Here is a 576,716-nt window from a genome sequence, read left to right on the forward strand (position 1 = left end):
TTTTTATTTTCACGCCCAGTCGTTATAAACTTCTGTGAAGCACTGGGGAGTTCAAAGTGCTCACCACACATCTAGATAAGTTCATTAGGGGGTCTAATTTCAAAATGGGGTCACTTGTGGGGGGTTTCCACTGTTTAGGTACATCAGGGGCTCTCTAAAAGCAACATGACACCCGCAGACCATGCCATCAAAGTCTGCATTCCAAAATGTCACTACTTCCCTTCCGAGCCCCGACGTGTCCCCATACAGTAGTTTTCTCCCACATATGGGGTGTCAGCATACTCAGGACAAATTGGACAACAACTTTTGGGGTCCAATTTCTCCTGTTACCCTTGGGAAAATAAAAAAAATGGGGACTAAAAGATGATGTTTGTGGAAAAAATACGATTTTTTTATTTTCACGCCCGGGCGTTATAAACTTCTGTGAAGCACTGGGGGGTTCAAAGTGCTCACCACACATCTAGATAAGTTCCTTGGGGGGTCTAGTTTCCAAAATGGTGTCATTTGTTGGGGGTTTCTACTGTTTTGTACATCAGGGGCTTTCCAAACGCGACATGGTGTCCGATCTCAATTCCAGCCAAAAACATCAAATGGTGCTGCTTCCCTTCCGAGGTCTGCCATGCGCCCAAATAGTGGTTTACCCCCACATGTGGGGTATCAGCGCACTCAGGATAAATTGCACAATATCTTTTAGGGTCCTGTTACTCTTGGAAAAATAAGAATTGAGGGTGAAAAGATCATTTTTGTGGAAAAAATATGATTTTTTAATTGTACGGCTGTATGTTATAAACTTCTGTGAAGCCCTTGGGGGTTCAAAGTTCTCACCACACATCTAGATAAGTTCCTTGGGGGGGTCTAGATTCCAAAATGGTGTCATTTGTGGGGGGTTTCCACTGTTTTGGTACATCAGGGGTTTTCCAATCGCGACATGGTGTCCGATCTCAATTCTAGCCAAAAACGTCAAATGGCGCTGCTTCCCTTCCGAGCTCTGCTATGCGCCCAAATAGTCATTTACACCCACATATGGGGTATCAGCGTACTCAGGACAAATTGCACAATAACTTTTAGGGTCCTGTTACCCTTGGAAAAATAAAAATTGGGGGTGAAAAGTTCATTTTTGTGGAAAAAATATGATTTTTTAATTGTACCGCTGTACGTTATAAACTTCTGTGAAGCCCTTGTGGGTTCAAAGTTCTCACCACATATCTAGATAAGTTCCTTGGGGGGTCTAGCTTCCAAAATGGGGTCACTTGGGGGGGTTTCCACTGTTTAGGTACATCAGGGGCTCTCCAAACGCGACATGGCGTCCGATCTGAATTCCAGCCAATTTTGCATTGAAAAAGTCAAACGGCGCTCCTTCCCTACTGAGGTCTGCCATGCGCCGAAACAGTGGTTCCCCCCCACATATCAGGTATCAGCGTACTCAGGACAAATTGCACAATAACTTTTGCAGTCCAATTTCTCCTGTTACCCTTGGTAAAATAAAGAAAATTGAACCTGAAGTATTTTTTTTGTGAAAAAAAGTTAGATGTTCATTTTTTTTTAAATGTTCAAAAAAATTCCTGTGACGCACCTAAAGGGTTAATAAACTTCTTGAATGTGGTTTTGAGCATCTTAAGGGATGCAGTTTTTAGAATGGTGTCACTTTTGGATATTTTCTATCATATAGACCCCTCAAAGTGGCTTCAAATGTGATGTGGTCCCGAAAAATGGTGTTGCAAAAATGAGAAATCGCTGGTCAATTTTTAACCCTTATAACTTCCTAACAAAAAAAAATTTTGGTTCCAAAATTGTGCTGATGTAAAGTAAACATGTGGGAAATGTTATTTATTAAGTTTTTTGTGTGCCGTATCGCTGTGATTTAAGGGCATAAAAATTAAAAGTTGGAAAATTGCGAAATTTTCAAAATTTTCACCAAATTTCCGTTTTTTTCACAAATAAATGCAAGTTATTTGAATGCAATTTTACCACTAACATGAAGTACAATATGTCACGAGAAAACAATGTCAGAATCACTGGGATGCATGGAAGCATTTCAGAGTTATGACCTCATAAATGGACAGTGGTCAGAATTGTAAAAATTGGCCCGGGAGTTAACGTGCAAACCACCCTTGGTAGTGAAGGGGTTAATACAAGAATTTTTGATTGATTTCCCGCGGTTTGGTGTCCCCTAGACAGTATTTTTCTTTTTATTATTCATTTTTTATTATCTATTTTTATCTTGATTGTTTGATAAAATATTGACTTTTAATGTTTGGGATCTCTTCCTTTTTCTCCCATGAGACTCATGCATATGGAATTTATGTGTTTATTCTATTTGAAGTGCCCAATGTGATTTTGGACATTTTTTGTTGAATTAACTGAATGATCTGTTGCAGATTTTTCAGTGTGCATTTCTTTCCTGTGTAAACAGGCTATTAAATGACCACCACTCAATAAATAGACCTTAAAGGTCTGTCATCACTTTTTAGCTATGTAACTTATTAATATGGGCATACAGGTTATAGACTGCTGAAAAAAGTCCTACCTGTATGCCTCATATCAGATGTCTTGTTGTTAAAGGGAACCTGTCAGCAGGATTGTGCACAATAACCTACAGACACTGTCAGGTCGGCACCGTTATACTGATTAAAATGATATCTTGGTTGATGAAATTTGTCTCGTGGTTGTTATTTAATCTTTATTTTCAGTTTTGAGTTAATTATATGCTCGTGCCCCGGGATGGCCTGTAGGGGGTCTTCATGTGGTGCTCTGCTTAGGTATTCATAAAGCAGACTACTGACAATAAAGATCAAACAACAACCATAAGACGGATTTGGTTGATAAAAGAGTCCTATCAGGGATATAGCTTCCCAATCCTAATGATCAGTGCGGTTTCCAATGTCAGACCCAAACAATCAATAAATTATCACCTATCCTGTTAAGCCCATGGATCCGTGTGTTTTTACCAAAGAATCCATTTACTGCAAACTACTGTAATTGTACATCCCAGTTATAGTATGTGCAGAGTAGATGTGCAGGAGCCTCCTGTATTTTACAGTCGATGCTTCACTATAGCGGGGGTAACGGCTTACAGGTATTTGAATATAGCTGTAGGGTGGGCCCCTAGGGTCAATTCATCCTGTGGCCCCAGACACCCCAGCCTGACACTGGGTGTGTACATTAAGATCTGCTGCTTTTCCTCCTGCCCACTCCTCTTTCAAATAGAAGTGCTGGTATTTTATATTTATTTACTATTTCACTTTTATATTGGGCCAGGTATGACCCCCTTTAGTGATCCACCAATATCTCCCCAATCCTTTAACAGAAACTGCATTTCTGCAAGTGAAGTTTTCTGTAATTACTACGAGTATTAAGATGAATGGGACAGCCACAGAAATTTCTGCAAAACTCTTTTGTATGAAGAGACCCTAAGTGTTTGTATAGTCTTGTTATGCAAAGTTTTAACAAGATTTAAGAAAATAAAATGACTTTAAAGGGAATCTGTCACGCACAGTGTGTGAAAGACTAAGTGCATTACGAAGGGATGAGTGGAAGGAAGCCCAAACACTATGGAATGGGGGAGTGAAGACCCCTGTGCAGATCTAATAACACTGTGCCTACCCTACTGTCCCTATATTGGTTCCACACCAATTGCTGAGTAGGAAACCTAAGCCCTGTATATCCCTAGAGCAAGGCCCTGGATAGGGAGGGAGGGGGAAGAGCAATGGTCAATCCCCACTGATAACTAAAGACAACAATGGAGACAAACAAGGAGAGAGGAACTTAGCTTGAGCAGACTCCAGAGAGATAACACCAAACTTCATCCAACAGCACCAGAGAGGAAGTTAGCCGACAGCTCCAGCTCCAAGCCTTTGTAAGGGGAGGCCAGGAATGTAGTCATGGCCAGAGACACTGAAGCATCTGTGTCCCGACCTTCCCTCACAGAAAACTGTAATCCTTTGCTCAGCATGCCTGCGTCTTCAGGTTCATGTCCCCCTGGGTGCTTCCCAGGTGGCAACGGCCCTTCTTCCAGGCGACTCCCAGTAATGGAGACACAGTCCAGTATAACTTGAATGTTTTCTTAACTTAGAACTTCATACATTATATCCACAGTTAGCACATCATGGAATTCACATTTTACTTTGCTCATTTCTTCAGCTTTCCCTGCTTCGCTGACGCTTCTGTGCGGCACACGTCCGGACCGGACCGTTTTAGACTGCTACCCAGATTATTCTAGGCCTAATCTTGCTATGATGACAATTCCTTCGGCCTGTTTCACCCCAGACTTGAAATCATCCGCCACCTGGTTTAATTGCCTCTGGAAAAGCATCCGGCCCGTCTGTACCATTCCCTGCGAAGCTTCAACTTCCTTCTGTTCCTCACTCCAACTGACTACTGCCTTAAAGGCGTCCGCCCAGGCTATGAGTCACCACATTTTCTGTCTACTATACTGGCCCACTGCAATAATGCCCAGTTGCCGTGGATAACGTGGGCTTCAGCTGCTTAACATTACGTGACTGCCGAGCCATCCTGGGCCTACAGCCCATGTGGACACTTCGGGCACCCTGGCTAGGTCTGAAATAACTTCCCTTCTGCTCTAACCTTAACTCCTGGCAGCTCCTCCTATTATGTTAACCCTCCACTAAACCTATCTACTGACTACAACTAGTGTTTGCTAGGATGCCCCCATCTAGTGGCCAATCCCAGCATTACACTTGCCCTATACTTACAGTATGTTGTGCAAAGCAATGAGCATATAACATTAATAGTAATACATTTAAGATGCAGCAGTACCAATTACTTATACAGTGGTAATACACTAGAAGTGTAGTGTTACCATTAAATAACATATTTACATACAACGAGCAAGAACATTCTCTGTCCCCTTACACCTTCACAAGGGAAAAAGTGAATGTCACCGACAATTTCCTGAAGCAGACTATGGGTTTATAAAACACCAAGTCCAGGTGTGTCAATTAGAGCCGGAGGAAGGTTGCTGCTGGGTCTAACAGTCAGAAGGATTAAGGCTTCTGCAATGCCAAACACAGAGACCTTCTGTAGCCAGATGTAGAGCGACTGTCTGTTGCATCTGACACACCCGTGACAAAATCTACCATCAGATTTTTGCTAATACATTCGAGACGCATAATAAAGGGCATACATCCTGATTCCAACGATGTGTCGCTTACTCTGCTGTTTTATCTGCTGTGGTTTTCTGAGTGCACAACCCCTCCGACACCACTGATTGGCAGCTTTCTGTGCACACTATGCCTAGGCAGAAATCTGCCAATCAGTGGAGTGTGTGGGGTTATACAGAGCTCATGAATATGGAGGACTACATGGCAGCTGGTTTACTCATCCTTTATTTATAAAAATACAGTGATTTTATCAAAACTACAGCAAGCATCATAGTAAGTGACTCATCGCTTGAGCCAAGGTCTCTGCTCTTACATTATGCTGGCAACAGATTCTCTTTAAAGCCGGTTTTATATGTCGGACTTTCACAGTCTGTGTATGGACTGTGATTTTCTGGCCAAGAATATAAGTGTGGGTTGACTTTGGGTCAGGGGAACTGCAACCCATCTGAAAATCACAGACCATGAAACTCAGAACATTAATAACTGTGGCTTTCATGTATGCAAACAAACCAAACAGAATTCATTCCTTCCTGATTCATTTGATAGAAGTTGAAGACTAGCATGCAACATTTTAAAGGATTCACGACGTTTCACTAAAAAAAAGTTGTAAAAACCAGTTGAAGACAAAAATAAAGAGCATTTTTGATGTTGCGCCAAAATTCATTAACTGTGTGAGCACAAAATGTCAGTGAATATCACACGACAAGAAAAAAGAAATATGACTTTAATAAATAGCAAATTATGAATTGGGGCCATAGTTCTCAGTGATTTTCTTTTCAGCCAAACTTTGAATGCTTGTTGTGTATGGATGTGACGGAGGGGGGGTGGGCAGCTGTTAGAACGAGGAAGGATCTGAAAAGGATAAAGACGTTTTATATCCTGTTTTTTCAAAATTACTTTGCAAGTGAAAGTTACTCTACTCCTCACCAAGCAAATTCAAGACCAAGCAAGACAGAAGATTTATGAAGAAAGCTTATAGTAAGGAGTGAAAAACTAAGGAATTCCAGGAAAGAACAGCATTGTAAAGAATGTAACATGCAGACTGCTTAGGACTTGGTTACAAAGAAATCACATCCTGGTACAATGGCAATATCCAAAAGTTTGTTCTATTCTCTCATCGTTGCCCTTTTCCTGGCTATTGTGATCGTCATCCCCTTAGTTCTTTTGCTTAGAGAATCCGACTGTGCAGGATTTATAAATGGAGCTGTAGCTGCAGACTCTGAGATCTGCTCAAATATTGGCAGGTAAGTGGCTTTTATACAGCATTACTCCAACAGAGAAAAATAATATATTTTCTGTGATAGAAAGAAAGGAAATTGTTTCATGTCGTCGGATACGGTAAAACTTACGCGCATTATTGCCATCCATATCTTTATTCCATTAAAGTGTAATGTATTTTACCAATATGAACTTGATTAAGTGGGGCTTCTAAAGGGTGCCTGTCGATCAAGTGACTGTTCTGAATAAGGGGTCCTGTATGTGTAGGTAAAAAAAAATAACGCTATTTTTGGTCATTAGAAGACGTATATCTTACGTTTTTCACCAATTTTCCCATCTGCAGACTCTGAGCTAGTAGATACTCTAGCAACAAATCTCTACTAGTTGTATATCTGAGCTAATAGATACTTGCTGGCAGAGTGTCTCCCATGCACGATACACAGAGAATTCAAGTACTTCTGTCTCTCTTTAAGGCTGGAGTCACACTTACCGTATAAAAAAATCAGTCCAATTTTAACGGTCGACAATCCCACAAATGTTCCCTGAACAGTGATCCGTATGTAATCCGTTTGCAATGCGAGGATGCTATTTACTCACATCTAGTAACAGTGTGACATCCGTATGCAATGCGATTTTAACATAAGCTTTTACATACAGCAGTTCTCTATGTAAAAGCTCATGTTAAAATTGCATTGTAAAACACAACTGGAAACATCGTTTTAATATCAAATAATCTTCAAATCATATATAGCTATATCTATCTATCTATATCTATATACAGTAGATAGATATAGATAGATAGATAGATAAAAAGCCGGCAAATGATATGCCGCGTACAGTATAGAATAGAATAGGATAGAATAGTAGATATACTGTATACACGTAGAATAGGTGTGTGTGTATATATATATGTCAGTGACACATATATATATATATCTTTATATTTCATAGAAAGACAGATAGATAGCAGAATAGCCGATAATTCATTTGTCTGCTTCTGTAAAATCATTGGAGAACCCGACAGGATAGGAGACATGATTTACATACAGTAAACTCATGCAGAACAGTTAGATTTATATATTTCAGTGACTAATACTGTTAGTAGTATGTGTGTGTAAAATTTGGGACCTGTATGTATTTACTAAAAGAATTTATTACCGGAAAAACTGGTGTGGGCTCCCGCACAATTTTCTGCGCCAGAGCGGGAAAGCCAGTGACTGAGGGCAGATATTAATAGCCTAGAAAGGGACCATAGTCATTGCCCCCCCCGGCTAAAAACATCTGCCCCCAGCCACCCCAGAAAAGGCGCATCTGTAAGATGCACCTATTCTGGCACTTAGCCTCTCTCTTCCCATTGCCCTGTAACGGGTGGCATATGGGGTAATAAGGGGTTAATGTCACCTTTGTATTGTAAGGTGACATTAAGCCTGGCTTAGTAATGGAGAGGTGTCAATACGACACCTCTCCATTACTAATTCTAAAGTTTTTAAAGGGTTAAATAAAAACACACACAAGCAGAATAAAATATTTTACTGAAAAGGAAAGAGCACAGTTTTGCCATCTTTATTCTTCTACTAATCCAAACGATGCCCTCGATCTCCACCAATATATCATACCTGTCCAGGCGAACAGTCCGACGGCGTAATCCATATCTGGCAGTTAAATAGTTTACAACCGAGAGTGGTGCTAATGTTACCGTCCTGGCTGTAACCCACTGAGGAATGAATTAGAAGCTGCTGGCATCAGCATCAGTGACGTCAGCGCAGCCTCCCAGCCTGACCCGCGGTGAACTCTTGAGCGTGGGAAAGTGACAGAGGGATGCTGCCGTGCACTGCAGTACACCAACCCGATGAACAAGGTAACACGAAAATTCCAGGCATACAAATATTCACTCACATATAACAGAGGAATGCACCGGGGAGTAGAGGATGGGGAATAAACAAAAGTAGAGAAGGGAAGGGAATTACCACACTTACAAACCTATGCAATAGTCACAGATAACTCCTCCAAACTCCTCATATAACCACCAAAACACCTCTCCTCCAAGCCATGCAGGATGAACTATCTCTGACGATGTGTTTCAAATCAATCAGGACCCAGATTATAAAGGGGATAGGAGTGGCTAATGATCTCAGCTGAGAGCTCAGACTCCCAGAGCTCCAAACATGGCTGATTAACCCCTGTTCTGCCAAAAGAAATTAACACAATTTAAAAAGAAGGTGAAGTGCTTCTTTTCAGTGCAGGAGTAGGAGCAATCAGACGCTGCGGTCTTCTGGCTCCTCTTTGTTTTTGTAACCCCGTGACAGTTCCCCCTCTTCTACGAGGGACCTCCGGAACCTCAGGACCGGGTGTATCGAGGTATGCCACGTGAAAAGACCGGATCAGTTTGGCTGCATGGATGTCAGATGCTGATATCCACATCCTTTCCTCAGAACCGTAACCCCTCCAATGTACCAGATACTGAAGCGACCGACGAACCAAGGCGAAATGCTATGGGACTGATGATGGCTATGATCTTATAAGGACCGATAAACCTGGGGCCCAGTTTCCAAGATGGAACATTCATCTTAATGTTCCTAAAGGACAACCACACCAAGTCACCAACACACAGGTCCGGACCCACCAAACGTCTCCGATCAGCCACACTCTTACATTTGGATCCCATCTTCCTCAAATTATTTGTAGCCCCCTGCCTTAAGGACATAATAGATGATGAAAATTGTTCCTCTTCAGGTAATGCAGAAGAGCAATTCTTATTAAACAAGCTGAACTGAGGATAAAACCCATATGCCTGAAAAACTGAGACTTACCAGTAGATTCATGACAACAATTATTTACTGCGAATTCAGATAACAGTAAGTAGGTAACCCAATCCTCATGATTCTCAGATACAAAACACCTGAATTGGGGAAGAGAACAGATAGAGAGCTGACTCAGGAGATAAGGCAAGGGTGGATGCTCCGGTATCTTCACCTTCAGATGTATCTTGGGGAATAGGATGAGCTAAGGCGCCCCTAGTGTTAGCGACAGGGAAGGAGCCCCTGGTCACCCGACAGCTGTGTAGTGACTTTAGCTCTGACCGTGACCATTTTCTTGATCCATTATGGATCCTGTTACTGCTCTGAAAGGGCAATTGCAGCAGCCCAGACTGGAGGTGGCAGATTTACGCACTATTATTTTGCAGCACCCTAATACATCTGGTGTAGGAATCATGTCTCCCAGGTAAACTGTAGTGGAGCCCAAGATCGCTTTGCCTGACAAGTTCTCGGGGGGGGGGGGCGTTTTCAGAGAGGCCTGCAAACTGTACTTTAGGTTACGTCATTTTTCCTCGGGTACACAGGAGCAACGTGTGGGGATAGTAATCTCGCTCCTTCAGGGGGACCCCCAAGCATGGGTGTTTTCTCCCCCGTCACTCCCAGTCGCTTTAGATGGTGGAGGAATTTTTTCTGGAGCTGGGCCTTATATACGACGACCCCGACCTCGAGTCCACACTGCACCAAATTCAGCAAGGAGACTGGCCAGCCGAGAAGTACTTCTCTGAGTTTCAGAGGTGGGCCATGGACACTAAGGCTAAGTGCACACGTTGCAGAAATTTTCTGCTCAAAAACCTGAATCCCTTCCCAGAAATTGCACCTATTTTTCCGCTTGCGTTTTTTGCGCAGTTTTGATGCATTTTTGATGAGGTTTTTTTCCGCAGCGGTTTAAAACCACATGGAAGAGACCTAAAACGGGGAAAATCCGCAAAATTAATGAGCATGCTGCATTTTTTACCGCGATGCGGTTTTTTCGCGGTAAAAAACGCATCAATGTGCACAAAAAGTGCAAAATGCATAGAAATGACTGTGCAGCTTATTTTTAGCGGTTTTATAGTGAAAACCGCGGTAAAAACCGCTAAAAAAAGCTGTGTGTGAACACAGCCTGAGTGGAATAATCCCGCAATAGGTTACAGATAAGTTGCACATAAGTCTCATGTGGGGAGTGTCCTGTATTACATAGGACTTGCAACCAGTGACAGAAAACTTATTTGGAAACATGCGACTAGGCAGTGTTATTTACAACAATGCAAAAGCTCTAAAATAGTTGCTTGACAGCAAGTTGCAGACAAGTTGCACGGATGTTTTGTCATGAAACTTTTCAGACAACAGCGATCGCCCAACACGTCTCTGTGTAGCCCCAGACTCACACTTACATTTACATATTTTCAGTTATAAAGCGGTTTGAAATCTAATGAGGTCACACATTCTGACATGTTTCAGGAGTTTTTGGTGAATATTTATTGTATTGTCCTTCTTGTCATCTATGTATAAGGTTAGGTAATGATTCACAGTTATGTGATTATTAAGAATGCTGTGACGGAAAGCTGTTTGCTACACAATATTATATCAGCCTAAAAAATGGAAAACTTGATCCAATGTTCATAGTAGAAGTATTAAATCTTCAATTTAAAAATTGTCTCATTATGAATGGTAAACAATATGTCAATTCATTAAAATTAGTCTCTCTTTATTAATTCTAGAAATTGTTTGGCAGAACCCTAATAGTTGTACATTTCAATACATCAAAGTAAGGAATACAAACAATATCTCACTTCATTGACCAAGTGAAATGCCCAAAAAGCTTTATATTAAAAATGTTACTATTTATCTACGTTCCCAATGCCTAGTAACCCTGTGATCCATCATCCAGGACCTAGAGCCCAGGATCTAGCTACTGAGTGAACAAGTAGGATGTGGTTTAGCTTTTTGTGATTCAGCAGTCACTCTGCAATCAAACATTTCCTTGCAGTCAAATGTTACTCTATCACAAGCTACTCACATTTAAAGGAAACCTAACAGCAAGATTTAACCCCCTAATGTGTTACACTGAAGGGCAAAAGGGTAACAATGTTTTGAACGTTTGACTTTCAGGCTCCATATCTCATCATCCACTACTGCTTCAAACATGAGACTGCCATCATTTTATAGACAATCATTTTGCTATCTCATACATAACTTTGACTTGCAGCTATTTAGCATATGATGAGTTTTGCAGATTCTTGTCATGTCACCGTTTTGCTCCTAAAAATGTAAATTTTTATTATTTTGCTAGTATTTTGTAAATTCACCTTTGGTTTTCAACACTGCCTGAGTCCTTCTGGGCAAGCTTTCGTTCAGATTTGAGCATATCTCAACTGAAATCTGATCCCAGGACTCTTTTACACCTTCCCAAAGTTGGTGCATACTGGTCGATTCATTTGGGTATGTGTACAGTTTTTTCTTCAACTCTACCCACAAGTGTTCGTTTCCACTGTTATATGTGACTGAATATTTGTATGCCTGGTATTTTCAGTTACCCTTTATGTATGAGATAGCCAAGATGATTGTCTATAAAATTATGGTAGTCTCATGTTCGAAGCAGTAGTGGATGGTGAGATATGGAGCCTGAAAGTCAAAAGTTCAAAACATTGTTACCCTTTTGCCTGTCATTGTATGTCTTTATTATGAATAAATGTTTATGTAGTTACTGAAGCTTAAAGAGGTTGTTCGCTACTTTAACATTGATGACTAATCTTCAGGATAGGTCACCAATGTCCAATCGGAGGAGGTGTGACACCCAACCTTGCTGATCAGCTGTTCTTGCGACGGCTGGAAGTGCTCAGTTAGAGACCTACTCCTTCTACTGACAGTGGCCACAGTGGGGTATTGCACATCCGCCCCCTATTGATTTGAATAGGGTGAATGTGCAGTAGCCAGATGTGGCCCATATATATATATATATATACACTGAGTACGTTCGGCTGCCACCTGCACCAAGAATGGCTGATCGGTGAGTGTGCTGGGTGTTGCACCTCCACCAATCAGACATTGATGACCCATCCTGGGGATATGTCATCAATTTTAAAGTAGTGTACAACCTCTTTAATTTTTACGCATCTCTATCTGGATTAGCTAGTCCTCGAGCACTATCACGCATCCCTGCTGTTCGCTGGTATCATGAACTCAGTTAACACTTTTTATATGCCCTTAGTGAATCTGCCCTGTTATAGAAATCCTAAAATTTGATAGCTTAAAAGCTTAATATTATAGAATCTTATAGTAATCCTTGATAGCTTAACATAATATAAGAATTTTCTATAAAGTCTATATTCATTATTTTTGCTGACATGTAAGATTTCTTGTGTGGTGATGTATTCTTCCAGAATGTTTTGTGTGGGATACTCAAGGCCAGGTAGTGATCCCTACTCCCAAGACATGTGGATGGTTATTAAGAACAATGTACTTACATTAAAAAATATAATCAATGTGTGAGGAAAGGTTTCTCTTATCTTGTAGTAATGGAAATGTTCCAAATGTATGTAACTTTGTGAGGAGACTGCAGGTATGTAGGATACAGTAACGGACCGTACACAGAATAAGGGTAATAGGGGTTTATTTTACAACAGAAAACTCCACTCAGGGAGAAAACGGAGGGATATTATTCTCTAATACAGCGAGTGACTATTGGGGATAACTTAAAGCACAAGAATAATTAAGGCAGACAGTACAATTAAATACTACTTATCCCTCAGGTGTCAGTCACGGTTAAACTCCTGACCGTGACTGGAGTTGCTTAGGATGCGTCGCAGTGGAGGACTGACAAAGTCCTGAGGAAGCTAGTATAATATATCCTGACGATGGCGGTGTCCTCTCGTGGTCCTGACGATGGCAGCTTCTCCTCGGGATCCTGATGCAGGTCTTGGGTCCAGAAGATGAAGCGATGAAGAGGGAAACGTCTTTGACCTTAGCGGTGAGTGTGACAACACAATGGAGACTTGTAGCACTGCCCAAACAGAGTTTACAATGGGCAGCCCGGTTTGCTGTGTCAACTCGACACACGCCTAACTCCAGTTCACAGACCTTGTCTCTCACGGTCAGTGCTGTCTTCGGGGGCGGCAGTGGCAGAGTTGTCGGCTGTGTCAGCGGTCTCAGTGAGGGCAGAGATGTCAGCAGGGACAGCGGTATCTCAGTGGTACTCAGTCTGTAGTCTCCTGGCAAAGCGCTCTGCCGTCCCAGGCTCTGTTCTACTCTGCCCAGTCACCTCTCAGTTGATTTTACCTCACAGGTCTCTCGCGCGCTCGATGTTCCTGCCCAAACTATTTGAATCCTCGCTTGCGAACCTTCTCTCAGCTTGGCCACGCCCCCTTCGCTCGAGTACAGGGTGTGGTCTCGCACTTTAATCTTTCCCCCCTGCGACTTAGGTGACAGCCCCGAAGGTTCTGGACCCATCACGGAGGAGACATGCCTAACTAGTTCCTTTCCCTTACAACTTGTATATTGATGTGCTTCAATGTTGATTATAAAACTAGATGTAACCCGAGATGAGTCAGACACTCTGCCTTATCCCTTCTGAGGTGATATGATTTTTCTGAGCTGTCTCCTCATATATGAGAAATAAACCTGGATGTTGATTCGACCTCAGTTGTGTCCAGCCATTTCATTCCATAAAAAGGAGATTTTTCCTGATAGGCCCATAATATCTGTGATACAGCATGTGCACCCCTGTTTTAAAAGAAACCTTGAGTAACTGCTAGGTGCAGTTATTTTTTACCATTATGGCTTTGGCTAGCAGGATCCATTGGTCACGATTAGAGTTGAGTGAAACGGGTTGAAAAATTTCAGAAGTCGTCGACTTTTGGCAAAGTCGGGTTTCATGAAACGAAACCCGACCCTAGGATGAGGTCGGCCACGAGGTCGGTGACTTAAGCGCCAAAGTCGCGTTTCAAAAGTTTGTTTTGGGCTCTTTTTCAGCCAATCAGGATCCACGGACACTGTGGGCAACGTGATGACATAGGCAGGGGTCACCACCATCTTTCAGAAGGGCATGCAAGTGATTGGCTTGCTTTGGTGGGCGTCACAGGGGGTATAAAAGGGTGTGCACGCCAACCGCCATGTTACTCATGCTGATCTCAGAATAGGGAGAGCTGCTGCTGCTGATTTTGTAGGGAGAGCGTTAGGCAGGGAAGAAGACACCAAAAACTGCTTCTGCTGCTAGCGGTTTTGCCTGTACAACACACCAGTCACTGTGTGTGCAGTGCAAGTGAAGGCTATATTTTGCTGGATCAGCGGTGTTGGTTGTTAGGCTGCCTTCTAAGGCTTCCTGACGGCTGTATTGCTGTTTACCCACTGCTCTGCAAACTGCTTTTTTAAAAGCAATCCCAATTTTTTTTTTTGTCCTGGTGAGGTACTGAGCGTGCATTTTTTCACACCATACAGCGGTGCACACTCCTCACACAGTACCGTGTAACGGCTGTTATCACAGCCACAGTGAAGCTATCTGTGTGTCACTCTGTAAGGATAAGTCGAGGACATGTTCCGTTCTTACAGACCTGCACCTTCTAGTTTTGTCTAGCTTTCAAACAGTTAAATATATTCGCTGTTTGATCACATTCAAAACTATAGAGAGACAGCGTGTCAGTCCGTATACTTAAAAAACACGGAGCTTGACAATTTTACGTACACCGGACAGCCGCGTACGTGCACGCTCCTCTCTCAGTAGCTTGTAATGGCTGTTATCACGGCCACAGTGAAGCTGTGTGTCGCTCTGTAAGGATAAGTCGAGGACATGTTCCGTTCTTACAGACCTGTACCTTCTAGTTTTGTCTAGTTTTCAAACAGTTAAATATATTTGCTGTTTGATCACATTCAAAACTATAGAGAGACAGCGTGTGTCAGTCTGTATACTTAAAAAACACGGAGCTTGACAATTTTACGTACACCGGACAGCCGTGTACATGCACGCTCCTCTCTCAGTACCGTGTAACGGCTGTTATCACGGCCACAGTGAAGCTGTGTGTCACTCTGTAAGGATAAGTCGAGGACATGTTCTGTTCTTACAGACCTGCACCTTCTAGTTTTGTCTAGTTTTCAAACAGTTAAATATATTTGCTGTTTGATCACATTCAAAACTATAGAGAGACAGCGTGTGTCAGTCCGTATACTTAAAAAACACGGAGCTTGACAATTTTACGTACACCGGACAGCCGTGTACGTGCACACTCATCTCTCAGTACCGTGTAACGGCTGTTATCATGGCCACAGTGAAGCTATCTGTGTGTCGCTCTGTAAGGATAAGTCGAGGACTTGTTCCGTTCTTACAGACCTACACTCTAGGGAGATTCCTATTTTGCCCAATTCTATATACACCTTGTAGTTTGTCATACACTAGCCAATTTCTGCCTGTGACATAGCGCTGTGATATTCACTGGGCCTCACACAATCCAAAAGTGTCCAGTGTCCACAAATGTGTGGTGAAATTCAAAATCTCCGTTATCCTCTAGTCACATTTTTCACACCTGCGACATCGAGCCTGTGACATAGCGCTGTGATATTCAGTGGGCCTCACACAATCCAAAAGTGTCCAGTGTCCACAGGTGTGTGCAGAAATTCAAAATTTCCGTTATCCTCTAGTGACATTTTTCACACCTGCGACATCGAGCCTGTGACATAGCGCTGTGATATTCAGTGGGCCTCACACAATCCAAAAGTGTCCAGTGTCCACAAGTGTGTGCAGAAATTCAAAATCTCTGTTATCCTCTAGTGACATTTTTCACACCTGCGACATCGAGCCTGTGACATAGCGCTGTGATATTCAGTGGGCCTCACACAATCCAAAAGTGTCCAGTGTCCACAAGTGTGTGCAGAAATTCAAAATCGCCATTATCCTCTAGTGACATTTTTCACACCTGCGACATTGAGCCTGTGACATAGCGCTGTGATATTCAGTGGGCCTCACACAATCCAAAAGTGTCCAGTGTCCACAAGTGTGTGCAGAAATTCAAAATCTCCATTATCCTCTAGTGACATTTTTCACACCTGTGACATCGAGCCTGTGACATAGCGCTGTGATATTCAGTGGGCCTCACACAATCCAAAAGTGTCCAGTGTCCACAAGTGTGTGCAGAAATTCAAAATCTCCCCTGTCCTATAGACACCTTGTACCTTGTTTTACATTACTGTATAGTTTGTTGGATTTTGTCTACATTTCTACCAAAAATGAGGAAGGCTGGTGGAAGAGGCCATGGAATTGGGCGGGGGTTGGCAGCTGGTAATGATGGTGTTGGTGGTGGATCTGATGGTAGTGGCAAAAGCAAAATAGGACCGAATGCAGGAGGTGTTGAAGCCTGCGTCATCGCCTGGCTCCACAAGGCCTCGAAGGCTTAGTTTTCTAGGAGTTGGCAAACCGCTTTTAAAGCCAGAGCTTCAGGAAAAAGTTTTGTCTTACATTGCTGACTCAGCCTCCAGCTCTATCGCCTCCTCTTCTGAAGTTGTAAAAAATAAAAGCACTGAGTCGTCATTGGAGGCTCATGTTCATGAACCACACCTTTCCTTGTGTCCTTCACCCCAACCAAGATTGAAGGATGACGCAGGCCATACTAATGACTACTCCATGGAGCTGTTTTCACATACCCATGCCTGGATTATCAAGTGAAATGGTGAATTACCCAGGCCAAGATGAATCTGACATGGAGTGCACTGATGCACAGCCACTGATAGATGATTCTGCTGGTACATTCACTCAGAGCACTACATTGTCCTTGCAGTTTCAGAACACATGACACATGCACAAAAACTGAACGGGTCAATAAGACCCTGTTCACACCACCCAAGAACTAAAACACAGAAACAGAACACAGTATGACAAACGTGCATAAATACTCTGTTGTAAAATATATGTAACTGCAAATGCTAGTAAAAGATGTTAACAAAACCAGGGTATTTTGTTGATACGTTTTTTTTGCAAAAAAATGTACGCTAAGCCACTCCGCCGCGTCAAGGCATACCCTTCTCGGAGCAGTCCTATCTAATATATTTAAAAACCTGAACATGTGAATAATACCTTCATGAGCAGGGTTCAGAAAGGTGCTGCCCGGTATGGGCTCGCTGGGCAAAATGGCTTTTTATGCATGTCCCAAAAGAGAGAGGCGGGGAACTCCCAAAGCTTGCATAAGCAAGAAATCAATAGATTCAGAACACATGACACATGCACAAAAACTGAACGGGTCAATAAGACCCTGTTCACACCACCCAAGAACTAAAACACAGAAACAGAACACAGTATGACAAACGTGCATAAATACTCTGTTGTAAAATATATGTAACTGTAAGTAGCAAATGCCTCTCTCTATTGGGACATGCATAAAAAGCAAGTGAAAATGTTGGCGTGGCAAGGTCTGGTACAGGGTTTGTGCATGACTGGAGGGATGTGGATTTGCCAGAAAGTGCTCCTCCACCCAGCACTTGCAGTGCATCAGTGACACCGGGAACATTGGCCCACATGTCAGATTATGCCTTGCAGATCCTAAAAAGGGACCCATGCATTGCCAAAATGATGAACGATGATGACTACTGGTTGGCCAGCATCCTGGAGCCACGCTATAAAGGCAAATTACAAAACATCATGCCACAGGAGAACCTTGACCTAATATGGGCTACTAAACAAGCAACTCTGGTTAACCGGTTGGTTGAGACATTCCCAGCACACAGCAGCGGTGATGGTTCTCACACGAGCCGTACTGGCCGGGGGCAGCTTGGCAGAGGTGTTCGTGGTGCACACAGCAGAAGTGGCGTTGGAGACAGGGGTTTCATGACAATGTTGTGGACTGATTTTTCACGGACCGCTCACACAACTGGTAATACTGCATCGATGGAAAGTGACAGGAGACAGCAGTTGTCAACTATGGCTATCAACTACTTTTCCTCCCATATCGATGTTCTCCCGCACAGGTCATTCCCCTTTGACTATTGGGCCGCTAAACTGGACACCTGGCCTGATTTGGCACAATATGCCTTACAGGAGCTCGCTTGCCCAGCTGCAAGTGTGCTATCGGAAAGAGTCTTCAGTGCAGCTGGATCAATCCTGACAGAAAAAAGGACCCGTCTGTCAACCCAAAATGTGGATGATCTAACCTTCATTAAAATGAACCATGCATGGGTTTCCAAGGATTTTGTCCCACCTTCCCTTGATGACACATAGGTTGCCAGAAAAATGGCTTGCTTTGGTCCTCCTCCTATTTCGTGAACTTGACCTATTTCGCCTTTTGCAGCAGCTGAATGACCCACATCTACATATGCCACTCTGTAAACCTCCCTAAGTGGGCGGCCCCCCCATGGCCGGGGTCACCACCTAGCGCACAAAACCGTGCGAGTGCCGTTGCCCTGGACAGGTGGGTAGGCCGACTCTTGGGCGCGGGCACTGGCATAGGGTCTCTCATAGTGCAATCAAGTGTCTCTGACAGTGGTGGTGCACACCCGCCGTCAGACACACCGCCGTACTAGGAGGGGTCCAGTGCCAGTACCGACGCCCACGAGTGTGTCCCCCTTGCTTGGGCAGGGCCCCAGCATTTGCAATGTTTACCTCTCCCTGCTCCTCCGCTGTGTAGTCTGGGCTGTCAAATCCTTCACTGGGACTGTCACTACAAATTGATTGAACTGAAAGATGATGGTTAAGATGTAGCTATGCCCTGTCCTGCTGGCCGGGCTCTAGCTCCAGATGATCAGTGGCTTCCATTTCTTATGGATGTCTACTCACAATTACATGCAGTGGTGGTTTATCATCAGCTTTCACAGTTTTCCTACTCACAAACGTGTGACATTCCGGCGCACATTTCAAAATGTGCCCTCTCATGCCAATCAAATAGAATCTCCTACGGCCTGTGGCTTCTGTCTTTTGCACTCCAAAGTTACATGACAGATCATGATAGCCAGTGAGCACCATGTTTACATTGCTCCCTGTGATAAAAATTGGATTGAGATGAGTAACAGTGATGGAATCAACGGAAGTGCGATACAGCAAGACTTTATTCACAAAAAAATGTTTTCACTGTCTCAACACACAAATTAATTGAGGGTCAGCATCGCCTATGAGAATTGTGATGGAAGTTTTTCCCGTGAATAATAATTCCTAGATTTCTGCAATCAATAGCCTTTATGTCACTAATTGTATGCATCTCATTTCCTATTGCGGAGAGGCTGGACTGTATTACTGAGACAGAAATATATATGAAGATTTAAAAATAACACCAAAAGTATATAGTTGTGTACGCCTCAAACGCATTTCCTTTTTTCCACTTTTTAGATTGCTGTGTAATCCATACTGAGAACACGGAGATTTTACATGTTTAAACTATGCTATATATACCTGCTATCCAGTGATAAAGTACCCTTTCTCAACTTTGTAAAATCTGGTCAAATCCATACTGGGCCTGAGAACATCTGAGTCTGCCTCCTGATCTATAGACATATATTTTTAATGTGTAAACTAGGCTACATATATACGTGTTATCCAGTGAAACTGTACCCTTTATCAACTTTCTACAATGTTGTTGAATCCATACTGGGCCTGAGAACGGCTGCCGAGCTGTTAAGCAATACAAAAATGGTGGGGGGAACAAGAGGCGCAATAGTGCCCTATCACTAGTGACACTAGAAGTATGAGCGGTATAATACAGTTCCACTCACCTATTCCAGTTGTGTAACCCACAACTGGCTTGAGAGCATATCACAGAATCAGCTGCTGCAGGACCTCCACCAACCACTCGCATGTGGAAAAACCTTCAGAAAGTTGTGGGAAGCAGGGTGTGTTGCAGTCCGCGCTGCCGAGATTCACAAATCACCTGGGATGCAAGATGTTGTAGCAGTGTACTCCTTTATTTCCTCCTACGCGTTTCGGTGCCCTTCCTGGCACCTTCCTCAGGGATATTACATCAGCCATAGGAGCAGGGAATTTATAGCCCCTTACATTAGCAATTATGGGTGTGTTCTGTTTACATGTGATGTCATAATGGTCATCACTGGGGGAGGGGCCAACATTTTTGGCGGAATTTCACATAAATAGCATGATAAAACAAGAAAATGGTCCAAAACACTTGCTAAAATGTACATAAAAATCTTACAAACATAATGATGTAAAAATTTCCATGAAAAATGCAGCAGAAACATTGCTAAAATATCCAGACTATCACTGCAGAAAAAATGCTTTATAAACCCATTGTCACCCGACTTTCAGGGTAGTAGAACCCATGTATTTGCTGGTTTCAGTGTTTTCTCTTGTGACAAATGTTGAGCGCCACCGTCTCACTGGTATCAGTGCCTGTGGATCGAAGGTTCTATAAACTGCTTTTTCATGACACTATCCTGTTAAATATATGGTCCTATGGTTGTTATAAAAGAATTGTTATGAAAAATTATCAAATAAATATGTCAAAAATATTATTATTATTGTAACAATCTTCTTTATTTTTGTTTTAGGAGGGGAGCAAAGAGTGGTACTGCTATTAAAATAAACTTCATAAAATATAAACCAGATTATTCCTAAGATCAACTGCTTCTTAAAAGTTTTTATTTTTATTTTATTTTAATTATTTATTGTCAATAAAAAATTATCTAAAAAATTGTATTAAAACTATTAAAAATGGCTTAAAAACTGTGTTTCTCATCTTCCGTGTGTTTATGGTCACTATTTTATATATTGGCTGTGGTGGTATCACCCATAGATCGTGTGTCTGTTGGTACAGCAAACCTAGGTTCTAATACCCAGGAAGATCACAGGTCTCCATACAGGCGCAAACAATATAGCACAAGCAATATAGCATAAAGGACAATGAGGAGAAAATACACGCCATCAGAAAAACCAGAAAGTTCACATAGCTATTCATTAGATCTTGTGTTGGTATTCATATACTATCTTCAATAACCAGAAAAAAACAAGACAAATTCATATAGCTGTTCATTAGATCTTGTGTTAGTATTCTAAAGCACCAGTAGATGGCACTACATACATTCATACCAAGCAGTGTGGATGCTGTTACTATGTAGAAATAGATATATTAAACCATCAGTTTATTGTTGTGAATTCGTGTATCTTGTGTTCGAGTGAACATTATTCTAACAAATACTAGTGAATTGTGATTTCTATATTCCAGTGGGGGAAAAAAATAAATAAATAAAAGTAAATACAAAACTGTGGGTGAAACAGATTTGAAAATAACAGATTTTAGAAAGGGATTGGGAGTGATCTCAGTGTGTATGTGTTTATACTGATAGCATCTATTACCTGTGATTGTGTCACCCACTTAGATAAATGTCAGGAAGTGAGCGTGGTGTGGGAATTCATATCAATTCAGAAATTATATTCAAGCCTTTTGGTTTTAATGTGTCCAGCTTAAACATCCAGTATTTCTCACGTTTTTTTAGGTGTTCGAACCTATTTGGTACATTGTCTGCTATGTGATCAATTGGGGTTAGTTTGATTGCTCTTATATCTCTGTTGTGATGGGTGTCATAATGAAGTGACACACCATGGGCTCTATAACCATTCTTTATGTTTGAACGGTGTTTGTTTAGCCTTTCGTGAAGCGGTCTGATGGTCCTCCCTATATATTGCAATCCGCACGGGCATTCAAGCAAATAGATAACGAATTCTGTTGAACAATTCATACCATGTTTGATGGAAAAGGATTCTTTTGTTGAGGTAGATTGGAAGGTGGTTGTCTGTTGTATACTTTGACAACAGAGGCATCTATTTCTTCTGCACTTTAAGACCTTTTTCAGTGGTTCTTTACTGGGTTTCGTGGTCATTTTTTGTTTAAGCCGACTTGGAGCTATTATTCCTCTTATGTTTGGGGCTCTACGGAATGTTATCCCTGGTTTCCCAGGTATGATTGATTTTAAGATGGGGTCACTCTGAAGTAGATGCCAATGAGTGTTCAAACATTTCCTGATGGTTTTGTGGCAATTATTGTATGTTGTTATAAAATTCAGTGCTTTCGCTTCCTCGGTCTTTTTCTTATTCTTCTGTGTTAGGAGAATTGCTTGAGGGATTTCTCCACTGTGTCTCTGCGTACTGGATATTAATTCCTTCGGGTAACCTCTCTCTAAGAATCTATCTTTGAGGATTTGGGATTGTGATGTATAATCTTCTTCTGAAGTGCAATTTTTCTTTATTCTTCTGAATTGGTTTGCCGGGATATTACGCAACCATTTTGTGTAGTGTCCACTCTTGTAGTTGATGTAGGAATTCTTGTCTGTCGGTTTAAAATATGTTTTTGTGTAGATCTGTGTATCAACAGAAAAGATTGTAAGGTCAAGGAAATTGATGTTGTTTTCATGTGTTGTTGGCACGAACTTGATGCCCCAGTTGTTGTTGTTTATATTATCAAAGAAGTTGTCGAAATTGCCAAGCTTAGTGTCCCAGATGAGGAACAGGTCATCAATGTACCTTTTGTATAGGACCAGGCCTTTCTTATGTTCGTTGTCATATATATGTATTCCTTCAAAAAGACCCATAAATAGGTTTGCATAAGAGCAAGCTGTTTTTGAGTCCATTGCTGTGCCATGTTTCTGGTGATACATTGCACCATCAAATGTGAAATAGTTGTTGTTAAGTATAAAGTTCAGCCCATCGAGGATGAAATTGATGGTTCCTTTATCCAATTGTGTATCCTTTTTCAGGTAGTATTCTGTGCACAAAAGTCCTATGTCATGTCCTATGTTTGTATACAATGAAGTAACATCCATAGTGACAAATCTGTAAGATTTCTTCCATGTCATTCCTTTTAGGATCCTGATCATGTCTGTCGAATCTTTGATGTAGCTGTCTAATGTCACCACATATTTCTGTAGATTTTGGTCAATGTAGGTTGCGAGATTACTTGTGAGAGAGTCAATACCTGAGATTATTGGTCGTCCAGGGGGATTGACCAAATTTTTGTGAATTTTAGGTAGATGGTATAGAAACGGGGTGGGGGGTTGCCTTTTTATCAGAAATTTCTTTAAATCTGCAGTGATTATTTCTTGTTGGAATGCCGTATTTATTTTTTGGTTGTAAAGTTTTATCAGAGAGGGATATGGGTTGTCTTTGATTTTTTCATAATATTTCGTATCTGATAATAATCTTGATGCTTCTTTTTTGTAGTCATCAATATTTTGTATGACGATGCCCCCACCTTTGTCGGCTGCCCGAATCACTATTTCTCTGTTCTTGCTCAGATTCTGAAGTGCTTCTCTTTCTTTTTTCGTCAGGTTATTTTTGTCCTTCATCCTGCCTGTGTAGGTGTTATTATTCTTTATAAGAATATCTTTCTTGAGGTCTTTCAATAGTAAATCTTGAAATGTCTCAAGTATGTGGCCCCTGCTCTCCAGGGGATAAAAACTGGACTTTGCTTTTAAATTGGGATTGGATTGTATTATGTCTCTATTATCACTGTTGTTGTCAGGTTTAAGTAAAAAGTGTCTTTTGAGGGTCAACCTCCTAATAAATTGATGCACATCTATGAAAAGTTTAAAATCATCTGGCTGGTTAGTGGGGCAAAATAGTAAGCCTTTATTGAGAACCCTTGTCTCCTCTTCTGTTAGTGTATGGTCTGACAAATTGATGATGTTCTCATTATTATTGGTAATTTTTTGTTTCAATCCCGAAAGCTTATTCTTACTTTTTTCCTTGTTTCAAAGACAACCCATATCCCTCTCTGATAAAACTTTACAACCAAAAAATAAATACGGCATTCCAACAAGAAATAATCACTGCAGATTTAAAGAAATTTCTGATAAAAAGGCAACCCCCCACCCCGTTTCTATACCATCTACCTAAAATTCACAAAAATTTGGTCAATCCCCCTGGACGACCAATAATCTCAGGTATTGACTCTCTCACAAGTAATCTCGCAACCTACATTGACCAAAATCTACAGAAATATGTGGTGACATTAGCCAGCTACATCAAAGATTCGACAGACATGATCAGGATCCTAAAAGGAATGACATGGAAGAAATCTTACAGATTTGTCACTATGGATGTTACTTCATTGTATACAAACATAGGACATGACATAGGACTTTTGTGCACAGAATACTACCTGAAAAAGGATACACAATTGGATAAAGGAACCATCAATTTCATCCTCGATGGGCTGAACTTTATACTTAACAACAACTATTTCACATTTGATGGTGCAATGTATCACCAGAAACATGGCACAGCAATGGGCTCAAAAACAGCTTGCTCTTATGCAAACCTATTTATGGGTCTTTTTGAAGGAATACATATATATGACAACGAACATAAGAAAGGCCTGGTCCTATACAAAAGGTACATTGATGACCTGTTCCTCATCTGGGACACTGAGCTTGGCAATTTCGACAACTTCTTTGATAATATAAACAACAACAACTGGGGCATCAAGTTCGTGCCAACAACACATGAAAACAACATCAATTTCCTTGACCTTACAATCTTTTCTGTTGATACACAGATCTACACAAAAACATATTTTAAACCGACAGACAAGAATTCCTACATCAACTACAAGAGTGGACACTACACAAAATGGTTGCGTAATATCCCGGCAAACCAATTCAGAAGAATAAAGAAAAATTGCACTTCAGAAGAAGATTATACATCACAATCCCAAATCCTCAAAGATAGATTCTTAGAGAGAGGTTACCCGAAGGAATTAATATCCAGTACGCAGATACACAGTGGAGAAATCCCTCAAGCAATTCTCCTAACACAGAAGAATAAGAAAAAGACCGAGGAAGCGAAAGCACTGAATTTTATAACAACATACAATAATTGCCACAAAACCATCAGGAAATGTTTGAACACTCATTGGCATCTACTTCAGAGTGACCCCATCTTAAAATCAATCATACCTGGGAAACCAGGGATAACATTCCGTAGAGCCCCAAACATAAGAGGAATAATAGCTCCAAGTCGGCTTAAACAAAAAATGACCACGAAACCCAGTAAAGAACCACTGAAAAAGGTCTTAAAGTGCAGAAGAAATAGATGCCTCTGTTGTCAAAGTATACAACAGACAACCACCTTCCAATCTACCTCAACAAAAGAATCCTTTTCCATCAAACATGGTATGAATTGTTCAACAGAATTCGTTATCTATTTGCTTGAATGCCCGTGCGGATTGCAATATATAGGGAGGACCATCAGACCGCTTCACGAAAGGCTAAACAAACACCGTTCAAACATAAAGAATGGTTATAGAGCCCATGGTGTGTCACTTCATTATGACACCCATCACAACAGAGATATAAGAGCAATCAAACTAACCCCAATTGATCACATAGCAGACAATGTACCAAATAGGTTCGAACACCTAAAAAAACGTGAGAAATACTGGATGTTTAAGCTGGACACATTAAAACCAAAAGGCTTGAATATAATTTCTGAATTGATATGAATTCCCACACCACGCTCACTTCCTGACATTTATCTAAGTGGGTGACACAATCACAGGTAATAGATGCTATCAGTATAAACACATACACACTGAGATCACTCCCAATCCCTTTCTAAAATCTGTTATTTTCAAATCTGTTTCACCCACAGTTTTGTATTTACTTTTATTTATTTATTTTTTTCCTCCACTGGTATATAGAAATCACAATTCACTAGTATTTGTTAGAATAATGTTCACTCGAACACAAGATACACGAATTCACAACAATAAACTGATGGTTTAATATATCTATTTCTACATAGTAACAGCATCCACACTGCTTGGTATGAATGTATGTAGTGCCATCTACTGGTGCTTTAGAATACTAACACAAGATCTAATGAACAGCTATATGAATTTGTCTTGTTTTTTTCTGGTTATTGAAGATAGTATATGAATACCAACACAAGATCTAATGAATAGCTATGTGAACTTTCTGGTTTTTCTGATGGCGTGTATTTTCTCCTCATTGTCCTTTATGCTATATTGCTTGTGCTATATTGTTTGCGCCTGTATGGAGACCTGTGATCTTCCTGGGTATTAGAACCTAGGTTTGCTGTACCAACAGACACACGATCTATGGGTGATACCACCACAGCCAATATATAAAATAGTGACCATAAACACACGGAAGATGAGAAACACAGTTTTTAAGCCATTTTTAATAGTTTTAATACAATTTTTTAGATAATTTTTTATTGACAATAAATAATTAAAATAAAATAAAAATAAAAACTTTTAAGAAGCAGTTGATCTTAGGAATAATCTGGTTTATATTTTATGAAGTTTATTTTAATAGCAGTACCACTCTTTGCTCCCCTCCTAAAACAAAAATAAAGAAGATTGTTTGTTACAATAATAATAATATTTTTGACATATTTCTTTGATAATTTTTCATAACAATTCTTTTATAACAACCATAGGACCATATATTTAACAGGATAGTGTCATGAAAAAGCAGTTTATAGAACCTTCGATCCACAAGCACTGATACCAGTGAGACGGTGGCGCTCAACATTAGTCACAAGAGAAAACACTGAAACCAGCAAATACATGGGTTCTACTACCCTGAAAGTCGGGTGACAATGGGTTTATAAAGCATTTTTTCTGCAGTGATAGTCTGGATATTTTAGCAATGTTTCTGCTGCATTTTTCATGGAAATTTTTACATCATTATGTTTGTAAGATTTTTATGTACATTTTAGCAAGTGTTTTGGACCATTTTCTTGTTTTATCATGCTATTTATGTGAAATTCCGCCAAAAATGTTGGCCCCTCCCCCAGTGATGACCATTATGACATCACATGTAAACAGAACACACCCATAATTGCTAATGTAAGGGGCTATAAATTCCCTGCTCCTATGGCTGATGTAATATCCCTGAGGAAGGTGCCAGGAAGGGCGCCGAAACGCGTAGGAGGAAATAAAGGAGTACACTGCTACAACATCTTGCATCCCAGGTGATTTGTGAATCTCGGCAGCGCGGACTGCAACACACCCTGCTTCCCACAACTTTCTGAGCTGTTAAGCAAGCTACAGCACCTGTGGCTTGGACACGTAATTTTTTCAGGAATGACGGTTAGGCCTAACTCCGGAATTGCGGTTGACCTGAACTTACTGGGAAATCATCGTTCGTGGGGAATAATCTGAATCCCAGATCCCCATCACTAACGGAGTTCAGCAGGTTATCTGCACCTGTAAGCGACAAAAGCTGGTCCTTTCAGTGTAGCGTGCATGCAGCCCCGGACATGTACTGGAATGCTAGACCTGTTATTGCTCGATCACACGTGCCACAGCCTCGCGTATCCCTCTAGTAAGCTTGACGCGTACCGCGGGGCCATGCCGGAGTCTCGTTCGTTAACGGAATAAAGCTGAGAAATCGCTAGCACAACTACAAACGGACATACCACACCACACACAGAATCGACAAAGCTTGCAATCTGTCCATCTTTTCTGTAGCTTGTATGGTAGTGGTTTCCCGGGTGCAGTCCAATTAAGCCACAGGCTCCACTCCTGGTGGTGCCCTTTTGGACATTCCTTTAAGGTTCAGCTTTGCAATCATACTGCCCCCGGAAACCAAAAACTTTGCCTTCAGGGACGCTGTTTGGAGGTTCGTGGGAATAACGCCGCCCGATCAGCAGTCGGCATATGGGTCGCCCTCCCAGGGCTGTGGGGTACTCGGTACCGAGCCGGTGTCAGTGGGATGTGTCACAGCAGCGGTGACCCGGACGGTGGCCCTGGGCGCCCATGTAAATGGCGTGGTGTAATGGTAAAGAGTTTATATAGATAGTTTGACGCCACCTGTGGTGTTCGGCAACATAGATGTTAGGCTGACGCTGCATGTAGATCCTCTGGGACTGATGGTGTTGTGCAGCAAAGATGGTGAAGCTCCCCACAGGTGGAGCTGGAGTCCCAGGAAAGTGTAGATGTAGTGATGGGGGAAAGGCACAGGCGGTGTAGGTGCTGGTACCCAGATGTAGTGGTGCTGGAATAACTGTAGGACACCAGAGCGTGCAGTTCCAAAGCTTTACTCACAGTCTGCAGGTTACACAGATGCCTGCCTCCGTGCTGTGTCCTCCAGGTCAGGACCTCTGCCAACCTCCGGGACCAGAATGGAAAGCTCCCTTCCAACACTCCGCCAACATGTACCTTCCTGAACGTCTCCTTTCTAGCGCTTGTGGGGGAAGCACTCACAGGACCGTGGTTCACTGAAACGCCTCCTGTCTAACAGATGTTCCTCAGACTTTACTTGTATGGCAGACAGCTGTAGCCTTTTCCTTCTGCCTCGCACACGTCGATGCTGGGGCCTCCGAGCCTTAGTTGGGTACAGAGCATTTATAGCTGCTACTTCCCCCGGTTTCTGCTGCAGGAACGTCAGTGTCCCTACAAACTCGGAGACCAGAATCCGGACCATGCGCTCCAGCTAGGAGTGATCCTTAACTCTGCTCATCCTCCAGCTCCCCTTCTGTAAAATAATGCATATCCTGTAAAATACTCAGGACTAGTTACCAGATAAAAATATAGTGGTTTATTTGGTTTCTTCCATCAAAGAAAGGTTATTACAGAAAAACAGGTGAATAAAAATAAGTGAAAGAGATATTGTCCATTGTTCATAGCAAAGCAGCATGTATTCTTCTTTCTCTCCGGGAACCCACATGGCAAATGGCGTCTGTCTCTCTGTTCGACTTCTTCGTACTAAAGTAACATACCAGCTGTTGAGTTATGTCATCTTGCGTCTGTCTCCCATGATGGTGAGGGAAGAAGAGGGAGCGACCTCTACAGTTAGCCATGAATTATATACGTCTCCTAAAGCACGTGGTCTCTACATATATGGAGCTGTCTTTCTACCATGAGCCAAGCTTAAAAATAGCCTATGTCGTGTAAGCTAAAGCAATGTACAGAACTGGGTGTAATAAGAAATTAACGGATTATTAATATTTAACAATTCCCCCTTTTGAGGGAGACAGACATTAATTGGAACCCTCAAATATAACAAGATCTTCTTTCTTCTTTTCTTCTTCTTTGACAAAATAATTTAATATCAATAATAATAATAATAATAATAATAATAATATTAGATTACCGTTATAAGTACTCAATGACATAATTGATGTGAATTCATGTTATGGTAAGTCGTGAACAATATTCATATAAAATATGTATAATTATACTTCCCTAAGTCTAAATTGAAGCATCTCAGGTCCAGTCATCATCATCTGATGTCATCTGGTCTTCCTTTTGATGTCTTCTGTCTTCTTCTTGGTTCTTTTAAAAATACAGTTTTCTTATAGCATATAGATGTGTTGTGTATCAAATCAAAGTCCATAATTTCAAATGTTAATACGAAAACAAAGTCTATGCAGCTTTATTATCTGTGCAGTGTTATCTTTAAAAACCTGGGCTTACATTGGCTCGCCTTGGATATTCTGGAATCCTCCATCGGTACTGGTCTTTGAACAGGTGTGACGTCTTTGGTCAGCAAAGCAAGGGTTAAAATGACTCTTCCTTGCTAAACATAGCACCATAACCAGTCCTTGTCCTAATGCACAGGACATATGTCAGGGTTGTAGCTTCCTGATAATTACCTTCATTGTTCACCAGCTTTCATCAAAGCTTTTCAGGTGATTGAAAACCTCTGGAACTTGATAAGAACGTGATAACACCATTCATCTCAGCATCATAGGATCATCGTCCTCTGGTTGTCAGGTTAGACACTTTAATTGTGACTGTCGGTGGTGGATACTGCACTTGTGACTGTCAGTGGTGGATACTGCACTTGTAATTAACACAGTCTATTACTCAGTAATCATAGCTTTGTTACCTTCTGGGACTTCTGGATCGCGGCATTCTTCTTCTTGCAACTGATAAAAATCAATGAAGTTTAGAAATGTGAAAAGTCTTTATTAACATAATTTCAGTATCTTGCTTGAAGTCTTCATTCCCTATTCTATACCAAATCTGGTAATTTCCCTATCCCATAATATCACAGCGTACCATAGCAATCAGTAATATCCATATAATTATTATCAGAATTTGTACTGTATATGGATTTCAATATTTGAAATAATAAACCAATAATAAGTGATAATACATTATTATCCATTTTTTTCATGTGATAGAACATTTTTATGTCATAGGTGTAATTACCTTTTTCAACCCATAGGTGTCACTGTGTTTTATGTAACCAGTGTTTTCATCTTTATTAATAAGGAATATATTTATTATACTAATAATATGTAGGAATGTATAGCCATGAACCAAAATAAGAATATATGAGTGAGCGAATGAATGAATAAAAGAATTATTGCATATAACTCAGAAGTGAAACATTTTCCTTAGTAATAGAACCATATAATTGCTATATTTAATGAAGCAATATTCTCAGTAGATATTACTTTACTAAATATTGGTGAAAGAATTAAAAATAATGAAAAATAAGAATAAAAATAAAAATAAGAATAAGGCCTTTATGTTGATGCAGAGTAGTTATGTCTTCAGTAACATACACCCTTAATATTTCCATGATCTGGATTATTTCATAATTGTCATAAACTTGTGTTATCAAAATATTCAAATCATGCAACTTTGCATATAATTCCTCTTAGTGTAAAGAAATGACTCTTTATAATACTTGTTATTATACCCAATACTTATACCATTGTACCTTATTAATATTTTTTCCTATTAAAATGTGTGAAGAATAGAGTTGAGCGATACCGTCCGATACTTCAAAGTATCGTATCGGATGGTATCGGCCGATCTTTAAAAAAAGTATCGGTATCGCCGATTCCGATACCGGAAGTCCCATTCAAGTCTATGGGACTTCCGGTATCGGAATAAGAAAAACCCTTTCCTGCCCTTGTACAGCCTCTCTGGGGTCTGTACGGGCCTTTCGGGGGGCTGTGCCGGCCTGCCAGGGGGTCTGTGCAGGCTCCGGTGGTCTGTGCCGGCCTGCCGGTGGTCTGTGCAGGCTCCGGGGGGCTGTGCCGGCCTGCCGGGGGGCTGTGCCGGCCTGCCGGGGGGCTGTGCCGGCTCCGGGGGGCTGTGCCGGCCTGCCGGGGGGCTGTGCAGGCTCCGGGGGTCTGTGCAGGCATCGTCCGATGGGACTACAAGTCCCATCGGGCGATGCCTGCTACCATGACAGTGATTGACACATTAGCCAATGATGGGACAGTAGTAGTCCCATCATCCGGCTAATGTGTTAAATGTAAAAAAAAAAAATAAAAAAAAATTACATGCTACATACATACAACATGCATACTACATACATGCTACATTCATACTACATACTACATACATGCTACATACATACTACATATATACTACATGCATGCTACATACATACTGCATGCTACATACATACCACATACATACTACATACATACTACATATATACTACATGCATGCTACATACATACTACATGCTACATACATACCACATACATACTACATATATACTACATGCATGCTACATACATACTACATGCTACATACATACCACATATATACTACATACATACTACATATATACTGCATGCTACATACATACTACATATATACTACATGCATGCTACATACATACTACATGCTACATACATACCACATACATACTACATACATACTACATACATACTACATATATACTACATGCTACATACATACTACATATATACTACATGCATGCTACATACATACTACATGCTACATGCATGCTACATACATACTACATACATACTACATGCTACATACATACCACATATATACTACATACATACAATACATTCATACAATACATACATAGACATACAGTACATATAACATAGAGTAACATACTTACCAATACTTGTCACATTGTTCCCCGAAGCCATTGTCGTCTACGGAATAAATATTAACATAACAAACCACAAAAATACTCACCCACGATCCGAAGCAGTCCACGAGTGTGTCCCACGACGATCTTGGGTAGAGAACTGCAGCATCAGATGATGCTGCCGTTCTCTACGGGCTGCAGGAATCCAATGACGGAAGGTAGGTATCCTTCCGCACTGTATTCCTCCGCCACTTTAAAAAAAAAAGTCCCTAGTCTCACTTTATGCCATTGCTGTGTGGGAATTTCCCACACAGCAATGGCATAAAGTGAGACTAGGGACTTTTTTTTTTAAGTGGCGGAGGAATACAGTGCGGAAGGATACCTACCTTCCGTCATTGGATTCCTGCAGCCCGTAGAGAACGGCAGCATCATCTGATGCTGCAGTTCTCTACCCAAGATCGTCGTGGGACACACTCGTGGACTGCTTCGGATCGTGGGTGAGTATTTTTGTGGTTTGTTATGTTAATATTTATTCCGTAGACGACAATGGCTTCGGGGAACAATGTGACAAGTATTGGTAAGTATGTTACTCTATGTTATATGTACTGTATGTCTATGTATGTATTGTATGAATGTATTGTATGTATGTAGTATATATGTGGTATGTATGTAGCATGTAGTATGTATGTAGTATGTATGTAGCATGCATGTAGCATGTAGTATGTATGTAGCATGCATGTAGTATATATGTAGTATGTATGTAGCATGCATGTAGTATATATGTAGTATGTATGTAGCATGTAGTATGTATGTAGCATGCATGTAGTATATATGTAGTATGTATGTGGTATGTATGTAGCATGCAGTATGTATGTAGCATGCATGTAGTATATATGTAGTATGTATGTAGCATGCATGTAGTATATATGTAGTATGTATGTAGCATGTAGTATGTATGTAGCATGCATGTAGTATATATGTAGTATGTATGTGGTATGTATGTAGCATGCAGTATGTATGTAGCATGCATGTAGTATGTATGTAGTATGTATGTAGTATGTATGTAGCATGCAGTATGTATGTAGTATGTATGTAGTATATATGTAGTATGTATGTAGCATGCATGTAGTATGTATGTAGCATGTATGTAGTATATATGTAGTATGTATGTAGCATGTAGTATGCATGTAGTATTTTTTTTTTTTTTTTTTTTTTTTTTAACATTTAACACATTAGCTGGATGATGGGACTACTACTGTCCCATCATTGGCTAATGTGTCAATCACTGTCATGGTAGCAGGCATCGCCCGATGGGACTTGTAGTCCCATCGGACGATGCTTGCACAGACCCCCGGACATCAGCACAGCCCCCCGGCAGGCCGGCACAGCCCCCCGGCAGGCCGGTACAGACCCCCACAGGGTGCACAGACCACCGGCAGGCCGGCACAGCCCCCCGGCAGGCCGGCAGAGACCCCGGGCAGTCCACACAGCCCCCCGGCAGGCCGGCACAGCCCCCCGGCAGGCCGGCAGAGACCCCCGGAAGGCCCGAAATGACGGCGCATCATGATGCGCACACACCGCGCATCATGATGACGTCAGGCCGTCAATCAACTGAACTTCCGATTCCGATGCCGAATTCCGATATTGAAAAAATATCGGAAGTCGGTATCGGAATTCCGATACAGCAAGTATCGGCCGATACCCGATACTTGCGGTATCGGAATGCTCAACACTAGTGAAGAAGTATTAATCAAATGTGATTATGTAGTCAGGATAAAAAACATATTTCTCCCTTAATACCAAAAAATATTGTTTCATGAAATAATTCATTTATCAAAACCAAAATTAAAAATAATTAATGTATAAATTATGTGAATTTATACCTGCTTATACCATTATTTGTCTGAAGATGTGTAACCATCAAAATTAATTTGAATATCATAAAATTATCCTTTGGAAAAATTAATTTAAATGTAACACACTTGGACAGAGAAGGAAGGTCCACTATTCCCAGATGCAGCTGGTGAATACCAGGCTCTGTGCTGGTGCCTGTTTAAAAGAGCTAAAGCTGATAAGGAAAGAATAGATTTTCTTCCTAAACTATTTTCTATTTTGTTGTGCGATTGCACTTATCCACAATTAACTAAATCAAGAAATAATAATTACTATAGAAATATAGAAATATATGTTTGTATAGATAATATTTCATTATGTATCTTAATATTCTAATAATTTATCTGATCTGCATATTTCTCCTAAAGATAAAAGCTTTGGGGGGTTTTTTTTTTTTTCTTTCTCTCATGCATTCAGGATCCTGAGGTCTCACAAACGTATCACATTACTCGCTCAGCAGCTGCTCATACACTCAGTCACTGTTACTCAGAGTCACATATTAAGTTTCACATATGAAAGTGTGATGAATACACGTATTTTAACCCAAATTATCCTAATTATCAATGCATTGTAAACTATTTCAATTTAGTCTCTTAATATTTCTTTGAATATTCCCCAAATACACATGACATAAATATATATGTATAGCTATACTTGACATTTAGGCCTGGAAAAAATTCCATTGCTTTGCAAAAGACCCCCTTTAAAATTCTTTTCCTAAGGAACAGGGACATAGTATACTGGTATGGTATACTTATTATTAGAACAAGGTTGAAATTTTCACCTGTTGAGGTTGTCATTCAAACCATGCAGTAAAAAAACACACACCCAGAACATTTTAAAAAGCAATTAGTTATTTCCTTTTAAGGGTTAGATATATAAAATCATGCAATTATTGCAACATCCTGTGTAAATAAAGGCATAAATCCTTGGAAGAGAATTTTTCTCGATTAAGTCCTGCTTTGAAATGAAAATTCTAAGGAAACATAAAAAATAAGATTAATATCATATTCATATTCTAAATATTATTACTGATGTAGATTTTAATTTTCATTAAAAAATACAGTTCTACTATTTCTACTTCTACAAACACTCTATATATACTGTATGACTATGTATATATCCACAAACCATAAAACTACAGGATTATACTCTATAAAATAATTACATATAACTCACTAATTGTATAACACTGTTACACAATATATATATTACTTTTTCTAACCAATTCCTACACCCATACTTATTTCTCTGCAAAAAATATCCTGAAAGGTTCTTGCCATTTTAAAGCTGATAGATTCTTGGAGCAGAGTATTCAGTTTACAGGCCATGATGTCACTCACCACCTGTTTCTGTCTGTTAAATTCGGCCATCTTTGTTACAGAAAGAAAATCAGAACTCATCATTTTTCTTAATTCCATTTGTGTCTTTTCGGTGTTCTTTTGCATCATTCCATATGGTTTATAACAAACATGTGATTTTCTTTTTCTTTCTTCGTAGATTTGATTTTGGGGAAAACTCATTTTAGAAGGTTTTGCTAATACAGGCTTCTGATAAGATTTTACTCTGCCTGTCTTTCCAAAATTAGCACAATTTATTTTCCTTTCACGATTCTCGTGTTTCCTGGCAAAATCAAGAAATTGCGCACATTCAAACAAAGAATCTTTTTGTGACGCAATAACACGAGATGCAGGATTTAGAAACCAAAATTTGCTTACAAAACTCCTTATGAGGGACGGTGTTTTGACATTCTCACTCAGCATTTTGTACAAACGTTCATATATGGACATGAACGTAAAAATACATTCCTTCCGACCAATCCTTAATTTTTGAAGAATATCAATATCTGGATGATTTTCATTTGATGAACAAAAAATGAGAATTTTTAATCTGTCCTTATCAGTTAAATTCTCATGTGTTTCACCAGATAACTTTAAAGACAATCTCCTTGCAAAATTTACAGGGATCCACATTTTGAACAACTGATTCTTCTCCTCGTTAGATAAATCAAAGTTATCAGTACAACTTTCAAAGATCTCAGAGTTTCTATAAACATCTATTTTGTTGTCATAAGCAGGAATTATTTGGCATATCTTTATCAAATTCCTCCTCACGCTACTTCGGATTTGGGCCTGTGAGTCTTCTATTTTTAGTGGTACGTCTTTCCCTTGTACGTCCTCTACGTCAGTTCTGAAGTCTCCTCCTACGTCTCCATCTTGTTCCACGTCTGCAAGGTCACCTTCAATGACTGCTACTTGTAACTGTTTCTCCACATTACAGTGAATCTCGGGAATATCACTATCCTCTACACAATCATTTTTAGATTTCTCTGACACAGATCTATGAAATATATCTACCATCTGTAGAATATTTTTTAATCTCTCTCTTTCTCTATTGAAAAACTTAGAATCTAACCTCTGATTCTCGAGTTCACACTCGGCATATAAACTTAACCATAAAACTTCTGAATTAGAATTGTCTACAGACTTAAATTTCAATTTACTCTGCTTAGCAAGACAATTAATGACATCCATTTTATCTTACCTTGAAATGTCTCAGCTTGTTCCCTTTGATGGACAACGCTGGGTTCCTGTCTTCACACGTCTGGCTTAGGTCTGGTACTTTTGGCACTTGTAGTACTTCTCAATCTATCTGGTACTTCTTACTTCTAGGTTCTATGTGATTCTTGTAAGTAGTGGAATTCCCGATAACTTACACATATGATTTGACGTTAGCAAAGTCCAATCCCCCGTGTGCAAGTTGAGGGAAATCCGCAAAAAAGTACAAAAATTCAGATCTGGCTGGCTCTCCAATGTAAAATAATGCATATCCTGTAAAATACTCAGGACTAGTTACCAGATAAAAATATAGTGGTTTATTTGGTTTCTTCCATCAAAGAAAGGTTATTACAGAAAAACAGGTGAATAAAAATAAGTGAAAGAGATATTGTCCATTGTTCATAGCAAAGCAGCATGTATTCTTCTTTCTCTCCGGGAACCCACATGGCAAATGGCGTCTGTCTCTCTGTTCGACTTCTTCGTACTAAAGTAACATACCAGCTGTTGAGTTATGTCATCTTGCGTCTGTCTCCCATGATGGTGAGGGAAGAAGAGGGAGCGACCTCTACAGTTAGCCATGAATTATATACGTCTCCTAAAGCACGTGGTCTCTACATATATGGAGCTGTCTTTCTACCATGAGCCAAGCTTAAAAATAGCCTATGTCGTGTAAGCTAAAGCAATGTACAGAACTGGGTGTAATAAGAAATTAACGGATTATTAATATTTAACACCTTCTCACATCCACACACTTCCCCTTCCCTGCACAAAGAGCCCTAACTTACCTCCTCCCGACCACAGAGAGCAGCTCCTCAGCAGTCAGGTTCAGAGGTCTCCCTGCTGGCCTGTAGTGGGAAATGTGTTGTGTGTTGGTTTCACTGCTAGAGAGATCCTTCGTTGCTCCCAAGCTTGACAACACACTCCCTAGGAGGAAGGCAATGCCACAGTGGCGACCGTACTCTTGGGGACGCCACAAGTGCACTGAGGCCCAGCCACTGCTGGATGATGCTGCTGGTACATTGACCCAGACCACTACATTCCCCTCGCACTCTACACAGCCAGAATCTGACCCAGAGGAAACTCAGGTTCCCCTTCCCGCATACTATACCACCTTACACGGTGACAATGAGGAAGGTGCAGATGAAAGTGCAGGTTTCTTGAGCAGGTGGGGGGGCATACTCATGGGCAATGGCACTGGCACAGGGCACCGCATAGTATGAAAAAGTGTCTCTGCCGGTGGGAGGGCCTAAACAGCCAAGTTCAGTGAGATGGAAGTTGGGGACGACAAGGAGTTCAGAGTAGTGCAGGGATTCCCTAGCAAGGAGACTTATGTAATTGTTTTCAATGTTGGGACAGCAATTTTTGGGGAGCACTATACTCTGGTGAATGATATATGGAGCCCACCATACACTGGAGCATTCCAAAGGTGGACATCAGACACTGGAGCAGCATTTACAGGGCCCATTATACACTAGAGTAGTAGAAATGGGGCCCATTATATATGGAGCATTATTTGGGCCCATAAGACAGTGGAGCTTCATCCATTGGGACCAACATATACTGTAGCATTTTGTGGAGCTCATCATATACGGTTTGAAACATTATATGGGAATGATTCCGTATGGAGAAATATATGGGCCTCATTACTCTGTATAGCGCACTAAGCGCTGGCCATAATACTGTATGGAGTTATATACTGTCCGTTTTTGGAGGTATTGGAGAATTTAAAATGGATATCAGTCATGAGATGTAAGAAGTGAAGTATTTTTCATTGTACTATACTGCTATTTCTCTGCCATATCGGAGCATCATGAGTTGTGGTATGTGTTAAAGGGGCGCTCTTTGGCCCTGGGCCCACGAAAACCTGGAGCCAGCCCTCCCCCCCCCACAACTGTAGCGAAATAACCCCCATTTTTCAGTGCGTAACTAGTATTATGAAGTTAATTAAGGTTGACAAGCTTCAGTAACAAGAATTTATGCTTTTGGCATTCAAATGGGCACTGTTGGTGTGTTTCCTGTCCTCCTCTCACTGCCGACTTTAATTCTCCATTGACTTACGTTGGGTTTCGTGTTTCGGGACGACCCCGACTTTTCCCTATAGTCGGCCGATCTTGCTCGACCCGACTTTTGGAAAAGTCGGGTTTCATGAAACGAAACTCGACCCTAAAAAAACAAAAGTCGTTCAACACTAGTCACGATATGTAAATATTGACCAGGAAGGCAGACCTTTATTCAGTGATTATTTAATAACATTTAATAGTTATAGGCTCTCACCAGAGTTTTTTTTTATTTCACCACTGGAGTAGTACCACTAATCTAAGTTCCTGCACCTAGTGTGGCGCCCCTGAGGCTCAGTCACCACAGAGGTACTGTACCTTCTTCTAAGGTGTAGTGCCCCACCATCCAGGTAAGGTGGGAACTCCTTTCCACACTCCAATACTCGCACCCCACACAACAGGATAGTTCTGCACAACCACATTGCGGCACAGTGCTTAGAGAGTAGCAGAGCACCTCAGTGATCTGAGCCAGCTGGCACGGGAAAGGAACAGAAGGAGAAAGACGTAGAACTGCAACCTAAGCTTCCCTAAGAGAGAGAAGGATCAGTACGGAATGAAGGAGTTTGAGAACAGAGTGGAGACGTGGGTTGGAAGAGGAACCCTGCCTATAGGTTCTCAGCGCAAGGCCGGGGCCCGGTCCCCGAGGTTGTATGGACACTTAAGGTTCTGCAGCAGACACCGGTGGAGTAGTTGGCTGTAAATGCATTACTCCCAACTAAGACTTGGGGCACAACAGCAATTGAATAGAGAGCCGGGACTCCGGAGAAGGGAGTCCCCGAGAGAGGCTACAGCTGTATGCCATACGAGTAGAATTGTTAGGAACATCTGACAGGAGGAACTCCAGAGTACCACGGTACTGGAGATCTTCACACCTTCAGGCGCAATAGAGGAGTCGTTCAGGAAAGGTACATGTTGGCGGAGTGTTGGAGAGGAGCTTTCCATCTGGCCTGGAGGATGGCTGAGTCTCTGACCCGGAGGACACGGCCCGGAGGCAGGCACCCGTGTGTACCGCAGACTGTGAGTAAAGCTTTGGAACTGCAAGCCTCGGTGTCCTCCATTCATTCTTGCACCAACCCATTCAGCACCGCTACACCTGGGTACCATCCTTTACACTGCCTGTGCCTTTCCACAACCATTACACCTACACTGCCCTGGGACATCAGCCCGGCCTGTGGAGGGCTATACCATCACTGCTGCATCCTACCATCTGTCCCAGAGGATCTGTCTGCAGTGTCGGCTTAACACCTCCCTTGCCGAGCACCACAGGTGGCGTCACGAACTATTCCATTCCACTTAAACTACATTACATTCCCCCATTACCTGGGCCCCCAGGGCCACGGACCGGGTCACCGCTGCTGTGACACATCCCCCTGACACCGGCCCGGTACCAAGTACCCCACAGCCCTGGGAGGGCGACCCACTAGTATTATCGGCACCACTCAGGTCAGTCTTCTGCTGGTTGTGAACTGCTGGATTGCTCCAGGATTGCTGGACGATCCAGAAGTAACTTATCAATGTAAGTTTATAACAGCCAGAAAGAGGATTTCATAGAGTTCGAGCACTTGTGACCTTTAACACTGACTTCCAGTCAGAAGTTGAGGTCATAAGATGGAAGATGCGACTGAAGCAGCATCGGGAACAACAGAAGACAGCGGCAGGTAAAAATATTACTATGGAGCAGTGAATATGGATTGATGACACCGCTCCAGTGCTGAAAAAAACAATCGCTGGAGTGGTGCCTTAAAAGGGTTTTCCCGTGAACAAAGTACAGTTTAATCAATAGATCTTAGAATAAAAATAACTTCCACAATTGGATGTGTTAAAAAATGTTTTCCTGTCCTAAGATAATCTTATAAATGTGTCCCTGCTATGTACTGCAGGGACATGATCTGATCATACCACATTTCTGGGCAGTGGAGGACGCAAATGAGACTTTACTGACAGGACAACACGGAATCGCAGCTGATGGATTGTGAGAATAAAACATTTCATACCCTGTTTAAAGGAAACCTGTTAGCAGTTTTGGCGAATGTAAGATACGGTCACTTGCCTTTCAGGGCTTATCTACAGCATTCTATAATGCTGTAGATATGCCCCCAGTCTGACCTGAAAAATAAGAAAAATAAATTTTATTATACTCACCAGATGCCGTCCTGTCTGATGGGTGTCGCAGGTCTGGGTCCAGCGCTTCCCATCTTCTTGCCTCGACAGGGCAGATAAGTATGCCTGCACAGAACCGCGATGCCGGGAGCCATGCAGCAAGCAGGAGGGCGGCATCACAAGAAGATGGGAGGTGCCGGTCCCGGACCTTCGACACCCATCAGACCGGACTGCACCAGACCGCCCACCCAGTTGAGTATAATAAAACTTATTTTTCTTATCTTTCAGGTCGGACCGGGGGCTTATCTACAGCATTATAGAGTGCTGTAGGTAAGCCCTGAAAGGCAGTGGCCGCATCTTATAGCGTGCAAAACTGCTGACAGGTTCCCTTTACAAATTTGTTTTACATCACAGAAATAATCAGCTGTGATCCCATGCTGTAATGTCTGTATACTCTCAGGAGCTGTGATATGCTCAGACCATGTTCCTGTACGGTCAGACACAGCCATTACACAGTACACCGCAGGTGCACATGTATAAGATTATCTCGGCACAGGAACATTTTATTTTAATACATCCAATTGTGGAACTTATTTTTATTCTAAGATTTATTAATTAAAACATACTTTGTTCATGGGAAAACCCCTTTAAGTGTCAGGAAACTGCTAATGTCTGCTGAACACAGTTGGAAGCAGCTCTATGAACTTCCTGACATTGTATTATACTGACATGAGGGAGCCACAACTTACAGTTGTCTTCTTTACACAAATAAAGTTAGTAAGAATCATTATTTTCTTCCAAATTTCCCTTTTGCTATGTAAGCCATTAATGATAGTAAAGCCTATGAGAATTTGACTTGACGTGTCAGATGAATGAGAACTTACAGCTGGGCCAATTGCAAACAAATTCCAGGGCATAATGCCATGAGATTTCTGGAAGGTAGTGTCCACATCTTCACTGAGGCTTGCTTGGTTTTGGACTAATACAACTGTCTTCAAGGCACTGTGCTCTGTAGTATAGCCATACTTTCTACCAGTAGTTTGCTTTTTACGATACAGTACGATATGATACGATACATTTTACTGATCCCGAGGGAGATAGTAGTATCACAGCAGCACAACATATACAAGAACAAAAATTACTTAATTAAAGGGAATCTGTCACCCCATTTTTTGAGTATCAGCAGCCGGCACCGCCATCAGGGGCTTAGCTACAGCATTCTATAATGCTTTAGATAAGCCCCCGATGTAACCTGAGAGATAAGAAAAATGAGTTATATTATACTCACTGAGGGGCGGTCCGGTCTTGGTCCGATATGTGTTTTGCGTTCTGGCGCCTCCCATATTCTAACGGTGACGTCCTCTTCTTTGCTGCCTGTCGTGGCTCTTGCGCAGGTGCACTGCTCTGCTCTGTTGAGGGCAGAGCAGAATACTGCAGTGCGCAGGCGCCGGACCTCTCCCTTATGTACAGCATTATAGAATGCTGTAGATAAGCCCCTGATGGCGGTGCCGGCAGCTGATACTCGAAAAATGGGATGACAGTTTCCCTTTAACAAAACAGTAGTAGAATTGACAAAAGAATGTCATACATTACTATTATTCCTGGCCGATTATACACAGGTCATACCCAATTATCCACAGGTTATATACACTTGGCACCCAGTAACACAATTCACTTTGAGGATTTTCCTCTTAGGTAATTGTTATACATTCCCATAGCAGTCGGCACAAATGATTTTCTGTATCTTTCCTTCTTACACCTTAATAGTATTAGGCGTTTACTGAAGGTGCTCCTCTGCCTCATGAATAGCTCAATGGTTGTGCGTTATTGTTTATTATCGCCAAACATTTCTTTCACGTTCTTTTCTCCATTACCTCCTCAAAAGTGTTAAGATGGCGGCCAACAGCCAAGCTTGCCTTCTTGAGAAGCTTATTTACCTTATTAGCATCAGACACCCGCACACAACCCAAAAAATACTTGTCACTAAGGACTGGTAGAACATTTCTAACATTTTGCTGCACACTTTATACTACCTTAGTTTCCGCAGTAAACCCACTTTTTATGGGACCTACAATCAAGTTTACTTTTCCTTATAGATTGTAAGCTTGCGAGCAGGGCCCTCATTCCTCTTGGTATCTGTTTTGATTTATGTGTTTAGTGATATGCTGTAATATCTATTGTCTGTACAAGTCCCCTCTATAATGTAAAGTGCTGCAGAATATGTTGGTGCTATAGAAATAAAATTATTATTATTATTATTATTACTGTCCAAGTGGACACCAAAATATTTGTAACTCTCCACCTGCTCCACTTCCTGACTAGCAATTGTGACAGGTAAACAGTCCATCTTTCTCCTGCTATAGTTCATCACCAGCTCCTTAGTTTTCTTTATTTTTAGTTGTAAATAGCATGGCACCAATCCACGAAGTCCAGTCCCAATCTTATATATTCTTCATTGCCCCAGGCCCCACCCAATACACAGAGTCATCCAAGAATTTTTGAAGATGGCAAAATCAGATTTATACTGAAAATCCGCTGTATACATTGTGAATAGAAAAGACGAAAGCACCTTTCCTTTCTCTGAGGGTCCAGATGCAACCGCTCCCATCCAGGGTCAGACAGGGGTGTCTGGGGCCCACCAGGGGAATGAACTCTAGGGGCCCACCCTACAGCTATATGCAAATATCTGTCAGTAGTTATCCCCATTATAGTGGAGCTTTGGCTGTGTAGTAGGGGGCCGGGCTAGGGGGGTGGACCGCTGCTTACCAGATGAGGCAAAGAAGAGACGGAGACAGCTTCCACTTGTAACAGTTCCGGATTTATTTGTCGTCCTCCTGACGACTACCAAACACGCACCGCAGCTTCTTTACACCACTGTATTGCCAGGCCCGGGTACCTATTCTTCAGCTCCAGTCGCAGTAACGCACCTCACGGATCTTTCACTGGGGGCTGTCCTAGACCAATCTACCCCCAGCGCTTCACCTGCCCGAGGTCGTCTTCCAATCGGTACCCCCGGGGCCTCGTCTGTCTTGCGGTATGTCGAGTCAGGGTCTCCCCCCCTGGCTGCCTCTTCTCCTTGCCTGTCCTGCAGTCCGTCGGGTCAGGGCCACCCCCCTAACTGTCTCTCCTTTGTCCGTCCCCCTGGCGGAACTCTTCTCACTTTCTCCGTCTTCTTCTGAGCTCCTCCCGGGACTAAACTCTCCTGGAGCCCCGCCTTCTATTTATCCCCTCTCTCACAGGGGAATTTCCCACCCGGGCTCCTATCTCCCCGCGGATTCCTAAGCCCTAAGCTGATGTTAAGTCCTGTACTACTCTCCCCTGCCATCTTGTGGTCATTTCACGGTACTGCACTCCCTTTTCTGTCTTTCCCTGCTGTTACCTTTCTAACTTGTCAATCTCTGTCACTAGTGCACAAACCGTCCCCTCCTTCTACCAGTCACGTCTGTCCGTCAAGTCACCTTCCCCACAGCTGTAAAACACAGGCGGCTCCTGCACATCTACTGTGCGCCCCATAACTGGGATGTATAATTATGGTAGTTTACATTAATGGGGTTCTTTGGTTAAAACAATTTATCACCGATCCATGGGTGGACTCCACAGGATAGGTGATCGCTTAGGTCCAACCATTAGAAACTGCACCGATAGGAAGAATGAGGAAGTTTTATCGTTGATAGGACACTTTTCCCCATTTTAAAATGGAACGCCAGGTGGGATATCTGACCGCAGCTCCATTCATTCTCTTTGGGGCTTCCAGAAAAAAACAAGTGCAGCCACGGAGAGAATGAATGGATCAGTGATCAAGTTGTACATGCCTCTCCAGTCTAATGGGGATAAAAAGTTCCACATTTTGCTGAATGGGTGCAAGTAGTCAGACCCCCGCCAATCAATACCTTATCACTTATCCTGTGGAGAGGTGAGGACTTTTTTCACAAGAAAACACCTGTAAGTGCAGCTCCACCACTGTGATCCAAGTATTTAATTATTAGAGAGAACAAATGACCACCATAGACAACACAATCCACTATACCAAGACCAATAGTACCACATACAGGGAAGAAATTCCACCACACCATGACCAAATACTGCAATACTGATCATGAATGCAACCCACAATACTAACACTGTTATTACCAGCAGTGACATTATACACTGGTGCTCTGTATATAGTGTCAGTGTACAGGTAATACAGTGATCACCAGTGACATTATACACAGGAGCTCTGTATATAGTATCAGTGTACAGGTAATACAGTGATCACCAATGACATTATACACAGAACTTCTGTATATAGTGTACAGGTAATTCAGTGATCACCAGTGACATTATACACAGGCACTCTCTGTATCGTGTCAGTGTACAGGTAATTAAAAGTGATCACCAGTGACATTATACACAGAAGCTCTGTATATAGTGTCAGTATACAGGTAATAGTTATCAACAGTGACATCATACACAGGAGCTCTGTATATAGTCCCCAGCTGACCCCAGCTGCCAAATTATCCTCAACCAGTTCCCACAATCCATCTCTTCAGACCCTGCAGTCTGGACTATAAATTTAGAACCATCCATAGGGGTGCACGCATGTGGGGGTGCACGCATCACAGAAGCAAAGCGTCACGAAGATAAGCGTCGGGATACAGCAGTTATTACATGGCAGTTAGTCAGGACAGGAGTCAGGTAACCCTCACTCTGCTGTCCCTTTTAACCATGTGCTTTATTCCTATCCTCCTATGTTCTCTTGCAATCCACTTTCACCGACCAATCCCCCCTCCATCACGACTCATATACATCAGCTCCTCTCTCTTTGCTTCTCCCATGTACAGCTCCCATGCACTTCTCACCTTCTTCAAAAGCCTCAGCCCATCTTGCCCAAACACATTGCACATAAAATCTTCATACAATTCCAAAAACTACTTGCTCTTTATCTTCCTGCTCCTACTGATTTCAGGGGACATCTCCCCCAACCCCGGTCCACCATCCCCCAACCTCAACCCCTACCCTACCTCACATCGAAACCTTAATAATCTTACTAATATCACTTGCACTCCTTCATCTCCTTCTTTCAATTGTGCCCTTTGGAATCCACGGTCTGTATGCAACAAGCTTCCTTTCCTACACAATTACTTTCTGAAAAACTCTCTGAATTTGTTGGCCCTCACGGAAACCTGGATTCAGGATTCTGACACTGTCTCTCCTGCTGCCATTTCCCATGGTGGCTTACAATTCTCCCATTCCCCGAGACCGACAAATAGACCTGGTGGTGGAGTCGGCATACTCCTGTCCCCACAATGCACTTTCCAGGTCATCCCCTCACTTCCATCACTCTCATTCCCTTCTTTTGAAGTCCACACCATCAGGCTCTTTCGTCCCCTCTCCCTCAGAGTAGCGGTCATATACCGGCCCCCAGGCTCACCCACCCACTTCCTGGACCATTTCTCTGCCTGGCTGCCGCACTTCATGTCCTCAGAACTACCAACCCTTATCCTGGGAGACTTCAACATCCCCATTAACAGCCCCACTTCCACATCTGCATCCCAGCTTCTATCACTAACCACTTCTCTAGGCTTCTCTCAGCTCTCAACCTCTGAAACACACAAAGACGGTAACACCCTGGACCTGGTTTTCGCCCGGCTCTGCTCAATCTCCTACCTAGATAACTCACCGCTTCCCCTCTCTGACCACAACATTCTCTCCTTTACACTCACAAATCCTCGCTCACCCCAGCACCCTCCTACCTACCATTCAGTCAGAAATCTACAAGCCATTAACCCTCATACACTTTCAGACTCCCTACACTCATCATTGTCCCCAATCTCTTCTTTGTCCTGTCCTGATCTGGCTGTACATCACTTCAATGACACTCTTAGAAGCACCCTTGACCAAGTAGCTCCCCTCACCCTCAGAACCTCCAAACACAGAGTGAAACAGCCCTGGCTCACATCGCAAACCCGATTTCTCCAGCGATGCTCTAGGTGTGCTGAACGCTTATGGAGGAAAACACACACACCAGAAGACTTCATACACTTCAAATTTATGTTAAGGACATATAACTCTGCCCTTCACCTCGCCAAACAGACCTACTTCACCACCCTGATCTCCTCACTATCCAACAACCCCAAGAAACTTTTTGACACCTTTCACTCCCTCCTCAGGCCAAAAGCACAAGCCCCTATCACAGACATTTGCGCTGATGACCTGGCCTCCCACTTTATAGAGAAAATAGACAATATCCGTCAGGAAATCCGCTCCCAATCACCAAGTTCAGTGACTCCCATCCCTCCCTGCATTTCCCCTGGCTCACTCTCCACATTTGCTCCCATCACAGAAGAAGAAGTCTCCAGGCTCCTCTCCTCTTCTCGTCCAACTACATGCACAACCGACCCCATTCCCTCACATATCCTCCAGTCTCTCTCCCCAGTCGTCACAACTCACCTAACTACAATCTTTAATCTCTCCCTCTCCTCTGGCATTTTCCCCTCCTCCTTCAAACACTCTATCATTACTCCATTACTAAAGAAACCCACCCTTGACCCATCCTGCACAAACAACTACAGACCAGTCTCCAATCTCCCCTTCATCTCTAAACTCTTGGAGCGCCTGATATACTCACGCCTTACCCGTTACCTCTCCACTCACTCCCTCCTAGACCCTTCACAGTCCGTTTCCGCCCCCTACATTCGACAGAAACTGCACTCATCAAAGTGACCAATGACCTTCTGACAGCAAAACGTAATGGTGACCATTCTCTGCTCATTCTTCTCGACCTTTCTGCAGCTTTCGACACTGTTGACCATCCTCTCCTACTCTCTAGGCTCCAGTCACTAGGCATTAAGGACACTGCTCTTTCCTGGTTCTCCTCCTATCTTTCCGACCGCTCCTTCAGTGTTCTGTTTTCTGGCTCCACTTCATCTCCTCTTCCTCTCACTGTTGGGGTACCTCAGGGCTCAGTCCTTGGCCCCCTTCTCTTCTCTTTCTATACAGCCCTAATTGGACAGACCATCAGCAGACTTGGCTTTCAGTACCATCTTTATGCTGATGACACACAACTGTACACATCATCCCCTGACCTTACCTCCGCTGTACTACAGAACGCCACTGACTGTCTGTCTGCAGTCTCCAACATCATGTCTGCTCTCTATCTGAAACTCAACCTCTCCAAAACTGAACTTCTTCTGCTCCCACCATCTACTAACCTCCCTAAATCTGACATTTCCCTCTCTGTGGGTGGCACCATAATAACACCCCGACAGCAGGTGCGCTGTCTGGGTGTTATGTTCGACTCCGATCTCTCCTTCACTTCCCATATACAATCTCTTGCCCGCTCATGCCGCTTACACCTAAAGAACATCTCTAGAATCCGCCCTTTTCTCACCATGGAAACAACAAAAACTCTCACTGTCGCCCTGATCCACTCCCGCCTAGACTACTGTAATGCTCTATTAATTGGCCTCCCTCTCACTCGACTCTCCCCTCTCCAGTCTATCCTTAATGCAGCAGCCAGGGTTGTCCATCTGGCTAATCGTTTCTCAGACGCGTCCGCTCTTCGCCAGTCGTTACACTGGCTGCCAATTCATTACAGGGTACAATTCAAAGTACTTGTTCTCACCCACAAAGCTCTCCACAGTGCGGCACCCCCTTACATCTCCTCCCTCATTTCTGTCTATCGGCCTAACCGACCGCTGCGCTCTGCAAATGACTTTCGACTAACCTCTGCCCTAATCCGTACCTCCCACTCCCGACTCCAAGACTTCTCCTGTGCTGCGCCAATCCTCTGGAATGCTCTACCCCAAAATATTAGGACCATCCACAATTTGCATAGTTTTAGGCGCTCGCTCAAAACACATTTGTTCAGAGCGGCCTATCACATTCAGTAATCAAAGTCATGTTTGTGTGTGTGTAGCCCATTCACTATCTCCATCTAACCCCCACCCCCTGAAGATGGCTGGACCGTCATTGTAAATACATCATTGTAAATACAAACCTGTGCTTTGTATCCCCCCCACCTCATTGTAGATTGTAAGCTCCACGAGCAGGGTCGTCTTATTTCGCTTTAATTATTGTATTGTTAACGTAGTTACTTATGACTGTTGTGTTTGAAACTGTTCAACTGTAAAGCGCTGCGGAATATGTTGGCGCTATATAAATAAAGATTATTATTAAAGATTATTATTTATAGTGTACAGGTAATACAGCGATCACTAGTGATATTATACAGAGGAGCTCTCTACACAGTATACAGTATATAGTGTAAGTGTACAAGTAACACACTGACTTACCGATGACGTCTGTAGTTGAAGTCTTTCATCTTCATCCAATGCAGACCATCATCACTTGTTCCAGCAAGGACCCGTCTCTGCAGAAAATAACAGTTATCTATAGTGATCACTTCCAGAGCACAGTCCCCATTATTATCCCCGACTTCTACACTATGTCAGATGAAGAAAAAAAAGACATAGTGCAGCCCTTCACAGTAGCAGGACCCCCTTTTGTTCTCACCTAAGGAACACAGTAACCTCAAAAGTAAATTAAATTACAGTAGTATTAATGTCCCCTGACTGGCCACTACAGTAATTATGTCCCCACCATAAACCAATAATGTATGTTCCTCACCGTACCCTCCATACAGTAATTATGTCACCCCTTTATTTAGACCCTGGGGCCCTTTAATTAATGTCCCCATCCTGGACCACAATGTTCACTTTAATAAGGTCCCTATCCTGGGCTCCTTCAAGTAATAATGTCCCCATCCAGGACCCCTTTATTTAATGTACCCTCCCTGGGTCCCTATGGTCACTACCTTGCCCAATCACAGAGGGGGGATTCTCCTCACCTTGCTGCATTCTCCGGAGTTGTCATGTGGCTTCATATACGGCGTGGTCATTAAAATGGCTACTGACTGCAGCTGTGACAGGGCACTCTGCTCTGTGACAGGCCCTGCGCTGACGTCACATAGCAGTAACATTGAAAGGTCTCCAGCCTATCAAAGGCTGCAGGAGTCATTTAATGTAACTGATATGTGACGTCGACGCATGGCCTGTCGCAGAGCAGAATGTCCTGTCACAGCTGCAGCCGGCATTCATCTTGATGTGCGATGTCACCAGGGTCAGCTCCAGGTTTTTGTGGGCCTCAGGCTAAAGAGTCTCAGTGGGCCCGTTTAATACATGCCACGATTCATGTTGCACAGATAAAAAATACAGGTATAGTACAATATGGGCACCACATAGTCCTCCATACAGTATTATGGGCACCACATAGTCCTTCATACAGTATTATGGGCACCACATAGTCCTCCATATAGTAATATGGGCACCACATAGTCCGCCATACAGTATTATGGGCACCACATAGTCCGCCATACAGTATTATGGGCACCACATAGTCCGCCATACAGTATTATGGGCACCACATAGTCCTCCATACAGTATTATGTGCACCACATAGTCCTCCATACAATATTATGGGCATCACATAGTCCTCCATACAGTATTATGGGCACCACATAGTCCTCCATATAGTATTATGGGCACCACATAGTCCGCCATACAGTATTATGGGCACCACATAGTCCACCATACAGTATTATGGGCACCACATAGTCCGCCATACAGTATTATGGGCACCACATAGTCCTCCATACAGTATTATGGGCCCCCTGCTCCTACACACAGTATTATGGGCCCCCTGCTCCTCCACACAGTTTTATGGCCCCCTGCTCCTCCACACAGTATTATGGTCCCCTGCTCCTCCATACAGTATTATGGGCCCCATGTAATGCTGCATAAATAAAAAAAAAATCAAATCCTCACCTCTCCCGTTCCACCGCAGGTCCTGTGCACTCAGTGTCTCTCCCAGCTCTGCAGCGCTCAGGACAGAGAGGCTGAGCACGCAGTGATGATGTCATTGCAATCTCTGCCCTGAGACGCCGCACAGTCAGAGAGCGCTGAAGGCCCTGCAGCTGCCGGAACGAGGAGAGGTGAGTATTAGAGGGGGCCCCGATGCCAGCACTGGTGCCGAGGGTCCCTGTCTCACAGACCCTAGGCTGCGTCCTGCGTGTCCCACCCCCCATTTACCCAGGGCCCCAGCGCTTACCTGGGTTCACCTGATCGGGACGGGACTGCGTGCATGGGACAGCATGCGTCTCGTGCACGCGCACGCCTGGGCCTCCTTCAGTGTTAAAGGGTCCGCGTCCCTTTTTTTTTTTTTTCCTTCCGCCTCATTTTTTTTTCTTCTCCCTCCTCTCTGGGGCGGGGCCCACCGGGCATTTCCCCGGTGTGCCAGTCTGTCCCTGCTCTCATCTGTACAAACTGTGGCCTGTTTGACAGGTAGTCAGTTATCCAATTTCTCATCCCATCCCCTACCTTCATATCAGTTATCTTTTTGCATAGTAAAAGTGATCATAAGGCATTAAACGCAATAGAGGAATCAAAGAACATTGTGTGAACAGAGGTTCCATCATTATCCAAAAATTAATGTACTATACGTAACACAGACATAACAGCATTGTCCATCCCCAGTCTGGTAAGCAAACTCCTGGGGGTCGGCAAAAGCCCTTACCCTGAGACTCAAGTAAGAAAGCACTAATATTTCCAAGGACTTCATAGCATGCAATATTAAGGCTACAGGGCGACAGTCGTTTAGAGATGCAGGAAACGTAGTCTTGGGAACCGGAACCAGGCAGAAAGCCTTCCATAACATTGGTATCCCCTGTGATTTTAGACTCCAATTAAATAGGCAATGAAAGACAGTGCACAGCTACTTTGCACACACTGAGTCCATCTGGCCCTGCTGCTTTACCAATGTTTAGTTTCTTAACTCCTTAGCGACTATGCCATTTCTTTTTTTTTTAAATCTGACCAGTGTCACTTTATGTAGTAATAACTCTGGAATGCTTCAAAATATTCCATTGATTTTGAAATCGTTTTTTCATGACACGTTATACTTTATGATAATTGTAAATTTAGGTTGATATGTTTTGCATTTATTTAGAAAAATATCAGAAGTTTGCAAAAAATTAAAAAAATTAGCAATTTTCAAACTTGTAATGATTATTCCTTTAGCCCCTTAACGTCCAAAGTCTGGCATAGCCCTTCATGGCAGGATGTCAGTTCCTGCACCAGGACGGACTATGCCTGTCATGCATTTAAACTATAACTGCGTCTAAACACGCAGTGACAGTTCAGTGCCGACAGCTGTGAGCACAACCCCCATCTGTGGACATTAGGCACTCAGACCATCCTCATGGAGTCGGTTTCTAACCGTTTGTGCAGAAACATGCATATTTGTGGCCTGCTGGAGGTAATTTTGCAGGGATATGGCAGTGCTTCTCCTGTTCCTCCTTGCACAAAGGCTGAGGTAGCGGGCCTGCTGCTTTGTTTTTGCCCTCCTATGGCCCCCTCCACATCTCCTGATGTGCGAGCCTGTCTCCTGGTAGCAGTGGCGTAGCAACTGTTTGTGGCGCCCGGGGCGGTCGAAAAATTTGCCGCCCCTTTGGTCGTTGATAATTCGGAAGCATCCGAAGAGCCCACACTACACTCAAAGATCTAATTTTTAGTCTGCTACTAACTCTGCTATTATTTCTAAATTTCTAGACTTTCAACTTCTTGCAGTTCTCTATATATATGTATGTATTAGCTTGATGATGCTGGATGAAGACCTAATGGCTTTTTTTAATAATAATTTTTAATAATGTGACAGAAAAAAAACCAGAAAGTACAAATTATTTTGGCGGACAGGGGGCGGACACTGACAGCTTGGGGTCCCTGTGCAAGAAATGTGTCCGGGCCCCCCTCCTTTTATGGCGTCAAAGCTACGTGTGTGTGTGTATATATATATATATATAGATAGATAGATTATTGATATTATATAGCCACACACACACATACAGGTATATATTACATAGTCTCCTTTATTATGTATATTGCTGTCCCATACACAGTGCCTTCTCTTGTTATGTACAGTTCTGTCCCTTACATATTGGATTATATAGAGCCCTGTTTTTTATTACATACCGTCCTGTCTTGTTAGCTGTATAATGCAATGATGGCTGATGGAGCATGGGAAAGCTTCCTTTCTAATGGAGGAGCTGATGGACTGGTCGTCTGGTCACCGGCTCCTCGATCAGCAGTCATTTTATATCTAACAAGAGAGGGGACCATGTAATAAAAGAGGGCGCTGTGAATAACAAAAATAACAAAAATACACTATGTAAGAGACAGCACTATACATAACAGCAGAGGAAGCTATATAATAAGGGACGGCACCATATATAACTAGAGAGGATGGTAGGTAATAAGGGGCGGTGTTATACATAATAAAAGAGGAAACTATGTAACTAAGGATGGTGTTATACAGAATTAGTGAGTACACTATATACTAAGGGACTGTGTTAGACATAATAAACGATAATGTCTTCCTCCACCTCCCCCTGTTCCTAAGGCCATTATAAGTCCCCCTTCCTCCCATCCCAATCCCCCACACCCCTCATTGTCCTCCTCCCCTCGCATCCCATTATTGTCCTCTCCCCCACCTCCATCATTTTCTTCTCCACCACTATCTTTGCTTTCTCCCCCACCACTCCCATCATTGCCCATTCCACCACCTCCATCATTTCCTCCTCCTCCACCACCCCCATTTATTGCCCTTTCCACCACCACCATCATTGCATTCTCACCCACCACCCCATCATTGCCCTCTCGACCATCACCCCATCATTGTCTTCTCCCCATCACTGCCTTCTCCATCACCCCATCACTGTGCCTTCTCCCCATCACTCCCATCATTGCCTGCTCCATCACCCCATCACTCCCATCATTGTCTGCTCCATCACCCCATCATTGCCTGCTTCATCACCCCCATCATTGCCTGCTCCATCACCCCATCACTGCCTTCTCCATCACTGCCTGCTTCATCACCCCATCACTCCCATCATTGTCTGCTCCATCACCCCATCACTGCCTGCTCCATCACTCCCATAATTGTCTGCTCCATCACCCCCATCATTGCCTGCTCCATCACCCCCATCACTCCCCTCATTGCCTGCTCCATCACCCCATCATTGCCTGCTCCATCACCCCCATCATTGCCTGCTCCATCACCCTATCACTGCCTTCTCCATCACCCCATCACTGCCTGCTCCATCACCCCCATCACTTCCCTCATTGCCTGCTCCATCACCCCATCATTGCCTGCTCCATCACCCCCATCATTGCCTGCTCCATCACCCCCATCACTCCCCTCATTGCCTGCTTCATCACCCCATCATTGCCTGCTCCATCACCCCATCACTGCCTGCTCCATCACCCCCATCACTCCCCTCATTGCCTGCTCCATCACCCCATCACTGCCTGCTCCATCACCCCCATCATTGTCTGCTCCATCACCCCATAATTGCCTGCTCCATCACCCCATCATTGTCTGCTCCATCACTCCCCTCATTGCCTGCTCCATCACCCCATCATTGCCTGCTCCATCACCCCATCATTGCCTGCTCCATCACCCCCATCATTGCCTGCTCCATCACTGCCTGCTCCATCACCCCATCATTGCCAGCTCCATCACCCCATCATTGCCTGCTCCATCACCCCATCATTGCCTGCTCCATCACCCCCATCACTCCCCTCATTGCCTGCTCCATCACCCCATCACTGCCTGCTCCATCACCCCCATCATTGTCTGCTCCATCACCCCATAATTGCCTGCTCCATCACCCCATCATTGTCTGCTCCATCACTCCCCTCATTGCCTGCTCCATCACCCCATCATTGCCTGCTCCATCACCCCATCATTGCCTGCTCCATCACCCCCATCATTGCCTGCTCCATCACTGCCTGCTCCATCACCCCATCATTGCCAGCTCCATCACCCCATCATTGCCTGCTCCATCACCCCATCATTGTCTGCTCCATCACCCCATCATTGCCTGCTCCATCACCCCATCATTGCCTGCTCCATCACCCCATCATTGTCTGCTCCATCACCCCATCATTGCCTTCTAGACCATCACTCCCATCATTGCCTGCTCCATCATACACACAGACACACACACACACAGACATACATACATACATACACACAAGACACCACCTCTCTCCTCTCACCTGTCCGCAGCATCGCCCGCGCTTCCTCCCTCACACAGCAGCGGCCGCTGAATGATGACGTCACTCAGCGGCGCTCCTCTGTGTGAAACAGGAAGCGCGGCCTCCGGGCAGGAAGCAGGACGGACCATTGCCGCTCCGCTCCTGCTATTCACTCTTGCAGGCAGCGGAGCTGCCGTGATCGCATCGCTCCCTGCCCGCCGCTGCACTGCACTGCAGGGTGGAATTGCTGCTGCCGCGCCGCCCCCACACACATGCCGCCTGGGGCGGACCGCCCCCCCCGCCCCCCCCACGCTACGCCAGTGCCTGGTAGCACCTCCAGCCTCTGGACACTACGCTGACAGACACAGCAAACCTTCTTGCCACAGCTCGCATTGATGTGCCATCCTGGATGAGATGCACTACCTGAGCCACTTGTGTGGGTTGTAGAGTCCGTCTCATGCTACCACGAGTGTGAAAGCACAACACAACATTCAAAAGTGACCAAAACATCAGCCAGAAAGCATTGGTACTGAGATGTGGTCTGTGGTCCCCACCTGCAGAACCACTCCTTTATTGAGGGTGTCTTGATAATTGCCAATAATTTCCATCTGTTGTCTATTCCATTTTCACAACAGCATGTGAAATTGATTGTCAATCAGTATTGCTTCCTAACTGGACAGTTTGATTTAACAGAAGTTTGATTTACTTGGAGTTATATTCTGTTGTTTAAGTGTTCACTTTATTTTTTTGAGCAGTGTATATACATATATATACATGTATATATATGCAGCGTCGGACTGGAACACCTTGGGCCCACCAGAGAAAATCATTCTTGGGGCCCACTATGTAGCTGCATAGAGTTAAATACCAGACCACCAATTATGCGGTAAAACACGCTAATATCCGGGTATAATATAAGGTTGTACATGTCTTAATTATGTAGCAGGAGTTGGGGTAGCCCCCTCATAGAATATAAAGCAGCCCCTCACATAGTATAATGCAGCCATCTCATAGAATATAATGCAGCCATCTCATAGAATATAATACTGCCCCCCTCATAGGGTATAATACTGCCCCCCTCATAGGGAATAATGCACCCCCTCATAGGGTATAATGCACCCCCTCATAGGGTATAATGCACCCCCTCATAGGGTATAATACTGCCCCCCTCATAGGGTATAATACTGCCCCCCTCATAGGGAATAATACTGCCCCCCTCATAGGGAATAATGCTGCCCCCTCATAGGGTATAATACTGCCCCCCTCATAGGGTATAATACTGCCCCCCTCATAGGGTATAATACTGCCCCCCTCATAGGGAATAATGCTGCCCCCCTCATAGGGAATAATGCTGCCCCCCTCATAGGGAATAATGCTGCCTCCTCATAGGGTATAATGCTGCCCCCCATAGGGTATAATGCTGCCCTCCTCATAGGGTATAATGCACCCCGTCATAGGGAATAATGCTGCCCCCTCATAGGGTATAATGCTGCCTCCTCATAGGGTATAATGCTGCCCCCTCATAGGGTATAATTCTGCCCCCTCATAGGGTATAATGCTGCCCTCCTCATAGGGTATAATGCACCCCCTCATAGGGAATAATGCTGCCCTCCTCATAGGGTATAATGCTGCCTCCTCATAGGGTATAATGCTGCCTATTCATAGGGTATAATACTGCCCCCCTCATAGGGTATAATGCTATATAGATATATAGATATAGAGTTAGATAGATATAGATAGAAAGATAGATGTAGAAATAGATAGATATAGAGATAGATAGTAGATAATGGATAGAAAGTAGATAATGGATAGATAGAAAGATTCATAGAGATAGAGATAGATATAAAGATAGATATAGAAAGAAATATAGATAGATAGATAGATCTAGATAGCTATAGATAGAAAGATATAGAGATAGATAGATATATAGATAGAGATAGATAATAGATAGATATACAGATATAATAATAATAATATAGACATATATAGATAGATATAGAGATAAATATATATAGATAGATGGATATAAATAAAAATAGATATAGAGATAGATATAGAGATAATAGATATAGAGATAGATAGATATAGAGATAGATATAGAGACAAATAGATATAGAAAGATAGATTTAGAGATAGATATAGAGATAATAGCTAGATATAGAGATATGTATAGAGATAGATAGATATAGAGTTAGAAAGATAGATAGATAGAGATAGCTAGATAGATAGATGGATAGATAGATATAGATAATAGAGATAATAGATAGATATATAATAGATAGATATAGAGATAGATATAGAGATAGATGGATAGATCAATAGATAGATAGATAAAGAGAGAGAGATGGAGATAGAGATAGAGATAGATAATGAGATATAGAGATAGATATAGAGATATAGTGTTAGATAGAAAGATAGATATAGAGATAGATAGATATAGAGATAGATATGGATGTAGAGATAACAGATATAGAGATAGATAGATATAGAGATAATATATAGATAGATAGATATAGAGATAATATATAGATAGATAGATAGATATAGAGATAATATATAGATAGCTATAGAGAGAGAGATATAGAGATAGATATAGAGATAATAGATGGATATAGATATAGAGATAATATATAGATAGATAGATATAGAGATAATATATAGATAGCTATAGAGAGAGAGATATAGAGATAGATATAGAGATAATATATAGATAGATAGATATAGAGATAATATATAGATAGATAGATATAGAGATAATATATAGATAGCTATAGAGAGAGAGATATAGAGATAGATATAGAGAGAAACAGATATAGATATAGAGATAGATATAGAGATAGATAGGTAGATATAGAGATAATAGATAGATATAGAGATAGATAGATATAGATATAAAGATAGAGACAGAGAGAGCGGTAGATAGAGAGAGAGATAGATATAGAGATAGATACAGAGATTGATAAATAGATAGAGAGATAGATATAGATATAGATAATAGATAGAGATAGATAGATAAAGATAGATAATAAATATAGAGATAACAGATAGATATAAAGATAGAAAGATATAGAGATAGGTAGATATAGATAATAGAGATAGCTAGATAGATAGACATAATAGATAGATATAGATATAGATAGATATAGAGATAGATAGAAAGATAGATATAGAGATAGATGTAGAGATAGAAAGATAGATATAGAGATAGAGCGATAGATAGATATATAATAGATAGAGATAAATAGATAGATAAAGATAGATAGATATAGAGATAGAAAGATAGATAGATAGATATACAGAGAGATAGATATAGAGATAGAGATAAATAGATAGATGGATATAGAGAGAGATATAGAGAGAATTAGATATAGATATAGAGATAATAGATATATATAGAGATAGATAGATATAGATATAGAGAGAGATAGATACAGAGAAAAGATATAGAGATAAATAGAGAAAGATAGATAGATATATAGATATAGAGATAGAAAGATAGATAGATATACAGAGAGATAGATATAGAGATAGATAGAGATATATAGATAGATAGCTATAGAGATAGATATAGAGAGAAATAGATATAGATATAGAGATAGATATAGAGATAGATATATAGATATAGAGATAGATATAGAGATAGATATAGATATAGAGATAGAGCGATAGATAGCGAGAGATATAGATATAGAGATAGATAGATAGATAGATACAGAGAAAAGATATAGAGATAGATAACGGATAAATAGATAGATAGGTATAGAGATAGATAGATATAGATATTAGATAGAGATATATATATATAGATAAAGATAGATAGATATAGATGGTAGCTAGATAATAAATATAGAGATAATAGATATAGAGATAGATAGATAGATAGACATAATAGATAGATATAGAGATATATATATATAGAAAGATATAGAGATAGATAGATATAGAGATAGATGTAGAGATAGAAAGATAGATATAAAGATAGAGCGATAGATAGAGATAGATATAGAAACAGATAGATAGATAGATAATAGATAGATATAGATAATAGATAGAAAGATAGATAAAAGAGAGATAGAGAGAGATATATATAGAGATATAGAGATAGATAGATAGAGAGAGAGACAGATAGAGAGAGCAAGAGAGATATAAAAACAAAACAAAACACAATACTCACCTCTCCTCCTCGCGCCCACGCTGATCCCGGCTTCAGTGTCAGGAGCTGCCCCCTCTGCCAGACACACAGCGGGTGCGCGATGTAGTGACGTCATCGCGCACTGGCTGTGAGTCAGGAGCAGAGAGGACTGAGGGCGGCGCCGGCCCTGATTTACAGCTGTAGTCTGCAGAGCGGCTTACTGGGCTGGGGGCGGGGCCTCTGGGGGTGGAGACTGTGAAATGATATTCACTGCTTCGCAGTGAATATTCATTTCTCTTTAGCAGCGGGGACAGGGGCTCCTGCCTCCTGACACCCGCTGCTGCTCCGCTGGCAGGGGCCCCCATAGCAGCTGCATGGTGTGCGACACACCACTGGCTGGGGGCCCCTGGAGCAGCAGGGGCCCTAGGCAACTGCTGGCCCTGTATGCCAGCAGGTGCCAGGGCCCACCAGATGCCAGGGCCCACCGGAGAATCCTCCGGTTCTCCGGTGGGCCAGTCCGACGCTGTATATATGTACTGTATGTGTCAGCCAGATACCCTCATTAATAAAATGGTACATGAAGACTTAAATAAAAGACACACATATACACACGAAATTTGCGTGAAACGCAATATCTGCTTATTTAAAAAAAAAAAAAAAATTAAAATTGCTTGGGCTCCCACGTAATTTTCATAACCATCAAAGGGAAAGCCGACGACTGAGGGCTGATGTTAATATTCTGGGAAGGAGCCAATAGCCATAAAGGTTCCCAGGCTATTAATATCAGCTCACAGATGTTTGCTTGGCCTTTACTGGCTAGTTTACAGGGGAACCCCAGAAAAAAATTGACATGGGGTCCACTATAAAATCGAACCAGCAAAGGCTAGGCAGACAGCTGTGGGCTGATATTAATAGCCTGGGAAGGGACCATGTATATTGGCACCCCCCAGACTAAAAAATCACCTCGCAGTCGCCTCAGAAATGGCACATCATATAGATGTGCCAATTCTGGCACTTAGCCTTGCTCTTCCCACTTGCTCTGTAGTGGTGGCAAGTGGGGTTCATATTTGTGGGGTTGATGTTATCTTTGTATTGTCAGGTGACATCAAGCCCACGGATTAGTATTGGAGAAGCATCAATAAGTCATCTATCCATTACTAATCCTATAGTTATATGGTAAATAAAGACAGCCATAATAAAGTCCTTTAATTGAAATAATTACACAGACTCCTTTATTGAATCTTAATTTACCATACTTATTGCAACGCTTAACCCTGACTCCCTCGATCTCCTGCAACAAAAATAAAATAATAAACCAACATAAATACTCCCTAGTAGTCCATTTACCGAGTGTCAAACGACAATCTCACGTGTAGAACAGTCACATCGGGAGATGTGACTGCTCTACCCGGCCTCCGGTGATACACTGACAGGAGATAATCGCTCCTGCAGTGCATCACTGAGAGTCCACTGGAGTTTGTACTCTGACAGCACCTCTGCATGAGAAATTTCTCACGCAGCGGTGCCGCAAGTGACAGCACGAACTCAGGTGCACTCTCACAGCGGCGCAGTGATACACTGCGTGAGGATTACCTCCTGTCAGGAGGCCGGGTAGAGCAGTTAGGTCCTGGTTATTAAATGGACTACGGCAGAAAGGTAAATATATGTTGCTTTATTATTTTATTTTTGTTGCAGGAGACGCGGGCGTCGGGGTTTAAGGTGTTTGGTGAGTATGAATGTTTTTTTTCTATGTTTTACAATTGAACACAGTCGCTGGATGATGGGACTACTGTCCCATCATCGGCTCATGCTGTCACTGTTATATGTGACAGCAGACATAGCTGGATGGGAGTAGTAGTCCCATCAGACGCCGCCTGGTTACACATACGGACACCTGCAGACAGACACGCACATTTTCTCCGCTCATACATATTCTCCGTGTCAGGACCCGCTGCCTGACGGGAACTCACCGGCGGCAGCGCAGGAGGCTGACCAGGACGTCTGGTGCCAGGGATAGGCACGTGGCACTGGGGAGCAGCGAACACGAGTGGTACTAGCAGTGCTTACGCAGATAGTTCCTTGCAGGAGAAGGCAGACAGGATCTGCGGTCATGTGACGGAGAGTCAGAGGAGGTGGGCGCAGCCTAGCACCGCTGTAAGGGGAGACAGCGCGAGGTTGCTGCGGCTCCAGGGGGCACCTGCAGGAAGGAGCGGAGGTCCCAGGGATGTTAAAGTGTAAGCAGAGATAACGTAGTCACACAAGCCAAGGTCCAAACACAGAGAGGGTGGCGCAGTACATGGGGGCAGTCAGAAGGATAGTGAGAAGGTAGCAAGAGATCAGTTAACCAGGGCGGGCAATAAACGGTACAAACATGGCAGGCAAGAATCACAATGCGGACGGAACCAGATCAAAACCAGACAAACAGACAGTAGCACAGGCACAAAGCACAGCAGGGTCAGACACACTCAGCCAAGGGTCAGAGTATAAACGACATAGAATGGTCTCACAGTGAGGCTATAAAAAGCCTCCCAGGACCCAGAAAGAGGCCATCAGCGTTAACCCTGCAACTACCTAATCCGAGAACTCAGTAAACCATGACACTCCACCCAGACACATGTTCTCCGCCCACACACTCTTCCTACTTCCTTTATGCAGCGTTTCTGGCACGAAACTCCGCAACAAATCTGCAAATCTTTTTACACCTGCGGTTTTGCTGCGGATTTGACTGACTCAATGGTAGTCAATGGGTGCAGAAACGCTGCAAATCCGCAAAAAGAATTGACATGCTGCGGAAAATAAAACGCTGCAAATGAGGATGGAATTTTCCGCAGCATGTGCACACCAGTTCTGGATTCCCATTGATTAACATTGCTTGGGCAATGCATTACTGATTTTGTGCAATTCCACGCAGAAAAAACGCTGCAGATCCTCAAAAAAATCTGCAACGTGTGCACATAGCAAGACTGTTATTTGGCCATGAACTGCCATTGCAAACATCAGGACCACATGATCAAGCTCTCAGGGTGCCAAAGTGCTTAAAGTGGAAGGCCCCACACTCTGTTAACCATCTAGATGCTGTAGTCACTGTTGACAACAGCATTTAAGGGGTTTAAAGATTATAGTCGGTGTCAACGCTAATCATGGCTGACGCAGCAAGTTGTCAGCTATAGTGGACAGCCGACAGTTACAGGATTGTCACCCATAGGCTACGGCCACACTATCAGTATTTAGTCAGTATTTCACATCAGTATTTGTAAGCCAAAACCCGAAGTGGGTCGAACATGCAGAATTGGTGCACTTGTTTCTATTATACCGTGTCCGCTGATTGTCCCTCACCTGGTTTTGGCTTACAAATGCTGAGAAAAAATACTGAACAAATACTGATAGTGTGGCTGTAGCTATAGGAGGGAAGCTAGTCTCTTACTGTATATCAAAAGGTCAGTAAAAAGACATATTGGTGGTCACTAAGGTTAACTGTCTTCTCACATAATTTTGTGAGCCTCTGAAATCAGTCCGTTCATTCTAAAAAATGATTGTTTCAGATTGTTCCCCAGCTCCATCACCTCTCCCTGTTGGCACTGCCCATGTATTGCTGAATCTGTTGGAAAACTCGTTCATTTCATTGACCCTGTCCAGTCCTCCTACCCCATTCTCCCACCTCATCTTAAACCTTGCACCTTACATTGGTATCATGTCTATTTACTTGCCTATGATTTAATGGCTAGATAGTTCAGCACAACACTTTATTCTCTTACCTGGTATATGTTGTGAGGTGCCAAGGGGAGAGGTACTAGAAAACAGGTATATTTCTCCCCGTTTGATTTCATATGTCTCCCTGTACTGATGATGAAGCCAGTTTATTTCACTGTAATCCAGTCCTGGTTTCCTTAGTGATCAGCATGGAAAGGACTGGTAGTTCCCCCTCCACTTATTCAATCCAGGTTTTGGTTTCCTGACTGGTCAAGCTGATATAATCAGGAGGAGCTGGGATCTCTCAGTCTATCTCGTCTGCTGAGCTGGGAGCTGACACAGTAAGATTACATGGGCTTGTTTGCTGTTATATAGGTTTATTTTGTAGTTAGCCTGCTATTGTTAGTTAGTGGCCAGACGGCCTTAGATGTTTTATTTCATGTTTGGCATGTGTAACATTGAATAACAAGTGTGCACAATAAATATGCCGTGTCCATATTCATGTGGAACTTGCTAGTCTGCTGAAGTGACTTCATAGCCACACGCTTGTGCCAAAGCAAAGATCCCAGCTGAGCTATCTATTCCCCACAAATGGTGTTTCGAATGCGGGCACTTGTGGCTGCTGGACTGTGACTGCAGAGAAAACGCTGTGTATGTCCTGGCTGAAAGCTTCAGCGCTTTTGAAGAGCCAAGAGTCCAGTAATATGGAGGAACTAGTGAAGCAGTTATTGCAAGCAAATGTGCAACAACAGCAGACTAATACTTGCTTCCAGAAGGCTCTTGAGCAGCTACACCAGATGCAGCAAGAGCAGTTAGAGGCAATAAAACAGGCCTTGCTTCGACAACCCCAAGATGAGGGAGACCGTGCACAAAGTGCTGCTAGTGTGCAGAAAGCCGTACAGAAGACTTTGCTTAAAATGACCGCAGACGATGATGTGGAAGCATACCTCACTGTGTTTGAACGTATTGCAGAACGTGAGCACTTACCACTGGACAGATGGGCTGAGGTAGTTGCTCCATTTCTGAGCGGAGATCCACAAAAGGCCTATTATGATCTGAGTGGAGCGGATGCTATGAACTATATCAAGCTCAAAAGTGAAATCCTGGCAAGGCTGGGAGTAAACACGTATGTACGTGCACAGAGGGTGCATTTATGGAATTTTGTGGAGCATCAGCCAGCCCGCTCACAAATGCATGATCTCATCCATCTAGTAAAAAAATGGCTGCAACCAGAGGCTTTGACGTCCGCACAGATGGTGGAGCGTGTTGTTCTAGACAAGTACCTGCGGTCCTTACCCGCTAAGATCCAGAGGTGGGTTGGACAGGGTGACCCAACTACCGCTGACCAGTGGGTGAATATGGTCGAACGCTAAAATGCTTCTGAAAGCCTACTCCAAGGGACGTTAGCACCCCACTGGCTCCCCAAGAAATCGCTGGAGAGTCCTGCGAAACCTACTTCATCTTCAAAAGAAGAGAACGTCATAATGAAGGGTAGCAGACCTACAAAGGACTATGGAGGTGGTACGGGCTCACATCAAGCCAGCAGACCTCGTCTGGGATCTGGCATCGAGGAGACAAGGGCCTATACAATGTTGGCGATGTCGCGGGCTTGGCCATGTAGCAGCTAACTGCCCAATGACTACAGAGCCAATGGACTGTAACGCTATGAGGCGTCTTTCCTTATATGTGCAGTCAGTCTGTGTGGCGGAGACCCTCACGGGAAATGAACAACACGTGTGCCACGTCGAGGTCGACGGTTATAGTGTGAATGCCGTCTTGGATTCCGGCAGTCAAGTAACTTTGGTACATGCCAGTTTGGTGGACTCTAGCGCCCTAACGAACTTAACCGTGGGCATTAGTTGCATCCATGGGGATACTAAGAACTACCCCACTGCCTGGGTTACTCTTGCCACGCCAGTAGGGACCAAAAGACATCAGGCGGCAGTCGTAAAGTCTATGGGACACAGTGTAATCCTGGGGAGAGACTTTCCCTTATTTTGGGACTTGTGGAACTTCAAAAGTGGCATGAATCCTCTAATTGAAGACGATACTCCGGAGCTAGCCCCTGAACCATTGCAGCAAGACGACGGAGAACCCATCTCAGAGGAAGTACTAGAATCTGCGGACTCTCCTCTGGCTGTGTATGCAGGCGAGGCAGACCAGCTAGAGGATGTTTTAGAAATGCCTGATCTTGAGGTGGCCCGTGGTAAGTTCGGGACCGCTCAGCACCAGGATCCTACTCTAGCAAGGGCGTGGGAAAACATAAAAGTCTCTGAGGGAAGACCATTGTATCCAGGGGCTCAAAACGAGTTCCCACACGTGGCGGTGCAGCAGGATATGTTGTATCACATAGACAAGGTGCGAGGGGTGGTGGTAGAATAACTAGTGGTACCTAAGTCCTTTCGCCAGGTAGTTTTGGAGTTGGCACATAAACATCCCTTGGGAGGACACCTGGCGGTAGAAAAGACAAAACACCGTATTCTGCAACGTTTCTTTTGGCCGGGTCTAGTGGGAGATGTGACCCAGTACTGTCGGTCATGTCCTACGTGTCAATTGACCACACCTATGTCACATTTTAGAAGCCCCTTAGTGCCCTTACCAATAATAGAGGTGCCCTTCGAGAGGATAGCAATGGATATAGTCGGTCCATTAGTTAAATCTGCCAGGGGTCATCAGTACATTTTGGTAGTATTGGATTACGCCACGCGTTATCCCGAAGCAGTGCCCTTGCGGAATGCCAATGCGAAATCAATTTCAGAGGAGCTGGTTAATATGTTTTCCCGCACCGGCATTCTGAAAGAGATACTTACGGATCAAGGGACCCCCTTTATGTCTCGTATACTTAAGGATTTATGTAAACTACTAAAAATCTCCCATTTGCGTACCTCAGTATATCACCCTCAGACTGATGGTTTGGTGGAGCCCTTTAACAAAACCTTAAAGGGAATGTTGAAAAGGGTGGTGGATAAGGACGGGAGAGATTGGGATTCCCTACTACCATACCTCCTGTTCGTTATATGTGAGGTACCCCAATCCTCCACAGGCTTTTCACCTTTTGAGTTGGTTTATGGGCGGTGTCCTAGAGGCCTGTTAGATATTGCCAAGGAGACTTGGGAACAAGAGGTGACTCCTTATCGCAGTGTAATTGAACACATAACACTTATGCAGGACCGAATTGCAGCAGTTATGCCAATAGTTAAAGAGTGTTTAGAGCGCGCACAACATGCCCAAAGCACGGTATACAACCGAGCGGCAAAAACACGAGTCTTTCAACCCGGAGACAGGGTGTTGGTATTGGTGCCTACCGTAGAGAATAAATTTCTTGCGAAATGGCAGGGACCATACGAAGTGCTGGAACGAATAGGTGAAGTAAATTATAAGATACACCAACCAGACAAGAGGAAGCCCGAACAAATATACCACATAAACTAGCTTAAGGCCTGGCGGGACAGGGAGAGTCTGGTGGCAGGAGCTGCCCTTGAGGATGGGCCTCGAGGGGCACCACCTTCTAAGGTAAAGGACCCCCAGGTAGCTCCGCCAGAAGTGGGTATTGCAGACACGCTATCCGAAAGCCAAAAACGAGAGACCAGGGAGTTCATACAGAGGAACGCAGATATTTTCTCGGAACGTCCTGGCCGGACTCACCTAATTAAACATGACATTGTTACTGATCCACAGGCGCGGGTACGGCTAAAACCATATCGAATTCCGGAGGCTCGGAGACAAGCCATTGCCCGGGAAGTGAAGAAGATGTTAGAGCTCGGGGTCATTGAGGAGTCCCGGAGTGATTGGGCTAGCCCTATCGTACTGGTGCCCAAACCCGATGGGACTATCCGATTTTGTAACGATTTTCGGAAAGCAAATGAAGTATCGAAATTCGATGCCTACCCGATGCCAAGAGTCGATGAACTGATAGAGAGACTGGGTTCGGCCAGGTACATATCCACTATTGACTTAACAAAAGGTTATTGGCAGATTCCCCTCACGGAATCAGCCAAAGAGAAAACTGCCTTTGTTACACCCCAGGGATTATTCCAGTACCGAGATATGCCATTTGGGTTGCATGGTGCCGCAGCCACCTTCCAACGTCTAATGGATATTGTCCTAAAACCCCATTGCCAGTATGCATCCGCGTACTTGGACGACATCATTATCTTTAGCGATGAATGGGACACGCATTTGTCAAAAGTACAAGCCGTCTTAGACTCCCTAAAAACAGCTGGGTTGACTGCCAATCCCAAGAAATGTACGTTGGGATTGGAAGAGGCTCGCTATCTGGGATATAGCATAGGGAGAGGCGTAGTGAAGCCTCAAGCCAATAAAGTGGACGCTATTCAAAATTGGCCACGACCGGTAACCAAAAAAACAGGTTGGAGCTTTTTTAGGGATCGTTGGTTATTATAGGCGGTTCATCAAACAATTTGCGACCATCGCAGCTCCTCTCACAGATCTTACTAAGGGGTCGAAATCTGTCACAATAAAGTGGAACGCAGAAGCAGAGGAGGCCTTCAGCGATTGAAAACAGTCCTCTGTGACCAACCAGTGTTGGTTGCACCAGACTTTAAACGGGAGTTTATTGTCCAAACGGACCCCTCTGGGGTGGGCCTCGGCGCGGTTTTGTCTCAAGAAGTAAATGGCGAGGAACACCCAGTGGCCTATCTAAGCAGAAAGCTCACGAGAGCAGAAAAGAACTACAGTGTAGTTGAGCGGGAAGCCCTGGCTGTGAAAAGGGCCCTGTGCACCTTGCGCTATTATTTACTAGGTCGCCAGTTTAGACTAGTGACGGACCATTCGCCCCTAACATGGATGTCCCGGGCAAAAGAAGGCAATGTGCGGGTGACACGCTGGTTCTTAGCATTACAAGGGTTTAAATTTTCCGTTGAGCACAGGGCGGGCACATCGCACAGAAATGCAGATGCGTTGCCTAGAACGCACTGCTTGGTGACTCGTCGTGTCCGACCCCACGGGCTCGAACAGAGGAGGGGGGTGTGTGAGGTGCCAAGGGGAGAGGTACTAGAAAACAGGTATATTTCTCCCCGTTTCATTTCATATGTCTCCCTGTACTGATGATGAAGCCAGTTTATTTCACTGCAATCCAGTCCTGGTTTCCTTAGTGATCAGCATGGAAAGGACTGGTAATTCCCCCTCCACTTATTCAATCCAGGTTTTGGTTTCCTGACTGGTCCAGCTGATATAATCTGGAGGAGCTGGGATCTCTCAGTCTATCTCGTCTGCTGAGCTGGGAGCTGACACAGAAAGATTACATGGACTTGTTTGCTGTTATATAGGTTTATTTTGTAGTTAGCCTGCTATTGTTAGTTAGTGGCCAGACGGCCTTAGATGTTTTATTTCATGTTTGGCATGTGTAACATTGAATAACAAGTGTGCACAATAAATATGCCGTGTCCATATTCATGTGGAACTTGCTAGTCTGCTGAAGTGACTTCATAGCCACTCGCTTGTGCCAAAGCAAAGATCCCAGCTGAGCTATCTATTCCCACAATGTATATATTTTTCCATTATGATGAAATATTTTCTTAATATTTGTCGCACAGCACTTTACTTATTAACCCCTTCACCCCCAAGGGTGGTTTGCACGTTCATGACCGGGCCAATTTTTACAATTCTGACCACTGTCCATTTATGAGGTCATAACTCTGGAACGCTTCCATGGATCCCGGTGATTCTGACATTGTTTTCTCGTGACATATTGTACTTCATGATAGTGGTAAAATTTAATTCAAATAACTTGCGTTTATTTGTGAAAAAAACGGAAATTTGGCGAAAATTTTGAAAATTTCGCAATTTTCCAACTTTGAATTTTTATGCCCTTAAATCACAGAGATATGGCACACAAAAAACTTAATAAATAACATTTCCCACATGTTTACTTTACATCAGCACAATTTTGGAACCAAAATTTTTTTTTTGTTAGGAAGTTATAAGGGTTAAAAATTGACCAGCGATTTCTCATTTTTGCAACACCATTTTATTTTTACGGACTACATCACATTTGAAGCCACTTTGAGGGGTCTATATGATAGAAAATACCCAAAAGTGACACCATTCTAAAAATTGCACCCCTCAAGGTGCTCAAAACCACATTCAAGAAGTTTATTAACCCTTTAGGTGCGTCACAGGAATTTTTTTGAATATTTAAAAAAAAATGAACATCTAACTTTTTTTCACAAAAAAAATACTTCAGGTTCAATTTTTTTTATTTTACCAAGGGTAACAGGAGAAATTGGACTGCAAAAGTTATTGTGCAATTTGTCCTGAGTACGCTGATACCTGATTTGTGGGGGGGAATGACTGTTTCGGCGCATGGCAGAGCTCAGAATGGAAGAGCTCAGAATGGAAGGAGCGCCGTTTGACTTTTTCAATGCAAAATTGGCTGGAATTCAGATCGGACGCCATGTCACGTTTGGAGAGTCCCTGATGTACCTAAACAGTGGAAACCCCCTACAAGTGACCCCATTTTGGAAACTAGACCCCCCAAGGAACTTATCTAGATATGTGGTGAGAACTTTTAACCCACAAGGGCTTCACAGAAGTTTATAACATACAGCGGTACAATTAAAAAATCATATTTTTTCCACAAAAATGATCTTTTCACCCCAATTTTTATTTTCCCAAGGGTAACAGGACCCTAAAAGTTATTGTGCAATTTGTCCTGAGTACGCTGATACCCCACATGTGGGGGTAAACCACTATTTGGGCGCATGGCAGAGGTCGGAAGGGAAGCAGCGCCATTTGACGTTTTTGGCTGGAATTGAGATCGGACACCATGTCGCGATTGGAAAACCCCTGATGTACTAAAACAGTGGAAACCCCCCACAAATGACCCCATTTTGGAAACTAGACCCCCTAAGGAACTTATCTAGATGTGAGGTGAGCACTTTGAACCCCCAAGGGCTTCACAGAAGTTTATAATGCCCAGGCATGAAAATAAAAAAATCGTATTTTTTCCACAAACATGATCAATTAGTCCCCAATTTTTTTATTTTCCCAAGGGTAACAGGAGAAATTGAACCCCAAAAGTTGTTGTCCAATTTGTCCTGAGTACGCTGACGCCCCATATGTGGGAGAAAACTACTGTATGGACACACGTCGGGGTTCGGAAGGGAAGTAGTGACGTTTTGGAATGCAGACTTTGATGGAATGTTCTGCGGGTGTCATGTTGCCTTTGGAGAGCCCCTAATATACCTAAACAGTAGAAACCCCCCACAAATGACCCCATTTTGGAAACTAGACCCCCCACGGAACTTATCTAGATATGTGGTGAGCACTTTGAACCCCCAAGTGCTTCACGGAAGTTTATAACGCTCGGACGTGAAAATAAAAAAATCATTTTTTTCCACAAAAATGATATTTTTGCCCCCAATTTTTTTATTTTCCTAAGGGTAACAGGAGAAATTGGACCCCAAAAGTTGTTTTGCAATTTGTCCTGAGTAGGCTGATACCCCATATGTGGGTGTAAAACACTGTTTGGGCGCATGGCAGAGCTTGGAAGGGAAGGAGCACCATTTGACTTTTTTCAACTCAGAATTGGCTGGAATTGAGATCAGACGCCATGTTGCCTTTGGAGAGCCCCTGATGTGCCCAAACAGTGGAAACCCCCAATTCTAACTCCAACCTGAACCCCAACACACCCCTAAACCTAATCTCAGCCCTAACCCTAGCCCTAACCCTAGCGATAGCCCTAACCCTAGCCCTAGCCCTAACCCTAACCCTAGCCCTGGACCTAACCCTAGCCCTAACCCTAATGGGAAAATGGAAATAAATACATTTTCTTTTAAGTTTATTATTTTTCCCTTACTAACGAGGTGATAACGGGGGGTTTGATTTACTATTTATGGCGGTTTTTATGTTTGGCAGCTGTCGCACGCTAAATGACGCTTTTTATTGTAAAAATAGTTTTTGCATCACCACATATTGAGAGCTATAATTTTTCTATATTTTGACCCACCGAGTCATGTGAGGTCTTATTTTTTGCGGGACGAGTTGATGTTTTATTGGTACCATTTTCGGGCACGTGACATTTTTTGATCGCTTTTTATTTCCGATTTTTGGGACGCAGAATGAACAAAAACAGCGTTTCATGAATTTCTTTTGGGGGCTGCGTTTACACCGTTCCGCGTGCGGTAAAATTGATAAAGCGGTTTTATTCTTCGGGTCAGTACGGTTACAGCGATTCCTCATTTATGTCGTTTCTTTATGTTTTGGTGGTTTTATGCAATGAAAACTATTTTATATAAAAAATAATTATTTTTGCATTGCTTTATTCTGCGAGCTATAACTTTTTTATTTTTTCGCTGATGATGCTGCATGGCAGCTCGTTTTTTGCGGGACAAGATGACGTTTTCAGCGGTACCATGGATATTTATATGCGTCTTTTTGATCGCGCGTTATTACACTTTTTGTTTGGTGGTATGATAATAAATCATTATTTTTTGCTTCGTTTTTTATTTTTATTTTTTAAGGGGTTCGCTAAAGGGGTTAACTAATGGGACAGTTTTATAGGGCGGGTCATTACGCATGCGGCGATACCTATATGTGTACTTTTATTGTTTTTTATGTATTTATTTCCATTTTTCCATTAGGGCTAGGGTTAGGGTTAGGGTAGGGTTAGGGTTAGGGTTAGGGCTAGGGTTAGGGCTAGGGTTAGGGTTAGGGGTGTGTTGGGGTTCGGGTTGGAGTTAGAATTGGGGGTTTCCACTATTTGGGCACATCAGGGGCTCTCCAAATGCAACATGGCGTCTGATTTCAATTCCAGCCAATTCTGAGTTGAAAAAGTCAAATGGTGCTCCTTCCCTTCCAAGCTCTGACATGCGCCCAAACAGTGTTTTACCCCCACATGTAGGGTATCAGCCTACTCAGGACAAATTGCAAAACAATTTTTGGGGTCCAATTTCTCCTGTTGCCCTTAGGAAAATAAAAAATTGGGGGCAAAAATATCATTTTTGTGGAAAAAAATGATTTTTTTATTTTCACGTCCGAGCGTTATAAACTTCTGTGAAGCACTTGGGGGTTCAAAGTGCTCACCACACATCTAGATAAGTTCCGTGGGGGGTCTAGTGTCCAAAATGGGGTCACTTGTATGGAGTTTCAATAGTTTAGGTACATCAGGGGCTCTCCAAACGCACATGACAATATTCCATCAAAGTCTGCATTCCAAAACGTCACTACTTCCCTTCCGAGCCCTGACGTGCGTCCATACAGTAGTTTTCTCCCACTTATGGGGCGTCAGTGTACTCAGGACAAATTGGACAACAACTTTTGGGGTTCAATTTCTCCTGTTACCCTTGGGAAAATAAAAAAATTGGGGACTAATTGATCATGTTTGTGGAAAAAATACGATTTTTTTATTTTCATGCCCGGGCATTATAAACTTCTGTGAAGCCCTTGGGGGTTCAAAGTGCTCACCTCACATCTAGATAAGTTCCTTAGGGGGTCTAGTTTCCAAAATGGGGTCATTTGTGGGGGGTTTCCACTGTTTAGGTACATTAGGGGCTCTCCAAAGGCAACATGACACCCGCAGACCATTCCATCAAAGTCTGCATTCCAAAACGTCACTACTTCCCTTCCGAGCCCCGACGTGTGCCCATACAGTAGTTTTCTCCCACATATGGGGTATCAGCATACTCAGGACAAATTGGACAACTTTTGGGGTCCAATTTCTCCTGGTACCCTTGGGAAAATAAAAAAATGGTGACTAAAAGATCATGTTTGTGGAAAAAATACGAATTTTTTATTTTCACGCCCGGGCGTTATAAACTTCTGTGAAGCACTGGGGGGTTCAAAGTGCTCACCACACATCTAGATAAGTTCCTTGGGGGGTCTAGTTTACAAAATGGTGTCATTTGTGGGGGGTTTCCACTGTTTAGGTATATCAGGGGTTTTCCAATCGCGACATGGTGTCCGATCTCAATTCCAGCCAAAAACGTCAGATGGCGCTGCTTCCCTTCCGAGCTCTGCCATGCGCCCAAATAGTGGTTTACCCCCACATGTGGGGTATCAGTGTACTCAGGACAAATTGCACAATAACTTTTAGGGTCCTGTTACCCTTGGAAAAATAAGAATTGAGGGTGAAACGATCATTTTTGTGGAAAAAATATGATTTTTTAATTGTACGGCTTTATGTTATAAACTTCTGTAAAGCCCTTGTGGGTTCAAAGTTCTCACCACATATCTAGATAAGTTCCTTGGGGGGTCTAGTTTCCAAAATGGGGTCACTTGTAGGGGGTTTCCACTGTTTAGGTACATCAGGGACTCTCCAAACGTGACATGGCGTCCGATCTGAATTCCAGACAATTTTGCATTGAAAAAGTCAAACGGCGCTCCTTCCATTCTGAGCTCTGCCATGCCCCGAAACAGTCGTTCCCCCCCACATATCAGGTATCAGCGTACTCATGACAAATTGCACAATAACTTTTGCAGTCCAATTTCTCCTGTTACCCTTGGTAAAATAAAAAAAATTGAACCTGAAATATTTTTTTTGTGAAAAAAGTTAGATGTTCATTTTTTTTTAAATATTCAAAAAAATTCCTGTGACGCACCTAAAGGGTTAATAAACTTCTTGAATGTGGTTTTTGAGCACCTTAAGGGGTGCAGTTTTTAGAATGGTGTCACTTTTGGGTATTTTCTATCATATAAACCCCTCAAAGTGGCTTCAAATGTGATGTGGTCCGTAAAAATAAAATGGTGTTGTAAAAATGAGAAATCGCTGGTCAACTTTTAACCCTTATAACTTCCTAACAAAAAAAAATTTTGGTTCCAAAATTGTGCTGATGTAAAGTAAACATGTGGGCAATGTTAGTTATCAAATTTTTTGGGTACCGTATCTCTGTGATTTAAGGGCATAAAAATTCAAAGTTGGAAAATTGCGAAATTTTCAAAATTTTTGCCAAATTTCCATTTTTCTCACAAATAAACGCAAGTTATTTGAATGAAATTTTACCACTAACATGAAGTACAATATGTCACGAGAAAACAATGTCAGAATCACCGGGATCCATGGAAGCGTTCCATAGTTATGACCTCAAAAAGGTACAGTGGTCAGAATTGTAAAAATTGGCCCGGTCATGAACGTGCAAACCACCCTTGGGGGTGAAGGGGTTAATTAATACTAATAAACACTATAAATTTTACTTGGGCTCAGTACTTCTATTTTTCTGTAGGTTATTTTTTCATTCAGAAAATATGTATTATATAGACAAATTTAAGGAAATATATGTTCTATTTGTGAAGTCATGTAAATTATTTTTTCCTTACAGGGATATCCTGAAGCAAGGAGGCTCCGCTGTGGATGGCGCTATTGCTGCTCTGCTTTGTACATCAGTGATAAATCCACAGAGCATGGGCCTTGGAGGAGGAGTTATTTTTACAATTTATGATGCGTCTACAAGTAAGAAGTTTTATTAAAAGTATTTTATTTCATTGAATATAAAAGTTCAAGTGAATCGACATAAATCCTTACAGAAATTTACACTTCTCTTACTCGATGGCTTCATCAGGGGTTCTATCTTGAACTTGTTTTTTGGGTCATGAATGAGGAGCAGAAACCTATTGTGAACCCACTTTAAAGCATCAATTCAGTTTTTTTCCTATTTCAGTACAGGAGTGGTGCAACTAATCTAAGTTCTCTTCCCCTACTACTATACTTACCGTCTGCTGTCTTCAGCTGTTTCCGACACTGCTTCAGTACCACGCTGACATCTTGTGAAGGCAACTTCTGACTGACCAGCAGTCAGCGGTAATGGTAATGAGTTCTCAACATAAGCCTTGCTCTGGCCCTAATTTGTCTCTCATAGTCTCACAATGGTATGTAAACTTTTCAGCACCCCTGGTCAAATTTACTGTTGTTGTGAACAGTTAAGCAAGTTGAAGGAGAAATGATCTCTAAAAGGCCTAAAGTTAAAGATCACACATTTCCTATGTATTTTAGGCAAAAAACAATATATATAATGTTTAATCTTTAATATTTTAAAAATTACAAAAAGGAAAATGGGCCAATGCAAAATTTTGGGCACCCTTGGAGATTTGTGTTCTCAGATAACTTTGACCAAGGTTTCAGACCTTCATTAGACTGTTAAGGTTATGGCTTTTTCACTATCATCGTTAGGAAAGGCCAGGTGATGCAATCACGGGAAGCAGATACGAATCATGGACAGTTGTTAAATAGAAGTTGGGAAGGACGTGTGCTCACAAAATGGCCCTTTTTACCACAACAGAAACATACACCCGCTTACGCCGGAATACAGACAATTTGCCAGCATGAGATGTCGCATCCACCTGCATGTGTTCCACAGTAGGCTCAGTACTGACCCTCCTCTACCCCAGACCTCCCATCACCAGAGGTGACGCCCTATCTCTCCTGCAAAGACAGTGATCAACTCGGATCACAAGAGACATGGCTGCTTCAAGGAAGTCAGGAGTCTCAGAGAGCTAAAGCATCTCTTACTCTCACTGAGAGGCCCTCACAGAACTGTCTATGGAGGGTAGGGTCATTCCACCTAGTGTCCGTGGCCCACCTCCAGAATTCAGAGCAATACTCCTCTGCCAGGCGGTCTCCATGCTGAAGTTGGCATAGAGAGGACTTGGCCAGGGAGACGTGATTGAGGTCATCACACACAAGACCCAGAGCCTAAAACAATCCCTCCACTATCCGGAGTGACTGTGAGTCAGACGGGAGAGACAAATCCCATGCTTGTGGGTCCCCCTGGAGGAGAGAGATTACAATCCCCACCCATTGCTCCTCTGTACCTGAGGATACCAGAAGCAACCTGAAATAAAAGTTTACATGCCTCACGGGACACCACAAACCTGTCCGGTAAATCAACTGTCATGATCTCAGTGTGGGTTTGACTCGCACACGTGGGGTTAAAGTCTGGAACCAGTGCTGATGACTGGCATTTCTGGGGTTAAAGGTTGTGATCCCAGTGCAGGCTTACCTGCACACCTGGTGCTGTGATTGTGGCCTCTCCCTAGTTCAGGGAGAGGCTTCTTATAGCCTCAGGACGCTCCCATCCCCGTCAGCTATACTTTCGCCCTTGGCATTATGTGGTGACCCCTGAGTGTGTTTGTGCTGTGTTCTGGTTGCTTGATTCTCTGTGTACGACTCGGTCTGTTCTCTGGATATTGCTTTGGATTCTGCTTGGTACCTTCTATGTCTGTTTGGTTTTGACTTCTGCTTGGCCCTGACTATCCGTTCTGTCTCATCCCTGGTACTTTACTGATATCTCTGTGTATGACCTCCGTTTTGCCTGACTCTGAGTATTTCTGTATAGTGTCCTGTCATCTCTGAAAGCAGGATGCTAAGCCCCGCCCCCTTTCAGTTACATGACCGTAGGTCCTGTGACTGCTTGCTAAACTTCAGCGTCCACAGGTCCTGTGTATCTGTACTTTCCGGCTGCACCTTTCCCCGGGCCCCCCTACAGTGCAGGTGAGTCCCTGCTCAGTGGAGGCTGCACGCCGGCGCTGACAGGATCCTGACATCAACTTTGGGTTCTACAACGGTTTGCCTGTAGAGCTAGACCCCCCACACCAGATGTAATAGGGTTCTGTGAAACCACTGTGCGCAATTCCGCCACCTCCAGACTGAGCTGCTCCAACTGCCCTGTCAGAGCTGACCTTGGATCCATTACGGATCAGAAAAATTGATTGCTGTCTGAGTTAATGTCACGATTCGACTGGTGAGTGACCTGGGACCTCTCCTGGCACTAACACTAGGGGAGCCCTAGCTTGCCCTGTTCCCCAGGATACTTCAGATGGCGAAGACACTAGGGCCTCCGCCCTTGTCCTACCTCCTAGATTAGCCCTTTGTCGGTCCTCTTCCCCCACCCATGGAATAGTGGGCGCTACTGTGCATCGCAGTACACCAACCTGACAGACAGGGTAACAAATACAAGGGTAAACTGAAAACTCCACACACACAAAATATACACTCACATATAGCAGAGGTATTCACCAGGGTGTGTAAGGAGGGGGAAGAAAGAAATACAATGAAGGATAAGGAATTACCAAACATACAAACCAGGCAACAGTCGCTAATAAATTCCTCCAGCACTCCTTCACAAAACCAATTTCTCCCACTCCTATGTCTTGCAGCTAACTCAGATAAGGACTTGGTAATTGAGCCCTGATTTTATAGGGGAAAGGAGTGGCTAACCGAGCACAGCTGAATGCAGGAATTTCCAACATGGCTGATTAACCCCTGTTCTGCTGAAAGAAATAAACACGTTTAATACACTGTAGAAGTGCTTCTTTTCAGCGGCGGAGTAGGAGCCACCAGATGCTGCGGTCTTCTGGCTCCGCTCTGTTGCGGTAAGCCCGTGACAGATGCTATATGTGGCTCATACTGTATATATCAGGCTATGTGGGGGGGCTCCTGTTGTTTATGGGAGGCTATGTTGGGCTCATGCTGTATATAGGTGTGGCTCAAGCTGCATATAGGAGGCTATGTGGGGCTTATGATGTTTAATGGTAGGCTATATGGGGCTCATGCTGTTTATAGGAAGCTATGTGGGGCTCATGCTGTAAAGCTGTATATTGGAGGCTATGCGTAGCGTATGCTTATATAGGGAGGCTATGTGGGGCTCATGCTGTATATAGGGATGCTATATGGGGCTGATACTGTATATAGCAGGCTATGTGGGGTGTAGGGATTCAAATCGCTTAGGTGTGACGGGAGACAACCAGGAGGCACGTTCCTTTTAAAAGTTCACAGGGTTTATTGTTTCATAACCCATAAAGAAGCACATAACACAAGGAATAGCCTTTAGCTCAGGCGAAAGCAAACATAAGTGTCCATGATTTCAGGCTCAGTCCTGGAGCCTCAGCAAACACAGGAGGCTTATCCGTCTTCACATACAGCCAATATACATAGGCCTTCCCAGGTCAGCAGCCTCAGCGCGTGGTCTTCAGGAAGGTAGCACACCTTCCTCCACATAGGCCTGCTGGGACCTTCCACATGGCTCAATCAGATCCATGCACTCTCTCACGTGACCTACTCTGGTTACCTTATATGGTCCGTAGCCACGCCCAGCGGGTCACATGGCTATGACCTCATCACAGGTCCTTCAAGCATTCATACACATATACTTTATTATGACACTCAAACACACCCCTGGGTGGATTTGTAGATAGCTCTCGCTGACACAGTGTAACAACAGCTCAGTAGTGCCTCTGCTGATCAGCACATAAACAAGCCTTCATCCCAAGGCCACCTACCTTGAGATACATAATGATCCTTCAGCATCCTATACCCATTACCACAATGGATATGACTGTAGGCCCGTCCTGGGACACCCACACAGCGCCCCCTAGCGGACATAGTGGTCACTGCACCACATACCTCCCTGTTGTGAGTTCATTTTCTGGTCTACCAGTTGTGAGCTCTCCTTCCAGGCTCCCTCTGGTGGTAACAGGAGGTAGTGAGGCTGATTTAATCAGTGGAGATCTGCCACCTGATAAGGCGGATGACGATTGGACCTCAGGAATCTCAGACTGGATTTAAGACAGCCGACGCCCTATTCTGGTGCTGGTGATTCCTTCTGGCTTGTCAGGTCTTGGTTCTCAGCTCTGTTCCAGTCAGCTCAAGCTAAGTTTTTCTGCTAATGTTCACACTTGATTTTGTTGGTCTATTCAGTTTTTTGTGTGGTCAGCCAGCCCCGGCTGGGGCTGTGCTGAATTTCCACTTTTATTTATCTGTATTTGCTGATTTGCTTTTTTGTCCCTTATTAGATTGGCCTCTTTTTGCTCTGTCTCAGAATATTTCATAGTGCTGATATAGTGGGAGAAGTCTAGTGACTTCAGGGTTAATTTTGTTATCAGAAGTGTTGGACATTATTTTTGTAGGGTTTTTGGCAGATTGCAGACAGTGTCTTTCCTTTCCTATCCTTTCTAGTTAGTTTGGGCCCCATCGTTTGCTCAGCCTATTTTCCTGCCTGTGTTTGTGTTTTCATCTTGATTCACCGTCAGTACATGTGTGGGGGCTGTCTTTCCTTTGGGGTCTGCTCTGGGGCAGTTAGTTTTCCCCTTTTCTTGCTTTAGGCTTATTTAGTCCTCCGGCTGTGATGAAGCGTCTAGATTCATCGTAGAAACACTCCACGACTGCTGCTAGTTGTGTGGTTAGGATCAGGGATCTGCAATCTGCATAGTTACCAACCTCTCTGGTTTTCTGTGACTTAGCTTGTTTTGTTTTTTCCTCCTCGGTGACCCATTCATAACACTTCCCCCCTCTGTTCAAACTTGTGGGGTTGAACACATGACATCACCCAGGGATCTCGAGACCGGGCACCCATGTCACCTTGACCTACAAGTTGCGAGGACCGTCTCCATCTGTTTCGGAAGTCATGCTGCATCATATTTACGTTAGGCCTCCACCACCCCCAGCGGTCAGTATCTTGGCCTTGGGCTTTGGCCTTCCCATCAACGTCCGTCAGCGTGACCAGACACTCTTTAGTCTCCACCTGTCTGCAGTGCGCTCCGTCACCGGACCCTTCTCTCACTGGCCGGCTCTCCCGGTTCTTACGATCATGAGTCCCATGTCCAGTTGGGCTAACTGGCTGGTCTGAGTCTGACCCTCTGTCGCTACGTCCACCACCGGGTCTCGTGCCTATGCTACTAAGATTAGAACTGCCACTTGCGGTCTCTCGACGTTCTTGTCTTCGACTACCTGTCCTTTCATTATTTGGAGGATCCCCTCGGGTCCTTACACCTTGGGTTGGATGTGGATGCCACCTGACGTTCTGTATCTGCTTATTCATCTGCAGTCGATCCTGTCTTAGCTGCTTTATCTCCTTCAGGTACGCTACCCCATATTCCAGGAGCAGGCGAAGGTTCACAATGCTTTCCATCGAGCCAACCACAATGACTGGAACCATGTCATCTTCAACAGCTACTTGGATTTCCACAGCAGGTGGGATCCTCACTCTCTTCACACTGGATCGATTTACCATCTCCTGCATCACCTTTCCAAGTCTGCCAACAACTTTCCCCACCAGATTTCTGGTTACCGCAATTATGTCTTCCACAAAGCCCAGCCGACTTTGAGCTTCCCTCGCAAGCTCCAGACGTCGAGCGGCTTTCCTATTACGCACCATGAGCATCTGTTTCGTGTGGAGACATTGTAGGTGCATCTCTTTCAGGACAGCCACCCTTCTCTCTGTGTCTTCCGTTTCTGCCAGTATCACCAACTGGTCTGTCTCTGGTGCCCAGTTCACACTATAGGCCTTTACTGCCCTTTTAAAGGTCTCATGCACACCCTCGCTGGCACATGCTTCTCGCATGTCTTTGGGTACCTCTATCATGCACTTGAAGGTCATGGACTTGCTCTCATCCTGGACAGACGGCTCTGGGTTTACCACAGACACTTCCCTCAAGATATCTGCCACGACCAGGTGACTGTCTTGCGCAGCTCTTGGCTCACCATCTTCCTGAGATTTACAGTCTTCAGGACCCTTTTCCAAGATGGGCTTTGGCAGTTCTGCCTTGTTATCACTTGGGCATGGCCGCTGTACATCTTCGTCGCAGCTCTTCTCCCGCAGAAGTCCTTTTACTACTCCTCTGAGTTCTTGGAGAACTTTATCCCGCTCCTCTGCCAGGTAGCGACGCTCATCCTCTCTCCGGAGAATCTCCTGTTGATGCTTCTCTTGGGCCTTTCTGAGCACCTCCATATCCTTCACTATAGCTTTGTTCATAGTTTGACATACTGACAGGTGACCTCTGAGCTCAGAGACTTCCTTCTCTAGCTCATCCACTCTGTGCTCAGCTGCTTGCCTTAGGACTCTTTCCCGTTCGACATGTTCTTCCACTGTCTCCTTTATCACCTGTATCTCACGATCCTGTTCTCTTTTGTCCAGCACATGTCTCACCACTACCTCTTTAATTACATCGTCAAAGGGTACCACTGGGTCAGTCCCGTCAGTCTCATCTCCCAGCCCACCATACGAAACATCTTCATCGTCCGACCATACGTCATCAAACACGACAAAGTCTCGGCCCCTCTCAAAGGTATGCACTAAGTTTGGTGGCATACTACCACCTTGACACTTCCCCTTTGCCATCTCAATCATAACTCTGATCACTGTATCATTCACAATGACCCCATGGTCGCAGCGAACCCTGACATTTTTCTCGGTCAGAGATAAAACGAGAGGAGTTCCTGTCAGAGTCACCTGGCTCTTTGAGTCCAGCCTACCAGGGACTCCTTCCCGGTGTAGCATCACAGTACACACCTGTGGCCCATCGTTATCAGGAAAATACATGCCACACTCCTCAAAACTCATACACACACTGCGGTTCCCCAGACATACCCACTGAGACAACCAGTGCTGTCATTTCCTGAACCACCCCAATTTGGGTTGCCGCCCCCTCCTGGGACTCCACCCCTTTTTGGGTTACCACCCCAATTTGGGTCACCACCCCCTTTTGGGACTTTATCTTGTTTCACCGTCAATACATGTGTGGGGCTATCTATTCCTTTGGGGTCTGCTCTGGGGCAGTTAGTTTTCCCCTTTTCATGCTTCAGGCTTATTTAGTCCTCCGGCTGTGACGAAGCGTCTAGGATCATCGTAGGTACGCTCCACGGCTGCTGCTAGTTGTGTGGTAGGATCAGGGATCTGCAATCTGCATAGTTACCAACCTATCTGGTTTTCTGTGACTTAGCTTGTTTTGCTTTTTCTCCTCGGTGACCCATTCATAACAGAGAGCCCTCTCAAGAGTGGCCAAGCGACCCTCGAGCTGCCGCATACACTGCAGGAGTTGCTGCTGTTCTGCCATCTCTAGCCAGATCCTGGCACTAGTATAATGTTAAGAATGGCGGAACATGCTAAATAAAAATATAAATAAAGCGTGTTCGCCGCTCGGGGTTCACCGTGCGGTAGATGGAAAAACCGCAGCTAGATGAAGACAGAGCACTAAGGCGGTAATGTGCACGGGGTTAACTAACACCCAAGTGCACACAGCAAGCTCTGTTGAAGTCACAGAGCTGCAAGTAGTAAATAATAACTACAATGGTGCTGAGCCTGTTAACCGCACAGGTACTCAGCAACACACAAGCGGTAGATGAACAACGGAGTAGTTATTTAACTGCACTACATCCGCAAGGACCTACCGTATAAACTTGTGAGTAAAGCGTCACAACCGTGAACGCACAAATAAGCTGCAACTGCAGTGCGGCGAGGATAGTGCCGCAGAGAGAAACTGCTAAACGCAGGCGCGATGTCAGACGCTAGCAGGTGACAATGGAGCAATGGCGTGCTGGCGCTAATACTGGCTATAGCTCATTCCCTCACACAGACGTAATAACCAAGGAAGGGGGTTTCAAATGAGTCATTCACCAGTCCAAGCATCCATCAACATACACACTGCAGCAAGTATGACTATACTAGTGCATGGCAGAACAGCCATGCGCACTTTTTATAGCGAACGGGACCTTCCGGAAGTCTCCAGAGCCCTGAGCAGAACCAATGGGATCAGGAGCAGGACCTGAGCACCTGACTCCTGAACTCCAATGGGAGATCGTCCCACGAGCATGCTCAGAGGATGGGATGAAGGACTTAGCCTCCGGAGAGAGTTGCTGCAAAGCAATCTCCTCTGCTATCTCCTCTGCAGTGGACAGAGAGCAGGAAACTGCAGAATGTAAGGATCTAAATTCCTGCATAGTCAGGGCAGAAATCTGACTCCTAACAGTGTGGGGCTCATACTGTATATAGGAGGCTATGTGGGGCTCTTACATCTATAGGGGGCTGTGCGCAGGCTCATATGGTATATAAGGGGATGTCAGCATACTTAATTCTGCTCAATATTAAGTGATACAATTAATAGTAATATAAAATAATTAGAATTCATATGTTAATAAAAATACCAAGCAGAATTAGTTTCAGCCAATTGGTTCGGAACTCCACATCAGTCACGGTCTCTTATGTGACCCCTTGGGAAAACTAAATTGCTCACCCCTGCTCTATATACACCCTCTTCTTCCAATTTTGCATGCAGTGGCCACGTTTTCTCTTTATATTTGTGATTACTTGTAATGACCCATTTATTTTCTACAAGGAGATATCCAGAAATATTATGTAGTTTTGGGTGCAGGATTGTTTAAGGGATATTGAGGCTACTGTTTATTGATGGCGCTATATGTCATTATGTCTAACGCCATAGTCATCTGTTTATCTAGATGGGTGATGCTTTATTAGTGCTATTTATCCCTTCATATGCTTATTAAGGCAGCTTAGGTATTTATGCATTTGATTAATTGACACATACCTTTGCATATATCAATCCATTGTGGGTTATACCTCCTGTGTGCTTCTTGAATAATTGGTCCCCACCATTTGGTATTCTATTTCATTGTGCGGTTGTATGTAGCTTTTAATGTGAGATAATAAAATTTGTATTTTATATTTTTTCAAAATATTTGATCTTTGTCCTTCATTTTGCTCTTTTTGGTATTATGTGAAGGGATCCTAGTTAATCATGAGGATTTTTTTTTTATGCCTTAAAGTCATTTTTTAGTTGAAAAGAATTTCTTCCATATTCCTGAGGGCTCCTCCACATGTCAGTGATTTTTCCCATACCCAAATAAATGGCCCAGGATTCATCACTGTTTTTCATCAGAGTGTCATTAGATTTGATCACTGTGTCAGTTTTTATAACCAGAGTTCAGTCAAAGTTTCATTAATTGTTCGTGTATTAAAACAAAAACTGATGAAGGTTTCTTAATATTTTCCTATCAAACGATTTGTGAAAAAGAGACAGCACATGAAGGGCATCCAAGTGCTGTCTGATTTTTTTCCCAGATTCATAGACTTGTTTTGGTGAGTTGGATCTGACACTCAGTAATTAAAGAGGCACTTCCATTAAATGTGTGTGTATATGTGTATGTTTGTAGTGTGACTGCATTAATATACTGCCGCTCTCTCTGGGATCCAGTGCTGTCCTGCTACGCTTCTCTGCGACATCACTGCTTTGCAGAATCTCCGGGTCATGTTGCGCTCTGTGTGACCCGGAAACGGTTTTTACAATGCATGACTATTTGAGTGTCAGGACAAGGCTCCATATGCTTTCATTGTAAAAGAAATGTCTGGCTCACGTATAGAGTGTAAAGGGAGCCGGCTAGTCTGAATTGTGGAGGCGCAAGATGGCGCTGGACACTTGAGAGAGCACCGGCAGGAGAGTATATTAATACACTCACACTACATTACATGCATGTTCACACACATTGAATGAATTTTTTTTACTGGAGTGCTTCTTTAACCCCTTTACAACATATAAAATACATGTATGTCATATGTTGTGTCTCTGACTTTGATGCGGGCTAGTGCATCTAACAGTTGTGAGTGGAGCTATAGTGACAGCGGGCATCGCAGAGGGATGGAGCTCCCTCTCTGCTCCCATTGGTGACTCAGGGTCGAAAGATGGCCACGTAGTCACCCAGGGATGGTGGCCTGTAAGCTCCTGCTCAGAGCAGGAACTGACACACCTCCTCCCTATGTACGAGACACTGATCTAATAGTGTTAGATCAGCGAACAGTCACTGTTATTAAAAATTGTAAATATATTTTTTAGAAAATCACAAAATGAAGAACAAAAAAAATAAAAAAAAGCACATTTATTTATGTAAAAACAAAATTAAACAAAAAAAAAAACACATATTTGGTATTACCATGTCTGGAATGACCCAACTTATGAAACTGTACCACTAGTTAACCGATTTAGTGAAAAAAAAAATAAAAAAGAGGCAAAAACTATGCTTTATCATCATACAGCCAAACAAAAAGTGGAATAAAACGTGAGCAAAAAGACCAATGTAAATAAAAATGGTATCTCTGAAAGCATCATCTTGTCCCTGTTGGCAGTGGATTAGTCAGGATACTCTCCAAGTGTGTGACAACAGAGCTTCTTTATTCAGGAACAATCAGGAGCAATATGTGATAAGCTTAACAGATCAGGAATAAATCATTTGTGTGTCTCTATCTGTGCAGCATCTACAGCAGGCTGCTTCTCTCATACACAGACACAGGAAAAACAGGAAAATACAGTCACATCCTCTTCCTGTGTGGGCCTCTGGGAGGTTTTTTTGCTCTAACTTTATAAACGGCATACAAATCTAGCAACTGAGAACTCAGACAGAAATGGAGTTGTTGCACCAAACATATTCTATTCCAACACCCGCACTCAACAACTACTTATCCTGTTAGTCCCATTGCAGTTCTGAAATCCACAAACTTGGCTCTTGATAATGGCCTTGTCATACCTTCAGCTATCATCTTGTTAGACTCGCAATAAACAAACTCGCGTACACCATGTTCCACGAAGTCACGTAAGTGGTGATGTTTTTACATCAATGTGCTTAGTCCTTGCACTAATCTTTTCACTGCTGGCAAGTTTAATGCATCCTTGGTTGTCCTAATAGAAAACTGTTGGTTGAGCTAATGGCTTGCCAAAATCTTCCAAAAGTTGTTTCAACCAAAGTACTTCTTCACTTGCAGTAGACATATATTCTGCTTCTGTAGAAGATAATGCGACTGACACTTGTTTTCTGCTGGATCAAGAAATTGAATTTTCTCCTAACTTGAACAAGTAACCACTTGTTGATTTGTGATCACTTGAATCTCCAGTCCAATCTGCATCCACATAACCTCTGAGAGTGAGACCTCCTGATGCAGATGTCTTAAGATTTAGCCTTTGAGTTTCTTTAAGATATTGAAGAATTGTCTTAATTGCATTCCAATCTCTTTAGTATGGCTTTCTTACACTTCGGCAGAGAATTCTGACTGTGGCTGTGATATCTGGGCGAGTTGTGGTTATGTATAGAAGCGCCCCCACTGCTTGTCTGTAACTCTCATTGCTAGGTAGCAGATCTTCTCCTTCCAACTTTAAGTAGGACAGAGCCATTGGTGTTGACGCACCTTTGGCTTTGGACATTCCAAACTGGCTTAGTATTTTGGAAATTTTAGAACTTTGGTTGAGAAGAAAACTCCCATCTTCCTCTCCCTGGATTTGGATGTCACATTTCCATCCAAGGTCCTTAGTCTCAAAGTGCTGGTTGAGAATTTCACCTAGCTTAGCTTTGCAATTTCTTTCATTGTGGTAGCTCAGTAAGCTCCCATGTCTGGAGTTGGTAAAGGGACTCCATCTCTTCATTAGCAGTATTTATCCACTTCTGCTTCTTGTGGACAGGCAGTTTTTGCATCTCTTGCCTTGACTGTGGCTCTGGTTCATGAAGTGTACTGACCATATAAGAAAGGCATCTAGCTGAGATACCTTTGTTTGGCCTTTCTGATCTGCTGACTGGAGGATGACTTGGTTCTTCTGTGTCTTCATTGGTGGCTTCAGAGTTTATCTACACTTCAGTGTTTTCCTTTTCGGTGTCTGGGTTTGGTGATTGATTTGCTTCTTAGGTTGAATAACTGGTGTAACCTCATGGAATTTGAGCGATACAGAGTTTTCATCAATCACTACATCTCTGCTGATTGTTACTGTGTTGGTCTCTTGGGTGCAGGATTCTGTATCCCTTTTGAGTTTTGCTATAGCCCAACAGGACTCTTTGCTTTGCGTGTGATTCCCACTTGGAACATTTTCTTTGGGAACATACATAAACGTTTTGCTTTCAACTATCCTGAGGTGCTTCAGGTTAGGCTTCTCGCAGTTCCATAGCTCATATGGAGTTTTATTTGTGGCTTTACCTGACAAAAAAAAATTAAAAAAGCACAGTTATGTATGTAAAAACAAATTTAAACAACAAAAAAATACACATATTTGGTATTACCATGTCTGGAATGACCCAACTTATGAAACTGTCCCACTAGTTAACCAATTTAGTGAAAAAAATAAAATAAAAAAGAGGCAAAAACTTTGCTTTATCATCATACAGCCAAACAAAAAGTGGAATAAAACGTGAAAAGACCAACGTAAATAAAAATGGTATCTCTGAAAGCATCATCTTGTCCCTGTTGGCAGCGGATTATTCTGGATACTCTCCAAGCGTGTGACAACAGAGCTTCTTTATTCAGGAACAATCAGGAGCAATATGTGATAAGCTTAACAGATCAGGAATAAATCATTTGTGTGTCTCTATCTGTGCAGCATCTACAGCAGGCTGCTTCTCTCATACACAGATACAGGAAAAACAGGAAAATACAGTCACATGCTCTTCCTGTGTGGGCCTCTGGGAGTTTTTTTTTGTTCTAACTTTATAAACAGCATACAAATCTAGCAACTGAGAGCTCATAGACAGGAATGGAGTTGTTGCACCAAACATATTCTATTCCAACACCCGCACTCAACAACTACTTATCCTGTTAGTCCCATTGCAGTTCTAAAATCCACAAACTTGGCTCTTGATAATGGCCTTGTCATACCATCAGCTATCATCTTGTTAGACTCGCAATAAACAAACTCGAGTACACCATGTTCCACGAAGTCATGAAAGTGGTGATGTTTTTACATCAATGTGCTTAGTCCTTGCACTAATCGTCTCACTGCTGGCAAGTTTAATGCATCCTTGGTTGTCCTCATAGATAACTGTTGGCTGAGCTAATGGCTTGCCGAAATCTTCCAAAAGTTGTTTCAACCAAATTATTTCTTCACTTGCAGTAGACATATATTCTGCTTCTGTAGGAGATAATGCGACTGACACTTGTTTTCTGCTGGATCAAGAAATTGAATTTTCTCCTAACTTGAACAAGTAACCACTTGTTGATTTCTGATCACTTGAATCTCCAGCCCAGTCTGCATCCACATAACCTCTGAGAATGAGATCTCCTGATGCAGATGTCTTAAGATTTAGCCTTTGAGTTTCTTTAAGATATTGAAGAATTGTCTTAATTGCATTCCAGTCTCTTTAGTATGGCTTTCTTACACTTCGGCAGAGAATTCCGACTGTGGCTGTGATATCTGGACGAGTTGTGGTTGCTATGTATAGAAGCTCCCCCACTGCTTGTCTGTAACTCTCATTGCTAGGTAGCAGATCTTCTCCTTCCAACTTTAAGTAGGACAGAGCCATTGGTGTTGACGCACCTTTGGCTTCGGACATTCCAAACTGGTTTAGTATTTTGGAAATTTTAGAACATTGGTTGAGAAGAAAACTCCCATCTTCCTCTCTCTGGATTTGGATGTCACATTTCTATCCAATGTCCTTAGTCTCAAAGTGCTGGTTGAGAATTTCACCTAGCTTAGCTTTGCAATTTCTTTCATTGTGGTAGCTCAGTAAGCTCCCATGTCTGGAGTTGGTAAAGGGACTCCATCTCTTCATTAGCAGCATTTATCCACTTCTGCTTCTCGTGGACAGGCAGTTTTTGCATCTTTTGCCATGACTGTGGCTCTGGTTCAAGAAGTGTACTGACCATATAAGAAAGGCATCTAGCTGAGATACCTTTGTTTGGCCTTTCTGATCTGCTGACTGGACGATGACTTGGTTCTTCTGTGTCTTCATTGGTGGCTTCAGAGTTTATCCACACTTCAGTGTTTTCCTTTTCGGTGCCTGGGTTTGGTGATTGATTTGCTTCTTAGGTTGAATAACTGGTGTAACCTCATGAAATTTGAGTGATACAGAGTTTTCATCAATCACTACATCTCTGCTGATTGTTACGGTGTTGGTCTCTTGGGTGCAGGATTCTGTATCCCTTTTGAGTTTTGCTATAGCCCAACAGGACTCTTTGCTTTGCGTGTGATTCCCACTTGGAACATTTTCCTTGGGTACATATATAAACGTTTTGCTTTCAACTATCCTGAGGTGCTTCAGGTTAGGCTTCACGCAGTTCCATAGCTCATATGGAGTTTTATTTGTGGCTTTACCTGGCACTCTGTTTTGAAGATAACAAGCTGTCATAATGTCTTCTCCCTAATACATTGTAGGTAGATTTGCACCAAGCAACATACTTCTTTTACTTTCACAGTGAGTACGGTTCTTTCTCTCTGCAATGCCATTTTGTCCTGGGTTGTAGGGAATGGAACGCTATTCCATCCTTTTTCAAAATGGTTTGCACCTTACCACTTGTATATTCGGTTCCATTATCGGCACGCAGGGCTTTTGGCATTCTTCCAAATTTGTTAAACACTACATCAAGATGTTCTTCAAGTTTCTGTGGAACTTCATCCTTACTATGAAGCAAGAGTGTGACCCTTCTTTGAAATGAAGCAGCTGTTATATTTAAAAGTAACTACATTCCCCTTATGTGTGAGCTTCTTTACTGACAAGATTGCTTTCAAGGGTGGCAACATAGAGAACATCCTTTATTGGGATCTTTCTGCTTTGTGCTGAGGAAACTGGATAGTGGAGGTAGAGGTCTCCTACTCCTTCTGAAGTCATATAGCGACAATTAGCTAAGATGACCTTTTCTGATTTGCTTTCATTAAGGTCAGTGAAGTAATCCTTGTTATTTGTCATATGACTGCTTGCACCAGACTCTATACACCATATATGTTTTGCAGATGGGCCTGTACTAGCATTAAATGCAGCTTCAGCACATGCAGGATCTTCCTTTACATCTGTTTTAACTCTTTGATGACTGTCCTGGTTTTTAAGCATTCTTGCTTTCCAAATTCTGCAGTCTGCTTTAAGGTGGCCAGGCTTTTTACAGACAAAACTTTCACGAGTTTCTCTTAGATTGCTGTTATATATAGGGAAATCCTGTGTCTTTAATGCTGTTTCTGCTCTGGATTCATTACTGCTGCTTACATGCTGCGTTTTTCTCTTGAATTCATCCACAAGTTTGCCTTCAACATACTCTAGTGTCAGCTCATCATCTGGCCGTGCATCTAGTGCAGTCACGAGTGTGTCATAACGTTCTGGAAGACCACTTACCGTATATACTCGTGTATAAGCTGAGATTTTCAGCCCTTTTTTTGGGCTGAAAGTCCCCCTCTCGGCTTATACACGAGTCATATATCTGGGGGTCAGCGGGGGAGGGGGGCAGGGGTGTTACAGATCATACTCACCCGTCCTGGCACTCTCTGTAGCCCCCTCGCTTCTCCACTGTCTCCCTTCCTGCCTTCAGGGGTCACGTGGTACCGCTCATTAAACTCATGAATATGCGCATATTCATGAGTGGTAATGAGCAGTATCACATGACTGCTGAAGGCAGGAAGGGAGACAGTGGAGAAGCGAGGCTGCAGAGACGTTCCAGGACGGGTGAGTATAGCGATATTCACCTGTCCTCGCTCCTACACTGCTCACCGCCATCTGCTACTTCCTGTGTCCATGATGTTTAGCCAGCAGGGGGTGCGTTGACGTGGTTAATGCGCGCCGCGCCCTCTGCTGGCTGAACAGTCACTGACAGAGGACGCGGAGACAGCGGTGAGCAGCGATGGACCCAGGAGAGGTGAATATCTCAGGTGCCGGGTCCTGAGCAGGAGTGGTGACATTTTTTTTGCAGCATATGCGGGCATAATATATGGGGCAGCATATGGGGCATATTGTATGGAGCAGCATATGGGGGCATATTCCATGGAGCAGCATATGGGGGCATATTCCATGGAGCAGCATATGGGGGCATATTCTATAGGGCAGCATATGGGGGCATATTCTATGGGGCAGCATATGGGGGCATATTCTATGGGGCAGCATATGGGGGCATATTCTATGGGGCAGCATATGGGGGCATATTCTATAGGGCAGCATATGGGGGCATATTCTATGGGGCAGCATATGGGGGCATATTCTATGGGGCAGCATATGGGGGCATATTCTATGGGGCAGCATATGGGGGCATATTCTATGGGGCAGCATATGGGGGCATATTCTATGGGGCAGCATATGGGGGCATATTCTATGGGGCAGCATATGGGGGCATATTCTATGGGGCAGCATATGGGGGCATATTCTATGGGGCAGCATATGGGGACATATTCTATGGGGCAGCATAAGGGGGCATAGTCTATGGGGCAGCATATGGGGGCATAGTCTATGGGGCAGCATATGGGGGCATAGTCTATGGGGCAGCATATGGGGGCATAGTCTATGGGGCAGCATATGGGCCATAGTCTATGGAGCAGCATATGGGGGCATAATCTATGGAGCAGCATATGGGGGTATAATCTGTGGAGCAGCATATGGGGGCATAGTCTATGGGGCAACAAATGGGGGCATATTGTATGGAGCAGCATATGTGGGCATATTCCATGGAGCAGCATATGGAGGCATATTCTATGGGGCAGCATATGGGGGAATATTCTATGGAGCAGCATATGAGGGCATAATCTATGGAGCAGCATATGGGGGCATATTCTATGGAGCAGCATATGGGGGCATAGTCTATGGAGCAGCATATGGGGGCATATTCTATGGAGCAGCATATGGGGCATTGTTATGAATGAGTCACCGTAGGAGGCAAAAACAGAAATACTAGCTAAGTCCAGAAAACCAGAGAAGTTGGCAGCTATCGGATTGCAGACCCCTGAACCTATCAACAACAACTAGCAGTAGCCGTGGGGGGTTCCTACGGTGCCCTAGACCCCTCGATCACAGCTGGAGAACTACATAGCCTAAAGACAGAAAGGGAAATCTAAACTGCCCAGAGCAGACCCCAAAGCAATAGGCAGCCCCCAACATATAATGATGATGAAGCAAGATGAAAAAACCTTCACACAGATAGAAAGATAGGCTGAGCAAATGATGGGGCCCAAGCTAACTAGATAGGACAGGATAGAAAAGCTGCTGTCTGTAATCCGCCAAAACCCTATCAAAACAAGAGCCAACAGCTGATAGTGAAAAAGCCCTGAAGACGCTAGGCTTCAAAAAGACTATATCAGTACTCAGGTATTTTCTGAAGACAGAGTAAAAAGGAATTCAGCTCACCCCAGAAGGGAATGGCAGAAATCAAGGAAAACAATGCAAAACAAAACCAAAACACAAATGCAAAAAGTAGAGCAGAAAACTTAGCTTTTGAGGAGCAGGAATCAGACTGGTCTCCTAGAATCCCTCAGAGAGATCACCAGCAAGGCAGAAGGGCGTCGGCTGCCTTATATCCAGTCAGTAATTCCCGTCACCCAGTCATCATCATCCTGCCCAGGTGCTTGGTAATCAGCCTCACTACCTTCCTTCACCAGAAGAGGGAGTTCATCAGACCTCAATGGTGAAGGGGAAAATGAACTCACAACAGTACCTCCCCCTTGAGAAGGGGTCACCGAACCCTCATCCACGCCACCAGGGCGATCAGGGTGAGCCCGATGAAAGGCACGCACCAATCTTTCGGCATGAATATCAGAGGCAGAGACCCAGGAATTATCCTCCTGACCATAACCCTTCCACTTAACCAAATACTGGAGTCTCCGTCTAGCCAGACGGGAATCCAGTATCTTCTCTACCTCATATTCCATGTTACCTTCAACCAATACAGGATCAGGAGGTGCCACCCCAGGAACTACTGGTTCAACAAACCTCTTCAACAAGGACTTATGAAACACATTATGGATTGTAAATGTAACAGGAAGAGCCAAACGAAAAGAGACCGGATTAATAATCTCCAAAATCTTGTAAGGTCCAATAAATCTAGGCTTAAACTTAGGAGAAGCCACCTTCATAGCGATATTTTTTGATGATAACCAAACCATATCACCAACCTTAAACTGGGGACCAATGGTCCTATGTCGGTTGGAAAACCACTGGGCCTTTTCCTGGGAGAGAGATAACTTATCCACCACTTGGTCCCAGATCTGGTGCATTCTCTCCACCACAGTGTCAACACCTGGGCAGGCAGAAGGCTCCACCTGCCCTGAAGAAAATCGAGGATGAAACCCAAAGTTACAAAAAAAAGGTGACATCAAAGTGGCAGAACTAGCTCTATTATTTAAAGCAAATTCGGCCAAGGGCAAAAATGAAACCCAATCATCCTGATCAGCGGAAATAAAACATCTCAAATACGACTCCAAGGTCTGGTTTGTTCTCTCCGTCTGCCCATTGGTCTGAGGGTGAAAAGCAGAGGAGAAGGACAACTGAATTCCCAGCTTGGAACAGAAAGTCCTCCAAAATCTAGACACAAACTGAACTCCTCTGTCAGATACAATGTTCTCAGGAATCCCGTGCAAGCGAACCATCTGTTGCAAAAACAGGGGCACCAACTCAGAGGAAGATGGCAACTTAGGGAGTGGTACAAGATGAACCATCTTAGAGAACCTATCACAAATCACCCAAATAACAGTCATTCTCTGAGAGACAGGCATATCAAAGATGAAATCGATTGAAATATGGGTCCATGGCCTCCTGGGCACCGGCAAAGGCATCAGCAACCCACTAGAGCGAGAACAAGGTTTAGACAGGGAGGAAGTCCCACAGGACTGCACAAAACTCCTGACATCACGAGACAAGGTGGGCCACCAAAAAGACCGACTCACCAGATCTCTAGTACCAAAAATACCTGGATGACCAGCAAATACAGAGCAATGAAATTCAGACATCACTCTCTTCCTCCACTGGTCAGGAAAATACAACTTTCCACTGGGACAACGCTCAGGTTTGTCCTCCTGGAACTCTTCCAGAGCACGTCTCAAATTGGGCGAGATGGCAGAAAGAACTACCCCTTCGCCTAAGATGGTAGCAGGCTTGGTCACCACAGGAGAATCAGCAAAGAAGCTCCTAGAGAGAGCGTCAGCCTTGACATTCTTAGTGCCAGGAAGAAAAGAGACCACAAAATCAAAACGTGTAAAAAACAAGGCCCACCTAGCCTGTCTAGGGTTCAAGCGTTTGGCCGACTCCAGGTAAATCAAATTCTTGTGGTCAGTGAGGACCACGACTTGATGTTTAGCTCCCTCCAACCAATGTCTCCACTCCTCAAATGCCCATTTCATGGCTAACAGTTCCCGATTCCCCACATCATAGTTACGTTCAGATGGAGAGAACTTTCGGGAAAAGAAAGCACAGGGATTCATTTTAGATGTTACAGGATACTTTTGGGACAAAACTGCTCCTGCACCAATCTCAGAAGCGTCCTCCTCTACCTGGAACGGGAGTGAGACATCAGGTTGCCGCAAAACCGGGGCAGAAGTGAATCTTCGCCTCAGCTCCTGAAAGGAAGCAACAGCCTCAGGAGACCAATTCAACACATCAGCACTAGAGTTGAGCGACTTTTGCTTTTTTAGGGTCGCGTTTCGTTTCGTGAAACCCGACTTTTCCAAAAGTCGGGTCGAGCAAGATCGTCCGATTATAGGGAAAAGTCGGGGTCGTCCCGAAACACGAAACCCAATGTAAGTCAATGGGGAATAAAAGTCGGCAGTGAGAGGAGGACAGGAAACACACCTACAGTGCCCATTTGAATGCCAAAAGCATCAATTCTTCTTACTTAAGCTTGTCAACCTTAATTAACTTCATAATACAAGTTACGCACTGAAAAATGGGGGTTATTTGGCTAAATTTGTGGGGGGGGAGGGCTGGCTGCAGGTTTTCATGTGCCCTGGGCGAAAGAGCGCCCCTTTAACACATACCACAACTCATCATGCTCCGATACGGCAGAGAAATAGCGGTATAGTACAATGAAAAATACCTCACTTTTTACATCTCATGACGAGGCCCATCTATTTCTCCATACAAAATCATTGGTCCCATATAATGTTTGAAACAGTATATGATGAGCTCCACATAATGCTACAGTATATGTTGGTCCCCATGGATGAAGCTCCACTGTCTTATGGGCCCAAATAATGCTCCAAACATAATGGGCCCCATTTCTACTGCTCTAGTGTATAATGGGCCCTGTAAATGCTGCTCCAGTGTCTGATGTCCACCTTTGGAATGTTCCAGTGTATGGTGGGCCCCATCTATCATTCTCCAGTGTATAGTGCTCCCCAAAAATTGCTGTCCCAACATAGAAAACAATCAAATAAGTCTCCTCGCTAGGGAATCCCTGTACTTGTCTGGACAGGTGCTGTAGCTTGCTTAACAGATCGCCAGCCGTTCTCACGCCCAGTATGGATTGCACGTGATTGCACAAAGGTTAGAAAGGGTACCGTATCCCTGGATAACATGTATGGATAGCGTACACATTCAAAATATATGTCTATACAGCATGAGGCAGGCTCAGACGGTGTTAGGCCCAGTATGGATTGCACGTCATTGCACAAAGGTTAGAAAGGGTACCGTATCCCCGGATAACATGTATGGATAGCGTACACATTCAAAATATATGTCTATACAGCATGAGGCAGGCTCACACGGTGTTAGGCCCAGTATGGATTGCACGTCATTGCACAAAGGTTAGAAAGGGTACCGTATCCCCGGATAACATGTATGGATAGCGTACACATTCAAAATATATGTCTATACAGCATGAGGCAGGCTCAGACGGTGTTAGGCCCAGTATGGATTGCACGTCATTGCACAAAGGTTAGAAGGGGTACCGTATCCCCGGATAACATGTATGGATAGCGTACACATTCAAAATATATGTCTATACAGCATGAGGCAGGCTCAGACGGTGTTAGGCCCAGTATGGATTGCACGTCATTGCACAAAGGTTAGAAAGGGTACCGTATCCCCGGATAACATGTATGGATAGCGTACACATTCAAAATATATGTCTATACAGCATGAGGCAGGCTCAGACGGTGTTAGGCCCAGTATGGATTGCACGTCATTGCACAAAGGTTAGAAGGGGTACCGTATCCCCGGATAACATGTATGGATAGTGTACACATTCAAAATATGTCTATACAGCATGAGGCAGGCTCAGACGGTGTTAGGCCCAGTATGGATTGCACGTCATTGCACAAAGGTTAGAAGGGGTACCGTATCCCCGGATAACATGTATGGATAGCGTACACATTCAAAATATATGTCTATACAGCATGAGGCAGGCTCAGACAGTGTTAGGCCCAGTATGGATTGCACGTCATTGCACAAAGGTTAGAAGGGGTACCGTATCCCCGGATAACATGTATGGATAGCGTACACATTCAAAATATATGTCTATACAGCATGAGGCAGGCTCAGACGGTGTTAGGCCCAGTATGGATTGCACGTCATTGCACAAAGGTTAGAAAGGGTACCGTATCCCCGGATAACATGTATGGATAGCGTACACATTCAAAATATATGTCTATACAGCATGAGGCAGGCTCAGACGGTGTTAGGCCCAGTATGGATTGCACGTCATTGCACAAAGGTTAGAAGGGGTACCGTATCCCCGGATAACATGTATGGATAGCGTACACATTCAAAATATATGTCTATACAGCATGAGGCAGGCTCAGACGGTGTTAGGCCCAGTATGGATTGCACGTCATTGCACAAAGGTTAGAAGGGGTACCGTATCCCCGGATAACATGTATGGATAGCGTACACATTCAAAATATATGTCTATACAGCATGAGGCAGGCTCAGACGGTGTTAGGCCCAGTATGGATTGCACGTCATTGCACAAAGGTTAGAAGGGGTACCGTATCCCCGGATAACATGTATGGATAGCGTACACATTCAAAATATATGTCTATACAGCATGAGGCAGGCTCAGACGGTGTTAGGCCCAGTATGGATTGCACGTCATTGCACAAAGGTTAGAAGGGGTACAGTATCCCCGGATAACATGTATGGATAGCGTACACATTCAAAATATATGTCTATACAGCATGAGGCAGGCTCAGACGGTGTTAGGCCCAGTATGGATTGCACGTCATTGCACAAAGGTTAGAAGGGGTACCGTATCCCCGGATAACATGTATGGATAGCGAACACATTCAAAATATATGTCTATACAGCATGAGGCAGGCTCAGACGGTGTTAGGCCCAGTATGGATTGCACGTCATTGCACAAAGGTTAGAAGGGGTACCGTATCCCCGGATAACATGTATGGATAGCGTACACATTCAAAATACACTCACTGGCCACTTTATTAGGTACACCTGTCCAACTGTGTGTTAAGACTTAATTTCTAATCAGCCAATCACATGGCGGCAACTCAGTGCATTTAGGCATGTAGACATGGTCAAGACAATCTCCTGCAGTTCAAACCGAGCATCAGTATGGGGAAGAAAGGTGATTTGAGTGCCTTTGAACGTGGCATGATTGTTGGTGCCAGAAGGGCTGGTCTGAGTATTTCAGAAACTGCTGATCTACTGGGATTTTCACGCACAACCATCTCTAGGGTTTACAGAGAATGGTCCGAAAAAGAAAAAAAATCCAGTGAGCGGCAGTTCTGTGGCCGGAAATGCCTTGTTGATGCCAGAGGTCAGAGGAGAATGGGCATACTGGTTCGAGCTGATAGAAAGGCAACAGTGACTCAAATTGCCACCCGTTACAACCAAGGTAGGCAGAAGAGCATCTCTGAACGCACAGTGCGTCGAACTTTGATGCAGATGGGCTACAGCAGCAGAAGACCACACTGGGTACCACTCCTCTCAGCTAAGAACAGGCATCTGATGGCTACTTTCAGCAGGATAATGCGCCATGTCATAAAGCTCGAATCATCTCAGATTGGTTTCTTGAACATGACAATGAGTTCACTGTACTCAAATGGCCTCCTCAGTCACCAGATCTCAATCCAATAGAGCATCTTTGGGATGTGGTGGAAGGGGAGATTCGCATCAGGGATGTGCAGCCGACAAATCTGCGCCAACTGTGTGATGCCATCATGTCAATATGGTCCAAAATCTCTGAGGAATGCTTCCAGCACTTTGTTGAATCTCTGCCACGAAGAATTGAGGCAGTTCTGAAGGCAAAAGGGGGTCCAACCCGTTACTAGCATGGTGTACCTAATAAAGTGGCCAGTGAGTGTATATGTCTATACAGCATGAGGCAGGCTCAAACGGTGTTAGGCCCAGTATGGATTGCACGTCATTGCACAAAGGTTAGAAGGGGTACCGTATCCCCGGATAACATGTATGGATAGCGTACACATTCAAAATATATGTCTATACAGCATGAGGCAGGCTCAGACGGTGTTAGGCCCAGTATGGATTGCACGTCATTGCACAAAGGTTAGAAGGGGTACCGTATCCCCGGATAACATGTATGGATAGCGTACACATTCAAAATATATGTCTATACAGCATGAGGCAGGCTCAGACGGTGTTAGGCCCAGTATGGATTGCACGTCATTGCACAAAGGTTAGAAGGGGTACCGTATCCCCGGATAACATGTATGGATAGCGTACACATTCAAAATATATGTCTATACAGCATGAGGCAGGCTCAGACGGTGTTAGGCCCAGTATGCATTGCACGTCATTGCACAAAGGTTAGAAAGGGTACCGTATCCCCGGATAACATGTATGGATAGCGTACACATTCAAAATATATGTCTATACAGCATGAGGCAGGCTCAGACGGTGTTAGGCCCAGTATGGATTGCACGTCATTGCACAAAGGTTAGAAGGGGTACCGTATCCCCGGATAACATGTATGGATAGCGTACACATTCAAAATATATGTCTATACAGCATGAGGCAGGCTCAGACGGTGTTAGGCCCAGTATGGATTGCACGTCATTGCACAAAGGTTAGAAGGGGTACCGTATCCCCGGATAACATGTATGGATAGCGTACACATTCAAAATATATGTCTATACAGCATGAGGCAGGCTCAGATGGTGTTAGGCCCAGTATGGATTGCACGTCATTGCACAAAGGTTAGAAAGGGTACCGTATCCCTGGATAACATGTATGGATAGCGTACACATTCAAAATATATGTCTCAGGAGGCAGGCTCAGACGGTGTCAGGCACAGTATGGATTTGACGGCCCAGATTACACAGCGGAGGAGCAGGGAGAGGTAAAGATTGCAAATGCTGGGGCCCTGGCCAAGCAAGGGGGGCCCACTCGTGGGCGTCGGTACTGGCACTGGGCCCCTCATAGTACAGCGGTGTGTCTGACGGCGGGTGTGCACCACCACAGTCAGAGACACTTGATTGCACTATGAGGGACCCTGTGCCAGTGCCCGCGTCCAAGAGTCGGCCTACCCACCTGTCCAGGGCAACGGCACTCGCACGGTGTCGTGCGCTAGGTGGTGACCCCGGCCATGGGGGGGGGAGGCAGCACAGTTAGGGAGTTTTAGAAAGTGGCATATGTTGATGTTGGACATTCAGCTGATGCAAAAGGCGAAATAGGTGAAGTACCAGGAAGAGGTGGACCAAAGCAAGCCATTTTTCTGTCACCCTATGTGTCATCAGGGGAAGGTGGGACAAAATCCTTGGAAACCCATGCGTGGTTCATTTTAATGAAGGTTAGATCATCCACATTTTGGGTTGACAGACGGGTCCTTTTTTCTGTCAGGATTGATCCAGCTGCACTGAAGACTCTTTCCGATAGCACACTTGCAGCTGGGCAAGCGAGCTCCTGTAAGGCATATTGGGCCAATTCAGGCCAGGTGTCCAGTTTAGCGGCCCAATAGTCAAAGGGGAATGACCTGTGTGGGATAACATCGATATGGGAGGAAAAGTAGTTTGTAACCATAGTTGACAACTGCTGTCTCCTGTCACTTTCCATCGATGCAGTATTACCAGTTGTGTGAGCGGTATTTGAAAAATCAGTCCACAACATTGTCATGAAACCCCTGTCTCCAACACCACTTCTGCTGTGTGCACCACGAACACCTCTGCCAAGCTGCCCCCGGCCCGTATGGCTCGTGTGAGAACCATCACCGCTGCTGTGTGCTGGGAATGCCTCAAGCAACCGATTTACCAGAGTTGCTTGTTTATTAGCCAATATTAGGTCAAGGTTCTCCTGTGGCATGATGTTTTGTAATTTGCCTTTATAGCGTGGATCCAGGATGCTGGCCAACCAGTAGTCGTCATCGTTCATCATTTTGGCAATGCGGGGGTCCCTTTTTAGGATCCGCAAGGCATAATCTGACATGTGGGCCAATGTTCCCGGTGTCAATGATGCACTGCGAGTGCTGGGTGGAGGAGCACTTTCTGGCAAATCCACATCCCTCCAGTCACGCACAAACCCTGTACCAGATCTTGCCACGCCAACATTTTCACTTGCCCCACGAGATGCATCCTCCTCCCCTAAGTAATCATCCCCATCATCCTCCTCCTCCTCCTCCTCTTCTTCCTCCACCTCGTCCAGGAGAGGTCCCTGAGCAGACAATGGCTGAATGTCATCAAGGATTCCCTCCTCCTCTTCCTCCTCATCAACATTGGCTGCAGACGCCTGCTCCTTAAGGTGCGTCAAAGTTTGCATGAGCAGACGCATAAGTGGGATGCTCATGCTTAGGATGGCGTCGTCTGCGCTTACCAGTCGTGTGCATTCCTCAAAACACTGAAGGACTTTACAAAGGTCTTTCAGCTTCGACCACTGCACGCCTGTCAACTCCATGTCTGCTCTCAAAGTGCCTGGCCGTGTATCCTCCCACAAATGCATTATGGCCTGCCTCTGCTCGCACAGCCGCTCCACCATGTGCAGGGTGGAGTTCCACCTTGTTGCAATGTCGATAATGAGGCGGTGGTTGGGAAGGTGGAGCAATCGCTGCAGCTTCTGCATACGAACGGAGTGTACAGGCGACCGGCGGATGTGCGCGCACAGTCTTCGCACCTTCTGGAGCAGGGCTGTTAACTCCGGATAATTTTTGAGGAAGCACTGCACCACCAGGTTCAAGGTGTGAGCCAAGCAAGGTATGTGGCTGAGTTTTGAAAGGGCTATGGCTGCAACAAAATTATGGCCGTTATCACTAACTACCTTGCCTGCCTCAAGATGTACACTGCCCAGCCATGACTCAGTTTGTCGCTTCAAGTACTCGGCCAGCACCTCGGCGGTGTGTCTGTCGCCCAAACACATCATCTGCAACACAGCCTGCTGACGCTTTCCACTAGCTGCTCGATAGGGGGACACATCGTGTGCAACAGTGGCAGCTGCAGATGGAGTGCTCGTACGACTGCGCTCTGTGGACGAGCTGCCGCTTCTGGAGGAGGAGGAGGAGGAGGAGGAGGGTCGAACGTCTACAGCCAACTGTTTCCTATACCGTGGGCTAGGCAGCACTGTCCCACCACCGCTGTCCCCTGTGGACCCTGCATCCACCACATTAACCCAGTGCGCAGTGATGGACACGTAACGGCCCTGGCCATGCCGACTGGACCATGCATCAGTTGTGAGGTGCACCTTTCCGCTCACTGACTGCTTGAGTGCATGGACAATGCGGTCTTTCACATGATGGTGGAGGGCTGGGATGGCTTTGCGAGAGAAGAAGTGGCGACTGGGTAGGTCATAGCGTGGTACTGCATAGGCCATGAGTTCGCGGAAAGCTGTGCTTTCCACCAACCGAAAGGGCATCATCTCAAACGAGATTAGTTTGGCAATGTGGGCGTTCAAACCCAGTGTACGCGGATGAGAGACTGAGTACTTTCTTGACCTACTCATAGTGTCTGGGAGGGTGAGCTGGACTTGAGAGCTGCATATGGTGGAAGTAGCGGTGGACAGGGCGGACTGAGAGAGGGTTGATGATGGTGATGGAGTTGGTGTTCTTTCTGATGGCCTAGAATCAGTCTTTCGTTGATATAACAGTGGGATTCCCTGACTGCTGTGGCCTTGCAACGACACCTCAACATTTGCTGCTGTGCTAACCGGTGGGCTTACAGTGGGGGAAACAATGTAGCGTTGCTGACTACCTTCGTTGTGATCAGTTGCACATGTGGCACTTGAGGTTTGGTGTTGTGTCCACGCTTGCAAGTGCATGCTGGTTAAATGTCTAAGCATGCAACTGGTATTCAAATTTTTCAGATTTTTCCCTCGGCTAAAGGTCTTTGTGCACTTCTTACAGATAACCTTGGCCTGATCATGAGGATTTTGTTCAAAAAAGTGCCACACTGCACTCTTCCTACTTTGGCAGACATTTTGCGGCCTAGCACGCTGTGATCTTTTGACCCTCTGGACAAGCTGTCCAGCAACTCTTTTGATGTTTGGAACCTGTCTTTGGAGTGCTCCGGGCCTGCCAGATAACAGCTGTTGCGATGTCGATGTCTGCTGTGGATGCTCCTCATCTGAGCTATTGGAAGCAGCACCCTCTTCCCCCAATGGATGCCAATCTGGGTCAACAACTGGGTCATCCATCACCTCCTCTTCTATGTCATGTGCACCTTTCTCTGTGTCACCGTGTATGGTGGTATAGTGTGCGGGAAGGGGCACCTGAGTCTCATCAGGGTCAAAATCTGGCTCTGTACACTGCGAGGACAATGTAGTGCTCTGAGTGAATGTACCAGCAGAATCATCCATCAGCGGCTGTGCATCAGTGCACTCCATGTCAGATTCATCTTGGCCTGGGTAATTCACCATTTGACTTGATAATCCAGGCATGGTATGTGAAAACAGCTCCATGGAGTAATCAGTAGTATGGCCTGCGTCATCCTTCAATCTTGGTTGGGGTGAAGGACACAAGGAAAGGTGTGGTTCATGAACATGAGCCTCCAATGACGACTCAGTGCTTTTACTTTTTACAACTGAAGAAGAGGAGGCGATAGAGCTGGAGGCTGAGTCAGCAATGTAAGACAAAACTTTTTCCTGATGCTCTGGCTTTAAAAGCGGTTTGCCAACTCCTAGAAAACTAAGCGTTCGAGTCCTTATGTAGCCAGACGATGACGCAGGGTCAGCACCTCCTGCATTCGGTCCTATTTTGCTCTTGCCACTACCATCAGATCCACCACCAACACCATCATTACCAGCTGCCAACCCCCGCCCAATTCCACGGCCTCTTCCACCAGCCTTCCTCATTTTTGGTAGAATTGTAGACAAAATCCAACAAACTATATAGTAATGTAAAACAAGGTACAAGGTGTCTATAGGACAGGGGAGTTTTAGAATTTCTGCACACACTTGTGGACAGTGGACACTTGTGGATTGTGTGCGGCCCACTGATATCTGAGCGCTATGTGACACGCTCGATGGCACAGCTGCCTGTGACCAAAGTGACGAGAGGATAATGGAGATTTTGAATCTCTGCGTACACTTTTGGACACTGGACACTTGTGGATTGTGTGCGGCCCACTGATATCTGAGCGCTATGTGACACGCTCGATGGCATAGCTGCCTGTGACCAAAGTGACGAGAGGATAATGGAGATTTTGAATCTCTGCGTACACTTGTGGACAGTGGACACTTGTGGATTGTGTGCGGCCCACTGATATCTGAGCGCTATGTGACACGCTCGATGGCATAGCTGCCTGTGACCAAAGTGACGAGAGGATAATGGAGATTTTGAATCTCTGCGTACACTTTTGGACACTGGACACTTGTGGATTGTGTGCGGCCCACTGATATCTGAGCGCTATGTGACACGCTCGATGGCACAGCTGCCTGTGACCAAAGTGACGAGAGGATAATGGAGATTTTGAATCTCTGCGTACACTTGTGGACAGTGGACACTTGTGGATTGTGTGCGGCCCACTGATATCTGAGCGCTATGTGACACGCTCGATGGCACAGCTGCCTGTGACCAAAGTGACGAGAGGATAATGGAGATTTTGAATCTCTGCGTACACTTGTGGACAGTGGACACTTGTGGATTGTGTGCGGCCCACTGATATCTGAGCGCTATGTGACACGCTCGATGGCACAGCTGCCTGTGACCAAAGTGACGAGAGGATAATGGAGATTTTGAATCTCTGCGTACACTTTTGGACACTGGACACTTGTGGATTGTGTGCGGCCCACTGATATCTGAGCGCTATGTGACACGCTCGATGGCACAGCTGCCTGTGACCAAAGTGACGAGAGGATAATGGAGATTTTGAATCTCTGCGTACACTTTTGGACACTGGACACTTTTGGATTGTGTGCAGCCCACTGATATCTGAGCGCTATGTGACACGCTCGATGGCACAGCTGCCTGTGACCAAAGTGACGAGAGGATAATGGAGATTTTGAATCTCTGCGTACACTTGTGGACAGTGGACACTTGTGGATTGTGTGCGGCCCACTGATATCTGAGCGCTATGTGACACGCTCGATGGCACAGCTGCCTGTGACCAAAGTGACGAGAGGATAATGGAGATTTTGAATCTCTGCGTACACTTTTGGACACTGGACACTTGTGGATTGTGTGCGGCCCACTGATATCTGAGCGCTATGTGACACGCTCGATGGCACAGCTGCCTGTGACCAAAGTGACAAGAGGATAATGGAGATTTTGAATCTCTGCGTACACTTGTGGACAGTGGACACTTGTGGATTGTGTGCGGCCCACTGATATCTGAGCGCTATGTGACACGCTCGATGGCACAGCTGCCTGTGACCAAAGTGACGAGAGGATAATGGAGATTTTGAATCTCTGCGTACACTTTTGGACACTGGACACTTGTGGATTGTGTGCGGCCCACTGATATCTGAGCGCTATGTGACACGCTCGATGGCACAGCTGCCTGTGACCAAAGTGACGAGAGGATAATGGAGATTTTGAATCTCTGCGTACACTTTTGGACACTGGACACTTGTGGATTGTGTGCGGCCCACTGATATCTGAGCGCTATGTGACACGCTCGATGGCACAGCTGCCTGTGACCAAAGTGACGAGAGGATAATGGAGATTTTGAATCTCTGCTTACACTTGTGGACAGTGGACACTTGTGGATTGTGTGCGGCCCACTGATATCTGAGCGCTATGTGACACGCTCGATGGCACAGCTGCCTGTGACCAAAGTGACGAGAGGATAATGGAGATTTTGAATCTCTGTGTACACTTTTGGACACTGGACACTTGTGGATTGTGTGCGGCCCACTGATATCTGAGCGCTATGTGACACGCTCGATGGCACAGCTGCCTGTGACCAAAGTGACGAGAGGATAATGGAGATTTTGAATCTCTGCGTACACTTTTGGACACTGGACACTTGTGGATTGTGTGCGGCCCACTGATATCTGAGCGCTATGTGACACGCTCGATGGCACAGCTGTGACCAAAGTGACTAGAGGATAAGGGAGATTGGATTGCTTTTAAAAAGGCAGTTTGCGGAGCAGTGGGTAAACAGCAATGCCAGCGTGTCAGGAAGCCTTAAAAGGCAGCCCAACAACCAACACCACTGATACACCACAATATAGCCTCCCCTTGCACTGCACACACAGTGACTTGTGTGTTGTGCAGGCCAAATCGCTAGCAGCAGAAGCAGTTTTTTTGTCTTCTTCCCTGCCTAACGCTCTCCCTACAGAATCAGCAGCAACCTCTCCCTATACTAAGATCGGCAGAAGTAAGATGGCGGTCGGCGTGCACGCCCTTTTATACCCCTTGTGACGCCCACCAAAGCAAGCCAATCACTTGCATGCCCTTCTGAAAGATGGTGGTGACCCGTGCCTATGTCATCACGTTGCCCACAGTGTCCGTGGATCCTGATTGGCTGAAAAAGAGCGCAAAACAAACTTTTGAAACGCGACTTTGGCGCGTAAGTCGCCGACCTCGTGGCCGACCTCATCCTAGGGTCGGGTTTCGTTTCATGAAACCCGACTTTGCCAAAAGTCGGCGACTTTTGAATTTTTTCGACCCGTTTCGCTCAACTCTAATCAGCACCCTTCTTAGTCAGATATAATAATAATAATAATAATAAATTTTATTTTTATAGCGCCGACATATTCCGCAGCACTTTACATTTCAGAGGGGATTTGTACAGACAATAGACATTACAGCATAACAATAATCACATACAGTAGATTATAACACATACCAAGAGGAAAGAGGGCCCTGCTCGCAAGCTTACAGTCTATGAGGAAAGAGGGAGACACGAAAGGTGGGTGGTAACAGTTAACATTATGACTGGTCCATACAATCAGGGTAAGTGTGTAACAGTACAGACACAGAGGGCTAATGGAGGCATAAAGCATGTGGGAACATGATGCGGGGAACCTGGTTATGGTAAAACTTTTGGCTCTGCCACACAGGGATAGATTAGGTTAATGTGTTGGGGTGGTAGGCCAGTCTGAATAAATGCGTTTTCAGGACACGCTTAAAATTGTGGGGATTGGGGACTAATCGTATTGACCTGGGAAGTGCATTCCAAAGAATTGGTGCGGCACGTGTAAAGTCTTGGAGACGGGAGTGGGAGGTTCTGACTATTGAGGATGCTAATCTCAGGTCATCAGCAGAACGGAGGGCGCGGGTAGGGTGGTATACTGAAACAAGGGAGGAGATGTAGGGTGGTGCTGAGCCATGGAGGGCTTTGTGAGTGAGGGTAATAAGTTTATACTGAATTCTGGAGTGGATGGGTAGCCAGTGTAATGACTGGCACAAGGTAGAGGCATCAGTGTAACGATTGGTGAGGAATATGATCCTGGCTGCAGCATTCAAGACAGATTGGAGGGGGGAGAGTTTGGTAAGAGGGAGACCGATTAGAAGAGAGTTACAATAGTCGAGACAAGAATGAATAAGAGAAACAGTAAGAGTTTTTGCAGAGTCAAAGGTAAGAAAAGGTCGAATTCTAGAAATGTTTTTGAGGTGCAGATGACAAGAGCGAGCCAGTGATCGAATGTGGGGGGCAAAGGAAAGCTCGTAATCAAGTATGACCCCAAGACAGCGGGCCTGTTGCTGGGGAGTAATAGTGGAACCACACACAGAAATGGCAATGTCGGGTATAGGTACATTAGTAGAGGGAGGAAACACCAGGAGTTCAGTCTTTGACAGGTTCAGTTTCAGATATAGTGAGGACATGATATTAGACACAGCGTTTAGACAATCGCCAGTGTTTTCTAGAAAGGCTGGCGTGATGTCAGGAGAAGAAGCGTATAATTGGGTGTCATCAGCATAGAGATGGTACTGGAAACCAAATCTACTGATTGTTTGACCAATAGGGGCAGTGTACAAGGAGAAGAGGAGGGGACCTAGAACCGATCCTTGGGGGACCCCAACAGTAAGGGGAAGATGAGAGGAGGAGGAACCGGCAAAAGATACAGTAAAGGAGCGGTCGGAGAGATAGGAGGAGAACCAGGAGACAACGGTATCCTTGAGGCCAATGGAACGGAGCATAGTGAGGAGGAGCTGATGATCCACAGTGTCGAATGCTGCAGAGAGATCCAAGAGAATTAGCATGGAGTAATGACCATTTGATTTAGCTGTTAGCAGATCATTAGAGACTTTAGTGAGGGCAGTTTCAGTGGAGTGTAAAGAGCGGAAACCAGATTGGAGAGGGTCGAGAAGAGAGTTTTCTGAGAGATAGCGGATAAGACGGGAGTGGACCTGGCGTTCCAGGAGTTTAGAGATGAAGGGAAGATTAGAGACAGGTCTATAGTTAGCGGCACAGTTTTGGTCGAGGGATGGTTTTTTAAGTAGTGGATGTATGATGGCATGCTTAAATGAGAAGGGAAAAATACCAGAAGAGAGAGAGAGGTTAAATATTTTAGTTAGGTGAGGGGTGACAGCAGGGGAAAGGGACTGAAGGAGCTGTGACGGAAATGGGTCACTGGTGCAAGTAGTTGGGTGAGAAGATGCAAGGAGCCTGCTTACTTCTTCTTCTGTGACTGGTTCAAAATCAGAGAGTGAGTTAGATGCAGTGGGGGAGGGAGGACGGTGCATGGTATGAGGTGATTGGGAGATAATTTCCTGTCGGATCTGGTCAATTTTTTCTTTGAAGCAATTGGCCAGATCGTCAGCTCGGAGCTCCGTGGTTGGGGCCTGTACTCTTGGATTGAGTAGAGACTGAAAAGTGTCAAAGAGACGTTTCGGGTTATTGGACAGTGAGGTGATGAGGGTGTTGAAATAGGTTTGTTTGGAGAGGTGAAGGGCAGTGTTGTATGTTCTAAGCATAAACTTAAAATGGATGAAATCTTCGGGTAGATTGGATTTTCTCCACAGACGTTCGGCGCACCTGGAGCACCGCTGCAGGAAACGTGTTTGCACCGTGTGCCAGGGTTGTCGCCGTCTGCGTTGTGGTGTTCTATTTATAGGGGGTGCAAATTCATCCAGGGCACTTTGAAGTGTTTCATTGTAATGCTTCAATGCAGAATCAGGACATGAGAGGGAGGAGATAGGGGCCAATGAAGACTGCAAGTTCTTCATAAGTTTCTGGGTGTTAATGGCCTGTATGTTTCTATAAGTATGGACAGTGGGGGTGACCTGAGCAGCCTGGCAGTTCTTGATAGAGAATGAAATAAGATTGTGGTCAGAGAGCGGGAGAGGGGAGTTTGCAAAATCATCCACTGCACAAAGCCGAGAGAAGACCAAATCGAGGGAGTTTCCGTCTTCATGCGTTGGAGAATTAGTAAGCTGCGAAAGGCCAAATGAGGAGGTTAGAGATAAAAGGTGAGTAGCAGATGGGGAGAGGGGAAGAGCAATGGGGATGTTGAAATCACCCATGATGAGGGTAGGGATGTCACAGGAGAGAAAATGTGGAAGCCAAGTGGCAAAATGATCCAGGAACTGATGGGAGGGGCCGGGAGGACGACACACCACCGCCACTCGCATGGAGAAGGGGGTGTAGAGTCTGACGGCATGGACCTCAAAAGAAGGGAAGACAAGTGAGGGTACTTGAGGGATAACCTGAAAGGTACATTTTGGTGATAGGAGCAGACCAACGCCTCCACCAGCTCTATTGTCTGATCTTGGGGTATGAGAGAAGTGAAGCCCCCCGTATGAAAGAGCAGCAGCAGCGGTAGTGTCTGACTGCTTGATCCAGGTTTCAGTAAGAGCCAGGAGGTTAAGAGAATTAGAAAGGAAAAAGTCATGAATGAAGGAGAGTTTGTTACACACTGAGCGAGAATTCCAAAGTGCACAATTAAGAGAGACAGATGGCATGCAGGGAATATTAATAAGATTAGAGGGGTTTCTGAGTGTAGCAGTCGGGAGATTTGACTTTCTATAACATGGGGGACCAGGGTTGGGAGCAATGTCTCCTGCGACTAGGAGAAGGAGGATAGAAAGAGTGAGCAGATGGTTAAGTGATTTGTGAGAGCGTCTCTGATGTTGAATGGTGGGACTGACTGGATCTGTGCAGTTTAACAACGTGAAAAGAGCATGAGTGCTATACATAGGAGAGGAAAGAAGCGAGGGGCCAATGTGGATGGAGTGTAGAGAGTTAATGCCAGGGCGGTTGATGTGTGTGAATGCAGCGGCCAGGATTAAAATTACACAAATGCATATGGTATATATTTGTTGTACTCCAAATGTAGAAGGAGTAGATGTATATAAATGTCTTACCTGTCTCCAGCCCTGTCTAACTGCCATGTTATAACTGCCAGGACTTTGATAAATTGTACTTGGATAAAGTGTGCATAAATGCCCCCTGCATAAATGCTATCCCCAAGCTATGTCTGAATATATAGGAGGATAAGACTTAGAACTTTTTTTTTTTTTTGGGCTCTCTCTCTTCTCGTTAATCAATCACACTAAATTGAGACACCAGGACCCAATAAAATGTTGTGGTCAAATAAACACATGTCCAGCACTACATGGATCATAAAGCACTATGAAAAGTTTCTTGACCTCACAACATAAGGGGACAAGCAGAGTAAGTTGAAAAAAAACTATCAGTCAATGGCTTGGCAATACTAGAAAATTTTGCTATAAATTTCCGATAAAAATTAGCAAAACCCAAAAACTTCTGGAGGGCCTTCAAAGAAGTGGGCTGAACCCAATCATAAATGGCCTGTACCTTGGCCGGGTCCATTTCAATAGATGACGGAGACAAAATAAATCCCAAAAAAGAAATCCTCTGTACCCCAAAAAGGCATTTCGATCCTTTGACATACAGGGAATTCTCCCTCAAGATCCGGAACACAGTCCGAACATGTTCCACATGAGAATCCCAATCCTTGGAGAAGATCAAAATATCATTCAGATAGATAATCAAAAATGTATCCACAAAGTCTCGGAAAATATTGTTCATGAAGCACTGGAAGACAGAAGGGGCATTAGTGAGCCCAAAAGGCATCACCAGGTACTCAAAATGTCCCTCCGGAGTATTAAACGCCGTCTTCCATTCATCCCCATGCTTAATGCAGATAAGATTATACGCCCCCCTGAGGTCAAGCTTGATAAACCAGCAAGCACCTTTAACTCTGGAGAAGAGATCCGAAATCAGGGGTAACGGATACTGATATTTAATAGTAATTTTGTTGATGGCACGATAATCAATACAAGGCCTTAATGAACCATCCTTTTTGGCCACGAAGAAAAATCCAGCACCTAAGGGTGAAGAGGATGGTCTAATATGACCCTTCTCCAACGCCTCCTTAATATAGGATCGCATAGCCTCGTGCTCGGGTACAGATAAATTGAAGTGCCGACCCTTGGGAAATTTACACCCCGGGCTCAGTTCAATTGCACAGTCATAACTCCTATGAGGAGGCAAAGATGCAGACTCATTCTCACTAAATACATCATAAAAATCCGCCAAATAGTCAGGAACATCATGCGACTGAGGAGAGGTGGAAAAAAACGGAGCCTCACTAAGGGCACACCGACAACCCCAACTCACCACAGACACAGATTTCCAATCCAAAATTGCATTATGAATTTGCAACAGGGAAACCCCAGAACAATGGTATCATGCAAATTATGCAACACCAAAAATCTGCAATTTTCTTGATGGTCTGGGGCGACCCGCATTACCACCTGGGTCCAAAACTGAGGTTTATTTTTCGCCAAAGGAGTAGCATCAATCCCCCTCAAAGGGATAGGTGTCCGCAGAGGTGTCATAGGAAATCCACAACGTTTAGCAAAATCCAAGTCCAGGGTTGCTCCCGAATCCACAAAAGCCGTGGCAGAAAATGTGGACAGGGAGCAGATCAGAGTAATTGCCAGAAGAAACTTAGGTTGAACACCACCCACAGAAAACGTGTGTGCAAAACGTTTCTCTCGTTTAGGACAGACAGAAATAATATGCGAGGCATCTCCACACAAAAAAACACAGCTTATTACGCCTTCTGAACTCCTGACGTTGCTCCCTGGACAAAACTCTATCACATTGCATAGATTCAGACATTTGTTCAACAGGTGGCAACACCTCTCGTGCAGTCCTGCGTTCACGTAAACGCCGATCAACCTGAATGGCTAATGACATAGAATCGTCAAGACCAGAGGGAACAGGAAATCCCACCATAGTATCTTTTACGGCTTCTGACAAACCCTTCCGAAAGAGAGCTGCCAAGGCATTATCATTCCAGGTAGTAAGGACCGCCCACTTTCGGAATTTTTGACAGTACAATTCTGCAGAATCTCGACCCTAGCTCAATGCCAACAGGGTCTTTTCAGCCTGATCAATAGCATTAGGTTCATCATGCAACAACCCCAAGGCTTGAAAAAATGCGTTCACATTAGTCAGAATAGGATCATCTGGTTTCAAAGAAAACGCCCAATCCTGGGGATCGCCACGCAGCAAAGAGATGACAATTTTAACCTGCTGCGTGGAGCTCCCTGACGAGTTAGGCTTCAAGGCAAAAAATAATTTCAAATTACTTTTGAAATTCAAAAATTTAGACTGATCCCCAAAAAACACATCAGGAGTAGGGATCTTTGGTTCAGCAGCATGTGAATGAGCAAGGTAGGCGGAAATTCCCCGCACTTCCGCAGCAAGCTGCTCCACACGATCAGACAATTGCTTTATCTCCATTGAGAGAAAAAAAATTCCCCCTACGGCCTCAGAGATATAGAGGAAAAAATATACACACTTTTTTTTTTTTTTAACAATTCTTTCCTGCTATTGAGTACCCTAGGATCTTCGGTATGGCTGTTGATTCTGTTATGAATGAGTCACCGTAGGAGGCAAAAACAGAAATACTAGCTAAGTCCAGAAAACCAGAGAAGTTGGCAGCTATCGGATTGCAGACCCCTGAACCTATCAACAACAACTAGCAGTAGCCGTGGGGGGTTCCTACGGTGCCCTAGACCCCTCGATCACAGCCAGAGAACTACATAGCCTAAAGACAGAAAGGGAAATCTAAACTGCCCCAGAGCAGACCCCAAAGCAATAGGCAGCCCCCAACATATAATGACGGTGAAGCAAGATGAAAAAACACTCACACAGATAGAAAGATAGGCTGAGCAAATGATGGGCCCCAAGCTAAATAGATAGGATAGGATAGAAAAGCTGCTGTCTGTAATCCACCACAACCCTATCAAAACAAGAGCCAACAGCTGATAGGGAAAAAAGCCCTGAAGACGCTAGGCTTCAAAAAGACTATATCAGTACTCAGGTATTTTCTGAAGACAGAGTAAAAAGGAATTCAGCTCACCCCAGAAGGGAATGGCAGAAATCAAGGAAAACAATGCAAAACAAAACCAAAACACAAATGCAAAAAGTAGAGCAGAAAACTTAGCTTTTGAGGAGCAGGAATCAGACTGGTCTCCTAGAATCCCTCAGAGAGATCACCAGCAAGGCAGAAGGGCGTCGGCTGCCTTATATCCAGTCAGTAATTCCCGTCACCCAGTCATCATCATCCTGCCCAGGTGCTTGGTAATCAGCCTCACTACCTTCCTTCACCAGAAGAGGGAGTTCATCAGACCTCAATGGTGAAGGGGAAAATGAACTCACAACAGGGCATATTCTATGGGGCAGCATATGGGGGCATAATCTATGGAGCGGCATATGGGGGCATATTCTATGAAGCGGCATATGCGGGCATTTTTGTGGGGGCATAATCTATGGAGCATCTTATGGGGGCATAATCTATGGAGCATCTTATGGGGCCATAATCTTTATGGATCATTATATGGGGCATGTTATTCTATGGAGCATCTTATGGGGCCATTATAAACCTTTGTGCAGCATTATATGGGGTGTATTTTGTATGGAGCATTATATGGGGCTCCTGATTCAATATGGATATTCAAAAACATTTAACCTACTGATGTCTCAATTAATTTGACTTTTATTGGTATCTATTTTTATTTTTGAAATTTACCAGTAGCCACTGCATTTTCCACCCTAGTTTTATACACGAGTCAATAAGTTTTCCCAGTTTTTTTGTGGCAAAATTAGGGGGGTCGGCTTATACACGAGTATATACGGTAATAGAAGTGCAGCGACATAAAAATCTTTAACTTCTCTGAGACACTCCACAATCTCTAGGGTGATTCTTATATAGTCCTGCATATTCTGTCCATCACTTAGCTTAGACTGATACAGCTTTCTCATGAGATAAAGCTTATTGCTGAAATTTAATCTTTCATGTATTTTCTGTAACACATCCCACATCTCCTTTGCAGTTGCACACTTGCATATATGATTATCATCTACACTGAAGGAGATCGTGCCTTGTGCTTCCTGATCCTTCTCTAGCCAGTCATCTGGTAATGGATGAGGCACTTGTTCTCGACTATATTTCCACGTACCTTCTCTTATAAGCAGCATCTTCACCTTGAATTTCTAGAACTGGTACTTCTGGTTATTGAGTCTAGGCACTGAGAACTTGACAGGATCGCTGCTAGTGGACATCTTTTCTGTTGCTCTGTGCTGCTTTTGCTCTGGGCATCTGTTGCTGTGTTACTCTGGGGTTCTGTGTCACTCTGGGCCCATAACCTGTTGGCAGTAGATTATTCAGGATACTCTCCAAGCCAGGGGTGAACCTAGCCTCTCTGCTGCCTGAGGCGAACAGCAAAATGACGCCCCCCCCGCACACAAAGTAAATTTTTATATCTATGTGTAAAACTGAGTACAATAGTGGACATTTTGATTTAGATAAATAGAAAAAAAAGGTGTCCAAACACAAGGATGTCAGCGCCATCACACGCACATACAAGAACAACACAGAAGTATCCAGAACAAGGGTTATTAATGGTAGGCCTGGAACAGGGCCGGACTGCCGGACTGGGACAAAAATGCAGCTCTGCCACACAAATCCCACCAGCCCACAAGCTATAACACTCATCAATCCCAATCAGTGAATTTTTGCTATACTTTGTCATCCCCTCATCACTCTCTTAAAGGAGTTACTTGAAGAGCCACATGTGAATGGCGCCACAGTGCGTATGATTGATCACAGCTCCATTTACATAGTGCTCTTCAAAGCTACGTTTCCCAGGATCATGGGGGTCCCAGCGGTCAGATCCACAACAAACAGAAAGTCATCCCCTATCCCCACATAATGCTCCATACAGTATTATGGGCCCCATATATTTCTTCGTACAGCATAGTGGGCCCCATATATTACTTTATACAGCATAGTGGGCCCAATATATTTCTTTATACAACATAATGGGCCCCATATAATTATTCTCACCATACCCCGCTGCTCTGGTCTCCTCAGTGTATTCTGATCCTCCTCACTGTTTAGCACAGGGACATCATTAACTTTACGTATATAATTGTCCACTTGGACTGATGGTAATAGTGATTTGTTTGTACCCTGTTGTCTGGGGCTATCCAACTTTATGGGGGTGCTCAGGGCATATGATTATACACCAGTAAAAAGTATGACAGGCTCAATGTGACCAGTGCCACCTTGTTTCCTACCCCTCTTATTCTACCGGTACTGTGGGCACACTGACTGGTACTGAGGAAAAGAAAGAACAGAGAGAGAGAAAAAAACAGAGAAAGAAAGAACAAAGAGAGAGAAAGAAAGAGGGGAAAGAAAGAACACAGAGAAAGAAAGAAGAAAGAAACAGAGAGAAAGAAAGAACACAGAGAGAAAGAAAGAGGGGAATGAAAAAAAGTCAAAAAAACATGAGGGGCATTCCAGCTCACCAACCACAGCCACAGCACGGAACCTCGTCTGGACCAAACGATAGTTGATAGTAGACAAAAAAACATGAGGGGCGTTCCAGCTGATAAAATTTCTTGCTTTAATGAAAAAATTAAAATAGTACAGCGGCTTACTCCTCAAGAATGGATGTGCTGTGAGGCACTGGAATAACAGCTACACGTTTCGACCCTACATGGGTCTTTATCACAGCTGCAAATTACTGACATAATGCAAACCTTATACTTCATGCTAACCAATGAGAACTGCAATGTAGATCACATGAGCAAGCCAAAGGTCCTGTGAGCATTACTACAATGCCTATGTTCCATAGAGACCAATGACGCTATCACCTTCTATCACATGTTCTAATAGAAAGGTCCTGTGTACAAAACTCCACATTCTCTAGGTTTGCAAAATAATACCACATAAAAGCAAATTCATAAACATATATACAAATATTTAAAATATAGCAATAACCATCAATAGTGATACATGATCTCTGTTCTCTTATTTAACCCATTTGGATATCTAGACCCCAGACAGAATATCCAAAAAGCCTCTCTTGTAAGAAGACGTCTTTTTCCATCCCCACCACGCTTTGAATTTTTAACCCATTCAATTCCTGCAACTGACATCGCCTCCAAATCCCCATTATGCTGCATTAGAAAATGTTTGGACACCATAGAAATATTGCGTGTATTACTATTATTCTCTACATCCCTAATATGCTCCAGGATGCGAGTTATTAGTTTCCTTGTTGTGCAGCCTACATAAGATAAATTGCATATTTTACAATGTATCTTATAGACCACATTTTCTGTATTGCAATTAATAAATTGTTTGATGTAATACCTCTGAATATTAAATGTCATTAAATGTCATTAAAAGTCATTAAATGTTTTTGTTTTTTGTGCATATCTGCACGTTTTGCATTTATTAGAGCCGCATTTATAAAAACCAATGGTTTTTAGCCAATTTTCTGAAGATGCAACAGATGTAAAGAAACTAGGGGATACCATATCACCAATAGTGGGGGCTCGCCTAGCAACAACATTAGTACCAGCATCTAATATTTTTGCTAATGTTTCATACTCATAGAGGATTAGTAGGCATTTAAAAAAATGCTCTTTATTTTGGTCAAATTGCAGACTATATTCAAGACTGACAAATATTTTTTTATTCACGTCTTTCCTTTTTTTAAAATTCACACTAGTTTTTAGTTCCAATAGATCATTTCTATCCCTATTGTCTACCCTAATTTTAGCTCTTTCCAACATCCAATTTGCATAGCCTCGTTTTTTCAATTTTTTATGCAGCGCATCAAATTCTTTATTTTTCACCTGTTCCTCCATGCAGTTTCTTTTTAACCTTATATATTCTCCAATGGGAATAGATCTGATTACATGCCTAGGGTGTCCACTTCGGGCATGCAATATGGTGTTCCCTGTAATAGGTTTACAGTGAGTATTAGATATAATTTCCTGTCCTACATTTCCTCGTAGTTCTAAATCTAGAAATGATATTTGGGTTTTATTGGATTTGTGAGTAAATCTGATATTATAGGTATTAGAATTAATGTAATCCATAAATGCTGGTATGGCAGATACATCGCCCTCCCAAATAATGAGGGTATCATCGATGTATCTACCATACCAGTGGATACACTGCACATAGGGGTTATTCACTGAATAAATGAATTGTTTTTCCCAAAATGCCATTGTCAAATTAGCCAAGGATGGGGAGTATTTAGCTCCCATTGGGACTCCAGACTTCTGTAAATAAATAGTACCATCAAATGCAAAGAAATTATGTTTAAGAAGAAAAAACACAACCTGCAACAAAATATTGATCAGATCTTCTGAATATTCATTATAACTCCGTAAGAAATACTCCAGAGCTTCCATAGCCAGATTATGCGGGATGCATGTGTATAGCGATATAACATCGCAACTTAGCCATACAAAGTTTTCTCGCCATATTTTATCAGAAAAAGTGGCTAAAACATCCCTAGAATCTTTGAGGTAGCCTGGTAGGCTCCGTATCATTGGCTGAAGAAGAGAATCAGCCCATTCACAAAGATGCTCATTTGAAGACCCAATACCCGATACAATTGGTCTCATAGGAGGGATATCTGCAATTTTGTGAATTTTGGGCAAGCCATATATGATAGTTCAAAATCCGATTTTGCCAATCATATATTCAGCTTGTTTTTTGTTTAATATGCCCATATTAAAACCTTCCATGACTATATCTTCAGCTATTTTATTATAGGTTTTTGTTGCATTAGAAATTAATTTCTCATAAACCTCATTGTCAGATACAAGTTTTAACATTTGAGTTTTAGAATCTTCAGCGTTAAGGACTACCACCATACCTCCCTTATCACGGTTTTTAATTACTATATCTGTCATGTTTTTATAGTGGTTTGAAAAAACCACTATATTGTAATCCGAACGCTGCTAACTTATTATAGTGGTTTGAAAAAACCACTATATTGTAATCCGAACGCTGCTAACTTATTCTTCTTCTTCTTATTATTATTATTAAGTTGATTTCCGCAATTAATACAGCCTGAACCGCTACACGCACAGACTCCGTTGAGGTGTTGTTTCGAAGCCAGCGTCCACGAGAGGTGTGCTAAGTATTTTTCGTGTTGATCGGATTTGTAGTTTTTGCGCAATTTGCGTTTGAAATTTTTTTTTCCCGTCATTGGAATGCACTGGCTCCAATGCTTTTCAATGGGTAATGGCAAAACGTGCCCTGAGGCGATTGAAATGGCAGTTGAGCTCATTGACATGCGCAGGCAGACCCAGTTACTATGCCAACGCCTACGAACGTCACATGACATCCCAAGGACAGAGCTTCTGCCACATAATATCAGCTCTTAAAGTGAAACCCACAGCACAAATGCAAATCTAGCTTCATCACATGACACATGCCCCTGAGATAGAATGTGCGACAAAGTGGATTTAGAAGCCCAGTGAGCCACCCTGGCTCTTAAAGGGCCGACGTGCCACAGTGATTCTTAAAGGGCCAGCGCACCGAAATGAGTCTTAAAGGGCCGGCACGCCAAATCGAAAGCTGAGTGACCCCGGCCTCCAAATCGGAGGCTGAGCCACCCCGGCCTCCAAATCGGAGGCTGAACCACCCCGGTCTCCAAATCGGAGGCTGAGCCACCCTGGCCTCCAAATCGGACCCAGTGTGGCCCCACTCAAAAAATCAGACCCAGAGTAGCACAGCCCACCAAATCGGATCCAGAGGGGCCCCGCCCACCAAATCAGACTCCGAGTGGCCCCGCCCACCAAATCGGACCCTGAAGGGCCCCCGTCCACCAAATCGGACCCTGAGGAGCCCCGCCCACCAAATCAAACCCTGAGAAGCCCCGCCCATCAAATCGGACCCTGAGGGGCCCCGCCCACCAAATCGGAACCTGAGGAGCCCCGCCCACCAAATCGGACCCAGTGTGGCCCCACTCAAAAAATCAGACCCAGAGTAGCACAGCCCACCAAATCAGATCCTGAGGGGCCCCGCCCACCAAATCAGACTCCGAGTGGCCCCGCCCACCAAATCGGACCCTGAGGAGCCCCGCCCACCAAATCAAACCCTGAGAAGCCCCGCCCATCAAATTGGACCCCGAGGAGCCCCGCCCACCAAATCGGACCCAAATTGACCCCGCCCACCAAATCGGACCCTGAAGGGCCCCGCCCACCAAATCGGACCCAGAGGTGCCCCGTCCACCAAATCGGACCCTGAAGGGCCCCGCCCACTAAATCGGACCCAGAGGGGCCCCACCCACCAAATCGGACCCAGGGGGCCCCGCCCACCAAATCGGACCCAGAGGGGCCCCGCCCACCAAAATGGACCCAGGGGGCTCCACCCACAAAATCAGACCCTAAGGGGCCCCACCCACAAAATCGGACCCTGAGTGGGCCCGGCCACAAAATCAGACCCTGAGGGGCCCCAACCACAAAATCGGACCCTGAGAGACCCCGGCCACAAAATCGAACCTAGAGGGGCCCCAGTCACAAAATAGGACCCTCAGGGGCCCCAACCACAAAATCAGACCCTGAGGTGCCCCGGTCACAAAATTGGACCCTGAGGGGCCCCACCCACAAAATCAGACCCTGAGGGGCCCCACCCACAAAACCAGACCCTGAGGGGCCCCAGCCGCAAAATAAGACCCTGAGGGACCCCACCCACAAAATCGGACCCTGAGAGACCCCGGCCACAAAATCGAACCCAGAGGGGCCCCAGTCACAAAATCAGACCCTAAGGGGCCCAGGTCACGAAATCGGACCCTGAGGGGCCCCACCCACAAAATCAGACCCTGAGGGGCCCCGCCCACCAAATTAGACCCTGAGGGGCCCCACCCTCAAAATCAGACCCTGAGGGGCCCTAGCCACAAAATCAGACCCTGAGTGGCCCCAGCCACAAAATCGGACTCTGAGGGGCCCCACCCACAAAATCGGACCCTGAGGGGCCCCACCCACAAATCCAGACCCTGAGGGGACCCGGCCACAAAATCGGACCCTGAGAGACCCCGGCCACAAAATCAGAACCTGAGGGGCCCCAACCACAAAATCAGACCCTGAGGGGCCCCAGTCACAAAATCGGACCCTGAGGGGCCCCACCCACAAAATGAGAGCCTGAGGGACCCCAGCCACAAAATCAGAACCTGAGGGGCCCCACCCACAAAATCAGACCATGAGGGACCCCACCCACAAAATCGGACCCTGAGGGGCCCCGGCCACAAAATCGGACCCTGAGGGGCCCCGGCCACAAAATCGGACCCTGAGGGGCCCCGGCCACAAAATCGGACCCTGAGGGGCCCCACCCGCAAAATCAAACCCTAAGGGGCCCCACCCGCAAAATCGGACCCTGAGAGGCACCGGCTACAAAATCAGCCCCTGAGGGGCCCCGGACACAAAATCAGACCTTGAGGGGCCTCGGCCACAAAATCGGACCCTGAGGGGCCCAACCCACAAAATCAGACTCAGTGTCCCCGCCCACCAAATTGGACCCTGAAGGGCCGCCGTCCACCAAATCGGACCCAAAGTGGCCACGCCCACCAAATCAGACCCAGAGTGGCCCCGCCCACCAAATGGGACCCTGAGGGGACCCGCCCACCAAATGGGACCCTGAAGTGCCCCGCCCACCAAATTGGACCCTGAGGGGCCCCGCCCACCAAATCGGACCCTGAGGGGCCCCGCCCACTAAATCGGATTCTGAAAGGCCCCAACCACAAAATCGGACCCTGAGGGGCCCCACCCACAAAATCGGACCCTGAGGGTCCCCGCTGACCAAATTGAACTCCGAGGGGCCCCGCCCACCAAATCGGACCCAGAGTGGCCCGCCCACCAAATCAGACCCCGAGGGGCCCCGCCCACCAAATCGGACCCCGAGGGGCTCCGCCCACCAAATCAGACCCCGAGGAATCCCGCCCACCAAATCGGACCCCGAGGGTCCCCACCAACCAAATTGGACCCTGAGGGGCCCCGCCCACCAAATCGAACTCTGATAGATCCCGCCCACCAAATCAGACCCTGAGGGGCCCAGCTCACCAAATTGGACCCAGAGTGGCCCCGCCCACCAAATCAGACCCAGAGTGGCCCCCACCCACAAAATCGGACCCTAAGGGGCCCCACCCACAAAATTGGACCCTAAGGGGCCCCGGCCACAAAATTGGACCCTGAGGGGCCCCACCCACAAAATCGGACCCTGAGGGTATCCGGCCACAACATCGGACCCTGAGTGGCCCCACTCACAAAATCGGACCCTGAGGGGCCCTACCCACAAAATCGGACCCTGAGGGGCCCCAACCACAAAATCGGACCCTGACGGGCCCCGGCCACAAAATCGGACCCTGACAGGCCCCGGCCACAAAATCGGACCCTGAGGGGCCCCGGCCACAAAATCGGACCCTGAGGGACCCCACCTACAAAATTGAACCCTGAGGGGCCCCAACCACAAAATCGGATCCTGAGGGGATCCACCCACAAAATCGGACCCTGAGGGGCCCCACCCACAAAATTGGACCCTCAGGGGCACCGGCCACAAAATCTGACCCTGAGGGACCCCGGCCACAAAATCAGATCCTGAGGGGCCCCAACCACAAAATCGGACCCTGAGAGGCTCCGGCCGCAAAATCGGACCCTGAAGGGCCCCAACCACAAAATCGGACCCTGAGAGGCACCGGCCACAAAATCGGACCCTGAGGGTCCCCGGACACAAAATCGGACCCTGAGGGGCCCCGGCCACAAAATCGGACCCTGAGGGGCCCAACCCACAAAATCAGACCCTGATGGGCCCCGCCCACCAAATTAGACCCTGAGGGGCCCCACCCTCAAAATCGGACCCTGAGGGGCCCCAGCCACAAAATCAGACCCTGAGGGGCCCCAGCCACAAAATCGGACTCTGAGGGGCCCCAACCACAAAATCGGAACCTGAGGGGCCCCACCCACAAATCCAGACCCTGAGGGGACCCGGCCACAAAATCGGACCCTGAGGGGCCCCGCCCACCAAATCAGACCCTGAGGGGCCCCGCCCACTAAATCGGATTCTGAAAGGCCCCAACCACAAATTCCTACACTGAGGGGCCCCGCTGATCAAATTGAACTCTGAGGGGCCCCGCCCACCAAATCGGACCCAGAGTGGCCCGCCTACCAAATCAGACCTAGAGTGGACCCGCTCACCAAATCGGACCCCGAGGGGCCCCACCCACCAAATCGGACCCTGAGGGGCCCCGGCCACAAAATCGGACCCTGAGGGGCCCCACCCACCAAATCGGACCCTGAAGGGCCCCGCCCACCAAATCGGACCCAGAGGGGCCCCGCCCACCAAATCGGACCCAGGGGGCCCCGCCCACCAAATCGGACCCAGGGGGCCCCGCCCACCAAATCGGACCATGAGGGGCACCGCCCACTAAATCGGACCAAGAGTGGCCCCGCCCACCAAAATGGACCCAGGGGGCTCCACCCACAAAATCAGACCCTAAGGGGCCCCACCCACAAAATCGGACCCTGAGTGGGCCCGGCCACAAAATCAGACCCTGAGGGGCCCCAACCACAAAATCGGACCCTGAGAGACCCCGGCCACAAAATCGAACCTAGAGGGGCCCCAGTCACAAAATAGGACCCTCAGGAGCCCCAACCACAAAATCAGACCCTGAGGTGCCCCGGTCACAAAATCGGACCCTGAGGGGCCCCACCCACAAAATCAGACCCTGAGGGGCCCCACCCACAAAACCAGACCCTGAGGGGCCCCAGCCGCAAAATAAGACCCTGAGGGGCCCCACCCACAAAATCGGACCCTGAGAGACCCCGGCCACAAAATCGAACCCAGAGGGGCCCCAGTCACAAAATCAGACCCTAAGGGGCCCAGGTCACGAAATCGGACCCTGAGGGGCCCCACCCACAAAATCAGACCCTGAAGGGCCCCGCCCACCAAATTAGACCCTGAGGGGCCCCACCCTCAAAATCAGACCCTGAGGGGCCCTAGCCACAAAATCAGACCCTGAGTGGCCCCAGCCACAAAATTGGACTCTGAGGGGCCCCACCCACAAAATCGGACCCTGAGGGGCCCCACCCACAAATCCAGACCCTGAGGGGACCCGGCCACAAAATCGGACCCTGAGAGACCCCGGCCACAAAATCAGAACCTGAGGGGCCCCAACCACAAAATCAGACCCTGAGGGGCCCCAGTCACAAAATCGGACCCTGAGGGGCCCCACCCACAAAATGAGAGCCTGAGGGACCCCAGCCACAAAATCAGAACCTGAGGGGCCCCAACCACAAAATCAGAACCTGAGGGGATCCACCCACAAAATCAGACCATGAGGGACCCCACCCTCAAAATCGGTCCCTGAGGGGCCCCGGCCACAAAATCAGACCCTGAGGGGCCCCGGCCACAAAATCGGACCCTGAGGGGCCCCGGCCACAAAATCAGACCCTAAGGGGCCCCACCCGCAAAATCGGACCCTGAGAGGCACCGGCTACAAAATCGGACCCTGAGGGGCCCCGGACACAAAATCGGACCCTGAGGGGCCCCGGCCACAAAATCGGACCCTGAGGGGCCCAACCCACAAAATCAGACTCAGTGTCCCCGCCCACCAAATTGGACCCTGAAGGGCCGCCGTCCACCAAATCGGACCCAAAGTGGCCCCGCCCACCAAATCAGACCCAGAGTGGCCCCGCCCACCAAATGGGACCCTGAGGGGACCCACCCACCAAATGGGACCCTGAAGGGCCCCGCCCACCAAATTGGACCCTGAGGGGCCCCGCCCACCAAATCGGACCCTGAGGGGCCCCGCCCACTAAATCGGATTCTGAAAAGCCCCAACCACAAAATCGGACCCTGAGGGGCCCCACCCACAAAATCGGACCCTGAGGGTCCCCGCTGACCAAATTGAACTCTGAGGGGCCCCGCCCACCAAATCGGACCCAGAGTGGCCCGCCCACCAAATCAGACCTAGAGTGGCCCCGCTCACCAAATCGGACCCCGAGGGGCCCCGCCCACCAAATCGGACCCCGAGGGGCCCCGCCCACCAAATCGGACCCCGAGGGATCCCGCCCACCAAATCGGACCCCGAGGGTCCCCGCCAACCAAATTGGACCCTGAGAGGCCCCGCGCACCAAATCGGACCCAGAGTGGCCCCACCCACAAAATCGGACCCTAAGGGGCCCCACCCACAAAATTGGACCCTGAGGGGCCCCGGCCACAAAATTGGACCCTGAGGGGCCCCACCCACAAAATCGGACCCTGAGGGTATCCGGCCACAACATCGGACCCTGAGTGGCCCCACTCACAAAATCGGACCCTGAGGGGCCCTACCCACAAAATCGGACCCTGAGGGGCCCCAACCACAAAATCGGACCCTAACGGGCCCCGGCCACAAAATCGGATCCTGACAGGCCCCGGCCACAAAATCGGACCCTGAGGGGCCCCGGCCACAAAATCGGACCCTGAGGGACCCCACCTACAAAATTGAACCCTGAGGGGCCCCAACCACAAAATCGGATCCTGAGGGGCTCCACCCACAAAATCGGACCCTGAGGGGCCCCACCCACAAAATTGGACCCTGAGGGGCCCCACCCACAAAATCTGACCCTGAGGGACCCCGGCCACAAAATCAGATCCTGAGGGGCCCCAACCACAAAATCGGACCCTGAGAGGCTCCGGCCGCAAAATCGGACCCTGAGGGGCCCCAACCACAAAATCGGACCCTGAGAGGCACCGGCCACAAAATCGGACCCTGAGGGTCCCCGGACACAAAATCGGACCCTGAGGGGCCCCGGCCACAAAATCGGACCCTGAGGGGCCCAACCCACAAAATCAGACCCTGAGGGGCCCCGCCCACCAAATTAGACCCTGAGGGGCCCCACCCTCAAAATCGGACCCTGAGGGGCCCCAGCCACAAAATTAGACCCTGAGGGGCCCCAGCCACAAAATCGGACTCTGAGGGGCCCCAGCCACAAAATCGGACCCTGAGGGTGGGGCCCCTCAGGGTCCGATTTTGTGGCTGGGGCCCCTCAGAGTCCCACAAATCCAGACCCTGAGGGGACCCGGCCACAAAATCGGACCCTGAGGGGCCCCGCCCACCAAATCGGACCCTGAGGGGCCCCGCCCACTAAATCAGATTCTGAAAGGCCCCAACCACAAACTCGGACACTGAGGGGCCCCGCTGATCAAATTGAACTCTGAGGGGCCCCGCCTACCAAATCAGACCTAGAGTGGCCCCGCTCACCAAATCGGACCCCGAGGGGCCCCAACCACCAAATCGGACCCTGAGGGGCCCCGGCCACAAAATCGGACCCTGAGGGGCCCCACCCACAAAATCGGACCCTGAGGGGCCCCAGCCACAAGATTGGACCCTGAGGGGCCCCACCCACCAAATCAGACCCTGAGGGGCCCCACCCACCAAATCAGACCCTGAGGGGCCCCGGCCACAAAATCGGACCATTAGGGGCCCCACCCACCAAATCAGCCCCTGAGGGGACCCGGCCACCAAATCGGACCCTGAGGGGCCCCACCCACCAAATCGGACCCTGAGGGGCCCCACCCACAAAATCAGACCTTGAGGGGTCCCGGCCACAAAATCGGACCTTGATGGGCCCCACCCACCAAATCGGACCCTGAGGGGCCCCGGCCACAAAATCGGACCCTGAGGGACCCCAGCCACAAAATCGGATCTTGAGGGGCCCCAACCACAAAATCGGACCCTGAGAGGCTCCGGCCACAAAATCGGACCCTGAGGGGCCTCGCCCACCAAATCGGACCCTGAGGGGCCCCGCCCACCAAATCGGACCCTGAGGGGCCCCGCCCACCAAATCGGATTCTGAAAGGCCCCAATCACAAAATCGAACCCTGAGGGGCCCCACCCACAAAATCGGACCCTGAGGGGCCCCGCTGACCAAATTGAACTCTGAGGGGCCCCACTCACCAAATCAGACCAAGTGGCCACGCCCACCAAATCAGACCCGGAGTGGCCCCGCCCACCAAATCGGACCATGAGTGGCCCTGCCCACTAAATCGGACCCTGAGGGGCCCCACCCACAAAATCAGACCCTGAGGGCCTCGGTCACAAAATTGGATCCTGAGGGGCCCCGGCCACAAAATCGGACCCTGAGGGGGCCCAACCACAAAATCGGACCCTGAGGGGCTCCGCCCACCAAATCTGACCCTGAGGGGCCCTGCCCACCAAATCGGACCCTGAGTGGCCCCGCCCACCAAATCGGACCCTAAGGTGCCCCGCCCACCAAATCGGACCCTGAGGGCCCCCCAACCAAATTGGACCCAGAGTGGACCCGCCCACCAAATCAGACCCAGGGGGCCCCACCCACAAAATCAGACCCTGAGGGCCTCGGTCACAAAATTGGATCCTGAGGGGCCCCGGCCACAAAATCAGACCCTGAGGGGCCCCACCCACCAAATCGGACCCTGAGGGGCCCCGGCCACAAAATCGGCCCCCGACGTGCCAAAGTGATTCTTAAAGAGCCGGCACACCAAAATGAGTCTTAAAGGGCCGGCGCGCCAAATCAAAAGCTGAGTGACCCAAGGCTCCAAATCGGAGGCTGATAGACCCTGGCCTACAAAAAGGAGGCTGAGCCACCCTGGCATCCAAATTGGACCTAGAGTGGCCCCGCCCACCAAATCAGACCCAGAGTGGCCCCACCCACCAAATTGGACCCTGAGGGGCCCCACCCACAAAATCAGACCCTAAGGGGCCCCACCCACAAAATCGGACCCTGAGGGGCCCCAACCACAAAATCAGACCCTGAGGGGCCCCAGCCACAAAATTGGACCCTGAGGGTCCCCGCCCACCAAATCGGACCCTGAGGGGGCCCGCTCACAAAATCGAATCCTGAGGGGCCTTGCCCACCAAATCGGACCCTGAGGTGCCACGCCTACAAAATCGGACCCTGTGAGGCCCCGCCCACAAAATCAGACCCAGAGTGGCTCCGGTCCACCAAATTGGACCCTGAGGGGCCCCGCCCACCAAATCGGACCCTGAGGGGCCCCGCCCACCAAATCGGACCTTGAGGGGCCCCGCCCACCAAATCGGACCCTGAGGGGCCCTGCCCACCAAATCGGACCCTGAGGGGCCCCGCCCACCAAATTGAACCCTGAGGGGCCCCGCCCACCAAATTGAACCCTGAGGGGCCTCGCCAACCAAATCGGACCCTGAGGGACCCCACTAACCAAATCGGACCCTAAGGGGCCCCGCCCACCAAATCGGACCCTGAGGGGCCCCGCCCACCAAATCGGACCCTGAGGGGCCCCGCCCACCAAATCGGACCCTGAGGAGCCCTGCCCACCAAATCGGATTCTGAAGGGCCCCAACCACAAAATCGGACCCTGAGGGGCCCCGGACACAAAATCGGACCCTGAGGGGCCACACACACAAAATCAGACCCTGAGGGACCCCAGTCACAAAATCAGAACCTGAGGGGCCCCAGCCACAAAATCGGACCCTGAGGGGCCCGATCCACAAAATCAGATCCTGAGGGGCCCCACCCACAAAATCGGACCCTGAGGGGTCCCGGCCACCAAATTAGACCCTGAGGGGCCCCACCCTCAAAATCGGTCGCTGAGGGGCCCCACCCACAAAATCGGACCCTGAGAGACCCCGGCCACAAAATCGGACCCTGAGGGGCCCCACCCACAAAATCGGACCCTGAGGGGACCCACCCACAAATCCAGACCATGAGGGGCTCCGGCCACAAAATCAGACCCTGAGAGACCCCGGCTACAAAATCGGACCCTGAGGGGCCCCAACCACAAAATCAGACCCTGAGGGTCCCCGGTCACAAAATCGGACCCTGAGGGGCCCCACCCACAGAATCAGACCCTGAGGGGACCCAGCCACAAAATCAGACCCTGAGGGGCCCCAGCCACAAAATCGGACCCTGAGGGGCCCCACCCACAAAATCGGACCCTGAGGGGCCCCACCCACCAAATTAGACCCTGAGGGGCCCCACCCTCAAAATCGGACCCTGAGGGGCCACAGCCACAAAATCAGACCCTAAGGGGTCCCGGTCACAAAATCGGAACCTGAGGGGCCCACCCACAAAATCAAACCCTGAGAGACCCCAGCCACAAAATCGGACCCTGAGGGGCCCCACCCACAAAATCGGACCCTGAGGGGACCCACCCACAAATCCAGACCATGAGGGGCTCCGGCCACAAAATCAGACCCTGAGAGACCCCGGCTACAAAATCGGACCCTGAGGGGCCCCAACCACAAAATCAGACCCTGAGGGTCCCCGGTCACAAAATCGGACCCTGAGGGGCCCCACCCACAGAATCAGACCCTGAGGGGACCCAGCCACAAAATCAGACCCTGAGGGGCCCCAGCCACAAAATCGGACCCTGAGGGGCCCCACCCACAAAATCGGACCCTGAGGGGCCCCGCCCACCAAATTAGACCCTGAGGGGCCCCACCCTCAAAATCGGACCCTGAGGGGCCACAGCCACAAAATCAGACCCTGAGGGGCCCCAGCCACAAAATCGGACCCTGAGGGGCCCCACCCACAAAATCGGACCCTGAGGGGCCCCGCCCACCAAATTAGACCCTGAGGGGCCCCACCCTCAAAATCGGACCCTGAGGGGCCACAGCCACAAAATCAGACCCTGAGGGGCCCCAGCCACAAAATCGGACCCTGAGAGACCCCAACCACAAAATCAGACCCTGAGGGGCCCCAACCACAAAATCAGACCCTGAGGGGCCCCACCCTCAAAATCGGTCCCTGAGGGGCCCCGGTCACAAAATCGGACCCTGAGGGGCCCAACCCACAAAATCGGACCCTGAGGGGCCCAACCCACAAAATCAGACTCAGTGTCCCCGCTCACCAAATTGGACCCTGAAGGGCCCCGTCCACCAAATCGGACCCAAAGTGGCCCCGCCCACCAAATCAGACCCAGAGTGGCCCCGCCCACCAAATCGGACCCTGAGGGGCCCCACCCACCAAATTGGACCCTGAGGGGCCCCGCCCACCAAATTGGACCCTGAGGGGCCCCGCCCACCAAATCGGACCCTGAGGGGCCCCGCCCACTAAATCGGATTCTGAAAGGCCCCAACCACAAAATCGGACCCTGAGGGGCCCCACCCACAAAATCGGACCCTGAGTGGCCCAGCTGACCAAATTGAACTCTGAGGGTCCCCACCCACCAAATTGGACCCCGAGGGGCCCCGCCCACCAAATCAGACCCCGAGGGATCCCGCCCACCAAATCGGACCCCGAGGGGCCCCGCCCACCAAATCGGACCCTGAGGGGCCCCGCTCACCAAATCGGACCCTGAGGGGCCCCGCTCACCATATCGGACCCTGAGGGGCCCCACCCACCAAATTGGACTCTGAAGGTCCCCACCCACCAAATCGGACCCTGAGGGGACCCGGCCACAAAATCGAACCCTGAGTGGCCCCACCCACAAAATCGGACCCTGAGGGGCCCCGGCCACAAAATCAGACCCTGAGGTGCCCCGGCCACAAGATTGGACCCTGAGGGGCCCCAACCACCAAATCAGACCAAACCAGAGGGGCTTCGCCCACCAAATCGGACCCTGAGGGGCCCCACTCACCAAATCGGAGCCTGAGGGGTCTAGCCTACCAAATCGAACTCTGAGAGGCCCCGCCCATCAAATCAAACCCTGAAGGGCCCCACCCACCAAATCGGACCCAGAGGGGCCCCACCCACCAAATCAGACTCTCAAGGGCCCCGGCCACCAATTCAAGCCCCGAGGAGCCCAGGCCACCGAATTGGATCCTGAGGGGCCCCAAAGGCCAAAGTGGCCCCTGAAGGGCCCCTGCTCACCAAATCAGACCCTGAGGGGACCACTCACCAAATCGGACTCTGAAAGGCCCTGCCAACCAAATCGGACCCTGAGGGGCCCCGCCCACGAAATCGAACCCTGAGGGGCCCCGCCCACCAAATCGGACCCTGAGGGTCTCCGCCCACAAAATTGGACCCAGAGTGGCGCCGCCCACCAAATCAGACCCTGAGGGGCCCCACTTACCAAAGCGGACTCAGAGGGGCCCCGACCACCAAATCGGATCCTGAAGGGCCCCGCCCACCAAATTAGACCCAGAGTAGCCCTGCCCATCAAATCAGACCCTGAGGGCCCCCACCCTCCAAATCGGACCCTGAGGGGCCCCGTTCACCAAATCAGACCCTGAGGGGCCCCAACCACCAAATCGGACCCTGAGGGGCCCCACCCACTAAATCGGACCCTGAGGGGCCCCGGCCACCAAATCGGACCCTGAGTGGCCCCACCCACCAAATCGGACCCTGAGGGGCCCCGGCCAGAAAATCGGACCAAGAGGGGCCCCACCCACAAAATCGGACCCTGAGGGGCCCCACACACAAAATCGGACCCTGAGGCCAAAGTGGCCCCTGAGAAGCACCCACAGTTAAAACGGATCCTGAGTTGAAAGTCTTGCAGGGGCAGCAGGCAAATCTCTCTTAAAGGGGCAGCCCGGGCACCATTTCAAACCACTATCTGTACTTCCTTCAGGAAATACACATCTAGTTCTTCTTCTTCTTTTTCTTATTATTATTATTAAGTTGATTTCCGCAATTAATGCGGCCCGAACTGCTACACGCACAGACTCCGTTGAGGTGTCGTTTCGAAGCCAGCGGCCATGAGAGGTGTGCTAAGTATTTTTCGTGTCGATCAGATTTGTAGTTTTTGCGCAATTTGCGTTAGAAAATTTTTTTTCCCGTCATTGGAATGAATTGTCTCAATGCATTTGAATGGGGAAATGGCAAAACGTGCCCTGAGGCGATTGAAATGGCAGTTGAGCTCATTGATATGCGCAGGCAGAACCAGTTACTATGCCAATGCCTACGAACGTCACATGACATCTCCAGAACAGAGCTTCTGCCACATAATATCAGCTCTTAAAGCGAAACCCACAGCACAAATGCAAATCTAGCTTCATCACATGACACGGTTTTAGGAAGTTTCGCCCCCAGCAGTTCGCCCCCAGCATTTCGCCCCCAGCAGTTCGCCCCCAGCAGTTCGCCCCCAGCAGTTCGCCCCCAGGTACACTTCACCCCCAAACATTTCGCCCACAGCATTTCGCCCCCAGGTTGTTTCGCCCCCGCACATTTCGCCCCCAGCAGTTAGCCCCCGGATGTTTCGCCCCCAGCAGTTCGCTCCCGGATGTTTCGCCCCCACATGTTTCGCCCTCGGATGTTTCGCCTCCGGATGTCTCGCCCCCAGATGTTTCGCCCACAGCAGTTCGCCCCCGGATGTTTTGCCCCCGGATGTTTCGCCCCCAGCAGTTCGCCCCTGGATGTTTTGCCCCCAGCAGTTTGCCCCCAGATGTTTCGCCCCCAGCAGTTCGCCCCCAGATGTTTCGCCCCCAGATGTTTCGCCCCCAGATGTTTCGCCCCCTGCAGTTTGCCCCCGAATGTTTCGTCCCCAGCAGTTCGCCCCAGCAGTTCGCCCCCGGATGTTTCGCCCCTGGATGTTTCGCCCCCAGCAGTTCGCCCCCGGATGTTTCGCCCCTGGATGTTTCGCCCCCAGCAGTTCGCCCCGGATGTTTTGCCCCTGGATGTTTCGCCCCCAGCAGTTCGCCCCGGATGTTTTGCCCCTGGATGTTTCGCCCCCAGCAGTTCGCCCCCGGATGTTTTGCCCCTGGATGTTTCGCCCCCAGCAGTTCGCCCCCGGATGTTTCGCCCCCAGCAGTTCGCCCTCTGCTTTTTGCCCCCAGATGTTTCGGCCCCAAATTAGGCAGGGAATTTCGGCCTTGTGTTTTAGCCCTAAGACCGCTTTCACAGTAGCCACTTTCCCAAGTGCTAAGCACTGGAAAATCACTAAGAAGATTGCCAATTTTGAATATACTAGATAGTGGCCCGATTCTAACGTATCGGGTATTCTAGAAGGCACAGCCACGTGGTATGTTGCACAGGTTATGTAGTATATTGGACAGTCCACGTAGTACATTGCACAGGCCACGTAGTATATAGGACAGCCGACGTAGTATTTTGGACAGCACACGCAGTAAATTGCACAGTCCACGTAGTAAATTGCACAGCGCACGTAGTATATTGGCCAGCCAACGTAGTATATTGCACTGGTCACGTAGTATATTGCACTGTCCACGTAGTCTAGGAATGTGGGCACTATATTCGTGTTTAAAAAAAAAATAATAAAGATATACTCACCTCAGCCACGGGCCCTGAAGTCCTCGTGCCTCTCTGCAGTGCTGGCGGTGGCTTCCAGTCTGAGCGTAGGACCTGCGATGACGTCGCGGTCACATGACCGTGACATCATCGCAGGTCCTGGACGCATAGCATCGTTCAGACCGGAAGGCACGGCGTGCATCGGAGAGAGGCGCTGAGGACAGCGCGATGTTGGAGGGGGTGAGAATAACTTTTTCTTTTTTATTATTATTTTTAACATTACATCTTTTCACTATTGATGCTGCATAGGCACCATCAATAGCGAAAAGTTGGTCACACAGGGTTAATAGCAGCGTTAACGGAGTGCGGTACACCGCGATCCGTTAACGCTGGCATTAACCCTGTGTGAGCGGTCAGCGGTGAGTGCAGAGCAGTGAAGCAGCGGCCATTTTTATGGCAGACTGTGACCGTCGCTGATTGGTCGTGGGCGTTTTGCCACGACCAATTAGCGACTTGGATTTACATGACAGACAGACGCCGCAACCAATGAATAGACGAATAAAACGTTACAGACAGAAAGACGAAAGTGACCCTTAGACAATTATATAGTAGATAAGTCAATGGCTAGAAAAGCGAGATGTTGTTTTGGCCAGCTCTTTTTATTTTATTACAGGAGCTATTTTTGAGCACTGAGCGTTCATCAATAGCCTGTATCTTATGGGTCATTACCGAGAGCGCTCACAAAAGCGCTCTGAAAAATGCCAGTAAAGCACGTGCTTTGGAGTTTTAAAACAGTGGCAGCATAAGGGTGCTTTCACACTTCCGCTACATATGCACTACATGCCACCCGTTCGCTTCTGTAATGCCGCATTCCGCTAACCTGCAGTGGAACGAAAAGAAGAAAGCGCTCTTCTTTTTGTTCTGACACTGATAGCGGAATGCGGCATTACGAAAGCGAACGGGCGGCTGCAGATCGCAGAACCCAGCCGTTCACTTCTATGGGCAATGCAAGCGGAATGCCAGCATTCAGCCAGCATTGCCCTGGGGTCAGCTGGATGTCAGATCCAGAGCGGATCGACCTCTGGCGGCCACAAACACAAGTGTGAAACCACTCTAAAATTACAGTGTGCAAGAGGCCTAAAATCTAAACAATTTTGAACTTTTACCTGACCCAGCACTGACCTGCTTTGTTGCAAGTTTTGTTGCAGATGTAACAAGTAGCAGGTCACATGTCCTGCAAGTTACATTAGACTAGCTTTTATTCCATCTGTACATCAGAATATAGCAGTGTCTGAAATCTCCACAAAGAGAGAGGTGTACTGCCACAAAAAATCAGTCAGCTTCCACAGCAATTCACTTTCTACAACTATGAATTCAGTTCTGTCCAAACGTGGAAGGAGGAAGTTGGTCCATGAGAATCACATTTACTTATTTTCCAAACGAACCGCTGATGATGTCCATTCCATCTGGGTATGTGAAAAACGGTCAACTTGCAAGGGACGTGTTTGGACCAATGAAGAATTTGGCGAAGTTGTGAAAGTAGTCAATCTTCACAACCACGCAGCACAAGCTGCAAGACCTGAAGCAATCCGACTTGTTAATGAGGCGGTCACCAGGGCAAGGACAACACAGGAGACACCACAATAGATTCTCACAGACGTCGTTTCAGGAGCCCATTCTAATGTTGCAGCACTTCTCCCAAGGAAAGCATCACTGAAGAGGACAATACGATTAGCAAGGCAACTTGGCAATATCCCAAGGTTACCTCAAACCCTTGATCAACTTGTTATCCCCCTGGAGTTCCAGGAGATCAGTATTGATGGTGTCCAGCAGCAGTTCCTTCTGCATGACTCTGGTAAGATACTTAACCATTTAACATTGTATTAAAACAATTCCATTATGCATAATTATTGCAAAGTTTATTTTGCACAAATGTGAAAAATGCTACACTATAAGGTGCTGATATAAAATACTATGTGATTTTTGCCTTCAAGGGAAACTTTGAGGGTAATATAATGTAGTGAGGCCTACTGATTCCAACTAGTATTGGCCGATCACTGGAAAGATAGGATCAGATCGGGCTGATCATACCGAAAGATTGGAATTAATTCAGATCCAATCTCCAGAGCTAGATGTAGATATATATATATATGCACACTGTACGCCCGAACAGTGTGTGTGTATATATATGTATATATGTGGGTGGTCTGGCACTTTTGGAACTTTGAAATGCAATAAAGGATTTGTATAGGACTTCAGGAGCGCGGAGGTCTTTCTTCATGGATGCATGTTAAGTACGGGCGGAAGCCAACCCCTGCTCTAGCAGCACACTGAGTCCTCAGCAACAATCTCAGTTGAGCCACTCTTCTTCCAGCTTTCTTGCATATATATAATGGCCCCAAGCTGCGTTGTTAAAAATAAACAAACCCAGTTATTCAACTCTCTCTCCGGTGTCCAGCGCTGTCTCCGGCGGTGCAGGGAATTCCGAAATCCCAACACTATGCATTCTGGGTTGTGCATCACCACCTCTGCAGATGTGCCGGGCATTTCTGTGACTTGATGTGGTGCTTTCCCAGGACCGTCTAGTGAGCGGTCCTGGGATCACTCTCCACTGTAGTTATAGTACGGCAGGCACAGAGGCGGCGATGCGCCGCCCGGATTTCGGGATTCCCTGCACTGCTGGGCTAGGAGCCAGAGCCAGTACTGGACACTGGAGAAAGAGGTGAGTAACTGGGTTTGTTTATTTTTTAACAGCGCAGCCTGGAGCCATTTACTAAAGCTAAATATGCACACACGCTGTACACCCGTATAGTGTGTGTGTGTGTATATATATATATATATATATATATATACACACACACACGCACACTGTTCGGGCGTGTATGCCCAGACAATGTTTTCAGATTACGGAGGATTCCGATTTCTAATTCAAATCATCATCATGATCTGGCTACAAATCAGATCGTAATTTAAAATAACGATCAGCCTGAAAATCGTAATAAATTACGATCTTCAGTGATCGGACCGGCCAACACTAATTCCAAATATGCAGCTTTGTACTGGCCATACCTGTCCTGGATGCTGCCCCGGAGTTCAGCCTCACCTGTCTGCGGCATGCACAGACTGAACTGCCATCGCCGGCTGATTCCTCAGCTCTCGTAGTTCAGTCCTGCAGATCCGTGGACAGGTCGGGCTGAACTCCGGAGCTCAGGTGAGATACACCAGGATTTGCAGATGCGTTTTGCCTGCTGCTTCCAAGCACTTTTTAAGCACTTTGCAAGCGCTTTGGCAAAACGCTTCTGCAAATAGGGGACGTGGCCAAGGTCTGCTATGGGCGTGGCCAAGGTCTGCTATGGCCTAAACCGAGCATATTTGGCATGGTTTGCAGGCATTTTTCGGGAGGCTTCCCTCTTGCCCATTCCCATTCCTTCCGGGATCCGCCGGAAAATAGCTTTGAAGCTATTTTCCGGTAGGGCGTTTTCCGGCCCTGGCCGGAATCCGCCCGTAACCCGCACCATAGACATGAAAGGGCGGGTTTCAGGCAGGAAACACAGCACGGAATACGCCTGTAAATCCAGCTTGTCTGGATAAAGCCTGAGGCCTCGTGCCCACTGACAGAAGGGGATTGCGGAGCGGCATCTCCGCAGCAGCTGTAATTGCAGTAGCAATTGCAGATCCCACAGGAATCTATTTGTGCCTGCAATTGTGGCCACTAGAGTTGAGCGACTTTTGGTTTTTTAGGGTCGCGTTTCGTTTCGTGAAACCCGACTTTTCCAAAAGTCGGGTCGAGCAAGATCGTCCGATTATAGGGAAAAGTCGGGGTCGTCCCGAAACACGAAACCCAATGTAAGTCAATGGGGAATAAAAGTCGGCAGTGAGAGGAGGACAGGAAACACACCAACAGTGCCCATTTGAATGCCAAAAGCATCAATTCTTCTTACTTAAGCTTGTCAACCTTAATTAACTTCATAACACAAGTTACGCACTGAAAAATGGGGGTTATTTGGCTACAGACTGTGGGGGGGAGCGCTGGCTCCAGGTTTTCATGTGCCCTAGGCGAAAGAGCGCCCCTTTAACACATACCACAACTCATCATGCTCCGATACGGCAGAGAAATAGCGGTATAGTACAATGAAAAATACCTCACTTTTTACATCTCATGACGAGGCCCATCTATTTCTCCATACAGAATCATTGGTCCCATATAATGTTTGAAACAGTATATGATGAGCTCCACATAATGCTACAGTATATGTTGGTCCCCATAGATGAAGCTCCACTGTCTTATGGGCCCAAATAATGCTCCAAAATTTCTAATGCTCTAGTGTATAATGGGCCCTGTAAATGCTGCTCCAGTGTCTGATGTCCACCTTTGGAATGTTCCAGTGTATGGTGGGCCCCATCTATCATTCTCCAGAGTATAGTGCTCCCCAAAAATTGCTGTCCCAACATTGAAAACAATCAAATAAGTCTCCTCGCTAGGGAATCCCTGTACTTGTCTGGACTCCTCGTCGTCCCCATCTTCCATCTCACTGCACAGTATTTCAACTTTGCAAGTGCTGTGATCCTGGGCAAGCAGGGGGGGCCCACTCGTTGGCGACGGCACTGGCATAGGGCCCCTGATAGTACGGTGGTGTGTCTGATGGCGGGTGGGCCGAACCTGCACTTTCATCTGCAGCTTCCTCTTTGTCACCGTGTAAGATGGAACTGTATATGGGAAGGGTAACCTGAGTTTCATCAGGGTCAGATTCAGATCGTGTAGCGTGCGAGGGGAATGTAGTGGTCTGGGTCAATGTACCAGCAGATTCATCGAGCAGTGGCTGGGCATCAGTGCACTTGTGTCGCCCCCAGGAGTACGGTCGCCACAGTGGCATTACCTTCTTCCTAGGGAGTGTGATGTCATGCTTGGGAGCAACGAAGGATCTCTCTAGCAGGTTAACTGATTGGGCGGCGTTATTCCCATGAGTCATGACCCTCCAAACAGCGTTCATGAAGGCAAAGTGTTTGTTTTACGTGGGCAGTATGGTTGCAAAGCTGAACCTTAAAGGAATGTCCAGAAGGGCACCACCAGGAGTGGAGCCTACGGTTAAATTCGACTCCACCTGGGAAACCTCAACCATGCCAGCTACAGAACAGATGCACACATTGCAAGCTTAATTCCGTTAACGAACGAGACTCCGTCATGCCCCGTGGTCTGAGTCCGGCTTACTAGAGGGTCACGTGAGGCTCTGGCACATGAGATTGGCCAATAACTGGTGTGTCATGCCCTTACATGTCCGTGGCTGCATGTGCGCTACACTGAAAAGGCCAGCGTTTGTCGCTTACAGGTGCAGATAACCCGCTGAACAACGTTAGTGATGGGGGATCACTGATTACAATTATTACCCGCGAACAATGATTTCCCAGTAAGTGCAGGTCAACCGCAGTTCCGGAATTAGGCCTAACCGTCATTCCTGAAAAAATGAAAAACTTACGTGTGCAAACCACAGGTGATGTAGCTTGCTTAACAGCTCGCCAGCCGTTCTCACGCCCAGTATGGATTACACGTGATTGCACAAAGGTTAGAAAGGGTACCGTATCCCCGGATAACATGTATGGATAGCGTACACATTCAAAATATATGTCTCAGGAGGCAGGCTCAGACGGTGTCAGGCCCAGTATGGATTGCACGTGATTGCACAAAGGTTAGAAAGGGTACCGTATCCCCGGATAACATGTATGGATAGCGTACACATTCAAAATATATGTCTCAGGAGGCAGGCTCAGACGGTGTTAGGCCCAGTATGGATTGCACGTGATTGCACAAAGGTTAGAAAGGGTACCGTATCCCTGGATAACATGTATGGATAGCATACACATTCAAAATATATGTCTCAGGAGGCAGGCTCAGACGGTGTTAGGCCCAGTATGGATTGCACGTGATTGCACAAAGGTTAGAAAGGGTACCGTATCCCCGGATAACATGTATGGATAGCGTACACATTCAAAATATATGTCTATACATCAGGAGGCAGGCTCAGACGGTGTCAGGCACAGTATGGATTTGACGGCCCAGATTACACAGCGGAGGAGCAGGGAGAGGTAAAGATTGCAAATGCTGGGGCCCTGCCCAAGCAAGGGGGGCCCACTCGTGGGCGTCGGTACTGGCACTGGGCCCCTCATAGTACAGCGGTATGTCTGACGGCGGGTGTGCACCACCACCGTCAGAGACACTTGATTGCACTATGAGGGACCCTGTGCCAGTGCCCGCGCCCAAGAGTCGGCCTACCCACCTGTCCAGGGCAACGGCACTCGCACGGTGTCGTGCGCTAGGTGGTGACCCCGGCCATGGGGGGGGAGGCAGCACAGTTAGGGAGTTTTAGAAAGTGGCATATGTTGATGTTGGACATTCAGCTGATGCAAAAGGCGAAATAGGTGAAGTACCAGGAAGAGGTGGACCAAAGCAAGCCATTTTTCTGTCACCCTATGTGTCATCAGGGGAAGGTGGGACAAAATCCTTGGAAACCCATGCATGGTTCATTTTAATGAAGGTTAGATCATCCACATTTTGGGTTGACAGACGGGTCCTTTTTTCTGTCAGGATTGATCCAGCTGCACTGAAGACTCTTTCCGATAGCACACTTGCAGCTGGGCAAGCGAGCTCCTGTAAGGCATATTGGGCCAATTCAGGCCAGGTGTCCAGTTTAGCGGCCCAATAGTCAAAGGGGAATGACCTGTGTGGGAGAACATCGATATGGGAGGAAAAGTAGTTTGTAACCATAGTTGACAACTGCTGTCTCCTGTCACTTTCCATCGATGCAGTATTACCAGTTGTGTGAGCGGTATTTGAAAAATCAGTCCACAACATTGTCATGAAACCCCTGTCTCCAACGCCACTTCTGCTGTGTGCACCACGAACACCTCTGCCAAGCTGCCCCGGCCCGTACGGCTCGTGTGAGAACCATCACCGCTGCTGTGTGCTGGGAATGCCTCAAGCAACCGATTTACCAGAGTTGCTTGTTTATTAGCCAATATTAGGTCAAGGTTCTCCTGTGGCATGATGTTTTGTAATTTGCCTTTATAGCGTGGATCCAGGATGCTGGCCAACCAGTAGTTGTCATCGTTCATCATTTTGGCAATGCGGGGGTCCCTTTTTAGGATCCGCAAGGCATAATCTGACATGTGGGCCAATGTTCCCGGTGTCAATGATGCACTGCGAGTGCTGGGTGGAGGAGCACTTTCTGGCAAATCCACATCCCTCCAGTCACGCACAAACCCTGTACCAGACCTTGCCACGCCAACATTTTCACTTGCCCCACGAGATGCATCCTCCTCCCCTAAGTAATCATCCCCATCATCATCCTCCTCCTCCTCTTCTTCTTCCTCCACCTCGTCCAGGAGAGGTCCCTGAGCAGACAATGGCTGAATGTCATCAAGGATTCCCTCCTCCTCTTCCTCCTCATCAACATTGGCTGCAGACGCCTGCTCCTTAAGGTGCGTCAAAGTTTGCATGAGCAGACGCATAAGTGGGATGATCATGCTTAGGATGGCGTCGCCTGCGCTTCCCAGCCGTGTGCATTCCTCAAAACACTGAAGGACTTTACAAAGGTCTTTCAGCTTCGACCACTGCACACCTGTCAACTCCATGTCTGCTCTCAAAGTGCCTGGCCGTGTATCCTCCCACAAATGCATTATGGCCTGCCTCTGCTCGCACAGCCGCTCCACCATGTGCAGGGTGGAGTTCCACCTTGTTGCAATGTCGATAATGAGGCGGTGGTTGGGAAGGTGGAGCAATCGCTGCAGCTTCTGCATACGAACGGAGTGTACAGGCGACCGGCGGATGTGCGCGCACAGCCTTCGCACCTTCTGGAGCAGGGCTGTTAACTCCGGATAATTTTTGAGGAAGCACTGCACCACCAGGTTCAAGGTGTGAGCCAAGCAAGGTATGTGGCTGAGTTTTGAAAGGGCTATGGCTGCCACAAAATTACGGCCGTTATCACTAACTACCTTGCCTGCCTCAAGATGTACACTGCCCAGCCATGACTCAGTTTGTCGCTTCAAGTACTCGGCCAGCACCTCGGCGGTGTGTCTGTCGCCCAAACACATCATCTGCAATACAGCCTGCTGACGCTTTCCACTAGCTGCTCGATAGGGGGACACATCGTGTGCAACAGTGGCAGCTGCAGATGGAGTGCTCGTACGACTGCGCTCTGTGGACGAGCTTTCGCTTCTGGAGGAGGAAGAGGAGGAGGAGGGTCGAACGCCTACAGCCAACTGTTTCCTATACCGTGGGCTAGGCAGCACTGTCCCACCACCGCTGTCCCCTGTGGACCCTGCATCCACCACATTAACCCAGTGCGCAGTGATGGACACGTAACGGCCCTGGCCATGCCGACTGGACCATGCATCAGTTGTGAGGTGCACCTTTCCGCTCACTGACTGCTTGAGTGCATGGACAATGCGGTCTTTCACATGATGGTGGAGGGCTGGGATAGCTTTGCGAGAGAAGAAGTGGCGACTGGGTAGGTCATAGCGTGGTACTGCATAGGCCATGAGTTCGCGGAAAGCTGTGCTTTCCACCAACCGAAAGGGCATCATCTCAAACGAGATTAGTTTGGCAATGTGGGCGTTCAAACCAAGTGTACGCGGATGAGAGACTGAGTACTTTCTTGACCTACTCATAGTGTCTGGGAGGGTGAGCTGGACTTGAGAGCTGCATATGGTGGAAGTAGCGGTGGACAGGGCGGACTGAGAGAGGGTTGATGATGGTGATGGAGTTGGTGTTCTTTCTGATGGCCTAGAATCAGTCTTTCGTTGATATAACAGTGGGATTCCCTGACTGCTGTGGTCTTGCAACGACACCTCAACATTTGCTGCTGTGCTAACCGGTGGGCTTACAGTGGGGGAAACAATGTAGCGTTGCTGACTACCTTCGTTGTGATCAGTTGCACATGTGGCACTTGAGGTTTGGTGTTGTGTCCACGCTTGCAAGTGCATGCTGGTTAAATGTCTAAGCATGCAACTGGTATTCAAATTTTTCAGATTTTTCCCTCGGCTAAAGGTCTTTGTGCACTTCTTACAGATAACCTTGGCCTGATCATGAGGATTTTGGTCAAAAAAGTGCCACACTGCACTCTTCCTACTTTGGCAGACATTTTGCGGCCTAGCACGCTGTGATCTTTTGACCCTCTGGACAAGCTGTCCAGCAACTCTTTTGATGTTTGGAACCTGTCTTTGGAGTGCTCTGGGCCTGCCAGATAACAGCTGTTGCGATGTCGATGTCTGCTGTGGATGCTCCTCATCTGAGCTATTGGAAGCAGCACCCTCTTCCCCCAATGGATGCCAATCTGGGTCAACAACTGGGTCATCCATCACCTCCTCTTCTATGTCATGTGCACCTTCCTCTGTGTCACCGTGTATGGTGGTATAGTGTGCGGGAAGGGGCACCTGAGTCTCATCAGGGTCAGAATCTGGCTCTGTACACTGTGAGGTCAATGTAGTGCTCTGAGTGAATGTACCAGCAGAATCATCCATCAGCGGCTGTGCATCAGTGCACTCCATGTCAGATTCATCTTGGCCTGGGTAATTCACCATTTCACTTGATAATCCAGGCATGGTATGTGAAAACAGCTCCATGGAGTAATCAGTAGTATGGCCTGCGTCATCCTTCAATCTTGGTTGGGGTGAAGGACACAAGGAAAGGTGTGGTTCATGAACATGAGCCTCCAATGACGACTCAGTGCTTTTACTTTTTACAACTGAAGAAGAGGAGGCGATAGAGCTGGAGGCTGAGTCAGCAATGTAAGACAAAACTTTTTCCTGATGCTCTGGCTTTAAAAGCGGTTTGCCAACTCCTAGAAAACTAAGCGTTCGAGGCCTTATGTAGCCAGACGATGACGCAGTGTCAGCACCTCCTGCATTCGGTCCTATTTTGCTCTTGCCACTACCATCAGATCCACCACCAACACCATCATTACCAGCTGCCAACACCCGCCCAATTCCACGGCCTCTTCCACCAGCCTTCCTCATTTTTGGTAGAAATGTAGACAAAATCCAACAAACTATATAGTAATGTAAAACAAGGTACAAGGTGTCTATAGGACAGGGGAGATTTTGAATTTCTGCAGACACTTGTGGACACTGGACACTTTTGGATTGTGTGAGGCCCACTGATATCTGAGCGCTATGTGACAGGCTCGATGGCATAGCTGTGACCAAAGTGACTAGAGGATAAGGGAGATTTTGAATCTCTGCACACACTTTTGGACACTGGACACTTTTGGATTGTGTGAGGCCCACTGATATCTGAGCGCTATGTGACAGGCTCGATGGCACAGCTGTGACCAAAGTGACTAGAGGATAAGGGAGATTTTGAATCTCTGCACACACTTTTGGACACTGGATGGACACTTTTGCATTGTGTGAGGCCCACTGATATCTGAGCGCTATGTGACAGGCTCGATGGCACAGCTGTGACCAAAGTGACTAGAGGATAAGGGAGATTTTGAATCTCTGCACACACTTTTGGACACTGGATGGACACTTTTGGATTGTGTGAGGCCCACTGATATCTGAGCGCTATGTGACAGGCTCGATGGCACAGCTGTGACCAAAGTGACTAGAGGATAAGGGAGATTTTGAATCTCTGCACACACTTTTGGACACTGGATGGACACTTTTGGATTGTGTGAGGCCCACTGATATCTGAGCGCTATGTGACAGGCTCGATGGCACAGCTGTGACCAAAGTGACTAGAGGATAAGGGAGATTTTGAATCTCTGCACACACTTTTGGACACTGGATGGACACTTTTGGATTGTGTGAGGCCCACTGATATCTGAGCGCTATGTGACAGGCTCGATGGCACAGCTGTGACCAAAGTGACTAGAGGATAAGGGAGATTTTGAATCTCTGCACACACTTTTGGACACTGGACACTTTTGGATTGTGTGAGGCCCACTGATATCTGAGCGCTATGTGACAGGCTCGATGGCACAGCTGTGACCAAAGTGACTAGAGGATAAGGGAGATTTTGAATCTCTGCACACACTTTTGGACACTGGACACTTTTGGATTGTGTGAGGCCCAATGAATATCTGAGTGCTATGTGACAGGCTCGATGGCACAGCTGTGACCAAAGTGACTAGAGGATAAGGGAGATTTTGAATCTCTGCACACACTTGGACACTGGACACTTTTGGATTGTGTGAGGCCCAATGAATATCTGAGCGCTATGTGACAGGCTCGATGGCACAGCTGTGACAAAAGTGACTAGAGGATAAGGGAGATTGGATTGCTTTTAAAAAAGCAGTTTGCGGAGCAGTGGGTAAACAGCAATGCAGGAATGTCAGGAAGCCTTAGAAGGCAGCCCAACAACCAACACCACTGATACACCACTATATAGCCTCCCCTTGCACTGCACACACAGTGACTGGTGTGTTGTGCAGGCCAAATCGCTAGCAGCAGAAGCAGTTTTTTTGTCTTCTTCCCTGCCTAACGCTCTCCCTACAGAATCAGCAGCAACCTTTCCCTATACTAAGATCGGCAGAAGTAAGATGGCGGTCGGCGTGCACGCCCTTTTATACCCCCTGTGACGCCCACCAAAGCAAGCCAATCACTTGCATGCCCTTCTGAAAGATGGTGGTGACCCGTGCCTATGTCATCACGTTGCCCACAGTGTCCGTGGATCCTGATTGGCTGAAAAAGAGCGCAAAACAAACTTTTGAAACGCGACTTTGGCGCGTAAGTCGCCGACCTCGTGGCCGACCTCATCCTAGGGTCGGGTTTCGTTTCATGAAACCCGACTTTGCCAAAAGTCGGCGACTTTTGAATTTTTTCGACCCGTTTCGCTCAACTCTAGTGGCCACTATTGTGGTACCCTAATTCTGTATCAAAATCTTCACTTAACTCTATGGATTTAGGTGCAGGATTTCAGCCCCTTGTCTGAATGGCTGGAATTTTGTTTGTATAATGGCAGCATGCATTGACATGCTGCACTGCATGGGTTTTTTTTGTAAACAAAATTTTTTCATCAGCATGTGGATGGGATTTACACATAAATGCTGCATATGACCCCAGCCTAATGGACCATTCAGTTATGCCTTAGGCCAAAAGCACACTGGTGATTTTATTGGCGTTTTTTGCGTCCTGCACAATCCTTTCAATGAGACAGCATAGGCAGCATGGACGTCACGAACGTCCGCGCTGCCCACCTGACGACTAGCGCGCCCATCCGCCTGAATGGAATGCCCCTGAATGGAATGCGTCTGGATGCGGCTGTCAACTAGACGGCCGTTCAGCATGGCGGCGATCGGCCGTGCTGAAGGGCCGTCTAGTTGAAGGGTCTAAAGGTACCCTTAAAATGTGACCTATTTCAAGTTTGGAAGTAAATTTAATTTTAAACAAAAATATATAATTTTCCACTGGAACAATATATTTTGTAAAAAACTATTGGTTGGCCCCTTCACACTAGATTTTGCTTCAGTTTTTTATTATGAAATCAGAAAATCTGGAGCAAAATGTGAGTATTTAATGTGAGATATGAACAGAGGCTTCTGATTAGGATATTTTTTTGCGAATTTATCCCAAAACTCTGTCTGCTGCTTGTTACACTTTTTCTGTTATTTCCTCTACTAATACTTTCATTTTAAATTAGGAAATGGACACAGCCGTATGTTGATATTTGGAACAAGAGACAATCTCCATCTACTGGCACAAAGTAAAGAGTGGTTTGCTGATGGCATGTTTTTCACTTCCATGTAGTCCACAGCAGCCTTGTTGTTCCTGTAGTGTACAGCTTGCTGACAGACAAGTGCCGTTCTACATACCAGAGGTTGCTGCAAGAGCTGAAGAACTTGCAGCCTGGACTGCAGCCAGACAACCTGATGTTGGATTTTGAACTAGCTGCAATACAGGCATTTGAAAGTGAATTCCCCAACCTTGTGAAGACTGGTTGCTTTTTCCACCTATCACAGTCGGTTTGGCGTAAAGTTCAAAATGAAGGACTCAAGATGCAATACCAAGGTGACCATGAATTTGCCCGTTGGATACACATGATACCTGCCCTGGCCTTTCTACCACCACAGAATGTTGTGCAATCATTTGAAGAATTGGTGGAAGATCCTGACTTTGCACAAGAAGTAATACCTATTGCCAACTATTTTGAAGACAGCTATATCGGTCGAATGAATCGCAGAGGACGTCAAGCACCTTTGTTTCCAGTTCAATTCTGGAATGTGTATGAACGAACATTGAATGATCAACAGTGAACAAATAATGATGTCGAAGGATGGCACCGTAGCTTTCGAGAAACATGTGTTACTCTTTTCCAAAATATATACCGGTTCATTAACTGTCGGAAACATCAGCAAGAGCTCCATAGTTTTGAAATTATTCAGATAATAGCAGGAAATCCCATCGCTGCAAGAAACAAAAAGTATGCTGCAATTTCAGCAAGGGTTAAACGTATCGTGCAAGATTTCGATAATAGAAGCTTGATGGATTATCTGAGATGCATTGCCTACAGCTTTGATTTTTAGTTCATGGTCACATATTGTATGTTTTGAGAGCAGTGTTTTTAGCTGTAAAATAATTCAAGCATTATAACCTGTAATTTGTATTTTCTCTTTTTCTCTAATCCTTCCACTCTATACCTTTTTATGTTTCTTGTTAAAACAGTTTTGATATATACAGTTAAAGCATAACTCTACAAAAAACATGTTATGTTATAGTACCTGTGCCCATGATATTCATTTCCAAAGGAGACCTTCCAGCAGCTTCACTTCTGTGTGAAAAGTCTCCTCCAAGTTAAAGCTCCATGTGCTGCAGGATTTCAGTGGTTGCTAAGGAGGTTGTTTATCCTTAGTAGCAGTACTTGTGGATGGATTCTAGAGGGCGTGGCTGCACAGGAGCATGCAGCTAACAATATATTCCCTATGATGTATAAAGGGCTGCTGGTTTACAGCCCTCTGCAAAGCCCCCCCTATGTGTTCCGTCCTGTAACGGCTTTACGCAGGCAGGGGGGAGCCCTCCTCTTGTCCAGGACAGAGCACATGAGCGGAGGGTGAAGGGGAGCTTTGCAGAGGGCTGTGAACAAGCAGCCCTGAATGTATCATAGGGAGCCAGGATCCGTTCTGCTCCCAAGGGGGCACGACCTCCTTAGTAACAAATGAAATCCTACTATTTTCCTGTCTGTTTGTAAAATTACTCATCTAGAAAACAAAGTTTGAGAATAAAAAAAACTAATTTGATCAGAATTCTATATCTTAGACTCATATGGTGTATTATTAGTGATAAGCAAACCTGCCAATGTTCAGTTCAGGCAGGTCTTTCCCGGATGCGAAAGATCCAGGAGTAAACTGCTAGAGGCAAAACATCCAGGGATGAACTGCTGGGGGTGAAACATCTGGGGGCAAAACATCCAGGGGCGAACTACTGGGGGCGAACTTCTGGGGGCGAAACATGCGGGGGCGAACTGCTGGGGGTGAAACATCCGGGGGCGAACTGCTGGGGGCGAACTGCTGGGGGCGAAACATCCGGGGGCGAACTGCTGGGGGCGAACTGCTGGGGGCGAAACATCCGGGGGCGAAACATCCGGGGGCGAACTGGGGGCGAACTGCTGGGGGTGAAACATCCGGGGGCGAACTGCTGGGGGCGAAATGTGCGGGGGCGAAACAACCTGGGGACGAAATGCTGGGGGCGAAATGTTCGGGGGTGAAGTGTACCTGGGGGCAAACTGCTGGGGGCAAACTTCTGGGGGCGAAATGCTGGGGGCGAACTGCTGGGGGCGAACTGCTGGGGGCGAAACTTCCAACTCCCCATGACACATGCCCCTGAGAGAGAATGTGCGCCAAAGTGTATTTAGAAGCCCAGTGAGCCAAACTGGCTCTTAAAGGGCCGAAGCGCAAAGTGATTCTTAAAGGGCCGCCGCACCGAAATGAGTCTTAAAGGGCCGACGTGCCAAATCGAAAGCTGAGTGACCCCAGGCTCCAAATCGGAGGCTGAGCCACCCCGGCCTTAAAATCGGAGGCTGAGCCACCCTGGCCTCCAAATCGGACCCAGAGTGGCCCCGCCCACCAAAAACGGACCCAGAGTGGCACAGCCCACTAAATCGGACACTGAGGGCCCCGCCCACCAAATCAGACTCAGAGTGGCCCCGCCCTCAAAATCGGACCCTGAGAGGCCCCGCCCACCAAATCGGACCCTTAGGGGCCCTGCCAACCAAATCGGACTCTGAGGGGCCCCACCCACAAAATCGGACCCTGAGGGCCCCCAATCACAAAATCGGACCCTGAGGGGCCCCAACCACAAAATCGGACCCTGAGGGCCACGCCCACCAAATCGGGCCCTGAGGGGCCTCGCCCACAAAATCAGACCCTGAGGGGCCCCGCCCTCAAAATCGGACCCTGAGTAGACCCGGCCACAAAATCAGACCCTGAGGGGCCCCACCCTCAAAATCGGATCCTGAGGGGCCCAACCAACAAAAACGGGCCCTGAGGGGCCCCAGCCACAAAATCGGACCCTGAGGGCCCCCAACCACAAAATCGGACCCTAAGGGGCCCCGGCCACAAAATCGGACCCTGAGAGACCCCGGCCACAAAATCGAACCCAGAGGGGCCCCGCCCACCAAATCGGACCCTCAGGGGCCCCGCCCACAAAATCGGACCCTGAGGGGCCCCGCCCTCAAAATCGGACCCTGAGAGGCCCCGCCCACCAAATCGGACACTGAGGGGCCCCGCCAACCAAATCGGACTCTGAGGGGCCCCACCCACAAAATCGGACCCTGAGGGCCCCCAACCACAAAATCGGACCCTAAGGGGCCCTGCCCTCAAAATCGGACCCTGAGTAGACCCGGCCACAAAATCAGACCCTGAGGGGCCCCAACCGCAAAATCGGACCCTGAGGGGCCCCGGCCACAAAATCGGACCCTGAGGGACCCCGGCCACAAAATTGGACCCTGAGGGGCCCTGGCCACAAAATCGGACCCTGAGGGGCCCTGGCCACAAAATCGGACCCTGAGGGGTCCCGGCCACAAAATCGGACCCTGAGGGGCCCCACCCACAAAATCAGACCCTGAGGGGCCCCACCCATAAAATCGGACGCTGATGGGACCCACCCACAAAATCGGACCCTGAGGGGCCACACCCACAAAATCGGACCCTGAGAGGCCACACCCACAAAATCATACCCTGAGGGGCCCCACCCACAAAATCAGACCCTGAGGGGCACCACCCACAAAATCGTACCCTGAGGGGCCCCACCCACAAAATCGGACCCTGAGGGGCCCCACCCATAAAATCGGACCCTGAGGGGACCCACCCACAAAATCGGACCCTGAGGGGCCACACCCACAAAATCTGACCCTGAGAGGCCACACCCACAAAATCAGACCCTGAGGGGCCCCACCCACAAAATTGGACCCTGAGGAATCCCGGCCACTAATTCAAATCTTGAGGAGCCCAGGCCACCGAATTGGATCCTGAGGGGCCCCACCCACCAAATCAGACCCTGAGACCAAAGTGGCCCCTGAGAGGCACCCACATTTAAAACGGATCCTGAGTTGAAAGTCTTGCAGGGGCAGCAGCCAAGTCTCTCTTAAAGGGGCAGCCCAGGCACTATTTCAAACCACTATCTGTACTTCCTTCAGGAAATACACATCTAGTTATAGTGGTTTGAAAAAACCACTATATTGTAATCCGAACGCTGCTAACTTATTATAGTGGTTTGAAAAAACCACTATATTGTAATCGGAACGCTGCTAACTTATTCTTCTTCTTCTTATTATTATTAAGTTGATTTCCGCAATTAATGCGGCCCGAACCGCTACACGCACAGACTCCGTTGAGGTGTCGTTTCGAAGCCAGCGTCCATGAGAGGTGTGCTAAGTATTTTTCGTGTCGATCGGATTTGTAGTTTTTGCTCAATTTGCGGTTGAAAATTTTTTTTCCCGTCATTGGAATGCACTGTCTCCAATGCTTTTCAATAGGAAATGGCAAAACGTGCCCTGAGGCGATTGAAATGACAGTTGAGCTCATTGATATGCGCAGGCAGACCCAGTTACTATGCCAACGCCTACGAACTTCACTTGAACCCCAGCACAGAGCCTCTGCCACATAATATCAGCTCTTAAAGCGAAACCCACAGCACAAATGCAAATCTAGCTTCATCACATGACACATGCCCCTGAGAGAGAATGTGTGCGCCAAAGTGGATTTAAAAGAAGCCCAGTCAGCCAAACTAGCTCTTAAAGGGCCAACGCGCCAAAGTGATTGTTAAAGGGCCAGCGCACCCAAATGAGTCTTAAAGGGCCGACACACCAAATCGGAGGCTGAGCCACCCCGGCCTCCAAATCGGAGGCTGAGCCACCCCGGCCTCCAAATCGGACAATGAGCCACCCCGGCCTCCAAATCGGAAGGCTGATCCACCCCGGCCTCCAAATCGGAGCCTGATCCACCCCGGCCTCCAAATCGGAGGCTGATCGACCCAGGCCTCCAAATCAGAGGCTGAGCCACCCCGGCCTCCAAATAGGAGGCTGAGCCACCCTGGCCTCCAAATTCGGAGGCTGAGCCACACCGGCCTCCAAATCGGAGGCTGAGCCACACCGGCCTCCAAATCGGAGGCTGAGCCACACCGGCCTCCAAATCGGAGGCTGATCCACCCCGGCCTCCAAATCGGAGGCTGATCGACCCAGGCCTCCAAATCAGAGGCTGAGCCACCCCGGCCTCCAAATCGGAGGCTGAGCCACCCCGGCCTCCAAATCGGAGGCTGAGCCACCCCGGCCTCCAAATCGGAGGCTGAGCCACCCCGGCCTCCAAATCGGAGGCTGTGCCACCCCGGCCTCCAAATCGGAGGCTGAGCCACCCCGGCCTCCAAATCGGAGGCTGAGCCACCCCGGCCTCCAAATCGGAGGCTGAGCCACCCCGGCCTCCAAATCGGAGGCTGATCGACCCCGGCCTCCAAATAGGAGGCTGATCGACCCCGGCCTTCAAATCGGAGGCTGAGCCACCCCGGCCTCCAAATCGGAGGCTGAGCCACCCCGGCCTCCAAATAGGAGGCTGAGCCACCCCGGCCTCCAAATCGGAGGCTGAGCCACCCCGGACTCCAAATCGGAGGCTGAGCGACCCCGGACTCCAAATCGGAGGCTGAGCGACCCCGGCCTCCAAATCGGAGGCTGATCCACCCCGGCCTCCAAATCGGAGGCTGATCCACCCCGGCCTCCAAATCGGAGGCTGATCCACCCCGGCCTCCAAATCGGAGGCTGATCCACCCCGGCCTCCAAATCGGAGGCTGATCCACCCCGGCCTCCAAATCGAAGGCTGAGCCACCCCGGCCTCCAAATCGGAGGCTCATCGACCCCGGCCTCCAAATAGGAGGCTGAGCCACCCCGGCCTCCAAATCGGAGGCTGATCCACCCCGGACTCCAAATCGGAGGCTGATCCACCCCGGCCTCCAAATCGGAGGCTGATCCACCCCGGCCTCCAAATCGAAGGCTCATCGACCCCGGCCTCCAAATCGGAGGCTCATCGACCCCGGCCTCCAAATCGGAGGCTCTTTGACCTCGGCCTCCAAATCGGAAGCTCAACGACCCCGGCCTCCAAATTGGAGGCTGAGCGACCCCAGCCTCCAAATCTTACCCAGAGTGGCCCCGCCCACCAAATCGGACCCTGTGGGGCCCCGCCCACTAAATCGGACCCTGAGAGGCCCCGCCCACCAAATCGGACCCAGAGTGGTCCCGCCCACCAAATTGGACCCAGAGGGGCTCCGCCCACAAAATCAGACCCAGAGGGGCCCCTGCCACAAAATCAGACCCTGAGGGGCCGCGGCCACAAAATTGGACCCTGATGGGCCCCAGTCACAAAATTGGACCCTGATAGGCCCCGGCCACAAAATTGGACCCAGAGGGGCCCCAACCACAAAATCGGACCCTGAGGGGACCCAACCACAAAATCGGACCCTGAGAGGCCCCGCCCACCAAATTGGACCCAGAGTGGTCCCTCCCACCAAATTGGACCCAGAGGGGCCCCACCCACAAAATCGGACCCAGAGGGGCCCCTGCCACAAAATCGGACCCTGAGGGGCCGCGGCCACAAAATCAGACCCTGAGGGGCCGCGGCCACAAAATCGGACCCTGAGGGCCCCAACCACAAAATCGGAGCCTGAGGGGACCCAACCACAAAATCGGACCCTGAGGGGCCCCTGATACAAAATCGGACCCTGAGGGGCCCCGGCCACAAAATCGGACCCTGAGGGGCCCAACCCACAAAATCGGACCCTGAGGGGCCCTGCCCACCAAATTGGACCGTGAGGGGCCCCGCCCACCAAATCGGACCCGGAGAGGCCCCACCCACAAAATCGGACCCTGACGGGCCTCGGCCACAAAATCGGACCCTGAGGGGCCCCACCCACAAAATTGGACCCTGAGGGGTTCCGGCCACAAAAATCGGATCCTGATTGGCCCCGGCCACAAAATTGGACCCTGAGGGGCCCCAGCCACAAAATCGGACCTTGAGGGGCCCCACCCACCAAATCAGACCCTGAGGGGCCCCGGCCACCAAATCGGACCCTGAGGGGACCCGGCCACCAAATCGGACCCTGAGTGGCCCCGGCCACAAAATCGGACCCTGAGGTGCCCCACCCACAAAATCGGACCCTGAGGGGCCCCACCCACAAAATCAGGCCCTGAGGGGCCCCACCCACAAAATCAGACCATGAGGCCAAAGTGGCCCCTGAGAGGCACCCACAGTTAAATCGTATCCTGAGTTGAAAGTCTTGCAGGGGCAGCAGGCAAGTCTCTCTTAAAGGGGCAGCCCGGGCACCATTTCAAACCACTATCTGTACTTCCTTCAGGAAATACACATCTAGTTATAGTGGTTTGAAAAAACCACTATATTGTAATCCGAACGCTGCTAACTTCTTCTTCTTATTATTATTATTATTATTAAGTTGATTTCCGCAATTAATACGGCCCGAACCGCTACACGCACAGACTCCGTTGAGGTGTCGTTTCGAAGCCAGCGTCCATGAGAGGTGTGCTAAGTATTTTTCGTGTCGATCGGATTTGTAGTTTTTGCGCAATTTGCGTTTGAAAATTTTTTTTCCCGTCATTGGAATGCACTGTCTCAATGCATTTGAATGGGAAATGGCAAAACATGCCCTGAGGCGATTGAAATGGCAGTTGAGCTCATTGATATGCGCAGGCACACCCAGTTACTATGCCAACGCCTACGAACGTCACATGACCTCTCCAAGACAGAGCTTCTGACACATAATATCAGCTCTTAAAGCAAAACCCACACCACAAATGCAAATCTAGCTTCATCACATGACACTTGCCCCTGAGAGATGCCAAAGTGGATTTAGAAGCCCAGTGAGCCACCCTGGCTCTTAAAGGGCCGACGCGCCAAAGTGATTCTTAAAGAGCCGGCGCACCAAAATGAGTCTTAAAGGGCCGGCGCGCTAAATCGAAAGCTGAGTGACCCAAGGCTCCAAATCGGAGGCTGATAGACCCTGGCCTACAAAAAGGAGGCTGAGCCACCCTGGCATCCAAATTGGACCCAGAGTGGCCCCTCCCACCAAATCAGACCAAGAGTGGCCCCACCCACCAAATTGGACCCTGAGGGGCCCCACCCACAAAATCGGACCCTGAGGGGCCCCGGCCACAAAATCGGACCCTGAGGGGCCCCGCCTACAAAATTGAACCCTGAGGGGCCCCAACCACAAAATCAGATCCTGAGGGGCCCCACCCACAAAATCGGATCCTGAGGGGCCCCACCCACAATATCGGACCCTGAGGGGGCCCACCCACAAAATCAGACCGTGAGGGCCCGGTCACAAAATTGGATCCTGAGGGGCCCCAACCACAAAATCGATCCATGAGGGGCCCCAACCACAAAATCGGACCCTGAGGGGCCCCACCCACAAAATTGGACCCTGAGGGGCCCCGCCTACAAAATTGAACCCTGAGGGGCCCCAACCACAAAATCAGATCCTGAGGGGCCCCACCCACAAAATCGGATCCTGAGGGGCCCCACCCACAATATCGGACCCTGAGGGGGCCCACCCACAAAATCAGACCCTGAGGGCCCGGTCACAAAATTGGATCCTGAGGGGCCCCAACCACAAAATCGATCCATGAGGGGCCCCAACCACAAAATCGGACCCTGAGGGGCCCCACCCACAAAATTGGACCCTGAGGGGCCCCACCCACAAAATTGGACCCTGAGGGGCCCCGGCCAAAAAATTGGACCCTGAGGGGCCCCACCCACAAAATTGGACCCTGAGGGGCCCCGGCCACAAAATCAGACCCTGAGGGACCCCGGCCACAAAATCGGACCCTGAGGGACCCCACCCACAAAATCGGACCCTGAGGGGATCCGGCCACAAAATCAGACCCTGAGGGGCCCCGGCCACAACATCGGACCCTGAGAGGCCCCACTCACAAAATCGGACCCTGAGGGGCCCCAACCACAATATCGGACCCTGAGGGGCCCCAACCACAAAATCGGACCCTGAGGGGCCCCGGCCAAAAAATCGGACCCTGAGGGGCCCCGCCTACAAAATTGAACCCTGAGGGGACCCAACCACAAAATCAGATACTGAGGGGCCCCACCTAAAAAATCGGATCCTGAGGGGCCCCACCCACAATATCGGACCCTGAGGGTCCCCACCCACAAAATCAGACCCTGAGGGCCCCGGTCACAAAATTGGATCCTGAGGGGCTCCAACCACAAAATCGATCCCTGAGGGGCCCCAACCACAAAATCGGACCCTGAGGGGCCCGACACACAAAACTGGACCCTGAGGGGCCCCACCCACAAAATTGGACCCTGAGGGGCCCTGGCCAAAAAATTGGACCCTGAGGGGCCCCACCCACAAAATTGGACCCTGAGGGGCCCCGGCCACAAAATGAGACCCTGAGGGACCCCGGCCACAAAATCGGACCCTGAGGGGCCCCTCCCACAAAATCGGACCCTGAGGGGATCCGGCCACAAAATCAGACCCTGAGGGGCCCCGGCCACAACATCGGACCCTGAGGGGCCCCACTCACAAAATCGGACCCTGAGGGCCCCAACCACAAAATCGGACCCTGAGGGGCCCCAACCACAAAATCGGACACTGAGGGGCCCCGGCCACAAAATCGGACCCTGAGGGGCCCCGGCCACAAAATCGGACCCTCACGGGCTCCGGCCACAAAATCGGACCCTGAGGGGCCCCGGCCACAAAATCGGACCCTGAGGGGCCCCGCCTACAAAATTGAACCCTGAGGGGCCCCAACCACAAAATCGGATCCTGAGGGGCCCCACCCACAAAATCGGATCCTGAGGGGCCCCACCCACAATATCAGACCCTGAGGGGCCCCACCCACAAAATCGGACCCTGAGGGCCCCGGTCACAAAATTGGATCCTGAGGGGACCCAACCACAAAATCGATCCCTGAGGGGCCCCAACCACAAAATCGGACCCTGACGGGCCCCACCGACAAAATTGGACCCTGAGGGGCCCCACCCACAAAATTGGACCCTGAGGGGCCCCACCCACAGAGTTGGACCCTGAGGGGCCCCGGCCAAAAAATTGGACCCTGAGGGGCCCCACCCACAAAATTGGACCCTGAGGGGCCCCGGCCACAAAATCGGACCCTGAGGGACCCCGGCCACAAAATCGGACCCTGAGGGGCCCCACCCACAAAATCGGACCCTGAGGGGATCCGGCCACAAAATCAGACCCTGAGGGGCCCCGGCCACAACATCGGACCCTGAGGGGCCCCACCCACAAAATTGGACCCTGAGGGGCCCCGGCCAAAAAATTGGACCCTGAGGGGCCCCACCCACAAAATTGGACCCTGAGGGGCCCCGGCCACAAAATCAGACCCTGAGGGACCCCGGCCACAAAATCAGACCCTGAGGGACCCCACCCACAAAATCGGACCCTGAGGGGATCCGGCCACAAAATCAGACCCTGAGGGGCCCCGGCCACAACATCGGACCCTGAGAGGCCCCACTCACAAAATCGGACCCTGAGGGGCCCCAACCACAATATCGGACCCTGAGGGGCCCCAACCACAAAATCGGACCCTGAGGGGCCCCGGCCAAAAAATCGGACCCTGAGGGGCCCCGCCTACAAAATTGAACCCTGAGGGGACCCAACCACAAAATCAGATACTGAGGGGCCCCACCTAAAAAATCGGATCCTGAGGGGCCCCACCCACAATATCGGACCCTGAGGGTCCCCACCCACAAAATCAGACCCTGAGGGCCCCGGTCACAAAATTGGATCCTGAGGGGCTCCAACCACAAAATCGATCCCTGAGGGGCCCCAACCACAAAATCGGACCCTGAGGGGCCCGACACACAAAACTGGACCCTGAGGGGCCCCACCCACAAAATTGGACCCTGAGGGGCCCTGGCCAAAAAATTGGACCCTGAGGGGCCCCACCCACAAAATTGGACCCTGAGGGGCCCCGGCCACAAAATGAGACCCTGAGGGACCCCGGCCACAAAATCGGACCCTGAGGGGCCCCTCCCACAAAATCGGACCCTGAGGGGATCCGGCCACAAAATCAGACCCTGAGGGGCCCCGGCCACAACATCGGACCCTGAGGGGCCCCACTCACAAAATCGGACCCTGAGGGCCCCAACCACAAAATCGGACCCTGAGGGGCCCCAACCACAAAATCGGACACTGAGGGGCCCCGGCCACAAAATCGGACCCTGAGGGGCCCCGGCCACAAAATCGGACCCTCACGGGCTCCGGCCACAAAATCGGACCCTGAGGGGCCCCGGCCACAAAATCGGACCCTGAGGGGCCCCGCCTACAAAATTGAACCCTGAGGGGCCCCAACCACAAAATCGGATCCTGAGGGGCCCCACCCACAAAATCGGATCCTGAGGGGCCCCACCCACAATATCAGACCCTGAGGGGCCCCACCCACAAAATCGGACCCTGAGGGCCCCGGTCACAAAATTGGATCCTGAGGGGACCCAACCACAAAATCGATCCCTGAGGGGCCCCAACCACAAAATCGGACCCTGACGGGCCCCACCGACAAAATTGGACCCTGAGGGGCCCCACCCACAAAATTGGACCCTGAGGGGCCCCACCCACAGAGTTGGACCCTGAGGGGCCCCGGCCAAAAAATTGGACCCTGAGGGGCCCCACCCACAAAATTGGACCCTGAGGGGCCCCGGCCACAAAATCGGACCCCGAGGGACCCCGGCCACAAAATCGGACCCTGAGGGGCCCCACCCACAAAATCGGACCCTGAGGGGCCCCGGCCACAAAATCGGACCCTGAGGGGCCCCACCCACAAAATCGGACCCTGAGGGGATCCGGCCACAAAATCAGACCCTGAGGGGCCCCGGCCACAACATCGGACCCTGAGGGGCCCCACTCACAAAATCGGACCCTGAGGGGCCCCAACCACAAAATTGGACCCTGAGGGGCCCCAACCACAAAATTGGACCCTGAGGGGCCCCGGCCACAAAATCGGACCCTGAGGGGCCCCGGCCACAAAATCGGACCCTCACGGGCCCCGGCCACAAAATCGGACCCTGAGGGGCCCCGGCCACAAAATCGGACCCTGAGGGGCCCCACCCACAATATCGGATCCTGAGGGGCCCCACCCACAAAATCGGATCCTGAGGGGCCCCACCCACAATATCGGACCCTGAGGGGCCCCACCCACAAAATCAGACCCTGAGGGCCCCGGTCACAAAATTGGATCCTGAGGGGCCCCAACCACAAAATCGATCCCTGAGGAGCCCCAATCACAAAATCGTACCCTGAGGGGCCCCACCGACAAAATTGGACCTTGAGGGGCCCCACCCACAAAATTGGACCCTGAGGGGCCCCACCCACAAAATTGGACCCTGAGGGGCCCCGGCCAAAAAATTGAACCCTGAGGGGCCCCACCCACAAAATTGGACCCTGAGGGGCCCCGGCCACAAAATCGGACCCTGAGGGACCCCGGCCACAAAATCAGACCCTGAGGGGACCCACCCACAAAATCGGACCCTGAGGGGATCCGGCCACAAAATCAGACCCTGAGGGGCCCCGGCCACAACATCGGACCCTGAGGGGCCCCACTCACAAAATCAGACCCTGAGGGGCCCCAATCACAAAATCGGACACTGAGGGGCCCCAACCACAAAATCGGACCCTGAGGGGCCCCGGCCACAAAATCGGACCCTCACGGGCCCCGGCCACAAAATCGGACCCTGAGGGGCCCCTGCCACAAAATCGGACCCTGAGGGGCCCAGCCTACAAAATTGAACCCTGAGGGGCCCCAACCACAAAATCAGATCCTGAAGGGCCCCACCCACAAAATGGGATCCTGAGGGGCCCCACCCACAATATCGGACCCTGAGGGGCCCCACCCACAAAATCAGACCCTGAGGGCCCCGGTCACAAAATTGGATCCTGAGGGGCCCCAACCACAAAATCGATCCCTGAGGGGCCCCAACCACAAAATTGGACCCTGAGTGGCCCCACCCACAAAATTGGACCCTGAGGGGCCCCACCCACAAAATTGGACCCTGAGGGGCCCCGGCCAAAAAATTGGACCCTGAGGGACCCCACCCACAAAATTGGACCCTGAGGGGCCCCGGCCACAAAATCGGACCCTGAGGGGGCCCAACCACAAAATCGGATCCTGAGAGGCACCGGCCACAAAATCGGACCCTGAGGGGCCCCGGACACAAAATCGGACCCTGAGGGGCCCAACCCACAAAATCGGACCCTGAGGGGCCCAACCCACCAAATCGGACCCTGAGGGGCCCAGCCCACCAAATCGGACACTGAGGGGCCCCGCCCACCAATTCAGACCCAGAGGGGCCCCGCCCACTAAATCAGATTCTGAAAGGCCCCAACCACAAAATCGGACCCTGAGGGGCCCCACCCAGAAAATCGGACCCTGAGGGGCCCCGCTGACCAAATTGAACTCTGAGGGGCCCCACTCACCAAATCGGACCCTGAGTGGCCCGGCCCACCAAATCGGACCCTGAGTGGCCCCGTCCACCAAATCGGACCCTAAGGGGCCCCACCCACAAAATCGGACCCTGAGGGGCCCCGGCCACACAATCAGACCCTGCGGGGCCCCGCCTACAAAATTGAACCCTGAGGGGCCCCAACCACAAAATCAGATCCTGAGGGGGCCCACCCACAAAATCGGATCCTGAGGGGCCCCACCCACAATATCGGACCCTGAGGGGCCCCACCAACAAAATCAGACCCTGAGGGCCCCGGTCACAAAATTGGATCCTGAGGGGCCCCAACCACAAAATCGATCCCTGAGGGGCCCCAACCACAAAATTGGACCCTGAGGGGCCCCACCCACAAAATTGGACCCTGAGGGGCCCCACCCACAAAATTGGACCCTGAGGGGCCCCACCCACAAAATTGGACACTGAGGGGCCCCGGCCAAAAAATTGGACCCTGAGGGGCCCCACCCACAAAATTGGACCCTGAGGGGCCCCGGCCACAAAATCGGACCCTGAGGGACCCCGGCCACAAAATCGGATCTTGAGGGGCCCCAACCACAAAATCAGACCCTGCGGGGCCCCGCCTACAAAATTGAACCCTGAGGGGCCCCAACCACAAAATCAGATCCTGAGGGGGCCCACCCACAAAATCGGATCCTGAGGGGCCCCACCCACAATATCGGACCCTGAGGGGCCCCACCCACAAAATCAGACCCTGAGGGCCCCGGTCACAAAATTGGATCCTGAGGGGCCCCAACCACAAAATCGATCCCTGAGGGGCCCCAACCACAAAATTGGACCCTGAGGGGCCCCACCCACAAAATTGGACCCTGAGGGGCCCCACCCACAAAATTGGACCCTGAGGTGCCCCACCCACAAAATTGGACCCTGATGGGCCCCGGCCAAAAAATTGGACCCTGAGGGGCCCCACCCACAAAATTGGACCCTGAGGGGCCTCGGCCACAAAATCGGACCCTGACGGACCCCGGCCACAAAATCGGATCTTGAGGGGCCCCAACCACAAAATCAGACCCTGAGAGGCTCCGGACACAAAATCGGACCCTGAGGGGGCCCAACAACAAAATCGGACCCTGAGAGGCACCGGCCACAAAATCGGACCCTGAGGGGCCCCGGACACAAAATCGGACCCTGAGGGGCCCAACCCACAAGATCGGACCCTGAGGGGCCCAACCCACCAAATCGGACCCTGAGGGGCCCCGCCCACCAAATCGGACACTGAGGGGCCCCGCCCACCAATTCAGACCCGGAGGGGCCCCACCCACTAAATCAGATTCTGAAAGGCCCCAACCACAAAATCGGACCCTGAGGGGCCCCACCCACAAAATCGGACCCTGAGGGGCCCCGCTGACCAAATTGAACTCTGAGGGGCCCCACTCACCAAATCGGACCCTGAGTGGCCCCGCCCACCAAATCGGACCCTGAGTGGCCCCGTCCACCAAATCGGACCCTAAGGGGCCCCACCCACAAAATCGGACCATGAGGGGCCCCGGCCACAAAATCAGACCCTGAGGGGCCCCGCCTACAAAATTGAACCCTGAGGGGCCCCAACCACAAAATCGGATCCTGAGGGGCCCCACCCACAATATCGGACCCTGAGGGGCCCCACCCACAAAATCAGACCCTGAGGGGCCCGGTCACAAAATTGGATCCTGAGGGGCCCCAACCACAAAATCGATCCCTGAGGGGCCCCAACCACAAAATCGGACCCTGAGGGGCCCCACCCACAAAATTGGACCCTGAGGGGCCCCACCCACAAAATTGGACCCTGAGGGGCCCCACCCACAAAATTGGACCCTGAGGCGCCCCGGCCAAAAAATTGGACCCTGAGGGGCCCCACCCACAAAATCGGACCCTGAGGGGCCCCGGCCACAAAATCGGACCCTGAGGGACCCCGGCCACAAAATCGGATCCTGAGGGGCCCCAACCACAAAATCGGACCCTGAGAGGCTCCGGACACAAAATCGGACCCTGAGGGGCCCCAACCACATTATCGGACCCTGAGAGGCACCGGCCACAAAATCGGACCCTGAGGGGCCCCGGACACAAAATCGGACCCTGAGGGGCCCAACCCACAAAATCGAACCATGAGGGGCCCAACCCACCAAATCGGACCCTGAGGGGCCCCGCCCACCAAATCGGACACTGAGGGGCACCGCCCACCAATTCAGACCCGGAGGGGCCCCGCCCACTAAATCAGATTCTGAAAGGCCCCAACCACAAAATCGGACCCTGAGGGGCCCCGCTGACCAAATTGAACTCTGAGGGGCCGCACTCACCAAATCGGACCCTGAGTGGCCCCGCCCACCAAGTCGGACCCTGAGTGGCCCCGTCCACCTAATCGGACCCTATGGGCCCCACCCACAAAATTGGACCCTGAGGTTCCCCGGCCACAAAATCGGACCCAGAGGGGCCCCACCCACAAAATCGGGCCCTGAGGGGTCCCACCCACAAAATCGGACCCTGAGGCCAAAGTGGCCCCTGAGAGGCACCCACAGTTAAAACGGATCCTGAGTTGAAAGTCTTGCAGGGGCAGCAGGCAAGTCTCTCTTAAAGGGGCAGCCCGGGCACCATTTCAAACCACTATCTGTACTTCCTTCAGGAAATACACATCTAGTTCTTCTTCTTATTATTATTATTAAGTTGATTTCCGCAATTAATGCGGCCCGAACCGCTACACGCACAGACTCTGTTGAGGTGTCGTTTCGAAGCCAGCATCCATGAGAGGTGTGCTAAGTATTTTTCGTGTCGATCGGATTTGTAGTTTTTGCGCAATTTGCGTTTGAAAATTTTTTTTCCCGTCATTGGAATGCACTGTCTCCAATGCTTTTCAATAGGAAATGGCAAAACGTGCCCTGAGGCGATTGAAATGACAGTTGAGCTCATTGATATGCGCAGGCAGACCCAGTTACTATGCCAACACCTACGAACTTCACTTGAACCCCAGCACAAAGCCTCTGCCACATAATATCAGCTCTTAAAGCGAAACCCACAGCACAAATGCAAATCTAGCTTCATCACATGACACATGCCCCTGAGAGAGAATGTGTGCGCCAAAGTGGACTTAAAAGAAGCCCAGTCAGCCAAACTAGCTCTTAAAGGGCCAACGCGCCAAAGTGATTGTTAAAGGGCCAGCGCACCCAAATGAGTCTTAAAGGGCCGACACACCAAATCGGAGACTGAGCCACCCCGGCCTCCAAATCGGAGGCTGAGCCACCCCGGCCTCCAAATCGGACAATGAGCCACCCCGGCCTCCAAATCGGAGGCTGATCCACCCCGGCCTCCAAATCGGAGCCTGATCCACCCCGGCCTCCAAATCGGAGGCTGATCGACCCAGGCCTCCAAATCAGAGGCTGAGCCACCCCGGCCTCCAAATCGGAGGCTAAGCCACCCCGGCCTCCAAATCGGAGGCTGAGCCACCCCGGCCTCCAAATAGGAGGCTGAGACACCCCGGCCTCCAAATCGGAGGCTGAGCCACCCCGGCCTCCAAATCGGAGGCTGAGCCACCCCGGCCTCCAAATCGGAGGCTGAGCCACCCCGGCCTCCAAATCGGAGGCTGAGCCACCCCGGCCTCCAAATCGGAGGCTGAGCCACCCCGGCCTCCAAATCGGAGGCTGAGCCACCCCGGCCTCCAAATCGGAGGCTGAGCCACCCCGGCCTCCAAATCGGAGGCTGATCCACCCCGGCCTCCAAATCGGAGGCTGATCCACCCCGGCCTCCAAATCGGAGGCTGATCGACCCAGGCCTCCAAATCGGAGGCTGAGCCACCCCGGCCTCCAAATCGGAGGCTGAGCCACCCTGGCCTCCAAATCGGAGGCTGAGCCACCCCGGCCTCCAAATCGGAGGCTGATCGACCCCGGCCTCCAAATCGGAGGCTGATCGACCCCGGTTTCCAAATAGGAGGCTGATCGACCCCGGCCTCCAAATCGGAGGCTGAGCCACCCCGGCCTCCAAATAGGAGGCTGAGCCACCCCGGCCTCCAAATCGGAGGCTGATCGACCCCGGCCTCCAAAACGGAGGCTGATCCACCCCGGCCTCCAAATCGGAGGCTGATCCACCCCGGCCTCCAAATCGGACCCTGAGGGGCCCCGGCCACCAAATCAGACCCTGAGTGGCCCCGGCCACAAAATCGGACCCTGAGGTGCCCCACCCACAAAATCGGACCCTGAGGGGCCCCACCCACAAAATCAGGCCCTGAGGGGCCCCACCCACAAAATCAGACCATGAGGCCAAAGTGGCCCCTGAGAGGCACCCACAGTTAAATCGTATCCTGAGTTGAAAGTCTTGCAGGGGCAGCAGGCAAGTCTCTCTTAAAGGGGCAGCCCGGGCACCATTTCAAACCACTATCTGTACTTCCTTCAGGAAATACACATCTAGTTCTTCTTCTTATTATTATTATTAAGTTGATTTCCGCAATTAATGCGGCTCGAACCGCTACACGCACAGACTCTGTTGAGGTGTCGTTTCGAAGCCAGCGTCCATGAGAGGTGTGCTAAGTATTTTTCGTGTCGATCGGATTTGTAGTTTTTGCGCAATTTGCGTTTGAAATTTTTTTTTCCCGTCATTGGAATGCACTGTCTCCAATGCTTTTCAATAGGAAATGGCAAAACGTGCCCTGAGGCGATTGAAATGACAGTTGAGCTCATTGATATGCGCAGGCAGAACCAGTTACTATGCCAACGCCTACGAACTTCACTTGAACCCCAGCACAAAGCCTCTGCCACATAATATCAGCTCTTAAAGCGAAACCCACAGCACAAATGCAAATCTATCTTCATCACATGACACATGCCCCTGAGAGAGAATGTGTCCACCAAAGTGGATTTAAAAGAAGCCCAGTCAGCCAAACTAGCTCTTAAAGGGCCAACGCGCCAAAGTGATTGTTAAAGGGCCAGCGCACCCAAATGAGTCTTAAAGGGCGGACACACCAAATCGGAGACTGAGCCACCCCGGCCTCCAAATCGGAGGCTGAGCCACCCCGGCCTCCAAATCGGACAATGAGCCACCCCGGCCTCCAAATCGGAGGCTGATCCACCCCGGCCTCCAAATCGGAGCCTGATCCACCCCGGCCTCCAAATCGGAGGCTGATCGACCCAGGCCTCCAAATCGGAGGCTGAGCCACCCCGGCCTCCAAATCGGAGGCTGAGCCACCCCGGCCTCCAAATCGGAGGCTGAGCCACCCCGGCCTCCAAATCGGAGGCTGAGCCACCCCGGCCTCCAAATCGGAGGCTGATCCACCCCGGCCTCCAAATCGGAGGCTGATCCACCCCGGCCTCCAAATCGGAGGCTGAGCCACCCCGGCCTCCAAATCGGAGGCTGAGCCACCCCGGCCTCCAAATCGGAGGCTGAGCCACCCCGGCCTCCAAATCGGAGGCTGAGCCACCCCGGCCTCCAAATCGGAGGCTGAGCCACCCCGGCCTCCAAATCGGAGGCTGATCCACCCCGGCCTCCAAATCGGAGGCTGATCCACCCCGGCCTCCAAATCGGAGGCTGATCGACCCAGGCCTCCAAATCGGAGGCTGAGCCACCCCGGTCTCCAAATCGGAGGCTGAGCCACCCCGGCCTCCAAATCGGAGGCTGAACCACCCCGGCCTCCAAATAGGAGGCTGAGCCACCCCGGCCTCCAAATCGGAGGCTGATCCACCCCGGCCTCCAAAACGGAGGCTGATCCACCCCGGCCTCCAAATCGGAGGCTGAGCCACCCCGGCCTCCAAATCGGAGGCTGAGCCACCCCGGCCTCCAAATCGGAGGCTGAGCGACCCCGGCCTCCAAATTGGAGGCTGAGCGACCCCGGCCTCCAAATCGGAGGCTGAGCCACCCCGGCCTCCAAATCAGAGGCTGAGCCACCCCGGCCTCCAAATCGGAGGCTGAGCCACCCCGGCCTCCAAATCGGAGGCTGAGCCACACCGGCCTCCAAATCGGAGGCTGATCCACCCCGGCCTCCAAATCGGAGGCTGAGCCACCCCGGCCTCCAAATCGGAGGCTGAGCCACCCCGGCCTCCAAATCGGAGGCTGAGCCAGCCCGGCCTCCAAATCGGAGGCTGATCCACCCCGGCCTCCAAATCGGAGGCTCATCGACCCCGGCCTCCAAATCGGAAGCTCATCGACCCCGGCCTCCAAATCAGAGGCTCTTTGACCTCGGCCTCCAAATCGGAAGCTCAACGACCCCGGCCTCCAAATTGGAGGCTGAGCGACCCCAGCCTCCAAATCTTACCCAGAGTGGCCCCGCCCACCAAATCGGACCCTGTGGGGCCCCGCCCACCAAATCGGACCTTGAGAGGCCCCGCCCACCAAATCGGACCCAGAGTGGTCGCGCCCACCAAATTGGACCCAGAGGGGCTCCGCCCACAAAATAAGACCCAGAGGGGCCCCTGCCACAAAATCAGACCCTGAGGGGCCGCGGCCACAAAATCGGACCCTGATGGGCCCCAGTCACAAAATTGGACCCTGATAGGCCCCGGCCACAAAATCGGACCCTGAGGGGCCCCAACCACAAAATCGGACCCTGAGGGGACCCAACCACAAAATCAGACCCTGAGAGGCCCCGCCCACCAAATTGGACCCAGAGTGGTCCCGCCCACCAAATTGGACCCAGAGGGGCCCCACCCACAAAATCGGACCCAGAGGGGCCCCTGCCACAAAATCGGACCCTGAGGGGCCGCGGCCTCAAAATCAGACCCTTAGGGGCCGCGGCCACAAAATCGGACCCTGAGGGGACCCAACCACAAAATCGGACCCTGAGGGGCCTCTGACACAAAATCGGACCCTCAGGGGCCCCGGCCACAAAATCGGACCCTGAGGGGCCCAACCCACAAAATCGGACCCTGAGGGGCCCTGCCCACCAAATTGGACCCTGAGGGGCCCCGCCCACCAAATTGGACCCTGAGAGGCCCCACTCACAAAATCGGACCCTGACAGGCCCCGGCCACAAAATCGGACCTTGAGGGGCCCCACCCACCAAATCAGACCCTGAGGGGCCCCGGCCACCAAATCGGACCCTGATGGGCCCCAACCACCAAATCGGACCCTGAGTGGCCCCGGCCACAAAATCGGACCCTGAGGGGCCCCACCCACAAAATCGGACCCTGAGGGGCCCCACCCACAAAATCAGGCCCTGAGGGGCCCCACCCACAAAATCAGACCATGAGGCCAAAGTGGCCCCTGAGAGGCACCCACAGTTAAATCGTATCCTGAGTTGAAAGTCTTGAAGGGGCAGCAGGCAAGTCTCTCTTAAAGGGGCAGCCCGGGCACCATTTCAAACCACTATCTGTACTTCCTTCAGGAAATACACATCTAGTTATAGTGGTTTGAAAAAAACACTTTATTGTAATCCGAACGCTGCTAACTTATTCTTCTTATTATTATTAAGTTGATTTCCGCAATTAATGCGGCCCGAACCGCTACACGCACAGACTCCGTTGAGGTGTCGTTTCGAAGCCAGCGTCCATGAGAGGTGTGCTAAGTATTTTTCGTGTCGATCGGATTTGTAGTTTTTGCGCAATTTGCGTTTGAAATTTTTTTTTCCCGTCATTGGAATGCACTGTCTCCAATGCTTTTCAATAGGAAATGGCAAAACGTGCCCTGAGGCGATTGAAATGACAGTTGAGCTCATTGATATGCGCAGGCAGACCCAGTTACTATGCCAACGCCTACGAACTTCACTTGAACCCCAGCACAGAGCCTCTGCCACATAATATCAGCTCTTAAAGTGAAACTCACAGCACAAATGCAAATCTAGCTTCATCACATGACACATGCCCCTGAGAGAGAATGTGTGCGCCAAAGTGGATTTAAAAGAAGCCCAGTGAGCCAAATAGCTCTTAAAGGGCCAACGCGCCAAAGTGATTGTTAAAGGGCCAGCGCACCCAAATGAGTCTTAAAGGGCCGACACACCAAATCGGAGACTGAGCCACCCCGGCCTCCAAATCGGAGGCTGAGCCACCCCGGCCTCCAAATCGAAGGCTGAGCCACCCCGGCCTCCAAATCGGAGGCTGAGCCACCCCGGCCTCCAAATCGGAGGCTGAGCCACCCCGGCCTCCAAATCGGAGGCTGAGCCACCCCGGCCTCCAAATCGGAGGCTGAGCCACCCCGGCCTCCAAATCGGAAGCTCATCGACCCCGGCCTCCAAATCTGAGGCTCTTTGACCTCGGCCTCCAAATCGGAAGCTCAACGACCCCGGCCTCCAAATTGGAGGCTGAGCGACCCCAGCCTCCAAATCTTACCCAGAGTGGCCCCAGCCTCCAAATCTGACCCAGAGAGGCCCTGCCCACCAAATCGGACCCTGAGGGGCCCCGCCCACCAAATCGGACCCTGTGGGGCCCCACCCACCAAATTGGACCCTGAGAGGCCCCGCCCACCAAATTGGACCCAGAGTGGTCCCGCCCACCAAATTGGACCCAGAGTGGTCCCGCCCACAAAATCAGACCCAGAGGGGCCCTTGCCACAAAATCAGACCCTGAGGGGCCGCGGCCACAAAATCGGACCCTGATGGGCCCCAGTCACAAAATTGGACCCTGATAGGCCCCGGCCACAAAATCGGACCCTGAGGGGCCCCAACCACAAAATCGGACTCTGAGGGGCCCCAACCACAAAATTGGACCCTGAGGGGACCCAACCACAAAATCGGACCCTGAGAGGCCCCGCCCACCAAATTGGACCCAGAGTGGTCCCGCCCACCAAATTGGACCCTGTGGGGCCCCACCCACAAAATCGGACCCTGAGGGGCCCCTGCCACAAAATCGGACCCTGAGGGGCCGCGGCCACAAAATCGGACCCTGAGGGGCCGCGGCCACAAAATCGGACCCTGAGGGGCCCCAACCACAAAATCGGACCCTGAGGGGACCCAACCACAAAATCGGACTCTGAGGGGCCCCTGACACAAAATCGGACCCTGAGGGGCCCCGGCCACAAAATCGGACCCTGAGGGGCCCAGCCCACAAAATCGGACCCTGAGGGGCCCATCCTACAAAATTGGACCCTGAGGGGCCCCGCCCACCAAATCGGACCCTGAGAGGCCCCACCCACCAAATCGGACCCTGAGAGTCCCCACCCACAAAATCGGACCCTGACGGGCCCCGGCCACAAAATCGGACCCTGAGGGGCCCCACCCACAAAACCGGACCCTGAGGGTCCCCAACCACAAAACCGGACCCTGAGGGGCCCCAACCACAAAATCGGACCCTGAGGGGCCCCAACCACAAAATCGGACCCTGAGGGGCCCCGGCCACAAAATCGGACCCTGAGAGACCCCGGCCACAAAATCGAACCCAGAGGGGCCCCACCCACAAAACTGGACCCTGAGCGCCCCCAACCACAAAATCGGCCCTGAGGGGCCCCAACCCCAAAATCGGACCCTGAGGGGCCCCGGCCACAAAATCGGACCCTCAGGGGCCCCGCCCTCAAAATCGGACCCTGAGGGGACCCTCCCTCAAAATCAGACCCTGAGAGGCCCCGCCCACCAAATCAGACCCTGAGGGGCCCCGCCAACCAAATCGGACTCTAAGGGGCCCCACCCACAAAATCAGACCCTGAGGGCCCCCAACCACAAAATAGGACCCTAAGGGGCCCCACCCTCAAAATCGGACCCTGAGTAGACCCGGCCACAAAATCAGACCCTGAGGGGCCCCAACCACAAAATCGGACCCTGAGGGGCCCAGGCCACAAAATCGAACCCTGAGGGGCCCCACCCTCAAAATCGGATCCTGAGGGGCCCAACCAACAAAATCGGACTCTGAGGGGCCCCAGCCACAAAATCGGACACTGAGGGGCCCCACCCACAAAATCGGACTCAGAGGGGCCCCGGCCACAAAATCGGACCCTGACGGGTGCCGGCCACAAAATCGGACCCTGAGGGGCCCCAACCACAAAACCGGACCCTGAGGGGCCCCAACCACAAAATCGGACCCTGAGGGGCCCCAACCACAAAATCGGACCCTGAGGGGCCCCGGCCACAAAATCGGACCCTGAGAGACCCCGGCCACAAAATCGAACCCAGAGGGGCCCCACCCACAAAATTGGAACCTGAGCGCCCCCAACCACAAAATCGGCCCTGAGGGGCCCCGCCCTCAAAATCGGACCCTGAGGGGCCCCTCCCTCAAAATTGGACCCTGAGAGGCCCCGCCCACCAAATCAGACCCTGAGAGGCCCCGCCAACCAAATCGGACTCTAAGGGGCCCCACCCACAAAATCAGACCCTGAGGGCCCCCAACCACAAAATAGGACCCTAAGGGGCCCCACCCTCAAAATCGGACCCTGAGTAGACCCGGCCACAAAATCAGACCCTGAGGGGCCCCAACCACAAAATCGGACCCTGAGGGGCCCAGGCCACAAAATCGAACCCTGAGGGGCCCCACCCTCAAAATCGGATCCTGAGGGGCCCAACCAACAAAATCGGACCCTGAGGGGCCCCAGCCACAAAATCAGACCCTGAGGGGCCCCACCCACAAAATCGGACCCTGAGGGGCCCCGGCCACAAAATCGGACCCTGAGGGGCCCCGGCCACAAAATCGGACCCTAAGGGGTCCCAACCACGAAATCAGACCCTGAGGGGCCCCGGACTCAAAATCAGACCGTGAGGGCCCCCAACCACAAAATCGGACCCTGAGGGGCCCCAACCACAAAATCGGACCCTGAGAGACCCCGGCCACAAAATCGGACCCTGAGGGGCCCCGGCCACAAAATCGGACCTTGAGAGGCCCCGGCCACAAAATCAGACCCTGAGGGGCCCCGGCCACAAAATCGGACCCTGCGGGGTGCTGGCCACAAAATCAGACCCTGAGGGGTCCCAACCACAAAATCAGACCCTGAGGGGCCCCAGTCACAAAATCAGACCCTGAGCTACCCCAACCACAAAATCGGACCCTGAGGGGCCCCGGCCACAAAATCGGACCCTGAGGGGCCCCAACCACAAAATCGGATGCTGAGCCACCCCGGCCTCCAAATCGGACGCTGAGCCACCCCGGCCTCCAAATCGGACGCTGAGCCACCCCGGCCTCCAAATCAGACGCTGAGCCACCCCGGCCTCCAAATCGGAGGCTGAGCCACCCCGGCCTCCAAATCGGAGGCTGAGCCACCCCGGCCTCCAAATCGGAGGCTGAGCCACCCCGGCCTCCAAATCGGAGGCTGAGCCACCCTGGCCTCCAAATCGGAGGCTGAGCCACCCCGGCCTCCAAATCGGAGGCTGAGCCACCCCGGCCTCCAAATCGGAGGCTCATCGACCCCGGCCTCCAAATCGGAGGCTCATCGACCCCGGCCTCCAAATCGGAGGCTCATCGACCCCGGCCTCCAAATCGGAGGCTCATCGACCCCTGCCTCCAAATCGGAGGCTCTTTGACCTCGGCCTCCAAATCGGAAGCTCAATGACCCCGGCCTCCAAATTGGAGGCTGAGCGACCCCAGCCTCCAAATCTTACCCAGAGTGGCCCCGCCCACCAAATCGGACCCTGTGGGGCCCCGCCCACCAAATCGGACCCTGAGAGGCCCCGCCCACCAAATTGGACCCAGAGTGGTCCCGCCCACCAAATTGGACCCAGAGTGGTCCCGCCCACCAAATTGGACCCAGTAGGGCTCCGCCCACAAAATCAGACCCAGAGGGGCCCCTGCCACAAAATCAGACCCTGAGGGGCCGCGGCCACAAAATCGGACCCTGATGGGCCCCAGTCACAAAATTGGACCCTGAGGGGCCCCAACCACAAAATCGGATCCTGAGGGGACCAACCACAAAATCGAACCCTGAGAGGCCCCGCCCACCAAATTGGACCCAGAGTGGTCCCGCCCACCAAATTGGACCCAGAGGGGCCCCACCCACAAAATCGGACCCAGAGGGGCCCCTGCCACAAAATCGGACCCTGAGGGGCCGCGGCCATAAAATCAGACCCTGAGGGGCCGCGGCCACAAAATCGTACCCTGAGGGGCCCCAACCACAAAATCGGACCCTGAGGGGACCCAACCACAAAATCGGACCCTGAGGGGCCCCTGACTCAAAATCGGACCCTGAGGGGCCCCGGCCACAAAATCGGACCCTGAGGGGCCCAACCCACAAAATCGGACCCTGAGGGGCCCTGCCCACCAAATTGGACCCTGAGGGGCCCCGCCCACCAAATCGGACCCTGAGAGGCCCCACCCACAAAATCGGACCCTGAGAGGCCCCACCCACAAAATTGGACCCTGAGGGGTTCCGGCCACAAAAATCGGATCCTGAGTGGCCCCACCCACAAAATCGAACCCTGAGGGGCCCCACCCACAAAATCGGACCCTGAGGGGCCCCTCCCACAAAATCAGGCCCTGAGGGGCCCCACCCACAAAATCAGACCCTGAGGCCAAAGTGGCCCCTGAGAGGCACCCACAGTTAAATCGTATCCCGAGTTGAAAGTCTTGCAGGGGCAGCAGGCAAGTCTCTCTTAAAGGGGCAGCCCGGGCACCATTTCAAACCACTATCTGTACTTCCTTCAGGAAATACACAACTAGTCTTAATGTTGTGATCCGAACGCTGCTAACTTTTTCTTTTTATTCAGTTGATTTCTGCAATTAATGGTGCCCGAACCGCTACACGCACAGACTCCGTTGAGCTGTTGTTTCGAAGCCAGCGTCCACGAGAGGTGTGCTAAGTATTTTTCGTGTCGATCGGATTTGTAGTTTTTGCGCAGTTTGCGTTTGAAATTTTTTTTTCCCGTCATTGGAATGCATGTCTCAATGCTTTTCAATGGGCAACTGAAAACGTGCCCTGAGGCAATTCAAATGACAGTAAAGCTCATTGATATGTGAAGGCACACCCATTTACTATGCCAACGCCTACGAAGGTCACATGACGTCCCCAGGACAGAGCTTCTGGCACATATCAGCTCTTACAGCGAAACCCACAGCACAAATGCAAATCTAGCCTCATCACATGAAGCATGCCCCTGAGAGAGAATGTGCGCCAAAGTGGATTTAGAAGCCCAGTGAGCCACCCTGTCTCTAAAACGGCCAACGTGCCAAAGTGATTCTTAAAGGGCCAGCGCACCAAATCGAAAACTGAGTGACCCCAGGTTCCAAATCGGAGGCTTAGCCACCCTGGCCTTCAAATTGGAGGCTGATCGACCCTGGCCTCCAAATCGGACCCAGCGTGGCCCCGCTCAAGAAATCGGACCTAGAGGGGCTCCGCTCACCAAATCAGACCCAGAGTGGTCCCGCCCAGCAAATCGGACCCAGAGTAGCCCAGCCCACCAAATCGGACCCTGAGGGGCGCCGCCCACCAAATCGGCCCCCGAGTGGCCCCGCCCACCAAATCGGCCCCCGAGTGGCCCCGCCCACCATATCGGCCCCCCCGAGTGGCCTCACCCACCAAATCGGCCCCCGAGTGGCCCCGCCCACCAAATCGACCCCCCCGAGTGGCCCCGCCCACCAAATCGGCCCCCGAGTGGCCCCGCCCACTAAATGGTACCCTGAGGGGCCCCAACCACAAAATCGGACCTTGATGAGCCCCGGCTACAAAATCGGGCCCTGAAAGGCCCCACCCACAAAATTGGACCCTGAGGGGCCCCACCCACAAAATCGGACCCTGAGGGGATCCGGCCACAAAATTAGACCCTGAGGGGCCCCGGCCACAAAATCGGACCTTGAGGGGCCCACTCACAAAATTGGACCCTGAGGGGCCCCACCCACAAAATCGGACCCTGAGGGGCCACCCCCAGAAAATCGGACCCTGAGGGGACATACCCACAAAATCGGAGCCTGAGGGATCCCCGCCAACAATTCAAGCCCTGAGGAGCCCAGGCCAAGGAATCAGATCCTGAGTGTCCCCAGCCACCAAATCAGACCCTGAGGCCAAAGTGGCCCCTGAGAGGCACTCACAGTTAAATCGGATCCTGAGTTGAAAGTCTTGCAGGGGCAGCAGGCAAGTCTTTCTTAAAGGGGCAGCCCGGGCACCATTTCAAACCACTATCTGTACTTCCTTCAGGAAATACACATCTAGTATTATTATTACTATTCGGTTGAATTTCTGCAATTAATGCAGCCCGAACCGCTACACGCACAGACTCCGTTGAGGTGTCGTTTCGAAGCCAGCGTTCACGAGAGGTGTGCTAAGTATTTTTCATGTTGATCAGATTTATAGTTTTTGCGCAATTTGCGTTTGAAAAACATTTTCCTGTCATTGGAATGCACTCTCTCAATGCATTTCAATTGGAAAATTTTGCCATAGGGAAAACATGCGGTAGTGGTGAGGCGATTCAAATGGCAGTTAAGCTCATTGATATGCGCAGGCAGACACAGTTACTATGCCAACGTCTACGAACTTTACATGACCCCACAGGGCCGACGCACCAAAATGAGTCTTAAAGGGTTGGCACGCCAAATCGAAAACTGAGTGACCCCAGGCTCCAAATCTGAGGCTGATTGACCCCGACCTACAAATAGGACCTAGAGTGGCCCTGCCCACCAGATCGGACTCTGTGGGGCCCCGCCAACCAAATTGGACCCAGAGTGGCCCCGCCCACCAAATCGGACCAGAGTGGCCCCGCCCACCAACCCGAACCCAGAGTGGCCCCGCCCACCAAATATGTCCCAGAGTGGCCTCGCCCACCAAATCAGACACTGAGGAGCCCCAACCACAAAATCAGGCCCTAAGGGGCCCCACCCACAAAATCGGACCCTGAGGGGCCTCGGCCACAAAATCGGACCCTGAGGGGCCCCAACTACAAAATTGGACACTGAGGGGCCCCGGCCACCAAATCGGACTCTGAGGGGCCCAGGCCACAAAATCGGATCCTGAGGGGCCCCAACCACAAAATCAGACCCTGAGTGTCCCCGCCCACCAATTCGGATCCTGAGGGGCCCCAACCACCAAATCGGACCCTGAGGGGCCCCGCCCACCAAATCAGACCCTGAGGGGCCCCGGCCACAAAATCAGATCCTGAGGGGCCCCAACCACAAAATCGGACCCTGAGAGACCCCGGCCACAAAATCGAACCTAGAGGGGCCCCAGTCACAAAATAGGACCCTCAGGGGCCCCAACCACAAAATCAGACCCTGAGGTGCCCCGGTCACAAAATCGGACCCTGAGGGGCCCCACCCACAAAACCAGACCCTGAGGGGCCCCAGCCACAAAATCAGACCCTGAGAGACCCCGGCCACAAAATCGGACCCTGAGGGGCCCCAACCACAAAATCAGACCCTGAGGGGCCCCAGTCACAAAATCGGACCCTGATGGGCCCCACCCACAAAATCAGACCCTGAGGGACCCCAGCCACAAAATCAGAACCTGAGGGGCCCCAACCACAAAATCAGAACCTGAGGGGCCCCACCCATAAAATCAGACCATGAGGGACCCCACCCACAAAATCGGACCCTGAGGGGCCTCGCCCACCAAATTAAACCCTGAGGGGCCCCACCCTCAAAAATCGGTCGCTGAGGGGCCCCACCCACAAAATCGGACCCTGAGAGACCCCGGCCACAAAATCGAACCCAGAGGGGCCTCAGTCACAAAATGAGACCCTAAGGGGCCCCAGCCACAAAATCGGACCCTGAGGGGCCCCACCCACAAAATCGGACCCTGAGGGGCCCCACCCACAAAATCGGACCCTGAGGGGCCCCGCCCACCAAATTAGACCCTGAGGGGACCCACCCTCAAAATCAGACCCTGAGGGGCCACAGCCACAAAATCAGACCATGAGGGGCTCCAGCCACAAAATCGGACCCTGAGGGGCCACACCCACAAAATCGGACCCTGATGGGCCCCACCCACAAATCCAGACCCTGAGGGGCCCCAGCCACAAAATCGGACCCTGAGAGACCCCGGCCACAAAATCGGACCCTGAGGGGCCCCAACCACAAAATCAGACCCTGAGGGGCCCCGATCACAAAATCGGACCCTGAGGGGCCCCACCCACAAAATCAGACCCTGAGGGACCCCAGCCACAAAATCAGACCCTGAGGGGCCCCAGCCACAAAATCGGACCCTGAGGGGCCCCACCCACAAAATCGGACCCTGAGGGGCCCCACCCACAAAATCGGACCCTGAGGGGCCCCACCCACAAAATCGGACCCTGAGGGGCCCCGCCCACCAAATTAGACCCTGAGGGGACCCACCCTCAAAATCGGTCCCTGAGGGGCCGCGGCCACAAAATCGGACCCTGAGGGGCCCCGGCCACAAAATCGGACCCTGAGGGGCCCCGGCCACAAAATCGGACCCTGAGGGGCCCCACCCGCAAAATCGGACCCTAAGGGGCCCCACCCACAAAATTGGACCCTGAGGGGCCCCACCCGCAAAATCGGACCCTGAGGGGCTCCACCCGCAAAATCGGACCCTGAGGGGCCCCTGCCCCAAAAATCGGACCCTGAGGGGCCCCAACCACAAAATCGGACCCTGAGAGGCACCGGCTACAAAATCGGACCCTGAGGGGCCCCGGACACAAAATCGGACCCTGAGGGGCCCGGCCACAAAATAGGACCCTGAGGGGCCCAACCCACAAAATCAGACCCTGAGGGGCCCCAGTCACAAAATCGGACCCTGAGGGGCCCCACCCACAAAATCAGACCCTGAGGGACCCCAGCCACAAAATCAGAACCTGAGGGGCCCCAACCACAAAATCGGACCCTGAGGGGCCCCGGCCACAAAATCAGACCCTGAGGGGCCCCAACTACAAAATTGGACACTGAGGGGCCCCGGCCACCAAATCGGACCCTGAGGGGCCCCGGCCACCAAATCGGACCCTGAGGGGCCCCGCCCACCAAATTGGACTCTGAGGGGCCCAGGCCACAAAATCGGATCCTGAGGGGCCCCAACCACAAAACCGGACCCTGAGTGTCCCCGCCCACCAATTCGGATCCTGAGGGGCCCCAACCACAAAATCGGACCCTGAGGGGCCCCGCCCACCAAATCAGACCCTGAGGGGCCCCAGCCACAAAATCAGATCCTGAGGGGCCCCAACCACAAAATCGGACCCTGATGGGCAACACCCACAAAATCAGACCCTGAGGGGCCCTGGCCACAAAATTGGACCCTGAGGGGTTCCGGCCACAAAATAGGACCCTGAGGGGCCCCACCCACAAAATCGGACCCTGAGAGGCCCCAACCACAAAATCGGACCCTGAGGGGCCCCACCCACAAAATCCGACCCTGAGGGGCCCCACCCACAAAATCGGACCCTGAGTGGGCCCGGCCACAAAATCAGACCCTGAGGGGCCCAAACCACAAAATCGGACCCTGAGAGACCCCGGCCACAAAATCGAACCTAGAGGGGCCCCAGTCACAAAATAGGACCCTCAGGGGCCCCAACCACAAAATCAGACCCTGAGGTGCCCCGGTCACAAAATCGGACCCTGAGGGGCCCCACCCACAAAACCAGACCCTGAGGGGCCCCAGCCGCAAAATAAGACCCTGAGGGGCCCCACCCACAAAATCGGACCCTGAGAGACCCCGGCCACAAAATCGAACACAGAGGGGCCCCAGTCACAAAATCAGACCCTAAGGGGCCCAGGTGACGAAATCAGACCCTAAGGGGCCCCAGCCACAAAATCGGACCCTGAGGGGCCCCACCCACAAAATCGGACCCTGAGGGGCCCCACCCACAAAATCGGACCCTGAGGGGCCCCGCCCACCAAATTAGACCCTGAGGGGCCCCACCCTCAAAATCAGACCCTGAGGGGCCACAGCCACAAAATCAGACCATGAGGGGCTCCAGCCACAAAATCGGACCCTGAGGGGCCACACCCACAAAATCGGACCCTGATGGGCCCCACCCACAAATCCAGACCCTGAGGGGCCCCAGCCACAAAATCGGACCCTGAGAGACCCCGGCCACAAAATCGGACCCTGATGGGCCCCAACCACAAAATCAGACCCTGAGGGGCCCCGATCACAAAATCGGACCCTGAGGGGCCCCACCCACAAAATCAGACCCTGAGGGACCCCAGCCACAAAATCAGACCCTGAGGGGCCTCAGCCACAAAATCGGACCCTGAGAGGCCCCACCCACAAAATCGGACCCTGAGGGGCCCCACCCACAAAATCGGACCCTGAGGGGCCCCACCCACAAAATCGGACCCTGAGGGGCCCCGCCCACCAAATTAGACCCTGAGGGGACCCACCCTCAAAATCGGTCCCTGAGGGGCCGCGGCCACAAAATCGGACCCTGAGGGGCCCCGGCCACAAAATCGGACCCTGAGGGGCCCCGGCCACAAAATCGGACCCTGAGGGGCCCCACCCGCAAAATCGGACCCTAAGGGGCCCCACCCGCAAAATTGGACCCTGAGGGGCCCCACCCGCAAAATCGGACCCTGAGGGGCTCCACCCGCAAAATCGGACCCTGAGGGGCCCCTGCCCCAAAAATCGGACCCTGAGGGGCCCCAACCACAAAATCGGACCCTGAGAGGCACCGGCTACAAAATCGGACCCTGAGGGGCCCCGGACACAAAATCGGACCCTGAGGGGCCCGGCCACAAAATAGGACCCTGAGGGGCCCAACCCACAAAATCAGACCCTGAGGGGCCCCAGTCACAAAATCGGACCCTGAGGGGCCCCACCCACAAAATCAGACCCTGAGGGACCCCAGCCACAAAATCAGAACCTGAGGGGCCCCAACCACAAAATCGGACCCTGAGGGGCCCCGGCCACAAAATCAGACCCTGAGGGGCCCCAACTACAAAATTGGACACTGAGGGGCCCCGGCCACCAAATCGGACCCTGAGGGGCCCCGGCCACCAAATCGGACCCTGAGGGGCCCCGCCCACCAAATTGGACTCTGAGGGGCCCAGGCCACAAAATCGGATCCTGAGGGGCCCCAACCACAAAACCGGACCCTGAGTGTCCCCGCCCACCAATTCGGATCCTGAGGGGCCCCAACCACAAAATCGGACCCTGAGGGGCCCCGCCCACCAAATCAGACCCTGAGGGGCCCCGGCCACAAAATCAGATCCTGAGGGGCCCCAACCACAAAATCGGACCCTGATGGGCAACACCCACAAAATCAGACCCTGAGGGGCCCTGGCCACAAAATTGGACCCTGAGGGGTTCCGGCCACAAAATAGGACCCTGAGGGGCCCCACCCACAAAATCGGACCCTGAGAGGCCCCAACCACAAAATCGGACCCTGAGGGGCCCCACCCACAAAATCCGACCCTGAGGGGCCCCACCCACAAAATCGGACCCTGAGTGGGCCCGGCCACAAAATCAGACCCTGAGGGGCCCAAACCACAAAATCGGACCCTGAGAGACCCCGGCCACAAAATCGAACCTAGAGGGGCCCCAGTCACAAAATAGGACCCTCAGGGGCCCCAACCACAAAATCAGACCCTGAGGTGCCCCGGTCACAAAATCGGACCCTGAGGGGCCCCACCCACAAAACCAGACCCTGAGGGGCCCCAGCCGCAAAATAAGACCCTGAGGGGCCCCACCCACAAAATCGGACCCTGAGAGACTACGGCCACAAAATCGAACACAGAGGGGCCCCAGTCACAAAATCAGACCCTAAGGGGCCCAGGTGACGAAATCAGACCCTGAGGGGCCCCAGCCACAAAATCAGACCCTGAGGGGCCCCAGCCACAAAATCGGACTCTGAGGGGCCCCACCCACAAAATCGGACCCTGAGGGGCCCCACCCACAAATCCAGACCCTGAGGGGACCCGGCCACAAAATCGGACCCTGAGAGACCCCAGCCACAAAATCGGACCCTGAGGGGCCCCAACCACAAAATCAGACCCTGAGGGGCCCCAGTCACAAAATCAGACCCTGAGGGGCCCCACCCACAAAATCGGACCCTGAGGGGCCCCACCCACAAAATCGGACCCTGAGGGGCCAGACCCACAAAATCGGACCCTGAGGGGCCCCGCCCACCAAATTAGACCCTGAGGGGCCCCACCCTCAAAATCAGACCCTGAGGGGCCACAGCCACAAAATCAGACCATGAGGGGCTCCAGCCACAAAATCGGACCCTGAGGGGCCACACCCACAAAATCGGACCCTGATGGGCCCCACCCACAAATCCAGACCCTGAGGGGCCCCAGCCACAAAATCGGACCCTGAGAGACCCCGGCCACAAAATCGGACCCTGAGGAGCCCCAACCACAAAATCAGACCCTGAGGGGCCCCGATCACAAAATCGGACCCTGAGGGGCCCCACCCACAAAATCAGACCCTGAGGGACCCCAGCCACAAAATCAGACCCTGAGGGGCCCCAGCCACAAAATCGGACCCTGAGGGGCCCCACCCACAAAATCGGACCCTGAGGGGCCCCACCCACAAAATCGGACCCTGAGGGGCCGCGGCCACAAAATCGGACCCTGAGGGGCCCCGGCCACAAAATCGGACCCTGAGGGGCCCCGGCCACAAAATCGGACCCTGAGGGGCCCCACCCGCAAAATCGGACCCTAAGGGGCCCCACCCGCAAAATTGGACCCTGAGGGGCCCCACCCGCAAAATCGGACCCTGAGGGGCTCCACCCGCAAAATCGGACCCTGAGGGGCCCCTGCCCCAAAAATCGGACCCTGAGGGGCCCCAACCACAAAATCGGACCCTGAGAGGCACCGGCTACAAAATCGGACCCTGAGGGTCCCCGGACACAAAATCGGACCCTGAGGGGCCCGGCCACAAAATAGGACCCTGAGGGGCCCCACCCACAAAATCAGACCCTGAGAGGCCCCAACCACAAAATCGGACCCTGAGGGGCACCGGCCACAAAATCGGACCCTGAGGGGCCCCACCCACAAAATTGGACCCTGAGGGGCCCCACCCACAAAATCCGACCCTGAGGGGCCCCACCCACAAAATCGGACCCTGAGTGGGCCCGGCCACAAAATCAGACCCTGAGGGGCCCAAACCACAAAATCGGACCCTGAGAGACCCCGGCCACAAAATCGAACCTAGAGGGGCCCCAGTCACAAAATAGGACCCTCAGGGGCCCCAACCACAAAATCAGACCCTGAGGTGCCCCGGTCACAAAATCGGACCCTGAGGGGCCCCACCCACAAAACCAGACCCTGAGGGGCCCCAGCCGCAAAATAAGACCCTGAGGGGCCCCACCCACAAAATCGGACCCTGAGAGACTCCGGCCACAAAATCGAACACAGAGGGGCCCCAGTCACAAAATCAGACCCTAAGGGGCCCAGGTGACGAAATCAGACCCTGAGGGGCCCCAGCCACAAAATCGGACTCTGAGGGGCCCCACCCACAAAATCTGACCCTGAGGGGCCCCACCCACAAATCCAGACCCTGAGGGGACCCGGCCACAAAATCGGACCCTGAGAGACCCCAGCCACAAAATCGGACCCTGAGGGGCCCCAACCACAAAATCAGACCCTGAGGGGCCCCAGTCACAAAATCAGACCCTGAGGGGCCCCACCCACAAAATCAGACCCTGAGGGACCCCAGCCACAAAATCAGAACCTGAGGGGCCCCAACCACAAAATCAGAACCTGAGGGGCCCAACCCACAAAATCAGACCATGAGGGACCCCACCCACAAAATCGGACCCTGAGGGGCCTCGCCCACCAAATTAGACCCTGAGGGGCCCCACCCTCAAAATCGGTCGCTGAGGGGCCCCACCCACAAAATCGGACCCTGAGAGACCCCGGCCACAAAATCGAACCCAGAGGGGCCTCAGTCACAAAACCAGACCCTAAGGGGCCCCGGCCACAAAATCAGACCCTGAGGGGCCCCAGCCACAAAATCGGACCCTGAGGGGCCCCACCCACAAAATCGGACCCTGAGGGGCCCCACCCACAAAATCGGACCCTGAGGGGCCCCGCCCACCAAATTAGACCCTGAGGGGCCCCACCCTCAAAATCAGACCCTGAGGGGCCACAGCCACAAAATCAGACCATGAGGGGCTCCAGCCACAAAATCGGACCCTGAGGGGCCACACCCACAAAATCGGACCCTGATGGGCCCCACCCACAAATCCAGACCCTGAGGGGCCCCAGCCACAAAATCGGACCCTGAGAGACCCAGGGCACAAAATCGGACCCTGAGGGGCCCCAACCACAAAATCAGACCCTGAGGGGCCCCGATCACAAAATCGGACCCTGAGGGGCCCCACCCACAAAATCAGACCCTGAGGGACCCCAGCCACAAAATCAGACCCTGAGGGGCCCCAGCCACAAAATCGGACCCTGAGGGGCCCCACCCACAAAATCGGACCCTGAGGGGCCCCACCCACAAAATCGGACCCTGAGGGGCCCCGCCCACCAAATTAGACCCTGAGGGGATCCACCCTCAAAATCGGTCCCTGAGGGGCCCCGGCCACAAAATCGGACCCTGAGGGGCCCCGGCCACAAAATCGGACCCTGAGGGGCCCCGGCCACAAAATCGGACCCTGAGGGGCCCCACCCGCAAAATCGGACCCTAAGGGGCCCCACCCGCAAAATTGGACCCTGAGGGGCCCCACCCGCAAAATCGGACCCTGAGGGGCTCTACCCGCAAAATCGGACCCTGAGGGGCCCCGGCCCCAAAAATCGGACCCTGAGGGGCCCCAACCACATAATCGGACCCTGAGAGGCACCAGCTACAAAATCGGACCCTGAGGGGCCCCGGATACAAAATCAGACCCTGAGGGGCCCCGGCCACAAAATAGGACCCTGAGGGGCCCAACCCACAAAATCAGACCCTGAGGGGCCCCAGTCACAAAATCGGACCCTGAGGGGCCCCACCCACAAAATTAGACCCTGAGGGACCCCAGCCACAAAATCAGAACCTGAGGGGCCCCAACCACAAAATTGGACCCTGAGGGGCCACACCCACAAAATCGGACCCTGAGGGGCCACACCCACAAAATCAGAGCCTGAGGGATCCCCACCAACAATTCAAGCCCTGAGGATCCCAGGCCAAGGAATCAGATCCTGAGGAGCCCCATCCACCAAATCAGACCCTGAGGCCAAAGTGGCCCCTGAGAGGCACCCACAGTTAAAACGGATCCTGAGTTGAAAGTCTTGCAGGGGCAGCAGGCAAGTCTCTCTTAAAGGGGCAGCCGGGTACCATTTCAAACCACTATCTGTACTTCCTTCAGGAAATACACATCTAGTTCTTCTTATTATTATTATTAAGTTGATTTCCGCAATTAATGCGGCCCGAACCGCTACACGCACAGACTGCGTTGAGGTGTCGTTTCGAAGCCAGCGTCCATGAGAGGTGTGCTAAGTATTTTTCGTGTAGATCGGATTTGTAGTTTTTGCGCAATTTGCGTTTGAAAATTTTTTTTCTCGTCATTGGAATGAACTGTCTCAATGCATTTGAATGGGGAAATTTTGCCATAGACAAAACGTGCCCTGAGGCGATTGAAATGGCAGTTAAGCTCAGGCAGACCCAGTTACTATGCCAACGCCTACGAACGTCACATGACCTCTCCAAGACAGAGCTTCTGCCACATAATATCAGCTCTTAAAGCAAAACCCACAGCACAAATGCAAATCTAGCTTCATCACATGACGTATGCCCCTGAGAGAGAATGTGCGCCAAAGTGGATTTAGAAGCCCAGTGAGCCACCCTGGCTCTTAAAGGGCCGACGCTCCAAAGTGATTCTTAAAGAGCTGGTGCACCAAAATGAGTCTTAAAGGGCCGGCGCGCTAAATCGAAAGCTGAGTGACCCAAGGCTCCAAATCGGAGGCTGATAGACCCTGGCCTACAAAAAGGAGGCTGAGCCACCCTGGCATCCAAATCGGACCCTGAGGGGCCCCGCCCACCAAATCGGACCCTGAGGGGCCCCGCCCACCAAATCGGACCCTAAGGGGCCCCACCCAGAAAATCGGACCCTGAGGTGCCCCGGCCACAAAATCTGACCCAGAGGGGCCCCACCCACAAAATCGGGCCCTGAGGGGTCCTACCCACAAAATCAGACCCTGAGGCCAAAGTGACCCCTGAGAGGCACCCACAGTTAAAACGGATCCTGAGTTGAAAGTCTTGCAGGGGCAGCAGGCAAGTCTCTCTTAAAGGGGCAGCCTGGGCACCATTTCAAACCACTATCTGTACTTCCTTCAGGAAATACACATCTAGTCTAAATTTGTAATGCAGCGTAATGGGGATTTGGAGGCGATGTCAGTTGCAGGAATTGAATGGGTTAAAAATTCAAAGCGTGGTGGGGATGGAAAAAGATTCCTTCTTACAAGAGAGGCTTTTTGGATATTCTGTTTGGGGTCTAGATATCCAAATGGGTTAAATAAGAGAACAGAGGTCATGTATCACTATTGATGGTTATTGCTATATTTTAAATACTTGTATATATCTTTATCAATTTGTTTTTATGTGGTATTATTTTGCAAACCTAGAGAATGTGGAGTTTTGTACACAGGACCTTTCTATTAGAACATGTGATAGAAGGTGATAGCGTCATTGGAAAGAAAGAGAATAGAGAAAGAAAGAACAGAGAGAAAGAAAGGAAAAACAGAGCGAGAAAGAAACAGAGAGAGAGAGAAAGATTAGAGAGAGAAAGAAAGAAAGATTAGAGAGAAAGAAGAGGGGAAAGAAAGAGAAAGAAAGAACAGAGCGAAAGAAAGAACAGAAAGAGGGGAAAGAAAGAACAGAGAGAGAAAGAGAAAGAAATAAAAAGAACAGAGAAAGAAAGAAAGAGTGGACAGAAAAAAAGAACAGAGAGAGAAAAAAGAAAGAGGAGAAAGAAATAACAGAGAGGGAGAGAGAAAGAGAGGAGAAATAAATAAAAAACAGAAAGAAAGAAAGAGGGGAAAGAAAGAACAGAGAAAGAAAGAAATAGGGGAAAGAAAGAAAGAACAAAGAAAAAGAAAGAAAGAGATGGGAAAGAAAGATAACAGAGAGAGAGAGAACAGAGAGAAAAAGAAGAGAGAGAAAGAGAGGAAAGAAAGAAAGAACAGAGAGAGAGAAAGAAAGAATGAGGGGAAAGAGAAGAGAGAGAGAAAAAGGAAGAACAGAGTGAGAAAAAGGTAGAACAGAGAGAGAAAGAACAGAGAGAAAGAAAAAGCAGAGAAAAAGAAAGAAAGATTAGAGAGAGAAAGAAAGAGGGGACAGAAAGAACAGAGAGAAAGAGAGGAAAGAAAGAGCAGAGAGAAAGAGAAAGAAAGATTAGAGAGAGAAAGAAAGACGGGAAAGAAGGAACAGAGAGAAAGAGAGGAAAGAAAGAACAGAGAGAGAGAAAGAAAAAAAGAAAGATTAGAGAGAGAAAGAAAGGAGAGAGAAAGAAAGATTCTATAAAGATACTATAGCAGCCCGGCTCCCATTGTAGTGCCCACCTGAGCCTCCCGATGCAGGACATATCATGATCCGCTCACATGGCCTGCATCCCCAAGTCCAAGGCGATCCCGCAGTGATGGATCTGAAGCATTCCCCAAAGTGCCTCCATGGTTCCGTCACAATCTCCTCTCGAAATTACCTAATTTCCGGTCAGCTTCTAGCACGTCACTTCCGGTGGAACGTCATGTGCGAATTTTAAAGTGCTCCTCGGGCTTCCGCCGTGTACTCCTGTGTCCGCGGGAAAAGTAAGCTCCCAGCCGGGGCAGACTCTGTCAAAATCGGGACTGTCCCGCTGGGAGGTATGGATGCTCCCCACCATACACCTTGTACACTTATGGCTACACGGTTCCACTTTTTATGCCTCGTACACACACGGCTCCGCTCTGGACACCTCGCACACACACGGCTCCACTCAGTAAACACATAGCTCCACTGCATAAACCTCGTACACATGCGGCTCTGCTCCGTACACCTTTTACACACATGGCCACACTCTGTAAACCTTGTACACACATGGCTCCACTCCGTAAACCTTATACACATGCGGCTTTGCTCCATACTCCTCGCATACACGCGGTTCCACTCCATACACACATGGTTCTGCTCCATACACACATGCCTCTGCTCCGCACACACACGGCTCACGGCACACTTCGTACACACAGGGCTCTGTTTTGTATGCCCCATGCACAGACAGCTCCACTCCGTACAACCCCTACACACGCGGCTCCACTCTGTACACCTGGTACACACACGGCTCCGCTCCGTACACCCCGTACACGCGGCTCTGCTCCGTACAACTCGTACATACGCGGCTCCGCTCTGTAAACCCCGCACACACGCGGCTCCGCTCCGTACACCTCATACACACACAGTTTCACTCTGTACACCTCGCACACACACGGCTCCACTCAGTACACACATGGCTCCACTCCGTGAACCTCGTACACATGCGGCTCTGCTCTGTACACCTTTTACACACATGGCCACGCTCTGTACTTCTTGTGCACACATGCGGCTTTGCTCCATACACCTCACACACACGCGGCTCCGCTCCATACACACGCGGCTCCACTCCATACACACACGGCTCCGCTCCATACACATGCGGCTTCGCTCCGTACACCCCGTACACACGTGGCTCCGCTCTGTACACCTCGCACACACACGGCTCCACTCCGTAAACTTCGTACACATGCGACTCTGCTCCGTACACCTTTTACGCACGTGGCCACGCTCTGTACACCTTGTACACACATGGCTCCACTCAGTAAACCTTGTACACATGCGGCTTTGCTCTGTACACCTCGCACACACGTGGCTCCGCTCCATACACATGCGGCTCTGCTCCATACACACACGGCTCCGCTCCATACACCCCATACACGCTGCTCCGCTCCGTACACACGTAGCTCTGCTCTGTACACCTTGCACACATACGGCTCCACTCCGTAAACCTCGTACACACAAGCGGCTCTGCTCCGTACACCTTTTACACACGTGGCCACGCTCTGTACACCTTTTACACACATGGCTCCACTCAGTAAACCTTGTACACACGCGGCTCCGCTCCATACACACGCGACTCCACTTCGTACACACACGGCTCTGCTCCATACACACACGGCTCAGCTCCGTAAACTTTGTACACACAGGGCTCCGTTTTGTAGGCCCCATACACACACAGCTCCACTCTGTACAACCCATACACGCGCGGCGCGGCTCCGCTTCCGTACACCTCGCACGCGCGGCTCCTCTCTGTACACCTCGCATGCGCGGCTCCTCTCCGTACACCTTGCACACGCGCGGCTCCTCTCCGCACACCTCGCACACGCGCAGCTCCTCTCCGTACACCTCGCACACGCGTGGCTCCTCTCCATACAACTTGTACACACATGGGTCTGCTCCGTACACCTCGCACACACATGGCTCTGCTCCGTACACCTCGCACACGTGCGGCTCCGTTCCGTACACCTCATACACGCGGCTCTGTACACCTCACACACACATGGCTCCGCTCCGTACACCTTGCACATGTGCGACTCCGCTCCTTACACCTCGCACACGTGCGGCTCTGCTCCATACACCTCATACACGTAGCTCCGCTCCGTACACCTCACACACAAGGCTCTGCTCCGTACACCTCACACACACACGGCTCAGCTCCGTACACCTCACACACACACGGCTCCGCTCCGTACAACTCGCACACACATGGCTCTACTCCTTACACCTCGCACACGTGCGGCTCTGCTACATCCACCCTGTAAACCCCCCTGACCCCACACATAAAACTTCCCTTATTCAGCACGCAGCACAGCAGAGTCTTGCATAGTACACTGAGGCCCCTGATTATGTGACCTCGACTCCTCCCCTCCTGTGACCTCATCACAGGTCCCCTGGCAGAGAAGAGAAGATAGCAGAGCAGTGATGGAGATGATCAATAGACCGACGGCTGATAAGCCTGTGATAAGGAACTGTGATGAGGTCACAGGAGGGGAGGAGTCAGGGGTCACATGATCAGGGAGCCCTGACTCCTTCCCTCCTGTGACCTCATCAATTACAAGGCTCTGCACGCTACCGCAGCACCAGCATGAAGAGGGCGAGGCTAAATTGTAGGTGCTGGCTGCATGGCACGTTATCTGACTGCCGCCCCCTCTGTTCAGGGACTTGATGCCGCCTGAGCCGACGGCTCAAATTGCCCCATTATAGATTCGGCCCTGCTCTAAGCGTGTGACAACAGAGCTTCTTTACTCAGGAACAATCGGGAACAATATATGATAAGCTTAACAGATCAGGAATAAATCATTTGTGTGTCTCTATCTGTGCATCATCTACAGCAGGCTGCTTCTCTCATACACAGGCACAGGAAAAACAGGAAAATACATTCACATGCTCTTCCTGTGTGGGCCTCTGGGAGTTTTTTTTTTTTCTAACTTTATAAACAGCATGCAAATCTAGCAACTGAACACTCATAGACAGAAATGGAGTTGTTGCACCAAACATATTCCAACAGTCCCGCAAAAACAAACTGCCATATAGCTCTGTGAGCAGAAAAATAAAAAAGTCACAGCTCTCAGTTTTTATTGTGTAAAAGCACCAAAACATAAAAAAATCCTTACAAATGTGATATCACTATAACTGTACTGACCCGAAGAATAAAGCTGTCATATCAATTTTACATGTGGACCAGCATTAAAAAAAAAAAAAACCCTGAACTGCTGGTTTTTGTTCATTTTGCCTTCCAAAAATCAGAATAGAAAGCGATCAAAAAAAATGCTATGTGCCCGAAAATGGTACCAATAAAACATGGACTCGTCCCGGAAAAAAACAAGCTCTCACATGATTGTCGGCCAAAATATGTAAAAATGATAGCTCTCAAAATATGGCAATGCACAAAAAACGCATCTTTTAGGCTGTGTGCCACATTGCGTTTTTTATGCGTTTCCTCTGTGTTTTTGCCACAGCGGAAACACTTAAAAAAGCTAATAAAATGCATCCCCATGCAATTCTATGGGATTCCGCAGTTGCTGTGCCCATGTTGCGGATTTTTCCGCTGCAGAATTGCATAGCGGTAAAATCCGCAGCATGTTCATTATCTCTGCGGAATCGTGGCAATTCCGCCGCCATAGCATTGCATTGAAACACTCACTTTACGCATGTGGCTATGCGTGAAGTGAGCGCTTCATGTGCGGATGGTATCCAGGGTCTGGAGGAGAGGAGACTCTCCTCCATGCCCTGGGTACTATATTCCTGCTAATAATAATAAAAAAATAGATATATACTCACTCTCCGTCGGCCCCCGAACCCTCCCAGCCCTCATGGCGCTGCCGGCAACTTCTGTTCCCAGGGATGCATTGCGCGAATGACCTCTTATGATGTAGCGGCCCCACAGTGTGCCTCCTCCACATGTTTGGCATTTCTTTAGCGATGATATCCGGCCTAATTTACAGGTGCATGTCTCTAGAAGCATGAGCTGGGCACTACAACATACTGGTGACTACCACTTACTGGGCACTTTGATGGCAGTTTGCAATTTTCAGTCAGCAACATCCACTGCGGCTTGTTTCTGGAAAACACCCATAATGGAAAAATTGTCACTACACCTGTAGATAAATTCCCAAAGGGGTGTAATTTCCAAAATGAGGTCGCTTAAGTTGGAATTCTGCTCTTCTAGCACTTGGAGGCTGTGTATATGGAGTCTGCAAACTATTCAAGGAAAATCTGTTCTCCAGGAGGCAAATATCAGTCCGTCCCTCCCGAGTCTCACCATATGGCTAAGCAGTGCTGTACACAGCCACATATGGGGTATTTCTACATTCAGCATACATTGTGGGACAAAATTTGGTGCCATTTTTACAATTTCCCAGTGAAAGGGATATAACAATATTTTTGTGGTAAAAATGTAATCATTTTTTCCTCACTGCATCCCTAGATTAATTAATTGAGAGGTATGAAATGAGGTCACATATGAGTGGGTCCTGCTGTTCTGGCACCTCAGGGGCTCTACCAATTGACATAGCACCCTCATAACATTCTTCCCTTTTAAGCTTTGCACTGTGCCTCAAAAGTAGTTTTTGACCACATATGGGGTCTATTGAGGTTTATTTTCTCATGCTATCCTTGTGAAAATGAAAAAAAAATTTGGCTAAAACAAAATTTTTGTGGGAAAAATCTTTTTTTTTTTTCATTTTTACTGATCGACGTTGTAAAATTCTGTGAAGCAACTGTGGGTTCAAGGTGCACACCACACATCTGAATAAGTTCCTTGAGGGTTCAAGTTTCCAAAATGGGATCACTTGTTTGGGTTGTTTAGATATATCAGGGTCTCTCCAAATGTGACATGACACCCGCAGAACATTCCATCAAAATCTGTGTTGCAAAACGTCACTCCATCCTTTCTGAGCCCTGTTGTGTGTCCAAACAGTAGTTTTCCCCACATTTGGGGTATCTGCATACTCAGGAGAAATTGCGCAATAAATTGTTACCGTTGTGAAAATAAAAACTTTGGGGCTAAAAGAACATTTTTGTTGGAGAAATGTGATTTTTTTTTGGCTCAACGTTATAAACTTCTGTGAAGTATCTGAGGGTTCAAGGTGCCCACAACACATCTAGATAAGTTCCTTGAGGGGTCTAGTTTCCAAAATGATGTCACTTCTGGGGGGATTTCCACTCTTTAAGCACATCAGGGGCTGTCCAAATGCAACATGGCATCTGCTAATGATTCCAGCAAATTTTGCATTCAAAAAGTCAAATGGGGTCCCTTCCCTTCCGTACCCTCTGGGCCCTGCCATGTACAGAGAATAGTTTTCCCCCACATATGGGGTATCGGCATGCTCAGCAGAAATTGGAAATTTTGTGGTCCATTTTCTCCTGTTACTCTGAAAAAATGGGTCTAAAGTAAATTTTTTGTGAAAAAAGTTAAATGTTCATTTTTTCCTTCCACATTCTATTAATTCCTGTGAAGCACCTGAATGGTTAATACATTTCTTGAATGTGATTTTGAGCATCTTTAAGGCTGTAGTTTTTAGAATGGTGTCAGTTTGGGCTATTTTCTGGCACATAGGCCTCTCAAATTCATTTCAAATGTGATATGGTCCCTAAGAAAAATGGTTTTGACATTTTTGCTGTAAAAATGAGAAATCAACTTTTAACCCTTATAACTTCCTAACCAGAAAAAAGTGTTTCAAAAATTGTGCTAACGTAAAGTAGACATATGGTCATTGTGATTTATTAACTATTTTGTGTGACATAACTCTGATTTAAGGGCATAAAAATTTAAATGTGAAAATTGCTAAATTTTCACCAAATTTCTTTGTTATAGTTTCACAAATAAGTGCCAGTCGTATCAAGCAAATTTTACCACTATCATGAAATACAATATGTTTTGAGAAAACAGTCTCAGAAACAGTGGGATCCGTTGAATTGTTCCAGAGTTATTGCCTCATAAAATGACACTGGTCACAAGTGAAAAATAATAGTCCAGTTAAATAAGGTGAAAACAGGCTTTGGGGAGAAGGGGTTAAAGAGGACCTATCACCAAAAATTACATTTTATTAAATTAAATGAAAACACTTATGTATGTTTGTGTACTTTACTTAGATTGATACTGATTGACAAATCAATCAGTTTCAATCTAAAACCTTATTTTTACATGGCTAAGGCTACTTTCACACTTGCGCTCTTTTGCGCTGCGTGCGCAGTGCAAACGTGCATAAAAAATGCATCATGCGTTTTTATGCATTTTCTTGTTTTTTTGCGCATGGTTTTTGCAAATAAACGCATGCTTTTTTCGCGCTGACGTGCGCATGGTCATGCGCACGTCAGAGCTCCCATAGACTTTAATGGGTTTTTGGGTAAATTTTGTGAGCATTGCGTGCGCATGCGTTTTTTTGAAACAAGTCGGACGCACAAAAAATGCAACAGGATGCATTTTGTGCGCCCGGGCGCACACTACAAAAACGCATGCGCATACAAACGCATACAAACGCATGACAATGCACACCCATGTTAAGTATAGGGGAAAAAAACGCATGCGCATTTATGTGCAAAAACTGAGCGCAAAAAAACGCAAGTGTGAAAGTAGCCTTAAACTTACCAAAAGTTCTCTGCCATCTTGTGGATGGCAGGGTTTATATTCAATAATCACTCTGCACTAAGCAGGGTGACCATATAATAAATGAGATCTCACTGATTAGTGCAAAGACTGCTGTGGTGTAGTGACTAATGTCTGCTCTGAGGGGGGTTACTTTCATTTTCCAGCTAGGGTCACACCACCCTATTTTCTCCCATTGGAGAGAATTGGGCCAATTCTGTTAATTTTAGTCTGATCAGAGTTTGATCACAATATGATCCTATTTTCTTGGAAGTGTAGTACAGCAGTGTTCACACAGTGCGACAGATAGACAAGGACCCAAGAGAATTCAACATAAAACGTCTTTATTCCTGAAAACTCACAAAATAAGGTACATATTGTCCTCTGGTTCGCAGCCAGGTCATACACACAGTCAGCGTCGGACATGAGTACCTTGGGCCCACCAGAGAAAAATCATTCTTGGGGTCCACCATCATACATCTCAACTTTTGAAAAAAGGGAAAGATGGACAAAGGTTGCGGCGCACTGTGGAAAATTTTAGGCCACACCGCCGACCACACCCGTGTCCTTGCCCCAACCGCATCCATTTAGCACTGTTGATCCTACTGACTGGTACTGAGGGCACAGTGGCTAGCATTATGGGCACAGTGGCTGGCATTATGGAGACACTGACTGGTACTGAGGAAAAGAAAGAACAGAGAGAGAGAAAAAAGAAAACAGAGAAAGAAAGAAAAACAAAGAAAGAGGGGAAAGAAAGAACAGAGAGAGAGGGAAAGAAAGAACAGAGAGAGAAAGAAAAAAATAACAGAGAGAGAAAGAAAGAAAGAACAAAGAGAGAAAGAAAGTAGAGAGAGATTGAAAGAGGGGAAAGAAAGAACAGAGAGAGAAAGAAAAAGATTAGAGAGAGAAACAAAGAACAGAGAAAGATAAAGGAAGAACAGAGAAGGAAAGAAAAAAGAACAGAGAGAAAGAGAACAGAGAGAATGAAAGAAAGAGGGGAAAGAGAGCAGAGAGAAAGAGAGAACAGAGATAGAGGGAAAGAAAGAAGAGACAGAGAAAGAAAGAACACAGAGAAAGAAAGAACAGAAAGAGAAAGAAAAAAAGAAAGATTAGAGAGAGAAAGAAAGAAAGATTAGAGAGGGAAAGAAAGAACAGAGAGAGAGAAAGAAAAACAGAGAGAGAAAGAACAGAGAGAGAAAGGAAGAAAAAACAGAGAGAAAGAAGAAAACAGAGAAAGAAAGAGGGGAAAGAAAGAGGGGAAAGAAAACAGAGAGAAAGAAAGAACAGAGAGAGAAAAAAAGATTAGAGAGAGAAACAAAGATCATAGAGAGAAAGGAAGAGCAGAGAGAGAAAGAAAGAGGGGAAAGAAAGAACAGAGGAGGAAAGAATAAGAAAGAAAGAACAGAGAGAAAGAAAGAAAGAGGGGAAAGAAAGAACAGAGAGAAAGAAAGAGAGTAAAGAAAGAACAGAGAGAGAGAGGGAAAGAAAGAAAGAACACAGAGAAAAAAAGAAAGATTAGAGAGAGAAAGAACAAACAGAGAGAAAGAGAGATTAGACAGGGAAAGAAAGAACAGAGAGAGAGAAAAAAACAGAGAGAGAAAGAAAGATTAGAGCGGGAAAGAAAGAACAGAGAAAAAGAAACAGACAGAGAAAGAAAGATTCTATAAAGATGCTTTAGCAGTCCGACTCCCATTATAATGCCCACCTGAGTCTCCCGATGCAGGACATATCATGATAAGCTCACATGGCCGGCATCCCCGATTCCAAGGCGATCCCGCTGTCCGTGCTGTCAGAGGTGGACACGGTGATGGATCTGAAGCATTCCCTGAAGTGCCTCCATGGTTCCGTCACAATCTCCTCCCAAAATTACCTCATTTCCGGTCAGCTTCCAGCACGTCACGTGCGAGTTTTAAAGTGCTCCTCGGGGCTCCACTGTGTACTTCTGTGTCCGTGGGAAAAGTAAGCTCCCAGCCGGGACAGTGGGGCAGACTCTCAAAATCGGGATAATCACGCTGGATCTGGGACGGTTGGGAGGTATGAATGCTCCCCACCATACACCTTGTACACGCACGACTCCGCACACCTCATACACACACGGTTCCACTTTGTATGCCTCGTACACACACGGCTCCGCTCCGTACACACATGGCTCTCCTCCGGACACACACGGCAAAGCTCCGTACACTTCATACACACAGGGCTGTGTTTCGTACACCCCGTACACACACAGGGCTCCGTACACTTCATACACACAGGGCTCCATTCCGTATACCTTGTAAACACATGGCTCCGCTCCATACACCTCGTACACACACGGCACCACTCCGTACACCAAGTACACACATGGCTCCGCTCTGTACACCTTGTACACATGCAGCTCCGCTCTGCACACCCCATACACACACGGCTCCGCTCCGTACACCCCGTATACACACGGCTCCACTCAGTACACACATGGCTCTACTCCACTCCGTACACACATGGCAAAGCTCTGTGCACTTCGTACACACAGGGCTCTGTTTCGTACACACCGTACACACACACGGCTCCGTATACTTCATACACACAGGGCTCCATTCCGTACACCTTGTACACACACGGCTCCGCTCCCTACACCTTGTACACACATGGCTCCGCTCCATACACCCCATACACATGTGGCTCTGCTCCGTACACCTCATACACACATGGCTCGGCTCCGTACACCTCGTACACACGCGGCTCCGCCCTCATATTCCAAGTACACACACGGCTCCGCTCCATACACCTTGCACACATGCGGCTCCGCTCCATACACCTTGTAGACATGCGGCTCCGCTCCGCACACCCCATACACACGTGGCTCTACTTCGCACACCTCGTACACACATTGCTCCACTCCGTACACCTCGTACACACATGGCTCCGCTCTGTACACCTCGTACACACACGGCTCCATTCTGTACACCAAGTACACACATGGCTCCGCTCTGTACACCTTGTACACATGCAGCTCTGCTCTGCACACCCCATACACACACGGCTCCGCTCCGTACACCCCGTACACACACGGCTCGGCTCCGTACACCTCGTACACACACGGCTCGGCTCCGTACACCTCGTACACACGTGGCTCCGCGCTCATACTCCAAGTACACACGGCTCCGCTCCGTACACCATGCACACATGCGGCTCCGCTCCGTACACCTCATACACACGCGGCTCCACTCCGTACACGAGTTAATTAAATTCACCGCACACTCAAACAGACTTTATGCAAATAGGTGTTCATTTTATTACATGTGGGAGCCAAACAGGAATATAGCACACAGTGGAAGCGATATAAATAAAAGACGTTTCGGCTCAGCCCGAGCCTTTATCATATTATCGCTTATTCCAATATTGGAGGTTTGTAAAGGGTGCAGAAGGCGAGGAGAATCTCTCAAGAAGAAATACCAAGATAAATGGCTGATGTGTGCTGAGAGAAGGAAGCGCTCCCGCGCCCTTTACAAACCTCCAATATTGGAATAAGCGATAATATGATAAAGGCTCGGACAGACTCTGTCCAAGGAAAAAAACCTACTCTGTGTATGGCTCCATAAAATAACATTAGTCATAGTGTGATCTGATGTTTTGTCGGGTGTCAGGTCACACTTGGACCAAAAATACGGTCTGCATGAGCCATTAGGGTAGATTCACAGGGCCGTATAAATAATCATTCAGAGTCTCATCCAGGAGAGTGGGACAATATTTTTCTTGCTTGTCATCCGTGTACAGTCCGTATACAATTGTTTTTTTTAGAGTAGCAGTTATTAATCATTTACAGTACCATTTACAGTTTTCTTTGTTACAGAATTGTAATGTTTTCATAAAAATTGGAAGCATAGACTGAATGGGTGAGTCTCATCCAATTTATGGAGGAAAATCGTGAATGCTGCGATTTTTTTTTTTTTCAGTTGCAGAGTCAGTCAGTGAAAAACCATTGTTCATCTGCACTGCCCCACTGAATAACATTGGTCTGGTTTTTAAAGGCACCCACAGTGTTTGGTCTCAGGGCCGCTGTGCAAGGATTCACTGCCTGATTGTCCGGTCCTCCTGCTCTTTACAGGGGGACAGACATTGTCCTCCCTCCACCAGCGCAGACATAACACATAGTGACTAATGCGAGCACTGGCAGGGGAGTTCCCTTCATCAGTGTAAGTCTTAGGCCATGTGCACACGATGCATTTTTCCTGCGGATCCGCAGCGGATTTTACCGCGCAGAAACGCTGCGGATCCGCAAAGTGATTTACAGTACAATGTAAATCAATTAAAAAAATAAAACGCTGTGCAGACGCTGCGGTTTTTCTCCGCGCGGTTTTTGTGCGGTACAAAAAATGCAGCATGTCACTTCTTTTGTGCGGTTTTCCACCTGCTCCATTCTCCAAATCCGCAGGGGGAAAACCGCACAAAAACAGGAAGAAATCCGCAGGAAAAATGCAGGTCATTTGACCTGCGGATTTCTTCAAATCTGCGCGGAAAAATCCGCAGGCGGAAAATCCACGTGTGCACTTAGCCTAACAGACCTCTCTGCATCGCTTTCCTCTGCCTGTCTCCCAGACCTAAACCGTGTGTTCTCACACTCAGATCAGAGCGAAGATGGTGAAACTTCACTGCACTCGCAGTTTTCTCTCTGCTCTAAGCAGCGCAATGTTCGGGGGAGAGAGATCAACTAGTGAGCCATGTATGCTGCCGCACGCTAGGAATGTTGTAGGTCAACTTTAAACAGAAAGTCGTATTAACATATAATTTATATACTACGTCACATGGTAAGTAAATGTTTTTCCCAGCTGATTTTTAATGAACTATATTTGGAAATTTTACTTGCAGGTTAATGGCGTTCTGTGATCATGCAGATGCCACACTGAAAGTATGACCACTGGGAGTAAATGAACTTTATCCCTCCAGGCTTCAGGGCTTTCATTCATAGACATGAGCGACTTCAGTAAGCGCTCAGTACATCCTGAGCGGCGGCTGTAAGGCTGGTTTCACATTAGCGCTTTTTAAGCGCACGCACGGCCGGGGGTAGCTCCGCCCCCGAGCCGGCTCTCTGCCCAGCGTGCCCGCCCCTTGCTTGTAGCGCCGCCTCCTAGCGCACAGCGGCGCCTGCGATCGGCGCACCCTATCTTTAGCATAGGGTGCGCAGATCGTGCGCAGGCCGTGCGCTAGTTGCGCTTTGACCTGCGCTGCGCACTTTTGACGGTGCTCCGTGCGCGCCAAAATCAAACTTTTCGGATTTTGGCACGCACGGCGCACCGTCAAAAGTGCGCAGCGCAGGTCAAAGCGCAACTAGCGCACGGCCTGCGCACGATCTGCGCACCCTATGCTAAAGATAGGGTGCGCCGATCGCAGGCGCCGCTGTGCGCTAGGAGGCGGCGCTACAAGCAAGGGGCGGGCACGCCGGGCAGAGAGCCGGCTCGGGGGCGGAGCTACCCCCCGGCCGTGCGTGCGCTTAAAAAGCGCTAATGTGAAACCAGCCTAACTGCACCCCAACACTGACTGCCGGCTCAGGATCCATTTACATAGACTGTAGTCCCACAGCCTCACAGCAAAGACCTAATTAGAAGAACAATGTTAACCCCTTCACCCCCAAGGGTGGTTTGCACGTTCATGACCGGGCCAATTTTTACAATTCTGACCACTGTCCCTTTATGAGGTCATAACTCTGGAACGCTTCTATGGATCCCGGTGATTCTGACAATGTTTTCTCGTGACATATTGTACTTCATGTTAGTGGTAAAATTTCATTCAAATAACTTGCGTTTATTTGTGAAAAAAATGGAAGTTTGGCGAAAATTTTGAACATTTTGCAATTTTCCAACTTTGAATTTTTATGCCCTTAAATCACAGAGATGTGGCACACAAAAAACTTAATAAGTAACATTTCCCACATGTCTACTTTACATCAGCACAATTTTGGAGCCAAAATTTTTTTTTGTTAGGAAGTTATAAGGGTTAAAAGTTGACCAGCGATTTCTCATTTTTTCAACACCATTTTATTTTTACGGACCACATCACATTTGAAGCCACTTTGCGGGGTCTATATGATAGAAAATACCCAAAAGTGACATCATTCTAAAAACTGCACCCCTTAAGGTGCTTAAAACCACATGCAAGAAGTTTATTAACCTTTCAGGTGCGTCACAGGAATTTTTTGAATATTTAAAAAAAAAAAAAATGAACATTTAACTTTTTTTCACAAAAAAAATACTTCAGGTTCAATTTTTTTTATTTTACCAAGGGTAACAGGAGAAATTGGACTACAAAAGTTATTGTGCAATTTGTCCTGAGTACGCTGATACCTGATATGTGGGGGGGAACCACTATTTCGGCGCATGGCAGAGCTCAGAAGGGAAGGAGCACCGTTTTACTTTTTCAATGCAAAGTTGGCTTGAATTCAGATCGGACTCCATGTCATGTTTGGAGAGCCCCTGATGTACCTAAACAGTGGAAACCCCCCACAAGTGACCCCATTTTGGAAACTAGACCCCACAAGGAACTTATCTAGTTATGTGGTGAGAACTTTGAACCCACAAGGGCTTCACAGAAGTTTATAACGTACAATGGTACAATTAAAAAATCATATTTTTTCCAAAAAAAGTTTTTTTCACCCCCAATTTTTATTTTCCCAAGGGTAACAGGACCCTAAAAGTTATTGTGAAATTTGTCCTGAGTACGTTGATACCCCATATGTGGGTGTAAACGACTATTTGGGTGCATGGCAGAGCTCAGAAGGGAAGCAGCGCCATTTGACTTTTTTGGCTGGAATTGAGATCGGACACCATGTCGCGACTGGAAAACCCCTGATGTACCAAAACAGTGGAAACTGTAGTGTCGTGATGTCGGCGATAAAGAATTCAGAGACGTACGCTGATGTGCTGGTGCTTGGCTGCACAGGCCGTGCTTTCCTTTATTCCTTACTTCCTCCTTCCTCTCTACGTCCCTCCCCCCGACTCCTCCTCTCCCCTACATCACTGTTACTAGGCAAAGAATGCAAACAAGGGCAACAGCCCACAAACAACAGGAGATGTGACAACATCACACCTCTTCTTTTCTCACAACAAAAAAAAACTGAAACATTTGAAGAATATTGTCGTTCAGACATTAAGTCTCACTGCAGAACATAGTCTGTAAGGTGGGCAGGTGGTCTTCGATAGGTCCTAGTCGGATAGCGGTGAGACAGCCCATCACCAGATGAGCCCTGAGTATCCCTGGAGACATCCCCTGTTAGGCTTACGGCATCTCCAGTCTCTGGCAGGAAGTCGTCGATCTCCGCTTCCTCAATAGGCGTGGTTTTTGGGACGTGGCCCCGGAGTTTTTTTAAAGTGGGACACATTTCGTGTGACCTGACGACTTTGATTCTGGGCAGTAACCATGGTGCCCTTAACGTCTATAACTTGAAAGGGTTCCGGATAGTACGGTGACACAAACTTGCTAGTCGCTTTTAACCTTTGTGCCAGGACCCAATCGCCCACCTGTATTGCCTGCTGTCTGCCTCGATGGTTGCGCTTATCTGCGTACCGTTTCATCTTTTCCTTTGATATGGAGTCATTAATAGAAATCGGGGTCTGGATGGAGATTGCTGGAATGCTTGGAAGTTTGACCCGTAAGGGCCTGTTGAACAGTGCCGTTGCAGGTGGTATTCCCGTTGTAGAGTGGGGTGTAGCCCTGTACTGTCTGAGGAATGCGTTCAACTCTTGCTGTAAGTCCTTGTGCTCCATGGTAGCAATCCTTAGGGTCTTGTTGAGCGATTGCATGAATCGTTCGACTTCTCCGTTGGCCTGAGGCCAGCAAGGAGTTATTTTCCGGTGTGTGAAACCCAGGTAGGTTGCGAAGGACTGAAAGTCTGTGCTATTAAAAGGCGGTCCATTGTCAGATTTCACGATCTCAGGTATGCCATATGCCGAGAAGATCTTGTCTAATTTTGGTAAAACAGCCTTGGCCGAGGTTGTAGAAACATGTTCGGTGACTGGAAACCTTGAAAAGTCATCCATGATCACCAGCAGATAGGAGCTATCTGGTAGACTGCAGAAATCGATGCTAACAGCTATCCATGGGCCGGCTGGCAGGGGTGTCATTTGTAATGGTGCACGTCTATGGGCAACTGTAGTGGCTTGGCACGTTATGCATGTTTCAACGAGTGCCTCTACCTTTTTGTCAAGTCCGGGAAACCACACTTTCTCCCGAAGTAGCTGCTTCGTTTTCACGACCCCTTGATGAGCTTCATGCGCCAGATCCAGTACCCTGCTCTGAAGTTTCTGAGGTATCACCAGGCGATTATCTCTTAAGAGCATATTTGAGTCTGATACTGATAGTGAATGTCTCGCGTTAAAGAAAACTTCCAGGTACCCAGCCTGATCAGGAGGGTGAAGGCGGGCCTCAGCGAGAAAACTGCTCCAGTTCTTGGACCGAACCGTCTCTATCACAAATTGAAGTTGGTGATCGGCATCCAGCGCTTGCTTAATTTCCTGTATGGTCATAGCTTTCGGTACCGAATGGGCGACGACAAAGTTGACATGCTCCTCTGCCAGAATCGTCGCGGGGATGTCGCCTGTGGTGGGCTGTGGTGCTGGGTGTCTTGAGAAATAGTCTGCGGGATTTCCAGCTCCCGCCTCGTATCTCAACTGGAGATGATAGTTCTGTAAGCGGAGCAACCAGCGTTCAAGACGCGGGGGAGGCTTTGACGAGGGCTTATTGAAAATTGGAACGAGTGGCTTGTGGTCAGTTATCACTGTGAATTGATGTCCAAAAAGGTATAAATGGAAATGAAGGCACCCCCACACAACTGCCAGGGCTTCTCTCTCAGTTTGTGAATATCGCTGCTCTGTATCCGTTAGTGTCTTGCTGGCATATGAGATTGTGGATATGTCGCCTGCGCTAGACACTTGTGTGAGAATTGCCCCTAGGCCTACTGGACTAGCATCCACCAGTAGCTGTGTGGGTTTTGACGGGTCAAAATAGGCCATGACAGTGTCGCTGGTTAGGTTGGTTTTCAATGCGTCAAAAGCTGCTTGCTGCTCAGTACCCCATGTCTACGGAGAGTCTTTCTTTGTGAGCTTTCGCAGAGGTTCAGAAACAGTGGCTAGGTCAGGTATAAATCGCCCACAGTATGTGACCAGTCCTAGGAAGCTGCGAACATCTGACACATTTTGCGGTGGGCTAGCCGATTTTATGGCAGCCACTTTCTGTGGGTCAGCTGAAACTCCTTGTTCAGAAAAGATGTATCCAAAAAAAGTTAATGATTTTTGGTTAAATTCACATTTTGACGGATTGACAGTGAGATTTCAGGCTTGGAGTCTTTGAAACACTTGTTCTAGGCGATTGTCATGTTCCTCTTGGGTTGTGCCATAAATGAGAATATCATCACTGACGTTGAGGACTCCTGCAATGCCAGACAGAACCTGGCTGACGATATTCTGAAAAATTTCTGCGGCCGATGAGATGCCAAAGTTCAATCTCTTAAATCTGCACAGGCCCACATGCGTGCTAAAAGTCGTAATGTACCTGGAGTCTGGATGCAATTCAAGTTGATGATAGCCCGAGTTTAGGTCAATTTTTGAAAATACCTTCGCACCATTCAGGTCTGCGAGAATGTCATCAATAGTGGGCGTGATGTGCCTTTCTCTTTGGATCGCCCGATTGGCGTGGCGCATATCCACACATAGTCGGATTTTACCTGGCTGCTTCGGTTTAGGTGCAACAACGATTGGTGAAACCCAGGGGGTCGGGCCTTCAACGCGTTCGACGACATCGGACGCCTCCAGGTCTTGCAGTTCTTGCTCCACAAGCTTGCGGACATGGAATGGAATGCGCCTGTGGGGCTGAATAGAGGGCTGTACTGACGGATCTATATGCAATTTTATTTGAACATCCTTTAGCTTACCTAGGCCTTTAAAGAGATTTGGGTACTTCTGCATAATGTGGTGGGCCGAAGGACCTGTAATGCTGTTGACAAGGTTCACAAGGCCCAGAGATATTGCACTGGTACAGCTGAGAAGTGTGTCCGCAGAGCATTCTACCACATAAAAGGTGTCAGTGATGGACTTTCCTTCAGCTGCAACTTCAGACTGAAATTTTCCACACAGGGGCAGTGCAGCTGCTGAGCCATAAGGAAAAATCTTTAAATTAGTACTTTGTAGAGTAGGTTTGTTTAGGAGCTGGTTGTAGACAGTATGACTGATGACGTTGACTGATGCCCCCGTGTCTACCAGGGCTTCTATTGGATTGCCATTCACTAGGATTACTCGTTTTGGATTAGTAACTGCGTGCACAGTATTAGATCCCTCTTCCGTCACGGAGAATAAATAGGTGCTGTGGGACTCGTCATTAATCTGCAGTGTTTGGATCTTTGGTGGCCTAGGTTGTGCGGTGGTATGAGGAGATTGTGGCTTGGATCTACACACCTTTGCAAAATGATTTTGCTTCCCGCAATTATGACAAGTTCCTCCCTTTGCTGGGCAGACATTCTGGTGAGGATACGATCCACCGCAGTTGTAACATGTGGCTGCCTGCGTGCGAGGCACATTTGGTTTCTGTGTAAGCTTTGCTATAGAAGATGTCGCGTCTGGCTCATGCTCGATTTTCTCTATCAGTTTAGCTTGTTTGTCTGCAGCATCATTTATACGCGCTGTATCTAGCAACTTCGCTAACGTCATGGTGGGGTCTCTGAGTGCTTGTCTCCTTAACTTGGAGGAAATACATCCTTGTACGATCTGCATTTGGATTCTTTGTCTACTTCCGCAAATTCACAGTGCGCTGCAAGGTGTCGTAGTCGGACATGATACTCAGCCATGCTTTCTGTTGGCGACTGCTTTGACTGCCTGAACTTAAAAATTTCAAATGCCGGATTTCTGTGAGGGGAGAAGTGCTTGCTTAACGCAGCTTTGCTGAGCTCATAGTCCTTGTCCTCCCCTGTATTCGGCAGAGTAATGAATATATCGTAAACCTGCTCCCCTGCGTAGTGTAACAGCATGGCTTTTTTTCGGGTATCATCAGAGACATTCATGGCTTGCAGAAATATCTCGAATCGCTTTAGCCATTTATCCCAAGATACTGCCAGGTTTGCTTGGGACTGATGCACATCAAAAGCAGGAAATGCGGGTAGACAAGCCATAGTGAGTGCTGATAGCCTTGTAGACTGTTCGTGGGACTGAAATACCTGTGGCTGATGAATGAACGCTTCCTCGTCGCCAGTTGTAGTGTCGTGATGTCGGCGATAAAGAATTCAGAGACGTACGCTGATGTGCTGGTGCTTGGCTGCACAGGCCGTGCTTTCCTTTATTCCTTACTTCCTCCTTCCTCTCTACGTCCCTCCCCCCGACTCCTCCTCTCCCCTACATCACTGTTACTAGGCAAAGAATGCAAACAAGGGCAACAGCCCACAAACAACAGGAGATGTGACAACATCACAGAAACCCCCCACAAATGACACCATTTTGGAAACTAGACCCCCCCATGAACTTATCTAGATGTGTGGTGAGCACTTTGAACCCCCAAGGGCTTCACAGAAGTTTATAACGTACAGCCATACAATTAAAAAATCATATTTTTTCCACAAAAATGATCTTTTCACCCTCAATTCTTATTTTCCCAAGGTTAACAGGACCCTAAAAGTTATTGTGCAATTTGTCCTGAGTACGCTGATACCCCACATGTGGGGGTAAACCACTATTTGGGCGCATGGCATAGCTCGGAAGGGAAGCAGCGCCAATTGACGTTTTTGGCTGGAATTGAGATCGGACACCATGTCGCGTTTGGAAAGCCCCTGATGTACTAAAACAGTGAAAACCCCCCACAAATGACACCATTTTGGAAACTAGACCCCTCAAGGAACTTATCTAGATATGTGGTGAGCACTTTGAACCCCCCAGTGCTTCACAGAAGTTTATAACGCTCGGGCGTGAAAATAAAAAAATCGTATTTTTTCAACAAACATGATCTCTTAGTCACCATTTTATTTTATTTTCCTAAGGGTACCAGGAGAAATTGGACCCCAAAAGTTGTTGTTCAATTTGTCCTGAGTACGCTGATACCTCATATGTGGGAGAAAACTACTGTATGGGCACACGTCAGGGCTCGGAAGGGAAGTAGTGATGTTTTGGAATGCAGACTTTGATGGAATGGTCTGCGGATGTCATGTTGCCTTTGGAGAGCCCCTAATGTACCTAAACAGTGGAAACCCCCCACAAATGACACCATTTTGGAAACTAGACCCCCTAAGGAACTTATCTAGATGTGTGGTGAGCACTTTGAACCCCCAAGGGCTTCACAGAAGTTTATAATGCCCGGGCATGAAAATAAAAAAATCATTTTTTCCACAAACATGATCATTTAGTCCCCAATTTTTTTTATTTTACCAAGGGTATCATTAGAAAATGGACCCCAAAAGTTGTTGTCCAATTTGTCCTGAGTACGCTGATACATCATATGTGGGAGAAAATTACTGTATGTTCACACGTCGGGGATCGGAAGAGAAGTAGTGATGTTTTGGAATGCAGACTTTGATGGAATGGTCTGCGGGTGTCATGTGCGTTTGGAGAGCCCCTGATGTACCTAAACTATTAAAACTCCCCACAAGTGACCCCATTTTGGAAACTAGACCCCCAAGGAACTTATCTAGATGTGTGGTGAGCACTTTGAACCCCCAAGTGCTTCACAGAAGTTTATAACGCCCGGGCATGAAAATAAAAAAATCATTTTTTTCCACAAAAATGATATTTTTGCCTCCAATTTTTTATTTTCCTAAGGGTAACAGGAGAAATTGGACCCCAAAAGTTGTTTTTCAATTTGTCCTGAGTAGGCTGATACCCTATATGTGGGGGTAAAACACTGTTTGGGCGCATGGCAGAGCTTGGAAGGGAAGGAGCACCATTTGACTTTTTCAACTCAGAATTGGCTGGAATTGAGATCAGACACCATGTTGCATTTGGAGAGCCCCTGATGTGCCCAAACAGTGGAAACCCCCAATTCTAACTCCAACCCTAACCCCAACACACCCCTAACCCTAATCTCAGCCCTAACTCTAGCCCTAGCCCTAACCCTAAAGGGAAAATGGAAATAAATACATTTTCTTTTAATTTTATTATTTTTCCCTAACTAAGGGGGTGATAACGGGGGGTTTGAATGACTATTTATGGCGGTTTTTATGTTTGGCAGCTGTAGCACGCTAAAAGACGCTTTTTATTTTAAAATTAGTTTTTGCATCACCACATATTGAGAGCTATAATTTTTCCATATTTTGACCCACTGAGTCATGTGAGCTCTTATTTTTTTCTGGGACGAGTTGACGTTTTTATTGGTACCATTTTCGGGCACGTGACATCTTTTGATCGCTTTTTATTCCGATTTTTGGGACGCAGAATGAACAAAAACCAGCGTTTCATGAATTTCTTTTCGGGGGTGCGTTTACACTGATCCGCGTGTGGTGAAATTGATAAGACGGTTTTATTCTTCGGGTCAGTACGATTACAGCGATACCTCATTTAGGTAGTTTTTTTTATGTTTTGTCGGTTTTATGTAATGAAAACAATTTTATATAAAAAATTATTATTTTTGCATCGCTTTATTCTGCGAGCTATAACTTTTTTATTTTTTTGCTGATGATGCTGTGTCGTGGCTCGTTTTTTGCGGGACGAGATGACGTTTTCAGCAGTACCATGGATATTTATATGCGTCTTTTTGATCGCGCGTTATTGCACTTTTTGTTCGGCGGTATGATAATAAATCATTATTTTTTGTTTTGTTTTTTATTTTTATTTTTTAAGGGGTTCGCTAAAGGGGTTAACTAATGGGACAGTTTTTTAGGGTGCGTCGTTACGGACATGGCGATACCAAATATGTGTACTTTTATTTATTTTTTTTATTTCCAAAAAATGAATTAGGGAATATTTTTTTTTTTTTTTAATTTATGGTATTTAGCGATTTTTAAAAATTATTTTTACACTTTTTTTTTTTATAACTTTATTACATTGTCCCGGGGGGACATAACTGTCATGTGACAGATCGCTGATCTGTCACATCACAGATCACTGTGACAGATCAGCAATCTGTCACAGGCACTGCACTTGGCTTCCTTGTGGCTGCGCTTTGCAGGCACTTAGGAAGCCAGCTCCCTGCAGGCCCCCGAAGGTCCCCGTCACCATCTTAGATTTGGGGACCTGCAGGGATGGAGCCCCCCGCAGCAGCGCTGCACATTGCGCTGCTGTGGGGGGCTCAGGGAAGCACGAAGGGAGCCCCCTCCCTGCCGATGCTTCCCTTTAACCCCCGGTACACCGCGATCGTGTTTGATCGCGGTGTGCAAGGGGTTAACATGTCGGGGGTGGTCCGTGACCACCCCTGACACATTGTTCCGGGTGTCAGCTGTGATAATCAGCTGACACCCGGCCGCGATCAGCGCTAGACGTACTATCCCGTCCATGGGCATAGGGGCCCGGGTCCCATGGACGGGATAGTACATCTGATGTCAGAAAGGGGTTAAGGTCTTAACCCACAAGCTCCCTGCCTGGATGGCACCGCTAGTCAAAAAAATTACTGTGGAGAAACGCTTTTGTGTCTGCAGTTAAAGTGTAGCACTGTCTAGTGACAGCTGTATAAAGAGTTGTGTTTTACTTTGTGTCTACAGTATTGTGGGTTGTTTTATAAGACACATTACAAATATATAAATTCCACAAACTAAAATCTACATTCATCTGTTGATTTCAGGAAATGTTGAGGTCATCAATGCTAGAGAGACTGTTCCCAGAGAGTTTACTCCACATTTAATCGCGCTAGACGTACTATCCCGTCCATGGGCATAGGGGCCCGGGTCCCATGGACGGGATAGTACATCTGATGTCAGAAAGGGGTTAAGGTCTTAACCCACAAGCTCCCTGCCTGGATGGCACCGCTAGTCAAAAAAATTACTGTGGAGAAACGCTTTTGTGTCTGCAGTTAAAGTGTAGCACTGTCTAGTGACAGCTGTATAAAGAGTTGTGTTTTACTTTGTGTCTACAGTATTGTGGGTTGTTTTATAAGACACATTACAAATATATAAATTCCACAAACTAAAATCTACATTCATCTGTTGATTTCAGGAAATGTTGAGGTCATCAATGCTAGAGAGACTGTTCCCAGAGAGTTTACTCCACATTTAATGGACCAGTGTGCAGATAAAAAACTTTTTAAAACAGGTAAGTGGACTTTAGAATGTCTTGTGTGGGATTTATGTGTTAATGTCTAGTAAAAATGGTAGTGAACAGCAAAAAACTGGTGCAAAATAAGCGATGACACCATCAGTCCTTCACTTGAAACAGATAGGACTGTTACAGCTTTAAACATAATGTATACTTTGTTGTGAGTTTTTTATTGTTGGTTTAAAGCTGGGGTGGGGAATTTTATGCCAAGGGCCATTTGGATATTTATAACATCATTTGCAGGTCAAACAAAATTATCAGATTAAAAATTACCCTGCCATATTTAGTGAAACATTTAAATAATTCACCGCTTATGTGATGCCTGGAATTTCATCTCTTTTGTGAGATGTGTAATGTTAGGTGGTGTGCATGATAATACTCACAACTGCTGTTCCAGGTTTGTGTTAGTCAGTATGGAGCACAATCAGGTCTTTGCAGTGAAAAACTTTGTAAAGAATTGCTTGCAGCAGAAACTTGCTGTACACCATGATGAATATTACATTGCACATCTCTTCCAGCTGGGAATTTCATCACTGCTCACATAATGTTTATTGCACTCACGCTCATGCAAGTGGGAGGTCTGCTTTATACATCACATAGGAGACACTGAGACTGCTGTATACATCATATGGATATACCAACTGCTCTATTCACATCCCATAGGAGACAGTGAGATTTAAAGGGAATCTGTCACCCCTTTTTTGAGATATCATATAATGATATCATTCAATTGTGTGTCACATAAGGATTCTCTTAGTACTTTTGCTTCCCCCTGACCCCGCACCTTTCATGCATAAATACCTTTTTTATATCGGTTCAGATGTATGTAAACTGCCGCTGTCCGGTCCATTGGGCGGGGCTTATTCAACTGCTCCCCCCATTCCTGTCTTGCTCTATGCATTTCTTCTTGTGTGGAACAAGACAGGGAGGGGGGGAGCAGCTGAATAAGCCCCGCCCAGCGGACCGGACAGCGGCAGTTTACATACATCTGAATCGATATAAAAAAGGTATTTATGCATGAAAGGTGCGGGGTCAGGGGGAAGCAAAAGCACTAAGAGAATCCTTATGTGACACACAATTGAATGATGTCATTATATGATATCTCAAAAAAGGGGTGACAGATTCCCTTTAACTCTATACAGTTCAAACTAAAAGTTTACATGCACTATATAAAAAGATACATATGCATGTTTTTCTCAATCATACATGAAATCAGAATAAACTTTTCCCAATTTAGTTCAATTAGGATTACCATAGTTATTAATATTTGCCAAATGCCTGATTAATGAGTGCCATAATGTTTTAAGGCATTTTTATTACTTACTGCAAAATCAAAAGTTTACATACACTAAGAATGCTATGCTTTTAAACCATTCTGGACTACCCATATAAAGATGTTATGTGTTTGGAAGCTTTTTTGGTAACATCTGAGTTAATTAGAGATACACCTGTGGATGTATTTTAATGCACATCTGAAACACACTGCTTCTTTGTGTAGCATCATGGGAAAAGTCTAAAGAAATCAGCCAAGATATCAGGAAGAGAATTGTGAACTTGCACAAGTCTGGCTCATCCTTTGGTGCAATTTGATGATGTCGGAAGCTGGTAAGATTATGTCAATATCTACAGTAAAACAAGTACTGTATCAACATGGGCTGAAAGGCAATTCTGACAGGAAAAAGAAACATAAAAAAAACAGATTAATGTTTGCAAATGCACACAGGAACAAAGACCTTAATTTTTGGAGACATGTACAGTGGTCTGATGAAACTAAAATTGATCTTTTTGGACATAATGAACATCGATACATAGGGAGAAAATTGGAAGCCTAAGAACACCATCCCAACTGTGAAAAACAGGGGTGGCAGCATCATGTGGGTTTGCTTTGCTGCAGGAGGGACTGGTGGACTTCGCAAAATAGATGACATCTCAAGACATCACCCAGGAAGTTAAACCTTGGGCAGAAATGGATCTTCCAAATGGACCTGGATCATATAGCCAAAATTGTAACAAAGTGGCTTAAGGATAACAAAGTCAATGTTTTGGAGCGGCCATCACAAAGCCCTGATCTCAATCCTATTGAAAATTTATGCGCAAAGCTGAAAAGGCAGGTGTGAGCAAGGGGACCTACAAACCTGGATCAGTTACACCAGTTTTGTCAGGAGAAATGGGCTCAAATTCTGACCAACTATTGTTAGAAACTTGTGGAAGGATATCCCAAACGTTTGACCCAAGCCAAAGTGAAGAGATTTGCAGAGGGGAGAAGCGGAGGAGTAGCGAGGAGAGAGATGAATTAGGCAGCAGAGTTAAGGATGGACAAATACTAATGAAATGTATGCAAACAATTGACTTTGCAGTACGTAATAAAAATGCAAGCATGCATAAAAGAAGAATGACTTATTACCTGCATGTTGTTTGAATAGGGAATCACTCATAAGCCACTGTGGTGATAGCAGGTGCACTGTAAGCTGGGAAAGCTCTTGTATATAGAGAGAGGAGCATGTGTAACTGTAATTAACAATGACCACAGCTGGAAGAGGCGGTGACAGGAAGTGAAGCAGTGAAAGAAAGCGGACATAGAGCACAGCGTCTGCCGGGTATACACAGTGAAAATGTGCAACCGCACATGCGCCGAAGGAAACTAACGGTGCGTGTGCACAGTAAACCGGGACAGATGAAGACTCCCCGCAGGGCATACAAAGTGAAACCGACATGCACCGGAGGCCACAGTCGGTGTGAGCGCACAATAAAACAGCAGAAGAATACCACAAGGGAGAGAGGGGAACTGCGCCTGCCCAAAACAGAAAACCGGCAATACAATGGAAATGCTGTACTAAAGATCCTAAATGGTATTAATGATGATCTAGTTGTATGGAATGATTGAAGCATGCCAAAATTAAAGAGATGGAGGGGAAACTAATAGACAGGGAAATGCGTAAAAATATAAGGATGAAAAGAAACAAGGGAAAAAGGGTGAGAAAAAGGGGGACAAAAGAGGGAAAAAAGAGAGGGACATGTTTAAATAAGCCCTATTTGAAAGATAAGTAATGGAGAGATAGTAAATAGTAATTAAAGGAATCAAACCTGCACCTGAAAGGTAAGTATACCAGAAAGGTGAATGCCTGATATCCCGCAGCTAAATCTGTAAAGAAAAATGTAAAATAGTGAATTGAGTATATATCAGAAAGGGCATAAAACAGAATACTAAATAGAGTGATAATAAATGGCCGAATTAGTAAAAGAGCTCATATTCCCGGTTTAGGCCATGTGGTTCTAAGGTCTGAAGAACATATGGTATATCCAATATGCCTCTCTCTCCCTGAGTTTCTGAATTCTATTACCTCCCCTTCTAGGTATAGCTATACTTTTAATTACTTGGTAACGTAACTGTGCTATGTTATGGTTACAAGAGATGAAGTGAGCTGGAATTGGAAGCATAACTTTCTTGCATTGAATGGTTGACTTGCGTTGTGAAATGCGGTCTCGGATATGTTGGGTGGTCATTCCCACTTACCCGAGACCACAAGGGCACTTAATTAAGTTGATTACTTAGGAAGAGTCGCAGCTATGGAAACCCTTAATAGGAAATATTTTGCCTGATCTGGGATGTGTAAATGTGTCTCTTTTAGTAATGTTGGAGAATTGAAGGCAATGCAGACACTGAAATGTGCCTTGCTGCTGTGTACTCAAGAAAGTTAACATAGTAACATAGTTAGCAAGGCCAAAAAAACACATTTGTCCATCCAGTTCAGCCTATATTCCGTCAGAATAAATCCTTAGATCTACGTCCTTCTAAAGAACCTAATAACTGTAAGATACAATATTGTTACACTCTAGGAAGACATCCAGGACTCTCTTGAACCGCTCGACTGAGTTCGTCATCACCACCTCCTCAGGCAAGGAATTTCAGATTCTCACTGTTCTAACAGTGAAGAATCCTCTTCTATGTTGGTGGAAAAACCTTCACTCCTCCAGATGCAGAGAATGCCCCCTTGTGACAGTCACCTTCCTTGATATAAACAGATCCTCGGAGAGATATTTGTATTGTCCCCTTATCCTTATATACTTATACATGGTTATCATATCGTTCCTCAGTCGTCTTTTTTCTAGACTAAATAATCCTAATTTTGCTAATCTCTCTGGGTATTGTAGTTCCCCCATACCCTTTATTAATTTTGCTGCCCTCCTTTGTACTCGCTCTAATTCCATTATATCTTTCCTGAACATCGGTGCCCAAAACTGTACACAGTATTCCATGTGCGGTCTAACCGGGGATTTGTACAGAGGCAGAATAATGCTCTCATCATGTGTATCTAGGCCTCTATAAATGCACCCTATGATCCCGTTTGCCTTGGCAGCTGCTGCCTGGCACTGGCTGCTTCAGGTAAGTTTATCTTTAATTAGGATCCCCAAGTCCTTCTCCATGTCAGATTTACCCAGTGGTTTCCCATTCAGTGTGTAATGGTGATATTGATTCCTTCTTCCCATGTGTATAACCTTACATTTTTCATTGCTAGACCACATCTGCCACCTTTCGGCCCGTTTCCAACTTATCCAGATCCATCTGTAGCAGAATACTATCTTCTCTTGTATTGACTGCTTTACATAGTTTTGTATCATCTGCAAACAAATATTGATATTTTACTTGGTAAACCTTCTACCAGATCATTAATAAATATGTTGAAGAGAATAGGTCCCAACACCGACCCCTGCGGTACCCCACTGGTCACAGCGACCCAGTTAGAGAATATAACATTTATAACTCCACTCTGCTTTCTATCACTAAGCCAGTTACTTACCCATTTACACACATTTTCCCCCAGACACAGTATTCTCATTTATTGTACCAACCTCTTGTGTGGCACAGTATCAAAATCAAGATATGCCACGTCCAATGACTCATCTTGGTCCAGTTGTCATGAGCGCTTCGGAGGTGACAGGCTATCATCCTGTGTCAGGCCTTAGAAAATCTGAGCGCCTGTCCATACAGACTGCTCCCTGAACCATCTGCCTCTAGGACCCAGCATCGACCTCCTCCTGCCCTGAGAAGTTTGGATTTATTTAGTTAGTGGCTCAGCTGTGACGCAGTGCGGGTAATAGCTTCATTTCCTCTTCTGCTTGCTAGAGTGTTGGACCTTCTCAGAGTGCTCCTGTTTGGTGTCTGGAATCCCTCTTCTGGTATCCGTATCTGGCGATTCAGCAAAGTGTTTCCCTGTTTGTCTCACCTTACCGTCTTTAGTTTAGCGGAGACTGCCTAGCGCGCATCTCCCTCCCGTTCCCTATTCAGGACTAGGCCCCAGGGTGATTCAGGGCCACAGGTTCCGGCTCGGCGATTGGTGAGGAACCAATATAGGGACTCGGTAGGAGTTCTAGGAAGAGACTAGATCTAGCCTAGGAGTCTCCAAATCCCTTCCTTAGAGTCTGAGCCCCCTTCCCCATTTCCCTTTATGTTACACTTGGTTTTCCCTCACCGTGCGTGACACCAGTCCATAGCTTACCTCTTCATAAAAACTGATTAGATTGGTTTGACAGGAGCGATTCCTCATAAACCCATGCTGATATGGAGTTAAATAGTTATTCTCATTATGATAATCCAGAACAACATCCCTCAGAAATCCTTCAGATATTTTACCAACAATTTACAGGTTCACTTTTAGAGCCCTTTTTGAATATTGGTACCACATTTCCTATGCGCCAGTCCTGTGGAACAGATCCCATCGCTATTGAGTCCCTAAATATAAGAAATAATGGTTTGTCTATTACATTACTTAGTTCTCTTAGTACTCGTGGGTGTATGCCATCCGGGCCCGGAGATTTATCTATTTTAATCTTATTTAGCCGGTTTCTTACCTTTTCTTGGGTTAGATTGGTGACCCTTAATATAGGGTTTTCTTTGTCTCTCAACATTTCACCTAGCATTTTATTTTTCACCGTGAATACCGTGGAGAAGAAGGTGTTTAATATATTATCTTTTTCCTCGTCATTTACAATCATTCTTTCCTCACAATTTTTTAAAGGGCCTACACTTTCACTTTTGATTCTTTTACTATTGATATAGTTCAAGAACAGCTTGGGATTAGTTTTACTCTCCTTAGCAATGTGCTTCTCTGTTTTCTTTTTGGCAGCTTTAATTAGTTTTTTAGATAAAGTATTTTTCTCCCTTTAGTTTTTTAGAGCTTCAACGGTGCCATCCTGCTTTAGTAGTTTAAATGCTTTCTTTTTACTGTTATTTGCCCCTCTTACTTCTTTGTTTAGCCACATTTGGGTTTTTCCTATTTCTTGTCCTTTTATTCCCATAAGGTATAAACCACTTACAATGCCGATTTAGGATGTTCTTAAACATTTCCCATTTATTATCTGTATTCTTATTTCTGAGTACATTGTCCCAGTCAACCAGATTAAGGGTATCTCTAAACTTGATTAAACTTTGCCTTCCTAAAGTTCAATGTTTTTGTGACTCCCTGACAAGTCCCCCTAGCGAAAGACAAGTGAAACTGTACAATATTGTTGTCACTATTTCCTAGATGCCCGACGACCTGCAAATTTGTTAGTCTGTCAGGTCTAATAGATAGTATTTGGTCTAAAAGTGCTGCTCCTCTGGAAAGTTTGTGAATTTTTACCTAGTGAAGTGCCCAGGTCAGCCCAAACTAGAAAATTACGTAAGTTTTGTGGGTTTTTTTTATGGCGTATTAGAGGTGGAATTTGAAATTCGGGAATATGTGTAAATGAGTTTCCAAGCAAAGGCCAATGCTTGCGGATGATGTTGTGGAACAAACTCATGAATGGGTGATGAGTGTTAACAAATCCCATTCTATGAGTGTCCCAGTATGTTGAGTAAGTCTGGATGTAAAATGGGGAGATATAAGGGAGTTAGGGTAAACATGGTCTTGAAATTTTACCTTCATCTTCAAGTTGAAGGTTATGGTTTGAAACATCACAGACGTTATGTGATTAATTCTGCAAAATTGGGATTTAGGAAGGGATTTTTTATATGGTTGGGTGACAGCTGGTAAAGTGCAAGAGGTTGTTTCTATCTATGGGTGTCTCGATCCATTTTTGGATCGATGTCAGATCTGAATCCTCATATATAACCCTTTTTCCTTTCAGGCCATCGGGGGTTAATATCAGTTTTTGCCCCCGGTGGCCGCTGGTGTTACTACAAGTTTAGTTAGTCTGCTGGTGGGTTTTTGCCCCCGGTGGCCGCTAGTGTAATTGCATGGCTGGTCTATCTGAGGCAGGTGGAAACTAACTGTTGGTGATATAGTTCCTCTTTGGAGACCAACCAAGCTGGAGTTCAGGAGCTGACAGAGGTGCTGCCAGGGACTAGTGGCAAGTCTCAACCCTCACCATTTCCCAACCCTGTTAATCGGAGTCCTCTTAGGAGGAAGGATAGGCCGAGGGTGGTGGTTTCCTCTGAAAATCATGGGGGTGTGAGTGTGGTGACACAGGGGGACGCCTCTGATGTTAGTCCTACAAAGATTTCACCATTTTGTGGCAAACACGTGAGTGGCAATAACCGTTCAGGTCCAGACCTGTGTGTGAACGAGTATGTATGGGTGTCCACCAATCACATTCTGTGGAAGTGTGCTGCTTGATTTTGGAATTCGAGTTATCGGCCCTTATCGGGTGTCTGCCATTCTCGGCCCAGCGACCTACCAGCTGGAGTTACCCTCGGTTTTGCCCATACACAATTCGTTCCCCAGGTTGGCGCTCTGGAGATGTGAGTCACCTCCGGAACATATATATAACTGTGTTGGTCATAAACCTGTGAGTCAGGAGGTTGCTGAGGTGAACTCTGGTGGATCTAGGCATCTTTATTTTAGGTTTTCTGGTGAGGTGCGGTGTTGAGGGTCGAGAGGCCCCTCATTGTAAGGGGGGTACTGTCACAATCCATTTTTGGATCGATGTCAGATCTGGATTCTCATATATAACCCTTTTTCCTTTTAGGCCATCGGGAGTTAATATCAGTTTTTGCCACCGGTGGCCGCTGGTGTTACTACAAGTTTACAAGTTTAGTTAGTCTGCTGGTGGGTTTTTGCCCCCGGTGGCCGCTAGTGTAATTGCATGGCTGGTCTATCTGAGGCAGGTGGAAACTAACTGTTGGTGATATAGTTCCTCTTTGGAGACCAACCAAGCTGGAGTTCAGGAGCTGACAGAGGTCTGTGGTGCTTCAGTTGTATGCTGTTTTCAAGTGGCTAACTCTGCTGTCCAGGAGCATTGCGGCAGAGCAACCTAAGTCTTGTCTTTTAGTTTATTTTACCCCGAGGTGTCTGTATTATCTTTTCTTTGGTGCAGTTTACTTTATTCCCTGTCTCACCTCCTGGGGAGGGGGTTGGGGGTTTAGCTAAGGGCTAAACAAGAGATAGGGACAGGTCGGGGACTTGGACCTCACTACCATCAAGTGTACCCCCAAGTTAAGGAAAGACAGGGCACCCCCTTAGCCTGAGGGGCAGTTCAGGGGCCCTGGTTCTACGTCTCCTGTTTTCCCCCTACTGCCCCGTGACAGTGGGTTTAACAAAGGGATCAGTCGATAATTGTCCAGCTTTGTCAACAATGACTTTAGTATCAAGAAAATGGTTTGCGGTGGGGTCCCACTGTATAGTGAAAGTGAGTTTATCAACCTTGTGATTAAAGTCATTATGGAATGTCTCCAAGGAAGTAATGTCACCACACCACATCAGAAAAATGTCATTAATATATTTCTTCCAGAGTAAAAAATACTGCTGGAAGCGAGGATGGGTATAGATAAATTCAGACTCAAATTGGGCCATAAAAATATTCGCATATGGAGTCGTGACATTCAATCCGATCACGGTCCCGGTTTGCTGCATAAAAAAACTTATCTTCAAAGATCAGGGTCAATATCGAGATGCAGAAGGATTTTAAGTCATCAGAAAAGAGTGTGGTGTTATCTAAGAATTCCTGAATGGCCCAGATACCTCTATTGTGACCAATACTTGTGTACTGGCTATTAACGTCTAAAGTGACTAAAAATTAATCACATAGAACTAGTGTTGAGCGATACCATCCGATATTCAGAAATATCGGATCGGATTGGATCGGCCCGATACACAAAAAGTATCGGGTATCGCCGATTCCGATACCGGAAGTCCCATTCAAGTCAATGGGACAGAAATATCGGAATTAAAAAAACCCCTTTCTTGCCTTGTACATCCTGTTCGGGAGGGGGGAAGAGTGTGGGCGGTGTGTGGGCGGACACTGTGCGTGTCTGTGTGTGCGGGCGGGGTCTGTGCCGGCTGCCGGGGGCCTGTGCGGGCCTGCCGGGGGTCTTGTGTGTGTGCAGGCATCGTCCGATGGGACTCCCGGCACGTTAACCCCCTAAAAACTGCGATTGAACTCGATCACAGCATTTTGGGAGCAGGCAGAGGGAAGAAAACCCCTCTGCCCTTGGATCGGAGTCCCAGTTGTTGGCATGATGACATCTGGGTCACCAAGCACTAGGAAATTAGTTAGATCATGCGCAGAGCATAATCTAACTAACTTGTGTCTGCAGGGCTGACAGGCTATAAGATATAGAAAGTGAAAGTCCCATAATGGGAATATTAGTTTAATAAAATAATAAAATAAATTATATATATATATATATACACACACAGTATGTGTGTATATATATATATATATATATAATAAATATAATAAAATTATATATATAAATAAAGTGTGTATATATATATATATATATATATATGAAAAAACTTCCTTCTCACCCCTCAATGGGGCTGGTCTTTTGTCGTCCTTTCTCATTCTCGGGTCCTCTACCAGAGTCCTGGGAGTTTGAGGGTTCTGCACAGGATCTTAGTTGTTCCCAGTATTGCGCTTTTCTGGACAGAGAGCTCAGATGTTGCTCCTGGGATCTGTTGTAGCCATTCAGCCATTCTTCCAACTTAGGGGTAAGTTGGATATATATATATATATATATATATATATATACACACACATACATACACAGTATGTCCCACTAGTTATTAACCCCATTAGTGAACACAGTAAAAAAGAAAAACTAAGGCAAAAAAAAATGCTTTTTCATCATACTGACCAACAAAAAGTGGAATAAAATGTGATCAAAAAGACGATATATAAACATGGTACCACTGAAAACGTCAGCTCCATCAGCTGAAAAATAAAAAATAAGAATAAAGCAATGCAAAAAAATAATGTAATCTTACTGACCGGAATAATAAAGCTGCCTTATCAATTTTACCACACGTGAAACAACATGAAGAAAAACTCCTGAATTGCTGTTTTTTGTTCATTATGCCTCCCAAAAACCGGGATAGAAAACGAGCAAAAATGCCATGTGCCTGAAAATGGTGCCAATAAAAACGTCAATTCGGCATGTAAAAAACAAGCCCCCACATGTCTCTGTCGGCCAGAATATGGAAAAATTATAGGTCCCAAAATATGGCAATGCAAAATCTAGTTTTTGCAAAAAAAGTGTCTTTTAGTGTGTGACAGCTGCCACACATAAAAACAAGATATAAATCTGGTATCTCTGTAATTGCACCGATCCGAAGAATAAAGTCATCTAATTGCTTATACTGCATGAGGCATGATGTAAAAAATAAATAAAACCTGCTTTTTTTAAAAAAAATTCTGCCTTCCAAAGATCGCAGTAAGGCTCGGGTCACATTTATCCTTCACTCTGCAGTGAGCGCTTACACTGGGGTTTCCGTGTATCTCTGAAATACATGATTCAGACAGAACCCCAGGTAGGGGTATAATGGGGCAGATGGAGGCACTGTGGACGCTGTCTTGCCTATGATCCTGCAGTGCCTGTCTTTTTAAGACTGCATAAAATAGACATTGGCCACAGTTTTGTGCACTTCTGAAAGAAGGACATCGCTGAACAGAGGCCAGACAGAGTCCAGAGTAACTCTGCTGCCTCATTATAGTGAATGGATCCCTCTGCGGTTTCATCTGAATCACGTCACTCAAAGATTTAGAATGAAACCCCAATTTAAGTGCTCACCATAGAGCGCAGGATAAATGTTATGTAAAATGTTCCCAATAAAAGATTCAACTCAGTCCACAAAAAAAGCAAGTCCCCACTCAGGTTTATCATCTGTTAACAGAAATATAGGGGACTTCAAAGTAACTGGTAGTACAAAGACTCTGCAAAAGCGTAATGGCTCACCCTCCAAAAGAAATTTAGCGAATTCTGCACTCCCAAATCCAATTGCACACCTCCCTCCTGAACCCCAGTGTGCCTAAACCACATATAGCGTCCACATGTTTGGCATTTTTGTAGTGATGAGAGCCTGCCTAATTTATGGGTGCGTATCTCCAGAAGCATGAGTTGAACATAGCATACTGGCCACCATAAGGTACTGGTCACTACAGAATACTGGTCACTACAACGGCAGTTTACAATTTTCACTCAGCAACATACACTGCTGCTTGTTTTTGGAAAACACCCATGGAGTTAAAATCGTCACTACATCTGTAGATACATCCCCAAAGGCGTATCATTTCCAAAATGGGGTCACGTGAGGGATTCTGCTCTTCTAGCACTTATGGGCTCTTTATATGGAGTCTGCAAACTATTCTAGGAAAATCTGTGCTCCAGGAGGCAAATAGTGCTCCGTCCCTATTGAGTCTCCCCGTGTGGCTAATCAGTACTGTACAGCCACATATGGGGTATTGCCACATTCAGTAGAATTTGTGGGACAAATTATACTGCCATATTTACCAACTTCTTGAGTGAAAAATACTGCTCAAAAAAATAAAGGGAACACTATTCCTTTTGCAACAGGCTGTTTGTGTTCCCTTTATTTTTTTGAGCAGTATATAAAATCTGGGGCTAAAACTAAATTCTGTTGTTAAAAGTGTAATTATGTTTTCTTCACTGCATAACTTTTGTGACTCACGCATGGTGGCAATATGATCAGTGTACCCCTGGATGAATTAGTTGAGAGGTGTACTTTGTAAAATGGGGTCACTTATGGGGGGTTTTGCTGTGCTGGTACCTCAAGGGTTCTTCCAGTGGGTCATGGCACCCACAAACCACAACAGTAAAATCTGCCCTATAATATGGCGCTCCTTCCCATCTGAGCTTTGCACTGTGCCTGAAAAGTATTTCCCGATTACATGTAGGGTATTGGTGCACTCAGGAAAAGATGGACCTCAGTTTGTTGTAAAAAATTCTCCTATAGACCTTAGAAAAATTAAAAACTTGGGGCTAAAACCACATTTTAGTTGTAAAAATGTAATTTATTCTTTCTTCACTGCTCAGTGGTATAAAATTCTGTGAGGCACATGTGGTGTCAACATGAGCACTGCACCCCTAGATGAATTCATTTGGGAGTGTAGTTTGTAAAATCCGTTCACATATGGGGGTTTCTGTTGTTCTTGCAAAATTTGGGGCTAAAAAACATTTTTTGTGGGGAAAATGTGATTTTTTTTCCTATTTTCACGGCTCAATGTTATAAACTTCTATGAAGCACCTGGGGGTTCAAAGTGCTCACTGCACATCTAAATGCATTCCTTGAGGAGTCTAGCTTCCAAAATGGGGTCAATTGTGGGGGGTTTCCATTGTTTATGCACATCAGGACTAATTTCTGAGCTAATCTCCCGATACCTTCCCTCACGTAATCTACGGTCATCCCAAGACCTCCTTCTCTCCTCCACACTTATTCGCTCCTCACCCAACCGCCTCCAAGACTTCTCCCGAATAGCCCCCATCCTCTGGAATTCTTTGCCCCGACATGTCCGACTATCAACCACATTCGGATCCTTCAGACGGCACCTGAAAACCCACCTCTTCAAGAAAGCCTACAGCCTGCAATGACCCGGCTACCTCCTCACCACTACTGGAGATATCACCTCAACCAACACCAGAACTGCTGCAACCCACCAACCTACTGTCTCCTTCCCCACCAACCTGTAGCATGTAAGCCCGAAAGGGCAGGGTCCTCTCCCCTCTGTATCAGTCTGTAAGTTTGTTTGCTGTAAGTGATATCTGTAATTTGTATGTAACCCCTTCTTATGTACAGCACCATGTAATCAATGGTGCTATATAAATAATGATAATAATAATAATCAGGAGCCACTGGCGGACACAGAAAGAAAAGGGCCCCTGTGCAAGAACAATATATGGACCCCTTGTATCCCAAAAGCAACTTAAATGCAAAATTTCACCTGCTTTGCAGGTAGAAATGGTCTCCCTTGCCTCTCGGGCTCCTGTGCTGTCACACAGGTTTCACCAATGATATGTCCGCCCCTGTCAGGAGCTTTCCAAGCGGGACATGCCCTTCGCTAATTATTCCAGCAAACTACGTTCAAAAAGTAAAATGATGCTTCTTCCTTTCCGAGCCCTGCCGTGCGCCCGAACAGTAGTTTTCTCCCTCATATGAGGTATCGGCATACTCAGTAAAAATTGCACAATTTTTATGGTGCAATTTCTCCTGTTACTCTTATAAAAATGCTAAATTTGGGGATAAAAAACATTTTTGTTGGGAAAATGTGATTTTTTTTTTTTCACGGCTCAATTTAATAAACTTCTATGAAGCACCTTGGGGTTCAATGTGCTCAACATACATCTAGATAAATTCCCTGAGGGGTCTAGATTACAAAATAATATCACTTGTGGGGGACTTTCTCTGTTTAGGCACATCATGGGCTCTCCAAACACGACAAGGTGTTCGCTAATTGTTCCAGAAAATTTTGCATTCAAAGAGTCAAGTGGCACTTGTCGTGCTCCCAAACAGTGGTTGCACAATAAATATTGGGGTCCATTTTTTCCTGTTACGCTTGCAAAAAAAAAAAAAAAAAATTGGGTCTAAAGTACAATTGTTTTGGAAAAAAAGTAAAATGTTCATTTTGTTTTACATATTCCAGAAATTCCTGTGAAGCACCTCAAGGGTTAATAAACTTTTTGAATTTGGCTTTGAGCACTTTGAGGGGTGCAGTATTTAGAATGGTGTAACGCTTGGGTATTTTCTGTCATGTAGACCCCTCAAAGTCACTTCAAATGTAATGTGGTCCCTAAAAAGATGGTTTGGTAAATTTTGTTGGAAAAATGAGAAATCACTGGTCAACTTACTTCCTAACCAAAAAAAAAATTGCTTTCAAAAGTTGTGCTGATGTAAAATAGACATATGGGAAATGTTATTTATTATCTATCTGATTTAAGTGCATAAGAATTCAAAGTTTGAAAATTGATACATTTTCCAAATTTTTTCCAAATTTAAGTTTTTCATGAATAAACACGTCATATCAAATACATTTTACCACTATCATGAAGTATAATATGTCACAAAAAAATCAGTGTGATCTATTGAAGCATTCCAAAATTTTTACCTCATAAAGTGGCACGGGTCAGAATTGTTAAAAAAAAAAAGGCCTCGTCATTAACGTACAAACCACCTTGGGGGGTAAAGGAGTTAATAGCCCATGAGGCAACATTTCATCTCTACGTTTGAGCCTTCTTCATATATACCAGGATGGGGCTAGGATGAAGGACATATATACCAGGATGGGGCTAGGATGAGGGAAAATTATACTAGGATGGAGAGCATATACCAGAATGAGCGACATATATATATGAGAATGGAGGACATACAGTATATTATATATATATATATATATATATATATATATATCTCAGGAAGAGGGGGGCCTGGTTCAGATCTTGCACTGTGGCCCATCAGACTATAGTTATGCCACTGCTTACAAGCTCTGTTAGAAACAACTTGTAAGAACTGCGATTCTTGCCTAGCAGACCAGCTAGTACTGATAGGCTGTAGCAGTAAGCAATAGAATTAAAAATCCCTCCATTTTTGAGAATGGAGAGCATTTTTAATAACAAACAAACTCCAAAGTTGCTTGTTTATTCTAAAATTGCAGAATTCCTATTTTTGGTCACTTCTCCCCAAAAAATGAAGTAAAAAAAGATCAGAAAATCATATTGACCCCAAAATGATAGTTCTTTGAAGGCAATGAGAAAAATCAAAAGCAAAGAGGGGCTCACTCTGACCCTCTCAACCAAGGGCTCCCATAAACCTAGAGTTGCCCCTGGCGGTAGAATATGGGTTCATATATTTCTATAGGTGACATGATATGTCTAAGATCAACAGTGTTTATTATGTATTAATGTGCGTTTGTAAAGGAGAGACAAATTCAGCAAATAATTGAAAAACAATTAAACTAAAGTCCCCTAATATATGATTGACTTTTCTAGGACCGCAATGGATTGGTGTTCCTGGAGAGCTGAGAGGTTATGAGGCTGCTCATAGGAGATATGGACGCTTACCTTGGAAAGCTCTTTTTCAGCCTACAATCAAATTGGTGACCGATGGAGTTAAGGTCTCAAATATTGTGTTCAAATTCATCAACTTTACTTCAAAACAAATAAGAAATAGCTCATTGTGGTAAGTGCTGGGACATGGGGGTTAACATTTGTAGTGTCATGATTACACCCCTCAGTGTGTCTGGGATGCAGTTACTGATGGCTCATCTGTTCAATGTGGTATAGGGGCATGCTGAAGCTGTCAGTATTTGATTGACAGCTCAATGTCCAGTATGGTGCAAGGGTGTGCTGAGCTGTCAGTGTTTTGATTGACAGATTGACTGTCCAATCTGAGACTGGAAAGTGCTGGCTGTCTCCAGGTGATAATTGTACCAGGTGATTGCTTTGCTACTTTGCTGAGTTGTTAGTCCCAGACCTCTGCCAGATGTACATTTAGCTAAGTGTGGTTTGTCTTTGTGCCTTGTGTTCTGCTTGTTGATCTTTTATTGCCTGACCTTAGACCTCGTTCTGACCATCTGTCTGAGCACTGAACACTTCTGCCTTTGCAAGCCAAGTACTTAAGCCCCAGACCATGTGACTCCTCCATCATGTGACTGATCATATGATTGTGAGATCACACAGGTCCTGTCAGGACACGGTGGTGTCGACTCTGCAGGTGGAGATAAGGTGGACCTTCTCCCACCCGCTCTATGAATGTCCGCATAAAACTAGCACATTTATGAAATTTTAGTTTAAGCCTTTAGTGTGCTGGAGGAAAATACTTTGTCTTTATATCGCTGACGCCATTAAGCGTAGTGATACATAGCACCCCTCCAACACTTTACCAGCAACTTTGTCACAATATATATATGTCATACACACACATATGCCATATGCAATTTATTGATGGTCTGTGTATGTTTATCTGCTAGTCAGCTGCTTTGCAAAGACACAGGAGTTTTAAATGCTGGAGATTCTGTAAACTTTACCCAACTGGCACAAACCCTACAGACTTTGGCAGATGAAGGTGCTGAGAGCTTTTATAGTGGTTCCATAGCAAAGAAAATGGTAGAAGATCTCCGACATCAAGGTGAGCTAAAACTGACAACTTAGTGTTAAACAATTAATTGTTGCTTACATTTCTTGGTAACATGATACATTTTTTCCAGTTTCTTTTATTTTCTTTTTATTCTGTAGCTCCTATTCTTGTTGACTAATTATCAAAATGTTCTTTACTTGATTCTGGCATCAGGGAGCAGTCTTACACTGGAAGACTTCAAAAATTACAAGGTGCAAATTGTAAGACCATTAAATGTGACTCTAAAAGACTACATGTTGTATACACCTCCAGCACCAGCAGGAGGCGGTGTTCTCAGTTTCATCCTAAATGTCCTTGAAGGTAAGGTCACAAAATTTCAAGTTTCGTGAGATGGAATAGTAGCATTATCCTAAAAATGTAAATGTATTTTTTTTGTTCTTTTGAAATTTAAAACTGTATATGTTAAAGGAAATATTTACATATCCAGATTAGTTAAAATGTTATAGCAGTGGGACATCAATTCTAGGGGTGTCCATACACATTGTACTTAAATTGGTCCTATCTCCAGATTTTTGAAAGAATCATCTAATGTTCAGCTAACGTAGGTTTTTATTTTGTTTTTCACATTAAAAAGTACAATATACACTGTTCATAATACCATCAGATAAACAGAAATATAATAAGCGCCCAACATAGTCCCTCATATGCAAAATGGGAGAAAGAAACAGAAGAGAAAAAATCCTTGAGTTTTTCAGCATGATGTAGAGACAGAATGAGACAGAGATGCTGATTCTGGTGATGAATCACTTACTTGTTTGTGTAGTATAGTTTTTATAAATTCATTATTTTATCAGCAGGAGATTATCGCTTTAGGACTAGTATACTGTACATGCTGCCAGGTAGTCCAACCACACCCCCTTCACTGATTTGCAGCTTTCTGCCTATGTACAGTGTGGGAAGGGTTATACAGAGCTCCGCGTTCAGAGAAACTAGTAGATGTTTAGCAGATAAAAACAGTTTTTATTCAAAACTAAAGCACCCAGTTAAATAATGGACACATCACTGAAATCAGGGTCTCTGTACATACATCATGTTCCTTTTAGAAGGGGAAGCAAAAACTTGGTGACAGATTCCCTTTATCCAATGTATAGTAAATTCTCTCCAGCACAATTAAATTGCTCAGATTAATCTAACACATCTTCCTGGTCCTAAAAGCTTAATATAGAGCCCTTTATACCTACACATTTTGACACTCTTTTCCATTTCCATTTGACATGATCCCCCCCCCAAGATGCAAAGTAAGGGGTTAATTGATAATTGCATCTCTATAGTCTGATTGATAAATGAAACGACCCATGACAATTTTTTTCCAGAACAGCTGAATACCTGATCTTGTATTTGATAAGCATTTCGGGCACTTTGGGGGATCTCTGTTTTTCATTTTATGATGAAGAACCGGGGCATAAAATACTCTTTGAATCAAAAATTACTGGCATATTCGATATAAGATACTGGGGAAGACCTCTATAACTACATTTAATATTCTCTAGCAAAGTTCATCTGATATTGGTTCACAAGGTTCAGGGAAAAAAAAATCAAGAATGATCATTTCAAAATGGCTAATCCAGCCATCTTATTCCCCACTCCCATACACTTCTGGAAGAACTGGATATGGATGTCTACAGGGTGTCAGGAGAAAGCGCTGTTAGCTGAATATGTGTTCTGCCATCATCCTTGGAAAGTACTGTATATGCCCTCCTTAAGGCGCAGTCCTTCACTTGCCTATTTTACGATCTGTTATGTTTCCAACAGATTTTATTGAAAGACATAAAAAGCGAACACATATATTATGTGTGCATAGTTACACATGAGCCTAAAAAAGGGAAAAAATGAAATATATACAGTATAACATGATTAACAAAAAGTGCAAAAGGGCAGAAGGTTTGAAGGAGCAGAACAGATTGTGTAAAGCAGGAGATAAGTCCGAGCCCAAGAGCAGGGCCGGACTGGGACTAAAATTCAGCCCTGGCATTTGAAGTTACACAGGCCCACTAGTCACATGGTGACTATATAATATCTTTGTACACTTCTAGTTTACAAGAACTGAGAGGAGATTAACACGACTATATAACATGTAGTCATAGCTGTGCCCAGTATTTCAGCTCAGTCCTATTTATTGCTTTTAGGTACAGTACTCCTCCCAAATCTCTGTCCCCTTTTGTATGCATGATTACAGAATTCCTGTCAGAACTGCTCTCTATTGGGCAACCAGACCCCCTGGTCATAGCCGCCCCTATCATACCTCCCAACTTTTGAAGAAGGGAAAGATGGACAAAGACTGCGCGCGCCGCTGCAAATTTTGGCCACGCCCAGCCACATCCATTTCACAACTAGTCACACCCATGTCCACACCTAATTGCACCCATTTAGCACTGCTGATCACACTGACTTGTACTGAGGGCACAGTGGCTGGCATTATGGGCACACTGACTGGCACTAAGGAAGAGAGAAAACAGAGAGAGAGAGAAAAAAGTAAACAGAGAGAGCGAGAAAGAAAGGGGAAAGAAAGAAAGAACAGTGAGAGACAAAGAAAGAACAGTGAGAGACAGAGAAAGAACAGAGAGAGAAAGAAAGAGGGGAAAGAAAGAAAGAAAGAACAGAGAGAGACAGAGAAAGAACAGAGAGAGAAAGAAAGAAGTAAAGAAAAGAAAGAAAGAACAGAGAGAAAGAGAGGAAAGAAAAAGAAAGAAAGAGGGGAAGAAAGAACAGAGAGAGAAAGAAAGAACAGAGAGAGAAAGAAAAAGAGAGAAAGAAATAAAGAAAGATTCTACAAAGATACTATAGCAGCCCGGCTCCCATTGTAGTGCCCACCTGAGCCTCCCGGTGCAGGACCTATCATGATCCGCTCACATGGCCGGCATCCCCGATTCCAAGGCGATCCTGCTGTCTGCGCTGTTGGAGGAGGACACGGTGATGGATCTGAAGCATTCCTGGTTCCGTCACAATCTCCTCAAGAAATTATCTCATTTCCGGTCAGCTTCCAGCACATCACTTCAGGTGGAACGTCATGTGTGTGTTTTAAAATGCTCCTCTGGGCTCCGCCGTGTACTCCTGTGTCCGTGGGAAAAGCCCACTTTGTATGCTTTGTACACACTTGGCTCCGCTCCGTACATCCCGTACACATATGGCTCCACTCCATACACACACGGCTCCACTCTGTCCACCTCGTACACGCGTGGCTCCTCTCCGTACACCTCATACACACACGGCTCCTCTCCGTACACCTCGTACACGCGCGGCTCCACCTCGTACACACACACGGCTCCGCTCCGTACACCTCGTACACGCGCGGCTCCAGCTCGTACACACACACGGCTCCGCTCCATACACCTCGTACACACGGCTCCTCTCCGTACACCTCGTACACGCGCGGCTCCTCTCCGTACACCTCGTACACGCGCGGCTCCTCTCCGTACACCTCGTACACGCGCGGCTCCGCTCCGTACACCTCGTACACGCGCGGCTCCGCTCCGTACACCTCGTACACGCACGGCTCCACCTCGTACACACACACGGCTCCGCTCCGTACACCTCGTACACGCGCGGCTCCACCTCGTACACACACACGGCTCCGCTCCATACACCTCGTACACACGGCTCCTCGCCGTACACCTCGTACACGCGCGGCTCCTCTCCGTGCACCTCGTACACGCGCGGCTCCTCTCCGTGCACCTCGTACACGCGCGGCTCCGCTCCGTACACCTCGTACACGCGCGGATCCGCTCCGTACACCTCGTACACGCGCGGCTCCTCTCCGTACACCTCGTACACGCGCGGCTCCTCTCCGTACACCTCGTACACGCGCGGCTCCGTTCCGTACACCTCGTACACGCGCGGCTCCTCTCCGTATACCTCGTACACGCGCGGCTCCTCTCCGTACACCTCGTACACGCGCGGCTCCTCTCCGTACACCTCGTACACGCGCGGCTCCTCTCCGTACACCTCGTACACGCGCGGCTCCGCTCCGTACACCTCGTACACGCGGCTCCGCTCCGTACACCTCATACACGCGGCTCCTCTCCGTACACCTCGTACACGCGCGGCTCCTCTCCGTACACCTCGTACACGCGCGGCTCCTCTCCGTACACCTCGTACACGCGCGGCTCCTCTCCGTACACCTCGTACACGCGCGGCTCCTCTCCGTACACCTCGTACACGCGCGGCTCCTCTCCGTACACCTCGTACACGCGCGGCTCCTCTCCGTACACCTCGTACACGCGCGGCTCCTCTCCGTACACCTCGTACACGCGCGGCTCCTCTCAGTACACCTCGTACACGCGCGGCTCCTCTCAGTACACCTCGTACACGCGCGGCTCCTCTCCGTGCACCTCGTACACGCGCGGCTCCAGCTCGTACACACACACGGCTCCGCTCCATACACCTCGTACACACGGCTCCTCTCCGTACACCTCGTACACGCGCGGCTCCTCTCCGTACACCTCGTACACGCGCGGCTCCTCTCAGTACACCTCGTACACGCGCGGCTCCTCTCCGTGCACCTCGTACACGCGCGGCTCCAGCTCGTACACACACACGGCTCCGCTCCATACACCTCGTACACACGGCTCCTCTCCGTACACCTCGTACACGCGCGGCTCCTCTCCGTACACCTCGTACACGCGCGGCTCCTCTCCGTACACCTCGTACACGCGCGGCTCCGCTCCGTACACCTCGTACACGCGCGGCTCCGCTCCGTACACCTCGTACACGCGCGGCTCCACCTCGTACACACACACGGCTCCGCTCCGTACACCTCGTACACGCGCGGCTCCACCTCGTACACACACACGGCTCCGCTCCATACACCTCGTACACACGGCTCCTCGCCGTACACCTCGTACACGCGCGGCTCCTCTCCGTGCACCTCGTACACGCGCGGCTCCTCTCCGTGCACCTCGTACACGCGCGGCTCCGCTCCGTACACCTCGTACACGCGCGGCTCCGCTCCGTACACCTCGTACACGCGCGGCTCCTCTCCGTACACCTCGTACACGCGCGGCTCCTCTCCGTACACCTCGTACACGCGCGGCTCCGTTCCGTACACGCGCGGCTCCTCTCCGTACACCTCGTACACGCGCGGCTCCTCTCCGTACACCTCGTACACGCGCGGCTCCTCTCCGTACACCTCGTACACGCGCGGCTCCTCTCCGTACACCTCGTACACGCGCGGCTCCTCTTAGTACACCTCGTACACGCGCGGCTCCTCTCAGTACACCTCGTACACGCGCGACTCCTCTCAGTACACCTCGTACACGCGCGGCTCCTCTCCGTGCACCTCGTACACGCGCGGCTCCTCTCCGTGCACCTCGTACACGCGCGGCTCCGCTCCGTACACCTCGTACACGCGCGGCTCCGCTCCGTACACCTCGTACACGCGCGGCTCCTCTCCGTACACCTCGTACACGCGCGGCTCCATTCCGTACACCTCGTACACGCGCGGCTCCTCTCCGTACACCTCGTACACGCGCGGCTCCTCTCCGTACACCTTGTACACGCGCGGCTCCACCTCGTACACACACACGGCTCCGCTCCATACACCTCGTACACACGGCTCCTCGCCGTACACCTCGTACACGCGCGGCTCCTCTCCGTGCACCTCGTACACGCGCGGCTCCTCTCCGTGCACCTCGTACACGCGCGGCTCCGCTCCGTACACCTCGTACACGCGCGGCTCCTCTCCGTACACCTCGTACACGCGCGGCTCCTCTCCGTACACCTCGTACACGCGCGGCTCCACCTCGTACACACACACGGCTCCGCTCCGTACACCTCGTACACGCGGCTCCGCTCCGTACACCTCGTACACGCGGCTCCGCTCCGTACACCTCGTACACGCGGCTCCTCTCCGTACACCTCGTACACGCGCGGCTCCTCTCCGTACACCTCGTACACGCGCGGCTCCTCTCCGTACACCTCGTACACGCGCGGCTCCTCTCCGTACACCTCGTACACGCGCGGCTCCTCTCCGTACACCTCGTACACGCGCGGCTCCTCTCAGTACACCTCGTACACGCGCGGCTCCTCTCAGTACACCTCGTACACGCGCGGCTCCTCTCAGTACACCTCGTACACGCGCGGCTCCTCTCAGTACACCTCGTACACGCGCGGCTCCTCTCAGTACACCTCGTACACGCGCGGCTCCTCTCAGTACACCTCGTACACGCGCGGCTCCTCTCAGTACACCTCGTACACGCGCGGCTCCTCTCAGTACACCTCGTACACGCGCGGCTCCTCTCAGTACACCTCGTACACGCGCGGCTCCTCTCCTTACACCTCGTACACGCGCGGCTCCTCTCCGTACACCTCGTACACGCGCGGCTCCTCTCCGTACACCTCGTACACACACGGCTCCGCTCCGTACACCTCGTACACACGGCTCCGCTCCGTACACCTCGTACACACATGGCTCCGCTCCGTACACCTCATACACACACAGCTCTGCTACATCCACACTGTATATCCTGACCCCACACATACTTACCTCAACCAGCACCATGACAACAGCAAAGCAGAGTCTTGCAGACGGTAGAGGCAAGGCTGAGCGCACAGGACCTGTGATGAGGTCACAGGAGGGGCGGAGTCAGGGGTGACATGATCGGGGGTCTGGACAAAGGCTCCTCATCATGTGACCCCCTGACTCCTCCCCTCCTGTGACCTCATCACAGGTCCTGCGAACAGAGCGAGCAGGCAAGCGAGTGCGACGCTGTGAGTGGCTGCGGGGGGGAGGGGGTCTCATGCTAAGGCGAGGATGGGGTGCGAGGGGGGGGGCGTGGCGGCTTATCTCCCTGCAGTGCGGGAGGAACTTGGAAACTATCACCGCCGTGCCCGCAGAGGGCCGGCGGCAGGAGCAACAGTGGCCGCAGCAGCTGGCAAGCGGCCAGATGATCGGGCGGCAGCGGCCCAGCGGGAAAATGCCCTGTTGGTTATATTGCCAATCCGGGCCTGCCCAAGAGCCACATAACATTATCAGTGTTTTCTTCAACATTATACAGGATTGCCAGGTATTATCAAATTTGTCCTCTAAACTTGTGTTTCATACAAGTAGTTTCTCCATACATTGTATATTAGAAATAATGGCTCCTCTTACTGCCTCACATAATTCCCACCATTATGCCCCTTACGTAATAATAAAGGCTACTCTGTGCCCTCTAGATGGTAAAATTGCGTCCTAGTAAATATTAATGCCCTGTGCAAATTCCCTAAAAAACAGTGAACACATTTTGCCCCTAGAAAGTATTAATGCCCCCTGTGCACATTTGACTGTCACAGTACTCTGAGTGTCCCTATAACAATAATGTTTCTTAAGTGTGCATATGACATCTAATAATGTCCCCTGAGGCCCCAATGTACAGCTTCTATATGTACATTATGATGAGCCCGCAGCTTCCCTATACACAATATGGTGGGCCAACAGCTCCCCTATGCATAGTATAATGCACCCACAGCTCCTCTATAAACACAACTTCCCTCTACACAGTATAAAGGACCCACAACTTTCCTATACACTGTATGGTGAGCCCACAACTCTGCTATACTCGGTATGGTGGGCCCACAGCTCACCTATACACAGTATTATGGGTCCACAGCTCCCCATCACATAGTACAATGCCCCACTACAAAACACAGTGTTTGACCCCCAACACTAGCCATCAGTCTTTATAATGGCCCCTAAACTGTATAAAGGCCCCCGCATTAGCTCCCAAACTAAAAATTACTCAACAGGAAAACTACCCCTAAAAATGTAACCAGAATAATATGTAGTCGAGGGCCAAAAGTATAAGAGGTATGAAAATTGTGACTAAATAAAAGGACAACCAAAACCACAAACACATAAAGGGGGAAAAAGGACAAGAAAATGGTAACATGCAAATAATACAAAAAGGAGGGGAAGGGACGAGGTAATGGTAATAAGCACACAACACATAAAAGGAGGGGAAGGGACGAGGTAATGGTAATAAGCACACAACACATAAAAGGAGGGGAAGGGACGAGGTAATGGTAATAAGCACACAACACATAAAAGGAGGGGAAGGGACGAGGTAATGGTAATAAGCACACAACACATAAAAGGAGGGGAAGGGACGAGGTAATGGTAATAAGCACACAACACATAAAAGGAGGGGAAGGGACGAGGTAATGGTAATAAGCACACATCACATAAAAGGAGGGGAAGGGACGAGGTAATGGTAATAAGCACACAACACATAAAAGGAGGGGAAGGGACGAGGTAATGGTAATAAGCACACAACACATAAAAGGAGGGGAAGGGACGAGGTAATGGTAATAAGCACACATCACATAAAAGGAGGGGAAGGGACGAGGTAATGGTAATAAGCACACAACACATAAAAGGAGGGGAAGGGACGAGGTAATGGTAATAAGCACACAACACATAAAAGGAGGGGAAGGGACGAGGTAATGGTAATAAGCACACAACACATAAAAGGAGGGGAAGGGACGAGGTAATGGTAATAAGCACACATCACATAAAAGGAGGGGAAGGGACGAGGTAATGGTAATAAGCACACAACACATAAAAGGAGGGGAAGGGACGAGGTAATGGTAATAAGCACACAACACATAAAAGGAGGGGAAGGGACGAGGTAATGGTAATAAGCACACTACACATAAAAGGAGGGGAAGGGACGAGATAATGATATAAGCACACAGCACAAAAATAGAGGGGAAGGGACGAGGTAATGGTAATAAGCACACAACACATAAAAGGAGGGGAAGGGACGAGGTAATGGTAATAAGAGCACAAGTGCTCACTGTTAGCCAGAGCATAAATTAATATCGGGATCCATGTACAGTCAATTTTTTACATGGACAAAAAAAAAATCTGTTCTTGCAATTGAAGCACCTAAAGGAAGGTGGATGCTTGCTGCTAGCATGATTGCTTCCTGCCTGTCTCCCTGGTATTGCTTTCCTTCAATTGAATTAGTTTGTCTTTACGAAAAAAAATTGTCAGTCAGATAAAAGGTGGAAATGATTCAACTGAAGTTATATCTTTGTAAAATAATAAAACAAAAAAATGTACCTCGTGAAGAAGGGAAAGGAAGACTGTACAATTCAGGTTTATAGCAATTGACTAGCAGGTAATTTAGGGTACGGTCGCTTAGTGAGCTGACACATGTGGTTGGGTGGATTAGCACAGGAGTTTACTGAGGCATTACCAGCATTGTGCTCTTCTTTGCCCCTGCAGGCAGGATTGGCTTTCGGCCACATGTGGCAGCATAGCGTACAACTGAACCCGTACAGTACAAAAAGCAGATGTAAAAACACTATCAAATGTGTAAAGATTGTTTTACAGAATAGCTTAAATAAATGGAACAGCTGTGTAGCTGCGGACTGTAACTGAGTAGGCACCTGCCACTTTCATATTATATGTGAATTAAAATTTAGATTTCATATCTAAAGTCTGAAATTTGACATCATTTTTTAGGCTATCATTTTGATAAGAGTGCCATGAGTAAAGAACCTGACCAAATAACAACCTACCATCGCATAGCAGAAGCCTGGAAAATTGCAAATGGGCACAGAGATAAACTTACAAATCCTGAGTCATCTGCCAACATGCAAAAGGTATGATTATACCCAAAATATTAGCAAACCTGAGAAAAATACCTTGCAAATAGGACAGGCAAGTGCATTAGACTAGGACAACTTAGGATTCCCCCTATATATAATATTTGTATTGCTTATGTATATGAAAATAAAATCTAAAAATATGATTAAAAAATCTGAATATATACAGTGACATGTAAAAGTTTGGGCACCCCTTGTTACTGTTATTGTGAACAGTTTAGCAAGTTGAAGATATGATCTCTAAAAGGCCTAATGTTAAAGATGACACATTTCATTTGCATTTTATGCAAGAAAAAATATATTTTCATCTTTTTAAAATTACAAAAAGGAAAATGAGCCGATGCAGAAGTTTGGTCGCCCTGCATGTCTAGTATCTAGTAACAAGTCCTTTTGAAAGTATCACAGTTTGTAAACACTTTTTGTAGCCAGACAATTGTCTTTCAATTCTTGTTTGAGGGATTTTCATCCATTCTTCCTTGCATCAAGAGTTTGTTGAAATTTCATTGAATCTATTCTTCCCTCTAACTGTGAAATGTTCCCTGTGCCATTGACTGCAACATATCCCCAAAGCATGATTGATCCACCCCCATGCTTAATGGTTGGCAAGATGTTCTTTTCCTGAAATTCTGTGCCCTTTTCTCTCCACACATACCACACATAATCATTGTGGCCAAAGAATTTGATTTTAACCTCATTAGTCCACAGAACTTGTTTCCAAAATACATCAGGCTTGTTTAGATGTTATTTTGCATACTTCTGATGGCAAATTTTATGGTGAGGATGCAGGAGAGGTTTTCATCTGATGACAAGTGATGAGCGAGTATACTCGTTACTCGAGATTTCCCAAGCATGCTTGGGTGATATTCGAGTATTTGGATGTGCTCAGAGATTTAGTTTCTGTCTCCATAGCTTCATGATTTGCAGCTACTAGCTAACCTGAATACATGTGGTGATTGCCTGTTTGTTAGGAAATCCCCACATGTATTCAGGCTGTCTAGCAGCTGCAAATCATACAGCTACCGCGACAGAAACTAAATCTCCGAGCACATTCAAATACTCGGAGATCACCCGAGCACGCTCAGGAAATCTCGAGTAACGAGTATACTTTCTCACCACTATTGATGACTCTTCCATGAAGGCCTTATTTGTGCAGGTGTCTCCTAACAGAACAAAGTACCACAACTTCAGAATCTTCTAAACCTTTCTGAAGGTCTTTTGCAGTCAAGTGGAGGTTCTGATTTACCTCTTTAGAAATCCTATGAGCAGCTCTCACTGAAGTTTTGCTTGGTCTTCCAGACCTTATCTTGACCATTTTCATTTTCAGAGTGCTTGGCAGCTGAACTCATGGCTACTGTTTTTTTGGCACATGGATAAGTTTTTATAAAGCTTTTAAATTTGCATCACCTGGCCTTTTCTAAGGATAGTGAAAAAGCCTTAACCCTAGCAGGCTAATTAAGGTCTGAAACCTTGGTCAAAGTTATCTGTGCCCAAAATTTTGTATAGACCCATTTTTCTTTTTTGTATTTTTTTTAAATCTTAAAGATGAAAATGTATTTACAGTTGTGTGAAAGTGTTTCCCCCTTTCCTGATTTCCTATTATTTTGCATGTTTGTCACACTTTAATGTTTCAGACCACCAAACAAATTTAAATATTAGACAAAGATAACACAAGTAAACACAAATTGCAGTTTTTAAATGACGGTCTTTATTATTAAGGGAAAAAGAAATCCAAGCCTACATGGCAATGTGTGAAAAAAGTGATTGCACCCCACCTTAAAACTCAAATTAACTGTGATCTATCACATCTTTGGGAAGCTAAGTTCAAATTCCATAGCCACATGCAAGGCTAATTACTGCCAAACCTGTTCTCAATCAAGAAATCACTTAAACAGGACCTGCCTGACATAGTGAAGTAGAAATCATGCCGCGATCCAAAGAAACTCTGGAACAAATGAGAAACAAAGTAATTGAGATCTATCATTCTGGAAGAGGTTATAAAGCCATTTCTCAAGCTTTGTGACTCAAGAAAACCAGTTAGAGCCATTGATCACAAATGGTGAAAATATGTAACAGTGGTGAACCTTCCCAGGAGTGGCCAGATGACCAAAATTACACCAAGTGCAGAGAGATGACTCATCTAAGAGGTTACAAAAGACCCCACAACAACATCCAAAGAACTGCAGACTTCACTTGACTCAGTTAATGTTAGTGTTCATGACTCCACCGTAAGAAAGAGACTGGGCACAATAGCCTGCATGGCAGAGATCCAAGACAAAAACCACTACTGAGCAATAAGAACATAAAGACTCTTCTCAGTTTTGCCAGAGAACATCTTGATGATCTCGAAGTCTTTTGGGAGAATGCTTTGAACTTTTTGGAAAGTATACGTACCATTACATCTGGTGTAGAAGTAACACAGCATTTCAGAAAAGGAACATCAACATCATACTAACAGTAAATATGGTGGTGTTAGTGTGATGGTCTGGGGCTGTTTTGCTACTTCAGGACTTGGAAGACTTACTGTGGTAAATGGAGCCATGAATTCTGCTGTCTACCAAAAAAATCCTGAAGAATAATGTGCGGCCATCTGTTCGTGACCTCAATCTGAAGCGCACTTATACAGCAGGACAATGCTCCAAAACACACTAGGAAGTCCAGCTCTGAATGGCTTAAGAAAGACAAAATTAAGACTTTGGAGTAGCATAGACAAAGTCCTAACCTTAATCCAATTGAGATGTAGTGTATCTTTATAAATATGCCCTTTTTTCCTTCACTCTCTGCAGACCGCATTGAGAGTAGAAGGTTACAATGTCTCTTTAGCCTTAGCACTATGGCACTTTATGACAAGCTAGTCCCCTGAGGAGTTTGCTTGGATGAAACGCGTTGGGACAAGGACACCCCCCGTTATAGGGAAAGTGCAAGGCATGTACAATAGGGTCAGTTGTGGACTGCCCTTGTCAGGGCGGTAGTTCTGGCGATTAGATGCTTGCTAGCCCCATAGGGATTGACAGGGTATTGTCCTCCCAACCTTTTCTTTCCAGGAAATATGGTCATTGTTTGATCACTGAAGACTCCCGTCTCTCTCTCAACTCTTGGGTGAGATAGTTCTATTTTTTATTGTATCTATGATCTCATTCGCATTATATGTATATATGTATAGCCAGCATTACGGGCTTTTAACATCTGCATTAAGTTATATGTGAAGGTTTTGGTCATGGCGTGTAAAATGAACTAATGGGTCGCCATTTCCTATGGTTTGTTGTCTAGTTGCATTTAAGTAACAAAAATCCTTGCATTGGTCGTTCTAGGGCCTGATTTTTTGCTGCATTATCAGGTACCTTTACTTGATCGACCATTTCTTTTATGTATTTTGGTGACACACATGTTGTTCCTATCTTTTATATTATATATTAGTAAAAGTTATGTTTTAAACTTCACTAATCGCTATATATCATGGCTATCACGGTACCAAACCACTTTTTTCATTTTAGTCTCCCTTCACATGTCTATTTTTTATGTCTCTATGCGTTCTGCCGCAAGTACAGACACATGCACAACAAGTGTATTGAATGGTGGTGCGTACATGTCAGGTTTTCTCACACGAACTGTGTGTCCACGTGAAAAACCCACTGACCTGTCCTTTTTTAACGCACCACGGACGAAATGAATGCTGTACATGTGCACACTGATGATACACTGATGACACATGGATGACATCCGTGTGTCATCAGTGTGACACGTATCTGCACCTGGGAAAAGCAGTACAGTTATTGCTGTCCATTAATGCCAAAGTCCCACGGCAATCTGGATGGTTTGGTGAGCGGTCACATCAGTGATGCAACCACTCACGAGGCCAGCTGGAAGACACTGAGCTGAGCGCAAGAATCGCTGCCTGTGACCGGCGCTAACCTTAATTTAATGACGTCACCACCGATCATACGCAGCCGCATTCTCACGCTCAGCTCGGTGTTCCGACCGACGTGGTGAGCTGTTGCATCACTGATGTGACCAGTCACCAAACCACCCTGATAGTCGTAGGACATGGGCATTAATGGATTATTGGAGGAAAGGTGAGTATATTTTGGCTTTTTGCTATTTTTTGTTGAATTAATGTGTAAAAAAAGGGTTGTGGAGTGTTTATTTCACTTAGTGGACTTTAATCTGTGTCTTTATTAAATTTGACTAAGGGGTTAGTAATGGGGGTGTATGATAGACACCTCTTCATTACTAACCTCTGGGCTTGATGTCTGCGAACATAAAACAGCTGACATCAACCACACAACTATTACCCACTTGCCACCACACCGGGGCAAGTGGGAAGAACAGAGGCTAAACGCCAGATTTGGCATATCTGAGGGCTGATGTTCTAAGTCTGGGAGGGGGCCAATATCCATAGCACCTTCCTAGGCTATTAATATCAGCCCGCAGCTGTCTGTTTAGCCTTTTCTAGTTAGTAAATATAGGGGGACCCCACATCATTTTTTGGGGGTCTCCCCAATAATAACCAGTAAAGGCTAAGCAAACAGCTGTGAACTGATATTAATAGCCTGAGAACCTCTATGGCTATTGGCCCCTCCCCAGAATATTAATATCAACCCCCAGCTGTAGGCTTTCCCTCAGCTATTTATGAAAATTAAGGGGGATTCCACACCTTTGTTATTTATTTATTTTTTTGAACAATAACTACAAGTGCAGAATGCTAAGCAAGCAAATCACTGATTACAAATCACACTGACATCTATCTATCTATCTATCTATCTATCATTTTCCTCATCACTATCTACCTCTATCTGTGAACAACTTTAATACATAAAACGCTTTAATTTCTATGCTACATTTTATTCCATATGTGTCACACTGACAGTACACTGAGAGCACACGGAGTAGAACAGCACACAGACACACGGATGTCACATACGTACACATGGATCGCATACAGACATGGACCACGGATCTCACCAGTGCTAGTTTTTTAGTACAAGAATCACTACAATTCCTGTACTAAAAAAGATGATACAAAACAATGTAAGGTAGTTAACACAAAGGAGGACAGTTTGCGACTACAGGCAGATTTGAGTAAATTGGAGAATTGGGCTGAAAAATGGCAAATGAGGTTTAACACAGATAAGTGTAAGGTTATGCACATGGGAAGGAGAAACAGATGCTATAATTACTTACTAAAGGGAAAACTGCTGGGGAAATCACACATGGAAAAAGTCTTAGGCATCTTAATCAATAAGAAGCTGTATTGGAGTGCCCAGTGTCAGGCAGCTGCCACCAAAGCAAATAGGGTCATGGGATGCATTAGAAGATGTCTGGGGACACGAGATGCAAACATAATTCTCCCTCTGTACAAATCACTCGTCAGACCACACTTGGAGTATTGTGTGCAATTTTGGACGCCGGTGCTCAAGAAAGACATTACTGAACTTGAAAGAGTTCAAAGGTGGGCTACTAAAATGATAACTGGAGTTGGTTCACTACAATACCCAGAAAGGTTATCAAAACTAGGTCTATTTACTCTAGAAAAGTGAAGACTTAGGGGAGACTTAATATATATGTACAAGTATATCAGAGGGCAATACAGAGATCTCTCCAGTGAACTGTTTGTACCAAGGACTGTGACAAGAACAAGGGGGCATTCTCTTCGTTTGGAGGAAAGACAATTTCTGCACCAGCATAGAAGAGGGTTCTTCATGGTAAGAGCAGTGAGGCTCTGGAATTCTCTTCCTGAGGAAGTGGTGATGGCCAACTCACTGAATGAATTTAAGAAAGGAATGGATGCTTTTCTTGTGAGTAACAGTATAGAAGGTTACAAATAACAGAATATTATAGGTAGATGGTTGACCCAGCTTAGGGGAAGGAATTTTTTCCCTATGGAGGAAATTGGCTTATACTCTGTGGGTTTTTTGCCTTCGCCAGGATCAACAATGCAGAACTGCTGCATTATAATAGGCTGAACTAGATGGACATAAGGTCTTCCTTCAGCCTTCAAAACTATGTTATGTTACTAGAACGTGTGAAGGGGCCTTAGAGTGATTGCAGAATTGTTTCTCAAGCCTGATTAACCCATGTACCTGGAGACTACCAGGAATAATAATGTAAAGTTATTTTGCCATACATATTTTTCAGTATATTTTTTACTTTCTTTTCTCTTATCCACTATATTTTGTCTCTTTTCACCTACAGTTCATCTCTAAGCCTTATGGAGACAAAATCAGAAGCAAAATTGATGACTATGGTGATCATGACTTTCGGTTTTATAATATGTCTGAAGTGATTAATTCAGAGACCTTTGGTACGACTCACCTATCTGTCATCAGCAAAGATGGAAGTTCTGTGTCTGTCACAAGCTCCATCAATCAAATGTAAGAGTCTGACATGCTTTCTGAAGGAGTGTTGCTTTAGTGTGATTTTCTGTAGTAGAACTAGTGGGTAGAACTAGTGGTTGAAAACGGCCTACAGTGCACTCTGCAGTCTCTTTAAAGGGTTACTGGCTACTAATTTAGGCTGTGAATGTCTCTTGGGATTTTGTCTCTTTTCACCTACAGTTCATCTCTAAGCCTTATGGAGACAAAATCAGAAGCAAAATTGATGACTATGGTGATCATGACATTCGGTTTTATAATATGTCTGAAGTGATTAATTCAGAGACCTTTGGTACGACTCACCTATGTCATCAGCAAAGATGGAAGTTCTGTGTCTGTCACAAGCTCCATTAATCAAATGTAAGAGCCTGACATGCTTTCTGAAGGAGTGTTGCTTTAGTGTGATTTTCTCTAGTAGAACTAGTGGTTGAAAACGGCCTACAGTGCCCTCTGCAGTCTCTTTAAAGGGTTACTGGCTACTAATTTAGGCTGTGAATGTCTCTCAGGATTTTATCAATGAATTCATTCACTTTCTGTGTTAGCCATCTTGTAGAAAACAGTGTTTTGTGAATATTAAATATATAATTTTAACAATCAACTAGTATACAGTAGAATTAGGTACAACAACATTGGTGACAGTGCAGTTAGCCTTGTTAGTATTTCCTTTTCACTATAAGGAAAGTGAGACTGTGCAGTCCCAGTGGTTGGACCCCAACTAGACTTATCATTCCAACTACAAACATGACATATTCATTCTTCTGCTTAATATGTCATATCATGTAGATTAAATGCTATCACTGTATGATAAGTGGAGGTCCAATCTCTGGGATTCCACCAAATGTGGAGAACTTAAGTGCCCACGGTAACTATCTTTCCTGCACAGTAAAATGCAGCAAGGCACATTTACATAAATGATGCCATGCTGAATTCAAGGACAAAGAGGCCAGAATTCAAAAGTAGTATTTCAGCACCCAACCTTCTTCTATATGTTCTTAGAAGCTGGTGTCCATAGAGATGAGGCCCAGAATGTTTCCCTTTTCTGGTCCTTGTGACATGTGGGGGAAGGAGGATCTTGCCTAAGCATCGTCCATGATACTGAGACCCCATCTGTTGGAGAGAATGGTAGCACTCTGCAGTCTACATGGCTTTAGCATCCATCAGAACTTTTGGTAGACTTTCCTTCACCCAGGACAAAGATTGACATTGTTGCCTTAGCCCTGTATATAAACAGTAACACCAGTAATAGTTTTGATTTGCCCTCTTGATTAATTGATGTGCTGTAAGGATCAAAGACAACGTACCCTACAAATATACTGTATGTATAAACCAAAATTCTGTAACACTATAAGATCTCAGAAAACAGAAGAGATCTATGAAATGGTTAAAAAATTCAAAGTTTATTGGGAATATGAAACCATAAATTAATACATCTAAAGGACCACCAAAACCTGTACATGACAAGAATAGTATAGTTCAATGGGCTAATCCTTTATACATGTACATTGTGATGTAATGCTAGTGCTATACAGAACATCTATCCTTCCCATAACATTAACGGGTTGCCAGGGTCTCAAAATGAAGTCATGAGCCCATCAGTGCCCGTTCTCCAATTGATATCTGTTTAGCTGTAAAATAATATGATTCCATGTGGTCCAGGAATTGGATACTGCTATGGATCTGACAGGCTGGTGTGTAACACAGCCCCGATGCGCGTTTCGCCTCACTTGCTTCTTCCCGGGGGCGTGTCTAAGTAGGGATTATAAAGCTCGTGGTTCATTTAGAATGGGATTCGTCACTTCACTATTCACCAATTGTAGAGGACTTTCGGGATCTTGATGTAACCAGCACTGATGGTGCATAGCATTACTGTTCCGCCCCATAATGAAAGGATCTCCTGCTTGTGCGAGGTGAACCGTAAGTATATAATGCCAGCGATTGCTATGTTACGCACTGCAGGAAATATATGAGGACTGCAGATCACGCATGAACACCACCGTCTATGTCTGACATAAAGCTGGATCTGCAAATTTAACCCTTGTAGGGATATTTACTACTGTTTCTTTGAGTGGGAAATCAATATATTAAATGGATAGAAAATGTGTAGAGAAAGTTTAAAGACGATGACACTACATTTCACCAACGCCAAAACATATTAAGATAAATCTTCTTACAGTATGTAAAAATAAAATTTAAATAATTGTTGTGTTTCTCTTTCCCCATAGTTTTGTAACATTAATATTTAATGCATCATTAGTCGTTTTCACACATTTAAAATAATTATAAATAGAGTGCGCATAGCAAAATAATGAGAACAATCTTTCAAAGAGCTTCACCAATCAGCCAATATATTATTTATTAGAAGTTACTTCAAAAAATACCTGGACTATGGTATAAAATAGTGGTTTTACCAAAAACATATATAAAAATTAATTTCAATTAAGACATAGTGGTATACACTGAAATATTGTGTATTAACCCAAATCCTGGACCAAAGTTGGCATATATACACAAATTGTGCATATGTAAATCAAACTTAGAATCCTAAAAGTTAATACAGTAGTAATAATAATAATAATAATAATCTTATTTATATAGCGCCAACATATTCCGCAGCGCTTTACAGTTTAACGATTTCAAAACAAAAGTCATAAGTAACAGCGTTAACAATACAAACATTAAAGCAAAATAAGACAACCCTGCTCATGAGAGCTTACAATCTACAATGAGGTGGGGGAGATACAAAGTACAGGTGTGTATTTACAATGGTGTATTTACATTGATGGTCCAGCCATCTTGAGGGAGTGAGGGATAGATTGAGATAGTGAATGGGCTACACTTGCACACTTACACATAAAATGACATAGATTAGTGAACATGATAGGCCGCTCTGAACAAATGCGTTTTGAGGGGGTGCCTAAAACTATGCAAATTGTGGATAGTCCTAATTTCTTGGGGTAGAGCATTCCAGAGGATTGGCGCAGCGCGGGAGAAGTCTTGGAGTCAGGAGTGGGAGGTACGGATAGTGCCGAGGTTAGTCAAAAGTAATTTGCAGAGCGCAGCGGTCGGTTAGGCCGATAGACAGAAATGAGGTAGGAAATGTAGGGGGGTGCTGCACTGTGGAGAGCTTTGTGGGTTAGAACAAGTACTTTGAATTGGATCCTATAGTGAATGGACAGCCAATGTATGGACTGACAAAGAGCGGACGCGTCCGAGTACCGATTAGCCAGATGGATGACCCTGGCTGCTGCATTAAGTATGGACTGGAGAGGGGAAAATCGAGTAACGGGGAGGCCAATTAATAGAGCTTTGCAGTAGTCCAGGCAGGAGTGGATCAATGCGACAGTGAGGGTTTTTGTTGTTTCCATGGTGAGAAGAGGGCAGATTCAAGAGATGTTATTTAGTAGCAGGCAAGAGATTGTATATGGGATGTGAAGTAGAGATTGGTGTCAAACATAACACCCAGACAGCACGCCTGCTGCCGGGGTGTTATTATGGTGCCACCCACGGAGAGGGAAATGTCAGATTTATGGAGGTTAGTAGATGGCGGGAGCAGAAAAAGTTCAGTTATTGAGAGGATAAGTTTCAGATAGAGAGCGGACATGATGTTGGAGACGGCGGACAGACAGTCACAGGCATTCTGTAGTACAGCAGGAGTAAGGTCGGTTGATGACGTGTATAGTTGTGTGTCATCAGCATAAAGATGGTGCTGAAAGCCAAATCTGCAGATGGTCTGTCTAACTGAGGCCATGTAGAGAGAAGAGAAGGGGGCCAAGGACTGAGCCCTGAGGTACCCCGACAGCGAGAGAAAGAGGAGATGACGTGGAGCCAGCGAACAAAACAATGAAGGAGCGGTCATAGAGATAGGAAGAGAATCAGGGTAGAGCAGTGTCCTTAATGCCTAGTGACTGGAACCTAGAGAGTAGGAGAAGGTAGTCAACAGTGTCGAAAGCTGCAGAAAGGTCAAGAAGAATGAGCAGAGAGTGGTCACCATTACATTTTGCTGTCAGAAGGTCATTGGTAACTTTGATGAGTGCAGTTTCTGTTGAATATAGGGGGCAGAAGCCAGACTGTGAAGGGTCTAGGAGGGAGTGAGTGGAGAGGTAACGGGTAAGGCGGGAGTAGACTAGGTGCTCCAAGAGTTTAGAGATGAAGGGGAGATTGGGGACTGGTCTGTAGTTATTTGAGCAGGAGGATGGGTCGAGAGCGGGTTTCTTTAGAAGTGGAGTAGCGATAAAGTGTTTGAAGGAGGATGGGAAAATGCCCGATGAGAGGGAGAGATTAAAGATTGTAGTTCGGTGAGTCGTGACAACAGGAGAGAGAGGCTGGAGGAGATGTGAGGGAATGGGGTCGGTAGTGCATGCAGTCAGACGAGAAGAAGAGAGGAGTCTGGAGACTTCTTCTTCTGTTATGGGATCAAATATGGAAAGTGAGCCAAGGGAAATGCAGGGAGGGATGGGAGTCACAGCACTTGTTGGTTGGAAGTGGATTTCCTGATGGATGTTATCTATTTTCTCTATAAAGTGGGTGGCCAGGTCATCAGCACAAATGTCTGTGATAGGGGCTTGTACTTTTGGTCTGAGGAGGGAGTGAAAGGTTTCAAAAAGTTTCTTAGGGTTGTTGGCTTGTGAGGAGATCAGGGTGGTGAAGTAAGTCTGTTTGGCGAGGTGAATGGCAGAGTTATAGGTTCTTAACATAAATTTGAAGTGGATGAAGTCGTCTGATGTGCGGGTTTTTCTCCATTGGCGTTCAGCACTCCTAGAGCATCGCTGGAGAAGTTGAGTTTGCGATGTGAGCCAGGGCTGTTTTACTTGATGTTTGAAGGTTCTGAGGGTGAGGGGCGCTATTTGGTCAAGGGTGCTTCTAAGAGTGGTGGTAAATTGTAATATTAAAGTGAAAATCGTGATTGTGATGAAAATATAAATAATAAAGTGAAATTTTTTTAACCGTGAGTGTTGGCATTATGGTTCGCTCACACTAGCGTATAAAGTAGACAAGCACAATCTGTATAAAAAAATAGCATCGCACTCTTGTTATTCAGTGAGGTAGTGCAGATCTGTATATTTTTTTCTCAGCTGTATTTTGTAAGAGAAAGAAAAATTGCAGCATGCTGCGATTTGAGTCCAAAATCGGTTAGTGTGAGAACAAAATTACATGCCATACGGACCATTAGTATGGCATCCGATTTTTACAGATACATTACAATTCTGTAGCATAGGACACTAAATGGTCCTGTAAAAGATTAATAGGTGCTGCGTAAAAAAACGGATTGCATAGGACCACACACCGATGACAAGTGAGGAAAAAATCGATCCATTTTCACTATTGGTCCCAGACTTAGAAGAAAAAAAAAAAAACCCATCAAACAATATTTTCTGGTCATATCTTGAAGTAAAAGAGATAACTCCGGAGATCCTATTAATGTTCATTCACATAGTTTATTCTCCATGTTTGTTCCCCAATGGCAAGTATATAGAAAATCGCATCCTCCAAGTTCTTTCCAATGTTCCTTATCAAAAACTAGAAGTTTAGACGTATAACAATATTAATCTAAGCAGAAAAGAAAGCGACAATGAATACAGATAAAAGATTAAAAAAAATAAATACACACGTGGTCAAAATTGTTGGTACCCCTCATTTAATGACAGAAAAACCCATAATGGTGACAGAAATAACTTGAATCTGACAACAGTAATAATAAATTAAAAATCTATGGCAATGAACAAATGAAAGTCAGACATTGCATTTCAACCATGCTTCCACAGAATTTAAAAAAAATAACTCATGAAATAGGCCTGGACAGAAATGATGGTACCCGTGAAAATTATGTGACAAAAGGGACGTGTTAAATCAAGGTGTGTCCACTAATTTGCATCACAGGTGTCTACAAACTTGGATTCAGTGAGTGGGCCTGTATAGAGGGCCACAGATACTCACTGTGCTGTTTGGTAACATGGTGTGTATAACACTCAACATGGACCAGAAGAAGTGAAGGAAAGAGTCGTTTCAGGAGATTAGAAAGAAAATTATAGGCAAACATGTTAAAGGTAAAAATTAGACCATCTCCAAGCAGCGTGATGTTCCTGTGACTGCAGTTGCACATATTATTCAGAAATTTAAGCTCCATGGGACTGTAGCCGACCTCCCTGGACGTGGCCACAGGAGGAAAATTGATGACAAATCAAAGAGACGGATAATACGAATAGTAACAAAAGAGCCCAGAAAAACTTCTAAGCAGATTAGAGGTGAACTTCAAGCGCAAGTTGTATGAGCCAAAGTAGACTTCATGGGAGACTACCAAGGAGGACACGATTGTTGAAAAAAAAAATCATAAAAAAGCCAGACTGGAATTTGCCAAACTACATGTTGACAAGCTACAAAGCTTCTGGGAGAATGTCCTATGGACAGATAATGTAACTTTTTGGCAAGGCACATCAGCTTTATGTTCACAGATGGAAAAATGAATCATATCAAGAAATGAACACTGTCCCTACTGTGAAACATGGAGGAGGCTCTATTATGTTCTGGGGCTGCTTTGCTACATCTGGCACAGTGTGTCTAGAATCTGTGCTGGGTACAATAAAATCTCAAGACTATCAAGGGATGCTAGAGAGAAATGTGCTGCCCAGTGTCAGAAAGCTTGGTCTCAGTCGCAGGTCATGGGTTTTGCAACAGGATAATGACCCAAAACACACAGCTAAAAACACCCAAGAATGGCTAAGAGGAAAACATTGGACTATTCTGAAGTGACTTTCTATGAGCTCTGACCTAAATCCTATTGAGCATATTTGGAAAGAGCTGAAACATGCCGACTGGAAAAGGCAACCTTCAAACACGAGACAACCGGAGAAGTTTGCTCTTGAGGAGTGGGCCAAAATACCTGTCGAGAGGTGCAGAAGTCTCATTCACAGTTACAGGAATCGTTTGATTGCAGTGATTGCCTCAAAAGGTTGTACAACAAATTATTACATTAAGGGTACCATAATTTCTGTCCAGGCCTATTTCATAAGTTTTTTATTTTTTAAAAAATTCTGTGGAAGCATGGTTGAAAAGCAATGTCTGACTTCCATTTGTTCATTTTCATAGATTTTTTATTTATTATTACTTTTGTCAGATTCAAGTTATTTCTGTCACCATTGTGGGTTTTTCTGTCATTAAACGAGGGGTACCAACAATTTTGACCATGTGTGTAGATGTGCCATAAGGATCAAAGACACCATACCCTATATATACTGTATAGTATTCTACTTATCACACTGATTTGCAGAATGCCTTACAAAACATTAGGTTCAATACGGTGGACACCCAGCCGATCAAAAGTGATGACATGTCCTAGCAATGGCTCATCTATATATATAAAATTGAATGTATGTATGTGTGTATCACCAACCAATCACGAAGCATCTTTCATTTTCACCAGAGCTGTTTAAAAGAAGCTGAGCTGTGATTGGTTGCTGTGAGCAACAGTTTTCCCACTCCACAACACCTCAACAGACACTGACATGGTGGGAGGAGAAATCTAGCATCCCTGGGAACATAAGCTCCCAGCCATTGTCTGCCCCCCCAGAAAGGAGCAGAGAGCACACGACAGAAATGAATCCCCCCCGTGCCCATATAAACAGCCACATCCTCCATCCTATAGGCACATCTTCCCTCTTAAAGGGATCTTTGGTGTGGAAGTTAGGGCAAGTCCCTCAGCGCTCTGATTCTGACCCCAGGCTTCTATTAAAGGGATCATTGGTATGGAAGTCAGGGCAAATCAATCCAGCGCTTTGGTTTTGACCCCAGGGTCTCTTAAAGGGATCATTGGTGTGGAAGTTAGGGCAATTCCACTAAGCACTCTGGTTCTGAACCCAGGCCCCTCTTAAAGAGATCCCTGATATGGATGTGAGGGCAAATCCACTCTGCACTTTGGTACTGACCCCAGGCCTCTCTTAAAGGGATCTCCGGTATGGAAGTTAGGGCAAATCTCTCAGAGCTCTGATTCTGACCCCAGGCTTCTATTAAAGGGACCATTGGCATGGAAGTCAGGGCAAATCCATCCAGCACTTTGGTTCTAACCCCAGGCCTTTCTTAAAGGGATCTCCAGTATGGAAGTTAGGACAATTCCACTCAACGTTCTGGTTCTGACCCCAGGCTCTCTTAAAGGGATCCCCGGTATGGAAGTCAGGGCAATTGCCTTCAAATACTCTGGTACTGACCCCAGGCTCTCTTAAAGGGCCCTCCTGTATGCAAGTCAGGATAAATCCATTCAGCGCTCTGGTTCTGATCCCAGGCTCTCTTAAAGGGATCCCCAGTATGTAAGTGAGGGCAAATCCATTCTGCGCTCTGATTCTGACCCCAGGCCCCTCTTAAAGGGATCCCCAGTATGGAAGTGAGGGCAAATCCACTCTGTGCTTTGGTACTGACCCCAGGCCTCTCTTAAAGGGGTCTCCGGTATGGAAGTTAGGGTAAATCCCTCAGCGCTCTGATTCTCACCCCAGGTTTCTATTAAAGGGATAATTGGTATGGAAGTCAAGGCAAATCCACTCAGCGCTCTGGTTCTGACACCAGGCCTCTCAAAGGGATCCCCGGTATGGAAGTTAGGGCCATTTCACTCAGCGCTCTGGTTCTGACCCCAGGCTGACGGGATGATGTGGGATATTAGGGGTAGTAGTCCGGTGGCTCTGGCTGACAGGATGATGTGGGATATTAGGGGGAGTAGTCTGGTGGCTCTGGCTGATGAGATGATGTGGGATATTAGGGGTAGTAGTCCGGTAGCTCTGGCTGACGAGATGATGTGGGATATTATAGTGAATGTGGCTATGCGAAGTGGGTGGGGCTCTACACTCAGCTTTATATATATACAGTAGATATAATCATTATAATTTGTGATAAAGCCCCCATCTCACATAGCGAGATCGCTGTTGCATCACAGATTGTGATTTTGTGACGCAACAGCGATCTCGCCTGCGATCTTGCTACGTGTGACACATAGCGGCGATCGGCCCCTGCTGCGATGTCGCTGATCATGCTCGAATGTCCTGGGCCATTTTTTGATCACTGGTGTCCCGCTGGCCAGCATGCATCGCTGTGTTTGACAAGGACTATGACGAACAACCTCAATACTACAGGTCTGAGAGACAGAGTCCCAACAACCGTCGTATCGTTCTGTATCGTTGCTGCGTCGCTGTTGAGATCTGACTGTTTGACATCTCACCAGCGACCTCGTAGCGACGCACCAGCGATTCCTACTAGGTTGCATTGTTGTCGGGATCGCTGGTGCGTCGCCAAGTGTGACGGTATCCTAACCGTAGTCAGATACTATGCCCGGGCAGTGCCGGGCTCTTCAGCTAGTCAATTTATAAGAATGAATTTTATGAGATTTTCTATTTTGATTGTCAGAAAGTAATTTCTGTATGAACTTTATTTTTTTTTCGTTTCTGAATTCCAGCTTTGGCTCCATGATTTATTCCCCAAGCACAGGGATAATCTTTAACAATCAGCTGGCTGATTTCTGCAATATACATATGGTTTCCTTGAAGGAAGGTGAGACAGTATTCATTTTGCATCCTTTTCTGTCTTTGTGATTGATATGTATTAAAATAGGTTAAGTATTTTTAATCATATATAGATAAGTTGAAATTAAAGGGGGTGTCCAGTCACTATATATTGATGAGCTACACTTATAATCTGACACTCGGCAACCCACTAATCAGCTAGTTCAAGCTCACTTGGTGGCCTGATGTAAACATATTAAATGAACCTGCAATATGCTGCACTATTCAAGGTGTAGCACTCCACTGTCCTCTTGAATGAGAGCTGTTCTGCAGTACATGGCTAAGGCCGCCACTCCTTGAATGGAGCTGTTCACTGCCTATATATCTGGCCATTGCCTGTTGGACTTGCACTGATTTGATACTGCGAATAGGTCATCAATATTTTTTGACTGGAAAGACCCTTTAACCCATTTCCCCCCGAGGGTGGTTTGCACGTTAATGAGCAGGCCAATTTTAACAATTCAGACCACTGTCCCTTATGAGGTAATAACTCTGGAACGCTTCCATGGATCCTGGTGATTCTGAGAAAGTTTTCTTGTGACATATTTTACTTCATTATAGTTGTAAAATTTCTTTGATATCACTTGTGTTTATTTGTGAAAAAATGGAAATTTGGCAACAATTTTGAAAATTTTGCAATTTTCCAACTTTGAATTTTCATGCCCTTAAATCACAGAAATATGTCACACAAAATGCTTAATAATAAGTAACATTTCCTACATGTCTACTTTATATCAGCACAATTTTGGAGCAATTTTTTTTTGTTAGGAAGTTATTAGGGTTAAAAGTTGACCAGCGATTTCTCATTTTTACAACACCATTTTTTTGGGGACCACATCACATTTGAAGTCACTTTGAAGGGTCTATATGATAGACGTGAATAAGTTTATTAACCCTTCAGGTGCTTCACAGGAGTTTTTGGAATGTTTAAAAAAATGAACATTTAACTTTTTTCACAAAAACTTTACTTCAGATCCAAATTTATTTTTTCTCCAAGGGTAACAAGAGAAATTGGACCTCATAAGTTGTTGTGTATTTTTTTTATGAGTATGCTGATACCCCTTATGTAGGGGTAAACCACTGTTTGGGCTCTTGGCAGAGCTCGGAAGAGAAGGAGCGTCGTTTGACTTTTTCAATGCAAAATTGGCTGGAATTGAGATCGGAAGTCATGTCGCGTTTGGAGAGCCCTTGAAGTGCCTAAACAGTGGAAACCCCCCATAAATGACCCCACTTTGGAAACTAGACCCCCCAGGGAACTTATCTGGATGAGTGGTGACACTTTGAACCCCCAGGTGCTTCACAGAAGTTTATAATGTTGAGCCATGAAAATAATAAAATCACATTTTCCTCACAAAAATGTTATTTGAGCCCTCAATTTTGCATATTCATAAGGGTAACAAATTAAAATTGCAGCATACAATTTGTTGTGCAATTTCTCTTGAGTTCGCCGATACCCCATATGTAAGGGAATACTACTTTTGAGGCACAGCGCAAAGCTCAGAAGGGAAGAGGCACCATATTTGAGTTCAGATTTTGCTGGAGTGGTTTGAGGGTGCCATGTCACATTGGCAGAGCCCCTTGAGTGCCAGAACAACTGAAACCCTCTATATGTGAACTCATTTTACAAACTACACTCCCCAATGAATTCATCTAGTGGTGCAGTGATCATATTGATACCACATGTGCTTCACAGAATTTTAGACCACTGAGCGGTGAAGAAAGAATAAATTACATTTTTACCACTAAAATGTTGTTCTAGTCCCAAGTTTTTAATTTTTCTAAGGGCTAATAGGACATTGCAGCTGCAAAAAAAGAAACTACCTAAATATTAATATCAGCAAATGAAAAATTATTCTGAAAATTCCAACATACAAGTTAGAAAGAGAAAGAGGGAAAGAGAAAAAAAATTAAATACTTTTTTTAGGGAGGGTGGGAGGATTAGGAGAGAGAAGAGGGATAAAAGTAGGGGGGAGGGAGAAGGGGTATGGAAAAAGGGAGGGAGGGAAAGATGAGGGAAATGAGGCGACAATCTTGAGGTAAGCACACAGCAACAACACAGAAACACCTCACGAGAGACCAACCCATCTATTAGGATAGTTTATAAAAATCCACTGAGTCCTGAAACAGGATCCAGTCACTCCACAATCTCCTAAAACTATCACCGCCTCCAGAGCTTTCAGCTGGGAGTTCTTCCATCCTACAAATATTATCCATCTCACAAACCCGACATTAGGGGAGTATGGGTTGTTTTCCAATGTCTTGGAATCACTGACCGCGCTGCAATTAAATAAAACCAGAGACTAACTTTCTTTTGGTAACCAATTGAAGAGGGAAAAATAGAAAGAAGAACAATCTTAGGCCTGAACTCCAGACTTCTACCTGTAACCAAAGAGTAATTTGAAAAAAAACTTTTCCCAGAATGGCTTAATTCTACTGCAATCTCACCATAGGTGTATCATATTAGCTCTATCTCTTCCTCATCTCCAACATGTGTCAGGAACAGATGGAAAAATAGCATGCAATTTTGAGGGATAATGATACCATCTTGTAATAATTTTATAGTTTTTTTTCCTGGGCAGGGCAAGTGATTGCTAGTTTATGTGTAAACTGAAATCCTTTCTAAAATGTACGCTGCAAAGGAGACAATGTATGTATGGGTCGGGAGACCAGGGCGTGATTGAGAAATCTATGTCAGCCATGATTACGGCACTGGTTGCCCTCACAGGAGAACGCATAGTGGACATTGGATTTCATGAAATCCCATCCACTGATGTATGCAGTGTCCAACCCGCAGCGTTTACTCACCGTGGAGATTCCTGTAAAAATAATTTTTCAAAAGGGGAAGGTGTGAAGTGGCATAAGTGGTTTAGACCCTTAGAAGATATAAGAGATTGCAATTGTAGATTTTCAAACCAAGAAAGGACTTTGGACAGGTACTGAGCCTGCAGAGAATTGAATATGGATAACTTACCATCTATAAGAACATCATGTATACGGGTGACCTCCAATGCCCTCCAACCGAGAAAAGTCTCTCTCAAATAACCCAGGCAAAATGAAGGAGGAAAAAAATGATGTAAAGTGATGTAAGAGGACTGATACTCCCAGAGGGAAATTTTCCCTTAAAGAAAGTGTGCCATATTTTGAGTGTCTCTACTGTTAAATTATTTAAGCAACCCAGCCTGGAAGCCTCTGTCCACAGGATCCATGCAAGTGCTTTAAAGGCATCTCCCTTCCCTTCTTGCTCAATCACAACCCATTGCTTCTTACCAGGGGAAAAATGCCAATCTATGAACCGGGCTATGGTAGAGGCTTGGAAGTAAGTTTTAAAGTTAGGAAGCCCTGCACCTCCCAAATGTTTTAGAGCGTGTTAAAGTTTGCATACTATGTCTAGGCCTAGATCTCCCCCACACAAATCTTATCATAGCAGCACGAAGCTTATCAAAAAAACTGCGAGGAGGAGGTAGAGGTGTGGTTGGAAAAATATATAGAAATGAAGGTAGTATATCCATTTTAATGGCATTCATTCTTTCGAACCATGATAATCTCAGTTTGCTATATGATCCGAAGTCTTTAAGTGTTCGGTCTAAAACCTTTTGATAGTTAAGAGACAAAAATTTTGGATGGGTCAAAAAAATGAAGACTCCCAAACATTTTATGGCATCTGCACGTCATTTGAAAGAAAATTTGATGTTGTTAAGTAAACCTCCTCATTGGCAAGTGAACTATTTAACGCTTCTGGTATTGAATAATTCACTTTGAAGTTGCTCAAGAAACTAAATGTATCAAACTCTTTCATTACAGAGGGTAACGAGATTTGGGGCTGTGATACATACAAAAAGCGATCCTCTGCATATAATACTGTTTTGTAATTTGCTGAGCCTATATTTATCCCATGTATGTTAGGATTGTTACTAATTGCATTAGCAAGATGTTCCATCATAAATATATAGAGCAGAGGGGACACGGGGCACCCCTGTCTGATTCCATTTCGAATTGCGAAGGGAAAAGATAATGTTCCGTTTACCCTAACTCGTGCATTAGGGCCTTTATATAAAGAAAGGATCTTTTGCAGATAACGAGGACCAATGCCCAACTGACACAGCGCCTCTTTTATAAAACCCCAGTGGACCCTTTCAAAGGCCTTTTCTTAATAGTCTGATAAGAGACCTAGGGGTAAAGATTTAGATTTAGCCTTAGGCTACCGTTACACTTAGCGGCGCACTAGCGATCCAGACAACGATACGAACTGGTAAGGATCGCTGGTGCGTCGCTAAATGGTCGCTAGTAAGCTGCCAAACAGTCAGATTTACCCAATGACTTTGCAACGATCCAGCAATCCGTATAACGACCTCGGCGGTTGTTAGAACCTTGTCACACAGCAGCAATTCTGACGACTCCCGCCTGCGTCCATGATTTCTGAGTTGCTAACGAGGTCGCTCGTCGGTGTCAAACACAGCGATGCATGCTGGCCAGCAGGACACCAGCGATCAAAAAATGGCCCAGGACATTTGAGCACAATCAGCAACATTGCAGCGGGGGCCTGGTCGCTGCTACGTGTCACACATAACGAGATCGCGGGCAAGGTCGTTGTTGCGTCACAAAATCAGTGTCGCTTCAGCAATCTCGCTATGTGAGACGGGGCCTTTAGAGATAATAATCATCGTCTTAAAGGTATTGTCCCTGGTCTCTCAGCCCTGCACAAATCAACTCTGGTCTGTGTTTACTATTGCTGGTAGTAAAGGGGCTAACCTATCTACCAATATCTTTAATTTTAATGTCCACATTAATTAGCGATATAGGTCTATAGTTGGCAGTAGCTGAGGGATCTTTCCCAGGTTTGGGGATGTCACTTATATGTGCCTCTAGTGATTGGGGGGGCCAAGCATGTACTGTACCTTCATCTAGGGAGTTGAACGTTTTGGCCATAACCGGAGCTAGTTGGTCTAGTTTGTAACATGCCGGGGTAAATCCATCCAGGACATTTACCTCATGGTGTGGATTTAATTACTGTAGCAACTTCAATTTTTGAGATATCTTCCTGTAGTGCATCCGAGACACGACGGTCCAGGGTGGTAAAGCTGTTTCTTTGATATATTTCCAGATTTGCTCAGACAGATCCAATGGGGAAAGGTCTGCAAGCTGCCCTTTAATATTGTATAACTTCTCATAATATAACCTAAATATGTCCAATATCTCCTTAGGATTATGAGAGTCTTTTCCATCGTGTCTCTTGATGCACGGTACATTTGTAGCTGCCAGCCGGGGGTGAAGGAGTCTTGCTAAAGGGCGGTCACATTTATCAGATGTCTCATACATGTAGCATTTAAATTTTTCTCTTTGTCTATGATATTTCTGATTGAACAACAGTCTGAGAAAGTTTCTTTTCTTGGATAATTCCCTTAGAATAGAAGATGAAAGCGTTTGTTTATGTAGGGTCTCCAGTGAATGAATCTGCTTTAAGAGATTATCTACTTCAATATATCTCTACTTTTTAAGTCTGGAGCCATGTTTTATTAAAATGCCTCTCACTACACATTTTATATTCTCCCCCTGTAACGGGATGGAGGGTTTGATCTGAGGTATGTACTTGAAGAAAGGAGTCTATAGCTTCAGACAGCTCTGCAGTGCAGTGCAAAGGCTATCCTTGAGAAGGTTGTCATTTAGTCTCCAAGTCATTTAGTTGTCATTTAGTCTCCAAGCGTTGGGACAGAGATGGGAGGGTTAAAGAAAGATAGATTGGGGCATGATCTGACCACAATATAGCTCTATTGAAGCGGCTGGTTGCCATGCCAGAGCATAGTGACTCAATAAAAATAAGTCTATATGTATTGTGTGCGTGGTAAAAACATGCGTAGTTTTTACCCTGTGGATTTAGAACACGCCAGACATCTGTGAGTCGGAGGGCATGGAGGATCCATTTTAGTGAATGCAACTGTCTCACAGGAACAGAACCCCATCTAGATGAGTCCAATGAGGGGTTTAAGGTAAAGTTGAAGTCTCCACCATCAGTTAAGACACCGTCTTTAAAATCAGAAACAGATGTTAAAAAATTACGACAAGTAGTAATCTGATTCCTATTTGGGAGGTACCAATTAGCTATTGTACACACTCAGTCTTCTATTTTTAGTTTAATGAATATGAACCTTCCCTGGTCATCAATGATAGAATCGAGAAGCATAAAAGCTAGGAATTTATGAACTGCTGTAGAGACCCCTCTGGATCTTGACTCTGGGTTAGTGCTGTGAAATCAATGATGGAAGTGACTTTCTTTTCAGTTAGGGACATGTCATGTTTTAAAGTGAGTCTCCTACAACATAAGGATTTGTACTTTCTGTTTATGCATGGAACATAGCACTTGAGATCGCTTCTGTGGAATATTAAAGCTTCTTATGTTAAGCGAACTTATTTTGATTGACGCCATGGTTGGGAGAAAGGGAATGGAAATCTGAGGTGGGATAGAAGGGGAGGTAAGGAGGGATTAGGTGAAATATAAGAGAAAAAAGAACTAAAATGCCCTGCTTCGCTTACGCCAAGGAACCCTCAAGGTGGCTCAGTATGCGGTTCAGTTCCGCACCCTCTCGTCTGAATTATCCTGGAACAATGAGGCCTTGCTGGCGACCTTCTGGGAGGGCCTATCTGGAAAAATTAAGGATGAGCTGGCAGGACGGGACAGGCCTACCACCTTGGATGACCTGATTTCCTTGGCGACCCGGTTTTCAAGAGCGTTCCATGGAGATCAAGCGAGACAAGAGGTTATACCACCTGGACTCTAGTTCTTCCAAAATGGCTACCTCACCTTCTTCTCCCGAAGCTATGGAGGTTGACCAAGTAACTTTTGCCCGCCGCCGCCAGGAGGCGCGTCGCAAGGAAGGAAGTTGTCTCTATTGTGGTAGTTCCGAACATCTGATCTGCTCTTGCCCTAAGAAGTCGGGAAACTCCAGTGCCTAGGCTCGGTAGGAGAGGCCACCCTAGGTAGAGAATATTCCTCTCCTTCATTGCAGATCTCGGTCTCCGTGTCCTACGGAGAAATACAATTTTCTGGACTTTGTCTGTTGGATTCCGGAGCCGCCGGGAATTTTATCCAGCAGACGCTGGTGGATCATTACCGCTTACCAGTCCAGTCTCTTTCCAATCCATTGCGGGTGACCGCTGTCGATGGCAAGTCACTGACCAAACCCGTCCAGTTCCATACTGAGCCAGTGGAACTCCGGGTAGGTCTGATGCATACTGAAATTATGCGTTTTTATGTGTACCCTGGTTTGTCTCACCCCTTGCTTTTAGGTTTGCCCTGGTTCCAGAGACACGAACCAGACCTTAATTGGAGAACAGGCAAGATCCAGCGTTGGGCTGATTCCTGCACGGACCAGTGCTTAACCCGGATTGAACCAGTTTCACCCCCAGTCCAACCTGCTACCCTGCCTGGGTTACCATCCTCTTACCGGTCCTTCTCGGTTGTCTTCGGGAAAAAAGAATTTGAGAAACTCCCTCCCCACAGGTCGTATGACTGTCCAATTGATCTTCTTCCTGGAACATCTCCTCCCTGTGGGAGAGTTTATCCTCTTTCCCAAGCAGAGACTCAGGCCATGTCGGACTACATCCAGGGAAATATGGCCAGAGGGTTTATCCGAAAATAATCTTCTCCGGCAGGAGCAGGATTCTTCTTCGTAAAGAAAAAGGACGGATCCTTGTGGCCCTGCATTGATTACCAGGGACTAAACAAGATAACGGTAAAAAACAGGTAACCTTTGCCTCTCATTTCAGAACTGTTTGATCGTCTCCGAAGGGCCAAAATCTTTACCAAGCTGGATCTCAGAGGTACCTACAATTTGATCCGAATCCGGGAAGGAGATGAATGGAAAACCGCCTTCAACACCCGTGACGGTCACTATGAGTACCTGGTAATGCCGTTCGGCCTAAGCAATGCACTCGCTGTTTTCCAGGAGTTCGTCAATTACATTTTCAGGGATCTGCTCTATACTTGTGTTGTTGTCTACCTGGACGACATTCTCATTTTTACAACTGACTTGGCCTCGCACCGGAGGCAAGTACGCCTGGTCTTACAGAGGCTCAGAGAAAACAGACTGTATACCAAATTTGAGAAATGCCTCTTTGAATAATCCTCTTTGCCTTTCCTTGGTTACATTGTTTTCTCCACAGGATTAAAAATGGACCCTGAGAAGTTATTGGCTGTACTCAGGTGGCCTCGTCCGTCTGGGCTGAATGCCATACAGCGATTCCTAGGCTTCGCCAACTACTACAGGCAATTCATTCCTAACTTCTCCACCCGAGTGGCGCCCATCTCTGCTCTAACCCGGACAAGGTACAAATCCGAAGGATTGGCCTCCTGAGGCTGAGGAGGCCTTTGTTTCTCTCAAAAAGGCCTTTGCTGTCACACCTGTTCTTCATCATCCTAACTCCAATGAACAATTTTTTCTTGAGGTCGATGCCTCTTCAGTAGGTGCGGGAGCTGTACTAACCCAGAAATCGTCCTCCGGGCGAATGCATTCCTGTGGTTTTTTTTCCAAGGTTTTTTCTTCCGCAGATAAGAATTATTCTGTTGGAGATCGGGAATTGTTGGCTATCAAATTGGCTCTGCAGGAGTGGAGGTATCTTCTATAAGGAGCTCTTCATCAGGTGTGCGTATACACCGATCACAAAAACCTTGCTTACCTCCAAACTGCACAAAGGCTGAATCCTCGTCAAGCCCGCTGGGCTTTGTTTTTTGATCGTTTTAACTTTGTTCTTCATTTTCGCCCAGCTGACAAAAATGTCAAAGCAGACGCACTTTCCAGAGCCTTTCTACCTCGTGATCAAGAAGAAGAACCGCAGCACATCATTGAACCCTCAAGGTTAGTCGCGGTCGTTTCTACTGATCTTGCCCGACTGCCTCCCGGGAAGACTTTCGTGTCAGCTTCTGAGCGTACTCGTGTCCTTCGGTGGGGTCACTCGTCCAAGTTGGCTGGTCATGCCGGCCAGAGAAAGACTCTGCAACTCATCTCCCGGTACTACTGGTGGCCTGCCATGGCTAAGGACATTCTGGAGTACGTCACAGCCTGTCCTTCCTGTGCTCTTAACAAGACAGCCAAGCATCTACCCGCAGGTAGGCTTCCGCCTCTTCCAATTCCATCCGCCCCCTGGCAGCATATCGTGATGGACTTCATCACAGATCTCCCGATCTCATCTGGCTGTTCTGTGGTGGGGGTAGTAGTGGATCGCTTCTATAAAATGGCTCACTTCGTTCCACTACCCAGTCTTCCAACTGCTCCTGAGTTGGCGAACCTGTTCATCCGGCACATCTTCCTTCTCCATGGTTTCCCTCTCCACATCGTGTCCGACAGAGGAGTCCTGTTCACCTCAAGATTCTGGAGAGCAGTTTGTAAACTGGTAAGAATTGAACTGGATTTTTCCTCAGCGTACCATCCCCAGTCCAATGGACAAGTGGAGAGGACAAATCAAATCCTGGCTGGATTCCTGCATAACTTTGTCAACGCCCATCAAGACGACTGGGTAGACTTACTGTCCTGGGCCGAATTTTCTTACAACAATCAAGTAAGTGAATCTTCTGGAAAGTCTCCCTTTCAGATTGTCTTCGGATTGCAACCCGGAATACCTCTTCCCATCTCTGGATCATCTGGCGTTCCAGCTGCCGATACTTTCTCCGAAGATTTTTCTAAGGTCTGGAGGGATACCAAAACTGCTCTGGAGAAACCCTCCCAGCGTATGAAAAGGCATGCGGACAAGAGACATTTGGATGCGCCTATCTTTCGTCCCGGAGACAAGGTATGGCTCTCTTCTAAGTACATCCGGTTAAAGATGCCATCCTACAAATTGGGTCCCCGGTTCATCAGACCATTTGAGATCTTGAGACAGATCAATCCAGTCTCGTACAAGCTGAAGTTGCCCACTTCCCTACGTGTGCCTAACTCCTTTCATGTTTCTCTTCTCAAACCAGTAGTTTTGAGTCCCTTCTTTAAGGATCCGGGTACCACTCCTGACCCTGTCTCGGAGGATGATGTTTTTGAGGTAAAACATATCCTGGCCATAAAAAAAGTAAGGGGTAAGACCTACTACCTGGTGGACTGGAAGGGTTTTGGTCCTGAGGAGAGATCTTGGGAGCCTAGGAAGAACATCCAGGCTCCTCTTCTCCTTAAATGGTTCTACGTAAGCTTGAAGAAGAGGGGGTGTAAAGAGGCGGATACTGTTACACCCGGTCCCCATCCTGGTGCTGCGCCCAGGTCTGCCGCTGTTACAACTGGCCCCCATCCTGGCGTGGCATCAAGGCCTGCCGCTGCTCTCCGTTCTGGGCACTCACCTCGAGCCTCTCATGCTGCTGCTCAGCATTCTGTCCTCCCTCCTGCCTCCTCCTCCTGGCGTCCTGTGAGGAGATCTGTAACTAAGGCTATTAGGGCACGCCCGCATGCTCTCTTGCCTTCTTAAAGGGGCGGCGTGCATTATTCAAAAAATGCAATCAACCAATGGCAGCGCACTTTCTGCTATTTCTGGCCACTCCTCCATAGGGAGAGCACCGGAGCAATGAGTATCTATCATTGCTACATCCGGTTCTCATGCTAACCTGTCTCCACTGCATCTGCAGTCTCTGTGCATTGTCTAATGCTCTCTGTTTCCACAGCATATCAGTATCCTGTGTTACCTGGTTATATCAGCAACCATCTGGGCCTAAGCCATCCCGTTCCGCCTACAGCCATCCGAGTCCAAGGACTGTGTGAAGGTCACTGGAACCAACTCCTTACCAACTAACCGGATCCAGGACCCAGTGCATTACAGACTCTGCTGTAACTTTTGTTATCCCTTTTGGTCCCGCTGGGACAGCTGCCACGTGTTCGGCGTCTAACTGGAGATAGCACCTGTGTCCTCCGGGTATTCCATTCTGGCCCTGCCTGATGGGCTTTACTACGGGTGCCCGGGGCTCACTAGTCACGCCCCCTTTGGAACCCCCCGGACCGTGGTCCCGAGGTTCCACTTAAAAAATAAAAACGAATGTGAAGTTCACCATCTCTGCCTCCGCTTCCATTCGTTACACAAAGTACAAAGAGAATGAGCAAAAGTGAAATTGAATTCAAATCAGTATTTGGTGTGACCACCCTTTTCCTTCAAAACAACATCAACGCATAAATTCTTCCAGGTACACTTGCATAAAGTCAGAAATTAATAGTATTATAGTCAGGTGTATGAGTTTCTAATCATACCAGTTAAAATAATGATCATCCTTTTCATATGAAACGGCTGTGTGAGTTTCTTAAAACTGGATGAGGAACAGCCAATCTCTGCTAAAAAGGTGTGCTGCCTAGAGCCCCCGTGTGCTGCCTGGGCCCCCTGTGCTCTGACTGGGGCCCCGTGTGCTGCCTGTGGTCACTGTGCACTGCCTGGGGCCCCCGTGCACTGCCCGGTGCCCCATGTGCTGCCTGGGGCCCCGTGTGCTGCCTTGGACCCCGTGTGCTGCCTTGGACCCCGTGTGCTGTCTCTGCCCGCTGTGTGCTGCCTGAGGCCCCGTGTGCTGCCTGGGGCCCCGTTTTTGATGGTTCCTAAAAGCGTGAAAAATCTGATCTACAGCAGCTGGGGCATATTCTGACCCGGAGGTATAATCTGGCCTAGGCCACTTTAACCCCGGGTATATTCTGGGCGGGGGGTTAATCTGGCCTGTTACACCGGGTCTCACAGCTCTGTGTGTCTGTCACTCTCTACTTGTCTTCCATATGTAGTGTGGGTTCTGTAACTTTCTACCCCTGACCTCCATGTAGAGCACAGGCTGCTGAGCAGCAGTGGTGTTGCGCGCTATGGTCGTGACGTTAAATTTTTTTCACTTACCGTTATTTTGTAATGTTTTGTTTCCACTGCAAAATTTTCAGTTTTTCTGATTTTTCTCTTTATAGGTATATTTTTGAGTAAAATGTAAATTGCTCTTGTAGTCTTTAAACTACTGAAAACATGTCTTTGCATTTCAAAGCACTAAATTTTGTATTCATTTTCAGAAATTGAGAAATGGTAAAAATACCAAAAAAATGCAGTGCTTGCAGACCTCAAATAATGCTAAGAAAACATGTTCATAATCATTTAGAAACAACAATACTAATGGGGCGTGGCCTGAGCTCAGGACGATGATGGAAGTCTGAGCTGTGAGCTCCCGCATGAATAACCACAAAAGCGACTACAACGCAAATTAACAGCAGCTATTATATTAATATTTCTTACTAATATCTATTATTGGCTTCCCAAGACTTCATTTCTACTCATTTCACAAGATTTGGTGCCTCAGTTTCCCTGTCCGACTAGTCAGTGACAAGCGACGGCTGCGGCCACCATAATGGCGGGAACTGCTGATTTATAATTGCTAAAGAGTCCGGGAGTCCCTTCACTTAACTGTTACATCGCTGATATTGCTCCGGGACTGCTCTCTATTGAAGTCGGAGGGACGGAAGAATCACTGTATAGCGTCGCTTTGAGGAGCTGTAAAGACCGTGAGGCCTGTCACTGTAGTGAAGCTGAGTCTCAGCGCTGAGGTAATTCAAGAGCAGGAAACAGCTGTGAGGCGGCGCCATTGCTGTGCGGTGAAGGCAGGGCTGACAGGCTGAGGAGAAAAGGCGGGAAGAAGGCGCCGACATCATAGCTGGAGCACAGACAAAGATAAGAGGCGCAGAAGAGACGGCTGGAGAGCAGAGCGGTGTTATCGGTAAGCTGCTGAAGACTACAGGGCGTCCATTAATCCTGCAGGAAGAGCCGACAGAGAAGAGAGAGCAGCTGGATGAGGTGAGGACCAGGCGATGCCGCAGGATACTGAGGACTTACAGCGGAGAGGTGACAAGACATTCCTGTGAGTGGGAGAAGCAAAAGACGCTATTCTAACCTAATATAAAAGCCCTGCTGGGGCTGTGGTCAGCAAAGCAGCTTTAATCTCTTTGCTATAATAGTTCAGTTCTGCTGCCAATTATTATATTTTGGAGAAGGTGACTGTGCATTTGGTGGATCCTAGGGTGCCTTGATTTATGCTATATACATTATTCCAGGGCCGAGTGTGTGGAACTTAGCAGAGGAAATATTTGTGTGTGCGGATTTCTTTTTCTGAGACGTACTTACTTTTTCAGGCAGCACATAACTGCACATTCTTTTTGGCTGCTGCAGTACTATAGGTGTACATTTTTTTTATTTTATTTATTTATTTATTTTTTTTAATTAGTGGACCAGATACTGTTTTCAAGCTTCATATGATCCTACTTGTCTTTTGACTTTTTAAGGTAGAGAATCTTCTACAGATGGGGGTGCGGACAACTCTGCCTCTTGCAAGCTACAGCAACGGAGCTTGGTTTCAAGTTTTGGTTAACAATCCTTACTATATCAAAGGATATACCAGTGAACTATAGATAGTTCCTTCGTGGTAAAGTGGATTACTTTCATTTATCTGTTTTACTTTTATATTTGAGGAGCATATTTTCTGTCTTATATACTATTAATTCTATAGTGTATAGTACGCTACCTTAGAATACTGAAGATATACTATTTGCTACTAACACTTATATTGTAATTTACTCATTCATGGGTGAACATTCAATGCTTAATGCTTGAGAGGTTATCTCATTCTTACATAATAGTCCAGCTGGATTGAGGGACATTAATTAGTTTTAAATCTCAAGTCATCACATTGCCGAAGGGTGAGGTGATCTGCAGGGTGTCTAAAGAGCCAACTGACGGCTGCTGATTATTAGATATCAATCTACTGTGGTTTTCTCTGTATAGATTTCGGAGATCTGGGTTGGGATTGTTCCATATTATATTTTGTTCAGATGGCGTTCAGCAATATAAAATATAAGGGACAACCTCGTAGAAATCAAACCGCTTGGGATATTCCCAAATCCAGATGGTTTCATGACTCACCCAATTTAAGTAGTCCGACTAAATCCAGATCTCCCATTAGGAATAAAACAGATGACAAAAACAAATCTTCAGTAAAATCCTCAACTGCCTGCCATGGTAAAATGTCACGTGGACAGGTGTCTCAGCGGGATTTGTCTCCTGAGTTTCATGACGTTGCGCATACATCTAATGGGTCCACTGATAGGGGTGCTGAACCGGCGGCAAATCAAATACATGAAGACAAAATGAATATGTCTCTATCCAACAAACGTAAAAATCAGGAGAGGGGGGACAAGAATAGAGATGCCTCTGCCTTAGACTCAGATAGTGCATCAGGAGATTCCTCTTTTACTGACAGTCCAAATAAGCCTCTCCAAAAAAAGGTTGCTCTGTGATATCGCGTTCTGTGACCCCTACACTAGACACGATTAACTATGACATTTTTTTTACATCAGATAAGCAGGTATCTGAAGGGATTCTTGCTAACTTTTGTAAAGCATTAAAGGACTCAATAGTGCAGGGTTTCGAATCGCAAAAAGCCCTTCTGCAGGAGGTTAGTGACAATTTCACTCACAGGTTCGAGGTTAATGAAAGTAAAATTTCAGAGTTAGAAAACAAGACAGAGATTCTCACTAAACAGAACTTAGACTTGAGGGATGAAGTTAAGTATTTGAAAACTAAAGTGACGGACCTGGAAGATAGAAGCCGTCGAAACAATCTTAAACTTAGAGGAGTCCTGGAGGACGTTTCACTAGATGGTCTTTCGGATTATGCTAAATCTCTCTTTAAAAAGGCTATCCCCTCTTTATCGGACACTCAACTGACAATAGATAGAATTCACAGGCTTCCTCGTCCGAAAGGTATCTCACCAGACAAACCTAGGGACACCATTTTACGATTGTTATTTTTTGAAACAAAAGAAAAAATTCTAAAAGGCATACTTTCCCAGCACCTTTTGACAGAATCAAAGTCTATTCTGATTTTTCAAAAAACACAATAGACGCCAGAAAATCGTTCAGGGAAATCACCTCTAAGTTGAGGGACATGGAAATTGTCTACAGGTGGGGGTTTCCCACCAAACTCATAGTCTGGCACAAGGGTAAGAATGTTCCATTGTTATCTGTGGAGGAAGGGAGGGAATTTCTCGCCTTTCTACAAAGAGACATAAAAGATAAGGGTTGACCTGATTCTTTGCAGTTCAATTGAGGCTTCTTTCGACATTTTATCTCTTATTGTTACTGCGCTATTGATTTTCATGGTTCAACAGTGGTTGGTCATGTGGGACCTTAGCCATTTTTTTTTACCCCCGACTTCAGGAGATAGCCACTACAGGTGGTTTCCTCCAGGGGATCTCTGTTTAGTTGCATTTACTTTTCTCTTTTGTTTCTTCTGTTTAGTTTAGTTCTTTCTTTACATTTCCAGACTTTTTTGAGAGTTGCTTTCTGGAGTGAGTATTAATGGATATTAACATCCTTTCATATAACGTTAGAGGTCTTAACAGTCCCTATAAGAGGTATATTACATGGAAGGAGATCAGGATGTACCAGGCAGACATAATTTGCTTGCAAGAAGTGAAGCTGGCCAAAAATAACCAACCTCCCTTTCAACATAAAAATTACTCTAATATGTTTAAGTCACTAAAATTGAACAAGAAAGCGGGAGTAATTACTATTATTAGCAATAAAATCCCATTTCAATTGATTGAGGAAGAGATAGACCCAGAAGGAAGATTCCATATATTAATCTGTAATCTTAATGGCAAACCTTTCACGATTGTTAATATTTATGCCCCGAATACACGACAATTTCCCTTTTTCAATAAATTGATCAAAAAAATTGAGAAGATTAAACGGGGCGAGTTGCTGCTGGTGGGGGATTTTAATATAGTGCCTATATACTAGTACTGTACTATATACTAGTACTGTACTAGTATGGACTCATCATCCAAGGCTCGTTTGAAATGTCCATCCCTAGATAACTGTATTTCTGCCAATGAACTGTATGATGTTTTTCGGTGTCACAATACCTCTTCTAGAGAGTACTCTCATTACTCTATGGTTCACAAATCCTCTTCAAGAATAGACCTATTTCTTGCTAATATTTTTTCATTGTCTAAATTTAAATCCATTGAAATTTTGAATAAATCGTTCTCAGACCATTCGCCAATCAGGGCAAAGTTTGCAATAGGCCCTCCATCCAACAATACTTTCTTATGGAAGACCAATTTAACGATTCTTAGAACACAAAAGTATAGGGGCATCATAGAAGAGTCATTGAATAATTATTTTAAAGAAAATGCTACAGAAAATGTAGACCCATTTATATTGCGGAAAGCACACAAGGCGGTCATTAGGGGTTGTATTATACAGTTGTCCTCTCGGTTTAAGCGAGAAAAAAGGGACAAAATAAGGAATCTACAATCCCTAATTAACTCAAAGGAGGATCAGCAATATAGGTTACCTATCCCATCGCATGATATTCACATGGAAATTCTAGAATTACGGCAACAATTAAAAACACAACTAATGTCCGACTATGATGCTGCCATACGAGCGTCTAAATTTAATTATTATGCATCTGCAAATAAGCCTACCCATTATATGATGAAAAAATTAAAAAGATATAGACTTACCAGGAGAATAAATAGGATTAAAAGTTCGACAGGATGTCTCCATTCGCATCCACAGGACATTGCGAATGTCTTTGCTACATTTTTTGAAACATTGTACAACTTACAACAAGATCCCACGATTCAGTCTCCAGATCAAAATGCAATCAACTCCTTTTTAGCGGGCCTAAATCTTCCTCAAATAGATAAGTTAGATTTGGAACAATTAAATAAACCCATTTCCATAGAAGAAATCAATAATATCATTCACAAACTTAAATCGTTGAAGTCTCCTGGTCCCGACGGGTTTGCTAACGAATACTATCAAATATTTTCTAAAACTCTCTCTCCCCAGTTAAAAATTTTATTCGATCACGTAACGAATCTAGGTTCATTTCCGGCAGACATGTTGGAGGCTACTATAATACTAATTCCTAAAGAGAAGGGAGAATCAGAGTGTGTAAAGGATTATAGGCCTATTTCTCTGATCAATGGAGACATAAAAATATACTCAAAGATCTTAGCGGAAAGACTTAAGCATATTTTGCCTCACCTGATCAGAGAGGATCAGGTGGGTTTTATTACTGGGAGGCAAGCGACTGACAGTACCAGACGTGTTCTTAATCTACTTCATTTGGCCCAATCCACTAATGTTCCCTCTCTCTTTTTAACATTAGATGCGGAGAAAGCATTCGATGGAATCAATTGGTTGTATCTCAAGAATGTCCTGTTTAAATTTGGCTTTGACGGCAAATTTGTCTCTTCCACCCTTTCATTATATTCTAATCCCAATGCCAAAATTTATATAAACAATCATTTATCCAAATCCTTTAACATTACTAATGGTACTAGGCAGGGATGTCCCCTGTCTCCCCTTCTTTTTGCATTGGCTATAGAGCCATTAGCCGAAAAAATAAGAACAAATCCTTCAATATGGGGTTTCCATACTAAAAATCGTTCACACAAATTGAGCCTTTTCGCTGATGATTTATTTGTTTCAGTAACTAATCCTGTCAATTCTGTGGTAAATTTAATGGAAGATTTGGGGCATTTCTCAAATATTTCCTTTTTCAAGATAAATACGCAAAAATCTAAAGTTTTCCCTTTCAATTTATCAAAAAGTGATATCAAGCTGATTTTAGATCAGACTAAGTTCCAATTGGAAACAAAAAGTTTAAAATATCTTGGCATTGAAATCACCAAAACTTTGAGTCACATTGTCCCTGCTAACTTTGAAAATCTTATAAATACCTTATCTAGGGATTTTCTTCATTTTGATCTCATAGATCTTACACTTATGGGCAGAGTTCTAGTTGTAAAATCGATTATATTGCCCAAAATTCTCTATATATTCACGTCTATTCCTTTGAAATTTAATGCGAAGCTCTTGCATAAAATACAGACTTTGGTGAAATTGTTTGTTTGGAAAAACAAGAAACCTAGGGTTTCTCATAACATATTGTATAGGGGTAAGAAGCATGGAGGTTTGGCGTTGCCAAACATTGAGGCTTACTATCAGGCGACTCTTGTTAAAAATAGTGTGCATTGGTTCACAAAAGGGGTTTCTCCTATGTGGTTAGATCTGGAGCTTGCAGGTAATAATTATAAGCCTCTGCAGGATACTTTCTTTAGTTTTCTTTTAGAGACTAAGAACAGAAATCATACGCACCCGATTCTGGATGCTATCTTAGGAATATGGTTGAAATTCTCTAAATTAAAAAGAAAAGAAGATAGAACTTCCTCCTTCAAAAATTTTCCTTTTAAATTGCTAGCTGATATATGCCAATTCTCTCTGCCCAGTGTCTGGTCTGATCGGAAAGTAACAAAAATAGGGGATATATGGGATGGTTCTCAGGTAATTTCATTTTCCGAGATAAAGGAAAAGTTTCATATACCCTCTGACGAGTTTATGTCTTATCAGATTTTAAAAGATATTCTCCATAAATTATTACGCAAAAAGTCTTTGAATCTAGATGTCATAGTCTCTTTGCTTGGTAACATTAACTCTAGGACTAAATGGTCTCTTAGAAACATTTACTCTCGACTCAATGGAGACATTACTTTCTCCAAACATACCTATATGGAACGGTGGGAGGCGGACTTAAGAATGACTTTTAGTCTAGAGCAATGGGAATCTGCTATAGATCATTCATATAGATCTACTGCATCCATGGCCTTGATGGAAACTTATTACAAGGTATTAGTCAGTTGGTACTATACCCCAGCGAGATTAGCCCATATAAGTCAGGATGCTTCTTCTTTATGTTGGAGGGATTGCCATTTACCAGGGAACCTTTATCATATTTTTTGGACTTGTCCTAAGCTAAAATTGTTATGGTTAGAGGTTAAAGCTCATGTGGCAAAGCTATCACCAGTTAACATTATTGTTACACCCCAGATGGTACTGTTATCAATGGACATGGAACAGGTGGATGCTTCAATAAAGTATGTGTTGTTACACTTGTTTATTACGGTTAAAAACATAATAGCTCTTTGGTGGAGGAAATCTGATGCACCACCTTTTTCCACCGTTGTTGACAATTTACGATTGCATAGCCAGATGGAGGAAAGAATTGCTCTCAATAACAATGGCTTGTCTAAATATCATCTCAAATGGGCTGTCTGGAATTCTATCTTTATGTAAAGTTGTTCTCACTCTGGAAAAAGTATTATTTTATGCATTAAGTCTGGACTGTCTATTGTATCTATTTCTGTATCAATGTGGAGTTCTCTATTTTTTATTTCATTTCCTTTCCCTTACCCCTTGTTACCCCTTCTTTCCCTTATGAATTAAAAATTAATAAAATATTATTTGAAAAGAAACAACAATACTAATGTTTTAATTCAGGAAGAGTTCAGAAATCAATATGTTGTGGAATAACCATGATTTTGTCACAATTATGACTATCCATCTTCCTTTTGATTACATTCCAGAGGTTTTCAATAGGGTTCAGGTCTGGAGATCGGGCTGGCCATGACAGGGATTTGATGTGGTGGTTCTTCATCCACACATTGATCTAGCTGTGCGGCATGGCACATTGTCCTGCTGGAAAAAACAGTCCTCAGAGTAGGGGAACATTGCCTGAGCAGAAGGAATCAACTGTTTTTCCAGGATAACCTGCCTAATTCCAGCCTTGCTGAAGCATCCCCAGATCATCACCGATCCTCTACCAAATTTCACAGTGGGTGCAAGACACTATGGCTTGAACGTCTCTTCAGGTCTCCTTCTAACAGACAACCAGATGTTGGGCAAAGCTGAAAATTAGACTCATCAGAGAAGATTACCTTACTCCAGTCCTCTATAGTCCGGTCCTTATGGTCTTTGGCAAACTTCAGCCTGGCTCTCCTTTGCTTCTCATTGATGAAAGGCTTTTTTCTAGCTTTACGTGACTTGAGCCCTGCCTCTAGGAGCCTGTTACGAACTGTTCTTGCAGTGCACTTCACCCAAGTTGCCATTTGCCATTCCTTTTGTAGGTCACTTGATGTCATCCTGCGGTTGTTGAGTGACATTCGAATAAGATGATGGTCATCCCGGTCAGTGGAATCGTTTTCGCCCTCTGTCGGTCTGTAGCTTTGTTGTCCCCAATGTCTGCTGTTTGACCTTGTTGTAATGGACTGCCATCTTAGAAATTTTAAGTATCGAGGAAACATGATGCTCACTGTATCCCTCTGTTTGTAAAGCCAGAATTGAGCCCTTCTTTTCCTCACTTAAGACTTTTCTTCTCAACTCCTTTGGCATGGCTAAGAGTTATTTTTTCATTCATATTACTTTTGGGATATTACTAGCACTTGTTTTGCCATCCAGCTTGTCCTATTGCAAGAGGATTGTGAACACCACAGCAGGTTTTTTTTTTATATTTTCCTTTGTTAACCCTTTTTCTCCCAAGGGTGGTTTGCATGTTAATGCCCAGGGCAATTTTTACAATTCTGACCACTGTCCCTTTATGAGGTAATCACTCTGGAACGCTTCCATGGATCCCAGTGATTCTGACATTGTTTTCTCATGACATATTGTATTTCATGTTAGTGGTAAAATTTCATTCATATAACTTGCGTTTATTTGAGAAAAAAATGGAAATTTAGTGAAAATTTTGCAATTTTATGAAACCAATGACACAATGACAAATCACTGATGAAACTCATTCTGTTTTTTTATCAAAAGTCAGAAAACTAACGTCTGAATTAAACCTTGGACAAATGGGAAATCGTCTTGAAGGGGCAAATAGTCTCAAACAATTTGCTCATAAGTGCTCTAAGTGTACATGCTCACGATCAGGAATGGCTGCGTATTTATGCAGTGTCAAAACCGTAGCGAGCGGATGCTACAGCATAGGACTGAAGTTTCATCTATTGAAATGTATTGAATGTGGTAAATCTGCATGGTTCAGTGAGCATACACGGATTTACCTGCAATGAATAGAACGCAGTGAAAATACGCTGCGTCCAAAGCGCTGCTACTTCCTAATCGTGGGAGCGTAGCCTTAGACCTCACATGTTATGCACATTCTACATGACAATAATGCAATTTAAATTAATTCATATATTCATTATTTGCACATGTCATAGAGCTTGCCGAATGCGTTGTATCTTTTGTGATTGTTTGCTTTTACTGTGTTAAATTACAGTATGTCTCTTTAGAAAACCAGATAGCCTGAAAGGGCTCACCAATTTAGATTGGGCACTATAATAACAAAAGGGAAGAGATAACGCAAAATGCCAACAGCATTTTGCTTCAGCCTGGTGTTATCCAAATTACATTTTGATATTATTTTGTGAAATGTTTCTTTGAGATTCACAAGTATTATTCCTCTTCCTTGGCCTTGTAGGGATGCAGCCACCATCTTCCATGACGCCAACCATTCTTTTGTCTAAAGACCAGAGCTCTCAACTGGTAATAGGTGGTTCAGGTGGTTTAAGGATAGTTGGGGCTACAGCACAGGTAAGTGTATAAGTAAGGATAAAGCTACATATAAAGGAAATTTCAATTAGACTATTAAATAGAGTGTACAAGGGATATATTTATGAAGTGGTCCTTTATATTCCGAAATAAATGGTGAAGCTGAACACAATGATTGGATAAACCCTTAGCAACTGGCAAACATTCTGAAAGTCCAGTTTTGTAAGGATGTTGAAAATCAATATAATTTATATCTTTTTCTGGGAAAAATAAGTGACTAACGACAGTCTTTATGACAGTTTTTATATTTATGAATGAAGAAAAACAAACAACCTGTTAGGTGTCGGGTTTCTGGCACTGCACAGCAGAAATCCCGAGCCTTGCCTTCGGTGGTCTCCCATTCCTCTCCAGCCACAGAGGAGTCTGCTGAGCAGACTCGTCGATCCTGGCGCTCTGCTCAGACCAGCTTTGTGGGTTTGGTTGCTGCTGCTACCTCTGGTCCATCTATAGCAACGCATGTTGGTCTGCAGCGAACAACTCCGGGGACTAAGTCCTCCTTTTGGTCCACTGAGCATGCCCGTGAGACGATCTCCCATTGGAGATCGGAGGTCACATGCTCAGGTCCTTCTCCAGCTCGGATTGGACCACCAGGAAGGTCCCGGAAGGACGCTGCTAGTATAGACTCTTATTGTATATAGTGTGAGTGATGATGGATTCATGTATCTGGTGACTGACTCATTATGACTCCCCTCCCTTGGAGACGTATGGTATAGGGCTATAGAGTTAGAGACAGCGTCTACTAGTGGCTTGGTCTGCGCCACAGTGCTTCCACATCTCAGCACCTCACTCAGCGCCATATGGTGCCGTCCAGAGCTGGGCACCTTCAGTACCGCATTAAGCGGCTGCATCCGCCAGTGCGACGCCGTGCGCCAGTCTAGCGCTTTCCTTCATTGTTCCGGGTGGTTAATGGCGTCCACCAGAGCGGTGCAGTTCACACATAGTGCACTTTAGTTATATAATTTGTTTCTTCCTGTCACCACTGTTGCGGTGCCAAGCACTAGTGTGACTAGAGGGACTCTAACCCAGTGTCTATACACCAAGTGCTCACATTGCCGAGCTCTGTGAGCATAAACAGGCTGCGGCATTTGTTTTTGGCAGTCGGGCAGCTCTGTGAGGTAACAGAGTCCGCCTCTGTACACACTAGGTAGAGTTAACCCAATGTGTTCCTCTACTGAAACACCATATAACGTCCGCCATTACCGAGCAGCAGTTACCATCTCTGCACGGTGGACCCCGGGCTGCAAACGCACCTAATTACCTTCCTTATTATTTGGTGCGTCCCGCCAGCCCGTAACACAACCTTATTGGATATTGGCCCCTTCCCAGACAAATAACACCAGCCCTCAGTCTCCCCAAAAATGGCGCATCCATTAGACACGCCATTTCTGGAGCATAGCCTCGTCTGTTCCCGATTGCCCTGGTGCATTGGCAATCAAGGTGTCATGATTCATGCTGGATCATGACAGATAAAAGCACTAGTAACCCTTTTTTTTCCTTAAGCTTGTGCTTAAAGTTAATTTTTGCCCCCGGTGGCCATTAGGATCATTGCATTGTGTGGTTTCAGTTCTAGTTTTGCCCCCGGTGGCCGTTAGGGTCATTGCATTCTGGTTACTTTAGTTTAGCGCACTTGATTATTAAGCAGGTGTGATTGCTGGCTCTTACCTATAAAAGAGTGTCAGGTGGCTGCAATCACTGTTGGTGATATTGCTCATTTCCAACCAAGACTGGTGAAGGAATTTCCAACCAAGACAGGTGAAGGAAGGAACTACTGATGGTTTCGCCCTGGCGGAATCCTGACTCCGTAGGTGTAAACAGGGAGCCCGGGTTGCTGAGGAGTACTGCTCAGAGTTTAGGAGGTGGGCCACTGACACTCAGTGGAATGACCCTGCACTTAGGAGTCAATTTGTGCAGGGTCTGTCTCCAAAGTTGCAGGATACTCTGGTGCAGTATGCCGCCCCCAGGTTGCTGGAGGCCGCCATGTCCCTTGCCATCTGGATGGATAGACGCCTTAGGGAGAAACATACACAAAATGTGCCCCCTGTTGTCCTCGCTAGGGAGGACCCACCAGTGCGGACAGAGGAACCCAGACAGCCCGGTGTTGTTGGTACAAAAAAGGGGGTGTCTGCGGCTCGTCGTGAGAGGGTATGCTTTTCCTGTGGGAAACCAGGCCATTTCATGGGAGCCTGCCCAGTACGTGCCAAGTCTCCAGACGAACCCATGCGAGTAGGAGGAGCTAGTTTGTTTACAGAGCTGCCTACGGTTCGGGGAGTGGTGTCGGCATGTTTTTACTGTAGGCAGACTGGTCATGTCCTGAAGGCTTGCCCAATGTGCGCCAAATTATCTATGCCATCTCAGAAGCCGCATTCCCCTGGTCGCTTGGAGGGAGGCGACCCGGGAGTGTATATTTCCTCCATTTTGCCCTCCCAAGGTACTATGTCAGCAGAGGTGTTGGCTGGCGGGGTACCGGAGGTGATACCGATGCTTGTGGACAGCAGAGCAGGAGTCAGTCTGGTGGATGCTCGCTTTGTCCAGACTCATGGCCTGAGGTGTAGGACGCTAGCCCAGCCTATAAGCGTCCAGGCCATAAACTCTGTTCCACTGAGCCAGGGGAGCTTGACCCAACTCGTAGAAAATATCCATCATAGAATCATAGATCATAGAATTGTAGAGTTGGAAGGGACCTCCTGGGCCATCTGGTCCAACCCCCTGCTCAAAGCAGGATTCGCTAAATCATCCCAGTCAGATGTCTCTCCAGCCTCTGTTTGAAGACTTCCATTGAAGGAGAACTCACCACCTCTCGTGGCAGCTTGTTCCACTCATTGATCACTCTAACTGTCAAAAAGTTTTTTCTAATATCTAATCTGTGTCTCCTCCCATTCAGTTTCATCCCATTGCTTCTAGTCTTTCCGTGTGCAAATGAGAATAAAGTTGATCCTTCTACAATGTGACAGCCCTTTAGATATTTGTAGACAGCTATTAAGTCTCCTCTCAGTCTTCTCTTTTGCAATCTAAACAATCCCAAATCCTGCAACCTTTCCTCATAAGACAGGGTTTGCAGACCGGTCACCATTCTGGTTGCTCTTTTCTGAACTTGCTCCAGTTTGTTGATGTCTTTTTTAAAATGTGGTGCCCAAAACTGGACACAATATTCCAGATGAGGTCTGACCAAAGAGGAGTAGAGGGAAATAATGACTTCACGTGATCTAGACTGTATGCTTCTGTTAATACATCCTAGAATTGCATTTGCCTTTTTTGCTGCTGCATCACATTGTTGACTCATATTCAGTCTGTGATCTATTAGTATACCCAAGTCTTTTTCACATGTGCTGTTGCTTAGCCCTATTCCTCCCATTCTGTATATGCTTTTTACATTTTTATTGCCCAGATGTAGTACTTTGCATCTTTCCCTGTTAAAAACCATTCTGTTAGTTGCTACCCACTTCTCCAGTTGCTGCCCACTTCTCCAGTTTATTTATATCTTTTTGAATCCTCTCTCTCTCTTCTCTAGTATTAGCTATCCCTCCTAGCTTTGTGCAATCAGCAAATTTAATCAGTTTACCCTCAATTCCTTCATCTAAATTGTTGATAAAGATGTTGAACAATACAGGGCCCAGGACAGAGCCCTGTGGTACCCCACTTGAGACATTCTTCCAACTGGATGTGCAGCCATTTACGACCACTCTTTGGGTCCGATCACTAAGCCAGTTATGAATACACCTAACCGTTGCCTTGTCCATTCCATACTTAGTCATTTTTTCAATAAGGATTGTATGAGATACTTTGTCAAATGATATACTATATCTACAGCATTTCCTTGATCCACCCAATAAGTGATTCCGTCATAGAAGGAAATTAAGCTAGTCTGACATGACTTATTAGTTACAAACCCATGCTGACTCTGTTTAATCACTTCATTCTTATCCAGGTACTGACATACTGTACATGTTGTTTAATAATTTGTTCAAAGATCTTTCCTGGTATAGAAGTCAGACTCACCGGCCTATAGTTGCCTGGGTCCACCTTCTTCCCCTTTTTGAAGATAGGAACAACATTTGCTCTTCTCCAGTCTTCTGGGACTTCTCCTGTTCTCCAAGAATTTTCAAAGATTATGGAGAGGGGTTCAAAAATTTCTTCTGCTATCTCCTTCAGTACTCTGGGGTGTAATTCATCTGGACCTGGAGACTTGAATTAATTTAGGTTAGCTAAGTGTTTCCTCACTATCTTTCTGTTTATAGATATCCTGGATTCTTCTAATACCTTAATAGGACAGTGAAGAACAGTTGATGTTACATTTCCTTTCTGAGAGAAAACAGATGAAAAATAGGAATTTAAAAGGTCGGCCTTCTCAACATCCTGTCTTACCATTTCATCATTTTCATCCTGTAAAAATCCTACAGCATCTTTGACTTTTCTTTTACTTTTGACATATCCCCAAAATCCTTTATTATTGCTTTTGACATCTCTTGCAAGCCTCAATTCATTGTCAGCTTTAGCTAATCTGATTTGTGCCCTGCAGGTTCTGCAGACAGCATTATATTCTTCTTTAGATATGCCTCCCTCTTTCCATTTTATAAACATTTTTTTCTTCCTTTTTAGCATGTGAGGAGTCCTTGTCATGCTATGTCTTGGAGGGAATGCCAGTACCTATCATTTTAGGCCTCCCTTGGCTGAAAAAACACAACCCGGTAATAGATTGGCTGGCGAGGGAAGTGGTCAGCTGGGGGCAGTCATGTGAGGGCTGCTGCCTAGGGACTACTGTCTCTGCTGTCTCTTTTCAACCGACCCTTTTCTCTCCAGTGGGAGCAGCAGATGTGCTGCAGGAGAGTAGGGGCAAGTCTCAACCCTCGCCATTAGTCAACCCTGGGAGGCACAGACCTCGTGGTGGAAGGGGTTGGAGGATGGTGTACCCCGTGGTGAATTGCAGGGGTCTGAGTGTGGTGACACAGGGGGACGCCTCTGTTGTCAATCCCAGAAAGAGTTCACCGAATTGTGACAAATGAATGTGTGGCAATAAACGTTCAGGTCCGGACCTGTGTGTGAACGAGCATGTATGGGTGGCCACCAAAAAACATCCAGTGGAAGTGTGTTGCGGAGTCTTACCAGCTCGAGTTACCCCCAAACATACACATACACAACTCGTTCCCCAGGTCGGCGCTTCGGAGATGTGTGGTGTCTCCAGAACATACATTGCCAATACCAGCGGTGCTCGTTTGTCATTAACCTGACGTGCAGGTAGTTGCAGGGGTGAACTCTGGATCTGGGCGTCCCCTCTGTAGGTGGTTCCCTGATGAGGAGCGGTCTTGAGGGTCCAGAGACCCCTCATTAAGGGAGGGTACTGTCATGATCCATGCTGGATCATGACAGATAAAAGCACTAGTAACCTTTTTTTTTCCTTAAGCTTGTGCTTAAAGTTAGTTTTTGCCCCCGGTGGCCATTAGGGTCATTGCACTGTGTGGTTTCAGTTCTAGTTTTACCCCCGGTGGCCATTAGGGTCATTGCACTCTGGTTACTTTAGTTTTGTGCACGTGATTATGAAGCAGGTGTGATTGTTGACTCTTACCTATAAAAGAGTGTCAGGTGGTTGCAATCACTGTTGGTGATATTACTCATTTCCAACCAAGACTGGTGAAGGAAGGAACTACAGAGAGCAGCTCAGGGGAGCTCTGGTGTAAAGTCTGGTGAAGGAAGGATTTACAAAGAGGTGTTCCTCGCAGCTCTGACAAAGCTTGGAGAAGTAGCAGCTATTCTGGAGGAAAGCTGCATTCTGGTGGTGGACTCTGTTGCTGGAAGCAATAGCAACAGAGCAAAGCTAAATGGTGTTATCCCTGTTTGTATTTTTCCCTGGTGTGTATTAGTACATCAGTGGGGCCAGTGCCTGCACCACCCAGCTCTCTAGCAAGGGATAGGTGTAGGGTGTGCTAGGGTGACAGGTTCCGGCTCGGTTCCGGCTCGGAGCCTGTATAGGGAACGTTAGGAGTGTGAGGGACACTGACTCAGGGGAGTGCAGGAGGTCTCCACGTCCCCGTTCCCTATCGCAGGGCCCAACGTTGTAATTGTTTTCCTCTTCCCCCGTGTCTTGTTTTAGTTACCGGCCTGCGGGTCGTGTCACACAGGACAGTTCACATGCCGTGTCTTGTTTTAGTTACCGACCTGCGGGTCGTGTCACACAAGACGGGTCCTCGTGACACAAGGTAATGGTTTTGTGGTTGATGTCAGCTATGTAATGTCTGCTCACATTAAGCCCAGGGGTTAGTAATGGAGATGTGTCTATAAGACACCCCTGTAGTCAAAAGAAATAAACACACTCATATAGAAAAGTCCTTTAATTGTAAAAATCACTCCCCGACCCTCTTTTACCCATTTAATACCATTAAAAAAAGTAATAATCCAAAGATGTCCACCATAAATCCAACAAGGAGGTCTCTCTATGATCCCTGACTCTGCTACATCCGGAGGCAGTGATGATTGGTGACATCAGTAACGTGACCGGCCAACACAGCCCCCAGAACACACAGTAGGGTGTGAATCCCACTGCTGTGACGAGCGCTGACATCAGTAAAGTTATCGCGGTTCACAGCCGATGAACTGCGGTAACCTTACTGACGTCACCACTAGCAGTGTGTGAACTTACTGCAGGATTTCCAGCAGCAACAGTTAGCATTGTCGGTGCGATAACTTTATGAATGCTAATTAAATATGTGATTAAGGCCTCATGCAGACATCAGTGACTTTTCATGTATGCAAAAATGGTCTTTTTATCCAAGTTTCATCAGTGTTTGGTCAGTATCAGGTTTTACCATCAGTATTTCATAAATAATTAAATGAGCTAAATAAATAAATAAATAGCAAATCTTATTTTATTCATTACAATGTTATTGTAATCCTACAGGGCAATTCATTAACCAAGTACTGTGTCTTAATCCCTTCATGACATTTGCGTACCTATACATCATGGTCGGGAAGGAAAGCTACGTCATTCATGCGCCCATTGTGTCCGAAGGCACGGTGATCGCATGAAGATGCCTGCTGTTTCTGACAGCAGGGTATCCAGACTTGTCACCCCAGAGGATTTTGCCCCCTCCCTGCAACTATGATCGTTGAGATTGACTGTTCAATTCTGAACAGCAATCACTACGATGTCAAGGTTTCGGCAAATAGAATTGCCTGAAACATTGATGATCAGTGACGCACATCTGAGGCTACATCCGGACCCGATCCCATGGATGAGGAGGTAGAAACGACTCCTGAAGGAACAGTGAGTAAAGAACAAACTCCACAGCACCACACACTCCTGACAGACTCCTGTTTAGAAAAGGCGTTTCAGGGCACAGTGAAATCAAATCTGTCCCACAGCAAACCGGCCCTGTACCCCCTTTCACTGCCCTGTTCTTAGAGGACCAGCATGTAACAACGAAAATGCCCTGAGCCAAAAGCTGGGAGGCATCGTTTAAAATGCACCCTCCCCAATAGGGAGGTGCCAAAGCAATGAGTTTCATTCATGTGTTAGTGGTGCAACTAGAGCGTTGTCAGATCCCATGGTCCTGGTGTGGCTAGTGACCTGAACATGAAGTCCCTTGGTGGCCAGTCCTGAACCCATAGTACCTGGTCCTAGTGTGGCCATTGCCTGAACCTCGTCCTCTGATCTGTGTGCGGCCAGTGTCTGAAACTCAAACCCCTGGTCTCTGTGCAGCCAGTGCCTGAACCTTGTCCGCTGTCCCTTGTGCTGCAAGTACCTGAATCAGTACCCGAGACCTGTGTGTCTGAACGTTTGCCTATCCGAGTATTCCACGTATCTGGACTGTCCTATCAGTCTCTGCATGAGCCCTGTCTGTGACTCCATGTCAGTAACCATTCTACTCATGGATTCTGAGCCTTGTAGTCTGAACGTAGCTCAAGTCCATGTCCTTGTCAGTAACCATTCTGTAGAGGGTCTAGAATCTAGTAGTCTGAACAGAGCCTGAGTTTGCTTCGGCCATGGGCCCTGCAGATCCCCAGTCCTCTTTACGCTAGGAGCTGTATTGGCAGTTGAGCTACCAGCGAGAGAACCTGGAGAAAATTTAGTTTCATCTGCAGGCACTAGATTCTCGATTGGAAGCCTTGACGTCAACTGTGGCAGTCCAAGTCGCAGTACCTACGGCTGTGCCTATTCAACTTGAAACTTATGCTTCTGAGTGGAACCTGTCCTGTCTGATGCGCCACGGTACTATAGGGATTTGAAGCAGTGCTATGGATTCTTAGAGCAGTGCATGCAGCACTATGAAGTTTTGAGACATCAGTTTTCGTCCGATCGGGTCAAGGTGGGATTACTAATGTGCTATCTAGCAGTAGATACCCTTGCATGGCTCAACCCCCCCATGGGAGAGAAGGAATCCTGTGACTTAAACCTGAAGGCCTTCCTGGTGGCCTTCTGAAAGGTCTTCGATGAGCTGAACTTTGTATCTTTGTAACATCCGTACCCGTACCTCCGCGGGGTCCCCGCTCTCACTCTGCTCCCCGCTGCTCTGCCCCGGCTTCTGGTAACTCTCCTGCTTCCTGGCGCGCGGCCAGCAGATCTCCAGGGATAACATTGAGGTCACAAGCGCGCTCCCGGTCTATTAAAGAGACAGCGTGCATATTTTGAATATGCTTCTAACCAATGGTGTTATAGTGTGTACTATTTCTGGCCCCTCTACCTTAGAGAGGGCGCCGGAGCAACAAGTGTTTCCTGTTACTAGTTTCCGATTCCTGTACTGTTGTGTCTGTATTCGGGCTGAAGTACCGCTTGTATCCTGCCAGTAACCAGCTAATACTGTTTGTCTTCTCAGAATACCAGAATCTCACTACTCTGTACCCAGGACGATACCAGTGCTGCCTGTGCAAGTGTCATTCCGCTCAGCCATCTGTCACTCCGTTTCCCTGGACGATTTCAGTACTGCCTATGCCAGCTCCGTCCCGTGCTGCCGCTTCCCGCCTGTCAAGTTCAACGCTACCTATTATCCCTGCCTGATCACCTGTTCTGCTGGGCCAGCTTCCACGTGTCTGGGGTCTAACTGGAGGTAGCACCTCGGTCCCCTGAACACTCCAATCTGATCCTGTTCAAGGAGTCTTACTACTGATGTCTGGGGTTTGCATAGTCACGCCCCCTTTGGAGCCCCCTGGTCCATGGTCCCGAGGTTCCACAAAAATAGCAATTAACAAATGTGCACCACAACATCTGTGCCTCCGCTTCCATTTGTTACAATCTTCTATGATATCTTCCAGCCCAGTGAGGTGACACGTGTGAGGGATATGTCACACATGGCTCTGTCCTTCTAAAGACCACCTATTCCCCAATTTGTTAAGGCATCTACCCATCCAGAATCCATGAAGGTCAACTGTGTTTGGCTGGCTGAGCAGAAGCTGGAACTCAGTGGTGAGAAGGGACTGCAGTATCGCCGCAGTTGTGTGGAACATCCTGACTTTCTTAGTTTTGAGAAGTCTAAAAAAACTCCAGAGCCTTGGGACAGTAGGAGAAACTGTCCTTGGCGGGAGTATTCCCTTTCCACCGATGATTGTGACTGTACCCCTGGTAACTGGAGGCTTCAGTTCGGCTGGAAAGTTTGTGCTGTAAGCCATGAAGAGTCAGTGTCAGATTCCCGTCCGACAGTTCCTGAATTCGGTGAGAGTGTTGTCAGGTGAAGGACGAGCCCTGCAAAAAGACAGTCAAGTTATTTCCAAGCAGCTCCAGATTGGAGCATTGTATACGGTGAAGATCGCCTTTCATGTGTTGTCTTAGTTTTCCCATAGAACTCAAGTGCCTGTTCTAGTCTGGAAACCCCTTGTGGTGCTTGATTGGGGACAATAAAGTCACAAGACGTGTCTGGTCCCCATACATCCAGGTCAGTCATCAGTGTCACCATCTTCTCCGATAGGTCTACTAGTCACTGTGCTGGCGTCTCTGAAGGAAGGGAAGTGGAGGTGATGTCCCCACACAATCCCGATTGCTCCCAGGAACCTCTCCACCATAAGGCCATTGTCACGTCACCGCCGCCCGCGTTCCATCTGACTCACCGGGCCACCGCTCCCCGGCGCGTTCCCGTCGGTGCCTCTGCTCCTCTGCCGGCGCTTGCGGCCTCCCGGGCGTGTGCTCCCCGCGGGTCCCGACGGGCACGCGCACTTCCTCTCTGAACCCGTCGCCTCTCCTGCTGGTAAGGAGGACCCTGACCCGGAAGCTCCTCCCCACTCTCTTACATCAGGCCGTCGCTCCCTAGTGACATTGCCTGATCGTCATTGGAACTTCCCCGTGACTCTGGCCCCACACTTGCTGGCGTCCTCTCCTGATCCCTCTGTGCGCCGCCTGCCTACCTACACCTAGCGCTGTTACCTCTCTCTCCTGTGTTTGCAGTGGGACAATCCTACCCTGGTCCAGTCTCCTATGCTCCTGCCGTCCTACCCTGGTCCAGTCTCCTGTGTCCCTGCCGTCCTACCCTGGTCCAGTCTCCTGTGTTCCTGCCGTCCTACCCTGGTCCAGTCTCCTGTGTTCCTGCCGTCCTACCCTGGTCCATTCTCTTTTGCTCCTGCCGTCCTACCCTGGTCCAGTCTCCTGTGTTCCTGCCATCCTACCCTGGTCCAGTCTCCTGTGTTCCTGCCATCCTACCCTGGTCCAGTCTCCTGTGTTCCTGCCGTCCTACCTTGGTCCAGTCTCCTGTGTTCCTGCCGTCCTACCCGGTTCCAGTCTCCTGTGTCTCCTGTTATCCTGCCGTCCTACCCTGGTCCCGTCTCCGGGGCTCGTGCCATCCTACCCCGGTCCAGTATCCTGTCTCCTGGCCGCTCTACCCTGTGTCTTCGGCTGTCTGGGTACCAGCTGCCGCGGTAATAGTCTTCCCTGGGCCTGTCCCTAACACTCCCTGTATAGGGGGTGGTCCACCTGGTCCACTCGCCCAGGGGAGGTTCGTTGCCGTGGTCCAGTGGGTTCACCCTCGGGCACCCTAACAGTGCGATCAGGACATGAATTCCGCAGGTACCTCAGCAACCACCCAGAAGGAGCTCGCGGCCCTCCAAGACAATCAGGCCCAGATCATGACCTTCCTAAAATCTATGGAGTCCCGGTTATCGGCCCTCCAGCCCTCAGATCCCGGAAGTGCGTCGCAGCTGGCCAGTCTCCAGCAGGAGCTCGCCCAGCAACGCGATACCCAGGCTCATATTTTAAATTATATGGCTTCGGTGGATAACCGACTCCATGCGCTCCAGTCTGCCGCGGCTGCCCCTGCCCAGGCCCCGTCTCCTCATCCACCTCCCCGGTTAGCTAAGCCTCCGTGGTATGGCGGAGACCCCCGATTATGCAGGGGGTTCCTCAATCAGTGCCAATTGCACTTCGAATTGCTACCTCAACAATATCCTACGGATCGTGCCAAGGTGGCCTTTGTGGTGTCCCACTTGGAGGGTTTGGCATTGGCCTGGGTAAACCCTCTCTGGAAGCGGGATGATCCGGTGGTCTCCCAGTTCTCCACGTTCGAGACCTTTCGCAAGGTCTTTGACGAACCGGGACGCCTGGCCACAACTACGGAGTCCCTTTTTAATCTTCGCCAGGGTACCCTTTCTGTAGGGCAATATGCTATCCAGTTTCGCACCGTGTCCTCGGAGCTCGGCTGGAACAATGAGGCTTTGGTGGGAGCATTCTGGCGTGGCCTATCTCCTCGCATTAAGGATGAGCTAGCAGGTCGCGACTCCCACGGCCCTGGAGGATCTCATTTCCTTGGCGACGCGCATTGACTTGCGCTTCCAGGAGCGCTCCCGCGAGTCCGCCAGGGAGAGAAGATTTCCCCGCATTTCCCTAGCCACCCGCATTCCTTCCGTTCCGCGGTTTGCCTCTACCTCCGCTGTCCTGGCTTCGGAACCCATGCAGGTAGATCGCCTCAAACCGGCAGAGCAACGTCGCCAGGAGAGGTTCGACATGGGTCTCTGTCTCTACTGCGGCAGCTCTTCCCATCTTCTGCGCTCTTGTCCGGTGAGGCCGGGAAACGCCTCCGCCGAGGACAGGTAAGAGAGGCCTTCCTAGGTGTTAGTGATACCTCTCCACCCTTGACTCTATCTGTCCTACTCAATCTGGGTACCTCCCGCGTGTCTGCTCTGGCTTACATTGATTCTGGAGCTGCCGGGAACTTCATCCAGCTCGAGGCGGTCGAAAAGTTGCGGATACCTGTCAGATCCTTGGCGACTCCTCAGCAGTTAGCTTCTGTCGACGGTGCTCCCCTGCGGGAGGTCGTTACATTGGTCACCAAAGAAGTGAAATTTCAAGTCGGAGCTCTACATTGGGAGAAGATAACCTTCCTGGTATTGCCCTCACTTTCTCACATGTTACTCTTAGGCCTCCCATGGTTAAGGACCCATGAACCCGTTCTTGATTGGCGATCCGAGGATATCCTTCGGTGGGGTCAGTCGTGCCACTCTTCGTGTCTCCTTCCTGTCCTGCCCATCAAGTCTCCTAAAACGCCTGTGGCGCCCGTGGGCTTACCTTCAGACTATTGGTCCTTCATGGATGTTTTCAACAAGAAGGGTGCCGAATGCCTGCCACCCCATCGTCCCTATGACTGCTCCATCGACCTCGTTCCAGGCTCTTCTCCACCCGGGGCCGAATTTATCCGTTAAATCCTCTGGAAACTCAAGCCATGTCCGGTTACGTCCTTGGATAAAGGCTTTATTCGGAAATCTACTTCACCCGCAGGTGCGGGCTTCTTTTTTGTGAAGAAGAAGGATGGGACTCTTCGCCCGTGCATCGACTACAGGGGCCTTAATGACATCACTATCAAGAACAAGTACCCGCTTCCTCTCATTCCTGAGCTGTTTGATCGGTTGCGGGGGGCACGAATCTTCACCAAACTGGACCTGCGTGGGGCCTACAATCTTATCCGCATTCGCCCTGGTGACGAATGGAAGACGGCGTTAAACACCAGGGACGGTCACTATGAATATTTGGTCATGCCCTTCGGCCTGTGCAATGCCCCCGCAGTGTTCCAAGATTTCGTGAATGACATTTTCCGAGACCTCCTTTACTCTTGTGTGGTGGTGTATCTGGACGATATTCTCGGCTTTTCCTTGGATCTGGCGACCCATAGGAAGAGTGTTCGTCTGGTCCTCTCTCGCCTACGGGAGAATCACCTATATGCGAAACTGGAGAAATGCTCCTTTGAACAAACCTCTCTTCCATTCCTGGGGTACATTGTTTCAGATTCTGGCCTAAGCATGGATCCACAGAAGGTGTCAGCCGTACCCAACTGGCCACAACCCCATGGAGTCAAGGCAATCCAACGATTCCTGGGTTTTGCCAATTACTATCGGCAATTCATCCCCCATTTTTCTTCCTTGACCGCTCCCATCACCTCTCTGATCCGTAAGGGGGCCAACCCACACGTTTGGTCTTCTGAGGCCGAGGAGTCCTTCCTAGCCCTAAAGCGAGCCTTTGCTTCTGCTCCAGTCCTTCACCGCCCAGAGACCAACAAACCCCTCATTTTGGAGGTGGACGCCTCTGCCATCGGCGTCGGAGCCGTACTCTCTCAGCGATCCCCTTCCGGGCATCTTGTCACCTGTGGCTTCTTCTCGAAAATGTTTTCTGCTTCGGAATGGAACTATTCTATTGGTGACAGGGAGCTTTTGGCCATCAAGATGGCATTGCAGGAATGGCAGTATCTTTTGGAAGGAGCGGTGCATCCTTTTAAAGTCTACACGGACCATAAAAATCTGGCTTACATCCGATCGGCACAAAGACTTAACCCACGACAAGCTAGATGGTTTTTGTTTTTCGCCCGTTTCGATTTCGAACTGCACTTCTGCCCGGGTAGGAAGAACCTTAAGGCTGACGCATTGTCCAGATCCTTTCTGGCCGTTGACTCCGAGGAGGCCCCTGCGCACATCCTGGATCCCTCCAAGATCATCACGGTGGCTCCTCTCAGCCTGTCTACCCTGCCACCGTGTAAGACCTTCGTCCCGGTAACCAACAGGAGATGAGTTTTGCATTGGGGCCATTCGTCTAAGATTGCAGGCCATGTGGGCTTGAAAAAGACTCTTCTTCTGGTCTCGCGCTACTATTGGTGGCCTACGCTTCTCCAGGATGTTCGTAATTTTTTAGCCTCGTGTCCATCCTGTGCCAAAAACAAGGTCCCCAGGCAAGCACATTGCCATGGATTTCATCACTGACCTGCCTCGTTCCTCTGGATATACGGTCATCTTAGTCGTTGTGGACAGGTTCTCCAAGATGGCTCATTTCGTTCCCCTGTCTGGATTACCCTCGGCTCCTGAATTGGCGAAGATTTTTATCTACCATATTTTTCGTCTCCACGGTCTTCCCCAAAGTATTGTCTCTGATAGAGGAGTCCAGTTCACCTCCCGATTTTGGAGGGCGATCTGCAAGTTTATGGACGTCACACTGGATTTCTCCTCTGCATATCACCCTCAAACTAACGGTCAAGCAGAGCGTACCAACCAAATTTTTGTTAATTACCTCCGTCATTTTTCCAACGCTCACCAGAACGACTGGTCAGACCTGCTCCCATGGGCCGAATTTGCGTACAACAACCAAGCTAACGAATCTTCAGCCAAGTCTCCCTTCTTTATTGTCTACGGTCTGCATCCAGGCGTACCGCTTCCAGTTCCCCCTGTCTCGGGTGTGCCGGCCGCTGATCTTCTGTCTGGGGAGTTTTCCAGGATCTGGCAGGAGACCAAAACCGCCCTCGAACAAGCTCAGGTTAAGATGAAGAGACACACAGACAAGAGGCGCTTGGACCCACCTCTCTACCACCCTGGCGATAGAGTGTGGTTATCCTCCAGGTTCATCCGCCTTAGGCTCCCTTCACACAAATTGGGTCCTCTGTTTATTGGACCCTTCAAGGCCGTCCTACCCTGGTCCAGTCTACTGTGTTCCTGCCGTCCTACCTTGGTCCAGTATCCTGTGTTTCTGCTGTCCTACCCGGTTCCAGTCTCCTGTGTTCCTGCCTTCCTACCCTGGTCCCGTCTACGGGGCTCGTGCCATCCTACCCCGGTCCAGTATCCTGTCTCCTGGCCGCTCTACCCTGTGTCTTTGGCTGTCTGGGTACCTGCTGCCATGGTAATAGTCTTCCCTTGGCCTGTCCCTAACACTCCCTGTATAGGGGGTGGTCCACCTGGTCCACTCGCCCAGGGGAGGTTCGTTGCCGTGGTCCAGTGGGTTCATCCTCGGGCACCCTAACAGCCATATCGTCTTGGAGACCAGACTGAAGATGAACTCTGAAAACGTATCTTCAGTTTCTAGGTGGATGATTGAAGAGAACGTCAAGGAAGTGGGATCTTCCAAGTCTCTGCGTTCCACCAACCAGGAGGAAGAACTCCAGTTGGTCCTTGAATTCTCCGAGGTGGTAGCCAATCTCAATGAACAGAGAGAGACTTCCCAATGTCAAGTTCCTGGTAATACGCTCGCTTCATCCTATGCTAAGGATGGCTTGATGGAGAGAAGCATCCTAGTCGTGAAGATGGTGAGAGATGTCACTTTTCTTCTAGTGGACTGGAGAAGTCATGGTCCTGAAGAAAAGTCTGTGGGAGTCTGTGAAGAGATGTCGGCCTCCAACTTCTCTGCAGAGAGTCTTCACAGGCTTGAAGAAGAGGAGGAATAATCGGGGGTAACGTAATGTCATTTTTTGTGTCTCCGCATGGCTCCCCTACCTCTGTAGGTGGTTCCCTGATGAGGAGCGGTCTTGAGGGTCCAGAGACCCCTCATTAAGGGAGGGTACTGTCATGATCCATGCTGGATCATGACAGATAAAAGCACTAGTAAGCTTTTTTTTTCCTTAAGCTTGTGCTTAAAGTTAGTTTTTGCCCCGGTGGCCATTAGGGTCATTGCACTGTGTGGTTTCAGTTCTAGTTTTGCCCCGGTGGCCATTAGGGTCATTGCACTCTGGTTCCTTTAGTTTTGTGCACGTGATTATGAAGCAGGTGTGATTGTTGGCTCTTACCTATAAAAGAGTGTCAGGTGGTTGCAATCACTGTTGGTGATATTACTCATTTCCAACCAAGACTGGTGAAGGAAGGAACTACAGAGAGCAGCTCAGGGGAGCTCTGGTGTAAAGTCTGGTGAAGGAAGGATTTACAGAGAGGTGTTCCTTGCAGCTCTGACAAAGCTTGGAGAAGTAGCAGCTATTCTGGAGGAAAGCTGCATTCTGGTGGTGGACTCTGTTGCTGGGAGCAATAGCAACAGAGCAAAGCTAAGTGGTGTTATCCCTGTTTGTATTTTTCCCTGGTGTGTATTAGTACATCAGTGGGGCCAGTGCCTGCACCACCCAGCTCCCTAGCAAGGGATAGGTGTAGGGTGTGCTAGTGTGACAGGTTCCGGCTCGGCGACAGGTGAGGAGCCTGTATAGGGAACGTTAGGAGTGTGAGGGACACTGACTCAGGGGAGTGCAGGAGGTCTCCACGTCCCCGTTCCCTATCGCAGGGCCCACCTGTTGTGAGTTCATTTTTCCCTTCAACATTGAGGTCTGATGAACTCCCTCCTCTAGTGAAGGAAGGTAGTGAGACTGATTACCAAACACCTGGGCAGCTAGATGATGACTGGGTGGCTGGAATTGAGGACTGGATATAAGGCTGCCGACGCCCTTCTTCCTGGCTGGTGATTTTCCTGCTGGATTCTTGGAGACCAGTCTGATTCCTGCATCTCAAAGCTAAGTTTTTCTGCTCTGCTTTGTACTCCTCAGTTTTGTTTTTGTTTTGCCTTATTTTTTGGGAGTTCTGCCATCCCCGGCCGGGGGTGAGCTGAATTCCATTTTTGTCTCTGATCTGTTGATCTTTTGCTCTGTCTTCAGAATATACCGGAGTGCTGATATAGTCTTTTGAAGCCTAGCGACTTCAGGGCCTGTTTTTCCTATCAGTCGGTTGGCTCATTTTGATAGGATTTTTGCGGATGGCAGACAGCAGCTTTCCTATCCGGTCCTATGAAGTTAGCTTGGGCCCCATCATTTGCTCAACCTATCTTTCTATCCGTGTTAGTGTTTTCATCTTGCTTCACCGTCATTATATGTTGGGGGCTGCCTATTGCTTTGGGGTCTGCTCTGGGGCAGTTTAGTTTTTCCCCTTTCTGTCTTTAGGCTATATAGTTCTCCGGCTGTGATCGAGGGGTCTAGGGCACCGTAGGAACCCCCCACGGCTAGTGCTAGTTGTTGTGGATAGGTTCAGGGGTCTGCGATCCGTTAGCTGCCAACCTCTCTGGTTTTTCTGGACTTAGCTGGTATTTTGTTTTTTCCTCCTTCGGTGACTCATCATAACAGAATCACCAGCCATACCGCAGATCCTAGGGTACTCAATAGCAGGAGAGAATTGTAAAAAAGAAAAGGTGTCAGAATTTTTTTTTTTTGTGTGCATATTTTTTCCTCTATATCTCTGAGGCCGTAGGGGGAATTTTTCTCTCAATGGAGATGAAGTAATTGTCTGATCGTGTGGAGCAGCTCGCTGCTGAAGTGCGGGGAATTTATGCCTATCTTGCTCATTCACATGCTGCTGAACCAAAGATTCCTTCTCCTGATGTATTTTTGGGGGATCGGTCTAAATTCTTGAATTTCAAGAATAATTGTAAATTATTTTTTGCCTTGAAGCCTAACTCGTCGGGGAACTCCGCGCAGCAGGTTAAAATTGTCATCTCTTTGCTGCGCGGCGATCCCCAGGATTGGGCGTTTTCTTTGAAACCTGATGATCCTATTCTGAATAATGTGAATGCATTTTTTCAAGCCTTGGGGTTGTTGTATGATGAACCTAATGCTATTGATCAGGCTGAAAAGACCCTGTTGGCATTAAGCCAGGGTCGGGATTCGGCAGAGTTGTACTCTCAAAAATTCCGAAAGTGGGCGGTCCTTACTACCTGGAATGATGGTGCCTTGGCAGCCCTCTTTCGGAAGGGTTTGTCAGAAACTGTAAAAGATACTATAGTGGGATTTCCTGTTCCCTCTGGTCTTGACGATTCTATGTCATTAGCCATTCAGGTGGATCGGCGTTTACGTGAACGCAAAACTACACGAGAGATGTTACCACCTGTTGAACAAATGTCTGAACCTATGCAATGTGATAGAGTTTTGTCTAGGGCGCAACGTCAGGAGTTCAGAAGGTGTAATAAGCTGTGTTTTTTTTGTGGAGATGCCTTGCATATTATTTCTGTCTGCCCTAAACGAGAGAAACGTTGTGCATACACGTTTTCTGTGGGTGGTGTTCAACCTAAGTTTCTTCAGGCAATTACTCTGATCTGCTCCCTGTCCACATTTTGCGCCAAGGCTTTTGTGGATTCGGGAGCAGCGCTAAACCTAATGGACTTGGATTTTGCTAAACGTTGTGGATTTCCGATGACACCTCTGCAGACGCCTATCCCTTTGAGGGGGATTGATGCTACTCCTTTGGCGAAGAATAAACCTCAGTTTTGGACCCAGGTGGTAATGCGGGTCGCCCCAGACCAAGAAAATTGCAGATTTTTGGTGTTGCATAATTTGCATGATACCATTATTCTGGGGTTTCACTGGTTGCAAATCCATAATCCAGTTCTGGATTGGAAATCTTTGTCTGTGGTGAGTTGGGGTTGTCGGTGTGCCCTTAGTGATGCTCCTGTTTTCTCCACCTCTCCCCAGTCACATGATGTTCCTGACTATTTGGCTGACTTCTATGATGTATTTAGTGAGAATGAGTCTGCGTCTTTGCCTCCTCATAGGAGTTATGACTGTGCTATTGAGCTGAACCCAGGGTGTAAATTCCCCAAGGGTCGGCTTTTCAATTTATCTGTACCCGAACACTAGGCTATGCGATCCTATATTAAGGAGGCATTGGAGAAGGGTCATATTAGACCATCCTCTTCACCCTTAGGTGCTGGGTTTTTTTTCGTGGCTAAAAAGGATGGTTCATTAAGGCCTTGTATTGACTATCGTGCCCTCAACAAAATTACGGTTAAATATCAGTATCCGTTACCCCTGATTTCTGATCTATTCTCCAGAGTTAAAGGTGCTTGCTGGTTTACCAAGCTTGACCTCAGGGGGGCGTATAATCTTATTCGCATTAAGCATGGGGATGAATGGAAGACAGCGTTTAATACTCCGGAGGGACATTTTGAGTACCTGGTGATGCCTTTTGGGCTCACTAATGCCCCTTCTGTCTTCCAGTGCTTCATGAACGATATATTCCGAGACTTTGTGGATAAATTTTTGATTATCTATATGGATGATATTTTGATCTTCTCCAAGAATTGGGACTCTCATGTGGAACATGTTCGGACTGTGTTCCGGATTTTGAGGGAGAATTCCCTGTATGTCAAGGGATCGAAATGCCTTTTAGGAGTACAGAGGATTTCATTTTTGGGATTTATTTTGTCTCCGTCAACTATTGAAATGGACCCGGCCAAGGTACAGGCCATTTATGATTGGGTTCAGCCCACTTCTTTGAAGGCCCTCCAGAAGTTTTTGGATTTTGCTAATTTTTATCGGAAATTTATAGCTAATTTTTCTGGTATTGCCAAGCCATTGACGGATTTGACTAGGAAGGGTGCTGATGTGCTGAATTGGTCTCCGGAGGCTGTTTCTTCCTTTCAGGAGCTGAAGCGAAGATTCACTTCTGCTCCAGTTTTGCGGCAACCTGATGTCTCACTCCCGTTTCTGGTGGAGGTGGACTCTTCTGAGTTTGGTGCAGGAGCGGTGTTGTCCCAAAAAGATCCTGTGACATCTAAAATGAATCCTTGTGCTTTCTTTTCCCGAAAGTTCTCCCCATCCGAACGTAACTATGATGTGGGGAATCGGGAACTGTTGGCCATGAAATGGGCATTTGAGGAGTGGAGACATTGGTTGGAGGGAGCCAAACACCAAGTCGTGGTCCTTACTGACCACAAGAATTTGATTTACCTGGAGTCGGCCAAGCGCTTGAATCCTAGACAGGCTAGGTGGGCCTTGTTTTTCACACGTTTTGATTTTGTGGTCTCTTTTCTTCCGGGCACTAAGAATGTCAAGGCAGACGCCCTCTCTAGGAGTTTCCTTGCTGATTCTCCTGTTGTGACTAAGCCTGCTACCATCTTAGGCGAGGGGGTAGTTCTTTCTGCCATCTCGCCCGATTTGAGACGTGCTCTGGAAGAGTTTCAGGAGGACAAACCTGAGCGTTGTCCCAATGGAAAGTTGTATGTTCCTGACCAGTGGAGGAAGAGAGTGATGTCTGAAGTTCATTGCTCTGCACTGGCTGGTCATCCAGGTATTTTTGGTACTAGAGATCTGGTGAGTCGATCTTTTTGGTGGCCCACCTTGTCTCGTGATGTCAGGAATTTTGTGCAGTCCTGTGGGACTTGCTCCCGGTCTAAACCTTGTTCTCGCTCTAGTGGCTTGTTGATGCCTTTGCCGGTGCCCAGGAGGCCATGGACCCATATTTCAATGGATTTTTATCCCTGATATGCCTGTCTCTCAGAGAATGACTGTTATTTGGGTGATTTGTGATAGATTCTCTAAGATGGTCCATCTTGTACCACTCCCTAAGTTGCCATCTTCCTCTGAGTTGGTGCCCTTGTTTTTGCAACAGGTGGTTCGCTTGCACGGGATTCCTGAGAACATTGTATCTGACAGAGGAGTTCAGTTTGTGTCTAGATTTTGGAGGACTTTCTGTTCCAAGCTGGGAATTCAGTTGTCCTTCTCCTCTGCGTTTCACCCTCAGACCAATGGGCAGACGGAGAGAACAAACCAGACTTTGGAGTCGTATTTGAGATGTTTTATTTCTGCCGATCAGGATGATTGGGTTTCATTTTTGCCCTTGGCTGAATTTGCTTTAAATAATAGAGCTAGTTCTGCCACTTTGATGTCACCTTTTTTTTGTAACTTTGGGTTTCACCCTCGATTTTCTTCAGGGCAGGTGGAGCCTTCTGCCTGCCCAGGTGTTGACACTGTGGTGGAGAGAATGCACCAGATCTGGGACCAAGTAGTGGATAAGTTGTCTCTCTCCCAGGAAAAGGCCCAGCGGTTTTCCAACCGGCGTAGGACCGTTGGTCCCCAGTTTAAGGTGGGTGATATGGTTGGTTGTCATCAAAAAATATCGCTATGAAGGTGGCTTCTCCTAAGTTTAAGCCTAGATTTATTGGACCTTACAAGATTTTGGAGATTATTAATCCGGTCTCTTTTCGGTTGGCTCTTCCTGTCACATTTAAAATTCATAATGTGTTTCATAAGTCCTTGTTGAAGAGGTTTGTTGAACCAGTAGTTCCTGTGGTGGCACCTCCTGACCCTATATTGGTTGAAGGTAACATGGAATATGAGGTAGAGAAGATACTGGATTCCCGTCTGGCTAGACGGAGACTCCAGTATTTGGTTAAGTGGAAGGGTTATGGTCAGGAGGATAATTCCTGGGTCTCTGCCTCTGATATTCATGCCGAAAGATTGGTGCGTGCCTTTCATCGGGCTCACCTGGATCGCCCTGGTGGCATGGATGAGGGTTCAGTGACCCCTCCTCAAGGGGGAGGTACTGTTGTGAGTTCATTTTTCCCTTCACCATTGAGGTCTGATGAACTCCCTCCTCTAGTGAAGGAAGGTAGTGAGACTGATTACCAAACACCTGGGCAGCTAGATGATGACTGGGTGGCTGGAATTGAGGACTGGATATAAGGCTGCCGACGCCCTTCTTCCTGGCTGGTGATTTTCCTGCTGGATTCTTGGAGACCAGTCTGATTCCTGCATCTCAAAGCTAAGTTTTTCTGCTCTGCTTTGTACTCCTCAGTTTTGTTTTGTTTTGCCTTATTTTTTGGGAGTTCTGCCATCCCCGGCCGGGGGTGAGCTGAATTCCATTTTTGTCTCTGATCTGTTGATATTTTGCTCTGTCTTCAGAATATACCTGAGTGCTGATATAGTATTTTGAAGCCTAGCATCTTCAGGGCCTGTTTTTCCTATCAGTCGGTTGGCTCATTTTGATAGGGGTTTTGCAGATGGCAGACAGCAGCCTTCCTATCCTGTCCTATGTAGTTAGCTTGGGCCCCATCATTTGCTCAACCTATCTTTCTATCTGTGTTAGTGTTTTCATCTTGCTTCACAGTCATTATATGTTGGGGGCTGCCTATTGCTTTGGGGTCTGCTCTGGGGCAGTTTAGTTTTTCCCCTTTCTGTCTTTAGGCTATATAGTTCTCCGGCTGTGATCGAGGGGTCTAGGGCACCGTAGGAACCCCCCACGGCTAGTGCTAGTTGTTGTGGATAGGTTCATGGGTCTGCAATCTGATAGCTGCCAACCTCTCTGGTTTTTCTGGACTTAGCTGGTATTTTGTTTTTTCCTCCTTCGGTGACTCATCATAGCACCCACCGTTGTAATTGTTTTCCCCTTCCCTCGTGTCTTGTTTTAGTTACCGGCCTGCGGGTCGTGTCACACAGGACAGTTACATGTGCCATGTCTTGTTGTTTTAATTATCGACCTGCGGGTCGTGTCACACAAGACGGGTCCTCGTGACACAAGGTAATGGTTTTGTGGTTGATGTCAGCTATGTAATGTCTGCTCACATTAAGCCCAGGGGTTAGTAATGGAGATGTGTCTATAAGACACCCCTGTAGTCAAAAGAAATAAACACACTCATATAGAAAAGTCCTTTAATTGTAAAAATCACTCCCCGACCCATTTAATACCATTAAAAAAAGTAATAATCCAAAGATGTCCACCATAAATCCAACAAGGAGGTCTCTCTATGATCCCTGACTCTGCTACATCCGGAGGCAGTGATGATTGGTGACATCAGTAACGTGACCGGCCAACACAGCCCCCAGAACACACAGTAGGGTATGAATCACACTGCTGTGACGAGCGCTGACATCAGTAAAGTTATCGCGGTTCACAGCCGATGAACTGCAGTATCCTTACTGACGTCACCACTAGCAGTGTGTGAACTTACTGCAGGATTTCCAGCAGCAACAGTTAGCGTTGTCGGTGCGATAACATTATGAATGCTAATTAAATATGTGATTAAGGCCTCATGCAGACATCAGTGACTTTTCATGTATGCAAAAATGGTCTTTTTATCCAAGTTTCATCAGTGTTTGGTCAGTATCAGGTTTTACCATCAGTATTTCATAAATAATTAAATTAGCTAAATAAATAAATAGCAAATCTTATTTTATTCATTACAATGTTATTGTAATCCTACAGGGCAATTCATTAACCAAGTACTGTGTCTTAAACCCTTCATGACATTTGCGTATCTATACATCATGGTCGGGAAGGAAAGCTATGTCATTCATGCGCCCATTGTGTCCGAAGGCACGGTGATCACATGAAGATGCCTGCTGTTTCTGACAGCAGGGTATCCAGACTTGTCGCCCCAGAAGATTTTGCCCCCTCCCTGCAACTATGATCGTTGAGATTGACTGTTCAATTCTGAACAGCAATCACTACGATGTCAAGGTTTCTGCAAATAGAATTGCCTGAAACATTGATGATCAGTGACGCACATTTGAGGCTACATCCGGACCCGATCCCATGGATGAGGAGGTAGAAACGACTCCTGAAGGAACAGTGAGTAAAGAACAAACTCCACAGCACCACACACTCCTGACAGACTCCTGTTTAGAAAAGGAGTTTCAGGGCACAGTGAAATCAAATCTGTCCCACAGCAAACCGGCCCTGTACCCCCTTTCACTGCCCTGTTCTTAGAGGACCAGCATGTAACAACGAAAATGCCCCGAGCCAAAAGCTGGGAGGCATCGTTTAAAATGCACCCTCCCCAATAGGGAGGTGCCAAAGCAATGAGTTTCATTCATGTGTTAGTGGTGCAACTAGTGCGTTGTCAGATCCCATGGTCCTGGTGTGGCTAGTGACCTGAACATGAAGTCCCTGGTCCTTGGTGGCAAGTCCTGAACCCATAGTCCCTGGTCCTAGTGTGGCCATTGCCTGAACCTCGTCCTCTGATCTGTGTGCGGCCAGTGTCTGAAACTCGAACCCCTGGTCTCTGTGCAGCCAGTGCCTGAACCTTGTCCGCTGTCCCTTGTGCTGCAAGTACCTGAATCAGAACCCGAGACCTGTGTGTCTGAACGTTTGCCTATCCGAGTATTCCACGTATCTGGACTGTCCTATCAGTCTCTGCATGAGCCCTGTCTGTAACTCCATGTCAGTAACCATTCTACTCATGGATTCTGAGCCTAGTAGTCTGAACGTAGCTCAAGTCCATGTCCTTGTCAGTAACCATTCTGTAGAGGGTCTAGAATCTAGTAGTCTGAACAGAGCCTGAGTTTGCTTCGGCCATGGGCCCTGCAGATCCCCAGTCCTCTTTGCGCTCGGAACTGTATTGGCAGTTGAGCTACCAGTGAGAGAACCTGGAGAAAATTTAGTTTTATCTGCAGGAACTAGATACTCGATTGGAAGCTTTGACGTCAACTGTGGCAGTCCAAGTCGCAGTACCTACGGCTGTGCCTATTCAACTTGAAACTTATGCTTCTGAGTGGAACCTGTCCTGTCTGATGCGCCACGGTACTATAGGGATTTGAAGCAGTGCTATGGATTCTTAGTGCAGTGCATGCAGCACTATGAAGTTTTGAGTCATCATCCCAGCCCGCGGCCTGCAGCAATGGTACCGGTAAGGTATATCCGAATTATAAGACGCACCTTCATGGGGGAAAAAAATGCGTCTTATAATCCGAAAAATATGGTATATGTCGAATAGTGATGTTAATATTAAGTACAAGGCTACTCATATGAGTTTACATATGAGTATACAGAGAGAAAAATAGAATATGTGTGGAAATGAACATGCAAGTATATTAAATGACTTGTCTGTCGAATAAAGGACAAGTGATAGAAGAATATGGTAACTCATTTATGAGACAATGCACCCAACATGCGTTTTGCTTAGGCTTAGTTTGGGGCATATTTCTGGCACTATTTTTATTTTTGAATAGTTATATTACAATACATAATCAGAACATATTTTGTTTGGGACATTAGCCAATTCAGCTGCTGAGACCTACCACATTCAATGCAACTATGTACAGGGTGGGCCATTTATGTGGATACACCTTGGTGGGCCATTTACAAAGTTGGATCCAAAATGGCCGACTTCAAAATGGCCACCATGGTAACCACCTAACTTGAAAAGTCCCCCCCCATATACTAATGTGCCACAAACAGGAAATTGATATCACCAACCATTCCCATTTTGTTTAGGTTTATAAATGGCCCTACCTGTATAATATTTTTCACAGTTCGTGTAACTTATTGTAGCCATTTTGTCAGTACCATGTTACTTTTGTCTTTGTTCTTTTTAAGTGTTTTAATTAATTATATTATCTAACAAGGTATATATTTTTACTTTATATAAGTGTCTGACATTTTCTAATCCCTTGTTTCATTACAATGTTAATTACAGAAAGCACACAGATTGTACACTGATGCCATCTGTGCGCAGTCTGTGATTTTCACGGACCCATAGACTTGTATGGGTCATTTTGATCCATGACTCAAAAACACACGTCTGATTTTTCTGTGTACGCACAGTGCACAACATACCACGTATACTGTATGTGAACATCTCTATGGACTAAAATGGGTATGGGTTCTGTCTGTTAAAATTACAGATAGAACATAGACGTCCCTGACAGATGTCTGATTGAAGCTTTAGAATGAGGACTAATACACTTCTGTTATGGAACATGATTTTTTGTTACTTGCTTCTGAGGTTTAATTGAGCTGTACATTATGCCGTGATTCTGTTATTACTGACAATACTTTGTTTCCACTCATCATCAGTGAAATATTTATCTTCATTTTAGGCCATTATGAACAAGTTGTGGTTCGGCTATAACATGACGGAAGCGATTGCAGCTCCTGTGTTCCATGTACAAGTGGACAATTCACTGGACTTTGAAGAATCTTTCAGTCCGGTAAGCAGGGGCCACTACTAGGAATTTAAGTTGGCTGATGGTGCTGCAGATGGTAACATGCAGTGCGTGCAATTTGCATTTAATATGTCATGCTGATTTGATATGTAAAAGGGAATTTTGCTTAATTTTTATTGAATTTGTTTCCCTAAATTATTTTCTTTTTATCTTTTTTACCTAGTATCCCTACAGTACTTGAACATTGACAGAACTTTTGATTGCTGGCATATTATACTGCAATATTTCTGTATTACTGTGTGTTACAATGACGAACAGCATATTCTACACTGCTACTGGCAGGTGTAACGGACTTCCATATGTGGAAGCCTTTTGTAAGATGCCAAAGTGAGGTAGTCATGGGCAAGCTTCTGTTCCCACTCGCTTTGGCATCCTACTGACCATCTCGCGTCCCAGTCCAGATGTGCTGCTGTGTGTGGGGTGCATCACACTTACTTTAGGGCTGCAGGCCTTTTCTTCTGAGTCCACGAATCCCTCTTCTGGAACCAGGGCAGCAATTAATCCAGGAGACACAAGGTTTATAAAAACAACCAAACGGTTACTTGGTGAATATAGCAGTATTTACAGGCAGATGTAGAGGATAAGGCCCAACGGGTTGTCATCTTTCCCACAGGTACCGGATACAACTTCAGCCCTAGTACTCGGTATAGGTAGAATTTCCCTCTCACTGGCTTCTCTAGGCCTAAGGAGTCTTCTTCACTACTAGCAGTATATTCGGATTGCAATACCTTCTGCCCCATGTAGTCTGAGTCCATCTTTCTCTTGACACTGGTATTGTCGATGAATTTCGGTGGGATAACCCCATATTATTTTTACCCTGACTAACTTGCCCCATAACTCTCTTTACTTACTACCCCTTAAAATGAAACGATGACACCATAAATTTTGGATAATTATGGCCACAGCAGCTTTTATTTAAACAAACATACAATGGTAAAAAGAGGGGGAGGGGACCTTGAAGCTCTCAAAATCTAATGATTACCAAACATAAAAATGTAAACATAAAATAGACCATAAATTACTCCCAGTTATTATCCCACTGGCTCGGGATCACCATAACCACAAGGGATACATTGTTCACTTAAACTCCCCAGGGATCCAACAATCCTTTGCTGTAAATCTCCCCAAAAATACATCAGATCCAGACCCATATTTTAATTCCAAATTGAGGAATCCATATCACAATGGATCCCCCCAAACCAATTTATAACCAAATTCAAGGACCCCCCCAACCACCAAACAGCCACCATGACCCAAGAATTTCCCCTAAAGTCCACAACAAAAACATACCAAATTACCATAAAGGGTGGGCGGGACTATTCTTGACTCCTGTGAGCAGGAACTGAGGGTCCCTCCACTAACTTGGCTATACAAATGTCCCCAAGACAGTACCACCCTACTAAATTGATGCCCCCACCCCTTCCAACACAACTCATGCCGACTTCCGCCCACGCCAGGGAGGGGGTGGCTCTTGACTCTGCTAAGGCCTTTACTGTAGCTTCACAGGTTGAGTTCGCCCCAGGCCCCCAGTCGTTCATAGCGATGTTGCCCCAGGCAATTAAACAGAATCACATGGAAGGGTATTTACAGGAATACACTGTCCCTAGCAGCCTCTGACTTAGGCCTGCTACATCACACACTGCTCTCCACACTCTAACTGGCTCTGTCAATTCCTGGATTTCCCACTAATTCTCAGTTTTCCCCTTCTAAACTATCCCTTTCTAAGCTAACTGCAGCCCCAGTGGGTATCATCTTTTTATAACATACATAAATATCAAATGCATTTAACCCTTGGAGTGTCATGGAGCAAACCACCAGCCCCCACCACTGCTATTCTATAAAACCATTGTTATGTCTCTGGTTGCATCACATGAAGAAAGTATGGGCAATGTAGTACAAGGGGAGCGCTCTTCCTCTGTCAGCCACTGAGATGAGCAATTAATTTTCACAAAGCATCACATGAGATATTGTAACTGTTGTAAGGAGCCAATATAGGAGGATGAATAGGGTGCACCTGCATCAACAAGAAATTAGTTAATACATTGTTAGCACCACGCCGGAGTCCTGCTCTGACAGGCAGGGTCTCCAGCATGTCTCTTCACTCACCTGTGCTGCGGTCAGTTCTTCCCTTCTCCATGCTCTGCATGCTTCCAGCCAGTCCTCTAGCCATTTCCTTAGGGCATGCGCGCATGCACTCCCGCCCTTTTAAAGGGTCAGCGTGTGCACTTACTATTTCCTCCCCAGCCAATAGCTGTGGGACATTATGTATATACAGTATGCTTCCTTTATTCTTGAAGAAAAGATCCAGCTATGAAGGATAATAAAATCCAGAGGCAACCTTTCCTCCGGGACTACCGGTCGGGTTCTTTGGATTTTATCTGAATTTGGAATAAAAGTTTTGGATTTTATTATCCTTCATAGCTGGATCTTTTCTTCAAAAATATTTGCTATGTATCGTCTCACAGGGACGTGATCCTTGCTCCGAAGACATCAAGAGTATTTAAGGGGTGAGCTGAACATATCTTTCCATGCATATATGCTTCCTCCCCACTGGGGAGGTGCCTGAGCAACCTTCCTGTTTTGCAGTGTAAGTTGTGTAAGGCTGCATACCAGTCACAGCTGCACTCTACTGCAGATCCTGCCTGCTGCACTGTAATGCAGACCATGTCTGCTGCACTCTGATACAAACCCTGTCTGCTGCACTCAGGTGCGAACTCTGCTGCACTCGGATGCAAACTGTCTGCAGCATTCTAATACAAACCTGGCCAGCTGCTCCTTCTAGTCTGTCCTCCGGGTCCAGCTGCTGCACTTCTGTCCTGGAGTGTGGCACATGGCGTTCATCGGGAGCCAAGTCTAACCTCACCATCAGAGGCTCTAGTGATCAGTCAGGTGTTCGCCTAGTCAAGCCCCTCCAGGCTTTCCACGGTCCGTGGCACAGTGGTTCCACAAACCATGTCCGTGACATACATCAATAACAGGGTGCCACACCTTGTATGGAGATCAAGTGTGTACTTAAGAAGAAAAAAAGACCAAACAAAAAATGGCGTGCACACCTGATGCAATGTAATTTTAAATACACATATAACTTTATTAGGAACCTAGGACATACAAAAAAGGAATATTAAAAACATCTAAAAACAGGCATACAACATGTTGGTGATGACACCCCCCCCCCCTTGCTCTGAAAAAATCCATATGGAACAGCTAATATGTGGAGCTCCACTAATACATAAATAAACAAATTATAAAGCCGCCAGCACAATTAGCAAAACCATCTGCAATATAATTACTAGTGTTGAGCGATACCGTTCGATACCCAAAAATATCGTATCGGATGGTATCGCCCGATACGAAAAAAATATCGGGTATCGCCGATTCCAATACCGGAAGTCCCATTCAAGTCAATGGGACTTCCGGTATCGGAATTAAAAAAAGCCCTTTATTTCCTTGTTGGCTAATTCTACATAATTGAAAACAAATAAGAATCATGTAGAATGTATTGTGGGAGGTGGAGGAGACATTAAAAGCATAGTGGTTTATTCAAATCACATGGCATAGCATTAATTCCAATTTTTTTTTTCAGTACGTTCGGAGTTAAAAAGATATTGACTATGTTAACCTTTTTTATATTTTGTCAGATATGTATGTTTCACAACTTCCATGCTCTTCACGTTCTTTTGTACTTCTCCCACACTTTCTCCTTCATGATCCGCAGCAGTAGCATTTTTTTCATCAACTTTTTCTTCACCTTATTCATCTTCTTCTTCTTCATCTTCTTCCCATTAATTTTTTTTTCCATTCTTCATATTCTTCTTATTCAGCTATTATCAATTTTAATATGCTATTTCTTCATCTTCTTCCTATTCTTCTTTGTCTTCATTTTCTTATGGTGACAGGCATTCCTGTAGTACTTATCTATAAAAGTTATAAGATTACACCTTACGTTCTGCCTGTCACTAAAGATTTACAACAGGATTTGTCCGCGTTCAGTTTGGCCTGCAGCAGCAGGCATTTTCCAGGGGCACCACGAGGAGGAACGGACTCACCCCTATTTACTGCTTAGTCTTCTTCTGCTTATAATTTTGATTTCTTCTATGCTGATTTTTAGTCTTATGCTTAATGTTCTTCTGCTTTCTGTTCTTCTGCTTTTGCTTCTTCTGCTTCTTGTTCTTCTGTCTTTTGTTCTGTATCTTGGTGGTTGTCTTCATGTTCTTTGTCCTCTTGGTCTTATTATTTAGGGTCATATTTCTGGTCTTCTTTGGTGTGGTCTTCAGGGTCGTCGTCATCAGGGTCGTCGTCATGGAGATCAATAAGGATTACCAAAGACAATTTCAAAAAGCTTGATCTTGGAAATGTAGCAGAAGGTACAAGAAGGCTGAGAAACTGGCGAGAACCAGCAGACAGTGCTGGCACCCGGATGGGTAGCAGAAGGAACAAGAGCCAATGGCACTTCTGAGGACCAACTGACGGTGCTGGACCACGGTTACTAAGCAGAAGGTACCTGTGCTAAAAAGCACTACCAAGGACCAGCTGACGGTGCTGGACCTCAGATACCGAGATGGAGGCACCTAGGCCAAAGGCTGTGGCGAGAACCAGCAGACAGTGCTGGCACCCGAATGGGTAGCAGAAGGAACAAGAGCCAATGGCACTACCGAGGACCAACTGACGGTCCTGGACCACGGTTACTAAGCAGAAGGTACCTGTGCTAAAAAGCACTACCAAGGACCAGCTGACGGTGCTGGACTTCGGATACCGAGATGGAGGCACCTAGGCCAAAGGCTCTGGCGAGAACCAGCAGACAGTGCTGGAACCCGGGTGGGTAGCAGAAGGTACCCATTCAAAGCAAAGTAGCCAGGCCGCAAGCCGGCCGCAGTTACCGAAACCCACAGTCCTACAGGGGGTCCATGTCCCATTGGCACTACGGATCCAGCCTTCAGTGCCAGTTCCCGCAGCCCACATAGGAGTCAACTAAACTGCAGGTACCGTAGAGTCGGCTAACCCGGCCGCAAGACGACAGGACAACGGATTGGTGGCATAGTGACCTTGACACTACCCGGAAACAGCAGGCATGCTGGAACCAGGCTGGGCAACAGGGAGTACCCGTGCCAAAGACACTGCCGAGAACCAGCTGACGGTGCTGGAACCCAGATGCGTAGCAAAAGCTACAAGAGCCAATGGCACTACCGAGGAACAGCTGACGGTGCTGGACCACGGTTACTAGGCAGGAGGTACCTGTGCTAGAAAGCACTACCAAGGACCAGCTGACGGTGCTGGACCTCGGATACCGAGATGGAGGCACCTAGGCCAAAGGCTCTGGTGAGAACCAGCAGACAGTGCTGGAACCCGGGTGGGTAGCAGAAGGTACCCATTCAAAGCAAAGTAGCCAGGCCGCAAGCCGGCCGCAGTTACCGAAACCCACAGTCCTACAGGGGGTCCATGTCCCATTGGCACTACGGATCCAGCCTTCAGTGCCAGTTCCCGCAGGCCACATAGGAGTCACCTAAACTGCAGGCACCGTAGAGTCGGCTAACCCGGCCGCAAGACGACAGGACAACGGATTGGTGGCATAGTGACCTTGACACTACCCGGAAACAGCAGGCGTGCTGAAACCAGGCTGGGCAACAGGGAGTACCCGTGCCAAAGACACTGCCGAGAACCAGCTGACAGTGCTGGAACCCAGATGGGTAGCAAAAGCTACAAGAGCCAATGGCACTACCGAGGAACAGCTGACGGTGCTGGACCACGGTTACTAGGCAGGAGGTACCTGTGCTAGAAAGCACTACCAAGGACCAGCTGATGGTGCTGGACCTCGGATACCGAGATGGAGGCACCTAGGCCAAAGGCTCTGGCGAGAACCAGCAGACAGTGCTGGAACCCGGGTGGGTAGCAGAAGGTACCCATTCAAAGCAAAGTAGCCAGGCCAGAAGCCGGCCGCAGTTACCGAAACCCACAGTCCTACAGGGGGTCCATGTCCCATTGGCACTACGGATCCAGCCTTCAGTGCCAGTTCCCGCAGCCCACATAGGAGTCACCTAAACTGCAGGCACCGTAGAGTCGGCTAACCCGGCCGCAAGACGACAGGACAACGGATTGGTGGCATAGTGACCTTGACACTACCCGGAAACAGCAGGCGTGCTGGAACCAGGCTGGGCAACAGGGAGTCCCCGTGCCAAAGACACTGCCGAGCACCAACTGGCGTTGTTGGAGCCCAGGGACAATCATGGTGTAGGCCGAGGCCTACTTGGTGGTAGTTTTAGATTGTTTGTAGGCTACAACAGACTGTCAACATGCTCCAATTAGGCATCTGTCTCCACTCTGTTTCCAGGATTTCACGTGACCACCAACACCGCCAGTTTATGCGTACAGCAGCCGTCTGCCCAATCCACACGTGTTCCTGTGTTACTGGGATTCTGTAATGTCAGCAGATCCCCTGATGTGTGTCTGCCACTGTCTCCTGCTCTGTCCACATTCCCACCGCTTGCAGTGGGAAGGTGGACAGCGCAGGAGACAGTGGCGGACACATATTGGGGGATCTGCTGACGTTACAGAACCCCAGTAACACAGGAACACGTGTGGAATGCGTGGACGGCAACTGTGAGCAGGAACTGGCGGTGTTGGAGGTCAGGGGAAATACTAGAGACAGAGTGGAGACAGAGGCCAAATCAGAGAATGTTTAAATCTGAAGTAGTTACAATTTGGAGGCAGCAGCAGTTTGCCCTCCACACAGCAGGGGATCAGCTGACGTTACCGACCCCCACTTTCACATGAACGAGTGTTTTTCTGTGTGGACAGCACTTCCGAGCACCAACTGGCGTTGTTGGAGCCCAGGGACAATCATGGTGCAGGCCGAGGCCTACTAGGAGCCAGGTGTAAAGCTGAGGTATTTTGACTTTGGAGGGAGCAGGACACTTTGCCCTCCACACAGCAGGGGATCAGCTGACGTTACCGAACCCCACTTTCACATGAACGAGTGTGTTTTTCTGTGTGGACAGCACTTCCGAGCAACAACTGACGATGTTGGAGCCCAGGGATTGTCATTTTGTAGGCTGAGGCCTACTTGGAGGCAGTTTAAGATAAGACGTTGTTTGAATTTGGAGGCAGCAGCAGTTTGCCCTCCACACAGCAGGGGATCAGCTGACATTACTGACCCCCACTTTCACATGAACGAGTGTTTTTTTCTGTGTGGACAGCACTTCCGAGCACCAACTGGCGTTGTTGGAGCCCAGGGACAATCAGGGTGCAGGCCGAGGCCTACTAGGAGCCAGGTGTAAATCGGACGTATTTTGACTTTGGAGGCAGCAGGAGAGTTTGCCGTACACACAGCAGGGGATCAGCAAACGTTACCGAACCCCACTTTCACATGAACAAGTGTGTTTTTCTGTGTGGACAGCACTTCCGAGCACCAACTGGCGTTGCTGGAGCCCAGGGACAATTATGGTGTAGGCCGAGGCCTACTTGGTCGCAGTTTTAGATTGTTTGTAGGCTACAACAGACTGTCAACGTGCTCCATTTAGGCATCTGTCTCCACTCTGTTTCCAGGATTTCACGTGACCACCAACACCGCCAGTTTATGCGTACTGCGGCCGTCTGCCCAATCCACACATGTTCCTGTGTTACTGGGGTTCTGTAATGTCAGCAGATCCCCTGATGTGTGTCTGCCACTGTATCCTGCTCTGTCCACATTCCCACCGCTTGCAGTGGGAAGTTGGACAGCGCAGGAGACAGTGGTGGACACACATTGGGGGATCTGCTCACGTAACAGAACACCAGAAACACAGGAACAAGTGTGGAATGCGCGGACGGCAACTGTGAGCCGGAACTGGTGGTGTTGGAGGTCAGGGGAAATACTAGAGACAGAGTGGAGACAGAGGCCAAATCAGAGAATGTTTAAATCTGAAGTAGCTACAATTTGGAGGCAGCAGCACTTTGCCCTCCACACAGCAGGGGATCAGCTGACGTTACCGTCCCCCACTTTCACATGAACGAGTGTTTTTTTCTGTGTGGACAGCACTTCCGAGCACCAACTGGCGTTGTTGGAGCCCAGGGACAATCAGGGTGCAGGCCGAGGCCTACTAGGAGCCAGGTGTAAATCGGACGTATTTTGACTTTGGAGGCAGCAGGAGAGTTTGCCGTACACACAGCAGGGGATCAGCAGACGTTACCGAACCCCACTTTCACATAAACAAGTGTGTTTTTCTGTGTGGACAGCACTTCCGAGCACCAACTGGCGTTGTTGGAGCCCAGGGACAATTATGGTGTAGGCCGAGGCCTACTTGGTGGCAGTTTTAGATTGTTTGTAGGCTACAACAGACTGTCAACGTGCTCCAATTAGGCATCTGCCTCCACTCTGTTTCCAGGATTTCACGTGACCACCAACACCGCCAGTTTATGCGTACTGCGGCCGTCTGCCCAATCCACACGTGTTCCTGTGTTACTGTGGTTCTGTAATGTCAGCAGATCCCCTGATGTGTGTCTGCCACTGTATCCTGCTCTGTCCACATTCCCACCGCTTGCAGTGGGAAGTTGGACAGCGCAGGAGACAGTGGTGGACACACATTGGGGGATCTGCTCACGTAACAGAACACCAGAAACACAGGAACAAGTGTGGAATGTGCGGACGGCAACTGTGAGCCGGAACTGGCGGTGTTGGAGGTCAGGGGAAATACTAGAGACAGAGTGGAGACAGAGGCCAAATCAGAGAATGTTTAAATCTGAAGTAGCTACAATTTGGAGGCAGCAGCACTTTGCCCTCCACACAGCAGGGGATCAGCTGACGTTACCGACCCCCACTTTCACATGAACGAGTGTTTTTTTCTGTGTGGACAGCACTTCCGAGCACCAACTGGCGTTGTTGGAGCCCAGGGACAATCAGGGTGCAGGCCGAGGCCTACTAGGAGCCAGGTGTAAATCGGATGTTTTTTGACTTTGGAGGCAGCAGGAGAGTTTGCCATACACACAGCAGGGGATCAGCAGACGTTACCGAACCCCACTTTCACATGAACAAGTGTGTTTTTCTGTGTGGACAGCACTTCCGAGCACCAACTGGCGTTGTTGGAGCCCAGGGACAATTATGGTGTAGGCCGAGGCCTACTTGGTGGCAGTTTTAGATTGTTTGTAGGCTACAACAGACTGTCAACGTGCTCCATTTAGGCATCTGTCTCCACTCTGTTTCCAGGATTTCACGTGACCACCAACACCGCCAGTTTATGCGTACTGCGGCCGTCTGCCCAATCCACACGTGTTCCTGTGTTACTGGGGTTCTGTAATGTCAGCAGATCCCTTGATGTGTGTCTGCCACTGTATCCTGCTCTGTCCACATTCCCACCGCTTGCAGTGGGAAGTTGGACAGCGCAGGAGACAGTGGTGGACACACATTTGGGGATCTGCTCACGTAACAGAACACCAGAAACACAGGAACAAGTGTGGAATGCGCGGACGGCAACTGTGAGCCGGAACTGGCGGTGTTGGAGGTCAGGGGAAATACTAGAGACAGAGTGGAGACAGAGGCCAAATCAGAGAATGTTTAAATCTGAAGTAGTTACAATTTGGAGGCAGCAGCAGTTTGCCCTCCACACAGCAGGGGATCAGCTGACGTTACCGAACCCCACTTTCACATGAACGAGTGTTTTTCTGTGTGGACAGCACTTCTGAGCACCAACTGGCGGTGTCGGAGCCCAGGAAAAATCAGGTAGTAGGCCGAGGCCTACTTGGTGGCAGTTTGCGATTGTTTCTAGACTACTACTAACTGTCAACGTACTCCAATTAGGCCTCTGTCTTCACTCTGTTTCGAGTATTTCTTCTGGCTTCCAACCACGCCAGTTGCTGCTCTGAAATGCCGTCTGCACAACCCACACTTGTTCCTGTGTTACTGGGGTTCTGTAACAGCAGCTTCTCCCTAGAGGTGAGTCAGGCAATGTCTCCTGCTCTGTCCACATTTCCACTACAAGTAGTGGGAATGTAGACAAAGCAGGAGACTTTGCCGTGCTCAACTCTGGAGATGAGCAGATGTTACAGGACCCAGGTACCACAGGAACAAGTGTGGATTGTGCAGACGGCACTTGAGAGCAGAAACAGGCGGTGTTGTAGGCCGGAGGAAATACTCAAAACAGAGTGGAGACAGAGGGCAAATCAGAGAACATATTAAATCAGAGGTAGTCAGAAGTTGTAGGCAGCAGGAGAGTTTGCCGTACACACAGCAGGGGATCAGCTGACGTTACCGAACCCCACTTACACATGAGCGAGTGTTTTGTCTGTGCGGACAGCACTTCTGAGCACCAACTGGCGGTGTCGGAGCCCAGGGAAAATCAGGTAGTAGGCCGAGGCCTACTTGGAGCCAGGTGTAAATCTGAGGTTGTTTGACTGTGGAGGGAGCAGGACACTTTGCCATACACACAGCAGGGGATCAGCTGACGTTACCGAACCCCACTTACACATGAGCGAGTGTTTTGTCTGTGTGGACAGCACTTCTGAGCACCAACTGGCGGTGTCGGAGCCCAGGGAAAATCAGGTAGTAGGCCGAGGCCTACTTGGAGCCAGGTGTAAATCTGAGGTTGTTTGACTGTGGAGGGAGCAGGACACTTTGCCATACACACAGCAGGGGATCAGCTGACGTTACCGAACCCCACTTACACATGAGCGAGTGTTTTGTCTGTGCGGACAGCACTTCTGAGCACCAACTGGCGGTGTCGGAGCCCAGGGAAAATTAGGTAGTAGGCCGAGGCCTACTTGGTGGCAGTTTGCGATTGTTTCTAGACTACTACTAACTGTCAACGTACTCCAATTAGGCCTCTGTCTTCACTCTGTTTCGAGTATTTCTTCTGGCTTCCAACCACGCCAGTTGCTGCTCTGAAGTGCCGTCTGCACAACCCACACTTGTTCCTGTGTTACTGGGGTTCTGTAACAGCAGCTTCTCCCTAGAGGTGAGTCAGGCAATGTCTCCTGCTCTGTCCACATTTCCACTACAAGTAGTGGGAATGTAGACAAAGCAGGAGACTTTGCCGTGCTCAACTCTGGAGATGAGCAGATGTTACAGGACCCAGGTACCACAGGAACAAGTGTAGATTGTGCAGACGGCACTTGAGAGCAGAAACAGGCGGTGTTGTAGGCCAGAGGAAATGCACAAAACAGAGTGGAGACAGAGGGCAAATCAGAGAACATATTAAATCAGAGGTAGTCAGAAGTTGTAGGCAGCAGGAGAGTTTGCCGTACACACAGCAGGGGATCAGCTGACGTTACCGAACCCCACTTACACATGAGCGAGTGTTTTGTCTGTGCGGACAGCACTTCTGAGCACCAACTGGCGGTGTCGGAGCCCAGGGAAAATCAGGTAGTAGGCCGAGGCCTACTTGGAGCCAGGTGTAAATCTGAGGTTGTTTGACTGTGGAGGGAGCAGGACACTTTGCCATACACACAGCAGGGGATCAGCTGACGTTACCGAACCCCACTTACACATGAGCGAGTGTTTTGTCTGTGTGGACAGCACTTCTGAGCACCAACTGGCGGTGTCGGAGCCCAGGGAAAATCAGGTAGTAGGCCGAGGCCTACTTGGAGCCAGGTGTAAATCTGAGGTTGTTTGACTGTGGAGGGAGCAGGACACTTTGCCATACACACAGCAGGGGATCAGCTGACGTTACCGAACCCCACTTACACATGAGCGAGTGTTTTGTCTGTGCGGACAGCACTTCTGAGCACCAACTGGCGGTGTCGGAGCCCAGGGAAAATTAGGTAGTAGGCCGAGGCCTACTTGGTGGCAGTTTGCGATTGTTTCTAGACTACTACTAACTGTCAACGTACTCCAATTAGGCCTCTGTCTTCACTCTGTTTCGAGTATTTCCTCTGGCTTCCAACCACGCCAGTTGCTGCTCTGAAATGCCGTCTGCACAACCCACACTTGTTCCTGTGTTACTGGGGTTCTGTAACAGCAGCTTCTCCCTAGAGGTGAGTCAGGCAATGTCTCCTGCTCTGTCCACATTTCCACTACAAGTAGTGGGAATGTAGACAAAGCAGGAGACATTGCCGTGCTCAACTCTGGAGATGAGCAGATGTTACAGGACCCAGGTACCACAGGAATAAGTGTGGATTGTGCAGACGGCACTTGAGAGCAGAAACAGGCGGTGTTGTAGGCCGGAGGAAATACTCAAAACAGAGTGGAGACAGAGGGCAAATCAGAGAACATATTAAATCAGAGGTAGTCAGAAGTTGTAGGCAGCAGGAGAGTTTGCCGTACACACAGCAGGGGATCAGCTGACGTTACCGAACCCCACTTACACATGAGCGAGTGTTTTGTCTGTGCGGACAGCACTTCTGAGCAACAACGGGCGTTGCTGTAGCCCAGGAAATAAAGTTCAGGTCATAGAAACATGAACACAACAGGAGACCTGGATCCTGTTGCCAGCCAATTATTTATTCTGGAAGAGGACTGGCAAATTCAGGTGAGATCCAGGCCTTGTTCATTTTCACAAAAGTAAGCCGGTCAACATTATCGGCGGATAGTCGCGTGCGACGGTCTGTTACCACACCACCTGCAGCACTAAAGACACGTTCCGATAATACACTGGCAGCAGGGCAAGCCAGCACCTCCAATGCATACTGGCTAAGCTCTGGCCATGTATCCAGCTTAGAGACCCAATACTTGAATGGGGAAGAGCCGTCTGGGAGAACACTAACAGGGCACGACAAGTAGTCTGTCACCATCTGACGGAAACGTTGCCTCCTGCTGACTGGAGCCGTCTGTGATGGTGTAGCCGTTTGTGGCGGTCCCACAAAACTTTTCCACATTTGGGCCATACTGGCCTTGCCTTGTCCTGCGGCACTGCCTCTGCTACCTCTTTGTGCAGAGCTTCCTCCACTGCCTCTACCCACATGGCTGCTTTGAAAAGCACTACCAGCAACACTTGTGGGGGGAATGGAGAACATGATGGCCTGCACAAGTGTTTCTTGGTACTCCCACATTTTTCACTCCCGGTTCAACTGTGGTATGAGGCTTTGTAAGTTGTCCCGGTAGCGAGGATCTAGGAGGGTGTACACCCAATAATCAGCCGTGTGGAGAATGTTGGCGATGCGGCGGTCATTTAACAAGCACTGCAGCATGAAATCAACCATGTGCTGCAGACTGCCAACTGGACCGGAAACGCTGTCCCCAGCTTGAGGCAGCATCTCTGCCTGCTCAGCATCACCCCACCCTCGCTGTACACACTGACTACTAGAGCCTTGTGTACCTCCCTCCTCTGGAGAGATGTGTTCCTCCTCCTCCATTGACTCCTCGTCATCCTCCTCACTAAGTGTCCCATGCCTGGGCCTTTGTGTGGAAGCACGTTGCGCAGACTTGCCAGAAGCAGATGACATTTCTGACTGCTCATCCTCGACCTCTTCAAAAACCTCCTCACTTAGTGCTTGTAAGGTTTTTTGAAGCAGACAGATGAGGGGGACAGTCATGCTGATTAGTGCATCATCTGCACTGGCCATCCGCGTGGAGTCATCGAAGGCACGCAAAACTTGGCAGATGTCCCTCATAGTGGCCCACTCAGTGGTGGTGAAGTGTGTCCGGCGCACAGTGCGACTTGTTTGCGCCTGATGCAGCTGGTACTCCATTACTGCTGCCTGCTGCTCACACAACCGCTCCAACATATGTAACGTTGAATTCCACCTGGTGGGGAGGTCACATATGATGCGATGTTCTGGCAGGCGGAATCGGCGTTGCAGAGATGCAATGCGCGATCTTGCCATGCTGGAACGCCGCAAGTGAGCACACTCTAGGCGAACCTTGTGCAGCAGTGCATCAAGATCCGGATAGTCCCTCAGAAAGCTCTGCATGACCAAATTGAGCACGTGTGCCAGACATGGTATGTGAGTGAGGTTGCCTAGGCCCAGAGCTGCCACTAGATTTCGGCCATTGTCACTCACTACCAAACCTGGCTGGAGATTCGCTGGCACAAACCACACATCGCTCTCCTGCTTGATGGCATTCCAGAGCTCCTGTGCTGTGTGGCTCCGATTCCCCAAAGAAATTAATTTAAGGACGGCCTGTTGACGTTTGGCCACACCTGTGCTCATATCTGGCCTAACAGGCTCACGCAGTGCTGATTCCGAGGAACTAGAGTAGGAGGAGGACTCAATATGTACAGACTGCATTCCTGCAATCCTTGGAGTTGGCAGAATACGTACAGAGCCACTCTCCAGATCTGTACCCGGCTCCACAACATTGACCCAATGGGCAGTGAGGGAAAGGTATCGTCCCTGTCCATGGCTACTGGTCCACGCATCGGTGGTCAGGTGGACCTTGCTACTGACGGCATTTAGTAGCGCATTTTTAATTTTTCCCTCCACATGCTTTTGCAGGGCAGGGACGGCTTGCCTGCTGAAATAAAAGCGGCTGGGCACATTGTATTGTGGAACTGCCAATGACATAAAGTTCCGGAAGGTGTCAGTCTCCACCAGCCTGAATGACAGCATCTCAAGGGCCAGTAGTTTGGCAATGCCGGCATTCAGAGCCAGTGCTCGGGGATGGTTTGCCGAGTATGGCCACTTTTTCTCCCATGCCTGTGCTACCGATTGCTGGTGAGTGGCCTGGGAGTGTGCTGATGACTGCGAACGTGGTTCAGTGGGTGGAATTTCACTGGGTCTCTGGACAACAGTGGCAGTGGTTCTTCCATGGCGTTCCAGTGAGGAAGCCGAACCAGCTGTGTGTGAGCTGGAGGAAGAGGCCCCAACACGAGCTGAAGAGGTGGTAGGTGCTGCTGAAGGTTGGCCTACATCTTCAGTGTGTCTGTGTAACTCCACCTCGTGCTTGGTACGCACATGTTTCCACATATTTGTGGTATTGAGGTTGGTCACATTTTTCCCTCGTTTCACTTTCTGATGACACAGCTTGCATTTGACAAAGCAAATGTCATCTGCAGCTGTGTCAAAAAAAGACCACGCACTGCAAGTCCTGGGAGCGCCCGTTTTGTGTTTTGGAAGAGGATTGCTCCTCACGGGTGCCAAAGTGGAGGCTACAGGCAACCAAGTCTGCCCCCGCCCTCTCCCTCCTCTTTTGGCCGTTCGGGGAATCTCTTCCTCAGAGCTGCTCCCACCACCTTCCTGTGGCTGACGCCATGATGGGTCAAGGACCTCATCATCTCCACTCCCCTCTTCAAGCACCGGCTGGTCCTGGGTTGTCTCGCCAGCACCGTATGCACCAGAAATTGGCAACTGAGTCTCATCATCATCTGATGCATACTGAGGTGTGCTGACCATAGGCACTGGCCCACCCGCCTCTTCAGATTCAGAGGGACAAAGCAGTTGCGCATCACTGCATACTTCCTCTTCTTCACGCTCTAGAATGCTGCTTGGCTGGCCACCTCTTTCCAAGCCAACAGATTCTGAGAACAGAAGTAAAGATTGAGATGGCTCCTGTCCAGGGCTCTCAGACTGCCTGGGCAATTTGGCAGGTGGTGAAGAGACAGATGGTTGCTCTTCAGTGCTCTGGCCTTGGGAGGATGCGGAAGTCATTGAAGTGGATGCGTTAGCTGCCATCCATCCGACAACGGCTTCAATTTGTTCGTCACGCAGCAGTGGGGTACGGCGAGGTCCTACAAAGCTGCACATGAAGGACTGTTGCCTGGTAAAAGTGGGGGATGCCAGGTCACTGGTGGCCACAGCAGACACCGAATCCCCACGTCCTCTCCCTGCTGAAACTCCACGGCCACGACCACGTGCCTTACTCCCTGCCTTCTTCATCTTGGTAGACTGATAAAGATAGGCAGAAAAGTAAAAAAGGGGTGGCTTAGTGTTCTTATTCCTGAACACCTGCTAACCAGTATAAGAAACACTAATTTGGCTAAGAGTGTGTGTACTACACTTTAATATGATCTAATGTGGCCTAGACAACTGTAAAGTGAAGTGTTTGGTGAACTTTATTTCCTTTTTTTTGGGTGGGGGGAAAGGAAAGGATGTGACCAAAGTTTGAAAGCTATAGTATCACAAACTTTTTGGAGCGATTACAATGCAGGAAGCTAACCTACAATGCAATTGATGAGGCTCCAAAAAATAGGGTGATACTAGCCTGGCTGGCCCTGAAGGGCACAAGCCAGCAAAAAGGCTCCTCTATCTAATCCTATATAGTGTTTGCAACCAACCAATGACAATGGATGCGGTTGGAAGCACACTAATATAGGAGCAAAAATCTGGCTAAATTAGCTGCAAAAAAAGGACTATGTATGAGGCAGTGACGCACGCTGAGAGGACTACAGCTAGCGGTGGCTGTAGAACACACTGCAACGTGAGCTGCACTCACACACAGAGAGACCTATTAGACAGCCAAAAACAGTGCAGAGAAATGGGCTATAGCACTGAAAGGCTGCTGAAAGGCTCCGCTGTCCACTCCTTTAGTGTTTGCAACCAACGTATATGGATACGTATGGAAGCACACTATAGAGGAGAAAAAAAAGCAGCAATAAAAGAAAAATGTGTATGAGGCAGAGACACACGCTGGCCGGCCTACAAGCAGACGTGCCTGCAGGACACACTACACAGCGTGGGTCTGCACTCACACAGCCCTTGCAGACAGCTGTGAAAACAGCGCTGCTAGGGAAAAGCAAGCTACAGTGGTGGTTTATGTAGCCTGGGTTAAGCACTATATGTTTTGTGGAATCGCTATTTCTAACTGTCCCTCACAGTCTTCAACAGCAGCCTGTCCCTAACTGAATTCACAGCAGAGTGACCAGAAATGGCGGCTGCAGCGCTTTTTATAGTGCATCATGACATCATTTCAGCAGCCAATCACAGCCATGCCAGTAGTTAACATGCCTACATGCCTAACAGGATGTGCCCACACTTCTGAGGATCCCCATTGGCTGAATCAAATCGAGCGGGCTCCTAGCATTATGGGAACTTCCGATTCCGGTATTCGATATGAAAAAAGTATCGGAACTAAGTATCGGAATTCCAATACAGCTAATATCGGCCGATACCCGATACTTGCGGTATCGGAATGCTCAACACTAATAATTACACATGAAGAATACAGTAGCATGTATGATAATAACACATGTTGTAAGTACCCCCTAGAGTATAAATCACCTATAAGATTCAATCTAATAAAAGAAGGCCATTCCCTAGCCAACAATTAACAGAGAGGTGTGAGTATGAATTGTCGACCCTAATCTGGGCACCAGTCAATGAACATGACAAAATGAGCAAACTGTTAGAAATGTATTTGGGCTAATAAGCCCTCTATAGGTCTAGGAACGAAAATTGCATATTCCACGAGATAAGGGAAGGAGAGCATGTAATTGGTAGTTTAATGTGGAAATTACATAGTATGGGAAATGCATATACAGTCATGGCCAAAAGTTTAGAGAATGACACAAATATTATATTTTCACATGATTTGCTGCCCTCTGGTTTTTATGTGTGTTTGTCAGATGTTTTTTTCACATACAGAAATATAATTGCAATCATATTATGAGTAACAAAAGGTTATATTGACAGTTAGGCTGGAGTCACACTAACCTGGGCAAAATATGGTCAGTATTTTACATGCGTAATACGGATGACAGACCCCTAAATAGTGCTCCGTATGTCATCCGTAATCAAGGTGTCGTCGCGTATTTTGCGCATGTCAGCATCCGTATGTAATCCGTACGGCATCCGTATGGTGAGATTTTCTCGCAGGCTTGCAAAATGGACATATAATGGAGCCCTATGACAGTTTTAATAAAGAAATGAAAGAATAGATATAGACACATAGAATGCATGGAATACACATATTTATATATATGTGTATTCTATGTGTATATATCTATTCTTTCGTTTCTTTATTAAACCTGTCAGTGTGAGTTTACTGTATAGCGCACTGAATTGCCGGCTTTGCTAAAAGACACCTGGTGCGTATTTCTCACAAGTCTCATGTGTGGTCCGTGTGTAATCCGTATTTTTTGCGCACCCATAGACTTGCATTGGCGTACTACGGCCGTAGTACGCTGACAATCGCAGCATGCTGCGATTGGCACGGACCGTAGAATACGGATGAGAAATATACGGCTGGTGCGAGGGACCCCAAAGAGAATCATTGGTCCGTGTCTAATGCGTGCTTTTAGAGCCTCTCACTCGGCCGTATTCCTCGCCAGTGTGACCCCGGCCTTAGAATGAGTTAATGCAGCAAGTCAATATTTGCAGTGTTGACCCTTCTTCTTCAGGACCTCAGCAATTCTCCCTGGCATGCTCTCAATCAACTTCTGGATCAAATCCTGACTGATATCAGTCCATTCTTGCAAAATCAATGCTTTTATTTTGTCTGAATTTGAAGGTTTTTGTTTGTCCACCCGTCTCTTGATGATTGACCACAAGTTCTCAATGGGATTAAGATCTGGGGAGTTTCCAGGCCATGATCCCAAAATCTCTGTTTTGTTCCCTGAGCCTTTTAGTTATCACCTTTGCTTTATGGCAAGGTGCTCCATCATGTTGAAGAAGGCATTGTTGATCGCCAAACTGCTCTTGGACGGTTGGGAGAAGTTGCTCTTGGAGGACATTCTGGTACCATTCTTTATTCATGGCTGTGTTTTCAGGCAAGACTGAGAGAGAGCCCATTCCCTTGACTGAGAAGCCACCCCACACATGAATGGTTTCAGGATGCTTGACAGTTGGCATGAGACAAGACTGGTGGTAGCGCTCACCTGGTCTTCTCCAAATAAGCCGTTTTCCAGATGTCCCAAACAATCGAAAAGGGGATTCATCAGAGAAAATGACTTTACCCCAGTCCTCAGCAGTCCACTCCCTGTACCTCTTGCAGAATATAAGTCTGTCCATGATGTTTTTTCTGGAGAGAAGTGGCTTCTTTGCTGCCCTCCTTGAGACCAGGCCTTGCTCCAAGAGTCTCCGCCTCACAGTGCGTGCAGATGCACTCACACCTGCCTGCTGCCATTCCTGAGCAAGCTCTGCACTGCTGGTAGCCCGATCCCGCAGCTGAAACACTTTTAAGAGATGGTCCTGGCGCTTGCTGGTCTTTCTTGGGCGCCCTGGAGCCTTTTTGGCAACAAGGGAACCTCTCTCCTTGAAGTTCTTGATGATGCGATAGATTGTTGACTGAGGTGCAATCTTTCTAGCTGCGATACTCTTCCCTGTTAGGCCATTTTTGTGCAGTGCAATGATGACTGCACATGTTTCTTTAGAGATAACCATGGTTAACAGAAGAGAAACAATGATGCCAAGCACCAGCCTCCTTTTAAAGTGTCCAGTGGTGTCATTCTTACTTAATCATGACAGATTGATCTCCAGCCCTGTCCTCATCAACACCCACACCTGTGTTAATGGAGCAATCACTGAAACGATGTTAGCTGGTCCTTTTAAGGCAGGGCTGCAATGATGTTGAAATGTGTTTTGGGGGATAAAGTTAATTTTCTAGGCAAATATTGACTTTGCAAGTAATTGCTGTTAAGCTGATCACTCTTCATAAGATTCTGGAGTATATGCAAATTGCCATTAGAAAAAATGAAGCAGTAGACTTTGTAAAAATTAATATTTTTGTCATTCTCTAAACTTTTGGCCATGACTTTACATATATAAAGCCATACATGTACATGAGCATACACCCATATGCAAATAGATGAAAAGACAACAGGACCAAGAAACCGAATCCCATAGCCTCTTTAAAGCGACCCATAGCCAGAGATTGGGGACTATCCTGACAACAAGTGTTGACCTGACAATTAGCCTAAAAAGCCTGTGAACAGCAATTCCTCATGGAATCCAGTGGGAGCCACAGATTGAAGCTCAAAAATCCATCTGGACTTGCAGAAGATACTTATGGTTGCTACCGCCCCTGCCATTGTTGGTGATTTTCTGTAGGCCAAAGATCTTAATGTTGGATGGAGTGCCATCATGTTCTGTTAAAAAAAAAAAAAAAGGGCAGCCATGGGGGTCTTGCCTTTTCTTTGGTCTGCTGCAGCCAGAAGGATGGTAGAGATGTGTTTTAGAGCCCTTTTCCTCAGCTCATGCGAGGTTTGCCCTAGGTATACTTAGTTACAGGGACAAATAATAGCATAAATCACATCTCTGCTTTTGCAATTAATATATGATTTAAAAAGATGTTTCCTTAAGCTGAAAGGATTCAGGAAAGCATCACGTGTCGGGCTCATATATGGACAGACATTGCAATATCCACATGGGAAGGATCCCTTTAGGACAATTCCCCTATTGAGCCTATAGGTAGGTCGTGTGAAATGACTCCTACTGAGACTGAGGAGATTGCGTAAGTTTGAAGCTCTTGTGGCTGGTAGAAGGGGTCGCGTGCTGGTCACTGTTGAGGTCTGGATATCTGTTAAGATTGGCCAGTGTTTGAATAGTATGTTCCTCACCTGATGCCAGCTGCTGTTATATTCGGTGATAAATCTTGGACGGGAGTCCTGTCCACAGGAACAATGAGAAGGAAGTGAGGTCTGATCCTGTCATCGGGCCCTCTGGAATGCAGTGGAGATGACCCTCCTGGGATAACCTCTTTGTAGAAAGAGATCAGTGAGGCCTCTTGCTTGAGTAAGGAAGTCTTGGTCACGTGTACAGTTCCGTTTGACTCTGAGAAACTTTCCAGTGGGCACCCCCCGCTTTTGTATGTGTAGGATGGAAGATGTTATATTCTAGCAATGCGATGGTAGCAGTGGGTTTAGGAAAGAGATCAGTGGCCAGGCGATTGCCATGTACAAAAATCCTTAGATCCAGGAAGGTAGCGTCACTGGAAGAGGAGTGAATAAGGCTAGTTTCAGACTACCGTTTTTGCCCGCAGCGCAGGCGTCCTCCCTGTCCAGACTTACCATGTTTAGGAGTTCCCTTGTAGGTTTCGCCCCAGACATGAGGGCATCTACCCATGCAGTGACATGAGGACATCTGCCCATGCAGTGAGCTGCCATATTGTAGAGCGACCTGCGTCCCTGTACTGTTGTGAACTCTGCTTTAGCTTCTGCTCCACCACTGTTTTCACCACTGCTGCCTTGGCTGCACTTGTGGCCCACTGGACCATTGACGGCTGGGCTTCCCACTTAAATGTTACGGAGCTGTCCACCCTATATGGGCTCCACGGCCCTACTACTCTACTTAAAGGAAAACCCTATTTCTTAAACATGGCTGGCTCCTCCTAAAAACTATATACTCTAATGTGGCCCATGTAGTGGCTTAACTATGGTACTACACTTTCCCTATAATACACTATACGACATATATTCCTATACACATAGCAGAACAGATATATATATATTTTATATATATATATATATATGTATATATATATATATACACAGTATATACAAACACACAGACACACACACACACACAAGTTTACATACAAGGAAGGGAGAAGAGTATCACATGGTCCCGGTACACCACTTGCATATGCACACAGCCCCCTTACATAGTGCTATATCTCCCACATATCCCTCCATGCAGTTTGATTCTCCTACAATCCCCCATACAGTATGATGCACCTACAGCACACAGACACAATATTATGTCCCCACACCACACAGCCCCCTTGCACAGTTTTTCCCCCAAGACAGCCCGCTTGCACAATATTTTGCCTCAACACAGCCCTTTGCACAATATTATGCGCGCACACAGCTCACTTACATAGTATCATAATCATATCCCTACTCAGCCCTTCATGCAGTATGATGCTCCCACTGCCCACCTACATAGCATGATACCCCCACAGCACCAAGACACAGTATGATATCCCTATACACCCCTCTTACACTGTATTTTTCCCTAAGACAGCCCCCTTACACAGTATTATGTCCCCACACAGCCCCCTTGCACAGCATTTTTCCCTAAGACAGCCCCCTTACACAGTATTATGTCCCCACACAGCCCCCTTACACAGTATTATGTCCCCACACAGCCCCCTTACACAGTATTATGTCCCCACAGCACAAGCTCAATGATAGAAGAGTGAAGTGATGCAGGTACCTGTAAAAGTGAGACACCAGATGGAGGCTGCAGCACAGTGCACGACACCGCTGTTTCCAGCCCTTTGGCGCACAGGCCACACCAGAACAGCCAAAGGGCAGCTTTAGGCCATGGTCTACACTTTGCCCAGGTGTGGCCTAGACCATTTTTTATCATTAAATTCAATAGGAACCATTACCTTATTTTTAATAATCCAGCTTGCTGCATTATAAAGTAGAAATGTATGCCTATCGCCCCTTGCAATGAAATTAGAACGGGTTTCAGTCCTGCAAAAGACAAGAATTCTGTTTCACTCTCATGAACATCTTGCACTTGTTGATGAAACGTGTTGCACCTATGCGTGTATTAATTTGTTTTATTGAGTGTATTTTTGAACATTTTAGGAACAATAAGTGCCCAATTCATTAAGACTGGTGTTGCATACACCAGTCTTAATGAAGAATGTTTTTATAGGAGAATTTGCTAAATTACTTAAGAAGCTCACACCACTTATTGAATTCTGTACATCTTATCAGTAAAAAAGACATCACCAGCTCAATCATATTTCCAACATGGGATTTTGTGGAGCCTGGAGCAGAAGCTGTTATAAGTTGGTGATTGATTGAAAAAAGAGGTAGGGTTGTCCAGCTTAATCCAATTGAGTAAAAATTAGCATTTTATTTTAAAATTCTAAGAAGAGTTGTGAAAGAGAACTGATCATTAACGCATTTCAAACACTATGTGCATGATGTTGATGTGCTGCTTGACTTTTTGTCAGACAGCACTGAGACCTACCTGTAAGTCCTATTTTGATCCTCATCAATGGATCATACTAGGAAATGTTCTTAGTTTTTTCTCATATCCGTGATTTTCACGGATGTGAGGAAGGACAAGTGACATTCTATGGGTCCGATAAAAAAAATCTGTTGATGTATCCTAGTAGATTTGTCCCCTTCCCTGGCGTTCCTGGGGGTATTTTACAATAAATATGATATTCGGTGCCACTAGGGGACAAGTTTTTTTATGCTTTGTGGAATTTTGTGCTTCAGCGTTAAAATTTTTTGATGGCGCTTGTAACATGACATTGGCATGTAACATGGCCATCGCAGCCATAACATGGACTGTAAAATATGAATATGTGAAAGCACTCTTATAGAGATAAAATAGGCAACGTTGTAATGGTTGTGGGGATCCCTTATTATGGGGCTGTATGGGGCTCTAGATTTTCTAATGGATGTCCTGGGTGCAACACATGTAGTCAAACATATGGAAGAAGGTCACGGTAGTGAGCCAGCATTGTTGGGATTTGCAGGACTCGAACATATCCTATTTCAACCACAAGGGGGAGATACATATTAGCTTCTACTGCAAAATTAAGCACCTGGATTATTAACACTAAGGCCTGTTTCACACATCAGTTTTTTATCGTCAGTTAAAATCTGCTAAAATGGCGGACAACGGATCCGTTCCTGTACTGACCACGACGTTTGGCACCGGACCGTTGTTTTAACGGATCCCTCGAAGGAAGAATTTTAAAGGAACCGCTGCCCAGGGAGGAGAGATAGAGAGAGAGCGAGCTAGAGAGAGATATTTTTTCAGACGCCATAACTGAGTTTAGGGTTACATTTCTGACACAGGCATTTCTCCTGGGCATGCGCAATAGAAAATGCGGATCCGGCTGGGGGAAAAAAGTTTCATTGTCCGTCCTGTCCGCTCAGCAGACGGCAAAATCTTGGTGTTTCCGTAAAAAAAACGAATCGAACGGATGACCATCCGTCAAGATCCGCCGTTAATACAAGTCAATGGGGAAAAAAACGGATCCGCCAAGAAAAATGGCAGATCCGTTTTTTTTACAAAACGGCGGATTTTGACTGATGGGGAAAAACGGATGTGTGAAACAGGCCTAAGGCAATGGGTCATTGGATTCAATGATAAAAATGAACGAGACGTATTTTTATAGTATTGTTGTTACAATGTATCATTCATTGTCTGGTTACAACAATAATTTTTCTTTATCAAATATTGATTATTTCTCATAGCGATATGTAAATTAGTATATTTTTAAAATATTGCCCATAGGAGCATAATTGAATGCAAATTGGCCTCTTTTTGCTGTTTTTAAATTGGCTATTTAATTAAGAAGATGGATTTTATCCTTTGGTAAGTGTCTTTGTCTTGTTGCTATCCTAATGGTACAGTATAGTTTGCTTATGGCTGGGGCTGTGACTTTGGCCATGACACATGTTGCAGGGCCAAAGATCTCTCTATGCCGCTGCTATGCTGCACCCTAACATTAGAGAATGTAAACCAGCAAGATGCTGCACATGTTTGCTACTTGCGAAGTAGAGCTACACGGTGACTTTGGCCATGCAGTACAAGTATATGGGGTTGGATTGCGACTCTAAGAATACCGTCATTGTGACAAGCAAGTCGCAGACAATCCAACCTGGTCCGATTTGCTTGTCACGATATTCACAGGGTCACGATAGGACTCCATTCACTTGTACTGTGCTGTGATGCAGCAGTGAGACCAAACTATCTCTGCCCACATGTCATGGCCAAAGTTGCCGTGTAGCCCCAGTCTACAGGAAAAAAGCTGGTTTGGCTTTCTTTCAACTTGCTAGTCGCAACCCAACCATGTTCACTTATATTTTGGTGCAGTGTAGATAAAGTCCAAATACCATTATAAAAACAAGTTATAATGACTAAGCTAAAACATTTTGTTATACTGTATATTGCAAGCACGCATTTAAAGAAGCAACTGCAGCAGCTTTTAATTGATTGTTAAAAAAATTACTTAATTTTGCAGGAGAACATCAGTTTCACCTGCAAAACTGTGCACACATCACAATCTGCCGTATAGTTTTGTATGTAAAACAGCGGTCCAGTACAATCCACAGTATCACCAATGTTTGTCTATAAGCAGGGGAATAAATAGAAATCATGGGGCCACAACAGAAGACCAAACCCCCTCCCAAGAAAAAAAATAAATTAATATTTGGCAGGGTGACAGATGAGAATATTTCACAACTTTGCAATCTTTACAAAATAATTTTCAAAGACTGAAGTCCTAGATTCCCTTTTCATTACACCTACAGTATAACGTTAGATGCCAAACAAGCGCCCCACATATGATACCCCCCACAGTGAATTCCTCCACAGTACTCTCCACATGCACAGTTTGATGACCCTTCTATACCCCACCTTACCTTTCTCAGCAAAGTATTATGACCCCATCATAGTATGATCACCCACAACCTTCCACCATGTAGTATAATGGGCCTACATACAGTATAATGGCTCCACACTGTATAATGGCCCATACTATCCCTTCAAACACTAAAGTCTCCCCTACATAGCCCTCAACACAATATGATGAACCCCACACAAACCATCACACTGTATAATTGCTTGCATACAGCATGAAGGCTTCCACATAGTCTGCCAAATATTATAATGGCCCCCACATAGCCCTCCACATATTATAATAGCACCCCATGGCCTTCCATATAGTATAACGGGCCTCACATAGCCTTCTATATAGTGTAATTGGCCTCATGTTGCCATCCATATAGTATGATGTACCCCATAATCCGCCATATAGTATATTGCATCCCCATAGTCCTCCATATTGTATAATCCTTTCCCCATAGTCATCCATGTAGTATTATGGCAACCACAATGTACTCACGGTTTTATTTAAAGAAAACAAAACAATACTCAACTCCTCCTCAGTGCCGCAGGCGCCCTGTAGTGATTTCATCATGCTTGCTGAGATGAGACGTCCGACACAGAGGAAGAATGATGGAGCGTCAAATTCAATGCTCTCAAGTGTATCAGCATCCAGGAATACGATACAGTTTAATGTGCCATGACGGGTGGGGGGGCTAGTGCAGGCGCTGGCATAGGGCCCTACTAACTCATGGGCCTCATAGCTGACACTTTGCCTGCCGCCATTTGTGGTGCGCCACTGTCTATATGGAATGAATGTTATGTGCTTAATTTGGTTTATACCTATTGATCCAACTTGTTGTCGTTTGCAGGCTATAAAGAAGGGTCTACAGAATCGAAGACATAACATTTCTGAATCTTTGTTTCGGCTCAATGTGGTTCAAGGAATTTACCAAGAGAAAGGCTGTTTATTCCCCTATTCGGACACTAGAAAGTTAGGGAAGGCTGCAGGTTATTAGCACAATAGATTTTCAAATATCGGCAGTTAAAAGAATAATCAATCAAATATAGGACTGAAATGTCTGAACAAGGCAAGCAGCATAAAGGGGGGATTTTTACCACTTTATATGACACTGGCTGCAATATAAGTGCTATAGGAGCTTGACGTGGCTCCATTATATATATCCAATCTTTATTAGAAAATTCAGGCTAATGGATTTCAGCACAACTGCAACTCTATTATTGTATATAGGCAAAATCAGAATATAGTTCAGTGTAATAAACCTTTAAAAAAGACTTTATGTAGCTAATACATTGCCCTGTGTTCGGTTTAAAGGCAACCTGTCTGCACGTTTTTACATATGGAAGTAGTGGTATGGCTGAAATTTTACTCTTTTTGTGGAGATCTTGTTTGTCAGTATTTAGAAATGTATAATAGAAGCCATATACATATCCAACTAAGGTACAGTATGTCATTGGCTTATGAAGGAGCCATCTAAGTGCTATGACTCACCCCCAATGCACTTCCAGTATAATTTTCATATGGCTTCTTCAGTAGATTTAGCATGACTGACACATCAGATCTCTACAAAATAGGTATACCGTATTTTTCGCTTTATAAGACGCACTTTTGTTCCCCCAAATTTTGGGGGAAAGTAGGGGGTGCATCTTATAATCCGAATATACGGGGGAGGGGGGGTGTATATATATATATACTGCAGGGTCCAGGGGAGGTGGGGGCAGCTTTGGAGCGGTGCTGTGAGCTGGTAAAAGCTGCCGGAGGGAGCTTTGATCTCCTGCTCCCGCTCATATAATATGCACTGCCGCTGTCCATCACCATGGTGCTGAAACCGCACCACAGTGACTGGCTGGGGGAGCGGTGCATATTATAGCTGCCTGCGCCCTCCTTTGATCGCACATGATCCCCTGTGTTAGATATCGCCCCCATGCTGCTGCCCATAGTAAAATAAAAAACTCTTTCCTTACCTCCTCCAGCGCTGATCTCCCAGTGTCTCTGCTGCCGCTGTCATCTGGCACGCAGAGATGATATCACTCTGCTGTGCTGATCACATGACCGGCACTGAGAACCAGGAAGTGGAGGAGGAGCTCAACCACACTGAGGGAGACACGAGGAGGGACAGCGCTGAGAAGGTAAGGAAAGAGTTTATTTTACTAAAAGCAGCAGCATGGAGGCGATATCTAACACAGGGGGCCGTGTGTCAGCCACAGGGGGCCAGTGTGCCAGCCACAGGGGGCCGTGTGTCAGCCACAGGGGGCCAGTGTGCCAGCCACAGGGGGCCAGTGTGCCAGCCACAGGGGGGTGTGTGCCAGCCACAGGGGGCCGTGTGCCAGCCACAGGGGGCCAGTGTGCCAGCCACAGGGGCCAGTGTGCCAGCCACAGGGGGCCGTGTTTCAGCCACAGGGGGCCGTGTTTCAGCCACAGGGGGCCCGTGTGCCAGCCACAGGGGGCCCGTGTGCCAGCCACAGGGGGCCCTTGTGCCAGCACAAGGGGGCTATATTCAATATAAGGTGGCCATATCCAGATTAAGGGGGCTAATTTTAGGATGGGGGGGCTATGAGGGACATATACCCTATATGATTTGTTAGACGGACACTGGCATTATAAGACGGACCCCATTTATTAAAAAATTCTCTATTCCTTCACCACATTTGGGGGTGCATCTTATAATCAGGTGCGTCTTATAAAGCGAAAAATACGGTAATTTTTATTGGAGGACAGGAGTTTACCCAGTCATACCACTATCTATATATGAAAAAATGTAAAACTTACAAAAGACAAAATGAGCAAAAACCCTGCCGTAACTAAATAAGAAAAAAGCAAAAGTGCATTTAAATAACAGAGTTCTTAGTAATACGGTTTTTGATAAAAAAAAAAAAAGCATTAAAGCCATCCCACCACCGACAAGGTGACTCTGATCAGGACAGTTCTACACTGTCTAATTTTAAAAACCTTACCATGTGTCAAAGTTGACCTCAGTGTGTGAATAAGGGCAGACAAAAGGACCTGGTCCCAACCAGTGGAACACCAGTCTTGGGAAGGCTTAAATACAATTTCCAGCTCAGGAGAGGGAGGCCACACCCCAGCATGCACAGAATGCAAAAATACAAAGAAAAAACACAAAAATTGAGCTTGGCTAGAGTTGGTACACATGCAGCACATAAACACATGTTCATATTGGCCATAAAACATATAAAATCTACAGAAAAAGACAAAATGAGCAAAAACCCTGCTGTAAATAAGTAAAAAGCAAAAGTGCATTTAAATAACACAGAGTTCTTAGTAATACTGTTTTTGATTAAAAAAATAGCATAAAAGCCATCCCACCAATGACAAGGTGACTCTGATTGGGACAGTCCTACACTGTTTAATATTAAAAATCTTACCATGTGTCAAAGTTGACTTCAGTGTGAGAATAAGGGCAGACAAAAGGACCTGGTCCCAACCAGTGGAACACCAGTCTTGGGAAGCCTTAAAGGGAATCTGTCACCCTTTTTTTTCCCCTATTGGCTGCTGGAATAGACATCGGGGACTTTTCTACAGCATTCTGTAATGCTGTAGATAAGCCCCCGATGTAACCTGAAAGAGAAGAAAAACACGTTACATTATACTCACCGAGGTGGGCGGTCCGGTCCAATGGGTGTCGCCGTCCCGTCCGGTGCCTCCCTTCTTCATGCGATGACGTCCTCTTCTCCCGTCCTGAAATGGCTCCTGTGCAGGTACACTGCTCTGCCTTGTTGAGGGCAGAGCAGAATTCTGCAGTGCGCAGACGCCAGACCTCTCCCGACGCCTGCGCATTGCAGGACTCTGCTCTGCCCTCAACAGGGCAGAGCAGTGCGCCTGCGCAGAAGCCTTACAGGACGGGAGAAGATGACGTCATCGCATGAAGAAGGGAGGCGCCGTACGGGACGGCGACTCCCATCGGACCGGACCGCCCACCTCGGTGAGTATAATATAACGTGTTTTTCTTCTCTTTCATGTTACATCGGAGGCTTATCTACAGCATTACAGAATGCTGTAGATAAGCCCCCGATGTCTATGCCGACAGCTGAAAGGCCAAAAAAGGGTGACAGATTCCCTTTAAATACAATTTCCAGCTCAGGAGAGAGAGGCCACACCCTGGCTTGCACAGAATGCAAAAATACAAAGTCTGTCCTTATTCACACACTGAGGTCAACTTTGACACATGGTAAGGTTTTTAATATTAGACAGTGTAGGACTGTCCAGATCAGAATAATCAAAAATATTTTTGGCACTCAACTCGTTGCAAAGATGAAGAATTTTTATTTGCAGTCACAAATATAGATGTTTCGGCTGTATCAACTAGCCTTCATCAGTAAACAAGACTGCTCCTATCTGTATAATTTTCAAGACATTATATTGTATAACAAATAGTAAATTAGGTGCTATTGGAGGTGATACCATACACCATGTAAGAACTGGTATATAAACCTGTAGATTTCAAAGAGAAGGCGTAGTAGAGAAATATTCCAAATGAGATCATATACAGAATTATTAGATCTGTGACTTTGAAAAGCTCCTGTTGCGTTTGGTGCTGGTCAGTGCACCGTCAAAAGGGATTACTTGTGGGATTGGCGACGCATGCGCCGCCAAACGCATACCTGCACACGGCCTGCATCCCCAGTGATAAAGATAGGGGACGCAGGACGCATGTAGCGTCATGCGCCCGTAGGCAGAGCTACCGGAGGAGGCGGGGCTTAGCCACGGCCGTGCTCAGGCCGACGCTGCGGCCTGAAACGCTAATGTGAAACCACCCTTATTTAAATGCACTTTTGCTTTTTACTTATTTAGTTACAGCAGGGTTTTTGCTCATTTTGTCTTTTGTAGGTTTTATATGTTTTATTCCAATGTGATCATGCATTTATGTGCTGCATGTGTACCAATTCTAGCCAAGCTCAATTTTTGTGTTTGTTCATATGAAGATATGTGCTGATTGGGTCCAAATGTATTTTGGTGGCTCAATAAATTATACATTTTGCTGAAATCTAGATCCTATATTTACTAATGCGAGACAATCAGAACATTTGCATAGTCATGTGTACAGTAATGGTTTCATATTTTATGTTTTGTCATCTAGGCTATTATATTTTGTCATCTAGACTACTGAACTTTTTATTGTAATTGCTATTGTACTTTATAATAATCAACACTGGCAGTAAAACGTGAACTCAAAAAATCCTTTAAAGGGAACATTACAGAGATTTTAACTCACCCAAACCATCATTAGGACCATGTAACCAGGGTTATAACTATCGCAGTCACAGGTGAGGGGATGGAAGACACCAGCTCAAACTTCAGCTGCCAGCTTCAGGCCAACAGGTTATGGGGCCACAGTGACACAGAACCCCAGAGTAACATAGCAACAGAAGTCCAAAGCAAAAGCAGCGCAGAGCAAGATGTCCACTAGCAGCAATCCTGTCAGGTTCTCAGTGCCAAGCCTCACTTACCAGAACTACCAGTCCTGGAAATTCAAGGTAAAGATGCTGCTCATAAGAGAAGGTACGTGGAAATATGCTCAGGAACAAGTGCCTCATCCATTACCAGATGATTGGCTAGAGAAGGATCAGAAAGCACAAAGCACGATCTCCCTCAGTGTAGAAGATAATCAGATTGTGCATATATGCAAGTGTGCAACTGCAAAGGAGATGTGGGATGAGTTACAGAAAGTGCAAGAAAGATCAAATCTCAGCAATAAGCTTTATCTCATGAGAAAGCTGTATCAGTCTATGCTAAGTGATGGACAGAATATGCAGGACTATATAAGAAGCACCCTAGAGATTGTGTAGCGTCTCAGGGCTCCTGGAGAAGAAATTAAAGCTTTTCATGTTGCTGCACTTCTATTAAGTGGTCTTTCAGAAAGTTGTGATACGCTCGTGACTGCACTAGATGCACGCCAGATGATAGGGTGACACTAGAGTATGTTAAAGGCAAACTTGTGGATGAATTCCAGAGAAAAACACAACATGTAAGCAGCAGTAATGAATCCAGAGCAGAAACAGCATTAAAGATACAGGATTTTCCTAAATATAAGAACAATCAAGAGAAACTCATAAATGTTTTATCTGTAAAAAACCTGGCCACCTTAAAGCAGACTGCAGAATTTTTAACCCCTTTCTGCCATTGGACGTACTATCCCGTCCATGTGCCCTGGGACTTAATCCCCAAGGACAGGATAGTACGTCATAGCGATCAGCAGCGCCCCCCGGGGGGAGCAATGCTGATCGCGGCCGGGTGTCAGCTGATTGTCACAGCTGAAGGCACGTTAACGCCTGGCACACTGCGATCAAACATGATCGCAGTGTACCAGGGGTTTAGAGAAGCATCGGCAGGGAGGGGGCTCCGTCCGTGCTTCCCTGAGACCCCCAGCGCAGCGCGATGTGCTGTGCTGCTCTGGGGTCCTCCTTCCCTGCAGGTCCCCGGATCCAATATGGTCACGGGGGCCTTCGATGGCCCTGCAGGGAGGCGGCTTCCTCAGTGCCTGCAGAGAGCAGGCACAAGGAAGCCTGCTGCAGCGCCTGTCAGACCGCTGGCCTGACACAGTGCTGTGTAATGTGTCAGATCAGCGATCTGACACATGACAGTGATGTCCCCCCCGGGACAATGTAATAAAGTAAAAAAAAAAAAAAAAAGTGTAAAAAAAAAAAAAAAAAAAAAAAAAATCGCTAAAAAAACCCCCATTCCCTAATAGATTCATTTTTGGATATAAAAAAAACAATAAAAGTATACATATTTAGTATCGTCGCATCCGTAACGACTCGCCCTATAAAACTGTCCCACCAGTTAACCCCTTTAGCAAATCCCTTAAAAAATAAAAATAAAAAACAAAGCAAAAAACAATGCTTTATCATCATACTGCTGAACAAAAAGTGCACTAATGCGCGATCAAAAAGACGGATATAAATAACCATGGTACCGCTGAAAACGTCATTTTGTCCCACAAAAAACGAGCCACCATACAGCATCATGAGTGAAAAATTAAAAAAGTTATAGCTTGCAGAATAAAGTGATACAAAAATAATTATTTTTTATATAAAATTGTTTTCATTGCATAAAAAGCGCCAAAACATAAAAAAAGACATAATTGAGGTATCGCTGTAATCGAACTGACCTGAAGAATAAAATCGCTTTATCAATTTTACCACACGCGGAAAGGTGTAAACGCACCCCCAAAAGAAATTCATGAATTGCTGGTTTTTGTTCATTCTGCGTCCCAAAAATCGGAATAAAAAGCGATCAAAAAAGTCACGTGCCCGAAAATAGTGCCAATTAAAACGTCAGCTCGTCCCTCAAAAAATAAGACCTCACATGACTCGGTGGGTCAAAATATGGAAAAATTATAGCTCTCAAAATGTGGTGATGCAAAAACTATTTTTACAATAAAAAGTGTCTTTTAGCGTGTGACAGCTGCCAATCATAAAAACCCAGTATAAATAGTAAATCAACCCCCCCTTTACCACCCCCTTAGTTACGGAAAAATAATAAAAGTAAAAAAAAAAGTATTTATTTCCATTTTCCCATTAGGGTTAGAGTTAGGGCTAGGGTTAGGGCTAGGGCTCAGATTAGGGTTAGGGGTGTGTTGGGGTTAGGGTTGGAATTAGAATTGGGGGGGGTTCCACTGTTTGGGCACATCAGGTGCTCTCCAAACGCAACATGGCATCTGATCTCAATTCTAGCCAATTCTGCGTTGAAAAAGTCAAACGGTGCTCCTTCTCTTCCAAGCTCTGCCATGCGCCCAAACAGTGTTTTACCGTCACATATGGGGTATCAGCCTACTCAGGACAAATTGGACAACAACTTTTGGGGTCCAAATTCTTTGTTACCATTGGCAAAATAAAAAAATTGGGGACTAAAATATCAGGTTTGTGGAAAAAATATGATTTTTTAATTTTCACGCCCGTGCATTATAACATTCTGTGAAGCACTTGGGGGTTCAAAGTGCTCACCACACATCTAGATAAGTTCCTTGGGGGGTTTAGTTTCCAAAATGGGGTCACTTATGGGGGGTTTCCACCGTTTAGGTACATCAGAGGCTCTCCAAAGGCAACATGACACCCGCAGACCATTCCATCAAAGTCTGCATTCCAAAACGTCACTACTTCCCTTCTGAGCCCCGACGTGTGCCTATACAGTAGTTTTCTCCCACATATGGGTTATCCGCGTACTCAGGACAAATTGGACAACAACTTTTGGGTCCAATTTCTTCTATTACCCTTGGCAAAATAAAAAAATTGGGGACTAAAAGATCATGTTTGTGGAAAAAATATGATTTTTTATTTTCACGCCCGGGAGATATAAACTTCTGTGAAGCCCTTGGGGGTTCAAAGTGCTCACCACACATCTAGATACGTTCCTTTGGGGGTCTAGTTTCCAAAATGGTGTAATTTGTGGGGGGGTTTCCACTGTTTTGGCACATCAGGGGCTTTCCAAACGCGACTGTCACAATCCATTTTTGGATCTGTGTCAGTCTGGACTCTCTTGCTTAAACCTTTTTCCTTTCTGGGCCTCGAGCGTTAATATGGGTTTTTGCCCCCGGTTGCCGCTGGTGTTACTACAAGTTAAGTGAGCCTGCTGCTGGGTTTTCCCGCCACGGTGGCCGCTGGTGTTACTACATTTTTAGTCAGTCAGCAGGTGTGACCACTCCCTCCTTCCTATAAAGGGTCATCAGGTGCTGCAGTTCACTGTTGGTGATATTAATTTGGAGACCAACCACTGGACTCAGGAGCAGGCTGTGTTTCAGTAGAGCTCCAGCTATCCTCTTGTTCTGGTGCCTTACTCTGCCGCTCGGAGCATTAGCAGCAAAGAGAAGCTAAGTCCTGTTTTTCAGTTTATTTTACCCTTAGGTGTCTGTCGTATCTTTCCTTGTTTGTTATTTGGTGCAGTACATGTTTTCCCTGTCTCACCTCCTGGGGAGGGGGTTGGGGGTTTAGCTCAGGGCTAAACAGGAGATAGGGACAGGTTGGGGACTTGGGCCTCACTACCGCTCCGTGACAGCGACATGGCGTCCAATCTCAATTCCAGCCAAAAAAGTCAAATGGCGCTGCTTCCCTTCCAAGCTCTGCCTTGCACACAAATAGTCGTTTACACCCACATATGGGGTACCAGCGTACTCAGGACAAATTGCACAATAATTTTTGGGGTCCTGTTACCTTTGAGAAAATAAAAATTGGGGGTGAAAAGATCATTTTTGTGGAAAAAATGTTTTTAAATTGTACGGCTGTACGTTTTAAAATTCTGTGAAGCCCTTGGGGGTTCAAATCTCTCACCACATATCTAGATAAGTTCCTTGGGGGTCTAGTTTCCAAAATGGGGTCACTTGTGGGGGGGTTTCCACTGTCTAGGCACATCAGGGGCTCTCCAAACGTGACATGGCGTCCGATCTGAATTCCAGCCAATTTTGCATTGAAAAAGTCAAACGGCGCTCCTTCCCTTCTGAGCTCTGCCATGCACCAAAACAGTGGTTTCCCCCACATATCAGGTATCAGCCTACTCAGGACAAGTTGCACAATAACTTTTGCAGTCCAATTTCTCCTGTTACCCTTGGTAAAATAAAAAGAATTGGACCTGAATTAATTTTTTTGTGAAAAAAAGTTAAATGTTCATTTTTTTTAAACATTCAAAAATTTCCTGTGAAGCACCTGAAGGGCTAATAAACTTCTTAAATGTGGTTTTGAGCACCTTCAGGGGTGCAGTTTTTAGAATAGTGTCACTTTTGGGTATTTTCTATCATATAGACCCCTCAAAGTACTTCAAATGTGATGTGGTCCCTAAAAATAAAATGATGTTGTAAAAATGAGAAATCGCTGGTCAACTTTTAACCCTTATAACTTCCTAACAAAAATATTTTGGTTCCAAAATTGTGCTGATATACAGTAAACATGTGGGAAATGTATTAAGTTTTTTTGTGTGCCACATCTCTGTGATTTAAGGGCATAAAAATTCAAAGTTGGAAAATTGCGAAATTTTCAAAATTTTCGCCAAATTTCCATTTTTTTCGCAAATAAACGCAAGTTAAATTAATGAAATTTTACCACTACCATGAAGTACAATATGTCACGAGAAAACAATGTCAGAATCACCGGGATCCATGGAAGCGTTCCAGAGTTATGACCTCATAAAGGGACAGTGGTCAGAATTGTAAAAATTGGCCCAGTCATTAACATACAAACCACCCTTGGGGGTAAAGGGGTTAAAGTAAGAATGAGTCAGCTTAAAAAGCAGAACAGTCATCAAAGGGTTAAAGCAGCTGTAAAGGAGGATTCCTGCATGTGTTGAAGCTGCATTTAATGCTAGTACAGGCTCATCTGCAAAGCATATATGGTGTCTAGATTCTGGTGCAAGCAGTCATATGACAAATAACAAGGATTTCTTCACTGGCCTTAATGAAAGCAAGTCAGAAAAGGTCATCTTAGCTAATGGTCACTATATGACTTTGGAAGGAGTAGGAGATGCTACCTCTTCTGTCCAGTTTCCTCAGCACAAAGCAGAAAGATCCCAGTAAAGGATGTTCTCTATGTTCCCAGCCTTGAAAGCAATCTTCTGTCAGTAAAGAAGCTCACGCAAAAGGGGAATGTAGTTACTTTTAAAACTAACAGTTGCATCATCTCAAAGAAGGGTCACACTCTTGCAGAAGGAAAAATCCAAGATGAACTTTATCAGCTAAAATGCAAAGAAGAGTGTACAGTGCTAGACAAGATCTACATAAGAACTGTATCCATGTATGGCACAGATGTTTTGGGCGCAGAGACCCAGAAGCAGTAAGGAAGCTAGCTCAACTTGCAATGGTATTGAAATCAACAAGTGTAGTCAAATGATGAAGTGCACTAGCTGTCTTAAAGGGAAAATGTCCAAAAAATCCTTGCCTAAAATAAGCACCACTAGATCTCCACAGCCTCTGGATCTGATACATACAGATGTATGCGGTCCAAAGAATGTTCAAACTCCTAGCAAGAAAAGATATGTTCTCATATTTATTGATGACTATTCCAGATATACAGTCGCCTACCTGCTTCACAGTAAGGATGAAGTTCCACAGAAACTTGAAGAATATCTTGCTGTAGTGTTTAACAAATTTGGAAGAATGCCAAAAGCCCTTCATGCAGATAATGGAACCGAATATACAAGTAGTTAGGTGCAAATCATTTTGAAAAAAGATGGAATCGTATTCCAGACTACCATTCCATATAACCCAGAACAAATTGGCATTGCAGAGAGAAAGAACTATACTCTCTGTGAATGTGGAAGAAGTATGTTGTTTGATGTGATTCTACCTACAACATACTGGGGAGAAGCCATCATGACAGCTTGCTATCTTCAAAACAGAGTGCCTGGTAAAGCCACAGATAAAACTCCACATGAGCTATGGAACTGCAAGAAGCCTAACCTGAAGCACCTCAGGATATTTGGAAACAAAATGTTTGTGTATGTTCCAAAAGAAAAAAGTTCCAAATGGGAATCACATGCAAAGCAAGGAGTCCTGGTGGGATGTAGCGAAACTCTAAAGGGATACAGAATCCTGCACCCAGACACCAACACAGTAACAATGCGTAGAGATGTAGTGATTGATGAAAACTCTGTATTGCTCAAATTCCATGAAGATACACCAGTTATTCCACCTAAGATGCAAGAACAAGAATCTCAATCACCAAACCCAGACACCGAAAAAGAAAATACTGAAGTGTGGATAAGCTCTGACGTCACCAAGGGAGACACAGAAGAACCAAGTCAACCTCCAGTCAGGAGATCAGAAAGGCCAAACAAAAGGTATCCCAGCTAGATGCCTTTCTCATATGCTCAGAACACTTCCTGAACAAGAGCCACAGTCATGGCAAGAGATGCAAAAACTGCCTGTCCACAAGAAGCAGAAGTAGATAAATGAAGAGATGGAGTCCCTTCACCAACTCCAGACATGGGAGCTTACTGAGCTACCACAATGAAGAAGAAATTGCAAAGCTAGGTGAAATTCTCAACCAGCACTTTGAGACTAACGACCTTGGAAATGTGACATATTATTTGGGAATCCAAATCCAGAGAGAGGAAGAGCGGGGGATTTCTTCTCAACCAAAGTTCTAAAATTTCTGCAATACTAAACCAGTTTGGAATGTCAGAAGCCAAAGGTGCATAAACACCAATGGATCCATCCTTCTTAAAGTTTGAAGGAGAAGAAGATCTGCTACCCAGCAATGAGAGTTACAGACAAACAGTGGGGGTGCTTCTGTACATAACAACCACAACTCGTGTGGATATCACAGCCACAGTTGGAATTCTCTGCTGACGCATAAGCAAGCCACGCCAAAGAGACTGGAATGCAATTAAGAGAATTCTTCAATCTTCAATATCTTAAAGAAACTCAAAGGCTAAATCTTAAGATATCTGCATCAGGAGATCTCACACGCAGAGGTTATATGGATGTAGATTGGGCTGGAGGTTCAAGTGACTGGAAATCAACAAGTGGTCACTTGTTCAAGTTAGGAGAAAATTCAGTTTCTTGGTCCAGCAGAAAACAAGTGTCAATCGCATTATCTTCTACAGAAGCAGAATATACAGTATGTCTGCTGCTTATGCAAGTCAAGAAGTAATTTGGTTGAAACAACTTTTGGAAGATTTCGGCAACGAACAGTTATCTATGAGGACAACCAAGGATGTATTAAACTTGCCAGCGATGAGAAGATTAGTGCAAGGACTAAGCACATTGATGTAAAACATCACCACTTATGTGACTTAGTGAAACGTGGTGTACTTTAGTTTGTTTATTACGAGTCTGACAAGATGATAGCTGATGGTATGACAAAGCCATTATCAAGAGCCAAGTTTGTGGACTTCAGAAGCACGATGGGACTTACAGGATAAGTAGTTAAGTGGGGGTGTTGGAGTATGTTTGGGGCAACAACTCCATTCCTGTCTATGAGTGTTTAATTGCTAGATTTGTATGATGTTCATAAAGTTAGAACAAAAAAAATCCCAGAGGCTCACATGAGGAGAGCATATGACTGTATTTCCTGTTTTTCCTGTGTCTGTGTATGAGAGAAGTATCCTGCAGAAGTATCCTGCTGCAGAGACACACAAATTATTTATTCCTAATCTATTAAGCATATTGTTCCTGATTGTTCCCGAATAAAGATCTGTTGTCACACACGCTTGGAGAGTATCCTGAATAATCTGCTGCCAACAAAATTAAAATAATGTATATACAAAGTATTCACTTTTCTATGTAGATTAATTCTATGTGTAAGGCTAGTTTCACACTTGCTTCTTTTTGCAGCGCGTTTTTCCCGCAAAAAAACGCATTAAAAAAACGCATACAAATGCATACAAACGCTGCGTTTTTTTCAAGCATTTTTATGCGCATGCAGGAAAAAAACGCAGCGTTTTTGTGCGTTTGTATGCGTTTTTTGTGCGTTTGCGTTTTTTTACAGATTTTGGAAAAACCCCACAAAAAAGAAAAAACAACCATTCAACAACACACAAGACCAATGGGACTGCATTGTGGGTGTGGTATGTTAATATATAGACCCTGTCTACAGTATTCTTCACATTTGCTTAATTCTTCTCGTGACCATGGATCTGCGCTGGAAGAGTTTTCACTTCAACTTGGATTTGGACATCGCGATGGCTCAGGCGTATGCAGTTGCTTGCCATGAACAAAGGAAGAGAGAGAGGCAGCGAAGACGGCGGCGTATGTGGATACATCCGATTGTTGAACTCCGGGAGAGCCGTGGGGAATACCACACCCTCTACAGCGAGCTCCAGTCAAACCCGGAGAAATTTACAGATTATATCCGGATGTCCCACGAAAGTTTCATGGATTTGCTTGCTCGTGTCCAACAATCCATCCGGAGACAGGACACACAGCTCCGTCGTGCGATTCCTCCTGAGGAACGGCTACTGGTGACATTACAGTATGTTTTAAAAACCAAGGGGTGCGGTCTGATGGTTTTTTTTTAAATTTAGTATTCAAAACCTTGGGTAATTAGTTTTCGTGAATGTACTAATATTTTATTTTATAGTTTTTTAAAATAATATACATAAATATTAATTTTACTTCTTTGTCTGTTCACAGATTCCTGGCGACTGGAGAAACCCTATCTTCACTACACTTCCAGTACCGTATTGGAATCTCTACCTTGTCTGGAATTGTTGCTGACACCTGCCGGGCTCTCTGGAATGTTCTTTGTCCAGAATTTATGCCCCTGCCCACCGCTGAAAAGTGGATGGAAATTGCTGACAAATTCTGGACAGTATGCAATTTTCCCAACTGTTTGGGAGCTGTTGATGGTAAACACATACGGATCATCAAACCCCAAAGAACGGGATCTGAGTACTATAATTACAAAAAGTACTTTTCAATAGTACTCATGGCGATTGCGGATGCCGGATGTATGTTTGTAGCAGTGGACATTGGAGCATTTGGCCGTGGTAATGACTCACAGGCTTTTAAAAACTCAGACATGGGCCGGAGGTTGTATGGCAACCAATTTAATTTCCCTATGCCACGGCCTCTTCCTCACACCGAAGCTCCGCCACTGCCCTTTGTAATGGTTGGCGATGAGGCTTTTCAAATGTGCGGAAACTTACTTAAACCCTACTCCAGCCGGGACTTGGACCACACCAAAAAAATATTTAATTACAGGCTGACCAGGGCCAGAAGAACTGTCGAGTGTGCTTTTGGGATTCTTGTCTCCAGATGGCGAATTCTGGGCACGGCCATTAATCTTAAACTTGAAACAGTCGATGAGGTGGTGAAGGCCTGTGTGGTTCTACATAACTTTGTGATGGCTAAAGAGCACCCGACCTTTGAACTGGACGATGATGCTCCTAACCCATTGCCTGAATTCACTCAGCACACTCTCAGGTCATCCGTTGAAGTTGGCCAAATGAGGGACCAATTTGCGGCCTACTTTATTTCTGATGTAGGACGGGTGCACTGGCAAGATGAAATGGTGTAATGTTTTTGTTTGTTTATGGTAATAAAAAACCTTATTTGATACCATTACTGAGTGCACTATATTTTTTAAACTCCAATTAAATAAAAAACTTCCCATGTATAACTGAATTTTTTGATGTTCACACACCTGGGCAGGTAAATACACATATGAGTTAAAATGCAGCATTGCTAGTCTGCGTGAAATATATTGGAACGAGCAGAGCTGCAGGCCATGAATCAGGAAACCAATTTTTTTCAAGAGAAAATTGTGCAACTAGTTGAAAAAAAAGTATGTGATTTTCTCAAAACACAACCCTCAAAACCCAACCCCAATGAAAGTCAATGGGGAATACAAGTCAGCATTGAGTGGATGAATGTAATCTGCTCCATTCCAACTTACAAGTTATTACACTAGGCCTTGGAATGACTATACTAGGCCGTGGTATTTCAAATATGAGTATAGTAGGCCTTGGGCCTACTAGTATAGTCATATGTGAAATACCACGGCCTAGTATAGTCATACCAAGGCCTGCTCGATTTTTACCAACTAGGATCTTGTTTCACGAAAAACAAACTGTTGAAACTTGACAAGTTTCAACAGTTTGTTTTTCATGAAACCAGATTCTAGTTGGTAAAAATAGAGTTATTACACTAGGCCTTGTAATGACTACACTAGGCCGTGGTATTTCAAATATGAGTATAGTAGGCCTTGGGGCTAGTAGTATAGTAATATGTGAAATACCACGGCCTAGTATAGTCATACCAAGGCCTACTGTAATAACTCGATTTTTAACAACTAGCATCTTGTTTCACAAAAAACAAACTGGTGAAACTAGAAAGAAACTTATTTTTTAGACAAGTTTCAACAGTTTGTTTTTCATGAAACCAGATTCTAGTTGGTAAAACTAGAGTTATTACACTAGGCCTTGGAATGACTACACTAGGCCGTGGTATTTCAAATATGAGTATAGTAGGCCTTGGGGCTAGTAGTATAGTAATATGTGAAATACCACGGCCTAGTATAGTCATACCAAGGCCTACTGTAATAACTCGATTTTTAACAACTAGCATCTTGTTTCACAAAAAACAAACTGGTGAAACTAGAAAGAAACTTATTTTTTAGACAAGTTTCAACAGTTTGTTTTTCATGAAACCAGATTCTAGTTGGTAAAACTAGAGTTATTACACTAGGCCTTGGAATGACTACACTAGGCCGTGGTATTTCAAATATGAGTATAGTAGGCCTTGGGGCTAGTAGTATAGTAATATGTGAAATACCACGGCCTAGTATAGTCATACCAAGGCCTACTGTAATAACTCGATTTTTAACAACTAGCATCTTGTTTCACAAAAAACAAACTGGTGAAACTAGAAAGAAACTTATTTTTTAGACAAGTTTCAACAGTTTGTTTTTCATGAAACCAGATCCAAGTTGGTAAAACTAGAGTTATTACACTAGGCCTTGGTATGACTATACTAGTCCGTGTTATTTCACATATGACTATACTAGGCCTTGGGTTGGTTTTTAACATGTATTTACCCATCAGTGTGTGTGAGCGGCGCAAACAACATTAATGAAACTTTGTAATGGTGAACCACAAATATAAATTTATTTTTAATCACAAAAATAAACCAAAAAATTATTTTTTACGGCGTTTGGGGGCAGATGGTTTCAATTTGGGGGTGTGCAGGGAATATGCAACACTTGCAGTTGAAGACGGTGTTTGAGGGGAAGGGGCAACAAAACTTGTGGGGGAAGGTAGTCCAGTTAAGGGAATTAAACTAGGAACACTTGGAGGAGAGGAAATCTGTTCAGGTACATTAGTTGTAATGGCATGTCGCCGTAGGCTTGTGTGCCTGGACCGACTTTGGCCCAATGCCCGCCTTGATAGATTTCGCCTTGAACTAGGGGCAAATATTGAGTGTAGGTCCCCCGTCTGCTGGTGTGGCTGCTGCTGCTGCTGAGGTGGCTGCTGCTGCTGCTGAGGTGGCGGCTGCTGCTGAGGTGGCTGCTGCTGCTGCTGAGGTGGCTGCTGCTGCTGCTGAGGTGGTTGCTGCTGCTGCTGAGGTGGCTGCTGCTGCTGCTGAGGTGGCTGCTGCTGCTGCTGAGGTGGCTGCTGCTGCTGCTGAGGTGGCTGCTGCTGAGGTGGCTGCTGCTGCTGAGGTGGCTGCTGCTGCTGCTCTTCGTTGGCAGTGCTCGTCCTTGCAGGAGGACTGGTGGCGGCAGTGATGGTCCAGGTTTGCAGAGTGGTGGTGGCAGGGCTACTACATGTTGTTGTAGCGGCAGGGCTGTTCCATGTTTGCCTAGTGGTGGCTGAGCTCCACGCATGCATGGGAGTGGCGGTGGTGCTCCAGACAGGAGCAGCGCTTGCCATGGTGGTGTCGGTGAAGTGACCAGCTGCACTCAGACTTGTGGTGGTGTAACGGTGGGTGTCCTGGCTTTGAATAGAGGTGTCCGTGCAGTGGTATGCAGCACAAGTCGGTAGTGAGGTGAAGCGAGTCAATGGTGGCACAGGTGGAAATGACACCACTGACTGCTGACCGTACCGATTATGCTGCATAGCCTGCAAGAAAGCATTGTTGCAGGCCTGCAGCACATTCAGCTGTTGCTCAGGACTAAGGTGTTCCGCCATGCCCTTTTCAATCTTACTAAAAAAATGGTGTGCTGGTCTGTTGAGGTCAGCCTCCAGACGGTCAAGGCGCTGTTCTACAGAATTGAAGCGGTGTTCAAAGTGGTTAAAACCACGTTCCATGAGTGCAAAACCGCTTTCAACTCTGTCGGACAGTGACTTGAGGCTGGAATTAAAGGCCTCGCTCAAATGCATAAACTCGGGCAAGACATTCCTGTCCAAGGCCCTCTGCCGCTGGCGGGTAGTGCCCGCATAACCAGTGGCAGAGACCTGGGACAGGGGAACACCTGATGGCCCAGCTTCCTGGTCACCAGCTGTGTGTGTGGCTGACCTGCAAGGTGCTTCCTGGCTGTCGGATGGCTGGGACGGGTCAGAGGACGTCCGAGGAAGGACCGCTCCAGGGCCAGGTTGCAGGGTGCTGCTCCAGGTGCTGTGGAAGAAAGGAAAATCATTACTACCATGCCTTTACAAGAAGCATCAGCTGTGGATTAGAAAAACACAGATTAATAAAAATAAAAACCCAAAATTTATAATACTTACGATCTCGTGGCAAGGACCGGTCTTAGGAACTGCAACGCGTGATAGTGACGGTATCTAGTTCTGGTCCTTGACGCAGATCCACTGCGAACCTGGCCCTCAGCACGAACATCACTGTTGAAGCGGTCCTTGATCGAACGCCAACGTGTTCGGACTTTGTCCACTGTTGTTAAAAAAAAAACAGTGCCGTCAAGGACAAGTCACTGCGGCACAATATAGCAATACAATACTCAAAGCAGTCACTGTAGACCCCGATGACACTGTTGGGTTTCCTGCTAGAATACACCTAGCACGAAACCCAACAGTGCCGTCAAGGACAACAGTCACTGCGGCACAATACAGAGCAGGGAAATACTCACTAAACGCCTTTTTGGAGGATGCTGTGGCGCTGTCCCAGCCATCCATCAACGCTGCGGCCACCTCATTCCATAGCCGCCGGGTCACCACAATGTCCTTGTGCAGCCGGTCACGGCTGTCCCACAACGGCGAACGCTCCTGGACCAGGCTGATGAGCTGCTCATTATCCAGGTAGACGTCTTCATCCCGTTGTGGAACCTAGACAAAACACATTCATTAGAATAATCAAATTTAAATTGAATAAAAAGTTACAAAAAAAGAAACATAAAAAAGAGTAAAAATAGAAGATAAAAAATAAAGAACATTACAAATCATTTGATACATACATTCCGTATCACCACCGGGACTTGGCTTCGCTGCTCCTGCTCTTCGCCCTCACTAGTCCCGTCCGCAGAAGATGATGATGACGATGTCTTAAAAAAGTTGAAAAAAACGTAAGAGATTTGGAGAAGCAGCAGATATACTTACCAGATGCACGAAAATAATCACCTCACGGTCTGCTTGCGCCAATTCCTGCCGCGATGGGGAATACTCGGATTCTGAAGACATACTGCATGTAAAAATAATAAAAATCATTAGTACATACATAATTTAAAAGGACAGGCATATAATGTAATATACTCACATTCTTCGCTGATAGAAGATGGGTTCCTTGTTGACTGTCTGCTCTCCAATCTGTCAGTGTAGTAGTGGCAGAGTTTTGGCAGGCACCTCCTTTATATAGACTTTTTTTTTTTGACTTTAGAAGATTATAACTAGTACAACAAGTGGACACCACCAAAAAAACGCAGCGCTAAAAAAACGCTTACATGCGCATGCCAGTGCGCACGTATGCGCATCCATAGGCTATAATGGCCATTTTTAGCGCAAAACGTGCGCATACGTGCGCATGCGCTTTTTTGCAGGGCCAAAAAATGCAACATGCTGCGTCTGTAAAATACAAACGCACACCCCAAAAAAATGCAGCGCATGAAAATCGCATACGTGCGCATGCCAGCGCGCAGGTATGCGCACCCATGTTAAATATAGGGGAAAAAACGCATGCGCACGTATGCGTTTTTTTACAGCGCAAAAAAACGCAAATGTGAAACCAGCCTAAAAGTGTGAAATATGTAAAAAACTACTACAACATATTTAAAAGTGGCATATATCGGAGACTGTAGCACACACAGGCTGCGTGCTACATCAAGATTGGTGTCTCACAGGCCAGACTTGATTAACATTACACTGGAGGAAAATGCATCAAATTCATTTAGAGGGGTGAACCTCTTAAAGAATTTGGCTCATCTTTCAGCTGCTGTGTCGACCTCTCGCAAGAAATGTATTGAAATGTGCAAAAAGTTTGCAACATTTCAATCAGTTTTATATGCGATTTCCTGGGGAAAATGATGAATTGAGGCTCAAGAATCTGACTTTTGTACATCATATGTTTTATAGGTTTATTGTGTTCCATATATTGTGTTATACCCTGCAATAAGAATATAATAAAATAGATCGTATCTGAAACACTTTTTTGTTTAAATGGATTTCCTTATTGTAAGTTGTATTCTATAGATGGTATTATTTTGTACTGTGTCTGCTATATTTGATGTGTGTTTTTTATAGTAATAATTAGTGATGAGCGAGTGTGCGCTTTACTCGAGATTTCCGAGCATGCTCGGGTGTTCTCTGAGTATTTTGGGTGTGCTTGGAGATTATGTTTGTGTCTCGGCAGCTGCATAATTTGCAGCTAATGGATTAAAAACACATGTGACATGCACAAAAGTGAACAGGTCAGTTGGACAGTATTCACACCACCCAAAGACTGAAACACAAAGAAAAAACACAGTATGACAAACATGCAAAATACTCTGCTGTAAAAATATATAACAGTAGACTAGTGCTAGTAAAAAAATGATAACAAAAACAGGGTATTTAGTTGATACATTTTTTGCAAAAAATGTATACTAAGCCACTCCACCAACGTGACGGTATACCCATCTCGGAGCAGTCCTATCTAATGTATTTAAAACCTGATCATGTGAACAATACTTCTATGAGCAGGATTCAGAAAGGCGCTTCCTAATGTGGGGACGCTGTGTAAGACGGCTCTTTATGTGCATGTCAAAAAAGAGAAGGGCAGGAATCTCCCAAACCTTACATAAGTAAGGAACTAATGGATAAAAGAGAGTTTTAGGGTTGGGGTTAGAATTGGGATTAGGGTTAGGGGTGTGTTGGGGTTAGGGTTGGAGCAAGAATTGAGGGTTTTCCACTATTTACCAACTATGAGGGTCCAATTTCTCCTGTTACCCTTGGGAAAATAAAAATAGCGGGCTAAAAAAATCATTTTTGAGGAACAAAAATGATTTTTTATTTTCACTGCTCTGCGTTATAAGCTTCTGTGAAGAATTTGGGGGTTCAAAGTGCTCACCACACATCTAGATAAGTTCCTTAAGGGGTCTAGTTTCCAAAATGGGGTCACTTGTTGGGGGTTTCCACTGTTTAGGCACATCAGGGGCTCTCCGAACGCAACATGACGTCTAATCTAAATTCCAGCCAATTCTGCGTTGAAAAAGTCAAACGGCGCTCCTTCCCTTGCAAGCTCTGCCGTGCACCCAAAAAGTGGCTTACCCCCACAAAAGGGGTATCTGCATATTCAGGAGAAATTGCTCAACAAATTTTGTGGTTCATTTTGTCTTTTAACACTTGTGAAAATAAAAAAAATTGGTTCTGAAGTAAATTTTTTGCAAAAAAAAGTTAAATGTTAATTTTTTCCTTCCACATTGCTTCAGTTTCTGTGAAGCACGTAAAGAGTTAATATACTTCATAAATATGGTTTTGAGCACCTTGGAGGGTCCAGTTTTTAAAATGGTGACACTTGTGGGTATTTTCTGCCAAGTACACCCCTCAAAATGACTTTAAATATGATGTGGTCCGTAAAAAAAGAGGTTTTGTAAATTTTGTTGTAAAAATGAAAAATCGCTGTTCAACTTTTAACCCTTATAACTTCCCAATAAAAAAAAATTGTTTCCAAAATTGTGCTGATGTAAAGTAGACAGACATGTGGGAAATGTTATTTAATAAGAAATTTGTGTGACATATCTCTCTGATTCAAGGGCATAAACATTTAAAGTTTGAAAATTGCAAAATTTTCAAAATTTTCACCATATTTCCATTTTTTCATAAATAAACACAAGTCATATTGAAGAATTTTACCACAAACACGAAGTACAAAATATCAAGAAAAAATATTCTCAGAATCAGCGGGATCCGTTAAAGCATTCCAGAGTTATAGAATCATAGAATCGTAGAGTTGGAAGGGACCTCCTGGGCCATCTGGTCCAACCCCCTGCTCAAAGCAGGATTCGCTAAATCATCCCAGTCAGATGTTTGTCCAGCCTCTGTTTGAAGACTTCCATTGAAGGAGAACTCACCACTTCTCGTGGCAGCTTGTTCCACTTATTGATCACTCTAACTGTCAAAAAGTTTTTTCTAATATCTAATTTGTGTCTCCTCCCATTCAGTTTCATCCCATTGCTTCTAGTCTTTCCTTGTGCAAATGAGAATAAAGTTGATCCTTCTACAATGTGACAGCCCTTTAGATATTTGTAGACAGCTATTAAGTCTCCTCTCAGTCTTCCCTTTTGCAAACTAAACATTCCCAAATCCTGCAACCTTTCCTCATATGGCAGGGTTTGCAGACCGGTCACCATTCTGGTCGCTCTTTTCTGAACTTGCTCCAGTTTGTTGATGTCTTTTTTAAAATGTGGTGCCCAAAACTGGACACAATATTCCAGATGAGGTCTGACCAAAGAGGAGTAGAGGGAAATAATGACTTCACATGATCTAGACTGTATGCTTCTGTTAATACATCCTAGAATTGCATTTGCCTTTTTTGCTGCTGCATCACACTGTTGACTCATATTTAGTCTGTGATCTATTAGTATACCCAAGTCTTTTTCACATGTGCTGTTGCTTAGCCCTATTCCTCCCATTCTGTATATGCTTTTTTCATTTTTATTGCCCAGATGTAGTACTTTGCATTTTTCCCTGTTAAAAACCATTCTGTTAGTTGCTGCCCACTTCTCCAGTTTATTTATATTTTTTTGATCCTCTCTCTTCTCTAGTTATAAAGTGAAACTGGTCAGAATTGTAAAAATTGGCCTGGTCATTAAGCTGCAAAATGGCTCTGTCACTAAGGGGTTAAGGGAATCTGTCAGTAAGTACAATCCCCTCCAAACCATACATGGGCACGCAGGTCACTGAAAAATAAATCTGTTAATATCTTTATATCTTCTATCTATTGCTGCACTTAACATTTTAATTCATATGCACATGATGTATTAAGTGATCTGGGCATGACCAAGCACTTAACTAACCACTATCTCCCCAGGTTGTTTCCCTGCTAAGGCTTTTTAGTTTGACTGATTTTCTTGCCTTGTTCCTTACATCAAGCAGACAGTTAGTACACAAAGGGGGAACAACCTGGGGAGACAGAGCCTAGTTAAGTGCTTTACGACCCCCGAAAACCATGAATGCCTAATTTGAATATGCATTAAAACAATAATTTCTCTGGAACTCAGCACCAGATATGAGATGGAAAAATCTGTATTCCAAGGAAAGCATCCTTGTTCAGAGGTGATTTGAATGAAAAAATTTATTTACAATACAATTAAAAGAAATAGTTAAAGATATTATAAGGTGTATACAGGACCACTAAGAATACGAGAGAATGATCTGACGTGTTGCAAAAGGGTGCAGTATTTACTGTATATAAAAATTCTGTCTCACAGCCATGGAGTTTGCACGCATGATCAGACTGAACAATTCAACAATTCAAGTGAAAACATAATAATTTAGTTCTCAAGAATAATTCCAGGAGACTTGGAGATATCTCACTTATGTTAGAATATGTTATCGCTAGATCAACATCTTACACAATGTTCTAACAATATCTGCACCCAGCCTTGGTTTCTTTTAGCTGAAAGGAAAACATGATTTCATAAAGCTGGTACATACAGTCATGGCCGAAAGCGTTGGCACCCTTGAAATTGTTCCAGAAAATGATGTATTCCTCCCAGAAAATTGTTGCATTTACACATGGTTTGTCAAACATTTATTTCATTTGTTTATATTCAAACAAAACTAAAAAAGGCAAGTTTGATATAATCTCATACACAACCTCAAAATTGTTAGCACCTTTCCAAAATTATGGGTAAACCATTTCAAGCATATGAAATTTCTTCAAACTCACCTGTGGTAAGTAACAGGTGTGGGCAATATGAAAATCACACCTGAAGCCAGATGAAAAGAAGAGGAGTTGACTCAGTCTTTGCATTGTGTGTCTGTGTGTGCCAAACTTAAGCATGGAGAACAGAAGGAGGAGGCAAAAACTGTCTGAGGACTTTAGAACCAAAATTGTTGAAAAATGTCAACAATCTCAAAGTTACAAGTCCATCTACAGAGATTTTGATGTTCCTTTGTCCAGTGCTCAACATAATCAAGAAGTTTACAGCAATGCCACTGCAGCTAATGTCCGTGGACGGCAGAGAAAAATTGATAAAAGGTTGCAACGCAGGATAGTCTGGATGGTGGATAAGCAGCCTCAATCAAGTTCCAAATAAATTCAAGCTGTCATGCAGGCTCAGGGTGAATCAGTGTCAGCGCGAACTATCCATTGACATTTGCATTCATTGAGACGCTATGGCAGGAGACCCAGGAGGACCCCACTACTGACACAGACATAAAAAACCTAGACTGAATTTTGCCAAAATGTATGTGAGCAAGCCAAAATCCTTCCAGCAAAGCGTCTTGTGGACAGATGAGACCAAGATAGATCTTTTTGGTAAAGCACATCATTCTACTATTTACCAAAAAGGACAATGACCTCAAACATACCTCAAGAGGTACCCAGAAATGGATGAAAACAAAGTGCTGGAAAGTTCTGAAGTGGCTAACAATGAGTCCAGAGCTAAATGCCATTGAACACCTGTGGAGAGATTCCAAAATTGATGTTGTAGAAGGCATCCTTCATATGTGAGAGACCAGGAGCAGTTTGCAAAAAAGGAGTAATCAAGCATTCTATGTTGATGGTTACAGGAAGCAATTGATTGCAGTTATTTTTTACTTGGTGTGCCACCAAATATTTAGTTGAGGGTGCCATCAATTTTTTTTGTGAAATTATGTCCAATTTGCCTTTTTCACATTTTTTTGTGCTGTTCCAATTCACACAAGGTAAATAAACGTGTATAACACCACATGTGCAGTTGCAATAATTTTCTGGAAGAAATACTTAATTTCCTGGAACAATTTCAAGGGTGCCAACAATTTCAACTATGACCGTAGACGACATATCACAAGTAATATAATGTATTGTCAAATTATGGATTATAATCCCTGTATTGATTATTTTCTTTATCAGATAGGAGATATAAAGGTGTCTATGAATTTATAGTGGGGAAAAAAAGTATTAAGTCAGCCACCAACTGTGCAAGTTCTCCCACTTAAAAAGATGAGAGAGGCCTGTAATTGACATCATAGGTAGACCACAACTATGATAGTAAAAATGAGAAAAGAAATACAGAAAATCACCTTATCTGATTTGGCAAGATACATGTTTCAAATTATGGTTTAAAATAAGTATTTGGTCACCTAAAAACATGCAAGATTTCTGGCTCTCACAGACCTGTAACTTCTTCTTTAAGAGGCTCCTCTGTCCTGTAGTAATGGCCACCTGTTTGAACTTGTTATCAGAATAAAAGACATCTGTCCACAACCTCAAACAGTCACACCCCAAACTCCACTATGGTGAAGACCAAATAGCTGTCGAAGGACACCAGAAACAAAATTGTAGCCCTGCACCAGGCTGGGAAGACAGAATCTGCAATAGGCAAGCAGCTTGGTGTGATGAAATCAACTATGGGAGCAATAATATGAAAATGGAAGACATACAAGACCACTGATAATCTCCCTTGATCTGGGGCTCCACGCAAGATCTCGCCCCATGGGGTCAAAATGATTACAAAAACGGTGAGAAAAAATCCCAGAACCAGACGGGGGGACCTAGTGAATGACCTGCATAGAGCTGGGATCACCATAACAAAGATTACCATCAGTAACACACTGTTAGGAACGGCGGAACGCACTAAATAAAAATAAATAATAAAGTGCGCTCGCCGCTCGGGGTCCACCGTGCAGTAGATGTTACACCGCTGCTTGGTAATGACAGACAAGCAATATGGCGGTATAATGCGCACGGGTTAGACTTCACCCGACGTGCGCAAAGCGGGCTCTGTGGGAGGAACGGCCCCCGTCGAGTGTCCGGGCCGGAACCAAGGGATCCGTCATCTAGGTTCCGGGGGAAACTATACTCGGGGGACAGAGTTCGGGGATGGACCATTGAGATGGACAGCTAGGCTAGGGGAGGGGAATGTATAAAAGGGGCGGGGTGCGCCAGTTACGATGAGTCAGCAGACCGGGACAGAGGCGGCAAGAGACTGTGGGAGCGACAGAGCTAGAGCAACTTACCAGTGCCAGGGAAGACGCTCACTGAGGACTTCCGAGGGATGGCACCAAGACGACTGTCCGAGACTTGCTGCCCCGCTCCAGCCCGCAGCTGCAGCCGCCTCACCACAGCCGTCCCGCTCCAGCCCGCGGCTGCTGTCTGTTCCCCGCCTCCCGCAGCTGCCCTGCTCTCACCAGTGGCCGTAGTCTTTTTGAGGCCTATAAACGTTATTATAAAAACCAAGCAGACTCACGACTCGTCCCTGCATCCTGCGTACCTGCTAGTACCACATGTTCACACACAGAGGCGCTGCAACATAAACATACAAAAACACTGAGCTGGTTAGTATCACAGGCCTCAGGTAAATGCACACACGGTATCAGGTCACAGGAGCAGGACCTAAGACAGAGCAGCTGCGTCCGTCTAGACCTACCGTGTGTGCGGCGTCGCTACTGCGAGTGCCAAGAAGGGCTGCAACTGCAGCGTGGCGTAGGACACTGCCACAGGCTGACACAGCTACAAAGCAGGTGAAATGTCGGACGCTAGCGCAGAGGTGCGGTGTGCACAGTGGCCTAAGACTTGCCACTGACTGGCACTGACTGCTGAACTAATTCCCTATCCACATGCATAATATCAGAGGGAAGGGGTTTCTTAGTAAGTCAGTCACCAGAATCATACATCCGTCACCATTCACACATAGCAAGTATAGTCTATACTAGCGCATGGTCGAACGGTCATGCGCGCTTTTTATAGCCGTGCGGGACCTTACAGATCTCCGAGATGGACCAATGAGATCTGAAGCAGGACCTGGGCACATGACTCCCGATCTCCAATGGGAGATTGTCTTATGAGCATGCCCAGTATGAGAACAGAGGAACTTAGTCTCTGGAGCGGAATGCTGCAAAGTAATCTTCTCTGCAGTAGATAGACAGCAGGAGACCGCAGAACGTGAGGCTCTGGATTCCTGCAGAACAGACGCAGAAACTTGACGCCTAACACACACTACGCCGCCAGGGACTCAGATCCTGCAGTGTCAGAGATGTCCCCCTGCTTAAGCCTGCACATGTCCGGGCCCGTCTGAAGTTTGCTAGAGAGCATTTGGATTATCCAGAGGAGAATTGGGATAATGTCATATGGTCTGATGAAACCAAAGTAGAACTGTTTGGTAGAAACAAAACTCATGTTGGGAGGAGGCAGAATGCTTAATTGCATCCAAAAAACACCATGCCTACTGTGAAGTATGGGGGTGGCAACATCACGCTTTGGGGCTGTTTATCTGCAAAGGGACCAGGATGACTGATCCGTGTACATGAAAGAATGAATGGGGCCATGTATCGTGAGATTTTGAGTGCAAACCTCCTTCCATCAGCAGGAGCAATGAAGATGAAAAGTGTATGGGTCTTTCAGCATGATAAAGGATCCCAAGCACAATGCCAGGGCAATGAAGGAGTGGCTTTGTAAGAAGCATATGAAGGTCCTGGAGTGACCTAGCCAGTCTCCAGATCTCAACCCCATAGAAAACCTTTGGAGGGTTTTGAAAATCCGTGTTTCCCACAACAGGCCCAAATCATCACTGCTCTAGAGGAGGAATGGGCCAACATACCACCAACAGTGTGTGCCAACCTTGTGAAAACTTACAGAAAATGTTTGACCTCTGTCATTATCAACAAAGGATATATAACAAAATATTGAGATGAACTTTTGTTAATGACCAAATACTTATTTTCCACCATAATTTGAAAAATATATCTTGCCAAATCAGACAAGGTGATTTTTTGGATATGATTTCTTATTTTGACTCTTACAGTCATATGTAAAAGTTTGGGCACCCCTATTAATGTTAACCTTTTTTCTTTATAACAATTTTGTTTTTTGCAACAGGTATTTCAGTTTCATATATCTAATAACTGATGGACTCAGTTATATTTCTGGATTCAAATGAGGTTTATTGTACTAACAGAAAATGTGCAATCTGCATTTAAACAAAATTTGACCGGTGCAAAAGTATGGGCACCCTTATCATTTTCTTGATTTGAACACTCCTAACTACTTTTTACTGACTTCCTGAAGCACTAAATTGGTTTTGTAACCTCATTGAGCTTTGAACTTCATAGCCAGGTGTATCAAATCATGAGAAAAGGTATTTAAGGTGGCCACTTGCAAGTAGTTCTACTATTTGATTCTCCTATGAAGAGTGGCATCATGGGCTCCTCCAAAACAACTCTCAAATGATCTGAAAACAAAGATTATTCAACAAAGCTTTTCAGGGGAAGGATACAAAAAGTTGTCTCAGAGATTTAACCAGTCAGTTTCCACTGTGAGGAACATAGTAAGGAAATGGAAGAACACAGGTACAGTTCTTGTTAAGCCCAGAAGTGGCAGGCCAAGAAAAATATCAGAAAGGCAGAGAAGAAGAATGGTGAGAACAGTCAAGGACAATCCACAGACCACCTCCAAAGACCTGCAGCATCATCTTGCTGCAGATGGTGTCACTGTGCATCGGTCAACAATACAGCGCATGCATAACGCCTTTTTGTATGACCAAACAACTCAATCTTTGTTTCATCAGTTCACAGGACCTTCTTCCAAAATGTAACTGGCTTGTCCAAATGTGCTTTTGCATACCTCAGGCGACTCTGTTTGTGGCGTGCTTGCACAAACGGCTTCTTTCGCATCACTCTCCCATACAGCTTCTCCTTGTGCAAAGTGCGCTGTATTGTTGACCGATGCACAGTGACACCATCTGCAGTAAGATGATGCTGCCGGTCTTTGGAGGTGGTCTGTGGATTGTCCTTGACTGTTCTCACCATTCTTCTTCTCTGCCTTTCTGATATTTTTCTTGGCCTGCCACTTCCGGGCTTAACAAGAACTGTACCTGTGTTCTTCCATTTCCTTACTATGTTCCTCACAGTGGAAACTGACTGGTTAAATCTCTGAGACAACTTTTTGTATCCTTCCCCTGAAAAGCTATGTTGAATAATCTTTGTTTTCAGATCATTTGAGAGTTGTTTTGAGGAGCCCATGATGCCACTCTTCATAGGAGAATCAAATAGGAGAACTACTTGCAAGTGGCCACTTTAAATACCTTTTCTCATGATTTGATACACCTGGCTATGAAGTTCAAAGCTCAATGAGGTTACAAAACCAATTTAGTGCTTCAGGAAGTCAGTAAAAAGTAGTTAGGAGTGTTCAAATCAAGAAAATGATAAGGGTGCCCATACTTTTGCACCGGTCAAATTTTGTTTAAATGCAGATTGCACATTTTCTGTTAGTACAATAAACCTCATTTGAATCCAGAAATATAACTGAGTCCATCAGTTATTAGATATATGAAACTGAAATACCTGTTGCAAAAACCAAAAATGTTATAAAGAAAAAAGGTCAACATTAATAGGGGTGCCCAAACTTTTACATATGACTGTATAGTTGTGGTCTACCTATGATGTCAATTACAGGCCTCTCTCATCCTTTTAAGTGGGAGAACGTGCACAATTGGTGACTGATTAAATTCTTTTTTCCCCACTGTACATTTCAAACACCTGCTGTCACGACTCAGCTGTTGGGAGACCCGGGACCAGGGGATCCTCCAGTGTCCCTAACACTAGAGGGTGCCTACAGTAGCTCGTCCTATTCCCCAGGATATTTCTGAAGGTGAAGATGCCAGGGCCGCCACCCTTGCCTTATCTCCTGAGTTAGCCCTCCATCTGTTCTCTTCCCCCACCCAGGGAAGAAGGGCTCTACTGTGCACCACAGTGCACCAACCCAACAAACAAGGTTGCACAAACAATAGTAAACTGAAAACACCAGGCATACAACTATTAACTCACATATAACAGAGGAATTTACTGGGGAGTGGAGGATGGGGAAAAAATGGGGAGGGAAGGGAATTATCACACTTAAAAACCACCCAACAGTCACAGATAACTCTTCCAAAACTCCTTCTCATATGAACACCTCTCCTCCGAAGCCATGCAGCAAAATCTAGTCCTGACATGGGTTTGAATCAGGACCCAGATTACAAAAGGGGTTGGGAGTGGCTAACTGAACTCAACTGAGAGCTATAGTTTCCAACATGGCCGATTAACCGTTATTCTGCCAAAAGAAATAAACACCATTAAAAAGAAGGAAAAGTGCTTCTTCTAAGTGCAGAAGAAGGAGCAATCAGGCGCTATGGTCTTCTGGCTCCTCTCTGTTGCGATAACCCCGTGACAGAACCCCCATTCAACGAGGGACCTCCGGAACCTCAGGACAGGGTTTATCAGGGTGTACCAAGTGAAAAGATCGGATCAGTCTGGCCACATGAACGTCAGATTCTGGTACCCACATACTATTCTCAGGATCGTATCCCCTCCAATGTACCAGACCTGGAACATTGGAGGGGGTAGGCATATTTGTGGTTACCTATCTGAATGACATATTACAACACATATCCTAGGAAAGAGATCTCCTCAAATGAGAACATACATGTCTCGGGTTTGACATATAATTTATTGTCTCTGAGTATATGTAAGACCTGCCTGACATGTACCTGATGTGACTCAAGGTCAGGTGAATGAATTAATATGTCATTCAGATAGGTAACCACAAATATGCCTACCAGGTGACTAAAGATGTCATTTAGAAAGTGCTGAAAGACGGCAGGCGCGTTTGTCAACCCAAAAGGCATCACCAGGTTCTCAAAGTGTGCCTCAGGTGTATTGAATGCTGTTTACCACTCATCCCTCTCTTTAATGCTAATGAGATTATATGGCCCCCTGAGGTCCAGTTTTGAGAATCATTTTGCTCCTACAATCTGATTAAAGAGGTCCGGGATGAGAGGGAGCGGATAACGATAATGATCATGGAACGGACCCTGATTATATTGAGTTGACAGAAATCTAGGCATGGGCGTAACTCCCCATCTTTTTTCTTTACAAAAAAGAACCCGATGGTAATGGGGGACGAGGATGGTCTGCTATGATCTTTGCCAGGCTTTCCGCTATATAGTCCTTCATGGCCTGCCTTTCTGGACCAGAGATACAATATAGCTTGCTTTTACCCAGCTTGGCACCAGGAACAAGATTAATGACGCAGTCATAAGAATGATGGGGAGTAAGTTCTTGGCACTCCTGCTCTGAGAACACATCCCCAAAATCAGACAGGTATTTTGGCACAGACTAGGTATCCACTCTAGCTAGCCGGGTACTCAAACAGTGTCCTTGACCATACGCACTCAACTTTACCACTTACTGAGTCTGCCAATCTACTACAGGATTGAGCAGAGCGAGATAAGGAAGTCCAAGAACCACAAGTGAGGGCAGACCCTCTAGCAAATAACAGTCATTCACCTCAGAGTGCATGGCCCCTACCTGAAGATGGACGACTTGAGTAAAATACCCCTGTCTTAAAGGGGTGGAGTCAATGGCGATTATGGGTATGGGTCTGGACAGAGTATATAGAATGAGGCCTCGAACCTGGATGAACCTAGCGTCAATCAAGTTAAACTCCACCCCACTGTCCAGAAAAGCAGACACATCTACCTCAATCTCACCCAGATTGACTGTACTATCTCCATCAATATTATATCATGTCAGTATATTTATTTGAATTGTACATATTGCTATTGGATAAATATGTTACATTCTACATGCAGTCATGTCCCTGGTAATGCGCCCTAGGTTTTTACAGCACTTTTTGTGATGTGTGCCACCCCTTTTCCCCTTACATCGACTAATAAATCTTTGTATTTGTTTACATATCTGGACTGCAATATCTTCTTTTTTTCTCTTCTACTTGCTTCCATGTTATATGACGACAGGTCCCTGTTAGTCCCTGCTATATTTACATGGCTTTGGTCTCCTATTCAAGGTTAATACTACTAATTACTTACAAACCATGTGTTTGAGTCATGTGAGAAAAAATTGTGTCCTACCCAGACAGGTAATGAATACACATGGGTTGAAAACCTCCCTGCAACCCTGGCCACCTAGTTTTCCGGCAATTGTTTACTGTGATGTCGGGAAGGACATGTGCCCAAGAAATGGCCGTTTTTACCACAGTAAAAACATACTTCCCTTTTCACCGAATAACAAACAGTTTACCAGAGTGAGATGCTGCACCCACCTGCATTGGGTTCTTCAGTTGACTCAGTCCCGATCTCCATTGGCCCCGGACCACACATGGGTGTCTCCCTATGTCTTTGGCAAAGATAGCGATCAACCCAGATCACCAGAGACATGGCTGTCTCAAGGGAGACTGGAGTCTCACACAGGACCAAAGCATCCTTCACCCTTACAGTAGGTCCCTTACAGAACTGGCTATGGAGTGCGGGGTCATTCCACTTAGTGTCTGTGCCCCACCTCCTAAACTCAGAGCAATACTCTTCTGCTGGCTGGTCTCATTGCTGAAGTTGGTGCAGTGTGGACTCAGCCAAGAAGACGCAGTCGGGGCCATCATATATAAGGCCTAGAGTCAGAAAATATTCCTCCACTGTCTGAAGCGACTGCGAGTCAGACGGGAGAGAAAATGCCCATGCTTGGGGATCCCCCTGAAGATGCGAAATTATCCCCACACGTTGCTCCTCTGTACCTGAGGAAACAGGATGTAACCTAAAGTTCAGTTTACAGTGCTCTCTGAAAATAACAAACTTGTCACGCCCGTTAGAGAATCTGTCAGGCAAAGCAATCTTGGGTTCCACTAGTTTGCCTGGGAGATGTGATTCCCACACCAGATGTATTAGAGTGCTGAAAAACAACCGTGCATAAATCTGCCACCTCCAGACTGAGCTGCTGCAGTTGCCCTGTCAGACCAGTGATAGGATCCATAATGGATCAGAAAAAAATGGTTACGGTCAGAACTAATGTCACGACTCAGCTGTGACCCGAGACCAGAGGCTCCTTCCCTGTCTCTAGCTCGCCCTATTCCCCGGGACACTTCTGAAGGTGAAGATGTCGGGGGCGCAACCCTTGCCTTATCTCCTGATTTAGCCCTCCGTCTGTTCTTGTCCCCCACCAAGGGAAGAGGGGTGCTACTGTGCACAGCAGTACACCAACCCGACAAACAAGGCTACACAAACAAGGGTAAACTGAAAACACCAGGCATACAAATATTCACTCACATATAACACAGGAATGTACTGGGGAGTGGAGTATTTGGAAAAAACAAAGTAGAGGAGGGAAGGGAATTACCACACTTACAAACCATGCATCAGTCACAGAAAACTCTTCCAAAGCTCCTTCTCATATGAACACCTCTCCACCTAAGCCATGGAGCAAAATCTAGTTCTGACATGGGTTTGAATCAGGATCCAGATTACAAAGGGGTGGGAGTGGCTACCCGAGCTCACCTGAGAGCTCAGAGTTTCCAACATGGCGGATTAACCTCTGTTCTGCCAAAAGAAATAAACACCATTAAAAATAAGTGCTTCTTCTCAGCGCAGGAGTGCAATCAGGTAATCTACAGGTGCTTCTCACAAAATTAGAATATCAACAAAAAGTACCTATATTTCAGTTCTTTCATACAAAAAGTGAAACTCATATACACTGCTCAAAAAAATAAAAGGGAACACTCAAATAACACATCGTAGATCTGAATGAATGAAATATTCTCATTGAATACTTTGTTCTGTACAAAGTTGAATGTGCTGACAACAAAATCTCACAAAAATCATCAATGGAAATCAAATTTATTAACCAATGGAGGCCTGGATTTGGAGTTACGCATAAAATTAAAGTGGAATGTAATGTCTTTAAAACAAGTCAAAATGAGGGTCAGTATTGTGTGTGGCCTCCACGTGCCTGTATGACCTTCCTACTGTACAACACCTGGGCAGGTTCCTGATGAGGCGGCGGATGTACTCCTGAGCGATCTCCTCTCAGACCTGGACTAAAGCATCCACCAACTCCTGGACAGGCTGTGGTGCAATGTGACATTGGTGGATGGAGCGAGACATGATGTCCCAGATGTGCTCAATCGGATTCTGGTCTGGGGAATGGGCGGGCCAGTCCATAGCTTCAATGCCTTCATCTTGCAGGAACTGCTGACAAACTCCAGCCACATGAGGTTTGGCATTGTCTTGCATTAGGAGGAACAAAGGGCCAACCATACCAGCATATGGTCTCACAAGGGGTCCGATGATCTCATCTCGGTAACTAATGGCTGTCAAGGTACCTCTGGCGAACACATGGAGGTCTGTGCGGCCCTCCAAAGAAACCCCACACCATTACTGACCCACTGCCAAACTGGTCATGCTGAAGGATGTTGTAGGCAGCAGATCGCTCTCCACGGCATCTCCAGACTCTGTCACGTCTGTCATATGTGCTCAGTGTGAACCTGCTTTCATCTGTGAAGAGCACAGGGCGCCAATGGCGAATTTGCCAATCCTGGTGTTCTGTGGCAAATGCCAAGCGTCCTGCATGGTGTTGGGCTGTGAGCACAACCCCCATCTGTGGACATCGAGCCCTCAGACCATCCTCATGGAGTTGGTTTCTAACCATTTGTGCAGACACATGCACATTTGTGGCCTGCTGGAGGTCATTTTGCAGGGCTCTGGCAGTGCTCCTCCTGTTCCTCATTGCACAAAGGCGGAGGTAGCGGTCCTGCTGCTTGGTTGTTGCCCTCCTACAGCCCCCTCCACGTCTCCTGGTGTACTGGCCTGTCTCCTGATAGCGCCTTCAGCCTCTGGACACTACACTGACAGACACTGCAAACCTTCTTGCCACAGCTCGCATTGATGTGCCATCCTGGATGAGCTGCACTACCTGAGCCACTTGTGTGGGTTGAAGAGTCCATTTCATACTACCACGAGTGTGAAAGCACAACCAACATTCAAAAGTGACCAAAACATCAGCCAGAAAGCATTGGTACTGAGATGTGGTCTGTGGTCCTCACCTGCAGAACCACTCTTTTATTGTGGCTTGATAATTGCCAATAGTTAACAACATCTGTTGTCTATTCCATTTGCAGAACAGCATGTGAAATTGATTGTCAATCAGTGTTGCTTCGTAAGTGGATAGTTCGATTTTACAGAAGTTTGATATAATTGGAGTTATATTCTGTTGTTTAACTGTTCCCTTTATTTTTTTGAGCAGTGTATTAGAGACATTACAAACAGAGTGATCTATTTCTAGTGTTTATTTCTGTTAATGTTGCTGATTATGGATTGAAGCCAATGAAAACCCAAAAGTCATTATTCTCAGTAAATTAGAATACTTTATAACACCAGCTTGAAAAATTATTTGAAAATCCAAAATGATGGCCTACAGAAATGTATGTTCAGTATATGCACTCAATACTTGGTCAGGGCTCCTTTTGTATCAATGTGGCATGGCATGGAGGCGATCAGCCTGTGGCACTGCTGAGGTGTTATGGAAGCCCAGGTTGTTTTGATAGCATCCTTCAGCTCGTCTGCAATTTTGGGTCTGGGGTCTCTCATCTTCCTCTTGACAATACCTCATAGATTCTCTATGGGGTATAGGTCAGGCAAGTTTGCTGGCCGATCAAGCACAATGATACTGTTGTTTTTAAACCAGGTATTGGTACTTTTGGCAGTGTGGACAGGTGCCAAGTCCTGCGGGAGAATGAATTTTCCATCTCCAAAAAGCTTGTTGGCAGAAGGAAGAATGAAGTGCTCTGGACCTACACCAGCAGATGATATGCCTCTCCAAACCATCACTGATTGTGGTAAATTCACACTAGATCTAAAGCAGCTTGGATTGTGTGCCTCTTGACTCCTCCTCCAGACTCTGGGACCTTGATTTCCAAATGAAAAGCAAAATTTACTTTCATCTGAAAACAACACCTTGGACCACTGAATAACAGTCCAGTTCTTCTCCTTGACCAGTTAAGATGCTTCTGCTGTTGTCTGTTGATCATGAGTGGCTTGAAACAAGGAATGCGACACTTGTAGCCCTGGATATGTCTGTGTGTGGTGGCTCTTGAAGCAATGACTCCAGGAGCAGTCCACTCGTCACGCTCCCCCAAATTTTTGAATGACCTTTTCTGACCAATCTTTTAAAGGCTGCGATTATCCCGGTTGCTTGTGCACCTTTTTCAACCACACTTTTTCCTTCCACTCAACTTACCATTAATATGCTTGGTTACAGAACTCTGTGAACAGCCAGCTTCTTTAGCAATAACCTTATGTGTCAATGGCTGCCTTCTGGACATCTGTCAAGTCAGCAGTCTTCCCCATGATTGTAGAGCCTACTGAAACAGACTAATGGACCTTTTTAAATGCTTAGGAAGCCTTTGCAGGTGTCTTTTTTAAATTATTCTAATTTACTGAGATAATGATGTTTGGGTTTTTATTTGCTATAAGCCATAATCAACCACATTAACAGAAATAAACACTTGGCATAGATCACTCTGTTTGCAATGACTCTGTATAATATATGAGTTTCACTTTTTGTATTGAAGAACTGAAATAAATGAATTTTTTGATGATATTCTAATTTTGTGAGAAGCACCTATATGTGCAATATAAAAAAAAAGTCTCCTTCCAGGTTTTAGATATCATTTATTATTATTTTTATTATTTATTTATATAGCAAAATTGATTCCATGGTGCTGTACATGAGAAGGGGTTACACACAAATTCCAGATATCACTTACAGTAAACAAACTAACAATGACAGACTGATACAGAGGGGAGAGAGGACCCTGCCCTTTCGGGCTTACATGCTACAGGATGGTGGGGAAGGAGACAGTAGGTTGGTGGGTTGCAGCAGTTCTGGTGCTGGTTGAGGTGATATCACCGGTAGTGGTGAGAGAGAAGGAGGTAGCGGGGTCATTGCAGGCTGTAGGCTTTCTTGAAGAGGTGGGTTTTCAGGTTCCGTCTGAAGGATCCAAATGTGGTTGATAGTCGGACATGTTGGGGCAAAGAATTCCAGAGAATAGGGGCTATTCGGGAGACGACTTGGAGGTGGTTGGGTGAGGAGCGAATAAGTGTGGAGGAGAGAAGGAGGTCTTGGGAGGACCGGAGATTACGTGAGGGAAGGTATCAGGAGATTAGTTCAGAGACATATGGGGGAGACAGGTTATAGATGGCCTTGTAGGTCAGTATTAGTAATTTGAACTGGATACACTGAGGGAATGGGAGCCAGTGAAGAGATTTGCAGAGGGGAGAAGCAGAGGAGTAGCAAGGAGAGAGATGAATTGGTCAGGCGGCAGAGTTAAGGATGGACTGGAGAGGTGCGAGGGTGTTAGCAGGGAGACCACAGAAAAGGATGTTGCAGTAGTCGAGGCGGGATATGATGAGGACATGCACAAGCATTTTAGTATATTGAGGGTTGAGGAAAGGACGGATTCTGGAAATATTTTTGAGCTGGAGGCGACAGGAGGTAGAAAGAGCTTGGATGTGCGATTTGAAGGACAGGGCAGAGTCAAAGGTTACTCCGAGGCAGCGGACTTCCGGTACTGGGGAAAGCGTGATGTCATTAATTGTTATAGCTAGGTCGGGTAAGGAAGATCTGTGAGATGGAGGAAAGATGATGAGTTCAGATTTGTCCACACTGAGCTTGAGGAAGCGAGAGGAGAAGGAGGATATGGCTGATAGACACTCTGGGATTCTGGACAGCAGAGAGGTGATGTCTGGGCCAGAGAGGTAGATCTGAGTGTCATCAGCAAAAAGGTGGTAATGGAATCCGTGGGACTTTATGAGTTGCCCCAGACCAAGTGTATAGATTGAGAAGAGTAGGAGTCCTAAAACAGAGCCTTGGGGGACTCCAACAGAGAGAGGGTGGGATAAGGAGGTGGTGTGGGAGTGGGAGACGCTGAATGTGCGGTTTGAAATGTATGAGGAGATCCAGGATAGGGCGAGGTCTTCGATGCCAAAGGAGGAGAGGATCTGTAGTAGGAGGCAGTGGTCAACTGTGTTGAATGTAGAGGACAGGTCTAGAAGCAGGAGTATAGAGTATTGTTTGTTTGCTTTGGCGCCGGATGGAAGTAATGGCCACAAGAAAAGCCACTTTCCAAGAGAGAAAACATAGAGAAACTTCCTTGAGAGGCTCAAAGGGGGAACCTTGTAGAGCCTCTAGGACTAGATTGAGATCCCAGGGATCCACGGGAGCTCAATACGGTGGTGCTGCATGGGCTGCCCCCTGCAGAAAAGTTTTGACCTGCGGACGAGAGGATAGCGTCTCCTGGAAAATGGAAAGCGCTGAAACTTGACCCTTTAGAGAACTAAGGGCCGGTCCAGCGTCCAGGCCCACCTGGAGGAATGCCAGCACTGAAGTGAGCGAAAAAGACATAGGTGGAATGCGATTGGACTCGCACCAATGAAAATAGGCCTTCCACGTCCGATCTGAAAGGCCTGACTCCTTCAGAACCGCAGTCTCAATGGCCACGCCGTCAAATTGAGCGACCGAAAATTGGGGTGGTAAATCGGACCCTGAGACAGCAGATCTGGTCTGTCTGGAAGCGTCCAAGGAGCGTCCGCGAGAAGGATGATGATGTCCATGAACCAAGACCTTCTGGGCCAATCCGGTGCGATGAGGATGACTGGCACCCCCTTTGCCTTGATCTTCTTCAACAGCTTGGGGAGAAGAGGAAGGGGAGGGAACAGATAGGGGAGCGCGAACTGTGACCAAGGAATGGTTAAAGCATCGGCGCCCATCGCGAGGGGATCGCGGGCCCTGGAAACGAACCGTGTAACTTTCCTGTTCAGAAGGGACGCCATAAGGTCCACGTACGGAGTACCCCACCGAAGGCAAATCTGACAAGACCTCCTGATGTAGGGACCATTCCCCTGCCGTGAGGCCCTCGTGGCTGAGAAAATCGGCGGCCCCATTTTCCACGCCGGGAATGTGTACCGTGGATATCGCTGGGAATGACACCTCTGCCCAATGAAGGATCTTGGATACCTCGGCCAATGCCAAGGAACTCCGAGTCCCTCCCTGGTGGTTGACATATGCCACCACTGCGGCATTGTCCGTCTGAATCCGAATTGGCAGGCCCTTGAGCAGCTTGTCCCAATGGAGCAGGGACAGAAATATTGCCTGTATCTCTAGGACGTTGATCGGAAGAGTAGCTTACTGCGTCGACCAACGACCATGGACGGTCAGATGGCGAAACACTGCGCCCCAGCTGAGAAGGCTGTTGTCTGTCGTCATCACTTGCCAATGTACCAGAAGGAAGGACCGGCCCTGGGCTATGAGAGGGGATGTTAGCCACCAATTGAGGGACAACTTGACCTGAAACAAGAGTCGAATTGGACGATCCAGGGAGGAGACAGACCTGTTCCACTGTGACAGAATGGCCCGCTGAAGCGGTCTTGAGTGGAATTGGGCGAAGGGAATCGCTTCCGACGTTGCAACCATCCTCCCTAGGACTCTCATGGCTGATCAGAGGGAAGTGAGTCGGGGGCCCTGGAGCAAGCGAACATCCCGCCGAAGAGTTACTCTCGTCTTCGGGAAGGAAAACCCTTGCCTGACGGGTGTTGAAAAGTATGCCTAGAAACACAAAACATTGTGTTGGAACCAGATAGGACTTTTTTCTGTTGATGATCCACCTGAATCGGGAAAGAGTGTCGCAAACGATGGTCAGACTTTCGAGAGCCTGGGGCAAGGACGGAGCTTTGATGAGAATGTAGTCGAGGAAAGAGAAGAGCACGAGACCTCTGATCCTCAAAATGGCCATCAACGCTGCCATGATTTTTGTAAAAACCCTGGGGGCGGTGGCGAGACCAAACGGCAGGGCGACAAACTGGAAGTGCTCCTGATGTATCGTGAAGCGCAGGAATTTGATGACCCAGGAAGATTGGGACATGTAGATAGGTGTCCTGAATGTCTATGGAGCACAGGAATTCTTGTGCCTCCATTGAAGCGATTACTGAACGAAGGGACTCCATCCTGAAATATCGCAGACGAACCCTTTTGTTCAGTAATTTTAGATCCAGAATGGGCAGAACCGTGCCTTTTTTCGGCACTACAAACAGATTCTAATAGAAACCTGTGAAGCGCTCTTTTTCTGGTACGAGGACAATCACCCCCGAAATGAGGAGAGAGGCGATGGCTGTAAAGAAACCCAGAACCAAGGCGGGGTCTTTCGGGGGCCGGGATTCGAAGAATCGATCCCGAGGGTGAGAAACAAATTCTATTTTGTATCCTGAGGATACAACTTCCCTGACCCAAGCGTCCTCCACCGTGGCAAGCCAGACGTCCCTGAAGGCAAGAAGGTGGCCGCCCACCTGGGAGGATGTGCCAGGGTTTTGATGCCAGTCATGCAGAGGAAGACCTTCCAGGTCTGGCCCTGGTGGATCTACCTTGGGAGGAATGGGAGCGCCAGCAAGGAGTGGGCCTAAAGGAAACTCTTTTCCTATCTTGGCGCGCTTGTGGCCTCTGCCGGTGGGAAGGCGTTTCTGTTGTCATGAAGCAACGAAAGAGCGGAAACTGACGTTTTGGAGGAGGCCGGCGAGATTTTGACTAGGGCAGAAGGGAGCTTGAGCCCCCATTGGCGTCCTTAATAATCTGGTCCAGCCTGTCGCCGAAGAGGCACCATCCCTGAAACGGTAGGCTGGTGAGGGACTTTTTTAAAGATAAGTCCGCCTGCCAGGCCTTAAGAAAAACTGTGCGCCGAATAGCCACCTGAGCTAACCCACTAAGCAGTGCCAGACAGTTAGGGGATGGAGAGCTGAGGAGGGTGTCAGTCTGCAGTGCAGAGCTACTCACGGAACCAGTGTCCTGAAGTGACTTCCAGTAAGGGCTGCACAGCTCGCTTGGGTATGCGGGTCCCGCAGACAGGAAAAGAAGGCGACCAGCTCACAGGCTGAGGTAAAAACGTGAGCTTCCTGAATGCGGTGGGCGGCAATTAGCTCACTCTGGTCGGCAAAAGGGGGTGGAACCAACCGCTCTCCCAGGAGTACAAAGATGGCGCTGCTAAACACCTATAGGAAGACTGGGAGGAGTGGGCGGGGCCATGCACTGCCTCCAGACCCTTAATGAAGCAGTGGGCGGCGCAAGATGGGTGGGAGAAAAAGCCCGCCCGAAAGAAGGGCGTGGCCTCGCCTCAGATCAAGGCCCGAATAGAAGCTGGGGCCTAGATTAGAAACGGCGGCTGTCGGAGGATGCGGGGTAGCTCAGAGGCATTCCAAAGGCCGCACTGCCGCGGCGCTAAGTGGCCTGATACAACCCCAGGACAGAGGATTCAGGTGACGCTGCCTCAGAGGAAAGGGAGTTACTTTGCCCTAAACAGTGATTCCCTGATATCCATTCCCCACTGCCCAGAGTGGGAGCCAGTAAAACGCTACTGCCAGGGGGATGGGCGGGGGTTGCAGATACTTACCTTCCGTAGTCTTGTCCTAAGGAGAACCTGAGGAAAGAAAGGTACCTCATTATCCAGGTGAAGAAATCAAGACGTCCATAAGAAACCCCCTTAGTGGACGTCCGTGTCTCCATCGACCGACAGGCTCTGGTGGGCGAGTGGGTGGGAGACGGGTGTCAGGATCGATGGGTTCCCAAGACACACATCCGTGTTAGGGGCTCTTGATCCTGCCGGGTAGACGTATGAGGATACGGGGCGGCAGTACACGCCGTACTCATAGTCTCTTCGTGGGAACACAGATGTGACTATTCACTCTGTATCCCTCCGGAAACCTGAAAAGGAACGACGCACACTGAGGTAGATAAGGGTCTAATGAAAGACCCGTGTCCACCTCCTACTGACACTAAGCTAAACTGATTAATCGAGCGCCAGTCGGTGGGGTGTATACAGCGGAGGAGGAGCTAACTTTATTTGCATAGTGTCAGCCTCCTAGTGGCAGCAGCATACACCCATGGATCCTGTGTCCCCCAATGAAGCGATGGAGAAATAGGGGTTATTCATCATGAACACAAACAGCTTATTCTGAAAAGTTATCTGAAATGACAGATAAGCATTAAGAAATCTGAAATACTGTTGAAAAAAGGCAAGTAAGAACAAATAAATCAATGTGAAAATTGATTAGTTATTTCCAACATGTAATGTCTATCATTCTTTTTCATTTCTTTTTGATCCATGGCTCCTATAGTAGTGATGGCAGAATAGTTAGTCATTGCATATACTTCAGAACTATAGCTTCCTCATATTGTACGTGACCATGCTACTACTTCACTTTGATTAATAATTACTCTTTAAGACAGAGCAGTGTGTGTGAGAACCTGAGTCTCTAATTGTGCTGATCAAACCTCATATGTCCATATACCATTGAGACATTGATACTTTAGAAAAGGAGTCAGAAGAAGTCACACAGACAGAAGAGGGCAGGAACATTTTATTGGCCCTTTAAATTTCAGGTTGAAGTGGGCCCCTTTACCTCTTGAGCCCCTGTTCAACTGCATAGGTTACACTAGTAGTATGTCCACCTTAGGTGAGAGGCACACTGAGACACTGGTGAGGGTAGTGCAAAAGCCAGCAGAAGAATGGCATATTGGCCTCACATTAAGTCCCTGCATTAAGGTTCTGGTAGATCTAGTATCTCGCCACCCCTTTGTGTATATAAGATCAATGACTATGTTTTTATGCATGAATTTGGAAATGAAACCAAATATAACGAGTTATAAAAGTCTAAAATTTAATGGACGGAGACAATACAATAAAACTCAAACATGCATTTGGTAAGGAAGACTAATGGAAAAAGAAGTGTCCCTTAAAAGTTGACATCTGCTAAGAAACATCTATATTTTATATATGTACCCGTTAATTAAATACCTATAATTACCGTACTTCTGGCAGATAGATGTCTGAATGTCTTAAATGGATTAATTTTATCCAGTTGTTGAATGACAGCAATTGAAACACAGACTTTCAATAAATACAATAGACAATGGGCCTTTTGAATGCTTATCAGGAGTCATCCACAACCAATTATTGCAGTTATTATTCTGCCCATTCTTTATTGAACTCCAATCTTTTTTTTTCCACCTCACATCTTTGAGGTGGCCATTTGGAAGTGGCTTTCCATATCAAGTTCCTCCATGCCAAGTTATGACGAAAGAGTTTTAAAGTGAAGCAAAATAGTGCAAATAAATTCTTCCCACAATCTTGATGTACACCTCATGATGCTTTGTTCTGGTGACCTCCAGAAAGATATGAGTACATCTTCTGTAACATCCTTCAAAGAGAGCCCTCATTTTTCATGTACTTAAATGTTGTAGGTGAAGGATCATTGAGTTCTCTTAAGGATTGTCACTGAGTGAGCAGTTAATAGAAAGGCACAGGTTGGTTTTTTAAAAGTGTAGTTTGCACATTACCACTGATCCTATTTGCGTATTCTATGATCTCAACATGGCCATAACCCATGTAGTGCCGTTATGTAGCAGCATTGCAGGGATGCTTACATTTAATGCTGAATGTTATACGGAAGACGGGATTGAATGTCTGAATGTGTATCCTTAGGCAGACATTATTAGTCAACGTGATTTGGTCCCTGAGTCGTAGTGTCTCGAAATTTATTAAAAGTTGAAATCTTTTGTGGAAAAAGTCATTGTGGTCTCCAGAAAGCAGCTAATTAGTCAATCAGTATAAGTTTAGGTCAATAGCCTGCAGGATATCCTCCCTTTCTTGTATCTGAAGCTGCGGCCCATTTTCCTTTGGTCCGTACAATGGCCTGGACCACAGATCCAGATCTTTGTGAATAAACTACATTGTGATGACGTTTCCGGAGCTCATCTGCTATACTCTGGGGGGAAAAAAGACATAAGATGTATTTAACATATAATAAGACATTAAAGTCTATTTACACACTGTCTACAGATATCTCAGGGGCTGTCTCATTGTAGAAGGATCATCTTTATTCTCATATGCACAAGGAAAGACTAGAAGCAATAGGATGAAACTGAATGGGAGGAGACACAGATTAGATATCAGAAAAAACTTTTTGACAGTGAGAGTGATCAATGAGTGGAACAGGCTGCCACGAGAGGTGGTGAGTTCTCCTTCAATAGAAGTCTTCAAATAGAGGCTGGACAGATATCTGTCTGGGATGATTTAGCGAATCCTGCTTTGAGCAGGGGGTTGGACCAGATGGCCCAGGAGGTCCCTTCCAACTCTATGATTCTATGACACCAAAAATCTCTAACTCCTTAGGAGATGTGCACATGACATTTTTTTCTAGGAGAATGAAGCCAATACGATTTTCAAGTCGCTATTTGTTTGTCCAGAATCGTCTTTTTGAGTGTTTTTCAGGCATTTCCTGAAGAGATTTATAATTATTTGTTGCCATTTTCTTCAGCTTTTTGCTAGGGCATCTTTACAGTGTTTTTTTTTTTTAAAGAAAATTCTGGGATGAATTTGGGGCATTTTTTTTAAAATCCATTAAGCAATGGGTAAAACTCAACATTATAAGGTGAAAATGCCCAAAAAATGTACCAAAAGCCACCCATGAAACTTTTTTGCTTTTCCATTTCCATCTATTCTGTAGTATACAGCGTCCTCCAAGCGGAAAATGCTTGGAGAATGGTTAGGTCAGTTCTTTTTGCCACTTTGCATGTTTTTTTGGAATCCTAGAGTGGGTAAAAGATGTTTAGAAGCCTGAACATATGCACAAGTGTTTTTTTTACATAGCAAAGAATAGGAAGGATATTTTGAAAAATTTCTGACTGCTTTTTCAGGACATTTCATTGCAGACCCACACCAAATCAGCCTGAAAAAACCATTGTGTGTGTATATGTATATATCCTTATATAACAAAAATGGGGGGGCACCAACTGTACCAATCACAAATATATAAATGAAGGTTTAGGTGCAGCAACAGTGGAATAATAAACATGAGAAGAGAAGAAAAAAAAGAACCACTGCAAATAGCGCACACTGAACCAGTACAAAAACAATGTTTTATTGATGCAGCAATACAATTAAAAACATAATAAAAACATATGAAGCATCCCACAATATATAACAGTGAAGTATGGCATATCACACTTATAGATTATGCTGTAATAACCTGTATATCAACCATGTGGTCCAACCTCACTGCAATTAATCACAACAACCACCCCATAAACCTGCTCATGGAGACCAAGGGCCCTAAATTGCACAATCACTGCATGAAATAATTCCATGCATGTGTCCCTAAATATTCACTGGTTAGGGCACACAGGCCATAATAAGCGAACAGCAATATGGCCAATGCCCACAATCCAATATTCAATTGTACCACACAAAAATTACTCCAGAGCAACCAATAATAAGGTCGCAGTGAAAATACAGCTATAACCAAGTGGGTGCTACACCCAGGATCATACCCCACGCGTATCACTGCAACCCATGCAGCTTCATCAGGGGAGGTACACTGATCATGATCCAACAGCCTTATATACCTTACTAAGACTGGGGGCAGTTCACCTGTGGTGCATGTGCGAGTCATTTGAGTCTTAGTAAGGTATATAAGGCTGTTGGATCATGATCAGTGTACCTCCCCTGATGAAGCCGCATGGGTTGCGGCGATACGCGTGGGGTATGATCCTGGGTGTAGCACCCACTTGGTTATAGCTGTATTTTCACTGCGACCTTATTATTGGTTGCTCTGGAGTAATTTTTGTGTGGTACAATTGAATATTGGATTGTGGGCATTGGCCATATTGCTGTTGGCTTATTATGGCCTGTGTGCCCTAACCAGTGAATATTTAGGGACACATGCATGGAATTATTTCATGCAGTGATTGTGCAATTTAGGGCCCTTGGTCTCCATGAGCAGGTTTATGGGGTGGTTGTTGTGATTAATTGCAGTGAGGTTGGACCACATGGTTGATATACAGGTTATTACAGCATAATCTATAAGTGTGATATGCCATACTTCACTGTTATATATTGTGGGATGCTTCATATGTTTTTATTATGTTTTTAATTGTATTGCTGCATCAATAAAACATTGTTTTTGTACTGGTTCAGTGTGCGCTATTTGCAGTGGTTCTTTTTCTTCTCTTCTTATGTATATATCCTTAGGAAAAACTAAATGAACTCTTAAAATATATCTTGGGTTGCCATACTATAATTTGCATCTATAAACTAGATGAATACATTAATTTACCAATATCTGGTGGCAATAAAGTTTAAGAAATACCATGAAGAAGTTTTATATAAAACTTCCATTTCACCTCCCAATGCGGGTGGTCTTTTTTGTCCTCTCTCATTCTCGGGTCCCCTACCATATTTTACTTTTATGTATTGGTGCAATCTTGCGTTCACCATTCATTAACCTCCAGAAAACTTTTGCTGTATCTATACCTGGACAGTATCCTTCCACTAAAATCAGCAGCTTGTAATGTTACCAGTGTGATATGGTATAACAAGACACCCCACCATCTCTTAACCCCTTCATGACCAGAGGTATTTTCGTTTTTTGCTCCCATTCTTCCCACAGCCTTAGCTTTTTTATTTTTTGGTCACAATGACCATGTGAGGGCTTGTTTTTTGCGGGACAAGTTGTCATTTTGAACAATACCATTGATTTTATCAGGTAGTGAACTGGAAAACAGGAAAAAAATTCCAAGTTTGGTGAAATTGCAAAAAAAAAGTGCAATTCCACACTTGTTTTTTGTTTTGCTTTTTTACTAGGTTCACTAAATGCTAAAACTGACCTGCCACTATGACTCTCCATTACGAGTTCATAGACCACAAATATGGTTAGGTTCTTTTTTATTTAAGCGGTGAAAAATAATTCCAAAGTTAGTTGAAAAAAATTGCGCCATTTTCCGATACGCATAGCGTCTCCATTTTTTGTGATCTCAGGTTGGGGAGGGCTTATTTTTTGCGCACCGAGCTGACATTTTGAATTAAACAGTTTTGGTGCAGATATGATCTTTTGATTGCCCGTTATTGCATTTTAATGCAATGTTTGGCAACAAAAAAAAACGAAATTCTGGGGTTTTGTCTTTCTCTCGTTACGCCATTTAGTGATCCGGTTAATTCATTTTTTATATTGCTAAATTTTGAGATTCTGAAAGCGGCAATACCAAATATGTGGATATTTAATTTTTTTTTTATTGTTTTATTTTGAATGGAATGGGGGTGATTTGAACTTTTTCATTTTTTTATACTTTTAAAAACTTTTTTTTTTTTTTTTAACTTTTGGCACTCTTCAATAGTCTTCATGGGAGACTAGAAGCAGCCATAATCTGATCGGCTCTGCTACATACACAATGTGATCAGATCGCCTGTATTTAGCAGAATTGCTGACTTGCTATGAGCGCCAACCACCAGGCGGCACTCATAACAATCCAAAAGTGATAACCATAGAGGTCTGCAGGAGACCTCTGGCTGTCATGCCATTCCATCGGTGATCCGCGATCATGTGACTGGTTCACCGATGGACGGATTTCCATCCCGATTGCCGGAAGCTCATGTTAAATGCCGCTGTCAGAGTTTGACAGCGGCATTTAACGGATCACAATTATACCCTCCACTGTTCCGGACACATGGCAGCAGTTCAAAACAGCTGACATGTGCCGGGAAAGATGTGGGCTCACTGCCGGAGCCCACGTCAATGGGAGGGTGACCGACATTGGTGTACTATTATGCCTGATGTCAGAAAGGCGTTTATTAGAGCTAATGGCAGACCTTGTCACTAATTAACACCCTTGACACTAATTTATAATCAATGATTCATGCCTAGCCAATTGAAAAAAATCTCAAAAGACATCACTGACCTTTTCTATCGCTTCCTCTACAGTAGTGTCATTAGGAAACAGCTGATTGTGCACCCTTGCCAGCTCCACCGAATTCTCCACATCATAACCAAGCCATAGTGAGTTTATGATGACCTGAAAAAGACGACAACATACCAGTTATTTGCTAATGATGTTAGATAACGATCTTACCAATGAAATAATCTCACATGTATCATTATTATTATTATTTAATATAGCGCCATTTATTCCATGGTGCTTTACATGTGAGGAGGGGTATACATAATAAAACACAAGTACAATAATCTTGAACAAAACTAGTCACTGACTGGTACAGGAGGAGAGAGGACCCTGACTGTGAGTACTCACAATCTACAAGGAATGCGTGAGGATAGGTGAGGATACAGAAGGTGAGGGTAGAACTGGTCATGCAGCGGTATGGTGGAACATGCAATTTTCAGTCATACTGAGTATTTTGTAAAAAAAAAAAAAAAAAACACATGGTAAATGTAAATTCCACCAGTTTCCAATGCAATCTTAGACAGCCACAAGGACAGTTTGAGCAGCTGCGTAACTAAGTACCCCACTAAACATCTTTCCATACAGCATAGATGCCTGAGAGTGCGATTAGACCTTGATCCTCAAAGGCACAACTTTGGTGACACAATATGTTGGGTGAATGACTTTCAAAAAAAAAAAAATAATAATGCCTCAAGGTGCTCATGCACCGTAGATAGCTGTTGGATGAACGACAAGTGGATTCTGAGTACATGAATTTAATGTCTAATTTGGATTTTATTTTTTTTTCTCCTTGTTCTAGTCACTCTCCTCTTCTCACTTTCTTACCAGTGCTGTTGCGGTGGTGATTTTAGTTCCTCCAGAAGCTCCAACCACCATATGTACCTTATTGTCCTTATCCAATAAGACTGTTGGACACATTGAGGACTGGGGTCGTTTTCCTGCAAGAATTTTAGAAGTCAAGACCTCCAATGGTTTATCTAATCCATATTCTTTAATTTAATCTTTTTTAAAAGCACCAAGATACCTGGTCTGATAAAATTTGCTGGAGATGGTGGAATACCAAACCCATTAATTATCAATGGTGAGCTAAAATCATCCATCTCATCATTGTAGATGATCCCAGTTACATTGGAGCGAACTTTAGATCCAAAGCTGGAACAAGGAAAATATTTCAATAAAAATATTGGTGTGCATAAGGAACATATCTTCTCCCTAAAAAATTATTTTTTTTATGATGGCAGATTTGAGCATATATTCGAAATAAAGCACAGTAGTTCAGTGATTAGCATTGTAAACTTTAAAGTACTGGAATCCTAGGTTTGCATCCCATAAAGGACAGCATCTACATAGAGTTTGCATGTTCACCCCCTGTTTGGGTGGGTTAGCTTTGGGTACTCCAGGTAATAAAAAAAACAGATTACTACAACTTCCTAAATAATATGACTTTTAAACAAAGGTATAATTTGAAATGATTGAGTTCAAGTGTGAAATTTATAACAGGATCCCTGACTTGTTTCATTTGTAATTAGTGCCTTAACAATTCTTTGGGATACTTTTAGAAACCAGGATCATGGGTGCAAACGCTACCTCTATACCTCCTGTAACTAAAACTCGGCTTTAAAACTAAAACACTACATAAGCAGTAAAGAGAAAGTGAACAGTTTGTGTTTCCAACTAGTGTTAGCATGTCATCTGACAATAACTGTTAAAACCCAAAAGAATTCCTGATTGATTAGGACAAAACAAAAGGATTGGATAGGGTAAAAAAATATACAATTACCATAACTCATCCCTCATACACCCAGTTTTCGCTTACTATTGATTGATAGTGCTGGTGGCAGCCACAGCGCTCCCATCCTCTGCTACGACTGATAGGTGTGCTGTGCCATGGTTTTCTGGGGTGTAGAATACTGGCTCATAGTATTCTGATGGGTGAGTGGTATCATTTGAGATTTTATTTCTTAGATACTCAGCAAAATTATCCGAAGTTATGTTATTCATTATCTAAAAGAAGAAAAACATCTCTTCATAACAAATAAGACATGAAGAATGGACTATCAAGCTTTTGCTATTAACTGTTAGTATTGCTGTTCTGATTCGGAGATTAAGGTCTACGGTATACAGTTGTGGCCAAAAGTATTGACACCCCTGCAATTCTGTCAGATAATACTCAGTTTCTTCCTGAAAATGATTGCAAACACAAATTCTTTGTTATTATTATCTTCATTTAATTTGTCTTAAATGAAAAAGCACAAAAAAATTGTCCTAAAGCCAATTTAGATATAATTCCACACCAAACATAAAAAAGAGGGTGGACAAAAGTATTGGCACTGTTCAAAAAATCATGTGATGCTTCTCTAATTTGTGTAATTAACAGCACCTGTAACTTACCTGTGGCACCTAACAGGTGTTGGCAATAACTAAATCACACTTGCAGCCAGTTGACATGGATTAAAGTAGGCTCAACCTCTGTCCTGTGTCCTTGTGTGTACCACATTGAGCATGGAGAAAAGAAAGAAGACCAAAGAACTGTCTGAGGACTTGAGAAACCAAATTGTGAGGAAGCATTGGCAATCTCAAGGCTACAAGTCCATCTCCAAAGACCTGAATGTTCCTGTGTCTACAGAGCGCAGTGTCATCAAGAAGTTTAAAGCCCATGGCACTATGGCTAACCTCCCTAGATGTGGACGGAAAAGAAAAATTGACAAGAGATTTCAACGCAAGATTGTGCGGATGTTGGATAAAGAACCTCGACTAACATCCAAACAAGTTCAAGCTGCCCTGCAGTCCGAGGGTACAACAGTGTCAATCGGTACTATCCGTTGGCGTCTGAATGAAAAGGGACTTTATGGTAGGAGACCCAGGAAGACCCCACTTCTTACCCCGTGACATAAAAAAGCCAGGCTGGAGTTTGCCAAAACTTACCTGAAAAAGCCTAAAATGTTTTGGAAGAATGTTCTCTGGTCAGATGACACAAAAATAGAGCTTTTTGGGCAAAGGCATGAATATAGAGTTTACAGGAGAAAAATAGAGGCATTCAAAGAAAAAAATACGGTCCCTACAGTCAAACATAGCAGAGGTTCCCTGATGTTTTGGGGTTGCTTTGCTGCCTCTGGCACTGGACTGCTTGACCGTGTGCATGACATTATGAAGTCTGAAGACTACCAACAAATTTTGCAGCATAATGTAGGGCCCAGTGTGAGAAAGCTGGGTCTCCTCAGAGGTCATTGGTCTTCCAGCAGGACAATGACCCAAAACACACTTCAAAAAGCACTAGAAAATGGTTTGAGAGAAAGCACTGGAGACTTCTAAGGTGGCCAGCAATGAGTCCAGACCTGAATCCCCTAGAACACCTGTAGAGAGATCTAAAAATGACAGTTTGGAGAAGGCACCCTTCAAATATCAGGGACCTGGAGCAGTTTGCCAAAGAAGAATGGTCTAAAATTCCAGCAGAGCATTGTAAGAAACTCATTGATGGTTACCGGAAGCGGTTGGTCGCAGTTATTTTGGCTAAAGGTTGTGTAACCAAGTATTAGGCTGAGGGTGCCAATACTTTTGTCTGGCCCATTTTTTGAGTTTTGTGTGAAATTATCAATGTTTTGCTTTTTACTTCATTCTCTTTTGTGTTTTTTTCATTTAAGACAAATTAAATGAAGATAATACCAAAGAATTTGTGATTGCAATCATTTTCAGGAAGAAACTGAGTATTATCTGATAGAATTGCAGGGGTGTCAATACTTTTGGCCACAACTGTATACCAAAGCCAGTTGAAAAACAGAGCTGAATATTGAATAGAGTTAGCGGTGGTACACATGTTCGATTTCCACTCCATTCATTGTCTACGGGAGTGCTGGAAATAAGTGAGTGCTGTACTCGGCTTTTTCAAAGGTTACAGTCACACTTCCGTATGAAACGTCCGTGTGCTGCCCAGATATTTATAAAAACAGCACACAGACCCATAAAATTTCATGGATCTATTTCCACATCAGTGAAAATCATGGATCTGAGCGTGAGATCCGTGAGACTCTGAGCATGTCTTATTCTGATACGATATTGAAAATAGAACATACTCAATGGGTCTTTGCGTAGTCCAATAGAAAACCAAAACTTTGCACAGATTCGTAAATTTAGCCTAATTCTCACTTTTTTTCTGCTTAAAGGAGATACCCCTTTGAGTAGATAAAAGTGATAGCAAGATCACAATACACAAGATAGACACAATAAAGGAAACTGTTACTAATTTCTACATCTATCATGGAATTCCGATTCCTGGCTTTCCCTACATTTTCCAGTGTTATTTAGAATGGGGAATATTGGATATGGTGGTAAAGAGAAAAAAAAGAAAATATGTATTGAAGATTCCTAATGAAGTTAAACACTGTGGGGCTTAAAATTTCCCATGCACAAACAGAGCAATATACACCTAGAACTGTCTGAGACACAAAATATTATGAAATAAAAGTTATCTTTGTTATCTTCTTCCCAATATAGGATGTGTACAAGTATGGTCTACCTAAGGATGCAGGTGTAGGTGGCTGACGGCTGTGTAACACAGCCAGTACCTGCCTTTAGCAGAAGTGACTGATACTAGCTCTGATCGATGCCATTTAACCATGTAGATATTTCTGTCAATCACCAAGACTGTTAATTTTATTGTATACTGCAATACCAATGGTTTCTCCGATCCAAAAATAAAAAAAAAAATATCTAGGCATATTTGATATCGCCGCATTCATAAAAGTCTGGTCTAGCAAAATACAAAATCATTTAACCCATAAGGTAAACATTGTGAAGTAAAAAAAAAAAAAATCAGAATTGCAGTTTTTCGATTACCGCACCTTCTCCAGAAAAGGCAATAAATAGCGATCAAAATATCAGACATGCACCAGACTAGTATAAAATAAAAAAAATACAGCTTGGCATGCAAAAAAGAAGCAATCAAACAGGGCAATAAAACCATTGCAACTAAATAAACAAACAATAGGAGCGTGAACCAAGCAGGATAATTATTATACAATATAGTAATAAAATAGACATTAAATACTTGTCAGATAAAATTCTTGAATGACTGACTTGAAAAGTGACTAAATAACTAAAGTCCAAGGGCAGTAAGCTATAAATTCATGTACACAAGAGATGAATACCCCAGAAATTCCTGCATGGAAAGGTTATATTAAAGTAAAGTGACTGTGCAGTGATACAATGAAAGTTCACCCACTAAAACACACTTTTCTTCAATGGCTTTGTGATACTGAGGGCTGTTTGTTGAAGCTCGATTTGATGTTACAAGTGTATTCTGAGGGTCTCGTACATGTAAGTAGTTCCCCCATTTTATAATAATATGTACTCACTGAGGGATAGGTGCACTTTGAATTCCTATTTAACAGTATAATTAATTTTATTTTCTGGTTTTTTTTTGTAGGTGTGATTGACACTGACGTATTGGTCTGTAGTTCATAGATTTATATTTTGGAATTTATGTAACAGTGTGTCGATACAGTATGGACCTCACAGACTAGGTAATGGCACGGTCCATGGAAATGCTGTAATAAGACTTTATACATGAACTCTTATTCTGCATGAACTCCCATACATAAAAGCTGTTTTACCTCTGTTACATTCACAAACTTGGGATCTCCTAGCAAAGTTCTTTTAGCATAGGCAAAACGGAAAGCTTCTACTATGCGGTGGTAGGTCAGTCCAAGGGACTCAGGCTTTATGCTCAGGGGTGAAAAGTGAAAACCTGAGAGAATAAAACCATTAAAATATACATATAACATAAAAATAAATGTACATAACTATCACAACTGTTAGCCAAAATCCACATGTGTCCCTGAGGCTCTGTAGCAGATTCCATCAAAAATAGAAGAAAAAAAATACAATTCTAATAAAGTGACAGTTTTAATGGTGGAAATTTGACTTACTCCATTATGGTCAATGGGGTTTACATTAAAATATGACAACACAGCGATCTACATCTAGTACATGGCTTGAATAGTTGACACTTCTCCGCAGATCACTAAACCAGCCGCCAATGAGTCTCTCACCTTTTAGAATATTAAGGATCAGTCCAAGGACTGGGCCGCTCAGAGGAGCAGTAGGGCTGATCAAAGTGTAGTCTCCAAGTTGAAAACGAAGTGGTTCCTCAGTAATGTCAACTTCATAATTTCTGAGATCTTCCTCTGTAATAATTCCACCTGCAGCACAATGAAGGGATATCATTATAAGTCCAGATGTCCATGTCTACCAGGGCCAAAATGAAATAGTTTATGTATTTCCTTACCTGCTTGTTGGATGTCTCTCACAATTTGCTTGGCGAGTGTGCCAGTATAGAAGGATTCAGGATCATGAGCCAGGGTCTGCAGGGTATCTGCTAATTTAGGCAGCTTCACAATGTCTCCTTTCTGCAAGACAATACCCTGAGCATTGCAGAATACCTCACTGGAAGGGTATGGGAAAGAATTAGAGGGACAGCCCATTATTTGTCAGTAGTTTGAAAACACTGGAGTGTAAGAACGAGGCGTGAGATTTAGATGCATTTAGGAGTTAGATTTAGATGCATTTTGAATATTCTGGAAATTACAGTCATTGCTCTTCTATATTTTGGCTTGTAAATTTGGAATCTGTTAAACAACTGCAGATTATTATATATGAATTCTTGTCTATCTACAGGAATGTTTACATGTCTGACTTTTATAAATATGCAGTGGGACAAAATACCTGAGTGCACGAACTTAAAAGGGTTGTGCATGCATGTTAATTGATGAAATATCCCTAGGATAAGTCATCAGTATCATACTGATGGGGGTCTAACACCCGGCTCTCTCACCGATCACCTGTTATCAGCTCCGATGACAGACGGATGTTAATATTGAATAAATTAGAGCTTATTTTCATGCCCCAAAATGGCATTTCTTACCAAAGGGACTTGTCTTGTTCAATAGCTGTCTTGGATGAACTAAGACCCTGGGACAGACCCAGGCCAACAGGAAATCCCTCACGGGCTAACTTAATGCTTGGTTCAAACAGACGTTTCCATGGTAACTTGCCGTGCCGTTGGTGTGCTGCCTGATATCCCCGAATCTCCCCTGGCACTGCTATGGACAAGCCTCCTGTGGAAGATGTTGTTGTTATCAGAAGGTATAAGACATAGATGCAAAAAAGAAAAACAAACACAAAGGGGCTATTTATTCATTACTTTTATACCACTTTCAGGCGAAAAAAGTCACACATTTTTATGGAAAACTCATTTATGCAAAAATGTTGAGTTTATTAAGAGGAAGGACCTCGGGTGGCCTAACAGACTTACTAAAAGAAACCCTTCACGATGGGGCCATCATTTTTTCCTCACCTTGTTACAAGAGTCAGGACTGTTTTACTTATAGGTCTCTCTGGACAGAAAAGGACTTGTTTTTTGCTGGACAAGTTGTAGCTTTGAATGACGCCATTCATCTTACCTGGAAAACTTGAAAAAAATTCCCAGGGGGAGAAATCGTGCAAAAAACCCCCACAATTCTGACATTGTTTTTTAGGAATTCTTTTTACGGTGTACATACTGTGGTTCAAATGACATAGCAATATGATTCTATAGGTCAGTATGATTATGGCGATCACAAACATGTCCAGTTTTTTATTTTAGTGGTGAAAAAATTATTTGAGGGTTGTGTCGCCATTTTCCAAGATCCATAATGTTTGTGTGACGAGTCCGACTTATTTTTTGTAGGGAGAGACAACGTTTTTATTGATACGATTTTGGGATAGATGTGATGTTTTGATAATTTGTTACAGCATTTTTAGTGGAATTGCACCAACCAATAAAGGGAATTTTGGCATTCTTGAATTTTTTTGGTTTACAATGTTTACCGATCGGGTTAGTTAGTTTTAGATCTTTATAAATCTGACTTTTCTGTATGCGGCGATACTAAAAATGTATTTTTAATTTTATTTTTAACATCTTTAATTTTTAATGGGGGAAAATGGGATGTTTTGATCTGTTTTTTAAACTTTTTTTTTAAATTTCCCCTGTACTTGTTAGTCTCCTTAGGTGAGGTCACAGTCATCCTTTGAAGCATGGCCACAGGCAGGGTTTCAAAGGAGCTCCCTAATGAGAAGCACAGGAGGTCTACAGCAGACCATCAACTGTTATAGTGTAAGGGTCCCGTTACACATAGCGACGCTCCAGCGATACCAACAACGATACAACCTGGTAAGGATTGCTGGTACGTTGCTACATGGTCGTTAGCAAGCTGTCAAACAGGCAGATCTACTCAACGACGCAGCAACGATACGGCGATCCGTATAACGACCTCGGCGGTTGTTGGGACCTTGTCACACAGTAGCTATTCTGACGACTCAGACTTCGATAGGCTTGCTTCAGCATTGCCTTTTCCACGCCCCTCTGCTCCGATTAGTGGCCACTACTGTGCCATCACTATGCCGTTTGCTTCAGCGTCCCTGTCTGAGTCGCTAGTGCGCTGTTTATTCATGGATCCATAGTCACTGACACAGGGACACACGATTATTATAACTGTACATGATAAATGTTATGACTGCGTATAATTGATAGCTGGCCTATAAACGGAAACGCTATAAAGATCCTAACTTGAGACCACCAATCAGAGCTGAGGGCGCGTTGAAAAGACAAAGCAAAATCACGCCTGTGTCCCTGAGTCGCCAACGAGGTCGCTCATCGTTATGGCGCCAAACACAGCGATGCATGGTGGCCAGCGGGACACCAACGATCAAAAAATGGCCTAGGACATTCGAGCATGAGCAGCGATATCGCAACGGTGGGGCGGTCGCCGCTATATGTCACACGTAGCGAGATCACTGGCGAGGTCGCTGTTGCGTCACAAAACCTGTGACGTTTCACCGATTTCTCTAACTATCTCGCTATGTGTGAAGTACCCTTAAGAGTGGTGGACAATGTCACTTTACTTTCCTACCCCTGAAGACACCAATCGGATTATATGTCTAATGTCAATATGGTTGTGCGTCCTTGTAATATATTTTGTTGTGGTTATGAAGAGTACAGAATAGGATGTATAATGTAGGATAAGTATAGTGCATATGATAGGTGTCACTGACTGGTGGGTGTGAGCCTGGGGGTTGTAGCCCCTCTGTGCCACAAACCAGACTACCCTGGAAAGGGCGTGACTAGAACAGCTGCCTTGGTTTTCTCTGGAGCCTCTGATGGTGAGGTCAGGCTTGTGTGGCAGGAAGCTGCCAGGTGCCACTCCATGGTGGTGTCTGGTTGTGGCTGCTGATCCCACTTGGGGAGATGGTGGCTCGGCTGAGACACAGGGCAGGCTGGCTCGGCTGAGACACAGGGCAGGCTGGCTCGGCTGAGACACAGGGCAGGCTGGCTCGGCTGAGACACAGGGCAGGCTCCAAACGCGACATGGCGCCACCATTGATTCCAGCCAATTTTGCGTTCAAAAAGTCAAATGGTGCTCCCTCTCTTCCAAGCCCAGACATGTGCCCAAACAGTGGTTTACCCCAACATATGAGGCATCAGCGTACTCAGGACAAATTGCACACCAACTTTGGGAGTCTAATTTCTCCTGTTACCCTTGGGAAAATAAAAAAATTGGGGGCTAAAAAAATCACTTGTGGAAAAAATGATTTTTTATTTTCACGGCTCTGCGTTATAAACTTCTGTGAAGCACTTGGGGGTTCAAAGTGCTCACCACACATCTAGATAAGCTCCTTGGGGGGTCTAGTTTCCAAAATTGGGTCACTTGTAGGGAGTTTCCAAAATTGGGTCACTTGTAGGGGGTTTCCACTATTTAGGCACATCAAGGGCTCTGCAAACACAACATGACGACCTCAGAACATTCCATCAAAGTCTGCATTCCAAAACGGTGCTGCTTCCCTTCCGAACTCTCCCATGTGCCCAACAGTGGTTCCCCCCACATATGGGGTATCAGTGTACTCATGAAAAATAGCATAACTTTGGGGGTCTAATTTCTCCTGTTACCCTTGTAAAAATTAAAATTTGGGGGCGAAATGTCTTAGTTACTCACCGGTTAACGGTGTTTTTCGGAGTCCATGACAGCACCACCTGAGAGAGGGGATCCGCCCTTCAGGAACAGGAAACCTACAGATACAAAAGGGCGGCACCTCTCCCACGCATCAGTTGGATTACAGAGCACAAGAGGACCACAATGGTTAATAGCAAAATTATATACAGTACTTTACACAACTATTCTTTACCAGTGTACATACAAGAGGAAGAAGTGCACACCCAAATTTAAACTAAAGGGAGGGAATATACGGGTGCTGTCATGGACTCCGAAAAACACCGTTAACCGGTGAGTAACTAAGACTTTATCGGTCGTCCATGACAGCACCATCTGAGAGAATTACAGAGAGTAAAACTATTTAGGGAGGGACTACAGCCTGCAGTACCCTTATACTAAAAGAGAGGTCTGTGGAAGCACCCAAGTCTAGCCTATAATGACTATAAAAGGTGCTCGGAGAGGACCAAGTAGCCGCCTTACATATCTGGTCAATGGACACTTCTGACCATTCGGCCCACGAGGTCGCCATGGCTCTGGTGGAATGCGCCCTCAGCTTCCGGGGTGGCGACCTGCCTTTTGAGGTGTATGCTATTGAGATCGCTTCTCTAACCCACCTGACTAGTGTACTTTTTGACGCTCTACAACCTTTCCTAGGGCCATGATGAGAGACAAACAGGGCATTATCTTTTTTCCAGGGATCGGTAACTGCCAGATATTCTATGAGGCATTTCCTAACATCCAAGGTGTGAAGCTTCTCTTCCTTCTCATTAGCTGGATTAGGGAGGAAAGATGGAAGGACTATCTCCTGTGTCCTATGAAAGCTGGAAACTACCTTAGGTAAATTTGCCGGATCAGGTCTGAGTATTACCCTATCGTCCTTGAACTGTATATAAGGAGGACGTCTAGATAATGCCTGGATGTCGCTTACCCTACGAGCTGAGGTTAGAGCTACCAGGAAGGCTACTTTGAGGGACAGGTTCTTTATGGAAGCTGATGAGATAGGTTCGAATGGGGCTTCTGTCATAGCCGTGAGGACTAGGTTCAAGTCCCACGGCATGAATCTATCCTTCGCTATTGGCGTGGATCTACCTACTGCCTTAATGAATCTACTGATCCAGTAATTACCCGCGATGTTGCAGCTAAAGAGGGCCCCCAAGGCTGATACTTGTACTTTAAGGGTACTAGTGGAGAGCCCCCTATCCAGACCTTTCTGAAGAAACTCTAAGATTTGGTTTACAGGTGCTGAAGCGCCAGCGACCACTCCAGAGTTCTGCAGGAATTTTTTCCAAATTCTGGCATAGATTTTGGAAGTGATGACTTTTCTACTTTTAAGTAGGGTGCTAATCAGGTCTGGGGAGAAGCCTTTTTCTCTCAGTAGTGTCCGTTCAAACTCCACGCCATCAGATGTAGGCCAGCCACCTGAGGATAGAACACAGGGCCCTGGGATAGGAGATCCGGGATGTCCGGAAGGACCCAAGGGTCGGACACTGACATGGTCCTGAGGCAAGAAAACCAAGCCCTCCTGAGCCAAAATGGAGCGATAACTATCACCCTTGCTCTGTCTCTCCTGATTTTCTTCATCACCAGGGGTAGTAGCGATAGGGGAGGGAAGGCGTATGCTAGCCCGAAGTCCCACTTTATCAGAAAGGCATCTACCGCCAGGGGGTTCTCTCTGGGATTTAGGGAGCAAAATTGTTTTAATTTTCTGTTTTCCCTGGTAGCGAAGAGGTCTACCTCTGGTTGTCCCCATCTTTGTACAATCAGGTCGAAGATGGAGGTGCTTAGGGACCATTCTCCTTGTTTTAGTGGATTGCGGCTTAGGAAATCTGCTGTGATATTTTCCTTCCCTTTTATATGTAGAGCTGTTAAAGATTGAAAATGCTGCTCTGCTAGCCGGAATAGCCGTTCTGCCACATTCATCAGGGGTTTGGAACGAGTCCCGCCTTGGTGGTTGATATAAGCCACGGTGACCTGATTGTCGGAGAACATTCGCACATGATGGCCCTGTAGATACACAAGTAGCTCCTTAGCTGCCTGCTCTACCGCTGTCAACTCTTTCAGATTAGATGACATTTCTATCTGATGATGCTCCCATAGGCCCTGTACCAGAATCTCACCCATATGAGCCCCCCAACCGGAAGGGCTAGCATCCGTGGTGATTATGCGGGATATGTCATACTCCCAGGGGACCCCTTTGGATAAATTATCCTTGACTAGCCACCACTCTAGGGACTCCCTTGTGTTTCGGGACAAGGTTAGCTGACCCTCCAAGTAACCCCCAAGGACTCTTTGATGCCTTAAGACCTCGCCCTGCAGTTTTCTTGTATGAAATTGTGCCCACTGGACTGCCGGGATACAGGACGAGAGGGAACCCAGAAGGGACATGGCTTTCCTGAGGGACATGGTAGGGTTATTGCAAGTGTTCAGGACCTGATAGTGTAGGCGAGCAAGCTTCTCCGGGGGCAGACGGCATTCCTGTTTCTCAGAGTCTAGGATCAGGCCCAAGAACTGTTGGACTCTCACCGGCTGTAACCGAGACTTTTTAATGTTAAGCAGCCATCCTAACCCCTCTAGGGCAGACATTGCCCTTTGTAGTTGTTCCAGACAATGTTTTGCTGTTTTCCCTACGATCAGGAATGTCCGATTCACGTAGATGGGCCATAACTTCCGCTACAACTTTGGTAAACACACGGGGAGCGACTGCCACCCCAAAGGGGAGGGCCGCATATTGAAAATGTTGGACTGACCCATCTAGCTGAACCGCCACTCTGAGAAACCGCTCATGGGCTGCATGAATGGGAATATGGTAGTAAGCGTCTTTTAAATCTAAGACCACCATAAAACAGTTTTGAAACAGTAATTTTATTGTTGATTTAATTGTCTCCGTCTTAAACGGGCGTATGACCAGGAATTCGTTGAGGGATTTAAGGTTTATTATAGTTCTGAAGGACCCATCTGGTTTGCGGATCAGGAACAGGGGAGAGTAAAACCCTTTCCCTGTTTCTCCCTCTGGGACCACCGTCAGGACCCTCTTACGGCAGAGATCATGCACCTCGGCCTCCAGGGCAGCTTGTTCTGGTGTGGAAGACCTGAGCGGGGTGACCTTAAATCGATCTTGGGGAACCCGGGCGAATTCTAGGCGTAGACCCGCAGCTATCACCCCCAGTATCCATTTATTATTGGAAATCAAGGACCAGGCTGGGTAGAAGGCAGCTAGTCTCCCCCCTACCGGGGCAACTAGTCATTGGGGAGGTTTTTTAGTGTCACGTGCTGGACCTTCTTGACGCCCCCCTCCTCCGAACATGAAACCTGTACCTCTCCTTCTTTTGTCCTCCCATCTGCCCTGATCTCTGGATGGCCTTCTACGGAAATAGCCTTTCCTGGTCGTCTGTAGGAAGGATTCGGTAGACTGGGGAACTTCTTTTTATCATCCCCGGCTTTCTCTAAGACTTCATCCAAGACTGGGCCAAACAGATATTCACCCTCACATGGAATGGAGCAGAGTCGTGATCTGGCCTGGATATCTCCCGGCCAGCATTTTAACCAAAGGGCCCTTCGAGCTGCGTTAGATAAACTCGCAGTTCAGGCTGCCATCCTCGCAGAGTCCGCTGAAGCATCCGCCAAAAAAGCTGCCGCACTTTGGATGATTGGCAGCGTTTTCCTGATAGAAGCTCTTGAGACTCCGTCCTTTAGTTGGGAATCCAATTGGTCTAGCCAGACCATCATGGATCTGGCCGTACATGTGGCAGCTATCGCTGGTCTTAGAGCACCTGCTGACATCTCCCAAGTTCCCTTCAAAAAGGAGTCTGCTTTCTTATCTAACGGGTCTTTTAAGGAGGCCATGTCGTCAAAGGGAATGGAGGATTTGGCTACTGCCGCGTCCAGTTTAGGGGCTTTATCCCATCTGTTTACCACTGGGTCGTCAAATGGGTACCTCCGCTTGAAGGCCGGAGGTAAGGAGCCTCTTTTTTCAGGTCTCTTCCATTCCCTATCTATTAGGCTCTGGACTTTATCATTTAATGGAAAGGCCTTCCGCTTCCTGGGATCTAGACCCCCGAACATCACGTCCTGAGCTGAAAGTTCCGGTTTTGTGTCTGCTACCCCCATGGTGGACCTTATTGCTTTAACTAGCTTATCCATCTGGTCTAAGGGGAAGCAGAATCGACTCGAGTCTTCCTCTGAAGAAGACGAAGTGGAGGCCAGGGAATCTGAAGAGTCATCGATCCTTAGGGCGGTCGAGGACTCTGAACCTGAGAAACTACATTCTCTTCCCCTAGAGGAATCCTTTTTAGATAGGGCCTTTATCTCTGTCCTGATTATGTCCCTCAGGCTTGTGGTGAAGTCCGGCGTTTCTTCCGCTACCTGTATGGACAGGGGAGAGTGTAAGGGCCTGTCAATCTACCCCAGGGCCAACGTCCCCTTCCACCCCTACCGTTTGTCTCACGCATGGCTGACACAACTTTTTAGGGTGGCCGTCCGGCAAGGGGCAACTACAGAGGTCACATTCCCTGTGCTTCTGTTTTCCTGTAGGTTTCCTCCCCTGCGAACAAAACATAAGGGAACAATGCATCAGGGTACATTCACGGAGATCTCTTACCCATGCAGATGAGGCAGGTACCGGATCACGGAGGAAGGCAGGAGGGTCCTTTAGCCTGGAGGAACTTCTGTGGCTTTGTTCGCCCGTCCGTTTCTGTTTCTTCTGCTGGCCACTCGCATGCGGTTTCACTGTGGCCTGTTTCTGTGGGTGCTCCTGCACCTTGTCCAGCTGCTCTAAGGGGGCTTCTGTCGTATCCATCGCTGGCCTTCAGAAGCACCCCAGCAGCGTCACCTCCTGCCTTTTAAGGCCTCCTTGTCCGGGTCAGCAGGGTTCTCGTGCGCACCCCCCACCCGGGACCCCCCCGCGACCCTCCCCCCGCAAGCTCCGGTCCTCCCCCCCCCACGCGCCGCCCAGGACCGCCGCGCACACGCGGCGCGCGCCGGAAGCCTGCCGGCACTCGACTTCCGGTTTCGGCGACCCCGGCCCCGCCCCCTCCGCCACGTCACTTCCGCCGCCCGTCTGAGGCTTGCGGGGGACGCGCAGAAGGAGCAGGCACGGCGCCCCCTGGCTCAGACCAGGCCACAGCCCCCACGCGCGCCGACCTGCGCCGCCGACCGGGCGCCACCGCCGGCCCGGCCGGAAGAGAGAGAGCGGCCACGGGGAGAGCGCACCAGGAGGGGCCCGGGTCATACATACCTCCTGGTGCGGCAATATGGAGGCGGCTGTCCACCGGACCCCTGGCTCCCACCTGCTCTCACCACCGTCGTGGAGACCTGCCCGGCCCCACCGTGGCGCTTCCAGGGACCCGAGCTTGACCGAGGTAGGAGACCCCCTCGCTACCTGGGTCGGTCAGCCGGCCTGGGAATCCCTCGGCGACTCCATGATGGACGATCTGAAGGAAGTCCCGTCCTCTAGGAATAGGAAACCAACTGATGCGTGGGAGAGGTGCCGCCCTTTTGTATCTGTAGGTTTCCTGTTCCTGAAGGGCGGATCCCCTCTCTCAGGTGGTGCTGTCATGGACGACCGATAAAGATCATTTTTTTGGAAAAAAAATGATTTTTTATTTTCACGGCTCTACGTTATAAACTTCTGTGAAGCACTTGGAGGTTCAAAGTGCTCACCACACATCTAGATAAGTTCCTTAAGGGGTCTAGTTTCCAAAATGGGGTCACTTGTGGGGGGTTTCCACTGTTTAGACACATCAGGGGCTCTCCAAACGCAACATGGTGTCCGATCTCAATTCCAATCAATTCTGCATTGAAAAAGTCAAGTGGTGCTCCATCTGTTCCAAGCCCTGCCATGCGCCCAAACAGTGGTTTACCCCCACATATGGGGTATCGGCGTATTCAGTAGAAATTGCACAAATTTTGTGGTTCATTTTCTCTTTTTACTCTTGTGAAAACAAAAAAATTGATTCTGAAGTAAAATATTTGTAAAAAAAAAAAAAAAAAAAAAGTAAAATGTTTATTTTTCCCTTCCATATTGCTTCAGCTCCTGTGAAGCATGTAAAGGATTAATAAACTTCTTGAATATGGTTTTGAGCACCTTGAGGGGTGAAAGTTTTAGAATTTTGTCACTTTTGGGTATTTTCTGTCATATTGACCTCTCAAAGTGACCAAATGTGATGTGGTCCCTAAAAAAAATGGTTTTATAAATTTTGTTGTAAAAATGAGAAATTGCCGGTCAACTTTTAACCCTTATAACTTCCTAACAAAAAAAAATTTTGGTTCCAAAATTGTGCTATGTAAAGCAGACATGTGGTAAATGTTATTTATTAAGTATTTTTTGTGACATATCTCTGATTTAAGGGCATAAAAATTAAGTTTGAAAATTGCAAAATTTTTAAAATTTTCGCCATATTTCCATTTTTTTCATAAATAAACGCAAGTCATATCAAAGAAATTTTACCACTAACATGAAGTAAAATATGTCACGAAAAAATATTCTCAGAATCAGTGGGATAAATTAAAGCGTTCCAGAGTTATAACCTCACAGAGTGACTGTGATCAGAATTGTAAAAATTGGCCTGGTCATTAAGCTGCAAATTGGCTCTGTCACTAAGGGGTTAATCTTCAATGGAGCACCTTTGTTAGTTACTAACTGAAACAGAACACCCCACAAAACATGCCATTTTGAAAATGCCCTAATTGAAAGCCATTATCCCTAGATATTCAATACTATTCACTTGTATTTGTTGTATTAATGTAATGGCTTATTGGGATATACACACTGTATATTTATTTATTTTACTCATTTATATAGAGCCATTAATCCCACAGCGCTTTATAGACATTATCGGCACTCTCCCCATTGGGGCTCACAATCTAGATTCTCTAGCCGCATGTCTTTGGAGTGTGGGAAGAAACCGGAGTACCAGTAGAAAACCCACGCAAACACGGGGAGAACATACAAACTCAAATATAGTTATTAAAACTCACTAATTTGGTTTCATCCTGTTTCACATCATGGTCATGGCCGCCATCAGGGCATTACTGCCCTAACTGGCGTATGGGGTCCGATCAGCAGAGGGGGCCCGCATCGGGCCCCGTCACTTCTGCCCATCGGGCCCCACTGCCCCAGCGGCAGGTGTCTGCACTGTTCCAGTGTCCACATTCATGATAGGTTGGCACACTGGGCTGTGGGAGGAGGTGAGGAGAGCGGTATAAAGGAGCACAAATGCAGGGGGGATGGAATGGGAATGTTCTGTGAGACTCCTCCCTAATGAGTCATGCACTTCTTAAGATTGGCTGCTTAGTCTGTGCACATGATCAGTGACATCATTAAGATCCTTCAGTAAGTTGCTGACGGTTATGAAGTGTAGGAGTCACTCTCTGACAGTGCAGCCTCAGTGCACACAGTGGTATTGCAGTCTGTCAGACAGGGAGAGAGGTCACAATGGGCAGGAGATGAGGCAGCCACGTTACATAGACGATTTCTACTTGTCTGCTATTAATTTCTGTTTTTGCTGCTGTGCCTACTGTGGGTGAGGAATGAAAAGTGATCTGAGGCCGACTGTGCACAGATCTAGGAATACCTAAAATAACTGTAGTCAGTCAGTAGTGAGTGTCAAACACATGGCTCCTACCTGAAATAGCAGTGTTCAACCCCTTAATCCCTTCACCCGTTGGTGATTTTCCATTTTTCCTTTTTTGCTCCCTGTTATGATTGAGTCACCATAGGAGGCAAAAACAGAAATGCTAGCTAAGTCCAGAAAACCAGAGAGGTTGGCAGCTATCGGATTGCTGACCCCTGATCCTATCACAACAACTAACAGTAGCCGTGGGGGGTTCCTACGATGCCCTAGACCCCTCGATCACAGCCGGAGAATTAAATAGGCCTAAAGAAAGAAAGGGGAAATCTAAACTGCCCCAGAGCAGACCCCAAAGCAATAGGCAGCCCCCAACATATAATGACGGTGAAGCAAGATGAAAACACTAACACAGACAGAAAGATAGACTGAGCAAAGGCAGGGCCCAAGCTAGCTAGATAGGAAAGGACAGGAAGGCTGCTGTCTGCAATCCGTGAAAAACCCTATGAAAATAAGAGCCAACAGACTGACAGTGAAAAAGGCCCTGAAGACGCTAGGCTTCAAAAAAGCTATGTTAGTACTCAGGAATATTCTGAAGACAGAGCAACCGGCAAAAGGAGATTCAGCTACCCCAGCAGGGAATGGCAGAATCCAGAAAAGCAAGGAAAACAAAAACAAAACACAAATGCTAACAGGCAAAGCAGAAAACTTAGCTTTAGAGGAGCAGGAATCAGACTGGTGTCCTAGAAGTCCACAGAGAAACCACCCGCAGGGCAGAAGGGCGTCGGCAGCCTTATATCCAGTCCGTGACTCCACTCAGCCAGTCATCCTCATGAGGCTCAGGTGCCTGATAATCAGGCTCATTACGTTCCTTTACCAGAATAGGGAGTTCACCAGACCTCAGTGACGAAGGGGAAAATGAACTCACAACAGCTCCCCTTCTTCTAAGGCCATAAATTTTTTATTTTTCCAGCCTCATTGCCGTGTGAAGGCTTATTTTTCACGGGACGAGTTATACTTTTGAATGACACCACACATTCTACCACATAGTGTACAAGATAACAGGAAAAAAAAATCATTGAAATTGCAAAAAAAAGTGCAACTGCACAATGTTTTTTGGGGGTATTTTATTCACCATGTACACTGTATGGTAAATCTGACCTTATAATATGATTCCTAAACATGTGTAGTTATTTTTTATTTCAGTGGTGAAAAAAAAATGAGAAGTTTGTCCTCAAAATGTTTTTTTGTTTTGTCTCCATTTTCTAAGACCCGTAACATACTATTTTTTTGTGATCCAGTTATGGGTGGGGGCTTATTTTTTGCGCCCGGAGCTGACATTTTTATTAATACCATTTTGGGGCAGACACAATGTGTTGATCGCCTGTTACTGCATTTTATTGTGATGTTGCGGCAACCAAAAAAACGTAACTTTTGCATTTTATTTTTTTCCTCATTATGCCATATACCGATCAGATTATCTTATGTTATATTTTGATCGGGTGTTTCTGAACACGACAGTGCCAAACGTGTATTTTTTTTTTAAAGTGTGTAATTTTAAGGCCTTTTTTTCGTCATTTGGTGTGGTGTAGAAGTTGGGAAAAAAATAAGTAATGTGTTCTGCAAGCGGTGCTCTAGATAACTATGCTATTTCCTGCAGAGACGAGCCCTGGCTGGAAGAAGTGACGGTGGTCTGTGCTGGATGAAGATAAAAGATTTCACCTAGAGATGTCATTGGTGAGTCAGTGTGTTACTTATACACTGACACTATACACTGTATGCTATATACATACAGTGGTCCAGTGTATAATGTCACCAGTGATCACTGTATTACCTGTAAACAGACACTGCATACTAATTACAGATCTCCTGTGTATAATGGCACTTGTGATGATATTAGTATTGTGTATTTTTATTACTGATCAGTATTGTAGTATTCAGCCACTATGTGGTGGTAATATGTTGTCCGGCCATGGTATGGTGGTATTTGTTCTTTGTATGTGGTATTATTGGTCACCATGTGGTGGTAATATGTGGTCTGGACATAGTGCGGTAGTATTTGTCCCTTGTATGTGCTATTATTCGGTCACTGTGGTGGCAATATGTGGTCTGGACATGGTGTGGCAGTATTTGTTCTTCGCATGTGGTATTATAGGTCACTATGCGGTGGTATTATGGTGCCTGGTCATGGTGCGGTGGTATTTGTCCCTTGTATGTGATTTTATTGGTCATTTTAAAAATTGAAAAATAAATAAAAATATACCTAAATGGTATTGCATATATTAACAAATGTTTAATAGGTTAGAGTAGAATAGGGCCCGGCCAAAAGATTCTACCTTGTCGTGGTGGCGGATTAAAAAATCTTTTGGCCAAAACAAAAGCTGCTGGCTATATGTGTGATCTGATGATGGGAACTGTTAATGTGTGGTTGGTGAGAAGTGGAGTTTTTCCACGGGAGCGGTGGAGCTGTGGACAGGTCAAGGGGTGGAGGCAGGGCTGGGGTAGAGCCTGGGCAGAGTCTCAAGGGGGCCCTGAAAATTTTGCCAGTATGGGGCCCTGAAAGTTCCTAGTGGCATCCTTGATCATGGTTATATATTATATAAAATGTTGATCTTTTTTTTTCTCTAGACGTTCTGTTGTACATCAGATTATAGATAGAAAACTTAGGCCCCTTATTCATTAAAGATATTGTGCCAGAATGCTGGCAAAAATCGCTTTGAAAAGTCATGAAATTGTTGCGCAAAAATGTTGCTATTTTTTGAACTTTTACACCAATTTTACAGCAGGACAGGGGTCGACTCCCCAGCTCATCTAATTCATTATGAGCTATGGAGTAACTTATGCCAGAAATCTTATTCTAGTCATTGACTGGAGTAAGATTTGTGTCACAAATTCAGGTCTTCTCAGTTTACAGTTTACCTTTTTGTGATAACTCGGTGCTGTTCCCAAACATCTCCTCTGTGGCATTCTGTGGGGCAGTTTCACGAGCATTTATCACTTCAGCTTTTCCTGAAAGAAAAATAAAATGAGGAAGTTAATTGCGGTGTACATGTACATTATAACAGGCAACCTGACGATCAAATCAGTGCTGACAGTGTCAGAGCATGCGGGGACTCATCCTAGTGACAAGAGGAATGGTAAAACCCAGTTATTTTTTTATTATTATTTCCAGGATTAATGACAGTTTACAGTCCTAAGAAAATATGCCCTGGGAACAGATTTTTCAAAGAGTCACAATTGTTTTTATTTTTCCTTTAATATAGACATATGAGGGCTTTTCTTTGCAGGCCCAGTTTTATTATGACATGATGCACTGTTAAGCAGGGAAAAAAATTCCAAGTGCATTAAAATGAAAAAAGGGCTATTTCACAAGTTTTTTAGTTTTTTTTTTTTTTTTACTTACCATGTTCACTATACGGTAAAATTGATCTGGCAATATGACTCTTCAGGTCCATATGAGTACGCAGATTGAAAAAAAAACTGCATATATTATATATGAGTGGTAAAATTTCTTTGATATTACTTGAGTTTATTTGTGATAAAAAAATGGAAATTTGGCGAAAATTTTGAAAATTTAGTAATTTTCCAACTTTGAATTTTCATGCCCCTAAATTACAGAGATATGGCACACAAAAAACTTAATAAGTAACATTTCCCACATGTCTTCTTTACATTAGCACAAATTTGGAACCAAAATTTTTTTTCTTAGTAAGTTATAAAGGTTAAAAGTTGACCAGCGATTTTTCATTTTTACAACACCATTTTTTTTTTTTTTAGGGACCACATCACATTTGAAGTCACTTCACCCCTCAAGGTGCTCAAAGCTACATTCAGGCTATGGGCCCATGTAGCGTTTTAAAACGCACAATGAAAACCGGACTCCTTCCCAGAAATTGCGCGTTTTTTCCCGCGCGATTTCACAGCGATTTTACCGCGATTCTGTTCGCGATTTTGCCGCGATTTTCTCAAGCACTTTCCAAGCGATTTGAAGCATCGCTTGGAAAGTGATTGACAGGTTGGTCACACTCATCAAACATAGTGTTTGACAAGTGTGACCAGCTTTTTACTATTGAGGCCGCCTATGCAGCCTCAAAAGTAAAAGATAAAATGTTAAAAATGATAAAAAAAATAAAAAAATCGGGGTATATTTACCTTCCGACGTCCCGCGCTGCCATCCCGGTTCTCAGCGTTCCCAGCGATGCCTTGCGAGACCTGTGATGACGTTGGTCTCGCGTTACTATAGCGATCTCGCGAGACCGCTAGAGTCACGCGAGACCACGTCATCACAGGACCTTGCCACAAGGCATTACTGGGAACGCTGAGGCCGGGAATGCAGCGCGGAACGTCAGAAGGTAAACATACCCCGATTTTTTATTTTTTATTCTTTTTTTTTTTACAGGGGTATGGCACCCAGGGCCTGGAGGACAGTCTCCTCTTCTCCACACCGTGGGTACCAACCGCACATGAGACGCTTAACTTCCTGCATGGTGGGCATAGCCACATGCGGGAAGTAAGCGATTCTAATGCATTCCTATGGGTGCGGAATTGCGGCAATTCTTTGTGATTCCACACAAAAGAATGAGCATGCTGCGATGCGATTCCGCAGTGGAGAAAAGCGCAGCATTAGCACAGCATGTGCGGAATGCCATAGGAATGCATGGGGTGCATCATGTACAAGGTTTTTAAACGTTTTCGCAGCGTTTACGTGCCGAAAATCGCAGCAAAAACGCTTAATAATCGCATTGTGGGCACACAGCCTCAATGAGTTTATTAACCCTTCAGGTGCTTCACAAAAAATTTTGGAATGTTTAAAAAAAAATGAACATTTAACTTTTTTTCACGAAAAATCTACTTCACATCCAATTTGTTTTATTTTACCAATGGTAACAGGAGAAATTGGATCCCAAAAGTTGTTGTACAATTTGCCCTGAGTAGGCTGATACCCCATATGTGGGGGTAAACCACTGTTTGGACGCATGGCAGAGCTTGGAAGGGAAGGAGCACCATTTGACTTTTTCAATGCGGAACTGGCTGGAATTGAGATCAGACGCCATGTCGCCTTTGGAGATCCCCTGACGTGCCTAAACAGTGGAAACCCCCAATTCTTACTCCAATCTTAACCCCAACACACCGCTAACCCTAATCCCAAACCTAACCCTAATCCCAAACCTAACCCTAATCCCAACCCTAACCCTAACTTTAGCCCTAACCCCAACCCTAACTGAAAAATGGAAATAAATACATTTTTTATTTTATTATTTTTCCTTTTTATTCCGATTTTTGGGAGGCAGAATGAACAAAAATCAGCAATTCATGAATTTCTTTTGAGGGGGGGCGTTTACACCGTTCCGCGTGTGGTAAAATTGATAAAGCAGTTTATTATTCGGGTTAGTACGATTACAGTGGTACCTCATTTACATCATTTTTTATATTTTGGCACATTTATACATTAAAAACTATTTTATATACAAAATAATTATTTTTGCATCACTTTATTCTGCGAGCTATAACTTTTTTATTTTTCTGGTGATGGAGCTGTATGGGGGCTTGTTTTTTGCGGGACAAGATGACATTTTCAGCGGTACCATGTTTATTTATATCCGTCATTTTGATCGTGTGTTATTCCACTTTTTGTTCGGCAGTATTATAATAAAGCATTGTTTCTGTGGCTTGTTTTTTTTTTTTTTTTTAATGGTGTTCACTAAAGGGGTAGTTTTATAGGTCGGGTCATTATGGACGCGGGGATACCAAATGTGTACTTTTAGTGTTTAGATTTTTTTTAATTCAAATATTTATTTATTGCTGGAATAAATATTGATTTTTACATTATTATTTTTAAAAATATTTTAACAATTCTTTAAAAAAATTTTTTAATTTAATTCTTACTTTTACACTTTGTCCCACTATGGGACACTCATTTTCTGCAGGCTGATCGCTTCTAAAGCATGCAGATCTGCATGCTATAGAAGCTGTCAGTGCTGCAGCTTCAATACACTGACCTGAGAGATTTCTTGGTCATCACTGCACATGACAGGAAGTCTCACAAGCCTGGAGACCCGGATGTCGTCATGACGACATCGGGCCTACATGGCAGCAATTGGGACCCCGTGCTGTTAGCCCCTCTGCCTGCTCTGGAACGCTGCGATCATGAAGTGTTCCAGGGGTTAAAGTGCCGCGTGTCAGCTGTGAGATTCAGCTGACACCCGGCCGCAATTAGCCGCGCTCCCCCGTGAGCGTGGCTGATCGCATATGACGTATTATTCCGTCCATGGGTATTAAGTCCCAGGTCACATGGACAGAATGGTACATCTGATGGCAGAAAGGGGGTAACCCCTTAACAACAGCGATATGCCTTTTGAGGGTGGCAGTAAAGGGTATTTATTTCTCAACACTGAGAAATAAGGCTGTAGTGCTCCTCAGCATCATAAAATCTCCAGGGTCTCAGCTAACGGTGATTCACCGAATAACGGCAATCACAAAAAAAAGTCTGATGTAAATTTCAAATTCATGTCTCTCACCTCTGATACGATCTAAAATATCAGAAAATAGATAAATGAGGACCCCGAGCCACCCCAATTCCTCAGCCGTCCCCGGCCCTCCTGCTCCATCCCCCGGCCCTCAGAGTCACTTTCCTGGAAAAAAAAAAATGTGCATGCGCCTGCAGAGATCTGCCAGCCGGTACCCAGGAACAATAGGCAATTTTTCATATCGGTTCTTTTTTAATCACTGTGATAGACCCTATCACAGTGATCAAAATAAAAAAAAATAGTAAATCAAATCCCCTTTTGTAATGCCCTAAGTTAGATTAAAATAAAAATATGTAATTTTTTCCATTCTTTGCAGTTAGGGTTGGGGTTGGGGTCAGGGTTGTGTTAGGGTTAGGGTTGGCATTAGAATTGTTTTTGTTTTTTTTCAAAAGTAAAAAAAATGAATGATATGACAGCTAGTGTTGAGCGCAAGTGCTTGCTACTCGAGTTTGCATCAGGTGGTCAGGTATGCACGGAGTATCGCGGATCCCCGCATGTGTTTTGGGGGGTATCTAACAGCCGCAAAATGTGCAGAGCAGGGACTCTAAAAAATGGTTTTGTAAATTTTGTTGGAAAAATGAGAAATCACTGGTCAACTTTTAACCCTTATACCTTCCTAACAAAAAAAATTGTTTCCAAAATTGTGCTGATATGAAGTAGACATGTTGGAAATGCTATTTATGACCTATTGTGTTTGACATAACTCTCTGCTTTAAGAGCACAAAAATGAAAAAGTTTGAAAATTGCATAATTTTCAAAACTTTTGCCGAATTTCCATTTTTTTCATAAATAAACGGACAGCATATCGAAGAAATGTTATCAGTGTCATGAAGTACAATATGTCATGAAAAAAACAACCTCATAATCAATGGGATCCGTTGAAGCGTTCCTGAGTTATTACCACAGAAAATTGTAAAATTTGGCTTGGTCATTAAGGTCAAAATTGGCTCGGTCACTAAGAGGTTAATAGTCTCCTTAGGTGACTTGAAGCAGCAATCATCTGATCGCTTGTACTATACATAGCAGTGCTGATGGACTGCTATGAATAGAGAATATCATCATGAAAAAAACAACCTCATAATCAATGGGATCCGTTGAAGCGTTCCTGAGTTATTACCACAGAAAATTGTAAAATTTGGCTTGGTCATTAAGGTCAAAATTGGCTCGGTCACTAAGAGGTTAATAGTCTCCTTAGGTGACTTGAAGCAGCAATCATCTGATCGCTTGTACTATACATAGCAGTGCTGATGGACTGCTATGAATAGAGAATATCACGATCTAATATGAATGCCAGCTAAACACTAGCTTTCAAAGGGGGATCATAATGACAGCCATGGGCATCTTCAGCAGAGCCCCAGCTGACATTAAAACCCATCGGTGCCCCAAGATCAAGTCATAGGCACGTCGATGGGCACACAGAATGATGTGCCCCCTTGCCGGAGTGTGTTTAATGCTTCTGTCAGAGGGATTTAACAGGTTAAAGGGAATCTGTCACCGGAAGTTGGCGGCCTATGTAAATGGCCTGTGTCCGGTCCAATGAGTGGTGTTTCTTCTTTTTTTCTCCACCCCATCCGTGGCCCTCATCCGCGATCTTTTCCAGAATTCTAGTAGTTCTGCTCCATAGTTCGCGCTTGCGCAAAGCAATCTTGCTTCATGCACGCGCAGTATGCTTTGCCCAATTGCGGGCAAAGCCAAAAATCCTCCGTGAAGCTCTGCCCCCAGCCGCACCTCCTCTATCTTTAGCATTAGGTACGCAGGCCGTGCTGATGAATGCGAGCGCACCAAAATGCAACATGCTGCATTTGGCGCAGGTCGCCGCACCGTCAAAAAGACGCATGCGGAGGCATCTGCATTCATCGGCACAGCCTGCGTACCTAATGCTAAAGATAGGGTACGCAGGCCGCATGCCGACAGAGGCAGAGCTGACCGGAGGAGGTGCTGCCGGGGGAGGAGCTTCACGGAGGAAGCCCGCAGCCCACCGCACCTAGCCTTAGCGAATTCTGCACACATTTAAATTGGTTAAACTTTAGTCACAAGTTTAAGGCCCCTAAAAATCTGAGAAATACAGTAAAAATAAAAAAAATAGTTTTTAAAAATATAAAAAGAGAAATCTAAGCGTTTGAATTAAAAATTAAGAAATAAAAAAATACACATATTTGGTATCGCTACGTCTAAAAATGTCTGATCTAGCAACATATAAAATTAATTAACCCAATTGATAAAAGCCATTGATAGAAAACTATGAAACTCTAGAATTGCGTTTTCTTTGTTTTCAAATAGGAAATATTGGAAAATCTAATAAAAACTATCAGGGAAGGAAGGGTGAACAAAGGGAAGGGGTAAAATAAAATCTAAAGAACTCCATTCTTTACAATTAGAATGGTACAAAACATTATACTGTATAAACATTTAAACCGAAGAAAAAACTGGAATCATTTAATAGTTACACACACTTGTAAATTACTAAGGATTAAAAGTTAATTAAAACCTTCTACTTTTACTCGTCCTGACTTATGCTTCAGCCTGCTTATTTTCTTGTAAGAACCAAAGTCAGCTCTATTTCGTTAATGAAAATTTTGAGTTCCACAGTCCCCATTTTATGTGATATTTATTCAAGGAGTTATTATGAAAAGCATACCTCTCTTCTGTGAAGACGTAATTTATCTAAGATATCCGCAAAGCTAGGGATATCTGTCTTTTTCCATAAATATGCTAAAGAGTTTTTTATTGTTAGAAAAATATGAATCAGGGGCGTGGCCTGGGCTCTGAGCATGTAGGCAGCAAGAGCTCTAAGCTCCCACAGTCACATTCTAAAGCTACAAAATAAGCGTGCATAGGGTTAACCAAAATAACCTTGCTGGACGCTATTTTATTTATGAAGTTTGGGTGCCCATTTTGAGACAAAAAGCAGGACTCTGGTCCAAAGAGGACTGAAGAAATAAGTTTTTACAAGTCTGGATGGCTGCGGTGCAGCAGAAGCTGAGGGACATCACCCCACATCATCTGCCCTCCTGTGAACAGACCGGAGTGCCAGCGCAGGTTTTACTGAAGCCAGGATTGATCTGGAGGATCATTATTAGTACTGTGGACTTTATTTGGACCCCACAGTAAGGCACAACGTAAATCCAGCTGTCTACATGGCTTTCTGTCTGTGGTGCGTGGAGAATAACAGTGTGGCTGTGGCGGAGGGATACAGACTCCTGCATGTTCATCCCTGCTGATTACACCTGAGTGCTGCTGATTTCTGACTGCTGTAACATCAGGGTGAGGTTAGTGGGGACAGAGGAGCTTCCCTTGACATTCTAGCGTGGCACGCTGAAGAGGAAAGCAAAAGACACCGGCGGGGACTCTTTCTTTGCCAAGGAGCTGAAGTGCGGAGGGATACCACCGGACTTCTAGGACCAGACCCCGGAATCAGCCAAGAACAGCGCTATACAGCCTCATAAAGGACCATATCAGAGGCGACTAGCACCGGAGGAGCCACTAAAAACTGCTGAGGTGAGGCACAACTGAAATCCGGTCACTAGAACCGGACGCTGCACACTGATCACAGCCGCAATAGATCTCAATGGGAAGTAGTTCCGGCTGTGTCCAGCCCGTCAGCATTGCAGAAACCTGACATCACAGGCCCCGCAGCACACAGCAAGTGGCCCCCGGTACTACAGGCTCAGCTATACCCCAGAACTGTGCGGGGCAGCAGGTAGTCATCCCCAAGAGTACTGAGGAGAAGGATATAGATTGCGGGGAGGGCCCTCACTATCCCCACACAATAAAGGAATACTGACTATTCTGCACTTACCAGCAGCGCAGACTTATAACACAATAGTAACCGCAGTCTCTGGCTGGTGGCCCCGGTGCCCTATACTCATCTGTGCAGTGCACCATAATAGAGGATTATCCACTTTTCAAGCAAGGATCAGAGCTACAGTGGACTGCTTGCATTATTATTGAGGAATTGTGTGACTTTTGGCGCTCTTACTGAGGGTTTCTCAGTTGACTCCTTTTCTGAAACTTGTTTTTAGACCATTTTACTTAACTTGTCTGATTGATCAAGCTAAAAGGGTCATAGATCTGAGGCCAGGGAAGGCTGCGTGGCAAATTAAGATGCAGTCAGGCAGGGGCAGAATTAATAATAGCTCACGCAGGGTGATGAGGCACAATTTGGGGGCATATTCAAAATCCTATGAGGATATCCCTAATGTGTTAAGCCCCACAAAACCTAGGTCACCTTTGAAAAGAGGTGAGCCCAAAACGCCTTATATAAAACAATCCCATAACCCTGCACCTGTCAAAGCTGCAAAAGGGGGATCAGGTATCAATAACCCATTGACCAAAACACTGCCTAAAACACAACCTGAAACACTTCAAAAAAATAAAAATTTGGGGGGACACATTAAAACTCCTCCTCCAAATCAGCTCCTCCCCGAGGAAATGGACACTTCCAAATCAAACAAAAGGAAGGGCCCAGATGATTAGGAAAACACTGAGAGTCTTTCTTCTGAGAACTCCGACAGTGTCTCAGCTGACTATACCCCAAACACAAGCCCTGAAAGGCAGAGGCCTAGAAGGGACACTGGAGGTCCATTTCCTTCGTTTGAGGTTCCTCCTCCATCCATCAACCTGGGGGAATACAAGGGGTCCAGTAAACAAGCCACCGAAGGATTCATGGCAGATCTCTTCCAGTCCTTCAGTGATGCCCTAAAAATAGGGTTTGAGACTCAGGCTAAGGCCCTACAGGAAACTTGCAGGAATCTTAGCCAAAAGGTTGAGAAATATGAGGTAAAGATGGTACAGGCAGAGAGGGACAGTCTACCTCTCAAAGAAAAATTCTCTCCTCAAAACTGAGGTTATTTCCCTTAAAAACAAATTATCGGATCTGGAGGACCGAAGCAGGAGAAATAACTTAAAAATACGATGTATTCCTGAGTCGGTGTCCCAGGCAGATCTTTCAGATTACTCTAAAAATTTATTCAAAAAATTATCGCCAAAATTGACAGAATTAGAAATAAATATTGATCGTATACACCGCCTCCCACGTCCAAAAGGGGTCCCACAGGAAAAGTCTAGGGACACTATGCTCAGAGTCCATTTTTTTGAAGCAAAGGAGAAGGTTCTAAAATCTCAGAGAGAGAGGTTCACCTCCAGAGCAATATAAAGATTTAAAGATTTTCCAAGGCTTCTCCAAAGAGACAATGGACGCAAGAAGGTCCTTCAGAGATTTGACCTCTAAACTTAGAGAGCTCAGAGTGTCATATAAATGGGATTTCCCTACCAAGCTATTAGTCTGGTATAATGACAAAAACTACCCCATCTACACTTCACATGAGGGTCAGAAGTTCCTTAAATTTCTGATGGATGACCCAGCATTTAGGGATAGGGATTAGGACTGATTTTTATCTTATGTTCAAATTTACATGGTGTATACTATTAATTTCCTTTTCATGAATATGAATATCTTATGACCCGTATTTACGGTTTATTGATGTCACTGTGGGAACTTGCCACTTAATTTTTTCTCACTTTTTCCCCCACACTAAAGTGAGACACCAACCGGTTTGGAGTCCCCTAGGAGAACGCTCAAGTTCCTAATTTTTTTTTTCTGTATTTCACTGTTTTGCTTGTTTCCATTTTTCTGTTTTGATATTGCACTCTAAAGATGAAAATCTTATCATACAATGTTAGGGGGCTCAACAGTCCAAATAAGAGGTATGCGGTATGGAAGGAGATCAACCGAACCCGTGCCGAATTGGTATGCCTCCAGGAGGTTAAACTGGCCTCCGATCAACACCCGATCTTCCAGCACAAGAACTTTCCACACATGTACAAGTTACTGTCCACAAAGAAAAAGGCTGGGGTCATTACACTGGTAGGTGGCACCGTTCCTTTTCAGCTCATCAAAGAGACATCAGACTCATTGGGCAGGTTTCATATACTCATATGCTTACTCCATGAAAGGTCATGCACAATAGTGAATGTATACGCACCTAACAAGGGACACATTCGTTTCTTGAACAAGCTAATCAAAAAAATAGACAAAGTCAAAACAGGTCATCTGATCTTACTAGATGATTTTAATATTGTCCCAGATAGTAGCATGGATTCATCCTCATTAGTTCGCCACAAGGTTCCAGCTTTGAAAAACTGGTTAATTCAAAATGAGCTTTACGATGCTTTTCGTTGCTTGAACACATCGTCTCGTGAGTATTCTCACTTTTCAGTACATAAGACAGCATCTAGAATCGATCTACTACTTACTAATATATTTACTTTAACCAAAATTAAAGATATACGGTTCATGCAAAAGACCATCTCGGATCATACCCCGGTTCTCGCAGAGTTCCTCGTGGGTCCTCCCTCTGACAAGCCATTCCGCTGGAGACTTAACCCAGCCTTGTTATATATACCAGAGTACAAGCAAGAGATAGTAAACGTTCTCTTAAACTACTTCAAGGAAAATGTATCTGGTAAAGTAGATCAGTTCACGGTCTGGAATGCCCATAAGGCGGTCCTGAGGGGGTGCCTTATGCAGATCCTCTCTAAACATTAGAAGATAAATAGGGAAAAAATTACAAACCTACAGGCCCAAACTAATGATCTAGAAAAAAAACAAACCAACTTGAAAGTTCCTTCCCAAACCATCCAGGCTGAGATTTTGAGACTCAGACAGAGTCTGAGATCTGAAACCTACCAGGAATACGATGCAGCCATCAAATCATCTAGGTATAAATCGTATACATCTCTCAACAAGCCTACCAAGTTTATGATGAGGAAATTAAAAAGAGAAAGAATCAAAAAAAGGATAATTAAGATTGTATCTTCCTTGGGTGATCCCAAAATTCTCCCTAGGGACATTGTCAACTCGTTTGCAGATTTATTTAAAAATCTTTATAACCTGAAAGATGACCCCCAAACACCGGTGGTTAACTCTAATTTTGTGGATTCTTTTCTACAGAGTATTGATTTCCCAAAAGTTGATGAGCTGGACTTGAACTATGTCAATAGCCCTTTTACAGAGAGTGAAATAGTTGATGTTATCAAGAAACTGCAGTCCCAAAAATCACCAGGGCCGGATGGCTTCTCTGGGGAATACTATAAATCCTTTTCAAAAATTCTGGCTCCACAATTGGCTTCCGTCTTTGGTCTGGAATCCTCTCGGGGTTCCTTCCCAAAGGAGATGTTAGAGGCAACAATTGTCTTGATTCCAAAGGAGGGGGGAGACCCCGAGAGGTTACAGAACTATAGGCCAATCTTGCTCATAAACAGCGATATTAAAATCTACTCAAAGATCATCGCAAACCGACTAAAAAACATCCTTCCACGTCTGTTGGTGGATGATCAAATAGGGTTCCCAGAGGGCCGCCAGGCCTCAGATGGGACTAGAAGGGTGTTGAACTTGATAAATTTAGCTAACAATTCGAGAACCGAAACTGCTTTTCTGGCACTGGACGCCGAGAAGGCGTTCGATAGACTAAACTGGCTATATTTAAAAACAACTCTCGCTAGATTTGGCTTTGACGAGAAGTTTCTATCAACAGTCTTCGCCCTATACTCGGGTCCTAGTGCCAGGATCTATGCAAACAACTTCCTTTCTGACTCGTTCGACATTACTAATGGCACAAGACAGGGGTGCCCCCTGTCTCCCCTTCTATTTGTGCTTGCCATAGAGCCCCTAGCTGAAAAAATTAGATTAAACAATAATATTAAAGGCTTTGAACTGCCATCACGAAATTTTAAAATCGGGTTATTCGCAGATGATCTCTTCCTCACACTTCTTGATCCCGCAAATTCCATTAAAGCCCTTTCAGATGAACTAGAAAAATTCTCTAGAGCATCCTATTTTAAGATAAACCCACAAAAATCCAAATTTATAACTCTAAACATGAAACAATTCGAAGTTAACGAAATAAAGACTCAAACCCAGTTCATTTGGGAGGAGAAAGAGATTGTCTATCTAGGGATTAGAATAGCAGGATCAATCCAAGCCACAGTTAGGGCCAATTTAGACAGCATTATAAAGACTATTACAGGCAATCTATCCTTTTTGGCTCAGCCAAACATGACACATCCGGCTTGGTATGACTTGGAGAGAGATGCTAGTGATAGAGGTTCCACGCGAAAGCTTTTCTTTCACTTCCTTCTGCAAAAGCACAGTGCGAACTCATCTCATCCTATATTTCGGTCGATAATCTCAGCCTGGAGGGAACTCATTAAGCCGACTAAAAATATCAAAAAAGCAGAGCAAATCTTAAAACTACCCCTATCTTCATTTGCACTGATGGAGGATCTCCCGATGCCGGAGGTATGGGGGAAATCTGGAATCAAAAAGGTGGGGGATGTTTTTAGTGGAGTGGAGTTCTTGAAATTCAGTGAGGCTAAATATAATCTACCATCATCTGAGCTGGTCTTTTACACCATGTTGAAAGACAGAATTTTGAAAATCATAAAAGGGAAGACTTTAAATTATAAAATGCTAACATCACTGTTATGCAACCTTAAAAATAAAAACCTTTGGAGTCTGCCTAATTTGTATAGATCTGTCGTCAAGGACCTAACGAGCCACAAAAACATATTCATGAAGAGATGGGAGTTCGATTTAGGTGCTGATATTCGTCTCGAGAATTGGAACGATGCCATCAAATTCACTTACAATTCCAACATATCAATGGGTCTTCACGAGGGTTATTTTAAACTGTTAAATAGGTGATACTATACCCCGACAAGGTTATCACATTTTAACACAGAATTATCTTCCTTGTGCTGGAGAGGTTGTGGACATCAAGGGAACCTCTACCATATATTTTGGGGTTGTTCAAAGATCAAAAACCTCTGGTTCCAGGTCACACAGCACATTAACCTCATTGCTAAGGACTTCACAATTACGCCTGAAAGAGCACTTTCATTAGACATGGAAAAGTTTCATGATTCGGTAAGATACATTATCATACACATCCTCTTAGTGACTAAGACCATGTTAGCACAATGGTGGAAAAAAGTCGAGGTTCCTAAGTTTTCGGTCATACTTGATAAGATAGGCCAACATAGTGATTTAGAACTCAGATTTGCGATTAACATTCACATCCACAAATATACAAAAAAAATGGAAGACTTGGAACAACAAATTCCATATCAAATAGACCTATTAAGAGGTATTATATTTTGAGGCCTAAACATGGCCGTTGTATCTCCTTCCAAGAATGTTACTCCATAATAAGGATTGGTGATTTTCTTTTCCCTTTATGTTGTTATTTGCTATATGCTATTTAATGCCTATTTGTGGGTTCTCTAGTTTTAAATTTTTTCCGTACCTGTAAAAGGTTCTTTACTTCCCATTCCCTTTCCTCCCTTCCCCTGTTTAATTACTGAAAACCAATAAAATTATTTGAAAAGAAAAATGTGAATCAGAATGTATTTAGTTGATGGGTTTGTGCTTTCAAGGTTTAGAGAGAGAAGTACCATTTGGGGAGTAAAGATAGTTTCATTGTCAGTTAAGGTATTAATAGGAGATTTAACTTCTTTCCAGAAATTTTTTAACTTTGGGCAGCTGCAAAAAATGTGATACAGGTTACCTGGGCTCCCACATGCTCTCCATCACTGAGATGAGATCTCTAAATTAATATGGGATAACCTTATTGGGGTATAATACTATCGGTTTATGACCTTGTAGAAAGACTCTTGTAAAGTCATAGAAATGGTTGATTTATAGGAATGTTTGATGGTGTATTCCCATTGTTCTGGCTGAACTTCAATATGCAAGTCTAAATCCCATCTTCTCATATAACTGTTTTTAGAGAAAGAGCTATCTTTATTAAGATGTGAGTAAATATTTTCAGTACTCCATTTGGCCTTGTGGTTGATATTAGTTAGTAATGAAGAGACAATTTCCAGATTCAAATCCCTACTTTGTAGCAACTTTTGGATATTTTCTTTTAAAGTAAAAAAAAGAATAGATTTCTTATGAAGGCAGTTAATATTTACTCGAGTTCACCAAAGTGAGCAACCGTTCGGCCATCACACAGATCTCCAACTTTCTTAATGTTTAACTCAGACCAAATACCCAGAATTGAGAAGTTGTACATTGAGGCCAGTAAAGAAAGGGGGAAATCTCTAATCATGTTTCTCTTGTTATCCTTCTTTTTCAATCTTGTCAGGTTTTTCCAGGCTGAAAACATGGCCTGGAGAATTGGCTGGTAATGCTCCTTCCGCCTAAGAACCAATAAATGGTTAAAAAAAGTTTTTTGTATGGAATTATAATTAATTTGGGCCTGCTCAAGATCCAACCATGCTGGCGGCGACCTCTAAACCAATCTTGGCTAAGTTCAATAAGTGTCACCTGGTAATAGCGCCCAAATATTGGGTAACGCAAGTCCGCCGTTTTTTTTTGCTTTATATAAGCTATCCACTGCTACTCTTGGATTTTTATTTTTCTATATGAAGTTTTATTAAGTTTTGAATTTTTGTTATCAATGAGATATGTATGGTTAGAGGGATAGTCCTAAATATATAGAGGATTTTTGGGAAAATGAAAACTTTCACCGCTAACATTTTTCCTAAGAGGGACAGATCAATAGTACTAAATCTGGAGAGGTCTTTAGAAATGGTTTTGATAAGAGTATCTACATTGGCAGGGATCATAGAATTTTATTTATTAGTGAGAGTAATACCTAAATAGGTGATCTCATTCTCTTTCCATACAAAATTGGATTAATTTTTTATCTCTTCAATTATAGTATTACTTAAATTAAAATGTAAGATTTTAGATTTATTAGCATTAATCTTGAAGTAAGAGACTTTTGAAAATTGGTCTAAAATCAGGATTAAAGCGTTAAATGATTTTACCGGATCCGAGATTGAAACGATAAGATCATCAGCAAAAAGATTTATTTTATGTTGACGTAGTTGTGTGTTTTGATCCCAGAGATTGATTAGTTAATCCTGATTTTTTCGGCTAGGGGTTCCACTGCAAGGGCAAATAATAAGGGCGACAAGGGACAGCACTGCCTAGTACCATTGGATATATAAAATTGCTTAGAAAGATGGTTGTTAATATAAATTTTTGCATTTGGCACTGCATATTAAGGAAAAGACAGAAGAGATTAATTATCGAGCCAAATTTAGATAGAGTGGTTTTTAGGTAATGCCAATTCAGTCTGTCGAAGGCTTTCTCCACATCGAGACTCACTAGTAAACACTAGTGAGTATAGTGTTTGTTGACGTGTAAGCGTTGAATTTTGAGGCTCGAATAATTGAATCATATTCAGTTATGATTTCTGCTCTAAGTTCTTGCCTTAATTTTAGTAACTCCAAGTGAATATCATGAGATGGATAGTTGGAATCATTTTGTTGGTCTTCTTTTACATTTTGTTGGTCTTCTTTTATTTTAAGTTGAGATTGTAAATTGATAATTTTGGCCCTTTTCCCTTTTTATATCTAGCTGAGAGTTGCAGTAAACATTCTCTGAGAACCGCTATGTGCGCTTTCCATAATGTAAATGGGTCAATGTCTGGCAAAGAATTTTCAATAAAATAATTAATAATAGTGTTTCGAATTATCTCTCTATACTCCAGTATTTTTAGCAAAGTTAAGTTGGATTTCCAAAGAAATGTATTTTGAACTGGCGAGCCCAATATAAATTCCCCCATAACTCGAGAATGGTCTGAAAATGACATGTTTACTATTTCGAGTTTTGTAAATCTAGATAGGGAAAAAATATTAGGAATAGGCCAATTCTAGATGATGTTTTATGCACATCTGAATAGTGTGTATATTCCCGTGAGGTTGAATTGAGGCATCGGAAAACGTCAAAAAGTTCATTTTGGTTGATCCAGCTCTCTATGCTGGCTGCAGGTTCAACCCTTAGTATGATTCCTTCATGAGACATCTTTCCTCTATTTTATGGCTCTCCTAACCTGGTTCTAACTTGCCTCTGTTCTGTGCGAACAGGGGTTTTCTCCTTTCCTCCTCTATTTATTATTTTTTCCGGATAGATGGATGTTGTGACATTCACAACCTTCTTGCGCACATGTGTTATTAGGCAGGGTTTCTTGCTGCTATAGTATTTCCCAGGTCCACCTCATATTAGAACACGATATATAAATTTACTGGTGTTCTTATCAAATTTATTTCAGAGTCTTTTGAGGTGGTCAACTCTAAAATATAGATGTGAAAAAAATTCCTATGTTCTCTATTATGGGCTATTATGCTACATATTGTGACTAGGCAATGGATTATCTTGCTTGATAACATTTGTAATTTTTATGCGTTTATGCTGAGACATCTTTTCTGCATTTAGGACTTGTTACCTGGATATCTGTATATCACCTATGCTTGACAGCTTGATGTAATAGGATATATATAGGTCCCTATACTGACCTTTGGTGGTTTTCATGTGGGCCTCTTTTAGGTTTTAATTGTTTTTATATTTTTGTCTGTCCGAATAGTGTGCTTTTGTAATAATAAAACTTGTGATATTGATTGCTATTTGTTTGTATTATCTATTATTATGGGTGATCATGACTTCTATACAGTCTAAAAGGTGAACCTGGGACACGATACAGTCAGGAAACTATTATAATGTAACATAGATAAACCGCAGATGCTATAACAGTGGGGCATATAAATGAGGTGATGATCTTTCACACAATATTATTATTGCTTTACAGGAATGACAATATTAAATGAGCAACTCGAGGAGGGGTTAAAATTTGACTGCGGAGAGGTGTGGACAGTTTTGGAGTGCGACTCTATTCAGTATTGCTATTTATGTCACATGCTGAAGACATCTACACGAATCTTTGCTCTCACGATCCTCCTTCCCATCATTTCACTAATTATCTCAAGCAGTTTATTTTACAAAACTGACACACAAGTTGATATGCTTAATGTCTGGTGTAGGTTTTCGCACTAGAAGGGAATTGCAAATTAGGTTTATCTTCAAAATGTGCAAAATGTACAACTTTTCTGCTGTTTGCATTCAACCAATTAAACAAGAATTATTTAAAACTGCTCAACAAAACTAATGTAATAAGTGACTTCTACAAATTTGAGTACTCATTAAAATGGCAAATTTTAAATGATTACAACATTCTCGGAATTATTCAACCTCTTCACAACAGGCGTCTTTAGCAATTAGTAGATCACCCTCTGGCTATGATCTGCTGCAAATGTGATGCACAGCCAGACATCAACTTCTGACAGCATTACTGAGGAATCTTAGCCCAATCCTCATGGACAACGACCTCCAGTTCACTAATATTCTCGGGTTTACGTGCTACAAATGTCTTTTTCAAATCTCATTGAAGATTTCTATGGGGTTCAAGTGTCACGTCGCTGTCAGACTCAGGGCCTGCTATTCCGGTCTCGGTCACTAGGAGGCGCGGGCAGACACGTCAGAGAGGAGGCCCATGCGCAGGCATCTGGTGGCTGCAGGCTCCGCCCCTCTGTCAATCATGTAGGGCTTACTGCATGTCCATCTGGCCTGGTCCTGGGGGCGGTCCTGGTTACATCATCAGTCCGGGAACCTGTGAGGAATGACCTGATCCATCCCTCAAATACCTTGGGACTGGTCTTGCAAGCCGCCGGATATATTCTTGGTTCTCCTGCGTGCTACTGTGTAATTTGCTATAGTTAAACTCTGACCTCAGCCTGGATTTCTGACCATTCTGTTGCCTGCCGTTTTTGTACCTCTGCCTCTATTCTGATATTTTGACGCTGAACTTTGCTTGGATTTCCGACTCTCCTTCTGCCTGCTGATTTTGTACCTTGCTGCCCTCCTGGTTTTACTGACCTTGGCCTGGACTTTTGACTCTCCTTCTGTCTGCTGATTTCGTACCTCTGCTGCCCTCCGGCCTCCGTCTCCTGCCTCCTGACTTTGATTACGGGTTTTAGTTTTGACCCCTTGGCGGCCGACCTGCTCTGGTCCACTGCTCCTCTAAACAGCTACCCCCTGGGCCTTGCTACAATTCCAGATCCCTGTATAGGGGTTAAGGGTCTCGGGGTTACTCGGGGTGCTGTTCCTACTGCAGCCCAGATTCGCAGACGGCCGTCACATCAAGTCAGGCGACTGCGATGGTGATTTCTGAATTTCCCAGGACATCTTCTAAAACCAAGCTTTGTTGGACTTTAAGCTATGCTGGAGATCAGCTTCCTCAGTGAAGTTAAGATGTTTTCTCTTAGCGTATGTTCACGTTCAGGAATTTCCAGCACTTTGGATGCAGCACATGTCCGCTGCGTCCAAAGCGCTGCCGGCTTTTGAATGCAGGTGTTTATTGAACTGTGCAGAATCACCGCGTTCAATACATTGTACTGGTGAAATATATCTTGTGGAGGATCACGTCTCCGCAAGATAAATAGACATGCTGCGGTCTGGAAAGACGCACCGCATGTCCATCTCCAGAGGTAAACTGCAGGTGTCTCTGCACGCATAGTAGGCATGGCATTTCTTGAAATCCCATCCAATATGCTGTAACATCTGGATGCTGCTGGTTGGACGCTGCGCAAGTACACAGCGTCCAACCCGCAGCGTTTACTGATCCTGTGCACATATCCTCCCATAGGGTTACCTGATACTTGATTAAATCCAACCTGCCCTCCACACTGCATGTTCCAGTGCTAGAGGAAGCAAATCAACAGTTTTAGAATTATTCAATCTTTGTATGTCAAGACTCTAATACTTAGTAGAGCACATTTTCTTGTTATGACCTGTTGAAGAGTGATGCATAGTCAGTCGCCAGCTTCTGACAATCCTTTTTAGGAATCTTAGTCGATTCCTCAGACATACTTGGCTTCTATTCTCTAATATTCTTTGGTTTGCATGTTGAAAAAAAATTTTTTCAAATCCCATCAAGATATATTTTCTATGAACTTCTAGTCAGATAACTTTGATGGCCACTCCACCAGGACAGAATCTCTAACACAATCTTCCAGGACCTCTTCTGAAACCAGTCTTTTGTGAACTGTGATGCTTGGGATCATTGTCCTGTTGGAAAGTCCTATGATGCCCAAGGTTCAACTTACTGAAGGCATAACGTTTTCTCTGATCTAACAATTCCCTGATCCTCCATTGATTCCACATGCTGCAGATTTCAGGAGCGAGAGGAAGCAAAGTAGCTCCAGAGCATCACTGAGATACCGTCTTATTTCACTATAGGCAGGGTTTTCATTTCAATGCAAGCTTCATGACCTAGGAATGTTTGATTCAGCTCCCCTTTCAACCTCCATCTTATGTAACCCCTACACCTACATTAACCACAGACACATTCCGAGCCTTTTGGATAAATAGGCCACAGCAGCCCTGTTTATTAACATATTTACATACAAAAATGAACATATCAATAGAACATTGACAAATAAGGAATGGGGTCTATGGAAGCCATGCACCGGATTCGTTGTACCATCAGCCTCACCTTAGGCCCTCAACCGCACCACACCGGTTCAAGGGGCCCTCCTGCTTATGCCCTCAACCGCACCACACCAATTCGAGGACCCTACTGAATGGCGCTACCAATTAAATTGTCCCGCTGTGACATTAGCCCAGTAGGGACCCCTTTTATTTAAATTATAATCTGACCACCAACTGAAACAAAAGAAGGGAGGGGTAGGTAACTGCCCCACCAAAACGGACCCCCTACACCCCTCCTCTGCTACCATCACCTGGCTCTCCACAGACCCGTTCCTGCCAACTGCCATGGCATACAATCAACTGACAACCCCCCAGACCTCATAAGTCACCCTAAATAAAACCATAATTATCTCCTATCAGCTTCCTAAGGCGAGTGGGTAAGATGTACTAAAAGACTGTCCCTGCCCCTTCCAATCCCCCCTTATATACCTAGTCTCCTTAACCAATCAAATGGCCCCATTCACACTCCCACCATAATTTGAACCAAACCCCTCCTACCTTCCCTTATGCCAACATTTTAAATCCTAACTCTAACCCCACCCCTAAAACTCCCATTTTAGTTTACTTCTGCTTAACCCCTATTAGGGCCTGGCATACATACTGGTCATGAGGCCCTCCCCTCTACAGCTTGTGGATTGCAGTACGGGCCCCACTTTGTGCCTTCATCATTAAACAGAAAAGAATCCGAAAACTTTGACTTATTTATATGGTTCTGCACATTTTTCTTGTGCTTTTGGAGGCCGGGGATGGAGACATTCAGCATTTATTATGTTCCTTACTGTAAAAACTGAAGCGTTAGTGCCTGCTGCCATGAAATCTTGCTGCAGGTCTTTTGCAGTTACTAGAGAGATTTTGATGACCTGCACCCACAGGAATCTAATAGCATCTAGTGACAGCATTCTCTTCTGTCACATCCAGCTCATCTTTTAGTCCAGTTGCTAAACCAGGCTGCATACAGCCAGCCAAAGGATCTTGTGAGGTCTGCTGATAATCAGGAGACTCTGATTCTCATCTTTTAGACACGAATACAGTTAAACACTTTGGCACTAGGACCGAGGGAGACAACATTTAATATTCTAAAGGGGTATTCCCAAATTACAATTTCTGGTTCATTTGTCTCTCCGAGTCAAATAGTAGCAGATCAAAAGTAACCAGTTTTTGCGCTTATTTTATTCCTACTGTGCCCTGGGTATTTCCTTTTTTTCTTAAAGCCGCCATATGGCTCCAAGTCATAGTCCTTTTTATTTAGTGTTAAATGTTATGGTCTTTATCACGGGGTGATTCAGCCACAACAGAGAAAGACATGGAGATGCTTCTATGGAAATGGTAAATTTAGGTTAATATAGAGTTGGCAGCGGATTAATCAGGATGGTCTCCAATCGTGTGAAAACAGAGCTTCTTTGTTCAGGAACAATCAGGAACAATATATGATAAGCTTAATAGATCAGGAATAAATCATTTGTGTGTCTTTCTATGCAGCATCTATAGCAGGCTGCTTCTCTCATATACAGACACAGGAAAAACAGGGAATACAGTCACATGCTCTCCCCATGTGAGCCTCAGAGTTTTTTTTTAACTTTATAAACAATATACAAATCTAGCAACTAAACACTCAGACAGGAATGGAGTCATTGCACCAAACATATTCCAACACCCCGACTCAACAAGTACTTATCCTGTTAGTCCCATTGCGGTTCTGAAGTCCACAAACTTGGCTCTTGATCAAGGCTATGTCATACCATCAGCTATCATCTTGTCAGACTCGCAATAAAGAAACTCAAGTACACCACGTTCCACTAAGTCACATAAGTGGTGATGTTTTACATCAATGTGCTTAGTCCTTGCACTAATCTTCTCACTGCTGGCAAGTTTAATGCATCCTTGGTTGTCCTCATAGATAACTGTTGGTTGAGATAGTGGCTTGCCGAAATCTTACAAAATTTGTTTCAACCAAATTCTTGACTTGCCTAAGCAGCAAACATATATTCTGCTTCGGTTACAAATCCTCAAAATACAGATACCCTATTGGGCTGGGGTCATACTGTGTGGCTGCATGTATTTCTATGCAGCCGAGCGCTCCGGTCCAAGTGCCGGCAGCAGTGCCAGATATTGAGATGCAAGATGGGGATAAAGAAGCCAATATGAGTAAGAACTAATGTTTGGGACCATGCCTTTACTACCTAGTTTTTAATAGTTAAATGGTCATTGACCAGCGATAATCTTTATGACTGTACTTTAACTAGTAGTAATGTAGCCCACCCCATGAAGGAATATATAGCTTGGATAGTTTTTTGTGCACTGCCACTTTATATTTTATATCTAAGCAGGGTTATTTTGTTCTGTGAGATATTCTCTCCCCATGTTTGTGTTTATGGGATGACACCCTTGTGTTTATGGGATGACACCCTTTCTTTTTGATGCACCCTTAACCGACTTGGTCATAATTTATTGTGGAATAAAATTTGATATTTTTTTATTACGATATTATTCACTTGTGGTGAAATGCTCCTTAATTTTTGGTAGTTATATATATTCTGCTTCTGTAGAAGATAATGTGACTGACACTTGTTTTCTGCTGGACCAAAAAATTGAATTTTCTCCTAACTTGAACAAGTAACCATTTGTTGATTTCCAATTACTTGAATCTCTAGCCCAATCTGCATCTACATAACCTCTGAGAGTGAGATCTCCTGATGCAGATATCTTAAGATTTAGCCTTTGAGTTTCTTTAAGATAATGAAGAATTCTATTAATTTTATTCCAGTCTCTTTGGCGTGGCATGCTTACATGCCGACAGAGAATTCCAACTGTGGCTGTGATATCCGGACGAGTTGTGGTTGCTATGTACAGAAGCGCCCCCACTGCTTGTCTGTAACTCTCATTGCTGGGTAGCAGATCTTCTTCTCCTTCCAACTTTAAAGGAGGACAGATCCATTGGAGTTTACGCACCTTTGGCTTCTGACATTCCAAACTGGATTAGTATTGCAGAAATTTTAGAACTTTGGTTGAGAAGAAAACTCCCATCTTCCTCCCTCTGGATTTGGATTCCCAAATAATATGTCATATTGCCAAGGTCCTTAGTTTCAAAGTGCTGATTGAGAATTTCACCTAGCTTTGCGATTTCTTTTTCATCTTGATGAGACATGATCACATCGTCTACATATAGGAGAACATACATCCACTCCTTCACTATATTTTTCGTATGCAAACATGGATCAGCTTGAGATCTTTTAAATCCTTCATCCATCAAAGCTTTGTTCATTTTTGAGTTCCATGCTCTTGCTGACTGCTTAAGTCTATCGAGAGATTTTTGCATACAAACAAGGTGCTCTTCACCCTTTTTAATATATCCCTCGGGTTGGCTCATGTACAACTCTACTTCAAAGTCACCATGTAGGAAGGATGTTTTGATGTCAAAATGTCTCACTGTCATCTGTTGAACTGCAGCTATGGACATTAAAGTTCTGAATGTGGTTTGCTTCGAACAGGAGAAAATGTAGCATCATAAACTTACCATACTTTTGTGAGTACCCTTTTGCAACCAATCTTGCCTTAAACAAGTGAACTTTACCTTTTGAGTTATATTTGTTTTTGTAGATCCACTTACATCCGATAGCTCTTTTTCCTTGTGGTAGCTCAATAAGCTCACTTGTCTGGAGTTGGTGAAGGGACTCCATCTCTTCATTAGCGGCATTTATCCACTTAAGGTTCTCCTCAACAGGCAGTTTTTGCATCTCTTACCATGACTTTGGCTCTGGTTCAGGAAGTATTCTGACCAAATAAGAAAGGTATCTTGCTGGGATACCATTGTTTGACCTTTCTGATCTCCTGACAGGAGGTTGACTTGGTTCTTCTGTGTCTTCCTTGGTGGCTTCAGAGCTTATCCATACTTCAACGCTTTCCTTTTTGGCATCTGGGTTTGGTGATTGAGATTCTTGTTCTTGCTTCTTAGGTTGAATAACTGGTGTAACTTCATGGAATTTGAGTGACACAGAGTTTTCATCAATCACTACATCTCTGTTGATTGTTACCGTGTTGATCTATGGGTGCAGGATTCTGTATCCCTTTTGAGTTTCGCCATATCCCACCAGGATTCCTTGCTTTGCGTGTGATTCCCACTTGGAACATTTTCTTTGGGATCATACACAAATGTTTTGCTTCTAAATATCCAGGGGGGGCTTCAGGTTAGGCTTCTCGAAGTTCCATAGCTCATATGGACTTTAATTTGTGGCTTTACCTGGCAGTCTGTTTTGAAGATAGCAAGCTGTCATGATGGCTTCTCCCCAATACGTTGTAGGTAGATTTGCATCAAACAACATACTTCTTCCACTTTCACAGAGAGTACGGTTCTTTCTCTCTGCATTGCCATTTTGTTCTGGGTTGTATGGAATGGCAGTCTGGATCCATCCTTTTTCAAAATGGTTTGCACCTTATCACTTGTATATTTGGTTCCAATATCTGCACGCAGGGCTTTTGGCATTCTTCCAAATTTGTTAAACACTACAGCAAGATATTCTTGAAGTTTGTGTGGAACTTCATCCCTACTGTGAAGCAGGTAGGTGACTGTATATCTGGAGTAGTCATCAATAAATGTGATAAAATATCTCTTCTTGCTAGGAGTTTGAACATTTATTGGACCACATACATCTGCATGTATCAGATCCAGGGGCTGTGAAGAGCTAGTGTTGCTTATTTTAGGAAAGGATTTTCTGAACATTTTCCCTTTAAGACAGCTAGTGCACTTCATCATTTGACTACACTGGTTGATTTCAATACCATTTGCAAGTTGAGCTAGCTTCCTTACTGCTTCTGGGTCTCTGTGCCCAAAACATCTGTGCCATACGTGGATACAGTTCTTATGTAGATCTTGTCTAGCACTGTACACTGTTGTGAATTCTCTTTCTGGCCTCCCTCTGGTTATTACTGAAGGTAGTGTAGCTGGTCAGATTGACAGAGGGGTTGTGAGTTCTCTTTCTGGGCTCCCTCTGGTGGTTACTGGAGGTAGTGGAGCTGATCTGATTGACAGAGGCTGACCACCTGATAATGAGGATGATGATTGGAGATCTAGGGTTTAAGATTGGGATTTAAGAGAGCTGACTCCCCTATCCCTGCTGGTGATTTTTTTCTTGTGCCTTCTGAGGACTGATTTCTCCTGCTCTGTCCCTGCATGGTTCAGCTAAGTGGTTCATTTGCTATTCTGTTTGCATTTGATCTGGTTTTGTCTATTCTGATTCTCCATACAGAATCATTGGTCCCATATAATGTTTCAAACAGTATATGATGAGCTCCACATAATGCTACAGTATATGTTGGTCCCCATGGATGAAGCTCCACTGTCTTATGGGCCCAAATAATGCTCCAAACATAATGGGCCCCATTTCTAATGCTCTAGTGTATAATGGGCCCTGTAAATGCTGCTCCAGTGTCTGATGTCCACCTTTGGAATGTTCCAGTGTATGGTGGGCCCCATCTATCATTCTCAGACGGTGTTAGGCCCAGTATGGATTGCACGTGATTGCACAAAGGTTAGAAAGGGTACCGTATCCCCAGATAACATGTATGGATAGCGTGCACATTCAAAATATATGTCTCAGGAGGCAGGCTCAGACGGTGTTAGGCCCAGTATGGATTGCACGTGATTGCACAAAGGTTAGAAAGGGTACCGTATCCCCGGATAACATGTATGGATAGTGTACACATTCAAAATATATGTCTCAGGAGGCAGGCTCAGATGGTGTTAGGCCCAGTATGGATTGCACGTGATTGCACAAAGGTTAGAAAGGGTACCGTATCCCCAGATAACATGTATGGATAGCGTACACATTCAAAATATATGTCTCAGGAGGCAGGCTCAGACGGTGTTAGGCCCAGTATGGATTGCACGTGATTGCACAAAGGTTAGAAAGGGTACCGTATCCCCGGATAACATGTATGGATAGCGTACACATTCAAAATATATGTCTCAGGAGGCAGGCTCAGACGGTGTTAGGCCCAGTATGGATTGCACGTGATTGCACAAAGGTTAGAAAGGGTACCGTATCCCCAGATAACATGTATGGATAGCGTACACATTCAAAATATATGTCTCAGGAGGCAGGCTCAGACGGTGTTAGGCCCAGTATGGATTGCACGTGATTGCACAAAGGTTAGAAAGGGTACCGTATCCCCAGATAACATGTATGGATAGCGTACACATTCAAAATATATGTCTATACATCAGGAGGCAGGCTCAGACGGTGTTAGGCCCAGTATGGATTGCACGTGATTGCACAAAGGTTAGAAAGGGTACCGTATCCCCAGATAACATGTATGGATAGCGTACACATTCAAAATATATGTCTCAGGAGGCAGGCTCAGACGGTGTTAGGCCCAGTATGGATTGCACGTGATTGCACAAAGGTTAGAAAGGGTACCGTATCCCCGGATAACATGTATGGATAGCGTACACATTCAAAATATATGTCTCAGGAGGCAGGCTCAGACGGTGTTAGGCCCAGTATGGATTGCACGTGATTGCACAAAGGTTAGAAAGGGTACCGTATCCCCGGATAACATGTATGGATAGCGTACACATTCAAAATATATGTCTCAGGAGGCAGGCTCAGACGGTGTTAGGCCCAGTATGGATTGCACGTGATTGCACAAAGGTTAGAAAGGGTACCGTATCCCCGGATAACATGTATGGATAGCGTACACATTCAAAATATATGTCTCAGGAGGCAGGCTCAGACAGTGTTAGGCCCAGTATGGATTGCACGTGATTGCACAAAGGTTAGAAAGGGTACCGTATCCCCAGATAACATGTATGGATAGCGTACACATTCAAAATAGACGGTGTCAGGCACAGTATGGATTTGACGGCCCAGATTGCACAGCAGAGGAGCAGGGAGAGGTAAAGATTGCAAATGCTGGGGCCCTGCCCAAGCAAGGGGGGCCCACTCGTGGGCGTCGGTACTGGCACTGGGCCCCTCATAGTACAGCGGTGTGTCTGACGGCGGGTGTGCACCACCACCGTCAGAGACACTTGATTGCACTATGAGGGACCCTGTGCCAGTGCCCGCGCCCAAGAGTCGGCCTACCCACCTGTCCAGGGCAACGGCACTCGCACGGTGTCGTGCGCTAGGTGGTGACCCCGGCCATGGGGGGGAGGCAGCACAGTTAGGGAGTTTTAGAAAGTGGCATATGTTGATGTTGGACATTCAGCTGATGCAAAAGGCGAAATAGGTGAAGTCCCAGGAAGAGGTGGACCAAAGCAAGCCATTTTTCTGTCACCCTATGTGTCATCAGGGGAAGGTGGGACAAAATCCTTGGAAACCCATGCGTGGTTCATTTTAATGAAGGTTAGATCATCCACATTTTGGGTTGACAGACGGGTCCTTTTTTCTGTCAGGATTGATCCAGCTGCACTGAAGACTCTTTCCGATAGCACACTTGCAGCTGGGCAAGCGAGCTCCTGTAAGGCATATTGGGCCAATTCAGGCCAGGTGTCCAGTTTAGCGACCCAATAGTCAAAGGGGAATGACCTGTGTGGGAGAACATCGTTATGGGAGGAAAAGTAGTTTGTAACCATAGTTGACAACTGCTGTCTCCTGTCACTTTCCATCGATGCAGTATTACCAGTTGTGTGAGCGGTATTTGAAAAATCAGTCCACAACATTGTCATGAAACCCCTGTCTCCAACGCCACTTCTGCTGTGTGCACCACGAACACCTCTGCCAAGCTGCCCCCGGCCCGTACGGCTCGTGTGAGAACCATCACCGCTGCTGTGTGCTGGGAATGCCTCAAGCAACCGATTTACCAGAGTTGCTTGTTTATTAGCCAATATTAGGTCAAGGTTCTCCTGTGGCATGATGTTTTGTAATTTGCCTTTATAGCGTGGATCCAGGATGCTGGCCAACCAGTAGTCGTCATCGTTCATCATTTTGGCAATGCGGGGGTCCCTTTTTAGGATCCGCAAGGCATAATCTGACATGTGGGCCAATGTTCCCGGTGTCAATGATGCACTGCGAGTGCTGGGTGGAGGAGCACTTTCTGGCAAATCCACATCCCTCCAGTCACGCACAAACCCTGTACCAGACCTTGCCACGCCAACATTTTCACTTGCCCCACGAGATGCATCCTCCTCCCCTAAGTAATCATCCCCATCATCATCCTCCTCCTCCTCTTCTTCCTCCACCTCATCCAGGAGAGGTCCCTGAGCAGACAATGGCTGAATGTCATCAAGGATTCCCTCCTCCTCTTCCTCCTCATCAACATTGGCTGCAGACGCCTGCTCCTTAAGGTGCGTCAAAGTTTGCATGAGCAGACGCATAAGTGGGATGCTCATGCTTAGGATGGCGTCGTCTGCGCTTACCAGCCGTGTGCATTCCTCAAAACACTGAAGGACTTTACAAAGGTCTTTCAGCTTCGACCACTGCACACCTGTCAACTCCATGTCTGCTCTCAAAGTGCCTGGCCGTGTATCCTCCCACAAATGCATTATGGCCTGCCTCTGCTCGCACAGCCGCTCCACCATGTGCAGGGTGGAGTTCCACCTTGTTGCAATGTCGATAATGAGGCGGTGGTTGGGAAGGTGGAGCAATCGCTGCAGCTTCTGCATACGAACGGAGTGTACAGGCGACCGGCGGATGTGCGCGCACAGTCTTCGCACCTTCTGGAGCAGGGCTGTTAACTCCGGATAATTTTTGAGGAAGCACTGCACCACCAGGTTCAAGGTGTGAGCCAAGCAAGGTATGTGGCTGAGTTTTGAAAGGGCTATGGCGGCCACAAAATTACGGCCGTTATCACTAACTACCTTGCCTGCCTCAAGATGTACACTGCCCAGCTATGACTCAGTTTGTCGCTTCAAGTACTCGGCCAGCACCTCGGCGGTGTGTCTGTCGCCCAAACACATCATCTGCAACACAGCCTGCTGACGTTCCACTAGCTGCTCGATAGGGGGACACATCGTGTGCAACAGTGGCAGCTGCAGATGGAGTGCTCGTACGACTGCGCTCTGTGGACGAGCTTTCGCTTCTGGAGGAGGAGGAGGAGGAGGAGGAGGGTCGAATGCCTACAGCCAACTGTTTCCTATACCGTGGGCTAGGCAGCACTGTCCCACCACCGCTGTCCCCTGTGGACCCTGCATCCACCACATTAACCCAGTGCGCAGTGATGGACACGTAACGGCCCTGGCCATGCCGACTGGACCATGCATCAGTTGTGAGGTGCACCTTTCCGCTCACTGACTGCTTGAGTGCATGGACAATGCGGTCTTTCACATGATGGTGGAGGGCTGGGATGGCTTTGCGAGAGAAGAAGTGGCGACTGGGTAGGTCATAGCGTGGTACTGCATAGGCCATGAGTTCACGGAAAGCTGTGCTTTCCACCAACCGAAAGGGCATCATCTCAAACGAGATTAGTTTGGCAATGTGGGCGTTCAAACCCAGTGTACGCGGATGAGAGACTGAGTACTTTATTGACCTACTCATAGTGTCTGGGAGGTTGAGCTGGACTTGAGAGCTGCATATGGTGGAAGTAGCGGTGGACAGGGCGGACTGAGAGAGGGTTGATGATGGTGATGGAGTTGGTGTTCTTTCTGATGGCCTAGAATCAGTCTTTCGTTGATATAACAGTGGGATTCCCTGACTGCTGTGGTCTTGCAATGACACCTCAACATTTGCTGCTGTGCTAACCGGTGGGCTTACAGTGGGGGAAACAATGTAGCGTTGCTGACTACCTTCGTTGTGATCAGTTGCACATGTGGCACTTGAGGTTTGGTGTTGTGTCCACGCTTGCAAGTGCATGCTGGTTAAATGTCTAAGCATGCAACTGGTATTCAAATTTTTCAGATTTTTCCCTCGGCTAAAGGTCTTTGCGCACTTCTTACAGATAACCTTGGCCTGATCATGAGGATTTTGGTCAAAAAAGTGCCACACTGCACTCTTCCTACTTTGGCAGACATTTTGCGGCCTAGCACGCTGTGATCTTTTGACCCTCTGGACAAGCTGTCCAGCAACTCTTTTGATGTTTGGAACCTGTCTTTGGAGTGCTCCGGGCCTGCCAGATAACAGCTGTTGCGATGTCGATGTCTGCTGTGGATGCTCCTCATCTGAGCTATTGAAAGCAGCACCCTCTTCCCCCAATGGATGCCAATCTGGGTCAACAACTGGGTCATCCATCACCTCCTCTTCTTTGTCATGTGCACCTTTCTCTGTGTCACCGTGTATGGTGGTATAGTGTGCAGGAAGGGGCACCTGAGTCTCATCAGGGTCAGAATCTGGCTCTGTACACTGCGAGGACAATGTAGTGCTCTGAGTGAATGTACCAGCAGAATCATCCATCAGCGGCTGTGCATCAGTGCACTCCATGTCAGATTCATCTTGGCCTGGGTAATTCACCATTTCACTTGATAATCCAGGCATGGTATGTGAAAACAGCTCCATGGAGTAATCAGTAGTATGGCCTGCATCATCCTTCAATCTTGGTTGGGGTGAAGGACACAAGGAAAGGTGTGGTTCATGAACATGAGCCTCCAATGACGACTCAGTGCTTTTACTTTTTACAACTGAAGAAGAGGAGGCGATAGAGCTGGAGGCTGAGTCAGCAATGTAAGACAAAACTTTTTCCTGATGCTCTGGCTTTAAAAGCGGTTTGCCAACTCCTAGAAAAGTAAGCGTTCGAGGCCTTATGTAGCCAGACGATGATGCAGGGTCAGCACCTCCTGCATTCGGTCCTATTTTGCTCTTGCCACTACCATCAGATCCACCACCAACACCATCATTACCAGCTGCCAACCCCCGCCCAATTCCATGGCCTCTTCCACCAGCCTTCCTCATTTTTGGTAGAAATGTAGACAAAATCCAACAAACTATATAGTAATGTAAAACAAGGTACAAGGTGTCTATAGGACAGGGGAGATTTTGAATTTCTGCAGACACTTTTGGACACTGGACACTTTTGGATTGTGTGAGGCCCACTGATATCTGAGCGCTATGTGACAGGCTCGATGGCACAGCTGTGACCAAAGTGACTAGAGGATAAGGGAGATTTTGAATCTCTGCACACACTTTTGGACACTGGACACTTTTGGATTGTGTGAGGCCCACTGATATCTGAGCGCTATGTGACAGGCTCGATGGCACAGCTGTGACCAAAGTGACTAGAGGATAAGGGAGATTTTGAATCTCTGCACACACTTTTGGACACTGGATGGACACTTTTGGATTGTGTGAGGCCCACTGATATCTGAGCGCTATGTGACAGGCTCGATGGCACAGCTGTGACCAAAGTGACTAGAGGATAAGGGAGATTTTGAATCTCTGCACACACTTTTGGACACTGGACACTTTTGGATTGTGTGAGGCCCACTGATATCTGAGCGCTATGTGACAGGCTCGATGGCACAGCTGTGACCAAAGTGACTAGAGGACAAGGGAGATTTTGAATCTCTGCATACACTTTTGGACACTGGATGGACACTTTTGGATTGTGTGAGGCCCACTGATATCTGAGCGCTATGTGACAGGCTCGATGGCACAGCTGTGACAAAAGTGACTAGAGGATAAGGGAGATTTTGAATCTCTGCACACACTTTTGGACACTGGATGGACACTTTTGGATTGTGTGAGGCCCACTGATATCTGAGCGCTATGTGACAGGCTCGATGGCACAGCTGTGACCAAAGTGACTAGACGATAAGGGAGATTTTGAATCTCTGCACACACTTTTGGACACTGGATGGACACTTTTGGATTGTGTGAGGCCCACTGATATCTGAGCGCTATGTGACAGGCTCGATGGCACAGCTGTGACCAAAGTGACTAGAGGATAAGGGAGATTTTGAATCTCTGCACACACTTTTGGACACTTTTGGATTGTGTGAGGCCCAATGAATATCTGAGCGCTATGTGACAGGCTCGATGGCACAGCTGTGACAAAAGTGACTAGAGGATAAGGGAGATTTTGAATCTCTGCACACACTTTTGGACACTGGATGGACACTTTTGGATTGTGTGAGGCCCACTGATATCTGAGCGCTATGTGACAGGCTCGATGGCACAGCTGTGACCAAAGTGACTAGAGGATAAGGGAGATTTTGAATCTCTGCACACACTTTTGGACACTGGACACTTTTGGATTGTGTGAGGCCCACTGATATCTGAGCGCTATGTGACAGGCTCGATGGCACAGCTGTGACCAAAGTGACTAGAGGATAAGGGAGATTTTGAATCTCTGCACACACTTTTGGACACTGGATGGACACTTTTGGATTGTGTGAGGCCCACTGATATCTGAGCGCTATGTGACAGGCTCGATGGCACAGCTGTGACCAAAGTGACTAGAGGATAAGGGAGATTTTGAATCTCTGCACACACTTTTGGACACTGGACACTTTTGGATTGTGTGAGGCCCAATGAATATCTGAGCGCTATATGACAGGCTCGATGGCACAGCTGTGACAAAAGTGACTAGAGGATAAGGGAGATTGGATTGCTTTTAAAAAAGCAGTTTGCGGAGCAGTGGGTAAACAGCAATGCAGGAATGTCAGGAAGCCTTAGAAGGCAGCCCAACAACCAACACCACTGATACACCACTATATAGCCTCCCCTTGCACTGCACACACAGTGACTGGTGTGTTGTGAAGGCCAAATTGCTAGCAGCAGAAGCAGTTTTTTTGTCTTCTCAGCAGGACAAAAAAAAAAATTGGGATTGCTTTTAAAAAAGCAGTTTGCGGAGCAGTGGGTAAACAGCAATGCAGGAATGTCAGGAAGCCTTAGAAGGCAGCCCAACAACCAACACCACTGATACACCACTATATAGCCTCCCCTTGCACTGCACACACAGTGACTGGTGTGTTGTGCAGGCCAAATCGCTAGCAGCAGAAGCAGTTTTTTTGTCTTCTTCCCTGCCTAACGCTCTCCCTACAGAATCAGCAGCAACCTCTCCCTATACTAAGATCGGCAGAAGTAAGATGGCGGTCGGCGTGCACGCCCTTTTATACCCCCTGTGACACCCACCAAAGCAAGCCAATCACTTGCATGCCCTTCTGAAAGATGGTGGTGACCCGTGCCTATGTCATCACGTTGCCCACAGTGTCCGTGGATCCTGATTGGCTGAAAAAGAGCGCAAAACAAACTTTTGAAACGCGACTTTGGCGCGTAAGTCGCCGACCTCGTGGCCGACCTCATCCTAGGGTCGGGTTTCGTTTCATGAAACCCGACTTTGCCAAAAGTCGGCGACTTTTGAATTTTTTCGACTCGTTTCGCTCAACTCTAGCTGGGAATATAGAGAACATCCTTTATTGGGATCTTTTTGCTTTGTTTCTTATATAGTCCTGCATATTCTGTCCATCACTTAGCTTAGACTGATACAGCTTTCTCATGAGATAAAGCTTATTGCTGAGATTTGATCCTTCATGCACTTTCTGTAACTTACCCCACATATTCTTTGCACACTTGCATATATGCACAATCTGATTATCATCTACACTAAGGGAGATTGTGCTTTGTGCTTTCTGATCCTTCTCTAGCCAATCATCTGGTAATGGATGAGGCACTTGTTCCTGAGCATATTTCCATGTACCGTGTCTTATGAGCAGCATCTTCACCTTGAATTTCCAGGACTGGTAGTTCTAGTTAGTGAGGCTTTGCACTGAGAACTTTACAGAATTGCTGCTAGTGGAAATCTTATCTGTTGCTCTGTGCTGATTTTGCTTTGGGCTTTTGTTGCTGTGCTACTCTGGGGTTCTGTGTCACTCTGGGCCCATAACCTGTTGGCAGTGGATTATTCAGGATACTCTCCATGCATGTGACAACAGCTTGTTTATTCAGGAACAAAGAGGAACAATATGATAAGCTTAATAGATCAGGAATAAAAGATTTGTGTGTCTCTATCTGTGCATCATCTTCAGCAGGCTGCTTATCTTATACACAGACACAGGAAATACAGTCACATGCTCTCCCTGTGCGAGACCCTGGGAGTTTTTAACTTTATAAACAGAATACTAAATCTAGCAACAGGAATGGAGTTGCACCAAACATATTCCAACATACATTTTGAGCATATCTATGAAAATGTCTGAAATTTTAAAAAAACGTCAAAAAGTCTGAAAAAAATTTCAAACTTTGAATTGCAAACAATTACTGCAGACAAATAGCAATAACACACAAAAAAGTTATTAAATAACATTTACCATATGACCACTTTACATCAGCATCATTTTTCAAACTTCCTTTTTAACGATGTTTCAAACTCATAACAGCAATTTTGTATATATTAATTTCTGGTATCACCTATTGGTTGTAGAAATTCTGGAAGTCAATATCGACCTTTTGCAGATTCTTGCCATATAACTTCGGATAAAAAGCCAAACCGTAAACTTCATTTGCAGACAGGTTGTTTTGGGGTATTGCCCCTTCTCAGGGCAAAGCAGGAGATCTGATTTGGCTGTATGAGAATTCTGTGACAGGGATTATAAGGTGGAACATTTCTCCATGCAGAGAATGCCAAGCCGTAATAGATGGGGACGGTGCAGCAAATGTGAGAAGTCAGATGTCTGCTGAGATTACAACAAAGACACAAGTCGTGACTGGAGAAGTTGTCGTATTGGACTGAGCAACATGGAAGAGATGGGAAAAGTGAACAACTCCATCAGAAAGAATGTCAGCTGTAAAACACTGTAACTCTACTGTAATCTCGGATATGTTCTGCAGCACAGCTATCCACCACTGTGTGGTCATCATATGGTAGTAATATCAGTGTTAATTTTTCTATAAAGATTCTTTTCAGTAACAGCGCAGTTTTCTGCTGAAGTTCCCATACACCCAATATTAGGGTGCACCACCATAGTTATAATCAAGGTTAGCTGGATAGGAGCCCACACAGATTTTTCAACCTCCCCTGAGCTGAACCCCTAGCTATGCCTCTGCTGTGCTTTCAAGTAAATTTTCACAATAAGCTGTCCTGTGTGTGTGAACATGAGAAGTAACACAATTTCTGCCCATTAAATATCTTGTGTTCCCCTTTCTCCTGCTGTGATGGCCATCATACACAGCACGGTGACCAGAAAAATGCCCACAGTAAAAATGCCCACAGGAAAAATGTCCACACGGAAAATTGCCCACATGGAAAATTGCCCACACGGAAAATTGTCAATTGCATCATCACAAAGTTTCAGATCTATAGTTGAGGTGCAAGGTGAGAATGTTCACATGAAATGTGAAAAATGCCCACAGAAAATTGCCCACAGACATGAATACCCACAGGAAAACAGTAGCGAGTTATAGGTGAGATGCTCTGCAAGACAGTAGCATAGATCTATAGGTTAAATGCTCTGCAGGACAGGGGGATAGTATGCAGGCATATGTGAGATGCTCTGCAGGACAGAGAGTATCATAGATCTATAGGTTAAATGCTCTGCAGGACAGGGGGATAGTATGCAAATATATGTGAGATGCTCTGCAGGGCAGAAGAATAATCTAGAATTACAGGTGAGATGCTCTGCAGGACAGAGAATAGTATAGAATTATAGGTTAAATGCTCTGCAGGACGGGGGGATAGTATTCAGGTATAGTCGAGATGCTCTGCATGAGAGGGGGATAGTATACAGGTATAGGTGAGATGCTATGCAGGGCAGGAAAATAATATACAATTATAGGTGAGATGCTCTGCAGTAGAGAGAATAGTATAGAATTATAGGTTAAATGCTCTGCAGGACAGGGGGATAGTATACAGCAGAGGCGTAGCTAGGGGTTCAGCCTAGGGGGGGCGAAAAAATCTGAGTGGGCCCCTAACCGGTAACCCTGATTACAACTCAGGTTGGCACACTCTAGTCGTGAGTATAGGAGAACCTCAGCAGATGACCGCGCTGTAACTGAAACAAATCTCTATATAAAAAACAATATTGATATTACCGCCATATGGTGACCTCATAGTGGTAGATACCAGTCCTGCAGCATATACAAGAGTTTACTATACAGTTACATATGATAACTTACAGGCCACGTTCTTTCTGATAATCGTTCACTTTTACACCTTACTCAGACCGACATGTCTACTTCTCCAGCCAGGACTCATCTGCAGAGAATACAACAAAGACACATCTGACTTCTCACATTTCCAGCTTAGTACCCATCTATCTCCAACCTGCACAAACTACTCACCCAATACTGAGCCGCTGCTGCCGTATGTGTCCCTACTATTGTACCTGATACCCCAATACTGAGCCGCTGCTGCTGTATGTGTCCTTATTACTACACCTGATACCCCAATGCTGAGCTGCTGCTGCCGTATGTGTCCCTATTACTGCACCTAATACCCCAATACTGAGCCGCTGCTGCCGTATGTGTCCCTATTACTACACCTGATACCCCAATACTGAGCCGCTGCTGCCGTATGTGTCCCTATTACTGCACCTGATACCCCAATACTGAGCCTCTGCTGCCGTTGCCGTATGTGTCCCTATTACTACACCTGATACCCCAATACTGAGGTGCTGCTGCCGTATGTGTCCCTATTACTGCATCTGATACCCCAATACTGAGCCGCTGCTGCCGTATGTGTCCCTATTACTGCACCTGATACCCCAACACTGAGCTGCTGCTGCCATATGTGTCCCTATTACTGCATCTGATACCCCAATACTGAGCCACTGCTGCAGTATGTGTCCCTATTACTACACCTGATACCCCAATGCTGAGCCGCTGCTGCCGTATGTGTCCCTATTACTGCACCTGATACCCCAATACTGAGCTGCTGCTGCCATATGTGTCCCTATTACTGCATCTGATACCCCAATACTGAGCCACTGCTGCCGTATGTGTCCCTATTACTGCACCTGCTGTGTGGTACAAGGGCAGGGATCCTCTAACTGCCTCACATAATAATGCCACCATTGTGCCCTTTACATAGCAGAATGTCTCTTGTGCCCTCACAGTAGCTCCCACACTGTATATAGACCCCCATACTGTATGATGGCCCCCACAGTAGCTCCCACACTGTATATAGGCCCCCATACTGTATGATAGCCCCCACAGTAGCCTTTAAACTGTACTGTATAATGGCTCCCACATTAGCTCCCATACTGTATAATGGCCCCTGCATTAGCTCATCTGCTGTGTAATGACCCCTGAATTAGCTCCCATACTGTATAATGACCCCTGCATTAGCTCTCACGCTCTATACTGGCCCCACACTAGCTCCCATACTGTATAATGACCCCTGCATTAGCTCTCATGCTGTATACTGACTCCCGCATTAGCTCATCCGCTGGATTATGACCCCCGAATTAGCTCTAACACTATATAATGGCCCCCGCTGTAGCTCCCATTCCTTCGATTCTGGTCTCTGTCGGTCCCTGTCTGTGAGCTACAACCTGCACAGTCCTGATATATATGACAAAACTAAATAGAAAAAAATATAAACAGCCAGTGGGTGCGTATAGAGTCCAGGATATGGGTATAGCCAGGGGTGGATTAAGGGTAGCCAGGGCCCGGGGCAGTTCAGACTCTGTGGGCCCCCCTCGTCACGTGACGGGGGTCACGAATTGTAGAGCCACACTCTACATAGAGAATAATGGGGCCTCCAGCACCGACCTCCACCCGCAGAGCCGCACTCCACATAGAGAATAATGGGGCCTCCAGCACCGACCTCCACCCGCAGAGCCACACTCCACATAGAGAATAATGGAGCCTCCAGCACCGACCTCCACCTGCAGAGCCCCACTCCACATAGAGAATAATGGAGCCTCCAGCACCGACCTACACCCGCAGAGCCGCACTCCACATAGAGAATAATGGGGCCTCCAGCACCGACCTCCACCCGCAGAGCCGCACTCCACATAGAGAATAATGGGGCCTCCAGCACCGACCTCCACCTGCAGAGCCACACTCCACATAGAGAATAATGGAGCCTCCAGCACCGACCTCCACCTGCAGAGCCACACTCTACATAGAGAATAATGGGGCCTCCAGCACCGACCTCCACCCGCAGAGCCGCACTCCACATAGAGAATAATGGGGCCTCCAGCACCGACCTCCACCCTCAGAGCCGCACTCCACATACATGGCTGCTCTCAGTGCTCTGTGCTGTGCGCACAGGACCTGTGATGAGGTCACAGGAGGGGAGGAGACAGGGGTCACATGATCGGGGGCCCTGACACCTTACCTCCTGTGATCTCATCACAAGCCTTTGCACGCTACCAGCAGCATCAGCGTTCACGCTACTTGTAGATGCTGCTGGTAGCAGAGCACATAATGCCGCCCCCACGGTCACTCACTTTTAGGTGGGGAGAAGATGGAGTGCCATTGCAGCAGCCAGCAGGAATGTGGTGGGGGCCCCCTTAGAAGCTCTTGTGGTGGGGGCCCCGGGGCTGAAGCCCCGCCTGCCCTGCCTATAATCCGGCCCTGCGCGGTGGCGGATTATAATGGGGCAATTTACTGGCCTGGGCTGTGGGCCCCTTAACCCCACTGGGCCCGGGGCAACTGCCCAAATTGACCTCATTATAATCCGCCACTGGGTATAGCTCCCTGAATGTACCCAAGTGACCCTAAAAGAAATACTCTTGTCTGAACAAGACCCCAAAGAGGGAGAAAGAAAGAGGGAATTAGAAGAGAGGGAGGTAAATTATTACTCATGTAAAGAAGAAAGTGCACCCTGGTACGTCTTCTCTTTTATTCCCCTTTCTGCCTTTAGGGGGGTCTTGTCCAGACTGAGTATAAGTTCAGGGGTCTATATGTGATCAGCTATACGCACCTGCTGGCTGTTTATATTTTCTTCTATTTGGCTCTTTATCATTTATATTCATCCTCAACTTTGTGGGGATTATTTTTTTTAGTAAAAAGTTATATACCGTAATTGGGTTTTTCATGCTTGCCACCCTTGATTTACAATATGAGATGATAGGACCCTCATCCCGGCTACAGGACCAAGTCACAGGGTGTGTGTGTGTGTATATATACTGTATATATACATATATGTAGAGATATACGAAATATACGGCTGCCAAACATTCCGGGCATTTACCGATCTTCAATATAGCAGCAAAAATGAAAGTAGCACACCATTTAGACAAAATGAAAAAAAACAGTTTTGGTTCTCCTGGAAAAAGGTTCTCAGTGAACCAAAACGTTGCTGAGCCCCAATGAGCTGTTAAAACAATATTTTTAAATTTTTTTAATAGTCCGCTGCCTTCATTTTTTACTACTATAGATTTTTACATTTATATACCGTATATACCATATATATGATACCACTCATGTCAGTCGCTCTGAGGCACAGTGAGACTTATGGCAGTTGATTTGCACTGACAGACATCTTCTGAGCTGTATAAAAGTTCAAGTAGCCGCCATAAATCTACTGTGCCTCAGATACAAGAAAATTAACCATCCAGGATTTGTCAGGAGGTGAGCAGCGTCCTTCCCCCTCCTCACTGCACAGACCCCTGAGGGCCCCCGAGTTCTTACTCACAGCACCATCTTGTCCTGCTCCTGTCCAGGTGAAGAAACTGGTGCTGTGTGGTGACCTCTCTCCTGCAGACACACTAGAAGCAGTGTGGGCGTGTCTGCAGTTCGCTGGAGGAAGCTTAAAGCTATAGTCTCCCTGCAACTACAGTGCAGCTTAGCTACATCAGTGAGCTGCGCACGCTGACATAGTTAACAGTGGCAGAAGCTCTGGGTGGGCCCCTCAGATCAAGGGGCCTGGGGCGACTGCACCCTCTGCCCCCCTGCTAGCTACACTACTGGTATACAGGTATAGGTGGGATGCTCTGCAGGGCAGAAGAATAATATAGAATTCTAGGTGAGATGCTCTGCAGCACAGAAGCACATTTGCTTCTGCTTTTTGAGGGCAGGAGTCATGATAATGTTCTGTTGATTCTTGAACTACGTTGTCATCTTTTGTTTTGAGAATTGAATGGCACTTTGAGGAGCGATGCAGTCGGCATTTCCAAGTCACCAGTGCATTGATAGTATGAAATGCAATATATTCAAACCCCAAAATCATAACTTTGTTGTTCCTCTGGCTAGAATACTTTAGATGAACTCAAAATAAACTTTTCTTGAAAAGAAATTAAAAAATGTGGGGATAGAGCTCTTAAAGTACATGCTTTAACTAACCAAAACACAATTGGCTGGCACAGCAGGAAAGCCATTGTTCACTGGGGTGGTACCAAAAGGAATGACAGGATTGCCAATTGAAAACAATGGGGGTGGGGAAATCGCTGGAAGGAACATGTGAAATAATGTCAACAAGGAAACCCAGTTGACTTTCATGGGCTCCATTGAAAAATACAGCACAACACAGGCAGCAAAGAAAATGCAGAATGGATTTCACCACAGGTCTCTGGGCCCAGCTGACTGCTCCAGGATCTATAGATTTGTTTCACTCATACCTAGTCGCAGAGTCAGTAGCGTAGCTACCGGGGGGCAGAGGGGGCGGTTGCCCCAGGCCCCGAGCTCTGAGGAGCCCACTGAGCTACGCTACTGTAACTGTATCGGCGTGCACAGCGCGCCCATACAGTTACATTCTGCGGCAGAGCAGGGAGAATCGATCTCCCTACTCTGCCGCCCAGCCGCTATGGGCCCGTGAGAAGGCGGTGGGGGGGCCCCGGAGCCAGCAGTGAGCCCCCCACCTCACAGCCAGCATCGTCGTTATGAGCTTTTCTGTGCGCACAGGACCTGTGATGAGGTCACAGGAGGGGCGGAGTCAGGGGGTCACATTATCAGGGGCTTCAGCACAGGGCCCTGCTGTGCTGGTTGTCATGGTGCTGGATGAGGTGAAGTAAGTTTCTGTGTGGGATCAGGATTGAGTTACAGGGTGGATGTAGCAGAGCTGTGTGTGTATGAGGTGTACAGAGCGGAGCCGTGTGTGTAGAAGGTGTACGGAGCAGAGATATGCATGTATGAGGTGTACAGAGGAGCGGAGCCGCGTGTGTATGGGGTGAGCAGAGCTGTTTGTGTACGGAGCGGAGCCAAGTGTGTACGAGGTGTACGGAGCAGAGCCGTGTGTGTACGGGGTGTACAGAGCAGAGCCGTGTGTGTGCGGCGTGTACGGAGTGGAGCCGTGTGTGCAAGGTGTACGGATTTGAGCCATATGTGTACGAGGTGTATGGTGCGGAGCTGCGTGTGTACGGGGTGTGCGGAGCAGAGCCAGGTGTGTACAAGGTGTACAGAGTGGAGCCAGGTGTGTACAAGGTGTACGGAGCGGAGCCGCATGTGTACAGCGTGTACGGAGCAGAGCCGTGTGTGTATAGGGGGTGTGGAGCAGAACCGTGTGTGTATAGGTGGTATCAGGTGCAGTAATAGGGACACATATGGCAGCAGTGGCTCAGCATTGGGGTATCAGATGCAGTAATAGGGACACATACGGCAGCAGCGGCTCAGTATTGGGGTATCAGGTGCAGTAATAGGGACAAATACGGCAGCAGTGGCTCAGCATTGGGGTATCAGGTGCAGTAATAGGGACACATAAGGCAACAGCGGCTAAGTATTGGGGTATCAGCTGCAGTAATAGGGACATATACGGCAGCAGCGGCTCAGCATTGGGGTATCAGGTACAGTAATAGGGACACATACGGCAGCAGCGGCTCAGTATTGGGGTATCAGGTGCAGTAATAGGGACACATACGGCTGCAGCGGCTCAGCATTGGGGTATCAGGTGCAGTAATAAGGACACATATGGCAGCAAAGGCTCAGTATTGGGGTATCAGGTGCAGTAATAGGGACACATACGGCAGCAGCAGAGGCTCAGCGTTGGGGTATCAAGTGCAGTAATTGGGACACATACGGCAGCAGCGGCTCAGCATTGGGGTATCAGGTGCAGTAATAGGGACGCATACGGCAGCAGCGGCTAAGTATTGGGGTATCAGCTGCACTAATAGGGACACATACGGCAGCAGCGGCTCAGCATTGGGGTATCAGGTGCAGTAATAGGGACGCATACGGCAGCAGCGGCTAAGTATTGGGGTATCAGCTGCACTAATAGGGACACATACGGCAGCAGAGGCTCAGTATTGGGGTATCAAGTGCAGTAATAGGAACACATACGGCAGCAGCGGCTCAGTATTGGGGTATCAAGTGCAGTAATAGGGACATATACGGCAGCAGCAGCTCAGCATTGGGGTATCAGGTGCAGTAATAGGGACAGATATGGCAGCAGAGGCTCAGTATTGGGGTATCAGGTGCAGTAATAAGGACATACACGGCAGCAGAGGCTCAGTATTGGGTATCAGGTGCAGTAATAAGGGCACATACGGCAGCAGCGGCTCAGTATTGGGGTATCAGGTGCAGTAATAAAGACAGATACGGCAGCAGAGGCTCAGTATTGGGGTAACAGGTGCAGTAATAGGGACACATACGGCAGCAGCAGTGGCTCAGCATTGGGGTATCAGGTGCAGTAATAGGGACACTTATGGCCACAGTGGCTCAGCATTGGGGTATCAGGTGCAGTTATAGGGACACATGGCAGAAGCGGCTCAGCATTGGGGTATCAGGTGCTGTAATAGGGACACATACGGCAGCAGCGGCTCAGCATTGGGGTATCAGCAGGATGATGGGTTTGTGCAGGTTGGGGATACATGGTGATGGGGCTGGAATATGAGAAGTCAAACGTGTCGTTGTTGTATTCTCTGTAGCCGAGTCCTGGCTGGAGGAGTTGTCATGTCGGTCTGGGCCAGATGGAAAAGACGTGAAAAGTTACCGATTCCATCAGACAGAACGTCAGCAGTAAGACACCAACTATACCTGTGCAGTAATCACATATGTTTTGTAGGACTGGTATTTACCACTGACCATATTGAGGTAATATCCATGTTGGTCTTTATATAGGGATTATTTTCAGTAACAGCGTAGTTGTCTCCTACATCCACTATTAGGGTGCGTCACCGAGTTGTAATCAAAGTAACCTAGTTAGGGGCCCACTCAGAAGTTTCGCCCCCCCCTGAACTGAAACTCTAGCTACGCCTCTGCCCAGAGTACAAATTGTGTTCTTACGAGTAGTGTTGAGCATTCCGATACCGCAAGTATCGGGTATCGGCCGATACTTGCTGTATCGGAATTCCGATACCGACTTCCGATATTTTTTCAATATCGGAATTCGGCATCGGAATCGGAAGTTCAGTTGATTGACGGCCTGACGTCATCATGATGCGCGGTGTGTGCGCATCATGATGCGCCGTCATTTCGGGCCTTCCGGGGGTCTCTGCCGGCCTGCCGGGGGGCTGTGCCGGCCTGCCGGGGGGCTGTGTGGACTGCCCGGGGTCTGTACCGGCCTGCCGGGGGGCTGTGCCGGCCTGCCGGTGGTCTGTGCACCCTGTGGGGGTCTGTACCGGCCTGCCGGGGGGCTGTGCCGGCCTGCCGGGGGGCTGTGCTGATGTCCGGGGGTCTGTGCAAGCATCGTCCGATGGGACTACAAGTCCCATCGGGCGATGCCTGCTACCATGATAGTGATTGACACATTAGCCAATGATGGGACAGTAGTAGTCCCATCATCCGGCTAATGTGTTAAATGTTAAAAAAAAAAAAAAAAAATACTACATACATACTACATGCATGCTACATACATACTACATGCTACATACATACTACATATATACTACATACATACTACATACATGCTACATACATACTACATGCATGCTACATACATACTACATGCTACATACATACTACATGCATGCTACATACATACTACATATATACTACATACATGCTACATACATACTGCATGCTACATACATACTACATACATACTACATACATACTACATGCATGCTACATACATACTACATATATACTACATGCATGCTACATACATACTACATATATACTACATACATACTACATACATGCTACATACATACTGCATGCTACATACATACTACATACATACTACATACATACTACATGCATGCTACATACATACTACATGCATGCTACATACATACTATATGCATGCTACATGCATGCTACATACATACTACATGCTACATACATACCACATACATACTACATACATACTACATACTACATATATACTACATGCATGCTACATACATACTACATGCTACATGCTACATACATACTATATATATACTACATGCATGCTACATACATACTACATGCTACATACATACCACATACATACTACATACATACTACATGCTACATACATACTACATATATACTACATACATGCTACATACATACTACATGCTACATACATACCACATACATACTACATACATGCTACATATATACTACATGCATGCTACATACATACTACATATATACTACATGCATGCTACATACATACTACATGCTACATGCATGCTACATACATACTACATACATACTACATGCTACATACATACCACATATATACTACATACATACAATACATTCATACAATACATACATAGACATACAGTACATATAACATAGAGTAACATACTTACCAATACTTGTCACATTGTTCCCCGAAGCCATTGTCTTTTCCGGAATAAATATTAACATAACAAACCACAAAAATACTCACCCACGATCCGAAGCAGTCCACGAGTGTGTCCCACGACGATCTTGGGTAGAGAACTGCAGCATCAGATGATGCTGCCGTTCTCTACGGGCTGCAGGAATCCAATGACGGAAGGTAGGTATCCTTCCGCACTGTATTCCTCCGCCACTTAAAAAAAAAAAAGTCCCTAGTCTCACTTTATGCCATTGCTGTGTGGGAATTTCCCACACAGCAATGGCATAAAGTGAGACTAGGGACTTTTTTTTTTTTAAGTGGCGGAGGAATACAGTGCGGAAGGATACCTACCTTCCGTCATTGGATTCCTGCAGCCCGTAGAGAACGGCAGCATCATCTGATGCTGCAGTTCTCTACCCAAGATCGTCGTGGGACACACTCGTGGACTGCTTCGGATCGTGGGTGAGTATTTTAGTGGTTTGTTATGTTAATATTTATTCCGGAAAAGACAATGGCTTCGGGGAACAATGTGACAAGTATTGGTAAGTATGTTACTCTATGTTATATGTACTGTATGTCTATGTATGTATTGTATGAATGTATTGTATGTATGTAGTATATATGTGGTATGTATGTAGCATGTAGTATGTATGTAGTATGTATGTAGCATGCATGTAGCATGTAGTATGTATGTAGCATGCATGTAGTATATATGTAGTATGTATGTAGCATGCATGTAGTATATATGTAGCATGTATGTAGTATGTATGTGGTATGTATGTAGCATGTAGTATGTATGTAGCATGTATGTAGTATATATGTAGTATGTATGTAGCATGTAGTATGTATGTAGTATGTATGTGGTATGTATGTAGCATGTAGTATGTATGTAGCATGCATGTAGTATATATGTAGTATGTATGTAGTATGTATGTAGTATGTATGTAGTATGTATGTGGTATGTATGTAGCATGTAGTATGTATGTAGCATGCATGTAGTATATATGTAGCATGTAGTATGTATGTAGTATGTATGTGGTATGTATGTAGCATGTAGTATGTATGTAGCATGCATGTAGCATGCATGTAGTATGTATGTAGCATGCATGTAGTATGTATGTAGCATGCATGTAGTATGTATGTAGTATGTATGTAGTATGTATGTAGCATGCAGTATGTATGTAGCATGTATGTAGTATGTATGTAGTATATATGTAGTATGTATGTAGCATGTAGTATGTATGTAGCATGCATGTAGTATATATGTAGTATGTATGTAGCATGTAGTATGTATGTAGCATGCATGTAGTATTTTTTTTTTTTTTTTTAACATTTAACACATTAGCCGGATGATGGGACTACTACTGTCCCATCATTGGCTAATGTGTCAATCACTGTCATGGTAGCAGGCATCGCCCGATGGGACTTGTAGTCCCATCGGACGATGCCTGCACAGACCCCCGGAGCCTGCACAGCCCCCCGGCAGGCCGGCACAGCCCCCCGGCAGGCCGGCACAGCCCCCCGGAGCCTGCACAGCCCCCCGGCAGGCCGGCACAGCCCCCCGGCAGGCCGGCACAGCCCCCCGGAGCCTGCACAGACCACCGGCAGGCCGGCACAGACCACCGGAGCCTGCACAGACCCCCTGGCAGGCCGGCACAGCCCCCCGAAAGGCCCGTACAGACCCCAGAGAGGCTGTACAAGGGCAGGAAAGGGTTTTTCTTATTCCGATACCGGAAGTCCCATAGACTTGAATGGGACTTCCGGTATCGGAATCGGCGATACCGATACTTTTTTTAAAGATCGGCCGATACCATCCGATACGATACTTTGAAGTATCGGACGGTATCGCTCAACTCTACTTACGAGCTGTCAGTCCACTGTGCTAAAAATAATTCCACACTCAGTGTGGTGTGTATGGGCCTAGAGACCCTTAATCAAAACCATTCTGCATTTTCTTTCATCCTATGCCTGCCTACACCTGCAGTATATGTGTATGATACAGAACTACGTAGGATCTGTTCACTCTTACTCTTGGTAGTCATAAGTGGACAGGGAAGGAAGTGCAGGTGCCAGATTCACTGCCACTAAAATCAATGGGAGAGCAGCGCTGCTCTGGCACTTCCGGCTCCTCTGCTGGTCAGTGACATCACTATGAAGGCACACCGGTCAGTGGGGGCTCTTGTCTGCTGACCTGGCTGTCTTTCGAGAGCCCGCAAAAACCAGGGCTCATCCCACTGAACGCCCGCACTCGATCCCCAAGGGTAGAACACCATTCAGACAACACAGGGTGAAGGGAACACACATTGGTAAGACTATTGGTTCATCAACAGAAAAAAAACACAGAGGTGCAACGACTGTTTTGAAGGCCACGAGCAGGCACGGGGGTGCAGATGCTTGCTTCTGCTGGATCTCCGTCCTCATTGAAGATGCAGATCCAAATGACATGCATGGTGTTGCAGAGACCCGTCGGGTCCCTGCACTGCGATACATGCTGCACTGCAACACATGCAGTGGCTGTGAGCTGACGTCGGAGGTGCAGCCACAGGGAGCAGCGCATGACAATGGCACACACTCTGATGTCAGCTGCTGGGCTGTGCGGTGGATACAAAAGACACAGGGCGAGGTGGGAGCAGAGGAGAGGTGAGTAGAATGTTTTTGTTTTTAATTATGCATTAGGGGCAGAACGGGGACACATACACTAGGATTGGGGACCATGTAAACCAGAATTGGGGACAAAAACCAGGAAGTGGGCATATATACCAGGATGGAGACCATTTGGACCATGCATACCAGGATGGGGACCATATATACCAGCATTGGGACATATACTGTATACCAGGATGCGGACATATTCACCATGATGATGGGCATATAAACCAGGAAGGGGGACATTTTACTACATAATGAAAGGGGCAATTCATAAGTCTTTATAGAATTTAGAACACTACAGGGGCCCATACATCTGACCAACGTGTGGGGGGGCAGGTCCAAATTTGGCAATGGGGCCCATCGGACTCCATTTACACTACTGCAAAAACATACATTCTCAGCAAGTACACAAGGTGGTACAAGTGGCAGAATTTCACCTTTCTGCTGTGCCTTCTGGGCTTCCAGGACCAAATATCTCTGCCAGCAGCTCCCTGCTTTTGGTGGGCTCCCACTGAGATGATAATGAACTAGATGTGACCTGCTGTCCCATGTAACTCCAGAGATAACACAGTGATACTTTTGTGAGTACTGATAGCAGTGATGGCTCCTCTGGATCACACTGCTGCTGGTTCTGCATGTGCTGCTGTTTTGGGCTGGTGGGAGGAGTAAGGCAGAATCAGTGAGAGATAAGAGCAGACTATATCTATCTATTGCTGATAATGACAGACTGCAACAAACACAGATCTTCATTTTTGCAGTTTTGCAGTAGATCAACTGTAAATCACAAGTTAATCACATATCATGTGAGCATCCTCACCTTGCACCTCAAATATAAATCTGAAACTTTGTGATGCTGAAATTGGCAATTTTCGGTGTGGGCAATTTTCCATGTGGGCAATTTTCCGCGTGGGCAATTTTCCTGTGGGCATTTTTCAGGGAGCCACACAGAACAGCACACAGTGATGGATTCCTGGTCTTTATTACATTTGTAGCACACATAGAAACAGCAGCATCTTGGAAGAGATTATACAGAAATACTAAGCAGGATAAATGTGAATACAGCTCTAGCGTGAGTGAAAAGACTAAAAATCTCAGCTTAATATTTCTGTTTCGCCCCCTGGTTTGTTTCTCTCTAAGCTCCTCTCTCCATCGCCATCCTACACTCTCCATTACCTATAACAAGAGCTGTAACCTGACACCTCACTGTGCTGTTAGGAGTTGAGCTGTCTTTTTCAATGTGGATGGTAAGTTACAGAAGTAGGGGGAGGGAGTGGAAGAAGTGGCTCATACGTGTCAAAGAAAGCAGAATTTACTTTGATATATTGCAAACTGAGTTATATTCTCTTGTACTACTGAGTTTAGGAAATAAGGGGATGAGTGAAATAGTTCATAAGTAGAGAAGGAAATATAATTTGATAGGATATTATGACATTGATTATATTCATCATATATTCCCTTGTACTATTGAGTTCAGTAAGCAGGAGGATGGGGGAAGTGATTCATAACTAGACAATGAAGCAGAATACGCTGATAGGATATATTACAAAGTTTATTATATTTAGTTGCACTATTGAGTTTAGGAAGCAGAAGAGGCTGGAAAAAGTAGCTCACAAGTACAGAACAAAACTTGCTCATAAGATACAGTCATGGCCAAAAGTATTGACACCCCTGCAATTCTGTCAGATAATACTCAGTTTCTTCCTGAAAATGACTGCAAACACAAATATTTTGGTATTATTATCTTCATTTAATTTGTCTTAAGTGAAAAAACACAAAGAATTGTCCTAAAGCCAAATTGGATATAATTCCACACCAAACATAAAAAAGAGGGTGGACAAAAGTATTGGCACTGTTCGAAAAATCATGTGATGCTTCTCTAATTTGTGTAATTAACAGCACCTGTAACTTACCTGTGGCACCTAACAGGTGTTGGCAATAACTAAATCACACTTGCAGACAGTTGACATGGATTAAAGTTGACTCAACCTCTGTCCTGTGTCCTTGTGTGTACCACATTGAGTATGGAGAAAAGAAAGAAGACCAAAGAGCTGTCTGAGGACTTGAGAAACCAAATTGTGAGGAAGCATAAGCAATCTCAAGGCTACAAGTCCATCTCCAAAGACCTGAATGTTCCTGTGCCTACCGTGCGCAGTGTCATCAAGAAGTTTAAAGTCCATGGCACTATGGCTAACCTCCCTAGATGTGGACGGAAAAGAAAAATTGACAAGAGATTTCAACGCAAGATTGTGCGGATGTTGGATAAAGAACCTCCACTAACATCCAAACAAGTTCAAGCTGCCCTGCAGTCCGAGGGTACAACAGTGTCAACCCGTACAATCCGTCGGCATCTGAATGAAAAGGGACTGTATGGTAGGAGACCCAGGAAGACTCCACTTCTTACCCCGAGACATAAAAAAGCCAGGCTGGAGTTTGCCAAAACTTACCTGAAAAAGCCTAAAACATTTTGGAAGAATGTTTTCTGGTCAGATGAGACAAAAGTAGAGCTTTTAGGGCAAAAGCATCAACATAGAGTTTACAGGAGAAAAAAGAGGCATTCAAAGAAAAGAACACGGTCCCTACAGTCAAACATGGCGGAAGGTTGCCTGATGTTTTGGGGTTGCTTTGCTGCCTTTGGCACTGGACTGCTTGACCGTGTGCATGGCATTATGAAGTCAGAAGACTACCAACAAATTTTGCAGCATAATGTAGGGCCCAGTGTGAGAAAGCTGGGTCTACCTCAGAGGTCATGGGTCTTCCAGCAGGACAATGACCCAAAACACACTTCAAAAAGCACTAGAAAATGGTTTGAGAGAAAGCACTGGAGACTTCTAAGGTGGCCAGCAATGAGTCCAGACCTGAATCCCATAGAACACCTGTGGAGAGATCTAAAAATGGCAGTTTGGAGAAGGCACCCTTCAAATATCAGGGACCTGGAGCAGTTTGCCAAAGAAGAATGGTCTAAAATTCCAGCAGAGCATTGTAAGAAACTCATTGATGGTTACCGGAAGCGGTTGGTCGCAGTTATTTTGGCTAAAGGTTGTGCAACCAAGTATTAGGCTGAGGGTGCCAATACTTTTGTCTGGCCCATTTTTGGAGTTTTGTGTGAAATGATCAATGTTTTGCTTTTTGCTTCATTCTCTTTTGTGTTTTTTCATTTAAGATAAATTAAATCAAGATAATAATACCAAAGAATTTGTGTTTGCAATCATTTTCAGGAAGAAACTGAGTATTATCTGACAGAATTGCAGGGGTTTCAATACTTTTGGCCACAACTGTATATCTCAAAGTTCTTTACATGATTTAAGTGTACTATTAATTTATGCAAAGTTTCTGGAAAGTACACTTCCCAGTTAACATCTTTGGTTCGAAGTGATCAAGCTATACAGAGCCAATCACAGGGGTGGCACCAATTTTCTTTACATGATTGGTGCTGTCCACTCATCACTAGATTTGGGCAAACCTGAACAGTAAAGTTCAGCGCTGTGGTGTAGTGACCACTATGTCAGCTAGGGGGTGCTGTGTGGGTGTCCCAGGACGGGTGTACAGGCACATTCAGTGTGGTAACAGGAGCAGGGTCCTAAATGACCATTATGGGTCTCAAGGTGGGTGGCCTTGGGATGCAGGCTCCAGGGTGTATTGATCAGCAGAGGTACTGCTGATCTTTCTGTTACACTGTGTCAGGGAAGCCTGTGTGTGTCTATGTGCAATACAACCTTTAGTGATGTCATAGCCATGCGATCACCTGTGGGTGTGGTTACAGGGCTATGTAATTGAGGTGTTTGGCACATGTGAGAGAGTCTGTCTGAGTGTGGACAGACTTCCATGTTTCCAGGTGGGACACTAAAGAAAGTGTATATGGGGAGGACTACAGCTCCCAGCATGTGCTGAGACTCTCGGTCCGAGTCTCCAACCACGGACGTTTTGTGTTCCTTTGCCTGAGCTGAAGGTTACTTTTCAGTGTTACGCTGCCTTGTGGGTTTATGAAGTGAATAAACCACATGAACTTTGGGAAGAACCTGTCTCATGATTGTCCCCCCGCTGCACCTAAGCGAGTCGAATCCCTACAATTGGTGACAGACTGCGGGCAGCGACTCCCAGAAGCACATGTGGCAGTGCTGGCGATTCTGAGCCAGGAGAGCAGACGCTCTGACAACCGTGAGTAATATTGACCGAGGTCAGAGAAATTGACTGTGTTAATATTTGTAGAATACCTCTGAGGAGAAGAGGCATCCGAGAACCTGTGTGGCCGACACAGGTAACAGACAGGAGTCTGTGGTGCACTGACCAGGGTCAGTGAGAGACTGTGTTCCTGGAGGGGTCAGTGAGCAAGGTCCTGGAGGGTCAGTGTTGGGAGGTTCTGGGAGAGGAATCGGATCCCTGGAACACGTGATCTGACCTTGGACCTGGTGAGGCGTGTGTTGGGCAGTCTCAGGTGGAGACAGATATCCTGAAGAGCACTCGCTGAGCCCCTGGACCTGGTGAGGTCGGTGTGTTGGGAGACCCTGGGAGGAGGGTCGGCTCCCTGAATAGCACCCGGTGTGCCCTGTGTGTTGGACGTTCTCAGGTGGAGACGGTACATCCTGAGTGGCACACAAACAGGACACGTGAGAGACTGTGCATGTGTTTTTTTTTCCCTTTTCCTCGTTTTCTCTGCAAAAACCTGAAAGTGCTTGCTGTGGCTCAGTGTGGTCACGAAGGTCTCGCAGCACAGGGACCTGGTGTTTTTCCTCTTTGAGCATTGGTAGCAGATGCTGTCTGTCTACACCATCCTGCTGCAGCTTTATGGAGTGTAACTAAGCGGATACAGTAGTTGTGGCTTTACACAACTATTAAGGGTGAGTACCCTGTATTATTGCTTCATAACCCATTATACCTGCACTGGTAAGGCCCTATGGGCGCACTTTTGTGGTTTTGTTTATCTTTGAGGGTGACAAGCGGCTTCCGGTGGATCGACGCGTCCACGAAGACGGCGCAGCAGGAACTGCAGAGACACCAGCAGCTGCTTGTGAGCGACGGCAGGAGCTGAGGCAGTGCCAGAAAGAAGTGGTGTGGTGTCGTGCTTAAAGGGCCAGTACCAGCCTGAAGAAAAAAAAAAAAACTGTACTGTGTGAACTGTGGCATAAGAAGTTCTGCAGAACGGTCATGGGGAAATCCCGAAAGGGGGTGGTGACCCAAATTGGAGTGGTAACCCAAAAGGGGGTGGAGTCCCAAAAGGGGGCGGTGACCCAAATTGGGGTGGTAACCCAAAAGGGGGTGGAGTCCCAAAAGGGGGCGGTGACCCAAATTGGAGTGGTATCCTAAAAGGGGGTGGAGTCCCAAAAGGGGGCGGTGAGCCAAATTGGAGTGGTAACACAAAAGGGGTGGAGTCCCAAAAGGGGGCGGTGAGCCAAATTGGGGTGGTAACCCAAAAAGGGGTGGAGTCCCGGGAGGGGGCGGCAACCCAAAGTGGGGTGGTGGCCCAGAAAGGGGCCAAGTTTGAAGAAGTGACAGCACTGGGTGACTCAGTAGGTATGTCTGGAGTACCGCAGTGTATGTGCAGGTCTTTTTCATTATGTGGAATATCCTTTCCGGGTAGTAATGACGGGCCACAGATGTGTACAGTGATGCTGCACCAGGAAGGAGCCTTTGGTCAGCTGGACTCAGAGTCAGGTGACTCTGACAGGAACTCCTCTCGTTTTCTCTTTGTCCGAGAAAAACGTCAGGGTTCGCTGTAAACACGGGGTCATGGTGAACTACGCAGTAGACAGAGTAGTGTTTGAGGGGACCAAAGGTGGTGAGTGCCAAGGTAGAGGGATACCACGGGACTTAGTCTATGCCTGGGAGAGGGGCCGGGACTTTGCTTTGTTTGATAACGTTTGGTCGGACGATGGAGATGCTTCGACTATGGGGCCAGCGGACACTGAGACAGTGACGGCTCCTGACGTGGACAGGTCAGAGGTAGAACTGACCAGAAGAAGGACATCTGCCCAACTTACGGACCTGACGTCTCGTGATAAGACAGATGGTGGGCTGGGAGATGAGATGACTGGACTAGACACATTGGTGCTGGACGGTAACTGGAGGGTTCACTCGACTGGTGTGACTGACCCAGTGGTACCCTTTGACGATATAATTAAAGAGGTAGTGGTGAGACACGTGCTGGCCAAAAGAGAACAAGATCGTGAGATACAGCGGATAAAGGACACTGTAACAGAACATGTCGAACGGGAAAGAGTCCTAAGGCAAGCAGCTGAGCACAGAGTGGATGAGCTGGAGAAGGAAGTCTCTGAGCTCAGAGGTCACCTGTCAGCGTGTAAAACCATGAACAAGACCCTGTTGGAAGATATGGAGGTGCTCAGAGAGGCCCAAGAGAAGCATCAACAGGAGATTCTCTGGAGAGAGGATCAGCGTCGCTACCTGGCAGAGGAGCGAGATAAAGTTCTGCAAGAACTCAGTGGAGTAGTAAAAGGTCTTCTACGGGAGAAGAAGTGGATGGGGGAAGACGTACAGCGGCCGTGCCCGACTGATAGCAAGGCAGAACTGCCAAAGCCCATCTTGGAAAAGGGTCCTGAAGACTGTAAATCTCAGGAAGATGGTGAGCCAAGAGCTGCACAAGACAGTCACCCGGTCTTGGCAGATACCTTGAGGGAAGTGTCCGTGGGGAACCCAGAGCCATCTGTCCAGGATGAGAGCAAGTCCATGACCTTCAAGTGCGTGATGGAGGTACCCGAAGACGTGCGAGAAGCGTGTGCCAGCGAAGGTGTGCATAAGACCTTTAAAAAGGCAGTAAAGGCCTATAGTGTGAGCTGGGCACCAGAAACAGACCAGTTGGTGATACTGGCAGAAACGGAAGACACAGAGAGAAGGGTGACTGTCCTGAAGGAGATGCACCTACAATGTCTCCGCACGAAACAGATACTTGTGGATCGTAATAGGAAAGCCGCTCGACGTCTGGAGCTTGCAAGGGAAGCTCAAAGTCGGCTGGGCTTTGTGGAAGACATAATTCCAGTACCCAGAAATCTGGTGGGGAAAGTCGTTGGCAGACTTGGAAAGGTGATGCAGGAGATGGTGAATCGATCCAGTGTGAAGAGAGTGAGGATCCCACCTGCTGGTGAAAACCAAATCGCTGTTGAAGATGACATGGTTCCGGTCATTGTGGTTGGTTCGGTGGAAAGCATGCTCCTGAAATATCGGATAGCGTACCTGAAGGAGATTGAGCAGCTAAGACAGGGTCGGCTGCAGATGAATAAGCAGATACAGAACGTCAGGTGGCGTCCACCTCCAACCCAAGGTGTAAGGACCCGAAGGGATCCTCCAAGGAATGAAAGGACAGGTAGTCGAAGGCAAGAATATCGAGAGTCCACAAGTGGCCATTCTAGTCTTAGTAACATAGGCACGAGACCCGGTGGTGGACATAGCGACAGAGGGTCAGACTCAGACCAGCCAGTTAGCCCAACTGGACGTGGGACTCATGACCGTACGAACTGGGAGAGCCGGCCAGTGAGAGAAAGGTCAGGTGACGGAGCGCTCTGCAGACAGGTGGAGACTAAAGAGTGCCTGGTCACCCTGACGGACGTTGACGGGAAGGCCAAAGCCCAAGGCCGAGATACTGACCGCTGGGGGCGGGGGAGGCCTAATGTAAATATGATGCAGTATGACTAACAAAACAGACGGAGATGGTCCTCTCGACTTGTAGGGCAAGGTGACATGGGTGCCAGGTCTCAAGATCCCTGGGTGATGTCATGTGTTCAACCCCACAAGTTTGAACAGAGGGGGAGGTATGTGGTGTAGTGACCACTATGTCAGCTAGGGGGCACTGTGTGGGTGTCCCAGGATGGGTGTACAGGCACATTCAGTGTGGTAACAGGAGCAGGGTCCTAAATGACCATTATGGGTCTCAAGGTGGGTGGCCTTGGGATGCAGGCTCCAGGGTGTATTGATCAGCAGAGGTACTGCTGATCTTTCTGTTACACTGTGTCAGGGAAGCCTGTGTGTGTCTATGTGCAATACAACCTTTAGTGATGTCATAGCCATGTGATCACCTGTGGGTGTGGTTACAGGGCTATGTAATTGAGGTGTTTGGCACATGTGAGAGAGTGTGAGAGAGTCTGTCAGAGTGTGGACAGACTTCCATGTGTCCAGGTGGGACACTACAGAAAGTGTATATGGGGAGGACTACAGCTCCCAGCATGTGCTGAGACTCTCGGTCCGAGTCTCCAACCACGGACGTTTTGTGTTCCTTTGCCTGAGCTGAAGGTTACTTTTCAGTGTTATGCTGCCTTGTGGGTTTATGAAGTGAATAAACCACATGAACTTTGGGAAGAACCTGTCTCATGATTGTCCCCCCGCTGCACCTAAGCGAGTCGAATCCCTACAGCGCCCATACCGAACATCTACTGTTCGAGCACAGACACCGAACACGGACTTCACCAGGAAGTCCGTGCTACTGTTTGGGTTTGGTCATGTGCATGACAGCGCAGAAAACACGGCTTCTGATCAGCGGTAAAATAATCACTACTGGTCAGACAGCCGTGTTTACCACGCTGTCAAATGACAGCGTGAGCCTGCAGTTGTGATATGAGGTATAAAGTTTACCTCCGGTCACTGGTGTCGGCTGATGGGACTACTGCTCCCATCAGCCAACACTTGCTGCCACTAATAACAGTGAGAAGGAGCAGCTGATGGGAGTATTCATCAGGCAGCGTGCTGTAAATAAATGATTAAAGAAAAAAAAAAGGTATGGGTACCCCTGTATTTTTGATAACTAGACAGGCAAAACTCACAGCTGGGGGCCGGATCCCTCAGCTGTCAAGGTTAGCAAGGTTGGTTATCAAGAATAGAGGGGTCCCCGCACTGTTTTTGATTATTTAAGTAGTTTTAAAGAAAATGGTGTGGGGTCCCCCCCATTTTTATCAACCAGCGTTGCTAAAGCAGACAGCTGGGGGCAGATATTCTCAGCCTGGTAAGGGGCAATGGATATTAGCCCTCCCAGTCTAAAAAAATCAGCCCACAGCCGGTGCATCTATTAGGTGCACCAATTCTTGCATTTTGCCCAGCTCTTCCCACTTGCCCTGTAGCGGTGGCAAGTGGAGTTTATATTTGTGGGGTTGATGTCACCTTTGTATGTCCAGTGACATCAAGCCCACGGATTAGTAATGGATAGGTGTCTTATAAACGCCTCTCCATTACTAATCCTATAGTTATATTGTAAGTAAAGACAAAGAAAGAATAAAGTTTTTATTTATTTGAAATTAAAATAACACTATTCCTTTTTATTTAAAAATAACAAACACAGTTATACTCACCTAACACCTAATTCTACTGAATCCCTTGTCTCCTGTAATAAAACAAAAAGAAAAAAAACAAAAATATCCCTCACCTGTCCGTCGTTCTGTCACACATCGTAATCCTGATGTTCTGTCCCACGTAATCCTATACTGGTGGTCTCTGGCAAATGCCAGTCACCCTGCATGGTGTTAGGCTCTAAGCTCAACACCCACTTGTGGATGTTGGGCCCTTATACCACCCTCATGGAGTCTGTTTCTGACAGTTTGAGCAGACACATAGATGTTTAATGGCCTGCTGGAGGACATTTTGCAGGGCTCTGGCACTGCTCCTCCTGTTCATCATCGCACAAAGGAGGGGGTACTGGTCGTGCTGCTGGGTTGTTGCCTACATATGGCTCCTGTTGAACTGTCATGTCTCCTGATACCTGCTCCATGCTCTGGACATTCTGTTAACAGTCACAGCTGTACAGTATCTCTAGGGATGAGAGCAATGACAAAATGATGCTCCATACCAGAGGAAGGGACTGACCCTAACTATTCAGCATTATCCACGTTATCGTAAGTGCATCTGAACAACGATAAGCAAGTTCTCCTTGGTGTTATCCTACTCCTGATGAACCTTGGAAGAGGGGAAACACGTCGAATTGTTATGTGGCCTGGGAGTTTTTGTAAGGCCTGTAGTTATTTGCTTATATTGTGGCGTCTAATTTATTTGTCTGTTTTGTAACCTGGCCTGGTTAACCCATGCAGGATATTGTATTATTTTTCATAAGGCCTGGATTATCTTGTGGCCTTTTTGAGGTGGTCACATAGTGTTGTTCTATTCATTGGGCTCACATTGAATTATTGGATATATATATACTACTGTGATATGTTCTAGTTTGGAGTAAGACAATAATATATATACATTTATCACTGTGATTGGGACTCCAATATTCTCCTGGATAGGAATAGTCTGAACATACCAGTTTTTCTTGCAATATCCACCTGGGTTCCAAGAATTTATTATGTACTGTATATATGACTGAGCTGATAAGAATCTAATAATCTCCAGGATAGGAATAATCTAACATTTATGCGAGCTTACCATTTATTCCTGCAATCTTTACTTGGGTTATAAAGAGGATCTCTTGGCTATTTTGTTTCATGCTATGCTTCACTATTATATTTAATATTTCTATACCAGCAAAGTGTCCCCGATCGTGTGGTCCCAGGGGGCTTATGTTTCTGATAGAAATTAGTATAAAAACTTAGATTAGACTACTATAGACTAGATAGCTTACCTAGAAGAAGAACTACTAGCTAGAATTGATCATCAAGAAGAACCACCAGCTATATAGGAGCATATGTATGCAAAGTTTTCCTTCTATCAAGCCAAGAAGATTACATCATAGACAATCTTCCTCTTTCTCAACTACCTGTTCATTTCTATCACACCCCCTGCCAATATAGGGCCCTATAGAGTGAGCAGGGAGAGCCGTTGTGGAGCGGGGACGCCACTGCGCAGGTTATAGGGTGCCAACCTCCGCTGTCAGGTAGGGTTATACAGGCCAGTATAGGGAGAGGCACCTCCCCATGGTGTTTCATCACTTTTAAGGTGTGATGCGGTTTTGGTAATAATTGTCTATTTTTGTGTCGTGTTATTTTGTTTAATAAAGATTGGTGTTTTTATATGAATACAAGAGAATACTGTGAGCTGAGAAGTTATAGATAGCAACATGTAAGTCTGCATGTACAACATTCAAGTCTTATGTACTTGCATTGCCCAGCTGAAGGTTGCGAAACCTACACTTAGAAGACACATGGGAAGGAAGATCCAACTTAGAGAGAAAGAGAAGTGTAGTGTCAGGAACACCACACTGCACTTGCTCAGTGAGCCAGTGCACGTGTCCTGAGTACAAAAACTGTGCACAAAGATACCTGTGGAGCTGGGCAGCAGTGGTGACGATGCATGCTCCAGGCTCACAGGACCTGAAGCACGTGACTGCTGAGGGCGTGGTCTAAACTCCAGAGAGCTAGGAGCTGAGGAAAACTCCTAAAAGGGTAACTACTGGACAATGTTACCAAGGGGCATAGACAGAGACAGAAACCAGATCAAGTCGGGGTCAAAGCACGAGATAGCAATACATTACCAAAGGGTTAGACAGAATGGATAGTCAGGACGTAGCAATAGATCACAAAACCAGAAAGGGCAATAGACGGTACAAAAGGGACAAACTGTAACGGAGTAACGATAGCCAAGCCAGGAGGTCAGAACTGGAGAAGACAATAATACCAAAATGAGAGACGGAGTACAGAGTGAGGGGACAGACCGGGTCATACACGGGAAGAAAACAAGCAATGCAGTATACACGCACACCAGGCGTCAGATACACAGCCAGAACAACAGTATAGCTGACAGAGAACCCTGGTAAAGAGTGAGTGTAAATACCCCTCCCAGATCCAGAAAGAGGCTACGTACACTTAACCCTGTGAGTGCAAGGCAAGAACCCTGTCCAAACCATGACAGTACCCCCCTCTTAACGGGGGGCCACTGGACCCCCAGGCTTGTCTGGGTATCTGGCATTGAAAACAAGCACCAGATGATCGGCATGCACCAAACTGGCCGGAACCCATGACCGAATCTCCAGAGAGTACTCCTTCCAGTGTATCAGATACTGGAGTCTCCGGCGCACCCACCGGGAGTCAACAATGCACCCTACTTCATACTCCAGCTGCCCCTCTACCAGCACTGGCGGAGCATTGGATGAGGAATCCTCTCTCACCGTCCCCACAGGCTTTAACAGGGACCTGTGGAAGACATCAGAAATTTTAAAGGAGGCGGGCATCTGCAATCGATAGGCTATTGGGTTAACAACCTCCACAACTTTGTATGGGCCAATAAACTTGGGGCCCAGCTTTATAGATGGTATCTTAAACTTGATATTGCAGGTGGATAGCCACACCTTCTCCCCTACTGCAAATGCTGGACCTGGCCCCCTCCTCCTGTCAGCAAACCGCTTATAGTTTTCCTGGGCCTTGGAAATATTTCTCTGAACCTCCCTCCAAAGAATTCTAAGACGTTGTGTCGCACCCTCAGCTCCAGGACAACCTGAATCCATGCGGGAAAACTGTCCAAAATGTGGGTTAAACCCATAGTTGATCAGAAAGGGAGACTTGCCAGTAGATTGACTCACACGACCGTTGAACGCAAACTCTGCCATGGGCAATACCTCACACCAGTCCTCCTGCCTGGAAGAGGCCAAGCATCTCAGAATCTGCTCCAGCGATTGGTTCATGCGCTCAGTCTGTCCATTAGACTCTGGGTGATAGGCAGAGGAGAAGGACAACAAAATTCCCAGCTTTTTGCAAAAACCCCTCCAGAACCTTGCCACAAACTGTACCCCTCTGTCTGACACCACATTCATAGGCACTCCATGCAACCGAATTATATGCTGAATAAATAAACGGGCCAGGGTTTCAGCAGATGGTAACGCGGGGAGAGGTACAAAGTGGGCTTGTTTTGAAAACCTATCCACCACCACCCATATCACCGAGTTGCCCCTGGAAGGAGGAAGATTTGTGATAAAATCCATGGACAAATGTGTCCATGGTCTATCCGGAATTGGCAAAGGCACCAACTCCCCGGCCGGCCGGATCTGAGAACTTTTAGAACGAGCGCACACCCCACATGCAGTCACAAACTTTTTAATATCTGTTACCATAGAGGGCCACCAGAAACCCCTCCCAATTGCCCCCCGGGTAGCTGCAATCCGAGGATGAGCACTCAACATAGAATCGTGAAATTCCTGCATAAGTCCGAGACGGAAACGTTCCGGTACAAACAATTTACCCAGGGGTTTACCACCCGGAGCCCGAGCCTGGGCCTCCAAAATCTCTCTCTGTAACTCAGATGAGATTTCAGCCATCACAACTCCTGGCTGAAGAATGGAGGAGGGAGGTTCTGGAGGGGACACCGAATCAAAGCTTCGGAATAAGGCATCAGCCTTGATGTTTTTAGATCCCGGGCGGAATGTGATGGTAAACTGAAATCGAGAAAAAAAAAAAAAAAGTGCCCACCGACCCTGTCTGGGGGTCAATCTCTTGGCAGACTCAATATAGGCCAAATTTTTGTGATCAGTGATGACTGTAATGGGATGAGTGGCCCCCTCCAGGAAATGCCTCCATTCTTCAAAAGCCAACTTTACTGCGAACAACTCCCTATTACCGACATTGTAATTTCTCTCGGCAGAGGAAAATTTTTTAGAGAAGAAGGCGCAAGGCCTCAGATTCATAAGGGTAGAAGGGCCCTGAGACAAAACTGCCCCCACCCCTACTTCCGAGGTGTCAACCTCCACGACAAAAGGTCTTGACGGGTCGGGTTGTACCAATACAGGGGCTGAAGAAAAGCATTTTTTTTAATGTCATGAAAGAATTTTTTGTAGCTACAGACCAATTCTTTACATCAGCTCCCTTGAGAGTGAGGTCCGTTAGAGGCTTTACCACCTGCGAGAAGCCCTTAATAAATTTCCTATAGAAGTTAGCAAAGCCCAAAAATCGCTGCAACCCTTTCAAGTCATGAGGCTGCACCCAATCCGTAACAGCCTGGACCTTCTTAGGATCCATGCAGAACCCCTCCCCTGACACAATCAAACCCAGAAAGGATAATTCTTGCATGAAGAATGAGCATTTTTCCAACTTGGCATGCAAATGATTCTCCCTCAGTCTCATGAGAACCATCCGCAAATGGTGCAAGTGAGATTGACTGTCCGAGTACACCAAAATGTCATCCAAATAGATAACCACAAAACGACCAATTAAATCAGAGAAAATTACATTAATAAAATTCTGAAAAACAGCAGGAGCATTGGTGAAGCCAAAGGGCATAACCAAGTTACGAACAGCCATTCAGTCATCAGGAATGCTGTTTTCCATTCGTCCCCTTCCCGGACTCTGATAAGGTTATATGCCCCACATAAATCTAGTTTAGAGAACCACTTGGCCCCGGTGAGTTGGTTCCATAGATCAGGAATTAGGGTGAGAGGGTATGTATTTTTCACAGTAATTTTGTTTAATTCCCGAAAGTCGAGACACGGCTGCAAACCACCATCTTTTTTCTTAACAAAAAAGAAGCCCGCCGCCACAGGTGAAACAGAAGGCCTAATATGCCCTTTGCGGAGACTCTCGGTAATGTATTCCTTCATGGCTAGACGATCGGGCCCGGACAAATTGAACAGGCGAGCCTTGGGTAACTTGACTCCAGGGACTAGATTAATGGCACAATCAAAGGGTCTATGTGGTGGTAGCGCCTCAGCCTCACTTTCGGAAAATACGTCTTCAAAATCTTTCAGGTACTCTGGAATACCTTCCAGACCGACAGACGACACTGACACAGATTTTACAGGGGTGACAAGAGTTGTCAAGTTACAACATAGACCGTTAGCCATACAACCCCACTGAATGATTTCCCCCATGACCCAGTCAATAGTAGGATTGTGGCGTTGAAGCCAAGGCATACCCAGTACCTGTCCAGCCGACAGATTATTTAGAACAAAACACCTTAATTTTTCCACGTGAGTGAAACCCACTTTCAGAGAAAAGGTATCAGTCATGAAACAAATTCCCTCTCGGGTGATAGGAGAAGAATCAATTGCCACAATTTTAAAAGGATCTTTTAACCTGACTGTGCCCATCTTATGAAAAGTCACAACTTTGGCATCGATCAGATTAATAGAAGAACCACAGTCAACAAAGGCAGTAGTCACAACCGGTCCACCTTTACGATCTAGTTCCACTGGAAGCAGAATTTTAGTAAGCAAGGAAAAAGGTACCTGGGAGTCTGGGCAACAGTGGCGATGATGCATTCTCCAGGCTCACAGGACCTGAAGCATATGACTGCTGAGGGTGTGGTCTAAACTCCAGAGAGCTAGGAGCTGAGGAAAACTCCTAAAAGAGTAACTACTGGACAATGTTACCAAGGGGCATAGACAGAGACAGAAACCAGATCAAGCCGGGGTCAAAGCACAAGATAGCAATACAGTACCAAAGGGTTAGACAGAATGGATAGTCAGGATGTAGCAATAGATCACAAAACCAGAATGGGCAATAGACGGTACAATAGGGACAAACTGTAACGGAGTAACGATAGCCAAGCCAGGAGGTCAGAACCGGAGAAGACAATAGTACCAAAAGGAGAGACGGAGTACAGAGTGAAGGGACAGACCGGGTCATACACGGGAAGAAAACAAGCAATGCAGTATACACGCACACCAGGGGTCAGATACACAGCCAGAACAGTATAGCTGACAGAGAACCCTGGTAAAGAGTGAGTGTAAATACCCCTCCCAGATCCAGAAAGAGGCCACGTACACTTAACCCTGTGAGTGCAGGGCAAGAACCCTGTCCAAACCATGACATGTAGCAGAGAGTAGAGATGAGCGAATATTTCAATGTTCGGTTTGAATTACGATTGCTGATTTTGCAAGTCACCGAATTATTCGTCTAATATTCGCCAAATGATATTGGAGTCAATGAGAGGCAAAAACAAACGCATACACAACACCTTCAAATGGGCCCAAAAGCTGCCAAAACACATCAAATTAGGGGCAGACACCAGGAAAGTGGCCTCAAATGACCCACAGTACAAATTTTAAAATGGCACGGCAGCAATCAGCCATGCATGAGGTATCAAAGTCTGGGCCAACATTTACTGTACAGCTTTAAATTGTACTTCAAATTAAGATGAGGTGGGTGGAGGATCGGTGTAGGCCTGCTCTGCTAGGAGCCCTGATACCACATGTAACAGCTCAACCTGCTTTGACGCTCAGCCACACTCAGGTGACAGAAATATCAGTTTCATAGACTCGTACTGTCAGAAGAATGTAAGGATAGAAACACGGGTAGTTGAATCAAAGGAAATGGAGGCCTGCCGATCTTGGAGGCCTACTGCTACAGGCAACACACATGATGGAGACCCAACCAGGAGTCTACACATTTCCAAAAATTAGTGGCAGACACCAAAAAAGTAGCATCAATTTCACCAGAGTAGAAAGAGTATAATAGGGACCAAAACATCTTCCACTACAGCCAACCCAGGAGATAGAGACCCAAATCAGGAGTCTTCAATTTTAAAATAATTATGGGCAGACAACACCAAAGTGGCATCAATTTCACCAGAGTAGAAATAGTATAATGAGAAGCAACATATTTTCCACTACTACCAGCTCAGCAGATGGAGACCCAACCAGGAGTGTTCATGGGTCGCCCTCGCACACCCAGGGCAGCGGGGTACTCGGTACCAGGCCGGTGTCAGGCGGGCATGTGACACAGCAGCGGTGACCCGGTTCGTGGCCCCGGGCGCCCAATATCAATGGCGGTGATGTTGTTAATGGTGTTAAGTTTATTAGAATAGTTCGTGACGCCACCCATGGTGTTTGGCAAGTAAGGTGTTGAGCCAACGCTGCATGCAGATCCGCTGGGACTGATGGTGTGGTGCAGCAAAGACGGTGTAGCTCCCCACAGGTGGAGCTGTAGTCCCTGGGCAGTGTAGGTGCAATGGATGAGGAGAGGCGCAGAATGGTATAGATGCTGGTTCTCAGGTATAACGGTGCGGGAATAACTGGAGGACACCAGAGTATGTGGTTCCAAAGCTTTACTCACTGTTTGCAGTTCACACAACTGCCTGCCTCCGTACTGTGTTCTCCAGGTCAGGGCTCCAGCCAACCTCCAGGCAGGATAGGATTCTCCCTTCCACACTCCGCCAACATGTACCTTACTGAACGATTCCTCCAATGCGCCTTTAGGTGCGAAGCACTCCAGTACTTAGTTACTCTGGAATGCCTCTCTCTAGGTGTTCCTAGTCTATACTTGTATGACAGACAGCTGTAGCCTGCTTCGGGGACTCCACTCTGCATCCCGGCTCTCTATTCAGTTGCAGTTGTGTCCCAAGTCTATGATGGGAGCAAGGCGTTAGCGGCTCACTACTCCTCCGGTGTCTGTTGCCAGACATAAAGATCCAATCAACCTCGGGGACCGGGCCCCGGCCTTTGCGCTCTCTGGACTGGAAGGGTTCTCTATCTTTCTTCAACCAGCTTCACACCTTCCTTCTATTCTCCTTTGTTCCGATCTGTTCTCTCTCTCTTATGGAAGGTTAGGTTATCAACCTTATCAGTCTCTTTCTCTGGTCTTTCTCGTGCCAGCAGCCCAGATCACTGGGACCTGCTGCAGCAGGTCCCTCAGACACCCATCTTCTCTCTTCTCTCTCCAACTACTCCCCTTTACTTTCACTCTTCCCACTCTTTTATATCATCTCACTCCACCCGCCTCCCAGCACATCTCGTGTTACGAAGCAGGGTTCCACAAGGGGTGCTCTGCTAACCCCAAGCCTGAAGCTGTTAGGTGGCCCCACTGAACTACTCTGTGTGTGGAATGCAGGTGTGGAGCGTGGTCAGGAGTTCCCACCTTACCTGGATGGTGGGGCACTACACCTTAGGAGAAGGTGCAGTACCTCTGTGGCGACTGAAGCCTCAGGGGCGCCACATTCACATTTCTACAAATTAGTGTTAACATCTGCAGCAGCATCAGCAGGCAGAAGCCCCTCTAAAGAGATCACAGACTGCAATTACTCGAGATCACTGGATGTAACAGAATGGCAACCCAGTAGTCAGCACTATTTCGAATCATGACTAAAGAGGGATAATTTTGCAGATAGTGCAGCAAGAAGGCACTCATATGGCGGGCTCTTCCGTGAGGATCAAGCCCATACTGTGTTGGTGGCTGGTTAACACCGATGCTTGTTTCCTCCATCCCCTCCCGCCAACCATGAATAACAGAGAGGGGATGATTATCCTCTTCATCTCCTGACAATTGATTGCCCATCACCTCTTCCTCCTCCATTTGTTCCTCAGCGCTTGAAACTTCACTAACAGTTTGTCTGTTATTACCAGCCCCCCTTGAACTCTGTAATCCACCCTCCCTTGGCATCCAACTGTGTGACGACAGTCTGGAACTTTGAGACTATATTATTCCTTCCGCATCCTCCTCTGCTTCCTCCCACAGACTATTCAACTCAACCAGCTCCTCCCGCAGGCTATTCAAAGTCTGCTCCAGCATGTAGATGACTGGAAAAATTATGCTGATTTCGCTAACCATCTTACTAGCCCTTTCAAAAGTGAGCAGAAGGGTGCAGAGGTCCTAAATATGTGCCTACTCCTTAACGTGATATGCACCATGTCCGTACCGCGTTGGCCCAGGCTGTACAACATGACATACTGCGTCAGGGCTCGTTGCTGCTGCCATAGTCGCTGCAACATGTGCAGAGTGGAATTCCACCATGTCGGCTCAACCTGTTAACTAGCATGGACAAAGACCTCTGTATCAATACAAGTCAATGACCTGAGGGGTGCAAACAGTGGAAGGGAGCACATAGCTTCCGTGCTTTCTGCAGCAGCTCACCCACGCCAGGATAATGGCAGAGATATCGCTGTACCACCAGGTTGAGGACGTGAACCATGCAACGCACGTGTGTGAGCTTGCTTCCGTGTAGGGCCGCCATCAGGCTCGCACATTTTTCGGACAAGACCTTCCCTGGATCCAGGTTTAGTGCAGACACTGATTAGGTGCAGTTGAAATGTTATTTATTGTGCAGCACTATTGCACTCACTTCTGCTGTGCAGAGAGGAGAGCTTGAACCAGTGAGGGAGGTTTTCTCACAGTCATTATGATACTATATTGAGAGATTGGAAACCGTGTATCTCTTACTGGTACAATTGTTCATTTGGTTTCTACTTACATACTTACCTTGTTAGGTCTCTTTTCTGGACCGGAATCTCTTTTTATTGTGTTTTTATTGATTGGATATCATGCTTTAATAAAGATTATACGTTTTAATGGCAATACTTTTTCTGTCTGTTTGGATATTTTTAAATTTTAACATTGCCTGATTGTTGTGAGGCCCAAGTATGGAGATGGTAGGGATTCGCTCTGCAATGTTGGAACGCGTGTCATTAATTCAGAGGTTGAGGGTGCAGGTGGAGGCCATAGAGGAGGCAGAAGCAGTGGCCAAAGTGTGAAATACAGAGGTTTGTCCTGTGGGGATTCTAAGACTTGTGGAGCAGCCCCTTACCCACCTGCCTCCACAGTCACCAGAGCCTCCCAGTGCCCAGTCAGCGAGATGTAACGCCCTTGGCCATGCTTACTTAAGTGATGATGGTGAAATGCACCCTGGCAGACATAGATTTAGTCAAGGAACGGGTTATGTTTTCTGCGACATGCTGGTGTAACACAGGCACAGCTTTCTTAGAGAAGCAATGGTTACTGAGCAACTCTTACTGGGGGACTACGAGGGCCATCGGCTTTTGGAAACCGCCTGTATCTACCAGGTGGAAAGGCAGCATTGCTGTGACCAACAGAATGGAAATGGTGGAGTTCAACCTCTTAGCGTTGTCATGTGTAGGAAGAAACTCTGCAGGACTGAGAGCAGGCTGCAGTGCTGAGAGATGGCAGAGTATGGTGAACCGGATGAACTGCTGGACCATGAATGAGGTGCAGGTAGAGATGTTACGGTAGATTGATAAAGTTGTGGTGTGCTTGTTCTCTGAGATAAGTCAAAACCAGCAGGCATGTCCGCATCTGTTACAGCTGATGGGCTCTGACTCAGCCTGACTGGAGCGGGTAAAGAACCAGAGGTTCTGCAGTCAGAGACTTGTATGACAATTCTTGGCTCGTTAAAGGGTCAACATTGACTTCTAGGATTGCTACTTCCAATAGGTGGCACTAGAGTTCTAGTCCTCTTCCTCTCTGAAGAGACAATTTGCATAATTAGCATATTTCCCAGAGGAGCATTGCGGCTTTAAGTTTCCTCATCTCGACATGTTTAGCATGTCATTCTCCGCATGGAGAAATGATACTTCATGGATATAGGTCAGACGCCTCTCACACAGCCAGACCAGATCTCACACTTTGCACTGACGAGGGGCAGTACCCCAAAACACTGTCTGCATATTGAGATTCTGGCTTGGCTTTTATCCTAAGTCATGTAACAAGGCTCGTTAAAGGGTCAACACTGACTTCTAGGATTGCTACTTCCAATAGGTGGCACTATAGTTCTAGTCCTCTTCCTCTCTGAAGAGACAATTTGCATAATTAGAATACTTGGCATGTTAACAGAGGAGGAGGAAGATGCAGTAGATGCGGTTGATGGTGCGGCTGATGATTGTTAAGGTCCGCATTTTAATCGCAGTGCGATTGCAAGAGTAATGCATGTTGATTGCACATGGGAAGGTTCATGCATGTAGTAGTCAAATTATTGCACTTTTTCCCTCTACTCAGTTTTTTTGTAAAGTTCACAGATAACGTGAGTTGGCTCATGCTTTGTGGTGTCAAAAAAAGCCCAGGCTAGGCAACTCTTGCCATCCCTGCAAGCTGCAGACCTACAAACGCTGCTGGCCACAGCTGCAGTTGTGGCTGATGATGCAGTGCTCCTCGTGGTTGCATCATTCCGTGTTTGTACCAAACGTAACCTCCTCGTCATCCTCCTCAGATGACCTACTCAGCTGCGTACCTCTGTGTTCACACAAAATAGTATCTACAACTTCATCATCATCGTCTGTGTTATCCTATTCCTCACCCTGAGAGTCACCCTCCTCCTCTTCCTGCCCTGACAGCACAGTACAGTCCGTGTGAGCCTTATATACCTGTGTCTCATCAGGATCACCTCCCTCTCACATATGACGACATTCTATTCGGCGACAAGGTTGCATTTGTGCCAAAGTACTCCCTTGATGAGTACTGACAAAATGTGTTGGGAGAATGGAGGAGAGTGTCCACTACTGATAACTCAAAGGGGAACAAACATGACTAATGCACATCGTCCTCTGAATCGGGTGAGACCTTTCCACTTTTTTTGCCAAATGTCGTATAAATCCCACAACATTTACATGGTGAGGGAGTTTAAGGAAGCATGTCGACCACTGAATAGTTATGGGAGGGATGAGTCTCTAAAATACATACCACCCTCCAATACTGGTGAGACCTCTTTTCTGTTTGCCTATGTCATACTATAACTATAGCCCTTACATGATTACTGTGTGCCGTGACACATGAGAAATATTGGTTATACCATAAATCAGAGGCTATTTCTATGGCGTGCAGGTTTGAACACATAGTAAGCAATTTTTGGATTGTCTGCGATATGCTACACAGGGTGCAAATATTTTAAACTGACGCAATCATTTAGGTCAGACATAAGATAAGCCTCACCTTGCGCTAGTTGCTAACTTGCTGTATGGATTTCAGGCCTTTTGTTTGTGCATATTGTGGGTTAAACACATGATTCCCCTGGACATCTCTGATGAGTACAACAGGTGGATATCTGTGTATACTCACATTGAGGGCATTGTTGGTGGAGGATACCAACAATTAAAATTGTGATATATTTGATAGAGGACTCGGGGTCCCCTAGGTCTTATTTATTCAGACCAGAATTTTTTTGTGTGTACCACATTGTCTGTTTTGTTTGTCCTGGTGCCTTGCACTTTATGTATTTTATGTATATTATTTAATTAAAAGTTATATTTTATTCCAAAATGCTATTTACTGAAGAGAGGTTTCGGGAACCGACACAAATTCATGCTGTGCAGAGACACTGTATGGCTATGATCCCACTATCAGTATTTGGTCAGTATTTTACATCAGTATTTTGTCAGTCTAAGTCAGAACCAGGAGTGGGTGAAAAATTCAGAAATGGTGATGTGTTTCTATTATACTTTTTCTCCCATTGTTCCTCTCCTGGTTTTGGCTTACAAATATTGATGAAAAAAAACTGACCAAATACTGATAGTGTGAACAAAGTCTATCAGATAAGTCAGCAGAGTGCAGTGAGGAGATTCAGAGACTTTTAAGCAGAGATAAGAAATGAGAAATATAGAGGACCATCACTGTGAACCAAGGTTACGCTTTAAAGCCAGATTGCGACTTCCAAAGCAACATTTTATCTGAGGTTTTGGTTGCAATATAGAATATTATGAGGATAGTGCAAGCACTGGCAAGCAATGGAGCACATTTTCTGATAATACTCCTTGCATGAAGAATGAACTTTGCATTGCAAGTCACCAGACATTGGTTTAATAATAGATGATTTCAAACACGACCAGCATCAGATGGTGCAATTTGTAACAAAGACCAGTGATTATCAATCTAGAGAATTAGCCCATGAATGAGGCAAACAGTTTTTTTCTCTATAATGTTCCCTTGCCAGCTAGCTTGCTAAATGAAGATGTAAATCTTGCTTGTCTGAACTTGAATTTGTAGAAATCCAAAGTACAGATTTTTGTTTACACAGTGAAACAGATGGTACAAAAGAAAGTAGAAGCTTGAAGATTGTCAGGAAAAATTACCAGACAGTACCTTTGCTGTTCTTGTAGAAGCAGACTAGAGATAGGTTTAAAGAGATAAATAGATTTTTAAAAAGAGGAAAATGATGGGAACTGAAAATATTTAATGGAGAGGAATTTTTGAATAGTGTTTAAATGCTGCCAGCAGGGCCGGGATGGGGGTAGGCACCCACCTAGGGCTCTACCTCCTGCCTCCCCAAGGGGGCACACTGTGGGGAAAAAATGACACTGCTGAACGTCTGCGGCCGCCCGACATCTTCCTCCGGCTGCAGATATTCAGCACAGTTACTGCTGGGGAGCGAGTAAACAGGGGAGAACTGTCAGTCACAGTCACCGCTCACCCCGCTCTCTGGCTGTCAATCCCTCACTGCACTCAATCGCATTTGTGTCTGTCAGGGTGTGAGGTAGCAAACCATGGAAAATGCCATTAGGGTGAATACTTTCACAAGCCACTGTACAGTCATGGATGAAAGTGTTGGCTGTAATGGCAGTGTCTCTGCCCCCCCATTCCCCGGCAGAGATGCCAACACTCTCACCGCAGCAGCCCCGCAACTCCCCCTCCTTCTTCTACTGTCCCTGTCTTGGCTCCAGCGTCTCTGCACTCTGACTCCCTCCCCCAGCAGAGACGCTGACATACTCACCACCGCGGTCCCACACCCCTTCCTCATCCTCCTATAGCTGCCCACGTTCTGCGCGCTGCTTGTAGATCCCCAAGCACTGTGCTTAGGGTGCGCGTGGTCCCGGCATCTTAAAGGGACAGCACGCACCATCCTAAAAAGTGTCCCCAACCAATGGCTAGGAACATTTATTGTTTATGGCACCTCCACCTGGTGGGATGTGCCTGTGCAACATTGTAAGTTTGTTCCTAACACGCTGTTCTCCGGTCCCAGTGCTCGTATTCCTGTATACCTTTCTGTCTATCAGCCGTGCCCACCTGCGTGTCTATCAGCTGGTCCAGCCTGCAGCTGATTGTGCTCTTCTCCACGTCAGCCAGTCTATACGCACCTACCAGTGTATGTCAGTTGGTCCAGTCTGAATCCGTGGTTCCTATGTCCTTGCAGCACCTGCCTGCATCTACTGTACCTTTCTTCAGGCAGTCCCAGCTACCCGTCCCTAGGGATTCAGATGCCTCTACCCAATGTGAGTCTTGGTGTAGCACCTGGTCCACCTCCTTTGTGTCTCCTGGGATCATTGTATTGTATGCCGCTGCATATCTGAGGTTGGATTAGGTGAGGCTCCTAGTTATGCCCCTCCAGACTTTCCTTGGGCTCCAGCACAGTGGTTCCATCACCCAGCCTGTTAGCTTACAAAGGCCATGAAATCCGATGGCTCCTAGACCTCCCCTTTCTCAGACCTGTACCTGGAGGTGTTCTGTCAAAAAGATCAGCAGGATATGCTCTCTTTCCTATGGACTGGAACTACCCGCTTGGATGCATTGACAACTCCGGCAGCACCTGCATCAACTCAAGCTGTGACCACTTTGGCCTTGATCCAACAGCCTGCCAGCTGTTTGTCCAATTTTGGACCCCATCTGTCTGTGCCCCCACGCTATGGGGGGGGAGACCCTGACCTATGTCAGGGGTTTAGTAATCAGTGCACACTGCACTTCGCACTCCTGGCTCATCAGTTCATCTCTGTCAAGTGGTTTTCATCATGTCCCATCGCTCGGGTGAGGCTTTGGCTTAGCTTAATCCCCTATGGGAGAAAGAGGATCCCCTTATATTCAATCTCCAGTCCTTCCTAGAGGCCTTCAGGAAGGTTTTTGATGAGCCCGGACGTGTATCCTCAGTGGCCTCTTCTCTCCTCCGTCTGCATCCAGGAAACTTCACAGTGGGCCAGTACACTGTATGTTTCTGCACACCCTCGTCTGAACTCGCCTGGAATAATGAATCTCTGGTAGCCACGTTCTGGAAGGGCCTTTCTGGGTGAAGAAGAGCTGGCCTGTTGTGACATACCCTTTTCACTGGATGACCTGGTATCTCAGGCTACACGGACTGACATCAGGATCCAAGAGCGCTCCAGGGAGATGACCCGTGAAAGAAGACCCTTATGCCTGACCAGGGCTGCCATCAGGGCATTACTGCCCTTATTGGCGTATGGTGCCTGATGAGCAGAGTGGGCTTGGACCGGGTCCCTGTCTGCTCACTGGGTCCCAGGGGCTGGAGAATCCAGCTGGTTCAGTTAAAATCTATTGCCATGCAGGCCCACATGGCAATAGGTAAAAGCCACCAGCCAATCATAGGTTGGCAGCTGTCATCAGCGCACATGTCGCCGGCGTATGACGTCACTGTCATATGCCGGCGAGTCCGTGCTTCAAATGGTGACGACGCTGGACCATGGCCAGGTAAGGAGAGGTTTTTTTTTTTTAATTGAAAGTGGCAAGCTGCAATATGTTTGAGCAGCAGGATGAAGACACATGTTGCAGGATCATGGGGCAGAATGGAGACAGATGGGGCAGGAACATAGGGCAGGATGGAGACAGATGGGGAAGGATGGAGATACATTGTCCTGGATCATGAGGCAGGATGGAGACAGATGATGAAAGATTATGCAGCAGGATGGGGACAGTTAGTGCAGGATCCTGGGGCAGGACGGAGACAGTTGGTGCAGGATCGAGACACATGGGGCAGGATGGAGAAACATGATGCAGGGTCATGGGCAGGATGGAGACACATGATGCACGATCATGGGGCAGGATGGAGACACATTATGCAGGATCATGGGGCAGTATGGAGACACATGGTGCAGAATCATGGGGCAATTAAATTGCGAAAGGCAAATAAACACTAACTAAAGACTATAAAAAGTAACTTTTAATCATACTATTAAAGGAAATCGTTTAAAATCTGCTTAGTCAGTATGAGTCCGTGGACAAGATACTGTTTATTGTATATTTTTATATTTTTTTTATATTTATATTCCTTGCCCCAATAACAGTTTATTTTAGGATAAAGATGTATTGGTGCTGACACTACCTATATCATCCAACTTAAATCAACCCATAACCACACTTACTAGCCATTAAAATAAGCTCCTAGGCCTCCTCAACATGTTTCACCAACTAAAGTGGCTTCATCAGGGGCAAAGGCTGTAAAGAGCGAGCACATGGGTTACCAGACCTTTTAAAGGATTGGGTCTGATGTCATCAGCTGGAGACAGACCGAGGTCAATAAATCAAAAACACTCACTCCATTGGGCCAATCACAGCTCATTTCACACAATGCACTAAGGTCAAATAGTACTTCCCAATGGAGCTCAATATTATCCATAACAGCCAAATGTCTATTTATATGAATACTATATCCTGATGGTGTCTAATATCATATGTTCATTTTCATATTTGGTGCAGAAGAAACTCACCAAGGGATCACATGTCTCCTCGGGGATATAACATTCCTCTGCACTGTCTCTAAATCATTTCGGGGTACACTGTATGCGTGCTGTGGCCGCCAAGTCACACACTCCAATCAGTGCATTTTCCGTGGTGTTCCTTCAGCTCGAGCATCTCCTACGTGCATATTACTTCTGGGTATCCATAATGACGTATGCGCGTGCGCTCTAATAATATCAATAAGGACTCATGCTCACTTGCTATGAAATCGGACTAATTCAATCCGATAAAAAAAAGAAATCGGATTGGATTCGGCCCAGTGTTAATCTATGATGGTGTGTTCAAAATCGCAGCATGCTGCAACTGTCATCAGAAGGATAGAGACACACTGCCGTATTTCTCATATGAGAATCGCATCGTAAAAAACTGGTCAGCACCTCTTCTGACCTGAGCTTGACAGCTGCATAGTAATCCATCACATTGTCATGCTCAGGTCAGGAGAGGTGCCGGCCAGTCCGTGCAGTGTGATGCGATTATCGCACAAGAAATACGGCAGTTTGACTCCAGCCAAAAATGGATCGCATCCCGCAATAGAAGTCAATGGGTGCGATTTAAAAAGAAAAAAAAAAAAATGATTGCTGTGCGATTTTTACGTACCAGTGTCCTTTGAAAAGCCAGCAATTCATATGTGGCTATACAGTACAATCACACTGACAGGTTACAAAAGAATAAATAGAATACATATATACACATAGAATAGGTGTATATAATTATTTGTTTACATGTTTACCTTATGCAGACTATTGAACAGCATTTGTTGTTTATTGGATCATGGTGCAGGATCATGGGGCAAGATGGAGACACATGGGGCAGGATCATGGGGCAGAATGGAGACAATGGACACAGGGGGCAGGATCATGGGAGAGATGAGGCAGGATCATGGGACACATGAAGGCAGGATGGGAGAACATATGGCTGGAGCTAGGAATGAGACACAAGAGGGCAAGGATGGGGGACATTATTACTGTAGGTGCTAATTAAGGGGTATTACTGCAGTGAAGTATTTTATTTTTGAGGATACCATTTTCAATGGGGGGGGATGCTGGTACCGTGCAGGACAAAGTCACCTTTTTTTCTTCATCTGGTGTGGTGTAGCAGTTGGGAAAAAATTAAGTAATGTGCTCTGAATGCGGTGCTCTAGATAACTTATTTTCTGCAGAGACGAGTCCTTTCTGGAAGAAGTGATGGCAGTTTGCGCCGTATGAAGATGAAAAGCGAAGATGAAGGACTTCAACTAGAGACGTCATCGGTGAGTCACTGTACTACCTGTGCACGTACACTATATATTATATACAGAGCTCTTCTGTATAATGTCACCGATGATCCCTGTGTTACCTGTACTCTGATTCTATATACAGAGCTCCTGTGTATAATGTCACTGGTGATCACTGTATTACCTATACACTGACACTGTATACTATGTATAACACTCCTGTGTATAATGGCACTTATGGTATTAGTATTGTGTTTTTTTATTAATGATCAGTATTGTAGTATTCAGTTACTATGTTGTGGTAATATGTGGTCTGGTCATGGTGTGGTGGTATTTGTTCTTGGTATGTGGTATCTTTTTGTCACTATGTGGTGGTATTAAGTGGTCTTGTCATGGTGTGGCGGTATTTGTTTCTTGCATGTGGTATTATTTGGCCACTATGTCATGGTAATATGTGATCTGGTCATAGTGTGACAGTATTTGTCCTTTGTATGTGAAATTATTGGTCATTTTAAAAATTGAAAAATAAAAATATACCTAAAGAGTATGATGTTTAATAAGTTACTGTAGAGTGGGGCCCTGCCAAAAGAGTCTACCTTGTGGAGGTGGATTAAAAAAAATTTTTTTGCCAAACCAAAAGCTGCTGGCTAAGTATGTGTTCTGATGATGGGAACTGTTAATGTGTAATTGATGAGGATGTGGTGCAGAAGTGGAATTTTTCCAAGAATGGGCCGTGGGACTGTGGAAGGTTCGAGCGGTGGAGACAGGCTAAGGTGGAGTCTTGGCAGAGTCCCAAAACGGCCTGAAAATTTTGCCAGTATGGGGCCCTAAAATTCCTGGTGGCAGCCCTGTATCTGACACCTACCTTTCAAAAGCCGGTCTTTCAGCAAGCCTCAGCCTCCTCCCCAGAGCCTATGCAAGTGGACCAGGTGACTACGCCCAAGCATCACCACAAGGTCAGTCGTACCAAAGGTAGGTGCTTCTATTGTGGCAGTTCCAAGCATGTCATCTGCTCCTGTCTTGAGAGATCAGGAAATTCCAGAGTCTAGAGTCTGTTTGAGAGGCCACTCTGGGCAAGAATTACTCCTCTCCATTACTGTCTCTGACAGTAGCCGTTTCCTTTGGCAACTTCAGTTTTGTCGAGTCAGCTTACCTGGACTCTTGGACTACTGGTAATTTCATCCAACATGACCTCGTGGAGTGATACAAGATCCCGGTCCAATGTCTACGGGATCTGTTGATGGTTTCATCCAAGGCTATTCTTTCCGTCACCGAACCAGTGGAACTTTGAGTAGGAATGTTGCACATGGAAAAAAAAATCCTCTTTATGTGCTGTCCAGTCCATCTCACCCTCTGCTTCTAGGTCTGCCATGGCTGCAGAGACACAAGCCTATTTTAGACTGGAAGTCCGGAGAAGCATTTTGCTGGGGTCAAGACTGTCACGAGGGTTGCCTTGCTCCCCTTTGTCCTGCCCCACCTCAGACTTCTCCCTCTAATTTGTCTAGTTTGCCTGTGGCATATTGGACGTATGCAGATGTCTTTGATAAAAAGGAGGCAGAGACTTTACCACCACATAGGTTGTATGACTGTCAGATTGACCTTCTGCCGGGTGCATCCCCTCCAAGAGGCTGAATCTATCCCCTGTCTCAGACTGTGACCTGTGCTAGGTCTGAATATATTCAGGAGAACCTTGCCTGGGGTTTTATAAAGAAATAGTCCTCCCCAGCGAAGAACAAGGATGGTTCACTTTGACCCTGTGTCAATTATAGGGGATTGAATCCGATTATGGTAAAAAAATAAATACCCTCTGCTTCTCATCTCTGAGCTGTTCAATCATTTAAAAGGGTCCAGAGTCTTCACCAAACTTGACCTTCGGAGAAGCATATAACCTGATCCGAATTCTCTGGGAAGATGAATGGAAAACAGCCTTTAATACTCGTGATGGCCACTACGAGTATTGTGTCATGCCGTTTGGACTCTGCAATGCATCAGCAGTCTTTCATGAACTAGTGAATGACATGTTCTGAGATCTTCTCTACATGTGTGTGGTGGTGTACTTGGACAATATCTTGGTGCTTTCTCCTGATTTGCCTTCACACCAAAGAGAAGTTTTCCAGGTTCTGCAGAGACTTAGGATGAACTATCTGTACACCAAATTTGAAAAATGCATTTTTTGAGCAGACTTCTCTTCCATCTCTATGGTACATAATAACTGAGACTAGACTGAAAATGGATCCCGGTAAAGTGTCCACCATTTTGAAGGGGCCTCGGGCTGACAGTCTGAAAGCTATCCAGCGGTTCCTTGGCTCCGCAAACTAATATCACAAGTTTATCTCTCATTTCTCATCCCGGACTGCTCCTATTTCAGTCCTGACCCACAAGGGGGCCAATCCTAAAAAGGTATGGTCTTCCGAAGCAGAGAACACCTTTACGTCTTTGAAACAGGCTTTCTCCTCAGCTTCTGTGCTGCAGCTTCAGGACAACAAACAGATCTTTCTGGAGGTGGATGCTTCTTCTTCTGGGGTCGGAGATGTTCTTACCTAGAAATCTTTCTCTGGTCGCATGGTGATCTGCGGCTTCTTTTCCAAGATCTTCTCTGCTGTGGAGCACAATTATTTTATTGGAGATCCAGAACTGTTGGCAATTAAACTGGCTCCAGAGGAGTGGTGCTTCTTGCTAGAGGGAGCTATGCATCCACTATTATACACACTCACCACAACAATGTAGCATTTCTTCAATCTGTACAGCAACTTAACCCACGACAAGCCAGGTGGTCCCTGTTTTTAGCCCGCTTTAACTTCACTCTCCATTTTCAGCTGACAGATAAAAATGTAATGGCAGACGTCCTCTCTAGATCTTTACTGTCTTCCCACCATCATCATTGAGCTCTCCAAAATTATTACCGTGGCTCCATTGTATTTGTCCCAGCTCCCTTCTGGTAAGACTTATGTGGCCAACCCAGATAGGAAGCGAGTTCTTCCGTGGAGTCATTTGTGTAAGGTGGCTGGACACGCCAGACAGAGGAAAACGGCCCTTCTCAACTTCCAACATTATCGGTGGCCTACTCTGCATAAGCATATTGCAGATTTAATCTCTGCCTATCCCTCTTGTGCCCAGAACAAGACCCAGAAACAACTTCCCTCCGGTCGTCTACTTCCTTTGCCTGTGCCTCAAGCACACTGGTAGCATATTGCTATGGACTTCATAATCGATCTCCCACTGTCAGCTGGCTGTACCATTATTTGCCCATTTCATTCCACTCTCTGGTCTCCTCTCTGCTCCAGTACTGGCAGAGAAGTTAATTCTACAGATTTTCCATCTTCATGGTCTTCCGCTCCATATCGTTTTGGATTGAGGCGTCCAGTTTACTTCCCACTTCTGCAGGGCCACCTGCAAACTGCTCAATGTCTCTCTGTATTTCTCTTCGGCCTTTCTCTTCAGGCTTGAAAAAGAGGGGGCATAAAGGGAGGGTACTGTAATGCTGGCGTCTCTGCACCCTCTTCCCTGGCAGAGACGCAGATGCTCTCACCGCCGCAGTCCCGCATCTCCTGCTGTCCAATACCAAGAGGAATGAGGGCCCTGCTCGCAAGCTTACAGTCTATGAGGAAAGAGGTAGACACAAAAGGTGGGTGGTAACAGTTGCCCTGATTGTATGGACCAGCCATAATGTTAGGTGTGTGACAGCACGGACACAGAGGGCTAATGGATGCATAAAGCATGTGGGAACATGATGCGGGAAATCTGGTTATGGTAAAACTTTTGGCTGTGCCACACAGGGATAGATTAGGTTAATGTGTTGAGGCGATAGGCCAGTCTGAATAAATGTGTTTTCAGGGCACGCTTAAAATTGTGGGGATTGGGGACTAATCGTATTGACCTGGGAAGTGCATTCCAAAGAATTGGCGCAGCACGTGTAAAGTCTTGGAGACGGGAGTGGGAGGTTCTGACTATTGAGGATACTAACCTCAGGTCATCAGCAGAACGGAGGGCGCGGGTAGGGTGGTATACTGAAACAAGGGAGGAGATGTAGGGTGGTGCTGAGCCATGGAGGGCTTTGTGGGTGAGGGTAATAAGTTTATACTGAATTCTGGAGTGGATGGGTAGCCAGTGTAATGACTGGCACAAGGTAGAGACATCGGTGTAACGATTGGTGAGGAATATGATCCTGGCTGCAGCATTCAAGACAGATTGGAGAGGGGAGAGTTTGGTAAGAGGGAGACCGATTAGAAGAGAGTTACAATAGTCGAGACGAGAATGAATAAGAGAAACAGTAAGAGTTTTTGCAGAGTCAAAAGTAAGAAAAGGTCGAATTCTAGAAATGTTTTTGAGGTGCAGATGACAAGAGCGAGCCAGTGATCGAATGTGGGGGGCAAAGGAAAGCTCGGAATCAAGTATGACCCCAAGACAGCGGGCCTGTTGCTGGGGAGTAATAGTGGAGCCACCCACAGAAATAGCAATGTCGGGTATAGGTACATTAGTAGAGGGAGGAAACACCAGGAGTTCAGTTTTTGACAGGTTCAGTTTCAGATATAGTGAGGACATGATATTAGACACAGCGTTTAGACAATCGCCGGTGTTTTCTAGAAAGGCTGGCGTGATGTCAGGAGAAGAAGCGTATAATTGGGTGTCATCAGCATAGAGATGGTACTGGAACCCAAATCTACTGATTGTTTGACCAATAGGGGCAGTGTACAAGGAGAAGAGGAGGGGGCCTAGAACCGATCCTTGGGGGACCCCAACAGTAAGGGAAAGGTGAGAGGAGGAGGAACCGGCAAAAGATACAGTAAAGGAGCGGTCAGAGAGATAGGAGGAGAACCAGGAGAGAACGGTGTCCTTGAGGCCAATGGAATGGAGCATAGTGAGGAGGAGCTGATGATCCACAGTGTCGAATGCTGCAGAGAGATCCAAGAGAATTAGCATGGAGTAATGACCATTTGATTTAGCTGTTAGCAGATCATTAGAGACTTTAGTGAGGGCAGTTTCAGTGGAGTGTAAAGAGCGGAAACCGGATTGGAGAGGGTCGAGAACAGAGTTTTCTGAGAGTTAGCAGATAAGACGGGAGTGGACCAGGCGTTCCAGGAGTTTAGAGATGAAGGGAAGATTAGAGACAGGTCTATAGCTAGCGGCACAGTTTTGGTCGAGGGATGGTTTTTTAAGTAGTGGATGTATGATGGCATGCTTAAATGAGGAGGGAAAAATACCAGAAGAGAGAGAGAGGTTAAATATTTTAGTTAGGTGAGGGGTGACAGCAGGGGAAAGGGACTGGAGGAGATGTGACGGAAATGGGTCACTGGTGCAAGTAGTTGGGCGAGAAGATGCAAGGAGCCTGCTTACTTCTTCTTCTGTGACTGGTTCAAAATCAGAGAGTGAGCTAGATGCAGTGGGGGAGGGAGGACAGTGCGTGGTATGAGGTGATTGGGAGATAATTTCCTGTCGAATCTGGTCAATTTTTTCTTTGAAGTAATTGGCCAGATCGTCAGCTCTGAGCTCTGTGGTTGGGGCCTGTACTCTTGGATTGAGTAGAGAATGAAAAGTGTCAAAGAGACGTTTCGGGTTATTTGACAGTGAGGTGATGAGGGTGTTGAAATAGGTTTGTTTGGAGAGGTGAAGGGCAGTGTTGTATGTTCTAAGCATAAACTTAAAATGGATGAAATCTTCGTGTAGATTGGATTTTCTCCACAGACGTTCGGCGCACCTGGAGCACCGCTGCAGGAAACGTGTTTGCACCGTGTGCCAGGGTTGTTGCCATCTGCGTTGTGGTGTTCTATTTATAGGGGGCACAAATTCATCCAGGGCACTTTGAAGTGTTTCATTGTAATGCTTCAATGCAGAATTCGGACATGAGAGGGAGGAGATAGGGGCCAATGAAGACTGCAAGTTCTTCATAAGTTTCGGGGTGTTAATGGCCTGTATGTTTCTATAAGTCTGGACAGTGGGGGTGACCTGAGCAGCCTGGCAGTTCTTTATAGAGAATGAAAGAAGGTTGTGGTCAGAGAGCGGGAGAGGGGAGTTTGCAAAACCTCTTTCCTCCCCGGCCAATACCTAGAAGCTTTTGTCCTGAGGACCCTGGGGCCATGTCTGAGGCAGTGATTGCGGCCCTGCGGCGGAGAGCAGCACAGGTGGGTGATCCATGTATTTTAGCCCTTTTATCTGAATTAGATAATCACCCACCTGTGCCCTCTCTTAATCCCCTGTCGCCGCTGGCCTCTCCTTTATCTCCCGAGGCTCAGTCTTCTCCTAGGCCACAGGGTCCTTTGTCTCCCCCTGCTCCGGTGATGCCTGCGGCACACGCAGCCCCCTTATCACCCACTCCTTCTGCCCTGCCTCCGCATGTCTCCCTTGTAGTCTCACATGCACCGTCCTCTGCTGGCCCGTCCACCGCGTCCCCCCCGGCCCCTTTGTCTGCTCCTGCGCTGCCCTTTGTACAAGCCGCCCCTGAGTTACCCACTACGCCTGCTCTGCCTCCAAACGCTTCCCCTCCATCCTTACATGTCCCGTCCTCACCTGGCCCGTCCACCTGCTGCCCAGTTCTTTTACTATCCTCTCCCCTGCCGTCTCCAGTTAGCCAGGCACACGCTGCTTCCACCACCTCCTCTCAGAAGCCGCGCTCCAGCAGGCGCTCATTCAGAACTAAGCGCCAGCCTGAGCGTCTGCATGTGGGCGAGATTTCTTCTGTTCGGCGTCACTCCCGGGCTGCTGCTCAGACAGAGGATTCTTCCCCACTCGTATCAGCCCGGGGCGTCGCATGTAGGCCGCAGAACCGGACGCCATTACTGTGTTCTTCTGGTGGTGTGAGCCGGACGGTGGCTCCGCCCACTCCCTCCCCCGGCGTTACGCCCACCAGTTCTTCTTTGCTGGGTCCTGGGCGGCTGACTCAGCTTAGGGCACAAGATTCTTAAAGGGACAGTACACGCCATCCTAAAGTGTTCCCAGCTAATGGCTAGAAAACATCTATTGCTAAAGGCACCTCCACCTGGTAGGTGGTGCCTGTGCAACATTGTAAGTTTGTCATTAACACTCTTGTTAGTCATCAGGTCCCAGCGCTCATATTCCTGTATACTTTTCTGACTATCAGCCATGCCTGCTACCCTGTATATATCGGCCAGTCCAGCCCGCACCTGCTATTGCTTTGCTCCGCGTCAGCCGGTCAAACCGCACGCGCCAGAGCACATCTGTATGTCAGCCGGTCCAGTCAGAATCAGTGGTTTCTGTGTTCTTACAGCGCCTGCATCTACTGTACCTTCCTTTGGGCCATCCCAGCTACGTATCCCTAGACTGTCAGCTGCCATGTACCCAAGGTCAGTCCAGATGTAGTACCTGGTCCCCCTGCTTTGTCTCTCCTCGGATCATGATATTGTATGCCGCTGTGATTCAGAGGTCAAATTAAGTGAAGCTCCTAGTTACACCCCTCCAGGCTTTCCTTGGGTTCCAGCACTGTGGTTCCACCACCCAGCTCGTTACATTGGCACCACTGAAATTATTCCAAAAATGAAGTATTTCTTCCAGAAAATTATTGCAATTACACATGTTTTGTTTTACACATGTTTATTTTCTTTGGGTGTATTGGAACAAAAAAAAAAAAAAAAAAAAAATGAGCTGGACAAAGTTGTTGGCACCCTCAACTTAATATTTGATTGCACACCCTTTTGAATAAATAACCTCAATTAATTGCTTCTTATAATCATCAACAAGCTTCTTACATCTCTAATCTGGAATTTTGGACCACTTCTTTTGAACACTGCTCCCTGTCTCTCATGTTTGAAGGGCGCCTTCTCCCAGTAGGAATTTTAAGATCTCCCCACAAGCACAAGTGTTCAATGGGATTTAGATATGGACTGATTGCTGTCCACTTCAGAACTCCACAGCGCTTTGTTTCCATCAATATCTGAGTGCTTCTTGAAGTATGTTGGGGGTCATTGTCCTGCTGGAAGACCCATGATCTAGGACGCAAACTCAGATTTTGGAAACTGGGCACTATATTGCGACCTAAAATCCATTGGTAATCTTTAGATTTCATGCTGCCTTGCACACAGTCACAGCATCCAGTACCAGAGGCAGCTAAACATCTTTGGACACCCACCATAGTTGACTGTAGATACTGTATTTGTTTGTAGGCCTCAATCTGTTTTCAGTAAACAGTATAATAATGTTGTTTACCAAACAGCTCTATCTTGGTCTCATCAGTCCACAAGATGCTTTCCCATAAGTATTTTGGCTTACTCGCATACATTTTGGTAAACTGCAGTCTAGCTTTTTTATGTATCTGTGTCAGTAGGGAGGTCCTCCTGGGTCTACTGCTCAGGGTTTCTTTCCATTCAAATTTTGATGGATAGTTCATGCTGACACTGATGCACCCTGAGCCTGCAGGACAGCTTGAATTTCTTAGGAACTTGTTTTGGGCTGTTTATCCACCATTCGCACTATTCCAAGTTGCAACTTTTCATCAATTTTTCCCTGCCGCCCATGTCCAGGGAGATTAGCTACAGTGTCATGGGTTGTAAAACTTCTAGATTATTTTGAACACGGTGGACAAAGGAACATCAAGATCTCTTTGAGAGTGCTGATATTGTTCAACAATTTTGGTTTTCAAGTCCTCAGACAGTTCTCTTCTCCTCTTTCTGTTCCACTTGCTTAATGTGGCATGCACAAACACAAAATGCAAAATGTGATTCAACCTGGTTTCAGGCACGATTTTCATATTGCCAACACCTGTAACTTGCCACAGGCGAGTTTGAAAAAGCATCACATACTTGAAATAAAGTTGTTTATACATAATTTTGGAAAGGTGCCAACAATTTTTTCTAGCCCATTTTAGAGGTTTTATGTGAAATTCTATCCAATTTGCCTTTTTGCTCTGTTTTTTATATTGTTCCAGTACACACAAAGGAAATAAACATGTGTATAACAAAACACATGTAACTGCAATAATTTTCTGGGAGAAATGCTTCATCTTCTGGAACAATTTAGAGGGTGCCAGCAATTTTGGCCATGACTGTATATACGTGGGAATGCTTGTAGGGACATACATGATTAATTGTCAGCAGCAACTGTTTAAATAAGTACAGAAGTTGGATCGTGCGCTGATAGTGTCATCACCGTCACCATCTTTGTGGAATCCTCAAAGTCTTGGAGAACCGCACAAATGTCAGACAGCCATGCCCACTCTTCAGGTGTTATGTGTGGAGGCTAACCAGAATACTAACAGGCGCGTTGGAACTGGTATTACACAACTGGTCTCTGCTGCTCACAAACCCTTGCCAGCATGTCCAGTGTGAAATTCCAGGGTGTAGGCATGTTGCACACCAGTCAGTGAGCTGCACTTGTATGCGCTGCTGCAGTACTGCCAGAGCGATGGCAGCTGTAGATGACTTGGGGAAACGGGCGCTGATGCGTCTTACCTTAACTAGAAGCTCTGGCAAATCTGGGTAGCCTTTCAGAAAATGTTGAACTGCCAAGTTGAGCACATGTGTCAAGCAAAGAATGGTAGCTTGGTAGCTTGCAAGCTTCATAGCCGCCCCAGGTTATGCCCATTATCACACACAACCATGACAGGTTGAAGGTTCAGTGGCAAAAACCACAGATCTGTCTGGTCTATATTCCTTTAAGTTAAGGGGGTTTTACACTAAGCGATATCGCTAGCAATATCGCTAAAACGTCACTGGTTTTGTGACGTTATAGCGATATTGCTAGCGATATCGCTATGTGTGATACTTACCAGCGACCAGCTCCCCCGCTGTCCATCGCTGATCGCGCGAGAATGTCCGGCTCCATTTCTCGTCGGGCGCTTCCTGCTGAGACTTCCTGCTGTGACGACGAGCGATGCGTGGAGGCGGGCGGGAGGACCTCAGGATCGCTGTGTGTGAATGGTAAGTATCGTGCGCTGCGTCGCTGCTGAATCGCTGTGAGGTCTTTCTGTATGAAAGCTCACTAGCGATCATTTAGCGATGCACCAGCGATCCTGACCGGGTCGGATCGCTGGTCGGATCGCTGGTGCATCGCTAAATGTAAAAGGGCCTTAACTCTGCTGCGGTGTGCGGCTTCTCTCCTAGACAGATTAGCTTCAGGAGAGCCAGTTGCTGCTTTGCTGAGGCATTGTTGCAGAGTTTCCAGCTTCCAGCTGATGTGGACAATGTACTCTGAGATAGCACTTTGGAGATAGAGGATGAGGAGGCGATGGAGAGGGTACAGGAACTGGTGTAGGAGGTGGAGAAAACCCTAATAGAATCCTTGGTGTCGTTAGCACTTGCCGTGCAAGGGTGGGACTTGGCTCCACCTTCCACAATGTTCACCCAGTGTGCCGTCAAGGAAATGTTGCATCCCTGGGCACAAGCACTTGTCTTTGTGTTGGTCATTGAGTGGGCAATGCCAGTGAGTGCATTGCTAAGGACATGGCTGATGTTCCTGGACATGTGCTGTTACAAGGCGGGGATGCCACAACGGAAGAAATAGTAGCGGCTGTGGACAGTGTAACGGGGGACCAAATTTGTACACATGTAGCAGGACTATTATTTTTTATTTCAATCCAATTAAATTTTACACAAATCAAGTTCTAAGGTACAAGTGCTTCTCACAAAATTAGAATATCAAAAAGTTAATTATTTTAGTTCTTCAATACAAAAAGTGAAACTCATATTATATAGAGTCATTACAAACAGAGTGGTCTATTTTAAGTGTTTATTTCTGTTAATGTTGCCGATTATGGCTTGAAGCTAATGAAAACCCAAAAGTCATTATCTCAGTAAATTAGAATACTTTATAACACCAGCTTGAAAAATGATTTTAAAATCTGAAATGTTGACCTACTGAAATGTATGTTCAGTAAATGCACTCAATAATTGGTCGGGGCTCCATTTGCAGCAATTACTGAATTAATGTGGCATGGCATGGAAGCGATCAGCCTGTGGCACTGCTGAGGTGTTATAGAAGCCCAGGTTGCTTTGGTAGCAACCTTCAGCTCGTCTGCATTTTTGTGTCTGGTGTCTCTCATCTTCCTCTTGATAATAACCCATAGATTTTCTATGGTGTTAAGGTCAGGAGAGTTTGCTGGCCAATCAAGAACAGTGATACTGTTGTTTTTTAACTAGGTATTAGTACTTCTGGGAGCATGGACAGGTGCCAAGTCCTGCTGGAGAATGAAACTTCCCTCTCCAAAAAGCTTGTCGGCAGAGGTAAGCATGAAGTGCTCTAAAATTTCCTGGTAGACGGCTGTGCTGACTTTGGTCTTGATAAAACACAGTGTACCTACACCAGCAGATGACATGGCTCTCCAAGCCATCACTGATTGTGGAAACTTCACACTAGACCTCAAGCAGCTTGGATTGTGTGCCTCTCCACTCTTCCTTCAGACTCTGGGACCTTGATTTCCAAATGAAATGCAAAATTTACTTTCATCTGAAAACAACACCTTGGACCACAGAGCAACACTCCAGTTCTTTTTCTCCTTGGCCCAGGTAAGACACTTCTGGCATTGTCTATTAGTCATAAGTGGCTTGACACAAGGAATGTGACACTTATAGTCCATGTTCAGCAGTCCACTCCTTGTGACAGTACCCAAATTTTTGACTGGTCTTTTCTTAACAATCCTTTCAGGGCTGTGGTTATCCCAGTTTCTTGTGCACCTTTTTCTACCACACTTTTTCCTTCCACTCAACTTTCCTTTAAAGGGAATCTGTCACCCCATTTTCGGCATATAAGCTGTGTCCACCGCCGTCAGGGGCTTATCTACAGCATTCTGCAATGCTGTAGATAAGCCCCCGATGAAACCTGAAAGATAAGAAAAACACGTTAAAGTATACTCACCGGGGGGCGGAGTCGGGTGCGGTGGGTGTCGCAGACCAGTCCGGCGCCTCCCATCTTCAAACGATGATGTCCTCCTCCTTGCTTCTCCCTCGGCTCCTGCATAGGCGTACTTTATCTGCCCTGTTGAGGGCAGAGTAAAGTACTGCAGGGCGCAGGCACCGGGAAAGGTCAGAGAGGTCCGGGGCCTGCGCACTGCAGTACTTTACTCTGCCCTCAACAGGGCAGATAAAATACGCCTGTGCAGGAACCGATTGAGAAGCAAGGAAGAGGACATCATCGTATGAAGATGGGAGGCGTCAGACGGGACGGCGACACCCATCGGACCGGACCGAACGCCAGTGTGAGTATAATCTAACTTTTTCTTATCTTTCAGGTTACATCAGGGGCTTATCTACAGCATTACAGAATGCTGTAGACAAGCCCCTCATGGCGGTGCCGGCAGCTAATAGGCTGAAAATGGGGTGGCAGACTCCTTTTTAATATGCTTGAATACAGCATTCTGTAATGAGCCAGCTTTTTTTTAGCAATGACCTTTTGAGACTTACCCGCCTTGTGGAGTGTGTCAATAACTGCCTTCTGGACATCTGTCAAGTCACCAGTCTTCCCCATGATTGTGGAGCCTACTGAAACAGACTATGGGACCTTTTCAAATGCTTAGGAAGCCTTTGCAGGTGTTTTCTTTTAATTATCCTAATTCACTGAGATAATGACTTTTGGGTTTTCATTGGCCGTAAGCCATAATCATCAACATTATCAGAAATAAACACTTGAAATAGATTGCTCTCTTTGTAATGACTATATAATATATTAATTTCATATTTTGTATTGAAGAACATTCCAGGAACATGTGTAACTGCTATGGACAAACTGCATGGTCTTGGGTAAATGCAGCTAAAGGAATAGAACAGCGCTCAGACAAAATGGAGGAGCTAATCAAGCACCTGATCCCAAGCCAGCAGCAACAGCAGCTGCATCAGCAACATTGAGAACAGCAGCAAATACAGCAGGAGACAAAAATTCCTGATGCACCAGATCCAGCAGCAGCAACGGCAAATGGATCTACAGGCAAGGGATGTCCGCAGCAGAGAAACCGCCCTCCCCCAAGTCCAGATGACGACTCCCACGTGAAGAAGACGGTAAGACGGGCAATGCAGAAAATGACCCAGGAGGATGATGTTGAAGCCTTTCCGATGGCTTGAAGGTGGCTGATCTGAGGTGACTGAGGGGAAAGACTTCCGCCAGAGAAGTAGGCAGAGGTGCTGGTGCCAAGTTTGACAGGCGAACCCAAAAAGACGTATTATGACTTAGCACTGCAAGATGCCCAGGAATCTGCCATCCATTGTCAATCATCACTCGGTTTCATCGGAGACTGCTAAAACAGCTGCCAAGCTGTGATTGACAGCATTTGGGAGAGAGTGATGAAAGCATACACCCCTAGAGAACATTCTTAAAGGCCTGGTTGAATAGAGTGAGGCACCAAATGTAAAAAAAGCAGCAGAAAAGGAGGAGGCTCAGGGATTTTACAATGTACAGTCATGGCCAAAAGTTTTGAGAATGACACAAATATTATATTTTCACATGATCTGCTGCCCTCTGGTTTTTATGTGTGTTTGTCAGATGTTTTTATCACATACAGAAATATAATTGCAATCATATTATGAGTAGCAAAAGGTCATATTGACAGTTAGAATGAGTTAATGCAGCAAGTCAATATTTGCAGTGTTGACCCTTCTTCTTCAGGACCTCAGCAATTCTCCCTGGCATGCTCTCAATCAACTTCTGGATCAAATCCTGACTGATAGCAGTCCATTCTTGCAAAATCAATGCTTTTATTTTGTCTGAATTTGAAGGTTTTGGTTTGTCCACCCGTCTCTTGATGATTGACCACAAGTTCTCAATGGGATTAAGATCTGGGGAGTTTCCAGTCCATGGTCCCAAAATCTCTATGTTTTGTTCCCTGAGCCATTTAGTTATCACCTTTGCTTTATGGCAAAGTGCTCCATCATGTTGAAAAAGGCATTGTTGATCGCCAAACGGCTCTTGGACGGTTGGGAGAAGTTGCTCTTGGAGGACATTCTGGTACCATTCTTTATTCATGGCTGTGTTTTTAGGCAAGACTGAGAGAGAGCCCATTCCCTTGGCTGAGAAGCAACCCCACACATGAATGGTTTCAGGATGCTTGACAGTTGGCATGAGACAAGACTGGTGGTAGCGCTTACCTGGTCTTCTTCGAATAAGCCGTTTTCCAGATGTCCCAAACAATCGAAAAGGGGATTCATCAGAGAAAATGACTTTACCCCAGTCCTCAGCAGTCCACTCCCTGTACCTCTTGCAGAATATCAGTCTGTCCATGATGTTTTTCCTGGAGAGAAGTGGCTTCTTTGCTGCCCTCCTTGAGACCAGGCCTTGCTCCAAGAGTCTCCTTCTCACAGCGCGTGCAGATGCACTCACACCTGCCTGCTGCCATTCCTGAGCAAGCTCTGCACTGCTGGTAGCCCGATCCCGCAGCTGAAACACTTTTAAGAGACGGTCCTGGCGCTTGCTGGTCTTTCTTGGGCGCCCTGGAGCCTTTTTGGCAACAAGGGAACCTCTCTCCTTGAAGTTCTTGATGATGCGATAGATTGTTGACTGAGGTGCAATCTTTCTAGCTGCGATACTCTTCCCTGTTAGGCCATTTTTGTGCAGTGCAATGATGACTGCACGTGTTTCTTTAGAGATAACCATGGTTAACAGAAGAGAAACAATGATGCCAAGCACCAGCCTCCTTGTAAAGTGTCCAGTGGTGTCATTCTTACTTAATCATGACAGATTGATCTCCAGCCCTGTCCTCATCAACACCCACACCTGTGTTAATGGAGCAATCACTGAAACGATGTTAGCTGGTCCTTTTAAGGCAGGGCTGCAATGATGTTGAAATGTGTTTTGGGGGATAAAGTTCATTTTCTAGGCAAATATTGACTTTGCAAGTAATTGCTGTTAAGCTGATCACACTTTATAACATTCTGGAGTATATGCAAATTGCCATTAGAAAAAATGAAGCAGTAGACTTTGTAAAAATTAATATTTGTGTCATTCTCAAAACTTTTGGCCATGACTGTACAGTGGGTATGGAAAGTATTCAGACCACTTTAAATTTTTCACTCTTGGTTTCATTGTAGCCATTTGGTAACTTCAAAAAGTTCATTTTTTTTCTCATTAATGTACACTCTGCACCCCATCTTGACTGAAAAAAATTTATAAATGTAGAAACTTTTGCCAATTTATTAAAAAAGAAAAACTGAAATCTCACATGGTCATAAGTATTCAGACCCTTTGCTCAGTATTGAGTATAAGCACCCTTTTGCGCTACTACAGCCATGAATCCTCTTGGGAATGATGAAACACGTTTTTCACACCTGTATTTGGGGATCTTACCATTTGTAATTACACCAATGACGTTTCACGTTCCTCACCATCATTCCACCTTTCCCCATTGACCCTGTCACAGTCGCTTTCATATGACTCTTAACATACTACTCCTTTCCTATTTGCACTGTATTTCTGAAAGAGTCTAAAACCAGAAAGATTTATATACCATTCATGTAAAGAGTCCAACCATGTCTCAGCTACACCAACAACATCAAAGTCTTCCTTCAGTATAAAGGCCTCACGATCTCACATTTTTCTTGCTAGACTTTGGTGACGACGATTGAGTAGGGCGGCCCTGAGGAAGCCCACGAGTTGCTGCCATGCCATTTTTATACTTTTGACGTTTTTGTACAAATTTATTTGTAGAATAAAGCTACTGGTTTATAATTTTAGACCTCATATTTATTGATTCTATATATATCAAGAGTAGATATATATGTTCTAATTTCATTAATTTATTGCCTTTATTTGTTGGCCCTTTAGGTTGTCTATGGTTATATATCTAGTTATGTTCTTCTGGAATCAGTTTTGGTTATTCAGAAAAGTCATCTGAAATGACAGGTATGCGCTCACATAATTAGCACTAACATAGTTTAATATAATTGGTGACACTAGCTTACATAGCGAGTCAGTCGATCGGCAGCACATAAGCTTCTTGCTGCAAAAACAGGTTAAGGACCTGTTAGGTGTGTGATTTCTCCATATTAACCCCTTACCTACAATTGACGTAATATTCCGTCCATGTGACCATGGACCTAATTACCATGGACGGAATATTACGTCATCGCGATCAGCGGCGCCCACGTGGTGAGCGCCGCTGATCGCGGCCGAGTGTCAGCTAATTATCATAGCTGACACCCGGCACAATGTGTCAGGGGCGGTCACGGACCGCCCCGACACGTTAACCCCTTGCACACCTCGATCAAACGCGATCGCGGTGTACCGGGGGTTAAATGGAAGCATCGGCAGGGAGGGGGCTCCCTCCGTGCTTCCCTGAGCCCCCCACGGCAGCGCAATGTGCAGCGCTGCTGCGGGGGGCTCTTTCCCTACAGGCCCCCGGATCCAAGATGGCGACGGGGGCCTTCGGGGGCCTGAGGAAGCTGGCTTCCTCAGTGCCTGCAAAGCGCAGGCATGAGGAAGTCTGCAGCAGTGCCTGTGACAGATCGCTGATCTGTCACAGTGATCTGTGATGTGACAGATCAGCGATCTGTCACAGGACAGCGATGTCCCACCTGGGACAAGGTAATAAAGTAAAAAAAAAAAAAAAAAAAGTGTTAAAAATAATTTTAAAAAAATCGCTAAATAAATCAGTAAAAAAAAAAAAAATATTCCCCAATAAATCCATTTTTTCAAAATAAAAAAAAACAAAAACAATAAAAGTACACATATTTGGTATCGCCGCGTCCGTAATGACCTGCCCTATAAAACTGTCCCATTAGTTAACCCCTTTAGCGAACCCCTTAAAAAATAAAAATAAAAAACGAAGCAAAAAATAATGATTTATTATCATACCACCGAACAAAAAGTGCAATAACGTGCGATCAAAAAGACGCATATAAATATGCATGGTACCGCTGAAAACGTCATCTTGTCCCGCAAAAAACGATCTACCATACAGCATCATCCGCAAAAAAATAAAAAAGTTATAGCTCGCAGAATAAAGCGATACAAAAATAATTATTTTTTATATAAAATAGTTTTCATTGCAAAAAACCGACAAAACATAAAAAAACGACATAAATGAGGCATCGCTGTAATCGTACTGACCCGAAGAATAAAATTGCTCTATCAATTTTACCACACGCGGAACGGTGTAAACGCACCCCCCCAAAAGAAATTCATGCAACGCTGGTTTTTGTTCATTCTGCGTCCCAAAAATCGGAATAAAAAGCGATCAAAAAATGTCACGTGCCCGAAAATGGTACCAATAAAAACGTCAACTCGTCCCGCAAAAAATAAGACCTCACATGACTCGGTGGGTCAAAATACGGAAAAATTATAGCTCACAATATGTGGTGATGCAAAAACTATTTTTACAATAAAAAGCGTCTTTTAGCGTGCGACAGCCGCCAAACATAAAAACCGCCATAAATCGTAAATCAAACCCCCCGTTATCACCCCCTTAGTTAGGGAAAAATAATAAAACTAAAAGAAAATGTATTTATTTCCATTTTCCCGCTAGGGTTAGGGTTAGGGTAGGGTTAGGGCTAGGGTTAGGGTTAGGGCTAGGGTTAGGGCTAGGGTTAGGGCTAGGGTTAGGGTTAGGGCTAGGATTAGGGCTAGGGTTAGGGCTAGGGCTCAGATTAGGGTTAGGGGTGTGTTGAGGTTCGGGTTGGAGTTATAATTGGGGGTTTCCACTGTTTGGGCACATCAGGTGCTCTCCAAAGGCAACATGGCGTCTGATCTCAATTCCAGCCAATTCTGCGTTGAAAAAGTCAAATGGTGCTCCTTCCCTTCCAAGCTCTGCCATGTGCCCAAACAGTGTTTTACCCCCACATGTAGGGTATCAGCCTACTCAGGACAAATTACAAAACAACTTTTGGGGTCCAATTTCTCCTGTTACCCTTAGGAAAATAAAAAATTGGGGGCAAAAATATAATTTTGCGGAAAAAAATGTTTTTTTTATTTTCACGCCCAGGCGTTATAAACTTCTGTGAAGCACTTGGGGGTTCAAAGTGCTTTCCACACATCTAGATAAGCTCGGTGGGGGGTCTAGTTTCCAAAATGGGGTCACTTGTGGGGAGTTTCAATAGTTTAGGTACATTAGGGGCTCTCCAAACGCATATGACACCCGCATACCAATCCATCAAAGTCTGCATTCCAAAACGTCACTACTTCCCTTCCGAGCCCCGACGTGTGCCCATACAGTAGTTTTCTCCCACATATGAGGTATCAGCGTACTCAGGACAAATTGGACAACAACTTTTGGGGTCCAATTTCTCCTGTTACCCTTGGGAAAATAAAAAAAATGGGGACTAAAAGATGATGTTTGTTGAAAAAATACGATATTTTTATTTTCACGCCCGGTCGTTATAAACTTCTGTGAAGCACTGGGGGGTTCAAAGTGCTCACCACACATCTAGATAAGTTCATTAGGGGGTCTAGTTTCCAAAATGGGGTCACTTGTGGGGGGTTTCCACTATTTAGGTACATCAGGGGCTCTCCAAACGCAACATGACACCCGCAGACCATTCCATCAAAGTCTGCATTCCAAAACGTCACTACTTCCCTTCCGAGCCCCGACGTGTGCCCATACAGTAGTTTTCTCCCACATATGAGGTAACAGCGTACTCAGGACAAATTGGACAACAACTTTTGGGGTCCAATTTCTCCTGTTACCCTTGGGAAAATAAAAAAATGGGGACTAAAAGATCATGTTTGTGGAAAAAATACGATTTTTTTATTTTCACGCCCGGACGTTATAAACTTCAGTGAAGCACTGGGGGGTTCAAAGTGCTCACCACACATCTAGATAAGTTCCTTGGGGGGTCTAGTTTCCAAAATGGTGTCATATGTGGGGGGTTTCTACTGTTTTGGTACATCAGGGGCTTTCCTAACGCGACATGGTGTCCGATTTCAATTCCAGCCAAAAACGTCAAATGGCGCTGCTTCCCTTCCGAGCTCTGCCATACGCCCAAATAGTGGTTTACCCCCACATGTGGGGTATCAGCGTACTCAGGATAAATTGCACAATATCTTTTAGGGTCCTGTTACTTTTGGAAAAATAAGAATTGAGGGTGAAAAGATCATTTTTGTGGAAAAAATATGATTTTTTAATTGTACTGCTGTACGTTATAAACTTCTGTGAAGCCCTTGGGGGTTCAAAGTTCTCACCACACATCTAGATAAGTTCCTTGGGGGGTCTAGATTCCAAAATGGTGTCATTTGTGGGGGGTTTCCACTGTTTTGGTACATCAGGGGTTTTCCAATCGCGACATGGTGTCCGATCTCAATTCTAGCCAAAAACGTCAAATGGCGCTGCTTCCCTTCCGAGCTCTGCTATGCGCCCAAATAGTCATTTACACCCACATATGGGGTATCAGCGTACTCAGGACAAATTGCACAATAACTTTTAGGGTCCTGTTACCCTTGGAAAAATAAAAATTGGGGGTGAAAAGATCATTTTTGTGGAAAAAATATGATTTTTTAATTGTACCGCTGTACGTTATAAACTTCTGTGAAGCCCTTGTGGGTTCAAAGTTCTCACCACATATCTAGATAAGTTCCTTGGGGGGTCTAGTTTCCAAAATGGGGTCACTTGGGGGGGTTTCCACTGTTTAGGTACATCAGGGGCTCGCCAAACGTGACATGGCGTCCGATCTGAATTCCAGCCAACTTTGCATTGAAAAAGTCAAACGGCGCTCCTTCCATTCTGAGCTCTGCCATGCGCCGAAACAGTGGTTCCCCCCCACATATCAGGTATCAGCGTACTCAGGACAAATTGCACAATAAGTCTTGCAGTCCAATTTCTCCTGTTACCCTTGGTAAAATAAAGAAAATTGAACCTGAAGTATTTTTTTTGTGAAAAAAAGTTAAATGTTCATTTTTTTTTTAATATTCAAAAAATTCCTGTGACGCACCTAAAGGGTTAATAAACTTCTTGAATGTGGTTTTAAGCACCTTAAGGGGTGCAGTTTTTAGAATGGTGTCACTTTTGGGTATTTTCTATCATATAGACCCCTCAAAGTGGCTTCAAATGTGAAGTGGTCCCTAAAAATAAAATGGTGTTGCAAAAATGAGAAATCGCTGGTCAATTTTTAACCCTTATAACTTCCTAACAAAAAAAAATTTTGGTTCCAAAACTGTGCTGATGTAAAGTAAACATGTGGGAAATGTTATGTATTAAGTTTTTTGTGTGCCGTATCGCTGTGATTTAAGGGCATAAAAATTCAAAGTTGGAAAATTGCGAAATTTTCAAAATTTTCGCCAAATTTCCGTTTTTTTCACAAATAAACGCAAGTTATTTGAATGCAATTTTACCACTAACATGAAGTACAATATGTCACGAGAAAACAATGTCAGAATCACCGGGATCCATAGAAGCGTTCCAGAGTTATGACCTCATAAAGGTACAGTGGTCAGAATTGTAAAAATTGGCCCGGTAGTTAACGTGCAAACCACCCTTGGTAGTGAAGGGGTTAAAATGTCTTTTCTTTTTAAATTCTATATTGCTAATATGATTTTAATATCCATTGAACAAAAAAAGGTGTGGAAAAAGATAAAACCAAACAATACCAACTCAAGCTAGTTGGCAACATGAAATAAAAAGTACACTTTTATTCAGAGTATGACTTCTGTCTACTACGCGCAAATTTCTTTGTAAATGCATTGAAGATTATCAAAACACAAATACAAAAAGTGTAATATGGCATTTGCTTTAGAATAAAAATGCACATAGTTTTCTACTCAACAAACTTAAAAGAAAGATAAATAGAAGGGGAAAGAGAATAGTGGCAAAAAGGGAGTAAGGATGGATGGTGGAAGGCAGGAAAAGAAGGGGGCAGCTAAATCCATAATGAACACATTAGACACGAGCCCATGGGTACTTGCCTAGACAGTTGATTTTACTTAGCAACTGCAAAATGTCACCTAAAGCGCACCTTTAAAAGCAAACCAGTAAGCAGGATTTTGCTAAATAAACTACAGGCATTGTCATGTTGCCACTGATGTTCTGATTAAAATGATACCTGCTGTGAAAAAAATCAGTCTTGTGGTTCTTGTGTAATCAATGTTAGCAGTTTTCAGTTAATGATATGCCTGTGCTCCAGGGAGGGACTGTAGGCAGAGACTTACCTTGGTGCTCTAGGTCAGAGAAACCAAGGAGAGACCTGCCCAAAGGCCGCCCTGTAGCACAGTCTGTCTCTCTTTGTCTCAAAGATGAGGAATAGATTTGTGCTTCGGGGCAGGCTTGTGGGCAGGTCTCTCCTCGATTTCTCTGTCTTAGAGCACCAAGATAAGTCTCTGCCTACAGTACCGCCCAGGGGCATGGGAATATCATTAACTAAAAAATACTAACACTGATTACACAAGAACTACAAGACAGATTTCTTCACCCTAGGTATCATTTTATTCAGTATAACCGTGGCAACATGACAATGCCTGTAGTTTACTTAGCAAAATCTTGCTGACAGGTTCGATTCAATTACCATTATATCAATTTGAAATGACTAGTTCTTGTTCATTTAGTAGTACTTGTTCACCTGTTAATTTAAAATTACTAGGTTCTTGCTTTTGCACAATTGACTACAAATACTTTATGAATGAGCCTGGTTACCTGTTTTGAATTAGTTGACCTTACCCACATGGTCTCGTTCTGTTTATGAATGTGATCACAGAAGATTTCTAAGCAAGGAACATGATAGGCTATTCTTGCTATATTTGTGAGATGGTGATTTAACAAAATATTGCTTGTCTTTATTTCTTATTATCTTTACTTTCTCTAGGGATAATGCTAGTATTAAGAGTTAAAAACATTTTATTACTACATGGTAATGATGTTTACATGAGGATTTAGCAAACTGCTCCTTAGAGATTTATTATAGTGTGCGTTTTCTAGTAACTATTTTAGACACACCTGGAAAAAAAGTATTTACATACAGAATTCTATTTTGCAATGTATAAAATGATTTTGTATGCATGTGGAATGCCAATTCAAAATGTAATATTCTATTTCAGTGATCATTGTATATGAATAAATACACTGTATCCTTTTACTATGTGTCTAAAACGAATTGAAGATTCTAATTTTTAAAATTATATGAATGTGTCATTATAAGTAATCTAAATGCTAAATCTATGATGCAGAATGTTAACTGGCTAACTAAATATTTTTTTTATTAATTGGCACTAGAATAAGCCTAGTGTGAGGCGAAACTCAAGGATGGGCAGCATGTTTTTATGAGAAAAGCACTTTGTTTCAGATCCATGTGGGTATATGGAAATCAAAAAACTTTATAAGTTTAATGGCGAAAAGCTGAACAATGTGGGATCTTATTTAATCCTGCATGGCCACACCAACTGATATTGTGCTATCATTAGAATTTTGCATCTTCAAGTACACAAGTGGATTGGAGATGGAAGTGCTTGAAAACCTGCCTGAAAAACTAAATATACTTTATCCTGCTTGTTAGAATATATGGTAAGTGACATTAAGAACACTGTGTCTATGTTGATCTGATATGTTGTGGTGTTTTAGGAATTGCTTTTATTTATCTGCTTTGATGGAGAACCTGCGGACTTTCCCTTTTCCCTTGTGTTGCTACATTGAGGTCTCCTCACCCAATTTCTACACCTTGTGTGCTTTCCTTTACGTTTTAAACTTACAAATGTCTGGCCAGATTAAGACAGATGTTTATTGCTGCTTTCTTCCAATTGCTCACCTGTTTTTGGATCATATATGGTAAGGATCACTCCCCCGCCAATGCCCATACTGTGAGCATTCATAAGACCCACGCAGATGAGGGCAGCAATAGCAGCATCCACTGCTGTTCCACCTTCTTTAAGCATATCTCTGTAATAATGGAAGACACAAAATAAATGATATGTGGAGTACAGTTTTATTTAAAATATCAGAAATATATGTTTTTTTCATTTACTTATGTCATCTAGGAAAACGGCATATACTGTAAGCTAGGCTGCTGATATAACAGACCTCACGTGATCATATTCACTGTTATGGCTAATACTAATCACTCATTGAATACGGTGTGATTATGATGTGGGTACATTTAATCGATTTACAGGTATCAAAAGTTAAAAAGTTTTTGGCCAGTTTGAAAGCTTTTCCCCTATCTAGATTATATGAAATATCTTTCCGATAGCTGGGAGTGTGACTGCTTTGAACACCCACTGATCCACTAGAAGAAACCTCTAGAGCAGATGTCCCCAAGCTTTCTGACTTTGAGAGCCACATTCAGCTATGAAAAACAGTCACAGGCCACATTCATCTCTAAGGGTCCCGTCACATTAAACGATGCACCAGCGATCCCGACAACGATACGACCTTGTCAGGATCGCTGGTGCCTTGCTACATGATCGCTGGTGAGCTGTCAAACAGGCAGATTTCACCAGCGATCAGGACCAACGAGGACGCTGGTATCCAAGGTAAATATCGGGTAGCTAAGCGAGTGACTGGCTTAGTTACCCACTGTGTACCTTGAATACCTGCGTGCTCGTGCTGGGAGCTGGTATCCAAGGTAAATATTGGGTAACAAAACGCGTGCGTCACTTAGTTACCCGCTGCGTACCTTGGATACCAGCTCCCAGCGCGAGCACGTAGGTATCCAAGGTACACAGAGGGTATCTAAGTGACGCGTGCGCTTAGTTATCCAATATTTACCCTGGATACCAGCTCCCAGCGTTTGCTTAGAGCGCTGGGAGATCACTGATCGTTGGTCTCCCGCTGCCACACGCAGCGATGCATGCTGGCCAGCGGGAGACCAACGAGAAAAAAATGGCCCAGGACACTCGTGCACGATTAGCAATACCCGGCGGGGGGGGGCCGGTCACTGATGTGTGTCACACACAGCGAGTTCGCTGTTGCATCACAAAATCAGTGATCTTGCTGTGTGTGACGGGGCCTTAAGAAAGGCTCACGAGCTACATCCAGCTCCTGCTCCACTGGCAGTAGTGACACCCAGAACATCCTATTACCAGTATAATGAAAGGTTTTCCACTGAAATCACACAAGGCAGTATGCCATGCTCCATGATTTCCTATCCTACCTCCATTCCGATCTGCTCTTCTGCTCAGGGCTATACACAAGAGTCACCATCTAGAGATCTACTCTTAATAGCCGTTTGCTACATCTGCTGCTAATGCACCATGCTGGGAGACAGTCACACATCACAGGCCCGCAAGCCACATGTGGCTCTCGAGGTACAGGTTGGGGATTTCTGCTCTAAAGAGACCTGCATATCTGAATGAAGTGGAGGCTGAGCATGCACACCTCAGATCCATTCTTTATGGCAAATAGCCCAGCACAATACTTGTCGTCAACCCTTGAAAAAAAAAAAAAAAGAGGATTGAGTGATCTCCTTTTCTTAAGAAAGAACAGAAGTTAGAAATATGATATGTGTCTTTTATTAAGAGTATTTATAGAAGATCTTAGAGATAGCATATAATCACATTAAGGTATTAAACCTATGAAGAAACCTCATTCCCTTCTCAGGAAACAATCTTGCAAAACATCATATGTTGTAACTTCTTATTATGACTGCCCCAATGCACCATGGTCACGCTTGCATATTCTTAACCATTTGGTTGCCCGACTTTGAATCAGGCAATAATACATTTACTTGACCCTTTATACTCTCCTTATATTCGTAAGCATTTAGCCAAAATATCTGCCAAAGTGGTTTAGTCTGATTAAGCTTCACCGTGGTGAACAGCCAATGTCCTAACTTGCTATTAAGACAAAACCCTAAAGCTAATCGAATTTGCTTTGGAAATTTTGTGATTCGCTCTGCTCAAATTCAGTAAGATGGCAGTCGCTTTGCCACTATTTTGCTGAATTTGTGGTAGATATATAAAAAGGTAAACAACACTCACCTCTCCCCACCTCTCACCTGTGTCACATCATGCAGTTCTCTCTGGCTCTCGTCACTCTTCAGGACTCTTTAGCTCTGATTAGGCTTCATGTTGCCATGAGGCCTAACCAACACCAGAACCACTTTAGAGCCTTGAAGTGTGACCAAAGCCAGAGGCTACTTAGTGGTGGGACAGGTGAGGTCCAGAAACAATGAGTATTCTATTCTTTTCTTTTTTTATTAAACCCTACGTTTTATACTCTGAGGTCTAGAGGGACCTTAGAGCATAATCAACTTCTTTTAAATGACTTATTCAGTTTGTAATGAATACATTTAAAGAAAATTGAATTTCCCAAATCCGATTAAATATGACACAGATTCACTATCTAGTCAGCAATACTAAATTAATTCTGTAATTGTCATGGACTTACCTGCCAATCTCGGAGCACTTCCCAGCATCTGTGGCTACAGCTGCTCTTTCATAAATTTTTGAAATGGGAACAGGTTGAGTGCGAAGTCCAAAGAACAATCCCAAAAAAAGTGTAAGTGCCAACAAAATAGCAGTCAGTAATCCTATTATCAATATACGTTTCTTCATGGTGCTGTGGAAAGATCCAAAGAATGCTGTGGTTCAGACTGCTTTGCATATTCTCTAAACTAGCAATTATTCATTTGGTCAAATGTATTAAGAACATTTGTTTCCAGGTGCAAATGCCAATATTTTCTATCCTATTCCTCGCCTGCTTAATTTTCAACTACAGGTGTATGTATGTATGTATGTATGTATGTATGTATGTATGTATTAAACATGGATGTGGAAACCACAAAAATACGACCAAAAGATCCTTTATCATCATATAAATGTTTCTTTATTAGAAAGGACATAAAAGGACAAGAAGGCGGACATGTGCAAAATGCAGACTAAAGTGCAGATAGTGAAAAAAATAAATTTTTAAATTTTTAACAGCCAATGGCGCTGTGCAGGGGTATAGCAGCTGCAAATTAACAGACTACGCCACCTATCCGTCTGAATGTTAAAACCATTAAAAATACAACAGGAATTTGCGCTAATAATACCCGCATAAAAAAACTCTCTCTGTAGGGAAAGCAAAGATAGATGCCAAAGAATATTAATATGCTTCTGTGCAAAACGATAATAATGACCCCCTTACTCACGTGGGGGGTGTGCTATAAATATATGTCTCACTATAAAAAGTGAGTAACAGTTTGTAAAATACAACCAGTCTCACTGCCCAATAAACATGAATGAGTCTGTCACTAGGAAGAAAAAAAAAAAAATCATACTGACCGTCCAGATTACTGTTCATGTCATGGGCAATGGTAACAGTCTTGAGTTCAGAACATAGCAACTCCTCTCCTGATGGACTTTGATGAATTCCAGTAGTGGTGTAATGCTCAGTCCAAAAAAAGTTAGCAGGCTAGTAGTGGGTAGACTCCAAAAGAAGGGGGTCACCTCTGCTATAATCGCGGGCGATGCTCCGGCCGGTAGCAATCGCCCAATTCCCCCGATAATGCACTGCCCGTTAACAGTGGGACATGCAGCGGGAGACGCGGTGAATGCCGGCAAGGTACAGGACCTTGCGTGACGTCACAGTCACGTGTTGAGTCACGTGACCGGCTTAGAATGACTGACAGGATCAACAACCAATCCTACGCGTTTCGGAGGCTTACTGCTTCCTTCCTCAGGGATGATTCCTGTCATGGAGGTGACACCTATATACCCAGCCCGTATAATGTATTAGTCCTATTTGTTGAAGGCAAAAAGTTCAATCTCGCTATTCAAGCCATTTGGTCTGAGAGTATTCATTTTAAATATCCACTCACTTTCTACTTTTGACATTTGCTCAATGAAGTTACCTTTTCTCCAGCATTTCTTAACTATTTTAATACCGGTTACCGTAATTCCCTTAATAGAACCTCCATGATGTGTAACAAAGTGATTAGAAAGAGGATGACCGGTAAATTTATTAGTAATATTGCGAAGATGTTCAGCAATTCGTACCCGCATTGGACGAATAGTTCTTCCAATGTATAGTTTACCACATGGACAGATTATCCCATAAATAACCCCTTTTGTATTACAATCAATAAAATCAATTATATTGTTCTCAATACCTTTATTAATAATCATTTTTTGTTTCTTAGTGTTTAATTTTTTACATGGTCCACATTTCTTACATGGGAAAAAACCACTAATAAAGACTCGTTCACCATTAATTTTTCTATTTGAAACTCTTGGGATTGAAGGTGCTATCAAGTTCCCAAGATTATTTGCCTTCCGAAAAACAAATCTAGGATACGTGGGCAGTAATTCCCCAATAATTTTGTCATTTTGTAAGATATTCCAATGTCTACTAACAATATTCCTAATGATCCTGACATTGGAATTATATTGTAAAATAATCGGAATTTCATTCTTGACAAAAGCATCATTAGGAATACGTTCTTTTATAGGGTCCAGTAGTTGATCTCTTGGTATTTTTCTAACTATTTCTGTAGTTTTTTCCAATGTTTTTACATCATATCCCTTATATTTAAACTTAATGTTCATGGATTCTGCTTCTTTTTCAAAATCCTGTTGTTTAGAGCAATTTCTATGCGCTCTAATGAGCTGACTCTTAGGGACATTTAGAAGCCATTTCGGGAGGTGGCAGCTATCTAGAGAAATAAAATTTTTTGAATCCGTAGGTTTGTGATATACTTGAGTCTGAATGGTATTCTCCTCAATAAAAATCCTCAAATCTAAAAAATTTAGCTCTTTGTGACTAATATTTGCAGTAAAGTTTAAAAAATAACAATTTTTATTTAGATCACTTAAAAATTCGTTTAATAAAACATCGCCCCCTGACCAAATGAAAAAAATGTCGTCAATAAAGCGACGCCATAGTACCAAATTTGGCCGTAATTCCCCATCCATATAAATGGTCTCAAGTTCCCATTTTCCCACATAGAGATTGGCATAGCTCGGGGCGAATCTTGTGCCCATAGCTGTGCCCCATTTCTGGGAGTAGTAGTTCACCCCAAATTTAAAATAATTGTGCGTTAGAATAAATTCAATACAATCCAAAATAAATTCTCTCTGTTCCTTAGGTATCACACTATCCTTGGACAAGAAGAACTCGGCTGATTCACACCCTTTTTTATTTTGTATCACCGTGTATAATGAAGTTATATCCAGGGTCCCCATAATATAGTGGTCCTGCCATACCACATTTTTTAAAAGTTTCAAAATGTGGGTACTATCTTTTAGGTACATAGGGAGAGTAGGAATCAATTTTTGTAAATGACAATCCACATATTTCGATAAGTTGGATGTAAGACCCCCTATAGCAGATATAATAGGTCTTCCTGGTGGATTAGTTGGGTTCTTATGCACCTTTGGTAGGTAATAGAAATATGGAACCCTTGGAAATGGGGTATTGATAAAATCCCTCTCCTGCTTATTTAGAAAGCCTTTTTCAAAGCCATTTCTTATAAGCTCACCCATTTCTTTAATGTAGGGATCTGAAGGGTCGTTTTCCATTAGTTGATATGTCCGTGTGTCCCCTAAAATCCGCAAGGCTTCATTTTGATAATCTGTCGTGTTCAAAATCACGATACCGCCCCCCTTGTCGGCAGGCCTAATAGTGATATTTTTGTTATTTTGTATTTGACTAATAGCCTTCTCTTCTTCCTTTGAGAGATTATGCTTAAATTTGTTGCACCTTTTGTCTGAAACCTTCCTAATGTCTTGTATAACATTATTCTGAAAGGCATCAAATGCCTCCGAATACTCCTGAATAGGATTAAAGTTGGATTTTTTTCTTAATCCAGTGTGTATATATACATTCGCTGTAGTTGGTTGATCTACCGAATCAGTACCGGATAATCTTTTCTTAATGTAATATTTTTTTATAGCCAATTTTCTCATAAACATTTTGATACCAACAAATGCCTGAAATTTATTAAATCCTACACTAGGAGCATATTTAAGGCCTTTATTTAATAGACAAATCTCATTGTCCCCAAGTGTATGATCACTAAGATTAAAAATTTTTTGTTGTTGATGAGGAGCAGGAAGGGTTACTTGCGATGATGGTGATTTATTCTTTTTTTTGGTAGATTTCCCGCCCCTACAGCCTCTTTTGCGCGTTTTTTTTGGGCCAACTGAAAAAACGGAAGATGGCTTTGCTTCGTTTTCAGCTGTGCTCTCTTAGGGTCTTTAATACACGTAGCACTGTTACTATTTGTCTTTTTCATTATAGGTGGTTGATGAATCTGCTCATGACCAGGACTTGAAGCAGTCATCCCCATGTTCTCTAAAGTTGAAAACCTATTATGTGTGCTGACTGAAGGCAACGGTGTAGAATTAGTCAAAGGGTCTTCTACATTATTCATATTTTCTATATTGGAATCCATACAATTATTGTTCTCAACAGTCGCACTATTCGTCGGTTGCTCAAAATTAGAAGTTAGATGTATAGAGAACCTATCACTAGAAGAGAGAAAAGAGTTCTCAACCCCCTGTGTTTCATCAAGGGTTACCAATAAACTGGGGGATTTGAATGGGGGGTTATGACTGTCTTTATGTAAATTATTACCAGCAGTCAAAAAATCCCTCCCAAATTTTCTACGTTTCCTTTCTATAATTTCTTTTTCCTTGGATTTTATCCTTTTACTAATATTATTAGATAAATGAATAATTTCTGGATGTAGCTCATAGGGTTTTAAATCTTCAAAAAGTTTTGAGATTTCTTGGCGGATCGCCATCAAGCCAGTTCTTCTCTTCTCTATTATGAATGACACAGTACGTTTAGAAAAATCCTCAAACATAGCATCCCACTCCAATTTAGTGTCTGGATCACCTATGTCACCTGTTAAGGGCTTATAGACCACTAAACCTTTGGGTATGCAATTAAATGATAAATAGCTCTCCAAAGTGGCTATTTCCCACAGATCCCTCATTTCTTTTATTAGATATTGTTCCAAAGATTTTAGTTTTTTAATAACCAAATTAAGATCTTCTTTTGTAGAAACAATGGGTGAACCTTGTTGTGGTAAATGAAAAAATTTTTGTATATTATAGATCCTTTCCTTCCTGTCTGACCATAAGTTAGTCATTTCTAGATCCTCAGAAGGGGGGAAAAAGAAAAAAAAAAAAAACTAAACAAATGGATGTATACAATAGATAGATAAAAACACTGCAGCCTGGCTGAAGTAGTGGCAAATTATCATAAATGAAAAAAATAAATTTTTAAATTTTTAACAGCCAATGGCGCTGTGCAGGGGTATAGCAGCTGCAAATTAACAGACTACGCCACCTATCCGTCTGAATGTTAAAACCATTAAAAATACAACAGGAATTTGCGCTAATAATACCCGCATAAAAAAACTCTCTCTGTAGGGAAAGCAAAGATAGATGCCAAAGAATATTAATATGCTTCTGTGCAAAACGATAATAATGACCCCCTTACTCACATGGGGGGTGTGCTATAAATATATGTCTCACTATAAAAAGTGAGTAACAGTTTGTAAAATACAACCAGTCTCACTGCCCAATAAACATGAATGAGTCTGTCACTAGGAAGAAAAAATCATACTGACCGTCCAGATTACTGTTCATGTCATGGGCAAAAAAAAAACAAAAAATGATTATTAATAAAGGTATTGAGAACAATATAATTGATTTTATTGATTGTAATACAAAAGGGGTTATTTATGGGATAATCTGTCCATGTGGTAAACTATACATTGGAAGAACTATTCGTCCAATGCGGGTACGAATTGCTGAACATCTTCGCAATATTACTAATAAATTTACCGGTCATCCTCTTTCTAATCACTTTGTTACACATCATGGAGGTTCTATTAAGGGAATTACGGTAACCGGTATTAAAATAGTTAAGAAATGCTGGAGAAAAGGTAACTTCATTGAGCAAATGTCAAAAGTAGAAAGTGAGTGGATATTTAAAATGAATACTCTCAGACCAAATGGCTTGAATAGCGAGATTGAACTTTTTGCCTTCAACAAATAGGACTAATACATTATACGGGCTGGGTATATAGGTGTCACCTTCATGACAGGAATCATCCCTGAGGAAGGAAGCAGTAAGCCTCCGAAACGCGTAGGATTGGTTGTTGATCCTGTCAGTCATTCTAAGCCGGTCACGTGACTCAACACGTGACTGTGACGTCACGCAAGGTCCTGTACCTTGCCGGCATTCACCGCGTCTCCCGCTGCATGTCCCACTGTTAACGGGCAGTGCATTATCGGGGGAATTGGGCGATTGCTACCGGCCGGAGCATCGCCCGCGATTATAGCAGAGGTGACCCCCTTCTTTTGGAGTCTACCCACTACTAGCCTGCTAACTTTTTTTGGACTGAGCATTACACCACTACTGGAATTCATCAAAGTCCATCAGGAGAGGAGTTGCTATGTTCTGAACTCAAGACTGTTACCATTGCCCATGACATGAACAGTAATCTGGACGGTCAGTATGATTTTTTCTTCCTAGTGACAGACTCATTCATGTTTATTGGGCAGTGAGACTGGTTGTATTTTACAAACTGTTACTCACTTTTTATAGTGAGACATATATTTATAGCACACCCCCAACGTGAGTAAGGGGGTCATTATTATCGTTTTGCACAGAAGCATATTAATATTCTTTGGCATCTATCTTTGCTTTCCCTACAGAGAGAGTTTTTTTATGCGGGTATTATTAGCGCAAATTCCTGTTGTATTTTTAATGGTTTTAACATTCAGACGGATAGGTGGCGTAGTCTGTTAATTTGCAGCTGCTATACCCCTGCACAGCGCCATTGGCTGTTAAAAATTTAAAAATTTATTTTTTTCATTTATGATAATTTGCCACTACTTCAGCCAGGCTGCAGTGTTTTTATCTATCTATTGTATACATCCATTTGTTTAGTTTTTTTTTTTTTTTTTCTTTTTCCCCCCTTCTGAGGATCTAGAAATGACTAACTTATGGTCAGACAGGAAGGAAAGGATCTATAATATACAAAAATTTTTTCATTTACCACAACAAGGTTCACCCATTGTTTCTACAAAAGAAGATCTTAATTTGGTTATTAAAAAACTAAAATCTTTGGAACAATATCTAATAAAAGAAATGAGGGATCTGTGGGAAATAGCCACTTTGGAGAGCTATTTATCATTTAATTGCATACCCAAAGGTTTAGTGGTCTATAAGCCCTTAACAGGTGACATAGGTGATCCAGACACTAAATTGGAGTGGGATGCTATGTTTGAGGATTTTTCTAAACGTACTGTGTCATTCATAATAGAGAAGAGAAGAACTGGCTTGATGGCGATCCGCCAAGAAATCTCAAAACTTTTTGAAGATTTAAAACCCTATGAGCTACATCCAGAAATTATTCATTTATCTAATAATATTAGTAAAAGGATAAAATCCAAGGAAAAAGAAATTATAGAAAGGAAACGTAGAAAATTTGGGAGGGATTTTTTGACTGCTGGTAATAATTTACATAAAGACAGTCATAACCCCCCATTCAAATCCCCCAGTTTATTGGTAACCCTTGATGAAACACAGGGGGTTGAGAACTCTTTTCTCTCTTCTAGTGATAGGTTCTCTATACATCTAACTTCTAATTTTGAGCAACCGACGAATAGTGCGACTGTTGAGAACAATAATTGTATGGATTCCAATATAGAAAATATGAATAATGTAGAAGACCCTTTGACTAATTCTACACCGTTGCCTTCAGTCAGCACACATAATAGGTTTTCAACTTTAGAGAACATGGGGATGACTGCTTCAAGTCCTGGTCATGAGCAGATTCATCAACCACCTATAATGAAAAAGACAAATAGTAACAGTGCTACGTGTATTAAAGACCCTAAGAGAGCACAGCTGAAAACGAAGCAAAGCCATCTTCCGTTTTTTCAGTTGGCCCAAAAAAAACGCGCAAAAGAGGCTGTAGGGGCGGGAAATCTACCAAAAAAAAGAATAAATCACCATCATCGCAAGTAACCCTTCCTGCTCCTTATCAACAACAAAAAATTTTTAATCTTAGTGATCATACACTTGGGGACAATGAGATTTGTCTATTAAATAAAGGCCTTAAATATGCTCCTAGTGTAGGATTTAATAAATTTCAGGCATTTGTTGGTATCAAAATGTTTATGAGAAAATTGGCTATAAAAAAATATTACATTAAGAAAAGATTATCCGGTACTGATTCGGTAGATCAACCAACTACAGCGAATGTATATATACACACTGGATTAAGAAAAAAATCCAACTTTAATCCTATTCAGGAGTATTCGGAGGCATTTGATGCCTTTCAGAATAATGTTATACAAGACATTAGGAAGGTTTCAGACAAAAGGTGCAACAAATTTAAGCATAATCTCTCAAAGGAAGAAGAGAAGGCTATTAGTCAAATACAAAATAACAAAAATATCACTATTAGGCCTGCCGACAAGGGGGGCGGTATCGTGATTTTGAACACGACAGATTATCAAAATGAAGCCTTGCGGATTTTAGGGGACACACGGACATATCAACTAATGGAAAACGACCCTTCAGATCCCTACATTAAAGAAATGGGTGAGCTTATAAGAAATGGCTTTGAAAAAGGCTTTCTAAATAAGCAGGAGAGGGATTTTATCAATACCCCATTTCCAAGGGTTCCATATTTCTATTACCTACCAAAGGTGCATAAGAACCCAACTAATCCACCAGGAAGACCTATTATATCTGCTATAGGGGGTCTTACATCCAACTTATCGAAATATGTGGATTGTCATTTACAAAAATTGATTCCTACTCTCCCTATGTACCTAAAAGATAGTACCCACATTTTGAAACTTTTAAAAAATGTGGTATGGCAGGACCACTATATTATGGGGACCCTGGATATAACTTCATTATACACGGTGATACAAAATAAAAAAGGGTGTGAATCAGCCGAGTTCTTCTTGTCCAAGGATAGTGTGATACCTAAGGAACAGAGAGAATTTATTTTGGATTGTATTGAATTTATTCTAACGCACAATTATTTTAAATTTGGGGTGAACTACTACTCCCAGAAATGGGGCACAGCTATGGGCACAAGATTCGCCCCGAGCTATGCCAATCTCTATGTGGGAAAATGGGAACTTGAGACCATTTATATGGATGGGGAATTACGGCCAAATTTGGTACTATGGCGTCGCTTTATTGACGACATTTTTTTCATTTGGTCAGGGGGCGATGTTTTATTAAACGAATTTTTAAGTGATCTAAATAAAAATTGTTATTTTTTAAACTTTACTGCAAATATTAGTCACAAAGAGCTAAATTTTTTAGATTTGAGGATTTTTATTGAGGAGAATACCATTCAGACTCAAGTATATCACAAACCTACGGATTCAAAAAATTTTATTTCTCTAGATAGCTGCCACCTCCCGAAATGGCTTCTAAATGTCCCTAAGAGTCAGCTCATTAGAGCGCATAGAAATTGCTCTAAACAACAGGATTTTGAAAAAGAAGCAGAATCCATGAACATTAAGTTTAAATATAAGGGATATGATGTAAAAACATTGGAAAAAACTACAGAAATAGTTAGAAAAATACCAAGAGATCAACTACTGGACCCTATAAAAGAACGTATTCCTAATGATGCTTTTGTCAAGAATGAAATTCCGATTATTTTACAATATAATTCCAATGTCAGGATCATTAGGAATATTGTTAGTAGACATTGGAATATCTTACAAAATGACAAAATTATTGGGGAATTACTGCCCACGTATCCTAGATTTGTTTTTCGGAAGGCAAATAATCTTGGGAACTTGATAGCACCTTCAATCCCAAGAGTTTCAAATAGAAAAATTAATGGTGAACGAGTCTTTATTAGTGGTTTTTTCCCATGTAAGAAATGTGGACCATGTAAAAAATTAAACACTAAGAAACAAAAAATGATTATTAATAAAGGTATTGAGAACAATATAATTGATTTTATTGATTGTAATACAAAAGGGGTTATTTATGGGATAATCTGTCCATGTGGTAAACTATACATTGGAAGAACTATTCGTCCAATGCGGGTACGAATTGCTGAACATCTTCGCAATATTACTAATAAATTTACCGGTCATCCTCTTTCTAATCACTTTGTTACACATCATGGAGGTTCTATTAAGGGAATTACGGTAACCGGTATTAAAATAGTTAAGAAATGCTGGAGAAAAGGTAACTTCATTGAGCAAATGTCAAAAGTAGAAAGTGAGTGGATATTTAAAATGAATACTCTCAGACCAAATGGCTTGAATAGCGAGATTGAACTTTTTGCCTTCAACAAATAGGACTAATACATTATACGGGCTGGGTATATAGGTGTCACCTCCATGACAGGAATCATCCCTGAGGAAGGAAGCAGTAAGCCTCCGAAACGCGTAGGATTGGTTGTTGATCCTGTCAGTCATTCTAAGCCGGTCACGTGACTCAACACGTGACTGTGACGTCACGCAAGGTCCTGTACCTTGCCGGCATTCACCGCGTCTCCCGCTGCATGTCCCACTGTTAACGGGCAGTGCATTATCGGGGGAATTGGGCGATTGCTACCGGCCGGAGCATCGCCCGCGATTATAGCAGAGGTGACCCCCTTCTTTTGGAGTCTACCCACTACTAGCCTGCTAACTTTTTTTGGACTGAGCATTACACCACTACTGGAATTCATCAAAGTCCATCAGGAGAGGAGTTGCTATGTTCTGAACTCAAGACTGTTACCATTGCCCATGACATGAACAGTAATCTGGACGGTCAGTATGATTTTTTCTTCCTAGTGACAGACTCATTCATGTTTATTGGGCAGTGAGACTGGTTGTATTTTACAAACTGTTACTCACTTTTTATAGTGAGACATATATTTATAGCACACCCCCCACGTGAGTAAGGGGGTCATTATTATCGTTTTGCACAGAAGCATATTAATATTCTTTGGCATCTATCTTTGCTTTCCCTACAGAGAGAGTTTTTTTATGCGGGTATTATTAGCGCAAATTCCTGTTGTATTTTTAAAGTGCAGATAGTGCCTAAAGACACCCTGGACCACCACCAGCCACAGAGGGAAGGTAGAAAGATATACAAATCTATAATTCAAGAGGCATATGGTATATTGAGGGAAACAGAGACCAAGATTTAAAGGTATATAGCAGAGCTACACCAGAAAAACCTATATCACCTCAAACAGAGGTGCCGAATATGAATAAATGTCCATGATTATATATATAGAAAGAGCCACTGCCTATAACATATGGTGTGCTCAATTAAACCTCATACCAACTATTGCCATAAGCCCACATGCTACCTAAAAGGGAAAGAAATCCTTCCCACGGAGGGCTTGACTATTACCCATCTAAAGGGGTTAAAAAACCACATCCATGTTTAATGTATAGCAGCGACTGATCCATGATGGTTCTATACTTGAGCACCAGTGTGTTATGATTTTACATATAAAATGCTCATATATACCTTGGTTATTGTATTTTGTCAACATTGTTCTGTGTTTCGCACAGGGTCTTACCTAGGTCTCATGGACTACAGGGCCAGGGAAAAATCCTGGCTGGGGCAAGCGGATGAATTCTTTGGACAGGATGGGACAGGTGGTACACGGGCTGGCAATCACAGGAATGATGTTTTATTCGAATCTACAAAGAAATTACTTGTCAAGCGTACTAAAATTTGGTGGAATAGAATTTTTCTTGAAAAGTATATTGTTAAGGCCATGATACCGAGGGGTCTACGAGTTCGGGTATTACCCACTTTCCCCATCGATGATACAGAATTTGTGTCTGGTTGGGAGGACGCCTGCGGGACATGTTCAGTGGCTCTTATGAAATTACTGGTAGACCATAATACTAAATCAATCAATGGTTTGGATAAGGAAATAGATCAGGTGTTGGTAGATCTTAGAGCTAATTGTACGAGTGAACAATTGAAAGGATATGAAGATGACCTTGAAAAGTCGGTTGATATGGTGGTGAAGAAAATTAAGTATACACAGGCTTCTAAATTCAATAGAGATCTTAAGGACTACCAAGATAAAGTGGTTTACCAGTGGAAAAGATATTCTGGGAATTCGTCATCCTTACATCAGAGTGTTTCCAATACCTCTATGTCTTCGCTTGGTACCCACTCTGAGGCCTCTACCTCTTCAATAGTTACCCGGTCTAGGGGGAACTATGGGCGGATGAAAAATCATAATTTTCGCACATATAAAAGGATGAGAAATTATTCGGTGGAAGGCCCGAGTAGGGATAATAAGGTAATCAATTTGAGTAACCATATACTCACTAGATCTGATTGTGCATTGCTTTACAAAGGCCTATCATTTTCACCAGTAGCTGGTTTTGATAGATTTACGGCTATCAAGGACCTGCATATTTTTGCTAGGTCCTTGTTATTTAAACGTTTTTTCTATGATGATAACTTAAATAAATTGTTCCCTACAGAAAAAGAACAATCAGCCTTGAGGATCCTTGAGGAACTGGCTGAGGAACACGTGTCCACGGAGGGAGGTAAGATACCTCCATCTTTGAAGATGCGCTCCAAGAGGTTCCCCCCTCTCTCGAATTGTAGTGTTATAGATCTATTCGTGAAGGTGGTCAGCAATGAATTTTTAAAGGTACCAAAATATATTAAAATGGATAACTTAACTGGGGAGGAGAGGATACGATTGAGTTACTTGAAGAGTCTCCCCGACATAGTGATTAAGCCGGCGGACAAGGGAGGAAACATCGTCTTATGGCCGAAAAATATGTATGAGAAGGAGGCCATGCGACAGCTTTCTAATGATGCGCATTATAGGAAGATGACGTTTAATCCCTTGTCCGCCTTCTGCACACAGCTGAAGGGGATTCTCATTAGAGCGAGAGAAGCTGACATCATCTCTGGTGAGCTTTGTACCGCATTAATAGTAACTGAACCCATGGTACCGACTTTTTATCTCCTCCCCAAGACGCATAAAAATATGCAGATCCCTCCAGGAAGACCTATAGTTTCGGGGCGGGGGGGCTACTTGGAGTGCGTCAACAGGTGGCTGGATTCCCTCCTCCAGCCGCTTGTGGAGGAGTTACCCTCTTATCTTAAGGACACGAACCAGTTGTTGCGTAAAATGGATGGCCTTACGTTAGATGATGATACACTTTTAGCCACTATGGACGTTGAATCGTTGTATACGAGTATTCGCCATAGTGATGGGCTACGAGCGATCAAATTCTTTTTATCAACATCTAATCTTTCCCTTGACTTGCGGGCCTTGGTTTTGGAGGTCTTAGAGTTTTCCCTCACGCATAATTTTTTCACGTTTAGGGGGTCCTTCTTCCTGCAGCTCCAGGGGACGGCTATGGGGGCGGCATTTGCACCATCCTACGCCAATTTGTTCCTGGGGTTGTGGGAGAGGGACCTCCTGATGTCAGATCGGCTGTCATCTATGGAGCGCGTCCCCTTGTGGACGCGCTACATAGATGATATCCTGATGATCTGGCAGGGGGATGTAACATCACTTGAGAGTTTCATTTCGGAACTAAATGGAAACAGCCTTAATATTCACCTTATTGCCAAATTCGATAGGGATAGGGTGGAGTTCCTGGATGTCTTATTGAGTAGAGGTGTAGAGGGGACTATACAAAGCACCATCTACAGGAAGCCTACTGCCACGAACATGCTCCTGCACGCGTCCTCCTCACATCCGACACACATGGTGCGGTCTGTACCAGTCGGCCAGTTTTTGCGTCTCCGACGATTGTGCTCAACTGAGGTAGAGTTTGAAAATCAGGCAAGAGACTTGAAGGGTCGCTTTGCAGACAGAGGATATAGTAATAGATCTATTAAAAGAGCTTATTTACGAGCTAAACATAGTAATAGAAACTCTCTCTTGTATAAAACGAATGTCGAGCCTAAAAAATCAGAGGTAGTGAGATTTATTACTGACTACAATGCACGATCAGAACAGGTAAGGAGGATTATAGATAAATCTTGGAACATCTTGAAGACAGACCCGATTTTAGCTAAGATTATTCCCGAGAAACCCCAAATAGCATTCAGGCGGTCTAAAAATTTACGGGATCACTTAGTTCGGAGTCATTATATAGGGGATCCCCCCAGGACTTTTCTGGATGAGTTCAATCGGTCTCGGAAGGGGGGTAGTATGGCATGTGGCCGCTGTGTGGCCTGTATTAATATGGTTAAAGATGACACTTTTATAGACTCTTCGGGACAGAAACAATATAAGATTGTTAAAAATATTAATTGTACGTCCCGGAATGTCATCTATTATGCCACATGCCCCTGCTCCCTGATCTATATCGGGCTTACCACACGACAACTGAAAGTTCGGATCAGGGAGCATGTCCTGGGTATACAAGCCGCGGCAAGTGAAGAAGATATCCATCTGCTCAAAACACTACCAAAACATTTTAAAATATATCATAATTGCGATAGTGGTGGTCTGAGAGTCAAAGGTATTGACATGGTGGATGTGGGGATTCGGGGAGGAAAAATATCTCAAAGATTAGCCCAAAAAGAAACACGTTGGATATGGACCCTTAATACGGTACATCCAAATGGATTGAACGAGAGTTTATCCTATATTCCATTCCTGTGAGGTGGCTGTCCGGTATGGGACGGTGCCGGTGCATATGGAGGTGCAGCAGTGGTTGTTTTTATTATTAGTTTTTATCTTTGTATTGTTTTTTTAATTTACTGTTTGTTTTTTAGTCTTTCACCTTGGAGCCATTCTCGGTTTTTCGTATATACTGCACCTGGTGATGTGATTGAAGTGGCTAAGTTATCCTGGATTATCTGTGGGAGAGTCCGAGAAGATGAGTGATGTGGAGTCGGACGTATCCAAATTAAGAAGACCATATATTCTGGACGGTGGAGGTGTTTTCACCTCGAAACAATGAACTTGATACTGATAACGGTTTATTTGGACTCCAATGCATACAGTATTTCTGGAATATTTTGCCTTTGGGCATGATATATAATGATTACCCATATATATGGGATTTTGTCTTTGTTTTTGGTTTTGTTTTTTGGTTTTTGTTACTGATATATGCACACATCTATAGATATTTAGAGATATGGACCTATTCTAATCTGTAATATTGTCCCATTTATTGATGCTGTATAGGGGAGAGTCAATTGTGTGTACTTGCGTGTCGGGTGTTTGCTAGTTTAATGAGATCATTTTTGGAATGTATGGTGAATGGATATCTCGACAGTTGTCCCGGGTGGGATACCTTTTGTATCCCATTTGGGATATGGATAGTGGGGATTTGTCTCCCCGTAGTGGGAATATATGAGAAAGTCTTTTTGGATTTTTTGAGATAGTATAATGTAAGTGGGATTGGTTGCTCTCATGGTATGGGATTTGAAATGATGATGGTTTACGGGTTTAATTATTATTTTTGTTTTCTTTAAATTTTTTTCCTCTTTTGGTCACGCCGTTTTGAATAGTTAGGTGTAATGAGGCATGCTATATGCTGGTATAGCGGTATTCCGATGTTTGGCCCCTTATTGTTTTTATAATATTGTGCACGTTTGCCTTGGGCTTTGCCCTGTATAAAAATGGCCGCCGCATGATCACCTGGTTGCGCAGGCGCGCTCGCTGCTTCTGTGTGGGTTGGTGCTCCGCCCATGTCGGGTGCCGGATCACGTGGGCCCGCGTAGATCCGGACGCGTCATGGATGGGAGGCGCCACTCATCGCGGGATGTGTGAGAGACGCGCCCGCACCACTTCCGGTAGGCGCATATAAATACGGGCAATTAGTGCTGTACACTCATGCCCCCTGAGGAAGGAGCAATCGGCTCCGAAACGCGCGTTGGGGTGACACCTGGACCACCTGGTCATTTGAGGACTGTATTGAGGTAATGTTGGTGTGGGTTTTTTAACCCCTTTAGATGGGTAATAGTCAAGCCCTCCGTGGGAAGGATTTCTTTCCCTTTTAGGTAGCATGTGGGCTTATGGCAATAGTTGGTATGAGGTTTAATTGAGCACACCATATGTTATAGGCAGTGGCTCTTTCTATATATATAATCATGGACATTTATTCATATTCGGCACCTCTGTTTGAGGTGATATAGGTTTTTCTGGTGTAGCTCTGCTATATACCTTTAAATCTTGGCCTCTGTTTCCCTCAATATACCATATGCCTCTTGAATTATAGATTTGTATATCTTTCTACCTTCCCTCTGTGGCTGGTGGTGGTCCAGGGTGTCTTTAGGCACTATCTGCACTTTAGTCTGCATTTTGCACATGTCCGTCTTCTTGTCCTTTTATGTCCTTTCTAATAAAGAAACATTTATATGATGATAAAGGATCTTTTGGTCGTATTTTTGTGGTTTCCACATCCATGTTTAATGTATAGCAGCGACTGATCCATGATGGTTCTATACTTGAGCACCAGTGTGTTATGATTTTACATATAAAATGCTCATATATACCTTGGTTATTGTATGTATGTATGTATGTACAGTATGTATGTATATTATATACATACATACACACACGTAACAAACAATCTGTGCTCATTTTGCCATGAATATACCGAAGGACATACAGTTAGACAGGGCTTGCCTTGTGCTCGTGCTGCAAGAAGCAGCCTGTGCTTGGCAATACTTCATGCTTCTAGCATTCTCCTGACTTTTCCAATTGGCTTGAATGGTGCCAGCGCTGCCCGCACAACATTACATCACAAGAGGACCACAGGCAGGCTACAGCAATCAATCTTACAACAGACCTCATTTTGAAGCTGCATTAATCTGCACTTAGATCTGTTGGTTATTTAACCCCTTCCTGACATGAGACGTACTATCCCGTCCACGGTACCCGGGCCCGTATGACCGGGGACGGGATAGTACGTCTACCGCGATCAGCGGCGCCCACGTGGTGAGCGCCGCTGATCGCGGCCGGGTGTCAGCTGATTATCACAGCTGACACCCGGCACAATGTGTCAGGGGCGGTCACAGACCGCCCCCGACACATTAACCCCTTGCACACCGCGATCAAACGCGATCGCGGTGTACCGGGAGTTAAAGGGAAGCATCGGCAGGGAGGGGGCTCCCTCCGTGCTTCCCTGAGCCCCCCACGGCAGCGCAATGTGCAGCGCTGCTGCGGGGGGCTCCTTTCCTCCAGGCCCCCGAATCCAAGATGGCGACGGGGGCCTTCGGGGGCCTGGGGAAGCTGGCTTCCTCAGTGCCTGCAAAGCGCAGGCATGAGGAAGCCTTGTGCACTGCCTGTGACAGATTGCTGATCTGTCACAGTGATCTGTGATGTGACAGATCAGCGATCTGTCACAGGACAGTGATGTCCCACCTGGGACTATGTAATAAAGTAAAAAAAAAATTAAAAAAAAGTGTAAAAATAAATTTAAAAAAATCGCCAAATAAATTAGTAAAAAAAAAAAAAAATATTCCCCAATAAATTCATTTTTTGAAAATAATAAAAAAAAAAGCAATAAAAGTACACATATTAGGTATCGCCGCGTCCGTAATGACCTGCCCTATAAAACTGTCCCATTAGTTAACCCCTTTAGCGAACCCCTTAAAAAATAAAAATAAAAAACGAAGCAAAAAATAATGATTTATTATCATACCGCCAAACAAAAAGTGCAATAACGCGCGATCAAAAAGACGCATATAAATATCCATGGTACCGCTGAAAACGTCATCTTGTCCCGCAAAAAACGAGCCACCACACAGCATCATCAGCGAAAAAATAAAAAAGTTATAACTCGCAGAATAAAGCGATGCAAAATAATTATTTTTTATATAAAATAGTTTTCATTGCATAAAACCGACAAAAACATAAAAAAACGACCTAAATGAGGTATCGCTGTAACCGTACTGACCCGAAGAATAAAACCGCTTTATCAATTTTACCGCACGCGGAACGGTGTAAACGCACCCCCCCCAAAAGAAATTCATGAAACGCTGGTTTTTGTTCATTCTGCGTCCCAAAAATCGGAATAAAAAGCGATCAAAAAATTTCACGTGCCCGAAAATGGTACCAATAAAAACGTCAACTCATCCCGCAAAAAATAAGACCTTACATGACTCTGTGGGTCAAAATAAGGAAAAATTATAGCTCTCAATATGTGGTGATGCAAAAACTATTTTTACAATAAAAAGCGTCTTTTAGCGTGCGACAGCCGCCAAACATAAAAACCGCCATAAATAGTAAATCAAACCCCCCGTTATCACCCCCTTAGTTAGGGAAAAATAATAAAATAAAAAAAATGTATTTATTTCCATTTTTCCATTAGGGTTAGGGCTAGGGTTAGGGCTAGGGGTGTGTTGGGGTAGGGTTGGGGTAGGGTTAGGGCTAGGGTTAGGGGTAGGGTTAGGGCTAGGGTTAGGGTTAGGGCTAGGGTTAGGGCTAGGGTTAGGGGCGTGTTGGGGTTCGGGTTGGAGTTAGAATTGGGGGTTTCCACTGTTTGGGCACATCAGGGGCTCTCCAAATGCAACATGGCGTCTGATCTCAATTCCAGCCAATTCTGAGTTGAAAAAGTCAAATGGTGCTCCTTCCCTTCCAAGCTCTGCTATGCGCCCAAACAGTGTTTTACCCCCACATGTAGGGTAGCAGCCTACTCAGGACAAATTGCAAAACAATTTTTGGGGTCCAATTTCTCATGTTACCCTTAGGAAAATAAAAAATTGGGGGCAAAATATCATTTTTGTGGAAAAAAATGATTTTTTTATTTTCACGTCCGAGTGTTGTAAACTTCTGTGAAGCACTTGGGGGTTCAAAGTGCTCACCACACATCTAGATAAGTTCCGTGGGGGGTCTAGTGTCCAAAATGGGGTCACTTGTGGGGAGTTTCAATAGTTTAGGTACATCAGGGGCTCTCCAAACGCACATGACACCCGCAGACCATTCCATCAAAGTCTGCATTCCAAAACGTCACTGCTTCCCTTCCGAGCCCCGACGTGTGTCCATACAGTAGTTTTCTCCCACATATGGGGTGTCAGCGTACTCAGGACAAATTGGACAACAACTTTTGGGGTCCAATTTCTCCTGGTACCCTTGGGAAAATAAAAAAATGGTGACTAAAAGATCATGTTTGTGGAAAAAATACGAATTTTTTATTTTCACGCCCGGGCGTTGTAAACTTCTGTGAATCACTGGGGGGGTCAAAGTGCTCACCACACATCTAGATAAGTTCCTTGGGGGGTCTAGTTTACAAAATGGTGTCATTTGTGGGGGGTTTCCACTGTTTAGGTACATTAGGGGCTCTCCAAAGGCAACATGACACCCGCAGACCATTCCATCAAAGTCTGCATTCCAAAACGTCACTACTTCCCTTCCGAGCCCCGACGTGTGCCCATACAGTAGTTTTCTCCCACATATGGGGTGTCAGCGTACTCAGGACAAATTGGACAACAACTTTTGGGGTCCAATTTCTCCTGGTACCCTTGGGAAAATAAAAAAATGGTGACTAAAAGATCATGTTTGTGGAAAAAATACGAATTTTTTATTTTCACGCCCGGGCGTTGTAAACTTCTGTGAAGCACTGGGGGGGTCAAAGTGCTCACCACACATCTAGATAAGTTCCTTGGGGGGTCTAGTTTACAAAATGGTGTCATTTGTGGGGGGTTTCCACTGTTTAGGTACATTAGGGGCTCTCCAAAGGCAACATGACACCCGCAGACCATTCCATCAAAGTCTGCATTCCAAAACGTCACTACTTCCCTTCCGAGCCCCGACGTGTGCCCATACAGTAATTTTCTCCCACATATGGGGTAGCAGCGTACTCAGGACAAATTGGACAACAACTTTTGGGGTCCAATTTCTCCTGGTACCCTTGGGAAAATAAAAAAATGGTGACTAAAAGATCATGTTTGTGGAAAAAATACGAATTTTTTATTTTCACGCCCGGGCGTTGTAAACTTCTGTGAAGCACTGGGGGGGTCAAAGTGCTCACCACACATCTAGATAAGTTCCTTGGGGGGTCTAGTTTACAAAATGGTGTCATTTGTGGGGGGTTTCCACTGTTTAGGTACATTAGGGGCTCTCCAAAGGCAACATGACACCCGCAGACCATTCCATCAAAGTCTGCATTCCAAAACGTCACTACTTCCCTTCCGAGCCCCGACGTGTACCCATACAGTAGTTTTCTCCCACATATGGGGTATCAGCATACTCAGGACAAATTGGACAACAACTTTTGGGGTCCAATTTCTCCTGGTACCCTTGGGAAAATAAAAAAATGGTGACTAAAAGATCATGTTTGTGGAAAAAATACGAATTTTTTATTTTCACGCCCGGGCGTTGTAAACTTCTGTGAAGCACTGGGGGGGTCAAAGTGCTCACCACACATCTAGATAAGTTCCTTGGGGGGTCTAGTTTACAAAATGGTGTCATTTGTGGGGGGTTTCCACTGTTTAGGTACATTAGGGGCTCTCCAAAGGCAACATGACACCCGCAGACCATTCCATCAAAGTCTGCATTCCAAAACGTCACTACTTCCCTTCCGAGCCCCGACGTGTGCCCATACAGTAATTTTCTCCCACATATGGGGTAGCAGCGTACTCAGGACAAATTGGACAACAACTTTTGGGGTCCAATTTCTCCTGGTACCCTTGGGAAAATAAAAAAATGGTGACTAAAAGATCATGTTTGTGGAAAAAATACGAATTTTTTATTTTCACGCCCGGGCGTTGTAAACTTCTGTGAAGCACTGGGGGGGTCAAAGTGCTCACCACACATCTAGATAAGTTCCTTGGGGGGTCTAGTTTACAAAATGGTGTCATTTGTGGGGGGTTTCCACTGTTTAGGTACATTAGGGGCTCTCCAAAGGCAACATGACACCCGCAGACCATTCCATCAAAGTCTGCATTCCAAAACGTCACTACTTCCCTTCCGAGCCCCGACGTGTGCCCATACAGTAGTTTTCTCCCACATATGGGGTATCAGCATACTCAGGACAAATTGGACAACAACTTTTGGGGTCCAATTTCTCCTGGTACCCTTGGGAAAATAAAAAAATGGTGACTAAAAGATCATGTTTGTGGAAAAAATACGAATTTTTTATTTTCACGCCCGGGCGTTGTAAACTTCTGTGAAGCACTGGGGGGGTCAAAGTGCTCAACACACATCTAGATAAGTTCCTTAGGGGGTCTAGTTTCCAAAATGGTGTCATTTGTGGGGGGGTTCCACTGTTTTGGTACATCAGGAGTTTTCCAAACGCGACATGGTGTCCGATCTCAATTCCAGCCAAAAACGTCAAATGGCGCTGCTTCCCTTCCGAGCTCTGCCATGCGCCCAAATAGTGGTTTACCCCCACATGTGGGGTATCAGCGTACTCAGGACAAATTGCACAATAACTTTTAGGGTCCTGTTACCCTTGGAAAAATAAGAATTGAGGGTGAAAAGATCATTTTTGTGGAAAAAATATGATTTTTTAATTGTATGGCTTTATGTTATAAACTTCTGTGAAGCCCATGGGGGTTCAAAGTTCTCACCACACATCTAGATAAGTTCCTTAGGGGGTCTAGTTTCCAAAATGGTGTCATTTGTGGGGGGTTTCCACTGTTTTGGTACATCAGGGGTTTTCCAAACGCGACATGGTGTCCGATCTCAATTCCAGCCAAAAACGTCAAATAGCGCTGCTTCCCTTCCGAGCTCTGCCATGCGCCCAAATAGTGGTTTACCCCCACATGTGGGGTATCAGCGTACTCAGGACAAATTGCACAATAACTTTTAGGGTCCTGTTACCCTTGGAAAAATAAGAATTGAGGGTGAAAAGATCATTTTTGTTGAAAAAATATGATTTTTTAATTGTATGGCTTTATGTTATAAACTTCTGTGAAGCCCATGGGGGTTCAAAGTTCTCACCACACATCTAGATAAGTTCCTTAGGGGGTCTAGTTTCCAAAATGATGTCATTTGTGGGAGGTTTCCACTGTTTTGGTACATCAGGGGTTTTCCAAACGCGACATGGTGTCCGATCTCAATTCCAGCCAAAAACGTCAAATGGCGCTGCTTCCCTTCCGAGCTCTGCCATGCGCCCAAATAGTGGTTTACCCCCACATGTGGGGTATCAGCATACTCAGGACAAATTGCACAATAACTTTTAGGGTCCTGCTACCCTTGGGAAAATAAAAATTGGGGTGAAAAGATCATTTTTGTGGAAAAAATATGATTTTTTAATTGTACCGCTGTACGTTATAAACTTCTGTAAAGCCCTTGTGGGTTCAAAGTTCTCACCACAAATCTAGATAAGTTCCTTGGGGGGTCTAGTTTCCAAAATGGGGTCACTTGTAGGGGGTTTCCACTGTTTAGGTACATCAGGGACTCTCCAAACGTGACATGGCGTCCAATCTGAATTCCAGCCAATTTTGCATTGAAAAAGTCAAACGGCGCTCCTTCCATTCTGAGCTCTGCCATGCGCCGAAACAGTCGTTCCCCCCCACATATCAGGTATCTGCGTACTCAGGACAAATTGCACAATAACTTTTGCAGTTCAATTTCTCCTGTTACCCTTGGTAAAATAAAAAAATTGAACCTGAAGTATTTTTTTTATGAAAAAAAGTTAGATGTTCATTTTTTTTTAAATATTCAAAAAAATTCCTGTGACGCACCTAAAGGGTTAATAAACTTCTTGAATGTGGTTTTGAGCACCTTAAGGGGTGCAGTTTTTAGAATGGTGTCACTTTTGGGTATTTTCTATCATATAGACCCCTCAAAGTGGCTTCAAATGTGATGTGGTCCTAAAAATAAAATGGTGTTGTAAAAATGAGAAATCGCTGGTCAACTTTTAACCCTTATAACTTCCTAACAAAAAAAAATTTTGGTTCCAAAATTGTGCTGATGTAAAGTAAACATGTGGGAAATGTTAGTTATCAAGTTTTTTGTGTGCCGTATCTCTGTGATTTAAGGGCATAAAAATTCAAAGTTGGAAAATTGCGAAATTTTCAAAATTTTTGCCAAATTTCCGTTTTTCTCACAAATAAACGCAAGTTATTTGAATGAAATTTTACCACTATCATGAAGTACAATATGTCACGAGAAAACAATGTCAGAATCACCAGGATCCATGGAAGCGTTCGAGAGTTATGACCTCATAAAGGTACAGTGGTCAGAATTGTAAAAATTGGCCCGGTCATGAACGTGCAAACCACCCTTGGGGGTGAAGGGGTTAATAACAGAAAATTCCACTCAACTAAAAAAATAAAAATAAATAAAAAAACCCTGGAACCTATAAATCTTGCTGTTTTTCTGCTAGTAAAGAAGAAAACCTATAAAACAAAAAAGGTTAAACAAAGAATAATGGAAAAATCCTTCATGCAGATAAAGTAATCATTTACCTGTACGTGAAAACACAAAAGAGACCAAATTTCTGTTTGGCAGAAACATAAGTCACATAATATTACACAGCAGGTATGTGAAAGCCAAGCTTGTATTGCCGAGGCAGAATGAAAACTGTGGCCATAAAGTGTGTGGCCTACATAAGATATGCTGTAACTCAATATCTAAAAGCCACTTCTACACACCTTTGGCAGTAGACCATCTCCTAAATAAGGGTTGGGAGTTAAAATGTAAAATGCCGGACCCTTCCAATGAATTACTTTTAGTATTATATTTAAGAGGAGGGTCATTTTTGTGGTTCTTCTAATTATGTTGAGTTATTTATGTTATTTGTTACGTAAATCTCAGTAATATGGATTAGCCTCTGTGTAATCACATAGGCAATTTCTGTCAAAAAGCTTCTGGAAGTATACTTAGTAGAACATGATATTCCGTTAATCCAGTTGACTAATACATTACACAAATGTGAAAAGTTCAAATGATGAAACTAATATTAAGAGGATCTTTCTGTTTACAGGCAACTGAAACCTAATCATTATATAATGAACATTTCTGCATCTTTAGTATTACTCTTCACCATTTTCCAGATCTCTGCGTTGAGCTAACAGAAATGCTGTTGTTTAGAGCAAGAAATTGAAAACCCTGAATGGATAACATTTTGAGAGTATGGTATTCAGGTTAGACAATTCTCTGAGTTAATAATGCTCTCAGGGTAAAAAACAAGATAATCTTGAAGTGGTATAACTTCAACTTTTAATTGCTAACAAAAATAAAATTATTGATGTTAAAAAGCAAGCTTTCTAGACTTCTCAGGTCCCTTCCTCAGGCATGGTCTAACGAAGCTTCTGAAGAAACACAAATATATGCACACACAAACAGCAAAAAAAAAAAAAAAAAAATATATATATCGAGGGGTATGGTATAATACGTGAACCTGTAAAACAAACAAACTGAGCTCAGAGACTGAATCCTTAGTTTGATTACAGTATATACTCGAGTGTAAACTGAGTTTTTCAGCAATTTTTTTGTGCTGAAAACGCCCCCCGGCTTATACGTGAGTCATTGTCCCAGAAGCCGGCGGGGGGAGCGGCCAAGCAGCGGGTCACAGGAGGCAGGAGCTGGTGACTGCGGCTGTAACTGTGCCCGCTGCTAAAGAGAAATAATTATTCACTGCATTGGCAATGAATATTCATTTCTCTTCTAGCGCGCACAGTTACAGCCGGAGTCGCCGGCTTCTAGCAGCTGTAAAAAAAAAAAAAAAAAAAACCTCCTACTTACCTTTCCTGCGTGCCCTGTGTATGTTTTTCTGGCTTCCAGCAGCTCCTACGGCTGGCCGATCACATGTCCCGCTGAGCGGAGAGAGGTGAATATTAATTACCTTAATGAGCGGGGACATGTGATTGCTCGAGCTGCTGGAAGCTGGAACAGCATGCTGCGAAGGCACGCGGAGAAGGTAAGTAGGATTTTTTTTGTATGCTTTTCTCATGGGGGCCATGCACACAAGGATAGGGATGAGGAACCATGCATACAAGGATAGGGATGAGAAGCCATGCAGACAAGGATCGGGATTAGGAACCATCCAGACAAGGACTGGGATGAGGAGCCATGCATACCAGGACAGGGATGAGGAGCCATTCAAACAAGAATAGGCATAAGGAGCCATGCAGACAAGGACGGGGATAAGGAGCCATGCAGACAAGGATAGGCATAAGTAGCCATGTTTACCAGAACAGAGATGAGGAGCCATGCATACCAGGACAGAGATGAGGAACCATGCATACCAGGACAGGGATGCGGGGACAATGCATTCCTGGCTTATACTCAAGTCAATACGTTTTCCCAGTTTTTTTGTGGCAAAATTAGGTGCCTCGGCTTATACTCGACTATATATGGTTTAGTCCTGTGTAGATGGAATCAAAGACTTTAATAATAGTGTATTCCGAAACCCTGCAATGTTTTTGTGATTTAAAATTGCCTTTTAATATGACAACTTTCATATTGTTTATTTTGTGTCCTGGACTGTAGAAATGTTTGGCCACTGGGAAATATTTTTTTTTATCTGCAATTGTGTGGTGATGAGACCTCATCCTTGCTCTCAGTTGCTGTCCTGTTTCTCCCACATAGAGGCTCAATAGGACATATAGTGCACAGAATTAAGTACATCACACTGGAAGAAGAACATGTGAATGTCCCAGTAATCTTATAGTCTGCCTGTGTGCTGGAAATCGGTATCCTGTCTTTGTTCTGTACATAAGTGCAGATTTTTCAGCTCTTCACATTGCATGGATAAGTGTATCTGAGGGCACTGAACTTCGGCTCATGATGTTTCTTAAATTTAGAGGTTGCCTGTAGCAGAGTAAGGGAGGATCTTTGAATATTGTCTTTAGCCGTTCATCCTTGTGTAAGATGTGGTGAAGTTTTTTTAGCAGTTTCTCAGTATCTCAAGCTCTAGGTTGTAGGTCACCACCAGAGGTACACAATTATTTTCCTCGTTTTCTCCATATTGAAGTAATTGACTTGTAGGGGTCCTTGTGGCCCTAAAGAGGAAAATAATCGTCTACCTCTGGTGTTGACCAACAACCCACAGCTTGAGGTACTGAGAATAACTGCTAAAAAACTTCACCACATCTTATACAAGGATGAACGGCTAAAGATAATATTCAAAGGTCCTCACCTGCTGTGCTGCAAGCAATCTCCAAATTTAAGAAACCTCATGATCTGAAGTTCAATGCCCTCAGATACACCGAGAGGAACTTATTTGTGCAATTTGAAGAGATGTAACGGTGACCACTCTCTGCTCACTCTTCTCGACCTTTCTGCAGCTTTCGACACTGTTGACCACTGTCTCCTCCTCTCTAGGCTCCAGTCACTAGGCATTAAGGACACTGCTCTCTCCTGGTTCTCTTCCTATCTTTCTGACCGCTCATTCAGTGTTTTGTTTGCTTGCTCCACTTCATCTCCTCTTCCTCTCGCTGTTGGGGTAGCTCAGGGCTCAGTCCTTGGCCCCCTTCTCTTCTCTCTAAAAACGGCCCCAATTGGACAGACCATCAGCAGATTTGACTTTCAGTACCAACTTTATGCTGATGACACTTAACTATACACATCATCCCCCGACCTTACCCATGCGGTACTATAGAATGCCAGTGACTGTCCAGTCTCCAACATCATGTCCGCTCTCTATCTGAAACTTAACCTCTCAAACTGAACTTCTTGTGCTCCTGCCATCTTCTAACCTCCCTAAATCTGACATTCCGTGGGTGGCACCATAATAACACCCCGGAAACAGGAGCGCTGTCTGGGTGTTGTTTGACACCAATCTCTCCTTCACATCCCATATACAATCTCTTGCCCGCTCTTGCCGCTTAGGCCTGTTTCACACTTCAGTTGTTTGACGTCAGTCAAACTCCGCCATTTGTAGAAAAAAGCGGATCTTCCATTTTTTTGGCGGAACCGTTTTTTTTTTCCCCATAGACTTGCATTAGCAGCGGATTTTTACTGATGGTCGTCCGTTGCATCCGTTTTTGATGGATTCGTTTGAATTGTAGCGTCCGCCGGCTGGAGTAGACCGACAAGGGAACGTTTTTTTCAGCGGCGGAACCGCTATTTTAAACTGCGCATGCCCTGACCATCGTTCTTTTCATGCATTTTAACCCTAAATGCCGTTCTGGAAGCGGCAGAAAAAACTCTCTCTCTCTCTCTCTCTCCTTTTCCAGACCTCTGTTCCTTTAAATTTCATGCACTTAGCGGCTGAAGCGGATCCGTCCAAGAAACGCACTCGAACGCGTCCGCTCTTCGCCAATCGATACACTGGCTGCCCATTCATTATAGGATCCAATTCAAAGTACTTGTTCTCATCCACAAAGCTCTCCACAGTGCGGCACTCCCCTACATCTCCTCCCTCATTTCTGTCTATCGGCCTAACCGACCGCTGTGCTCTGCAAACGACTTTCGACTAACCTCCACACTAATCCGCACCTCCCACTCCCGACTCCAAGATTTCTCCCGTGCTGCGCCAATTCTCTGGAATGCTCTACCCCAAGAAATTAGGACTGTCCACAATTTGCACAGCTTTAGGCGCTCCCTCAAAACACATTTGTTCAGAGCGGCCTATCACGTTCACTAATCAGTCATTTTATGTGTAAGTGTGCGTGTGTAGCCCATTCACTATCTCAATCTATCCCTCACTCCCTCAAGATGGCTGGACCATCAATGTAATACATCATTGTAAATACACACCTGTACTTTGTATCTCCCCCACCTCCTTGTAGATTGTAAGCTCTCACGAGCAAGGTCGTCTTATTTTGCTTTATTGTTTTGTTAACGTTGTTACTTATGACGTGTTTTGAAACTGTTAAACTGTACAGCGCTGCGGAATATGTTGGCACTATATAAAGCTTATTATTATTATTATTATTATTATTAGCTGCAAAACCTGCACTTATGTAGAGACCAAAAACAGGATAAACACTATGAAAGTTGTTATATTAAAAGGCAATTTTAAATCACAAAAACATTGCAGGGTTTGGGAATACAAACTTATTAAAAGTCTTTGATTCCATCCACACTGGGCTAAATCTGTCAGAAGGATTTATGACTCACTACAGAATCTGAGGAATCTGCTCCAAATAAATTGAGGGCACCAGGCTTCTGATCTTAGGGTACCGTTACACATAGCGATGCACCAGCGATCCCGACAACGATATGGATTGCTGGTGCATCGCTAAGTGGTCGCTAGTGAGCTGCCACACAGGCAGATCTCACCAGCGACATCGCAGGGGTCGGGGGTCGCTACTTACCTGTCAGACGTGGCGATCCTGACGTCCTTCCGCCTGCGTCCACGCGTCCAGGACCTTCTCGCGCGTCCAGCGATAACCAGCGGGGGAGTCGGTCAGAGGTAAGTATCACATGTATCGATATCGCTAGCAATATCGCTGCTACGTTACAAAATCGGTGACTTTACAGCGATATTGCTAGCGATATCGCAGTGTGTAACGGGGGCTTTACTTGGATATTGGGACTATAAAACTTTCACACCACTAATATAATCCAATTAAGGATTCAGTCTCTGTGCTCAGTTTGTTTGTTTTAAAGGTTCATCTATTAAACCATGCCCCTCTTTTTTTGCATATATTTGCATTTCTTCAGAAGCTTTGTTATACCATACCTGAGGAAGGGACCCGAAAAATAATATCATTTATTTTATTTTTATTATCCATTAAAAGGTATCATAACTATAAGATTATCTTGTTTTTCACACTGAGAGCATTATTTTTTCAACTGGCTAACACGGTACCAAACCCCCTTTTTTTCTTTGGGCTAAGAAACGTTCTATTACATCTACATTGGGCCTGCTTCATTTTCTCTAATGAAGCTCTCTTCAGATTGTTTGGAACATTTGAAAGAAACATTCTCCAGATACAAGAAAGATAAGTATTTTCATGCTCTGTGTCATGCCAACAATAAAACATCTTGAGACCATTCATGTGTAAGGTTCCTTTTCATCCAAGGGAGTGTGCTTACTCGCAATTTTGCCTAAGAAGTCTGCAATGAATAAAGAATGGTGTCTAAAGGCCCCGTCACACACAGCGATCTCGCTAGTGAGATCTGATTGTGTGACGCCACAGCGATCTTGCCAGCGAAATCGCTGTGTGTGACATGGATCAGCGACCGGCCCCCCTGCCGGGTATCGCTGATCGCGCTCCATCATCCTGGGCCATTTTTTGATCTTTGGTCTCCCGCTGGCCAGCACGCATCGCTGCGTGTGACAGCAAGAGACCAGCGATCAGCGACGCTGGACGCTGGTTTCCAATGTAAACATCGTGTGTCTAAGAGCCGCGTGGCTCTTAGTTACCCGCTGTTTACCTTGGAAACCAGCGTGCATGCTGGTTTCCAGGGTAAACATCAGGTATCCAAGAGCCGCACGTCTCTTAGATACCCGCTGTTTACATTGGAAACCAGCTTGCTCACTGGTCCTGATCGCTGGAGGGACTGTCTATGTGACAGCTCACCAGCGATCAGGCTAACGATGTCCCAGCGATCCCATCCATGTCGGATCGTTGGTGGGATCGCTGGGACATCGTTATGTGTAACGGGGCCTTAAGCGTCCTCCAAGAGCAATTTCTCCCAATGAGTCAGGAGCAATTTGGTCATGAACAATGCTTTTCCACCAGCATGATGGAGACCATGTCACAAGACAAAAGTAAAACCTCCTCGCTGAGATGCTGCAGCAGCTGGATTTTGTAAGGGTGCCATTTGTGAGTAGCTAACATCAGCCAAAGGGATGCTCGACTGATGCCAGATTGGCGCGCTGAATTTGCTGAATGGACAAAACAAAAATTGGAACAGGACCCTCAGTTTACACAGAACATTATGTTCAGTGATGAGGCAAACTTTTTTGGGTGGGCCATTTATATGGATACACCTAAATAAAATGGGAATGGTGACAGTTTTCTTGCGTAAGGTGTCTTGCATTGAAATCTGCTGCAATGACCCAGGTACTGCATTCAGCAGACATCAACACAATTTCTATCCGCTACTCATGTGTTAACCTCTGCGACATGTCAATGGCTGTAAACAAAGAGAAACTTGTAAATAACTCATGAAAGAATAAAGTTACGTTAAAGCCAAGCACATCATTGTTTTCTTGTGAAAATCTCAATAAGTTTGATCTTCCCATTGGAAAAAATAAAGTTGGATTCAAAATGGCCGACTTCAAAATGGCCACCATGGTCACCACCCATCTTGACAAGTTTCCCCCTCCCATATACTAATGTGCCACAAACAGGAAGTTGATATCACCAGCCATTCCCATTTTACTTAGGTGTATTCATATACATGGCCCACCCTGTAGATACATCTGATTAAAATATCTAAGAACACTGAAGCTGCCAAGTTTGTGAAAGACAAAATCTTTGGCCAAGGTTGTACATTGTGGAGAATCGCATTGTCAATTTTATATTTTACAGAGCCACAATATAAATAGAATGCAGAAATATAACCAAATGTTGTGTCCAGTGTAGCTTTAAACTTCATAAAGTATGTGGGTGACAATACCTCCAAGATATAAGTGCCTCAAATATATGTAGAATCAAGAATAACAAAAGGAGCAGCAGCGCTGAGGCATTTATCTTCCTTTCTTCAGAAGGAAGTAAAAAAATTATTTTATGTGACCTTTCTCACAAGTTTTTCTGTAAAACTATAGAATGGTATTAAAGTATTACACCAAGAAGAAACCTCATTTGTTTGACAAGAGAAAATGGTCTAGCCCAAATATTGACCATGTAATCGTGTAGTATACTGTATGTTCCGCATTGCATTAATATATTCAGTTTTAAAAAAATAACCGGCAGTACTAATACATTATCCTGTTTTCTTAAGAAGGAACTGAAGTCAGAAATATGGTTTGTTTCTGTTATTACAAACATTTATATAACATTTTAGAGAGAGGTCCCAGATCTATTAATCCATGTCCAGGTCAGTGATTCAGCGTCTACATTGACTACAGAATTATTAATACACTAGATGGTGGCCTGATTCTAACGCATCGGGTATTCTAGAATATGTGTGTAGTTTATTTATGAAGATTTAAGAATAATGCAATGAATACACAGGATTTTCCAGATAAAGTCGCCGGGCGCGACCAATCAGAAAATCGTGGTTCAAATCCTGTGGCAATTCGCGGGCGGACTGCACCTGTCGCTGATTGGCCACCAATCAGGCTAGCGCCGGTCATCTCCCGGCTGTGTCGCCGCTGACCTCCATGCGGCAGGAGATGACCCGCGGCAACCGTCGGGAGATCAGCGGCTAGCGCCGCAGATCTCCTGACGGTAGGGGTGGCGTGCGTCGTTCGAATTCCGCGCCAGCGACGCAGGATTTCCGTTACAAATAGACAGAGAGAGAATTAGACGACTATATAGTAGATATTTATGCAGACTTTTAAAATTTTTTCTACTATTCTTGTTTTTGGTGACATTTTCTGGCTTATCTGTTTCCAATGGCACCTGAGGGGTTACTATGGTTACGCTGGTCAGCTGTAATGATCCATTGCCTGTCTCTGTGAGAAACTATTTTCTGAGGTATTAAAACCTCTTTTTATTTACATTTCTCAGTTTTTATGTCATTTTTGAGAAACTCTCCTCTCACTTGAGGATATAACTGATGGGACATTGGTCGCCATGGTAAGGTAGTGCAGCTCCTACCTACAAATAGCGTTTTTTCATCTATGTAATTTTGCTTCAGGATGTCTACATACACCTTCTTTAGGGTTGCCCCATGCCAACTGGGGTTTTTTGCCCTTTTTTTTCTATGCTATCACTGGGCACATCACTGCTAAACTACCTGTCATTGAGCGCTGTGGGTGCCATCTTTTTTCCTATTGGTGAAGTCATCGCTACCCGGTGTTCGAGCAGTGTAGAAAATTGCTTTTGAAAGGCTTCCGAGATCGACTTTGGGATTGCCCCTTCAGACTGGAGGGGCTGGACCCTCATCTGACCTTGTTTTCCCTGGGCACACCGCTGGTGAAGGTTCCGTCTCTGCCTGCTGCCCGGTGTTCGGGCGGTGTGGAGATTTCTTCCTGAACAGCATCTGCGTCCTGCTTTAGGCTTGCCCCTTGCCAACTGGGGTTTTTTCGTCCTCCTCTGTTCAAGTTAAGGCAGAGCACATCGTTGGTGAAGTTCCTGTGGAGGATTGCTGCAGGCGCCATCTTTCTCCACCTTCAGTGATGTCAGCGCTACCAGCGGTATCCGGGTCAGTGCTCAAATTAGCTTGGATCTTCCTCTGTCAACATCCTTTGGGATGCCCCTCATGGTCTGAGGGGTCTGCGATCTATTTTGGACTTTTTTTTTTCACTGGGCACACTGCCCTAGAAGATCTTGCTGCAGACCGTTGTCTCCTCCTCCTCCAGCCAGGCGTGACCATTCAGCGACGCGGGATTTCCATGATAAACAGACAGAATTAGACGATTATAAAGTAGATAAAAAAGGAGATGGGTTCTCAAACCTAAGGTTGTACTAATGTGAACTTCAAAGCCGGAACTACAAAGAGTTCAGAGGTTGGATGCACCAAAGCGCTGGAGCCTGACGGGACAAATCAGCACCTATTTCACAAAAGAGTGTGTCAGTACTATAACTGGCAAGTCATAATAAGGAGGTGATGCTGCAGATTTTGCATTGCAGTCATTAAAAGGAATCTGTTACCACATTGACTTATTTAAACTATTAATATGGGCATATTGATTATAGAATACTGAAAAAGTCCAGCCTGTATGCCTCATATCAGATGCCTTGTTGAGAAATCTGCTTTTATCACTTTATATAAATGACCTCTTCCTGGTTCTGGGGAGGATATTGTCTGGAAGAAAACTCTGCCTCCAGAGATTATTTTACATGAAGGGGGAGTTACCAGTGTGACCACTAACTAACAACAAACAGGAGAACTGAAATTTGTCATCTTGAAGTGGACAGGAACCTGAAAATGTGTCAGTTATAATCACACACAGCTCTGTAGTGAGATCAGGAGAGTAGAGAGCGGCCATTACTCATCACACTGGTAACTACCCCTTCTATATAAAATAAGCGCTGGAGGCAGAGTCATCTTCCAGACAATATCCTCTCCAGAGCCCGGAGGAAGAGGTCATTCATATAAAGTCATAAAGATTTCTCAACAATGAGACATCTGATATGAGACACACAGGTTAGACTTTTTTTCAGCTAGCTATAACCTGTATGCCCATATTAATAGGTTATATAGGTCAAATGTGGTGACAGATTCCCTTTAAGCTTCAAGTTATGCCTGTGGGCAATTGAGCACCGAATAAGTCCTAGACTAGATTCAAGACACTAAATACCATTGAATCCCACAAACAAGTGTCATCTTTAGGCCATATTCACATATTCCAACTGTGCTGTGCTTCCATTAGAGTCAACAAGTTACAATTTTGAAGAATTCAGCACTAAATAAGTTCTGGGACAGCCTAAATATGGAACATTAAATACCAGTGAATTTGAAATTCAAGTGTCATTTTAAGACCATGGTCACAAAACAAAAATATGCAGCGCAATTGAATCATGTTTTTCCAAATTCGCAGTAAAATTGCTGCATTTTAAAGCAATTCTGGAAAATCGCAACTCGATTGCATAGTGTGAACATGACCTTAATATTCCAAAGAGCAACAGAGTGCTTTTAATTAAAGGGGTTTGCCATATTTTTTTAAATTTAAAGGTATATTGGGGCTGTTTCATTAAGACTGGAATAGCGCACAATTGCACTACACCCATTTTGCAGGAGTAGCACCTCTCCTAAGTGGTATGCGTCTCTGTGTGATGAGCTAGATATGATTCTCCAATTAAGAACGGGAGTAGAATTTCTGACATACAAAAATTGGCAGTTTTAATAAATTTGTGCAGGCGTGACAACGTTTCTTTCCGGCTTGTTTTGGCGGAGCCGAATCAAACTGATATGAAAAAGCCAAAAGTTGCAAAATGTAAGACTTTGCAAAGCTAATACATCAGTTTTCTGGCATAAATGCTCTGATGAATTGGCCCCTATGTGTTTAAAATAACAAGGTTAATATGACATACCCCCTGTAACGGGGTCTACCAAGCTGGGGTACCTCTTTCAGTACCACCCTGTGTTTTCGGAGGTCCGCTCTGCGTTGGCTGGAGTCTGAATGAATGACGCTGGCTGGAATTCCTTGGTTACATGGGCGCATATAAAAGATCATTGCTTCTCCATGTATTTCCAGTCTGATAACACTTTACTCACAGGACACAGAATATATCACACAGATACAGAGGGCCGGCCAATAGAAAAGCGGCAGGCCAGATATACATTACAAAAGCCGCAGGTGGCTGGAGCCTGCCGTTGTTTACTGTGGGAATTACAAAGGTGGGGGGAGGGCGGACAAAAGGAGAATATCATGTCCCCTCTGCCCAGGGGCGCAGCCTGTGAACTGATGCATTAGGGTCATGCATCTCACATGGAACCTATTATACGTACATATAACTGCACAACATATTCTGGGTGCTGAGTGGTTCTGTAACACGTAACACCCCCTACAGCTCAGACCCTGACCCCCTTCTGCTACCTGCCAGCTGGAATGTCTGGACTACAGCAAGAGACTGGAGCGACCAATCACTGTGTTCAGCAGTCTAGTACTGGCTACACCAGCATTACCACCGAGCCAAGTGATTGGCAGGAGCTGTCAGGATCTTTAGTCATGACATGACAGCTGCAGCGATGTCAACCAAAACTGGGGGCTGCATAGGGCCATTGCTGGAGCTGCAGTAACACTGACATTGTTTTTAAACACAGCAAGACTTTAAATTAAAAAAAACAAGACAAAATATACCTCAGAAAACCTTTATTAGTGAATTGTTGAGGTTTTAATGCATGTACTGTATATGGAAAGTATGATATGACCGTAGTGGTTTATACAATACTTAAAACAAAAGCTACCAGAACACATGATAAAAGACCAGCTATTGTCCAACGGCGACTAGTACGGTAGGTAGAATGTGTTGACTGCGTTCTAGATCTCCTGCACTTGAGCACAGCTATGATCAATGACTCTTGCCACAAGGTTCACAAGGTTATTGAAGCAATGACTTGCTGGGACATTTAAACATTTCGGTTCATGGAATCCTTCAAGTTATTTGCACATATATTCACATCATAATTCCACCATTTGTTGCCACATCTGATATAAATAGCAGACACATCACAATATATTATCCTTGTGATGCCACTTCTGCATGAATTTGTTACTCCTTAGGTGACGCACTCACATGTGATCTCAATGATAACATAATACCGCTGGGTTAGTGTTTACTTTGGATATGATGTTTAACCCTTTTTCCGACATTTGGAGTAATTGTACGCCCACGTCGGACTCCCCCTGTTTGGTGCGGGCTTCGGCGCTGAGCCCAAACCTTTCCGGGCGCATGACAGCTGATCTATCTAGCTTACATGTGCCCGCAACATCCGTGGGTGGAATCGCGACCCACTTGCGGTTGTTAGTTTAATGCCGCTGTCAATGTCTGACAGCAGCATTTAATATGCGCTCACCAGAAGCGCGTTGCTAATCTTACCCATTGATGACCCCGTCAAATGATCGCGGATCACCAATGGGTCAGACCTCTATGGTTGTCATTGCCAGATTGTTATAAGCACTGTCCCGTGGTCAGCGCTCATAGAAAGTGAGCATTTCTGCAACACACAGGTGATCTGCAGAGGCGATCGAAGAAGTATTGCAGCTTCTAGTCTCCCATAGAGACTATTGAAGCATGCAAAAAATAAAGTTATTAAAAATCTAAAATATAAAAGTTCAAATCACCCCCCTTCCTCCCATTCAAAATAAAACTAAACAAAAGAAAAAAATAAAAGATACACATATTTGATATCGCTGTGTTGTATTCAGAATCGCCCGATCAATATAAAAAAGGAATTCACCCAATCACTAAACGGCGTAACAAGAAAAAAAAAATCAAAATGCCAGAATTACGGTTCTTTCTTTGGTCGTCGCTACATTCCAAGAAAATGCAATAACAGGCGATCAAAAGATCATATCTAGACCAAAATTGTGTCAATAAAAATATAAAGTCGGAACGCAAAAAATAAGCCCACATCCAACCTGAGATCATGAAAAATGGAGACACAACAGATCTTGGAAAATTGTGCTTTTTTTTTCAACAAATTTGGGAATTTTTTATCACCACTTACTGTATATACTCGAGTATAAGCCGATCTGAGTATAAGCCGAGACCCTTAATTTTGCCACAAAAAACAGGGAAAACTTGTTGACTCGAGTATAAGCCAAGGGTGGTGCTGTACAAGGGTTAATGATGGTCCAAAAAGATGCTCCATAGATAAATACACCCCATAAAATGCTGCACAAGGGTTAATGGTGGCCTAAGAAGATGCTCCATAGATAAATCCCCCCCATAAAATGCTGCACAAGGGTTAATGGTGGCCCAAGAAGATGCTCCATAGATAAATACCCCCCATAAAAAGCTGCATAAGGGTTAATGGTTGCCCAAGAAGATGCTCCATAGATAAATACCCCCCATATATACCGGCGCGCCATGTGGGACAGGTGCCGGTGTCGCCGCTGAGTCAGGCCCCCGGCACTGGCGATATTTACCGGTCCCCGTTCCACCACCGCGCACAGCTCTATCTCCCGGGTCTCTGCAGTGACGTTCAGCTGAGTGCGTGCCCTCTGACCTGAACATCACAGTCAGGACAGAGCGGTGTGCGGCGGTGGAACGGAGACAGGTGAATATTGTTCTGCTCCCCGTCCTCCCCCATCATACTCATCCCCTCCTGGCGCACGGTCTCTGCAGCCACTGCTCCTTCTATGGTCTCGGCCCCGCAGCTCTTCCAGGTATCAGCGGTCACGTGGTACCGCTCATTAAAGTCATGAATATGCACATATTCATGACTTTAATGAGCGGTACCACGTGACCGCTGAACGCAGGAAAGAGCTGGGGCGCCGAGACCATGGAAGGAGCAGGGGTGCAGAGACGAGCCAGCAGGGGGTGAGTATGATCTCTGACACCAGCGCTCCCCCTCCCCCCATATATCACTCGAGTACAAGCTGAGAGGGGGCCTTTCAGCCCCAAAAAATCTCAGCTTACACTCAAGTATATACAGTAAATAAAAAAAAAAAAAATACTAGACATGTTTGGTGTCTATGAACTCGTAATGACCTGGAGAATCATAATGGCAGGTCAGTTTTAGCATTTCGTGAACCTAAAGCCAAAGAAACAAAAAACAAGCGTGGGATTGCACTTTTTTTGCAATTTCACCGCACTTGGAATTTTTTCCAGTTTTTCAGTATACAATATGTTAAAACCAATAGTGTTGTTCAAAAATACAACTTGCCTCACAAAAAACAAGCACAGGGTCATATTGACAAAAAAAATTAAAAAAAAAAAAAAAATTATGGCTTTGGGAAGAAGGGGAGCAAAAAAACAGAAATTCAAAAACTGACATACCCCTTGGCATTCAAGGGAATCTGTCACCTCAATTTGGCGGACTATTTAAATGCCTTCTGTCCGGTCCGATGGGCGGTGTTTCATTGCCTTTCCACCACAACCTTGGCCGCTGTCCGCAATATTTTCTGGAATTTGAGTAGTTGTCCTCCATAGTCGGCGCGTGCGCAATGCAATCTTGCCTCGCGCACGCGCAGTATGCTTTGCCCATCTGCGGGCAAAGCAGAAAAGCATTACTGCGCATGCGCCGGTGAACTTTGTCCCGGAAGTATTTCGCTGTGTTCCGGGACACAGTTCATTGGCGCATGCGCAGTAATACTTTTCGGCTTTGCCCCACTTGGGCAAGAGCATACTGCGCAAGGCAAGACTGCATTGCGCACGCACTGACTATGGAGGACAACTACACAAATTCCAGAAAATATTGCGGACGGCGGCCAAGGATGGGGTGGAGGAAAGTCGACGAAACACCGCCCATCGGACCGGACAGAAGGCATTTAAATAGCCCACCAAATTGAGGTGACAGATTCCCTTTAAATAGTTAAACAGCATCAAATGGGTCAAAATCAAAGAATTGCTTGTAGTAACTTTATATTTGCCACACATGGCATTTATAGTATATACACTGCTCAAAAAAATAAAAAGAACACTAAAATACCACATCCTAGATATCTCTGAATGAAATATTCCAGTTGAAAATTTTTATTCATTGCATAGTGGAATGTGTTCAGAGCAATAAAACATAACAATTATTAATGTAAAGCTGGTTTCACATAAGCGGTTTTAGCGCGTCCACGTGCATGCGCCATGCCTCCCTATGTTTAACATGGCAGGCGCATGGTCTAGCGTTTGCACGCTTTCATGTGCGTTTTCGTGCGCATGCGGTTTTTTGTAGTGTGCGCCTAGGCACGCCCGACAAAACCTGTTGCATTTTTGGGTCCGTCCAACAGCGTAAAAAAAACGCATGTGCACACTAGCGCACGGAATGTGCAAAAATAACACACTACAGTTTATGGGAATGCAGGCGTGCGCATGGACATGCGCATGCCTGCGTTTGAAATCGCATGCATTTTAAGAGTTAACATGGCTAGAAACTGGTTAAAATGCATGCGCCTAAAAAACGCAAATGCATGCAAAACGCATTATGCGTTTTTTGCATGCATTTCTATTGTGCACGAAGCGCAGCACTAAAAAACGCTAATGTGAAACTAGCCTGAATCAAAATGAATATCCCATGGGGGTCTGGATTTGGAATGATACTCAAAATCAAAGTGGAAAATCAAATTACAGGCTGATCCAACTTCAGTGGAAATGCCTCATGACAAGGAAAAGATGCTCAGTATTGTGTGTGGCCTCCACGTGCCAGTGTAACCTCCCTACTGTACAACACCTGGGCATGCTCCTGATGGTCTCCTGAGGGATCTCCTCCCAGACCTGGACTAAAGCATCCGCCAACTCCTGGACAGTCTGTGGTGCAACGTGACGCTGGTGGATGGAGCGAGACATGATGTCCTAGATGTGCTCAGTCTGATTCAGGTCGGGGGAAAGGGTGGGCAAGTCCATAGCTTCAATGCATTCATCTTGCAGGAACTGCTGACACACTCCAGCCACATGAGTTCTGGCATTGTCCTGCATTAGGAGGAACCAAGGGCCAACCGCATCAGCATATGGTCTCACAAGGGGTCTGAGGAACTTATCTCGGTACCTAATAGCAGTCAGGCTACCTCTGACAAGCACATGGAGGGCTGTGCGGCCCTCCAAAGAAATGCCACACCACACCATTAGTGGTTAAAACTAAAAGAGAAAGAGCGCAATAGGGTCTTACCCAGGTAAAAGATATAGTTCAAGCTGTTATACTCACCAATAGCGGGAGAGTTTAAGGCATAAAGGAATAGAGGTCAAAGCTGCTGCACATCCAAATGGCCACGCCGTGACCATAGATCATCAGATATCAAAGAAATAATTTTCGGATTAACCGTGCGCTGCTAGACAAAACGACTCCTTTCCAGATTGTGTACTTATATACTTTTATTTTCCCAACGCGTTTCGAAGTTTGAAACTTCTTCCTCAGGGGATGACATATCATCCCCTGAGGAAGAAGTTTCAAACTTCGAAACGCGTTGGGAAAATAAAAGTATATAAGTACACAATCTGGAAAGGAGTCGTTTTGTCTAGCAGTGCACGGTTAATCCGAAAATTATTTCTTTGATATCTGACACCACACCATTACTCACTCACCGCCAAACCGCTCATGCTGAAGGATGTTGCATGCAGCAGATCGCTCTCCACAGCGTCTCCAGACTCTGTCACATGTGCTCAGTGAGAATCTGCTTTCATCTGTGAAAAGCACAGGGTGCCAATGGCGAATATGCCAATCCTGGTGTTCTGTGGCAAATGCCAAGCATCCTGCACGGTGTTGGCCTGTGAGCACAACCCCCATCTGTGGCTGTCGGGCCCTCAGACCATCCTCATGGAGACGGTTTCTAACCATTTGTGCAGACACATGCACATTTGTGGCCTGCTGGAGGTCATTTTGCAGGGGTCTGGAAAGTGCTCCTCCTGTTCATCCTTGCACAAAGGTGCAGATAGCGGTCCTGCTGCTGGGTTGTTGCCCTCCTACGGCCCCCTCCATGTCTCCTGGTGTACTGGTCTGTCTCCTGATAGCGCCTTCAGCCTCTGGACACTACGCTGACAGACACAGCAAGCCTTCTTGCCACAGCTCGCATTAATGTGCCATCTTTGATGAGCTGCACTACCTGAGCCACTTGTGTGGGTTGCAGAGTCCGTCTCATGCTACCATGAGTGTGAAAGCACAACCAACATTCAAAAGTGACCAAAACTTCAGCCAGAAAGCATTGGTACTGAGATGTGGTCTGTGGTCCCCACCTACAGGGTGTCTTGATAATTGCCAATAATTTCCATCTGTTGTCTATTCCATTTGCATAAGAGCATGTGAAATTGATTGTCAATCAGTGTTGCTTCCTAAGTGGACAGTTTGATTTTACAGAAGTTTGATTTACTTGAAGTTATATTCTGTTGTTTAAGTGTTTCCTTTATTTTTTTGAGCAGTGTAGTCTTTTACTATAGAAACAATAAACAATACAAATGTCTTTTACAAGTATAAAACCTGGTAAAGTTATATTTACTGCCAATGTTAGTCATTTTGTTGTTTCATTTGCTATTGTATCTCAGCTCATTCTTAAAAATATTGTCTTTGTGAAATGTATTATAAATATGCCTTTTAATAGTTAGGTTCAATAAATATTAACTTAAAATCCTGGGAACATGAATTGGTGTCAGAAATAAATCCAGCATACAGTAAAAAAAAATATTTTGCACAATAAGTTAATACAGAAACTTTATAAAATGTGTATACTAAAGCTGAGACTATGAGATTATACCAACAACCTACAAAACAATTACTTCTTATATACTGCCAACGTGTTCCTCGGCATTTTACTAGCAGGAAAAGCAATAAATGCACATAATGACTCGAAAACTTGGAACAAAAAGTCTTAAAACTGAGCGAGTGAGGGGAAGTGACTCAAGGGAACAAGTGGAGTCATCTGTACTTAGCAATGTAAATATTGCTTCATGAACCAGTCTCCTAGCCATTATGTTTGCCAACAGTAGTGTGAACTAGTATACAAGGGCTTGTTCTGTGCATTTCCACACCGTATTTCTACCCACATGTTATGGGGTCAAATTGATCCTTTCGGTACTTCTAGGTATGAATTGTAAAAACTTGGCCCATGAAATAAATTCCCCTTCATTTTTATGTCCTAAAATATACACTACCATGAATAAATAAAAGTCACAAAAACTCAGAACTCATTTGTTAAAATTTTAGACGTTATAAAGAAAGATAAATAGCGAAAAAGGTTAAGAGGACTCCTCTAGTAGTTCTAATGTTAGGCCGGCGTCACACATGACATGGAAAATCAGTCCAATCTCCCTGCCGAAAGTCGCACAAGTGTTCTCTGTATGGTCTTCCGTGTGTAATGCATTTGTAATGCGATTTTCTCCCACCCATGTATCCCTATGGCATCTGTATGACTTTACATTTCTCACTGATTTTCCCCATTGAATTAAATTGCTCAATAGGCTGAAATGAGGAAAATGTGTGCGTATTTCTCGCAAGCTAGACAGATGGTCCGAGTTTTTCTCGCACCCATAGGCTTGCACTGGCGAGTCTCGGACGATATATGCGTACAATCGCATCATGCTGCGATTTTACACGCACGTCAAACACACCAGAGAAGAAAAAAATACGATGATGTGAGCTGCCCCATAGATTAACACTGGGCCGAGTGCTCTGCGATGTTTTCTCGCATAGCACTAGGCCATATTCTACGGTAGTGCGATGTCGACCTTCAACCGGTTATCTGGGACTATTTTATTTTTTCCTATGGGGTTAAGAACTGACAGGCAGGTAGTTGCTAATTACTTACTGTCTGTTATGCCTAGTGCTGGCTCAGAAGAATCACTGATCGCCCCTGATGGCAATTCTGATACTTCATTTTACCTCATGTCAAATAGACAGCTTTTTCTCTTCTGGTCTAGTCTGTCGACGAAGCATGACTGCCATCGTCGTGCTGATTGACAGCCGATTTCCCGCAGTTAGGCAGAGAGGAGCCAGCTGTCAATCAGCATGGTATCGGTAGGAATGCCCTTTCAACAGAGCTGAAGAGATGTAGCTGTTCTGTCAACCTTAAGTCACTGGAAGCCACAGAATTGCCAGCAGGAGTGGTCCGTGGTCCGTGGTTGTTGTTTAATCTTTAATTTCAGTTTTGAGTTAATTATATGCTCATGCTTTGGGGTGGCATGTGGAAGGGCTTGATGTGGTGCTCTGCTTAGGTATTCATAATGAAGATTGCTGACAGGTCACTGATCCCTCAGTGACCTGCCCCCTAGTTTACATAATGAATATATGTACATACTGAAAAAAAAATCCTTCTGCAGGCAGGTGCCAGCTGTAGCCCCTGCGCTGCAGCATAATCTCATGTTTACTATGTTGTTAATAAATGTGCTTGATGTTTTCCTAAGGAGTATTTAAAAAAAAATAAAATCAATTTTTTTTAAATGGCACTGGCCTTGCCTGCACAGTTGCAGCTATCGGAGCATATAGAGGTGATCAGATAGCGGCTATTGCACAGGCGCTGGCAGCGCCATCTTGGAGGATGACATTTTTTTCTCCTTCTCTAGCAAGATGGCGCTGCAAGCCTGCCCTCACCACCAGATGCTCCAGTGAACACCAAGGTAGCTGCTTAGTCACGCCCCCTCTGGGATAAGTCTGATCCGTGGCACAATGGGGACGCAATCCACGATGGCGTCCAGACTGGTTAGCACAACAGTATTGCAAGGAGAAAGCTTCTGCTCTCCAAAAAGATCATAAGCTGCTTGTCTGTAGATTGCTAAAAATCACATGGACAAGCCAGAATGCTATTGGAACAATAGTTTGTAGATGAATACACCAAAATAGAGCTTGCTGGTTTAAATGAGAAGAGTTATGTTTGTAGAAAGAAAAGAACTGTATTACAACATAAAAACCTGGCACCATCTGTGAAACACAGCGGTGGTAGTATTATGGCTTGAGGCTGTTCTGCTGCATCTGGACCAGGATGGTTTGCCATTAATAATGGAACAATGAAATCTAAAATTCTAACTGAAAATTCTAAAAGGAAAATGTCATGACATCTGTCCATGAGCTTAATGTCAAGAGACGTGGGTCATGAAACAAGATCGTGACCCAAAAGCACACAAGTGGTTCCACAAAAGAATGGCTAAACAGGATGAATTTAAAGTTTTGAGCTGGCCAAATCAAAGTCCTGAACTTAAATTGTATAGAAATGTTGTAAAAACTTGAAGAGAGCATTTAATGGTAGAAAACCCACCAACATAAAGTTGAAGATGTTTTATAGATATGAAATGGGGTAAAATTCCTCCAAGTAATGTGAAACAATTAGCGGAAATGCAAAGAGAGGAAGAAAAAAAGAAAAAAAAAAAGAGAAGGAGAGAAAGACAGAGAAAGAGACCTGGTTACCATGGTATTGTGGTTCCTACAAAGTTGGAAGCATACAAATTGTCCAAAATGTCTTGATTTGTTAAAATGTTTCATTTCCTTTCACTGAAATGAAGGTGCCAAGGCCACCGCCTCAAAAAAAAAAAAAAAAAAAAAAAAAACACATTCCAACAGTATTATCTTTCCTCTACCAAACTTTACAGTTGGCACAATGTAGTCAGACTGGTAATGTTCTCCTGGCATTCATCAGTCTGCCAAACAGGGAAGTACGATTTGTCACTCCAAGGAACACGTTTCACTTGCTTTACACCACTCCATCTGACACTTGCCATTGTATTTGGTGATGTAAGGCTTACATTCAGCTGCTCAGCCTTGGAAAACCATGACGTGAAGATACCATGGCACAGTTTTGATGTGGATGTTAATTCCAGAAGACGATTGGATCTCTGCTGTTACCGAGTCAGTACATTGGTGACTCAACACTCAGCAATTGGCCACCATCCATTGTAATTTTATGCGGTCTCAACTTCATTGCTGTGGTTCAAAAAAACATTTCACTTTTCAAATGATAACACTCAAAGTTAATCAATGAGTATTTAGGATTAAAGAAATGTCACAAAATATTAGCGGACCATGAGCAAATGAATTGAGTTCTTTCCAACGAGCCATTCTTTCACAAATGTTATGTAGTGTGGCTAATGGTCACGAAGTCGATGGGAGGTATGTGTTGCAGAGATGGCTTGTCTCTGAGATGTAACCCAGAGTATTTTCTCTAGTGCATGAAAGCACTAAGAGGTTCGTTTGTTGCACCTGGGACTGGATAACGGGTAGCTGTGAGAGATGGGTGGTTCTAGCTACACACATACTACACCTCTGGGTGTGGTTAACAGTCTACATAATGGAGGCTGTTTGGCACATGATTTGTATGTTGGGAGGGAGAAGGCCTCCTGTGTGTGTGGCTCCAGACCGAGCTTGAGTACTGGACATTACTCCAGTCTGTGTGCCCACAGGCCTGGTGAAGCAGAGCCCCGCTATGGACATTTGTATTTTGCTTGCCTGATCTAAAGGCTGTTTGTTTTTCTGTTTGGCTTCTGGATTTATGAAGCAAAAAACCCACATGAACTTTTAATGGACCAAGCCTTCTGTCTTCCTCCTGTCGCACCCATGTGAGTACAACCCCTACAGTTAGCATAATAAAGGCAGACTGCATGACTAGGTGGTGGATTTTACACATCTGTTGTAATGAGACTGAATGGAAAACCGGAATTCAATATTTGACAAACTTGTCCCAGTATTTTCGTTTATCTAGTGTATTTTCAGCAACCAAAAACTACATTCAGTAGCTGAGAAATAATGGAGCAGAAGTCCATATAATAAACTATAATGCAGTCCAATTGCATAATTTAAAGATGTCCATACACGCCCCTATGGGGCTAAAGACTTGGGGGTGGTTTACCTCACTAACAGAAGACTAGCTACTATAAGCCACCAGAGACAATGGACTGGTGGTCTCTGATGAAATTGGTGAGTTCTGCCAGCTTTATCCATACCTACACTTTTACAAGCTACTGAATATTTTTATTCAAAATCACTTTATTAGCCATTTTTGCCGATAACCCACAGTAGAGACCGCTAGAAGTCTTAGTTGAAGGCTAAGCAACATGCCGTTTATCATTCTTATGTGCGGACATGATTTCAGTGCGGGAGAGAGTACTGTAATATCCTGTTGAAGATGGTAGTCTACTGTAGCGGCAGGATATGTTACTATGCTTAGTTTATTGTAACACGAAGCACAGACTCCTGTACTGATATCTGCAAAAATTGCTAATATATTTATTTAGAAAAACTACTATACAGCAGAGTCCTGTATTATAAGGCAACGTTCACAGGTTCAGTATTTGTAAGCCAAAACCAGGAGTGGGGGAAAAAAAATAATACAGAAGTGGTTAAGTTTTACTATACTTTTTCTCTGATTGTCCACTTCTGGTTTTGGATTCCAAATACTGATGCAATCCTTAAAAAGATTTCACTTAATAAATCTCTTGAATATAGATATGCTATCATTAATAGTTTCCACAAAAAAATTACAAAAAAAAATAGGAATGTTGGATTTCTTCTTTTTGCTAAATGTACAGATATTTATGACTTGTTAGTTTTTCAGATCTATGTACTCTATTAGGTTGTGGAATGTGTTGACTGTTTACAATTATTTAAGCATTTTATTGTTAACTAGCTGAAGAGCCCGGCGCTGCCCGGGCATAGTAACTAACTACGGTTAGTTATAACAAATTATGATGAATATACTGTGTGTATATACAGTCATATGTAAAAGTTTGGGCACCCCTATTAATGTTAACCTTTTTTCTTTATAACAATTTTGGTTTTTGCAACAGGTATTTCAGTTTCATATATCTAATAACTGATGGACTCAGTTATATTTCTGGATTCAAATGAGGTTTATTGTACTAACAGAAAATGTGCAATATGCATTTAAACAAAATTTGACCGGTGCAAAAGTATGGGCACCCTTATCATTTTCTTGATTTGAACACTCCTAACTACTTTTTACTGACTTCCTGAAGCACTAAATTGGTTTTGTAACCTCATTGAGCTTTGAACTTCATAGCCAGGTGTATCAAATCATGAGAAAAGGTATTTAAGGTGGCCACTTGCAAGTAGTTCTACTATTTGATTCTCCTATGAAGAGTGGCATCATGGGCTCCTCCAAAACAACTCTCAAATGATCGTAAAACAAAGATTATTCAACATAGCTTTTCAGGGGAAGGATACAAAAAGTTGTCTCAGAGATTTATCCTGTCAGTTTCCACTGTGAGGAACATAGTAAGGAAATGGAAGAACACAGGTACAGTTCTTGTTAAGCCCAGAAGTGGCAGGCCAAGAAAAATATCAGAAAGGCAGAGAAGAAGAATGGTGAGAACAGTCAAGGACAATCCACAGGCCACCTCCAAAGACCTGCAGCATCATCTTGCTGCAGATGGTGTCACTGTGCATCGGTCAACAATACAGCGCACTTTGCACAAGGAGAAGCTGTATGGGAGAGTGATGCGAAAGAAGCCGTTTCTGCAAGCACGCCACAAACAGAGTCGCCTGAGGTATGCAAAAGCACATTTGGACAAGCCAGTTACATTTTGGAAGAAGGTCCTGTGAACTGATGAAACAAAGATTGAGTTGTTTGGTCATACAAAAAGGCGTTATGCATGCGCTGTATTGTTGACCGATGCACAGTGACACCATCTGCAGCAAGATGATGCTGCAGGTCTTTGGAGGTGGTCTGTGGCTTGTCCTTGACTGTTCTCACCATTCTTCTTCTCTGCCTTTCTGATATTTTTCTTGGCCTGCCACTTCTGGGCTTAACAAGAACTGTACCTGTGTTCTTCCATTTCCTTACTATGTTCCTCACAGTGGAAACTGACTGGTTAAATCTCTGAGACAACTTTTTGTATCCTTCCCCTGAAAAGCTATGTTGAATAATCTTTGTTTTCAGATCATTTGAGAGTTGTTTTGGAGGAGCCCATGATGCCACTCTTCATAGGAGAATCAAATAGAACTACTTGCAAGTGGCCACTTTAAATACCTTTTCTCATGATTTGATACACCTGGCTATGAAGTTCAAAGCTCAATGAAGTTACAAAACCAATTTAGTGCTTCAGGAAGTCAGTAAAAAGTAGTTAGGAGTGTTCATATCAAGAAAATGATAAGGGTGCCCATACTTTTGCACCGGTCAAATTTTATTTAAATGCAGATTGCACATTTTCTGATAGTACAATAAACCTCATTTGAATCCAGAAATATAACTGAGTCCATCAGTTATTAGATATATGAAACTGAAATACCTGTTGCAAAAACCAAAATTGTTATAAAGAAAAAAGGTTAACATTAATAGGGGTGCCCAAACTTTTACATATGACTGTGTATATATATATATATATATATATATGTGAGTGTATTGCCCCTCCCACACCGCATAGCCACATTTACTATAATATCCCACATCATACCGTCAGCCAGAGCTACCGGACTACTACCCCTAATATCCCACATCGTCCCGTCAGCCAGAGCCACCGGACTACTACCACTAATATCCCACATCATCCCATCAGAACCAGAGAGCTGAGTGGAATTGCCCTAACTTCCATACCAATGATCCCTTTAACAGAACCCTGGGGTAAGAATCAGAGCGCTGAGGGATTTACCCTAACTTCCATACCGGAGATCCCTTTAAGAGAGGCCTGGGGTCAGTACCAGAGCATTTGAAGGCAATTGCCCTAACTTCCATACCAGGGATCCCTTTAATAGAATCCTGGGGTCAGATTCAGAGCGCTGAGGGATTTGCCCTAACTTCCATACAGGAGATCCCTTTAAGAGAGGCCTGGAGTCAGTACCAAAGCGCTGGATGGAATTGCCCTGACTTCTATACCAATGATCCCTTTAATAGAAGCCTGGGGTCAGTATCAGAGCACTGAGGGATTTGCCCTGACTTCCATACCAATGATCCCTTTAAGAGGGAAGATGTGCCTATAGGATGGAGGATGTGTGATGTGTATATGGGCAGGGAGGGGGTGATTCATTTATGTCCTGTGCTCTCTGCTCCTTTTTGGGGGGCAGACAATGGCTGGGAGCTTATATTTCCGGGAATGCTAGATTTCTCCTACCATGTCAGTGCCTGCTGAGGTGTTTTCTGGAGAGGGAAAACTGTTGCTCATAGCAACCAAAACAGCTCTGGTGAAATGAAAGATGCTTAGTGATTGGTTGCAAGGAAAACTGTTGATCATAGCAACCAATCACAGCTCATCTTCTTTTACATAGCTCTGGTGAAATGAAAGATGCTTCGTGATTGATTGGTGATACACACACACACACACATTCAGAAATATATAGAGAGATTCTGTATGTGATGTTATTTTGAGTGTAACTTTTCAACTATACGAACCAAGTTCCCCTTTAACTTCCCATTCCTTTTTTTTTTTTTTCTTCCCCTTCCTCCCTCTAATTAATAAATATTTTTCTTTCCCGTTCACCTTTTTTTTCCTTCCCTCCCACCACTTTCCCTCCCCATATTTTCTTAAAGTTCAATAAAAAATTATTGGAAAACAAATACTGCTGTAAAATACTGACCAAATAGTCAATGAGTGCACGTGGCCTAATTATTTTCTTGAGAAAGTTTAGGTATGCTTTTAATTTGTAGTACAGAAACGTAATAGTTGTCTGTAAAAACACAAGATTGCAGTCAACCTCTGCAGATTATATGTTACTTTCCATGTATGCTGTTGCCTTGCCAGAGCATTTATGCCATTTTCTTTCTACCAACAACAGCACAGTTTTAATTTCTCGCTGAATTACATTGGGTAAGCAGTAGTTAAGAGAGTAGAGTAACATCAGAACGTAGTTCTAATAGTGTACATGCTTCCAGTGCCGTCAGTATATTCATCAGAATTATCATGCCAACCACTGAAATTCTGTAAGTGGTCATTAAAGGGGTTGTTCAGCATTGGGTTACAAGTTTACCGTTACTGTATGCGACGGCAGACATGTGTTTCCTCAGAGCACGCAAAGTCAGGAATCTCTGGCTCCAACATATGCCACTATATAAGAATGATAAAGCTGCATATCTCACGTATGGGTGACAATGCTAAAAAACATTATGGGGGGGGGTCAATGCATCATTTCCGTTGATTGAAGTCACTATTCTTTTTTGTCTTGTGTTCATTGATGGTTTTTTCGCCTGATTCTTCAAGTTAACGAGAGCTCTTAATTTTTGTCCTTTATCTTTTTTGACTCCTTTTTAGAGGAAAAAGTTGCCTTCTCCCTTAAAATCTCGCAAAATGTATGCATAAAGTTTAGACAGGCAGAGGAAGGATAGAGCACATTTGCATAAACGTTTTTCTAATTTTTGAAATGTCATGAACCAAAAACATCTGAAAACTTCAAACCGAGCTCACAATGATGAACATAAAAAAAACAAAAAAAAACACAGGTGAACACTTAGAAAAATAGGCGGATAATGTGCAAAATTTAAAATAGGCAAAAAAAAAAAAAACATCAAAAACTAGACATAAAAAGCCACAAGTATAATAATGAATCAGGCCCTAATGTATCTAGAAAAAAAGAGAAAAAAAACCTAAAAAATATACAAGAAATATCTTTGCTTCACAGTAAAGTGTACTAATGAATACGGAAGTCGGACACTTTTTGACCTCCATCAGCTAAATGGAGCCACATAAATACACGTGACTTATCGGCAAGGCTACCACTAGGAATTTCGGGGCCCCCGTTGAGACTCCGCCCAAGTTCCACCCCAGCACCGCCTCCACCCCTCGAACAGTCCACAGTCCCACCGCTGTCTCTTGGAAAAACTCCACTTCTCACCAATCACACATTAAAAGTTCCCATCCCCAGATCACACATATAGCCAGCAGCTCTTGTTTTGGCCAAAAGATTTTTTAATTTGCCACCATGACACGGTAGACTCTTTTCGCTGGGCCCTACTCTAATCTAAACTGTTAAAAATTTGTTAAAATATCCAATTTTAGGTATATCCAATTTTAGGTATATTTTTATTTATTTTTCAATTTTGAAAATGACCAATAATATCACATCCAAAAGGCACAAATACCACCGTGCCATGACCAGACACAATATTACCACCAGATAGGGACCTATAATACCACATACAAGGAACAAATACCGCCACACCATGTCCAGACCACATATTACCACCACAGTGACCGAATAATAATAACACATACAAGGGACAAATACTATCACACCTTGACCAGACCACATATTACCACCACATTGTGACTGGATACTATAATACTGATCATTAATAAAAGATAAAAAAACACAATACTATCACCAGAAGTGCCATCATACATAGGAGATCTTTACTTAGTATGCAGTGTCTGTGTGCAAGTAATACAGTGATCACTGGTGACATTATACACAGGAGCTGTGTATATAGTGTCAGTGTACAGGTAATACAGTGATCACTGGTAACATTGTCCACAGGAACTCTGTATATAGTGTATAGTATCAGTGTACAGGTAACACACTGACTCACCAGTGACTTCTCTAAGTGAAGACCTTCATCTTCGCTTTTCATCTTCATCCAGCAGACCACCATCACGTCTTCCAGCCAGGGCTCATCTCTGCAGGAAATAACAGTTATCCAGAACACCACTTGCAGAACACATTGCTTAATTTTTTCCCAACTTCTACACTACACCAGATGAATAAAAAAAAGGTGACATCGTGTCGCTCAGCACAGTAACAGGACCGCCCCCCCCATTTAAAACAGTATTCTCAAAAAAAAAAAAAAAAAAAAAAAAATTCATCACTGCAGTAATAATATCCCTTAATTAGCCGGTATGGTAATAATATCCCCCATCCTGGCACAGTATATCTCATTCCTGGCTCCAGCCATATGTACTCCCATTCTGCCCTCATGAGTATCCATTCTGTCCCCATATAATCTCCCCATCCTAACCCCATCTGTCCCTTGATCCTGACCCATCTGTCCCATGATCCTGACCCATGATCCTGCCCCAACTGCCTCCATCATATCCATCCTGCCCCATCTGTCTCCATCCTGCCCCATATTCCTGCCCCACCTGCCTCCATTCTCCCCAGTGTCTGCATTCTGCCCATGTCTCCATTCTGCCCCATGTGTTTACATTCTGCCCCCATGTCTCCAATCCTGCCCCAGGCTTGCCACTTTCAGTGCATTTCAGCGCAGACTCGCTGGTGAATGACAATGAAGTCATACACCGGCGACGTGCGCACTGACTTCAGCTGTCAGCCTCCGATTAGCTGGCGGCTTTTAACTATTGCCATGTGGGCTTGCATGGCAATAGGAGTTTCATGTCTTGGACACAGGTTCAGTTTCTGCACCGGCGAAATGCTGCCACTAGGGCCCGGTGAGCAGATGAGACAAGGCCTGATGCGGGCCTCCTCTGTTCATCGGGCCCCATATGCCAGTCAGGGCAGTAATGTCCTGAGGGTGGCCCTGCTTATCAGGATGTGAACTGAGAGTGAGCCTGCTATAATATGAACATACATTACAGTTATCTAATCCTAGTTTGTGTTTTTATTTTTTTATGCCATATGAAAACATTTTGCACATATTTTAAATTAACACCAATGCTCTTTTTGGTTCTAAATTTAATTTTAAAGTCAGATCTTTTAACATTCTAATGTTGATTTAGCTACAAAACTCCAGAAATGCATGGGTTAATTGTGCCCATTGGTGATGCTGTAAAATATGCATACAAAACCATGGCAGGAAGAAAGAGTGGGTGGAGATGCCATCTGTTCTACTAGTGTGAGCATTGACAGTTTCCCTAATTCTCCTTTTAGCTTTATCTTGGTTGAGACCATATAAAATTTAGAGAAGCTGAAAAGAACAATATAATAAAATGAGGTTGAATTCAAAGGTGGCAGATTTGTTGCCGACATTTCAGAAAATCTGTTTCATTCATCGGAATGCGGGTGTTTCTTGCAACAAGGACCTGGGTCAGGGACAGTTATAAAAGTGCCACATGTAAATTCACCCCAGATGTTATTTTGAGGTGTCTGCAACTACTATGGTCAGAAGTTATAGCAAAAAAGATATGGCAAAAAAAAAAAAACTACAGTAGATACCTAGAATCTAACACTCCCGCCCCCCACACTTCTCACAAGTTGCGCCACTTCTCTGGAATGCATTACCCATGACAATTCAATGAATTCCCAATACCCACAGTTTTAAGCATCCCCTAAAAATGCACTTCTTTAGACTGGCCTTTCAGCTCGCCTCAATTATGTAACTATTCCAGTTTTGCCCTTCCAAAATTTCTTCCAAATCTTCTACCTCTGTGAAACAGCTGTTAATAGTTCAGGGAACCATCACATGTTTAACAAAAGAATCCCTTAAAATGTATTTTTTATTACTAGGTACATATTTAAATCTGAGAAACTACACACAACCCAAAAAAACTGTAATAAAAAAACTAGGGTATCACTACAAAATATTATTATTGTACCGTATCTATACAAACTTACCTTCTAATAAAGGATGAGGTTCCTTTAAAGTTATAAGGGGCTGATGTGCCCTAATTTTTCTTTAGATAAGCCTCAATAACTCGCCTGCCTGTCCGAAGTTTGGCACTCTAATAAATCACAGCAATGGCGCCCCCACTCCTCGACGACTGTCCCTTGGTAACCTTGAGATTCCCTAGCAATATAATTGGGTTATCAGGGACAAGGCAATTTCTCAGAAAAAAAACACCTAACATCTAACACCCAAAACCATCCGTATGAAAATACCCTATATAAGACAAAGGGACATAGGAATTCACCCCTGGATAGATGGTTTTGCACAAATAACCTAACTAGTGATGAACGAATTTGAAAATGATCGCTAAACATAAATTCGGCATGAATATGGCACATTCGGATTCGTGATCGGAAACTAGCAAAATTTTATAAAATCGGTACCATTCGGTAAAAGTGCGGGAAAATATTTGCGTTGCCACAAAAATATTTTCAGCACTTTAGCAACGATAATGGTGACGTATCATCAGCGTTTGGCACGTGTTTGATGAGAGGAGGGGGTTTGCAGGGCTCAGAGGTGTGGCGTTCTTGTAAACAGTCATTTATTTTTTTTCTTCCTAAGTTTGTGTGCATATTGCGGCTAGCCAATCAGGGGGCAGGAAACACCCACAATGTCCTGACACTACAGCTTATGTCATTGGCTGCTGAAATCACATGTCCCTCTCCATATAAATAGCGGACATCTTGTTTTAGTGCCATTTCAACACTAACAGCGCAGAGAGGCTGCTCCTGATGCTGCCACTGTTAGCAAAATTTTAGCTAGTTAGGCGGTTGTATATCAGTCAGAGTGTAGCTAAATAGTGTAAAATTTACCTTCCAGAATTTTTTTTGTTTTTGGGCTATTACTGAGCTCCACAGACAAAGCCAGCAGAGCACATGTCCTACAAGTGTGTTGTGCACTGCTTCTATAGTGCTTCATACACAAGTATAGCATTCTAAATAATATTTTTTCAGTAGCTAAATGTAAAAAAGCCTGCTGTATCCCACCTTGTCATTTCGTGCTGTGGTGATGTGAAACTGACTGCAGACCTAACGCGCATTAAAAAAAATTAGAATATTTCCTTTTGCTGAATGAGATACAGCCCACCGTATCCTACATTGTCATGTTGTGGCGGTGATATGAAACTATCTGCAGACCTCAAGCACATTAAAATATTTATTTTCTTATGTTGATAAACGTGATACAGCCTGCTATATCCAATATATCATTTAGTGGCGTTGAAATTGTTCTGTGTGCAGAGCTGTTGCACATTAAAATTAATTTTACTTTTTTTTTTTTTTTTTTTTAACAAAAGTGAAAACAGGCCAGTAGAGCGGGAGATGTGACTGCTCTACCCGGCCTCTGGCGATACACTTACACTGCAGGAGCGATTTATCTCCTGTATCACTACGCTGCCATGAGTTCACCGGAGTTCATCAACTGATCAGCTCCGGTGCTTTCACTTATGGCACAGCTGCGTGGGAAAGTTCTCACACAGCAGTAGAGCTGTAAGTGACAGCACAGGAGCTGTTGAACTCTGGTGAACTCTCATGGCAGTGCAGTGATACACTGACAGGAGGTAATCCTAGTGCAGTGTATCACCAGAGGCCAGGTAGAGCAGTCACATCTCCCGCTGTGACTGTTCTACACGTGAGATCGTCATAGGACACTCGAAATGGACTACATCGGACAGGATAGTATTATATGTTGGTTTATTTTATTTTTGTTGCAGGAGACGAGGGCGTCGGGGTTTAGGTGTTCAGTAAGTATGGTATATTAAGATTCAATAAAAGGAGTCTGTGTGATTATTTCAAATAAAAGGACTTTATTCTCTGTCTTTATTTACCATGTAACTATGGGTTTAGTAATGGATAGAAGACTTATAGACACCTCTCCATTACTAATCTGTGATCTTGATGTCACCTAAGGATACAAAGGTGACATCAACCCCACAAATATTACCCCACTTGCCACCGCTACAGAGCAAGTGGGAAGAGTGAGTCTAAGTGCCAGAATTGGTGCATCTATAAGATGCGTAATTTCTGGGGCAGCTGAGAGCTGATGCTTTTAGCCTGGGGGGTACCAATATTCATAGCCCCTTCCCAGGCTATTAATATCAGCCCACAGCTGTCTGCGTAGCCTCTGCTAGTTCGATTTTATAGGGGAAACCCTATGACAATTTGTTTCTGGGGTTCCCCTGTAAAATAGCCAGTAAAGGCTAAGCAAACAGCTGTGAGCTGATATTAATAGCCTGGGAACCCTTATGGCTATTAGCTCCTTCACAGAATATTAACATCTATCCTCAACCATCAGCTTTCCCCTCTGCTTGTTATGAAAATTATGTGGAAGCCCACTTTATTTTTCAAAAACATTTTTAAAAAAATTAACAGATATTGCATTTCACACAGATTTCTGACAGTTACTTTTTTGTTACAGCATATGTTGGTTAATTATGTTAATGCTCCTACATAGGATTGTGTGTGTGTGTGTCTTTATTTAATATTAATGAGGGTATCTGGCTGAAGAGGTTGAACAAGGAAATTACATCACAATTTTTTTTTTTTTTTTTTTTATAATAACATATCTTTATTTAGCTCTATGGATCTACAAAAATGCATGAAAATCCGCATCAAAAACGTGCGGAATTTGCACTACGTTTTCTGCCGAGAGATGCAGAATCTGCTCAGAAATTTCCCCACGCAAATCTGCAACATGCGCACATAGCCTTATTGTCATTTTTGTGGATCATTAATTTTGTGCACCCATATTTATATAAAAAAACATTTTAATTATTTTTGTGTACTAAACATACATGAGAAAAAAATCTTTTTGCACAAATAATATTGTATTTCATAACATTTATGACTCAGGTCCTCCTCTTCAGTGAAATAAGCATTGGATTCAATATTCTTATGGGTACTGTGATGATTTAAGACTGGTATTTTATATTTATTTCATTCTAAGTTTCTTACTAAGCCTTGAGTGACCGATTAATAATTAGGACGTATAATTCAAGCATCACATCTCAAAATTATTAACCCACCAGAATAAATACTGATCTGAGACCCCAATATAAAAGGGAAGTCACACCAGACCCTAAATAAATACATAAAGATACCTGAATAATTATAAACCCCAGATAAAGGGAATCTGTCACCCCATTTTTGCCCCATAAGCTGGGGCCACCGCCATCAGGGGCTTATCTACAGCATTCTGTAATGCTGCAGATAAGCCCCTGATGAAACCTGAAAGATAAGAAAAACACGTCAGATTATACGCACCGGAGGTCGGGGGCGGTGGGTGTCACGGTCCGGCGCCTCCCATCTTCATACGATGATGTCCTCCTCCGCGCTTCTCCCTCGGCTCCTGCGCATGCGTACTTTATCTGCCCTGTTGAGAGCAGAGTAAAGTACTGCAGTGCGCAGGCGTCGAGAAAGGTCAGAAAGGTCTGGCGCCTGCGCACTGCAGTACTCTGCTCTGCCCTCAACAGGGCAGATAAAGTATGCATGCGCAGGAGCCGAGGGAGAAGCAAGGAGGAGAACATCATCGTATGAAGATGGGAGGCGCCGAACGGGATGGCAACACCCACCGGACTGGACCGAACGCTGGGGCGAGTATAATCTAACTCTTTTTTTCTTATCTTTAGGTTTCATCGGGGGCTTATCTTCAGCATTTTAGAATGCTGTAGATCAGGGTTCCCCAACTCCAGTCCTCAAGGCCCACCAACAGATCACGTTTTCAGGATTTCCTTTGTATTGCACAGGTGTTGCAATTATCACCTGAGGAATACTAAGGAAATCCTGAAAACATGATCTGTTGGTGGGCCTTGAGGACTGGAGTTGGGGAACCCTGCTGTAAATAAGCCCCTGATGGTGGTGGCCCCAGCTTATGGGGAAAAATGGGGTGACAGATTCCCTTTAAATAAAATTAGACCACAAAATAACCACCTAAATAAATACAGACCCAGACTTTGAAATACAGACCTCTGACCAGACATCCATAATAAGTACAGATACCCAATCACAAATCAGACTAATACAGACACAAAAATACATGTAGGGAAATTAAGATTATAAACCCTAGGATATGGTGGCTAAAATAAATATAGTTAAATACCCAATAATAAACATGTGAATTATAACTCACAATATGTTGCTATAAAATATCAGTCCATATTCTTCTTATACATCACAAGTTTAACTGTTAGGAAATGTACACACGTTCAGTATTTTGTGAGTTTTTACATCAGTATCTGTAAGCCAAAACCAGGAGAGGGTGATAAATACAGAAGTGGTGACGTGTTTCTATTATACTTTTCCTCAGACTGTTCCACTCCTGGTTTTGGCTTACAAATACTGAGGTAAAAAACAATACTCAATGTGTGAACGTGGCCATGCTTGGACTGAGCCTGTTCCTGTGGGAGACTGAAGTGTCTCTGGTTTTGCATCCAAGAGTGCGTTTGAAATCACATGTGCATCACAAAGCTATGTTTGCCTTTGCACCATTTTAATGAGCCAACTACTTATTGCTCATCTTGGCATTTTGTTGCCATAATGCTTTACACTATGGAGTGCCCCTGCTGTTTCTTTTATAGGAGGTTAATAGGGTGTGGAACAAATTCAAGTCCGGGACCCTCAACATAAATACAGACTCTAGACTAGACCTATAAATAAATTCAAACCCCAAACATCCTGAATAAACACAAACCCCAGACCTCTTGAACGAACACACACACACACACACACACACACACACACACACGTGAAGGAATCCAGCACAGTAGTGTTTCTTGCAAAACTATTGGTGTCCTACCTTCCATTGGTATAGACACTCACTGCTGTGCTGGACTCCTCTTGTTCTTGTGGTTCCATGCTCTCAAACTATGCGTCAAACCTAATTATCCCCACAGTGTGGAGACCCTCAGCACATACTGACCCAGAAATACATACAGACCCTAGGCTAGACTCGTTCACACCTATAGACAACAGACCAGAGCAGGCATTTCAACACAACATATCATTCTCTCCTACTTTGCGAAAGCTAGCTACTCCATCTCTGGCTTCTGGACCTGAACAGATATGGCTATGTGACCTTATCTGTGCTGGTTCTACAGCTCCTACATTATCCCTTTTGTGCTTGCAATTACTTTAGATTGGGGGTCATTTTTTTGCCACAACTCGTATAAAACTACAGTATGTTTTAAATATCTTCACATTTAAAATAAGATTGCGCTCTCCAAACTGAGTTGTGAGGTGAACCTCTAATGAGTAACATAGTAACATAGTAACATAGTTATTAAGGTTGAAGGGAGACTTTAAGTCCATCTAGTTCCACCCATATCCTATCCTAACTTGCCCTAACATGTTGATCCAGAGGAAGGCAAAAAAAACCCATGTGGCAACAGTAGGCTTCACATTGGGGAAAAAAATTCCTTCCCGACTCCACATACGGCAATCAGACTAGCTCCCTGGATCAGCGCAATATTAAGGAGACTAGTGTATATACCCTGTAATATTATACTTTTCAAGAAAGGCATCCAGTCCCTTCTTAAATTTTAGTAGTGAATCACTCATTACAACATCATATGGCAGAGAGTTCCATAGTCTCACTGCTCTTACAGTAAAGAATCCGCGTCTGTGAGTATGCTTAAACCTTCTTTCCTCCAGACGTAGAGGATGCCCCCTTGTCCCCGTCACAGGTCTAAGAGTAAAAAGATCATTAGAAAGGTCTTTGTATTGTCCCCGCATATATTTATACATTGTAATAAGATCACCCCTAAGCCTTCGATTCTCCAAACTAAATAACCCCAAGTGTAATAACCTGTCTTGGTATTGCAGACCCCCTAGTTCCCTAATAACCTTGGTCGCTCTTCTCTGCACCCGCTCCAGTTCAGCTATGTCTTTCTTATACACCGGAGACCAGAACTGTACACAGTATTCTAAGTGTGGTCGCACTAGTGACTTATATAGAGGTAAAATTATGTTCTCCTCATGAGCATCTATGCCTCTTTTAATGCATCCCATTATTCTATTTGCCTTTGCAGCAGCTGCTTGACTCTGGCCACTAAATGTGAGTTTGTCGTCCACCCATACACCCAGGTCTTTTTCAGTGACTGTTTTGCCCAGTGTTTTACAATTAAGCACATAATTATACAACTTGTTCGTTCTACCCAAGTGCATGACCTTACATTTATCCCCATTAAAGCTCATTTGCCATTTATCAGCCCAAGCTTCTAGTTTACATAAATCCTCCTGTAATATAAAATTGTCCTCCTCTGTATTAATTACCCTGCAGAGTTTAGTGTCATCTGCAAATATTGAAATTCTACTCTCTATGCCCCCTACAAGGTCATTAATATGTTAAAAAGAAGCGGGCCCAAAACTGACCCCTGTGGTACCCCACTGCTAACCGTGACCCAGTCCGAGTGTGCTCCATTAATAACCACCCTTTGTTTCCTATCCCTGACCCAGCTCTTAACCCACCTACACATATTTTCCCCTATCCCCATTGTTCTCATTTTATGTATCAACCTTTTGTGTGGCACCTTATCAAAAGCTTTTGAAAAGTCCATGTACACCACGTCCACTGCATTCCCTTGGTCCAGTCCGGAACTTACCTCTTCATAAAAGCTTATCAGATTAGTCTGACAGGAACGGTCTCTTGTAAACCCATGTTGATATTGGGTCACAAGGTTATTCTTCTCCAGATACTCCAGTATAGTATCTCTTAGAAAACCCTCCAGGATTTTACCCACAGTTGAGGTTAAACTTACTGGCCTATAATTTCCAAGTTCAGTTTTTGTCCCCTTTTTAAATATTGGCACCACATTTGCTATACGCCAGTCCTGTGGTACAGACCCTGTTATTATGGAATCTTTAAAGATTAAAAATAGTGGTCTATCTATGACTGTGCTTAATTCCTGCAGTACTCGGGGGTGTATCCCATCCGGGCCCGGGGATTTGTCAATTTTAGTGATTTGTAGACGCCGCCGTACTTCCTGCTGGGTTAAGCAGGTGACATTTAATGGAGAATTTTTATCCCTGATCATGTTATCCGTCATGGGATTTTCTTGTGTAAATACTGTTGAAAAAAAGTTATTTAGCATATTGGCTTTTTCCTCAACCTCATCCACCACTTCACCCAGACTATTTTTAAGGGGACCAACACTATTATTTTTTAGCTTCTTACTATTTATGTAGTTAAAGAATATTTTGGGATTATTTTTACTTTCTCTGGCAATGAGTCTCTGTCTCAATCTTTGCTGTCTTGATTTGCTTTTTACAGAATTTATTTAATCTTCTGTATTTAGTTAATGCCTCATCACTACCTACTTGCTGTCTCTCAATGCTTTATTTTTGTCCCTTATTGCGCCCCTTACAGCTCTATTTAGCCATAGTGGTTTCCTCCTATTTCTCGCATGTTTATTCCCATACGGTATATATTGTGCACAGGTCCTATTCAGGATGCTAATAAATGTCTCCCATTTTCTTTGTGTGTTTTTATGTCTCAGGATATCGTCCCAGTTAATCGCACCAAGATCATCTCTCATCCGGTGGAAATTTGCCTTCCTGAAGTTTAGAGTCCTTGTAACCCCTCTACTACACGTCTTATTAAAGGATACATGAAAACTTATTAATTTGTGATCACTATTACCCAAGTGACCCTCAACCCTTACATTTGATATGCGGTCTGGCCTGTTGGTTAATATTAGGTCTAGCAGTGCCCCCCCTCTTGTTGGGTCCTGAACCAGTTGTGAAAGGTAATTGTCTCTCATCGTTGTCAGAAACCTATTACCTTTGCTGGAACTGCAGGTTTCGGTTCCCCAATGTATTTCAGGGTAGTTGAAGTCCCCCATAATAATGACTTCTCCTTGAGTCGCTGCTTCATCTCTTTGCTTTATGAGGATATTCTCTGTAGCTTCCATTATTTTTGGAGATTTATAACAAACCCCTATCAGTAATTTATTATTTTTCCCCCCTCCCCTTATCTCTACCCACAGGGACTCTACATTTTCATTAGATTCATATATATTATCACGAAGGATGGGTTTTAAGGATGATTTTACATATAAACACACGCCTCCCCCTCGCTTATTTGTTCGGTCATTTCTGAACAGACTATAGCCCTGTAAATTAACCGCCCAGTCTTGGCTCTCGTCCAGCCATGTCTCAGATATCCCCACCATGTCATAATTATGTTCCAACAACATTAACTCCAATTCCTCCATTTTGTTGGCGAGACTTCTGGCATTAGTATACATGCACTTTATGTATCTCTCTGTACCTCTATTCTTTCTTAAATTATTAACTGTTCTAACCCCACCCCCATGCCACCTCCACCCCCAATGTCATTATTTGTGCCCAGGTCTCTATCTGCACTGTCTTCCCCTCCTATAAAAGGAATAACCTCCCCCCGTCCCTAGTTTAAACACTCCTCCAACCTTCTAGCCATTTTCTCCCCCAGCACAGCGGCACCCTCCCCATTGAGGTGCAGCCCGTCCCTAGCGTAGAATCTGTAGCCAACTGAGAAGTCGGCCCAGTTCTGCAGGAACCCAAACCCCTCCTTCCTACACCAATTCCTGAGCCACTTATTAACCTCCTCTACTCCTACTCCTCACCCCCTTTGTCTGTCCATGACAGTTTGGTGCCTTACTACATTCACTTTTGGACAATGATGGAACTGTAGTGCGCGCCATGTTCTTTGACTTCTCAAGTGCATTACCTTACAGCCGCCCTTACCACGATATAAGTTGACTGATATGGCGGTAGATGAGAGGATGGTGAACTGGATAAGAGACTACCTGACGGACAGGCCGCAGTTTGTAAGGATGGGGGAGGTGGTATCTGGCAGTGTTGGAGCCCCTCAGGGTGCAGTGCTGTCGCCCTTCCTCTTCACATTGTATACAGCTGACTTTCTATATAAATCAGATCTCTGTCACCTCAAAAAATTCTCAGATGACTCAGTGATTGTAAGGGGCATCGTGGGGGACCGGGAGAGGAGGAATATAGAAGGGTAGTTTCTGACTTTGTGGATTGGTGCCAAACTAAACGTGAAGAAAACCAAGGAGATGGTGGTGAGTTATAGAAGGAAAAAGGATGATTACTTACCGATCACTATTGCTGGCCAGGAGGTGGAGATGGTTGAGAGCTACAAATATTTAGGGGTTCACCTTGACCGCAAACTCGATTGGAGGTGTCATACAGAGAAGGTTCACAAGAAGGGAATGAGCAGACTATACTTTCTACGGAAGCTCAGGTTGTTCAATGTGTGCAGTAATATGCTCGAAATGTTTTACTGGTCCGTTGTGACAAGCGCCATCTTTTTTGCTATCATTTGCTGGAGCAGTAGTGTGGGAGTTGCTGAAGCTAATAAGCTCAACAAACTTATCAAGAAGGCAAGCGTGGCTTTGGCCTCCATCTTGACTCTTTTGAGGAGGTAGTGGAAGATAGGATTCAGAAGAAGTGTAGGGCTATAATGAACAATAATACACACCCACTATACGAGCTGTTCTTGAAGCAGAAGAGCACTTTGAGCAGCCGTCTAATCCTACTTAGGTGCAAGAAGGAGAAATTCAGGAAATAGTTTGTGCCTACTGCTATGGGGATATATAACAATTTCCTAAGGGTGAAAGACGACAACGACCTATGGCTGGTGCACTAATGACAATGATCAGAGATTTAAGATTTATAGTACCTGCATTTACACTAATTTGTTTGTTACATAATCTGGTTAGTCATGTGAAAGATCTGTGTCTAGGAATTACTTTATGTGATGCTGTTTGTCATGTTGTAATGTTTGGAATGCTGTTTGTAACACTGCTGTAATACCATAACTTCCCTAAGGATCAATAAAGTGTATCGTACTACAGATTTTGTATCAGTTTTCATATTAAATTCTGGTGCCAATTAATACTGCCACCATTACAGCTTCCTCATGTACATCACTTTTGAGAGTTCTGAATGGCAATAATGCATAACTATACAATAATAAAAGAACAAGGATCTCATTGCACAACTAGGCAAGTTTACAATTCAAGGGACTTGGATAAAACTGCTGTGTAACTGGAGCGCCCTCACTCACCAGGGCTGTGGGGTACTCGGTACCGGGACGGTTGATCATCTTAACGGGAGTTGTCACGGCAGCAGTGACCCGGTCCGTGGCCCTGGGACTCCATTACAAAAGGGGGTTGATTCAGTGTGCTTATAGTGGTGAAAGTTTATAAGTGATTCATAACGCCACCTGTGGTGTTCGGCAGTTGTTAAGCCGACGCTGCAGACAGATCCTCTGGGACAGATGGTGTAGTGCAGCAATGATGCTATAGCCCTCCACAGGCAGGGCTGTAGTCCCAGGGCAGTGTAGGTGGAGTGACACTTAGATGGTGTAGTGTCAGGCAGGCTGGTGCAGGAATAAGTGGAGGACACCAGGGCATGAAGTTCCAAAGCTTTACACAGTCTGATGTGGTACAGGTGCCCGCATCCGTGCCGTGTCCTCTGGGTCAGGAGCTCAGCCAACCTCCAGGCAAGATGAAGTACTCCTTTCCAACACTCCGCCAACATATGTGCCTTTTCTGAACGTCTCCCTCTTAGCGCCTTTGAGTGAAGTACTCACAGTCTTGAGTTACACTGGAGTTCCTCCTGTCAGATGTTCCTAAGAATTCGACTTGTACGGCAGACAGCTGTAGCCTACTTCGGGGACTCCTACCTAGTCCCGGCTCACACACGTTGCTGTTGTGCCCCCAAGTCTGATGTGGGAATAAAGTGGTCACTAGTTCTATTCCTCCGGTGTCTGCTGCATGACCATTAGTGTCTGTGCAACCTCGGGGACCGGACCCCGGCCTTGCGCTTAGAACTTGGGAAGGGTTCTTCTCTAACCCTGGTGCTTGTTCTCTTATTCTCCTCACGTTCCGTACTAATCCTTTCCTTCTTATGGAGAGTCAGGCTTTCTTTCAATGTTCCTTTCTTGTGCCAGCGGACCCAGATCACTGAGGTCGGCTGCAGCTCCTCCTTCCTCCATCCCACTCAGGGGATCTCCTTTCACAGACTGACCTCGTCAGACTCATGTGACTCACTAACTAAATCCTATCCTCTTCCCGCTCTTTTAGTGCAAACTAAACTCCACCCACCTCCCAGCACGTTTCATGTTCCAAGCAGGGAGCCACCAAGGGGTGCTTTGCTATACTCCAAGCAGGGAGCCGCCGAAGGTGCTTTGCTACACTACTTTGTGGTGTGGGGTGCAGGTGTTGGAGTGTGGTCAGGTGTCTCCACCTTACTTGGATGGTGGGGTACCACACCTCAGGAGGAGGTGCAGTACCTCTGTGGCGACTGAACCCTCAATGGCGCGACATATCCTCCCCCTTTAACAGCACGTCCGCAGGCTGCAAAAGAAGCAAAGATGGACAAACACAGGAACATACAAAATTTTTGTAATGCTATTAAACAGTTCTTATCTAAACTTCCCAATGTGGGAGGCACTGATTCTTGAACATTACAAACAATTTTAACTATCTTACTACAGTTCCTAATTCAAAGTGCTATTTCAAGCATTATCATCAACACATTTCTTTATCACTTCTTCTTTCACATTTTCTACTTTCTTTTATTAACCTTAAGTGACAACCGTTGATACCCGGCTCGTCACCTGCCTTTTTCAAATCTTTATTCAAATTCCTTTATTAAAACATTCCTAAAAGTTATTGCTGTTAACTAGATTCTATAAAAGCTATTCTCTATCAATACTTTCATAAGGCACATTATAAAATACTTCACATCAAAACTTCAATAATTCTATTAAGTGCTGGACACCGCTCCCAGCCGGGATCTCTTGCAGTGTCCTTTTGGTAGGAGCCATGCTCCACGATGAGGTAGTTCTTATCCATAAAAGGGCTATGTAAAACCCAGAAAGGGCACCTAAGGAGGTGCAACTATATACATCAAAGTTCTGGATCATTCAGTGTCCATGATCTCCACAGTTCAAGTGCGAGAAACGCTGCCAATAAAACTGGGCAACTAAAAACAGGAAAAAACATGATGAGCAAACAAAAATAACTTTAAAGCACAATGGTGCAAATACCCTCCTGGGTAACAGAGTTAGTTATTTGAAATGTTATGGCTAGTTGTCACCTCCTGGGGTTCTGGAAGCTGGTTGCTTGGGCTGCTTCCAGGGGAGATGCTCTGGGTGTCTTCTTCCTGTTGCTGGCTGTCTACAAATTGCAGGTATTCCTTTTCTCCTGGAGTGAGGTTGTCATCTGCTGGTGTTAATGGGATGGCAGCGGAAGTAACTGCAGCCTGTGCGGGCAACACATAGACTGCCACTAATGGTATCCCAGTTGCCTGTGACTCTGCAGGAGTTACAGCTGGTACCAAGGGATGTTGTTCTGTCATTTCAGGTAGTACTGCTGTTAACGGCACTACTGCCCTGATTTTTTGCCTGACATCTGGTTTTAGCGGTGTCTGTGGGTGCTTGTAGGGGTTGAGGTGGGGGTCCTGAATTTGTGGCAAAGGGAACCCATGATGTACGGTGACATCTCTCAGCCGCTCAACCTCTTCTGCTGAGATCAGAAGATGTCGAACGGGACGCACCTGCTCCAGTTTCACTCTTTTCAGCAGGGATTTCTTCCACTTCCCCATCGCAGTAAGCTTAGTGCTTCTGAATTGAGAGCATAGCTCATCTAATCGTCCCATGTGGAGTTCAAGCATGCCGGCCTCACTGTATGAAAACTTGGGGGGGCGGGTAACCCGTTAGGAGGGGTAGCGATCATACCTGGAGCCTCCCGGTGGTGTCTTGGCTCTGGTGCAGGCGCGGCTCCTGGTGGCAGCAGTAGTGGTTGGAACTGCCCGGTTAAGTACTGGAGATGGCGGTAGAGCAGATGGTGGCTCTGGATCCGCCGGGATCTCCGGCGGGACCTGCACAGCCGCGCTAGGTCCAGGCAGGAGCTCAGCTTTCTTCACTTCAGGCCACAGGCCCTCAGATGACTCCTTTGGGCAGACAGATTTGTGATGCCACCTGTGGTGTTCGGCAATTGTTAAGCCGACGCTACAGACAGATCCTCTGGAACAGATGGTATAGTGCAGCAATGATGTTATAGCCCTCCACAGGCAGGGCTGTAGTCCCAGGGCAGTGTAGGTGGAGTGACACTTAGATGGTGTAGTGTCGGGCACAGGAGGGATGTAGCAGTGTCGGGCAGGCTGGCGCAGGAATAAGTGGAGGACACCAGGGCATGCAGTTCAAAGCTTTACTCACAGTCTGATGTGGTACAGGTGCCCGCATCCGTGCCATGTCCTCTGGGTCAGGAGCTCAGCCAACCTCAAGGCAAGATGAAGTACTCCTTTCCAACACTCCGCCAACATATGTGCTTTTTCTGAACGTCTCCCTCTTAGCGCCTTTGAGTGAAGTACTCACAGTACTGAGTTACACTGGAGTTCCTCCTGTCAGATGTTCCTAAGAATTCTACTTGTACGGCAGACAGCTGCAGCCTACTTCGGGGACTCCTTCTACATAGTCCCGGCTCACACACGTTGCTGTTGTGCCCCCAAGTCTGATGAGGGAATAAAGTGGTCACTACTTCTATTCCTCCGGTGTCTGCTGCAGGACCATTAGTATCCATACAACCTCGGGGACCGGACCCCGGCCTTGCGCTTAGAACTTGGGAAGGGTTCTTCTGTAACCCTGGTCCTTGTTGTCTTATTCTCCTCACGTTCCGTACTAATCCTTTCCTTATTATGGAGAATCAGGCTTTCTTTCAATGTTCCTTTCTTGTGCCAGCGGACCCAGGTCACTGAGGTCGGCTGCAGCACCTCCTTCCTCCATCCCACTCAGGGGATCTCCTTTCACAGACTGACCTCGTCAGACTCCTGTGACTCACTAACTAAATCCTATCCTCTACCCACTCTTTTAGTGCAAACTAAACTCCACCCACCTCCCAGCACGTTTCGTGTTCCAAGCAGGGAGCCACCAAGGGGTGCTTTGCCTTACTCCAAGCAGGGAGCCGCCAAAGGTGCTTTGTTACACTACATTGTGGTGTGGGGTGCAGGTGTTGGAGTGTGGTCAGGTGTCTCCACCTTACCTGGATGGTGGGGTACCAAACCTCAGGAGGAGGTGCAGTACCTCTGTGGCGACTGAACCCTCAGGGGCGCCACATAACCAGATCACAAGGCTTTCAATGTGAAGCTCTGTTCCATACATATGTTGTTACACACCTGCCCTGTGTATCCCAGTATCAGCTCCCTTCACCTTGGCTCTGCTGCCCTGTGCTGTGCTCCATGTGAATCTATGAAATCACCTCCTTAGACTTATTCAAGAACATTGACACACATGACTGCGTCTTTGAATTAGGTTTCAAGACTGCAGTTTTGTGTACTCCATCTCCCGTGAACACCATGCTATCCTGCTTCTTTCCTTTTTGACTTCACTGCATCCATCCAGGTAGTCCCTAGATTATCTAGCCTACCTACCATGTCCCAACCTGCCAGCTGCACCAACACCCAGGGACCATGTACCCACCCGGACCTGGGCTTGGTGGGTTCACGTCACAAAGTGTGCCTGACAATGGAGAATTTGGAGCGATGTTGGGGCTGAACTATACTCTCAATGTTTAAAGAGGTTGTCCAAGGTTTCTATATTGAAGGCCTTTCAGTAGGGTGGGTCATCAATATCTGATCGGTGGTGGTGCGACACCCAGCACCCCTGCCGATCAGTTGTTTCCAATGCTATGCTGGCTGGAAGATGGCAGATGTTCAATATTCAGCAGTGGCCACTATTCTGTTGATGGAACTATGCTGAGCAGCTCTGCAACTGAGTATTTCCATCCACACCTAGAAAAGCTAATTGACAAGAGTGCTGAGTGTCACACCCCAAAGATCAGATATTCATGTCCTATCCAAAAGCATAGGCCATCAGTATAAAATTCCCATCAACCCTTTTAAAGTGTCACAAGTCAGGCTTAGTAAAAAAATAACATGGTAATCCTGAATCTTTTAAAAAGATTAAAAATGTTAAAATTTGCTTGCCACTTGATTAATTATTTTCTCCCAGTTTCTCAGTCGAGCTGAGGGTTACAACTACTGGTTTATATTCAATACCAGAATTGTTTAGTTAATAAACCCATTAAGGCTCATTAAGGCACACTTTAATTAAACTTCTTAAGAACTGGATGAACTTCTGGATATTGGCACGCTTCAAATTTATGAGCCTTATCAAACTCACAGGTTAATTAATTAAAAGATACTTTATTTATCAATAATTAAAAAACATTCACTTAGAAAAACAGGCAGCTAAACACTGATCATATGACAAAATAGCTAAATATCTTAACACAAGGTAGGGGATGGATAATCTACAGTTCCCTCTAGGACCCTATGTATCACCCCTGCCTAACAGCGGAGGTTGGCACCCTCTTGGAACGCAAATGGCACCCCCGCTCCACGACGGCTGTCCCTTCTCACCCTGTTCAATCCTACTCTCAGGGTGGCCAATATAAAGGAACACAAAAAGCCTCACTGGTTTGGGTGTCTATGTCACTAAATGAAGCAGTCCAGATAGGGCACCCATCACCACAAAACCACCAAAAAAAAAAATTATTAAAGGGGATACAACCAGTAACCGAGAAACAAAATTACTTAATTGGGAAATGAAAGGGAGCTGGGATCTAAAAATCCCTAATTGAAAGCGTCCTTACCTGACAACGGAGCTTTTTCACCCTAATGTATACTGGTGCCCCCGCTCCGCGTCGGCTGTCCCTTACTGACCCTTATAATACTTGCCTCACTTAAAATGCAAATCTAAAGGGACAGGACAGGGTCTATAGGACAAAAATTAATTAAGGGACTGCTACTAAATAAACCCCCCCAAGCACCCAAAACAAACACAGGCGAGATATCAGCTTATCAGCATTGAGAAGTTTTCCTTAATCTGTTGCATATTGGCTGGTCTATTTTTTTCTACTGGGCATAGTGCAATATGAGGGCAATAAGCAATATAAATTGTGGTGATATCTGTTGATTCATATGGGAGCGAACATGTTAAGAATTAATTAAGTGACCTTTAAAGCCGGTAATTTTTGTATTTATCATTACAATACCATGAGTGGGTCACTATTTGTGTACTAGTAATTATTTATAATATCCAGCTTACCCATTAATCCCCATTTGCCTTAACCCCGTGTTTGTTTTGGGTGCATCTTTTAATTAATTAGTATTTTTGTTTATGAGCCTTCATATAACTAATTATACTGAAATAGTTTTTTCAACAAACTCGCAGGTTATCCATCTTTGAACTATGGTCATTTGTATCCCCCCCACAAGTGACCTCATTTTGGAAACCACACCCCCCTCAATGAATTTATATAGAAGTCTTGTGAGCAACTTGAACCCACAGATGTTTCACAGAATTTTATATCATTGAGCTGTGAAAATGAGAATTAAGATTTTTTTTCCAATCAAAAAAAAAAAACTTTGCTTCAGCTCCCAATTTTTCATTTTCACACAACGGTAGCAGGAGAAAATGGACCTCAAAATTTGCTGTTCAATTTCTCCTGAGTACGCTGAGATCCCATATGTGGTGGGAAACTACTGTAGAATAGTGTGGGGACTCCATATACAGAACCCCTAAGTTTCAGAACAGCTTAATCACCCCTCAAGTGAACCGATTTTGGAAATTACGACACTCTGGGAATTCATCTATAGGCGTAGTGATAATTTTGACTCCATGGAAGTTTTACAGAAATAAAAAGCAATAGATGTTGCCAATAGAGAATTGCAAATCTACTATTGTAGTTCCTAGTACATTGTATTGCCCAGTAAGTGCTTCTGGAGACACACACCTTGTAATCTAAGCAGGCTGTCATAGCTACAGTACTGACAGACATGTGGATCCTAAATGTGGTTTAGGCACACTGGGGCTCAGAAGGGTGGGGGACATTTTGTATTTATGAGTGCAGAAGTACAACGGGGTTTCCATCTAAATCCCCAAATGACGTAATTCAGATGAAACGCCCATTGTATCGAGTCATTATAATGAGGCAGGAGAGATACTCTGGACTCTGTCTGGTCTGAGATCAGCGGGGTCCTTATTTTCAGAGGTACACAAAACTGTGGGTGACAGACACCGGATCATAGGCCAAAGTCCACAGTGCCTCTATATGCCTCATTATAGGAAATATTCCACCGGGGGGGGGTCCGTCTGAATCACGTATTTCAGAGATTTATAATGAAACCCTGCTGTAAATGCTCATTGTAAAGCACAGGATAAATATGTACCGAGCCTTAGGCAGGAGTCACACTAAAAATATAAAAATAAAGATCAGTCTGATTCTCACTGCCGAGAGTCGCACAAGTGTAATGCAAGTGTCATGCGAATACAATCCGATTTTTCACACCAAGCATCCGATTAACATCCAAATGCAGTGCAATTGCTATGCGATTTTAACATGAGCTTTTACATAGAGAATTGCTCTAAGGCCCTGTGCACACGGTGCGGATTTGCGGCTGCGGATCTGCAGGTGATGTACAGTACCATTAAAGCCTATGTAAAAGAAAAACCGCTGTGCACATGCTGCAATTTTTGTGTGGAAAAAAAAAGCAGCATGTGACTTCTTTTGTGCAGTTTTGCTGCAGTTTTCCATCTGCTCCATTCTACAAATCCGCAGGTGAAAAACCGCACAAAAACCGCGAAAAAACAGGAAGAAATCCACAGGAAAAATGCAGGTCATTCGACCTGCGGATTTAGTAAAATCAGCGTGGAAAAATCCACGGGAGGATCTGCACTGTGTGCACATAGCCCAAGTCATTTTACACATCATTTTCGAAAGGAAATATTTTTCAAGACAGACACATTAGATTGAATAAAAACCGCCAATTCAGGAGCCATTTACTCTAAAATCACATAAGTGAAGTGAGTTAATTGGCTGTGAATTCACAGTACCTGTCTGATGCCACCACCAGCAGGAGAACTTTGTGGTGCCGTCAGACAGGTAATAGGAGTTCACAGGGAGACACTGAGCAGTGGTAGCAGGTGCTGCTCAGTTTCTCTGCTGGATGACAGGCTGTATTGTCGCATCATGCAACCATGCAGCCCGTCATCTAGATGTAGCAGAGCTAGACCCTTCATGGGAGAAATGGATTATCATCTTCTATGTGGAAAGGTGAGGAATATTGTTTTTCTTTAATTATCTTGCAGAAGACAATGGCATCGGTGGAATGGACGAGGTCATAAGTAGGGATGAGTGACTAGCTTTGGATAACTCCTTATCCGAATAGCTACAGCGCTTACCGAATAGCTGCACCGGGAACCCGGATACCTGGAGCGCTCCTTATAATCAGCTGTTTGGTGAAGCAGCTGCATGTGTCATGGCTGTGTGACAGTCACAACACATGCATGGAGAGCATGTTTGCAGTGTTTTCTCGTATAGCACTCGGCCGTATTCTATATTCTACGGTAGTGTGACTCCGGCCTTACTGCGATCTCTGGGAGACAGAATGAACAAGCCAACAGCAGGTCAAGAATTGGTTTTATTTATTTATTTGTCTCGTGCGGTATAAGTGATTAGATGGCTTTATTTTTCTGGTTGGTGTGTTATAACAGTTTTTTCATTTTTGTCTACTATAACACTCTAAGGCTAGTTTCACATTAGCGCTTTTGAGCACAGCGACGGCCTGCGCACGGCCGCCGCTAAGCCCCGCCCCCACCGGTAGCTCCGCCTACCGGCGCATGACGCTGCATGCGTCCCCTATCTTTATCACTGGGGGTGCAGGCCGTGCGCAGTATGCGTTTGGCGGCGCATGCGTCCTTTTGACGGTGCGCCGACCTGCACCAAACGCAACCTGCTGCAGTTTGGTTGCGCTCGGTGCACCATCAAAAAGGGAGCCACCAAAGGGTGCTTTGCTACACTACTGTGTTGTGTGGGATGCAGGTGTTAGAGTGTGGTCAGGTGTCCTCACCTTACCTGGATAGTGGGGCACCACACCCAAGGAGGAGGTGCAGTACCTCTGTGGCGACTGAACCCTCAGGGGCGCCACAAAAGCATAGTTTTATTACTTTTTTTAAATTTATTTAGTGTTCACTGAAGGGATTAACTAATGGAACACTTATAGATCGAGTCGTTTCTATGCGGCGATACCAAATATTTGTACTTTATTTAGTTTTGGTTTTACATTAATATATGCATTTATCAATATTATATGTTTCAGTTTTTGTTCTTTACTTTGTGATTATTTTTTTAATATTTTTACAATTTTTTTTTTTGTTTAAAAAAAAAAAAAGCTTATTTGGACTATTTTTTTTTACCTTGTCCCAGGATGGTACATAAACTTTTTCTGCCCTATTCTAATACTCTGCATTGCAGGGCATTAGATCAGTGCGTCGCACACAGGGAGGGGGCATGTCAGCTCAGATGAGAGCAGAGAGAGAGCTTCCTCCCTTTTTATGCTGATCAAGGTTGCTGTTGCTATTGACATCAAAGTGGTTAAATGCCCGCAATCGGCGCTAGCACCAATCATTGGTACAGTAGGTATCATCTATAGCTGATGCCCACTGATGATCATGGCGGCTCTGCGAGTGAGCTGATGCGATTGTGGCGCTATGCATGTATGGTGGATGTGAAGGTTTAAAAAAAAAAAAAATCCAGCGTTACAAAGCTTAGAAATGAAAAGTAACAATACCAAGAAAATATACAAAGTAAGTCACTTAGTCTCCCATACACTAGTAACTTACCACATTTTCTCCTTTCATTATACACTAAACCCAACAGCTCTGAATGAGCCAAGAAATCTAACTCCTCATAGTTATTTGGCATGAATCAGTGACTGTGATTACATGCAACTGTGTACTTGCAGTTACTGACTTTGGAAGTTTATAAAGAAAATCCATCAGCAGATTTTTGCAATGAAATCTGAGGGCAGCATGAGGTAGAGGCTGAGACACAGATTTCAGCAATATATCACTTATTAGGCTTTGTGATGTTGTCGCCATACAGTGAATGTTTTATCACCAGGATGTTATTACTGCACAGACTAGGGGTACCGTTACACTTAGCGATGCACCAGCGATCCCGACCACGATATGACGCGGTCAGGATCGCTGGTGCATCGCTAAGTGGTCGTTAGTGAGCTGCCAAACAGGCAGATCTCACCAGCGACATAGCAGCAGTCGGGGGTCGCTACTTACCTGTCAGACGAGGCGATCCGGACGTCCTCCCGCCTGCGTCCACGCGTCGCTCGTCATCACAGCAGGAAGTGGCCGACGAGAAACGGTCCAGGACGTTCTCGCTCGATCAGCGATAACCAGCGGGGGAGCGGTCGGAGGTAAGTATCACATGTAGCGATATCGCTAGCAATATCGCTGCTGCGTCACAAAACTAGTGACGTTATAGCGATATTGCTAGCGATATCGCTTTGTGTAACGGGCCCTTAGCTCCCTTGTGCCAAGTTGTCCAACTCTTCCCTTCTGATAAGCAGCAGCTTATTTTCTATAGACAATGTATACAGGAAGCTGAGACTCAGTGGTGTGGGTGAGGATAGCTTTTTAGCTCTGCTACATGCAACATGTAAAAAGTCTAATTGTGTTACAACTGCTGCGCCCAGTAAATTATCTTATACATCGTTGCGTTAAGGGTCTCTTTCCCTACATTATGCTGCTCTCAGGTGAGGCAACAAAAACCTGGTCACTGATTCCATTGAAACTTATGTATTTCATATGCATCGCAAAGATACTAAATTGTTCCTAGAAAAAGTTCAGTTCACACTTAAAGTATAACCGTTTTTTTTCATAAATCAACAGTAAGCTAAATAAATCACATCAGAGAAATCGACTTTCCCCGATCAAAAACGGACTTGTTAAAAAACAGTATGTGAACAGCTCCATAGAATTTACTATGTGAAAAAAAATCACGTAAGTTAAAAATGGATGAGTGAGGCATAAGTAACTTTTGTTTTATGTTATGTTAGCAGATTAGCACCACTGTCCTGATTTGTAAATTGGATAGTAATGTTTCTGCAAGCCCCGTTCAGAGTAAGAACAGGAGGACTTGCAGCTTGTCTACCCTTGCTCCCTTCATTAGCAGGATCTTTGGAACTGGGAAGCGGAGTACCCTCTGTCCAGGTGCTATGGTATACACACAGAAACACACTTTTCTAGAGTTCTGGACATTTTCACAAAAATCATAAAGTATATAATGGAGGAAATACAGTATATGTGAAATGGGGACCTGTGTGACATGTGGTACATTTGGGCACATTTCCTTTTGGGTCAGTCTTTCATAGTCTGCTAGGATTTTATTTTATTTAATTATTTTTTACAATATAAGAAAAGTTTATCGTATTCCCTTTTTATCATTCAAGACCATGGGAAATGTATGCAAATGGATTGACTTATGTTTGCATATAAAAGTGTTCATTTTTTGTGATCCGTTTATTTTTCCTAAAGGCGACGATCTGCTACTATCTCCCTTGAAAATAAAAAACAAACAGATGTAATGTATCCATAAGAAAATGGATAGGCTTTAAACAGCATTCATTTAATAGCCAATCCATTTTATTTCATTCACACGCAGATTACAAAGATGACGTGAGCAGAGCCTCATACTATATCTGCAATTAACACTAGATTACTCTGGGCAAAGACCATGCGGATACCAAGACATTGCAGGAAGACAGAAATCACACATGCAATGTTTGCGGCAGTTTTATACGTCATTTTTGAGCTAAACACAGGAATGAATACACAAAGGGGAAATATTAGTACCGGTATTTCCTTTTTACTTTTTTTATTCGCTGATGAATTTGGCAAAAACAAAACTGCGTTAAAAACTGTCCCAGGAACTGCGATCCAGCCTGAGATTTATTCCATAATAGCTTAGAACAGCTCACAGTCAAAGGCTTGCAATAATGAGACGTATAGCACGAGAACAGAAAATGTTCTACAAGACATCATACAAAGGCAGCTGCCAAGTACAGGTGAGAAGAGCAGAATTACTGAAAGTTTGATGACAGTCGCACGTAACATTTCTGGGATCTGGTTAGCCAATAAAGGTATCACTCCTAGAATACTTTTGTCATCATTGGGCAGAAAAGTATTTGCATCGATTTTTCTGGCTAGCACGGTACCACAATATAATTTGTTATTGTACATTGGGATCAGAGTAAAGAGCCAAGTTAAAATCCCTCTCCTGCAGCAGCTTCAACTGTACCGAATGTAAATTACACATATCAGAGCAATAAGGTCTCTCTCTCGGGCCCCTTTTTCCACCCATTTAGTTTCTTACCTTCTTGTTCTGCAGGGAGACAGGATGTGAGTGTGATAATTGCTCCTCACTGAGGATTCTTAAAGCTGCCAGGGGCTGGTTATATTTCTAGAGGAGGAGACAGGGCTGGGAAAGCACATTGACCTCTTCCCACACTGCACAAACCACCTGTTAGCACACACAGTGCAATGAAGATATGCTGGGTGCAAGAATTCATAATACAAGGGACCACATAACTTTAGTGACCCATGTTTGGCAAAGTTTCCTCAAAAATTTGATATGCTACGAATTTATGTATGATGAATCTCAAGCAGTCCAATTGCTTTAGAACAGTGTAGAAAACATTTTGCCGTCCCCCAATACTTTATTCACTCTGTTTTATTGTTAATATAGCCTTAGGGGATGGAGAGGGATGAAAGATGTGAATTTCAGGAAATTTGACTCAAATTCAATTCAGTGTGGATCAATATGATCATCTTTAATAGGCAGAGGAAGGTGCCTACCTGGGGTGATAACTAAGGACTCTTTCACCTGTCCTGATATTTCCGGTACCGGAAAAAATAGAACAAGAATTATCAGTGTCCGTGTGTGTAATATGTGTGGCAGCTGTGTGCCGCATCAGTATCACACATACCAGTGCCTGGGAAGTAGTGGTACTGTTTGCGCTGTTCCCTTGCTCTACCCTGTTCGAGCTGCGATCAGCGCTAGCAGGGGAGAATGTTGAGATTTGTTTTCAACTGATAACAGCGAGAGCAGGCCGCTGATGGAACTACTGCTTCCATCAGCCTACCACTGCTGACACTAATAACAGCGAGAGCAGGAGACAGCTGATGGGAGTATTCATCAGCCGCTGCCTGTGCTATAAATAAATATATTTTAAAGAACGATATGGATCCCCCTGTATTTTTGATAACCTGAAAGCAAAAATGACAGCTGTGGGCAGCAACCCTCATCTGTTTAGCAAGGCTGGTTATCAAGAATAGAACAATCCCCACCTTGTTTTTTAAATTATTTAAATAAATAAATAATTTAAATAAAATACCATGAGGTCCCCCCATTTTTGACAACCAGCCAAGCTAAAGCTGACATCTGGGAGCTGGTACTCCTAGGATGGTAGTGGGCCATGAAAATTGCCCCCCAGCCCCGCAGCCACCCAAAAAAGGCACATTTATTCAATATGCCAATTTTGACACTATGCACTTTGCATGACTCTTTCCACGTGCGCTATGGCAGTGCCAAGTGGGGTTCAAATTTGTGAGGTTGATGTCAACTTTGCATTGTCCAGTGACATCAAGCACACAAATTAGTCATTTAGAGGCATCTATAATTATTAATCCTATAGTTGTATGGTAAGTAAACACACAGCAAAAATAAATTATTTTATTTGAAATAAAATCAAAACACTTTCCCATTTTTATTTAAAAATAACAAAACACATTTATACTCACCTAACTCCCATTCATTGAAGCCCTCGTCTCCTGTAAGAAAACAAAAATAAAATAAACAACCATATCTCTAACCTGTTCTTTGTTTTGTCCCACACCGTAATCCATATCTGGGGATAAATAGTTTTCAACCTGGACAGTGCCAAAATGCAACTGTCCAGACTGAAAACCAATGTGGAACTAGCTGCATCAGTGAGCAACGGTGATCTCATCAAGGTTAACGCAGGTCACTGAGGCTGTATTTCCAACCGGGCTGAACTGCGGTGACCTCATCACCGTGACAAAAAGTCAGTGAGTTAACCATTGCTCACCGCTAGTTGGGACTTGTGGATTTATTTTTTGTTCCTTCCTTCACAGTCGAAGCCGCCCCAACTTTTTTATCCTGATTTAGCTTTACTATATGACATCTGGCTTTTTTGTGTCTGTAAAGCTGTGTTCAGACATTGAGAAATAATGTGGGTTTTTTTTTCTGCAGAATCCAGAACAAACTTCATGATAACAATCTTCTCCTCCTTATTTAATGCGTTTTTGGTGCAGATGTGAAGCCGCGTTTTTAATTTGTTTCTTATAGAAAGCAAAAAGCTTTGATTTTGCACTTAAAAAAGTAACTGCAGCTTTTTTACATGTGTGTAGAGGTGGTTACTAAAAGTAGCCATCTCCATCTAAATCCAACAAATAAAGTAGCATGCAAACATGAAATATATAAAATATGAATTGCATTACTGCTCTAGAAAATTTAAAAAATTGAGAATACTTAGAGCAAAAATTGGCCAATTAATGTGTACACGCCAGCCACAATATGGTGATTGACATTGCTGGGAACCTGCCTAATGTGAATTCTCTTTTGGGCTGAAGCCTACATTTATATAGGAAGGTAGGATCCTGCTGTAATTAAAAATGCCTGAGGCTGAGGGGTGGAATGATTAGTCAAAGAGCCTATGTATACCAATATCAAAAGACTAACTGTCTTTTTCTAAACAGAAAACAGGTATGTACAGGTGCTTACTAAGTGTAGCTATCTCCATATATAACCAACAAAAATCAGCACTCTGTAGAGTTACAGCATGCAAACATGAAATATATGAAATTTGAATTGCATTACTGCTTAGGAAGTGATGGTCAGTCTTTGCATATTTGTATACATATGCTCTCTGACTGAGCACTTCACCCCTCAGCCTCAGGTGTTTTTAATTACAGCAGAATCCCACCTACCTTCCCATATAAATTAAGGCTTCACCCTCCCCCTTTTGCCCAAATAACTCCTTCACGACCTTAGGTGTATCCATACATCCTGGCTGGGAAGGATGTATGGATATGTCCTGGAGAAAATGCGGCACCATGACTGGAGGCAGGGTGACTGCATTAAGGTGCCTGCTGTTTCTGACAGCAGTGTACCTGTGCTTGTTTCCACTGGAGTTTTCTCTGCTCCCTCACAATGAGGATCGCTGTGATTGGCTGTTCAATTCTGAACGACCTATCACAGCGATTTCAGTGTTTCAGGCAATAACATTGACTGAAACACTAAAGTCTAGCTATGAATGCTGATATAACTCATAGGGTGGTGCTAGGCCATGCCAGCGATACCAGCCCCTTTGCTGATTGGAGTGAATGGACAATTACGTCTGAGCGCACCAATCAGTGAGCAGAGACGAAGTCTGACCTCAGAGGAGTGACCATTGTGCATTGCCTCATTCCAGCTTGGAGACCTTTTATGTACATAACTCAACAAAATAAAGGTCACTCATTTGTGAAATCATCCGGTCCATTTATGAAGCAACACCAATTGTGAATCAATTTCCCCTACTGTTGTGCAAATGGAACAGACAACAGGTAGAAATGACAGGCAATTAGCAAGACAATCCCTATAACGGAGTGCTTTTACAGGGGGTGACCACAGACCATTTCTCTGTTCTCATCCTTTTTGGCTGTTCTTTTGGTCACTTTTGTTTTTGGCATTGCTTTCACCCCTAGAGGTACTGAACTACTGTACTTCAGAGCATGGAGCAGATACCAGCAGATGGGCCAGTACACCAGTTGACATGGAGGAAACTCTATGATGGCAAAAATACAGAAGCAGGACTGCTACTTCCTCCTTTGTGCAATTATTCATAGGAGGAGCAGTGCCAGGGCCCTGCATAATTACCTCCAGCAGACCACTAACATCCATGTGTCTGCTCAAACTGTTAGAAACAAACTCCATGGTATGGTATGAGGGCCCGACATACAGCTCAATTGACACTTGCCAGAGAACAGCAAGATTGTCAGATTCGACATTGGCACCCTCTGCTCTTCACGGATGAGAGCAGGTTCACTCTGAGCACATGTGACAGACGTGACAGAGGCTGGAGATGCCGTGGAAAACCTTCTGCTGCCTGCAACATCGTCCAGCATGACCAGTTTGGCTGTGGGTCAGTAATGATGTGAGGAGGCATTTCTTTGGAGGGTCACACAGGCCTCCATGTACTAGCCAGAGGTGCCCTTATGCCATTAGGTACTGGGATGAGATCCTCAGACCCATTGTGAGACCATATGCAGGTGCAGTGGGTTCCTTCTGATGCATGACAATGCTAGGCCTCAGTTCCTGCATGATGAAGGCATTGATACTAAAGCTGGCCTTCCTGTTCATCAGACCTCTGTCCAATAGAGCACATTTGGGACATCTGAGACCTCATGTCTCATTCTATCCACCAATGCCACGTTGCACCACAGACTGTCCAGGAGTTGACTGATGCTTTAATCCAGGTCTGGGAGGCAATCCATCAGGAGAACATCCGCCGCCTCATCAGGACCATGCACAGGTGTTGTAGGAACATCATACAGGCAAGTGGAGGCCGCGCACACTTCTGACCATCATTTCCTTGTCTTGAAGCATTCCCACTGAAGTTGGATCAGCCTGTAATTTGATTTTCCACTTTGATTTTCAGTATCATTCCAAAGCCAGACCTCCATGGGCTATTAATTTTAATTTACATTGATCATTTTTATTTTTTATTGTATTGAATTCATTCCACTATGTAATGAATAAAGATTTGCAGCTGGAACATTTCATTCAGTGATATCTAGGATGTGGAATATTAGTGCGCCCTTTATTTTTTTAAGCAGTATATTGCATGTGTGAGGCAGTGACCGGTGTCACAGGTAGGGGTTGCTGCCGGTTGTGCGCCCCAAGATGCGTACGGAGACATACTGAGGTCATGAGGGGGCACTGCAGTCGCAGGTGTAGCTGTGATTGCAATGGTGAAGCAGTGACCGGTGTCAACGGTAGAGATTACGTGTGTTCTTCCCAGGATGTGCATGGAGGCGTATGAAGGCCATAGGAGTGCATGGCAGTCACGGGCATAGTGGTGGCTGCAATGCAGACTAGAAATAATAAAAATGAGTGCTAGCCTTGGGCATGCCAGTGTCCAAGGCAGAAACAACTCTGGCTGTTATGTTTTGGAACAGACTGCAGGATGATAGTCATGCAGTCCGTTTCATTCCAGGCTGGGTTTTCCATGTGGCTGAAGGCCACAGGTTTCTTTGTTAAAAGCCCTGCAGTAAAGGCTTTGGGTGTGTCAGTATGAGGGCCAGTTTCAGTTTGGTATAGGTGAGAGTGCAGAGCAGAGGCTCTGCAGAGCTTTGTTTGTGTAAAGAGACACAGGACAGAGAGGAGCTAATGGGCCTGGTACCCACAGCATACACAGCAATGCTGCCATCCACGGTAACTGGTCTCAGAGGTGGAGGTCTTGTGCCCGAAGGTGAACCGGAGGATAGACTGTTCTGTGCCCGAAGGAGGACTAGCATGTGTAATGGCTGCAAACTTATAAGAGACACTGACATGGCGGTGCAGTCGCCCACGGCTAATGGTCAAAGGGAAGGCCAGCGTGTTTAGTGACCATGTAACCCAGAGTATAGGTCTCTGTTATGAATGAGTCACCGGAGGAGGAAAAAACAAAAATGCAAGCTAAGTCTAGAAAACTGGAGAGGTTGGTAGCTAGCGGATTGCAGACCTCTGATCCTATTCACAACAACTAACAGTAGCCGTAGAGCGTTCCTACGGTGGTCCTAGACGCCTCTTCACAGCCAGAGAACTAAATAAGCCTAAAGAAAGAGGAAATCTAAACTGCCCCAGAGCAGACCCCAAAGCAATAGACAGCCCCCAACATGTATTGTCAGTGAAAACAGATGAAAACACAAACACAGACAGAAAGACAGGCAGAGCAAACGATGGGGCCCAACTAACTAGATAGGAAAGGACAGAAAAGATGCTGGCTTCAATCCGCAAAAACCCTACCAAAAATGTCCCAACACGTCTGATAGGAAAAACGGCCCTGAAGTCACTAGACTTCAAAATCCCTATATCAGCACTCCGATTTATTCTGAAGACAGAGCAAAAGAGATTTAACCGATCAGGGACAAAAATGGAAATTCAGCAGAGCCCCAGCCGGGGCTGACTGAACACAAAACTAAGCAAATCAGACAAAATCTCATGGAACAATAACAGAGCAAAACTTAGCTTTAGAAGACAGGAACTGAACTGGAGGCCAGAGCTCAGAGCAGAGAAATCACCAGCAACCCTACAGGGAGTCGGCTGCCTTATATCCACTCAGATTCAGGATGTCCAATCGCAATCCACCTGTTCAGGTGACAGGTCTCTCCCATCCAAATCAGTTTCACCACCTCCTTTCACCAGCACAGCAGAGGGAGTTCATCGGACATCAAAGGTGAATGAGAAAATGAGCTCACAACAGGTGTCCAGTTGCTATCCGGTGGATACTGGGTATTATGTAGTGCTATGAACTGGACATCAATGCTATGCACTTGAATCATAGAATCATAGAATCGTAGAGTTGGAAGGGACCTCCTGGGCCATCTGGTCCAACCCCCTGCTCAAAGCAGGATTCGCTAAATCATCCCAGTCAGATGTCTGTCCAGCCTCTGTTTGAAGACTTCCATTGAAGGAGAACTCACCACTTCTCGTGGCAGCCTGTTCCACTCATTGATCACTCTAACTGTCAAAAAGTTTTTTCTAATATCTAATCTGTCTCCTCCCATTCAGTTTCATCCCATTGCTTCTAGTCTTTCCTTGTGCAAATGAGAATAAAGTTGATCCTTCTACAATGTGACAGCCCTTTAAGTATTTGTAGACAGCTATTAAGTCTCCTCTCAGTCTTCTCTTTTGCAAACTAAACATTCCCAAATCCTGCAACCTTTCCTCATAAGACAGGGTTTGCAGACCGGTCACCATTCTGGTCGCTCTTTTCTGAACTTGCTCCAGTTTGTTGATGTCTTTTTTAAAATGTGGTGCCCAAAACTGGACACAATATTCCAGATGAGGTCTGACCAAAGAGGAGTAGAGGGAAATAATGACTTCACGTGATCTAGACTGTATGCTTCTGTTAATACATCCTAGAATTGCATTTGCCTTTTTTGCTGCTGCATCACACTGTTGACTCATATTTAGTCTGTGATCTATTAGTATACCCAAGTCTTTTTCACATGTGCTGTCACTTAGCCCTATTCCTCCCATTCTATATATGCTTTTTTCATTTTTATTGCCCAGATGTAGTACTTTGCATTTCTCCCTGTTAAAAACCATTCTGTTAGTTGCTGCCCACTTCTCCAGTTTATTTATATCTTTTTGAATCCTCTCTCTCTCTTCTCTAGTATTAGCTATCCCTCCTAGCTTTGTGTCATCAGCAAATTTAATCAGTTTACCCTCAATTCCTTCATCTAAATCGTTGATAAAGATGTTGAACAATACAGGGCCCAGGACAGAGCCCTGTAGTACCCCACTTGAGACATTCTTCCAACTGGATGTGCAGCCATTTACGACCACTCTTTGGGTCCGATCACTAAGCCAGTTATGAATCCACCTAACTGTTGCCTTGTCCATTCCATACTTAGTCATTTTTTCAATAAGGATTGTATGAGAGACTTTGTCAAATGCTTTGCTGAACTGAACTGAACATTATTGCTAAGCAGTTGTGTGAATTGGACCTTAATGCTGTGAAGCAACTGCATTAAAGAGACTTTGTGTTGGAACTTTGCTGGGTCACTTCCTCATCACTGCATAAGTGTCTTACCGCTGCGCTAAACATGTTTGCATGCTATAGTGCAACAGAGTGCTACTTTAATTGTTGTTTATACAGTTGAAACCAGAAGTTTACATACACTATACAATTGTCAATTTGTGACAAGAAATCAGAATAAACCTTACCCTGTTTTAGGTCAATTATGATTACCATATTTAATAATATTTGCAAGATACCAGAATAATGAGAGAATATGTTTTAAGGCATTTTTATTACTTACTGATCGCGCCAATCGCAAGGCACAGCAGCGGTATTACTGAGCTGTGCCCTGCCGGTACCGGTCTGGATCGGTGCAGTAATAGCACCGGTCATAGGCCAGAGCCCTGCAGGAGCTGATTGGCACGATTGATGTCATCGTCGATCGCACCAATCACAGGGCACAGCTGCGGTCATTCTGTGACCTCTCTGTGCCCTACTGGTGACCTGGCTGTGACCGGCCAAGGAGTCACCAGGGACAGCAGTGATTGGTGGGATCGATGTGATCATTCGATCCCACCAATGACAGGTTTCAGCAGCGGTGTGACCGTACTGTGATCTGTTTCTAACCTGCCTGAGACCTGTCTGACTGCTCTGCAGGGGTCCTCACTCTAGCTGAGGATTCCTGCAGAGCGGTCACACAGCAAGAGCTTCTCCTGTGCTGGGTATTGCTAAGCTTGTAACACCACAATCCCTCCTGAAGAAAGAAGAAAGAAAAAAGAAACACTACAACTGAAAGTGTAACCTGTTCCCTGCCCAATCTATCTTCATCCACCCCAATCCCCCCTTCGCCCTTCCCCCTCTTATTACCCCCTTCGACCCCCCTTTGCACCTCCTCGTGCGCACATTTATCAGCCGCCGAGCGTTGATTGGTGACGCAGTTCACCGATCAACACTCGTGCTCGCTTTTTTTCATCAGCCCCCTTTGCGCCAACTCCGTACACACATCCCGCAGCCGCCAAACTTTAATAAGTGACGCAGTTCACTTATCAGAACTTGTGCCTGCTGTTTTCCTTTTTTTTCACCCTCCCCCTTGCACCACACCCATGCGCACATCCAGCAGCCGCCGAACTTTGATAAGTGATGCAGTTCACTTATCAGAGCTAGGGCCTGCTGTTTTAACTTTTTCGTTTCACAGGTATTTTTTTCTCCCTATTTGCTTTTTTTCTTAGCTTTTTCTTTTCAGAATAGTTTTCACCAATCACTATCACCCACACACATACACATAGTTATCAATAAAGTACACCCGAGCACCATATATACAAAAAAAGTCCCACTCGTCACGTTCGTCCCAACAGCGCTATTCATTGGAGGAGGCATATTCTTTCCTTGCCTCCAACACTGATAACAAGGGAGAGGATCCCATATTTCTTTACTTTTCCGATTCTTCGTCCTCAGCCTCATCCTCTTCCTCCTCCTCTTCTTTCTCCCCGGGTCCTGCTGAACCGCCACGCAGACGCCCCAGGACAGAAGATGAGGCAGCGCCTGCCATTGCAGAACCTGAACTAGCGCACCCCATTTCAGATCTTGTGTGGACCTTGCCCCCCAAAAATTAGGAGCCACAGATTCCTGATTTTGTTGCAAAATCAGGAATCTAGTTTGACATCATCGGCCTCATAGAAATAGACTTTTTCAAAGTCTTTTTCTCTGAGAATTTTATTAACTTCATGGTGGAGCAAACTAATTTGTATGCTCGTCAATTTTTGGCGCAAACCCCTGGTTAATCATATTCTAACTGGTCTCCTGTAGACACAGTTGAAATGATGCAGTTTTGAGGCCTGGTCCTCCACATGGGGATCCTGAAGAAGTCAGAACTTCGGCAATATTGGAGTGTTGATATTTTATGACACTCCAGTGTTCCAAATGGTCATAGCCCGGATGCGTTTTGAGGCCATCCACAAATTCCTGCATTATGCTGATAATGCAGTGTCCCGCACGAGATGACCCCAACTTTGACCATGTTCAAAGTTTGGCTGGTCATCGAACACTTCAACAAAAAGTTTGCTGAAGTGTACGTGCCCCAAAGGGACAGCTGTGTGGATGAGTCTTTGGTTCATTTTAAGGGAAGGCCCGGATTCCGTCAGTACCTGCCCAGTAAGAGGGCCCGGTACGGAATCAAACTCTACAAACTGTGTGAGAAATGACACCAGGATTGAACCCCCAGAGTGTCCTCTGCCCTGGGAGTGAGTGGGAAAATTGTGTGTGATTGGTGCACCCACTGCTGGATAAAGGTTTTCACCTCTACACTGATAACTTTTATACCAGCATCCCATTCTACAAATCCCTCTCTGTGCGAGGTACCGCAGCCTGCGGTACTGTTCTCAAAAATCAGAGAGGCCTCCTAAAGAAGCTACTTGGGCAGATGCTCAGAAAAGGTGAGAGCAGAGCCCAATGTAGCGACCACCTACTGGTGGTCAAGTACAAGGAAAAGAGGGATGTCCTTCACTTGACCACCATACACTGTGATGGCAGCGCCCTCAGCACTGTACGGGGTACCTCTACACAGGTCAGCAAACCGACCTGTGTACTGGAGTACAACAAAAACATGGGATCAACTCCTCCAACCGTTCAATGCTTTGAGAAAGGTCAGGGTGTGGTACAAAAAGCTGGCCGTGCACATCATACAAATGGCAATGTTCAACGCTTTCCTGCTTCACGATGTGCACACCACACCGATACGTCGTACCTTCAGTTCCAGGAGGTAGTGGTTAAGGTCCTGATATTTGGCAATCCAGAAGGAGCGGGCACCAGTACTTCTGGAACTGAAGGTGCTTGTCTCGTACGTACCAGGTCAGCATTTTCAAGGGGTGGTCCGCCAACTGTAATAAAAGGTAAGCCGCAAAAAAGGTGCCGAGTGTGTTACAAAAGGGGAATACGCAAGGACATCACTTACCAATGCGACACCTGCATAGTAAAACCTGGCCTGTGTATGAAAGATTGCTTCAAATTGTACCACACCTCCATGCACTACTAATTTACGTTACAGGAAACAGATTAGTTCCAAAGGGGGCACATCTAGATAAGTTCCTTGGGGGTCCACAAATTGCAAAATTTTCCAAATTTTCACCGAATTTCTGTTTTTATTCACAAATAAGTTATATCAAATAAATTTTATCACTAAATTAAAGTACAATATGTCACGAGAAACTCTCAATCGCCAAGATCCGTTGAAGCGTTCCAGAGTTATTACCTCATAAAGGCACAGTGGTCAGAATTGTAAAAATTGGCCTCGTCATTAACGTGCAAACCACCCTTGGGGGTTAAGGGGTTAAATAGTGGGCCTCTTATACTGTTATTGCGTATGCAGTGATTGGCAGGGCTGCCCAAAATTTGGATGCACCCCAAGAACCCATTGAACCAACCTCCTGGATGGCCACATGCAACCAAAGTTCCCATTATTCATTTTGTACTCCCATACTGTTTGCCTATGCATTGAATGCAAGGCCTGCCCTGCCCCAAAGTGACACGCACCCCAATAACTCTTTGAACTGGCGTGCTGGATGGCCACATGAAACCAAAGTTCCCATTATTCATTTGGTACTCCCATACTGTTTGCTTATGCATTGAATGGTCTACTAAAAATCTTTTCCCAATTTAAAGGAGCGGGTCTCCTATGGTTGTAATGCGCATACACTAAGTGTATGGGCTGACAAACATTTCCCCCTGGGGGGTACACATCAACATAATGTGTAAAAAAAATAAAAAAAATAAAAAAAAAATAAAAAAAAAAAAAAATTAATTTACGGGCATCAAAAACACCCTTCAACACAATAATGTGGCTGTTGCATCATGGACTATGGTGATCTAGTGGTGGTGGCAGATGATGATGAGGAGAAGGAAGAAGATAACAGCAAATAGGCAAAATCAGGAAGTGTATACCCATGTGTGGGTGTGAAGAGGTGCATGGGAATATACCTCCCAAAAAATGATGCTGGATTTGAGGTTATGTTTCGCTGTTGTATTCAGTGGCTTATAGAAATCTAGTCCCATCCAGCCATTGTTCATTTTTATAAAAGTCAGCATGTCAGCATTTTCAGTTGACAGGGGGATGCGCTTATCAGTCCATCAGTTATTAGATATATGAAACTGAAATAGCTGTTGCTAAAACAAAAATTGTTATAAAGAAAAAAGATTAACATTAATAGGGGTGCCCAAACTTTAACATATGACTGTACCCACATACACGCCCTGCCTACCTAGCACTGCAATCTATATACCCCGTAATTAGTCCTTAGAAGGACTATTGATTTAGCTGGATTTGTTTATTCAATTATAGTATATCCACATTTACTGTATACCCCACCTATTCTGTCCCTATCGCTGCAGCAACTCTCCCTACACTGGTGATTCCAAAGCTGACTGGGACGAGCAGGGCGACGCCAGGTCTGATATAGACCTGATGACGCTGTGCGGCCAGCCAATCACTGTAATGCCACAACCAACATGGCTGCGGCATTACAGTGCGTGGCAGACAATCTCTTCATGTTGATTGGCACTCTAAAGAGCACCAAACATGCAGGGCGGGGACCCGAGCTCCCGCTGAGCAATCCCGGAAATGCTCGGCGCTCGCCGAGTACCATGATGCTCGGTTGAGCATCGAGCATTGCCGAGTATGCTCACTCATCACTAGTGGCAACCATTATTTTCAAGCACTGCCTTAACTCTCTTGGGCTTGGAGTTCATTGTTAGAGTTCAGCGAATTTGCTCGGGTCCCTGCTTATTTGGCAAGCTATAGCACTTACCGAATAAGCTGCAGAGGGAACCCGGCTTCCTGGATCGCGCTGGCTGATCATCTGTTTGGCGCCGCAGCTGCATGTGTTGAGGCTTTGTGACAGTTACGACACATGCTTGGAGAGCCTGTTTGTTGGACACATGCAGCTGCAGAGCCAAACAGCTGGTCAGCCGGTGCGATCCAGGAATCCGGGTTCCCTCTGCAGCTTTTTCAGTAAGCGCTGTAGTTTACTGAATAAGCAGGCGCCCAAGCAAATTCACTAAACTCTATACACTTCTGCTTCACAGGTTGTCACTGGAATCCTCTCTTACTCTTCCTTGACAACATCACAAAGCTGTAAGAGACCATGCGCTCCTCCACCTTCCGTTTGACAATGTCACAAAGATGCGCAATAGGATTTAGGTCTGGTCCGGAGACCTGCTTGGCCAGTCCAGCACGTTTACCTTCACCTCTATCATGTTGATATTCGGCCCTGCAGGCCAGTTTTTGAAGGGAAAGGATCATGCTCTTTTCAGTATTGCACAGTACATGTTGGCAATCATGGTTCCCTCAATGAACTCTAGCTCCTCACAGCTGGCAGCACTCATGCAGCCCCAAACTATGACACTCCCACCAAGATACTTGACTGTAGGTAAGAAACACTTGTCTTTGTACTCTTCACCTGGTTGCCGACACACGCGTTTAACACCTACTGAACAAAATAAGTTTATCTTGGTCTCATCAGACCACAAGACATGGTTCCAGTAAGTCATGTTCTTAGTCTGCTTGTCTTCATCAAACTGCTTTCGGGCTTTCTTTAGAAGAGGTTTCCTTCTGGGGTGACAGCAATGCACACCAATTTGATGCAGTGTGCGCTGTATCATCTGAACACTGACAAGCTGAAGGTTTACCTTTAGCTTACGCAGCAAAGCTGGCATCACTCTTGTTTTGAAAAGACAATCTCTGGATATGAAGAAGAGTATGCCTTCTCTGATATCAATTGGACGTTTAACCACTCCCTGTCCTGTGACTACTACACAGTAGTAAATATGCACTTACAGGGGTTCTATGGCGAAAACAAGCAATCACCTATCCTAAGGCTATGCTCACACATTCAGTATTTTGTGTAAGTATTTGTGAGCCAAAATCAGGAGTGGGTGATTAATACAGAAGTGGTGATGTGTTTCTGTTATACTTTTCCTCTGATTGTCCCACTCCTGGTTTTGCCTTACAAATACTGACCAACTACTGAACGTGTGAACATGGCCAAAGGATAAGTGATAATAAGTTATTGAGGGGGGAGTGGGTCCAACTGCACATTCTGCAGATCGGTGAAAGTCAAAGCAACTTTTATCCCCATTAGAATGGAGCAGTATGTATGACTCGGCCACTAATCCATTCATTCCCTAATGGGCTGCACTTGGCTTTTTCTGCAAGCATACAAAGAGGATGAATGGAGATGCGGTCAGACATCCCATCTGCCGCTCCATTTTTAAAATGGGGATAAAAGTATCCTGTCAGGGATAAAAGTTCCCCATTTTTCTGATCAGTGCGGTCTCCAGTGTTCTGATTCCACCGATCAATAAGTTATCCCCTGGCTAACCTGTGGATCAGTGATAAATTGTTTTCATCAAAGAATCGTTTAATGCAAAATGCCAAAATTGTACATCCTAGTTATGGGGGCGCATAAGAGATGTGCAGGATCCGCCTGTGCTTTACAGTCGACGCTCCACTATAACAGGGAGAATGGCTAACAGATATTTGCATATAGTTGTAGGGTCGGCCCCAAGAGTCCATTCCCCCCTGTGTGCCCTAGATACACTAGTACCACCCTACATCAGGGACATCAGGGGGGGCTCTCGAAATGTGACATGATGCCCGCGGACCATTCCATCAAAGTTTGCGTTCCAAAACATCACTCCTCCTTCGAGCCTTGCCGCACATCCAAACAATAGTGTCCCCCACGTATGGGGTATCAGGATACTAAGGAGAAATTGCACAACAAATTTTTGCGTCCATTTTCTCCTGTTACCCTTGTGAAAATAAAAAAAAATTGGGGCTAAAAGTACATTTTTGTGGGTAAAAAGTGTTTGTTTGTTTTTTTAATTTTCACGGCTCAACGTTATAAACTTCTGTGAAGCCCCTGGGGGGTTAAAGGTATTCAACAAATATCTAGATACATTCCTTAAGTGGTCTAGTTTCCAAAATGGGGTCACTTGTGTGGGGTTTTCACTGTTTAGGCACATCCTGGGCTCTCCAAATGCTACATGGCATCCAATCTCAGTTCCAGTCATTTTTGCATTCAAAAAGTCAAATGGTGCTCCTTCCCTCCTGAAACTTGCCGTGTGCCCAAATAGTGGATGTTCCCCACATATGAAGTATTGACATACTTAGGAGAAATTGCACAGTAAATTTTAGTGTCCATTTTCTCTTGTTACCCTTGTGAAAATAACAAATTTGGAACTAAAGTAACATTTTTGTGAAAAAAAAGTTCAATGTTAATTTTTTTTCTTCCACATTGCTTTAGTTCCTGTGAAGCATCAGAAGAGTAAATAAACTTCTCTAATGTAGTTTTGAGGACTTTGAGGGGTGCAGTTTTTTGAATGGTGCACTTTGGGTATTTTCTATCATATAGGCTCCCCAAAGTCACTTAAAATGTGATGTGTTCCCTAAAAAAATGGTTTTATTATTTTTTTTTGAAAAATTAGAAATCGCTAGTTAACTTTTAACCCTTATAACTTCCTAACCGAAAAAAATAAGGTTTCAAAAATGATGCAGATGGTAAGTAATGGCATAAGAATTAAATTTGAAAATTTTGAAATTTTTAAAATATTCGCCACATTTCCGATATTTTCACAAATAAACACAAGTCATATCGAACAAACTATGAAGTACAATATGTCCCGAAAAAATATCTCAGAATCAGTGGGATCCGTTGAGGCATTCCAGAGTTATTACCACATAAAGTGACAATGGTCAGATTTCAAACATTTGGCTTGGTCATTAAGGTCAAAATTGGCTCTGTCACTAAGGGGTTAATGGTCTGAACTCAGCTTATGTAAATGCAACCTAAATTTTTGAGTGTTAAGGTGCAATATGTGACCACTTAGGACCCCACTTAAACTTTTTCCAGGGTCCCACTTTGTCTAAAACCGTCCCCGGTCACCTGCAACTTGTTACCAGCGACAGAAAATCCAACACATTTGAAATCATTTGTGACTGTGGGTCACAAGTCTCAGGAGATCGCAGTGTGACATCATAGAAAGTCATTAGATGTAATGTGAAACTGCGAGTTAAGTTCCGCGCAATACATGTCTTGTGTAGCTCTAGATTTATGGTTGTAACCAACCTCCTCCAATTCCCCAGCATCTTTTCAACTTGCAAAGCAATAGATTGAACACAGTGATTTACTGTATATCTATATTACATAGTATGTAGTTAATTTGGCAGTTGCCTTATTCCAAAAAAACAGTTTTTCTAAATGCCTTTCTTTACAGCATGTCAATTTTTTATTCATTATATACTGTATACTTATTTTATGCACTTTTTTTTCATTTTTTTGTCATTTGAATCCTGTTAAAACAGGAAAGCAGCAATATATAACTTACAGTGGAGCAAAATCCCGGCCTATCATGGGTATACTGTCTTCCACCCTAGCCAACACTTGACATTGTGAATTGTGACTTGAAGGGCTCACTCACACTAACGATAAAATCAGACGAGTACAATCTGATAAAAAATCAGATTGCACTTGGCCCAATGTTAAACTATGGAGCAGATCACATCTGTGATTATTCGTTCATGCCGATGTGAAAACAATTGCAGCGTGCTGCGATTGCATCTGAGAATCGGATCTCACGCACCAATACAAGTCGATGGGGGCGTGTGAAACATCCGTTTCAGGTGATATCCAAGTATAGTGTGATTACAGTGCTGGAAATGGAGAAATTATTTTCTCCCCTTCTTCCACACCTGTGCTCCAATTTTCGCATGCGAGAGGATCGGAGCACTGACACTCAGATCACGCTAGCAGCAAAGCTGGAGCCGAGTGTCATTAGCATATTGCATCTGATCCTCTCCCAGAGGATGTCGTACGCTAGTGTGACTCCGGCCTAAGCCTTCATTACACTACTCTCCCATGGAAACCGAAATTCACACTTCCAATGATCTTCAAATGAAATTTCTATAGGGAGACTGGTAATTGTTCCTCATAAGAACAAATGATGTTTTATTGTAACGTCTGTTATCGCTGATGATCTCTGAGAATCCAGGTCCGGTATTAGTTGACCAGGATTTCTCTTATGATATAGGAATTGACCACTTTTTCTGCAGCTCACTTCCATGGTCCATTATAGAAGCACTTGAAAGGAATAAACTCTTTGTGAACTGTTACTGAGAAATGGTCACTTGCTAAAATTGAATTAAATACCTTAAAAAAATCCTTGAATTCTCTTTATTCTGTTGCTCATTTCCAATTTGCGCTGCCTCATTCCATTGCAGAGATGTGATTCAAAACGTGAAAGAACCTTAATATATTATAGAGCCTTTGCAACTAACTACATAGCTTGCTGCTTTTGAACATCATTTCCTACTGGAGATATTCTCCCATAGAAGCAATGCTTCCAGAAGAGAATACAACTCTTATCTATAAGATGATTATTTTCCAGGAATCTAATGTCTCTATTGACACATCAGTTCAGGTAATCTTAAGGTACTGTCACTCTTAGCGATGTACCAGCGATCCTGACCAGCGATATGACGCGGTCAGGATCACTGGTGCATCGCTAGGTGGTCGCTAGTGAGCTGTCACACAGGCAGATCTCACCAGCGACATCGCAGGGGTCGGGGATCGCTACTTACCTGTCAGTCAGACAAGGCGATCCTGCTTCCTCCCGCCCCCATCCACGCGTCGCTTGTCTCCACAGCAGGAAGCGGTCCAGGACGTTCTCGCGCGATCAGCGATAACCAGCGGGGGAGCGGTCGGAGGTAAGTATCAGACACAGTGATATCGCTATAACGTCACAAAAACCAGTGACGTTATAGCGATATTGCTAGCGATATCGCTTAGTGTGACAGGCCCTTTAGGGGCTGCAATATTAAGAATGCAATCTTAATATTAAGAATGTTTATAGGTGATTCATTATGTAACACAGTGACAGAATAAGAAAGACTTCATGTAAAGATCAACAGTCAGTTTAGTCAGTCATTTACAGTCAGGATAGGAATGTCAATGTGACAGGAGGTAAAACGAAAGAGATAAGTTATAGAAAAAAAAGTCCTTCCCAATATTTATGCATGCTAAATTATTGAGTATGGCCTTCTACGAATCATTTTCCTTGATGCAGACCTCCAATCAGAATCATCTTGAGCTAATAGAGTAACTGCAGACTTGTGAATCCTCACACTGCATACAATGCTCGCTGTCAGGATTCTTCAGTGCCGATGCTGGGAGCAGATGATCATGTGACCACAAGTATGAAATTTGCATGCTTCGAGACACATTCAGACTAGACATGTCCGGCCTTGTTCAGTTCACTTGCATTGAGAGATGCCGTGCATGTCTAGTTGGCATGTAGCCGTACGTATGCAAATCACATAATTGCTGTGGGATACTGACTGCAGTCTTGGCTCCCAAGCCCGGACAACCCTTTAACACTGGCCCTGTATACAAGAGGATAAAGTTTCTTGTATGATAAAGCAAAAAAACACTTAGCTTATAACTAACTTTATTTACAGCCATAGCTGGCTTTTTAATATACTAATATATTGGAGAGTTAAATCCACACCCAAGTAAGTCAATGAGGATGGCTGTCTTGATTTGTTATCATAGCTAGCAATAATGATGGACTTTAGTCTTCATTAAATGAGAGTTAATTTGGCGTTCAATACACTGTCTCTTGAAGGGAGCAGTATGTTCACACGTGGCAAGTGTTTTACAGAAATGATTTCAACTGATAAACTGTTCCATGCTTGTAAATGGGGCTGTTTTTTTTCCAGCACGTCCATGGGTTTTTACAATTCCTATTTATAGGTATGGAACAGTTGT

At 45.5% G+C, this 576,716-nt stretch overlaps 2 protein-coding genes and 1 long non-coding RNA gene across 4 annotated transcripts; 2 read left to right on the forward strand and 1 right to left on the reverse strand.

Moving 5' to 3' along the window:
- The first annotated feature begins 5,977 nt into the window (after positions 1-5,977).
- On the forward strand, positions 5,978-318,951 carry GGT5 (gamma-glutamyltransferase 5). Its single transcript, XM_073563774.1, has 12 exons — positions 5,978-6,364; positions 73,679-73,809; positions 203,369-203,464; positions 218,667-218,856; positions 219,647-219,804; positions 219,967-220,113; positions 229,259-229,398; positions 235,591-235,769; positions 245,200-245,294; positions 266,606-266,718; positions 292,449-292,559; positions 318,527-318,951. Exons 1-12 carry the CDS (start codon positions 6,204-6,206, stop codon positions 318,671-318,673), a joined length of 1,668 nt encoding a protein of 555 aa, XP_073419875.1. The 5' UTR covers positions 5,978-6,203; the 3' UTR covers positions 318,674-318,951.
- On the forward strand, positions 132,009-144,786 carry LOC141076350 (uncharacterized). Its single transcript, XR_012227471.1, has 2 exons — positions 132,009-132,402; positions 143,182-144,786. It is a non-coding gene; the product is annotated as an uncharacterized lncRNA (long non-coding RNA).
- Positions 318,952-360,122: 41,171 nt separating the features above from the next.
- Positions 360,123-558,591, reverse strand: GGT1 (gamma-glutamyltransferase 1). 2 transcript variants are annotated; one of them, XM_073563777.1, is made up of 14 exons: positions 558,486-558,591; positions 495,349-495,472; positions 484,227-484,397; positions 481,648-481,778; positions 385,727-385,816; positions 372,140-372,332; positions 371,504-371,661; positions 371,268-371,417; positions 370,830-370,963; positions 367,037-367,224; positions 366,245-366,372; positions 366,046-366,158; positions 365,221-365,334; positions 360,123-361,253 (listed from the first exon to the last, which is right to left on the reverse strand). In XM_073563777.1, the coding sequence occupies exons 2-14, from the start codon at positions 495,357-495,359 to the stop codon at positions 361,107-361,109; spliced, it is 1,728 nt and encodes a 575-aa protein (XP_073419878.1). In that variant the 5' UTR covers positions 495,360-495,472; positions 558,486-558,591; the 3' UTR covers positions 360,123-361,106. The 2 variants fall into 2 exon arrangements, with proteins under 2 accessions (XP_073419878.1, XP_073419879.1); XM_073563778.1 differs by lacking the exon at positions 495,349-495,472 and having other exon boundaries at positions 558,486-558,588.
- Between the last annotated feature and the right edge of the window lie 18,125 nt (positions 558,592-576,716).

Source organism: Dendrobates tinctorius, unplaced genomic scaffold (assembly GCF_039654945.1).
Source record: "Dendrobates tinctorius isolate UK_male_01 unplaced genomic scaffold, ASM3965494v1 ptg000397l, whole genome shotgun sequence".
NCBI lineage: Eukaryota > Metazoa > Chordata > Amphibia > Anura > Dendrobatidae > Dendrobates > Dendrobates tinctorius.

Excerpts from the sequence above, each read along its gene's own strand:
- GGT5 (XM_073563774.1), top strand. The coding sequence starts at position 6,204 with ATGGCAATATCCAAAAGTTTGTTCTATTCTCTCATCGTTGCCCTTTTC. Across the intron at positions 73,810-203,368 it reads AATTTATGATGCGTCTACAA|GAAATGTTGAGGTCATCAAT; the intron begins GTAAGAAGTTTT and ends TGTTGATTTCAG. Across the intron at positions 292,560-318,526 it reads TTGAAGAATCTTTCAGTCCG|GCTATAAAGAAGGGTCTACA; the intron begins GTAAGCAGGGGC and ends TGTCGTTTGCAG.
- GGT1 (XM_073563777.1), bottom strand. Across the intron at positions 481,779-484,226 it reads AAGTGCTCCGAGATTGGCAG|AGATATGCTTAAAGAAGGTG; the intron begins GTAAGTCCATGA and ends CCATTATTACAG. Across the intron at positions 366,159-366,244 it reads AGCAAATTTTATCAGACCAG|GAAAACGACCCCAGTCCTCA; the intron begins GTATCTTGGTGC and ends AAATTCTTGCAG.